Source organism: Lissotriton helveticus, unplaced genomic scaffold (assembly GCF_964261635.1).
Source record: "Lissotriton helveticus unplaced genomic scaffold, aLisHel1.1 SCAFFOLD_404, whole genome shotgun sequence".
NCBI lineage: Eukaryota > Metazoa > Chordata > Amphibia > Caudata > Salamandridae > Lissotriton > Lissotriton helveticus.
In genome coordinates this window covers 239965-816680 of record NW_027612035.1, presented here as the reverse complement: position 1 = coordinate 816680, position 576716 = coordinate 239965, and the positions used below count along the sequence as shown (strand labels likewise).

At 48.0% G+C, this 576716-nt stretch overlaps 2 protein-coding genes, 1 long non-coding RNA gene and 2 pseudogenes across 5 annotated transcripts; 4 read left to right on the top strand and 1 right to left on the bottom strand.

Moving 5' to 3' along the window:
* The first annotated feature begins 1023 nt into the window (after nucleotides 1-1023).
* Nucleotides 1024-1514, top strand: LOC144807608 (serine/arginine-rich splicing factor 2-like; annotated as a pseudogene).
* A 115705-nt stretch (nucleotides 1515-117219) lies between these two features.
* LOC144807604 (uncharacterized) lies at nucleotides 117220-389543 on the top strand. Of its 3 annotated transcripts, XM_078673241.1 has the most exons (7): nucleotides 117220-117274; nucleotides 134872-135041; nucleotides 265139-265271; nucleotides 273179-273229; nucleotides 379523-379599; nucleotides 380423-380481; nucleotides 383823-389543. In XM_078673241.1, the coding sequence occupies exon 7, from the start codon at nucleotides 385171-385173 to the stop codon at nucleotides 386575-386577; it is 1407 nt and encodes a 468-aa protein (XP_078529367.1). In that variant the 5' UTR covers nucleotides 117220-117274; nucleotides 134872-135041; nucleotides 265139-265271; nucleotides 273179-273229; nucleotides 379523-379599; nucleotides 380423-380481; nucleotides 383823-385170; the 3' UTR covers nucleotides 386578-389543. The 3 variants fall into 3 exon arrangements, 2 of the variants coding, with proteins under 2 accessions (XP_078529367.1, XP_078529368.1); XR_013606355.1 differs by lacking the exons at nucleotides 117220-117274; nucleotides 379523-379599; nucleotides 380423-380481; nucleotides 383823-389543 and adding an exon at nucleotides 334483-335194 and having other exon boundaries at nucleotides 134911-135041; XM_078673242.1 differs by lacking the exons at nucleotides 117220-117274; nucleotides 134872-135041; nucleotides 265139-265271; ... (1 more) ...; nucleotides 379523-379599; nucleotides 380423-380481 and adding an exon at nucleotides 373956-374486.
* LOC144807612 (uncharacterized) lies at nucleotides 335202-337925 on the top strand (the record flags this gene model as incomplete). The annotated part of the gene is made up of 1 exon (XM_078673244.1): nucleotides 335202-337925. A coding segment is annotated over one exon (1842 nt), but the record flags the coding sequence as incomplete, so codon positions are not given.
* Nucleotides 389544-442034: 52491 nt separating the features above from the next.
* On the top strand, nucleotides 442035-483584 carry LOC144807610 (uncharacterized; annotated as a pseudogene).
* A 59634-nt stretch (nucleotides 483585-543218) lies between these two features.
* Nucleotides 543219-559602, bottom strand: LOC144807613 (uncharacterized). The gene is made up of 3 exons (XR_013606358.1): nucleotides 559451-559602; nucleotides 558158-558276; nucleotides 543219-543888 (listed from the first exon to the last, which is right to left on the bottom strand). It is a non-coding gene; the product is annotated as an uncharacterized LOC144807613 (long non-coding RNA).
* Nucleotides 559603-576716: the final 17114 nt, after the last annotated feature.

Sequence of the window (576716 nt, the reverse complement as noted above, 5' to 3'; positions counted from 1 at the left end):
CGGGGGAATGACGGACAAGAAACTGTCACGCGCTTCTCCCCGGCTGGATTCAGCTGCTTGCACGCGCACCAACATTCACGCATGCGCACATCACAGCCACACGCATACACAGCACTCACGCATGCGCACATACACACGCATACACAGGCACACCCCCGTCGCCGCCGCCGCACCTACACGCATACACAGAGACCCCTCCACACACACCAGCCCCTCTCCTCCCGGCTCCACTCACCGGTGTCTGGCGGGCGCTCCCCGGGTCTCCAGGCTCCTTCCCTTCCTCCGCAGCTGCAGGCTCTCAACATTCACACATGCGCACATCACAGCCACACGCATACACAGCACTCACGCATGCGCACATACACACGCATACACAGGCACACCCCCCATCGCCGCCGCCGCACCTACACGCATACACAGAGACCCCTCCACACACACCAGCCCCTCTCCTCCCGGCTCCACTCACCGGTGTCTGGCGGGCGCTCCCCGGGTCTCCAGGCACCTTCCCTTCCTCCGCAGCTGCAGGCTCTCCCCACATCACGGGGGCCCGCTGCTAGACAGAAGGCTTCTCTGTGGCCGGGCGGTGGTAGCGCTCGGCGGGGCTCTCTCTCCACATGGGAGCCCCGCCTCCTCAGTGCGCCCGCTTCGCCCCGCGGGTCTTCACCCGGTCCCCCATCTCGGGACCGGGACTTAAAGGGAAACAGTATCCAGGGCTCCTTCCTGGTCACGGGAGCCCCGGGGCCGCAATGCTCACGCCACTTCCTGCTGCCGGCTCCTCTTCCTGGTTGCACGTCAGGTCCCGGGCCAGCAGCCAATCAGAGCGCGGCCCGGGAATGATGTCACAGAGGTGTCCCGCAGTACCGCCCTCGGCCTGCCTGACTTCTCAATTACTTTATTCAGGTTATTTTTTTATTTTAACTAACTTTGGCCAAAGCTCTTGTCAGTGTAGGCGCCCACGCCTGCTGACTTTCACCTTCTGAATAGTTAAGGTTCCGCCCGACGCCTCTCACGGGTTCCCTGGAGATGAGTTACGGCAGGCCGCCGCCTGACGTAGGAGGCATGACGTCCTTGAAGGTGGACAATCTTACCTACTGGACATCGCCCGAAACACTTCGAAGAGTTTTCGAGAAGTATGGACGAGTAGGCGACGTCTATATCCCCCGCGACCGAAGGAGAGCCGCGGTTTTGCCTTTGTAAGATTCCATGACAAACGTGATGCCGAGGATGCGATGGACGCCATGGACGGAGCCGTACTGGATGGGCGCGAACTTCGGGTGCAGATGGCTTGTTATGGAAGGCCACCAGACTCACACCATAGCCGCAGGGGACCACCACCCCGAAGATATGGAGGCAGTGGAGGAAGTTATGGACGCCGGAGTCGCAGTCCCAGGAGGCGTCGTCGGTCGAGGTCCCGCAGTCGGAGTCGCTCCAGATCCCGCAGCAGGAGCCGCTACAGCCGATCCAAGTCAAGATCCCGCACACGATCAAGGTCTCGTTCCACATCGAAGTCCTGACAGTGAGTGCAGAGTGCAGAGTGAGTGCAGAGTGAGTGCAGAGTGACAGTGAGTGCGGAGTGACAGTGAGTGCGGAGTGACAGTGAGTGCAGAGTGACAGTGAGTGCGGAGTGACAGTGAGTGCAGAGTGACTGAGTGCAGAGTGAATGCAGAGTGACAGTAAGTGCAGAGTGAGTGACAGTGAGTGCGGAGTGAAAGTGAGTGCAGAGTGACAGTGAGTGCAGAGTGACAGTGAGTGCAGAGTGACAGTGAGTGCAGAGTGACAGTGAGTGCAGAGTGCGTGCAGAAACAGTGAGTGCAGAGTGCGTGTAGAAACAGTGAGTGCAGAGTGACAGTGAGTGCAGAGTGAGTGCAGTGACAGTGAGTGCAGAGTGACAGTGAGTGCAGAGTGACAGTGAGTGCAGAGTGCGTGCAGAATGACAGTGTGTGCAGAGTGACAGTGCGTGCAGAGTGACAGTGCGTGCAGAGTGACAGTGCGTGCAGAGTGCGTGCAGAGTGACAGTGCGTGCAGAGTGCACGCAGAGTGACAGTGAGTGCAGAGTGCGTGCAGAGTGACAGTGAGTGCAGAGTGACAGTGAGTGCAGAGTGACAGTGAGTGCAGAGTGACAGTGAGTGCAGAGTGCGTGCAGAAACAGTGAGTGCAGAGTGCGTGCAGAGTGACAGTAAGTGCAGAGTGCGTGCAGAGTGACAGTGAGTGCAGAGTGCGTGCAGAGTGACAGTGAGTGCAGAGTGAGTGCAGAGTGACAGTGAGTGCAGAGTGACAGTGAGTGCAGAGTGACAGTGAGTGCGGAGTGACAGTGAGTGCAGAGTGACAGTGAGTGCGGAGTGACAGTGAGTGCAGAGTGACAGTGAGTGCAGAGTGACAGTGAGTGCAGAGTGACAGTGAGTGCAGAGTGACAGTGAGTGCAGAGTGACAGTGAGTGCAGAGTGACAGTGAGTGCTGAGTGCGTGCAGAAACAGTGAGTGCAGAGTGCGTGCAGAAACAGTGAGTGCAGAGTGACAGTGAGTGCAGAGTGAGTGCAGTGACAGTGAGTGCAGAGTGACAGTGAGTGCAGAGTGACAGTGAGTGCAGAGTGCGTGCAGAATGACAGTGTGTGCAGAGTGACAGTGCGTGCAGAGTGACAGTGCATGCAGAGTGACAGTGCGTGCAGAGTGCGTGCAGAGTGACAGTAAGTGCAGAGTGCGTGCAGAGTGACAGTGAGTGCAGAGTGCGTGCAGAGTGACAGTGAGTGCAGAGTGAGTGCAGAGTGACAGTGAGTGCAGAGTGACAGTGAGTGCAGAGTGACAGTGAGTGCAGAGTGACAGTGAGTGCAGAGTGCGTGCAGAAACAGTGAGTGCAGAGTGCGTGCAGAGTGAGTGCAGAGTGACAGTGAGTGCGAGTGACAGTGAGTGCGGAGTGACAGTGAGTGCAGAGTGACAGTGAGTGCGGAGTGACAGTGAGTGCGGAGTGACAGTGAGTGCAGAGTGACTGAGTGCAGAGTGAATGCAGAGTGACAGTGCGTGCAGAGTGACAGTGAGTGCAGAGTGACAGTGAGTGCAGAGTGACAGTGAGTGCAGAGTGACAGTGAGTGCAGAGTGCGTGCAGAAACAGTGAGTGCAGAGTGCGTGCAGAGTGAGTGCAGAGTGACAGTGAGTGCGGAGTGACAGTGAGTGCAGAGTGACAGTGAGTGCGGAGTGACAGTGAGTGACAGTCAGTGCGGAGTGACAGTGAGTGCGGAGTGACAGTGAATGCAGAGTGACAGTGAGTGCAGAGTGACAGTGAGTGCAGAGTGACAGTGAGTGCAGAGTGCGTGCAGAAACAGTGAGTGCAGAGTGCGTGCAGAGTCAGAGTGAGTGCAGAGTGACAGTGAGTGCAGAGTGAGTGCAGTGACAGTGAGTGCAGAGTGACAGTGAGTGCAGAGTGACAGTGAGTGCAGAGTGCGTGCAGAATGACAGTGCGTGCAGAGTGACAGTGCGTGCAGAGTGACAGTGCGTGCAGAGTGACAGTGAGTACAGAGTGCGTGCAGAGTGACAGTAAGTGCAGAGTGCGTGCAGAGTGACAGTGAGTGCAGAGTGCGTGCAGAGTGACAGTGAGTGCAGAGTGAGTGCAGAGTGAGTGCAGAGTGACAGTGAGTGCAGAGTGACAGTGAGTGCAGAGTGCGTGCAGAAACAGTGAGTGCAGAGTGCGTGCAGAGTGACAGTGAGTGCAGGGTGAGTGCAGAGTGACAGTGAGTGCAGAGTGACAGTGAGTGCAGAGTGACAGTGAGTGCAGAGTGAGTGCAGTGACAGTGAGTGCAGAGTGACAGTGAGTGCAGAATGACAGTGAGTGCAGAGTGCGTGCAGAGTGACAGTGAGTGCAGAGTGCGTGCAGAGTGACAGTGAGTACAGAGTGACAGTGAGTGCAGAGTGACAGTGAGTGCAGAGTGACAGTGAGTGCAGAGTGACAGTGAGTGCAGAGTGACAGTGAGTGCAGAGTGAGTGCAGAGTGACAGTGAGTGCAGAGTGACAGTGAGTGCAGAGTGACAGTGAGTGCAGAGTGACAGTGAGTGCAGAGTGAGTGCAGAGTGACAGTGAGTGCAGAGTGTGTGCAGAGTGACAGTGAGTGCAGAGTGACAGTGAGTGCAGAGTGACAGTGAGTACAGTCACTCAGCACCACCACATTATCACTCAGAACCACCACAGCATCACTCAGAACCACCACAGCACCACTCAGCATCACCACAGCATCACTCAGCATCACTCAACACCACCACAGCACCACCACAGCACCACCACAGCACCACCATAGCACCACTCAGCACCACCACAGCATCACTCAGCATCACCACAGCCCCATTCAGCACCACCACAGCATCACTCAGCACCACCACAGCACAAATATGTTCTCTCAATGTTTCAAGCTTTATTACAAATGTCACAAAAAGATGTTCATATTTCACTTCTGTTCTTGGATTTCGTTACAATAAAATACTATTTTTAACAAAGAAGGGAGGTAGAGTACAAAGTAGGATTCCTACTCCACGGGCACTGATAAATAAACAAGAAGAATCCTACTACCAGTGTGAAAAGAAGGGGAGCACTCAGTGTTGTGTAAAATACCCCTCACACACCAACAGGCCCCTTGGTGTCATGCTTCATCATCGGGGTCTTCGCACCCTGCTAGAGGGATGCGGCACGCTGCGACCTACGACTACGCGGGAGCGTTGACAGATTTAGACTATGTGTGGTGTGTGTTGAGTGTGAGTGATAAGAGGATTAAATGTGAGTGGGAAATGTGGTGACAAAATTAAAAAGTACCTGGCTAGTGGGAAAAATGAAAAAAACTTTATTTCGTACCCCTAGCTGGTGCTATTAAAAAGGTGTGCAAAGAAAAGACGAGGTTTGTTTGTCTTAATTAGGGACAGAACCTCTGGTGTGCGTCGACATGTTTCGGTACGTGTGTACCTTCTTCAGGACGGGGCACAACTCCCAACCCTACTCACGTATTTCTAGAAAAAGGGGGTAATTTATTTTAAAAAAAGTGAAATCACTCATTTAAAGTTGGCTACAATGTGCCTACAGCGGTTCTTGGGATCATGTATTTACATGTCTCGTGGTCTTTGATGTCTACTGCATCATGAGCAAGTCCTGAGCATCAAGGTAGGTAGGTGGATCCACAATGAAATCCGCCTGTATTGGCCTCCTTCTACCACCCTGTGCTGCTCCGCCGTGAATGAACGGCGGAGCAGCACAGGGTGGTAGAAGGAGGCCAATACAGGTAGCCCGAGAGGAGGCGCAAGCCATTTTGCAAGTGCCGAGTTGGCCTGAATATTGTGCGCTGGTAGGAGAGGTAATAAAGGGGAGCTGGGCACCAGCTTCTGAGGTCATTGACCAACCGCAGGGGAGCCGGACAGGTTCACCGCCCCATCACTGACTGGCGCTTTGTACAGATGGGATCACAATTCTTTAAACTCTCTCACCTTTTGCTGCCTAGTGCCGCCATGCTTGTTTTCCTGCAGTATACGAGATGCACACTTTCGGCTCAACATGCAGCTCACATGGAGGGGCGTGGCTTAAGGGTGACCAAATACATTTGCCCAACACAAGGAGCAGTAAAACACAACAGTCGGTCGGGCCACATCACATTCTATAGAACACAGAAAATGTATATTTAAACATTATCACATGTCAACACATACCTCATATTGCTCCCTGTGATTCCTGATACAGGGCTGATCTTGTATCTGTGACCACTTCCTAAGTGTGGAGAAGCTGAGCCCCAACCACGGGGGGCACCAGGCTGATCACTGACGAGCCCGGCAAGTGGCCTTCGACATCTCTTTGTGACTGCTGCAGAGGGCTTCCTGCAGCTAAGATGCTGACTGCACTGCTCTGCTCCGGAGCTGTAGAGAATGCGAACCCTGATAAACACAGTGATGGTGACCTTGGCGACCCCTCTTACTCTCTCCGCAGTCAGGCAGGGAAAGAGTCTGCAACACACCTCCCTCAGAGGGCACGGGGAGGCGCCAGGACAGAGGGGGGGGGAGTGGAAATACAAAGTTCCGCCTTGCGTCCAGCTACTGTGAAAGTGAAAGCGCAGTATGGCACCCTGTTCAAAATTAAGAAACCATTTGATTGACAGGATACGGGAAAAGGGACGAGCTTCAGCCACTGGTAGACTAGACTTCCCTGAGCTTTTAAACCCTGGTGGCCAACCTTCTCCCGGCAGGGTCAGCGCCAGCGACCCTGTTATGGCTAGGCAAGACATGATTTCTAGTGTGAACGAGTTTATATGAAATAGGTGGTTTTACCCGTTATCTTCTCCCCTTGGTACAAATCTAAAAAAAGTAACATATTCCTTTATTTTAATGTGTCCGTCACTGAGAACATACCAGGAGTGGCTCTGCCTTTCGGTATGACAGTTTTGGCAAATGATCGGGAGGAGTGGTGGTGCAAATCACGGGTTGGGTTGGGTAGAACGGCCTTTGATGTGGAGAAAGCGGTAGGGATACGGCACTCTTTGCCAGTAAATGACGGTTTCGATATTAATAGCTGCTTTCAGGCAGCAGCAGAAAAAATTGCATGCTTGTATTGCCCATGTGTTCTGGAGACTGCCATCATTTGGTCAGGTAAAATAAGCCATCAGCATCGCGAGACAAAAAAAAGAGTACAAATTCACCCAGCCACTCCCACAACAAACAGGCATTGCATTGCATTGAAAACAAGGGTGCGGGTGTCCAAGAATGCACAGACAGAAGTGAGGGAATGAGGGGGGTGAGAAGTCACGGACTGCGTGAGGGGGCTAGGGGGTACACAGGAAAGAAAATAGTATTGGAGTAAAGGGGCCAATAGCCAGGGAAGGATACAAATAACATGGTCGTCATTAGGACTAACAAGCCTAAAACCATTCAGAAGGCAGTATTTAGAATCTAAGCCAATCAAAAAGATGATTCAGAAAAGGGGGTGGTGATGAACAGAGTGTCTGAATTAAGCAGACCACTCTTACCCAGTCCAAAGAACAGGGCTTGATCCATCACCGTTATTTATCTCACTGCACCATCCCAGCTCAGAACCTGGCTATATGCAAATCAGTCTGTCCCTGGCCCAGTGCATCATGGAAACAGGGCAGACTAAACTACCAAGCCAATTCTTCACCAGAAAGGAGACAAGCTACCGGGGACCGGTTTCTGGCATTTCAGCCTTCTTTGGCCCGGCTTGCTTGAATCCTGATGGTGCAGTGAGAAAGGGACTCATGTTTGAGTATACCCTGCCACACCTATAGTGGCCAAAAACGATTCAGAAAAGGGGGTGGTGATGAACAGAGTGTTTGAATTAAGCAGACCACTCTTACCCAGTCCAAAGATCAGGGCTTGATCCATCACCGTTATTCATCTCACTGCACCATCCCAGCTCAGAACCTGGCTATATGCAAATCAGTCTGTCCCTGGACCAGGTACCATGCGGGCGGGCTCCGCTACTTCAAGGACCAACAACAAGGTATTTGCTGAGCTCACGTCGGCCCCTCACATCTAATTTTTCTCCCCAGAGTGTGACTAGAGCTAGCGCCATATAGCGCACATCAAGCATGCATGGTTTTTTAACTTACTCTGTCTGAAAAAATTCCCATTGCTAATAACGTGGTGAGGTGGATTTACTGAAATGGGTTGACTACCTACCCAGAATGGATGTCTGACTGGCAATTACCATTCACTTATTTCTCACTGATGTAAGATATGCCATGCATGGAATGCCAGAATTACTGTGAGCACCACATTTATAAAAATAACTCAAACTCTGAGCCATACCGAAGGTACACTATTACTATCGAAAGGATAAGACTCTTGCAATTGATTTAAATTACGTGCAATTGTTTATTTCAATTTTAGGTTTTTTCTTTCAGCAATTGATGAGAGGTCGCCATACTGTGAGTACATGGTGTGGTTTCACAAGTGGCCAAGGGTTGGGTACACCTTAGCGCGTGTATACCGCCTGGGTCACATAGCTTGGTCTTGAAGAAAACCTGGTAATATTGCCGAGAGGTTGAAGCATGTAGACCACTATCACGTTTTACTATCACAGAGATACCAGAGGCCAATTTAACCAAACACGGTATCTTACACTGCTTTTTAATATTGTTCTGTTGCTCCATATTCAAGTATTCTAGGGAGTTAAATTAGAACAATTTTTACATCACTTGTTTTTCACTCACCTGCACCACTGTTACGATCAAACCATGCTCCACTGAAATCAGGTGTTGAAGCACACCCGGATAGCATTCGGCTATTCGGTGGGACCCCAATGATGAAGCAGGTCACCAAGTAGGTTGGTGAGTGAGGGGTCTTCTAAAAAAGGAGAAACTTTTCTCTTTTTGTGTATCTTCCCTTATACCACGTGGACATTTTCTGTCCTCAGGGTTTACTCCTTCAATTGTTTGTTAAGTATATGATGTAGGGGACAGGGAGTATTCCCTTCTCTACCCTTCCTCTCGTCCTTGTTAAGTCATAGTCTACGCAGCGCATAGCTGCGAGAGTAGTTACTACTGGTCTATTTTTTGACTGCCAAACAATGGGGGAGAATCAAGAGCTATCTTTTTCCACTGAGGAAGTGTATGCTATCTGTTGTAAATAGGAGCTGGAGCCTGGTATCATGTAGGTTACTTTATTCAAGTCTTCAGGATGATAAGTCAAGTTAGAAAGAAGACCCACCAGGAGTGACCAGCTTGCCACTCACCCTGCCTGGTTCCAACTGCCAGTTGTCACCAGGCTAAGCCCCAAACACTCCATGATGTCACCCAAGGTTCTAGTGGTGACATCATGTGAGTGACCATGAAATCCCCAGAGGTAGAAAGAAGACAGGCTAAATATAACACATCTCCTTTCTTTAGGGAAATCAACAAGATGGAAATACAATAAATAAAATTAGCTTGTGTGTACACATCCATATGAAAGTACACATACATCCATTCCACAGATGGAGAACAAACACATCCCAAACAGTTACAAACAAAAGTCAATGACAACACATCCCAAACACAACCAGTCCCAAGTCCCAGCTCCTTTCCTTGGGAAACACAAACACAAGCTTAATGGAGTCAACTTTGCTCCGTAACGGGGTATAACCCTCCCCGTAACCTGCACCTTGGAGTAGCCACTGCTCTGTCCCCAAATACTAAAGGGGTACCCTTACATTTTAAAGAACATACTCTAAACTGTAATGGGGTACAACTCTCCCCGTGAACCATAACTGGGATACATTCATAATCCCAAAACCATAAAAGAGGCAGGGTACACTTCTTTTTTTTTTTTTTTTTTTTTCTTTTTTTATTGGCAAATTCAGAAAACAGAAACATAACAGTACAAAATAGACAATATGGAGTGATATGATATGCCGGAATTACAAGGTACATAGATAAATATAACTAATCGAGAATTCAGATATTCTACCTCTAGGAAAGAAAGATAACAATTAGGAAAAGAAACACTAAGATACAGATGAATAATAATAATACGAATAGAGAGAACACGGGACGGGAGATGGAAAATACAAAAAAAATAACATCGAGGCTAGAAACAATCAATCATAAGAACCAATAACTAATGACCCCTTACTTCATTATACCACCGGGTAATAGGTTCCCATATCTGTTTTCCTATTGCTCTCATTTTCCTGCCTCTTGTGGTATATATTAAGATTTCTTGTTTATAAATAGCAATAAAACGACTTAGCCACATATTAAAGGTAGGAGGCTCTGTATCTTTCCACCTAGCTGCAAGAATTATCCGTAGCACGGCATATCCCAGAAACAAAACTGCCTGTTCTTCACTATTGTGTTTCAAAGAGTCATCATGACCCAATAAAAGTAGTGTTACAGAATCCTTAAAGCTATGTCCAAAAATTTGGGTCCAGAATTCCAGCATCATAGTTTTAATAGTTACGAGTGTAGGGCATTCAGCAAACATATGTAGGAGATTTGCGAGTGGTTGTTTGCATCTAGGACATTTATCATCAGTTCTGAGCCCCCATGCAAACAATTTGGCCGGAGTGTAATACAAATTATAGATGATTTTATAATATTGAGCCTTTAAATTAGAGGCTATAAAATATCTAGTTGAGAGGGCTAACGAGAGATCTAGATCAACATCTGACTTGGATTCCCTTTCCGATTTGCTTACTGGCTCCAGCACCAGCACCCAAGATAGTGATGCGGATGAGCTATTGGGTGAAGCCACAGCTGGAAGACACACAGTGATTAAAAAAAAGAGAAGCCACCATAATCCAGCGGGCCCCTATCGGGATGGCATTCCCGTATCAGCTTCTAGCTCTCATGGACCCTCTTCTTCTTTAAAGGAACAAGACACTACCCTAACTTCGGTAATGGATACGGTTTTGCAAGCAATCGCATCTCACAGAGAGCAAACGTCTAAGGATGGTCGGTGTTGGACAGGCCACATGAAGGGCCGCTCTCCCCCGGCCCAACCAGGCCCGAACCAGCCACGCAAGTACCACACACCACCATTGCACGTCCACCGTCCCCGCAGGGACCCCTACACTCGAACCTGTTGACCGCGTAGGCCGACCCACTACCGGCCTGCGCGCCCATCCTGGGCGCCATCTTGGACACTCCACCACGAGGCCGCCTGGCCCCCGATCGACCTCAACCCTGGGCCTGGCCAGGCCTCAGACATCCCGGCACCAACATCCACCCAGGAGGTGAGCGGGCTACTTGGTCAGTCAATGGGAGCAAGAGGTGTCGATGGCTCTCCCCCGCCAAGTACCGCTCGCCCATCGCCTCCCCGGGCGCTGGCTCCACCCCCCTGCTGGGTGTCTGAACCCCCTCATCCCGGACCTCCCGACCTCCAAGTGCGAGGGTCCGGACATCAAAGCACACCAGCCCTATAACTGGGGCAGCTCCAGAGCAGGAGGGCAGTTGTATCTTGGAGTCGAGAGACGCAAAGAAGAACTCATCCTTGACGGACTACTGGCGCTGCCGTAGCTCTGCCTTGTGCACCCTCGTCTTGCCTGCTGGCGCTGCCGCGGCTTTGGGAACCACCCTATCCTTCATCATCGTCGGGACCTGCTGGCGTGGCCGCGGACCGTTTGTAACCACCACCTTCATCGGGACCTGCTGGCTCTGCCGCGGACCGTCGTCTTCCTTCATCCATCTCGGGACCTGCTGGCTCCGCCGCGGCCCGTTCATCTACACCACCGAGCTCGAGGATTGAGAGCTATTTTCCATCTTTTTGGTAACAAGACTGTCCCGCTACCCTTTTCCCAAACAGAGACCAGAATAGAGGGGACCCCTGTGTCCAGACCTCCTTGTACCATTCTACCGTACGTGAAGAATTGTCTATAAAGTATCGTTGAACGTTATCATTGTGTGGTGTCCGTCTGTGGGGGGGAAGTTGCTTGTCTGTACGATTTACTGGAGACGGCTCTCCCCGGAGACCTCTCCCCGTATCCTCGGCCGACCCTCCCGGTCCGTCTAACATTGGTGGCCAGCGACGGGATCCGAATCACCGCATAAACCGTACAGAGAGTAGCTCACCCCACGGCAAATCACGATGTCAACTAAAGACAGCGGATCAACGGAGAAATTCCAGATGGAGAAATTGGGCGAGTACAGCCATCGTGAACTTAAACAGTTCTGTATCGAATTAGGTATCGCTACCACCGGACTAAATACCAAAGATGACTTTAAGCAGGCCCTGGAATCTTGGGCAGAAACCGGGGCTGCCGGAACCCCCGATCAAGACATCGCAGCACAAACCCCCATGGCCCCTGAAGAACGAAGAACGGGTCTCTCGCCAGACGAGATCCAGGAACGAGAAAGAACCCGACTACACGAGCTGGAAATGGCCCGGCTCAAAATGGACGTTGAACTAAAGTTGGCCGAACAGAAAATCAACTTAGAGCACCTGCGTCTCCGAGAAGAAAGAGAGGAGAAACAGAGACAAAGGGAGCTCGAGGAAAAGAAACTGGCATATGAACATGAACGGAAATTAGCTGAAATCGACCTACGCAAACAGAATAAAGAAACAGGGGTGCCCGAGCAACCCCACACTCCAGGGGCAACAGAGAAGAAGGTACACATCCCCAAGGATGTCGTTCGAGAATACTTCCGAGAGGACGACATCCAGCAATGGTTTAAGGCCTATGAAATCGCTATGACTGCACACCGGATCGATAGAAGCGATTGGGGGGCCGGTCTGTGGGGGAGATTCCTCAATGAGGGCCGCGACGCCCTGCTGCAACTCCCGGACCAGCAGATGACCTCCTATGACCATATGAAAGCTGCACTCCTCACCCGCTATGGCCTCACACCCGAGATGTACCGTCAGAGGTTCCGAGACTGCACCCGCATCCCAGGTACAACTTGGGTGGACTATGTCAATTACTTTAGCCGAGCCTTCGAGGGCTGGATCAAAGGAAGCAAGGTCACAACCTACGAACAACTGTTCAATCTTATGGTATGGGAGCATCTGTCGAACAATTGCTTCATTGAACTTCGCCAGCACCTCCTCGACAGCAAGTTAACGGATCCCCGGCAGCTCGCAGCCGAAGCAGACCGGTGGGAGATCACCAGAGTGAGTCGAAATGGGTCCTCCGAACAGAACCGGAACAACAATGGTCAGCACCGTCCCCGAGGAGGTGGAGGCCAAGGACGCGGAAGAAGCAACGCTCCGGTCACCCTCACTACCAGCCCCACCCCCCCGGCCAACCGGGGCAGCACCCCAGCGCGACCGGGACATCGAGCCAATGTTACCTGCCATCGATGCCAACGAGTCGGACACTATGCAAACGACCCAAACTGCCCCCAGTACCAGAGCCCAAGACCCCGCCAAGTAGCCGCTGCTGCTCTGGGGGAGGAACAGATCTCAGAGGAACAAGAAGAATATGAACAGGAACACCAAGAATGGGAGCCAGCCGCCATGGCTCTCGCCTGCCTAGGGGGGAGAGACATGGTCCCGCGGGTCCCCCTACCCGCTAATACCCAGAAGTACAGCCAATGGGTGGGCATCAATGGACGCCGGGCTGAAGCCCTTCGTGACACGGGGGCCAGTGTAACAGCCGTCCGCTGTCACCTGGTGACCCCCGAACAATACTTACCAAACATTCTCTGCCCTGTACGTTCAGCCGATAACTCAGAAAGTCTGTGTCGGATGGCCTGCGTCCCCTTCGAATGGGGAGGGGTCTCCGGCATGTTGAAGGTGACGGTCCGAGATGATGCCCCCGTAGACTGCCTCCTGGGTAATGACCTGGAAAGCTCTCCATGGGCAGCAGTCGAACGAAAAGAGCACCTGGGGATGCTGGGCGTCCCGGACTGGGCGTGCGTCACCACCCGGTCCATGACCGCCCGTGCCAACACCCGCCCAGAGGAACTCGAATGGCCGGCGCCACCGCCTCCGGTCGCCCCCGCCGAAACCACCGACCGTGACGTCCCCCCCGAACCAGCTCAACCTCCAGACCTCGCTAACCTCGACCAGTGGCCTCAAGAGGGGGGGCCCACGCAAGAGCAATTTCGCCAAGAACAAAAGACCTGTCCCTCCCTCGAGGGACTCCGCCAGCAAGCGCTAGCCCAAAGCGCAGGGGATACCTCCGGAACTCACTGGGTCTACTGGGACAATGATCTGCTGTACAGTGAGCAAAGAATCGCGGAGCTGGGGGCCAGCCGAGTCCTAGTGGTACCCCTCCGTTTTAGAGACTTTCTGCTAAACCTGGCCCACGATGTCCCCCTGGCAGGACACTTGGGTCAAGACAAAACCTATAGCCGCCTGGTGACCCACTTCTTCTGGCCCAAAATGAGGGACAATGTACACCAGCATTGCCGATCTTGCCCCACGTGCCAAGCCAGTGGGAAGAGCGGCCGCAAACTGAAAGCCCCCCTGCAACCTTTTCCCGTGGTCACCACCCCGTTCGAGAGGGTCGGAATCGATATCGTGGGGCCCCTGGACCCGCGCACAAAACAAGGCCATCGATTCATCCTGGTGCTAGTGGACCACGCCACCCGCTACCCGGAGGCTGTTCCCCTGCGGACTGTGACAGCCCCGGTAGTCGGCCGGGCTCTGATGGGGATCTTCTCCCGGGTGGGCTTCCCCCGGGAGGTCGTCAGTGACAGAGGCACGAACTTTATTTCGAAATATATGAAATCTCTCTGGCAACAGTGCGGGGTTACCTACCGGTTCACGACCCCCTATCACCCTCAAGGAAACGGACTCGTTGAGCGGTTCAACCGCACGCTCAAAGGGATGATCGGGGGGTTGGAAGAGCCCCTCCGTCGCCAGTGGGATGTACTGTTGCCGTGCCTTCTCTTCGCATATCGAGAGGTTCCCCAGAAGTCCCTGGGCTTCAGCCCATTTGAACTGCTATATGGACACCCCGTGCGCGGGCCGCTCAGCCTAGTTAAGGAAGGCTGGGAGATGCCCCCTCTCAAGAACCCACCAGATGTTTTCCGCTACCTCCTAACACTCCGCAACCAGACTCGGCGATTCCGAGAACTAGCAAAAGCCAACCTAGAGGCCAGTCAGGAGGACATGAAAAGGTGGTATGACCGGAATGCCTCCTCCATCGAATTTGAACCTGGGCAACAGGTATGGGTGATGTCCCCCACTGAACCCTGCTTCCTACAAGACAAGTGGACAGGGCCCTTCAAAGTGGTCGAGCGCAAGGGTCCGGCTACCTATCTCATCGACTTGGAATCTTCCCGGAACCCCCTCCGGGTCCTCCACGCTAACAGACTGAAACCGCACTTTGTACGGACAGAACTCAGCCTCCTGATGGCCACAGACAATGGGGCTGAAGAGGACTCCGAGCCCCTCCCGGACCTCCTACGAACGCGGGAGAAAGACGGTTCCGTAGATGGGGTCCGACTCTCAGAGGCCCTCACCCGAGAGCAACACCAAGAGTGCCAAGTTCTCCTGTCACAATTCGCCAGCCTGTTCTCCCTCACCCCAGGTGTCACTTCCTGGTGTACGCACGATGTGGACACGGGGGACAGCCCCCCTATCCGCCACCGGGCCTACCGCGTGCCAGATCGGGTACGGGCCTGCATCCAGGAGGAAGTAGCCAAAATGCTCACGCTCGGGGTCATCGAGCCCTCAGACAGCCCCTGGGCCAGCCCTGTAGTACTGGTCCCCAAAGCAGCTGCCCCCAGCACCACACCAGAACTCCGGTTCTGCGTCGACTACCGGGGCTTGAATGCGGTCACCCGGACAGACGCACATCCCATCCCCCGGGCAGATGAACTAATCGACCGCATGGGAGCTGCCCGCTACCTCAGTATCTTCGACCTGACGGCGGGCTACTGGCAAATCGGCCTCACACCCCGGGCACAAGAACGTTCTGCCTTTTCCACGCCCGATGGCCATTACCATTTCACAGTCATGCCCTTCGGCATGAAGAATGCCCCAGCAACGTTCCAACGGCTCGTCAATCAGGTCCTGGCGGGGCTCGAAGGATTCAGCGCCGCCTACTTAGACGACATCGCTGTATACAGCAACCAGTGGTCCGAGCACCTCCACCACCTCCGAGCAGTACTGCACGCCCTTCAGCAAGCTGGCCTCACGATCAAGGCCAGCAAATGTCAAATTGGGCAAGGGTCTGTAACCTACCTCGGGCACCAGGTGGGAAGCGGCCTGGTGGCCCCTCTGCAGCTAAAAATTGCCGCCATCCAGTCCTGGCAGCCCCCCACTACCCAGACCGAGGTACGAGCCTTCCTGGGCCTCACGGGCTATTACCGAAGGTTCGTGAAAGACTATGGTACTATCGTGAGGCCCCTCACAGAGCTCACGTCAAAAAATCAGCCCCAGAAAGTCAACTGGACCCCAGAGTGTCAAGCTGCATTTGAACAATTGAAAGCCGCCATGTGCTCCGCCCCTGTGCTCCAGGCCCCCGACTACAGCCGGGAGTTCATCGTCCAGACGGATGCCTCCGACCATGGCATTGGGGCAGTCCTGTCCCAAGTGAACACCGAAGGCCATGACCAGCCGGTGGCCTTCATCAGCCGGCGACTCCTACCACGGGAACAACGCTGGAGCACCATAGAGAGGGAGGCCTTCGCGGTGGTATGGGCCCTCAAGAAGCTCCGGCCCTACCTTTTTGGCACACCCTTTCGGGTACAGACCGACCACCGACCCCTGCAGTGGCTGATGCAGATGCGGGGGGAAAACCCGAAGTTGCTACGCTGGTCCATCTCCCTACAAGGGATGGACTTCACAGTTGAACATCGGCCTGGGCCCGATCACGCCAACGCAGATGGCCTGTCCCGGTTCTTCCGCCTCGACGAGAAGAGTCCCCAAGAGAATGGGTAACTCTCCCCGCCTTCAGCTGGGGGGGACGCATGTTGGACAGGCCACATGAAGGGCCGCTCTCCCCCGGCCCAACCAGGCCCGAACCAGCCACGCAAGTACCACACACCACCATTGCACGTCCACCGTCCCCGCAGGGACCCCTACACTCGAACCTGTTGACCGCGTAGGCCGACCCACTACCGGCCTGCGCGCCCATCCTGGGCGCCATCTTGGACACTCCACCACGAGGCCGCCTGGCCCCCGATCGACCTCAACCCTGGGCCTGGCCAGGCCTCAGACATCCCGGCACCAACATCCACCCAGGAGGTGAGCGGGCTACTTGGTCAGTCAATGGGAGCAAGAGGTGTCGATGGCTCTCCCCCGCCAAGTACCGCTCGCCCATCGCCTCCCCGGGCGCTGGCTCCACCCCCCTGCTGGGTGTCTGAACCCCCTCATCCCGGACCTCCCGACCTCCAAGTGCGAGGGTCCGGACATCAAAGCACACCAGCCCTATAACTGGGGCAGCTCCAGAGCAGGAGGGCAGTTGTATCTTGGAGTCGAGAGACGCAAAGAAGAACTCATCCTTGACGGACTACTGGCGCTGCCGTAGCTCTGCCTTGTGCACCCTCGTCTTGCCTGCTGGCGCTGCCGCGGCTTTGGGAACCACCCTATCCTTCATCATCGTCGGGACCTGCTGGCGTGGCCGCGGACCGTTTGTAACCACCACCTTCATCGGGACCTGCTGGCTCTGCCGCGGACCGTCGTCTTCCTTCATCCATCTCGGGACCTGCTGGCTCCGCCGCGGCCCGTTCATCTACACCACCGAGCTCGAGGATTGAGAGCTATTTTCCATCTTTTTGGTAACAAGACTGTCCCGCTACCCTTTTCCCAAACAGAGACCAGAATAGAGGGGACCCCTGTGTCCAGACCTCCTTGTACCATTCTACCGTACGTGAAGAATTGTCTATAAAGTATCGTTGAACGTTATCATTGTGTGGTGTCCGTCTGTGGGGGGGAAGTTGCTTGTCTGTACGATTTACTGGAGACGGCTCTCCCCGGAGACCTCTCCCCGTATCCTCGGCCGACCCTCCCGGTCCGTCTAACAGTCGGAAAGCCCAACAAGCTCTTCAAAAGGTACAAGGAGTGGTACGTAAACTTTCAAAAACAGTGGCAGCATCTAATGCCAGAATGTCGGATATGGAAGATCGAATTGTGGGTATTGAGGCTGAAGCAACTGTGGTGAAAGAGCAGGTTGATGCCCACGACGCAGAGATGAATGATGTAAGATGGAAGCTCGAGCAAATGGAAAATCGTATGCGCCGCAACAATCTCCGAGTTCTGGGAATACCCGAAAAAAGTGAAGGGGGCGACATACGTGGCTTTGTGATTCAACTTTTTAAAGATACCTTCCCGGAGCTATCTTCATGGAACTGGGAACTGGAAGTTCAACGTGTTCATAGAACCCCTGCTACACTTCGTTCTGCCAACTCGCAGAGCAAATATCCCAGGGCAATCCTGGTCTATTTCGGAAATTTTTTGCTTCGACAAACTATTGCAGAGAAAGCGAGACCTGAGGCCCATCGGATTCGTGGTGATATTTCATATTTTGTCAGGCCTGACTTTTGTCACACAACTGTGGAGCGGAGATGGCGTCTTCGGCAGCTAATTAAACCATTTCTGGACAAAAAAGCTAAGGTTTACCTGAATAACCCTGCCACACTTAAAGTGATGTATAATGGTCAGGTAAAATTCTTTTCTTCCGAGATCAAAGCAAAGGCTTTTTTAGATAGCCTGAGCTAATTTTTGAGACACTATACCGCTCTTTAATGAATGCTTTATGCGACGTTGATCAACAACTCAGAATATTATACGCGTATTCAACTTTAATTTCTTTTTTTTTCCCTCTCTCTTTTTCTCTGGTTTTTTGCTTTGAATACATCTTGAATATGCTGTATGCTCTATAATCTGGCATAATAATAATCTGTTCTTCTTTTTCCAGCATTTATGGGCTCCACGCATTAGCCATTGGGTACCGTGTAGTTCTAGGATGATTATTCTTTTATAATTCTGCATATTTTCTTTTTTTTTTTTTTTTTTTCTACATACCCTTCCATTAGTCTACACACGTGTGATTTGATGTTTTGATGTTTTTAGAATTAAAGCCCAGGCACGGTCACAGGGTGTCTCCCCATCACTTTAGACTCTAGTGAGAGTCTACATGCCTCAAAGGGTGGAGTGTGGGGGGAAGGGGGGGGGGAGGCCTGGGGGAAGGCCTGGGGGAGAGGGCTGAGGAGGTGGGGAGGGAAGGGGGGGAACCAAAAAAGAAAAATTGGCAAAATCAGTCATAACCTACGCTATATAGGGAGCAAAAGCTACAGAAAAGTTAAAACAAAGCAAAACCGTACTATGCACCTAAAAGAAAATGACGGCTTTATGTATTTTGGGCTAGCTTTTCAAGCAAATACATGGGGAGAGTAAGTTTATCTACCTGGAATGTGGCAGGTCTCAACCATAAAGACAAAAGGGCTCAACTATTTCAATTAACTCAACAAAACCCTGCTGATATTTTATGTCTCCAAGAGACACACATTGCATATGCTGATAGGAACCTACTTAAACTACCTGGCTACAATTTAATGGCAGCTACATCCCAAACTTCTAAAACTAGAGGGGTAGCCATTTTCGCTAAACCTGCAATAGGTCCTCCAATCCGTAAATTAGTTGATAAACAGGGCAGATGGGTCATTATTCAGCTTCAATTGGGCATTACGATTTGTGCAATCTATGGCTCAAATTTGGACGACCCTGCTATTTTTCACGAGCTTGAATTGGAATTGGCCTCCTGGACTGGTCCTTTGGTTTTTTGTGGAGACTTTAACATTGACATAGGGTTATCTTCTGGGAACTATTTATCTCAAAATTATAAAGGACGTAAACCAAGGGTATACAGTGCATTAGATCAGATGATGAAAAGCCATAACTTAGCTGACGTCTGGGGTCTACTCCGGGGGCCTGATGTTGACGGTTATACCTATTTTTCTTTCCCCCACAACAAATATGTCAGAATTGACTATATTATGTCAAGCATAAATCCGAAGGATATCATTGAAATAATTAAATCTCCGAAAATCTTATCTGACCACAATGCACTGACCTTTACCTTTGATACGGTTAATTTAACTAAACCTATTACACAATGGACTTTTGATAGGAGATTATTGGTTAACCCCGAATATATAGCTCATATTAAATCATGGACACAGTCTTTTTTTGAATGTAACCAGTTCAGTGCACCCCGTATTATAGTATGGGACTGTTTTAAAGCGGCACTAAGAGGTGAAACCATTTCATTTGTTGCTAATAAACGTAAGCTCGAAAAACAATCCAATATAGAAATGACGTCGCAATTATCTGATCTTGAGGCCCTTCACGCCTCCCTATTAAACCTATCTCGTAGAGGACAAGTCCATCCTACTCTAGATCCCGAGAAATTCTTAAATAAAATAATGGTCTTAAAAAATGAGATTAATAACACGCTTATTCAAAAGGCTGCAGAAACCTACCAGGCCAATAAAGATAGTCTGTACGAATCAGGGGAAAATGTGGGGAAGCAGTTAGCACTACGTACCCGACAAAAACAATCACGTAGTAATATTAAAAAGATAGAATTTGAAGGGAATGAATATACTACTCACAAAGATATTATTAAAGTATTTCAAAAGTACTATCAAAAACTTTATAGCAGCGATATCTCACACCCTGTTAATGAAATTACATCATTTTTAAATAATTGGCTTCCAGATCACACTCATCATAAAACTATCGACGAAGCAAGTAAGCTTTATCTGGATAGAGAGATCACTATCACTGAGGTGGAGATTGCACTAGCCGAGATGACTAATGGTAAGGCGGCTGGTCCAGATAAAATCCCTTTGGACCTGTATAAAATTCTTGGCCATCAGATAATTCCTTTTCTATTCGATTTGTTTCTTGGAGTTCATTACCACACAACTCCCCCTGAGTCCTGGAAACAAACAAATTTAATAATTTTCCATAAGAAGGGCAAACCACCTCACCTACCTTCTTCATATAGGCCCATATCTTTGATTAATTCCGATTCAAAGTTATATGCTAAAATTTTTGCAAATCGTCTGAGTGGGGTCATCGAGCGGCTCGTTTCCCCGTGGCAACACGGTTTCATACCCGGCAAAGGTACTACAGATCACACCCGTAGAGCTATAACCCTATTTGACATCATGGGCGCTACGGGGGGCGAAATGTCGATGATCTTCCTTGATGCCGAAAAGGCATTCGACCGCGTATCATGGCAGTTTTTCTGGAACATCTTGGAAAGTAAAAACATCGGCAACAATTTTATCAATGCCATTAAAGCCATTTATACTAATCCCACGGCAAAAATTTGTGTAGCAGGTAACGAGTCGGAAGTTATCACGATCCAGAGAGGTACAAGGCAGGGCTGCCCGTGCTCTCCGGTTCTATTTGCACTCTATATAGATCCCCTTATTCAAAAATTATTAATGTCAACATCCATACTACCAGTACTCACAGGGCCCTTTTCCACCAAAGTTATGGCATATGCGGACGACATTACCGTAATAACCACTAAACCATCTGAAGCAGTTCAGGAAATCGAGTTAATTACTCGAGATTTTGGCAAATATTCAGGGTACTCCCTGAATAGGGATAAAACTATGGTATTGTCCACTAGTAATACCCAATACGAAAGCACACTTAGGGTTAAGCAGGCCACTTATCTAGGAGTGGCGCTCTCGGCAGATATAAGTAAGATTAGCGACATTAATTATATCCCCCTTATTGATAAAATTAAAAGCGATTTAAAAAGGGTAGATAGTCTACACCTCTCTATCATAGGTAGGTCCAACTACGTTAAAATGAATATATTCCCTCGCGTTTTATATCTTTTCAGAGCAATCCCTCTTTTACCCGGGGAGCAATTTATGAAGACCATAGATTCTCTCATAGCAAAATTTATATGGAGCTATGGAAAAATAAGGCGGGCCCTCCCCTTGCTAGCACTTCCTCAAAGTAGAGGTGGCTTAGCCCTACCAAATTTAAGATTATATTTTTGGGCATCATTATTACAACATATGGATCCACTTTTGACCGCAAAACCTGGTGGCTCAACCTTTATATCTCCATATATACCATCGATATATGAGCTCGGTTTAGGTAAAAAACATAAGGGACTTTTTCTAAGACAGGTTGAAGCATCCTATTATAAAAAAATTAAATTAAAAACTGTTTTAGATGCTCGCTTAGTCTGGAAAACTATTGGTAAACATCTACGCCTTCCCATATATACGAAATATACACCGTTATGGCAGTGCAAAATCTTTCCTAGTATCCTCACTGACAACAGACTCAAGAGCTGGGAGCTCCTTGACATTAAAACAATTGGAAACTTCTATGTTAATAATCGCCCTCTCTCTTTTGAGCTCTTTCAAGAGAGATATAATGTCCCATCAAGTGATTTCTTAAAATTTTACCAAATATCTGTTAGTATTCACAACTCCAACCCTAAAATCCTACTAGATAATATCCCAATTTTTGATATTATAGGTAAAAAATCTACTAGAATTGGGGTTCTATATCAGCTACTTTTAGCCAACACTCCCGATGATTTAGAGCGCACGGAACAATCTTGGGCATTAAAATTATCCAACCCAAATGTTGATCTAGGCAGGGTACACTTCATAGAAAATATGAGTAAAGAAGTTTATAACTCCCAACACACAACCACACATGCAAGCCATGTATACAAATTTGAAAAACAACTCCTCCTATAATAAACTGTACAGGGCCCTCCTGACCCCAAAAACAACAAGCCATAAATGCACACCACCCTGTAGGTGGACAATAATACGACACTTGCCACTCACACGCCACTCACGACACCTGAAAATACTCCTCGTGGCTCACAGCAGTCTAAACGCAACACTACGCAGGTACTCACTGTACACACCATTAATTTGTAACCAACCATACCAAAAAGAAAACACACTCTTCCCTGAAACATAGTGTATAAGGCACACTCCACCCCAAAATGAACAGTAATGAGACAAAAGAACCACCACACACACTCACCAACCACCACTCCCAGAAAGCACGAGACAAACACTACAAATGACCAGCAAAAATAATGTTAAAGAAAGTCCCATGCTCCGGTGAGCGGTCTCTCACCCGAGTTCTCCTCAAAGTTCTCTTCAGTGGTAGGAAACGCTGTAAATATGGCAAGATTCGCGACGTCTTCCATAAAAATAAACAGCATTCCGATAATACTCCCCTCATTGTCAGGGCTTAACTCCCCTGTCCCATCCAGAATGTTTGTGCCAGGCTTTAATAAATCGACCATCAAGAGTTCTTTTATTCCCCTGAAAAATAGTTGCACACGAGTTACACTTTTCATCCCAAAAGTAAAACTTTCTTGCGATGTGACACACACTGCCATGTTAAAACGGCAATATTCTCTCTTCTCTAGTCCCATGGGTCGTTTCCATGGTGACGCTCGGTGTAATGCTCTAATGAAATGGTGGCACGCAGTCCACGCAGCGCTGGGTGGCTCTGGGCACGCCTCTGTTGCCAAACGTGCAAGTGCAGGACAAAGGAATCACGTCATAAGAAGCTGAAGGGAGAAGGTAGGCTGCACGCGTTCCTCGTGCTCTTCTCATTGAAAAAGAAAAATGCGATGTCTAAAAATGTCAATGAAAGTTTATGTACTTGTGGCACATTTCTCATCAGAATGACCTCGCTTATATTTCAAGAACAGCCATTTCCAGTTGCGCCTTTCACATTGCGCAGGTCGAATAATGTTGAATGAGAAAGAAAACATTCCCAAACATTGCCAAAACTCCACTCAGTTATAGACACAAGCGCTGCGTGTTCTTCATTGACATGTTCCAGGCACACAATGTGACAGCTAACATTGTTTAAAAGATACATCAGCTGCGTGTAATTCTTTCAAGTCAGTCTGTTTGAAAAAAAAAAAACATCTGCTGCCTTTTAACTCTTTCTACACACGATATGATTCCTTCAGGCCCACAATGTGAAATTGACATCTTCATGCTCACTGGCTCACGATGATGACAGTTTTAAGTTCAACTCTTTTTCCCATGACAGTTTTATAAACACATTCGACTGCTGATCTTCTGGCATACTCAGGCGGTGCCTTGTTCTTTTAAATTCAGATGACAGTCAATAATTACAGCTCTCTACAACAGACTTGATGAATTAAGCTTGCTGAATTAAGCTAAACAACAGCCTTCCAATTTCGATATGTAGTTAAAGGTTGATTACTGCTTTTCACACATTAGTGAACATCACAAAGTCTCACACAATATTATGCAGAATTACACCCTGGGTTTGCAGGCCGTCCGATTACACAGGACACTGGTGGGACTTACCAGGGTGCATGTCTTGTCTTCTGCTTCAAACATTCTTTAATTTAAAAGTTCTTTAATTTAAAAGTTCTTGAAAAGTTCCTTAATACTTGCTTTTGCTTTGCGCTGAGGGTTCTTTTCTTCTTGTTCCCGTTGTCTGCACCTTGTAAATACGCTCCAAAATTTCTCAAAGTTGCCAAAAATGTTGTAAATAAGAGCTGGAGCCTGGGATCATGTAGGTTACTTTATTCAAGTCTTCAGGATGATAAGTCAAGTTAGAAAGAAGACCCACCAGGAGTGACCAGCTTGCCACCCAGCCTGCCTGGTTCCAACTGCCAGTTGTCACCAGGCTAAGCCCCAAACACTCCATGATGTCACCCAAGGTTCTAGTGGTGACATCATGTGAGTGACCATGAAATCCCCAGAGGTACAAAGAAGACAGGCTAAATATAACACTGTCCTTGGGCGTCCCTCACTATTCGCAGATGCAAGCATAGCACAGACAATATCACAAACTACTGATTGGGACAAGCTGATTAGGACAATATTACACGGGACTATCCTAAAAGAATATCTCAGAAACAACATCGCACCAAAAGGTTTACTAGTCACCAACGCACCACCGAGGACCTGGATTTAGCAAAGATTGGGCCCAGATTGCGGGGCACTATGCACGCGACTGGATTGTGTTGATCATAAAGACAGCTCTACGGCTCTCTGAAACCATGTTGGTTGAAATTCAACCCACAGAAAGCCACATAAAAATCACCATCACTGGCTATAAGAAAAAATTAGATGAACTCAACAAAGAGATCAATGAGTATAAGGACAACCTGTAAGGATGAGGACACGTTTGCTCTTTGACTCTCATATAATGGCACAGTGCCAGGCGCCTCCTCTATCTCCGCTATTAACATCCCCGCTATTTCCCCGGACCCTGACAGGGAACCCAGGGTCAACTTCAGATCCGTTAATAAGGAAAACCTACTCCAAAATACTACCACTCAACAGGAAGAGATCAACACCTCCCCCTCCATTAATTCGATGATGATCAACTGCAAATCAGCCGTGAAACATGCTGCGGACATCTCTGCACTCATATTAGTGAAAGACTTGGACTTACTGATTCTCACAGAAACATGGCTCAACAAGGCCTCCTCCCCTATTCTTGACATCTTAGTCCCACCTGATTATGCCATTATACGATTTGATCGTCTGGGGGAAAGTGGGGGGGGAGGGAGGGGGGGCATTGCTCTCGTTCATCGCTCCAGCTTAACTATAAAACATTCTCAGAATGTTCTGCTATCTTCCTGTGAACTATTAGTAGCAGAAATGTAGAAGGTTGTCTGTGTGCTTCACGCGATTTACCATCCTCTGGGTGACAATTTGCTATTCATAGGGCAAATCATGGAGGCTATCAGCTCTTTTTCAGATCAATCATACCATATCTTCCTCGGAGTCTTCAACCTCCATTGGAATGACACCAATGATCTTTTAGTCAACTCTTTTAAGTCTTTCCTCTCGGATCTCAACTTTCCTCAGTTCTGTAAGGGACCTACCCACAATAAAGGAGCAATCCTCAACCTCATTATTGCTAGAGACAATATCATCCAACTGGATGACATCCTACTTTGTGACTGGTCGTACCATAATCAAATCGCCTTCCACATTCTGGAAAAGACCACTCGCAGAAAAGGACAACCTCTTAAAGTTAAACATGTATCTCACAACATGAGAGACATCAACATTAATGATCTTACTTCCATCACTATGAATAGACTTCAGCCGCTCCCTGACATGACCAACCTTGATGATCTTTCTGAGCACTACATTGGCACTGTCGCAAATATCTTTGACACCATTGCGCCAAAACAACTTAAATGGATCCCTCTCAAACAATCCAAACCTTGGCTTAATGGTACCCTAAATGACGAACGCCGTAAACGTAGGTTTTCAGAGACGCTCTGGAGAAGTGAGCCTTCCACTACTAACCTCTATCAACTTAGGAAAATGAGAAATGCCTACAACAAAAAAATCTGCATTGGTAAAACAGACCATTTCAGGGAGCAGCTGGACGGTGCTAAAAATAGACCCAAGATACTATATGAAATCATCAAACAGCAATCAAACCACATGTACAACTCCAACCTGGCTTCCTTGACACCGCTTCCTAGCGGGGAGGACTTCACAGTGCACTTCTCGGAAAAAATTAAGAAAATTGAACAGGAGGTGCACTCCCAGGTTGCCACCTCTAATCTACCCCACATCATCAGGGGAGCTCGGGGTTCCCTTTGCACTCTCCCTACCTTTGGGTTGTTCTCCCAAAAATGATGCTTCTTGGAATTCCTTTATCCTGCCAGATTGCACAGAACTATTACACGCTATGACAACTCTTTAACCGTCCAACCACTTCAATGATCCTCTTCAGGCAATTTTTTTGAAGACCTCAACTCGCCCATTCTACCGCTTTGGCCGAGGATCATTCATGAATCGCTCCTGCAAGGATTTGGGTAAGTAACTCTCAAACCTAAGAAGCCCAACTCGGATCTATCTGATCCTAACAATTTCCGACCGATCACCAACATCATTACTCTAGCCAAACTCCTCGGGAAATGCGTCCACAGGCAGCTATGCAACCATATAGAGAAATTTCAACTACTTAACCTTTATCAATCCGGTTTCAGAGCAGGGCATGGCATTGAAACTGCTCTAACTGACTTCGTGGATGATGCTTTGAAATCCCTAGATCAAAATGTCCCTTGTCTTCTGATCCTTCTGGGCCTGTCCTCTGTATTCGTATTCGATACCATCAAACATGAAAACTTGATTAATCTTCTTCAAGTTAGGATTGGTCTCTGGGGGCTGGTACTAAAGTGGTTTGCCTCTTTCTGAAAGAACCGCACTCAAAGGATTAAACTCAACGAGTCCCTCACATCCAGTACCCCGGTCAAAATTGGAGTCCCGCAAGGATCCGCACTCTCGTCCACACTCTTTAACCCCTATATGGAACCTCTCACCGTCGTTCTGAACAATTCTCAAATTCATTACCACATGTAAGCGGATGACACGCAACTGTATCTGAAGATCTCCTCTCTGGAGGATATTATAACCTTAAATGAGGTTCTCTCGCAAACTCAACAATGGTTAGCTCAGAACCATCTTTGGTTGAATAGCCTCAAAACTGAATTCCTGCTGATTGCCCCACACAACCACTCTGCACCGATCAGCAAATGGCTAAAATAACTCACAGGGCCCGATTCACAGAACTAACTTAAGACAAAGTCCTAAACTTACTACTTTTGGTATTCACAGAAGTTAGGATTTTGTCTTAAGTTTGTCTTAAGACAGACTTAAGACAGACTTAAGTTAGGATTTTGTTTTAAGTCTGTCTTAAGACAAACTTAAGAAAAAAAACTAACCTTTGTGAATACCAAAAGTAGTAAGTTTAGGATTTTGTCTTAAGTTAGTTCTGTGAATCGGGCCCACAGCCCTTAACTGCACCCCTCACATGGTTGATTCCACTAAATCACTGGGCATTATCTTGGACAAATACCTTAATATGCAAACGCACATCAGCACCACCATCAGGGGTGCCAACTTTCATCTTAACACAATTAAGAAACTCAAGCCTTTCCTTCCGCCAGAAGACTTACAGCCTGCAGTACAATCCCTGGTGATATCACAACTGGAATATGGGTTTCCTAAAGCGAGCTTGGCCCTTCTCAGAGCTACTCTCAGTGTATCGGCCAGGCTCATCAAGTCAAGTCAAGTCAAGTCAAGATATTTATATAGCGCGCTATATACCCAGAGGGTCTCAGGCGCTTGAGGAAGGGTGGGGAATTGCCTGTCGAATATCCAAGTTTTAAGTTGCTTTCTGAATGCTAGGTGGTTCTGAGTGAGGCAAAGCTGAGTGGGAAGTGAGTTCCAGGTCTTAGCTGCCAGGTAGGAGAAGGATCTACCTCCCATGGTGGTTTTGTTGATGTGAGGTACGGTAGCAAGGGCTTGGTTGGAAGATCGCAGCTGGCGGGGGGGGGGTGTAGAAGGAGAGATGTGTGTTGAGGCATTCGGGTCCGAGATCGTAGAGTGCTTTGTCAAGTCAAGTCAGTCAAGTCATAAAATTTGTATAGCGCACTACATACCCAGAGGGTTTCAAGGCGCTTAGGAAGGGGAGGAGGATTATTTATCAAATATCCACGTTTTAAGCAGCTTTCTGAACGCCAGGTGGTTCTGAGTGAGGCGAAGGTAAGCGGGGAGTGAGTTCCATGTTTTAGCAGCCAGGTATGAAAAGGATCTGCCTCCCATGGTGGTCTTGTTGATGCGAGGTACAGTGGCGAAGGCTTGGCTGGAAGAGCGGAGTTGGCGGGAGGGGGTGTAGAAGGACAGTCGAGAGTTGAGGCAGTCTGGTCCGATGTCGTAGAGTGATTTGTGTGCGTGGGTAAGCAGTCGGAAAGTGATCCTCTTATTGACGGGTAGCCAGTGGAGGTTTTTAAGGTGACCAGAGATGTGTTCGTTGCGTGGGATGTCTAATATGAGCCTGGCTGAGGCGTTTTGTATTCGTTGTAGTTTCTTCTGGAGTTTAGCGGTGGTACCTGCGTAGAGGGTGTTTCCGTAGTCCAGTCGGCTCGTAACTAGAGCGTGGGTGACTGTTTTCCTTGTTTCGGTGGGGATCCAGCGAAATGTTTTTCTGAGCATGCGAAGAATGTTAAAGCAGGAAGAGGATACGGCGTTGACTTGTCTGTTCATTGAGAGTGAAGAATCCAGGATGACGCCAAGGTTCCGTGCGTGGTCTGTCGGGATGGGTGCTTTTCCGAGGGCTTCCGGCCACCAGGAGTCGTCCCATGCAGAGGGGGATGTACCTAAGATGAGGACTTCTGTTTTGTCTGAGTTCAGTTTCAGACGGCTTTGTTTCATCCATTCGGCGACTTCTTTCATTCCTTCGTGTAAGTTAGTTTTGGCGGTGCTGGGGTCCTTGGTGAGAGAGAGGATCAGTTGAGTGTCATCCGCGTAAGAGATGATGTTGAGGTTGTGTTGGCGGGCGATGGCCGCGAGGGGGCTCATGTATACGTTGAAGAGGGTGGGACTGAGTGAGGATCCTTGAGGTACGCCGCAGATGACTTCAGATGCCTCGGACTTGAATGGTGGGAGGCGGACTCTCTGGGTTCTTCCGGTGAGGAACGAGGTGATCCAATCGAGTGCTTTTCCTTGGATTCCGATGTTTCTGAGGCGTTGTAGAAGGGTGCTGTGGCAGACTGTGTCGAATGCTGCAGAGAGGTCGAGGAGGATGAGGGCGACTGTGTCGCCATTGTCCAGTAGAGTTCGAATGTCGTCTGTTGCTGCGATGAGGGCGGTCTCGGTGCTGTGTTTGGCTCGGAAGCCAGATTGTGAGGGGTCGAGGGATTTGTTGGCTTCGAGGAAGGCGGCGAGCTGGTTGTTGACGGCTTTCTCGATGACTTTGGCCGGGAATGGAAGAAGCAAGATGGGGCGGTAGTTTTTGAGTTCGGTGGGGTCTGCTGTTGGTTTTTTCAGAAGGGCGGTGAGTTCCGCGTGTTTCCAGACTTCTGGGAAGGTGGCGGAGTTGAAGGAGCAGTTGATGACGTCTCGGAGGTGCGGTGCTATGACGGAGTCTGCTTTGTTGAAGATGTGGTGAGGGCAAGGGTCTGTGGGGGATCCAGAGTGGATGGAATTCATCAGGCGAATGGTGTCCTCAGTGGAGATTGGGTTCCAGGCGTTAAGGGTGTTTACGGGGGGAAGATGGTCAGCAGATGGTAGGGTGGGTTGGCTTCCGGGTTGGTTGTCAAAGCTGTTGTGGCAGCAATCTTGTTGTGGAAAAAAGAGGCTAGGGAGTCGCAGAGGGTTTGAGAGGGGGTGATGTCGTTGGAGTTGGCCGAGGGGTTGGAAAATTCCTTGACGATGTTGAAAAGTTCCTTGCTGTTGTGGGCGTTGTTGTCAAGTCGATCCTTGAATGCTGTTTTCTTGGCTTTTCGGATCAGTTGGTGGTGAGTGCGGGTTGCGCTTTTGAAGGTGTCCTTGTTGCTGGTGGATGGGTCTTTTTTCCAGGTCTTTTCAAGGGAGCGGCATAGTTTCTTGGATTTCTTGAGATCATCGTTGAACCATGAGGCCTTCTTGTTGCCAGGTTTGCTTTGACGTTTTTTCAGTGGTGCTAAGGTGTCGGCGGTGTTGGATAACCATAGGGTGAAGTTGGCGGCGGCTTCGTTTGCGTTAGAAGAGTGGGCTGGGGAGTTTAGAAGGAGCGATGCGGAGATCTGGTCCGTGGTGATTTTGTTCCAGTTTCTTAGCAGAGTTGGTTGGAGGTGGTTGGTGGGTTTTGGTTTGTTGTAGGTGAAGTGAACGCAGCTGTGGTCAGTCCAGAGGAGATCCGTAGTGTGGCTGAAGGAGACATGATTGCTGGAGGTGAAGATGGGGTCGAGTGTATGACCTGCAATGTGGGTGGGGGAAGTGACCAGTTGTTTAAGTCCGAGGTTGGCGAGGTTGTCTATGAGGGTGGCGGTGTTGCGGTCGTTGTTCTTTTCAAGGTGAAAGTTGAGGTCTCCCAGAAGGATGTAGTCTTTGGAGGGGAGCGCGTGTGGGGTGATGAAGTCCGTGATGTCTTCACTGAATTTTGCGCGGGGTCCTGGTGGCCTGTAGAGGAGGGTGCCTCTAAGAGTTGTCTTGGGGTCGATGTGGATCTGGAAGTGAAGGTGTTCGGAGTTAGCGAGGTTGGCGTCAGAGCTGGTAGAGATGCGGATGGATTTCTTATGGACGATAGCTATTCCTCCTCCTGTGTGGTCGGTGCGGTCCTTGCGTGTGATCTTATAGTCATCAGGGATAGCGATGGTGATGTCTGGGGCGGAGGAAGCGTTCATCCATGTTTCTGTTAGGAAGGCGACGTCTGGAGAGATGGTGTCTAGTAGATTCCATAGGTCAATGGCGTGCCTGTGGATCGATCGGGTGTTGAGAAGGATGCATTGTAGGTGGTTGGGGTCGGGAGTCTGATGTGTGGTCGTAGCGGTGATGTTGTCGGTGCCGCAGAATTTGCAGGAGTGGCATGAGAATGGTCCATGGGTGCGACCAGGAGCGGCTTGGACGCAGTTGGGAGCGCGACCGGGGTTAAGGGCTAGGAGAGTGGCGGCATCGTAGGTAATGCGGGAGGGCAGGGGAGCGCGAGGGGCAGGGGGTCTGGCGCTGGGCGCGGTCCAGGCGCGGACGGGCGTAGACGGGCTTACCTTTGGCGCACCTTCGGCGTGGTCGTAGCGCGTGGACGCTGCGCGTGGGACCATCTGACATTAATGGACAGAGGAAGGGGAGGGGCGAGGGCGGTTCAGCTGGGAGGCGGGTCGGGCTGAGGAGGTCAACAATAACAAAATGGAGGCGGAGGGGTTAGGACGGAGAGAGCGCTTGGGGGGGGAAACACCAATGCAGAGAAATGCAGCGAAATTGACCAGGACCACAAGTAAAGCGGCGATTTCGAGCGCACAAAAAGCAATCAGGGAGCAGACCAGCAGCTAGAGTCACGCTGGCAAAGCAACAACTGTAGCGCACAGCTAATCAGCTTTACAAATGGGCAAAATCAATGCACAGAGCGCGCAGCGGCAACTAGAACGCAAAGCAGGAGACAATCGACGATAAATACTTCAAATCAAGTAGCACGCCTTCTGCAGCGAGGACGCAGCAGCAGGGGAGCGACCACTCTGCTCGGAAGCGAGGAGCGAGTCACGGCGCTTCCAGGCAATGGAGCACTGTTTGTTTACTGTGGGAGGGCGGTTCAGCTGGGAGGCGGGTCGGGCTGAGGAGGTCAACAATAACAAAATGGAGGCGGAGGGGTTAGGACGGAGAGAGCGCTTGGGGGGGGAAACACCAATGCAGAGAAATGCAGCGAAATTGACCAGGACCACAAGTAAAGCGGCGATTTCGAGCGCACAAAAAGCAATCAGGGAGCAGACCAGCAGCTAGAGTCACGCTGGCAAAGCAACAACTGTAGCGCACAGCTAATCAGCTTTACAAATGGGCAAAATCAATGCACAGAGCGCGCAGCGGCAACTAGAACGCAAAGCAGGAGACAATCGACGATAAATACTTCAAATCAAGTAGCACGCCTTCTGCAGCGAGGACGCAGCAGCAGGGGAGCAACCACTCTGCTCGGAAGCGAGGAGCGAGTCACGGCGCTTCCAGGCAATGGAGCACTGTTTGTTTACTGTGGGAGGGCGGTTCAGCTGGGAGGCGGGTCGGGCTGAGGAGGTCAACAATAACAAAATGGAGGCGGAGGGGTTAGGACGGAGAGAGCGCATGGGGGGGGAAACACCAATGCAGAGAAATGCAGCGAAATTGACCAGGACCACAAGTAAAGCGGCGATTTCGAGCGCACAAAAAGCAATCAGGGAGCAGACCAGCAGCTAGAGTCACGCTGGCAAAGCAACAACTGTAGCGCACAGCTAATCAGCTTTACAAATGGGCAAAATCAATGCACAGAGCGCGCAGCGGCAACTAGAACGCAAAGCAGGAGACAATCGACGATAAATACTTCAAATCAAGTAGCACGCCTTCTGCAGCGAGGACGCAGCAGCAGGGGAGCGACCACTCTGCTCGGAAGCGAGGAGCGAGTCACGGCGCTTCCAGGCAATGGAGCACTGTTTGTTTACTGTGGGAGGGCGGTTCAGCTGGGAGGCGGGTCGGGCTGAGGAGGTCAACAATAACAAAATGGAGGCGGAGGGGTTAGGATGGAGAGAGCGCTTGGGGGGGGAAACACCAATGCAGAGAAATGCAGCGAAATTGACCAGGACCACAAGTAAAGCGGCGATTTCGAGCGCACAAAAAGCAATCAGGGAGCAGACCAGCAGCTAGAGTCACGCTGGCAAAGCAACAACTGTAGCGCACAGCTAATCAGCTTTACAAATGGGCAAAATCAATGCACAGAGCGCGCAGCGGCAACTAGAACGCAAAGCAGGAGACAATCGACGATAAATACTTCAAATCAAGTAGCACGCCTTCTGCAGCGAGGACGCAGCAGCAGGGGAGCGACCACTCTTATTGACGGGGAGCCAGTGGAGGTTTTTCAGGTGACTGGAGATGTGGTCTTTACGCGGGATGTCCAGTATGAGTCTGGCTGATGCGTTCTGGATGCGTTGGAGTTTTTTCTGGAGTTTTGCGGTGGTGCCGGCGTATAGGGTGTTTCGGTAGTCCAGGCGGCTTGTAACCAGTGCATGGGTGACCGTTTTTCTGGTTTCGGTGGGGATCCAGCGAAATGTTTTTTTGAGCATGTGAAGAATGTTGAAGCAAGATGATGAGACGGAGCTGACCTGTCTGGTCTCTGAGAGTGAGGAGTCCAGGATGACGCCCAGGTTCCGTGCGTGGTCTGTCGGGATGGGTGCTTTTCCAAGGGCCTCTGGCCACCAAGAGTCATCCCAGGCGGAGGGGGAGGTACCTAAGATAAGGACTTCTGTTTTGTCTGAGTTCAGTTTCAGACGGCTGTGCTTCATCCACTCAGCTACTTCTTTCATTCCTTCATGTAGGTTGGTTTTGGCGGTGTTAGGGTCTTTGGTGAGTGAGAGGATCAGTTGGGTGTCATCAGCGTAGGAGATGATGTTGAGGTTGTGTTGGCGTGCGATGGCTGCGAGGGGGCTCATGCATACGTTGAAGAGGGTGGGGCTGAGTGAGGATCCTTGTGGTATGCCGCAGATGACTTCAGTGGCCTCTGACTTGAATGGTGGGAGGCGGACTCTCTGGGTTCTTCCAGTGAGGAACGAGGTGATCCAATCCAGTGCTTTTCCTTGGATTCCGATGTTTCTAAGGCGCTGTAGAAGGGTGCGATGGCAGACTGTGTCGAAGGCTGCGGAGAGGTCAAGGAGGATGAGGGCGACTGTGTCTCCATTGTCCAGTAGAGTTCGAATGTCGTCTGTTGCTGCGATGAGGGCGGTCTCTGTGCTGTGCTTTGCTCGGAAGCCGGACTGTGAGGGGTCGAGGGCTCCAAAAATCACGATGATCACACCTGACCTTTTACAGCTTAACTGGTTGTCTATTGAAGCCAGGATCTGTTTCAACATTGCTTGCCTCACACATAAAGCCCTGCATTTCAACACTCCGGCCTATCTGGTGAACAAGATTGTTCTTTCTGGCTTCAGTCGCAACTTAATAAGTATGTCCACACTACTCTTGAAACCTCCTATATTCAAAAAGGAAAGTACATAAACAAGCACTGGCGTTGCCAATAGGTTTCGCATTTGGAAAGTTGGAGCTATTGGTTTTGTAAATGACATTTTATATTCATATATTGTTATTGAGAATGCCAATAACGATATATAAATATAAAATGTAATTTACAAAACCAATAGCTCCAACTTTCCAAATGCAAAACCTATTGGCAACGCCAGTGCTTGTTAATTTAGTCTGTGATTTATTTTCCTCTTGGGCATTTTAAATATTGAGCCATTGTTGGGGACTTCATGTTCACGCTGATGTTCCACAGTAGAGCACCGCATTTCGCAGTCTTGTGGATAACATTTCCAATCATCAAAGCCACTGAAATGAGAAGGAGAATCTACCTATTTTTGGGAGGGAGTAAGAGGGCCACGACGCTGCTAGAATGCAAAAAAAGCAACACTCCTTGACAGTCTGAGATGTCAAGTAATTTTTATATTCATACAAGACTACATTTTTTACTAGCCACCAATACATAACTTGATTGCGTAGCTTGTGAAAATTGGGTTGGAAAAACAGATTGACTCCTATTACAGGGGAAGGAAAACAATTCACACCAGTCACAAACACAAAGCACATATAAGGGCATTTCTAAAGGTGGCCAGGGTGTGAGATGCCAAGCAGAGAACTTAAGTTTACCAAAGTCACAAGCCCCTGAAAAAGTCGCTCTAAATCCAGAGTTCGCTCAAACTCCGGTGCAGGAAGCCGCCTGCGAGCCCTGCACTCGGCTGTGGTGCAGACAGACAGGATGTGATCTGCCTCTGTGGAATCTAACACCCTGGCATTGCCGGCTTCTGCCTGGGTCTCACGCCTACTCGTCTGGGCCAGGAGCCCAGCACAACCTGCCACAAGCCCACGGAGCAACTGCTCCATGGAGGCGGCGAGCCAGCATGGGAAACTCCGCGGCCTGAAGAGCCAGAGTGAGTCAATGCCTGCTGACCCACCAGACCGCGTCCATCCGGTCTCAATGTGCAAAATCATGGGACTCCCCTCGATTAGGAGGATAGCAGGCTACGAGTGACAAGGGGAGGCGAGCATCACTTGACCGGAGCATGGGGAGCAGTGAAACGCACGCGCTGCAACTCACCTAGCTCGACACCAAATGACACTGCGATCTGATTTACAGCCACAAAGAGAGCCTGTACTAGCTTCACCGGAAGAGTAACATGCACGACAATGCAACATAGCAGCATGACAGAGGACACAGACAAGAACCATCAGTTTTTGGGGGGCGGGGCGGGAAATCCAATAGAATCAGAAGGCTATCCTGTTAGATTGAATCCACTGGGGGTGGCGAGGGCAGACTATTGGAAGGTGGGGGGAGGAAGGTGTTCCCAGAAAGTAAAGTGAGCACTGAGAGGGGGGAGGGGGTAGGGGGTTAGGACACAAACATCTGAGCCCTGGAGGAAATTCCTGTTATCCAATCACAACCTGATCTAATTCCTCAGTATGGATAATAAAATGTACGTGCATGTCATATTACAAATTATGACACCATCTTGTGATAACAGGTGTCAGTCTTTTTGTGCCCTCCTTAGTTCGAAAATGGGACTTGTACACAAACCAGTTTGTTGACAGTCTATTGGTGCTCCAGTGGTTGGTTGCCCACGCCTTCTGCGTGTTGCGGAGGGGAGCTTATCTGTCGGGAGTTAGGTCCCCAGCTCGCTACCATTTGCGCCCTGCCGTCCGGCCGGGTCTGGGCCGCGAGTGCCGTCTCCTCCTGTTACTTCTCTCCTTTATGCAGCCACGTCACCCTGCCGTGCGGCATTCAAAAGTGAGTGGCCATCCTCTTACACACCGCCCGCCGGTGTGTTTCCTTAGCCAATCAGTGTAGGATTTCCGTCACGCCGCAGGGAGGCTCACGTCTTACTGCGGCTCCCCCCCTGCACCTGGTTCGTGGCTTCCCCTTTTTCCTTTTTTTTTTTTTTTTTAATTGCAACCTGCGAGTGTCATTGCACCCCACAAGTTATCCCAGAACACCTTCATCCCCTTTTCGGAGAGGTGCACCCAGTCTTGACCATAAATTTCCGGGCGTCCCGGGTGGATGAGGCCGTGCCGGATTGATTCCAGGCCATTGGCGTAGCAGAATTTGTGCATTGCGATATTTAATTTCCTCCTCGCGTTATCGACGGCCTTGTTGGAGTCGGCACCTCTCCAATGGCTCCTGCTGCTCATTTCGGACCAGACTACCGTTGTGGGGCCCAACCATGCGGCTGCTTTGGTGAGATCCTTTTGAATGGCCTGCCCGACAGCTTTTCGCCCTAGTCGGGTCAGGTCGTTGCCCCCAAGGTGAATGATCAGGACGTCGGGCAGCCACGCCGAGTCTGCCATGAGGCCGTCCAGCGTTGGCAGTAGCTGCTCCCATCTCATACCCGGCTTCCCTATCCAGCGGATGTATGTTGATTTGGGCCTACTTGCGCTGTGACCCGATTGCCGCCACCAAGACTCCATTCGGGACACGAATGAATGTCCCACCACCCAGACCAGCCGCGGGCGTCCCCCTGTCGAGAGAAAGCATTCTGTTAAGGTGGCCTGCTGCGCACCGGGTGTGGTTGAGGAGCTAGCACCCTGCCGTACGGCATCCCAAAGTGACTACCTCCCCTTCTCCCCCCTTGGGTTTTTTTTTTTTTTTACACGAGGTGAGGGCGTATGTATGACTTGTACGTCCTGGAGCGCCATCTGCCCACCGCCTGGATCCTGTCCTCAGGCATGCCATGCTGCGCTGCCGAGGTCGCAGCGCCGATCCTGAATGAGTGAGAGGCAAACGATGCCGCGTTAAACCAGTCTTTTCCAAGGCCTTTGCGCATTAGGGCCATAAATTGGAACTTACTCATGTTCCTTCCATCCTGGTGTATAAAAAGGGGGCCCTCGCCAGCCGGGCGAGCCCCCATGTACTTAAATAGCCAGCATACCGCGCAGAGCCCCGCCTCTGGGATGCAATGGAGACGTACCGTCGTCCCCCTCCTCAGTGTTAATTCCACGGCCTTTACCATCGGTTTGATGTCTCTCGCCTGCAGGCATTGCTGCTCTGGGCCCGACTTGCTGGGGGCCACTAACTCGCCGATTCGGAATGCTCCGAAGAAAGCCGTGGTGAATGCCGCCCTAAATAATAGCTTGTAAAACAACGGAGTCTGGTCCTGGGACGAGGGGGCAGCTGGACCAAATATATCACAAGAAAGAAAGTTGCTGGCCCTCTCAACTGTTTAGTCTCTGAACATTTTGAGACCACAAACAAAAAATGAATCAATTGTTTGTAAGGGTAATTTTATTTAGCCCTTTTGAACTTATTTTAAGTATTGACCTATTTTAAAGGCGAGAAGAACACTTTACAAAAATTTACAAAACACAATGACACCTATTTACAACTACTATACAATTAACATATATACAGTTAAACAAACAATTATGCACAAACTTCTCTTACAAAAGAAAAATAGCGATTATGTCCACAAATAATTACTCTTTGCAAAAATGCAAGCCGCTACAAAAACCACAAAATGAAAGAATGGCAACAAGAATTGAATTTTTTTGTTTAACAGTCAATTCAGAGATACTGAATAATCTCTTCAGGGGCAGATAATTTATAGTGCCTGTCTGCCGTTTGCCGATGCGTTTCGAATCTGTAAAGAATCGCAGATTCTCCTCAGGGCTCTTTCATTGTAGTTGATCTTTGTGAAAAGGCGGTATGGTCTCGTTGGTCCAATTGCTCACGAGGGGCTGTGAGCTGCAGATATTCAATGTAACAGAAGATCAGTTCTTTGTCAGGTATGCGAAGTGTTCGCATTTGCTGGTCAGACATCGCAAGAGCGAGCGTGATTTATACACACGCCGTTGTGAACATCGCGGAGGAATTTAACCTTGGTCCCCGCAACTGACTAAAACTTCACATAGAGAACGACAAGGAGAAAACGGCATGGCGACCGGCGTTCTCGGCTCTACCTTCAAACAATAGGTACCATTGTATTTGCACTGACCACTGAAAGGATCTAGACACAGCCTTATGTCTCGCTATTTTTCTTTTGTAAGAGAAGTTTGTGCATAATTGTTTGTTTAACTGTATATATGTTAATTGTATAGTAGTTGTAAATAGGTGTCATTGTGTTTTGTAAATTTTTGTAAAGTGTTCTTCTCGCCTTTAAAATAGGTCAATACTTAAAATAAGTTCAAAAGGGCTAAATAAAATTACCCTTACAAACAATTGATTCATTTTTTGTTTGTGGTCTCAAAATGTTCAGAGACTAAACAGTTGAGAGGGCCAGCAACTTTCTTTCTTGCCCTAAATAATAGCAGCTCGTATTTGTCTGATATTATGCCTGTGAGGGCTCCTAGGAGCTGCCCCAGCTTGGCGAAGTCGATGGGACGCCTGCTGTCCTTCTTTTTACCTTCAACCCTCCTCCAACCTTTTAAGGCTGTCTTTAGATAGACCGAGGTAGTGGGGTCCTCGCCAGTGTAAAGCCTGGCAAAGTGGGCAATGGCGGACAAGTGCGCCTGGGCCCAGGATCTCGTTTTCTTGGCGTTGAATGCCCATTGCACGAATTTTTCGACTGCTGTACGAGTTTCTGCCTTGTCTTCCAGTGATTTTATGCCCCCAACTCTCATCACTGTGCTTGCGTAGGTCCTGTATCTTCTGTTTGCCTCTGCGGTAAGTGAATGCCCTATTAGCCAGTACAAGTCTACTCCCCCAGGTCCCAAAGGCACAGTGGAAAGGGGGTCATCTCCTTGTCCGCCCCGGGTACCAGTTCTCTGAACCGCTTCATTTGGGACCGGGATAGTGCATCCGCTGCCGTGTTCTCTGACCCTGGCAGGTGGCGGGCCTTCAGCTCCAGATTCCCCTCCAGCTGCAATTTAATTAACCGCCGCATTAGCCTCAACATGTCAGGGCATCTCGCTGCGCCTCTGTTAATGGCCTGCACTACTCCCATGTTATCCGACCAAAGCGTGAGTTTCAGGTTTTTTATCTCCTCTTTCCAAATGGTCAGTGCCACTATTATTGGGAATAGCTTGAGAAATGTGATGTTTCTAGTGAGCCCCTGCGCATTCCACCTGTCTGGCCACTGGCTGGCGCACCAACTGTTTCCCAGGACCGCGCCGAATCCCAGGCTTCCGGCTGCGTCCGTGTAAAGACCTATCTGCTTGGACGTCACCCACCCCTCTCTCCAAATCCGCACCCAGTTGAACTCCTGTAGGAACTCGTCCCACACCTGCAGGTCCTGTTTTACGCCTGCACTCAGCCGGATGTGGTGGTGTTTGTGGGTGACGCCGGCCGTCAGCCCTGTCAGGCGCCTAGAAAATACCCTGGCGGGAGGGATTACGCGAGCCGCGAAGTTCAGTCTACCTATCACTCCTTGGATATCACTCAGGGTGGCTTTCTTCCGACCCCGTAGATTAGACATTTCTTCGCGGAATTCCTTTACTTTGTCTGCGTGCAGCCTGGCAGTCCCTGCTATGGAGTCCAATTCTATGCCCAGGAACGTGAGTCTCGTGGTCGGGCCTGTCGTTTTCTCCTTTGCCAGGGGGATCCCAAGGGACCTGGCTAATTCCTCGAAGGCTGCCAGTGTACTAGCGCACACCGGGGATCCTGCCGGGCCTGTGAACAGGAAATCGTCTAAGTAGAGCAATTTTCCACCTTCCTGGTGCCCGTCGTGAAGAGCCCATTCCAAGAAAGTGGCGAATTGCTCAAAATAGGCACATGATATAGCACAGCCCATGGGCATGGCTTTATCAATAAACACATCCTCCCCCCATTGGAAACCCAGTAGGTGGAAACTGGAGGGGTGGACCGGCAATAGGCGGAACTCTGATTCAATATCCGCTTTCGCCATGAGGGATCCTTTACCTGACGCCTTAACCAGTGCAATTGCGTCGTCGACTGACGCGTAGCCCACTGAGCAAACTTCGGGGTCAAAACCGTTGTTCACGGAGGAACCCTCCGGAAATGATAGGTGGTGTATTAGCCTGAATTGCCCTTTCTCCTTCTTGTGGACCACGCCCAGTGGGGAGACAACTATGCCTTCGTACAGCTACTTTGGGAGGGGGCCCTCGACTCTACCCAGGTTCAATTCTTTCTCTATTTTAGCGCTAACAACCTCGGGGTGTTGCATTGCTGACTTCAAGTTGTTCGCTCCCGCTAGTGGCAGTGGGCCCTGGAATGGGATAACAAAGCCTTCCTCAAAGCCATCCACCAGTAACCTGGCATCTGCTCTGTTCGGATATTTGTTCGCCAATCTGCGCAGCTGTCGTGTAATAATGGGGGATCTGGCCAGCTGGCACTTACGAATGTTCACCAGATCCCCTCCTCTCCCTGCGTTGGGGCTAGCGCTTCTTGCTCTTCTTTTCCCCTTTTGAATCGCGCTTGGAACCTTTGCACGCCGCGGTAGCGTGCCTGCCCCCGCAGCTAGAGCATGCGTGTTGGAACTTGCAAGAAGAGCCCCATGAGCAATCGCCTGCCTCGTATCTCCAACAGATCGCCTTAGTTGCGGTTGGGGAGTAGGATCTCCCGGTAGACCGCCTCTGATATGTACTATTCTTCCCCTTTTGGTACGAGCTCCGAAAGGGCTGGTCGCTTTTGCCCGCCCAGGCCCTAACTTCTTTGGCTGTAAGCATCTTGTGGATGAACCCCGAGACATCCTCCTCATTCCACTCCATTTCAGGGTGCCTCTGCATTTTCAATCTAAACCCTTTATCGTACTCCAACCAGGCGTCCCCAGGGAACTGCCTCTGTGCTAGGTGGATGTTGGCCTCGTACAACCATAAATCAGCAGCGCAATGGGGGAACCTTTCTACTATAATACATGCCATGATTCTGAATGCATCCAACCAATTGTCGAAGGTGCGCTCCTTTCTGGCCCCGCGCCTTTCTCTCCTGTCCTCATCCTTCCTGTCGCACGTGGTTAGGTCAAGACCCTCTAGCTGTATTTCCAGTAGTGAAAATATGTCTATGAATTCCTTGCGCCATATCCTTTCTTTAACCGCAAGGGGGATGAGACATGCTAAGCCGGTGGCTTTTGTAGTCAGGGACGCCGGACCAGGGGATGGCCTGATGTAAGAATCGTTGACTAGCCCGCCCAGAGGTGGGCTCCCTGACGCAGGGCCGTAACCCCACCCGGTTAGCGGGGAGATTTGCTCACCTTGAGCTGACAAGCCTACCTGCTCTTGCACTCTCGTCTGCCGGGCCCACCCTGGGTCGACCATATGCCATGTCAGACCTGCCACTTCTTCTGCGCGCTGCTCCCTAGGCCCTGCTACCACTTGCCCTGTGCCATTAAGTAAGCCTGGTGCCAGCGATTTCAAGCATTCTTTTACTATGTTGCTAATATGCTCACCCTTTTTCCCTTTGCTAGTCGTCTCGCCCTGGTCACCGACATCCAGTCTTGACGGAAGAGGTTTCTGACGTACTTTCTTTGGAGGGTTCCTCTTGGATGTCTTCTTCATCGGCGTGCTTTTGGGTTTCTTGGGTGCGGAAGGCCCTGGTTCTTCCTCTGCCTGGTCCTCTGGTCTGTTCTCCTTCCCCTTACCCAAGTGCGGGTGGAGCCAGTCGTCCCCGTGGATGGCCGATAATTCGCGGATCTTCTTCAGTACCTCTGCCATCTCGTCTGGCTGGCCTTCCGACATGTCGTGACGCCTCTGAGCACTTCTTGTGTGGCTCCTTGGTTTCTCGCGTCTGCGTCAGGCCGTCCGCTGAGGCACAGCCAAATGCGTGTGCTCGCCCCGGGCTCTGAGCTCGCTGCACTCCTTCTGCTGGTCGCTTCACCTGATGCGATCCGGCGCCTTCGAAACCTTCGCGCTATCTTGCTTCGGGGGAGCTGGAACGGCGCGCCGTACTCAACGTGATGTCCTCGGCGTCGATGACCTGGATCTCCGACCGGGCCTCGCCTTCTTCAACTTCGTCCTCCGCCGCGTCGACTCCTTCCCTTCAGTCGTTGTTGTTGTCGCGCCGTTCTCCCAGCTCCTCGAAGGCGTTGTGCTTCTGCTGGGAGGGCGGCGGCGCTTAAATCCTCTTGAGCCATCCATGAAGGCCTCAGGTGAGCCCCCCTGATTGGGGGGTTCAAATAACGCCAAGTTGACCATTGGGCGCCCTTTGGGGGCGCCCAGGTCAAAGGGTCACTTCCGGTCGGGTGGCTGGTGCGCACCCCGCTTCCGCTGGTTCCTGGGCGCATCGAGGCGCCCAGAACCAGTTTACCCCACTGGTGGCACCACGAGGATTATGGCGCCGGCCTTCAAGCCTCCCCCCCCCTACGGGAGGGTGCGGCGACCTCTGCAAAAATGCCAACAATACACTGAATATTTAATTTGCTTGCAGAACAGTACTTTTCTTGTTAAAAGCTGCTCATGATTTGCACATGGGGGTCTCTGTCTGACAGGTCATGGTGGGTGAGCCACTGATCCGGAATACAGCCTCGAATGGCTGAGACTTTTGAAAAGATTACACCCATCACTTAGGAGTTTTCCTCCAAACAGCATGTTTTAAGCGGGGTGGGTCCTGTAGGGTTTCAGACCTGGCAATAATTAAAAAACTGACAACGATTCCCTGGAGCTCTATATATACACCCACCCCTCTAACTTTACTAGGAAAAGCACTGATCCATTTCCAAACTATTGACTGAAAAACCCTTGTGGTTTTTAATACAGCGCCTAGAGTTCCCCACGGGTGATTAGCCGCGCTTTACACATCCTGTTAAAATTTCATTAAAGCAATGCAATTATCATTTACATTTCACTTAATCTTGCATTGTCCAGGAGTATTTGCTTTTTTTTTTTTACAAAAGGTTGCGTCCCTGTATTGCTGTTCACTAAGCATATGGCTCTTTCAGTACATACTTTGAACTGAATAGCCTCTTTGTGTCTGAGTGAATTCAGGTGGTAGGTGGGCGTTTACGGGCCAGGATGGAGAGCTCTCGGGGTGGAGGCAGAAAGCAGTGCTTAATACAGCTGTGGAAACTACATGCCCATTCCATCTGGGTGGGAAAATGTGAGATAGGAGATTTCAGAAAGGTGTGCGAAAAAAAAAGGTACGTATGTCTAACAGGGCGAGACACTAAAGAAGAAAAGTGGTACAAATGGGTGAGTCTGCAACACTCCAAATGCCACCACCCCTTTCACAGACATTAGCAGAGTTTAAAACATGGTACCATTTTCACAATATAAACATTTTAAACGATAAGTATTCACAACAAAATCACAGTGGTTATTTATTTGCCTGATACAACTTACAGAAACTGGCAAAGCCAATTGGCCTGGCTTGTTTTATGCAAATGCTTGTTGTAGTGTGATATGAGCAATACGGGAAAGGTCACAACGATGCATTCAAATGGACTGGTCAGGATTTTAGTTGACATGGTTTTCAGCCCTACTCTAAATTACATAGGCCAAATCTCTTGTACAAGATTCCTAGCATAAACACAATTTTCGTACAATTAAAAAGGTGGTTGAAAAACAAAATACAAACACGTGTAACTGGTCACTGAATTTCACACTAAAGTAGAGGCTAGTAGAGGTCATTGAAACAAACCAGCAAGTGACACTGCCGGAGGACCCCTGCCAGCCGGATCAGGGAGGACAAGAGTACCCCGTGAGGAGGGGGCGTCGAAAACAAAGAGGAGGGAGGGGCAGCGAGGACAAAGAGTAGCACTAGACATGAAACAGAAGAGATAGGGGGAGGCACAGAGGAGTTTGAAGTCTTATCGCCGCTCCAACCTATATCACCTGTTTTCAAATGCCTCGCACCCCCTCTAGGACCAGTTCTCCTAATGGAGGCGGGGCGGTGGGCTTCCTGTCATTGTGATGCGAGGCACATTAACATCGTTCAAGGGCAGACGGGGGAGGGGCTATGTCTGATAGCTGTTTAGGGTAGTGAAAAGAGATGTAACCCCCCAAACACATCCCTTGTGCCTAAGTAGACAAAAGAACTATTACAACACTGATACAATTGATCAACTACACCGTCCTCAACAAAGTGCTAAAAATAAAGGCACGTTTTGTCTCGCCGTCGCATACGTTAAGCATCAAGCCTTTGTTGACCCCACAAGTCCGGGCAGCAGATAGATGGTTTATATGCGACGGGGGCTCTCCCGGAAACACCCGGTCTCCCAGTTACGGACAGAGCGCATGCACGACGATATGTCACCGTTAAAAACAATTAAAACTTCCACAATCACACCAGCTGTGTATTGAAAGCCTAAACGAGTCACTACAAAATATTCAGCGTCGAAATAAAATAAATATTATAAGCCAATAAAAAGTGAAAATCACGAATATAACAAGATTTGTATGGCAGCGAAGTAAATAATGGGCTCGCTGTAGCCGGTAGTGCAATACGGCAAGCAGTGACATTAGGGTTTTAGGAACTGCTGCAACTGAAAAATATAACCACTAACTTACTAGAAGCAGCGAATTGGAGCCTTCTTAAACGGTAGATGCGCGGAGGGAAGCCGGATAGGGGCGGGAGAGCCTGGTGGGGGTGCGGGAATGCGAGATTGAGGGGAGGAGAAGTCGGATGGGGCGGGAGAATAGAGAGAGGAGATGCGCGTGGATGGGGGCGGGAGAGCCTGGTGGGGGGTGGGAATGCGTGCAATGGGAGAAGTGTGGCAGGCAGATGCGCGGAGGGAAGCCGGATGGGGGCGGGAGAGCCTGGTGGGGGCAGGCGGATTAGGGAGATGCTCGTGCTTGTGTGGTCACGTGACCTCACATGCACTGTAAAAAAACCGCAGTGGTTTCACTAGTTCGATCAAGCCCTTGAATTTTCGCCTATTCCATTCGCAAGCGAATGGTAATAGGCGAAACCTAAAAAGTGCTTTCTCCGGCCTTGCACCTAGAATTTGGAACACTCTTCCTACGGAGATAAGAACCAATCCCTGCACTGCCTATTTCAAGAAACAGGCCAAATGACTTTTCCTGAGTGGACATTAACTGCATCATTATGTACTCTTTCTCTAGTCTCCTTGTTGACAGTTTTGACATTTATCCTTACGTATCTTTCAATACGTATTTTTGATTTTTAATTGGATGTTAAACTGTTATTTTTTTTATTTAAATTTGTTTTTATTGTTGCAGTAAAGCATATTAGTACAGAGTAAACAATCCGCCGACGTGGCCTCAACATTCAGCCACGAACAGCTATGTGTGCAACGTTTTCTCATTATATAGAACTGGTACACATAAACATGACTTCGGTTATTTAGTGCATTATGATCGTGTAAAGGCACTGGCAGGCTGGGAAGCGATGGAACGGTATCGCCGTGGGGGCGATGAATAAGAACAGACGGGTACTTCCCCGCCGTAACAGCACAGGATCTGGGTCTGTACTGTGCATATAACGGTGTTACCAGTGAACAGAGGGGTAACAAAACTGTGGGAGGGAAGCATGTAGGCGCTAGCAGGGTCCAAACAGGGAGATATTGGCGGCGGGTGTCGAGGGGGGGGGGAAACCCACGGGTGGCCGGACACACGAGAGGTCGCTTAAGATGCAGGGGGTTATCGGGATTCGACCCTGGGGTGGCTCACATCAGGTGCAGGCTACCGGTCTTCTCGGGTGGGGGAAGGGGAAGGGTCAGGCGGGTCTCCTGCCTGCGTGGACTGTCGGAAGCTGTGTAGGAGCATGGCCCATTCCATGGAGATGGGAAATTTACGCGCGCCCTTGGCTTCTTCTTCCCTTAAGGCGTCTTCCTCCGCAGCCGCCCATTTACTAACCGCCCCCTTCGATTGTGCTATGGGGGGGCCCTCTGGGGATCGCCAGCGCATGGTTATACATCTATTGGCCAACAGGAGCGCTAAGGACACGAAGCGTCTATGCACCGGTTCTTGCTTAGAGATGTGGAGGATGCCTAGCGCACTGGACTCCCAGGTGGCTAGTGTAGTGAGACCCGTGAGTTCCAGTAGTGTGTTGTGTACTGCCCGCCAGAAGGGTTGAAGGTTGGGACAGTCCCAAAACATATGACAGAAATTTGCAGCCGGGAAACAGCATCTGGGGCAGAGGAATGGCGTGGAGGGGTAGAACTTCTGTAAACGCGCTGGGGTGAGATATGCCCTGTGTAATATATAGTATTGAATGTTTTTGAAGCGGGCGTTCCTAGAGACGCGTTTAGGGGCCTCAAGCGCCTTAGTCCACTCGGAGTCGTGCAGAGCGCGGCCAATGTCCTCCTCCCAAGTGGCTCGTAGGGTCGTCAGGGGAGCGTATGAGAGTTCCCGGATGGATTTATACAGCCATGTGACCAGGTGGCGACCCACCCCCATATGCAGGATAGTATGTATTACTGGATGCGTGTCTGGCTCGCCATTTTGGAGATTGAAGTGGGGTCGGTATCCATCAAGTAGTTGCCTATATCTAAGAAATTGGCCCGAGGGGAGCCCATATTCCGCGATCAAGCGGTCCAGCGGTTTCAGCTGACCCTCCTCGAAGAGCGATTCCAGGTCTGTGATGCCACAGTGGGACCAGTCGGCGAGCAGTGGAGCCGCGAAGTAGGAATCCTGCCTGGGGCTGCCTATTAAAGGTAGCAGCGGGGAGTATGGGGGTCTATCGGGGGACAGCCTGTGAACCCGCAGCATGCATCGGCGCGCTATCGTCACATGGAGGGGGTACGTGCGCCGTGGCTTGGTGCCCGGGAGGAGTAGACAAGTGAGCTCCGGAGTCGCGATTCTGCCAGTAGGGGTAACCGTCTCCTGAGGGTAACGGTCCGCCGTCCAGTAGGACAGCCACTGGAGCTGTGCCGCGAGGATGGTGCTCCAAGTCCCCCCTGCGTCGTAGGGAGTTGAAGAGTTTTCAGGGCGACCCTGTGGCGGCCTGCTCCCCAGATGAGAGTTCCTAAGAGGGAATCAACGTCACGAAAGAAGAACCTGGGCGGTATCACCGGTAGGTTTGTGAAATGGTAAAGGAGCCGGGGAAGCATCACCATTTTAGCGAGGGCTATCCGCCCTATCGGGGCCAGCGGTAGTTTATTCCAGAAGGCGACCGTCGGGCGCAGGCTAGCTAGTACCTTGCGGTGATTGCCTTCAAAGATGTCTGCTGGAGAATGGTATAAGCGGACGCCGAGGTACCGGGGAGCTTCCGCGGACCATGAGAGCTTATGTGGTCCGAGTTCGATGTCTCGGGGGGGGTAGGTCCGGGTGTAGTGGGTAGACTGTGGACTTGTCCCAGTTGACTTGTAGGCCCGAGGCAGCTGCAAATTCCGCCAATGTGGCCCCTATAGGGGTTAGGTCCGTTTCAATGTCACGGACATATATGAGAAGATCATCCGCGTACATGGACACACAATGGGTTCCGTCCACTGTTCCCAACAACGTGCGCGCGTGGGCGCGCGCTCATGTCTGTATCATGAAGCGCGCAGTGCTGTCTGAGGAGCGCGCACAAACACAGCACTTCAATCAACAACATTCGCGCCGCTGCTTTTAAAAAGTGAGCGGCGCGAAAACCGGGTGTTACTTTATGTTTGCTTTTGTTTAAAGTATTCATGTTAATTGCAGCGCCCTCACGAGCTGCAATTAACATGAACACTTTAAACAAAAGCAAAACATGTGCCCATCACCGCTCAGCTGTGCTCTATTAAGTCGAGAAATGCAGCAACTCTACAAACACGACGTGAAAAGCACACGCAGTGTTTGTAGAGTTGCTGCATTTCTCGACTTAATAGAGCGCAGCTGAGGGGTGAGTCATACCTTTCTGTGTTTTGCGTAGCGTGCCACACCACTCGTATTTTACCGTTTCTGTCATTGCATTCAGATACATCATACAAGTAACATTATGCACATATGGGCTCACAGGACAGCATGCCAGCAAAGACCAGCCTATCGGTGCTGCTTTCTTACCCAGTTTGGCTCTTGGCTTTTCTCTCGGATATCATGGACAGGTGCTAAGCACCAATTAATGGGCCACGGATCAGCGTGTCTGTATTAATCTTGTGCATCATGCTTCCCAGAGAAGAATTAAAAGTTAATCATTTGTACAGGTAACCAACAAGCTGCAGTCTTTCGTTTACAATTTACTCACCATGCACTTGTTGAAATGTTATTTGTTAACAACAAAGGGCTGGGAAGAGGTTCAAGTTATATTTTATCATTAATGCTGATAGTCAGATTTGCCTCGAATTCCATTGACAGTAATACATTTGCCTAGTACACTCAGTTCCACGTGTTAATTGTTTCTGCTCCTCCCACTGCCTGTTGACCAACCTGTTGTGAAAGAACGCTAAAACAACGCTAAAACAACTTGGGGGCAGATTTACAAGCCCTTGCGCCTGTTTTACGCCGCCGTTGCGTCACTTTTGCGGCGGCACAAAAGATGCGCCATGGTGCAGGGTATTTACAACATGACGCATCTGGGAGATGCGTCATGTTGTAAAGCCCTGCGCCAGAAGTAGGGGTTTCTGCGCGGGGGGGGGGGCGTTCCGGCACAGGAACGCCTCCTAAAAGTGGCTGAGTGAAATCTACAAGATTTCACTCAGTCACTTTGGGCCCCATGCTGCGTCAAAAGGCGTAAGGATTGACGCAGCATTCACAAGATAGGGCCCCCCAGAGCATTGCCGGAGCTGCATCACGCTTGCGACGCAACTCCAGCAATGCGCCGCATTAACAGCACAGATGCGTGACACATCTGTGCTGCTTTGCCCCATGGTGCGCCGCATTATAAATGTGGCGCATCCAGGATGGCGGAGCTGCGGCGATCAATTACTGGCGCATATGCAGGGATGCGCGGGTAATTGTAAATATGCCCCCTGGTGTTCTGTCTCCTGTAATTTACGTAAGAGCCCACTCGTAATATTTGTGTATCTTGGCTCATGTTTCAAGAATTTGTTTTGGCAAAGCATAGACCTTGCCAACCGGGACCAACATTGGTGAAATAACTCTGTAATGTTTGTGTGCGTGTGGAGCACGATAGACAGCTTTTTATCACAAGTGTGTCTTGTTACGGGGCTTTCGAGAGTATGACCCAATCAGAGTCGATAATAAAATGCAGTTGCTTATGAGAATTGATTAGTAGATCGGGCCCTTGGTGATCTGCAGGGAGATAGTATAATCTTTTTTCCCTGGGAGTGCTCCCATATGAATGAATTTCTCTGACCCTTATATGGAATTGCTCTTAACATTGTGCCTTTTTTTGCTGTTTCGATTGAGCTTTTGATGTCTTAAAAATTAGTAAAATGTTCACGTGAAGATATCTTGGTCAAACTGTCTTTAGACTGCTAGGGCGGAGAGGATGTAGCCTTATGACTAGAGCGGTCGACTTCGAAGCTGGGGAACCGGGTTCGAGTCTCAACAACGATTATGAGCAAACTTCATCTACCCATGCCTAACAAAAATATGTCCCGTAACAAAACTGGTGCTCATGTAAAGCGCTCTGATACCCAATGTGTCAGGTCTATTTCGCGTTATATGAAACTCTTAAAATAAATAAATCATACCTACAAGTAAGGACTATTGGCTTTGTCAATGGTTGTTAGTTGCATAAGATAAATAAGCAGCAACTATGGCCTGTGTGTAATATTGAAAAGGCTTTAACTTAAAGCCCTGGTGGCACCACAACAATGTTGCTACCCCTGAGTTTCAAAAAGAGAAGGGAAGCAAGTGTTAGTGAAGAGAATACTCCCGACAGATGGATCAGTCATTTACACACTTGCAGCTGCCATCTGCTCAGACCTGCATCTTGGCAAGATTAAAAATCTTGGCAAGGCCTAACCAGCCTTCCACCCTTCTTAGTTTGTTCAGGTGAGCACGGTTACATAGAGCAAGCATTTAGAAACGACAAGATGGCGAAACCAGCTGCTCTCGCCGTCTCCTTCTTATCTTTTTTCTTCTTCCTCATATCAATCCCGCTCCACGTTTAGCCACTTTCCCCTTCTCCCCATCCCATTCGTGTCTCCATTTCCCTCTAACTGCCCGTTCTTTGCTTTCTCTCTTACCGGTTTTCCTTATATCCGTTCTCCCTCCCAGTTCTCCAAAACCTCTGGCTGCCTTTCTTTCTGTCCCTCTCTTACCAATTTCTTCATTACCCCTTCCCCATTTCTCATCTTTGCGCCCTGACTTTTTTTTTTACTTTGTTCCTCTCTCCCCCTTTCTCTGCCACTAAATCCTATTTCTCACTAATCTCCTCTCCTTTTCCTTCAGGCTATGTTACAATTTTAAATACACAGACTGTCTGGTGGCCTTTAGGGACCCGGCTTGGGACACGCTGAGCAAAATAGCGACTATTATTAAATCTGGCTTGCCTAAAGACCCTGCGCCGGCTAAAGTTTATAGGGGTAGCACTGAGACTTTGGAGCCATATATCAGAGACTTGTTAGAACTCTCTTTTAGCTCAGGTAGGGTTCCAAAAACATGGAAGGAGGCAGTGGTGCTCCCTTTGAAAAGAAAGCCGAACATCAGTATGGAGCAGTTAAACAACCTGCGCCCTATCTCGCTTTTACCCTACTTCGCCAAGATTGCGGAGAAGGCTGTTAATCAACAACTGACAGCCCATACTGTTCCATGCACTCCATTTGACGGAGTCAGCTCTGCTCTTCTCCACGGAGACCCTATGTAGACACATAGATGAGGGTCAAACGGCCTGAAGCAAGGGGTCCCTCAAGGGTCCAGCCTTAGCCCGACCCTTTTTAATCTTTAATCTTTATATGGCGCCAGTGGCAGAGATTACCGATAAATATGGGGTGGAAGTTGTGGCATATGCAGACGACACCCAGCTGAGAGTGCAGCCAGTGATTTCACCTCTTGAATACAAGAACTGGCGGTCTGGATGGCTAGCAACTGTCTCAGATTGAACGGTGATAAAACCGAGGTGCTGATTGTTGGGAAGGCGCCGTCAGTATGGACTTCAGCTTGGTGGCATCAGAGGCTTGGCCCTCTACCCTCACCCAGAGAACAAGTCAGGAATCTGGGGGTATGGATTAACTCTAAAACATGGTTCGAGTACCCCACTAGATGAGGGCCTCAGGAAGACTCTGGATAAGCAGCTAGAAAATCCTTAGTCCATGCCTTGGTCACTTCGAGGCTGGACTATGGTAATGCCCTCTAGTTTGGAGCAAATGTGAGGTGAATCCAGAGGCTTCAGTGCATACAGAATGCGTCAGCTCACCTGGTGTTGATGCTGCCAAACAGAGCTCGCTCTAAGAAAGCTCTGGAGACGCTACACTGGCTGCCAGTGAAAGAACTATGTGTGAGTCATCTGATCACACAGGGGAAAGGGCCCATTATCTCCAGAACCTGCTAACCCTATACAATTCGACCCGGCAATTGAGATCTAGCGGGACGGGACAGGTTAAGGTCCCTAAGATCAGAAGAGCAAGAATGGGAGGGATCTTGTTTCGCTTTCTGGCTGCACAACAATGAAACAGATTACCTCGGACGCTTCAGTTGGAAACCTCAGAGCTGGCTTTTCGTAAAGAGCTGAAAACCTACTTATTCCCTAGGGGGTAGGCCAGAGAGGTTTGTCCGGGGGAATGGGATATATGATGGCAAGGGAGGTACTACAGGGCGGGGACACACTGGTCAGTATAACCATGCGCTTTATAAGTTCAGTTTACTTACTTGCTTACATCCAACTATCTCTGAATATTACATGGAAGCACATTTAGAATTTGGACCAGTGTGCCTCTGCAGTGTCGGTGACCTGGCCAAAAAGGACATACAAATAGCTGGAATTGGATCATAAATCTGTTCAGGGTGGAGAGGTGTGGCTCACTGGTTAGAGGCGGCAGACCTGTAAGCAGAGAACGGCCCGGAACCAGGGTTCAATTCCCGACGCGGCAGGGTCGTGGACCAGGGGTCAACGGACTCGATAATTCTCGCCTCAGTGCCTACTCTAACCAGGGAACACACTCGGTAAGCTTGCCTCATCTCTACTACGGCCCCCCCACAGACGCTGGGGATGCCTGGTTTCACCCTGGAGATATCCAGAAAGGGACCATCTCACAGGGAAAACCAGGACGGGTTCCCCAGCGGTCTGCAGCGCCAGGACACTCTGTTAGAGTAACAGTGCACTTTACAAATACCCCACATTTACATTTACAAATCAAGGGCCCCGGAAATAAGTTTGGCCTTGGCACTCAAAATCCTTAAGATGTCCCTGTGCATTTGTTAAAGTTTCACACGAAAACCTTAACAAATGCACATAATCACCCCGCAGCCCAACCATATTAAGAAAAGAAATGCAGCAACATAGCTGCCAAGGTTTCAAATTGCAACGTGGGATGTTTTCATAATTTCACTGTAATTATTAGTGCCATTTGAACAGGGCCGGTTTTAGTGCTGGCGGCCCGGCTGTGACCATGTTTGTTGGCGCCCAATGACCACCTCAACCACGGATACTCTCATTACCAACCTTTAACAGGGACCCTCAAGTCTCCAAAACCCCTCTCTCTTTCATATTTATTTTGTTTAATAGCGCCACTCATACCAGTGTAAGGTGTTAAGCACTTTACCTCGCATACACATTACACGGAGACACTGAATCATAGTGTGTAAATCAATGTATAGGAAATGTTCCATCAGAGAGAGGATTAACATGTCTTTTCTCAACAGAGCTGGGCTGCTAGGGTTTTAAGCAAACGTTTGTAGTGATATTTGGCGCTGCACACACACGCGGTGCGGTTCCTGGCGCACATAGCCACTGCTGAAATGCACAGAGCCCCTACAATGCCGCACACAGAGGAAAAAAATTAGAGGGAACATTGGTTCCGTCTGCAAGCTGTACGCCCCAGTCTACACCTTCCTGACGCAGTCGAACCGCCAGCGGCTCGACCGCCAGCGCGAACAAGAGGGGCGACAAGGGACATCCTTGTCTTGTGCCTCGTCGAACTTCGAACGCCGGTGAGATACGTCTCCCGATACGAACTCGAGTGGTGAGGTCGGTGTATAGGAGGCGGGTATATGCCATGAGCGTCGGGCCGATATTGAGGCGTCGCAGGACCGAGAATAGGTAGGGCCAGGTGAGGGTGTCGAACGCCTTCTCCAGGTCCATAATGAGGCAGGCGGCGCGGGGAAATCTGCCGCGTACTTGATCTTGGATATGGAAGACTCGGCGGAGGTTCTGGGAGGTATTTCTCCCTGGGACGAAGCCGCACTGGTCGGGGTGGACCAGCGGGCGTATGATCTGTGCATATCGGTCAGCCAGTATCTTTCCTAGAATCTTACAATCAGCCGACAGGAGTGTGATGGGTCGGTATGACCCCATGTGGAGCGGATCTCTGTGAGGCTTGAGAAAGGTGACAATCAAGTCAAGTCAAGTCAAGTCAAAGAATTTATATACCCAGAGGGTCTCAAGGCGCTTAGGGAGGGGAGGAGGATTACTTGTCAAATATCCACGTTTTAAGTTGCTTTCTGAATGCTAGGTGGTTCTGGGTAAGGCGAAGGTAAGTGGGGAGTGAGTTCCATGTTTTAGCTGCCAGGTATGAGAAGGATCTGCCTCCCATGGAGGTCTTGTTGATGCGAGGTACAGTGGCGAGGGCTTGGCTGGAAGAACGTAGTTGGCGGGAGGGGATGTAGAAGGACAGTCGTGAGTTGAGGCATTCTGGTCCGATGTCGTAGAGTGATTTGTGTGCGTGGGTAAGCAGTCGGAAAGTGATCCTCTTATTGACGGGTAGCCAGTGGAGGTCTTTCAGGTGACCAGAGATGTGTTCGTTACGCGGGATGTCTAATATGATCCTGGCTGAGGCGTTTTGAATTCGTTGGAGTTTCTTCTGGAGTTTAGCGGTAGTACCTGCGTAGAGGGTGTTTCCGTAGTCCAGTCGGCTCGTGACCAGAGCATGGGTGACTGTTTTTCTGGTTTCGGTGGGGATCCAGCGAAATGTTTTTTTGAGCATGCGAAGAATGTTGAAGCAGGATGAGGATACGGCGTTGACTTGTCTGTTCATTGAAAGTGAAGAATCCAGGATAACGCCTAGGTTCCGTGCGTGGTCTGTCGGGATGGGTGCTTTTCCAAGGGCTTCCGGCCACCAAGAGTCGTCCCATGCAGAATGGGATGTACCTAAGATGAGGACTTCTGTTTTATCTGAGTTCAGTTTCAGACGGCTGTGTTTCATCCATTCGGCAACTTCTTTCATTCCTTCGTGTAGGTTAGTTTTGGCGGTGCTGGGGTCATTGGTGAGAGAAAGGATCAGTTGAGTGTCATCCGCGTAAGAGATGATGTTGAGGTTGTGTTGGCGGGCGATGGCCGCGAGGGGGCTCATGTATACGTTGAAGAGGGTGGGACTGAGTGAGGATCCTTGTGGTACGCCACAGATGACTTCAGTGGCCTCGGACTTGAATGGTGGAAGGCGGACTCTCTGGGTTCTTCCGGTGAGGAACGAGGTGATCCATTCAAGTGCTTTTCCTTGTATTCCGATGTTTCTAAGGCGTTGTAAAAGGGTGCTGTGGCAGACTGTGTCGAAGGCTGCAGAGAGGTCGAGGAGGATGAGGGCGACTGTGTCTCCATTGTCCAGTAGAGTTCGAATGTCGTCTGTTGCTGCGATGAGGGCGGTCTCAGTGCTGTGTTTTGCTCGGAAGCCAGATTGTGAGGAGTCGAGGGATTTGTTGGCTTCGAGGAAAGCGGCGAGCTGGTTGTTAACAGCTTTCTCGATGACTTTGGCCGGAAAAGGAAGGAGCGATATGGGGCGGTAATTTTTGAGTTCGGTGGGGTCCGCTGTGGGTTTTTTCAGAAGGGCGGTGAGTTCAGCGTGTTTCCAGCTTTCCGGGAAGGTGGCGGAGTTGAAGGAGCAGTTGATGACGTCTCGGAGGTGCGGTGCTATGACGGAGTCTGCTTTGTTGAAGATGTGGTGAGGACATGGGTCTGTGGGGGATCCTGAGTGGATGGAGTTCATCAGGCGGATGGTGTCCTCAGTGGAGATTGGGTTCCAGTCGTTAAGGGTGTTCAAGGGGGGAGAATGTTCAGCGTATGGTTGGGTGGGTTGGTCTTCGGGTTGGTTGTCGAAGCTGTTGTGGATGTCTGCAATTTTGTTGTGGAAGAATAAAGCCAGGGAGTCGCAGAGGGCTTGAGAGGGGGTGATATCGTTGGAGTTGGCCGAGGGGTTGGTAAATTCCTTGAGGATGTTGAAAAGTTCCTTGCTGTTGTGGGCGTTGTTGTCTAGTCGATCCTTGAATGCTGTTTTCTTGGCCTTTCGGATTAGTTGGTGGTGTGTGCGGGTGGCGTTTTTGAAGGCGTCCTTGGTGCTAGTGGTTGGGTCTTTTTTCCAGGTCTTTTCAAGGGAGCGGCAGAGTTTCTTGGACTTCTTAAGATCATCGTTGAACCATGAGGCCTTCTTGCTGCCAGGTTTGCTTTGTCGATTTTTCAGTGGTGCTAGGATGTCGGCGGTGTTGGATAACCATAGGGTGAAGTTGGCGGCGGCTTGGTCTGGGTTAGAAGAGTGGGCTGGGGTGTTTAGAAGGAGCGATGAGGAGATCTGGTCGCTGGTGATTTTGTTCCAGTTTCTTTGCAGAGTTGGTTGGAGGTGGTTGGTGGGTTTCGGCTTGTTGTAGGTGAAGTGAACGCAGCTGTGGTCAGTCCAGAGGAGATCCATAGTGTGGCTGAAGGAGACATGATTGCTGGAGGTGAAGATGGGGTCGAGTGTGTGACCTGCGATGTGGGTGGGGGAAGTGACCAGTTGTTTAAGTCCGAGGTTGGCGAGGTTGTCCAAGAGGGTGGTGGTGTTACGGTCGTTGTTCTTTTCAAGGTGAAAGTTGAGGTCTCCCAGGAGGATGTAATCTTTGGAGGGGAGCGCGTGTGGAGTGATGAAGTCCGTGATGTCTTCACTGAATCACGGACTCCCGTAGCGACTGGGGCAACTTCCCTAAATGGAGTGCCGCCCCGAACATCCGTGACAGACGGGGGACCACCAAGGGAGAGAATGTTGAGTAGTATTCTAGTGGGAAGCCGTCCAGTCCCGGTGCTTTATTCCGGGACATGGCGCGTATCGCTTGGGTGATGTCAGAGGGAATTATCTTGGCATCCAGTATGCGCTTGTCGTCCTCTGATATCGTGGGCAGCGTCAGAGGGTCTAAAAAATGATCCGCGGGAAACGGGGAACAGTAGGCCGGGGCTTCGTACACTCGCGTATAATGGCGTTGGAATGCCAGGAGAATCTCGGCTTGTGATTGCACTAATACACCTTCCGGGTTGATAATGTCTGTGATCGGCTTGATTTCGGTGTCCTGCTTCGCCATCCAGGCCAGAAGCGCCCCGGTTTTGTCTCTGTCTTTGTGTACCCTAGAGGCGTATTCCCTGAAATTGTACTTTCGGAGGTCAGCGCAGGCAGTCTGATATTCCGTTTTAGCCTCTGCTGTGAGCACGGTGTGTTCCTCCGAGTCGTCAGGCCGTTTAGTGAGAGCAGCCAGAGCTTGCTCCGCTGTTAAGAGCGTCCGTTCTAAGGCACGGCGGACCCCCACTATCTGTTTGATGCATTCTCCCCTCGCCACCACCTTATACGCGTCCCACTCCACTAGTACCGATGACGCTGTGTTCTCGTTGTGCGTAAAGTAATCGCGTATGCTGGTTTTGTGTGCGTCCCTCAATACCGGGTCCGCCAGACAGTCTCTAGGGAGGCGCCAGGTGGGGACCGGTGGATGCGGGGGGCGCCAGGTAAGACGTATAATGGGGAGGACGCCTGGCTCTTGGGGTGGCCAGATCGCACATGGCTTGCGCCCTGTCTCCTGGAGCATCTGGAGTCAGTATTGCGTGCCTTCTGGGGTCCGGGTTTAGGGATCAGCGGGCAGTGAAATTCGGTCCAATCCTGCGCGTCCACCGCCGTGTCGAAGAAGAGGGCTTTCCCTTTGTGGATCACCTTAAGGCGGGCAGGGAACAACAGGGAATATTGAAGGTCGTTTGCGCGGAGGCGCCTCTTGACTTCCAGAAACATGGATCGTCGCTGTTGGACCTCTCGGGCATAGTCTGGGAACACCATAACGTGTTGGTCTTCCACCCGCAGGGGGCCCGCCGTCCGGGCCGCGCAAAGCACCGCATCCCGGTCCCAGAAGTGTAGAAACTTGGCTAGCATGGGCCGCGGGGGAAGGCCAGGTTTGGGTGCCCGGGCCGGGACTCTGTGGGCCCTTTCGATGGAGAAGTATGGTGACCGGTCGCAGTCCGGGGTGAATGATTTAGTCCAGGATTCCTTGTAGGTCAGAGGGTCTGAGTTTTCAATCCCCTCCGGCAGGCCCAGGACGCGAATGTTGCAGCGTCTCGAGCACCCCTCCAAATCCACTGTGCGTTCCTCCAGGGTCGACACGCGGCGCAGGATCTCCTGCATATCTGCTGCCTGCGATTTCACCGTTGGTTGCAATTCAGTCACGATCCGTTCACCCTCCTTCACCCTGTCCGCCAGTTTGCGGTGTTCATCTCGGATTAGGCTAATGTCTGTCGTCAGGGTGCCCAATCTCTCTTCCATCGAGAGGCGAGACATTTCTATTGCCGCCAACACCTGGTCCAGGTTTGCTGATAGCGTAGGGTCGGCTTGCGACGCATTGGTCTGTGTCCATGCCCTCGTCTGGGGCATCTTCTCGACAGCTGTTTCCGGGACTGCCGTCGTCTGGGTGGCCCTCGGCTTCCCCATGGGTGCTGCTGGAAGGAGGAGGGCGGGGGTTCCCCTCGGCCGTCGTGTGTCTCGAGGGCGGTGGGTCGTCGCCACGCAGTATCGCCGGGTGAGCGGCAGTTGAGTGCCGGTCAGCTCCTTCGGTCCCCTCCGGGTCCAAGGCGAGGCTCGGTCCACCCCGGGGGACCTCCACCAGGGGTGGGTCGCGGTTGCCGGGCCGGCGGTTCCGACCGCGTGGGGGTCCTCTCTTCTCCGTGGGGTGGGGCCCAGTACCCCCGTTGACCGGCCAGGCAAGGTCGGGTGGCGTGGGCCAGGGGGCCGCTGATATTGTCTTCAGTGCAGGCAGGGCGCTCCTATCCCCAGAGCGAGGTTCGTGGCTGTCCCTGACGCTTAGGTCTTCATGGGCGCCATGTTAGGGTCAGGCACTCGGGTCTACCGGGCAGTTTGTAGAGGTAAGTGCGTCTTGGGCGCCCTGGTCAGGTGGCGGCGTGCTCAGTGGCCGTCCACGTGGTCGGAAGGGGTGCCAACGTGGGGTCTTCGGGGAGGAGGGGGGGGGGACAGGACAGCACTCACCGCCCTCGATAATGGTGGCGGGCTTCTGAAGCGCCCAGCTCCGTGTAGGCGGCGCGCTCCTTGCGGTCCGCGGTGGCAGGCTGTCTGGTTTTGGGGGCCGATCAGGCTCCTGGCGGGGAAGTAGCTCCTAGGCGCCGGAGCCCCGGGGTGGCGGCCGCCATCTTGCGAGCCGGGGCCCCGGGATGGGGGAGGGCGTCGCTCGGTGTCCCCGCTCTCGCAGGATGTCTCCCAGTCGCCGACTGGCCGCGTTCTCTGGGGCCGCTATTTAGGGATCCAGTGCCCGAGGGCTCAAGGGTCCGAGGCCGAGGCGCCGCAGTCAGGATCACAGGGGGGGGATGGGAGAGACCAACACTCACTGCCCACGATGAGGGTGTCGGGCACCCGGGGTGGTCCGCTCCGTGTCGGTAGTGCGCTCGCCGGCTTCACGCGGTCAGTGGCGGCAGGCCGTCCAAGCCCGGGAGCTGATCAGGCTTCTGTTGGGAATGCAGCTTCGGTGTATCGGAGCCCCGGGGCGGCGGCCGCCATCTTGTGTGTCGGGGCTCCGGAGCGTAGAGAGGCGCTGTGTGGCATACACCCCCGTAGGCTAATGTCGTCTCTCCTGCAGGCTCTCCTGTAGCTGTCGCTGGTTGCGTCTTCTGGGGCCGCCGTCCAGGGAGCCGGATCTCGGTGGCGCACAGGTTCGCAGGGTTAGGTAGCGTCCGCCATTTTCCAGGGTCGGCGGCCCTCGGTCCCGGCTGGAGACAGTCCGGCTTGCGCTGTCCGCCTGCTGTAGTCGCTGGTCACTCGAGGGGTGCCCCAGTGTGCGGGGGCATCCCGGGTGCTGTTTCGGGCAAGTTGAGGCTCCCGGCGATCTCGGGAACTGGGCAAGATGCTAGCCCGATCGCGGAGCCTCAGCAGGACACAGCCGCCATCGTGGCTTGCTAAGCCACGCCCCCCTGGATGTTAAACTGTTATTCTACTCTGGGGCCCTTACGGAACTATAATAGATGAATACTCTTGGGCCAATTACAGATTTGTCATTTACTCTACTTTGCTGTGACGAGACACTATATGATTGTTTTACCGAATGTTTCGGGAAATATTTATCATTATATGAGAAACTGAACTAGTCGGGCCTTCTACCCGGTATCTGACTTTGATTGTTTACTCCATGTTGTTTTACAATGTTGACCTCAACTGTTCTGAGTTCATGCATGCTTCTGCCTCTGTGTACAGCGCTCTGACACCTGCAAGAGTCATGTTCGTGCTTTATAAAACTTTTCAAATAAAATAAATAAAAACTAAATAAAACCTAATCTAACAGAAGGTTCTGAAATTCCAGAAGGATCTAAAGCGTTTTTCATACGTTAAGACCTATCCTTACTCAGATCCAGACTTTACACCACCTGTGAGAACGGAGAGAGATTCAGACCTATCCAGCAATGATTCCACAGCCAGAAGTAATAGGTCAAGACAAAGAGGGAGGAACAGGCCCCAAAACACTTCGCCTTCATATAATATGGACAATGCGGGGGTTTCAAGGTCCCTTTAACCTACAACACCAGTACCCAATGTCTGGCAGGCAGCCACCATTCTCACAACCTTTATACCCCCCAAACACATTTAGGCCTCCTTTTTTTAGGCAGGGGCAGGAGGGGAAGAGGCAAAAGGAAGGGGACAGGCCAGGTTCACTGGGAGGAGGAGGACCCAGTGGGCATCAACACATGGAGCAAAGCACAGGAACCTCTAGCGGGGTCAAGCAACAGCAGAGCTTAGCCACCAACCTAGCCTCCAGACCGCTTTCACCAACACAAGAAAAAGTCCTCAACAAAGGACTGTGTTTTGTCCCGACGTCAAAGTTGAGAAAATTCAATCTCCATTACGGTCTATCAGGTTTCTTTCGGTAACTAAAGCTTAAAGCTTTCTTTGATAGACAAGGCGACAGCCCACCCTATGAAGATCATGGTAAAACAGGCTTACGACTAAAATCGACATTCACACCTCCTCCACACACCATCCCCGTGGAGATACTAACATTCAAACAAGCTGTCTTCAACCACATTGAAACACTGGAAACCAAGCAACCCTACTTCAACACGAGTAGGGAGGAAAACCTTGTGCTGGAAGGCCTAAAGAGGTGCGAGGATATAGACATATGTGACTGTGAAATAGAATCCTCACCCTCGCTCTTGATATTTTCTCCTATCTCTCCTCAGGAAGCCATGGGAGAGATAATGAGATATAAGTCAGGATCACCGGAGGACCCGTGCCCCCCAAAGATATGGAAGGAGGTAGAGCATAATGTTATCCATATGTTGTCCCACATAGAGAACACATCTCTCACCTCAGACATCTTCCCAAAACATGGAAGCACGCTATCCTCCTGCCACTCAGGAAGAAACCTAGTGTTGATCCAGGGGAATTAAGCAATTACAGGCCAATTTCCCTGCTACCTGCACCAGCCAAAATGCTGGAACAATTGGTGCAGCGCCAATTGGCCACTTTTATTGAAAGCCAAGGCATTCTGCATGACACCCAATCTGGGTCCCGAGAGGGTTTCAGCACGGAGATGGTGCTTCTGGAAGTGTCGGAGGGGGTAAGGATGGCCACGGATTCAAGGGCATCAACTTTGCTGGTGCTCCTGGATCTATCGGCTGCCTTTGGTATGGGTAATCGTTCACGGCTGGTTTAGCGCTTCCAGAACATTGGAATTGGAGGTGCAGCCCTTGCCTGGCTAAAGTCTTTTTTTTTTAAACCGTACGCAAAGGGTCTTGCTACAGTCCTATTTGTCCGAACCCAAATGTTTATGGTGCGGGGTGCCCCAGGACTCTGCATTGAGTCCGCTTCTTTTAATATTTACCTGGCACCATTATTCACGCTTATAGCAAACTGGGGCGTGAGGGCGATATCTTACGCCGATGATACACAGTTGGTGTCCTCTTTTAAACATCAGATGGCGAATTCTTTTAAAAATGTTAAAGGCTGCCTGAAGGACATAGCTCTTTGGATGAATAATAACTAACTTAAACTCAATGCTGAGAAAACAGAGGTACTATTCTTCGGGATGATCCCGCCAACAGCAGCGAATTCGTGGTGGCCAATGGAGATGGGCACCCCGCCCATTCCAGCCGGCATAGTGAAAGATTTGGGTGTAAGATATAGCAAGTAACAGCTGCCTGTTTCAGCAAGCTGAGACATCTGCTAAAAGTTCTACATTTGCTGCCAGAAGACTCCTGCCGGGTCATAGTTCATGCCATAGTGACATCTAGGCTGGACTATGCCAATGGCCTATAACTGGGTTTGCCAGTGTAACTAATCAAAAAAGGAAAGATGATAAATAAGGCAGCTGCAAGATTGATTAGACGCATTCCATTTCGTCATCATATCTCTCCGCACATCAAAGGGCTGCACTGGCTGCCAGTGAAAAAAAGAATCAAATTCAAAGCCCTAACGTTAGCTTTCCGGTCAGTTCACGGCTATCTCAGACAACGTTTATATATCTACAGACAGAATCGCTCCTTGAGGTCAGACTCACAAAATTTACTTTGTATTCCGCGAGTTATGAAAGCGCGACTCAGCGGCAGATCATTTACAGTGCGGGCATCTAAGTCTTGGCACTCTGTGCCCAACTGCATTCGCCTGATTAAGTCTGAATCACTATTGAGTAAAGCTGTAAAAACATGGCTTTTTAGCTCAGTCTAAACCGCTCTCTGGACACGACATGACACTGCCTGGCTACTCGCTGCTGATTGCTTCGATAGCGCGGGGACACCTCTGCTGGAAGTACTTGTTCACGCTTAACAAATTGCTTTATTATTATAAAACAAGCAGACAAAGGGGGAGGCGTTTTTGAACAGGACAAGTTGGCCCACCAAACAGAATGCCGGAGACTACTGTCCGATGCGAGGAATTATCTTTATTCTTCCTTTACCACCTAATCCAACTCAGGATTTAAAACAAGAAATCAGATCCTTAGTTGACTATGCTGAATCCAGAGGACATATTTCTAAACATGAGGCAGACTATCTTACCAACAGTGAGGGCAAGATTCCCTATTTTTACACTTTGCCTAAGATCCATAAAAACAAAAATACCCCTCCTGGCAGACCCATCGTCTCCGGAATAGGGTCCCTGCTGGAACCATTGTCACGCTTTGTGACTGCTTTCTAAAAACTTTGGTACAGAGCACTGAGACTTACCTGCAAGACACCAAGAGCCTACTCAACCTGTTAAAGGATGTTACAATAGATGAAACAACTATCCTGGTAAGCTTTGACATAGAAAGCCTTTATACCAGCATCCCTCAAGATGACACCCTGGAAGTGCTTAAAAGAGCACTGGCTGAGTTTGACTGGACATACAGGACACCCAAAGAGTTCATCCTTGAGTGCGCCAGATTGGCCCTGAATAAGAATTACTTTGAATGTGGGGGAGCCCTTTACCGCCAAATCGGGAGTACTTTGATAGGGAGTACCTTCGCCCAGAGTGTGGCCGGGCTTTATGTGTTCGAGTTTGATAAGAAATTCATACTGAATGACCTGAACCCTTTCTCTCCACATATCAAGTTCTGAAAGAGATACATCGACGACGTCCTTGTCATTTGGCAAGGACCGAACGATGTTCTTACTGACTTAATTTCCTGGATTAACACCTGTGATCGAAACTTGAGGTTAACCCATATACGGGACTGCGCCAACCGGATGTTCCTCTATGTTGTGATCACTAAAGGGAATGGACGCCTGGAAACCAAGACCCACCACAAACTTACCGCAAAGAACAACTTACTCAGATACGAAAGCTTCCATCCGAGGCCATTAAGGGAGAATTTGGCCTACGGCCAATACCTTAGGTTGCGCAGCAATTGCAGTAAAACCATGGACTACCGCTCCCAAGCAGTGGACATCACTAGGAAACTGACAGACAGAGGGTTCCCTGAAAGAATACTGAACAAATGCCAGAAAAAAGCCCATAACCACCCGAGAGATGCCTTGTTGGAAGACAAGAGACCCACAGAGGAGGAAATACCACTCACGTGTGTCACCACCAACAGCATGGCGTCTAACCACGTGACATGTTCCATCAATAAGCACTGGGGTATGCTCAAGACAGGGAACCTGCACTGGGAAAAACCTTTATTTTCTTTCTAGAAAGCGAGAAGTCTGATGGTTTCTCAAGTGAGCACACGCCCAAAGAAAAAAAAACATGATAATTTACCAATTGTTCTTAACGCATGGGGCCCACCCAACATCGTGGGCCACTTTCCGTGCAGGAACTGCAGCGTGTACCACCTCACCAGCATGACTAAAACACTTACACTCGAACCTGGCAAAGTGTGGACGCAACAGGTACACACGAATTGTAACTCCACCAATGTAGTGTATTTGATAAAATGCCTATATGGCCTCCAATATGTAGGCAGCGCAATCAGGTGTAAAAAAGTAACAACAAGACTAACAGAACACTTTCTTCACGTGAACCACACAACCAATGATATGCGGTGGACAATATTTGAGCAAAATAAAACTGGTGACAAGATACAACAACGCCTGTTTGAGGAAGAACAGCGATGGATATATAGACTGTCCACAGACAAAAACGTCTTAAATGAGAATATCCTGTAGAGCTCTGTACTTCATAGATAACGTCCAGCCCTAACAAGTGACTACTAGAGCCTCCGTATTACCTGTTCAGGGTCATTGACATCACAAAATGATTGAGTGGATTAATTTAGCGCTGATTTGGTATTTACAACCACCACGCTACCCACTACTTGCTCAGGATAGTCACTGGCACATGACACTTCCCCATGACCCTGTAGTGGGACCACTCATTCTGAATACTCGTATCATTCTATGGCTTCCAGACACACAACACCATACTGCAAATTCCTGGGTCACTTTAGACAAATACCTGTTGGGTAGACAGATTTCTGTCTTTGCTTGCTGAATAGTGAACCCCCTGTTTTTCCGCCGGTGTTACTACTATCCATCACTTGCTAGCACTGCGAACCTCACTGTTCGCACCCTGATGGTGAACGAGATCTGAGGATGGATATGAACAAGGCAATAACTACTCAGCCCCGCACACGAATCCTTATGCATGCTTTACTTAGCATGTGTGACAATGGTCTAATACCTTGTAGTAATATTAAGTTTAAATGTCCCATGTCACACCGCTTGTTTCACGACACGGACATTTGATTTGTTGGTTTTAAGTTTCCAACGCCCGGACACGCCCCTTAGTGACATAGTCACGTTCTAACGTGACCACGTGGTCACCCTACACGTGACGTATCCGGAAGGACGCTGTTACTGGTCCTGGTTAAAATTGCGAGGAGATGCACTCTCGGTGTTCCTCGAGTGGCCATGAAGGGTTCTGAAAATAGGCGGACAAGCGGGCGGCATGGTTTGATGGGGTAAGTACACCAGGTACCATGCGGGCCGGCTCCGCTACTCCAAGGACCAACAGCAAGGTATTTGCTGAGCTCACGCCGGCCCCTCGCATCTCGGTTTTCTCCCCAGAGTGTGACTAAAGCCAGCGCCATATCCCTGGCTTCCATGAGGCACGACCGAATCGAGTCTCAAATAAGCTTTCAATTTCCCCTGTCCTATTTGGCAGTCTTTTTAAGCGCACAAACAAGCATGCACGCTTTTTTATCTTACTCTTTCTAAAAAAAACGCTCATTCCTCGAATCGAGCGTTAAGAAACCCATTGCAAATAACGCAGTGGGGTGGATTCACTGAAATGGGTTCATTACCAACCGCGAGTCGAAGTATGACTGGCAATTACCATTCACGCATTTCTCACTGATGTACGATACGCCGTGCATGGAATGCTAGAATTACTGTAAACACCAAATTTATAACAAGCATTTGCAATGCAATAGGTCTCTCATTAGGAAAGTTTGAGCTATTGGTCTTGTACATGACACATTTTTTATTTATGTTTTGTTTTTGAAAATAGCTAAATGAATAGCTTTGTCATTTACAATGCAATAGTTATAAGTTTCGCAAATGTGACACCTATAGCATTTGTAATGCAATATGTGTTGTATGTACGTGACTTACATGTATTGATATTACAAATAACATTAGGCTTTTAATTTTTTTAATAATTAATACTTTAATAAAAGTTATTGTAATTTGTAATGGCAATAGCTTAAACTTTTGTAAATAACTTTTGGGAAGATTATGTTCAGTGTTTTTTATCGTGACGAAAATCCAAGAACAGAAGTGAAATATTAACATCTTTTTATTACATTTGCAATAAAGCTTGAAACATTGAGAGAACATATTTGAACCAGTTGTTGTTTAATGGTTGAACAGATTGATGCTGTGGTGACGCTGAGTGATGTTATGATGATAAACGAGTGATGCTATGGCGTTCAGTGGTGCTGTGGTAGCGCATAGTGATGTTGTGGTGCCCCTGAGTGATGCTGTAGTGGTGCTGAGTGATGCTGTATCCTATCCTATGTTTTGTTTTGCTATCCTATGTTTTGTTTTGTTATACTATGCTTTGATTTGTTATACTATGCTATGCTGTGTTTTGTTATGCTATGCTATGTTTTGTTATGCTATGTTTTGCTATGCTATGCTTTGTTATGCTATGCTCTGTTTTGTTTGCTATGCTATGCTATGTTTTGCTATGCTATTATATGTTTTGTTTTGCTATGCTATGTCTTGTGTTTTGTTAAGCTATGCTATGTTTTGTTGTGTTTTGCTATGTTTTGTTATGCTATGTTTTGCTATGTTATGCTATGTTTTGTTATGCTATGCTTTGTTTTGTTTTGCTATCCTATGCTTTGTTTTGTTATGCTATGCTATGTTTAGTTTTGCTATCCTATGCTTTGTTTTGTTATGCTATGCTAGGTTTTGTTGTGTTTTGTTATGCTATGCTATGTTTTGTTATGCTATGCTATGTTTTGTTGTGCTATGTTACGCTATGCTTTATGTTGCTATGCTATGTTTTGTTATGCTATGTTTTGTTATGCTATGCTATGCTCAGCTTTTTTTATTATGATATGCTATGTTGTGTTTTGTTATGCTAAGCTATGTTATTTTGTGTTTTGTTATGCTATGCTATGTTTTGTTGTGTTTTGCTATGCTTTGTTATGCTATGCTATGCTTTATTATGCTATGTTTTGTTATGCTAGGCCAAGCTTTGTTTTGTTATTCTATGCTATGTTGTGTTATGTTATGCTATGCTTTGTTGTGTTTTGTTATGCTATGCTATGGTGTTATGCTTTGCTATGCTATGTTTTGTTATGTATGCTATGTTTTGTTGTGTTTTGTTATGCTATGCTTTGTTTTGTTGTGTTTTGTTATGCTATGCTTTGTTTTGTTGTGTTTTTCTGTTATGTTATGCTATGTTTTGTTATGTTATGATTTGTTTTTTATGCTATGTTTTGTTATACTATGCTATGTTTTGTTTTGCTATGCTTTGTTATGTTATGCTTTGTTTTGTTCTGCTATGCTATTTTTTGTGTGTTTTGTTTTGCTATGCTTTGTTGTGTTTTGCTATGCTATGTTTTGTTATGCTAGGCTTTGTTTTTGCTATCCTATGCTTTGTTTTGTTATGCTATGCTATGTTTTGCTATCCTATGCTTTTTTGTGTTCTGCTATTCTATGCTTTGTTTTGTTATGCTATGCGATGTTTTGTTATGTTATGCTGGTGAGAGTGTGTGAGGGTGAGTGAGGGTGTGTGAGGGTGAGTGAGGGTGTGTGAGGGTGAAGGGGAGTGAGGGTGAGAGGGTTGTGAGGGTGAGGGTGTGAGGGTGAGTGAGGGTGTGTGAGACTGAGGGTGTGAGGGTGAGGGGGTGAGAGTGATGGGGTGTGAGGGTGAGCGTGGGTGAGGGTGGGTGAGAGGGTGAGGGTGAGAGTGTGTGTGAGGGTGAGAGGGTGTGTGAGGTTGAGGGTGGGTGAGGGTGGGTGAGAGGGTATGTGAGAAGGTGTGTGAGAGTGAGAGAGGGTGAGTGAGGGTGAGGGGGTGTGTGAGGGTGATGGGTGTGGGAGGTGGTGTGAGGGTGCAGGATAGGGGGTGTGAGGGTGAGGGGTGTGAGGGTGAGGGGGTGTGAGGGTGCGGGGGTGTGAGGGTGAGGATGTGAGGGAGGGTGAGGGGATGTGAGGGTGAGGGGTGTGAGGGTGAGGGGGTGTGAGGGTACGTGAGGATGAGGGTGTGTGAGGGTGAGGGTGTGTGGGTAAGAGGGTTGTGAGGGTGTGGGGGTGAGTGAGGGTGTGTGAGGGTGAGTGGGGTGAGGATGTGTGAGGGTGAGGGGGGGTGAGGGTGAGGGTGTGAAGGTGTGTAAGGGTGTGTGAGGGTGGGTGAGGGTGTGTGGGAGAGTGAGGGTGTGTGAGGGTGAGGAGGTGGGAGGGTGTGAGGGTGTGTGAAGGTCAGAAGTGAATGGTAGCAGGGCCAACATCATAAGACCGAGAGAAACACAAATGTTAAGCTAACAGTGTTCAAAGGGGTTGTGGGAAGGTGGAAATGGGATTGAAGGAGAAAGAATGAAAAGTTAAGTAGGAAAGAGGCCAGAAAGGAGACACAAAGGAGTGGAGATTGCAGCACGGGGAAGCATCTTAGAGTGCAGCACTGTGCAGCAGCTTACAATGGAGCACTGTGCATGTGGCAGTAGATTAGAGTGCAGCAGTGCATCCTGGGCAGCAGCTTAGATTGGAACACTGGACAGAGGCCAGCAGCTTAGAGTGCAGCACTGTGCAGCAGCTTACAATGGAGCACTGTGCATGTGGCAGTAGATTAGAGTGCAGCAGTGCATCCTGGGCAGCAGCTTAGATTGGAACACTGGACAGAGGCCAGCAGCTTAGAGTGCAGCGCCGCGCACGGGGCAGCAACTAAGAGTGGAGCTCCGCATACAGGGCAACAGCTTGGAGTGCAGCACCACGCTTGGGGCTACAGCTTAGAGTGGAGCGGGAATACTCTCAATTACTGTCTAATGCTCACCTATTGCCATTGTAAATGACAACACCATTTATTTATGTTTTAAAGAAAAAGAAAATGAGAAAAAATGTCATGAGCAATGCCAATAGCTCTACCTTTAATAATGCCGAGACCATTGCATTGTAAATGCTTGTTAATATTGTTCTGTTGCTCCATATTACAGTATTCTAGGGAGTTAAATTAGGACAATTTTTAATTCATTTGTTTTTCACTCACCTGCACAACTGTTGCAATCAAAACCTGCTCCACTGTAATCAGGTGTTGAAGCACACCCGGATAGCATTCGGCTATTCGGGTGGGACCCCAATGATGAAGCATGTCACCAAGTAGGTTGGTGAGTGATGGGTCTTCTAAAAAAGGAGAAACTTTTCACTTTTGTGTATCTTCCCTTATACCACGTGGACATTTTCTGTCCTCAGGGTTTACTCCTTCAATTGTTTGTTAAGTATATTATATAGGGGACCGGGAGTATTCCCTTCTATCCCCTTCCTCTCTTCCTTGTTAAGTCAAAGACTTGCTTCAGGCCAGTCATGGTGAATATTCCTGAAAACGGGATGAATTCAGGATATGAGAAAAAAGGTGTAGTGAAGCGGAAAATGCCACCATAACCGAAATGTGTCCCCTAACTTTTTGCATAGTATAAACTGGAGGAAACCCAATTGTGGACAATGGGAGTTTTCATAAGTTTCAAATTGGTCAACTTGTAGGGTGTCCCACAGGGCTAACATGTTCTGCACCAGAATCCAAAAGGAGATGCCGCTCATGGTTGGCAAGATGAAGCCAACTCAGGCTGAGAGCAGACCAGATATATGACATCTAGCCAGGTCGCATGCTGGTGCACGTAGAACCCAGAAACTGGCACCTTTGTGCCGCTGGAACTTACATTTTTTGATGTCCCAGTGGCGCAAGGTGCTACTGCATCTTTATAAGCCGACGTAAAGCCACTTTCCATGGCATTTCATGGCCTTATAAATATGTGCCCCTTTCACGCGGAGCACTGCATAAAACAGGCATTCCATGGGTGTTACTGTGGCTGTTCCCACACACACTCATGAAACTTGACGCATTCTCAGATTTATGAGCGATTGTACACTTGGGAATACATCAGAATCTAACGCCACACCAGGGTTCGCGTCAGGGAGGCGCAACAAGGAGAAGTTTTTTTATTTCTCCTCGTCCTTTCCTTTTTCTAGGTGTGCTGCATTCTGAAAAAGGAAATCACCTTTTGTGATTGACCTTGTGCAGGACGTTCTCCCTTCCTGCACAAAATCAATCAGCCCCGCAACGCAGGCACCCTTGCATTGCACCATGGCGAAAGGCTGCCTGTGTTGGTGCATGGCAGCCCATTGTGCGCCTGCGCTGGGGAAAAGGACAGGAATGCGCTGTATCACATAGATACGGCGCATTCCTGCCCTTTTGCTCTGACATAGAGCAGTGCAGCAAGATTCCTTGTGGTGCTGCCCTACCCAAAACCTCATAAATGAGGCCCAGAGTCTGGGCTTCCTGTCTGAGGAGGAGAGACCTCCAGCAGGAAGGCGTTGGATTGACTGAATCCAGTCAAGCTTGAACTAAAAAAAGAAGAGATCACATTCTTTGGCCACATCTACACCGACACAAGATGTTTGGAAGAAAGAGCCAGACCAAGGGTAGGATCATCCGACCACCATGAGCCAGACCACCCGTAGGATCATGAGACCACCATAGCGTTTGAGCAACAGCTAAAACGCAGACATTCGCTGTATCAGAAGCCACAGTGACGGGTCGAGGGGATGTGGTCATGGAGTGACTTGCATGTATTTTCTTCCTCAGCATTCTCTGTTTTGTGTTTTCTTTCCTTTCATGCTTCTCCTTCCTGTCTGTTTTATTCTTCCCCTCACCCCGCCCGATTGCCCTAAATTCTTTCATTTATCAAACAAGGGGTAAGATGTTGATCAAAGCTTAGTTTTTGCCGGCGGTCGCAGGTGGGGCCCATCAGCACTCTCCCTTTGGGGGCCGGCACCGATTTTTCCTCATCAGACTTTGACACAAAACAAGGGAGTGAAAAACACACAAAGGGAAGAAATAGGAAGAGAAAGATGAAAAAGTTGACAAAGGGAGAAAGCAGGGACCTACAGGAGTGAGATAAAGGAGCCAGGAGTGTCTGGTGCTGGAATAAAGAGCCATGAGGTGGAATCAAGAGTCAAATAAAGGAGCCGAGAGTGTCTGGGGTGGATTAAAGAGCCATGAGGTGGAATCAAGAGTCAAATAAAGGAGCCGAGAGTGTCTGGGGGTGGATTAAAGAGCCCTAAAGTGGAATCAAGAGTGCGATAAAGGAGCAGGGAGTGGCTGGGGGTCGAATAAAGAGCCATGAGGTAGAATCAAGAGTGAGATAAAGTAGCCAGAAGTGTCTGGGGTGTATTAAAGAGCCATGAGGTGTGACTGGGGGTGGATTAAAGAGCCACGAGGTAGAATCAAGAGTGAGGTAAAGGAGCCGGGAGTGTCGGGGTGGCTTAAAGAGGCATGAGTTGGAATCAAGAGTGAGATAAAGGAGCCTAGAGTGGCTGGTGGTGGATTAAAGAGCCATGAATCAAGAGTGAGATGAAGGAGCGACCCTTGACTCTGATCCAGGCAGGTCGCCCTCCACGCCGCACAGCCCCACCTGTCTGTGCCCGTGTCCCTGCTCCCTGATCTCGCTGCTGCCACAAGTTTGAGGCCCTCCTCCACCCACAGGCTCCCGTCTGTGCTTCATCCCTGATGGCCCAGTGGTGAGCAGTAAGTATCTGTGTGCTCGCTCTGTTCATTTTTGCCTGTTATTTGTCTGCTGTTGTATTACTTCTTACTGTATCTGTTACCCACTTTTCTGCTGCTCTATTATTTTGTGCCCACTGTTGTATTCCTTTTCTTTGTATTCTGTGCTTCTGCCTGTTTTTCACTCCGTAGCCCTTCAGCATTCCAGCCTTCCTCTCCCCTTCCCTCTGATGCATCAACTGTGGCCCCGCCCCCTGCTCGTTTATTCGTCCCACTCCCGCCTCCCAGCTGCTCTTTCTTCCCACCTCCCCTTCTTATGGTGGCCGCTGCGTGGCCACACCGAAGGCGCGCCACATGCAAGCTTGTCTGTGCTTGTCCTTGCTGGACCATGCCCAGCTCCAGACCCTCTGGCCCCTGTGAACGCCACGATGCCCGCCACCACTATGACGCCAGCTCCCTCCACGCACGCAACGCCGGCCGATCATACACCTGCTTCCTGGAAACTCAGAAGCGCAACCAAGGACCCTTCTCCTGCTGGAGCTGCAGCTTCATCAGCCTCCAAGCTGTCACCTCACCCACCAAGGTAGGATGAAACCACCTCAGATGCATACTACTCAACACCTGCTCTGCCCGCAAGCACGTCATCGAACTCTGGGACCTACTCAACTAATCCTCCCTGGACGTCACCTTCCTGACGGAGACCTGGATGAACCCTTCCTTGGCACCTGACATCACCATAGCCATCCGGGACGGCTACAAGATCACCCGCAGGGACCGTACCAACAGAGCAGGAGGAGGAATCACCATCGTCCACAGGAACACCCTCAGAATATCGACCAGCACCACAACACTCTCAGCACCGCCAAAAACCTACACTTCCGGGTCCACATCGACCCCAACACCACCCTCAGAGGAACCCTCGTCTACATGCCCCCTCGGCCATAATGCAGCGACTCCATCCCCGACTTGGTCAGAATGCACGCCCTTGCATCCACGGACTACATCCTCCTCAGAGACCTGAATTTCCACCTCGAGAACACCAACGACAGCATCTCTACCACCCTGTTCAACAAGCTTGCCAACCTCAGACTCAAACAGCTTTTTTTTGTCCTCATTTGCCTTACCCCCTGCTTAGGAAATGCTAACCACCTTGCGTGTCCCTGACCAAGAGAGGGAACCAAGAATGTGATACCCATCTCTGGAACTGGAATCCGAGATGTTTTACTTGTGGCAGAGAAGTCCCAAGAAAAAGGGGATTTTAAGTTCTTACGCTGACTCCATCTAGGTATGTCTCAACCTGAAGGACCAAAACCGTATCGAGGCCAGACCCGGTCCAAGGAGTGTTGGTGGCATAATCATAGGACCCGGGGAAATAAACAAAAAAAAACAAAAAAACAAAAAAAACAAAAAAAACCCTGGAACACTATCTCCACTGTATCAACAGATCCCAAAAGGCCAGGTTACGATTATTGCAAGCTCTAGCCATGTCCACCTTTGATGTTTCATATAAAGACGTGAGCCAGTCCGAATATATTGGAGCAGTTTTTTCCACCCACCGTATGCAAATCTGCCTTCTAGCCAACAGAATGGCATAAAACAGAAAAGATCTTGCTATACCAGAAATACTGTCCTCTAATCCAAAGATGATAAGTGGCAATGAAATTACTAATGATGTATTCAAAATGGAATTTAAGGTAGACACCACTTCCTCCCAGAACTGACCGATGTTGGGGCATTCCATGAACATGTGAATATCTGAAGCTTCTGGTAAATTACATTTATTACATTTCTTGTCTGGGATAAATTTGGAAAGTCTCAGCGGTGTTATATAAGCCCGATGTGCTGTGAACAGATGGTTACGCCTCAGCCATGATGGCTTCACCACTTTATAGAGGAGCGCAAAAGATCTTAACCATATCTCCTCACATTGAAAGCCAGTTGTCTCTCCCCACAATTCATCTGGAAGGGTGAAATCCCCATCGGTTTCCTCCAGAAGCTGCCAATACCAGAAGGCCACCTCCTTACCACCCCTAGGTCTTTCTAGTAGCAGCTGCTCCAGGGAGCTTGATTTCCCAAATAATACATCTTTGCACCGCTGGGCTCTCCCCCAGCTTTCCAGCTGGATGAATTTAAATCTAGAAAATGCTGGACCTATACGCTCATGTAATTCATCCCAAGGAAGTATCGATCCGTCCACCAATAGCTCTCCCCATCTAGCAATTCCAGCCTCATCTAATGGAGAATATAAACTGTCCCTAAGGCACTCCGGTAAACCCGGGGAGTCCCATATGGGAGCGAAATTGGAGTAGTAAGACAGCCCCAATCTTCTTCTAATGGCTAGCCCGACCTTAGCCCATGACTGTATGATTTTTAGTCTTATTTTCTTAAAATATTTCTGGCTCCCAAATTTATATAGAAATCCGTCAGCTGGTAGATTTGCTCCGGTTAACATGGCTTTATACATTGTACCCTCCAGAAGACTCGATGGTGTTTTTAATAACATCCTGGAGTAGGACAACTGAAAGGCCCATGCGTAATACACTAAATCCGGTAGGGCGAGACCCCCCTTCTCCCTTCTCCTCCTCAACTTCTTCCACGCGATTCTAGTCGACTTATAATTCCAAATAAAGGAGTTAAGCTCTCGCTGACATCTGTCCAACATCTTCACATCAAACCCCAAAGGAATGGCACCAAAAATGAATATGAACTTAGGAAGGATAGACATTTTTTATTAAGTTGACCCTACCCATTATAGAAAGTGGCAAGTGAGTCCAAGATTTCAATAGGCCCTTACATTCCCCGGAGACTCGATCTAAGTTAGTTTGGGCAATGGTTCCGATGTCTTGGGTGATTCAGATCCCGAGATAGCGCATAGAGGTGGTGGTGGTTATGCCTAACCGTGGGTCCGGAATATTCCACACCATGACCTCGGTCTTACTTGAATTGATATTATAGCCTGAGATCTTGCCAAACTCTACGGCCTTCTGAATCACGGCAGGGAAGGACAACACCGGATCCGAGGTAAAGATTAAGATATCATCGGCATATAATGCCGTCCGCCTCTCCCACTCCTTAAACTTGAATGATGGTATATTTTCGTCTGCTCGCAAAGCCTGGTCAAACGGCTCAATGTATAAATTAAAAAGGAGGGGAGAGAGAGGACAGCCCTGCCTCGTACCTCTAGTAATCTTAAAGGGTTCTGTCAAAATCTCATTAATCAGCAGCCTAGCCGAAGGGGCTCGATAGAGCAAGGCAATAGTTCTTTGAAAGCCCTCCCCGAAGTTAAACCTTTTTAACACATCATTTAGGTAGGGCCAATTAACCCTATCAAAGGCCTTAGCTGCGTCCAGGGTTAAGGTGGCCAGTGGAAGGGAAAAAGCAGAGGCAATATCTATGGCCCCTACCAAATCATGTGTGAGATCTGAAAGATGGCGCCCCTTAATAAAGCCTTTCTGGTCATGATGAAAAATGGTGCCTATTACATTACCCAGTCTTGCTGAAAGTATGGCGGCAAAGATATTATAGTCGCTGTTCAGCAAAGATATTGGTCTATAAGACCCACAATCTGATACATCCTTCCCTGGTTTGGGTATAAGAACAATTGTGGCCTCACCCCGAGATTTTGGCGGTGGCTTTCCTTCCCTAAGGATACCATTAAAAAGGGTTGTCATTACTTGGACGATATTCTCCCCCAAGACTTTATAAATCTCCCCAGGAAGACCGTCTGGGCCAGATGCTTTCCCTTTTTTTACCTGTCGTATTGCTTCCTTTACCTCTACCTCTGTTATTGCAATCTCTAAACTGTTGCTCTGTATTGTTGATAAGGTTTGGAGCAATATTCCTTCCAGCCACGTATTTCGTGCCATCTGATCATCTGGTAACTCTTCCCTATAGATAGGTAAAGCCTTTTATGAATTCTTTGAGACTATCTCCTGACTAGATGTCCTTAGTGCCGCCTCCCCTTCCACCTTGATTTCTCTGATATGTTTCAGAGCTCGGTCCGATTTAATTTTCCACGACTCAAACAGCTTGTCATAACTCCCATCCACTCCGCCGGACACACACTCAACCGCATCTTCTCCGCCAGCAACCATGTCACCTTGAGCCACACCACTGAACTCCACTAGACCGACCACCACTGCATCCAATTCACCTTCGAGAAACCCACCACGCACCACCACACACACCGGACCCCCGCCGCAGCTGGAGCAAAGTCACCGAAGACCAGCTAATCACCACCCTTGCCCGAAACCCACCAACTGACACCGACACTGCCACAAGCAATCTCAGGCAATGGATCAACGACTGTGCCAACACTCTTGCCCCGATCAAGAAACCCTCAAATAGACGCACCAACAGAATAGCCATCTGGTTCACCGCTGACCTCCAGGCATCCAAGCAGACCTGCCGAAGGCTCGAGATGAAGTGGCACCATGAACAGACACCGGACAGCAATGCAGCCCACAAGAGCACCATCTGCAGACACCACCAACTCATCTGAACCGCCAAAAGGACTTCCTTCAAGGAACGCATTGCCAACAACACACACAACAGCAAAGAGCTCTTCAACATCGTGAAGGAACTCTCCAACCCCAGTTCCAACTACATCCTGCCATTGCAAGACCCCGGCGACTCCCTAGCCACCTTCTTCCACCGCACGATCGCAGACATCCGCAACAGCTTCAACAACCAGGCCCCTCCGACGGCCACCAACACCTCAGACTCACCGTCCCCTAGCCACACTGACCCCCTGCTCTTCTGGACCCATGTCAAAGACGACAACACCATCAAAATCATGAACACCATTCATTCCGGCTCATCATCAGACCCCTGCCCACACCACATCTTCAATGAAGCAAGCTCCACCATCGCACCCATCTCCACAAGATCATCAACAACTCCTTCGAGACCGCCACCTTCCCGGAGAGCTGGAAGCACGACGAGATCAACGCCCTACTCAAGAAACCTAAGGCGGACCCTAAAGACCTCTTGAACTTCCGGCCCATCTCCCTACTCCCGTTCCCGGCAAAAGCCATCGAGAAGATTGACAACAGGCAACTGACCCTCTTCCTCAAGGAGAACAACATCCTGGACCCATCCCAATCAGGATTCCGCAGCAACCACAGCACCGAAACTGCCCTCATCGCTGCCACCGAAGTCATCAGGACCCTGCTGGACAATGGAGAAACTGCAGCCCTCATCCTCCTCGACCTTTCGGCTGCCACTTGCCACCACAGCCTACGCACATGCCTCCACAAAGCAGGGATCCGCGACAAAGCCCTGGACTGGACCACCTCCTTCCTCACCGGCAGAACCCAAAGTGTCCGCCTCCATCCGTTCCAATCTAAAGCCACCAAAATCATCTGCGGCGTACACCAAGGATTATCCCGACACTCTTCAACGTCTACATGGTATCGCTCGCCCACATAGCCCGATCGCACGACCTCAAAATCATCTCATATTCTGACAACAGCCAGCTAATCCTCTCCCTCACAAAGGCCCCCACCTCCGCCAAAACCAACCTCCACGAAGGAATGAAGGACGTCGCTGAATGGATGAAAAATAGCCGCCTGAAACTGAACTCTGACAAGATGGAGTTCCTCATTCTTGGCTGCACCCCGTCCACCTGGGACGACTCCTGGTGGCCTGCCACACTTAGACCTGCACCAACTCCCACTGATAACGCACGCAATCTGGGGTCCACCCTGGACTCAACGCTGTCAATGACCCAGCAAGTCAACGCTGTATCCCCCTCCGCATGCTCCGCAAGATCTACAGATGCATCCCCACCAGAACCAGAAGGACGGTCACCCAGCCCTCGTCACCAGCAGGCTGGACTACGGCAACACCCTCTAAGCAGGAACCTCCGCCAAACTTCAGAAACGACTACAGCGCATGCAGAATGCCTCTTCACTCCTCATCCTCGGCATCCCCCGCCACAGCCACATCACATCCCACTTGAGAGACCTGCACTGGCTACCCGTCAACAAGATCACCTTCAAGCTCCTCACCCATGCTCACAAAGCACTCCACGACACCGGACCAGCATAAAGACGACTCACCTTCTACACCCCAGCCTGCCAGCTCCACTCCACCGACCGCGCCCTAGCCACCGTCCCTCGCATCCGAAGAATGACCTCCGGCAGCAGATCATTCTCCTACCTCGCCGCCAAGACATGGAACAACCTCCCCATCCACGTGTGGCAGACCCAGGACCTGCTGACCTTCAGGAGACTTCTCAAGACCTGGCTGTTCGAGCACTGGGCCAGGGACAGACTGATTTGCATATAGCCAGGTTCTGAGCTGGGATGGTGCAGTGAGATAAATAACGGTGATGGATCAAGCCCTGATCTTTGGACTGGGTAAGAGTGGTCTGCTTAATTCAGACACTCTGTTGATCACCACCCCCTTTTCTGAATCGTTTTTGGCCACTATAGGTGTGGCAGGGTATACTCAGACATGAGTCCCTTTCTCACTGCACCATCAGGATTCAAGCAAGCCGGGCCGAAGACGGCTGAAATGCCAGAAACCGGTCCCCGGTAGCTTGTCTCCTTTCTGGTGAAGAATTGGCTTGGTAGTTTAGTCTGCCCTGTTCCCATGATGCACTGGGCCAGGGACAGACTGATTTGCATATAGCCAGGTTCTGAGCTGGGATGGTGCAGTGAGATAAATAACGGTGATGGATCAAGCCCTGATCTTTGGACTGGGTAAGAGTGGTCTGCTTAATTCAGACACTCTGTTGATCACCACCCCCTTTTCTGAATCGTTTTTGGCCACTATAGGTGTGGCAGGGTATACTCAGACATGAGTCCCTTTCTCACTGCACCATCAGGATTCAAGCAAGCCGGGCCGAAGACGGCTGAAATGCCAGAAACCGGTCCCCGGTAGCTTGTCTCCTTTCTGGTGAAGAATTGGCTTGGTAGTTTAGTCTGCCCTGTTCCCATGATGCACTGGGCCAAGGACAGACTGATTTGCATATAGCCAGGTTCTGAGCTGGGATGGTGCAGTGAGATAAATAACGGTGATGGATCAAGCCCTGATCTTTGGACTGGGTAAGAGTGGTCTGCTTAATTCAGACACTCTGTTGATCACCACCCCCTTTTCTGAATCGTTTTTGGTCACTATAGGTGTGGCAGGGTATACTCAGACATGAGTCCCTTTCTCACTGCACCATCAGGATTCAAGCAAGCCGGGCCGAAGACGGCTGAAATGCCAGAAACCGGTCCCCAGTAGCTTGTCTCCTTTCTGGTGAAGAATTGGCTTGGTAGTTTAGTCTGCCCTGTTCCCATGATGCACTGGGCCAGGGACAGACTGATTTGCATATAGCCAGGTTCTGAGCTGGGATGGTGCAGTGAGATAAATAACGGTGATGGATCAAGCCCTGATCTTTGGACTGGGTAAGAGTGGTCTGCTTAATTCAGACACTCTGTTGATCACCACCCCCTTTTCTGAATCGTTTTTGGCCACTATAGGTTTGGCAGGGTATACTCAGACATGAGTCCCTTTCTCACTGCACCATCAGGATTCAAGCAAGCCGGGCCGAAGACGGCTGAAATGCCAGAAACCGGTCCCCGGTAGCTTGTCTCCTTTCTGGTGAACAATTGGCTTGGTAGTTTAGTCTGCCCTGTTCCCATGATGCACTGGGCCAGGGACAGACTGGTTTGCATATAGCCAGGTTCTGAGCTGGGATGGTGCAGTGAGATAAATAACGGTGATGGATCAAGCCCTGATCTTTGGACTGGGTAAGAGTGGTCTGCTTAATTCAGACACTCTGTTGATCACCACCCCCTTTTCTGAATCGTTTTTGGCCACTATAGGTGTGGCAGGGTATACTCAGACATGAGTCCCTTTCTCACTGCACCATCAGGATTCAAGCAAGCCGGGCCGAAGACGGCTGAAATGCCAGAAACCGGTCCCCGGTAGCTTGTCTCCTTTCTGGTGAAGAATTGGCTTGGCAGTTTAGTCTGCCCTGTTCCCATGATGCACTGGGCCAGGGACAGACTGATTTGCATATAGCCAGGTTCTAAGCTGGGATGGTGCAGTGAGATAAATAACGGTGATGGATCAAGCCCTGATCTTTGGACTCGGTAAGAGTGGTCTGCTTAATTCAGACACTCTGTTGATCACCACCCCCTTTTCTGAATCGTTTTTGGCCACTATAGGTGTGGCAGGGTATACTCAGACATGAGTCCCTTTCTCACTGCACCATCAGGATTCAAGCAAGCCGGGCCGAAGACGGCTGAAATGCCAGAAACCGGTCCCCGGTAGCTTGTCTCCTTTCTGGTGAAGAATTGGCTTGGTAGTTTAGTCTGCCCTGTTCCCATGATGCACTGGGCCAGGGACAGACTGATTTGCATATAGCCAGGTTCTGAGCTGGGATGGTGCAGTGAGATAAATAACGGTGATGGATCAAGCCCTGATCTTTGGACTGGGTAAGAGTGGTCTGCTTAATTCAGACACTCTGTTGATCACCACCCCCTTTTCTGAATCGTTTTTGGCCACTATAGGTGTGGCAGGGTATACTCAGACATGAGTCCCTTTCTCACTGCACCATCAGGATTCAAGCAAGCCGGGCCGAAGACGGCTGAAATGCCAGAAACCGGTCCCCGGTAGCTTGTCTCCTTTCTGGTGAAGAATTGGCTTGGTAGTTTAGTCTGCCCTGTTCCCATGATGCACTGGGCCAGGGACAGACTGATTTGCATATAGCCAGGTTCTGAGCTGGGATGGTGCAGTGAGATAAATAACGGTGATGGATCAAGCCCTGATCTTTGGACTGGGTAAGAGTGGTCTGCTTAATTCAGACACTCTGTTGATCACCACCCCCTTTTCTGAATCGTTTTTGGCCACTATAGGTGTGGCAGGGTATACTCAGACATGAGTCCCTTTCTCACTGCACCATCAGGATTCAAGCAAGCCGGGCCGAAGACGGCTGAAATGCCAGAAACCGGTCCCCGGTAGCTTGTCTCCTTTCCGGTGAAGAATTGGCTTGGTAGTTTAGTCTGCCCTGTTCCCATGATGCACTGGGCCAGGGACAGACTGATTTGCATATAGCCAGGTTCTGAGCTGGGATGGTGCAGTGAGATAAATAACGGTGATGGATCAAGCCCTGATCTTTGGACTGGGTAAGAGTGGTCTGCTTAATTCAGACACTCTGTTGATCACCACCCCCTTTTCTGAATCGTTTTTGGCCACTATAGGTGTGGCAGGGTATACTCAGACATGAGTCCCTTTCTCACTGCACCATCAGGATTCAAGCAAGCCGGGCCGAAGTCGGCTGAAATGCCAGAAACCGGTCCCCGGTAGCTTGTCTCCTTTCTGGTGAAGAATTGGCTTGGTAGTTTAGTCTGCCCTGTTCCCATGATGCACTGGGCCAGGGACAGACTGATTTGCATATAGCCAGGTTCTGAGCTGGGATGGTGCAGTGAGATAAATAACGGTGATGGACCAAGCCCTGATCTTTGGACTGGGTAAGAGTGGTCTGCTTAATTCAGACACTCTGTTGATCACCACCCCCTTTTCTGAATCGTTTTTGGCCACTATAGGTGTGGCAGGGTATACTCAGACATGAGTCCCTTTCTCACTGCACCATCAGGATTCAAGCAAGCCGGGCCGAAGACGGCTGAAATGCCAGAAACCGGTCCCCGGTAGCTTGTCTCCTTTCTGGTGAAGAATTGGCTTGGTAGTTTAGTCTGCCCTGTTCCCATGATGCACTGGGCCAGGGACAGACTGATTTGCATATAGCCAGGTTCTGAGCTGGGATGGTGCAGTGAGATAAATAACGGTGATGGATCAAGCCCTGATCTTTGGACTGGGTAAGAGTTGTCTGCTTAATTCAGACACTCTGTTGATCACCACCCCCTTTTCTGAATCGTTTTTGGCCACTATAGGTGTGGCAGGGTATACTCAGACATGAGTCCCTTTCTCACTGCACCATCAGGATTCAAGCAAGGCGGGCCGAAGACGGCTGAAATGCCAGAAACCGGTCCCCGGTAGCTTGTCTCCTTTCTGGTGAAGAATTGGCTTGGTAGTTTAGTCTGCCCTGTTCCCATGATGCACTGGGCCAGGGACAGACTGATTTGCATATAGCCAGGTTCTGAGCTGGGATGGTGCAGTGAGATAAATAACGGTGATGGATCAAGCCCTGATCTTTGGACTGGGTAAGAGTGGTCTGCTTAATTCATACACTCTGTTGATCACCACCCCCTTTTCTGACTCGTTTTTGGCCACTATAGGTGTGGCAGGGTATACTCAGACATGAGTCCCTTTCTCACTGCACCATCAGGATTCAAGCAAGCCGGGCCGAAGACGGCTGAAATGCCAGAAACCGGTCCCCGGTAGCTTGTCTCCTTTCTGGTGAAGAATTGGCTTGGTAGTTTAGTCTGCCCTGTTCCCATGATGCACTGGGCCAGGGACAGACTGATTTGCATATAGCCAGGTTCTGAGCTGGGATGGTGCAGTGAGATAAATAACGGTCAGGGTCTCCCATAGATCCCAGTTCCTGAAAGGCAAGCGATCTTTTAACAAGGATAACAGCCCCACGTGCATACGAGGAGTACGATGCAAACACCCTAGCCGCAGCCCACCGCCCCCCAAAGCTGGGGGCAGGTCCAGGCCGCAGATGCATCTCTTGCAGGAGGGCCACTTGAATAGCATGCCTGTCCAGATATTGTATCACATTTCGACATTTCCTGGCATCATTAAGACCCCGTGCATTCCAGGACAATATTGATATCTTGTCTATAGTGTCAGTCGACATTAGCCATGATCAGGGCACCAGAGGATCCAGTGATAAGGGGTAGTGTGCCCGACTCCCAGCGCCAGCCAGCAGCGAGTCACCAGCCCAGACCACAATCGCCCCACCACATACACTCCACAAACATCCCAGCCAGTTTCCAAATCAACCAACCAGAACCCCAACACCCACCCCCAGACAGCACCATCCGTGCAACAGGCACGCAAGGAGTACATCACGCAACACGCAGCATACACAGCCCAACCGGTCCTCGACACGCATACGCAACCCCCATGTAGCACGCTCACTACTATCCAGCCTGCGGAGATAGCAGCCATGACTCTCAGGCCAAAGTAGCACGAAGGCATGGGTCCCAGGACCAATACCATCCAAGGTATCAAAGGACCAGACTGAGCCATGGACATGGAGCCGCACTAGCACAAACAGACAGCAGAAGCAAACAGCACAATAGGCCAAGGGACCAGGACGAGCCCGTGTCACCCGCATTGTTCCCTCCCCCACCTCCCACCTGATGAAACCCCAACTATCAGGACATTCAACCCCCAACCCCCCTCCATTCCCCAACACCCATCCAGTCAACCAGCAAAGGACCAGAAACCAAATCAAAGGTACTAGTGGGGTACACCCAATGGGGAACCCTCTAGAGGTGCACAGTACCACTCCCACACACCACGCCAGTGTCCGAGCCAACGAGTCACACACGGCCCAGGCGCAGCGCGGGGTGGGTGGGTGCCCAGAGCGCGAACAAAAAGGCGCCAACCATCGGTCCCATACCGACCCCAAGAACCGCTACTCAAGCATAAATCAACAAGCAGTCACGATAATTCCCCACAGTACAAGGAAAGGTAGCACCGAGGCCACCGAAACAGTCAAGCGCACAGGCGCACGAGGCAGGTACCAGCAACGTCTCATAAATGCAAGATCACCCCAGTCATGCGACCTCCTCCTCAGCCGCCGAATGGTCGCCTTCGGGGTTCCGGTCATCTCCCCGGTCCGCAGCAGCTCGTTCACATTTGAGGCGCTTAACAAAATCCTCAGCATGCTGTGGGTTAGTGAAGAAGTGCTGCTTAGCCTGGTGCGTCACCCTCAGCTTAGCAGGGTAAAGCAAAGCATAGTCCACTTGTAGTTCTCGAAGTTTCTTCTTCACCCCTAGGAACTTACGACGTTGGTCCTGCACCATCGGCGTGAAATCAGGGTACACGGTGAAGGAAACCCCTTCAAAGGAGAGGGCACGACTAGTACGGGCAGCCTGGAGGGCAGCGTCCCGGTCGCGATAATTTAGAAGTCGTGCACTGATAGGGCGCGGTGCAGCCCCAGAGGCCGGCCGAGGCCCCAGTGAACGGTGCGCTCTCTCAATGATGAACTGCGATGAGAAGGCCTCCGTACCAATGGCGCCCACCAGGAGTCTCTCAACATAAGTCTCCATTTTCCCTACATTCGTCGACTCCGGCACACCTACTGTACGAACGTTGTTGCGCCTACTCCTCGCCTCCAATTCCTCATTCTTAGCGGCAATCACCCGCAATATATTGTCCATCCTCGCCAACTGCGTAGTATGAGTGGCAGCAGTATCGTCGTGGTCCGAGATGCGTTGTTCCGCCGTTGTTAGGCGCTCCTCGTGCACATCTAGCTTCTGCACTACCGCATCCATGCGTGACGACAGTTTGTCCACTTTGTCCACTATCGTGGCAAACCCCTGCCTCATCTCCTGCATCATCTGCTGAAAATCCGGGGCTTGTGGCTGCGGCCCAGTATCAGCGACAGGCGGGGGGGAGACCGCGAAGTCCCAGCCTCCTGCACCAGGGGCGTCCCCCTCATGGCTCCCCCTGAGTCAAAGGACAATTTGGACTGCTTAGTGTCCGGCTTCCCCATGATAAAACGCTACTAGCACAATGGGGGACACAAGTCAATAAGGGCCAGGCCGCAGGCTGTTCCAATCACGCGACCACTCACCACAGTTGGGGGCACGAGCAGGCATGGACGCCCCGCCACTCCCAGCGAAACAATGGCCGCCTCTCACCTCAGGCCAAAGGGTGCGCCACCCAAGCGCCCAAACGACAATCCGCGGCGTCTCCGTAAGTCAATAGGTCCAGGACAGCTAGAAGTGGAATCCAACAACCATTCCCATCGCAGGGGGGGATTCCGCAGCGTGCCCGGTCGGCTATCCGGTCCGGAGGAGGGAGGGAGATCCGGGCCTCCACCCCACGTGCGAGGCCTCGGGCTAGCGTGATAAGTGACGCCGGGCTACGGAACACCTAACATCCAGGGCCCGAGTCGGGGAAACTTGGAGCCCGCGTAACTTCGGCCAGCAAGCTCCGAATGAAACAGGAGTTGGACCGTGGGTGGTCGATCGATAGTCCAGCAGTCCTATGGGGTCAAATCAGGGCGCAATGATGGTCAGCAGGATCAATAGACGGATAAAAGCTCCGGGCAGCAGGAGCCTCACGGCAGTGCAGCCATTCTGCAGTGCGCCCTCTAGCGCCCCCAATGCGGATTAGAGTTCCCAGTTTTCACCCGCCCCGGCGCACTGCGCAGCTGCAGCATTAGTCCCCTCAAGAAGCAAGCAGTGGTAAGCAGCAGCAGCCCTATAATTACGTTTTAAAACCGAAAGGCAGTAAGTCATGATTGAATGTTCATAATATGCGCAAGTAATAATAATAATTTCTTTATTCGGCTTTACACATTGGAAAACCATAAAAGCAACATTTGGTAATACAATTTCATGTTAAAAGAAAGATCATGTTACAGGATAAAATTCAGACAAAGACAAATTAATATGTTTAAAACAAAGAATCAAGGTATTTCATTGCGTCGTCTGGGACTAAATCCAGCATGAATTTTACAGGTTTTTCCTATGCTTCATAACGCATTTTAGAAAATTAAGGACATGATAGCAAACAGGTTCAGATTCTAGCAGTTGGAGACGTAGCATTGCAGGACGACATTGTCTAAGTCCCCATCGCCTTAATAGTGGTAGTAGCCAGAATTTCCCGGTGTGGATGATGGATTTTACAAAACAATATTGTGTGTAAATTAGTCTGTATTGATTCTTCATCACAGGGACAAGCAGGGAGAATTGGGTCCCACCTATTTCTCTCAGGAAAAGCTACTAATCTTTGGAAAAAGTCTAGTCTGAATCTTGTCAGTAACATTCTATCATACGTACTAATCTGTAATGTTAAATAAGGCTGGATAAAGTATGTGACCTGGATCATGTTGGCATGGAGGACCGAGGGTTTTGTCGACTCAGAGGTCAACCTAAAGGACTCTAGGTGTCTCAGAGCGAGTTGTTTCAACGCTCTCTTTGGTAGATCAATAATACCTTTGGGTTGAAGATAATACTTCTCAATGCCAAGATCTTTGAGGAAGTTTCTGATATACCGAAGCCATGTTATTTTTAAGGATTGATCAAGAGCCATTGAGTCTACCACGATTGCCTGTGTCAGCGCATTTTTGTCAGAGGTCCAGATGTGCCGCCAAAGCAATAATGGTTGGATCTTTAACAAATCCTCTAAATAGGGGATACCAAGTTCCAAGTGGGATGCGTAGATTGAGGTGCGTCTCGGTGTTGCTAGAAGGAATATGAGGAAGGTGTTTTCTGCCACCTGAAGGGCGCTAACATCTACGTGTCCCCAGACTCCTGCCCCATACAGTGCAATCGCCTGACACTTGGCGCTATAAATTTTTAGTAGCTCCACTGGTGCCCTCCTCCCCAGTCTCTGAGAGAAGCTCATCAGGGCCACTATAGCTCTTTTAAAAAGATGGCGCCTTGCCTCTACTGCTGGCCTCCAGTGCAGCCTTTCGTCAATCATGATACCCAAATACGGGTACTGGGCAGTTACCTCAAGTTTTTGGTTTTTGAGATAGATATCCTTTGCTCGTTTTTTCCCACTGCCTGCTACCATGACAAACGTTTTTTTGACATTCACATGTAGGTCCAGCCCACCCATGAAATCCATATACCTATTCAGGGACTTCTGTAATTCGCGCGGAGTGCGCGCCAGAATGACAGCATTATCTGCATAAAGCAGAGCGGGAATCAGGCGCTGTTTTACCCGCAGGAGATCCTGGCCCCCCCTCATCATCTCTTCCTCCAGGCCATTCGTGTACAATGAGAAGAGGAAGGGGACCAGGACGCACCCCTGCCTGACTCCACGCTCCTCTCCAAAAGATGCTGTCAGCTCCCCCTTTGCGCCGAAGCGCACCCTCGCAGAGGCTTAAGAATAAAGCTCTCTCAAATAATCTAAAAGAGGGGGATCCACTCCCATTTGTCTGAAAACCATCCAGAGTTTTGCGTGTGAGACGCAATCAAAAGCGGTGGACAGGTCTACATACACCATATAGACCGTGACCTTCTTTGCTTGGGTATATTTGCCCACTATCAGGCTAAGATTGAGGGCCTGCTCCACCGTTCCAAACCCCTCCCGAAATCCAAACTGAAGATCGGAAATAATGCCTCCCTCCTCAGCCCACTGCTGGAGTCGCTCAAGGACTACCCTGCCAACGACCTTGCCCAGAGAATCCAGCAGTGAGATGGGGCGGTAGCATTTGACATCCTGACGATCCCCTTTTTTTAAAATTGGGACCATGATAGAATTGGTCCAGGATTCTATCAGTCCCACTTTAGCAGCTGCGGTACACACTCTAGTGAGAATGGGGGCCCAGAGATCCAGATTGTATTTAAAAAGATCCACTGGGACCCCATCTGGGCCTGGAGCTTTCCCATTTTTGCTTGTTTCCAGTGCCACTAGTACCTCGGAGATGTCAAAATGCAGGGGTATTGGGTATTCAACTGTTAGATGTGTGTTTTCTGTCCCTACTGATGTTACTGTATTTTTTAAGATTTTGGAGAAGTGGGACACCCAGGTATCTTCCTCTATAGCCACTTCTATCTTGGGACTGTTATCGTCTGTTAGGTAGGGGGATCTGACTGTTCGCCAAAAAGCCTCACTGTTTTTGGAGACGGCACTAGTATGGAGGTCATCCCATAGTTTCTGTTTTAGTTCTTGTATTCTTAGTTTACGTGCCCTTCCGTATTGCTGTCTAAGGAGTTGGATCTGCTCCGAATCTCTGGCTGTTTTATTCAGGGCCAGCTTTAGGTTAGTTAGGGCCACGGTACAACTATGGTTAAACCACCCTTTGATGGTTGGGTTCGAGCTCCTTGGATTTACTGTAAGAAGTCCCTTAATTTTCTCTAATATCTGGGTAAAATTATTTAGGACTTCTTCGTCCGTTTCTAGTAGATCCAGACATTTGATTATGTTTGAGTACGCCGCTTTTACCAATTTTTCGGTAATTTCGGCTGGGTTTATCTTCCCCCATTTAAATGTATATCCATTTTGTTTACCTAACTCCAATTTGGTCTGGGCAAGAGTTTTCGCTATAACTGTAGTTAGGGGTTTGGAGTTAATTAAATAAAGATCCATCCTCAGGGCAGAATGATCGCTTAGTGTGTTAGTCAGGACCTCGCAAGATCTAGCTATACGTAACAATCCAGGTGACAGGAGGATGTAGTCGTCTGTCGTTTGGTATCCCATTCCCACATATGTTGGTTGCAGGAAGTTTGAGCCTGAACTTGACCTATTAGCTATTACGAGATCTAAGTCAGATAACACGTTGTTCATAGCAATACCCGTCCTTATTATGGGCAACAAAGCATTGAGTGGAGCGTCATGTTCATCCACTATCCCACAACGATTTTTCTCAGCATGTGGGCATGGATGCAGATTAAAATCCCCTCCCCATAGAAGATGAATCGCCCCTTTTCCTGCCTTAGATTGATAGAACTGAGTTAGTTTCTCCTGGATGTTAGAGAGAAGGGTCAGGAATTGGCCCTCCTCTAAGTTGTTATAGAGGTTAATCAAGAGGATAGACTCCTTGTTCTTAAAAGAAAGGGAAAGTAATTGAAAATTTGGGTCAGAATCGACTATGGACACTTTTAGGTGGTTCACAGTGTTTGCAATATACGTGGTCAGCCCTCCCTTAGGTCTGCCTGCACTGCTGGCCAGAGCTGGAATGAAGTATGTTTTATAACCCAAGAGGTGGAGCTCCGTCATGGACCATGTCTCCTGGAGGCAGATAATTTTACCCGGCTCCAAGAAGTACATGGCAGTCCCATCCTCAATTTTAGGACGGAGACCCGCAACATTCCAGAAGATAATAGGTAGGGGCTGTGGTTCTGGATTAACCGCCGCAGCTTCATTTACTGAACAAATTGTTTTTATTTTAGGTGTTAAATGGGGTGGTTTAGGATTAGTAGATTCGGTCGCCGTAAGTGGTCAGTCGACCATTTCGAGGCCGCTAAATCTATTTCTCATCGGGATGCTGAACCAGGCATCCCAGCAAGGCGGCTCTCTATAAGCCGTCCTCTGCGTGTGCGGACCCCGATCATCCCATCCTCCTCCCCGATGGCGTGGCCCCACTGTGTGCCAGAAACTATCTTAATCATGGTGACGAGGGCCCGCTATTTGCCTTGTGTTGCCATATTCGAAGTGACGGGGAGCTGCTACATCCCAGGGGGTGTCATGATCATTAAAGGGACCATTGCAATGTCTTGAAGGGTAGAAAAAGGAAAGTGGCTTGGTGCCTATACCTCCATTTACACTTGAGTACTCCCAAGAGCAAATATAGTCTACTACTCGGGGGTCTTTGAATGTAATCACGATACAATCTCCCGGAATTGTTTTTCTGCCATTTCCCACCCAGGGAGTCCTACGTACCATCAGAATCCTACATGGCCAAGTTGGTGGAATGGGGCGATTGGTATTTAGCCAATGTTGGGCCTTGTTTTTCAATGACCACGTAGGTTCTGCGTTGTAATCCACTAACTCGGGCACACCTGTCATTACCACTACAAAGGGACATGCTTCCGGTGGCATATCAACAGGAAATCTAACTTCGGGAGGTCCCCTAGGGCCACCTCTGTTGGATACTGGGGGCGAGGTTTTTGGAGCCGGAGTTTTAGAAGCCGGAGTTTTAGAAGCCGGAGTTTTAGAAGCCGGAGTTTTAGGCACCGATTTTTTTAGGCGCCGATGTCTTAGGCGCCGGTGTTGTTACTGACAGGGCATTACCCTGGGGTAAAGTTATGGCAGCATTAGTGGAGTGTTTCAATACTCTGTTAATATTTAATGTTTCAGGGAGTGTTGGTTTAGGTGTTACATCTGAATGTATAGATACATTCTTTTGTGTAGCTGCGAGCTTGGGAAGGATCTGTTTGTTCTGTTTGTTTCCCCCCGTTTTTTGGGCCCCCGGCACTTGCATGGGTTTTGTAAGGTTTGTAAGATTAGATAGCTGGTTCTCCATCTGCGCTAGTCTTGCTTATACTGGTTCAAGAAAGGATTTCAATAAGTCTGCGATGTTATTTAGCAGCTGTGAGTTATTGCTATCGGTTATTTCCTTACTACAGGATAAATGAATAGGGGATTTCAGGCTAATGGAGTCAGGAGTATCATGTGCGGACTGGTTTATGATCGCAGAAACTACTACCTGTTCAGCTCCAGGGGGTGCATTCTCTATCATGCTGGGCATGTCACCGATCTCATTGGGGATGGAATTTTTTAGATCATTCTTTCTTTTCCTTATAGCGCCCTCCCTCCTCTGTGGTATATAAATAAATAATACCGGATCTATTTTTGGATGAATGAATGAATAACAGATAGCTCAATAAAATAAGAGTCAAGATTCGAGGTAGTAGGAGTTTCTGCAGGTTTATTACAGCATAAGGACAGGATCAGGACAACCTGCATAGGAACAGAGGTAACAGGGCCCAGCAGGACAACTGGGGCCCAGCAGGGGAAAAGAGGCCCAGCAGCTGCTGGGGCTAGGTCTGGGATGAGCGCGCTAACTTTTAATAACAATACATCGATTTATATACATAGCGCAAACACATAGCATTACATTGCAGTAGGCGTAGCAGTGGGTGGAGCAGAAGGCGTGACGCGTAGCAGTCGCGAAAGATAACAGTAAAAAGAGGTGTAACTGGGAGTATACTTAGACATGTGATGCAAACGTAACAGAATATGTCATGAATGGGGCGGAAACATTGGAGGGGGCTACCTAAGGAGCCGGGACCTCTAACCTAATGGTGCGCGAAAACGGGCAATGACGTGTTACTAGGAGAAGCTGGGGGCTACGAACTCTGTGCTAGGAGCAGAGACTAAAGTCTGGAGGGTCGGAGCGACATGTACCTAAACCCTATCTGGTATCTAATGTTTAGGGAACATGTTGATATAAACTAGAAGTCATGAGGGGAAAAGCTAACTTGATTCTAAGACTGGACCATGCATTATTCTACATGTAGTGCGTGATGAAGAATATTAAATGACCATTAATACAGTGGGACACCCCCGCGCCGCACGGCCACCAGCTGCTGCGTGTGCCCCCCAGTGCCTGCCTCTGTCTCAGCGCCGGCCTCGCTGCCGCCCTGAGCGATCTCCGTGGTGTTTCCCCCGTTTTTTCCAGTAACTGTGCTTGTTTTTTCCTGAATTTGTGCTTGTTTTTTATTTCTTCCCCAGATCGTGTTTCTCTGTAGTTTTGACCCGCTTTTGCCTGAATTTGTGCCTGTTTTCCCCAGATCGTGTTTCTCTGTAGTTTTCACCCGCTTTTGCCTGTATTTGCGCTTGTTCCCCCCAGATTGTGTGTCACTGTATTTTTTTCCCTGTTTCACTCAGATTAGCGCTTGTAAATTGCCGCTTATCATCGCGCTTTGCCCCCGCTTCCCGCCACCGCCTTAAGCCCCGCCCCTTTTCTCTTCTGTTTCCCTCCCCGCTCCCGCCTCCCAGCTGCTCCGCCCACCCGCGCACTTGGCCTTAAATGGCGACCGTGCGACACAGGTGAGTGTGACCCACTTGTGGGACACCCCCGCGCCGCACGGCCACCAGCTGCTGCGTGTGCCCCCCAGTGCCTGCCTCTGTCTCAGCGCCGGCCTCGCTGCCGCCCTGAGCGATCTCCGTGGTGTTTCCCCCGTTTTTTCCAGTAACTGTGCTTGTTTTTTCCTGAATTTGTGCTTGTTTTTTATTTCTTCCCCAGATCGTGTTTCTCTGTAGTTTTGACCCGCTTTTGCCTGAATTTGTGCCTGTTTTCCCCAGATCGTGTTTCTCTGTAGTTTTCACCCGCTTTTGCCTGTATTTGCGCTTGTTCCCCCCAGATTGTGTGTCACTGTATTTTTTTCCCTGTTTCACTCAGATTAGCGCTTGTAAATTGCCGCTTATCATCGCGCTTTGCCCCCGCTTCCCGCCACCGCCTTAAGCCCCGCCCCTTTTCTCTTCTGTTTCCCTCCCCGCTCCCGCCTCCCAGCTGCTCCGCCCACCCGCGCACTTCGCCTTAAATGGCGACCGTGCGAACGCGCAGCGTTGACGCGCAGCGGGCGCGCCGATTGTGCGCCGAAGGCGCGCCAAAGGTAAGCCCGTCTGCGCCCGTCCGCGCCTGGACCGCGCCCAGTGCCAGGACCCCTGGCCCCCACCGACGGAAGCCGACCCGACGAACCTACAGCGCCGCCGACCTCACCGCACTCAACACCGGCCACATCCCAGGATGTCACCAAGCCGCCCCGAAGCACACCCACGGACCCTTCAGCTGCCTCGCCTGCAAGTTCACATGCATCCGGACCTTCCCTGCACCCGACAAGCCGAACTCCAGCAGCACCCACCTCAAGTGCATCCTGCTCAACACCCGCTCCATCCACAGACACGCCGTAGAACTCTGGAACCTGCTCGACACAACCGCCCCCGACGTTGCCTTCATCACCGAGACCTGGATGAACGCCTCCTCAGCCCCAGACATCGCCATCGCCATCCCAGAGGGCTACAAGATCACCCGGAGGGACCGCGACAACCAGACCGGAGGAGGCATCGCCATCATCCACAGAGACACCATCCGCATCACGACCAACACCGACGACACCCTCACCACCGCTGAACACCTGCACTTCCAGATCCACACCAACCCGAAGACTACCCTCAGAGGCACCCTGATCTACCGACCCCCGGGTCCACGCACACGATTCAGCGAGGACATCGCCGACTTCGTCAGCCCGCACGCTCTCCCCTCCGCCGACTACATCCTCCTCGGGGACCTCAACTTCCACCTGGAGAACAACAACGACCGCAACACCAGCACCCTGCTCGACAACCTCGACAACCTCGGACTCAAGCAACTGGTGACCACCCCCACCCACCTCGCCGGACACACACTCGACGCCGTCTTCTCATCCAGCAAAGACGTCACCTTCAGCCACGCTACAGGACTCCACTGGACGGACCACAGCTGCGTCCACTTCACCTTCAGAAGAACGACGATCCACCACCTCCAGCAACAGGTTGCTCGAAGAAGCTGGAACAAGATCACAGCCGACCAGCTCACCGCCTCCCTGAGCCAGCACCCTCCCGCCAACTCAGCGAACCCCAGCCAGGCCGCCGACAACCTCACGAAGTGGATCAGCAACTGCGCGGACGAACTCGCCCCTCTAAGGACCCCGCCCAGCAGATCCTGCAGCAGAAAAACACCATGGTTCACCGACGAACTCAAGTGCTCCAAGAAGAACTGTCGAGCCCTCGAGAAAGCCTGGAGAAGGGAACCAACGACGGACAACATGACCACCCTCAAGCTCGCCACCCGGAAACACCACCAACTGATCCGCGCCACCAAGAAAAATGCATACAAGGACCGGCTGGACAACAACGCACACAACTGCAAGGAACTCTTCAACATCGTGAAAGAGCTCTCCAACCCCAACGCCGGAAGCAACGACATCACACCATCGCAAGACCTCTGCAACTCCCTCGCGTCCTACTTCCACAACAAGATCACGGACATACACAACAGCTTCAGCAACCAACCAACGCAAGCCACAACCGCAACGACGCCACCATCCACCACCCTCCGCACCTGGACCCCGATCAGCACCGAAGACACCATCCGCACCATGAACTCCATCCATTCCGGATCTCCGACTGACCCCTGCCCTCACCACGTCTTCAACAAGGCCAACGCTGTCCTCGCACCCCACCTGCGGGACATCATCAACACCTCCTTCGACTCCGCCACCTTCCCTGAGAGCTGGAAGCACGCCGAACTCAGCGCTCTCCTCAAGAAACCCACAGCAGACCCCACCGACCTCAAGAACTACCGTCCCATCTCGCTCCTCCCGTTCCCGGCCAAAGTCATCGAGAAGACCGTCAACAAACAGCTGGCCGCCTTCCTCGAGGTGAATGGATCCCTCGACCCCTCACAGTCCGGCTTCCGAGCGAACCACAGCACCGAGACCGCCCTCATCGCCGCCACCGACGACCTTCGAACTCTGATGGACAACGGAGAAACAGCGGCCCTCATCCTCCTGGACCTCTCCGCGGCTTTCGACACTGTCTGCCACCGCACCCTAGTACAGCGCCTCAGCAACATCGGAATCCAGGAGAAGGCACTGGAATGGATCACCTCCTTCCTCGACGGAAGAACACAAAGAGTCCGCCTACCACCATACAAGTCAGAGGCCACCAAAGTCATCTGCGGCGTACCCCAAGGATCCTCGCTGAGCCCAACCCTCTTCAACGTCTACATGAGCCCCCTCGCGGCCATCGCACGCCAACACAACCTGAACATCATCTCCTACGCCGACGACACCCAGCTGATCCTCTCCCTGACCAACGACCCCTCCACCGCCAGAGCCAACCTGCACGAAGGGATGAGAAACGTAGCCGAATGGATGACGACCAGCCGCCTGAAACTGAACTCAGACAAGATGGAGGTCCTCATCCTGGGCTCCACGCCCTCCGCCTGGGACGACTCCTGGTGGCCCCCCGCCCTGGGCACCGCACCCAAACCGACGGACCACGCACGCAACCTGGGCTTCATCCTGGACTCCTCCCTCTCCATGACCAGACAAGTCAACGCCGTCTCCTCGTCATGCTTCAACATCCTGCGCATGCTACGTAAGATCTTCCGATGGATCCCCACCGAGACGAGGAAGACGGTCACCCAAGCCCTCGTCACCAGCCGATTGGACTACGGTAACGCCCTCTACGCCGGAACCACTGCCAAACTCCAGAAGAGACTCCAGCGGATCCAGAACGCCTCGGCGAGACTCATCCTCGACATCCCCCGACGCAGCCACATCTCCGGACACCTGAGAGATCTGCACTGGCTCCCGGTCAACAAGAGAATCACCTTCCGGCTCCTCACCCACGCGCACAAAGCCCTACACGACCAAGGCCCGAGCTACCTCAACAACCGGATCAACTTCTACACTCCCAAGCGCCTCCTCAGATCAACCAACCACGCCCTCGCCGCCGTCCCCCGCATTCGAAGAGCGACAACAGGAGGAAGATCCTTCTCCTACCTGGCCGCCAAGACCTGGAACTCACTTCCGACCAATCTGCGCCTGACCCAAGACCACCTCTCCTTCAGGAAGAAGCTCAAGACCTGGCTGTTCGAGCAGTAGCGGCACCCCCCCCCTCCCAGCGCCTTGAGACCCTACGGGTGAGTAGTGCGCTCTACAAATGACCTGATTGATTGATTGATATTTCTCTAACGTGGAGACGAGAAGGCTAGACAATGACGGAAACTATTGATGCAGTTCAGTAGCTTAGGAATGCAGAAGAGGAGGACTGAACTGATAGCTGGAACTATAACATACTCTTGGCAGACTCAGAGGCAGAGCCAAGCTGCACCGGGCGCTGCGAGGCAGGAAGTAAGTGAAGGGTCGAGGATACAGGTGGGGGCTGTATCGCTCCTCAGCGAGGCTTTCAGGAGACAGGAGCTGAATCTGTGGTCCGGGCCCTGTTGAGGCCTGGAAACGGGGACTTTATAATGGAATAACGTGCACACTGGGAAACGTGGCAACATAACTTTACATAGGCCTGATATTCGTAGTATTCACGAGGACTGGAAACTGACATACTAGAGGTGGACACAACTGGAATTGCGTCATTAATCGGACATGGGGAATAACATATGCATATTGGTCATGCACACATAACATATGATGGATGAGGCGTAGGGACACAGAACATGGCAAAATTTACTTTTCCACATTCCCTCCTTGTCACTACGTTTCCATCAGGAAACATCAATTTTCATGATACCATCTATCATTTCATACAGTACCATTTGCTCGTCTCGAATTGTCTTGGAACGGGATTTAGAACGGGGCTTGGGACTAGGAATACAAGAGGTAGCACACATGCTGCAAATCGCAGGGCCACATTGTATACAGAGGCAGCAGCTAAATATGATCGCTACTGCCATACCTAGAAAGGACAGGACTTTCCATCCCCATGCGGAAATTATATTCCAGAACCAACCGGACCATGTCCAGGTGCCTGGATCTTGGTGTAACAGATGGGCAATTTTATGGAGTCTGGTTATAGCTGAATAAACAGACGGCGCGTTATTTGGAATAAAAATACAGCAACTAGATCCGATGACTCTACAGGCCCCGCCCCTATCGGCCAGTATGACGTCAAGGACGAGACGATTTTGCAAAACGACAAATCTCATAGCAGATTGTTCTTCGGTTAGGTTACCTAGAGCAGAGGCAGTCTCATTTACTACAGCTTCAAGGGTTCTTGTTAACCTACGGATCAGTTTACTATTCTGGACAGGTCCTACAAAGAAGAAGAAACCTTTATTGAAATCTGTATACTGTTCTAGAGTAGTTTCAGTATAATCGACAATTGGGGACTCCCTTCTATGTCTAATGTGTACTAGATGTGTGTTTCTGTGATAATCAGATGGGGCTAGAAAAACAGGTGGCAGTAGGAAGGCAATGTAACAGGTTCCCTCCCAATCGAGGGGCAGACGGACATATGCGGTCTGACCACAAATAAAATAAGAGTGACGTGAAGCTTTGAAAACAGATTTCCCACTGTCACTATACTGGATAACAGTAGTACATTCACTATGACCTACATGTACGGAACCATAACTACGGACACATAATTCACCTTTGACAGGTAGTACTGAAATAGCAGGTAAGTCTGGAGTAGTATCAGACTGAACATTCAGGACCATGAAATTCGACGAATAATTACCTAAATTATATACTTCGTTTTCTAGATCTAAACCTGTTCTGTGGGGGAAACCTTGCTTGTCTGGGAAACATGTACTGTTAAGAAAAGACATATCTGTTGAGGATGACGTTAACGTGGACCATGCTCCACACGAACCATTGTGTGAGAATGGATAAGGAAACAGTGGCAGAACTCCCTTCGGTGTCTGGAAAGGGGGGAGTCGACCACACACCCAACAATTAGTGGCATTGCTGGTCTGGTGTGAGTAATGTAACATACGGATAAATGTGTTGTTACGCATAGCGAGGCGGTAAGAATATTCGTGAGGAGGCAGATCACTAAACGTGTGCTCTACTGTAGCATTAGTAGACATATTTACATGAGGAACTGGACAATACAGATAGAACGCATAGCTGGTGCAGGAAATCATTATGCTGATGAATAATATGAAACTCAGAAAAACGATACATCTGATTGAACTTCGACTGACTCTCTCACTATGGGGGTCTATTTTATACATGTCAGAAACAGTCTAACCGTTTCACCTAGGGGAGGACTTATACAATCAAACTGACTGACTTATTTTACTAGACCTGAGCTTTAACTTATACTCCTGTTGCGGAGTTTTCTCTAACAAGGGAGGGGTTGTAATAATGTCTTGTGCGGGACAGTCCTTAAGAGCAATATTCTGGCAGTCTTTAGAATCTTGGGAATCCTTGGAAATGTTCTTGGAGACTGGTTTCAATCCATTGAAAAGTTTTACATGAGAAAGATGGACCCACCCCTTCCTGCCTTCCAACTTGACGGCAGTACGGGTGGTGAGGAGGACCTGACGTGGCTCCTTCCAACGTGGTTCCAGCGGACTTGATCTGTCAAAATTTCTGATCATCACCAAGGAGCCTGGAACGATCTCGTGCGGTGCCACCTCGGTATTGTCTGGAAATGCGGCAGCAACCTGTGAACGACATGAGTTGAGGGCAGACATCAAGGAAGCTAGGTAATCTGTCAGCATATTACATGAAACATCGGTAATACTTCGGGGTCTAGGAGTACCCCACATGTTAGGGGGGCGGCCGAATACGACCTCATACGGGGACAGACCTGATCTGGAATGTGCGACCATGCGCATATAAAACAGGGCAACTGGCAGAGCTACTAGCCAGTCCACACCTTTTTCTTTACAGACTTTAGCAATGCGGATTTTCAGGGTCTGATTATGTCTCTCTACGAGACCGGCTGCTTCAGGATGGCGTACACAATGGAACTTCCACTGGTACCCTAACAAAAGGGAAACGTGCTTCATGAGTTCGGATGAAAATGGCTGGCCGTTATCAGAATATACGACTCTAGGGAGTCCATATCTAGGGAAGAATTCACGAACCAACTGCTTGGCAGTGGTCGCGGCTGTGTAATCTGGGACTGGATATGCTTCTGTCCACCTGGACAAAGCGCATACGACTACAAGGACATACTTGAAACCTCGACATCGCTCCATCTGAATATAATCCATCTGGAGGACCTCAAAAGGGTGGTCAGGAGGCTGGAAACCACCTTGTTCCACCGGGACACTTTTACCTGGATTAAACTGACAACATATCATACAGGTGCGGACTTTCTGCTTGGCTGCAGTTCGTAAATGCTTGTTGAACCAAATGTTCTGGATACTGTCTAACATAGCTTTTTCTCCTAAATGTGCTGGACTATGTGCGGTATTGATAATGACTTGAACCATAGAATCGGGGAGAAACCATGTGGCTCTACCCTTCGTTAACCATCCTTGATCTGTCTGGACCCCTCCTTGTTCAGACCATTTCTTGATTTCAGAGGGAGTAGCATGTAACTGGATATCTATGACATCTTGTGTAGGGTCCTTAACTGTCATGCAGGTAGTCAGATCTGGAGTATGTGTCTGATTAACTGGAATGTCTGGAGTCTGTGCTGTAAGCTTGGCTGTGCGATCTGCTAGATCATTACCTTGGGAAATAATGTCAGTAACTTTCGTATGTGCTTTGCATTTCATGATAGCAATGGATGTCGGTAAATGTATGGCATCTAACAGGGCTTGAATAAGGAGACCATGCTGAATCTTGGTTCCATGAGAAGTCATGAAACCTCTCTCCTGCCAGAGCATTCCGAAGTCGTGTACAACTCCGAATGCGTAACGTGAATCTGTGTAAACATTAACTTTCAGGTTCTTGGCATGTATACAGGCTTGTGTCAGAGCGACTAGCTCTGCTGCTTGAGCGGACAGGGTATCAATACGGTGTGTTTCAATAACTTCAGTGTCAGTAGTCACTGCATATGCGGCGACTAGTTCTCCTGTACTAGTTCTCATACATGAACCATCCACATAAAGTGTCAGGTCAGGATCTGGTAACGGAATGTCTGTCAGGTCTTGTCTTGGCTTCGTCGTAATGTTAACTACTTCCACACAGTCATGTGGGTCTGGATTTTCATTAACTGCTGGTAACAGTGTAGCAGGATTCAGGACGTTGCAGCGTCTAATTTCTATGTGTGGCTGGAACAGTGTCAATTCATAACCTGTTAAACGTGCAATTGTCAAGTGCTGTGTTTGTGTTCGGTTTAAAAGAACTTCTACTGAATGTGGAACTTGTACTGTCAGGGAATGTCCTAAAACTATGGAATCACTTTGTCTGATAGCTAGTGCTGTGGCTGCAACTGACTTGAGGCACGCAGGCAACGCCTGGGCGACTGGATCTAATGTGCTCGAGAAATAAGCACAGGGCTTGTATTGTCCTGCTTGATCTTGTGTAAGAACAGATAATGCTGTACCTTCGCGTTCAGTAATGAAAAGTGTAAAAGGCTTACTGTAGTTCGGTGTGGCTAGAACTGGAGCTTGACATAGGGCTTTCTTTAACTCATTGAAACTAAGTGTATGTTCAGATGTCCAAGGGAGGACAGTCGATATGGCTGCCTCCTGTGTCGTTAACTGTATCAGTGGCTTGGCTAGAAATGCATACTGGGGAATCCATTGTCTACAATAAGAAGTAAGGCCGATAAAGGCACGTACCTCCTTCTGGGTTCTGGGCTGGGGAAGACTCGCTATTAACTGGATACGGTCTGGTGTCAACTGCCTACCCCTCTTGGACAGCAAGTGTCCTAAGTATACCACTTGCTGGACACAGAATTGAAGCTTCGAAGGTGACACCTTGTGCCCCATCTCGGCTAGAAAATACAGGACTGTAAGTGATGCTCGCTCGCAAGCACGTTCAGAACGGGCTGTGATCAGTAGATCATCGACATACTGGAGCAGGGCAGTGTCAGTTGGCATGTGAATGTTGTCTAATTGTCTCTTGAGTGCTTGACTGTAAATACTAGGGCTTTCTGTGAAACCTTGAGGAGCGCGTGTGAACATATAGCTCCTTCCATTTAAACAAAATCCGAAAAGAAACTGGCTGTCTGGATGAATTGGAACACTGAAAAATGCATTCTTGAGGTCTATGACAGTGAAAAACATGGCTTCGGAATCAATGGCTGTTAACAGGGATGAGATGTCTGGGACAACTGGATACTGAGGAATAATACATTTATTAAGCTCTCGTAAATCAATCACTAATCAATATACTGGGGGTGCATTCGGATCAGTACGTTTCATGACTGGAATGATCGGAGAATTACATATATTGGAGTCAGTTTCTACAACTACTCCTTGAGCCATGAGCTCGTCAATAATTTTGGATAAGGCTGCTACAGCCTCAGGTGGCAATCTGTACTGTCTGATTCGGGGTAACACTACACCTGGTTTGAGAGTCACACGATGGGGTGTGATTTGCATGTAACCTACATCAGTTGGACCTTGCGCCCATAGATGCTGCGGAACATTAGACAATCTTGAATCAAAATCTCGTAATACATAGTGACCCTTAAAGTCACGTAGGAACAGACGTATTCCCTCTGGGGAACAGCAAATAACTGCACCTAACTCTTTCAGTGTCTTAATGCCTAACAGATTTTCTGGACATGACTTAGTAAGTAACAGATCAGTAGTACGGGACAATGGACCTACTTCTAGAGTGACTGGCTTAGATATCTCATTAACTATTGGCTTTCCTGAAAATCCAAGGGAAACATTTCTTGAGCCTGAGAGCGGAGCCCCTGGAACTTCGGCATGATTAATTGTGGTCCTACTTGCCCCTGTATCGATCAAAAACTTTCTGTCTTTCCCTAATACTTGACTGTGAACATAAGGACCTTCTTGATCTACAGGTATCTCGATGAGAGGCAAGCCTACCTCCCTCTCTAGGCTGTTTCATGAATATGACTGGTACTCTGGATACTCGGACTGTGCATACTGGTACATCTGTGACGTAACATGCTGTGTTGCAGCAATAGGCTGCGGTACTGTAACTGTCTGTTGTGCATTCTGTGACTGAGGAATCTGTGAAACTTGTTCTTGTCTAGGCGGACGTGGTCTTTCTTTAGTCTTACCAGTAGCTATGTTATGTTTCAGAACTGCACACTCGTTTATAAAATGACCTGGCTGTTTACAATAATTGCAGTTCCCTTTAACGGGAGCTGCAGGATGACTGGCTTGATTCGGACCCCTCTTCTGACTGTCTTGAGGAACAGATTGTGCAACTAGCACTTTCATTTTCGTGTCTTTCATACGTTTTCTTTCGTGTTCTTGCTCCTCTCTGATTCTATTCTGGTGGTACTGGAGCATCTGGAGCATCTGGGACGGAGTATTAGCTTGCCAGGTGCTTTCGACTTTCAAAACTCGATTTTTAATTTGTGGACTTGAATTCTCGACTAATTTAGTAACGAAAAGGTGAGGGTATGACTCACTACTTGTCTTGAGACCACTATTAATACTGAAACATTTCTCGAATCTAGAATAAAAATCACTAATATCTTCATCTTGTTTCTGTTTACAGGCTGAGATTGCATCCCAGTCTTCTTTTCTCGTTGTCAATAATCTGGGTAAAACTTGAATCAATAATTCTGGTAATTCTTTACATTTGTCTCCAAGACCGGTACCTGGTACTCGTGCCTTGTCTTCAGCTTCTAGAGCTGTCCAATCGATCTTTTTCTCTCCCACCTCCCATTCTTTTTCTTTTAACTTTTCATATACCCCTGCGGGTAACAGGACCTTTAACATTTTAATGATATCTGGGTAAGTGTATTCTCCCATACGGAGCATGTCTTTTAATTCTCTATGGAACCCCGCTGGATCTTTGTCATGACAGGGAATTAATTTCTTCATTTCAAGAAGTTCCATCTTTGATATTGGAGTGTATACAAACACTCGTTGCATTTCGCCACCCGCCCCTTGGACTGGGTGGACTTCTCGTAACGGATTCTGTCTGTCTATGTAGAATGATTTACTTTCTGGGGGTGAGACATGAACAAAATGCGGATTCAGGAACGTTCTATATTTGTGACGCTGTTCTAGAATGACACTAATTAAATCGGTACCTAGACCTCTCCATCTATACTGGAGTAACTCGTTCAAGACATCATGCAACGGACCTGGATCAGAATGTTGACCCTCATACAGAGTAATGAGGTGCTGGATCATATATTTACCCACCAGTCGTTGCTCGGCTGGGGGCAATTTCAGAAACATTTGTGCCACTATTTCGTCTGGAAAAGTGGTAGAATCAGTAATCCATCGGACTGCTGATCGGGCTAGTTCTTGTTCATGCATAGTACTTAATTCACTGTAACCGACTCGTGATTTCAGAATGTGATCGGTAGCTTGAAATACTTGTTCTAGAGAACCTTGTTCTGGTGCTGGATGATGAAAAATAGACTTGTGTTCTAGACGTAAATGGCGATCTGGAAATCTAGATTTTCCTACATACGCTATTCTGGCGGAATTCTCGTCTTCCTCTTCAGGATCAGAGATACTTTCTTTCTCGCTTACTTGTGCTGCTCTACGCTGTTCGTGTATCTTTACTATCTCTTTACGGATTTTCTTGTACATACTCTCCATGGCACCGACGGTCTTGTGCTTACCCTCGGCTATATTATCACTCCACCTTGTCAGGATTCTCATTTCGGCGGGATCTTTAGACGGGTAATCTTGTTCTCTTATTAGACAATTGATCAGGAACTTTAATATCATGAGCTGGATCTCGGCTTTCCTTTGAGACATAATCTCGCCAATACTTTCTGGATCATCCCCTGTACGGATGAAACGATATATTCTGTCTAGATCTTCTTTCATATTCGGTAAGGTGACTAGATACTCGGTCACTCTCCTTACACGTACGGAATATAAAACCATATTATACTCGCCTGGGACTGGATCATAAACACATTCGCCAAGGGCTTGTCTGATTTCTGTGACAGACTTATTACTTTTAGGAGTACGCTGTGATGCTTGAGCATGTAATTCGAGTGCTGATAAACGCTTGTGTGGCGGCGGGGTTTGAGGAAGACCTCCTCCCGCGGCCCCTAAACTGGAATCGTCGACTGACATTCTTCGTCCTGGCAGAGTCGGTAATTGTAACGTGGGCTGGACTTGTATGGCAGACTGGACCGGGGGAGCTGTTAAGGGCACCCCGGTGTCCGGAGGAGCGGGAAGTACCTGATTTGCAGGGACTGGCGGAGTGCGAACAGGATTTGCATATTCGGGGACTGTGTCGTCCAAGTAGGACGAAATAAAAATATCAGCTGCGGTCTGTTTGTGACGTAGCTTGGTCGGAACTAATGGTGGCGGGAAATTACTAGATGCCTCTGGGGTCGCTTTTGGCAAACCTTCGGCAAGGAGAGGATACATACCCTTAATTAGGGCATGCCTCTGTCTGTCTGACTGTTCGGCTTTGACTTGTTCACCTATCTCGATTAATTCTCTTTCTTGGGCTCGTTCCTGGGATTCTCTACTTAACTCTGACTTTCTGACTTCCTTTTCCGTTCTTCTGTGCGCTTCTTTCCGCCATAACTCGATGGCATCTTTCTGTGACTGTCTGGCTTTCTTTTTCCATAATGCTTCTTCTACTCGCATGATACATTCGGCATCCCATGTACCCGATACGGGCCATCTATACTTTTCTTCTAACTGTTTGGTATACTCTACCCATAAATCTAGATACATTATGGCGCTTATGCCATGTTTCTGATACATAAAATGACCTGGACTGTCCCTAGGCGGGACAGGAACTGCTTCCTCTAACAGACCCTTTCTAGTTTTTAACTGACGTAATCTTGAAAAGAGCGGCATTGTAAACTTGAATCGGAACACAATACAATACACGAAGAACAATAACAATTGGGAAAACAATTCAGGCATACCACGACATTGGAATTACATTAAACAGTATCATAACATAACAGTTCGAACAGAATATTACCTGAAAATACTGAAAACAGAAACAGAACAGATTTTCTCGAGAACGGAACAGACTAGAGTTACTGGATGCACTGCTGTAACAGTACGGAACATACCGGTCCCATAAAGGGACGCATCAAGACCCGTATCCACCTAGGTGAACACTTCGTTTGTGAGTCTGGGCACCACCAACCCACGGACCAGGAGTCAATTTAGATTGGTCCTGTCTAGATACTACCCCAGCAATGGTACTCACCGGGCAGCACGGAACGGAAGGCCTCGGGCGGGACTGGACTGCTACGACGACGAACTTCGGACTTCAGTTACGGGTGGGCCTCCGGATACCTCGGACCTTGGACTCTCGGCTTGGGCTCTGGTCGGGACTCGCCGCGTTCCTCCACCGTCTCGTTCGGATGCTGGACCGCCTCCTCCGTCTCCTCCGTGGGCCTGAGGGATACTTGAAGCAGAAATATCTGCACGTGGCCGGTATGGTTCCGTCACGGCTGCAGAGGGTCAGGGGGTCGGCGTGGCTTCACCGACGCGTGGGGAAAGGGCAAGTCCCTATTCGGGCGCCATTATGTGGTATATAAATAAATAATACCGGATCTATTTTTGGATGAATGAATGAATAACAGATAGCTCAATAAAATAAGAGTCAAGATTCGAGGTAGTAGGAGTTTCTGCAGGTTTATTACAGCATAAGGACAGGATCAGGACAACCTGCATAGGAACAGAGGTAACAGGGCCTAGCAGGACAACTGGGGCCCAGCAGGGGAAAAGAGGCCCAGCAGCTGCTGGGGCTAGGTCTGGGATGAGCGCGCTAACTTTTAATAACAATACATTGATTTATATACATAGCGCAAACACATAGCATTACATTGCAGTAGGCGTAGCAGTGGGTGGAGCAGAAGGCGTGACGCGTAGCAGTCGCGAAAGATAACAGTAAAAAGAGGTGTAACTGGGAGTATACTTAGACATGTGATGCAAACGTAACAGAATATGTCATGAATGGGGCGGAAACATTGGAGGGGGCTACCTAAGGAGCCGGGACCTCTAACCTAATGGTGCGCGAAAACGGGCAATGACGTGTTACTAGGAGAAGCTGGGGGCTACGAACTCTGTGCTAGGAGCAGAGACTAAAGTCTGGAGGGTCGGAGCGACATGTACCTAAACCCTATCTGGTATCTAATGTTTAGGGAACATGTTGATATAAACTAGAAGTCATGAGGGGAAAAGCTAACTTGATTCTAAGACTGGACCATGCATTATTCTACATGTAGTGCGTGATGAAGAATATTAAATGACCATTAATACAGTATTTCTCTAACGTGGAGACGAGAAGGCTAGACAATGACGGAAACTATTGATGCAGTTCAGTAGCTTAGGAATGCAGAAGAGGAGGACTGAACTGATAGCTGGAACTATAACATACTCTTGGCAGACTCAGAGGCAGAGCCAAGCTGCACCGGGCGCTGCGAGGCAGGAAGTAAGTGAAGGGTCGAGGATACAGGTGGGGGCTGTATCGCTCCTCAGCGAGGCTTTCAGGAGACAGGAGCTGAATCTGTGGTCCGGGCCCTGTTGAGGCCTGGAAACGGGGACTTTATAATGGAATAACGTGCACACTGGGAAACGTGGCAACATAACTTTACATAGGCCTGATATTCGTAGTATTCACGAGGACTGGAAACTGACATACTAGAGGTGGACACAACTGGAATTGCGTCATTAATCGGACATGGGGAATAACATATGCATATTGGTCATGCACACATAACATATGATGGATGAGGCGTAGGGACACAGAACATGGCAAAATTTACTTTTCCACACCTCCCTCTTGCTTGCCTTATTTCATCCGGTGTAATTTGGGGTAACAGCTCTGGTGTCCTTTCTAGGTCTGAGCTTATCTGGAAGTTGGAGAGCTGGGAAACCGACAGGTCCGCATTGTTTGGTAGGCTACGTCTACCCTCACAAAGAGTCCTTTGCCCAGAGTTGTTGTCTATTACGGGGGTTCTTGCGTCCGCTAAGTTACCCATAGAGGATCTCTTAGCGAGCGCTAAATCCAAGGACACCCTACCTTCCATCAGAGTGATACTTTGGTCAATAAATGAATTTGCCTTGGTAATGAAGTCGTCCATGGGGCCTAACAGCTTGCCCCCACCCCCGATACCTTAGTTTTGTTTCCTCTGGTTAACACCATTATTCCTGTTGAACCAATACAGGAAGTTAACGTCTTACATAAACAGAAGGTCAATAAAGCTGAGTCTTTAGGAGCTCGCAAGTGCAGATTCAGTAGTGTAACAGTATGTACGATTTCAGTGTGGATTCCGGGTGATGGAAGTTAGAAAGATGGCCCGGTCCGGTCTCTAGCGGCCTCGAATGGCCTCAAACGGCCCGCCCTTTGCCCGGCGCTCGCCCGTGCGCGTTCCGCATGCGCGGAGGGGGATAGGCTTAAATAGCGGTTGGGCATCGGCGGGAAGAGGACCAGCTGCGGGTGATGTAATGCCGCAATACAGGCTGGTCCTCGCAGTCCCACAAAGCGCCTCCGAGGTTGTTATACACCTCCCAGGTGTCAGCTCGCCTCCCCGCAGTGGAACGCCAGTCGGGCCAAAGTTCTCCTCTGCGAGCGGCTCCCACGGAGCGGGGGCCGCGAGAGGTGGGGAATTAAGCAGGAAACAGTTCAAGAAAAAGCTGAGTCTCACTTCTAGGCTTAAGGGCACCACAGGACAAAACGCTGCAGGGGGATTTATGCAGGCAGTCGGGCGTCGGCGGGAAGAGGACCAGCTGCGGGTGATGTAATGCCGCAATGCAGGCTGGTCCTCGCAGTCCCGCAAAGCGCCTCCGAGGTTGTTATACACCTCCCAGGTGTCAGCTCGCCCCCCCGCAGTGGAACACCAGTCGGGCCAAAGTTCTCCTCTGCGAGCGGCTCCCACGGAGCGGGGGCCGCGAGAGGTGGGGAATTAAGCAGGAAACGGTCCAAGAAAAAGCAGAGTCTCACTCCCAGGCTTAAGGGCACCACAAGACAAAACGCTGCAGGGGGATTTATGCAGGCAGTCGGGTGTCGGCGGGAAGAGGACCAGCTGCGGGTGATGTAATGCACAATTCAGGCTGGTCCTCGCAGTCCCACAAAGCGCCTCCGAGGTTGTTATACACCTCCCAGGTGTCAGCTCGCCTCCCCACAGTGGAACACCAGTCGGGCCAAAGTTCTCCTCTGCGAGCGGCTCCCGCTGAGCGGGGGCCGTGAGAGGTGGTGAATTAGGCAGGAAACAGTCCAAGAAAAAGCTGAGTCTCACTCCCAGGCTTAAGGACATATGCACAAGTATGTCTCGTTTAAAGGTTGAGTTACATGCTCAGAAAGGTGTCACCTCTCATTTCTTGCCCTTGTTTTGATGTAAAAGTAGCGTAAGGCTACAAATGTGCTGTTTCAGATTGCTTAGTGAGCGATCGGCTGCCTTGCCCTCAGTGCATCGGACACGACAATGAGTATGTATATTGTTGACTTCCCAAGTACGGAGGCACCCTGCCTCCCATTTCGAAGCACTGGCAATCGCCCCCTTCTGGCAGGAGGCCTAAACCCGCTGGATGGGAACAAAGTTCATAATGCGAGGTCCTCGTGTTGGAGGGAGGTCGCTTTTCCGGCCCCCACCGACTTGTGAGGGTGCGAGGGGCCGAGGCACACTTGTCTGGTTCTGCCAGGGTCACCGAGGCACAGTGACTGGACTCCGCTCTGCCCTGCCTGAAGCCGCTCGCCAGCTGCGATGACTGAGGGCAGTAAAACTGAGGGTGAACTGCACTGAGGCGTGATTTGGGGCTCCTTAAAACTGCCCTGTGCTCCAAGACAGTTAGGGGCAGCCTTCGATAGTGCCCCTGCCTACCGTACGGCGGATGCCTAAGTAACAGAGTAAACCACTGGTAAGAAGGGTGGCCACCTTTTACAAAGAAATACCTGCCATTATTTTTTCACCTCGTTTTAAGAGTCAAACATGACATACAACGTTATAAAAATGGCCTTTCTAAAGTGTATTCGTTTTTATAGATGGCCTTTGTGTCTGATTTGGAAAGGGTCAGACATGAAGCAGTACACATCTGTGCATCCTCATTAGTTGTGCTTTCAGGCACCCTTTCTGGTGCACCTGTTGCTGAAGATCTTTCAGCAGCTCTATACCTAGAGAGTCACAAACCCTTGGCCTACCCAGCAGTGGAGACGGGAGGGCCCCTGCCTCAGGCTCCAGCCTTGCAGGAAGCCTCCTTATAAAGCTCGCTCTGTTCTGCAGCTGAGGATTGCCCTCATCAACTTGACTAATTCGTTTTTTGAACAGTTTGCTTTAAATACTGTTTCTCCTTTTTAGGTCGAGTTTACTCGAACCTATTGCTGTCCATCCAAAAGCTGACTTTTTAGGATGCGGATTTTCAAAAGTTCACGTGAATCCCAATCACGTGACCTGCTCTCATGCACGAGCCTTCCCCCTGCCAGCAGCCTTTCTCCCTTCACAGCCATCTGTTCCTCTCTCCCTGCCCCCCGCTGTCACTTATTCACGGCCGCAGGCCGTGACTTCAAAGGGTTCCGCTGCCCCGCCCCCTGCTTCATGGCCATCTGTTCCCCAGCACTTCCCCTCTCTCTCCCCTAATTATTCACTGCTGGCCAGCCGCTTCATCTAGTTTTCCACGGCTTTCGTTTTCCGCTTGTTTTACTTTGGTGGCATGCCGCGTTTGAGCTTGCATGCACAGTTCTTTTCTTCTGCTGTAATGCACCGAGGGCTGAGGCTCGGGCGTCCCCGCTTAGTAGTGTGTACGGGCGGGCAACTGATGACCGCTTTCATGGTTCTAGCACGTCCATGTTCCTACCTCAATGCCACAGACGTCTAGCTGAAAGTTGCGCAGAGAACACCGGCATCTTGCAAGATATTACTTTGTTTGTTTTGGGTTGTTGAAATATGAACGTACTGCGCACTGCAACATTTCCAGTCAGATTCGAAAATTGTTGTGATGGGGATAGAGGGGCGATGCTGGAGTTACTGGAGTTCAGAGACTTATCCGTCGACGCCAGACGTATCATTCTGGAATCTTCCTTTGTAAGGCTTGTAAGAGTTGCTTAATGCTTTGGTGTTGTGTAGGGTCCAATCTGTGACATTTTCGTGCAATATAACAGTTGTAATAAGGCTTGGGGTATGGGCGAGTAGATCTGAACTGACAGACTGAAAGGAAGTGTCCTTACCAGAGTTCGAGTGCAGCCCCTGCCCCCTCCCGCTGCCCCCCGTCCCCCGTGCAGGCATTGTGAGGGCTTCAGCTGCCTCACTTAAAACCGGCGGTCCGTCCAGCTGTAGGGCTGTGCGTTTCATCTCCTCCTCTTTACTATCAGATACGCTCAAATTCTTTAAATTGTAGTTACTTTTCTTGTCCACCATACCTAACTGTGAGCATTACAGAGCGCAGGTGTTACTATCATCCTTACATTGCTAAAGTGTACTTGAGGTGCGTGCTTTGAATTGCCATTACGTGGACGCACAACGCAGCAGGTGCCTAGACCATCAGAGTTGCACAATCTCGGTTTGTTCTGAAGTCGTTACTATTTTGAGATTCTGTCCCTCAGTGTGACCACCTGAGGATATCATTTCTACGCGGAGCTCACCCCCCGCCACAGTGTGCTGTGGCGGGGGGGATGTCTGTCTGCCCATTAGGTGGATGGTTTCTCATATGGAGAGAACGCTTGCAAGATGCAATATCTGTATGGCATTTGAGACGCAGCCTACTCTACGCTGTTTAGGGATCGGACTGTTCTGAGCTTGCAGTCTATTAGATCCCAATCAGATGAGTACAGTAGTATCTGTGTGTGCAAGTTCACAAGTGCTGTGTAACTACGTGGTTCAAATATAAAGCACAAACCGTTTGATTGTGTTTAGCGACAAAACTTTGTACATGATAATAAAGTGTTGCCTTGGATCATAAACGGTTGAATGGTTGCACAGATCAGTGGTGGGGGTGACTTGTGATGAACGAGGAAGTTCAGAATTCCTGCAGTTTATTACTTATAGACAGGGCCCCCGCAGTCACTTATTCACGGCCGCAGGCCGTGACTTTAAAGGGTTCCGCTGCCCCGCCCCCTGCTTCACGGCCATCTGTTCCCCAGCACCTCCCCTCTCTCTCCCCTAATTATTCACTGCTGGCCAGCCGCAACATCTAGTATTCCACAGCTTTCGTTTTCCGCTTGTTTTACTTTGGTGGCATGCCGCGTTTGAGCATGCATGCACAGTTCTTTTCTTCCGCTGTAATGCACCGAGGGCTGAGGCTCGGGCGTCCCCGCTTAGTAGTGTGTACGGGCGGGCAACTGATGACCGCTTTCATGGTTGTAGCACGTCCATGTTCCTATCTCAATACCACAGACGTCTAGCTGAAAGTTGCGCCAGAGAACACCAGCATCTTGCAAGATATTACTTTGTTTGTTTTGGCTTGTTGAAATATGTACGTACTGCGCACTGCAACATTTCCAGTCAGACTCACCCACCCTCACCCACCCACCCTCACTCACCCACCCTCACCCACCCACCCTCACTCACCCGCATAGCATAACAAAACATAGCATAGCATAACAAAACAAAGCATAGGATAGGAAAACATAGCATAGCATTACAAAGCATAGCATAACAAAACACAACAAAACATACCATAGCATAACAAAACATAGCATAACAAAACAAAGCATAGCAAAACAAAACATAGAATAGTATAACAAAGCATAGCATAGCAAAACAAAACATAGCAAAACTCAACAAAGCATAGCATAACAAACATAGCATAACAAAACATAGCAAAACACAACAAACCATAGCATACATAACAAAACATAGCATAGCATACCATAACAAAACACAACAACGCATAACAAAACACAACAAAGCATAGCATAACAAAAGATAGCATAGCATAACAAAGCATAGCCTAGCAAAACACAACAAAACATAGCATAACAAAAGAAAGCATAGGATAGCAAAACTAAACATAGCATAGCATAACAAAACAAAGCATAGGATAGCAAAACAAAACATAGCATAGCGTAACAAAACATAGCATAACATAACAAAACATAGCATAACATAACAACACATAGCATAACAAAACAAAACAAAACAGCATAGCTTAACAAAACATAGCATGGCTGAACAAAACATAGCAAAACATAATAACATAGCAAAACACAGCATAGCATACCAATACAACAAAACATAGCATAGCATAGCAAAACAAAGCATAGCATAATAAAACACAACAAAACATAGCATAACATAACAAAGCAGAGCAGAACATAGCATAGCATAACATAGCATAGCATAGCAAAACATAGCATAGCATAACAAAACAAAACATAGGATAGCAAAACAAAACATAGAATAGCATACAGCATCACTCAGTGGCACCACAACATCACTGAGCTCCACCACAGCATCGATCTGTGCAACCATTCAACAACAACTGGTTCAAATATGTTATCTCAATGTTTCAAGCTTTATTACAAATGTAACAAAAAGATGTTAATATTTGACATATGTTCTTGGATTTTCGTCACAATAAAATACACTGAACATAATCTTCACAAATGTTATTTACAAAAGTTTAAGCTATTGCCATTATAAATTACAATAACTTTTATTTAAGTATTAATTATTAAAAGAAATTAAAAAACATTGTTATTTGTAATATCAATACTTGTAAGTCACGTAAATACAACATATATTGCATTACAAATGCTATAGGTGTCACATTTGCAAGAGTTATAACTATTGGACTTCCGCGCACGGCCGGCAGCACTTCTTAGCAGCCTCTACCTTCTCCCTCCTGCACGCCACCCAGAGCGCCTCCCGCTGATCGTCTCCTCCTGAGACGGGCGAGTTCTCCATCTTGGGCGGCTCTGGGTCAGCGTTGCAGCGTTTGGGCCACTCCCCCCCAGACCAGTACTTTAGGCGCACTGTGGACCTCGCGCCTTAGCACTCAGCACACAGAACTCCCGAGGCTTCGCCGGGAGCAACGTTAACTTTTTAAAAGCCCTCACTGACCTTGGTTATCGCTCGCTGTGCCCCTCAGCTGCGCTCTGGACTTCCGCGCACGGCTGCCAGCACTTCTTAGCAGCCTCTACCTTCTCCCTCCTGCACGCCACCCAGAGCGCCTCCCGCTGATCGTCTCCTCCTGAGACGGGCGAGTTCTCCATCTTGGGCGGCTCTGGGCCAGCGTTGCAGCGTTTGGGCCACTCCCCCCTAGCCACTCCCCCTTATGTGTCCCTACATAATGGTTGGCCAGTCCCGGCAGCGCAGCGGAAGAGCGCAGCGGGCGCGACGAAGGCGCGCCGAAGTTGCGCCTAAGTTAAGCCCGTCTGCGCCCGTCCGCGACGGGCCGGGACCAGGGGCCTTAGACCCTGCCCCTCCTTTGGTGTACACCTCTGCCCAACTACTGTCCTTTTCTGCTTCTGCCCCTCTTTCTCCCTCTGCAGTCCAACACTTATTTTCGCACGGTATCTATGTCCCCAACCCTCCTTGCTCTTGCCCTGTCTCTCCTTCTTCCTCTTCCTCTATCTCTTCTACGCCCTCTGTCACTGGCCCCATTTCCGGTTCCCCAGCCGCCTCTGCTATCCTCCTTAATACTCGTTCCGCCGTTAAAAACCAAACTGCCCTTTTCAATCTCTTGGACACTGATTCCCCGGATTTTCTTTTCCTTACCGAAACCTGGTTCTCTTCTGATTCACTCCCGGACCTCCTTGCTATTCTCCCTAGTACCCACTATGCCCTTCGCGCTGACCGCCCTGACGGAAAAACTGGAGGCGGTGTGGCGATGATAATTCGCTCTTCTATGAAATTCCAGCTTCTTCCGCACCCCCGCATACCCAGTGTTGACTTTCTGGTGGCCCGCTCTATTAATCTCCCGGTACCTCTTACGGTGGTCCTCATGTACCGCCCCCCTCAAAGTATGCCATCATTTGAGTCTACCTTGCAGGACCTCTTGGCCACCTTGGCGGTAAATAATTCCTTGTTGCTCCTGCTCGGTGACTTCAACTTTTGGCCGGGTGATCCGAGGGAGGATTCCTCATCCAAAGACTTCTCTGCCACTCTTCAGTGCCTTAATTTCTTACCTCACGTTTTGGTCCCTACCCACATTCACGGTCATATCTTGGACCAAATCTGGTCCTTACGTTGTAACCTTTCGGCCACCTCTATCCTTCCCTGTGTCTGGTCGGATCACTCCATGATCTCCTTTTCTATCCACTTGGGTCAAGCTGAGAAAGCCCCCTTGCCTAAAAACATCTTGGCTCGAAGCTGGAACAAGACTGATCTTAACAATCTTTCTTCCGTATTGTCTTCATCCGCTCCTACCCTGACTGACCTGCCTTTGGAAATTCAGGCGGATGCCATTAACACTTGGCTTTCTTCTGCTTGCAACCAGGTCGCCCCACTTAAAAAGATCAAATCAGCTCGCCTCCATGACGCTCACAAGTGGTTTTCCAGCGACCTTAAATCCCTGTAATTAGAGCTCAGGCGCTCGGAGCGTCATTGGCGACGCAACTATTGCCCTACCTCCACCTCAAATACAAAGCCCTCCTCAATAACTATAAAAAAAGCCATCTTAGCGGCCAAATCTAAATACTTTACTGAGCGAGTGGCCCTCTCGGCCAACAAATCTCGTGAGATTTTCTCACTAGTTCACAGTCTTGCCACCTCTGATCGCGCCTGTCTTTCCCCTGCCCCTTCTCAATCTCTCTGTCATTCTTTGAACGATTATTTCATCACTAAAATCATTACCATTAAGGCCAATATTCCCATTGTGTCTCAACCTGAACTGTCTGATCATTCTCATCTGTCTCCCTCTGTTCTGGATCATTTCGAACCTATTTCATCTGAGCTCTTCCTCGACCTGCTTGTCAAGGTCAAGTCCGGCTCTCCTGCGGACTGTGCTCCCGCACGGATCCTCAGAACTCTCTATACGAGCTGTCCCATCCCCCCCCCTTACTTTTCTCAACACTTCTTTGGCCTCGGGTTGTCTTCCCTCCTCCTTTAAATCCGCTATTGTTTTTCCTATCTTGGAAAAAGCCGGCCTGGACCCCTCTCTTCCATCTAATTTTAGGCCGATTTCCCTTCTCCCCTACCTAGGGAAGATTCTCGAAAGCTACGTGACATCCTGCCTTTCCACCTACATCGAAGTTATGATGCTGCTGACAGTGGCGTGTCTGCTAATAGCGATGGCGTGACTGGTGGAACTATAAAGCCAAATAAGAGAAAGTTATCTTCCGACACCGCAGTCTTCGTGACTGAGACCAGTAATACTGAAGACTCTGAGACTCACAGCAGTAATTTCTCCTTTCAGAGCGTTATCGCTGCAGATGGAGTGAAGCCCAGAAGTAAGCACATTACTAAGGTACCAACAAAGTTTAATATTGTTCATTTGTATTAACAGTTTCTCTTTTGCAGCTTTTGGAAATGCATTTTCTAGTTTTGTTGCTTTTTGGTTAGTTTTTTATTGTAGGCTGTTATCTTCGGTTTAAAGGGAAAGATGTTGTAGTGTGTGACTGTGGCGTGGGATCAAGAAGAGACCTAAGACCAGTTCGGGGTAGTTAAGGTTTTATTTTGGAAAACGTCTTTTTATGACGGGTTGTCAAGGTGTCTCTCTGAAAAGCTCTGGGGTCCGTGATGGCGTCTGGTTATGGTCTTGTTTCCAGATGGTTAAGAAGCAGACTTCAGGGGATGTTCCGTTCTTCCTAACTCCTCGTTGGACTCCGCCAGGGAAAAGAAACAGGTACAGATCGTCGGGATATGTACTCTATCTGGACTCTCCCACAGGGAACCGGGCAAGTGCAGGGGACACCGGTGCTAAGGTGCTAAACACTTTATTAAACGTGCGAGGGTGCAGAGGCGTGATTACTGGTGAGGAGGGGTATATTTACACGGTGAGGACAAAGAAAGGTTGGGCAGATATTCTGGCACACACGCGGCTACGGTTTAGAAGAACCCCGTCTTCCTACCCAGCCCGCCAAACGCTGCCGTACCTGTTGTAGCCACACTCCTCCCTCGGGAGTGTGGCACGGCGATTCACGAATCTGGTGGCCTCCTGCCTTACTCCTGTCGTCCTCGGGTTCGCCTCCAAAAGCTCCGTTTTCTTCTCCTCCGGGCCACTCTACCACTCTCGATCCTCGGTCGGTGACGTCACGCGCCAGGACATCTTCTTCCGCGTTTTTACCCACTAGGAATCACACGTTGTCACCATCGTCAAACAGCACGGACTCAGTATAGTATCCTACGCCCACGACACCCAGATCATCCTCTCTCTCACCAAGGACACTACACAATCGGACAACAGTACATCTACTTCACCAGTTGGGTTTTACAATAATTGCACAAAAATCTCACCTGTGTCCGGCACAAGTGCAATCTTATCTGGGAGCTTCCATCAACACTCTCAATGCTCTAGCCACTCCCAATATAGCCAGGATTCACAATATCCAGGCCACACTATTACAATTTCAACTCAACCAACCATTACCCGCCAAAGTCTTCATGCATCTGCTGGGAATGATGGCATCCTGCGTTGCAATCGTACCTCATGCAAGGCTTCACATGTGTCCTCTGCAACAATGTCTAGCGAGTCAGTGGAATCAATCACAGGGGGCCAGATGTACGACGTGATTTTGCATGTGCAAACGGGTTTGTGAACCCGTTTGCACATGCTAAATCACTGTTGGCCATGTACAATTCCAAAATAGCGAGTCGCAGTTTATTTGCGACTCGCTATTTAGGAATTGAGAGTCACAGTTAGGAAGGGGCATTCCCTTCCTAATTGCGTCCGCAGTGCTATGTGTGAATGTTTTGAGACCACAATTGCGGTCGCAAAACACTTGCAAATGACCACCCTCTTCAAGAGGGTGGTAATGCAGTCGCAATTTCGAAGGGGTCCCCAGGGTACCTCTTCCACTTTGTGACTGTGTCTAAAAATATTTTTTTAAGGGCCGGCATTTAAAAAAAAAAAAGGAAAACAAAAAGCTGCTTCATTAAAAAGCAGTCCCAGTCATGGTGGTCTGCTGAGCCCAGCAGGCCACCATCCCTGGTAGGGCTGGCATTCCCAATGGGCTCGCAAATTGCGGGATGCTCATTAATATTAATGAGCCTCGCAATTTGCGACCCCGACCTAGTGTTTGTAGACAGCGGCAACCATCGCTCTCTGCAGTGGTGGAACCTTCAAAATTTAGCAGAAGGACAGCCTTTCATAGACCCGATTCCACAGACACATCGTTAACCGGTTGGGGTGCCCATCTTCAACATTACAAAGTCCAGGGGCTGTGGTGAGACAAACACAAACGTCTTTACATCAACTACCTGGAACTTCTAACAGTGTTCATAGCACTCAGCTTTTCTCACCCAACTTGTAGGCAAGACTGCCTTAGTTTGCACGAACAACATGACAGCAATGTACTACCTACAGAAACAGGGAGGGACTCCCTCTCTCCAGCTGTCGTGCCTTGCACAAAGCATTTGGGATTGGGCGATTCGCCAGAAAATCTATCTCCTAGCAGAACACCTCCCAGGAGTAGGCCATCAGATTGCAGACCGGCTCAACAGACACAGGTAGCAAATACACGAGTGGGAACTTCATCCCCCTGAGGTTTTCCACAGATAGATCTGTTTGCCACAGTGCACAACGCAAAATGCCCAAACTCTGCATCCAGGTTCCCACACCCAGCATCCAAGGGCAATGCCCTATGGATGATTTGGTCAGGAATATTTGCTAACACTTTTCCGCCTCTCCTGCTAATTCCATTACTGGTTCGGACGCTCAGACAAACGTCCCTCACTGATCTTAATAGCCCCCACATGTTCTCGTCAACCGTACTACTCTCATCCTTCGAACTCTCAGTGGTTCCACATCAAAAGCTACATCTCACATCTTGTCTCCTCACTCCGAGCCATGGAGAAATCAGACATCCAATTCCCAGAGAACTCAACCTAGCGATTTGGCTCCTGAAGTCATAGAGTTTGGTTATTTACAACTACAACCAGACTGTATGAATATTCTCAAGGAAGCTAGAAAGCCTACTACTAGAGCATGTTATACAGCAAATGGAAACGTTTTGTTGCCTATCGTAACAACAACAATATCAATCATCTTGATCAATCAATCAATCAGTGACACTTATAGAGCGCGCTACATACCCGTAGGGTCTCAAGGCGCTGGGGGGGAAGGGGGGGGGGTGCCGCTACTGCTCGAACAGCCAGGTCTTCAGCTTCTTCCTGAAGGAGAGGTGGTCTTGGGTCAGGCGCAGGTCGGGAGGGAGGGAGTTCCAGGTCTTGGCGGCCAGGTAGGAGAAGGACCTTCCTCCTGTAGTCGCTCTTCGGATGCGGGGGACGGCGGCGAGGGCGTGGTTGGCTGATCGGAGGTGGCGTTTGGGGGCGTAGAAGTTGATCCGGCTGTTGAGGTAGCTCGGGCCTTGGTCGTGTAGGGCTTTGTGTGCGTGGGTGAGGAGGCGGAAGGTGATTCTTTTGTTGACGGGGAGCCAGTGAAGGTCTCTCAGATGTCCGGTAATGTGGCTGGTTCGTGGGATGTCGAGGATGAGTCTGGCTGATGCGTTTGTGCAGAACATCATTTGTTATCTGTTGCATTTACAGCAATGTGGATTCACTTACACATCCATTTGTTCACATCTGGGAGTCGTAGCTGCACACTTGCAAAATAGACAACACCTATCTCTCTTCAGAGTACCAGTGATTAAAGTCTTCATGGAAGGATTAAAAAGGGTTATATCGCCAAGTATTCCCCCTGCTCCTGAGTGGAACTTAAACATAGTCCTTACAAGGCTAATGGCCCCGCCTTTTGAACCAATGCACAAATGTCCATTACAATTCCTATCATGGAAAGTTGCTTTCCTCATAACGATAACCTCACTAAGGAGAGTTGAGGAACTTCAGGCATTAACTATACAAGAGCCTTTCTTTCAACTTCACAAATATAGAGTGGTTCTACGTAATCCTAAATTTCTCTTTAAAGTAGTTTCTGCTTAGGGGTAATTCATGTGCGATATCAAATTAAAATAACATAATATTAGCATTTTCATTAGTAATTGAACCATCGTAATTCACCCCCAGTCAAGAGATCTGGGTAAATCCATCATTATTTTGCTCACCATGCCACCCCAGTTCAGACATGTCCATATGCAAATCAGTCTAGACCCTGCGCCTCACGGGAACAGTCCAGCCCAAACTGCAATGATAATAAAAGAAGATAAAAGTAATTAGCAGTATAAGCACATTGAACAGAATCAATAGTTCCACCATCTTTATAAAACAATGTACATATGCAAGCATAGAAGAACTGTATATAGCATTTTCTTACTGTGCTTTCCCGTGTGAGTCTCTGTTGGTCTCTGTGTGTCTGTTGGTCTCTGTGTTTCTGTCTCCCATTCCCTGTAGGGAAAGTATGTAGCTCCTCGTGGAGAAGAGTCGGGCAAGAAGGAGCAAACTTCATTGAATAATTTCTTCGTATGCACTTTTTATCAGTATTACAGGAAATCACAATGATTGATTGTCTCTGTTATATTCTTCTTTCCCACAGGGTCTTCCACTTCAGTCCCCTAGGTGAGCCTCGGCCGCCGTCGTCCCTCGGACATAAGGTAAAGACTCGGGTAAGTGTTTTTGCTTTATGGTTTAGCCAAGGGAGGATGTGAGGGATAAATAATAGCTATGCATAAATGTGAAGGGAGGGGGTAGAGGTTGGAGCAACCAAAAGAAAAAGAGTAGCCGATGTTTTCTGCTCTTGTCTTTGTTTTCCGTCTCACTTATTTCTTTTTCCCTGGGTCCCTTTCACCCCTCATCCTCCCCTCCCATCCCTCTCTTACTCAGCCCCTTTCCAAAAGCCCCGTAGACGCCCACGCACCTGGAAGAGCCACGTCACTCCGGGGCCGTGGCGTGGTGACTCCGCGTCCTTCAGTGAGGTCTGGTCTTCTGCTTCAGCTTTCCCTCCTCCTCCAGGTTCGGGTGTTCTGCTCGCCGGCAAGCTGTGACCTTCCCTGGGCTCCGGTTCTCTCTCTCGGAAGGCTGTTAGTCTTTCTCTGTCTTTCCGGTCTTCCCCTGCTGGTTTCTCCACCTCGCGTTCCCATTCAGCGTGTAGCTGTACCAACTACTGACCAACCTGACGCGCTCTCCACCCCACCTTCTTCAAGCGTGTATCCTCTGATGTCCGTCCTCAGCTCCGGCTTAAAGGGGCCGCCTGCCAATTCCCCTCTTTCCACTTCTTGATGACAGCAAAGCGGACAACTGGTAAAAGGGGACTGTGAATATAGGAGGGGAGAAATATATGAAGGGATGGCATGGCACTCCTTATCCTCTATCCCATCGTCTACCACAGGGGCTACCTGACACACCCCTCCCCCAGACGTTTCCCGTTCGGGGAAATGAGGGATGCGTAAAAGAAAGTCAGCAACTTGGTATGTAGAGTATAAAAGATGACAATGCTAAAACTAGTGCCCATCCTGGAATAAAAGAAGACACTCCCAAAAATAGCTTATCCTAAAAACCCACCTTCCAAAAACAAGATACCAAACAAAAGGAAAATCTTAGGAGCTTCAGGTGATGTCCCTAGTGTCTGATCACTGATGTTTGTTTAGGTTTACAGGAGTCCAGAGGTTACATAGCAAATCTTGTCTATGCATGCAGTGTATTTTTCATTCATTACTTTAGTATTTATGTAATCCACTCATCGCGTGCCAGAAGGTAGATGTATTTGGCTACAGTTGTTTAAATAGCACCAGACTAGATCTGGTCTGTGTCTCCTGCTCCACAGCTTGTACCCGTAAAAGTGCATCAATGTCTCCTTCCCTTGGAAGCAAATCCACTTGTATTCCAGTTTAAGCATATTTATTCTCATAGAATCACTTTCAAAATCCACTGTTCCGCAAGTAAATGTAAATTCAGTCTGCCCAATTCATTTTGGGGGTTCTCCCTTCATCATGGGAAGCACGTGAGGAATCTATGTTGTATGTTGTGTGCGGAAAATAGTGAAATAAGAATTAACTTGCAATGCAATCTAATCCTACATATACATAAATGAATAGTTTACTACATGTCCTGGTAGAGCCTAACCGCATGTCTGCGTTTGTGTTATACCAGGGTCTCCACCTTTTCGATAGTGAGAGCTACTTCTGATCGAGGAGAATCATCCTGATCGACTGCCTTTATCACGTGGCTTAGCTAAGGGTAGATGAATGCCAAGCAACTTAATTGCGCCCCTAGAGCGCCCAGTCCTGCTGCAGTGAGCACATAGCATTTGTGGCACTGGGTTAGGAAAGGTTTACCTGTAGGGACCCTAAGCCTTTGTAGCACTGCTAGGTTTACCTGCGAGACCCCAGGCATTTATAGTACTGGTAGGAACGGTGTATCTGTGGGGTCCCCAGGGACGCGTTATGTTCATTTTATTCTTATTAACGAATCCCATCTGAGAGGTGAGTGTTTCACTGAGGGTTGTGGTCTCTTTCTCATGCAATACATGGGATGGCATTGTTCTCTCTGAGTGAGTGTGAAGACAGAAGACTTCTATTATCGGGTGAGTTGCCCTCCTGTTCATTGGCTCCTGTCCAGATCCTGGCCCTGCTTTAACAATTCAAGATTAATGTTCAGTAGTGGCAGCCACAGTATAAGGACTGTGAGCAAGACCAGCTGTAGAGTTTTCGCTGTCCTAGGAAAAATGTCTCAATGTAAGAAAGGGCCTGTTTTGGACATGGTTAGCCTTCACTTTTTACCTGGAAAATGATATAGTATTTACTGGAAGGGCACAGGGTCCCTGACAACCAGGTCCCCTGAGCCGATCTCCTTCCCTTAAGTATACTTGTCGTTTCCACGGTTGGCACTGCATTAGCTCACATATAAGTCCCTAGTAAAAAAATACCTCTGTTGTTGAAGAGGGTCTGTAAAGGCTGCAGCACAAATTATGCCACCCTAAGGGACCCCTCACCAAGCACATACATACATACTGCCACTGCAGCTGCGTGTCTTGGTGCAGACAAAACTGAAGAGTCGACATGGCACACATCCCTGTATGCGATGCCCATAGGGACTGTCTGAGATATAGGTAAGACACCCCTCTAGCAGGCCTTATAGTGCCCGCTGCTTCAGGGATATCTCCTGCAATGTACTTGTCGATTCCTGGATATTGCAAGTGACCAGGCAAGCTCTATAGTAAGCACATTGCCTGGACACTTGTCATTACGAGTTCCCCAGCCTCATGGAGGTTTCTCCGAAATATGGGATATTTGATACCAAACATCTCAGCATATTAAATCTGCATTGATTGCAGTATCCGATTTATTAAAAATTGATCACAGGGTGCCCCTTAGATCTACCAATCCTTAGTGTGGTCACCGACTGGCCTGAGCCAGCCTGCTACCACCAGACAGTGTTCTGTCCTCATGGAGAGAGTGCCTGTGCACTTTGAGGTTGATAACAATGCCTTTCCTGGGTGGAGGTATTCACACCTCCCCCTGGTCAGGCAGAGCCATCTGTGGCAGGGATTTTCAAAGGCATTGCCGCCTTGGTAATGCGACCCCAGCCTCTTCTGATAGAGGGAGCAAGCGATCATCCTGGCCTCACCCCCTTTTAGGCGCAAGGACAGGTGGGAAACCTTAGATAGAGCAGGAGGTGCGCCACCGCACCCTCTGTCAACTCCACCCCTCAGGTGCTGAAGATGGGAAGATGATGGGACTTATCCAATCAGGGTTAGGACTGTGTCCCCTTCCCACAGGAGGTGGGCATGATAGAGGGAATAGGCACCCCAGGAAAGGGGCCCATTAGCCTGTACCTGTCACTCCCTTGTAACACCCTTAAATCAAGATTTTAGGAGGCATCCCCAGACCCTGAATTTCTGTTCTTGATGACCTAAGAAGAGCCGGGCATTGCAGCCTTCTCTGCTGGTGAGGATCTGTAGAGAACTATTGTGTCGGTCCCAGTCCTACTGGCCTGTCTGCATCCCTGGATGATCCTGAACCAAAAGGCAAGTCATATTGCAGCCCAGCGACCTCCAGAACCTTGCGAGGACTACCTGCCTTCGATAAAGGGCAATCTAGTTTTGTGTAGTGGGATTTGGCCAGGGAGTGTCAGGACAAGCCAAGCTATGTTACTCACTCTATATTTGCAGACTTTGTGTTTTTGGTCTAATCACTCTCACTAATGTGCACCGTATTTTCGGTGTCAACACTATCGATTGAGCACTAGTTCAATAAAAAGAGTTTAAAAAAGTACCTGCGTCTTGGCAAGATAAGCAGTGTGCTGGTCATTTATTCAATCGAGTCTGTTGTTGAGCTCTGAGTTCAAGCTGCCGTTTAATGTAAACAGGGTATCAGTTTATTTAGTTAAATTGGACAAAAATGAGTTCTAATTGCCAACTCCCTGACACCCTGAATGGCCTTAACCCAATCGCCATCTCCAAGCGTGCCTAGATCCCTCTCCTACACAGCTCTCCGTGTCCCCAAGGGAACTGTAGATCAACTTCCTATAGATTGTCCTTCAGTAGGGATGCATCAGGCAACTACCCCCTTCCCGGATGTGACTTTGCAGAGCGTGGCCACCTGCAAATGTCAGAACTGTTTTTAGTCACCTAATTCATACTTTTGTTGTAGGATCGTGAAGGACACAAGTGCCTGCCCCCTTCACACATCGCCCGGCCGTTCTAAGCTAAACAAATCAAATCAAATATTTCTTTATTCAGCACTTAAAAAGATACCATAAAAGTACATAAAAACAGTTAAAAATACATTAAAAAATAGTTCATCCAATACATTTCATTTCATTTTGTCCAAAGTCTCAATTTGCAGGGCATCATATTCAGCTCATCTCTCTTGAGTTCCTTAGCCTCACTGCCATCTTAATAAAACTCATAATACAGGAAAGGGTATATGCATCATTAGCCTTCTGTAAAAACATTAATGCTACCTTAGCATGTTTAACCTTGGCTTGTTTCAGTAATCCCACCAGGAACTTTCGCCTAGGTAATGATTAAAAAGGGCACAACAAAACAAAATGAAGGGTATCCTGCGGAGACCTATTGTCGCAGCCGCAGGTACCCTTCTGCTCGACCGTTAAGGTAAAACCGGGGGATCAGCCAACAGGTGGTGCAACAGGTTAAATCTAAAACGGGTCAAAATAAATCTGTCCTGTGCATTATGGATCAATGAGAGATAGGGTTCCCTTCCACTCTCTGTTTTCAATAATCTATAAGCCACAACTATAGATTTACACTCTTCAGTGGCCGCCCTCCTTGCAATTGTCCGTTCCCCAAACATTTTCTTGACCGTCGTTTTATTCTGGGCAGTAAGGGCTTCAGGTTCCTTGAAGAGGTTCTTACAGCCAATGGCCTCTAGGGTGCGCTTTACATAATTTAGCCAGGGGATAGAGCTCCATTTGTCTCGTTTCAAACAGTCTGTGATAATTTGCCTACTGAGGCCTGCCTCGGGGTTGTACCAGATTTTCACCCAGGCCAAAAGTGGTCTGATCTTGATCTGGTCTTCAATGTAGGGTTCTCCCAGTTCCTCGTGTAAAATGTAGGCAGATGTACTAGATGGGACTTTAAATATCCTTCTGAAGAATTTGTTTTCCTCTGGCTGGACCGGGTATATGTTTACAACACCCCAAACATCCGCCCCATAAGCTCCCTTAGCACAGCATATCGATCTATACAAATTCATCACTTGCTCGGGAGACCATCTTCCCAGCCTTCTCCCATACCCCATTATAGCCACAGATGAGGCCACCAATTTTGCACAGTGTTTGTCCACTAAAGATCTAAACTTTAGAAGCCCGTCAAATAGTACACCTAAATTGGGAAAGGACTGCACCAGACTAATTTTATGGGTTCCTATCGTATAAGAACATTTCTCGTCTGGTCTGGCCCCAGCGAGCATAACATATGATTTGTCCAGATTTGCTGACAAATCAAGTGAGGCCATAAAACTCACAAATCAATCGATGAGCCTCTGTAACCCCGCGTTGTCCGGGCTAATAACATCGCGTCGTCCGCGTAAAGCAGGACGGGGACTGGGCGGGTACCTACTTGCGGGGGGTCCACTCCAAGTTTGCATAAATCCCTATCTAAATTATTAATATAAAGTGAAAACAAAAAAGGAGCTAAAATGCAGCCCTGCGGCACTCCACTAGTGCATGGAAATGGTGAGGTCTTGCTTTCGTCTTGGTTAAAATGGATGGACGCTGTTGTGTTTCAGTACAAAGCCTTTAGGATGTTAACTAAATCCTGATCCACCCCTAGACCTTTCATCGAGGCCCATAGCTTCTCTTTATTCACATGATCGAATGCCGCGGAGAGGTCCATGAACCCCAGGTAGACTGCCTCCTTGCTGGCTATGCTGTACTTAGCGACCAACAAGTAGAGATTCAGGCATTGGTCCGTGGTCGACCTCCCCTCCCTGAACCCATATTGCGTGTCCGTTATTACCCGGTGGGTATCTGCCCATTCAGTCAGGCGATTTAAAACCACCCTACCCAGGACCTTCCCCGTGACATCAATCAAAGATGTCGGGCGATAGCAATTGGGGTCATCTCGATTTCCTTTTTTGAAAATTGGAACTATGGTTGTCGAGGACCAAGAACGTGGCAGACCCGCCTCCACTGCCGCGTTCAGGACCCTCGTGAGAATGGGCGCCCACAGCTCTACTTTACTGAGGTATAGGTCAGGAGGTATTCCATCCGGGCCAGGCGCCTTATTTTTCTAAGCTAATCAATCCCCATTTGGGAGAAGCCCTGCAATCCTCCCACTGCACTTAAGAAATCACCATCATACGGTGGAGTAATTTCAGTCAGCTTACCTTCCCAGCCTAAATAGTTGGTAGCCTCTTTCCACACATTTACCAATATTTGGGTATGAGTAGGCAGGGTGCACTCATACTTTCTTCGATACAGCACCAGGGTGGGGTAACCTCTCTTGCCCATGACCAATCTATCTACCCGGTAAGCAGGATCCTCATGGTCCGCAAAAACCCAGTTGTTGACTGCCACCAGCTGCGTGGCCCAGTAATACTTGTGAATGCTCCGGACCGCCGGTCCACCTTAATAAACTCCCCTCTGCAACTTACTCAGCGTGACGCGCCGCCATCCCACAACAGGAGCCGACGTTCTCAGACTACCTTTTGAAAAAATGTCTGGTGGGATCTTAAAGGACATTTTTTGCCCAATGTACAGGAGACCCTGGTGGGTCATCACTTTAAATAGGGCCACCCGGCCCAGTGAGGAGAGCGGGAGCGCCCGCAAGTGTGGGGCATCCCAGCGAAGACGGTCTCTTTTCGGGAGTATGGTCCTGCCTGTGCTCTCTTGTAATGAACACAACCAAATATTTAAAGCCATGTAGTGCCACTCGAACTGTGCACCTAGACTGCAGCCGCAGGGTCCCTGCAACCATCAGGAATATTAAGGACTTCCTCCAGTTGATCTCCAAGTATTTGAAAAATGTGTAGGATTCGTTCACTCGAGAAGGCTGGTTGCGTGTCATATAACAAAACGTCAGAGTAGACGGAGAGTCTCACATCCCACTCCTGATCAACTGGAATACCCCATATGAGAGGTCCTGGTGAATCCAAACATGTGTGAAGAGCATAGGAGACAAGGAACATCCCTGTCGGACGGCAAAGACTCGGTAGACTGTATTATTGATGCGCATGCTCGCTAGAGGGGCCTCATACAAGAGCTTAACAGCAGCGCCACTGGTTCAGCAAAGGAATCCCATATTGCTTATGGTACTCCATTAAGGTGTCAGAAATTTAAGCGCGTTCCCCGGTGTGGCATAAAGCCCGATTGATCAGGATGAACCACTGTTGCAATTACTGTCCTCAGGCGGATCGCCAGAGTGTTCGCAAGGACCTTAGTCTCAATATTAAGGGGGAGATAGATCTATAAGACCCACACTCAGTTGCTGGTTCGGCCTTTTTGGGATGACCGCCACCTCAGATGTTCCTTGGTCCTCCGGGAGAAACCCTTATTTTCAGGCAGTCTGAAACATACTCTGGAGGTACTCCCTGATTTTATCCATCATGCTTTTATGTAATTATAACGGGAGCTCATCAGGCCCGTTGCTTGCCCTGTTTGCAAAGTTCCTATTGGCTTATTTATTTAGTCTACTCTCAGGTCTTCGTCTAGTGCGTCTAGGTCCTTATTTGTTAGCAATGGCCGGGTCAGGTCTTTCAGGAAGTCAGTCCCAGTATTTCCGTCCCCTTGTTGTCAGTGTCCTCAAGGATCCAGTTCCATCCTTTTTCTTGTCTCTCTAACCATGTAAGCAACTCATTGGCTTTATCACCAACATCATAGAGACAATGCTGGGTAGCCAGCGCATGAGTGCACACTATTTTCCATTAGTGCTCTTAATGTGTGCTGCTTCAGCTGATGGTGCAATGGGAGAGAAACTGATTCCCACTTGCCAACCGAACCTCCAGGAAAGCACATTCCTTGTCCTGAGCCTCGCACTTCAATTTACGTTCCTTCGACATTCTGCCAATAAAGACTTGTGTCTGGCCTAGAATCACTGCCTTGAATTCACCCTATAGTACGCAAGCTGATTCAACAGGCCGCCCGTTCTCCTTAAAATAGAATTCTGCTCTATCTCTCATGCGAGCTTTGAACGTCTTGTCTTTTAAATATCATGGATCAACCCTTGAGGGTAGGATGAAGTCCACAACCGGACCATCGAGTTGCACCTCCACCAGCGAATGGTCTGAGATTCCCCCTGCTAGGTGCGTAGCAGCTCTAAAATCAACTTTATGGACAGTCTGGGTGAAAGGATGGTGCAGGCATGCCAGACTACCATGTGCTGTAGACAGGTGTGTCCGGTTCTGATACCCTCTTCCCCTCTAGGGGCATTTAGGAGTATCATGAATATAGTATAGGTGCAGTTCTGTCACTTCAGTCACCCCAATGCGTATATGCCCCGTCGTAAGCGTCTTATCCTTCCACAGGATGAGTCAGTCTTGTCTAGGTCTCTTTCCTGTTTCCCGGCACTTGAATGGCACGCCCGAACACTCGAGAGAGCAGTGACCCACCTGCAGGCTTTTGTGGAGCGCTTTTGTCCTGGATGTAGGGCTGCAATCTGTAGGGCACTCACTCTGTCTTTTTCTTTGCCTTTGCCTGAAGATCAGCAGTCCTAAGGTAGCAGTCACACCTGGCCTGTCGGTAAGTGCAGCCCCTCTGGAGGCCCGCCGTCAGCAATTGAGCCCACACTGTGGCCGGCTGGACCACAGGCGTAAGCTCAGACAGGGTGTTCGACACTGGAGTAAGTAAGTAAGTAAGTAAGTAAGTTTATTATGCATAGTTAATTAAAACCAGTGCAAAGCGTAGTACAAACAGTAAACATAAAAAAAAAAAAAAAATAGACATTAAAAAATCATTAACATTTGTACATTGTTATCGCCATTGAAAAGCATACACAGAAAAACCCAGTCTGATTAGCAAGGAGCAATTGTCTTTAAGGCGGGGCAGCATATTCCTGTGAGTCCTGTGGGCCGCCTACATGTTGTCTGTGTCAATGTTCGGAAGTTTTTTGTTTTGACAGTTTTTGCTCGATCATTGCAAGGAACTTAACGTATCTGCAATTCAGTTTCGTGTTCGAAGGGTTCAGGCAGGCGAGAAAAGCTTGCCTTCTTGTGCGAGTTCCTAGCTGCTTAAGCTGGGCCTTTAAGAGCTGTTGACGGGCTGGCCGTAGCTCTTCGCAAAGGCAAGTCAGATGAAGTATATTGCCCTTGTCTGTGTTGCAAAACGGACAAACTTCGTGGCCATTTCTCCTGAGCCTAGATACCCCTAGTCTATGTTTCAAGAACTTCAGTTTTGTTGTCTTAGGATAACCCTGGCTGAAGTGAGGTTGTGGTGTCAGCGTTTTATAAGAGTTTAATGACATCCAGGCATGGTTTCTTTTGGCGAATGTGGCCTTGTCCTCTAGTGAGGATAGTGTTTTAACAGTTTTCCAGACTAGTTTTTTAAATGGGTTGTGCCCGAGTTGCATGTCCCAAATCACAGTTAGATTAGTAGCCACCAGAGCAGTCTTCAGGTAGGATCTTGCCTGAGATGTATCCCTATTTTGGATGTCTTGCCATAGCAGCGAGTTTAGAGTGTTGGTGGGGGCCGAGCGGAGTTTGTGGCAGCAGTTGATGTACGCTCCCTGTCTGGCAAGGGCTTGCTTTTGCAATCCAAATTCCAGCCTAAGTTGGGCCGGCGATGTGTAGGACGGAAGGGAAAACATTGTTCTGTAGGCTTTTGTCTGGATTGTGTCCAGGTTCTTGGAGTCTCTCCCACGCAGCGCCTCGCTGCCATAGCAGATAGAGGGGAGTAGCTTAGCCTGGATAACTCTCAGATAGGGGGTTAGAATTGGCCCCGTCAGTTGTTTGGCTATGTTTTTTAGTGTGACGGCGATGCACGCCCCTCTCCTTTTTGCTTCCTGTTTTTGTTGTGCAAAGGTGCCATCTCTGTCGAAGAGAACTCCCAGGTATTTATAAACAAGTGCCGACTCTATTTTTTGACCGCCTAATGCCCATGACTTCTGAGACTTCTTCTTGGTGTTGATCGACATGGTGCGTGTCTTGCTCAGATTTATTTTAAGTTTGTTTTCCGTGGCATAGCTGTGCATTTGGATCAGAAGCTGCTGGAGGCCGATGTAGGTGTGGCTAAGTAGCACAACGTCGTCCGCATACAGCAGGTTGCTCAAAGTTTTCCCCCCCAGCCTCGGGGAGTCGGAGTTGCATATGTTGAGTGTGTCTGATAAGTCTGCCATAAACAGATTGAATAATATTGGGGCAAGCACGCACCCTTGCTTCAGGCCTTTGGTGGTACGAACTTTAGATGACAGGTGTGTGCCGCCTCCTAGCTTCACCTGCACCCAGGTATCAGAGTGTAGAAGCTTCAGCATGCTTAAGATCGGCTGCGGTATTCCCCATTGTGTCAGTTTCCCCCAAAGTCTGCCTCTCTCGATGTTATCAAACGCTGCACTGAAATCGATGTAGCACATGTGCAGCGGCAGTTTTTTTGTTTTTGCTGCGTCGATCATTAGAGAGATGGCCAGAATATTGGTAGCTGTTCCAGTATTTTTCCGGAAACCGGTCTGGTTCAATGGTGTTATCTGATTTGTATCCGCCCATTGCGCAATTTCCTCTAATAGAGTTCCTGCAAAGTATTTTGCCTCGTTATCGAGGAGGGCTACTAGTCGGTAGTTATTAGGGTCCGTTTTGTCGCCTTTTTTGAATATGGGGACAATCGTCGACCCTCTCCAAGATTCTGGGATTTTGTTTAAGAGTCTTACTTCCGCAAATAGCGGTTGCATATTGGTAGCCCATTCTGTGATTTTTTCCTTAAATAGGGCTGGCGGAATACCGTTTGGACCCGGAGCACCTTCCTACCTGCCCTTGCGAATCTGTTTTTTTATGATTGCTGTTTGCTGGTCGGCTGTTGTATCCAAGATGTTTTTGGGTGGGCTTTGCTCTCTCTTGATCAGGGCCTTCAGCGCGAACGTTGTGGAGTTAGGCTCTGTGGTGTTCGTTATTTGCGCTCCTGCGTGTTCCGGCTGGTCATTAAAGTGGCTAGAGATGTAAGTGATCCATGACTCTTCCAGAATATGCGAGCCTAGTTCTTTATGCTGTGGTCGTAGGATCCTGTTTGCTGATTGCCAGAAGCGTGCGCTGTTGCTACTTTTGCTGTCGTGTAGTAATTTTGCCCATGTCTCATTTTCAGCATCTTTCTTTATGTTCCATTTTATGCTTTTGAGCTCAGTTCTTTGTTTCTTCAACACTGTCCGAAGCTGAGTGTTGTCGGGGGCTGATCTTAGCATTCGTAAGGTCGAATTTACTAATCTTTTATGCTGCCTTAATTCTACTCTTGGTCCTTTTTTTAAGTTGGTTTTACTGCTCACATTGTGCAAGTTAGTTTTTGCCGGGGTCTTGGTTGCCAGTTCTTTTAGCAAAGATCCTGTGTATTGCGCCCAGTGTGGGATATGCCCAGCCGAAATTGGCTTGTGTATATTATATCGTTGAAGGGCAGTATCAGCCAGAGTTGTTAGGTTAGACGGTGTGCATTTGATCCTTTTTCGATTGATGGTGTAGATCGCCCCTAGCATTTTGTCTGGCCTAATTGTAATAGGCAGCTTTATTGTCAGGTGGCATTCCTGGGGACGGTGGTCACTTTCTCCCTTGTCCCCCATTCTAAATTCCAAGATGTAGGGGAAGAGTGCTAGACTGGCAAATGTATAGTCCAAGATGGAGCTGGCTGTGTGTGAGTAGAATGTTTCTACTGGAGGACGATCTGTCATGAATCTACCATTTAATGCCCGGAGATTTAAATATTCTAAGTCTTTGAGAAAGGGATTATGTTGGTGCTTTCTCCTGTTTTGCGGGGAGCTTTGTGGTGGTATGGTGTAAATGTTATTCAGAGCCAGGACCTCTTCCTCTGCTGATGAGCCAAGGAGATTTTGGTTGAAGTCCCCTGACAGGAGAAAGAGTGGCTTTTCCATCTGGGAGATATACTCCATGAGTTGATTGGAAATTGTGTTGGAGTCTTTACCTCTGTGTTTAGGGTGGACGTATGCATTGACAAGGCATATCTCTTCTTCTGTGTTACCGAGCTTCAGTTTTATTTTTACTGTTAAGTTTGAGGATGTGGACGAGTTCATGAGAACTGCCGACGATATTGTTGTGTTTGATATGTATGTAGCCAGGCCTCCTGACTGGTGGCCAAATCTATTGGTTCTAACTGCTGCTGTTGAAAAGCCAGTGAAGCCTGTGATGTGTTGTGTAGATGTGAGCCAGGTTTCCTGCAGCATTACTATATCAAATAGAGAGATGTACTTTTGGAAGTCTGGGTCATCCATTTTTGAAGTTAGGCCGTTTATATTCCAAGAACAGATGCCTATGGATGGTGCACTGCCCTTTATTCCATCTCTCATTTGTTGGTGGCATCAGGCCTCTTCAGTACGTATGAAGATCGTTCGAGAGAGAGTTTCTCTTGTTAGTGCTCGATTTTGATGTAGCGCCCTCCCTGTGCTCGCTTCTGTCCATCCCCGAGGGCTGCGTGTGTTTTTAATTGGCGGACTTCCTCTCAGGGGCTTAGTCATGATGGGAGTGCGAATCTGATGGTGCTTTTGCACTGGACTTCTCCCGCTTGATGTGAGTGCTAGTTCAGAGCCCACTAACGCCCTCGGCCTACCTTCTGGACGCTGCCAGTGTATGTTCTCTCTTTTCTTGGGCGAGCTTCCCAAGGCGCCTTTAAGGACGCTAAGGGTATTTGCCTGTCTTGCCTCCAATTTTGAGCTTGTCCTCTTCTGAAAGGGTGACGGGTCGGCTGGTTTTAGTATGGGGTCTAGCTTGATGCCCCAGGTCTTAAATTGCTCTGCTTCCGCTGCAATGGACTCCGCAACATTGTTGGAAGACCAGGTGGTCTTGGTCCCCTCCGGGCTACTTGGATTGGCGGCAGGCAAGAATTCAACCGAGATTAAGTCCTTGGTGCTTATCCCCTCCAGGCTGGGAGTATGTCCCATTAGTTTCAGAATGTTGCCACGGTTGAGCGTGTCATGCTGCCCTTGTGACTTATATTCCGGAAAAAAGACCAACATCTCTGTTGTTTGTTTGGTGCTTCCTCCCTCCTTGTATTGTGAATGATGTACTTGAGCTAATGATGCGTGGCCTGTGTGAGTTTCGCGAGGTACCGAGGTTGAACCTTCACCTGGCATGTTGGCAGTGATGGTTGATGCTTTAAATGAAGTCGTTTGCTTTGATATTATTCGTGTTTCAGATGGCCGTTTTGCTTGGGAACGCTCAGTTTGATTCGAAGCGGAGTGATTGATGAAGTCCGATGTGTCTGTGGCATGGGCTCCGTGAATTTGGCTTAGCGATGGTCCAAGTTTTCCGTTCCTATCCCCCACCTCAACATTTAGCCTGTGAGGGTGGTTGTTAACATTTATTGTTGACGAGTCTTGATTGGTAGTTAATTTTGATGTTCCCCTTTCCATTTGGTGAGGAGACTCCTTGCTTTGCAATGTTGAGACTCCCGCTTGCTCCTCAGAGGCCCTTGCTGTCTTGTTCTTGGCACAGTTTGGTGGTGTGAGGTGATTGATCTTTACTGCCGCCTCTCTTGCTCCGACTATTTGTTCCGACTGGTCTCTTACCCGTGGTCCTTGGGACCCTTGCCCTTCTTGTTTCGGCTGGCTACTGTTTGTTTGGTGCTGCTGCTGATTTGGGCCTAGGGGCGAGTGGTACTCGCTATCTGTTGGGTTGGCATTGTTTGCGTTATCCCAAGATCTCTCCTTTGTGTCATAGAAGATGGGGAAATATTTAGACGTGGATGTTTCAGTTTTTTGCTTGCGCCCTTTTCTTTTTTGTTGACGACGCTGTTTGGCGTTGAGTTTTTGTGAGGGCTCCTGTCCCGTTAGGGTTGTCTCTTCGTTTGCGGGTACGGAGTGGGTGGTTGGCTCTGCTGCGGTTCTGGATGCTTCACTCCTGATGTCTCCTGCTTCAGGGTTAGTGGTGCCCATTTCTTTAATTGCGTTTCCTCTGTGTAGAGACTTTATATCTCCTATTAGGTCAGTTAGCATTGAGGGCAGTGAGGCTTTTGTCTAATGCCTGGCTGCAATTGCAGCTCAGGTAGGTGTTTGATTGTGCTCTCAGAATCAGGTTGTTTAGGTTGCCTAGCTTATCGTCGATGTCAGCTGTAAAGACTGCCAGTTTATTGAGAAGATTGAGTTGAAGCTCCATTTTCTCGGATTGGTATTGCAGGGTATCTACTGCTAGTTGGATTGTATTTAGCAGTGAATTCCACGTTCCGATGTTTTGTTCCTTTCTCCGCTCATTCTCTTTAGAGTCATTGCCAGGCATGTTTGGGTTTTTGGCTGCCGAAGGTGAGTCAGGGGCATGAGTCCCTTTGGGATCAGGTGTATAAGTGGCTAGCCTATCTTCCCATTCTTGTGTGTTGAGATGGGACGCTAGTGCTCTTGCTTCGGCTTTGCTAATGGAGTCGTGAGAACTTACAGCCTCCCCACCAGAGGCTCTTCTTGCTGAGTTTTGGGTTTCCTGATCTGTGGTTGATAGAGCGCGCTCAGCCGTTAGATAAGACTTGATGGGTGTACTATGAGTAAGGCTCTTCAATTGCAAGTCCAGCTCCGAACATGGTGCGGTTTCTTTTGCTGGAACCGATGCTGATGTCTGTAGGCCTGCCCCAGGAGCCCTTTCAGTGGGACAGCTGTCTAGTTTGTCAGCGGGTATTTGGGCTAAAATGAGTTTCTCATTCAGGTTGATTTTGAGGTCATCTAGTGGGGGTGATAAGATGTTTTCCTGACTGCAAAGGACCAAACCAGCTGGGTATGCGTACAGAGTCTTCTGGTTGTAGGCAGCGGAGTTAGAAGACTTCCTTCTTTCACTTGAGGTCTCCAGAGCAGTGCTAGCACTCCCGTGCCCCGCGGTGCTGCCCTGCGCAGGATCCGACAAAGGGCCACCTTGTGTCAACAGGCCTTCGGGTGCAAGCAGTGGTGGCGAAGGGCATGCTGATCCCAAGACAGCCGGAAGCAGTGGTGTTTGCAGACCGGACAGGTGCCTGTTACTCGAGAATATTGCTGCACCCGCATCCTTTAGGAATTCAAACTTTGTAAATATTTTGGGTTGATAGAGTTTTTTGGCGGTTTGTGATGTGCTTGCTGCGGTCTCTGGTATCAAGGCCGTTGCGGATCCTTGCTCTGTTGTATTATAGCTCAGTTCCAGTGCCTGATCTGATGCGGAGAGATTCAGCACCGTGCTGGTAGTCGAGTTTGCGCTCATTTTCCTTTTCTTTTTCTTATGCCCCTTCCCATTTCCCTGTTTTTCGTTCGTTTTTGCTGTAGGCTTTGGTTTGACTACCAGAGACCCCCTGGCCTTGCCTGACCTCATGTCGTTAGTGGCGATGATGGTTGACTCGCTAGTTTTCTGTCCGTGGGTAGGCTGGATGTGAGCTGGCTGCGTTTTGGGTTGAGCAGAGCGGAGCGCGCAAAGGGGCCGCAGGTCAGTCAGACCTAGTCAGACTGCCTGTCAGACCCCCTGGGCTCTTACTTAGCGGCCGCCTCTACCGGCAGCCGCGCTCACGCTTGTAGGTTCGCCCTGTTAGCTTGGACAATTTTAGCCCCAATGTTTACTCCTTGTGTCCTCTGCACATAGGCCTTCCCAGCCAAACCAACCACAGCAGCCTGGGCTTAGCTGTCACACCTGACCAGGCCCTCACACAGGCAGGTTGCCAATACGACTCTGTGCACCCCAAGGACTCCCCCGGAACTCGCAACAGTACTGCTCCCTGATACCAGGCGGAAAGGACAATGCCTGTTGCTGTTGCTGCTGTTGGCTTTAACTAGGCTTTGTCTAGGCTTTGCGCTTCTGCTTTTTCGCTGCTTCCTTCCGCGGGCGGGGGGGTGGACTGCTGGGAGTTAAGTCTAGCCCAGTGCCCAATGCCGCTGATGCAGTACCTGGAAAATGCCGGGCTCCTCTTACTCCACTTGCAGCGTCTCCCTCATTTCGCTGTCTCAGGTCGTGCCTCCCACTGCACCACCTCCTTGTCATGGCTCGGAAGCTGTGCCCGATGTTACCGGTCTCTCCCGCTCTCACGCACTCTCGCACTCCGCCGGCCACCCACGGGTGCAAAGCAGTCCGATGCAGGGCGGGAGGGGGGGGGTCACGCTACCTGCTGGTGCCTTTGCCTGTGCCGGCGTGCCGTGGAGCGATTCTCGCAGCTCACGTTGATGTGCCCCTTACAGCTTCGGGGCACATCTCACGTATATTAGGGAACCAGCAGCGGAGGAATGTGTAAGCAGCTGGGGCTGGGGCAGTTCGGGCGGTTCATAGCGGAGCAGAGCGATTTCTTCAGCGTCCCCCGCTCCCGCTCCTGCTCTGCTTCTGCTGCCGCTGAGGTTCGTCAGGTTTGTGCAAAAAGCAGGACTGGAATCTGCAATGAGGGTTCCACAAGCTACATACACTGGAGTAGTTGTAGTCCCTCATGGGCCTCTGACACAGAGTAGTCAGAAATTCAGCAGCTAAAAGCCCAACACATGCTCTCCAGGAAGCCAGTAGATTCAGACCCTGTTGTGTTAGGAATTTGGCAAATGCAACCTTGAACGGGCCGTTGTCAGCACACAATTGTCCAACTGGGCCTCAACAATTATGTTGTCGTAGAGTTTTATTTTCTGCCTTAAACTGTTGGGAGAGTTTTGGCGGGGCGGGGGGGGGGGTGAAGTTCCTCAGACTAGCTGGTCCTGCTGGATGGCTTTCCCGCCCGCCCTACAGATAACGAGGATGTGTCGGACCGTGCTTCTTCCAGGACAGCCTTGTCCTCCTGCTGGATAGTCAAACTCCCTTCCCTTTCTTACCAGACAGGCAGGCTTCTAGACAGACTTCTAGGCTCTTCAGGACAGATACACAGCTTCTCTATTAAGTAATTCTGCCTGCAGGTGATGTCCCCTCGACTTAGATAGACTGTCAGGCTGGCACCATCCCTGGTGGCACAGCAGGCACCTGAGTTCTTTGTAGAGCACTTTATTCCTTGGTATCAGAGGACTTTGAACTAGGGTATAAAAAACGGATACATGGTCCCACTTGCATACACAACTGGCAGGCAGGAGATGCTGTTTACTCTGTCGTACTCTCACATTGCATTTATGCTACGCACACCAACACCCTAAACACACACTTGATGTTAGTGCAAAGTCTGGGCACAGGCATAGAAATAGAGCATTCCATGGGTGTGTCAGTAGGAAGCCACTCCACTGACCATGATGCAAAGATCACATCAGGCTATTGATCCTTACAACAGGGTGCATTGCCAGCACCGCTCTAGCTGTTAAACCCATGACAGTCCTCTGCCTTAAATGAGGACACACTTGGTGTGACCCTCCAGGTCACAGGACTGGTCCAAGACCTCTCATAGTCCCTTGTTAGAAGTTGCACAGTGCTGGAGTGGCAGCAAAATCTCATGTAATTGTTTTGTGGTAGATTTATCCCAGTAATGTGCAATTACCAGTTTGACTCCATTGACTGGGGTGTTGCCACAAGGAACAGATACTTCTGCCTGTTAAACCGCATGCCACTCATTATTTCATAATGTTTTTGGGCTTTTATTTACCATTCTACACTCTGCACTGTCTGAAAAACAGCTCAACATTTTCATAATAATGCAACTCTGCATTGATTCGGCTTGTAAATTATATTTTTGGAAATTTTCATGTATTAACTATTTAATTTTAATACTATAGGTAATTGAAATTACTGACGAAGAAAGCAAGATTTAGCACCAGGCAACTGAAGTCAGTGCCATAAGAAGGATTATTTTGAAAAACTGAAGGACATCCAGCATTCTACGTTTAATCAATTTCCAAAATCTAGGTGTGGCGAGGAAGTGGGAGCTGAGGAAAGTACTATACCTGTAAGTGAAGTCTCTAATTTAGTATTTCATTATCTGGGTTAATGCAAAGCCATATCTGTGCACAGAATAACGTTCATCTAAAACATCATGTAATTCCGGAGAGGAAGCACACACTGCATAAAAGAAAGTTATAACAAAAGGTTTCCTCTGCAGACCATCAAGGAAAAGACGCTGAGAGAAGACTCCGAAGCTGACACGTTAACAACCGAAAAATTGAAAAATCACCTTTGTTCAACAACCGTTTTAACCAGTTACACAACTTTGAGACTATCTGCCTCTGGGTAGAAAACCACGACCCACTCTGCTCACTCTTGCGAAAACCTTAAAAATTCACCACTTTATTGTGTTCATAACCATCTCAGATTGTTTCCTTTTTATTGTGTACTGTTCTGTAATTCTATCTAAATCGCCTCAACATTATCTGCTGTGCGTGAGTGATATGTAAAACTGTTAAAGGTAAAAATGGATTAAATGAGCACAGTTGCGCTATAGCTAATGTAAATAAATCCTCGTCTTCAGAACTACAAATCTTAACCTTACACCAAACAAAGAAAGGGTAAGAGGAACTAATGTTCTGAGCCTTGTGATCCACAATAGTACTGTGCACGTTCTAACAACCTCAGTTACTGCAATTACGTCAGTGCAAAAAGGTACTTATCAGTTTAATGATTAAATATCAGACTAACACCTTATCACTGCATTGTTAAGAGCCTACACAAATAGATTTGAGAAAATCTTCAGTCACAAAATAAGTTGCTGCCGGATAGGCTATAACCTAAAGACTATTATCTGCTTGAAACATTTCGACAGGTGTTACAGGGCTGCTTCCAGACATATTTTGCTCAATTTAAGTGTTAAGAAGATTACACACCATTTCTTTTAGAGATAGATGCTGAACATTATCTAACCAAGCCTGACTCTAAAATCGGGTTCACTCTTACCGTGGCATATAAGCAAGAGAAAACTAAACGTAGAGATATTAAGTCTAGGTATACACCTTATAAAAACACAGACTGTGAGAACAAATTCAGTGTTCAAAACCGCCTCAATCAAGGCAAAATAACCTAAGTTAGGTAAAAAAGTTACATGTGCCAAAAAAGATACAGCCATGAATCTCATCTCACAATTTTGACAGAATGCACACTGGGGGAAACCACTATGAGTGCGAAGTATGCCAAAAAAGTTTCAGGCGTAAATCTTATCTCACTGAGCATATGAGAATCCACACTGGGGAAAACCACTCTCCGTGCAAAGTATGCCAAAAAAGTTTCAGGCGTAAATCTTATCTCACTGAGCATATGAGAATCCACACTGGGGAAAAACCTTATCAGTGCTCTGAATGCCAGAAAAGTTTTAGAGTCAAACCGAGTCTATATGAACATGCATTAACCCACTCTGTGGAAAAACCTTACCAGTGCTCTGAATGCCAAAAAAGTTTCTGCCGTAAATCTAAACTCACTGAACATATGAGAATCCACTCTGGGGAAAAACCTTATCAGTGCGCTGAATGCCAGAAATATTTCAGTGACAAAAGAGGACTCACTCTACATACAAGGACCCACACTGGGGAAAAACCTTACCAGTGCTCTGAATGCCAGGAATGTTTCAGTGACCAAAGCAGTCTCACTCGGCATATCAGAACCCACACTGGGGAAAAATCTTTTCAGTGCTCTGAATGCCAGGAATGTTTCAGTTTCCAAAGCAGTCTCACTCGGCATATCAGAACCCACACTGGGGAAAAATCTTTTCAGTGCTCTGAATGCCAGGAATGTTTCAGTTTCCAAAGCAGTCTCACTCGGCATATCAGAACCCACACTGGGGAAAAATCTTTTCAGTGCTCTGAATGCCAGAAATGTTTCAGTGACCAAAGTAGTCTAACTCGGCATATAAGAACCCACACTGGGTATAAACCTTTTCAGTGCTCTGAATGCCAGAAATGTTTCAGTTACAAAATCAGACTCACTGAACATACAAGAATTCATACCGGGGAAAACCCTTATCAGTGCTCTGAATGCCCAAAACATTTCAAACTTAAATCACTTCTAACTGCACATTTGAGATTCCACACTGGGGAAAAACCTTATCAGTGCTCTGATTGCCAGGAAAGGTTTTGTAACAAACAAAGTCTTTCTCGACATGCAATAACCCATTCTGTGGAACAACCTTATCAGTGCTCTGAATGCCAGAAATGTTTCAGTATAAAAAGTAGTCTCACACGGCATAGAAAGATCCACACTGGGGAAAAACGTTATCAGTGCACTGAATGCCACAAATGTTTCAGTGAAAAAAACGATCTCAATCGGCACACAAGAACCCACACTAGGGAAAAACCTTATCAGTGCTCTGAATGCCAGAAATGTTTCAGTGAAAAACGCTTTCTCACGGTGCATATAAAAACCCACACTGGGGAAAAACCTTTTCAGTGCTCTGAATGCCAGAAATGTTTCAGTGAAAAACGCTTTCTCACGGTGCATATAAAAACCCACACTGGGGAAAAACCTTTTCAATGCTCTGAATGCCAGAAAAATTTCCGAGACAGAAGACGTCTTTCTCAACATACAATAACCCACACAGGGGAACAACCTTATCAGTGCTCTGAATGTCAGAAATGTTTCACAAACAAATTCAGTCTCACTCAGCATATAAGAACCCACACTGGGGAAAAACCTTATCAGTGCTCTGAATGCCCAAAAGATTTCAGAATTAAATCACTTCTAACTGCACATGTGAGATTCCACACTGGGGAAAAACCTTATCAGTGCTCTGAATGCCAGAAATGTTTCAGTGACAAAATGAGACTCACTAAACATACAAGGACCCACACTTGGGTAAAATGTTATCAGTGCACTGAATGCGACAAATGTTTCAGTGAAAAAAGCAGTCTCACTCAGCATATAAGAACCCACACTGGGGAAAAACCTTATCAGTGCTCTGAATGCCACAAATGTTTCAGTCAAAAAATCAATCTCATTCATCATATAAGAACCCACACTGGGGAAAAACCTTTTCAGTGCTCTGAATGCCACAAATGTTTCAATGCAAAAAACAGTCTCACTTACCATATAAGAATCCACACTGGGGAAAAACCATATCAGTGCTCCGAATGCCAAAAATGTTTCAGCCAAAAATCTCATCTCACTGAACATGTGAGAATCCACACTGGTGAAAAAAAATATCAGTGCTCTAAATGTCAGAAAAGATTCAGAGGTAGAGATGGTTACAAGCGCCATAAGAAAACACACTGTCAAAATAATTCAGTGCTCCGAATGCCAGAAAAGCTTCAATTTTAAACTCAATCTCACTCTACATGAGCAGACGCACCCAGGGGAAAAACATCACCAATGCCGTGAAAGCCAGAAATTCCTGTTTGATAGGCACAGCCTCACTAACCATAAGCGACTCCATACTGTTGAAAAACCTTATGAGTTCTCTGAATGCCAGAAAATCTGCAGAGAAAAACGATATCTCACCATGAGAAACTCCACCCTGGAGAAAGTCCTTGTGCCATAAAAGCTTGTATCTGAAAGACAGTGTTATGCTTCATGAGAGATCCCACTCTGGGGAAAAACCTTATGAGTGCTCGAAATGCAAGCAAAGTTTTGGTTACAAATTACTTCTCACTTGACATGAGCGAACTCACATGTGAGAAAAAAGCCTTATGTGTGTTCTGAATGTCAGATAAGGTTTACTCATGAATACAATGTCACTTCACATGAGAGAATTCACACTGGTCTAAAGCCTTAAACAGGAGGGGGAAGCCAGAACGTAATACTCAGAAAGGAGATCTCACTAAACATGAGAAATGCATCCACACCAGGTGAAAAGTAAGGCGTATCTTGAGTTGCAGAAAAGCTTCTAACAACCTGACTTTACATGAGAGAGCACATATTATAGTTGCAATAGGATTCATCAAGAAACTCTTGCAGGATAACTAAGGCTGCCCGCATGCAACCTCCAAAGAAATTTCTGGCCTGGAAATATTTTTAATTGCAACAGTATCCACAATTTGAGTATCTGAAAGTTAAAAACTCTCAAGGTCTTTGCTTTACACAGAGAAGTGTTAGTGCTTGCAAAAATCAACTAATTGTCAAAAAAATCACAATAATAATGTCTTAAATTTTACTCCACCCAAAAGGTTTCTACTCACCCTTGTTTCCTAACATATGACTGATATCTATATTTTCATGATAAGATTAAGCCTAGGCGGAGTTCCTCAGTGAAGAACTCCGCGAAGTGACAAGAAAACTCTGGCGGTCTACGTGGAGTTCCGCAAGCAGCGGAGTGCGTAAGGGTCATACTGTTCGTGGTGATTTTGATCTCCTGGTGTTTGTCCCGCCCTGTAAAAATAATCGTAAATAGCACCTTGTGCCGTACAAGAGGGTGCAGCTACTTCTAGTCGAGCGGCAGCTTTGTCAATGCGAAGGAAGGTTTCTCAACGCGAGGTGGTTGTGACCTGCCGCGACCACTCACATTGAGAAATCCGACGACCCGCTTAGAGAAATCGCGCAAGGAGGTTGATTTTGCTCACCAACTAGACGTTGGCGAGCGTGAGCAAGGAAAAATCTCATCAGGAGGTGGATTTTCCCTGCTCCGGCACATGACGTTGAAGAGCGCGAGCGTAGAAAAAAACCTTGCTACGCTCCATGGAGCAAAGTTTTTAGGAACTATGCGAGCTCCGCTGAGTACAGAAAACTCCACGAGCAAAGTTCACCACCCAGAATGAGATAATATACGACAGCAGGAAAACATAACAAACCAGTTACTTGCCTTCGATAACGCTCTTTCTGGTGGATACTCCTTTACCTGCGGATTCCTTACCTTGTGAATATTCCCCACACGTCAGACTGGATCCTCAAACTTTAAAGCAGTCCTCCTGCTTGCAGTAGGAGACATCATGCATCTCAGTGTTGACATCATCCTGCTCCAGAAGTGACAAGCGTAGACGCATAGAAGCACTTCCCATGTGCACTGTGAACAACTACAGAGGTCTATGAGTTCATTATCTCACAGGTCTGTATCACATACGCAGGCCCTGGGCAGATATTAATTCAGCGTTTTTATCATGGTTAGAATTCAGATGAGGCCTTTTCATTTCCAAAAATTGTAATTGTATTCTCAGCAATAAGTGTATATATAAATCGTTGAGTGATGACTGCGCAGTGCTCAAGATGAAAGAGATATGATGATAAAACCGTCCGATCCACATTTTGTACACAAAATCAGGGCTGTAAATACTTTCGTACAATACAAATTAAGCAAAGGCTATTCTTAGAAGACATCATTTATATGAAATAGTCCCTGTATAGTCAAAGTTTCGACCGTTCCAGTTAATTACCGTGGTCTCATCAGGACAGTAGATCGCCGCCTCTCCAATATGCTTCTCAACTATATTCAATACAACCCAGTAAGGATTCTTCTGTATCTCGGGGCAGCGTACCTGGGAGGAAGTCAAATTCAACTAATCAGTTCCAGGTCCTGTTCGCCGGACCAAACAACTGCAGCCAGTAAATCCTCGGCTTGCTGTCAAACAAGTTTGTGTGATACTTCCTGCTGAGACCACCGTCATTGACTGTCTGTCTGTGAGAAGCTGCACCAGCCCTCCTGTGATGGTGGGCCGGAAGACCTTCATCGCCAAGTGAAATGCTCGCAACTCCAACAGCTTGATGTGGAGTTGGGTCTCTGCCGGTGATCAGGGTTCCCTAATCTATGTCTCCCATATGGCCTTCCCATCCCAGAAGTGATACATCCGTCTCCACTGTTAAGTCTGGGTGGAATAGAGAGAGGGGTCTGCCACTGGCACAATCTAATTCACTGGAGAAAATGTTGGATACTGCCTACAATAAGGTGAGTCAGTGTCTGGAAGGACACAAAGAGGTTTTGCGGCTGTGCCAGCTGTAGCAGCAGGTCACTCAGTGGCATGATGTCCTCGACGTTGCCTTTGTGTGCCATGGCCATGAAAGAACTGTGAGACCTGCTGGGTTTGCAGCAGGGTCTGGCGCTGGCAGTGTTGAAAAACACTACTGTAGCCAAAAGGGGACAAGATATGTGATGAAATTGCGTGGCGGAGGCAGACAGACCCAAGTAATCTGTCTGGGGCCTAGTCCATTTTCTTGCTTAAAAGGTGAGAGCCATCGAATAGCTTGTCCATTAACGAAGCTTAGGTATCTTTAGAAACATGTCCTCAGGAAGCCTGCAATGTAAATCCATCCTGCGTTTGAGGCAGAAGCTAGTGTTCACTGGCTTAAATTACGGATTAAAGTCCACAGGTGTGAGGGGGTCATTGAAACCTCTTACGAGATCTCTTAAGGAGGATCACAATCCACAACTCTAGAGGTGCACTGACTATTTCCCTGTGGTAAAGGATGACAGGTCTCACATCCCAGGTCAGCCACAGTACACCCTCCTGGGTCCTTTCTGGTATTACCTGAGACAAACAGGTTGAGGGTTTTGAATGCTTCTAGTCCATTATATAAAACTATAGCATTAACACAGTTTGACTCAAGAACTAGGCGTTTTGTGTCCGATTTTTCAATTTCTACATTTAAATCTTGCTTTGATATTTTTTCTCTTCCATCCTGCTAATTTATATTTTTTACTGAGAACACTTCGATAGCAAGATTTTCTTTAAAGGATTATGACAGAGCGAGGGGGGTCTTTGACAGCAGGTGATGCCAAGGGTGCTCATGTTCTGATAGATGGTGACATTTTAGAAAATGAATATCAGAATATTGGAATGCTAAGAGCTGAAGACAGTGGAGTTGCTCAGGCCAATAGTGACTGGTATAGACCTTCTGCTCAGACATTCCAAGGTTTGCCTTTCTTTTTCTCCCTTTTTAATATATAACATTTTACCTTCAGTGGATGGACTAGACTTTCAGCCTCGGGCTATAGCGGTTGTTAAAGACCCTCTAGCTACCAACCCCCCATCACTCTGGTTCAGGACCTTCAACACGCAGTGTAGTTTTAGGCAGAGGGCTATCAAACTTTATTAAACATTGTGGAGTTGCTTTTTTAATCCATAACCTGATTATTTAATCTCACAATTCTTTACTACCAGAACATAGTATTTCATTTTTAAAACAAATCTCTTAATCAGCCTTTGAAAAAATAAATAAACATGGCATTGTATTACAACGTTAGTAAGGAATTTACAGTTGCATTTATAAGTTACATTTCGCTGGCAGTGGATTTCTGGAGATATTCTACTGCTTGTTTAATTGAGGCCAGTTGAATTGCCAAATTACTATAAAAACAAGCATTGGCATAGCTAATAGGTCACGCTTTTGGGACCTTATAAGTATTTAGTTATGCAGCACAATATCCTCGGTGTAACAACAACTGTTGCATGGCTAAACACTTATAAGGTGTCAAAAGTGAGACCTATTGGCTTTGCCAATGCATGTTACATCTTGAGTTCTTATGCGTCCACTGTATTCCTGTTTACACTGTATTCCTTTTCTTGGTGTTTTTAAAAACATTTTCTAAGAACGTGAATTGACGAGGTTTAAGTTTTTTTTCTCTCAGTTGATATGTTTTCACCCTCTTTTGTGGATTTTTTGCAAACTGTTCACAATTTCTATCCATTCTTTGGCACTACCAATGTTGCATAGTGCATAGGTTTCAGTATTTATTTCCCTTTTTTGCTGCGGGTGATTTTGGTATGAATTCAGACTTTCCTTATGCACTTTTACTTTGACTTTTTCCTAATCACGTTGGGTTACCATAAGGCAGACTTTGTATTTGAAATTCATCTTCCCCTTGTCACCTGATCTTATTCTGGTTTTTTTCCTGACTGCAATAGACTTCTATGCAGCTATATTTAAACTCGGTTTGTACAAATTTACTTCAAACATTTTTGTTTTTCTTTTCTTTGCAGGTGGTTGATCTTGCCCTTCTTTCATTACTTTGTGTAAAGCTTTACATTGTGATTTCATTTCTGTTGCTTTTTTTTTTTTAGTTGCACGTACTTTAGAGCAGAAGTGGTTGCTTTTTGAAATAAGTTTTACCAGCAAACACAAGGAGATGATGGACGTAGCACTGAAACTTTTCAGACACTCACCCCCAGTCACAAATCAGGGTTGAGTCCATCATCGTTGTTTAGCTCACTTCGCCAACCCCAGTTCAGTCCAGGCCACGTGCAAATCAGTCTTGACCCTGTGCCTCATGGGAACAGTCCAGACCGTTCTGCCAAGCCAGGTCTTTCAAGGACCGGGAACCAGCATCCTGGGACCGGTTTTGGATTAATACCTCTTATCAGCCAGGCTAGCTTGAATCCCAGGATGCTTGTTTCTGGTCCAGTTGAGACCTGACTTGGTAGTTCGGTCTGGACTGTTCCCATGAGGCACAGGGTCAAGACTGATTTTGACATGGCTGGGCCTAACTGGGGTGGAGAAGTGAGCTTAAAAACGATGATGGACTCAACCCAGATCTGTGACTGGCGGTGAGTGTCTGAAAAGTTTCAGCCTTCTGTCCATCATCTCCTTGTGTTTGCTTTGTTTGCCCTAAGTTGGCAGGGCACGCCCAGACATGGGTCCCTTGCTTACTTTGCCACTGAGGGGCTTTACCCCGAACCCTGTCCCAGGATGATTGTATCTGAAAGAGACTATTAGCTATAGATTTGTTACCTTAGAATTACCCCCAGGCTTCAGACTGGATCCAGAGAAATGTTTTCTTAGAAGTACCCCTGCGCTTCAGTAGGAGGGGTCGGTCGACTCCGTGTCCGGCTTCGTAGTCGTGAGATGACATTGTGGTGTCTACTTAGACGCCGCACTTGCGCGCTGACGTCCGTTCTTTTTTCTGCGCCAGCCAGCCCAGATCCGGAGAGAGCGTGCCTCTTAGTCAGTTTTTGACTAAACCCTTTTTCGACTTTTATCGACCTCTTTTTTTTAATATATTTCTTTTTAATAAACAATTTCGACATACATCACAGCAATTACAGTCAGGCAAGCAACATCATCATCTTACATTGTTGACATTGATATTGCAACATAAATCAGGATAAATGAGCTGAATAAATCAAGGGGATTCTGGAGTGTCCGTAATGACCTGTCGATTTGGTGGGGTGCAAATGTCGCCTCTATAGTGATTCCACGCTCCCCACACCCTACTCCGTTTCCAAGGCATCCTCTGGCCACATAGACCGACTGTTCCCTATACATACTCCAGTCTAGATCTTCCTCCCATTTCCTTAATTGGGGTGGCTGGAGTGCACCCCACTGCTGTGCAATGCTTCTTTTCACAATCATGTATGCCAGGGTTACCCATTGCGTCGTGTTGGTATTTAAATCTGTGGGTTCCCAGACGTTGAGGATACACCTTCGCGCCTCTGGCTGCAAGTTTACCCCCAATACCTCCCGCAAGGTGTCATGTATGTGTCTCCAGTATGATTTTATATATTGACAGTCCCACAGTATGTGGAGTAACGTCCCTGGTTCTCCACACCCTCTTTCACACTCTGCACTCTCTGTCTTTCCCATCTGAACCAGTTGTGGCCCTGTTGCATATATTCTGTGCAGGACCTCTTTTTTGAGTCTTCGACTTCTGGTAGCACAAGGGATGTCCCATCATTGGACCGGCTTCAAGCCCTATGACTGTCACAATTTGACGTTGTCACCGCTCCACATCTTGTGTGCCTTTGGTGCCTGGAGCATGACCACGATGCGAAGTAGTGCTCTGACTGCCCAGCCATGAACCTGAAGTCTTTGCTGGAGCGGTCCAGAAAGCATTTGAAGGCCTGGCAGTCTGCACCGCGCAGCTTGAAGTCCTCATCGAGAGGAAAGTCATCACCATTCCTCTTCGAAGTCTTCGCACTCCTCAAGTAAGTTGATGCACAAAAAGAAGGCAAAGAAGCATCTTCGCTTTTCGCCTTCTCTCTGTCCGTCGGCCAACGCGACGCGGGTACCGGAGCGTCGTCACTCTCCAGCTCCTTCCTCGGAGCACATTTCCTAGAGCGTCCCCCGCCCAGCTTTGTCAATTTAACAAAGTACTGCACAGGAACTTTGGGCAACCCGACTCCGCAGGCGTGCCTTCGGGCCCCACATACTCGGCTAGGGGCTATAGGCCTTTGATGCCGGTGGCTCCGGCCCTTGCGCTGCAGGGTCCCGAAGGATCCAGGCCTGGATCCGGATTGGTGCTGGTCGCCTCACAGTACCTTCCCCGGCGCTGATGCCAGTGGAGACGCCCCAGACGCCGGGTGTGACCCCAATATCTTGCAAGTCGATGCAACCCTTTGTCTGTTCCTCATTAAGAAATATACAGCCGTGAGGCTCCTTTCACTGAAACTGAGTCGCAGGATATGGCAACAAAGTGGCTGGGTTCAGTTTTGCGCACCTCTTCAAGGTAATATGAGGTGCTAAACGTGTCAATTCATATCCTGTCAGGCGAGCACTAGTTAAGTGTTGTGTCTTAGTCTGATTCAAAAGTGCATCGACTGCATGGGGTACTAGCACCAACAGTTTATGTGACAAAACTATCCCTTCACTCTGACGTATGGACACAGCAGTTGCTGCAACTGAACGGAAGCATCCAGGCAACCCACGAGCAACAGGATCAAGTACTGCTGAAAAATATGAACAGGGACGCTGCTTATCACTATGTGTCTGCACTAAAACTGACAATGCACATCCATCTTTCTCATGTACATAGAGTGTAAAAGGCTTCGTATAATCTGGAGTACCTAACACTGGTGCTGAACAAAGAGCTTGTCGTAATGGTCGGAAAGCATTCTCACATTCATCTGTCCATTGAAGGGGCACTGGAGTGTCTTTCGTCAAAAGCGCTAGCAAAGGTTTAACAATGTGTGAAAATCCTAATATCCATTTCCTACAAAACAAAGTCAAACCAATAAAGGCACAAACATCTTTCTGAGTAGAAACTACTAGTGTGTCTAAAATTGCTTGAATGTGATATGGTGTCAGTGCACGGCCCTCCTTACACAGAAGGTGACCTAAGTAGGTTACCTTCGGTCTACAATATTGCAATTTCTTCCTTGAGACTTTAAGATGGTGTGTAGCAAAAGAAGAAATCAAAGACAAAGTGCACCTCTTCACACAGTTCAGGCGTATTGCCTGCCAACAAGGTGTCATCGACATGTTTTATGAGAGCCACTGGTTAGGCAAAACGAAAGAATCAAGCTGTCTCTTCAATGCTTGACTGTAAATACTAGGACTCTCAGTATAACCTTGAGAAACTCTACAAAATCTATACGATCGATTATTCAAAGTGAAACCGAACAAATATCGGCTATCAGGATGAATAGGGATCAAAAAGAAAGCGTTCTTCAAGTCTATCACGGAGAATATAGTTGCTGTCGGAGGAACCAAAGTAGTGTCGTTATGTCCGAAACCACAGGATATTGCGGTACTACAATCTTGTTAACTTCTCGCAGATCAAGAATGAATCTGTAAATCCTTGTGTCAGTATCTTTTTTCAAAATAGGAAGAATAGGACTGTTGCAAACATTGTAAACGACTACCTCCTCAACCCCCGCCTTAATCAAATGATGAACAATGCGTATAAGTGCTTCTTTGCCTTCCTGTGAAATTTTATATTGGGGCAATCGTGGCAATGAAGTGCCCTCCTTGGGCCCGATTCACAGAATGAACTTAAGACTCAATCCTAAACTTACTACTATTTTGGTATTCACAGAATGAACTTACTACTTTCTGTCTTAAGACAAACTTAAGACAAAATCCTAACTTCTGTGAATACCAAAAGTAGTAAGTTGATTATGTGAATACCAAAATAGTAGTAAGTTTAGGATTGAGTCTTAAGTTCATTCTGTGAATCGGGCCCCTTGACACTAATATGCACTGGTGGGATAACCATCTGTCCTACATCTGTGTCTGAAGTAGCCCACAAAGTACTAGGGAGTGAAGCTAATGCAGTATCCTCTTTAACAAGATAAGATCTCTCAATTGTGGGGTAAATAACATGTACTCCTTCAGGACAACATCGTATCGTAGCCCTGAAATACTTGAGCATAACAAGACCCACAATATTGTCTGGTGTGTTCGGAGAGAGCAAAAATGGACATGGAGCAGTGGACTTATCAACATGGAATGCAAGTGGTTGTGACAATGGGCTAAGGGAAGGTGTTCCACCGAACTCTATCGATGTAATGGTTGAGCTAGACAGGGGAGCCCTTGGAACCAATTATTTAGATAAGGCGCTAAGAGTAGCTCCTGTATCAACCAGAAAATGATCAGTAGAACCCAAAACATGTGCTGTAACATAGGGACCCCTCTGATCTACGGGAACTTCAACTGATTCCTTACCCCATCCTAGTCAATCCTATGCATAAGCATAATCTTGAAAATCAGACGGCACATAGTCGGACATTTGATATTGGTTCCTTCTATCAAAAGTGTTAAACCCATCCTGCCCACGTGTATTAGCATCAAACCTAGCACGATGACCTGTGCTTCTTCTAGGCCCTGAATATCCTGAACGATTCCTCATTTGTCCCCGTCCACGTGGATACTGCTGAGCATGCAGTGCCGGACAATCGGAAGCCCAATGTCCAAATCTCTTACAGTACGCACACTGGTCAACAGACAAATTCGAACGAGTATAAGAAGGAAAAGACGAACCATAAAATCCACGTCCACTTCTATCACTACGTCTAGAAGGCGGACCATAAGCCTGAGCCATCATAACCTTCGTTTTTTATTCTTTAGTCTTCTTATCCTCATTACCCTTTGCTTCTAATTCCTGCCGTTCATAATATTGAGCCATAGTTAAAAGAGAAACCGGAGAAGAGGTAGTCCATGAGCTCTCACTGGCCTTTAGGCGATTAGCTATTCCTGGCAACAGGTTTGCGACATATTTATCGACGAACAGATGCCTGCCTGTGTCATCTGTCAAGGACTGGCCACTAAAATCGTGGAATGCCTCCTCAAAGCGCATAAAGAAATCTGGCACTGACTTCTCAGCCTTTTGCTTACACTACAATAATACAGTCCAATCTATCTTTTTGGGCGGAATAATCGTTTTTAACTTTACTAGTATGGCTGCAGGAAGATCTAAAATTAACTGACATGGTTTCTGTGCGGGTTCCCTCTCTACATCCAATTATTCTAAATCTTTCCATACTGGCCCAAAAGTCGCATGATCATCAACCTTACGTACAATTCTCCACATATCAGGGGGTAATATCAATCCGAAAAACAAATTATATTGGGCAAAGTCATAGTACAAGAGCTAATGGCTCCCTCAACTTCCTCATAAAAAGCTTCTGGATTTTACCGCGGATCAGGTAATGCAGTTTTAAGAGCCATAACATCCGCTCTATTCCAAGGAGTGTAAACCCAATTATAAATAAAATGACCCTTTGCATCAGAGGAAGCCTTATCATCACTCATACCCGCTCCTTTAGGAGGAACAAACAAAGGTGCGGCTTCCCGCATAGGTTTCGCATGAACTATCAGTCTTATCTGTTTCGAAGATAGAAGCTTGTGCTACGCCGGTCTGAGATGTTTGTGCAGCTGCGTTCGCTGCCTTTTTCTCCTCTTGCAAACGGACTGCCTCAACACGCAATTTAACCAAACTCCTGATTGAGTCAGCCACCTGAGAAAAGACAAAAAGACCATCACGCATTTGCTTACAATCATTTGCTATATCAACAGGCTCCAAATCGTCAGAATGTTTCCTAAACCGTTCAACAACTTCTGCAGCAAACACTTCTGTAAAATAGACTTGCTCCCTTTCCTGCCAATCCTTCATGTCACCTAAAAGTTCAGAAGCAGAAGCAGTACTACGGGCGGCTTTGCGAGCAGTAGATCTAAGCTCAGCAGAACGCGCAGTGATCAACATAGAACGAGTAGCTCGTGCTTTATCCCGATCTGTAGGAAAATCCTCATCTGACTCATAAGGAGCAGAAGAAAAAATAGACGGAGGCGGAGAACGATCTATTCAGAATAGGATAGAGTGGTCGCCGAACAGCGTATTGGCCAGTTACCTGTAAATGGCGCTCCCTATCTTCTCTCTCTTTTAGTTCTTTTATTTAATTATTTTTAATTTCTAATGCTTTCGCATGGATGTTCTTTCGCTGTTCTTTTTCAATCTAGGCTTGTTTACGCTTCATTTGTTCACGCACTTCTTTTGCCCACATTCTCACACAGTCAAACATATCTTGCTTAGTCTTTCACTCAAACCTACATTGTTCCACATACTGAATCTTTCGCAAATCAAATGACCCATGCATAGGCCAACGCAACACAGGATCCTTATGAGTATATTTATGTAAATGTAAATGTGTTGTATTTGTATAGCGCGAACAGTAACCCGTAAGCATCCCGGCGCTTGTACTCCTACCACAAGGGAACCCCTCCTGGCTTTTCCTTGTGAGGTGTCCACTCCTGGGCATCCCATGGTGAAACCAGGCATCCCTTGTGTACCGGGGGCCGTTGTGGAGACTAAGCAAGCTATTGCCCAGAGTTGCAGCGTGGGGCCCATGCTTAGATTCGGCACTGAGGCGAGAATATCCGGTCAGAGGAATTTAAGCCCGATCCCGCCGAGGCGGGAATCGAACCCTGGTCCCTGGCCAGCGCTCTGCATCAAGGTCTGCCGCTCTAACCATTGAGCCACACTTCTCTACTCTAACCATTGAGCCACACTTCTCCATAACGTACTGTACATTACAGAAGAAATACCATATTTAATCTACATATCCCTATTAGGCGACCCCTCCGGGGCAGCCGGTTGTACTTCATCAAGTCTCAAACTGGTACCACTACAAAAGCAACATATCCTACGAAACAGGCATGCCAATAAAAGTGCAAAATATGCAGTATAATAACCAAAGTAGCCCTTAAGGTACCTTTAGTACAATGTGCCATTCAAATCAAGTCAAAGTCAAAGAAAAGTCTCCTCATTACCTGCCTATATAAATTGCAATTTATACATACATCACATACAAATCCAAAGTTGGCCAACACAAATTCCAAAAGCCACAGTAAGTGTGGCTAAACTAGCTTACCAATCCCAGGCATCAAAACCAACAACAAGCGCCACAGAACAACTCTTACCAATCACTTGGTGTCCAGGTTCCAACTGCCAGTTCTCAAAATCGACCAAATGGTCACTGCACTGTGAATCAACAGAAGAGATCGCAGTCGAGCGAAAGAAAGGAAAAACACCGTGGTTGCCAAGACTCGGGTCTCCTCGGGCAGCGATCGCGTCCAAAGCGAGATTCCAATCCTTCGTTTCGACTACTCCTTCAGGCATCCGAGTCGCCGATGAGCCCCGTGTTGGAGCGCCAATTTGTAGAGGTGGGCATCAGCCAGGCCTACCAGTGCTAGGAGTTCGCCCTTCTCTACACAAGTCCCCAGACCAATAGGATAGAAGTTGGCACAGAAACTGGAATAGAAAATACAAAGTTTATTAAACCTCATGAGGTGGAACTACATTCACACAACACCCTTCGGAGTGTATTAAGTAGCACACTGAATAGAAGGAGCTTGGTCCTTTTATACCCACACAGGGGCTCAAAAGAAGGCGGTACAAGTACAAGAAGAAGGTTTTAGGTACATATAAGGTCATACAGAAAAGGCTCAGTCAACAAATGGGAAGATCTAGCAGTTGCTAATCCTCGTGAACACATCCTGACAGTTACATACTAGGGACAGCTGCAAGCTCAACTGAGCATGTGCGAAGCAGAAGAGCCTAAATATAACCTGTCTCTAGGCAGATTTCAAGAGCAGATAACAGCAAGGTAGGACAGATCACATGGCACGCACATGATAGCACATGGCAAACAAGATGGCTGCCAGAAATACAAAATGGACTCCAGAAAACGGACAAGATAGCCTCTAAATACAAGATGGCTTCTGCTAATGCTAACCCAATCGCTGCCAAATTACAACACTAGGGTCTATCGTAGCATTTCACAGAGGGAAAATGCATACAGAGTTATGACACAATGGTATTACATGCCCGCTTGACTGCACAAAATGTTCCCTGCAAAGTCCCCCTTGTGCTGGAGGTGTTCGAATGCATCTAGAGACTTCATTCACATTTGATGGGATTATCTGCTCCTGACCCTGCTCTGGAAGGAAGTCCTTAGTCATATTAAGGAGGTACTGTGCTACCCCCTGCCTGAGTCCACAAATACGATCCTTTTGGGCCTTAAACCTGATAACCTAAAATCACTCACTCACAGTGATTGGACTATAGCACTTCACATGCTTGGGGCGGCTAAACAACTTATAGCACTATATTGGAAAAAAGCGGAGACTCCCCCAATTGCCGCTTGGTTCGTGTGCTTGTGGTATGTAATAACTATGGAACTTTTTACAGCGTGACTGCAATCACGAGACACCCGCTTCACCGCTGTTTGGCGACCCTTAGTTAAATACCTCTGTAAAATAGAACATGCACGTTATTTATCCTCCAAGCTTAGAGCGCTGCGACTCTTTGAGGATGCTATACTCCCGCCAGATCCTAACAGGCTTCTCACATAATTAGAACAGTCGTGCACACCAATCCCTTCAATAAGCATTAAGGCCTTCATTCTCCACACCTGACACCGTCACACACCTAATCCCGTCCGTCCACCCAACCGCCTACGTTGCTGTATACCTCTCCTTTCTACTATCTCTTTTTCCGACCCTTTTCTGTCCATCTACCGCTATCCACTTTATATGGGTCTCTAGCCCGTGTTCTCAATGTTATTGGTTTTAAACAGGTCCTGAGACTTCTCACAACATGCTAATATTGTTATATGTACTAGATCACGCGGCCGACCTAACATGGGTTGTAGGCGACATGCTGTGTTCCAACTAGTTTATTAATGCCTTTTTCTATGCTGGGAAACACTTGAAAGCAACGCGGCTAGCCCTAAATGGGTTGTGGGCTTAATGCTGTGTACATCTGGACCTATGTTCTACTCCTGATTTAGACAATAAAACAGATTAAAAAAAAAAAAGATATTTCAATATGTTTGACTAAAACAATAGGTACCATTCATGACAATATTGAAATGGGAAATAACAGGAACAAATATTTACACCACATGTTAGAGATTACATCTCAGCAATATAGGAAATACTGAGGTTCATGTACTAATAATCAATTTGGTAAAAAGTGGTTGCTTGTAGAGTCAGCACACTACTGTGTCTGCGATTGCTTTTAAATAAAGGCATTTTTAATGCACCCCATTTTACTTTCGGATTCACAAATGTCCCCTTGGGTTACTACCTCCTGTTACTGTTTTCAGCCCACTTATGGTTTCAAAGCTTTATACATACCTTAAGGATGTATTAAATATTCAGAAGGGAAACTATTAACATTCCCCTTCCAATTTCTAAATTGTTAAATGGGCTTAGTACATTTCAAAAAGGGGTTTAGCATTTGCAAACTCTGTGAATTACCGAACCAGTGGATTTTTTTAACAATAAAACCCTTGGTACATGAGGCCATTTTTCTCAATTCTATCCAAATAAAGTTTGCTAATAATGTTGGTTGAATGATAAAAGGTGTACGTACCTATTTAGGGTTAGTGTTGCTTCAGATCAAATAAAAACCACCACACATAACTTACACAATGCTTAAAGACAGAATTTCTGACATCCAGCTTTAATGTTTTGTTAAATATATTTGCAAATGTTGTCACTTAAACAGGAAAGCAGCTAAAGCGGTCTCTGGACATAAAATAGGATGTAATCATAATCTTTAGATACATTTTCTGAGTTTCAGGAACAATGTGTGTCTTCTGGGTTTACTCTAAACCACTGTAAAACATATTCAATCCTTTTAGATTTGATCTGTTTGTACTGGTTTCTATTGCAGACAATAATCTAGATTCAGACCAAAGATCAATTCCACCCATGGCTTTTAAAGTCTATTTATCAATGATCTCTATTAGTATTATCGCAAATTAAACTGTAATAGAACCGATCTGAGAGATGGACCTTCAAGTATTATGCTCAGTCAATTTATTGAACAAACTATGGAGTTAAAATCTGAATAGATTAGATCCACAAGCATTGCCTGACCACTGTATTTTACATCAATAGATTACTTATCAGTACATTTTCTCTAAGTACAATTCAGTCATCTTCTATTTTTTGCGGAGTTCGTGCAGGGTCTGTTTGAACTCTTTTAAAATATGGCATTTAAATTTCCAAAAGTTCAGGAATTCTAGTTTCAAGCCTGGTCAACCCTTAATGAATGCTATACCAAAAGATGCCCTTCTGTTCCTATATTTTATTGTGCACCATGATTCAGAAATGGCATGTTTTTGCTTTCTGAGGTAAAATTCAAAACATAATTATTGTTGTTGCCATCCAAAAAAATTATCACTAATTAGGAAGATAACAACAAGTGGTCCTGTGATGCTTGCTGGAATGGGAAGTGTTTGATTAGAAGGTCGGTTGAATTAAAGTTTAGGTGGCAATTTCGCAAAAGTGTGTGGATGTTGTATATATTTAAAATTGTTGATATCCAAAAGGCCTAAATCAATAAATTGAATTGAAATTCAAGTTTATCATTTGAATCCTATTGTTGGAAAAGATGTGATTTTGAACCCCATGAGGCGGTTCCTTTCCAGAAAACCTTCAGGTTGTAATCATGAAACAAATAATGCTGAGGAGGTTAAAATATTCAAATTGAATTCTAATTACACATGAAATGTTCATTGTTCAATATATTTCTCTTAGTATTTTAATGTGCGGACTTTATTGCTTTAGGAAAATAATTAGTATTTGTTTTTCTATATGTAGGAAGCATTACATTAATGAAATCACTCTATCCCAACTTCTTTCCTTTCCTGTTCTTTATGAACGTTTCTATTGTTGAACTTTAAAGATTGCCCGAAATTAGGAATTGTGCTCTACCTAACTTTGCTGTGTTACAGTATGTTGATTTTTATGTACAACTTTTGTCAATTATGTGTATTGCAACTGATGCTTTGTTTTGCTTTAATAACCAGCTTATGTTTATTAGGTTTTATTATTCAATAAAATGTTTCAAACACAACAAATGGTAGTTGATATGTATTTACAACTGCAGCATTTTTATTATATGGGCACTTTCAAAGGGGCCAAAAAGATGGTCTGCGGGATGACGGAGGACCACTTTGGCATCAGCAGAGAGAGGTTTGGGTAGGTGATTGGGCGTATATGTAAGGTTGGAGTAGGGGAACAACGCATGTACATTGTGTCGACTGTGACTCCTGGAGTTATTGTGAGGGATACTATGCCACCCTGTAAATGAAACCCCTAGTGATTAATATCAACAAACTTCATTCAGTTTTATATAAGAAAACCATAAAAGTCATACATAAAATGATAAAACATCAGGTAATGCAAACACTTTCTTGGATGCTGTTCTAAATCTGCCCAACTGTGGTTTGTTGTCTCCTGTCTGATGTTATGATCTGATAATACCAGGTAGTTGAGTGTGACTAACTGAGAAAGCATGCCTCACGTTCAGCGTGTGGAGTGCTGCCGTGCTGCTCCTTCTCCAGCCTCCTCAATGTGCCTCTACCACTCCCGGGGCAGCTCTGCCGTAGGAGGCCTCAAGTAAGCCGACGCTGCAGCTCCGGTCATGAAAGCAATAATGGTGTATACGCTGCTCCTGTCTTACCTCATTTTCTTTGCAATTAACTCCCCTCTGCACAATTAATAGTCAAATTCTGCTGCGGATGTTTGTAAACACACTGGTGCTGATGGTGCACCGAGGTTAGTGCTGAGGGAAACCCCGAAGAAAATGCAGCATTTTATTCTTGGCTAAACTTGATAGGGCCGCAAACGCTGGTTTTCCCGGGCAGCCGGTGGTGGGAAGCGGAGCCGGTGGGAAGCGGAGCCAAGTGCAGCCAAGTGCGGCCGGGCGCTGCTGCTGAGACCGGGTTACAGTGGTCTATTGGAGCCTTTACCTGCCTGTCTGTCTGCTGATTACTGGCTAGGAAACGCCAACTATTGCCTTTGGAATCTCCTCTGGTGGGACGAGGGTCCCAGGGGATACGCTGCTCTGTCTGCATTGTTTGCCCTGCCCGCACTTCCATCTTCACTCTGGGGAGGACTGCAACCCCCAGAGTGCACCATTCCATATCACAGCTACCTCGAGTGAGGGAGAGGCGTGGCCATCGTGCTTATAGAGGTGCCGCTCCTCTCGGCAGTCTCTCAGAGTCTTTACCTACCTGCCTGTCGGCTGATTACTGGGGTGCTGTGCAGCTTACTTGAAAGCGCGCTTGAGCGCATTGATGGAGGGATCGAGCTTCTGACTTTGAGGCTCTATTCTGAACGCTGCTGATCAATCCTCACCACTTTGCCTCTGGAGCAGTTTCTCCGCTTTGCACGCTGTGGGTGCCGTTCCAGCCAGATTTGCTGCACCTTGTTCCTCATTGCAGGACTATATTCCCCAGAAGGCCAAGCGCCTGGAAGTGCTAAGAGGAAGGGGAGGCGTACTTAAGCGGTACTGAGCACCGAGCGGGCGAAGCGAAGCCGAAGCCGAAGCCCGGAGGAGGCTTGGGCTGAGCCTCCCCTCTAACAAGTGGTCCTACATCATACCATCTTTATAAGAACTTTATAACAAATCCCAGGTACAGATTTTAATTACACCTTCTTGCGTTATTGATCCGAGTGAAGCGAGATTGATGCTCAACGTCGTGGGGGAGTGACTTTTTGATGCCCAAAAATGAGTCATTCTGCAATGACAAATAGAAAGGGGGTCAAGGGGACTTTGGATGCATTTATAACGAGGGCAGAATCCTTTCTATCCCACGAGATAGAACTAACAGAGAGGAGGTTGTCTCTGGACCCTTCATCGCACCCAAGGCGAACCTCATTAGGATTACATAATCCGGCAGGTATCTCTCAAAATTCAATTCAATCCTGCTCATCACCTTATAACTTGGGGACAGCACCGGTGGCTTTGGAATTGTTGGCCCTTGTACACGACGAGCCGCTAGAACTAAAAATGGATACCTCTAACGGACCAAGCATAGCCTCTAGAACTCGGACTTGCCATTTTTCTAGTGGGGGCATAAAGGCTAAGCCGAAGGCAAAGGCAACTCTGAACCGTAAGAAGGGTATGGGTCTGTGTAGGAAGGTGGCTACCTGACTATGGTTACCCCAGATTTTTTTTTGCCTGTGTTTAGCTGGTTTTTTGACTTAGTTGACCTGATTCCCTGCTAATCAGGGCCCCAGGCCATCTGCTCTCTCTGTAAAATGGATTCCATGTACCCTAGGTACATACCAATTGGAAATGGACTCCTTGTCAGCCCCTGTAGAATGCACTATAGGTGCACAGGGCACAGGAGCCACTAAGGCCTACCAGGGGCTGCAGCATATCTTTTGCCACCCCTGGCTGGTTCTTAAATTGACACAACTGGCTGATCACTCAGCTGGGGTAAGGTGGTGTACACACCCCTTGCTTAGATATAGTATACCTATGTCTAAACCTATATCTGGACACATGTAAACCTGTGAGCCACTCCTATAGACAGGCCTCACCAATCCTGGAGGCTGGGTGCATGGTTTTTATGTGAGATGGAGCTCTAGCATGAGCTGAGCCTGTCTGCAGCCGTCGGGAACAAATCCCTAAGCTGTTTCAGGATAATGCCATACCATATACTATTAAGTGCCTTATAATCCTCGCGGTTATTTAGCAACTCTGGTTTGGCTTTATCAAAACATGTCGTGTAAGGTGTCATACGCTTTGGAATACCATCCCCTCGCCAGTTCTGGCGACGGGGATGGCATTCCACCCCTCTAGAGGGGTAAGACATGTTACTTCACTTTAATGCGGTTGATTTCTCCAAAGGCCTTAAGATCCACAAAATGGATGCCTCTGCCACAGACAAATGTCTGGACCCCTGGAGCTGACCGAAACCCAGTCAAGGGGGTCCTGGACAAAGGGTTTCCTGTCACAGGAGGGTGTCACCGCCCTCCAGACAAGAGATAGTGTATTGTAGCAGGGAGGTTTGAAAGAAACCAGACACTGCCTGGGGCGCACAAGGCTGCCCCTTGCATAATCCGGCCAAACCGGTTCTGGGGCACTCCAGCCCTCGTGCCAGGGCGGCCTGGATCAAAGGAAGGGGGTGTATCCACCCACTTCCTGGGTCCCACCCATAGGAGGGGACCTAGCAGGTAATCACGCCCACCAGATTCGAATAAGAGTGGGAGCAGTGCCAATGCACATCAGATTTCCTGGAAGAAACATTTGAAACGATATTCTGGACCCTTCGCCCTCCATCTCAACGTGGAAGCCCGAAGAATCTCCCTTGTGGTCAAGGAGTGACCACCCTGCAGCAGCAGGCACCATCCAGCCCTCGACGTCTACTTAGTTGCAGTTCCCGCCGGAACTCGAGCGACTGAGATCGACGAGATCAAGCCTGCCCAGCTTCTAACAGCCCGATCCACAGTCCCTGCAAAGCTGAGACCCGTGGAGGCGACCGGAAGCGTGGGGCACGCCATCTTGAAGTGACCACGAGACGCTGACCGTGCAGCCCACGAGTGACCCTCGAAGCTGTACACCGGGGTTTGAGAAGCCCCCACCCTGAGCTACTCCTGAGCCGAAGTTCAGCCCTCCACACTCGACGAGTGCTGCGTGGGGCCCTTTGGCACGATTTGGCTCAACGCGTTGGCCCGGTCACTTGCCAGCTGGCTTGTGGTCCCTGTGCCGACGAACTACAAAAGAAGACTCGTGATTCTGGTTGCTCCAGATCCACACCAGCTCCCCTGAAAGGGAGCCCCGACTCTGACCTTCCTGGTCCGAGTAAGACGCCATCTTCCAATCCCGCGTGGATTGCTCTTACCAAGGCTTGTTTGCTCCAAACCGGAAGCCGACTGTACCGACGGTGAGAGCCTGCGTGGGACAGATCGTGACCTGCTCCTGGACGTCGCAGATGCCCCAGAGCCCACGTGACAGCGAAGAGAAGCGCCTCGACGACCACCTGATTGCGCCCGACATTGCCTGGTTCCGTCCTGGTTCCACCCTGGTCACTGCTGAGTGACCCAGACTCTGTCCCCTCTGCTTTCAGGTACTCTACAACTTGAGTCCACCCTTGGACTCCACCGGACACTTCGTCTTCACCCTGCCTGCAGCCCTTTCAGCTTCAAGCACCAAGAGCCTGCGTGTCAAAACCCGACGCCACTTCGACCCTGTGCACCCACTTCCTGTGGGTGAGGTAACTTTGCTCCGCCGGTGTTCCCACACTGGTGCACACCTCTAGGGTCTGTGTGTTAAGTTTTGTTCCTCTAGGTTCAGCGGAAGTGTCCTTAAACTTTAACTATTTGACTTTTACGCACCATTGGTTAACATTGGTGCATGCGTGCGCTTTCCGCACATCTCCCGAATCCCGAGGGCCATTCCCGACTTCAGCATTGCTTGTCCTGACTGCTCCCAGCGATTCCCTAGGCCCTAGGCCTAACCACTGTTCGAGTGGCCTCTCTTATACCACTTGTTTAGTATATGGTTTGAGTGGCCCCCTGCCCTCATCCATAATTGTGCAACTTTGTATGTTTAAACAGTGCTTTTGATTTAACGCTTGTGCCCCTTTATTCATAAAGAATACTGGGGATTGTTTTTAGTAATAAACACATATATTTTTATAATATATACTTGTGTGGTGTCCTTTCATTTGGTATTACAGGATTGTATGTGGTAAAACAGCTCGCTTAACACGACCTCTTAAGTTAAGCCTTTAGGCTGCTTAGTCCATGCTACCACTAGGATAGCTTGTCTAATAAGGTTGACTTACAACCAGACACCATAAGGGGATTGTTTGGTCAGGTAGTAGGTGGTTCCAGAATTGGAAACATCCCCTACCAGGCCAACTTCTCACAGTCTGTCAAAACAAAAACTCCAAAAAGAGTCCCAGTGCCACTCACAGACTAATACGGAGGTAAAGAGTTGCTCAGTAGGTAGTCAGACCATTGATGTTTCATTGTCTATACAATCTTGACCCAAGGAGGATGGCACAGTCATTACTGCCACCGATATGACTGTACTGGACACTGCCCTTGGTCGGATCAGGGAATCCATAGACAGAAATTTTGCCTCATTGGACGGCCGTTTAAAGCTTCTGGAAGATGAATTGACTGATTTGTCTGGGCGCACGGAGTCGCGTATTACTACTGTGAACTCTTCGGTGCCCAGTGAGGGGCAGAACTCTGGCAATGCCCTACACCATCAACCTCCATCAGTGGCCTCGGCCACATTAGAGAAATTGTTGGCAACGACTCTGGCGATCAAGGATCTGTTGAGTAAAATACAGGGTGTAGGCACAAACAACATACCATCCAGTCATCTAGGGTGCTTAGCGAGTGCATCAAACGGTGAAAATATAGCCAACCCACATATGGCGGATATCTCACAACCAGCCATACAATCTGGGAGGGGTGTTGGACATATGAACCATCTTAATTTAGATCATAACAAAGTGACATCTGATATAGCACCCGTTAGTAATCAAAGATTGCCCAACCCAGAGATCACATATAGGGAAAGGGATAGGGTAAGTCAAGAAGGTCTGACCTTGAATTTACCTCCAGAAGCTACACCATATAAAATAATACTGGCAAATGTACCACAATCCACGTCCAATTTAATTGGATCCTGGGAGACTTTATGCAATAAGTCTCTAGGCTGGCTTGGGTCTAAAATTGGTCTAACGGATGCCCTATTTAGGGAATTTAAAATGGCAAGGAGAGTGGGATGGGTGGGGAACCGTGATAAGAGGCTCCCGGGTGACTGTATAGTTCTCACCTTTAGATCACCTAGTTTAAGACAAGAAATTTTGCGCCGACAGGGCTCCCTCCATGTGAACAATTATGGTATAAATGTACTTCCATTGGGTTACTTTTATCCCCCTACTAACGACCTCCAATGTGCAGGACTTGAGATTCAGTCCCAGCCCACTACGTGAACAACATGCATCATACCCAATTCAGTTTACCCTTGAACAAGAGATTTGAGGCCCTTTCTTCTTTGGAAGACAACAATTGACTCAGTAACAGTATTAGCAAAAAAATACAATACCAATCAAAAGGAACATCCTCGCAACACACAGCCTTATTTGTAAATACTGAACAATCTGACATTAGGGAAAGAAATGCCACCAATAATTGTAAAATTGTAAAACCCAGAGTAAAATAACCCAATCGAAGGTCAGCATTTCTTATAGTGAAACACTAAATAGCTCTGGCGGCCCCAATGTAGTTTCTGTCCCCTTTGACTGCACATCACAGTCTGGCCCTAGACTGAAAGAAATAGAGATCTTGTTCTGGAATGTGGCAGGCCTTAAAGTAAACTGTCTAACCCTGTCTGGCTGGAGTTCATTTATAATTTTGACATTATATGTATTCAAGAAACTTGGTCTGATAACATCTTACATATTAATGGTTTTATGACATTTTCCAGTCCAGCAGTGCCATCAAGTAAGGGAAGGAATAAGGACGGCCTTTGCATTTATGTGTCCTATAGGTTAAATGCTCACAAGAGAGATCTCATAAAGTCTAAAACTTATTATCAGGTCTGAAAAATCAACTTAGATAATAAGTATTATTTAGTCTTGTCAAATTTTTATAATAATATACCAATTGCGGACACCAGACAAATCTTGATGCATTTGCAGAGAGATTTGGACAAGACCCAAAGAAGTTCTGGTAAAGACTACTGTATAATCTGGGGCGGGGTTTTTAATTGTGGACCCTGTCCATATATCGTGGGAGATGTTTGTGGTGTAGATCCAGATGATGCAAATGATTCGTCCCATTTTCTGCATACCGCTCCTGGAGATTTATTTAATTTGTTAAAATATTCTATGGACTTGGGATTTGCAAACAGTGTCTGTTTACCCCCAACCCCTTTTAATAGTACCTTTAATGGGCGTGGCTTGTTTTCAGCCATAGACCATATATTGGTATCAAACAGATATGTGGACCAAATACACAATTTTAAAGTACATACTGTTGCTTTTAGCGATCATTATCCGATCAGTGTCCTTTTAAACTCCCTGCCAAAGTATTAACAAGTAAGACATCGGTAAATCACTTGGCAGGAGATATTGCTATCGATAGACGAAATGGTTACACAGTCAAATGGGCGGGTGGAAATCAACTTGAACTTTGTAAGCAACTTCTGAACATCTGCAAAGATGATTTTATAATCTGCCTCGATGAAAATACAAATAAAACAGATATTCTTAGTTCGCTTGGGAAAATAACTCTGACTATACAAAACAGACTATGGGCAAAAAGTAAGAAAGGGGCTGATAAGAGAAGTGGTTGGTTTGATTCCAAATGTTCTCAAACCCATTCAGCCTTGATAACCGTCTTATACAAGCCAATAAAAGATCGAGCAGATATATAAAGGGCAAGACTAGCCCATAAGACGTCTCTTAAGGAACGCAAGGAGATCATAAAGTCGGAACTATTACAAGATCTAAAATGAGCATCAGCCTTGAAAGATACAAAAGGTTTCTGAAAGGCAGTGAATGCCCCTTTCCTTGCCCCAGGTAACCTGCCTAGTATCGAAATAGAAATAGGGGAGGATAAATGGGTGTCCCACTTTTTTGGCCTTTATAGTAATCAGTTGGACCCCCAAAATGAGGTGGCTATATGTTTAAATCCTCCAAACCATCTTCCTATTGAAATTGACTTTAACACCCAGGATTTTATCTTGTCCATTAATGAAAGTAAGTAGGGAAAAGCCCCAAGCCCCGACAGTATACCAGTGGACTTATTTAAATCCGATTAATTGCTATAGGGACCCCAGCTAGCCCCGGTTTTAAAAGCTTGTTTCTCCCTGGGATTCACAGCCACGTGGATGGAATCAATACTTGTCCCTATTTACAAGAAGGGTAATCGGGGTGATCCGTCCTGCTACAGACCAATATTATTACTAGACTATTTTGCAAAGGTGGCTGGGCATGTCGTTTTAAACTGCCTCCAGTTACGGGCAGACGAAAACTGTATAATATCTGAATTACAGTGCGGCTTCCGCCAAGGTGTGGGAACCATTGAACAATGTCTGAATCTGAACTTACTGGTAGGAAACTATTTAAAGGCTAAAAAGGGGAATTTATTTTTATGTTTTGTTGATTTGAGTTCAGCCTTTGACTGGGTTAACCATCGGAAGCTATGGAGCATTTTAGATGTCATGCAGGTTGATCAACCCATTCTTAATTTTTTAAAACAGTCTTATTTAGATGCTAGGGCCCGGGTGCGCTATGGAAGGGGCGGTGATCTCAGTAAGACCCTACCGGTAAAGAAGGGGATGAGGCAGGGGTGCGTGTTGGCACCCCTCTTGTTCACTCTTTATAATAATAGCCTTGGAGCAAAATTAGGCAATGATTGTCTTGATTTGCCATGCATAAATGGATGGCCAATAGGAGCTTTATTATATGCTGACGATGCCGTCTTATTGGCTCGTACCCCCATTGGCCTACAAAATGTAATTAACAGCTTTTCCGCCTATATGTTAGAACTTGATCTTTGCGTTAATATAACCAAAACATTTACAATTAAATGTTGTAAGCCCAGTATCAAGTGCCGAGAATTCGTCATCGAAAAGAGGAAACTCGAATACACAGCTCATTTTTCTTACCTGGGCATTGTTTTTTAAAAAAGGGGTTTACGGGCTAACGTTTTTGAATCTAGGAAATTATTATTTTGTAAAGGCACTGGTGCTATAATCAACTTTGCAAGGAAATTGGGGAGGCGCCCTGTTGTAGACTTAATACCAATCTGTAAAGCGAAATGCATTCCTTTTGCCATGTATGGAGCAGGCATCTGGGATTATGCCAATGCCGAGTGCCTGCAAATAGTTGAAAACAGTTTCCTGAGATATCTTGTAGCTGTACCCAGTAGCACAGCCGCATTCGTATGCCACGTTGAGTTGGGGTTGCCTTATCTTTTAGATTTGATTACATTGTAGTCAATTTTGCTGTGGCATAAAGTTTGGACTGGTATCTCCACTGGTTTGAACAGGGACCTGATTAAAGATGGTTTTTCCCTTGATGTGGTTGATCGTATCTTCTGGTTGACTTATGTTAAACATTTTTTAGGGAGTTTAGGACATCCGGAATATTTCTCTAATCCTGACACTTTGAACAATATTACTAGAATAATATAAATCATTATGTTTGGACTATTTGGAGTTCATTAATCTATCCAGTAACATTGTAAAACCGTCAGTGAGTACTCACCAACTACTCATGACTCAACCAGGGATACAACCATATTTACTGAACACTGCAGGAGCTTATGATAGATTGTTATTGACGCGCCTACGCCTTAGCATTTTTCACACTAGGGTTACCATCCCAAAAATCAACGACTGGTCCCGCACCTTATGTTTATGCCTGTGTGACAATATCTCTGTTCAGCCGACAATCCATGTTATGTTTTTTGCAAGTTTTGTTCTATGCCAAGGAAAAAATGGATATTACCCATTTTAATGAGTTAGGCTTGAGACAATGTCGCCCTGCCTTTCTAAAGATACAATATCTGAATGACAGATCTGTGACTGATCACATTGCTAAATATTTGAAAGGGGTGGTCAGACAACGGCTGTCAATGGATGGTCCTATTACTTCTTTAAGCATCGCTTGAATTTGTATTTTGTATATATAAATGAAATGTATGTTTTTATTGTTTATTATGTTTTGTGCTTTTATGGCTTAAATTTTTTTAAATCAAATAAAGCGTATTCTGATCTGATCTGACTCTGTGTGTCTGCATGTGCCTGAGTTCCTGTATGCCTGTATGTGCCTATGAGTGCCTGTGTGTTCCTATGTGTACCTCTGTGTATCTGTGTACCCCTGTGGGTGCCTATTAGTGCCTGTGTGTGCCTTTGTATGCCTGGGTGAGCCTATGAGTAACTTGGTGTGCCTCTGTGTGGCTGGCGTGCCTATGTGGCTATGAGTGCCTCTGTGTGGCTGTATGTGCCTGTGTGTGCCTATGTGTGCCTCTGTGTATCTTTTTACCCCTGCGTGTGCCTATTAGTGCCTGTGTGCGCCTTTGTATGCCTGGGGGAGCCTATGAGTGACTTAGTGTGCCTCTGTGTGGCTGGCGTGCCTGTGTGGCTATGAGTGCCTCTGTGCCGCTGTGTATAACTGTGTGTACCTATGAGTGTCTGTGTGTGCCTGTGCATGCATGTGAGTGCCTGTATGTGTCTCTGTGTGCCTATGAGTGTCTGTGTGTGCCTCTGTGTGCATGTATGTGCCTTTGAGTGCCTGTGGGTTTTGTACCTGTATGTGTCTGGGTGTCCCTGGAAACAAATGAACAGTGGCATTTGCAATCTACGTGAGAATTAATTCAAACTCTGGCTTCTGTATGTTGAAGATGTTCTGAGGTGGTGTGGACTGGGCACAAACCATCACGTTTGCTACTGAATGTGCATTTGTCTGCTCTGCACTGCTATATAGTTGGCCCTGTCTGGTGTGTGGTTGTCCCTGTCTGGAGTGTGGTTGTCCCTGTCTGGAGTGTGGATATCCCTGTCTGGAGCGTTGTTGTCCCTGTCTGGAGCGTGGTTGTCCCTGTCTGGTGTTTGATTGTCAATGTCGGGTGTGTGATTGCCCCTGTATGGTGTGTGGTTGTCCCTGTCTGGTATGTGGTTGTCCCTGTCTTGTGTGTGGTTATCCCTGTCTGGTATGTGGATGTCCCTGTCTGGTGTGTAGTTGTTCCTGTCTGGTGTGCTGTCCCTGTCCGGAAAGTGTATGTCCCTGTCTGGTGTGTGGTTGTTCCTGTCTGGTATGTGGTAGTCCCTGTCTGGTGGTTGGTCGTCTCAGTCTAGTGTATGGTTGTCCATTTCTGGTGTGTGGTTGTCCCTGTCTGGAGAGCGGTTGACCCTGTCTGGGGTGTGGTTGCCCCTGTCTGGTCTGTGGTTGTCTTTTGTCTGGTGTGTGGTTGTCTCTGTACATGGTTGTCCCTGTCTAGTGAGTGGTTGTCCCTATCTGGTATGTGGTTGACCCTGTCTGGTGTGTGGTTGTCCCGGTCTGGTGTATGTCTATCCCTGTCTGGTGTTTAGTTGTCCCTGTCTGGTTGATCTTTATGGTGTGGGGTTGTTCCTGTTTGGTGTCTGGTCATCCCTGTCTAGTGGATAGTTGTCTCTGTCTGGTATGCTGTCTCTGTCTGGTATGTGGCTGTCCCTGTCTGGGCTGGGGTTGACCCTATCTGGAGTGTTGTTCTCCCTGTCTGGTGTGTGTTTGTCCCTATCTGGTGTGTGGTTGTCCCTGTCTGGTGTATTGTTGTCCATGTCTGGTGTGTGTTTGTCCTTGTCTGGTTGTCCCTGTCTGGTTGTTCCTGCCTGATATGTGGTTGTCCCTGTCTGGTATATTATTGTCCCTGTCTGGTGTGTGGCTGTCCCTGCCTGGTGTGTAGTTCTCCCTGTTTGGTGTGTGGTTGCACCTTTCGGGTGTGTGGTGGTCTCTGTCTGGTCCCTGTCTTTTGTGTGATTGTCCCTGTCTGGTATGTGTTTGTCCCTGCCCGGTGTGTGGTTGTCTCTGTCCAGTGTGTGGTTCTCCCTGTCTGGTGTATCGTTCTCCCTGTCTCGTGTGTGGTTCTCTCTGTTGGGTGTGGGGTTGCCCTTTTCTGGTGTGTGGTAGTCTCTGTCTGGTGTATGGTTCTCGCGGTCTGGTGTGTGGTTGCCTCTGTCTGGTGTGTGGTTCTCTCTGTCTGATGGTTAGTCTTCTCTGTATGGTTTGTGGCTGTCTCTGGTGTGTGATTATCCCTGTCGGGTGTGTGGTTCTCCCTGTCTGGTGTGTGGTTCTCCCTGTCTGGTGTGTAGTTCTCCCTGTCTGGTGTGTGGTTCTCTCTGTTGGGTGTGTGGTGGTCTCTGTCTGGTCCCTGTCTGGTGTGTGATTGTCCCTGTCTGGTGTGTGATTGTCCCTGTCTGGTGTGTGATTGTCCCTGTCTGGTATGTGGTAGTCCCTGTCGGGTGTGTGGTTCTCCCTGTCTGGTGTGTGGTTCTCCCTGTCTGGTGTGTAGTTCTCCCTGTCTGGTGTGTGGTTCTCTCTGTTGGGTGTGTGGTGGTCTCTGTCTGGTCCCTGTCTGGTGTGTGATTGTCCCTGTCTGGTATGTGGTTGTCCCTGTCTAGTGTGTGGCATTCCCTGTCTGGTGTGTAGTTCTCCCTGACTGGTTTGTGGTTCTCCCTGTCTGGTGTGTGGTTCTCTCTGTTGGGTGTGTGTTTGCCCCTTTCGGGTGTGTGGTGGTCTCTGTCTAGTGCGTGATTGTCCCTGTCTGGTGTGTGATTGTCCCTGTCTGGTGTGTGATTGTCCCTGTCTGGTATGTGGTAGTCCCTGTCGGGTGTGTGGTTCTCCCTGTCTGGTGTGTGGTTCTCCCTGTCTGGTGTGTAGTTCTCCCTGTCTGGTGTGTGGTTCTCTCTGTTGGGTGTGTGGTGGTCTCTGTCTGGTCCCTGTCTGGTGTGTGATTGTCCCTGTCTGGTATGTGGTTGTCCCTGTCTAGTGTGTGGCATTCCCTGTCTGGTGTGTAGTTCTCCCTGACTGGTTTGTGGTTCTCCCTGTCTGGTGTGTGGTTCTCTCTGTTGGGTGTGTGTTTGCCCCTTTCTGGTGTGTGTTGGTCTCTGCCTGGTGTGTGGTTCTCCCTGTCTGGTGTGTGGTTGTCTCTGTCTGGTGTGTGGTTCTCCCTGTCTGATGGTTAGTCTTCTCTTTATGGTTTGTGGTTGTCTCTGTCTGGTGTGTGATTGTCCCTGTCTGGTGTGTGGTTCTCTCTGTTGGGTGTGTGGTTGCCCCTTTCGGGTGTGTGGTGGTCTCTGTCTGGTCCCTGTCTGGTGTGTGATTGTCCCTGTCTGATATGTGGTTGTCCCTGTCTGGTGTGTAGTTCTCCCTGTGTGGTGTGTGGTTCGCTCTGTTCAGTGTGTGGTTGCCCCTTTCTGGTGTGTGGTGGTCTCTGTCTGGTGTGTGGTTCTCCCTGTCTGATGGTAAGTCTTCTCTGTATGGTATGTGGTTGTGTCTGTCTGGTTTGTGATTGTCCCTGTCTTGTGTGTAGTTTTCCCTGTCTGGTGTGTGGTTCTCCGTGTCTGGTGTGTGGCTGTCCCTGTCTGGTGTGTAGTTCTCCCTGCCTAGTGTGTAGTTCTCTCTGTTGGGTGTGTGGTTGCCCCTTTCTGGTGTGTGGTGGTCTCTGTCTGGTGTGTGGCTGTCCCTGTCTGGTGTGTAGTTCTCCCTGTCTGGTGTGTGGTTCTCTCTGTTGGGTGTGTGGTTGCCCCTTTCTGGTGTGTGGTAGTCTCTGTCTGGTGTGTGGTTGTCTCTGTCTGGCATGTGATTGTCCCTGTCTGGTGTGTGGTTTTCCCTGTCTGGTGTGTGGTTCTCTCTGTTGGGTGTGTGGTTGCCCCTTTCGGGTGTGTGGTGGTCTCTGTCTAGTGCGTGATTGTCCCTGTCTGGTGTGTGATTGTCCCTGTCTGGTGTGTGATTGTCCCTGTCTGGTATGTGGTAGTCCCTGTCTGGTGTGTGGTTCTCCCTGTCTGGTGTATAGTTCTCCCTGTCTGGTGTGTGGTTATTTCCAGGGGTCAGAGGAGGTGAGGCCTGTCAAGGGGTGCAGAGGAGGTGAGGCTTGTCCAGGGGCGCAGAGGAGGAGAGGCCTGTCCAGGGGTTCAGAGGAGGAGAGGCCTGTCCAGGGGTGCAGAGGAGGTGAGGGCTGTGCACGGGTGCAGAGGAGGTGAGGCCTATCCAGATGCAGAGGTGGTGAGGCTTGTCCATTGGTGCAGAGGAGGAAAGGCCTGTCCAGGGGTGCAGAGGAGGAGGTGAGGCCTGTCCACGGGGTGCTGTAAGGTGAGGCCTGTCCAGGGGTACAGAGAAGGTGAGGCCTGTCCAGGGGTGCAGAGGAGGAGAGACCTGTCCAGGGGTGCAGAAGAGGAGAAGCCTGTCCAGGGAAGCAGAGGAAATGTAAATGAAATTGTTGATGTCGGCCAACCACCCTGGCCTCACGGATGTGATCCGTATGAGCTCCACTGCATTAGCTCGGAAAATCAATGTTTAGAGAGCACCTTTCAAAGTCATATCCTAAAGTGGAGGAAGCCGGAAATAGGAGATACTGAGGGGGCTGCATATTAACCCCTTGAGGCGCAGACGAGGGACGCAGCAGGCACCATCTACATCGAGACTGCTGATTGCCACATGGTCCAGGTGGGGACGCACCCATCTACTGAGGGTACTAACCAGATCAGATACTACTCAGCTTAAGGTATCGGAAGTGGGGGCGGAGTCAGGGAGCTTTGCAGTAAACACCACACCCCTACTGGACACCCCAGCTTTAAATCAGCACAGGCTGTTTCCAGGAAAAGTCCTGACCGCTGAAAACGCCGACCGCGGGGCTGGGAGTTCAATGTGAGGAATTGCTGAACGCACGCTGGGCGCTTGGAGACGTGAACGGGGCGAATAGACTGTATTAACTCCATCTAGAGTATCCCTAAAATCGCTGCCTGCCCCTGAACGTCTGCAGCAAGCAGTGGAGCTTTTCCTGGTGACATCTACTCGCCCGCGACCATTCCCTGCTTGGCTCCAGTTTTTCTCTTCCTCCTTCGAGCGGAGCCAGGAGACGGGTGAGGACGCCGGTAATATGCGAACTGCAGTGTGGCATTTAAAGCGCTGAGCTCCAAACCGCACTGTGTTGACACTCGGCCAACCGACCTCGGCCAGAAGGACGGTGGAGGGAGTCGGGATAGGCCCCCTAAAGACACTGACGCGGAGGGGAGAAGGACGCTATAGCAGCGGATGAGTTGGAACCACCTAGAGAAGCGCTGCAAGGTGGTAGCAAGGAGTGGCGTGGTGCTAAGATCTTCCCTGAAGGAGTTTACTTAAACCCCTGAACCTGTAAGCAGGAATTGGATCCTGACAGGAGGGGTTTCAATGCTGCCAAAGTGAGAGTTTTATGACTCCTTAATTCATCGGACGGTGTTGGGGCTTTACCTGTTGTTTGCCGTGTCCATTGCTTCCTTCCTCCCGGCCGGGCTTGGCTCCGCCCCCTTGCTTGCGAACGACCGCCCGGGCTTGGCTCCGCCGGTCCACCGATGACCTCACACCTGCCTACAATCTCTAGAATACTTGGGGCAACGCGGACCTGACGGACTAGTGAGCACGCAAGGTGGCGCATAAAGCTGCAACAGGGGCCGAGTCCCCTGTTGTTCATCGGACGGTGTTGGGGCTTTACCTGTTGTTTGCCATGTCCATTGCTTCCTGCCTACAATCCCCAGGATCACTTGGGGCAACGCGGACCTGACAGACGAGTGAGCGCGCCAGGAGGCGCATAAAGCTGCAACAGGTCCCTAGTCCCGCGAGGACCCGCGCGGGACGCGCCGGGCTAAGCCCGGGCAAAGGGCGGGCCATCTACGGCCGCTGAAGGCCGGGCCGGGCTACCCTTTTAATGTTTACGATCCTTGCCGCGACTTTAACCCTAGACAAGCGGACAATCGTTCATCATGCCATTGCGACAAGACAAAGGGGGGAAGTCTACAACAAAATCAGACTGTGGAAGCATATCCGGAACTATTGACAAATTCATCACTAGGGCAGGCGCCGCCCTTGAACGAGAGATAGAAAATACTGAAAAACGGCTCTCCTTAGAAGTCTTTAATTCCAAACGTTCGTCACTGGGCCCAATCAAGAACAGCACTACTCCTGAAAATCGTTTGAGCCAGCGTCTTCTTGACTTAGAACTGCCAGAGATTAGTATTGGGTCAGGCACACCAAGTAGTGTCACAGCAGAGAATAGCACAAGAGATAGCATTATCACCCAGGAGGAAAAAGGGCATTGTAATACAGATCCCTCGAAGATCCACACATTTTCTGCTGTAAAAGCAATACCTACAAGTGTGAATCTAACAGGGAAAAGAAAGCGGGGTGGGGGCGGACAGAAAGACAAACAGGCCAAGATCCCTAAACTAGGGGACAGTTACATCAAAGGGTACAAACAATCTTATCCATATATTAGATGCCGCCCCTGCCCAGAATAAGGGTGCCCACTTTACAACCAACAATGGTCAACAGCAGTCACTGAAAAGATTGCTAGTGACTGGGCCAGGAGAGGGTGGGTTGATTGGGCAAGTGGAACATATTGTAAAGTCCCTAATGCTTCCCATCTTTGAAAGGCTACAAATAATTAATGAAAACTTGGGTAAACTCCAAAAGGCTACAGCAGATAACACCCAAATACTAAATTCTGTACTAGATAGCAGGAGGTCGGAGGGACAAGTTACACATGCTAACAACTTGATTAACACCGAACAACCTAATGCCGCAAACGTCGGTCAGCATGTAACGCTGACCGAGAGAGTGACGGGAGAAATTAGTTTGGGTGGCACCAGGGAGAGATCACAGGGAACGGAGGGTAGTGGTAGTATAACGAGGTTACCTGAGATACCCCAAGAAGGGGACAAACAGCGAGGCTCGAAACATACTGACCAACAAGCCATGGGTGGGGGTGACCGAACCATCTTAGATCTACCACCTCAAAGTACCCCATTAGTGATAATCCTGGGAAACGTTCCCCCATTACGACAAGGAGAGAGAGAGGACTTCCATCAGATTAAAAACAAGGTAACACATTGGTTACACCGAAACACAAGTGAAGGATATAGAGTAGGACACAACATAATTATGGCCCGCCGAGTAGCGTGGCTGGGACGGTCAAGAAAAACTAGGGATGCAGACTGTATAGTGATCAATTTTAACAGTCCGATACCAGTCGAAAGGATACTCAGGGAAGCAGAGGGGAGACAGGGTATAGTTATACTGCCCCTTGGTTTTTTTTATAGGCCAGGGTTGTATGACACCTTTAAACACAGGAATATGATACACACACCCAAGCCACCACACCCTGGAAGACTAGATGGGTGGGATATTATACCCTCTCGGTTTAACGGAGCCAGGATGGGGAGTGCAGCAGGACAACTCACACCTCTGGAGGTCATGAATAGATTTAATGCCCTTTCGGGCCTTAATGATTGCGATTGACGGCGGGATGACTTGCCCATTTACTCCCCTCCTATTGAACCGTGTACCTTGCTCGTACATCCCACTGCCCCGGTAAGATCCCAGGTATCATATCAGGTAGCTCAGCCATCGGCAATTATCTCATCAGTTAGGCAGGGTATCGAACATGTGAATTTTGACCCACACGCGATATTAAGTGTTAAGTTAACACCGCCAGTGCAGGCACAGAACGATTCACCCTCTGTATTGGCTGGAACTTACACGGCCACACCAACTCAGACTCTATCTTCAGCACCCACACTTGACCCCAGTAAGATTGATAATTTTAATGTAATCTCATGGAATGTTGCAGGGCTCGCTGATAAGATCATTGACCCCACTTGGACCCAGTTTATTAGTAATTTTTTAATTATATGTTTACAGGAGACTTGGCTAGTTGATTGTAACTTTTCTCTTGAAGGGTACAAAGCCTTTTATGTCCCTGCGGTCCCCGCAGCTAGAGGGAGAGCTAGGGGAGGTTTGGTAATTTTTACCTCCCTGGCATTAAACTGTAAAATCAGGTCTATCCCCTCTCTGAATAGTGACATACAGGCAATTGTTCTTGAACGGGGAAATCTTAGCCTTTGCCTAATACATTTTTATAATGCTGTTAATAGGGAAGAAGGCAGTAAGATCACGGAGCTGGATACATTTGTTAAGCTGCACTGTGGCCTACATAGAAAGAGTATAATGATCATGGGGGCTTTAATATACACCCCTGCGGAACGCCCGGGCTCTCCAAAATGATTGAAATGGGCTGCCTGAAGGTGAAGGTCCTACACTTCGAGCACTCAACACAAGGTGATGCACTAAACGATATGCTAGACGATTTTGATCTTTTCCTAGCCGCTAGTCTGTTAACCCCACTAAATATTCAAAAGCTACCCACTTTTAAAGGAGGTCATGGTGGGTCATTTATTGACCATATATTAGTTTCTACTAATTTCTATACCTCGATAACGGGTTACACAACCTTGGAAAGCCCCTCTAGTGATCATAACCCCGTCTGTACCAGAATAAGCAATAATCTCTTGCCTAGGAAGGAGCTTGTGCAGGCAGTGGGGACCCTTAAAACAACTAATAACAGGCGGCGCCTTAAGTGGACCCAAGTAACTCCCCCATTGTTTTATGAAAATCTGCAAGAATTATTTAAGGCAGAATTCTTGTATTGCTTAGACCCCGAGTCCTCTGCCATGGGCACAATACCTGCCTTCAAAGGTATAATTAGCAAAGTTGGGACCCTGTTAACCGTTGGTGGCCAGAATAAAATCAATGACGATCCAAAATGGATCGACCACAGTTGTTCAAAAGCTGCCAGGAACCTAAAAGATGCTTTAAAGAGTACCCCTAGGCACCATGTGTTAATCCGCTCTGCTCGAGCTGCATATAAAACACAGCTAGGTTCGTAAGAGGGAGGTGAAGGAGGACATATGGCGGTAACTCTTAGAGCCCCAGACTCTATTAAGTAGCTCCAGATTCTGGAATATCATTAATAGTCCGTTATTTCCATCTAAAAAATCTGAAGATCTGGGAACTAACATAACAGAGGAGGAATGGGTGGACCATTTCAGGGCTATCTTTGAATGCACAACATCTGTCCCCGTGTTTCAAATAAACTCAGAGCGTGGAAATGATATCATATTTACAGCACAAGAAGTGGAAAATAGCATTAATAACCTTACGTGTAAAAAGGCTCCAGGCCCGGACGGTGCTCCACCTGATCTCTACAAATCCAATTTATCCCTGTGGGTGCCAGTCTCGGTGGCAGTGTTGAATGCAGCAGTAAAGGCTGGATGCCCTGAACCGGGGGGATTGTCTACAATAGTCCCTGTGTTTAAAAAGGGGGACAGAAATTGTACAATGAATTACAGACCCTCCTCCCTGATCGATTCAGTCGTGAAAGTTGTAGGGGGAATAGTGTTGAACAGATTGAGTGCTTGGCCCGAAGAAAATAAAATTATATCAGAAGTGCAGTATAGGTTTCGCCCGGGAAGATCTACTGTGGCCCAATGTGTCAATTTACATCTCATTCTGGGAAAATACACTGTAGCCCGAGGGGGAACAATCTACATGGCATTCATGGACCTATCCTCAGCCTTCGACTGTGTTAATCGGGAGGGGCTGTGGGGGTCCATGGATGCCATGGGGGTTGACGCTAACCTGGTGGATTTCTTGAGAGATCTCCACAAAGAGGCCAAGGCAAACGTCAGGTACTCGCAGGATCTAAGGGTCTCGAGGGATTTTAGCACAGAAAGGGGGGTACGTCAGGGTTGTATCCAAGCCCCCTTTCTTTTGAACCTTTATATAAATGATTTGGACCGAATCTTGCAGGCAACTGGGGTGGATTATCCGTATGTGGGTGACAGGGGTCTTACCGTCTTGCTATACGCAGACAACGCGGATCTCCTAGCACGAACCCCTAAAAGCCTACAAGTTCTGCTAAACACATTTTGGGGGTTTATGGCAGAAAGAGATCTGGCCATAAACAATGCAAAATCTTTTATAATGCAGGTGGGGCCTGGATCTAAGCGCCAATACCCATTAATGGTAAATGGAACGAGAGTGCCAACAACCTCTACCTTCTCGAATCTGGGCGTTCTCCTAGACGAGAGACAAAACTGGGCCCCCTTGATTAAGAAGAAGCGGGGGGAGGTGACCAGGAGCAATGCTGCAATTCGTAACTTTGCGAGCAAGATGGGCAATCGCCCAGTGGCCGCAATGTTGAAAATGTATCAAGCCAGGAGCGTAGCCATAGCCACATACGGGAGGGAGTGAGTTGTGGGGGTACACCAGAGCTGAAGGGATTCAGGTGGCCGAAAATACCTTCCTAAAACAACTGCTGGGGGTCCCCCAAGGGACATCAAACTTCTCCGATCACGAAGAAACTGGTGTTCAATACATCTGCTGTGGTATTGGGTTCTCCAGGTCTACATATTCCGCAAAACCGCTTACACCATAAAGAGAAATTGGCACGGAAACTGGAAAATGCAAAAGACAAGTTTATTAAGACCCCATGGGGTGGAGGTACATTCCTACAGCACCCTTCGACAATGCAAGAAGAATCACCCTGAACATCGGTGCGGGACCTCTTTTATACAGTTTTACAGTAATAAAAAGAGTAGGCGGAACACATTTGCTCAGTTTAGGTACATATAAGGTCATTTTTGGAACACAGCCAACTTATGGGAGGAGTTACAACACCACTGGTCAGTTCGGAGAACATTCCTAAGTGATGACTGTTCACTAGTACAAAGGGTTTAACTGCGCATATGCGAGCTTGACCAGTACTAAAAATAGCCTGTTGCTGGGCAAGTTTAAGTGGTCAGTGGTACAGAGAAAGGACAAAAGGGCATGCTGACCACGAGGCAGTGCGTTCATATAAAATGGACGCCAGTGTTCTCAAAATGGCCTCCGAACACCATAGTCAAGATAAGGGGAAATCCGTGTAGCAAAGCTTAACGCTAACCCGATCACTGTCAAATTACGACACTGCGACACCCTTGGCTTGCGCCCCATGCTCTTCTGGCTAAAAAGTTGGCTAAACAAAGATCTCGTTCTTACACACAAAATATACAGGGATTTGTTGAATTTGGACCACATGCCTGTAATACCTTGGTTCAAATACTTAATGAGATCCTTTAATGAGCTGGGACGCCTGGATCTTTTCTTAACTCCAGAGTGCATAACAAAGGAAGGCGTGGCCTTTGAAAAGGAATCCTCTTTAGAGCGTAAGCAGATCAAGCATGAGGAATAGGAACTCCAGAAATCTGGAGCACGCAGACATCTAATGCTCAAAACCTCTGCACGAATGGAGCACTATCTTGCATGGACTCTATCAATGCACGAAAGATTTCTGCAGGTAAGGTTTAGATTGGACTATTTTCACCTCTTACTGGCAGTACCTAGGGGGAGCCATAAAGGACAGGTGTTAGCACCCTGTGGCTGCGACAACCTGTCTCCACAGGATCTGTTACACTATGTCCTTTTTTGCGACTTTTATGCGGCCCCCCGTAGATTGTTTTTAAAATGTCTCTTAAAAAACGAAATATTTCACAGGCACGCCCAGCTTTGTTTTACCTGCAATTGTTAAAACCCGACTGTATACCGCTGATTGTAGGGTTTTTAAAATGCTCTTTAAGATACAGAAAAAGCCTGGATTTCAAATGACTAGGATAAAATGTATTACTATGAATTGCTTTTAACTTTATATGTTGCCTTTATACTCTTACTTAATGTGCACCGACCCTATGGAACTCATGTAACCTGATCCATGATGTCCATTTTTAAATTCGCTTGTTGACTTGTGTAAATGTAACTTTTATGGTTCTAATTTTTGAAGCCGAATAAAGTTTAAATGAAATGAAATGAATGAATGAAATCAGCACAGCGTAGCAGAGTCGAGAGACTGTGGCATGCAAAGATCTACATGCATTCCTTCCCGGGGCTTCAGGGGATCGCACGCCTTCACCAGCTCTAACCCCGCAAGCTGAGGGCTGTTATGTTATGTTAAATTAATTTGTATAGCGCACAGCTACCCAAAAAGGGTTTTGCAGCGCTAAACCTGACAGAGAGCAAAAGAAAACAAGACTGCAGAGGAACGCAAACTATTGGTTAAATAACCACGTTTTTAAAAGTTTCCGAAAATTCATGTAAGAAGTTTTATTATGAAGTGCGATAGGAAGAGAGTTCCACATGGATGGGCCAAGGCAAGCAAATGAGCGACCTCCCATTCTGGAAAGTTTAATCTTCGGCACCAGGAATTTTCCCTGAGTGGTCGATCGTAATAGACGGGACGGTTGATAAAGTTGAACTAAGGTTTGCAAGTATTTAGGAGCAGAGCCAGCCTTGATTTTATACATGTAGCTCAGGCGGTTTTCAATCCTGAGCTAATGAAGGTTACGCAGAACACTGGAGGTGGAAGATGTTTTAGAAAGCTGACAGAGCAGCCAGGCAGCAGAGTTCTGTATTACCTGCAGCCTCCGCATGACATCCTTATTTGTACCCAAATAAAGGATGTTACCGTAGTCCATTCTAGATCTCACAAGTGCCTGGACTACGTTTTTTTTGAGTGGAGACCGGGAGCATCCAGATGATTTTTTTCAACCATTTTAAAATGGTGAAACAAGTAGCTGCCACTTTTACTACCTGCTGCTTCACAGATAATTTGTCATCAATGATGACTCCCAAGTTACGGACATGATCAGTGGGCTGATGTAGAGCACCCATTTCAGTAGGCCAGTGCTGTGGGCCCCCAAGATTTTTATTTTTCCCAAAAATTAGGACCTCAGTTTTCTCGCTGTTAAGCTTGAGTAGATTTAGTTGCATCCAGGATGCAATGTTTTTCAGGCCAATCTGAAGAACTGAAGGTCCAGGCATCCTATCCTTAGATAGGGAAAAGATGAGTTGAGTATCACCTGCATAGGAAAAAAGGCTCAACCCTGCCTCTTCTGCAATAGTCGCCAAAAGTTTAACATACAAGTTGAACAGGAGAGGACTAAGGATTGAACCTTGGGGTACCCCATAAGAAGAGGTCTGTATTTTAGAGTTGGCTCTAGATGAAAACACTTGAAATGTCTGTTTACTTAAAAAAGACGAAAGCCAGTCGAGCGCTGAACCGGTGATGCCAAGAGATTGCAAGGACTTAATTAACACAGTGCCGCTGTCTTAGCATTTCTGTTACTCCAAGAAGAGTAGTTTCAGTCGAATAGCCGGCCCGAAAGCCGGATTGAGAGGAGTGCAGAAAGTCAGCAGATTCAACAAATTGGGTTATTTGTAAGTTAACATGCGTTTCCAAAATTTTAAAGTAGGTTGGTAAGCAAAGAAATCGGCCTAAAGTTAGAGGGCTGAGTTAGGTCAGCATTGGCTTTCTTTAAAAGGGGGAGAACCATGGCATATTTCCATTCCGACGGGACAGTGGCATCTAGAATAGAAGCATTGAGTAGCTGGATAATTACCATAAGAAAAGGTAATTCCATCTACTGCAACACAGATACAGGGATAAGATCACAAGGAGAGCCAGACTTGACACTGTTGAAAGTCTTCTTAAAAGAATCAATGTCAAAGAGTGCCCACGTATCTAAGCTGTTGGATTCCTCAGCCGTATGGGCGGACTCAGACGTAAAAAGTATATATAAACAGGACAGTGGTCCCTAGACAAGGCAATTGTATCAAATAAATATAGGCTAAATAGACACTATATTCTTAGTTCAGCCGGACAGATTTATTTTGTAATAAACAATTTTAGAAAAGGGTTTTTAAAAGGTGTTACAGCAGGACACCAGCCGATGTCAACTGACACACTCAAGAAAAACAAACAAGGCAACAAAAACAGTCTGTGTAGTCAATTCACAGTCAGACAATAATACAAAAACACTATTGCCGATATTAATTAGTACATTCCAACTGCATATAGTGTGGTACAGTCGACGACGTTTCGAACCTAGGGTTAATACAGGTTCATCCTCAGGACATTACATATATGCCTTTTACTTTTTCAGAGAATATAACAAAATCAGAATTGACTTGCTCAGCCTCTGTAAAGAGGCGCCGACGTCAATAGCCTCGGTATTTAAGGAGCTACCAATTGGTGCAACAGTACAGCCTTCCTGATAATAGAGATGGCTGGATAAAGTAGTAGTGCCGTGCCGACAATGCGGTCCGTGTCTCTGGGTCGAATCACCCTCACCCTGTACTGTTGAACCAATTGGCGCCGACGTCAATAGCCTCGGTATTTAAGGAGCTACCAATTGGTGCAACAGTACAGCCTTCCTGATAATAGAGATGGCTGGATATAGTAGTAGTGCCGTGCCGACAATGCGGTCCATGTCTCTGGGTCGAATCACCCTCACCCTGTACTGTTACACCAATTGGTAGCTCCTTAAATACCAAGGCTATTGACGTTGGTGCCTCTTTACAGAGGCTGAGCAAGTCAATTCTGATTTTGTTATATTCTCAGAAAAAGTAAAAGGCATATATGTAATGTCCTGAGGATGAACCTGTATTAACCCTAGGTTCGAAACGTCGTCGACTGTACCACACTATATGCAGTTGGAATGTACTAATTAATATTGGCAATAGTGTGTTTGTATTATTGTCTGACTGTGAATTGACTACACAGACTGTTTTTGTTGCCTTGTTTGTTTTTCTTTAGTGTGTCAGTTGACATCGGCTGGTGTCCTGCTGTAACACTTTTTAAAAACCCTTTTCTAAAATTGTTTATTACAAAATAAATCTGTCCGGCTGGACTAAGAATATAGTGTCTATTTAGCCTATATTTATTTGATACAATTGCCTTGTCTAGGGACCACTGTCCTGTTTATAAGGTCCCTAGCCTATTGTTTCCTTGGGTTCCCTTGTACACTGAAAATGAAAAAATCAGACGTAAAAAGTGGCATAGCAGATGTCGCTGACTGAGTATTTTTCAATGAGGAATGTATTCGCTCCACTTTGTCTATAAAGTAGTTATCGAGGCTATCACATTGTTGTTCAGTTAAAGTCGGAGGCAAAGACTGCGTATCATAACCAACAAGTTTTTTCCCCATAGAAAACAGAGTATGCGAACAGTTCTGGGCTTTAGAAATAGTGGAAGACACATAGTCCTTCGTAGCTGATTTACAAAGTGCTTGATAGTACTTTAACACTTGCTTGTATTTTAATTTGGCCTCCTGTGCGTAATTTCTTCTCCAACTTCCTTCCAGAGCTTTACATTTGTTTTCCTCAATTTTCAATTGCTCGGTGAACCAAGGAGCTGGAAGACGATGATTATAGATTTTTTTTAAAGATAAAGGAAGACAGTACTCAACTGCATTAAAGATCCAATCGTGTATTGAACTCAATGAAGTGGTTGACATATGATCAATAGAAGGTGTACTATTAGCAAGGTGTTTGTTAAAAGCTTCCATGTCCATCTTACTCCAATTCCAGGATTTCTGTGGAATACTACTATTATCAACATTTGGAGTCACCGGAAAACTACAATAAAATTTAACTGCAAAATGATCTGACCAGCAGATAGGAAGAGCAGGGTCACACTGCAGATCAGATAAGTTTCAAAAATGGGATCTAGAAGGTGGCCAGCAATATGTGTGGAACCTGTATTACAAAGAATGAGATTTAATGCAACAAACTCAGCAATCAATGTATTGCTGACCGTGCAGTCTGGTTTATCGAGATGTAAATTAAAATCACCCAAAATAGTGAAATTTGCCGCTTTAAGAAGATGGGGGTTGACCAAGTCTGGAAGTGAAGAAACCCAGGAGCTTGATGGTGCGGGAGGCCGATAGATAAGAATACCAGAAAAGGTCATTTGCGGGGTCATCGTAATTTTAAATAGAGCTGCTTCACAGCTCAGAAAGGTTGAATCTTACAGTTTACATTGATAGGATTTATCATAGATTTTAGCAATTCCTCCGCCTTTCCCGTCAAGTCTATCATTTCTAACTATAGCATAGTTAGATGGTAAGCCTGAGGCCACATCAGGGCCGGAGCTATCATGAAGCCAGATTTCAGTTAAAAAGATGGCGTCAGGATGTTCACTATTCAATAAGTCAAATATGTCCATCCTATGTTTAGGAAGGGAACGGCAATTAATATTCCAAAAAGTAAAAGCTTTATTTATAGGGTTATTGCCCAATGATAAGTTGGTTTTTAAAAGAGGTGAGTTACTTGTATTGGCTTTTAAGGATGTTGTGCAAAACATAAAATTACAACAAGGGCAGCAAGACGCATTGTCTAACGGCAGACAAACGTTGCAGTCCGGATCAATATTTGGATCAGTTGTTCAGCAGAATAATGTATTGAGGTGTCAGAATAATCAAATATTTGACCAGGGTTCGTGGCCCTTGGTCCCGAAAGGGCGCAGACTGGCTTGCCTTTGGCGCGCCTTCGGCTGTGGGGCCCCTGGGGGTGCTGTGTCGCATCCCACAGAGGCCTTGTAGTTCCAGGGAAGGCCCTGCTGTCTGTTTTCAAAATGGTGGGCGCGCCATGGTGTGCTTGGCTGAGGGGGTGCTAAACTCCATCGATACTGCACTGATGGCCTGGAGGCATTCTCTATGCACTATCTTTGCTTCCACTGTGGATTAATGACTGCCCAGGTACTGACATATGGAGGTAATGTCGGTACAGGTTACACCACTGAGTGCTCTTCTTTTTTTTTTTATTTATATTTTTATTAAGAACTTTTTTGGAGCGTGACAGCACAACACAGAGAATTGACATCCGACGTTTTACAATTTAGTCACAAGAATTGCACATCAACAATAAACTAAAAGAAACGCACAAACATAAAGAAAAAGAAAAAAAGAAAAAAAACAAAAAGGGAACCTAGGAGTAGAAGGGGAAAGATAGATGAAAAATTAATATCTGCATTTCTCTTTACGGATAATAAATTGCTTCCGCCTAAACAATAACACCATTATACTACATGTTGTACAACAACCTAAGAAAGGGAAACAGTAAAAAAGAAAAAAGAAAGGAAAAAATAGAAGGGAGCAATGAAGATTTTTTTCTTTTTTTTCCTTTCTTTCCTCCTCTCTCTCCCTTCCCCCTTCCTTTCTTCTCCCTTTTCCTTCCCCTTTTCCTTTAGCTTTCCCGCATACCATTTTTCCAACGCTCGATCAGCTCCCAGATCTTTTTCCCCAGCCTCCTCGCTCTCCTACCCTTTCTCTCATATATACCCTTCTCTAAGTTGTAAACTGCCAGCATAATGGCCAGCCATTGTTGCAATGCCGGCGGGATTTTATCCAGCCATACCCTGGCTATAATCAATCTAAGAGCCGCCATAGCAATAAACACAAATTCTTCATACTCATTGTCAGTATCCCCGCTAACTCCCAACAATATCAAATGGGGATTTAGGATAGTCTTAATCCCCAAGGCTCCTGCTAAGAAACCTTCAATCCCTTTAAGCAGCGGCAAAGATGAGGGCAGGTAGCAAATATATGAATGCTGTCTGCCGCCAACTCATTGCATCGGGGGCAGTTAATCCCAGCTGTCCCTCCCCACTGAGCAATTCGCGCCGGGGTAAAGTAGAGTGCATAGAGCGTTTTGTAGTGTTGAGATTGGAGAGGGGCGGAGCATAGCACTGAGCATCCTAGTTTCAAAGAGGCTTGAAAATAGCTTACATCTGTTTCCAGTTTCGTAGCCCATTTGGCAGCTTGCTTCCCAAGATCATCCGATTTAGTATCTACCAGGGCAGCATAAAAACTGCGAATAGAACAATTGCTCTAATATGTCATTTTTGCCAAACCCAGCCGCCCCACATATTTTGTTACTGAGAAAACTCCTCACCTGAAGGTACTTAAAAAAACTTCTCCTATTGATATGAAACTTTGTCTCTAAAGATGAAAATTGCATAATCCCCCCATCCGGTTCCAATAAGTCTCCTATCTTGACTATCCCCTTCCTAGCCCATTCAGCCATAGTTGTATCCGCGAAAATCAAGGGCGGTAAGGAACGGTTCCTATACAATCTAACGTAACTGTTGAACCTCCCCAAACTGACTTTCTTTGCAAACGCTGTCCAGACGTTATAGGCTGCCTTAATAGTTTTGAATCGCGTCCTCTTAAAATAAAAGGAATCAGTGCAACTCAGGAAGGCATTCTCTGTTCTGGATCCCGGAGTAAATTCATAAATCCTGGTAGATAATGCCGTTATTTTAGGATCTGCGCCGTCGCCTCCAATTAGGCCCTGCATAAACTGCAGTACAGCTGCCCAATAATAAAGCCTAAAGTCAGGTGCCCCCCATCCGCCCCTCTCCCTGGGTAATGACATGAACCTATACGCCCGCCTGGTCTTCCCGTGTGCCCAAATAAATTTGTTCAAGATTGATTCTAGTTTGTTGAACCAGTGCGCTTCAAAAAATAGGGGGATTGCACTAAAAAAGTATAAAAACTTGGGGAGTATTAACATTTTGATAACGTTTGTATGGCCTACCAGGGACATCCTTGTCAAATCCGAGCTTACTTTATTAATTAATGGTGCCAGATTGCGCTCCACAACCGTCTCTAAATCAATAGTAATCTCAACACCCAAATATACTGCTGCGCTAACCTCCCGTGGTTCATTGCAGATGGCGTGAGTATTCTTCACAATTTGGGTCTTGTTGCTGTTGAGCTTATATCCCGAAATTCTCCCAAACCTATGTGCCTCAATCTCTATTTCTATTATTGCCAGGGAAGGATTAGGGGTTATTACCGCGGCATCGGCCTAGTAAGCTAACACTTTAACCTGCGTACCTATTGTAGTTAAAGCTGGGATGTTGGGATTACCGGACAGTCTACGCAGGAAGGGATACAAATAGATTGAGAACAGAAGGGGAGATGAAGGGCACCCTTGCCGCGTACCTCTTCTTATCTGCACTTCCGTAGTAAGCCCCCTGTTGATCCTAATTTTGGCTGTGGAGGCTGTATATAGCGCTTGAACCGCTCTGATATATCCTTCCCCCAGACCAAACCATATCATCACCTCCCATAGATAATCCCAGGAGACCCTATCAAACGCCTTCTGAGCGTCCAGAAATAGAGCAGCAATAGGGTCTCCCGGGATCTCAGTAGCGTCGAACATGGTGATGACCTGCCTAGTGTGTTCGGTGGTTCCCTTTCCTGGAATAAATCCATGCTGTTCTGGGATGACCAAACCCTCTATTACCTTAGCCAGTCTTTTTCGCAAGAATTTTAGAGAAGAGTTTAGCATCTGAGTTCATTAGAATGATAGGCCTGTATGACCCTGGGGCTATAGGTGACTTGCCCTTTTTTAGTAACACAATGACTTCTGCACCTCCCCAGGATGCTGGGATTGAGAACCCTTGTTGTGCCTGAAGAAATGTGTCTAATAAATCAGTCACCAGAGCTTCCTGAAATGTCTTATAAAACTCCAGTGGTATCTGGTCTGGGCCTGAAGCTTTTGCTGAGGGGAGTTCAGCCAATGCCGCACATACTTCTTCAAGGCTGATGGGCAGATCAAGTCTTTCCCTCTACTCCGCGGGGAGATCGTCTGCAGTAACTTCGTTAAGGTACTCCTTAATGTCTGGGATTTCTCCTCCCTGCTCAATTTCGTACAAATCTGAATAGAATTCCCTGAAGACCTCTCTAATAACCACATGATCAACAATCATGCCCCCTTGCATATCTTTTATGCACTTAATATCCCTTGCAGCTATCTTCTGTCTTGTCCTGACCGCCAGAATATGGCCCACCCTCTCGCTCATTTCAAACGCTTCCTCCTTTTTAGCCAAATATTTAGCCGCAGTTTTACTAGCTATGCCCTCTACTCCATCCGCCTTTAATACCATCATTTTCAATAAATGTTGTTCCAAAGGGCTGCCCGCTTGAATCAGCCATGCTAGCTCTTCCTCTGCTTCCATTAACACCATGCGCGCTAGCGGAATTCCGCTCGAACGCTGAGATTTGCGAAAACGCATGTTACGTGACGAGCTGGGCTCGTCATCAGCGTGCGAGGAGGCTACGCCATGACGAGCCCAGCTCGTCATCAGCGTGGAAGGGGTTAAGGTCTTAACCCCTTCCATGCTCATGACGAGCTCAGCTCGTCATGAGGCACAGTGGAGCTTTAGGACCGGGCCAAGATCTTGCGCCCACCAGTCCGGGGTCCGCAGGATCTTTGCTTCCCCAAAGAGCACAACCTCCGTTTTGCCTACGTTGCATTGGAGGCAATTAGAAGTCATCCAATTTGCTACCGCCTTCATGCCATTGGAGAAAGATGTTTTCACTTCGTCGGTAAGAGTTTTAAAAGGAAACAGGAGCTGGGTATCATCCGCGTATGATACTGGGATGAAACTCTCTCTCTCAAGATTTTAGCCAGGGGAGCCAGATAGATGTTAAAAAGAGTTGGGCTTAAACAAGAGCCCTGTGGCACCCCCTTGGTAATCTCGGTTTCCACCGAGCGAAATGTACCCATACTAACCGATTGAGTCCGGTTAGATAGGAAACTTCTTAGCCAGGCCAGTGCTGTACTCACAAGACCGATCTTAGCAAGCCGTTCGAGCAGAATATTATGGGATATAGTGTTGAACGCTGCCTACAGATTTAACAGTACCAGGACTACCGGATGACCCCTGTCCTGCTACATGTGTAGATCATCCGTTACTGACAGTAGTGCCGACTCCATACAATGCTTCGGCCTAAAGCCAAATTGCGAATGGTCTAGACTGCCGGACAGTTCGATATAGCTCGAAAGGTGCTTGTTTACATGTCTTTCAGTGAGCTTTCCCATGAATGGAAGTAGGGATATCGGTCTGAGATTAGACAAATCTGTCCAAGGGATTGTAGTGTTCTTCCTAATAGGTCTTACCGATGCCTTTTTCCATGCCAGGGGCACTCGGCCTTCGGTCAGTGATAGATTTACCAGGCATTGAATCCCTGTGCCCAGTGTCTTAACCACCACCGGCATCATTCTAGCTGGAATAGAGTCCGAAGGACTGCCACTCTTGGTTTGACTCACCAGGCATTGCACCTCTTCCAAAGAGATAGAAGGGAATGCACTGAGAGTGGCTGAGCATGTTTCTTCTTCGACTAGTGGAGATGGTAAATCTCCTATAGAAGACCGGTTTGCATTAATGATGGTATCATAGATCTTGTCTAGCTTAGTTGTGAAAAATTGCGATATTTCATCGCATAGTTGTTGTGAGGAAAGTTCAACACTCTCACAAGCCACTGGTTTCACAAAGGATTGGAGAATTTGTTATAGTACCCTGGGAGCATTACCTGCGGCCGAAAGAAGGGACGCAATGTGATTCTTACGAGCGATCCGGATAGCCTTGTGATAGAGAGTAAGAGCTGACCAATAGTCATTCCTGTCGTCCACTCTGTGTGATGTTCTCCAGACCTTTTCCAGCTTTCTGGCGGCCTGTTTTAGGGAGCGTAGATGTTCCGAAAACCACACTTCCTGTTTATGTTGTTTTGTTGGCTACATATATGCATTGTTTTTATTGTTTCTTTTTTGCTCCGCTTTCATGTGGGACACTTTACACATTACCAATTTCCATACAAGGAAATATAATATTTTTCAACATAAACAATCTTTGACTACTCCCTCCTTATTACATACGTGAACAGCCATTGCATACAACCACTGAGCTTTATCTTAATTGGCTATCCTTACATATCACTAATAAAAACTATTGTTCTCATGATATTGCCGTTGGTGAAGTTGGCACTGGGTCCTGTGGGTGGGTAGACCATGGTCCTGCCCAGGGTGAAGCTGGCTGTGATTTGCAGTTTGAAGTTGAGGTGCTCCATATAATTGCTTCCAGCTTCTGTGGAGGTGCTACAGCTAATGGTGTCCTTCAAGTTGATGTTGATTTCTCGCCCAAGTCTGTGTTGTTGGTCTTGCCTGATAACATTGTATCTGGTGGGGTTTACAGTGGTGATGTCGGGTGTTGATGCAGCGCTCAGCCATGCTTCTGGAGGAAGTAATAGATAAACAGTTTGAAAAACGAGGCCACAGATAGATAAAACAGTGACAAAGATGAAGGCAGGTAGACAATTACCAAAAATGAGGAACAAGCAGTGACAAACGGAAGGCACAACAAGATTTAGAGCGACAAAAAACTGAAAGGCACAAACAGATAAAGAGTTACAAATGGGTAGGCACACTCAACAGCCAGTGGTAGAGATACCGGCATGAGAGAAAGCGCAGTGGCATGAGACCTAGTTGTGCGCCCAATGTTCTGGGGGCCTCCATATATCAAACATTTGCTCCATGGTGCTAGTGCTGGCATTTAGTGATGGATGCCCCCCTATATGCCAGTTCCAAAATGTTTCCATTGATGCCATCCAAATACCATAGGTGACCTAATGTCAAGAAGTACCCCAGAATGTAAGGGCCGGCATTTTATCTTTCTTGCCCACTCCCATATGACAAGTTGTCATTCTTTATGCCAAGAATTACCTCTAGTGTGTAAAACCAACATTTTTCCACAGATGCGCCATAAGACAAGAATTTCCTCTAGTACATCATTACCACCTTTTACCATGGGTGCCCATTATGACAAGAATGACCTCCAGTGTACAAGTGCCAGTGATTTGTCTCAAGTATGCCAGCAAAAGTATTTTACCATCAGTGTCTCTATCAATCAATCAATCAATCAATAAGGATTTTATATAGTGCACTGAGGGGGGAGGGGCTGCTGATCCATCTGGGCGCGGAGCTTCAGTCAAAGAGGCTGGTATTGAGATTCTTCCTGAATTTGATCAGCGACTGGGATTGCCTGAGGTAGAGAGGCAGGGTTCTCCAGGTCTTGGCAGCCAGCTAGGAGAAGGATCTTCCTCCGGTTCGGTTCTTGAGGATCCATGCGAGGCCAGGGCAAGTTGGGCGGAGCGAAGTTGTCTGGCAGGGACGTGGAATTAGAGGCCGTGGTACAGATATCCTTGTCCTGCATTGTGGAGAGCTTTATCCATCCATTTCCTAGCATATTTGTCCCTATCATCCCCTTTTAGTGCACAAAGTTCTGCATATAGTTGTCTTATTGTACAATATCTGCTGCGTTCTATATAGTCCATTATCCTGCAGTGACCAAACCCTACGGTGCCCCCTTTTTTATTATGAAAGTAACTCCTTACTTGCAGGTACTTAAAAAAATTACTTCCCAAAATCTCAAATTTACTTTGGATCTCCTGGAATTGTAGAATCCCTCCATCCGAATCCATTATATCACCTAATTTCTTAATCCCCTTATTATCCCATTCTTTCATAACTGCATCCCTGAAAATCTCCCCTGTGAGTGAGTGATTTGTATACAGTCTTATGTATCTGTTATATCTACCTATTCCCAATTTTTTCGCAACAGCCTTCCAAATTTTATATATTGCTCTTAAGGTCTTGAACCTAGTGTGTTTGTGGTAAGTATAATCTACCGTATTTAGTATTGCATTCTCCGCCTCTTTGCCCACCACAGCTTTATACACATTCACAAAACCAGGTCCGTCCCCTCTTAGCCTGGCACTTCCCCCTCCAATCAGCCCCTGTGAGTATTGCAGTGCCGTCGCCCAATAATAAAATCTAAAATCAGGAGCCCCACAGCCCCCCTTGTCCCTAGTGAGTGTCATAAAACGATAGGCTCTCCTTGTTTTTCCTTGCGCCCATATCAATCTATTTAATATTGCTTCTAATCTATTAAACCACATACAAGCAAAAAATAAAGGTATAGCTCTAAAGAGATACAAACATTTGGGGAATGTAACCATTTTGATCACGTTAATACGCCCCACTAGAGTCAAGTGTAAGTTATTAATCCTCTCAGTATTAGTTTTTACTTTCCCTAACAAGGGTTCCATATTTATCCCTACTAGTCTCTCCAGATCCGCGGTGACTCTAATACCCAAGTATACCGCTTCCTGAACCACCCTGACATCCTGAAATGTTGTAAATCTGTTCTGCACTATCTGAGTTTTCCCCTGATTTATAAGATATCCTGATATTAGACCGAAATTCCTTGCTTCTTGCTCTATTTCACCTATTGCTATCCCTGGCTCTGGAGTTATAATGGCCACATCGTCCGCATAAGCAAACAATTTATATTCCTCATCGTGCAGCCTAACTGGGGGAATATTGTGATAACTAGCAAGTTTCTTCAGCAGCGGGTCCAAATATAAGGCAAATAACAGTGGCGATGCTGAGCAGCCCTGCCTGGTCCCTCGTTTAATCTGCACTGCCTTTGTATAAGTTTTATTAATTCTTATCCTTGCTGTCGGCTGTTTATATAGGGCCTGTATTGCTCTTATAAACCCCTTGCCTAACCCTGACCATTCCATGGCCTTCCAAGGATAGTCCCAGGAGACCCTGTCAAACGCCTTTTCAGCGTCCAAGAAGATAGCTGCGACTGGGTCTCCTGCAACTTCCGCGGCATCTAAAATTGTTATCATTTGCCTTGTGTGCTGGGTTGTACCTTTCCCTGGAATAAATCCATGCTGTGATGTAATGACTAACTCCACGATAACCTTACTTAGCCTTTGTGCTAAAGATTTTGAGTATATTTTAGTATCCGTGTTGAGAAGTTGTAGTGTAGTTCCTAGTTTCCCACTAGGCCCTGCGCATTGGAATAACATAAACAGTAGTATCGACGTGGAACTGCGGATATTCCAGGCCTCCACTGACTATGCTAAACTTAATTGGGTTGTGTTACCAACTAGCTCAGAGGTCACTGGAAACTTTCTTCTCTGCATAGGAAGTGATCAGCTTCCTTGGCACAGACAAGAAGGGATTCCGCTTTCCAACAACTGTGCAACATGACAACTTTGCTCCTCAGATCAAGAGTCAATCTCTAGGGTCGTGTGAAACAATAGACATGTATTTCACTCAGTCAGTCTAGTGCAGTTTACTTTCACGAGATGTAGAGAATAGAGAGACGGGCGTTTGTCAATAAAGGGTTAACATTTATTGAACAGTCTTTCTTCTCGTACAAGAGAAATGTATTGCCACAATTGCAAGAATTGTTATTATAAAAAGTACGTACAGTAAGATAAGTATTGCGAAATAGAACTGTAAAAGCATTGATATGGTTTCTTAGCCATACAATGGTTTAAAAGTAATAAAACATATATACAGTCATATATACATTAGGCTAACATACTCAACTGGTGCTTCTAACTAAGCCTACCCCAGTGTGCCTGACCTAAGCCTAACACGTGGAAGGGGAGTAAGTAAGTAGCTTTAAGTTAAGTTGGTTTTGCCAAGGTTTGTTTCAAGAATTCTCGTCTAAGGGTTTAGTCAACACCATACCTCTGAATAGAATGATGGAGGATTGGTATCTCCTTCAGGGGTCACTCTCGATATCCCAGTCACCTGCGAGGGTAGACCGGAAACGCCGGAGCTGGATTTCTCTGCAGGAGAAAGGCAGCGGGTCTCTTCAGCGTGTCGAGGAAGGAGGGGGGACAGCGTCCGCGGGCAGCTGGAATCTGCTGGATGTCTTCGCAGAGGACGGCTGTTCAGCTCCTAAGCGTACTGCACCATAGTTCGCGCTTTAGCAGCGATAATGGTATCAGCAGCTTCACCACCACAGGGACAGCAGGCTGCAGCGACAGAGTGCTAGATTTACCAACACGGGGTCTTGCAGGCAGCTGGCATCAGCAACAGTAGCTCGCATTGCTTAAGGCAACGTTGGTAATATTTATACCTGACAGGTGCCGGGTTTGACGCAAGTTTGCTGGACATAAGACGTCAATTAAAGATGTCACTAGGAAGTGATAGTTATCAGTTGCTCATTAGAGTTCCATTACTAATCAAAACACAGCAAGCGGGGATTTCCAGGTTTGCTGAGTTTTTATCTTGTTGAAGAACTCAGAGTGTTATCTAGGAATATCAGATAGTGACTACTGCTCTGTCATTGCACTAATTGGTCGCAAAGGAAGTGGCAGAGAGAACTATGCTGGAATGTGGCTCTGTTCGTGTGAGGCCAGAGATGACTTTTCAGAAAATCGCACTTGAACGGTTATGCCAATATAGGGAATAAATGGATTTATAGCCGAATAGGGGCATAAGGTCACAGTATCGATCAGGAACCTAGATAAACACGCAACACCCACTCCACGGGTTAATGTCCATCAAAATTACTAAAACTAAAGCAATTAGATGTATGTGTAACATTGCCCACCCCAAAATACATAAATGCATTTGAAATAGGCGTACTTGTAATACATGAATTTAGGTACTGTACGTGTTTTTTTTTTTTTTAAAGCATAGTAATCATTCAAAAAATTATTGCATATGAAATCAATGAACGATTATGCAAAAGGAATTACACATGAAGTATCTCTGACAGAAGAAAAGCGAGATAAATCATCACATAAAAATGCATTGTAATAACATGTGTGCTAGAGGCTGGTGTAATGTTGTTATGTCTCTAGATGTGTTTAGAAATAGAAGTGTGAAGCTTCTGTTCTCTAAGAATAGTTTTTACGTCAAGCAAAGAATTGTTCGTGCCAAAAAAGGTCAATATTAGAAAAATCGTCCAATTCAAAGAAAATAGTTTCCAAAGCTCTTGGCAGTTTTTTGTTGATCAAAACTGAAGGCCGAATTCAGAGTTCATGGGAACGCTGTGTGTCGGAAACTTCTAAAAGTTATTGTTTCTGTACGGGTGAGAACATCGTATCAGACAGGCTCTCAAAGAATTGGTCTACAAATTCAGGTGATAGTTCAACCAAATTAGATAGCGCTGTAACTTGGCAGGTGTGAGAATGATTGCTGTCATCATAGTCGGGACCAGCAATGCTCACAGAACGTTGTACCTGGATGATGTTGCTTTTGTCACTCGCTCCACTGTTACCACTTGGCTGTAGTACAGGAGTCTCCACGAATGCCGTCATCAGGATTGGTAGCCGCTGGGGACAACACAATGCGTGAGCCGTTATTGGACTGAGCAAAGTATCGACGTCCATTGGTACTGCTGATGGAAGTGAAAGACAGATGTCCAACACGCATTCATCGCCGCAAAGCATACACCGTAGCACAGGTAAAATGCAATTTTGCCATATCGGTCTGAATGAAAGGAACCAGGTCATGTTTAGATCTCTCAGCCTGGCCAATCCAAGGACGTTAGTTATCCTGTCCCGGTAGCGCATTGCTAGGATTGTCTCTTCCATTCCCATGGGAGCTATGTCTGAGGCGAGGCTTGCCATAACGAAGCAGGAGGGTCAAAAATAGAATCCCTGCGACGAGTCCCAAAAATAATGGTATGCCGCCAAAAATGGAGTGCACAAAATTAGGTAAGATTCCCAAAATTGCCTGGAAGGGTGTTAGCAGTCCCGTAAAGACTGTCTTAAATATGCCTGGGATGCTTGTTGCACTAGACATGTTAAGGAGTTGGCTGAACATTTCTACGAAATGCACGGGGCAATTTGTTGATAAAAGGTCATGAACTTCAGTAGCTGTCCTTGCAACTAGAAGATCATACGTCTCTTTAGATGACGTTATAGGCACTGTTGTCTGTAAAAGTACAGATTTCATTTTGCTTAATGTATCAATTCGTATAGAATAGAGATTCAGACGAGGCCAGATGGGAGTCACTATGTCTGTCGGCCCACTCGGGAACAATGCTTGCATACAGCATTTGACCATGGATGTTACTTCTACTAGATAACTTTTCCCTGGCACGAGGCCACAACATCTGTGATCCGTTCTAAGAATGTAACTCCCGTTCGCGAGTTGCATAAAGAAGGGCTCTATCTGAGTTGCAGGTGTGACTAGCTGGTGGCATGAAAGGTTGTTTGAATTTCCATCACATGCTCCGTGTAAATTAATACCCTGACACAAAAGTATACCGCTTAGTGAATGTTTACAATTTTCACCACTTAGAAATACATTTTTGTCACTGTCACTATAGCAAGAATGAGTGTATGGTAATTTCCATTCGGATTTTACATATCCTTTACCCAATTGTTCATATTGGCCAGCAGGTATGTACTCAAGGCACTTTTTAAATCGGAAAGTTGTTATCGGAATTGTGATAATTCCGTGTATTATCCGTGTACAATGACAGGACTCTCTGACATTGTCAAAGGTAATCTCTCGAGTTTTTCGATGCTCAGGATTGTATAGTCTGCTCCTTTCTGTGCCAAACTGATCTGTTTATCAGTAAGGTTAAAACTGGAAAATAATGACGTCGTGTTGACTAAACGCCAAGGCACATAGCCTGAACGAAGATTTTGCAGCGTCCAGCCCAATTCTATAATAGAGCGTAATTGAGACTGGCCATGTTGTAACATTAGCAAATCTCTGTCTATCACATCAAAGGCAGAGGATACAATATTGTCCAACGAATATATTCTGGAAGACAGAGTCATTAACCCATTGTCTACCACAGAAAGTGATTTTTCCAAATTAATACGATCAATTTCTCGTATTTTTTCAGCAGTTTCAATTTGCTTTACTTTCCAAGCCTCGTTGTAAGCAGCATAGATACTGATCGCTATGAAACGCTTTTAACGCTGTTTGCGTGGTCCAAGAATGAAATCGCGCAAATCAGCACCATCTTTTAGTAAAGACAAGTGTTGCTTAATTTCAGCCAGTGTGGACGAGGTTAGCCATTCAAGGCAGAGTTTCCCTACACTGTATGTTGTTATAATCCCTGGATGTTGTCTCTGGGAATATCTCGAGTCTAATCTGGTCATTTTTAACCCCTGTGTTTTATTCAGGAATCTATCTTGACAGCTATTTGTGTCAGTAGGCCAGATTAACCACTTTTTCCAATCAACATTTGTTCTGTTGAAATGTAAAATTTGTGACACGTCTAACTCAATATCAGCAGTTGCATTTTCTGGTATTGGCTTTGGTATAGACGGTGTTTTAAGATCTTTGATCTTAGCTAGGCCAAGACAAGATGTTTGGTGTATTGTGTCATTTAAAAATAACATTTGTTCTGGTATCATGCAGGTTCTAAATAGTGCTTCAATGCCTTGCACCTGCCAATCTTTTGTACCCCAAATTGTTTTCGTTTCAATATTATTTTTCCAATAATCAAAACCAAATGTCATCATTTTATCATAAAATGCTTCTGAATATATCAATTTAGAATTTGTCAGCATTGTTTTCATACCTGTTTTATCTAACAGTTTGTAATAAAACGTTTCTGCATCACTGGTGTTAAACCCTGAGAAGTATTTGAATTTCTCATAAAATGCTTTAGAGTTGCTTTTTGGTGGTGTAGAACAATGTTCCCATTGATTATACATAAAAACATTTCTAGGCTGTGCAGATTTATGCAAGTAATGATCCCCATAATGGGTGTAACAGAATAACTGCTCATAACTAGATGAACCTTGTAAATAATCATGATCTGTGAATCTAGCTGACATTACTAAATCAGACATCATGTCATTAATACTGTTAAAGTCCCAATCATCAGAGAATGTACTAGGTGTTACAAAGTCACTTAAGGAAACCTTTAGTTGATGAGGATACTTCAGGATTTCGACCGGGCCATAGATCTCATAGTCTGTTTTCTCCCATACTACCCCACCAGGTATTGGAATTGCTGTGACATTTACTGTTGACAGTTCTCTTTTCTTCACGTGGGATGATCTGTGTGGTTTCAGGACTAGGTTGATGTTCTGACTTGCTGTGTCCATTCAATTGTAATAAACTTTCCTAAAATTAAAACTAAAATTAGGCATAGTAGGAGTATGAATACCCCTGAGATAATCCAATGCTCAATCAACGGTGAATCCAGATATAGTTCTTTGATTTGTTGAAGGAGTCCTGTTGTATTTTCTTTAGAATACTTTTTTGTTTCTGGCATCACTTAGGGGTCGTTTAAATCTTCAGAGAAGTTGTCGAAGTTGATGAAATAACCAGAGGCAGTTCTGTCAATTGATGGGATTGTTCTTTCAATCTGTCTATCGGTAGCACTTTCTGATGCCACATCATTGTAGACTGGTGTTGTTTCTTGACGAACTGTTTCATTCTGTGTTTCAAGAGGCACGAGTTCCATGGCATTATTGCATAGTCCTTCATTGTGCACTGCAGGCTGATCGAATGTGATTAGTCTTTCAGTTTGAACCTCTTGGATTGTTGCAAGTTTGGGTATTCTGTTGTTTCTTGGGAGTCCACTGGGCCTACTGTTGATTATAGGCCACATGCTTGTGGTTTTACCAGATCGATAGACACGACTCTGTTCTCCTTTTTACCAGCAAGGGGCGGTAGCACAACTGATCTTGTTCCGGTGACTGCTAAGACAGGTACTGCTTTTCTGTAAGAAGGCCCAAATTCCTTCTTAACTGTGATCTTTTCTCTGACTAGATCCCCAATCTTTGGAATCCAGACAGGCCTTGCTGGGGCTGTTGCGGGTGGTGCCTCGTCAGTGGTACTTGGCTGTTGCTTTAACTTTATGTTGCTTAATGATTTTCTTGTTTCATTCAGTTCCTGTAAAACAGCCAAACGATCTTTGATGTCAAAGTCTGTTGTTTTTTCTTGTACCACTGACATCTGACTATCGAGGTCCTGAACTCGCATTCTAATTCCGAAGAATAGTTCGTATGGGCTGAAACCTTTTAGAGAATTTCTTGGCATTTTGTTAAGACTAGTCTGGACACTTATTAAATGTTTGACCCACCCAGCGCCTGAACCTAATACCTTCGCTGTTATAGATTGCTTTATGTCACGGTTTTTTCTTTCTACCACACTGTTCCCTTCGGGGTGCGACGGACAAGAATACCGCAACCCAATTCCCATGCTAGCCATGGCCTCCTTATAGGCTCGAGAGCTGAAAGCAGGACCCTGATCAGAATGGAACGTGGTAATTGCGTATGTGCCGATAAAGACTCGCAAATCTTTTATAACCGTTCTAGCGTCAGCCGAGCGCTGGGGGCCTCATTTTTTAAGTGCTTTTCGTCTTAATGGTGTACACTGGGACGCGCTTCTCTTCTTTGATTGCGCAGATAGACCGCCTTATGCTGTCTAGAAGGGATCCTGAAACTACACTGGCCTGTTCATTTCTGCGATCTCTGTTGCAGTTTTCACAATTTTGAGCAAAACATTGAATATCTATACTCATTCCTGGCCACCAGTACTCTGATTGTAATTCTTTCAGAGAAACCTTAATTGTTTGGTGTCTCAGACCCAACCCCATGTGTGCTTCCAGTAAGAGGAAGCCCCTCCTGCTCCTGTTTGGAATTACTCTGTCCCCCAGTCCAGGGATTCGAGCAAAAGGAACGGAGTTTGCATCGATTATGTATGCATAATTGAGTGGATAGTTTACGGGTAGTGCTGCACAGTCGCCTTTTACGGTCGTTTTTACTGCCAGCATGGTTTCCCCGTCTATGTATTTATCTGTACGCTTTTTTGTGGCTACGGAAGCCGGTTTAGTTGCTTCCGTTGTGGCTGTATTAGCCAATGAATTCCCTGCAACGTGAACGCCATCACGTCGAAGACTCTGTGCGTGAATCAGGTGAGTCTTTTGTAGTTCTTTGTGTAAAAGAGCTACCTCGTTCCAGAGCAATTTATGCTTTATTGTGGCACCTGTGTCATCTTTGTAGTCGTTTTCGATCCAACTCTGCAGTTTATTGTTGTAAGAGTTGACGCAAAAATGAGAATCGCACACTATAAGTGTCGGGAATTCACGTTCTGCATTTTCGAGCGCCATCTTTAAAGATCTGATTTCAGTTCTTTGAACCGAACAGTTTCTTACAGATTCAGTTTTTGTTACTTTCGGTCTGAATTTACCGCACAGCCAACGACCTTTAATGATCGCACACGCTGCATTGTAGGATTTGCTCTCTACGTTGAAATGCTGTAGAAAGCTATCTGTATAGATTATACAGGCGTATTGTGGGAGAGGCAGAATTTCGATTGGCAGAGGATATTCTTCTTCATATTCTAAATCATTCAGTTCTTCAAATTGCGGGGCGAAATAGTATTTCACGTCTTCCGGTCCTAGAGAATCTATGCACTGTATCCATTTCGGATCCAGTGACACTGTAGGCAAGTTTACCGGGCTGAATAGCGCCTCGAAGGCGGATTCCGCTGTGAGGATATTAATCCGTTTGCCGTGTGCTAGTTCTCGTTCATTTGCTAATGCGATTTGCACTGCTTTCACAGTTCTTTCTGTGGGACTGAATGTTTTTTCTGCTTGTGTGTACAAGTGAGATTTAATTGAAATTGGTACCTTTTCTCCCTCATTAGAGGTTAGGTATGTGAATCCGCATCTTCCTGGGATGACTCGGATTACAAGATCGATCGTGTTGTCACGTGTATCTAATTTTGTTTTTGCTAACATGTCTGTTTGCAGTGATCTCAAAATTTCTGTGTGTTTTTGAGTCCAATTGATTTGTTTAAAATCAGGTTTAATTAGTTCGTAGAGAGGTTTAACCCTCTCTGCGTAATTTATAATGTAAGTTCTTCCGAAATTCAGAAAACCTAGTATGGATTGTAAATTCTTCAGCGTTTTTGGAGCTTGGAGTACAGCGCACTTCTCTAAGAAGTTGTCCGCTAAGCTTTTCCCTTCACTTGATAATTCGTACCCTAAAAACAGTACTGTCAGATGGGCAATTCGGGACTTTTTAAAGTTGAATTTGTAACCCTCTGCTGCGAACCCAAGTATAATGGTGTTCACTCTTTTCAAGTGAGTATCGAAGTCGTCGTCTGTGAGATAAATATCATCTACGTAAGATAATGCCTCATCATCATAGATTTGTAGTAACTCTGTTACCCTAGCTGAGAATAGTCCTGGGCTGTTCTTGAACCCCTGTGGGAGTCGACAGAATTTTTTCTGTGACCCAAATGCAGAGAAAGCGGTCAAATATCTGCTTTCTGGTGCAATGTTTTGACAAAAGAAACCATTAGATATGTCTAGTGTCGTTTTATATTTTTTCCTAACTATGTTATTCATTAGGGCTGCACTATGCGAGTTTTGTACTGCAAAAGTTTTGCAACATGTATTAAGATGTCTGTAGTCCAAAACTAGACGATATGAATTGTCTGGCTTGGAGACAGGAAACAAAGGATTGTTCATTTGAGAGGTGCATGTTTCAATCACCCCCTGGTACTCAAGTTGATCTAAGATCTCCCTGACTTGTTTTTTAGCTTCTTGCTTTATGGGATACTGCCGTTGGGCAGTTGGTTCACTTTTTAGTTGGATTTTGTGAGGCGGTGAATCCTCATCCCATCCTACATGATTTTTATATAATGCAGGTGCCTGGGCTACTGCCCATTTCCTTGCATATGTATATTTTTTGTGAATCGGAATGTGATTCGAGAAGGCAGGCATAATCACTTCTTCGCCACGAGGGCACTCCCTGACAAACTCTGGGGGCCAATCTTTTTCAGCTACCAGAATATCATAGCCTTTTGAGAGCTTATCCCAAAATAGACCCTTAATTTTCCTAGTCTTATCACCCTCTATACGCAATGTTATTTCGTATATTTTATGGGGCTCGCTAAGTCTGGCGTCGGCAGTTTCAACTTGAATGAATTCATTCGTGTCCACTGTCTCCAGATGACTCATCAAGATCTTGCGCGCTATACTGATTTCTGCTGCACTGTCCAACATTGTCAATGCCCACTCCCCGTTTTTCAACTGTGTCCTCAGTATCCTCGGCATGGTTGATTACTCTAATACTGGCTACCTTCTTTTTCTGAAATTGAGATTTCTTATTTTGAGCAGGTTCCTTGTCTTTGGACTTGGTGTGCTCTCCTGGGTCTGACCGTCCTCTTCTTTCCGAATTCTGTGGAAGAGATCGAGAGGGACGTGTATCAATACTTTGATATCTATCAGGTTTTTTTAGATTATCCCTATTTCTAAAGTTATATCTTTTCTCAGAGGGCTCCCTCTGGGGAGACTGGCGTTCTCGAGTCGGAGTTCTTTCCCTTCGTCGAGGAGACCTTCCTCTGGACTGGAAAACTTTTTCCTTGGGAGTGGATTGTTTATTTCCATCCCAGCTCTTTTTAGGAGTGTTTGAATTATTTTTAATAAATAATTTTTCAGGATTTTCGAGCAGTTGGGGCTTTACCGGTTTCCCACCCAAGCTGTCTCTACCTAATTCTTCATAGCATTTTTCTATGATTTTTGCAAGCTCAACAGGATCTTTTATATCTGTTTCCTTCAACTTCTGGCGGATCGCCACAGATGCTGCTTCTCCTCTAATGTTGGCTAATAATATAGCCGTGACCTGCTTGAAGTCTTTCAGTAATTTCATACCTAGATTTAAAGCGGGCTCTGGACCGAATTCATTTTGAATCTGTTTTAGCACTTCTGGTATTACCGCCATAGACGGAACACCGTGTGTTTTTGTGTAAATGGAAGCAAAGACTGTACCCCAAGTGTCACAATCCTCCACGTGTGGTGCGATTCCCATAGGAAGGCAGATGGTCAAGATTCTGTGTTTCTCAATAGGGGTAGTATCAGGAAATACTGCCTCTATTTGAGTGATTTTCTGTGCTAACCAGAAAGGAATTTGTTCCCGTTTTACGGGTGTTTTACCAAGACATGACTGTATGTTCTGTGGTGTAATTTTATTAGTGTTCCCCTGATGGGGGGTCAGCTGTGGTACATTAACAGCTGGTTGAACTGTTGCAGTCCGCATTACATATTGGACTAATTGCCTATGTATTTTTATTAATGTGTTTAGCTGTACTAACAGCTCTTCTCTAGACATTTTTACAATGTCAGGATGTGGTGTGTAGCTGGCTAGAACCGGCCACGTTGCTCCTGGTCTACCTAGTGGACCGAGCCTGGTAATGTGATCATTATGTTATAGGGCGCCATTAAACCAGAGCAGGTGCTCTTGAAATTTAAGTGGAATTTCAATCTCCTCGAAAGGAGCGTACTCTTCCGGAGGTTTCTCTATTTTGTAATAGTGAAACTCTTTTGTTCTAGCGTTTACCGCTGGAAAGTTTATCCATGAATAGAATACCTCTGTTTGCCGATACTCGTGAGCCTCTGTCACGAAAATTACTGTACCACCTTGAGGTGTCAGTCCGTTTTCTATAAGTTTTAACGTTATAGATCTTCTTAAGTGGACCGGGATGATAATAGCATCCGGGTCTGTGTACTCGGGACCTTGCTGAGTCGCATCTGCTGCGGCCCCAGGGGTTCCGTTATTTTCTGGCATTGTAAAAATGCAAGGTTTGCAGAGTAGGTCTCCAAGGAGACAAAGATTAGGTGCACAATATTTTGGAACACTGTATCCTTCAACGTTGAATAAACCAGAGCTTTACATAGGAATCTCTTCCTACTAAGGTCGGGCGGATTTTAACCTTTCACCCACTCCAGACGTCTATTGGAGTATTTACGGGAGAAAGGGGTCTGTGTGAAATATGCACGACTGAGTTACTCTAAAAGTCTTGCGTTAGTTTATCGCCTTACCAAACGTTGGGCGCCATGTAGTGTAGTTCCTAGTTTCCCACTAGGCCCTGCGCATTGGAATAACATAAACAGTAGTATCGACGTGGAACTGCGGATATTCCAGGCCTCCACTGACTATGCTAAACTTAATTGGGTTATGTTACCAACTAGCTCAGAGGTCACTGGAAACTTTCTTCTCTGCATAGGAAGTGATCAGCTTCCTTGGCACAGACAAGAAGGGATTCAGCTTTCCAACAACCGTGCAACATGACAACTTTGCTCCTCAGATCAAGAGTCAATCTCTAGGGTCGTGTGAAACAATAGACATGTATTTCACTCAGTCAGTCTAGTGCAGTTTACTTTCACGAGATGTAGAGAATAGAGAGACGGGCGTTTGTCAATAAAGGGTTAACATTTATTGAACAGTCTTTCTTCTCGTACAAGAGAAATGTATTGCCACAATTGCAAGAATTGTTATTATAAAAAGTACGTACAGTAAGATAAGTATTGCGAAATAGAACTGTAAAAGCATTGATATGGTTTCTTAGCCATACAATGGTTTAAAAGTAATAAAACATATATACAGTCATATATACATTAGGCTAACATACTCAACTGGTGCTTCTAACTAAGCCTACCCCAGTGTGCCTGACCTAAGCCTAACACGTGGAAGGGGAGTAAGTAAGTAGCTTTAAGTTAAGTTGGTTTTGCCAAGGTTTGTTTCAAGAATTCTCGTCTAAGGGTTTAGTCAACACCATACCTCTGAATAGAATGATGGAGGATTGGTATCTCCTTCAGGGGTCACTCTCGATATCCCAGTCACCTGCGAGGGTAGACCGGAAACGCCGGAGCTGGATTTCTCTGCAGGAGAAAGGCAGCGGGTCTCTTCAGCGCGTCGAGGAAGGAGGGGGGACAGCGTCCGCGGGCAGCTGGAATCTGCTGGATGTCTTCGCAGAGGACGGCTGTTCAGCTCCTAAGCGTACTGCACCATAGTACGCGCTTTAGCAGCGATAATGGTATCAGCAGCTTCACCACCACAGGGACAGCAGGCTGCAGCGACAGAGTGCTAGATTTACCAACACGGGGTCTTGCAGGCAGCTGGCATCAGCAACAGTAGCTCGCATTGCTTAAGGCAACATTGGTAATATTTATACCTGACAGGTGCCGGGTTTGACGCAAGTTTGCTGGACATAAGACGTCAATTAAAGATGTCACTAGGAAGTGATAGTTATCAGTTGCTCATTAGAGTTCCATTAATAATCAAAACACAGCAAGCTGGGATTTCCAGGTTTGCTGAGTTTTTATCTTGTTGAAGAACTCGGAGTGTTATCTAGGAATATCAGATAGTGACTACTGCTCTGTCATTGCACTAATTGGTCGCAAAGGAAGTGGCAGAGAGAACTATGCTGGAATGTGGCTCTGTTCGTGTGAGGCCAGAGATGACTTTTCAGAAAATCGCACTTGAACGGTTATGCCAATATAGGGAATAAATGGATTTATAGCCGAATAGGGGCATAAGGTCACAGTATCGATCAGGAACCTAGATAAACACGCAACAAAGTGTTATTGGCCTGTATGATCCTGGCTCCAAGGGGGATTTGTCCTTTTTTAATAACACTATTATGTCTGCCCCTGCCCAGGATTGCGGAGCTGCCCTTCCTTCCTGTGCATATCTAAAACTGACCCACATATCCTCCCCTATTACATCCCAGAACGTCTTATAAAATTCTGCGGGTATTTGGTCCGGTCCTGTTGCTTTTCCAGATGGTAAGTTAAATACTGCTTCTCTCACTTCTTGGAGTGTTAATGGGCATTCCAGCTTTCCTTTATCCTCCAAATTTAACCCTGTGTGTGGTATATGCGATAAGTATTCCGTAATTCCAGCCTCGGTATTGGTTAAATCTTGCTCATACAAATTTTCATAAAATCTCCTAAAGACTTCCTGCACCTCTTCCACTTTCTTTACTATCTTCCCTGAGCCGTCTTTAATCTCTTTTATCTCCCCTGCAGCTAGGGTATGCCTAGACCGGATTGCCAGAAGATGACCCACCCTTTCATTATATTCATAGCACTTTTCTTTTTTTGCTAGAAAGTTCCCTGCCGCTTTCTGTGCCAGGCTTTCGCCCACCTCTGCTTTATTTAGCTCTATTTCCAACAAAATTTGCTCTATAGGATCATGCCTACTTATGGCTCGGACTAAATCTTCTTCCAACAGCTCCAGCTTTCTCATCCTCTCTTCCATCCTGATCTTTTCCCTTTTATTCCTTAATAGTGTATAGCTCAAGGTCTCCCCCCTAATTCCGGCCTTGAATGTGTCCCACACAATATCCACTGGGGCTGTGCCCCTGTTGATATCCCAGAATTGCGTAATCCATTCCTGCATTTGAATAACATATCCCTCCTCCTTCAGCAACCCTCGCTCAAATGTCCATGAGCTGGTTCCTTTTTCCCCTGGATTAATCACTGGGATACTTAACACCAGCGAATTATTGTTGCATTTCTTATATAGCGCCAGAATCGACCCCCGAAGGGGTATCTCCGCGCTTGCCTTGGGAACCCGTCCTGGTTTTTCCCTGTGAGATAGCCCCTACAGGGCATCCCCAAGGTGAAAGCCAGGCATCCCGCCGCGGGGGGCCGTTGTGGAGATTAAGCAAGCTTAATGCCCAGAGTTGCATAGTGTGAACCCATGATTAGGTCAGGCACCGAAGCGAGAATTATCGAGTCCGTGGACATTTGAGCTCAACACCCTGCCGCGTCGGGAATCGAACCCTGGTCCCGGGTCTGACCTCTGCTTCAGGGTCTGCCTGCTCTAACCAGTGAGCCACACTTCTCCACTCCATTATGATCCGACACTACCCTTGGAAGACGTTCTATTTGGGCCCCGCCTACCAGAGAGCTAGATATGAAAAAATAGTCCAATCTGGCAATCATCCTATGGGGTGCTGAATAATACGTGCTCCCTGTCCCTATTTGATTATACTCAGCCCAAACATCCACCAGAGCATTATGCCGAATTAAATTCTGTAATGCTTTGTGTGTCTTTCTCTTCCGGCCACCATATCCGCCCACCATTGTGTCCAATCCACCCAGGCCATTAATATTGAAGTCCCCACAGCATATTACAGGTTCTGGCCATAATTACAGTTCTATATCAAGGTATTCCAACATCTCTGGTTCATCATCATTAGATCCATACACAGAAGCAAGCGTAAATCTCCCACCATTTGTTTCCCCTTCCAACAGTGCCCACCTCCCATCTTGATCTTCCTTCTTTCTTTTGATTTTGACAGCACCTTTTTTTGCTAAAATTGCTACCCCTTTAGTTCTAGTTTCTTGTCCTGTATAAGCAAGCACCTCAAACCCCATCTGATCTAACATATACTTATCCTTCCCAATAACGTGCGTTTCCTGTAAGCATATTATATCCAGTTTCCACAATCTTAACATGGCGGCTACCTTCTGCCTCTTTTCCCCATTATTAAGACCACAGATATTCAATGAAGCTATCCTTACCGCCATATATATTTACTGTTTTTTTCCCTATTAGTCACCCTCTTAGTTCTCTCTATGCCTCCTTTTGTATACCTATCTATCCATCCAATTTCCTTTGCAATCATTATGTAACTTCACTCAAATGACTGTATATTATGGGCACTGTAACTCAAAATCATTTATTGAACCTACAATTTGTCTCCTTTTTTACTCTTCCCCCTTTTTAAAATTTTCTCTTCTTTTTTTTCACTTTTTTCTTATTCCTTCCTTTGCATTCCATATCATTTTTCTACTTACCATTGATCTGCCCTCCTTGTCTTTTGATATATCTTCTTTTCATGAATAATTGTTTGCCCTGATATCGTTATGCATTTTGTCTTCTTATATGGGTATATGAGGATACTGGCTGATGTGTTTGTAGTTATCAGCCTTGAGAAAGCCCTAGGCATGCCAGCCACTTGGGACTAAACATGTGTTGACTACCTTTTGTCACATCTAACCCTGTTTCTAATATAAACTCAAAGATACTAAGAAATGTTCGACATTTATTCCCGAAAGAAATCATAAACTTTCTAGGCATGGCCTGTTTTTCCTTACCTACCCCTGACTGTATAGAGTTATTCTCCATTCCCCCAAGAGTAAGTTACCCTGTATCCCTTGTTGTCTTAATTCTCTGGTACCTTGGTGGAACATGATGTCATGCCTAAGTTTTACCCTCTGAGGGGATGTAAACTCCAACATGAGTTCCTAATATACCTTAGGAGAGTGTAAACTCCAACCTGTGTTCCTAGTATACCTTGGGAGCATGTAAACTCCAACCTGTGTTCCTAATATACCTTGGGAGTGTGTAAACTCCAACCTGTGTTCCTAGTATACCTTGGAAGCATGTAAACTCCAGCCTGCGTTCTCCGTATATCTTGGGAGTATGTAACCTCCAGCCTGTGTTCTTAGTATACCTTGGGAGAGTGAAAACTCCAACCTGTGTTCCTAGTATACCTTGAGAGCATGTAAACTCCAGCCTGTGTTCCTAGTATATCTTGGGAGTCTGTAAACTCCAACCGGTGTTCCTAGTACACCTTGGGAGCATGTAAACTCCAGCCTCTGTTCCTAATATACCTTGGGAGAGTGAAAACTCCAACCTGTGTTCCTAGTATACCCTGGGAGCATGTAAACTCCAGCATGTGTTCCTAGTATACCTTGGGAGTGTGTAAACTCCAACCTGTGTTCCTAGTATACCTTGGGAGTATGTAAAATCCAACCTGTGTTCTCCGTATACCTTGGGAGCATGTAAACTCCAGCCTGTGTTCCTAATATACCTTGGGAGTGTGTAAACTCCAACCTGTGTTCCTAGTATACCTTAGAAGTGTGTAAACCTCAACCTGTGTTCCTAGTATACAGTGGGAGTGTGTAAACTCCAACCTGTGTTCCTAGTGTACCTTAGAAGTGTGTAAAATCCAACCTGTGTTTCTAGTATACCATAGGAGTGTGTAAACTTCAACCTGTGTTCCTAGTATACCTTAGGAGTGTGTAAACTCCAACCTGTGTTCCTAGTATACCTTGGGAGTGTGTAAACTCCAACCTGTGTTCCTAGTATACCTTGGGAGGGTGTAAACTCCAACCTGTGTTCCTAGTATACCTTGGGAGCGTGTAAACTCCAACCTGTGTTCCTTGTATACCTTGGGAGTGTGTAACCTCCAGCCTGTGTTACTTGTATACCTTAGGAGTGTGTAAACTCCAGCCTGTGTTCCTTGTATACCTTGGGAGTGTGTAAACTCCAACCTGTGTTCCTGTATACCTTGGGAGTGTGTAAACTCCAACCTGTGTTCCTTGTATACCTTGGGAGTGTGTAAACTCCAACCTGTGTTCCTTGTATACCTTGGGAGTGTGTAAACTCCAACATGTGTTCCTTGTATACCTTGGGAGTGTGTAAACTCCAACCTGTGTTCCTTGTATGCCTTAGGAATGTGTAAACTCCAGTGGACAAAACAAAATCTTACCGGCTCCAGGAGGGGTCGTAGAAGGCTGCTACCACCGCCATCTCCACGCAGCGCCACTGGGTCCCTGACGTTGTGGTCGCCCCCGCCGCTGTGCAGCGCCATCGCACGGCCGCGGAACGGAGCGGACCACAACTCCCAGCGAGCCCTGCAGAAACCACCGCCCACTTCCTGCACAAGCGCCAGGAGGCGCTACTAAAGGCGGCAGCTCCCGGAGAGGAGCGGGGGACAAAACAAAATCTTACCGGCTCCAGGAGGGGTCGTAGAAGGCTGCTACCACCGCCATCTCCACGCAGCGCCACTGGGTCCCTGACGTTGTGGTCGCCCCCGCCGCTGTGCAGCGCCATCGCATGGCCGCGGAGCGGAGCGGACCACAACTCCCAGCGAGCCCTGCAGAAACCACCGCCCACTTCCTGCACAAGCGCCAGGAGGCGCTACTGAAGGTGGCAGCTCCCGGAGAGGAGCGGGGGACAAAACAAAATCTTACCGGCTCCAGGAGGGGTCGTAGAAGGCTGCTACCACCGCCATCTCCACGCAGCGCCACTGGGTCCCTGACGTTGTGGTCGCCCCCGCCGCTGTGCAGCGCCATCGCACGGCCGCGGAGCGGAGCGGACCACCACTCCCAGCGAGCCCTGCAGAAACCACCGCCCACTTCCTGCACAAGCGCCAGGAGGCGCTACTAAAGGCGGCAGCTCCCGGAGAGGAGCGGGGGACAAAACAAAATCTTACCGGCTCCAGGAGGGGTCGTAGAAGGCTGCTACCACCGCCATCTCCACGCAGCGCCACTGGGTCCCTGACGTTGTGGTCGCCCCCGCCGCTGTGCAGCGCCATCGCAAGGCCGCGGAGCGGAGCGGAGCGGACCACAACTCCCAGTGAGCCCTGCAGAAACCACCGCCCACTTCCTGCAGAAGCGCCAGGAGGCGCTACTAAAGGCGGCAGCTCCCGGAGAGGAGCGGGGGTTAAAACAAAATCTTACCGGCTCCAGGAGGGGTCGTAGAAGGCTGCTACCACTGCCATCTCCACGCAGCGCCACTGGGTCCCTGACGTTGTGGTCGCCCCCGCCGCTGTGCAGCGCCATCGCACGGCCGCGGAGCGGAGCGGACCACAACTCCCAGCGAGCCCTGCAGAAACCACCGCCCACTTCCTGCACAAGCTCCAGGAGGCGCTACTAAAGGCGGCAGCTCCCGGAGAGGAGCGTGGGACAAAACAAAATCTTACCGGCTCCAGGAGGGGTCGTAGAAGGCTGCTACCACCGCCATCTCCACGCAGCGCCACTGGGTCCCTGACATTGTGGTCGCCCCCGCCGCTGTGCAGCGCCATCGCACGGCCGCGGAGTGGAGCGGACCACAACTCCCAGCGAACCCTGCAGAAACCACCGCCCACTTCCTGCACAAGCGCCAGGAGGCGCTACTAAAGGCGGCAGCTTCCTCTGCATCGCGGACGCGCGCGGGCGGCGCCGGGCGGAGCCCGGGCAGAGGGCGGGCCGTCTGTGGCCGTCCGGGGACGTCAGGGGACGGGACGGGCACCCCCCCCTTTGATCTGCACCTCGGAAAATGGGTAAGCGCAAACTTCAAACATCTGTCAATGGGGGCACAACTAAGGCTAAAATTGCGCGAAAAGCACCAGCATCATCCAACATAATGACCTTCTTGACTTCAGCTGTTGGCAAATTGAACCAGGAAATTGCTGATAAAGAACGTGAACTAGGCCTGGACCCAATATTGGTGGATAGTCAAACTTTGCCTACACTGACTAGACAACCAATCCCTATGGACCCGGTAATATTGATTGAAAAAGCACCTATCACTAGGCAACTAGACATAGACAATGCACCGGAACAAGAGGGACAAGAGGGTCAGGTGAATAATAGTCAAGCCCTTCAGCACTCCACACATGATTGCACCCAGGAGCCTGAGCCTGAACCCCAGATTATTAAGCGCACTAATAAACAAAAGACACATGGTGCACCGCGTCGTAAGCAACAAAGTACCTCCTTGAGTGCCCTGGAAATCTCTATCAAGGACATGGTGGAGAAGGTCCTTGTTGACAAGCTTGAAGGGGTACTCATACAAATCTCCACTGACATTATAGACACTCTAAGGGAATGTGTTTCTGATATTCTAAAGAAATGTGATAGGATTAATAAATATATAACATCTTTCGAGAAAGATCCTCGGGGCCCATTACCCAAAACCACCCCACAGTCTTTTTCTAACCTTCAGAGACAACCCCAATCCCCTATGGAGCAGGGGAATACTGTTTTAACGTATCCCCAGATCCCACCTGCTCCACCACAAACGTCAAATGGTCGTGGCACTAGGCAAGTGGATAGTACATCTACCACCAAGTTACCTTTGGCACCTAAACCTTGTCTACCCCAGGCTGAATCCATGGTACCCTCTCAAGATGGGCATAACTCAGCAGGGCCCAGAAGACAGCGCCCGAGACCGCCAGTTCACCTTCCACCAGAAGCTACACCTTTTGTTGCTGTTCTGGTGAATATACCTGTATTAAAACCGGGGGAATCTGAGTCAAATGACACACAGTTGGCTAATATAAAAACATGGTGTGATGCAAACTGTACTGGCCCAAATAATATCTCTGAATGCATCCAGACAGGCAGACGTGTGGATTGGGTGGGATATTCTAAGAAAAAACTTTCTGGCGATTGTTTGATTGTTAACTTTAATAGACCCCATGAGGCCTCCCGTTTATTCTGGGATGCTACAGAGGTCAAAGAAGATAGGATTAGAGCAGTCCCCTTAGGTTTCTTCTACCCCCCACCAGCACCACCTAAGATGCTCCCTGAAAGGGTTACCCGTAATGTTATTTCTACAAAAACCCACTCTATTAGCTCTTGGGCGACCCAAACAACTGGCATGTTACCTAAAACCCATGTAAAACAGAGATGCGAAACAAGAAGTGGTTTGGAGCTAACAAACAGGTTCTCTGCCCTATCTAATCTGGAGGAAATTGATTGACTAGCTACTTGTGATAATATATGCCATCCATTGCCCACATCTAACATTAGAAATGAAAAGGGTATTACTGCTAATTTAATGAACTGGAATATCGCAGGACTCCGCTCGAAAAGGGATGATATAAAACGGTTAGATCTATTAAAAGAATATGATGTGATAGCTCTACAGGAGACGTGGGACATTGACTGCGATTTTTGGTTAGATGGGTATACATCCTATTTCCTAGCAGCACAACCTTCGAACTCAGGACGCAATAAAGGAGGGTTGCAGTTTTTAATATCAGTTAAAATGAATGGATCTGCGAAGGTATTACATACGTTATCCCAAAACTATTTAGCTTTGGAAGTCACATTGATTAATAAATCCAAATGTGTTTATATTAATTTTTATAATGCCACTCAAAGCACAGGTGATATTGAAAATGTCAATTCCTTGAATGAGTTCATGCATAATTTTAAAGAGAGTCAAACCACGCCGGTATATTTTATATTGTTGGGAGATTTTAATGTACATTTATGCCAACAAAACTGTCAGCTAAGAGATACTCTGAATATAGATATGTTTCAACCCCCACATTTTGAACATTCTGTTAAAGGGGCTGCACTAGAAGATCTTCTTCTAGAGAATGAACTATATGAACCAGAGTTCTTTGATAGTAACGAAAGGGTACCAACCTATAGTGCTAGGGATTGCAATACTATCATCGATTATATATTTATCTCACCGGTTATGTTGTGCAATGTTATTTTTTATAACGCTATACACACTACACACAGTGATCACAATCCAGTTGTGCTGAACATGGAGGATAACAACCTATTTTTATTTAATAAAAACCCTGAAGTAGACATCGCCGCAGATATAACTACAAAGGATCAGGGGAGACGGGTGAAATGGAGCAAAGTTATACCAGAGGATTTCCTTTACTCCCTAATTGAGAAAGTGGGTAGCGATATTAATGTCTGCAGGGAACCACTGAAATACAGAGGGAATATTATTGGGTCCTTTGAATCCATCTGCCGCCAGGTGGCAGATGACCTAAAATGCAAATCTATAAAGAAAGTGAAAAAGGTAGAGGGGTGGTTTAACAACGAATGCTCCAAATCACATCGAGAACTGCATGAAGCTTTGAAAAAGGTACCCCGTGATAGATTGGAGGTGGCTAGGCTTAGGAAACAGTATAACCTGGATATCTTAATGAGGAAAAGGGAAATAAAGAAACAGGCTTGGGAGGATCTGTATGAGAAAGCAACCTTGAGGGATAGCGCAAAATTCTGGACCATTGTCAATACCCCTCTGTTCAATGGGAAAGAAAATGCGCCACTGGAGGTAAATATCCCTGAGAAGGAATGGCTGGACCATTTCCAGAGAATTTATGGCAGCAATCTTGATCTAGGACAATCAGACCTAACACTGATTGACACACATGACACCCTACCAAGTTTTACCATTAAAGAAGTACAGAGGGCAATTGAGGACATGGCATCACAGAAGGCCCCCGGTCCAGATGGTGTACCCGCCGATATGTTTAAAACAAACTCAGCAATGTGGTCAGTTGTACTTGCTAATGTTTTTAATGTAGTTGGTATAGACAAGATAAGACCTCCAACTACTTGGTCACAGTCTGTCATCATCCCCATATTTAAGAAGGGTCAAAGGGGGACCCTCGATGCTACAGGCCCATATCACTGCTAGATTCTTCATTTAAAATCCTTGGTAAAATAATACTAGAGAGAATCGCAGCCTGGACCACTGATAAAGACATCTTGTGCGAAGCTCAGTATGGCTTTCGATCTGCCAGAGGTACAGAAGATCAATGCCTTAATTTACACCTTATACTGAGCAAATATACTGTAGCATCAAGGGGGATGATGTATTTGGCCTTCATGGACCTGTCCACAGCTTTTGACCTAGTTAATAGGTCAAAGCTGTGGACAATACTCCTTGACAAGGGACTGGACCGAGCACTTGTGGATTTTTTGGCGCGACTTCACAGTGATTTAAGGGCAACTATCCGCATGTCTCAAGAAGGGAACTGTACCGCTTTCTTTAAATCTGGAAGGGGGGTGCGCCAAGGGTGCATCTTGGCACCTATGCTCTTCTCCCTTTATATCAACTCACTGGGAGAGTCCCTAGAAGCGGCCTCCATAGACGTGCCCCGCATGGGCGGTTCCGTGATGCTGGTACTTTTATATGCCGACAACACGGTACTGCTGTCAAGGACCCCTAGCAAATTTTCTTATAACGTCTATTCGGTCCAGGCAAAAAAGACTTCAATCACCGACTATTTGATTTAGCTTCCTGTAAAAGTCTGTACGCCCTGTCAGGGAAGTGCTATAAAATGATTGTATTATAGATCTGTAAATATAATTGTAAATAGATCATTTAGCAAACTCATTAGTACAATCTGTGTAAATGAACTGAAAACTTGAAGGTATCTATAGTCAGTGTAAATACGATGTAGCTGTATAAATTTCTGTACATATATCTTGATTACTATAGAAAATGTGTACATAATGTCTCTTGTTTTAACGTTTTTATATAAAAAAAATTCTATATTCCTGTGATCAGTATTGAATGTATAGCATACTTTTATGATTTTAACTCAATCGAATAAAGTGTTTTTGACTCTGACTCTGACTCTCTACTCAGATACTTGGCTGCTCCCAACCTGTCAATAAGTTTATCTGCCCATGGAGTTTGGTATGCATCGCTTTTGGTCACAGAATTCACGCCCCAATGGTCCTAAACCTCATTTCTTTCTTACCATCCTGGTTATGAGGCTTGGGGATTAAGACACTGGGCAGGTCCAGGGGCTCTCAGAAGGCTTTAGAACTCCCAATTCCAGCATCATGCTTACTTCAGCTTTGATGCTCTCTTTCACATGTTCAGTCAGCCTGTATGTTTTATTCTCGAATGGTAGGCTTTCATCAGCATCTACATCATGGATACACCAGCGAGTCTGGCGAGAGGTCAAAAGGAAGAGCTCAGCAAACTGATTTAGGACTCGCCTGCAATCAGTCTCCTGATGGGCAGGTAGGGTGTCTGACAAGACCACACCTTCCACTGACCCATCTTTTGGATTGTCGGACAGGTCAGGGGCAGGTTCACTCTTTGCTTCCTGATCATCTGTAACCATGAGCATGGTCACATCTGCCATGTCATAGTAGGGTGTAAGGCGGTGAACATGTATGACCCTCTTATGATTCCTGTCAGAACCAGGGTCTACCAGGTAGGTGACCGCCCCTTTTCTTTCTAGGGTAGGGTAGGGTCCACTCCACTTACCTAGCAGAGTCCTAGGAGCCACAGGACCCAAAACCCACACCATTTGCCCTGGCTGGAACTCAACCATAGCAGCCTTTTGGCATTACCACAGCTTCTGGAGGCAAATTTTGTTTTTCTTTGTTTTTGGGATCGTGTGAAATAAGTGCGGTACCTACTGTATGATGTAAATAAATTACATTGCTAATATACCATAAGGATGTGGGGGTGAGTGTTATTAGGGCAGAAGCCTTGCTGATTATATGCAGAATAACAGGTCTGGGAGGTCACTATTCTATTTCTATTTCTATTTTTAATGTTTATAAAGCTCTCGATTGCCGTGGCGTCTTGGCGCTAATGTGTGAATCCATAATCCTGAAAGCTACAACCTGAGCCAGCCTAAGTTACAAAGAGCAGCGTCTTCAGACTCTTCCTAAACAGCCTTGTGTTTGGTTGAAATCTCATGTCCAGAGGTAGTCTATCCCACAGGGTATTGCACCTTTACAACGCAACTTTTACAACGCACTACCATTACATCGCAACTTTTACAACGCAAATACCATTACAATGCATGCCATTACAACGCATGTCATTACATAGCAGATACTATTACAACGCATGCCATTACATCGTAAGTATAGGTAAGTATATAATTTTTATTTAATTTTATTTTACTTTATTTTATTAATTTAATTAATATTAAAATTAAAATAAAATATTAATATATTAATTTAAGTAATTTTGGGGTATTTTTAGGTTTTAGGGCTAAGTATAGGTAAGTATATAATTTTTATTTAATTTAATTTTACATTATTTTTTTAATTTAATTAATATTAAAATTAAAATAAAATATGAATATATTAATTTATGTAATTTTGGGGTATTTTTAGGTTTTAGGGCTGGGTTTGGTTTTTGGGGTACAGGGGTATTTTTACGTTTTAGGGCTGGGTTTGGTTTTTGGGGTACAGGGGTATTTTTAGGTTTTAGGGCTGGGTTTGGTTTTTGGGGTACAGGGGTATTTTTAGGTTTTAGGGCTGGGTTTGGTTTTTGGGGTACAGGGGTATTTTTAGGTATTAGGGCTAGGTTTGGTTTTTGGGGTACAGGGGTATTTTTAGGTTTTAGGGCTGGGTTTGGTTTTTGGGGTACAGGGGTATTTTTAGGTTTTAGGGCTGGGTTTGGTTTTTGGGGTACAGGGGTATTTTTAGGTTTTAGGGCTGGGTTTGGTTTTTGGGGTACAGGGGTATTTTTAGGTTTTAGGGCTAGGTTTAGTTTTTGGGGTACAGGGGTATTTTTAGGTTTTAGGGCTAGGTTTATTTTTTGGGGTACAGGGGTATTACGACTTTAAATAAATAAAATAAATTAAATTAATTTAATTACATTTATTTAAATTAATTACAATATTTACAATTATATTATTAATTGAATTACATTACTTATATACAAATAAAATAATTACTTTTTTAATTTATTTTATTTATTTTAATTAAATAATATTATTTTCAATTTTAAAATTAATTAAATTCCTTTAATTATATTAAATTAAATTATATTAAGTATTATTTTAAAGTTAATTAAATTATATTTATTGTAATAAATTACATTAAATTATTTACTATTTATAAATTTATTATATTTCCTTAATTATATTATATTAAATATATTAAATTAATTACTATTTTTATATTAATTAAATTACTATAATTAAATTAAATTTATTACTGTTTTAAAATGTTTTAAATTATATTTATTATTTTTAATTAATTAAATTAACTTTATTACATTTTTAAAAAAAAGATATACTTACCTATACTTACGATGTAATGGCATGCGTTGTAATAGTATCTGCTATGTAATGACATGCGTTGTAATGGCATGCATTGTAATGGTACCTGCGTTGTAAAAATTGTGTTGTAACGGTCTGCGTTGTAAAATAACGCGTTGTAACGTCATAGATCCATCCCACAGGTGTGCCGCTCTGTTGGATAGTGTCCTACCTCCCCATCTGGCTCGTTTGACTCTGAAGGTTTTAAAAAGTCCTAAATTAGTGGATCTCAGAAGGCGAGGGGAAGCATAAGGCGTAAATAGCTTGGAAACTTCATCGGCACCCCCTCCATAAAGAGCCTTATGAACCAGGCACAAGGCCTTGAAATCAACCTGCTGCTGTACTGGTAACCAATGCAGTGATTTAATACCTGAAGAGGTGGGGCAGCCCCTCGGAATTTTCAGAAGCAACCTGGCTGCCGCATTCTGAAGTGTCTGAAGCTTTCCCATCTGCAATCTATCTATGCCCATGAACAAGGCGTTGCAGTAGTCTAATTTGGAGAGCAGAAGGCTCACCATCACCGTTTTCTGTAGATCCTGCGAGATGAATGGGAAAATCTTTCTTAAAGTTTTTAAGAGAAAGAAACAGGACGATGTCAGGCTATTAACCTGAGGTGAGAAGTTTAGCTTATCATCAAAAATTACCCCCAAGTTCCTAACCTTAGAGACCGGGACCGGGCATTTCCCAGCCTCAACTGGCCACCATGAGTTGTTCCATACGGGGGGTCCCCCTCCAAATTCTATCACCTCCGTTTTGTCTGTGTTGATCTTCAGAAAATTGTGGTTCATCCAGACCATGATCTCAGATATGCAAGCGTGGAATTTAGCAGCGGTGACCTCAGGCTGTTTACAGATGGAAATAACAAGCATTGAGTCATTGGCGTAAGATACCAACACGAAACCATGTCTTCTGAGGAGCCTCGCTAACGGGGTGACATATATGTTGAAAAGTGTGGGGGATAGGGATGATCCCTGTGGGACACCGCAAGGAAGATGGAAACTCTTGGACTCCAGTCCATCCCAAACCAGCCTTTGCTCTCTATCCTCCAAGAAGGAGGTGAGCAGGGAAAGGGCAGTGTCCACAACCCCCAGATCCTTCAGCCATTGCACTAACACCGTGTGATTCACGGTGTCAAATGCAGTCGATAGGTCTAGGAGTATGAGGGCTGCTCTACCCCCTTCGTCGACCACTCGTCAAATTTTCTCAGTTGCAACAATCAGAGCCGATTCAGTGGAATGGCAGGCGCGAAAACCATGTTGAGTTGGGTCTAATAGCTTGTTAGCATTTAAATAATCACCCAGCACTTTGTTCATTGATTTCTCAATGACCTTCTCCACCATCGGTAATCCTGCAATCGGGCGGTAGTTCTTTAAAACCTCTGGGTTTAGGTTGTTTTTTTTTAGTAAGGGCCTAATGGCCGCTTGTTTCCACCGAGCCAGATATAATCCCGTTGTCAGTGCTTGGTTGATAAGGGGCGTCAACTTTTTGCAAATCTTCTTAGGGGCTAGATGCATGATGGCAGGGGGGCAAGGGTCACTTGGAGAACCTGATTTTATAGAGAGGAGCAGCTCTTGCACCTCCTTGTTTACCAGTTCAGGGAAACAGGAGAGTTTACATTGCGTCGCCGGCCAGGCATCCTCTGCATTGCGTATGATAGTATACTGGAGTCCCTGAGCTTTTAGAAGATCATCATATATCATCTGTACTGTATTTTGAAAGAAAAGGGCCAGATTGTTACATATCTCCTGATCAGCCTTAAAAGCATTGTTCTGCTGAGGTTTTGACAAAGAGTTAACTACTTTAAAAAGTTCTTTACTACAATCGGCCGCATTTCTAATTTTGGTGGAAAAATAATGCTCTTTTGCAGAGATGATCTCATTTTTATATTTCTGCAATGCAAGATTGTACATTATTTTGCTACTCTCACTATAATCTTGTCTCCACCGGCTTTCCGCTCTTCTACATTCAACCTTTAGAGCCTTAAGCTGAGGACTATACCAAGGAGAAGATATCCTTGGCTTCCTTAAGGCTATCTCTTTCACAGGGACTACCTGTTTAGCTGCCCTATCAATCCATTCGTTGAATGCAGAGGCCGCGGCGTCAATATCAGATATGGGTAGGTCAGGGCCCATATTCAGAGCGGTCTCAAAAACACTGCCCTGCACCTTTTTCCAACCTCGAACCTTGATTTTACCAGGCTTCGTCACAGGCTCGCGGCCCGGATTTGTGGTTCTGAGAGTAAAATTACATAGCCTTGTGATCCGTCCAAGTCAAAGGCCTTATGTCTCGGAACTTAAGGTCGGGATTGTTGGTGTAAATGCCATCTAAAGTATGGCCTGCCTTGTGAGTCGATCCTGTGACTATTTGACTAAACCCGTACGCCTCCAGGGTGTCTAGTAGTTTGGAGGAGTCTAGGTTGTCTAACAGTTCTAGGTGATAGTTAAAATCTCCCTATTGACTAGGGCAGGTTAGCAGCTACACAGGCCTTGGGCATTGATCCTATTGAGGATAATATGTGACGGGCACTGGTAACTGGAGCTGGCTAGCAACAATGCTGGCCTCTGGTATTCATTACAGGCAGGGTAACAATGCATGTCAATATTGACTGGAACTGGTTGGCAGTAGAGTTGACCTCTGGTTTTGAATATTTGCAGGATTTAAGGTACAGGGTCACTACTGACTGGAGTTACTAAGCAGGATAATAGGTCTCAGGGGGCCAATACTGACTGAAGCTGGTTAGTATGATCACTAGTCCCAAGGTGCTACTAATGACTCAAGTTGGCTAGAATGATAACAGGTCCCAGGGGCCAGTACTAACAGGAGCTGGCTAGTAGAATTACATACAGGCCCAAGGGGCCACTACTGACTGGAGCCGGCTAAAAGAATAACAGGCCCAAGGGTGGTGGGGGTGCGAGTGGAACCAGTGACCAGAGTTGGCTAGAAGCACTGACAACGTTTGGTATTGATTAAATGTAGGATTCCAGGTCACAGGAGGCACTGCTGAATACGGCTGGCTAGCAGCAGTGGTGGCCTCTAGGAAGAAGGAATTGAGAAAGCATAACTGGATATACTGGTTTCTTTAATACCGATAATTGGTTACACATGAATGCCACAACGTGCATTGATATATTACATTACCAAATTACAATATTCTTATATTAATTTGATGTGACTGTTCGCCTTAATATGCCTGCAAAGCTACATGATTCTATTAGGGCCCAGAACCCTTTTATTTAGTGATATTCATCTGCACACTTTCCTGCATCTTGAAGTAAATTGAATATTGACAAACAGAAGTGTTATATCCAGAAACCGTGACTTCTGCATCTTTTATCTTCACCTCACGGACTCCTCACATTCCCCTCGAAGGAAGATCCTGCCTCCTACTCGTTAGTGTTGTTTCAGTAACTGTTTCTATCACGTGTTCATGTTTCATTGACTTGTATTAGGAGAAAAGTGTATAAAAATACATTGTGTAGCATTAGCATTATATACTCCAACTTGCATTAGGGTGGATGCTCTCGTCCATTGCAAAGAAAATTGTCACTTGTTAGTTTGCTTGGCCTTTTGCTATTTTTGCATTTAATGTGTGATAGATTTGTTGGCCTTCCGGTGTGTTGTGTTTTATTTTACATATCACAAGAGATGACGAGGAAAATGACAGTCCAGTATACACATTCTTCATATAAATCAACTCACAGTATACTGTTCTGGAGGTTCATTCCCACAGACATTATCTCTAACTGAACGCAGGCACCCTAGGAAGCATGTGCTTTTCAAACCAGTTGCCCTCTGATGCGGCGTCCTCGCTTTTGGATAAGTCAGTGTTAGAACTGGCTATTTCTGGTTGGCTAAGGCTGACGCCAAAGCTAGGCAGAAACCATCATTCTAGTCAGGGCAAGGAAGTCCCACGCCAAGATAACCCCTGCTCACCCCCTTGGTAGCTTGGTGTTAGACGGGGACCCGGAGGGTCGGCCGAGTACAGGTGAGGGCCCTCTCCGGTAATCGTACAGACAAGTAACTTCCCCCCCACAGATAGAAACCACACAGAGATGAGTTCTGCACACTTTTATATATATCTTTAGGCAAGGTGACGGGCGATACAGCAGGACCAGGATACAAGGATCCCGTCAATTCTAGTCTCTTTGGGGAAAAGGGTAGCGGGACAGTCTGAGTACCGGTCCGGTACAGAAGCAGCAGAGGTGGAGCTCACAATCCTCGAGCTGGAGGGTCCGCAAGGAGGGGCCGCAGCAGCGCCAGCAGGCCTTGTAGATGGTTCACGACGAGGAGGGCCGCGGCAGCGCCAGCAGGCCTTGAAGATGGTTCACGCCGAGGAGGGCCGCGGCAGCGCCAGCAGGCTTTGAAGATGGTTCACGACGAGGAGGGCCGCGGCAGCGCCAGCAGACCTTGAAGATGGTTCACGACGAGGAGGGCCGCGGCAGCGCCAGCAGGCCTTGAAGATGATTCACGACGAGGAGGGCCGCGGCAGTGCCAGCAGGCCTTGAAGATGGTTCACGACGAGGAGGGCCGCGGCAGCGCCAGCAGGCCTTGAAGATGATTCACGACGAGGATGAGCCGCGGCAGCGCCAGCAGGCCTTGAAGATGGTTCACGACGAGGAGGGCCGCGGCAGCGCCAGCAGGCCTTGAAGATGATTCACGATGAGGAGGGCCGCGGCAGCGCCAGCAGGCCTTGAATATGGTTCACGACGAGGAGGGCCGCGGCAGCGCCAGCAGGCCTTGAAGATGATTCACGACGAGGATGAGCCGCGGCAGCGCCAGCAGGTCTTGACGATGATTCACGACGAGGATGAGCCGCGGCAGCGCCAGCAGGCCTTCAAAGGTGGTTCACGAAGAGGAGCCGCAGCAGCGCCAGCAGGCCTCCAAGGATGAGTTCGTCTCGGTGTCTCTCGACTCCAGGATACAACTGCCTTCCTGCTCTGGAGCTGCCCTAGTTATAGGTCTGGCGCCCTTTGATGTCCGGACCCTCGCACTTGGAGGTCGGGAGGTCCGGGATGAGGGAGTCCAGACACCCAGCAGGGGGGTGGAGCCAGCGCCCAGGGAGGCTGGGGGCGATCGACACCTGGCGGAGGGGAGCCATCGACACTCCTTCTCCCATTGACCTGCCAAGTGGTCTCTTCACCCCCTGGGCGGATGGTGGTGCCTCGATGTCGGGGCCTGGCTGGGCCCGAGGCCGAGGTCAACCCGAGGCCACTAGGCCTGGTCGTGTAGTGTCCAAAATGGCGGCTGGGCCGGAGACAGGGGTTCTGGAAGGGACCCGGGCCAGCCGATACGGTGGTGTTCAGGAGCCAGGGTTCCTTCGGGGAAGGGCCGGGGGTTGTCCCGGCGGGTTGCAGGGGTGGTTCTTGTCCGGGGAACAGGAGGAGCAGGGGTCCGCGACCCGCCATGCGGGGAGGGGACGGGCCGGCTACGAGGCCTGTCCAACACTTGGCACAAGCAGTAAGGCTAAATTCGGAGGCAATGTGTAAAGCATTTGCACCAGCGCATAACAGCAACAACATACTAGGCACACCACAAAAGAGACTCCACACAAGGTTATATTAAAATAACTTTTGTATTGTAAAAACACATCAGATAAAAATCACACATGTACATTGTGCCAACTGGCACGGGCAACATTCATAAGGGATTATTTATAAGAAAGGGCCACATGGGCCACTGTCAGAATCAGATATAGTACTTTTAAAATAAGAAATACTAAACATAAAAGGGTAATCAAAAAGATCACAACCAGTATCCACTGGTAACAGGAACCAGGACCTTACTAGGACCACCTGTACTAAAAAGGACAACCACCTAAGAATAAAATACATTTAGGGGTCTACACAAGAACACATTACCCATGATGCATGAAACACATTCAGAGGAGTAATAAAGAGAAACACATGCTGCCTAAAACATTCAGAGGTGTTAAGAATAAAGCACATGATGCAATAAAATACATTCGGGGGTGCAGCGCAAGAAGACACATGATGCCTAAAACATTCAGAGGTGCATCGCATGGAAAGAAAGACACATGATGCCTAAAAACATTCAGAGGTGCCAGAACAACATAATAGCACAAAAACACACAGTAGGCAATTACTATTAAAAACATAGAAATCACATTGCGCATAACTTACATAAGCCACCACCTGTGGCAGTCCCTAGGTAAGACCTAGGGATTTTAGCGCTCCTGAGGCGGAAGCCGGGAGATAGTTTTATGAATTGCTGTACTTGAAAAACTGTTGTCGCTTTTAAAATTGCACCGTTGTGTTTAAAACTTACACATTGATTTTACCAACTTTTACTATTTTGCACCTCACATTAGACCCCTCTTGAGGCATTTTGCATTGTCCTACCTCGCGCCTCGCTCGCACAGGGACTCGCAGCTCCCACTGAGCCGAGTTGGGCATTCTGTCCTCGAGACCCACAGGGGCCGACTCAATTCAGCGGCCATCTTGAGCGAGGACGAGGTTGCCGCGCTAGTGTTCGCGAGGCAGAGCTGGTCACGCAGCGCGGAAGCGCATATATTGAGCAGTATTGCGTGCGCGGGTAAGACCTAGGGATTTTAGCGCTCCTGAGGCGGAAGCCGGGAGATAGTTTTATGAATTGCTGTACTTGAAAAACTGTTGTCGCTTTTAAAATTGCACCGTTGTGTTTAAAACTTACACATTGATTTTACCAACTTTTACTATTTTGCACCTCACTTTAGACCCCTCTTGAGGCATTTTGCATTGTCCTACCTCGCGCCTCGCTCGCACAGGGACTCGCAGCTCCCACTGAGCCGAGTTGGGCATTCTGTCCTCGAGACCCACAGGGGCCGACTCAATTCAGCGGCCATCTTGAGCGAGGACGAGGTTGCCGCGCTAGTGTTCGCGAGGCAGAGCTGGTCACGCGGCGCGGAAGCGCATATATTGAAACGGTTATCCTACGCGCTAGCGTACGCGTTTGCGGACACCGCGCCCTACCGCGCCAAAGGAGCGCCTAAGGAGAGCCCGTCTGTGCCCGTCCGTGCCAGGCCGGGCTAGGACGTGGCTAGTGGGTAAGATCCATGGATCCTCCCCCTCACTCTGGCGTCAGTTACAGTGGTGAATTGCTCAGAGCGTTGAGAGGAAGGGCTAAGGATATCTGCCCTGGGGAAACACTCTTAGAGGAGGTAGCGGTCCCATGTCCCTACTGTAAGCCCACAAACCCCGCGAGCTGCAACCTAGTTAGCTTTTCTCTTGCCCTGATCAACTGTCGCTCCCTTCCGAGGCATACTACTGAAATCAACTTGCTCTTACAGGAACGAGATTTCGACATTTTATTTTTAACTGAGACATGGCTGAAGGATGACTCAGACCCTCATATAGTGCAAGCTCTCCCACCCAAGTATTCCATCGCCAGACAGGACCGCATGTCCGGTCGAGGAGGAGGTGTGGCGATTATTTATAAAAACAATCTCATATGTAGAACCTCGGATAGTCCACTCTTGGAATGTGAGAGTATTGGTTTCTCTATATCCTTTTCGCCCACCTGCACCTTCTCTGGGATCCTGGTTTATAGACCCCCAGGTGATTCTCATGACTTCTGCAATAATCTTTTAGATAAGATTTCTCTTTCCATCAGCAGTTCCCCCAATTTTACCATCTTGGGTGACCTTAATATTCACCTGGATGAAGTTAACGCCGTGTCATCGCAATGTCTGTTGGATACCCTGAGAGTGGTGCAACTGGAACAAATTGTGACTAGTCCCACGCATACAGGCGGCCATCTATTAGACCACTTTTTTACTAATCTTGAAAATATAGTGTGTGATCAGCCCAGCTTTGTACCATGGTCAGACCATGCACTATTATCCTTTAGGTGGTCCCCAGTAACACAGATCCACAAGGCCGCCATTCTAAAGAAGTTTAGTCGAGTATGGTCTAGACTACCAACTGAAAACTGGGAGGCAGCCCTGAAAAGCTGCCCGCCCGCCCCCCATGAGGATCCGGTTGTTGCCAATGAAGCCTTTGAGCATTGGATCAACTCCACACTAGACCCCATTCTGCCAAAAAAAGATCTACTGCACAGAGAGGGTCCCAATAAACAACCCTGGTACACCAGGGAACTTAAGGAACACAAACAACTGTGCAAACGTGCGGAAAGGAAGTGGAGAAAGAACTACGCAGTCGCCGCGAAAAATGAATACAGGTCATCCCTGAGATCCTACAAAAACCTATTAAAAACAACACAGGCCGCCTACTATCAGAGCAAAATTGCGGAAGCAGCTAACGCCCCCAGGGAAATTTTTAAAATCTTTCAATCCCTAGCCACCACACCCAGGACTATTAGCCCTGTTTTGAACCCACAGAAACACTGTGAGGAGTTAGCTATCTTCTTCGCATCCAAGGTGTCGAATATCTATTCCGGCTTTGCACCAGTGATAGATTCCCCAGATAATTGGGAGAGTGGACAAAGGGGGGTCCGGGAAGTAGACCCTAATCCATCTGCAGGTCTCAAAGTCTTCCCGCCACTGGATCTGGCTGGAGTAGATAGTCTCCTTGGCAATCTTAAATCAGGCTCCCCGGTAGATGCTGCACCGCCGGCAGTTCTGAAACAGGTATCAGGGACAGTGTGCCCTGTGATAAGGCAGGTCATCAATGCGTCTTTGGCCTCCGGTGTTGTACCCCCCAATTGGAAGAAGGCTAAGGTCAGAGCCTTGCTAAAGAAACCTAGCTTGGATCCTGAAGACCTGGCCAATTACAGGCCCATCTCTCTTCTACCGACCATCAGTAAAATAGCTGAAAAACATGTCAACCAGGTTCTCTCGTCCTTTATTGAATCCACGGATGGATTACATTCCACCCAGACAGGGTTCAGAGCAAAACAAGGAACAGAGACAGCTCTGGTGGCGGTAGTGGAGGCAGTTAGGGGCATTGTAGACGCAGGAGGATGTGCTGCGGTGGTCCTGTTGGACCTCAGCGCAGCCTTCGATACAGTAAACCACTCTCTCTTGCTGCATCGGCTGCATCTTACAGGGGTCTCCGGAGTGGCCATCAAATGGCTCCATTCTTTTCTATCGGAAAGAAGCTTTTCCGTCTTTGAGGGAGAGGTGTCATCCAGCCAGCTGCAATTGAATCATGGCGTTCCCCAGGGATCTTCCCTCAGCCCCACTCTATTTAATATCTATATGAGACCTTTGGCTGAGGTGGTTCTTCCCTGGGGAATCCAACTTGTTACCTACGCCGATGACACGCAGCTGGTTGTATCCTTGGTGAGGAACGATGCCTTAAATCAGGGGATCAATAATCTGACCCCGTGTCTCACCAAGGTTCTGGAATGGATGACCTCCTCCTGTTTGAAGCTAAATGGGACTAAAACTGACATTATGCTTATGGGCTACAAAGCCCCAATTAACTTGGACCCTTGGTGGCCTCATTGCCTAGGACCCCCCCCCAGCACCTAAGACTCACATAAAAAGCCTGGGGATCTGGCTAGATTCCTCCCTTGGTTTTCACTATCAGGCTAAAAAGGTAGCTGCAACCTGCTACGGGCTGCTGAGAGTCTTAAAAAAAGTGCTAGACCTCCTGCCATTCGAAGCCAGACGATTGCTGGTCCAGTCGCTGATTTTGTCGCGGCTGGATTATGCAAACGCCGTCTATATGGGAGCTCCAGTCGGCACCATAAAAGTTCTGCAATCTGTGCAGAACTGTGCTGCTCGGCTGCTCATGAAAGTCCCCAAAAGATGTTCAGCGAAAGCCGCACTTCAATATCTCCACTGGCTACCCATCAAGGGAAGGATTATTTTCAAAACAATGTGCTTGGCGCATAAGTCCATCCATGGCGCTGGCCCGCCGATTTTGGATCCCCTCTTTTGTCGCCATCGATCAGTGAGATCTCTGAGATCCAACCAGCGGAACTTGTTGGTAGTCCCCAGGACAAAGCTGGCCCGGATGGGTGGCCGCCGGCTCTCTGTGCATGCAGCTAAAGAATGGAACGCACTCCCAGATGACATCAGGCACGAGTCTAATCATCTCGCTTTTAGGAAGCGTTTAAAGACACACCTGTTTCAATAGTGTCTTCCTGGTCCCTTGGTCTTACAGCGCTGGGATGCTCAAGAGTAGCCATGCGCTATAGAAGAAGGTATTCATTCATTCATTCATTCAACTGGCCTTGTTGGGGCTCAGACGCCCTGAGTCTCAATGTCAGGGGGCGCTGCCATGCAGCGCCAGTCCAAGCACAAGCCTAAACGTAGCAGGTGCCCACTACTTGCTGGGCACCTGGAATCATCCCAAAACCTAAACGGTGCAGCTGCCCACTAATTGCTGGGCAGCTGGGGAACTTCAAAACTGCGCCAGGGCCCTCACTGGCCCTTAGGCGCAACTGCGCCACGCTGGAGCCACACAGGCTCTGGACACCATACATGGCCTAAACGTTGGAGCCACAGAGGCTCTAAACTAGATATGGCCGTTGGAGCCCTCTGGCTCTGCAGACAATGGCCCCTCGAGCCTCGCTGGCCTCGTAATTCCAACTGCCCCCTAGAGCCTCCGTGGCTCTTAACACAATCTGGGCCCTGAGCCCCTTGGGGGCTCTCAAGACATGCTCCCTCAGAGTCTCCCTGGGCTCTACTTCACGTTGTAAATGTAAATGTAAATGTATAGGCATTCATATTGCGCACTACTTACCCGGAGGGTCCCAAGGCGCTTCGACTGCTGCGAAACCCTTCCTGGCTTCCCTGAGAGATGGTCCCTTAATGGGTATCTCCAGGGTGAGACCAGGCATCCCCGGTGGTCTGGTGGGGCCGTTAGTGAAGATGAGGCAAGCTAATGCCCAGAGTTGCCGAGTGTGATCACTGATCAGAGTGGGCACCGAGGCGAGAGAATTATCGAGTCCGCTGACCCTGGTCCAGAAACCTGCCGCGCCAGGAATCGAACCCTGGTCCCGGGCCATCCTCTGCTCTCGGGTCTGCCGCCTCTAACCAGTGAGCCACACTACTTCACACGTTGGGGCGACCCGCTGCCAACCGGGGCCGCCCTGCTGCTCCAACTATGCCCACGAGCCTCTCTGGGCTCTACATTGCGAAAAATGCGCCCCTACAACGGGAAGCGGCCCGCTGCCAGACGGGGCCGCTCTACATTTCCATTGGAGACCCCCACGCCCGAGACGCCCGCACTCACCGGATACCTGCTGTGAGGCGGCGTCTTCACTGGGGCTTCGTCCGGCGGGGGAGCAGCGCGTCACCTCTCTCGGCCGCTCAGCTTCCTCACTCGGGGCTCCCTCTGCACACGGTAGCCCCAGCAGCCGGCCACACTCCTTCTCTCGGGGCTCCCTCTTGGTCACGGGAGCCCCGCAACGGCCGCCATCTTCTCTCTCGGCAGCTTCACTGGCGGTGGGGGGGGGCACCGACAATGTGCCCCGCGCCCCCTCCGCTCTCTCCTCATGGCTGGCTGTGGCCTGCGGGGCTCTTCCACAGCAATGGGAGCCCCGCACCGGCGGCACCGGCCGCCATCTCTTGGGCGCCTTCTTCCCTCGTGCTGCAGCCTCAGGGTCGGGACTTCCGGCCAGCCGCGCTCCAATTGGCCAGCCGGCCAACCACTTCCGGGTCGCTGCGGGCAGCGCAGCGGCCCCGCTTTAGGCAGGCAGGCGGGCAATCATTATCCGAGGGGTGGGCTCCCTCGAGATAAATAAACATGAAAATAAAAGCGCTATTAAGCGCTTGGGCAAGATAAAGCGCTCCAAAGCACTAAAGGGGCAAGAAAACGCGCCCTCAAGCCCCGGATTAAGAATAAAGCGCTATCAGCGCTAAGAATCAATCTACAGCGCCCCCAGTGCTATAAGGACATCCAAAGTCCAGTAAAGTCCCTCCAGGGTAAAGCAAAGTCCCCCATCCTTCCGGACAGGCAGAGGGGTCCCCCAGAAGTCCTCCAGGCATCCAGAGGCTGGGCAGCGCCCGCCCCTGGTAGATTCAAGTCAGAAACAAGAACATTTTGGAAGGGGACACAGCCCCTTCTTATACAGTGAAAAGTCTTTGAAGTCTTTGAAGTCTCAGTGTGAGAACCAGCTAGAACTGGTTATAGGGAAGTCCTGTCAGTATCACAGACAGAGGTGACAGTCGCCCAGCGGGAGGTGGAGCCAGCTTTGTAGTCAGGCAGGCACAGCCCTTCACAATCAGGTGCCATCTCCTCCCACTTCCCTGGCAGCAGATGCTGCCTTTCATCCATGGGCTGACTCAGACAACCTCCTGGGCTCTCCAGCCCCTGTCACCCTCAAACCAGACAGTCAATCCACAAGCAGGCCCAGGCACTCCTGACCCAGGCTCACCAGCCAATCACACGCCAGACACAAATTACACAAATATACCAACTTCTAAAAGTGGCACTTCTAGACTAGACACATTCATGCCGCATATACAATTTCGCAGCATTCAGTCTCACGAGTTCTCTCATACCAAACTTGCCCCTGCACTCCCCACACATCAGGAACTACCATGGCCATACATATTCCCCATTCATTCCTATGGGAGGGCAGGTCACTCACCACACATACACAGAGAGCTCAAGCACTTTACACTGTACCACAGTGAAAAAGTGCGCAGAGGCCTAAAATCACCACCACCAGGTTCCAGAACCAGGCTAGGAAAAAGCAAAAAGTCTCGGGTGAACCTGCCTAAAGGGCCTGGTCCAACACAACCCCCTTCCAGCCAAAATGCAGGGTAGACCAATCACTCCACTGATGGGCTTCCTTGCTTTGGGCGACAAAACACGGACACGGACCCGCACAGCAGGGACACCCTCTGGTTTTTCGCCACTCTGAACCTACATGGTTTCCTCCAAACAAGAACTCTCTGACACAACTAGGATACCCCACTGGGACTCACTAGTCATCCACAGCCAAGACCAGGCCATAGGCCATTTAAATATCACAGGTCCTAACCAATCCACAGAGCGGGAGGTAGTAACCCCTGGCACACAATAGCCATTCTCCACTCTCTCTCAGTGTAGCTACAACTACCACTGATCCAACAACCTAGGGTCCACACCCCTAGGCTGACCAGAGGTCACGGGCAAGAATGCCCCACCCTACCTCTACTTCTGGGTTTCCTCACCCTCACAGAGAAGCACTCACCAGAACACAATTCTCCTACCAGATCAGGACCTCACTCCATCACTGGTCTACCACCTGGAAACTATTTCACTTCTGAGGTACAAAGCACACAGCACAGTTCCTCTTCAAGCAGGCGGGGGACACAGCACACAGCAAAGTCCCCTTTCCTCTACCTTAGTGGAAACAACAAACTGCAGGTGAGCCCCAGAACACACAGCAAGGGCAGCCCTCTCAGTCTCTTCAGCTGATTCACTTTGGCGGAGATTCCTCTTGACCTAGAAGTTTCCTAATCTCCCAACCTAAGATCTAAACCCTCAGGTTGCACCGGGGTCAGAAGTAAGGACACTGTCCCTCTGCACCCCCTTCCAGTTCCATGACTACAGGCCCAGTATGTCTCAGGCTAGACAGAGCACACGCCAGCGGCGTATCAGCGACACACTCTCCTCTAGTACTCCCTATCACAGGGTAAGTCTCAGTATGTCCCAGGCTAGACAGAGCACACGCCAGCGGTGTATCAGTGACACACTTTCCTTCAGTACTCCTTCCAGGTCAGGCCACAACTCCAACCTGGCTTTCCCCCCTCCTCGGGGAACGACCTCCAGAGGCCCCACAAATGGTCAAGCACTCTAGACGGTCAAATGCTCAGCGAGCCAGGACTTCTGCACCCTCCACTTAGGAGTGGTACTGCCCAACACTAGGACCGCCGGAGTTCTGGTTACAGACACTCCCCGTCCTCTAGACACAGGAAGATCCTCCTCAAAAGACCTATGTACAGCTTCGTCCCTGAACTGGCGCTCCCTTAGGGAACCCTCCAGGCCCTGAGATAGGGTTTCGGGCCAACGTGGAACACACCGTCCCACACTCACTCTGCCTCCACTGAGACAGGGCGTGAGCCCCTACACCCCTACCATACAACTCGGACCTAGCTGGGTTACACATGAACCTCTCCCCTTCACAGGATCATCAGATACACAAGCCACTCCTTTTAGAACCACTCCCTAATGCCTCTGCAAGACATCTAGCACACTGCCAGACATCCACCTTCCTGTCCAGTTCCTCTGCAGGACCTCCTGCACACCACCAGAGGTACACCTCACGTGCAAGCTCCTTAAAAAAAAACTCACACCAACTCCTCCAGTTCAACACACCACTCATTCACACACAACACCCCCCTCGGACTGGCAAGGCAGTTTCTACCACCCCTGATTCCTCAACCTGACCACACGTGACACAGGTACCAAACTCTGGGGGCGGGGCGGGGAACAAATGTACTGGACACTATTAAGCTGCCACCACTGGATCCTACCACACTGGGGAATCCAGACACACACACTACACTCAGGGAACAACCACCCTCCTGAGCTAGCCATTTCTCCTCCACACCCCTTCTCTCTCCTATCTACCCACACACACACATGGGGACAGGAACAGGGATTGGGCACTGGACCCAGCAAGGGATTCCTAAGCTATGGGAACCTCCCCCTCTACTGGCGTCCCGCCCTGTCACTTTCTCTCATCTGCCACTAAACATAAAGCGCAGAAACACATTTGAAAATGACACTCTGAGGAAAAACAAAAATCAAAAACAATAATCCCAACCATGTGACTATCTGAAAAAAATTGCAGAGTTTTGTAATGTAGCCAGTTGTCACTGTGGCACTGCGCAAACACAAGTCCAATTCCGCACCGCTGACCAACAATGTTAGAACTGGCTATTTCTGGTTGGCTAAGGCTGACGCCAAAGCTAGGCAGAAACCCCCATTCTAGTCAGGGCAAGGAAGTCACACGCCAAGATAACCCCTGCTCACCCCCTTGGTAGCTTGGCACAAGCAGTAAGGCTAAACTCGGAGGCAATGTGTAAAGCATTTGCGCCAGCGCACAGCAGCAACAACATACTAGGCACACCACAAAAGAGACTCCACACAAGGTTATATTAAAATAACTTTTGTATAGTAAAAACACATCAGATAAAAATCACACATGTACATTGTGCCAACTGGCACGGCCAACATTCATAAGGGATTATTTATAAGACAGGGCCACATGGGCCACTGTCAGAATCAGATATAGTACTTTTAACATAACAAATACTAAACATAAAAGGGTAATCAAAAAGATCACAACCAGTATCCACTGGTAACAGGAACCAGGACCTTACTAGGACCACCTGTACTAAAAAGGACAACCACCTAAGAGTAAAATACATTTAGGGGTCTACACAAGAACACATTACCCATGATGCATAAAACACATTCAGAGGAGTAATAAAGAGAAACACATGATGCCTAAAACATTCAGAGGTGTTAAGAATAAAGCATATGATGCAATAAAATACATTCAGGGGTGCAGCGCAAGAAGACACATGATGCCTAAAACATTCAGAGGTGCAGCGCATGGAAAGAAAGACACATGATGCCTAAAAACATTCAGAGGTGCCAGAACAACACAATAGCGCAAAAACACACAGTAGGCAATTACTATTAAAACATAGAAATCACATTGCGCATAACTTACATAAGCCACCACCTGTGGCAGTCCCTAGGCCAACTGGCCTTGTTGGGGCTCAGACGCCCTGTGTCCAAATGTCAGGGCGCGCTGCCATGCAGCGCCAGTCCAAGCACAAGCCTAAACGTTGCAGGTGCCCACTACTTGCTGGGCACCTGGAATCATCCCAAAACCTAAACGGTGCAGCTGCCCACTAATTGCTGGGCAGCTGGGGAACTTCAAAACTGCGCCAGGGCCCTCACTGGCCCTTAGGCGCAACTGCGCCACGCTGGAGCCACACAGGCTCTGGACACCATACATGGCCTAAACGTTGGAGCCACAGAGGCTCCAAACTAGATATGGCCGTTGGAGCCCTCTGGCTCTGCAGACAATGGCCCCTCAAGCCTCGCTGGGCTCGTAATTCCAACTGCCCCCTAGAGCCTCCGTGGCTCTTAACACAATCTGGGCCCTGAGCCCCTTGGGGGCTCTCAAGACATGCTCCCTCAGAGTCTCCCTGGGCTCTACTTCACGTTGGGGTGACCCGCTGCCAACCGGGGCCGCCCTGCTGCTCCAACTATGCCCATGAGCCTCTCTGGGCTCTACATTGCGAAAAATGCCCCCCTACAACGGGAAGCGGCCCGCTGCCAGACCGGGCCGCTCTACATTTCCATTGGAGACCCCCCCGCCCGAGATGCCCACACTCACCAGATACCTGCTGTGAGGCGGCGTCTTCACTGGGGCTTCTTCCGGCGGGGGAGCAGCGCGTCTCCTCTCTCGGCCGCTCAGCTTCCTCACTCGGGGCTCCCTCTGCACACGGGAGCCCCAGCAGCCGGCCACACTCCTTCTCTCGGGGCTCCCTCTTGGTCACGGGAGCCCCGCAATGGCCGTCATCTTCTCTCTCGGCAGCTTCACTGGCAGTGGGGGCGGGCACCGACAATGTGCCCCGCGCCCCCTCCGCTCTCTCCTCACGGCTGGCTGGTGCCTGCGGGGCTCTCCCACAGCAATGGGAGCCCCGCACCGGCGGCACCGGCCGCCATCTCTTGGGCGCCTTCTTCCCTCGTGCTGCGGCCTCAGGTGCGGGACTTCCGGCCGGCCGTGCTCCAATTGGCCAGCCGGCCAACCACTTCCGGGTCGCTGCGCAGCGGCCCCGCTTTAGGCAGGCAGGCGGGCAATCATTATCCGAGGGGCGGGCTCCCTCGAGATAAATAAACATAAAAATAAAAGCGCTATTAAGCGCTTGGGCAAGATAAAGCGCTCCAAAGCGCTAAAGGGGCAAGAAAACACGCCCTCAAGCCCCGGATTAAGAATAAAGCACTATCAGCGCTAAGAATCAATCTACAGCGCCCCCAGTGCTATAAGGACATCCAAAGTCCAGTAAAGTCTTCCAGGGGATACAGCAAAGTCCCTCCAGGGTAAAGCAAAGTCCCCCATCCTTCCGGACAGGCAGAGAGGTCCCCCAGAAGTCCTCCAGGCATCCAGGGGCTGGGCAGCGCCCGCCCCTGGTAGATTCAAGTCAGAAACAAGAACATTTTGGAAGGGGACACCGCCCCTTCTTATACAGTGAAAAGTCTTTGAAGTCTTTGAAGTCTCAGTGTGAGAACCAGCTAGAACTGGTTATAGGGAAGTCCTGTCAGTATCACAGACAGAGGTGACAGTCGCCCAGCGGGAGGTGGAGCCAGCTTTGTTGTCAGGCAGGCACAGCCCTTCACTATCAGGTGCCATCTCCTCCCACTTCCCTGGCAGCAGATGCTGCCTTTCATCCATGGGCTGACTCAGACAACCTCCTGGGCTCTCCAGCCCCTGTCACCCTCAAACCAGACAGTCAATCCACAAGCAGGCCCAGGCACTCCTGGACCAGGCTCACCAGCCAATCACACGCCAGACACAAATTACACAAATATACCAACTTCTAAAAGTGGCACTTCCAGACTAGACACATTCATGCCGCATATACCATTTCGCAGCATTCAGTCTCACGAGTTCTCTCATACCAAACTCGCCCCTGCACTCCCCACACATCAGGAACTACCATGGCCATACATATTCCCCATTCATTCCTATGGGAGGGCAGGTCACTCACCACACATACACAGAGAGCTCAAGCACTTTACACTGTAACACAGCGAAAAAGTGCGCAGAGGCCTAAAATCACCACCACCAGGTTCCAGAACCAGGCTAGGAAAAAGCAAAAAGTCTCGGGTGAACCTGCCTAAAGGGCCGGGTCCAACAGTCAGTATGTCCTGAATTTTAGGAGGGTTACCGTATCTAGTGCACTCTGTTAGACAGCGCTCACCTGTGGCAGTAAGATGGTACTAGGCACCTTATCACCTATGCACGGTGCAGGGCTTTGAGTTACAGAGCTCCTCACGCTGTGGAGAAGATTAGGTCACATTTACCCATTTTCCCATATTTGGTCCTGATGAAATGCCAACAGATTGCTCCATGACTACACAAGGCATGAAAAAAGTTGACCTGAAGTATAGACCCCAGCTTACCAGCAGGTCCATAGGTGATCGACACTTTCACACAGTGATAGGGGCCATTAGTTCCTCAATTTCTCTGCCACTGTTTTTAATCTCAACATGGACCAGGAAGATCACATTAACTATATTGTAGCAACTGTTCGATAGTTGATCTTATATTCAGACTTTCACCAATCTCACATCTTATGACACAACATCCTCTGTCCTACTATGCGCATCCGGCGTACTTAATAAAAGATCTCCAACAAAGTGCCCTCTTGTGGTGCCCGCCAGGCATTGTAGCGCCGGCCTGGTGAGGAGTATAGCCCAATGATGAAGCATGTCACCTTCAGGTGAGTGAACGCAACTTGTCTTAAAAGCCCATGCTTCCTAGGGTGACTGGGTTCAGTTACAGATAATGTCTCTGGGACTGAACCTCCAGAACAGTATACTGTGATTTGATTGTGTTTTATTTTAACAAATGTACATAGCAGATATTGGCGCTTGCTTGTTTCACAAAAATGATCGGATACCTGCCTCAAAGCGCACTTCTTACAGACGAGTATGTGGTTATCATGTTGCTGCTATAAGCTCCTTACCTGTGTGAGTTATCTGGAACGATGCAGGGAGCAGACCGAAACCAGCCACATGTGGAGATCAATGACAAATACTGAAGAATTAACAGAGCTTCCAAGTGACCATTACTTAATTGACCTTCAAAATAAAAGACACGTTTTTAGTATTCTGGTGACTCATGACCAAAAAAAAACAAAGGTTATAAATTCAATATTGTCTCAAATACTTAAAAAAATTGAACTGGATGTGCTGAATCGGATGTTGTCCCAGGTCATGCCTGACACCTTTCACCACTATTGCTTATGGGACTTGTAGTTTTGTTTTTCTCATTAACCCCTTCCATGCTGATGACGAACCCCAGCCGTCATGCACTACGGTGCTCGTGTGCTGATGATGGCTGGGGTTTGTCACGGCCCGCCCCTGTTCGTGTTGTTTACAGCACACCAGGGGAATCGCGGCCGCATGGAAGGGGTTAAAAGGATGGTCTCTAAAGTCCCAGTGTTCTAAGCGATGTTGGTCAAAATCAGAGGCCTGACGGAGGATGAAGCATGACACTGCTCTGCTTAGCAGTGAGATGAATGACAGTTCCACAGCCCTTCCATTCTTTGACAGACAGAGGCTTGTCAGCCGTTCATATTTTTTTGCAACAACAAAGAAACGTTTATTACAGCTTGTGTCACTAAAGAGATAAAACCCCAGGGCGTATTTAATTAACTACTGACAAACATGAACAATCAAGAACATGAGTTTCTGGAAAACTATCAAGCACCCAATCAGAATCAGCTGCCCTTCACACCCAGGAATTCTTGAGGCTTTGGAGAGGGTGAATTGCACGTGGTATAAGAGGAACACTACATGACTCAAAGCTCACTTCTCAGGGATGTACTGAACTGCCAACCTCATTGCACACTTAGCCAGCTCTTCGCCTCCTCCTTCTAAAACTGTTGACCAGCTATCAGGGCAAACGAGCCTGCAGCAAAGCATCGCTGGCTTGGTTCCACACCGGACCAGGCAAGGTGGTCAACTCCATGCTCCTCCAAGTCAGCAAGCACTCTGGTCGAGCTAGTCCTAACCACACATGAATGTTCCCCATCACAACTAATGGTACTAAGTTATGTTTCTGCCAAATGATTGGGTCAAAAAATGAAAGGTTTTACTATGAAGAGCTGAAAGAGAAATTCTGAAGTACACATGAGCATTATTTGTCTACAGCAGCAAATCATGTATGCGCTCTGTAGAAAGCATGTTTGAATGAAACATGGAATGCATTGCAGCCAAAGATCTGTGCAACATCATAGCAGAGTACAAGATAACTTGTGCTATTATTCCAGCAGAACAAAATGCCATTCCTAATGTGAACGTCATTTTTAAGACGGTGCCAGGAAATTTATGGTCAGCGTTGTTCTTCTGCCAGTTAAAAGACTATCTCCATTTAATGTGCCAGGAAATAAAACACTATGAGAAATCCTACTCTATAGAAGGGTGCTGCCTGCCGCTGTGTTGCAGTTTACTTATAATATAATCTGATTTATGCATGGATACTCCCGGGTACTGCCAGCTATCGGGTCTGCACACAGCAGTCTGGAGCCACTCAGGAAGGAGGTAAGCTCTTCATTTCATCTTAAGCCCTTAGATTACATTCACAGCCTGATAGGTCCGGATAACTTTATCCTCGCTCTAACTGCGCCGAGCAGATAGACGTAGCCCATCATAGGCTGTGTTGTGTGCTGGGTGATGCCTGACATCTTATTATCGTTGGCGGGAGGATGAAGCTCTGATAGGAGCTACTACAAGAAGAGCAGAGAAACAGGACCACAGATCGCCACAGAGCGACAACTGCCCAGAAGCTGAAGAAAGAACTCTTAAACAGCAAATCTCCTACACCCTGGAGATTCTCCAGGGTAAGCAAATGATGGTAATGAAATGCAAACTGCAGCATTAAGGTCACACACTACAACATCTTTCCCTTTAAACCAAAGGTAACAGCCTACAAGAAAAAACTGAACAAAAAGCATCACAACTAGAAAATGCATTTTCAAATGCTGCAAAAGAGGAACAGTTAATACAAATGAAAAACATTAATCTTTGTTCATACCTTAGTAATGCGCTTACTTCTTGGCTTCACTCCATCTGCAGCAATAACGCTCTGAAAGGAGAAATTACTCAAGTCTCAGAGTCTTCAGTGTTACTGGTCTCAGTCACGAAGACTGCGGTGTCGGAAGATAACTTTCTCTTATTTGGCTTTATAGATCCACCAGTCACGCAATCACTTTTAGCAGACACGCAACTGTCGGCAGCATCATAACTTCAGGCAGACCAGCAATGCGGAACTCACCACTCGCATTGGATGAATATTCAACAAGCACGGTCTCGGCTTACCAAGCAGCACCAAAGAATCGGGTCTCACAACTATGCCCCGAGTCACAGCTAGCTCTGCCGCCACTTGAGCACACCCAAACACCTCAGCACTTAAGCACCAGTCCCAGAGGAGACCATCTGTGAAGTCCTTGTTAACTTGCACCACTCCGGGGTCAGCACAAGCAGCATCATGGACAGCGTCTAACACCGCTGCCACAAACATTCATGAATATCCAAATCCTCGTCACCCAAACTACCCAAAAGTGGCTTTCTAGATAAGCAGCCAGCCCTGTAGTGTCTGCCTCTGTGCACTAATTTGATGCCAAAGTTGTAACTTTAAAAACAGAGTTCGTTACATTACAGGGGCCTGACTGACACCATTATTGGGCGTTCTGCAGATTAAAACATCATCCTCTTAGCTTGCAATATTCTCCATGTTTCGCCAAACACTGGCAGCATGGAAGAATGGCAACAACTGTTGTCGCACTCGAGTTTGATTTTTAAAGTCACGCCCCATTGGGCGTATGCGCGCTAAGCATTGTGGTTCTTGCAGTTCAGCCTTATCACAACCATAGTGAATGCCGCTCATACTTCCCAAAATTAGATTGTTAGAAAAGTTCATTAAGCAGCTTTTGCAGATGGTGTTAAGCTCTGCATTATTTTTCGCCTCACCCCAAACGGACACGCCGTTCCCCACGCACCTTTCAAGTTTCTAGGCACGGACCTGCATGTTTGTAGTAGGACGCCTTCCTGGCCAGAGCAGGCCATATATATTCCACAAGAAGGTGCTCAAAAGTGAAGGAGCCACACACGACGTCGGTTTATCCTTTTATTGGGCAGACTGCAGATTAAAACACCACCCTCTTAGCTTGCAATATTGTCCATGTTTCGCCAAACGCGTTTTGGGTACGTACCCTTGACCTCTGTGTGTGCTGCTGTCTGCCATTAAAAGGGTACATTGGAAGATTGGGCTCTTATCGCCCATTAGCACTCCTCAACACTGACTACAAAGTTTTTGCATCACTATTGGCAAGGCGTCAATCTCCCGTAGTGAAAACATTGGTACACCCTGACCAAAACGGGTTTGTTCCAGTCCGGTGCATTTCTCTTAATATTCGTAGATTTTTTTTAGAATACAGCAATATGCATCGCATAGTTAGCCTAGGTCGGGTTGCTTAGTTCTTGACCTGGAGAAAGCCTTTGACTCTCTTGAATGGCCTTATCTGGCGGCAGTCTAAGGCAAATTTGAACTGGGAGATCACTTTTTAAATATGGTTCACCTATTGTATCAGCGCCCCACTGACCGAGTCCGCACCTGTAAGTTTATCTCGGACCCAATCAGGGTGAGACGTGGGACACGCCAGGGCTGTCCCTTGCTCCCGTTGCTATTCTCCCTAGCAATGGAGCCACTGGTGGTGATGCTCCGAGGAGATGGGGAGGCATGAGGCATTCCGTTAGGGGATGGGCTACATACTATTTCCCTGTACACGGATGACCTATTATTATATCATCGGGATATCACTGCGATCCCGACGTCCATTGCAGATATACTGAGAGCTTTTGAGGAAATGTCTGGACTCCGGGTTAACTGGACCAAGTCGGAGATGTATCCCTTCAGCGCTGCCACAGCAGAGGAAGCTGTGATCTTAAATGGCTCACCTCTCACATGGTATCCCACCACGTTTAGATACCTTGGGATCTTTGTATATTGGATGCCTGACGACCTGTTTGAGGGTAACCTGATGAGAGCAATCTCGGCACTCTGGGCTCTGGTGCGCTTCTGGAAGACACTTCCCCTAAACGTTATGAGTCGTAATGCGCTGTTGAAAATTATTGTGTTGCCTAAGCTGCTGTATTATTTTTCAAATCTCCCACTCTATGTTCCGCCCAAGCTATCGAGAGTTAGAATAGGTCCTCCGGGATTTCATATGGAATAACGGGAGGCCGCGAATGGCTCTGTGGAAATTGCACGCTCACACTGGTCGGGGAGGACTGGCTGTCCTAATATGGAACTGTATTATTTGGTTGCCCAACTCCAATGGGCAACAAAATGGCTTGCTGGTCAGAATCTGGAGGACACGGCGGACATGGCACGGCCCTGGACCCACTCTCAGATCTGCCATCTGTTTCACCCCGTTGCGAAACTTCCAAGGCCAAAACAACTACATCTCGGATTGGCAATACAATGTTATAGGAGAAGCTTAAATATCACCCATGCGACCCTCCCATATGCCCCTATATTTCCGCTGCTCGGTACGCGACGTGGCAGGCTGGGTACATCAGAAACAGCTCTGATGATCTGGCATGCTGCGGGTTTGACCACGCTGGGTGATCTTTACAGCGACGGTGGGCTATTGCCGTTTGCGACACTAGCTGAAGACGCTGAGTTGTCGGCAGGCCAATTCCTTTTACACGCCTCCATTCTGAAAGCACTATCAGCTGTCTGGAGGGACTTAACGGTGGCACCACAGACACACTTGCTACTTCAATACCAGCATGTAATGAGGGAAGGCTCCCATGTGGTGCACTGGTTAGTGGAAGCGCTCCTCATGCACACACTCAAGCCCATGTTGTGACTTCGTGTTAGTTGGGAAACAGATAGATGTCGGCCATGGACTGATAAGGAATGGGATGCTGTGTTAGCAAGCTCCAGACACATACCAAGAAACTCCAGATTCAAACTTATACAGACGTTTATCTTCCAGAGGGCGTATCTCTCACCTGATAAGATAAATAGATATTTCCACATTGCCACCTCTGCATGCCCACGCTGCTAACAACCAGACGCGGATTTACTACACATCCTTTGGGTCTCCCCATCCCGGCAGCAATATTGGCGGGAGTAGTTACTACACTAGCCTTATGCACAGGCACGCCCTTACCGCTGTCTTGGGAGATTTGCCTTTTAGGACTCTATGCCAGATCAAAACACAATAAAATCACCTCAAGTTTCCGGGATCTGGGTTTAATCACGGCAAAAAGACTAATAACCAAAAAATGGAAACATGCAGAGCCGCCAGAGATGGTTGGCTGGAAAAGTTCACTTGTAACATGGGCACAGGTGGAGAGCACGGCGCTACATAGGGAGGAAACGGCAGGGCTTCGTAAATACCCTAAAACGCAGGACTGGGTCTCTATGCTAGCTGCCCTTTGAAGCGGTGCTGCGGTGAACGATGAAGGTGTGCAACCTGTTGATCTGCAATAGACATGATAGTACCCAGTGTCATGATTACAGGACGATGTTGTGCCCAGACATGCAGACAATCACGTATTCATAAGATCCCTGGTACATCAGTAGTAACCATCAAGGTCCGGCACACTTTTGGGAGGGTAGGTGCTAGCCGTTCTCATTATGGCTGTACTTAGGCACATGCCTTTGTTTGGCCCCTGCATAGGCGAGCCATAAGATAATCCACTTTAGTGTTTGTGACCGAAACTTGGGCTAAGGACTCTTCCGACCCTGATCTAATAGAGGCTGTCCCTGAAGGTTACTGCCTGGCCAGACTAGATAGGCAGGGACGAGTGGGAGGGGGAATAGCGATCCTTCACAAAGATCACCTACAATGCCACATAGTACCCATAACTGATTTTCCTGACAGTTTTCAAGCACTTTATTTTACAATAAAGGAAGAGCAACGCCCCTTCTTTAACGGTATCTTAATTTATCGACCCCCTGGCTCGAGAACCCACTTCACGCACCACCTCCTTCAATCTCTTGAACCCTATTTTGGCCGAGACAACTTTTCCATCTTGGGTGACTTTAACTACCACCTAGAACGGCACGACCTCTCTGATACCTCCTGTCTCATTGAGGCCCTAGAATCTTGCAGGCTTACGCAACGTGTCACAGGAGCCACACATCGTGCAGGACACACTTTGGATGGCATCTTCTCCAATGATCCCCGTTTGACTACCAAGGACCCGATCCATCTTTCCTGGTCTGACCATCTGGCGGTCCCTTTCCTTCTGAAACACCATAGGGTGAACTCCTGTAAACTAGGGAACCATACAATAGAGACTACTAGAAACTTCAGGAATATTAATAGCAATTCCTTCGTGCCCTGGGCTGCAAGCCTTGCTATCACTGGCCTAGATAGCGCACAGACTGCAGTCGCTCACTTTGAACAGGTCACTACCGAGGCCTTGAATAAACTGGCCCCAGTACAATCTCGGCGCCGCGCCAGAAAGAGACCTTCTGGCCCCTGGTTCTCCGACTCCCTTAGGCTTCTTAGGCAAGAAGTGAGGAGGAAGGAGAGGCTATGGCATGCTAGTTGGGACCTCAAGAACAAGGAAGCTCATAGACTTCTTGTTAAAAAATACAAAGCTGAAATTGTGCAGGCTAAACAAGAATACTTTGTTACCGCGACCTCCTCGCTCTCCTCTCCGAAGGAACTCTTTAAAACTGTTGACTCCCTGGTCAGACTGCAAGCCCCTGACCCTGTCATTCCTTCGCAGGATCTTTGTGATAAGATCGCCTCCTTCTTCCATTCTAAAATTCAGGATATCCACCTGGCCCTCGAGGAACAAAGAGCTGTTCTCAGTGCATCTACACCCAGGGTTGAGATGAGCTCGATCACCACAGAAATCTCCCCACCATGCACTCTGGAAGCTTTTCCCCCGATGGCCTTGCAAGATCTTGAGCTACTGCTAGCTAAGACTAAGTCTGGTTCCCCTCTGGATACCTGCCCACTGAAAGTCATCAAGCAGTGTAAGGAGTCCCTCTTACCACCGCTGCTAGAGGTAATGAATCTAGCCATCAGAGATGGTATTTTCCCTGTAGAGTGGAAGAAGGCGGTAGTAAAACCCCTGTTGAAAAAGGCCTCTCTGGATCCGGGGGTCTTAAAAAACTTCCGGCCTATCTCCCTGCTCCCTGCTCCTGCGAAGATGCTTGAGACACATCTTAACAAGCATCTCGCCGTCTTTGTGGAAAGCTCGGGATGCTTAGACTCCTCCCAGCATGGATTCAGGAAAGAATTCAGCACCGAGTCAGCCCTCACCATCGTGCTCGACAAGATCCACACGACAGTAGATGAGGGCCAGACCTCTCTCCTGGTCCTGCTAGATCTAACTGCGGCTTTCGACACCCTCTCCCCCTCAGTACTTACATCGCGGCTGAGGGAGGTGGGGGTGAAGAACGCAGCTCTGGATCTTTTGACCTCCTTCCTCACGGGGAGGGAACAAAGAGTCAAGCTTGGGGAGTTCCTATCTCCATCCCGACCTGTGCTATGTGGGGTTCCTCAAGGGTCAGCACTCAGCCCGACCCTTTTTAATATCTATGTTACCCCACTAGCCAAATTAATAAGATCGTTCGGGATGGAGCTAGTCTCGTACGCAGACGACACTCAAATCCTCGTCTCTCTTCCCCATTCAGATGAACTAATCGCCTCCAAGTTTAGATCTTGTATGGAGGCGGTTGGTCAATGAATGATCCAGAACTCCCTGAAACTGAATGGGGAGAAGACGGAGGTGATGGTGTTTGGGGGGAAAGAAAACATCTGGTCAGCCAATTGGTGGCCCGACTCACTTGGAACATGCCCTTCCCCCACATCTTCTGCTAAAAATCTCGGGGTGTTAATAGACCCTGTCCTTGACTTAGGTAGCCAGGTGAGCAGAACCGTTTCCACCTGTTGGGGCCTGATTCACACCCTACAAAGGATCAGGAAATATCTCTCCCTCCAGGCAAGAAAACAAATAGCTGTTGCTCTCATCGGCTCGCGTCTGGACTACTGTAATGCGCTGTATGCTGGACTTAACAAAGGACAGCTGCAGCGCTTACAGGTAGTCCAAAACGCCATAGCCAGATTTGTCCTGGATATTCCCAGACGCTCCTCGGCCACTGCAGCCAGGAAAACGCTGCACTGGCTGCCGGTAGAATACCGTATCCGGTTTAAGGTCCTATGTATGACCTACAGAGCCATCGCCAAAAAGAGCGACACTGGAATAGGATCCATCATCTCCCACTATGTCCCCCGAAGGAACTTGCGCTCCTCTGGGAAACTGCTTCTGGCAGCCCCCCGTGTACGAAGAGCCAAATGGGGTGGCAGAGCCTTCTCCACTCTTGCTCCTAAGTGGTGGAACGAACTTCCTCTGGATCTGAGATCTCTCCCGTCCTTACAGAACTTCCGCACTGCCTTAAAAACCCTTCTCTTTCAGCAAGCATATGTGTAGGGTTTCATGTCTTTTTCCTGATCATTCTCTGATCTTTTTGCTAGGCGCCTTGATACCTGCGGGTTATTGTCTTGCGCATTATAAATCTCCTTCAATTCAATTCAATCCCAGGTCCCAAGCACTCCACACCACTGGAGTCAAGCTAGCCGGGCTGATGAGAGGTGTTACCTCGAAACCGGTCCGGTCCTCGGATGCTTGATTCTGTTCTGGGAAGGACATGGCTTTTGTAGTTCGGACTGGACTGTTCCCATGGGGCACAGGGTCAGAGCTGATTTGCATATCGCCATTGTCTAATCCAGGGTGGTGTGGAGTGCAAAAAAACGATGGATTTGGGCCCAGATCTTTGGACTGGGGTGAATGTGTGACATTGATCCACATTCTGTCCATCACCTGTTTTGTTTGCAATTGCCGCCATAAGTGCGCTGGGGATGCTCAGACGTGGGTCCCAGGCACTCCACACCACTGGAGTCAAGCTAGCCGGCCTGATGAGAGGTGTTACCTCGAAACCGGTCCGGTCCTCGGATGCTTGATTCCGTTCTGGGAAGGACATGGCTTTTGTAGTTCGGACTGGACTGTTCCCATGGGGCACAGGGTCAGAGCTGATTTGCATATTGCCATTGTCTAATCCAGGGTGGTGTGGAGTGCAAAAAAACGATGGATTTGGGCCCAGATCTTTGGACTGGGGTGAATGTGTGACATTGATCCACATTCTGTCCATCACCTGTTTTGTTTGCAATTGCTGCCATAAGTGCGCTGGAGATGCTCAGACGTGGGTCCCAGGCACTCCACACCACTGGAGTCAAGCTAGCCGGGCTGATGAGAGGTGTTACCTCGAAACCGGTCCGGTCCTCGGATGCTTGATTCCGTTCTGGGAAGGACATGGCTTTTGTAGTCGGACTGGACTGTTCCCATGGGGCACAGGGTCAGAGCTGATTTGCATATCGCCATTGTCTAACCCAGGGTGGTGTGGAGTACAAAAAAACGATGGATTTGGGCCCAGATCTTTGGACTGGGGTGAATGTGTGACATTGATCCACATTCTGTCCATCACTTGTTGTGTTTGCAATTGCCACCATAAGTGCGCTGGGGATGCTCAGATGTGGGTCCCAGGCACTCCACACCACTGGAGTCAAGCTAGCCGGGCTGATGAGAGGTGTTACCTCGAAACCCGTCCGGTCCTCGGATGCTTGATTCCGTTCTAGGAAGGACATGGCTTTTGTAGTTCGGACTGGACTGTTCCCATGGGGCACAGGGTCAGAGCTGATTTGCATATCGCCATTGTCTAACCCAGGGTGGTGTGGAGTGCAAAAATACAATGGATTTGGGCCCAGATCTTTGGACTGGGGTGAATCTGTGACATTGATCCACATTCTGTCCATCACCTGTTTTGTTTGCAATTGCCGCCATAAGTGCGCTGGGGATGCTCAGACGTGGGTCCCAGGCACTCCACACCACTGGAGTCAAGCTAGCCGGGCTGATGAGAGGTGTTACCTCGAAACCGGTCCAGTCCTCGGATGCTTGATTCCGTTCTGGGAAGGACATGTGTTGAAACCAAACAGGAAACCAATGTTGAAGTAAGAGGATTTAATGTCCAGCACAGCATCAGCAGGTACACAGATCAGATCCAAGGTACAACTGACTGACTAACACTAAACCTTCTAGAATTCCAGGTCTTGTTGGAATCATAACATGATATGCAGAGCAGACATCAGAAGAACAGAGTGATGTCATACAAGCATAAATAAATAAATAATTGGCAGAGAAAACATAGAATGTAACACATCCCCCTTTTTCATAACAAAGATAAAACTAAACATAATCTCTCAATTTCAATGGTCTATTTGTAACGCGAACATTACGTTTGATCCTTGAGGCAATGGTGTCTTGATTACCCTGCCCTGAAATATCAGAACTAGGTAAATTCTTAGCACAGGCACCATGAACAGCATAGTTACACTTTGCAATTCTTTTTGTGTTCCATAACTTACCATCCTGAGTAATAACAGAATTAGAGAACACTTTTTTGATCTGTATAGGTCTACCAAACTTAGATGAACCTTTAGTCATTAAAGCAGGTTTTTTAATTCTCACCCAATCCCCTACAACAAAATCATGCATTTTGACCTTCCATTTTTTGTTGTACCAACACATGGTCTTGTTCTGTTTTTCTTCAACTCTTTTAGCAGTGTCATGTACACATTCCTTAGTAATTAATGTAGCTTGACATCTATCCATAAGCCACCATGGACAAATTTTAGAGGCCGGATCTCTACCCTTTAATAATTTGAAAGGACTAATTCCAGTTGTAGAATGAGGCGTAATTCGATAAACCCACAACCTCTCTCTCAACTCACTCAACCATTCTCCACATGTATTAATGACATCAGAAACGTAAGATTTCAACACCCTATTAAACCTTTCTACTTGACCGTTTTCATGCGGTTCATACAAAGATGTACATTTGTGCACAATCCCATGTCCCTTCAAAAAGTTTTCCATCTCTGATGACTTCAATTGGACGCCATTGTCCGTAACCAAAATAGAAGGACAGCCCTCTCGAGCAAAAATCTCCTTGAAAAACAAAATAACGGAATTGGTGGTGGCACTAGAAACAAACTTCACCTCTGGCCATTTCGAATGGAAATCAATTAACACCAATGCAAACCGTGAATTCTCTGGCAAGTTCTTGAAAGGTCCTGCAATATCGAAAGCTAATTTTTTCCAAGGCATCTCTGGCCATTTCACCACCTTTAAAGGTGGAACATTAGTTCTGAGCATCTTTTCACTTGATACACACTCGGTACATTCCCTTACTGTTCTGTCAATGTACGCATCCATCCCTGGCCACCAGAAAAAACTCCTAATCAATCTCTTCATAGACGATATACCTGGGTGTGTCTTGTGAGCCAATTTAAGAATCATGTCTTGTATACCCTGCGGTGGAACACATTTGCCTGATTTAAACAAAAAATCATTCTCCATTTCTAACTCATCCGCAACTTTAGCAAAAGGTAACAACTATTCCATAATAAAATTTTTCTTGGGCCAACCCTCCATCACAAACTTTTTGAGGGTGCTCCACTTATCATCTTCACCAATGCAATTGTTCCACTTCTCTTCTGTAATCTCTTGAAACTGATCACCCAATACATCAGCAATAGTTAAGGAAAAATCAACCTCTCTAATAACATCAACATCATCTTGTTTACATGGAAGATGAGAAAGAAAGTCAGCTGTAACATTTTTCTTACCTGGAACATATTCTGTACTGAAATTATACTCCTGTAACTTGGATGACAATCTTGCAATCCTGGCAGTCGAATTCCAACCACCACCAGTAGATAGGATATTAACTAACGGTTTATGATCCGTTCGCAGAACAAACCTACAGCCCCAGACATATAACTGAAAGTGTTCAACAGCCCACACACATGCAAGTAGCTCCCTCTCAATCACTGCATACTTCCTCTCACAGTCATTTAGTGTGCGTGAAGCAAAAGCTACATTCCACTCCTCTTTTCCTTCTCTCTGAGACAAAACACCCCCTAAGCCATATAGACTAGTATCTACAGTTATAATACACTCTTTCTTCATCCTGAAAGGTTTCAACGTAGGGGCATTGACAATATACTTTTTTATCAACTCAAAAGCCTCCTGTTGTTCCTTAGACCACACATACGTCACATTCTGTCTTAACAAACTTCGCAGAGGTTCCATTTTGGTAGCAAAACCTTCCACAAATTTGCTATAGTACTCACACATTCCTGTGAATGACAATAATTGATCTCTGTTGACAGGTGATGGTGCTTTGACTATGGCATCAACATTATTTTTTTTTGGAATAATTCCATCTCCAGATAGAGTATGTCCTAGATATTCAACAGAATGTTGGAACAGTTTGCATTTATGGGCTTTTAAGGTAAGGCCATGATCTTCTAACCTCTTGCAAACCTCATAAAGATGCCCTACATGGTCATTTTCTTTTCTTGAGAAAATCAGAATGTCATCCTGAAAGCACTTAACATATTCATCTAAATCTCTGAAAATCAAAAACATAACCCTTTGAAAAACTGACGCAGCCGACGCCAGGCCAAAAGGCATTCTTGTATATTGATATAAACCAAAAGGCGTGATAAATGCTGTCAGTTTCTTAGATTCTTCTTTAAGTTCAATCTGATGGTATGCCGAACGTAAATCTGGCGTTGAAAATATTTTGGCACCTTCAAACATTGATACTACCTCGTTGATATTTGGTAAAGGGTGACAGTCTATGACAATATTAGCGTTCAGCGCCCAGAGGTCTACACACACTCTTAATTTTTGATCAGGCTTGCGGACTAAAACTATGGGAGAAACCCACTCCGCTGATTCAATAGTTTCAATTATGCCCTCATCTGATAACTCCTTTAACATATCTTTCAGTTCTTGTCTTACACTAATGGGTACACCCCTTATATTTTGCTTCACTGGTGTAGCATTGTCTTTCAATACAATTATGTGTGAAAAACTCTTCAGCTTTCCCAATTTGTCACAAAAAACATTCTTAAAAGAGTTGATAAGTTTTTGTTCTTCACCATCAATCTTGAAATTATCTTCCACTGTGGCCACTTGGTTATATAGTGTATCATCACATAACATAACAGGTTCCTTAGCCCTAGGATTTAATATAATACCCAACTTGTATTGGTCACGCCAACCCAGGACATTGACACCTTTTTTTGCAATATAAAGTTTTATGTCAGCAGATCTGTGTTTAAAATGTATAGACACTTCAAAAAAACCTTCAACTTCAATTTGATTCCCCTCAAAACTAACAGCTTTAATATCTGGTTGTTCCAACTTACTAAGACAAAGATGATCACTCAACTTCTCAAGCAAATAATGTTCTGTCATAATTGTCCATGGCGAACCTGAGTCTACCATTAAGGATAAGTTAACTTGACATATTACAAAATCAGCATTGGGGGACTTTTTTATGTGCGCCGGAACAATATCAATTATAGAAACAACAAAACCTTTGTCAACCACGTCTGTTTCTTGTAATGAATCTTGTAAAGTGCTATTGTGAGCGGTTTCATTACAAGTGAGAAATGAAACTGCTCCCTTAGAGGGTGTGGCATTCCGTTTGATATCTTTACAAACACTAGTGAAATGTCCCATTCTACCACAATTTCTACATTCCTTGTTAAGAGCAGGACATCCAGGAAAAGAAGCTAAATGTGATCTATTCCCACATCTATAACAAACAGTCATACCACCAAACATTCCTTGAGAATTCCTATTGAAACCTCCTCTGTAATTTTGTTGGAAACGTGAAGGTTGAGAACGTTGATAGGTTGTTGCATATGGTTATCGTTCCTGAGTTTAACATTACATATTTCCTCTTCTGTAACTTTCTTATTAGCATTATCTTTAACAACTTCCATCCATTTTTCGGATTGTTCTAAAGCTTTAGCTTCTGAAATAGCCTCAGATAACGTGGGATTACCCAACACCCACAATCTCTCCTGTATTTTCTTATTTTAAACATGTACTATGATTTGATCTCTAATCATTTCATCTGTTAATAACCCAAAATTGCAATGTAAGGATAATTATCTCAAACCAGTAAGAAAATCATCAAAGTTTTCATCAGACTTCTGTGCTCTTGTATAAAATTTAAATCGATTTAAAGCAATACTAGTAACGGGTTTAAATCTTTTTTCTATACGTAATAAGGCTTCGTTATAGACATTTAGATTGTCACCACTACCATCATTCTGTACTGTAACTTGGGGTAACGATCTAAAAATAACCTGACCTTCTGATCCTAAACAATGAAGGAAAATACTTTTCTTTCTTTCTGCCCCCATGCGCTCTCCATCAATTGCCTTCATATATGTAATGAACTCCTCCTTCCATCTTACCCAAGGCATGGGAGGGTCACCCTTAGTTTGTAGGAATTTTGCTGGGGGGTCAAACTGCATGTTAAAGTAAAGTTGATAACTAATAACACGGTGTATATAGGCTAAAACTGTAAGTTAATACAAATTGTACTTCAATGTATCAATATCAATTAAGCAGTAGAGCTAAAATTGTATAGATGAATTGCAGAAAAACGAGTAGAAAAGAAAAAATTAATGTTGGTATATATACAGTAAAATATAAACAAAATAAAAGTTATTAGTCTTGCCGTGTGGAAAATAGCATGAAAAACGATCGGAAATGCTGTAAAATGTGCTCCGTTATTGAAGCTCCGTGTATTGTTGGCTTCCGTTTCCTTGGCAACTTAAGATGGTCGCCCACGTTGTGACGCGCTGCGTGAAGACGCTGCGTGATGACGCACAAGAAAGACGCTGGGAGACACTGTGAGTCTTCCTTGGCAACAGATCACGTTGTCAGTAGTGCGAGACGCTTCCCTGGTAACAGCTCGCGCTGTAGAGACGATGCTTCCTAGCAACAGCACACGTTCACGTAGGCGGAACAGCAGCTGCTCGCGTGGAATGACAGCGGCTGCTCGTGTGAGAATTAAAAGATGCAGATTTCGCTGACTGTTTTTTGAAATGGGAAAATGAAGAAAATCCACAAATTGATGCAAGGAAGTCACAAAAAAGCGGAAATAGAAGCGTTTTAAAGGTAAAATCCAGGACAAGTAGATGAATAGAATGAAAAGTTGATATTTCTCACAAAGTCAAACACGAAGGGGTAAAACACAGGAACAGTGTGAATAGAGGTAAATCCAAGGTCAAAAGTAAAAGGTACAGCCGCAGGTGCTATCAGAGCACATAAAATGAAAGTTATGAATCACACTGCCGCTGGTGCAATCAGAGCACAAAGTTAAATAAAATTGTAATAAATCTTTAGACACTCCGTACCTGTGCTGGAAAGATGACAGGAGTGTAAGGTGGTTCTTTCCCTCGTCGCCAAAATTATGTTGAAATCAAACAGGAAACCAATGTTGAAGAGGATTTAATGTCCAGTACAGCATCAGCAAGTACACAGATCAGATCCAAGGTACAACTGACTGACTAACACTAAACCTTCTAGAATTCCAGGTCTTGTTGGAATCATAACATGATATGCAGAGCAGACATCAGAAGAACAGAGTGATGTCATACAAGCATAAATAAATAAATAATTGGCAGAGAAAACATAGAATGTAACAACATGGCTTTTGTAGTTCGGACTGGACTGTTCCCATGGGGCACAGGGTCAGAGCTGATTTGCATATCGCCATTGTCTAACCCAGGGTGGTGTGGAGTGCAAAAAAACGATGGATGTGGGCCCAGATCTTTGGACTGGGTTGAATGTTTGACATTGATCCACATTCTATCCATCACCTGTTTTGTTTGCAATTGCCGCCATAAGTGCGCTGGAGATGCTCAGACGTGGGTCCCAGGCACTCCATACCACTGGAGTCAAGCTAGCCGGGCTGATGAGAGGTGTTACCTCGAAACCGGTCCGGTCCTCGGATGCTTGATTCCGTTCTGGGAAGGACATGGCTTTTGTAGTTCGGACTGGACTGTTCCCATGGGGCACAGGGTCAGAGCTGATTTGCATATCGCCATTGTCTAACCCAGGGTGGTGTGGAGTGCAAAAAAACGATGGATGTGGGCCCAGATCTTTGGACTGGGTTGAATGTTTGACATTGATCCACATTCTATCCATCACCTGTTTTGTTTGCAATTGCCGCCATAAGTGCGCTGGAGATGCTCAGACGTGGGTCCCAGGCACTCCATACCACTGGAGTCAAGCTAGCCGGGCTGATGAGAGGTGTTACCTCGAAACCGGTCCGGTCCTCGGATGCTTGATTCCGTTCTGGGAAGGACATGGCTTTTGTAGTTCGGACTGGACTGTTCCCATGGAGCACAGGGTCAGAGCTGATTTGCATATCGCCATTGTCTAACCCAGGGTGGTGTGGAGTGCAAAAAAACGATGGATTTGGGCCCAGATCTTTGGACTGGGGTGAATGTGTGACATTGATCCACATTCTGTCCATAACCTGTTTTGTTTGCAATTGCCGCCATAAGTGCGCTGGGGATGCTCAGACGTGGGTCCCAGGCACTCCACACCACTGGAGTCAAGCTAGCCGGGCTGATGAGAGGTGTTACCTCGAAACCGGTCCGGTCCTCGGATGCTAGATTCCGTTCTGGGAAGGACATGGCTTTTGTAGTTCGGACTGGACTGTTCCCATGGGGCACAGGGTCAGAGCTGATTTGCATATCGCCATTGTCTAACCCAGGGTGGTGTGGAGTGCAAAAAAACGATGGATTTGGGCCCAGATCTTTGGACTGGGGTGAATGTGTGACATTGATCCACATTCTGTCCATCACCTGTTTTGTTTGCAATAAGATAATAAGGTGCTGATAATTAATCATTATGCTCAGATATGAAACGGCGACCCGACTTACATAGTTTAGATGGCAGTTAGTAGTATTGTATGTTTCAGTTTTGATTATATGCTTATTGGATGTACAGGTCTTATTGGTATCCAAGAGTGACTACCTACTGCGAAATGCCAATCTATATTATTTCCCTTATATTGTTGTTTAAGTCCAAACAACAGGTTATTTTTCTGTGTTAGGATAGAATGTACATCAGATATTGTAGTACTGGCCCCGATAAGATATGTAATGATCATGCTATGTATGGCCTTGTTTCTGATTCATAGACCATGAAGTAGCAGCACCGGCGAGTAAAAGCACACTGAGATTTTTCCATATGTGTCCAACATAATGTTTGTATCTGGCAGCAGGACTGCAGTGTTGGTTTTATGTTCTTATCCTTGAGACTTGCACCATTGAATGTCACAGGGGTTATATAATTTTGCGGTGGGCAACAGAAAGTACTGTATAAAACTATGACAAAAATAAGCAAATGATAAGGCCACCTTCATCAGGACCCGCAGATTATCACACAAAAAAGTTCTCAAACACCCTGGGATGACCTGGCAAAAAACATGTATGGAAACGTCCATTGGTTACTAGTCCAAGGCGACACAAACTCTTTATATATAGACATTGATTGGACCGAACACATGCAAAGTGTGATACAGTACACACGTGCCACCTTATACCCAGAAAAGATAGTCTCATCAAACATCAAGGTCATCCTAATGTGTTCATCCTATAAGGCTCACAAAGGCACAAAATAAAACACACATTGTTAATCTGTGCCACCATAATCCCTAGAGTTATAAAAAAGCAAGGGGGGGGAACCAAGAGCATACTCCATTTGTCCTCAGATACTTACTGTAATGTATTATGTATCAAAGAGCACACTGCTCATCACTTAAAGGTTAGTGTGCCCCAATACTCTGTAAACGTTCAAAGGTCTGCCTGGTTCCTAGCAGGGAGAAGAGCACACTGCTCATCACTTAAAGGTTAGTGTGCCCCAATACTCTGTAAACGTTCAAAGGTCTGCCTGGATCCTATCAGGGAGAAGAGCACACTGCTCATCACTTAAAGGTTAGTGTGCCCCAATACTCTGTAAACGTTCAAAGGTCTGCCTGGTTCCGAGCAGGGAGAAGAGCACACTGCTCATCACTTAAAGGTTAGTGTGCCCCAATACTCTGTAAACGTTCAAAGGTCTGCCTGGTTCCTAGCAGGGAGAAGAGCACACTGCTCATCACTTAAAGGTTAGTGTGCCCCAATACTCTGTAAACGTTCAAAGGTCTGCCTGGATCCTATCAGGGAGAAGAGCACACTGCTCATCACTTACAGGTTAGTGTGCCCCAATACTCTGCGAATGTTCAAAGGTCTGCCTGGTTCCGAGCAGGGAGAAGAGCACACTGCTCATCACTTAAAGGTTAGTGTGCTCCAATACTCTGTAAACGTTCAAAGGTCTGCCTGGCTCCTAGCAGGGAGAAGAGCACACTGCTCATCACTTAAAGGTTAGTGTGCCCCAATACTCTGTAAACGTTCAAAGGTCTGCCTGGTTCCTAGCAGGGAGAAGGAGGTGATCTATTACGGTCAGATAATTTTAAAACAAGAGACCTTATAACCCATCTCACCCTTCAATAGACAGCTTTCTTACCAACAATATTATATTTCTTTTTCCATAGTTCCTTTGATATGAGTTTGGCACCTACGGAACACCCTGTCGTACCATCGGTTTCCGCCTAGAAAACGACAACTTGTCCGAGGATTTTATTAGACTAGGGCATCCTTTTATAGAGTGGTTAAAGGGATTCTCATTTAAGGACTTTGGGCAGGACAAAATACCTTGAGTAAATGGAGGTACTGCCAACAGGAAGATCTTCTAAGAATAGCATCTCTGTGTACACACACAGCCGGAGGTCCAGAATCTTGGCTCCTTTTGTAACTTAGTTTTGATACTGTCAAAGAAAAAAAAATAAAAGAGGAGGAAAGTAATATCTAACCAAGCGTGGGACCCAGTCGCATTTTAAAACAATAGCCATACCAAAATACACTAAGATCTAGGACTCAGGCATTGAAATGTAAACCAGCCCTTCAGATATTCCTATATGTCAACTACTCCTATAGCAAGACTGAATCAATAATAATGTTTGTCATCCCACTGTCTCAAACTGCATAGTGGTTAACACATCCAGCAGGTATGTCGTAGACTGGTTACCCATATTAAACCACCAAATAGGTGGCAGTGTTTGATAACATCCTCAAGACTCTCGTATGTTTCTTATACGGAACATGTCCCACGGGTTTTAAAAGGCAAGCTAGTAATATCTGCCCTCCATGCCGGTAGTGATTTGTAACAGTTTACTATCCTCCGTTAGACTGTACATACGGGATGGACACCCATAGATTTTGCCCCTGTCGTACCGCTTCCCATTTTTAGGTCGAGCTGATGTTGCATTCATGCAAAGCATGAATGCATCAGCTCGACAACGTATGCTGCCCGTATTTAGGAGAGTGGACAGCTACCAGACGCGCGCTTTGACGAGGTCGGATTTCACCTCGGGAGCGAGCGTCTGATAGCTGCGCATGCGTGGTGCAAGCCCTGGCTCTCACACAGACACAGACAGCCCCCACCTCTCTGCATGCACGCACGCACGCACACACACACACACAGGTGCGCGCATGCACACGCAGGCATACGGCACACATACAGGCACACATACAGGCACACTATCCCCTACCTCGCATTCTCTCTCAATCACACTCAGTCACGCATGCGCACACACTTTCCTTCGCGCACACACGCACACACACGTGCACACACTCCCACCTCCCCACCCCCCCACCCCCCCAGGCATACACACAGGCACGCACGCACTTCACATCAGCCCTGGGCCCCACTCACCGACTGCGCTCTTCCGGCGGGGCTCCTCACGGCGCGGCGCGTCTCATCCTCTAAATCGGGGCTCCCTCAGGTCAGAGGAGCCCCGCAACAGGCGCCACACTCCTCCTTCTCCCAGGCCCCCTCCTGGGGACCCAGGCTACCCCGGACGTCAGGGCGCTCCATGCGCCGGCAGCTCGCTGACCTCGGGAGGCGGGACTTCCGGTCGGCCGTGAGCGGATTGGCCGGCCGGGCAAGAGCTTCCGGGTCGCCGCAAGATCAGCTTTCAGCGGCGCCGGCACACGGAGCTCTCTTCTCCAGGCTCGGACTGCCCCTGTGACTTGGATTTTGCCCACCAGGACCGTCCGAGGGAAGGCGGTTGTAGGAGAGTAGGGTCTGCAATCCTATGATCACCCAGATTTTTTGCTTTTGTTTCACTGGTTTACGACTTTCTCTGGCTGTGGGCCTGCCAATCAGACCCACAGCCTGGCTGTTCTCTTTCTAAATTACGATATGTACCCTAGGTGCATCTACCAATTGGTACTGGGCCACCTTATCAGACCCCGTAACGCAGGGCATAGGTGTACCCAGGGCCGCCAGGGGCTGCAGCATGTATTATGCCACCCCTGGCTGGCCTCCTAAATTTGACACAACTGGCTGCATGACAGCTGGGGCGAAGTCGTGTAATCACACTTTGCTTTAGATATAGTAGCCCTATATCTAACCATACCATGGACACTCGAGTTCCTATCAGTCACTCCTATGGCAGGCCTTGACAATCCTGAAGGCAGAGTGCGTGGGCTCGTGTGAACTAGGTTCTGGCCCGAGCCGAGCCCGGTTGCAGCTTGCGGAATCAAGACCCAATGGCTGTTCCATGATAACGCGTACCACATCGGTAACTTCGGTGTCGCGTTATCAAGGCATGTCGAGTAAGGTGTCATACGAATCGGGATGCTGCCCTCTCACCAATTCTGGCGACGAGGTTAGCATTCCGCCCTTCTAGAGGGACACGACATGTACGTAACTGTGAACCCCGGTTAAAGTTAACTAAAGCCTCAGCTCCACAAAATGGATGCTGCCACCACAGACACGAGTCTGACCTCCTGCTGCTGGGAGTCCTTCCAGCGAGGAGAGCTTGGACAAAGGGTTTCCTGTCGAGGGCGGTGTTCGCACCGTCCCAGACAGGGTTTGTGTATTCTGGGTAGGTAGGGCTTTTGCGAGAAGGTGACTGCGGAGTGGCACCCCGGTGCTCACTACGCATCTGCCGGTCAGAACCAGTTCCAGGGGCACCAGCCCTGGCCTGGGGAAAGTCCGGCAGGGGAGAGGGGTGTAACTGCCCCCCTTCCTGGTCCCACCCTTAGGGCAGGACCTAGTCATGTACCCACCCCTTTCTTTAGAATAAAGGCCGGAGCGGGGACCCTTCCAAATTAGATCATCTTTGAATCAAGAACTACTTTCTACGAAAGGACACTCAAGACTCTTCTCAAGATTTCTCCCTTGTGACTAAGGAGTAGTCACCCTGCATCAGCGGGCACCATCTAAGAACTCTGCGGTTTGCTGCAAGTCCTTCCTCAAGGATCCGACGGCCCAGCTCGACGAGAACCGGCTTCCCTGGCACCTCTGACCTCTACCCACGTCATCAGCTCAGCTGTGATCTGTGGGTGCGACGAGACCTCGAGGGACCGGCCATCATCAGAACCTGCACGCTCTTAACCAGCACGACCATCGAAGCGATTCCCTGGTGAGTGCTCTGGGGTCCGAGAAGCCCCGACCCTGAGCCGCTCCAGCACCGAAGTGCAGTCTCCCAGCATCTCCACGATCTGCGTGGGGCCCTTCTGCTCGCTGCTCAGCACGTTGTCTGGTCACTAGCCGCTGGCTTGTGCCCTTCTGTGATGACATCCGACAATCAACACTGCTGGTCTGGTTGCTCCAGACTGGCCCTTGCTTCCATCTTTGCGAGAAGCACCCCGGACCCTCCTGGTCCACTCAAGACGCCATCCTAGGCCCACCACGTGGCCCTGAGATCTGCCAAGGCTTGTTGCCCCATCCTGGGCCCAGCGGCGCCGACAGCATCATCCTTCGTGGGACAGCTCGCACCTCCGCCGTGGTCGCCGACAACGCCTCCTGGTCTGTGAGACTGCAGAGCCTAGCGTCGCCCACTCACCTGGTCGAGGTGACGGCCAACCGGTGCCATCCTGGTACCCTCTGACTACTGGCTAGTAGTACGAACTTGGTCCCCTCTGCTTTCAGGTATCAACAATCTCTGATCCAGGCTTGGATCTCTACGAACTATTCATCACTGGTCGCCGGCCAGCAACTCCTTTTCTTCCGGCTCCTGGCTCGTCAGCGAAGACCCCGACGCCTGTAAGACTTGTGCAGCCGCAGCCCTCGTGGCTAGGTAACTCGGCATTTCGGTGCCTGCATAGCCTCTTTACTCTAGGGTCCCGAGTCCCTCGCTTCCGACTTGCCTTATCGGGTCCGCCCGAGACCTTAAACTTTCCGTGTCCTCGGACACTTGTTTTAATTGTGCACTTGAAGTATTTTCCTAAGAGATTTGGTTTGTGCTTAGTACCCTGTCCTCATAAAGAGTCCAGGGCTGTTGTGAATCTTAATAAATATCCTGTTTATTTTCATAACACTTGTGTGGTGTCCTTTCACTGGGTATTCAAGGGGTACATGTGTGGTAAACAGCTGGCTTAACGCGCCCTCTCGAGTCTTTAGCCTTAGACTGCTCGTATCCACGCTACTAGGATAGCTGGTCTATAGGTTGACTTACAACCAAACACCATAAGGGTCGTTGGAACGATACATAGCGGTCGCTAGAATAGCGAACGTTGCATATCGGGCCAACTTCTCACATTGGTGAGCAGCGGTTGGGATTTGAGCTTGCTGTTGTTTTACCACACGTATCCTAAGAATATCTTGTTAAAAGATCGCATAAGTACTGTTAGTACATATAACTAAAGCTTAGAATACTCTGAGTTCTACTGAACCAGCTGTTGCAGCTCCTCAAGGCTTAGCACACCTTGGCTGCAACTCTTAGCAAGGGAACAGTAGGTAAACACGTAGTGTAGGTAGGTGCATCACTTACACCACACTAGAAACAGTATGTCGGACAAAGGAGGAAACTCTGAGTCTCCCCTTGTGTCAGTTGACCCTCCACAGGTCATCCCTTCAAGATATACTGTGCTGAGCTTCAAGGAGTTAAGACAGGTGTGTCACTCCCGGAAGATCAAGCAGGGGTCTAACCCCACCACGTCCTTTCTGATTGGTCTCTTGGAGACTTATGATGCCAGAAAAGCTGAGACCCGTCTTAGCTCTTCTAATCCAGAAGGAGACATGCCTCCCCTCGAGGGAACCAGAGACGATCCTGACCTCATCCACCTCGCAACTGAGAACGAAGATGTGGAGGATGATGAGGATGAGGATCCCTCTGGGGATGAGGCAGATAAGGGACAGGTAGAAGTCGTCAGACTAAGCAGGTCCAACTTAAGCAAACATGATAGCGGTACTGGGGGACCCCTGGGGCCACTATCAGGTCAGCTTAACATTGGGAATGGACGAGCCCGATCTCTGTCAAGAGACTCTGGCAGATCCCTTCGAACCAATGGCTCTCACAACTCTTCTCAAAGAGGGATGACGTCCCCTCAGCGGAGAGTGTACGAAGCTAAGGAAAGGGCAGCTAATCTGAGGATCGAAAGGGAAGAACTTGCCCTGGCCAAAGAAAGGCTTGCCTTTGCGAGAGAGCAACAGTTAAGTGGGGTAGTCCCCACTGGTGGCAGCAATGTACCTAGCAATAGGGAAAAGAGTTTCGATACGAAACACCTTGGTAAGATAGTGCCCCCCTTTAAACAAGGGGACGACATCCACAAATGGATAACTGCTTTGGAGAGGGCCTGCACGGTGCAAGGTGTTCCCCAGAGTCAGTGGGCAGCTATCTTGTGGCTCTCCTTTGAAGGTAAAGGAAGAGACAAGCTCCTCACCACAAGGGTGGAGGATGCGAACGATTACCAAGTCTTGAAAAATACACTCGTTGAAGGGTTCGGCCTAACCACTGAGCAGTACAGGGTGCTGTTCAGGGATACCCAGAAAACGCAGTCTCAAGATTGGTCTGACTTTGTCGATTGTGCCACTAAGGCTTTTGAGGGCTGGTTGCTGGGCAGTAAGGTTACTGATTACAAAGGATTGTATAATTTGATGATGAGAGAACAAATTTTAAACAATTGTCAGAACCAGTTGTTGCATCAGCATCTTGTCGACTCGGATCTGACCTCTCCCCAAGAATTGGGAAAGAAGGCAGACAGATGGGTTCGTACGAGAGTTAAACAGAACCAGGGCCAGAATCAAGGTGGTCAGAAGAAAGCAGACCAGAAGGGTAAAGATTCTAAGGGGGAACAAAATGACCAGAGGTCTTCGACAGGTCCCCAACAACCCAAAGAGGGAGGGGGTCAGGCTCCCCAAAAGAAGAAAGAAGGCCAATCCAAAAGATGGCGCCAGTACTGTAAAAGTAAATCTCACTGGTTTAGTGAGTGCACCAAGAAAGGAGGAGGGCAGACTCCTGCCACTGCAGCCCCTAAGGCACCTGCGCCCCCTAGTACAGTCAGCAGTGGTAGTGCGCCTCCCAAGGGTTTAGTAGGGTTAACCCTGGGTTCTGAGGGGCGTGACAACTTAGTTGGCACACTCACTCAGGCTGTCCTTGTCAGTACAGGGGACGCGGACGTGTCCCCTGACATAAGTCCCAATACCTTGGGCAAATACAGACAGACGCCTTTCATAAATGGAAAGATGGCTCAGGCCTATAGGGACACTTGTGCCAGCGTCACCATGGTGACGCCTAACTTTGTGGACCCTGGACAGATCATGCCAGGTACAGAATTCCTGGTGACCAATGCAAGCAATGTCATTACCAATCACAGTATGGCAATTGTAGCTTTCTCCTGGGGAGGGGTAACTGGCCAAAAGAAGGTTGTAGTTAGTCCAGACCTCCCAGTGGATTGTTTGTTGGGCAATGATTTGGAGTCATCACAATGGTCAGAAGTGGAGCACCGGACTCACATGGAAATGTTAGGTTTGCCAGCACATGTGTTCGCTGTGACCAGGTCACAGGTCAGGAAATGCCCCACTGAACAGGTGCTGGATCCTGGAACAACGGACCACACACCTCCCAAGAAAAAGAGCAGTAGGGTTAAGGCTGCGCCTTCCCCCTTGCCCCAGGTCGTGGATCAAGTCTCAGAGGAGGCTGACCTACAGGAATTGAGGGAAACTGAGCCTAGGGAGTTCGAACTTGATCAAGTTGAATTCTTGGGTTCAGGGGGACCCTCAAGGGAAGACCTGGGGAAGGACCAGTTAGACTGCCCTTCTCTTGAACCCCTCAGACAGCAGGCTGCTGCTGAGGCTGCTGGGAACGCCACAGGTACCCACAAGGTATACTGGGAAGATGGACTCCTGTACACTGAGTCAAGAGACCCCAAGCCTGGCATGACCAGGAGGCTGGTTGTACCCTTGTCTCAGCGTGGTTTCCTACTTACCTTGGCCCACGAGATTCCCTTAGCAGGTCACTTAGGCCAGACGAAAACGTGGGACAGGCTTGTCTCACACTTTCACTGGCCTCATATGAACGAAGATACCAAGGAGTTTTGCCGCTCCTGTGTCACTTGCCAAGCCAGTGGTAAGTCAGGTGGCACGACAAAGGCCCCCCTTATACCAATGCCTGTGGTGGGGGTGCCCTTTGAACGGGTGGGGATCGACATCGTCGGTCCCATGGAACCACCAACAGCATCAGGGCACAAGTTTATACTGGTGGTAGTGGATCATGCCACCAGGTATCCTGAAGCTATTCCCCTTAGGACCACTACAGCACCTGTTGTGGCAAGAGCCCTAGTTGGAGTATTCTCCAGAGTGGGCTTCCCTAAGGAGGTCGTCTCCAACAGAGGTGCAAACTTTATGTCGAGCTACTTAACTGCTATGTGGAAGGAATGTGGTGTCAACTACAAGTTCACTACACCCTATCACCCACAATGCAATGGGCTTGTTGAGAGATTCAACAGGACCCTTAAAGGGATGATTCATGGACTACCTGAAAAGCTTCGGCGTAGATGGGACGTCCTGATCCCCTGCCTCTTGTTCGCCTACAGAGAAGTCCCACAGAAGGGGGTTGGCTACAGCCCTTTTGAACTTTTGTACGGGCATCCTGTAAGAGGACCCCTGTGTTTGGTGAAGAAAGGATGGGAGAGACCTCTCAAAAAGCCTGCAGCCAACATAGTGGACTATGTGCTTGGCCTCCGCTCGCGGATGGCTGAATACATGGAGAAGGCATCTGAAAACCTTAAGGCCAGCCAAGAACTCCAGAAAGCTTGGCATGACCAAAAGGCTGTCTTGACTGTTTACCAGCCCGGACAGAAGGTGTGGGTGTTGGAGCCAGTGGCCCCAGCAGCACTCAAGGACAAATGGTCCGGGCCCTACACCATCCTGGAGAAAAAGGGAGAGGTCACCTACCTGGTCGACCTGGGAACTCCCCGGAGCCCCCACAGGGTGCTTCATGTCAACAGGCTCAAGGCATATGTCGACAGGAAGGACATGAGTTTGCTCATGGCCCTAGATGAGGGACAGGAAGAAGAGAGTGACCCTCTCCCCGACCTGCTCACTCAGAATCCTGACGATGGATCGGTAGATGGTGTTGTCTTTTGTGGCAGCCTCTCCGAACGTCAACAGAGCGACTGTAAACAGGTTCTTCAGTCGTTCAGACATATGTTTTCTCTAACACCCAGCCAGACCGATTGGTGCACCCATGAGGTTGACACTGGTGACAGCTTGCCCATTAAGAGTAAAATCTACCGGCAGCCTGATCACGTTAGAGACTGCATCAAGAGTGAAGTGCAGAAAATGTTGGAGCTGGGAGTCATTGAACCCTCGGATAGCCCTTGGGCTAGTCCCGTAGTTCTAGTGCCGAAACCTCACACCCAGGGTGGTAAGAGAGAGATGAGGTTTTGCGTAGACTACAGGGGTCTCAATGCAGTCACTAAGACTGACGCCCACCCAATACCAAGGGCAGACGAGCTTATCGATAGATTGGCTTCGGCCAACTACTTAAGTACGTTTGACCTGACAGCTGGGTATTGGCAAATCAGGTTAGCTGAGGACGCCAAGCCTAAAACCGCATTTTCAACCCCTGGTGGGCATTATCAGTTCGTGGTGATGCCCTTTGGTCTGAAAAATGCACCTGCCACCTTCCAAAGGTTGGTGAATCAAGTCCTTACTGGGCTGGATGACTTCTGTGCGGCGTATCTTGACGATATTGCTGTCTTTAGCTCCACCTGGGAGGATCACCTGGTCCACCTGCGGAAAGCGTTAGAGGCTCTGCAAGCAGCAGGCCTCACTATCAAGGCCACCAAGTGCCAGATAGGGCAGACACAGGTTGTATACCTGGGCCACCTTGTAGGTGGAGGCCAGGTTCAGCCACTGGAGAGCAAGATACAGTCAATCAGGGACTGGGCTCCTCCAACCACCCAGACTCAGGTTCGAGCTTTCTTGGGCCTGACTGGATACTACCGGAAGTTTGTCAGGAACTATGGTTCCATCGTGACACCATTAAACGAACTGACAAGCAAGAAAATGCCAAAAAAGGTTCAGTGGACAGCGAGCTGTCAAAAAGCATTCGATGACCTAAAGCAGGCCATGTGCACGGCGCCTATCCTCAAGAGTCCGGACTACTCCAAACCATTCATTGTCCAAACAGATGCTTCTGAGTTGGGTGTGGGAGCTGTTCTTTCTCAACTGAATTTTGATGGTCAAGACCAGCCCATTGCTTTTATAAGCAGAAGGCTGACCCCTAGAGAGAAGAATTGGTCAGCTATTGAGAGGGAGGCCTTTGCTGTGGTTTGGGCCCTGAAGAAGCTGAGGCCATACTTGTTTGGCACTCACTTCAAGATTCAGACCGACCATAAGCCCCTCTTGTGGCTAAATCAGATGAAGGGTGAAAACCCCAAACTGCTAAGGTGGTCCATTTCCCTACAGGGGATGGACTTTACAGTGGAACATAGACCTGGTACTGATCATGGCAATGCCGATGGGCTCTCCAGATATTTCCACTTAGAACAAGAAGACTCACCTGGTCAAGGTTAGCTTATTGTTCCGACGTTTGGGGGGGGGGTCATGTAGGAGAGTAGGGTCTGCAATCCTATGATCACCCAGATTTTTTGCTTTTGTTTCACTGGTTTACGACTTTCTCTGGCTGTGGGCCTGCCAATCAGACCCACAGCCTGGCTGTTCTCTTTCTAAATTACGATATGTACCCTAGGTGCATCTACCAATTGGTACTGGGCCACCTTATCAGACCCCGTAACGCAGGGCATAGGTGTACCCAGGGCCGCCAGGGGCTGCAGCATGTATTATGCCACCCCTGGCTGGCCTCCTAAATTTGACACAACTGGCTGCATGACAGCTGGGGCGAAGTCGTGTAATCACACTTTGCTTTAGATATAGTAGCCCTATATCTAACCATACCATGGACACTCGAGTTCCTATCAGTCACTCCTATGGCAGGCCTTGACAATCCTGAAGGCAGAGTGCGTGGGCTCGTGTGAACTAGGTTCTGGCCCGAGCCGAGCCCGGTTGCAGCTTGCGGAATCAAGACCCAATGGCTGTTCCATGATAACGCGTACCACATCGGTAACTTCGGTGTCGCGTTATCAAGGCATGTCGAGTAAGGTGTCATACGAATCGGGATGCTGCCCTCTCACCAATTCTGGCGACGAGGTTAGCATTCCGCCCTTCTAGAGGGACACGACATGTACGTAACTGTGAACCCCGGTTAAAGTTAACTAAAGCCTCAGCTCCACTAAAATGGATGCTGCCACCACAGACACGAGTCTGACCTCCTGCTGCTGGGAGTCCTTCCAGCGAGGAGAGCTTGGACAAAGGGTTTCCTGTCGAGGGCGGTGTTCGCACCGTCCCAGACAGGGTTTGTGTATTCTGGGTAGGTAGGGCTTTTGCGAGAAGGTGACTGCGGAGTGGCACCCCGGTGCTCACTACGCATCTGCCGGTCAGAACCAGTTCCAGGGGCACCAGCCCTGGCCTGGGGAAAGTCCGGCAGGGGAGAGGGGTGTAACTGCCCCCCTTCCTGGTCCCACCCTTAGGGCAGGACCTAGTCATGTACCCACCCCTTTCTTTAGAATAAAGGCCGGAGCGGGGACCCTTCCAAATTAGATCATCTTTGAATCAAGAACTACTTTCTACGAAAGGACACTCAAGACTCTTCTCAAGATTTCTCCCTTGTGACTAAGGAGTAGTCACCCTGCATCAGCGGGCACCATCTAAGAACTCTGCGGTTTGCTGCAAGTCCTTCCTCAAGGATCCGACGGCCCAGCTCGACGAGAACCGGCTTCCCTGGCACCTCTGACCTCTACCCACGTCATCAGCTCAGCTGTGATCTGTGGGTGCGACGAGACCTCGAGGGACCGGCCATCATCAGAACCTGCACGCTCTTAACCAGCACGACCATCGAAGCGATTCCCTGGTGAGTGCTCTGGGGTCCGAGAAGCCCCGACCCTGAGCCGCTCCAGCACCGAAGTGCAGTCTCCCAGCATCTCCACGATCTGCGTGGGGCCCTTCTGCTCGCTGCTCAGCACGTTGTCTGGTCACTAGCCGCTGGCTTGTGCCCTTCTGTGACGACATCCGACAATCAACACTGCTGGTCTGGTTGCTCCAGACTGGCCCTTGCTTCCATCTTTGCGAGAAGCACCCCGGACCCTCCTGGTCCACTCAAGACGCCATCTTAGGCCCACCACGTGGCCCTGAGATCTGCCAAGGCTTGTTGCCCCATCCTGGGCCCAGCGACGCCGACAGCATCATCCTTCGTGGGACAGCTCGCACCTCCGCCGTGGTCGCCGACAACGCCTCCTGGTCTGTGAGACTGCAGAGCCTAGCGTCGCCCACTCACCTGGTCGAGGTGACGGCCAACCGGTGCCATCCTGGTACCCTCTGACTACTGGCTAGTAGTACGAACTTGGTCCCCTCTGCTTTCAGGTATCAACAATCTCTGATCCAGGCTTGGATCTCTACGAACTATTCATCACTGGTCGCCGGCCAGCAACTCCTTTTCTTCCGGCTCCTGGCTCGTCAGCGAAGACCCCGACGCCTGTAAGACTTGTGCAGCCGCAGCCCTCGTGGCTAGGTAACTCGGCATTTCGGTGCCTGCATAGCCTCTTTACTCTAGGGTCCCGAGTCCCGAGCTTCCGACTTGCCTTATCGGGTCCGCCCGAGACCTTAAACTTTCCGTGTCCTCGGACACTTGTTTTAATTGTGCACTTGAAGTATTTTCCTAAGAGATTTGGTTTGTGCTTAGTACCCTGTCCTCATAAAGAGTCCAGGGCTGTTGTGAATCTTAATAAATATCCTGTTTATTTTCATAACACTTGTGTGGTGTCCTTTCACTGGGTATTCAAGGGGTACATGTGTGGTAAACAGCTGGCTTAACGCGCCCTCTTGAGTCTTTAGCCTTAGACTGCTCGTATCCACGCTACTAGGATAGCTGGTCTATAGGTTGACTTACAACCAAACACCATAAGGGTCGTTGGAACGATACATAGCGGTCGCTAGAATAGCGAACGTTGCATATCGGGCCAACTTCTCACAGCGGTGAGGACTCGTTTTTAAAGGTAGTTCTATTTGTGATGAAATGCAGGCTGTGAAGACAAAAGTTCCACAATCGGGTGCCTGAATCTGAATGTCTCACTCCACATGTGCAAGTATTAAAGCAACCGGATAGCAAACACAATCACAGTCATATGAAAACGAAGGAAGTACTTCAGAACATGGGTAACAAAAATATTTTTTTTTGGATCCATTTCACGGCGAAGCCTGCAACACATCTTCCTGCCAGCAGGTCTCCCAGCCTGTTCCCAACCCGTAGTTATCTGTCAACCCTTCTCCCAGCGCACAGCTCTCCGAGCCCATACCGTTCCCTGGCCGCACAGTTCCCTTTCCCTGTTTCTGCCCACATGTCTCGGTCTGCACCCCTCCATGCCTGTACCTCTCCCCGGCTGCTCCGCTCCATCAACCTTCGCAGCCCATTGCTCTTCCTGCCCACACATCGCCATACATTTTCCCAGTCGGTTCTGCCCTTTCTTCCCTCCTCCTCCTTTCCCCCCTTCACCTCTACCCTGTGCTGTCCTGACCTACTCCCTTTTGTACCTCGGCCCCAATGCCTGCTACTCCCAGCTCCATTCACCGCGCCTTTTCGCCTCCTTCCTCAGGTAATAATAACTCCTGCGTCACATAGCGCTTCATAAAGCGCCGCTGCCATATCTAAGCCCATGAAATAAGAGAAGGTAAGAGATGGTACTATCAGTGAGTGCTACTCTCCGGTTTACTTTGAAAACATGGTCACATAACTCGGGGGTTTCCTGCAGCTTGTGTTGGGGTCCTCCAGCCTCAGTGACGTGTGGGCGCCCTTCACTGGAGCAGGCTCCCAGGGTCACACACTGACGCAGCGCTTGCACTGCTGCGGGCACCGAGGGTGCTGCACTGACTGTGGTGGTGGGCCTGGGCCAGGCCAGAAAATAGCCGAGCTTGAGTTGTGTACTTCCCTCAGATTCATCCAGTGTTTTGTTAATGACCTTTGAATCCTCCTGGCATGCGGCTTCCTGTGTTTGAGGGGGAGGAAGAGGGAACAATGGTGGCTGCGGTGCTCTTACCTCACTTTTTCTCAGAGATAGAGGCTCAGCTTTATCTCGTGGGCTAGGTGGAAAGTCTTCCCCAGAGAAGGCTTCGGGGACCGGCCTCTCAGACACACACTGGCTGGTGGTGGTGGAGTTACTCTACGCCCAGAGTCTAGCCTCTCAGACAGAGTCAAACACGGCCTCTGTGGTGGGGTTACCCGGTCTCTCGGACACAGCCTCAGTAGTGGGGTTAGCCGTCCTCACGCACAGTGACTGTGGGTTCTCTAGTGAGAGACAGTGCTGCGGCATTGCGAGTCCTCTAGTGAGAGTGCTGCAGCAGTGACTGAGTGCACCAGTGAGAGAGAGGGATGCAGCACTGTGAGTGCTCTAGTGAGTGCTGCAGCAGTGACTGCGTGCTACAGTGAGAGAGAGGGATGCAGCAGTGAATAATTGCTCCAGTGAGAGAGAGTGCTGCGGCACCGCGAGTGCTCTTGTGAGAGTGCTGCAGCAGTGACTGTGTGCTCCAGTGAGAGAGAGGGATGCAGCACTGTGAGTGCTCTAGTGAGTGCTGCAGCAGTAACTGCGTGCTACAGTGAGAGAGAGTGCTACAGCAGTGAATGAGTGCTACAGTGAGAGAGAGTGCTACAGCAGTGAATGAGTGCTAACGTGAGAGAGAGTGCTACAGCAGTGAATGAGTGCTCCAGTGAGAGGGAGTGCTGCGGCACTGCTAGTGCTCTTGTGAGAGTGCTGCAGCAGTGACTGAGTGCTCCAGTGAGAGAGAGTGATGCAGCACTGTGAGTGCTCTAGTGAGAGAGAGTGCTACAGCAGTGAAGGAGTGCTACAGTGAGAGAGAGTGCTACAGCAGTGAATGATTGCTCCAGTGAGAGGGAGTGCTGCGGCACTGCGAGTGCTCTAGTGAGAGGGAGTGCTGCGGCACTGCGTGTGCTCTAGTGAGAGTGCTGCAGCAATTACTGAGTGCTAGTTTTAGTTAGTCATACACCATATGAATGTTACAGTCTCTTAAAGTGAAACTCCCCCAAAAGGAGTGTTATCTTCACAATATTGAGATTACAGGGGTATCCTAATAAACATAATATTGGCTGGTGATCAGGAGCGATCTGCTTCTACTCTTGCCCTTCCGGAGCAGCTATGCCAGGCTGTCTAGGGTATCTCTTTTCCAGTTTCCTAAGGTGTGTATATCTAAGATGTCTTTTATATTTGAGTTTTATTTATACCATTATTTGCCGCATTATTGACAAATATATATGATTTAGTATCCTGAAGGCATGCCTTACTTCTCTTCCCATTTCATAGGCTGTTCAAATACACTGAACATAATCTTCACAAAAGTTATTTACAAAAGTTTAATCTATTGCCATTATAAATTACAATAACTTTTATTTAAGTATTAATAAAAAAAATTAAAAGCCATTGTTATTTTTAATATCAATACATCTAAGTCACGTAAATACAACACATTGCATTACAAATGCTATAGGTATCACATTTGCGAAAGTTAAAACTATTAGCATTGTAAATGACAAAGCTATTAATTTCGCTATTTTCAAAACCAACACATAAATAAAACATTTGTCATTTACAAGACCAATAGCTCAAACTTTCCTAATGCGAGACCTATTGCATTGCAAATGCTTGTTTATTCATACAACACATTTGCCTGTTTTACCTCTGACTGCCTCCAAGTTACACGGAGCATTCATGAAACCCCCAAAAAAATGCGATACTGAAACTGACTGGATAACCCACTCCCTAAACTCACCTTCAACAACGACATGTGTCTCATCCAAAATAGCGTGGCAGATCTGGGGTCTGAAGGGGGCAGATCTGGGTTTTGAAGGGGGCAGATCTAGGGTCTGGGGAGGGGGGCAGATCTGGGGGGTAGATCTGGGGTCTGGGGGGGGCAGATCTGGGGTATGAAGGGGGGCAGATCTGGGGTCTGAAGGGGGCAGATCTGGGGTCTGAGGGGGGCAGATCTGGGGTCTGGGGGCAGATTTGGGGTCTGAAGGGGGCAGATCTGGGGTTTGAAGGGGGCAGATCTAGGGTCTGGGGGGCAGATCTGGGGTCTGAGGGGGCAGATCTGGGGTCTGGGGGGTAGATCTGGGGTCTGGGGGGGCAGATCTGGGGTCTGAAGGGGGCAGATCTGGGGTCTGAAGGGGGGCAGATCTGGGGTCTGAGGGGGGCAGATCTGGGGTCTGAGGGGGCAGATCTGGGGTCTGAGGGGGGCAGATCTGGGGTCCGAGGGGGGCAGATCTGGGGTCTGAAGGGAGGGCAGATCTGGAGTCTGAAGGGGGGGCAGATCTGGTGTCTGGGGGCAGATCTGGGGTCTGAAGGGGGGCAGATCTGGGGTCCGAGGGGCAGATCTGGGTTCTGAGGGGGGGGCAGATCTGGAGTCTGAGGGGGCAGATCTGGGGTCTGAGGGGCAAATCTGGAGTCTGGGGGGCAGGGGGAGATCTGGGGGGCAAATCTGGGGGGTCTGTGGGGTATGAAGATGAAGGTAACTGCCCAGACAGACAGGGCTCCTTCCTCCTCTGCAGCAGGCTGGACACACCAGGAGAGGCCGGAAGTGATGTCAGCAGCGCTGCTAGTGCTGTCTCTGCCGCCGCTGACCTCCTGAATGTCATGTCTGTTCCTTTGCAGAAGTTTAAAATAATGAACACATTGCTGGTATTTCACTGAGGGAGGGGGCAGAGCTGGCATGAGGGGCTGAATCTGAGACTCCTCACGAGCACACCAAGCAAGGGTGAGGCCTGTCCTTGGACTGTGAGTGTCTTAAAAACACCCATGTCTTTGTCTTTACAGGCGCCAAGGCTTGTTTCCCTGCCGGTGCCTGGAGACGGCGGTTCCGTCAGCGGCCACCAGAGGGCGCTCCTCTCCTGCAGATGAACCCACCTGAACTGCGCATGGGATGGAGAAGAAGGATTTCCTCTTCCGGGTAAGCGGTGGCAGAGACAGCACCAGCAGCGGTGCTGACATCACTTCCGGCCTCTCCTTGTGTGTTCAGCCTGCTGCAGAGGAGGAAGGAGCCCTGTCTGTCTGTGCTGCGACCTTCATCTTCAGACCCCACAGACCCCCAGAACTGCCCCCCCAGATCTCCACCTGCCTCTAGACCCCAGATTTGCCCCTCAGGCCCCAGATCTGCCCCCCTCAGTCCCCAGATCTGCTCCCCTTAGACCCCAGATCTGCCCCCCAAAACCCAGATCTCCCCCTGCGCTTCAAACCCCAGATCTGCCCCCTTCAGACTCCAGATCTGCCCCCCTCGGACCCCAGATCTGCCCCCCCACCCCCTCAGACACCAGATCTGCCCCCCTCAGACCCCAGATCTGCCCCCCTTCAGACCCCAGATCTGCCCCTCGGACCCCGGATCTGCCCCCCCAGACCCCAGATCTGCCCCCCCTCAGACCCCAGATCTCCCCCCTTCAGACTCCAGATCTGCCCCCCTCGGACCCCAGATCTGCCCCCCCACCCCCTCAGACCCCAGATCTGCCCCCCTCGGACCCCAGATCTGCCCCCTTCAGCCCCCGGATCTGCCCCTCGGACCCCAGATCTGCCCCCCCCCAGAACCCAGATCTACCCCCAGACCCCAGATCTGCCCCCCTTCAGACCCCAGATCTGCCCCCCAGACCCTAAATCTGCCCCCTTCAGACCCCAGATCTGCCACGCTATTTTGGATGAGACACATGTCGTTGTTGAAGGTGAGTTTTTGAAGTGGGTTATCCAGTCAGTTTCGGTATTGTATTTTTAGGGGTTTCATGAATGCTCCGTGTAAGGTGGGGGAAGTCAGAGGTAAAACAGGCAAATGTGTTGTATGAATAAAAAATGGGAAGCGGTACGACAGGGGCAACATCTATGGGAGTCCAGCCCGTATGTACAGTCTAGCGGAGGATAGTAAACTGTCACAAATTACTACCGGCGTGGAGGGCAGATATTACTAGCTTGCCTTTTAAAACCCGTGGGACATGTTCGGTATAAGAAACATACTAGAGTCTTGAGGATGTTATCAAACACTACCACCTATTTGGTGGTTTAATATGGGTAACCAGTCTACGACATACCCGCTGGATGTGTTAACCACTATGCAGTTTGAGACAGTGGGATGACAAACATTATTATTGATTCAGTCTTGCTATAGGAGTAGTAGACATATAGGAATATCTGAAGGGCTGGTTTACATTTCAATGCCTGAGTCCTGGATCTTAGTGTATTTTAGTATGCGACTGGGTCCCAAGCTTGGTTAGATATTACTTTCCTCCTCTTTTATTTTTATTTTCTTTGACAGTATCAAAACTAAGTTACAAAAGGAGCCAGATTCTGGACCTCCGGCTGTGTGTGTACACGGAGACGCTATTCTTAGAAGATCTTCCTGTTGGCAGTACCTCCATTTATTCAAGGTATTTTGTCCTGCCCTAAGTCGTTCCTTCGTATAGGGCATTTCCGTAGTCCAGTTGGCTGGTAACAAGGGCTTGGGTGACGGTCTTTCTGGTTTTGGTGGGGATCCACCGGAAGATATTTCGGAGCATGCGCAGGGTGTTGAAGCAAGATGATGAGATGGGGTTGACTTGCTTGGTCATCGTGAGGGAGGAGTCCAGGATGAATCCCAGGTTGCGTGCGTGGTCCGTGGGTGTTGGTGTGGAGCCCAGTGCTGTGGGCCACCAGGTGTCGTCCCAGGCCGATGGGGATTGTCCGAGGATAAGGACCTCCGTCTTGTCTGAGTTCAGTTTCAGGCGACGGAGCTTCATCCATTCTGCGACGTATTTCATTCCGTCCTGGAGGTTGGTTTTGGCTGTGGCTGGGTCTTTGGTGATGGAGAGTATCAGTTGGGTGTCGTCGGTGTAAGAGATGATGTTGATGTTGTGTTTGCGTGCGATGACAGCGAGGGAGCTCATGCAGATATTGAAGAGGGTTGGGCTGAGCGAGGAGCCTTGGGGTGCGCCGCAGATGATCTAGCTGGCTTCTGAGCGGAAGGGAAGGAGGCGGACTCTCTGGGTTCTGTCGGAGAGGAATGAGGTAATCTAGTCTAGGGTCTTTCCTTGGATCCCGGTGTGAAAGAGGCGGGTTATTAGGGTGCGATGGCAGACGGTGTCGAAGGCTGCCGAGAGGTCTAGGAGGATGAGAGCGGTTGTTTCTCCTTTGTCCATCACTGTCCTGATGTCGTCTGTGGCTGCGTTGAGGGCGGTCTCGGTGCTGTGGTTGGCTCGAAATCCGGACTGGGATGGGTCGAGCGAGTTGTTTGCCTCTAGGAACGCAGTCAGCTGTTTGTTGACGGTCTTCTCGGTGACTTTAGCCGGGAAGGGAAGAAGAGAGATGGGGCGGAAGTTCTTGAGGTCTATGGGGTCTGCTGTAGGTTTCTTTAGGAGGGTGTTGATTTCTGCATGCTTCCAGCTCTCAGGGAAGGTGGCTGACGTGAAGGATTTGTTTATGACGTTCCAGAGAAGGGGTGCGATGATGGTGTCGGCTTTGTTGACGATATGGTGGGGGCATGGGTCAGAGGGGGAGCCGGAGTGGATGGAGTTCATGACGTTGGTGGTGTCTTCGGTGCTGGTGGGGATCCAGGCGCTGAGGGTGTTGGTGTGGGTTGTTGGTTCGGTGACTGGAGGTGGAATGTGGGGTCCGAAGCTGTTGTGTATATCTACGATCTTCCGGTGGAAGAACGTTGCAAGGGAGTTGCAGAGGTCTTGCGATGGTGTGATGTCGTTGTTGCTGGCGCTGGGGTTGGAAAGCACTTTGACGATGTTGAAGAGTTCCTTGCTGTTGTGGGTGTTGTTGTCCAGCCGCTCTTTGAACAATGTCTTTTTGGTGGTGCGGATCAGCTGGTGGTGTTCGCGAGTGGCGTTCTTGAGGGCTGTCATGTTTTCTGTTGTCCGTTCTTGGCGCCAGGTTTTTTCGAGGGTGCGGCAGGATTTCTTTGAGTCTTTGAGGGCGTCTGTGAACCACGGGGTTTTCCTGTTTCCGGTTTTGCCTGGGTGGTTCTTCTGTGGAGCGCGGTCATTGGCGCATTTGGTAATCCACTGTCAGAGGTAGTGGGCAGCGAATTTGATGTCGGCGGTGTCGGTTGGCGGGTTCTGTTTCAGTGATGCGAGTAGCTGGTCTGTGGTGATTTTGCTCCAGCATCTGCTGGGGATTTGTTGCGTGCGGTGGTGGGATGTAGTCTTTTTGAAGGTGAAGTGGATGCATCTGTGGTCGGTCCAGTGTAGTCCGGTGGAATGGCTGAAGGAGACGTGGTTGCTGGCGGAGAAGATGGGGTCAAGCATGTGGCTAGCGAGGTGGGTGGGGGTGTTCACCAGTAGTTTGAGTCCGAGGTTGGCAAGGTTGTCGAGCAGGGTGGTGGTGTTGTTGTCGTCTTTTTTCTCCAGGTGGAAGTTCAGGTCCCCTAAGAGGATGTATTCTGGTGAGGCTAGGGCGTGCGGGGTGACGAAGTCGGCGATGGTTTCGCCGAATTGTGTGCGTGGGCCCGGGGGTCTGTAGATGAGCTTTTTTCTGAGGGTGGTCTTTAGGTCAGTGTGAATCTGGAAGTGTAGGTGTTCGGCGGCAGGGAGTGTGTCTTCGGCGTTGGTCGTGATGTTGATGGTGTTTTTGTAGATGATGGCGATTCCTCCTCCGGTTTGCTTGATGCGGTCCTTCCGGGTGATCTTGTAGCCGTCCGGGATGGCTATGGCGATGTCGGGGGCCGAGGAAGCGTTCATCCAGGTTTCAGTGAGGAAGGCGACGTCTGGTGCTGTTGTGTCGAGAAGGTCCCAGAGTTCGATGGCGTGCTTGTGGACGGAGCGGGTGTTGAGGAGGATGCACTTGAGGTGGTTGTTGTTGATGTTAGGTCCAGGCGGTGGTCTGCAGGTTCGGAGGACAGGGGCAGACGGGCTTGCTTTAGGCGCACCTTTGGTGTGCCGGCGGCGCGCCCGCTGCACGGCCTCCATATGAGGGGCTGTGGGAGGGAGGAGCAGCTGAGAGGCAGGAGCGGGGTGGCGAATGGGAACAGCGGGGGCGGGGCCGCAGGGGCACAGCGGCGGGAAAATAGCACAGAGGGAGGTGGGGAGAGAAAAGGCACAGAAGCAAAAAACGGGAAAGGGGGCTCAAGGGCACAGAAAGCAAAAACGAAGGGAAGGGGGCACAGGACACAGAAGCAAAAAACAAGGGAAGTGGGGGCTCAAGGGCACAGAAAGCAAAAATGAAGGGAAGGGGGCACAGGGCACAGAAGCAAAACGAGGAAACGGGGCTCAAGGACACAACACAGCAGTACAGGGGAAAAAGCGAGATGCAGTTGGCAAGGGCTCACGCAGCAACAGGCAGCGGGAGCAGGCTACAGCAGGCTACAGCATCACTGGAGGTCCGTGTGGCGGCTGGGGGGCAACCTACCTGTGGACAGGTCAAGGGTCTGCATGTCTGGGCACAACATCGTCCTGTAATCATGACACTGGGTACTATCATGTCTATTGCAGATCAACAGGTTGCACACCTTCATCGTTCACCGCGGCACCGCTTCGAAGGGTAGCTAGCTAGAGTCCCAGTCCTGCGCTATAGGGTATTTACGAAGCCCTGCCGTTTCCTCCCTATGTAGCGCCGTGCTCTCCACCTGTGCCCATGTTACAAGTGAACTTTTCCAGCCAACGATCTCTGGTGGCTCTGCATGTTTCCATTTTTTGGTTATTAGTCGTTTTGCCGCGATTAAACCCAGATCCCGGAATCTCGAGGTGCTTTTATTGTGTTTTGATCTGGCATAGAGTCCTAAAAGGCCAATCTCCCAAGACAGCGGTAAGGGCGTGCCTGTGCATAAGGATAGTGTAGTAACTACCCCCGCCAATATTGCTGCAGGGATGGGCAGGCCCAAAGCATGTGTAGTAAATCCGCGTCTGGTTGTTAGCAGCGTGGGCATGCAGAGGTGGCAATGTGGCAATATCTATTTATCATATCAGGCGAGAGATACGCCCTCTGGAAGATAAACGTCTGTATAAGTTTGAATCTGGAGTTTCTTGGTATGTGCCTGGAGCTTGCTAACACAGCATCCCATTCCTTATCAGTCCATGGCCGACCTCCATCTGTTTCCCAACTAACACGAAGTCGCAACATGGGCTTGAGTGTGTGCATGAGGAGCGCTTCCACTAACCAGTGCACCACATGGGAGCCTTCCCCCACTACATGCAGGTATTGAAGTAGCAAGTGTGCTGGTGGTTCCACCGTTAAGTCCCCCCAGACAGCTGATAGTGCTTTCAAAATGGAGGCATGTAAAAGGAATTGACCTGCCGGCAACTCAGCGTCTTCAGCTAGATTTGCAAACAGCAATAGCCCACCGTCGCTGTAAAGATCACCCAGCGTGGTCAAACCCGCAGCGTGCCAGATCATCAGATCTGTTTCTGATGTACCCAGCCTGCCACGTCGCGTACCGAGCAGCGGAAATATAGGGGCATATGGGAGGGTCGCATGGGTAATATATAAGCTTCTCCTATAACATTGTATTGCCAATCCGAGATGTAGTTGTTTTGGCCTTGGAAGTTTTGCAAACGGGGTGAAACAGATGGCAGATCTGAGAGTGGGTCCAGGGCCGTGCCATGGCCGCCGTGTCTTCCAGATTCTGACCAGCAAGCCATTTTGTTGCCCATTGGAGTTGGGCAGCCAAATAATACAGTGCCATATTAGGGACAGCCAGTCCTCCCCAGCCAGTGTCTGCGTGCAATTTCCACAGAGCCACTCGCGGCCTCCCGTTATTCCATATGAAATCCCGGAGGAGCTATTCTAACTCTCGATAGCTTGGGCGGAACATAGAGCGGTAGATTTGAAAAATAATACAGCAGCTTAGGCAACACAATAATTTTCAACAGCGCAATATGACTGATAACGTTTAGGGGAAGTGTCTTCCAGAAGCGCATCTGAGCCCGGAGTGCCGAGATTGCTCTCATCAGGTTACCTTCAAGTAGGTCGTCAGGCATCTGATATACAAAGATCCCAAGGTATCTAAACGTGGTGGGGTACCATGTGAGAGGTGAGCCATTTAAGATCACAGCTTCCTCTGCTGTGGTAGCGCTGAAGGGATACATCTCTGACTTGGTCCAGTTAACCCGGAGTCCAGACATTTCCTCAAAAGCTCTCAGTATATCTGCAATGGACGTCGGGATCGCAGTGATATTCCGAAGATATAATAATAGGTCATCCGCGCACAGGGAAATAGTATGTAGCCCATCCCCTAACGGAATGCCTCATGCCTCCCCATCTCCTCGGAGCATCATCACCAGTGGCTCCATTGCTAGGGAGAATAGCAACGGAAACAAGGGACAGCCCTGGCGTGTCCCACGTCTCACCCTGATTGGGTCCGAGATAAACTTACAGGTGCAGACTCGGTCAGTGGGGCGCTGATACAATAGGTGAACCATATTTAAAAAGTGATCTCCCAGTTTAAATTTGCCTAAGACCTCTGCCAGACAAGGCCATTCCAGAGAGTCACAGGCTTTCTCCAGGTCAAGAACTAAGCAACCCGACCTAGGCCAACTATGCGTTGCATATTGCTGTATTCTAAAAAAATTAAGAATATTAAGAGAAGTGCACCAGGCTGGAACAAACCCGTTTTGATCAGAGTGTACCAATGTTTTCACTACGGGAGATAGACGCCTTGCCAATAGTGACGCAAAAACTTTGTAGTCAGTGTTGAGGAGTGCAAATGGGCGATAAGAGCCCAATCTTCCAATTTAACCTTTCAATGGCAGACAGCAGCACACACAGAGGTCAAGGGTACATTCCCGAAACGCGTTTGGCGAAACATGGACAATATTGCAAGCTAAGAGGATGGTGTTTTAATCTGCAGTCTGCCCAATAAAAGGATAAACCGACGTCGTGTGTGGCTCCTTCACTTTTGAGCACCTTCATATGGAATATATATGGCCTGCTCCGGCCAGGAAGACGTCCCACTGCAAACATGCGGTCCGGGCCTAGAAACTTGAAAGGTGCGTGTGGAACGGCGTGTCCGTTTGGGGTGAGGCGAAAAATAATGCAAAGCTTAACATCACCTACAAAAGCTGCTTAATTAACTTTTCTAACAATTGAATTTTGGGAAGTATAAGCGGCATTCACTATGGTTGTGATAAGGCTGAACTGCATGAACCACAATGCTTAGCGTGCATACGCCCATTGGGGCGTGACTTTAAAAATCAAACTCAAGTGCGAGAACAGTTGTTGCCATTCTTCCATGCTGCCAGTGTTTGGCGAAACATGGACATTATTGCAAGCTAAGAGGGTGATGTTTTAATCTGCAGAATGCCCAATAATGGTGTCAGTCGGGCCCTGTAATGTAACGAAGGCTGTTTTTAAAATTATGACTTTGGCATCAAATTAGTGCACAGAGACAGACACTACAGGGCTGGCTGCTTATCTAGAAAGCCACTTTTGGGTAGTTTGGGTGACGAGGATTTGGATGTTGATGAATGTTTGTGGTAGCGGTGTTAGGCGCTGTCCATGATGCTGCTTGTGCTGACCCAGGAGTGGTGCAAGTTAACAAGGACTTCACAGATGGTCTCCCCTGGGACTGGTGCTTAAGTGCTGAGGTGTTTGGGTGTGCTCGAGTGACGGCAGAGCTAGCTGTGACCCTGGGTATGGTTGTGAGACCCGATTCTTTGGTGCTGCTTGGTAAGGCGAGACCGTGCTTGTTGAATATTCAACCAATATGAGTGCTGATATCCGAATTGCTGATCTGCCGGAAGTTATGATGCTGCCGACAGTAGCGTGTCTGCTAAAAGCGATGGCGTGACTTGTGGATCTATAAAGCCAAATAAGAGAAAGTTATCTTCCGACACCGCAGTCTTCGTGACTGAGACCAGTAATACTGAAGACTTTGAGACTCACAGCAGTATTTTCTCCTTTCAGAGCGTTATTGCTGCAGATGGAGTGAAACCAAGAAGAAAGCACATTACTAAGGTACGAACAAAGATTAATGTTTTTCATTTGTATTAACTGTTCCTCTTTTGCAGCATTTGGAAATGCATTTTCAAGTTGTGATGCTTTTTGTTTAGTTTTTTCTTGTAGGCTGTTACCTTTGGTTTAAAGGGAAAGATGTTGTATTGTGTGACCTTAATGCTGTAGTTTGCATTTCATTACCGTCATTTGCTTATCCTGGAGAATCTCCAGGGTGCAGGAGGTTTGCTGTTCCAGAGTTCTTTCTTCAGCTTCTGGGCAGTTGTTGCTCTGCGGCGATCTGTGGTCCTGTTTTTCTGCTCTTCTTGTAGTAGCTCCTATCAGAGCTTCATCCTCCCGCCAACGATAATATGATGCCAGGCATCACCCAGCACACAACACAGCCTATGAAGGGCTACGTCTATCTGCTCGGCACAATTAGAGCAAGGATAAAGTTATCCGGACCTATCAGGCTGTGAATGTAACCTAAGGGCTTAAGGTGAAATGAAGAGCTTACCTCCTTCCTGAGTGGCTCCAGACTGCTGTGTGCAGACTCGATAGCTGGCAGCACCCTGGAGTATGTATGTATAAATCAGATTATGTTGGAAGTAACCTGCAATATAGTGGCAGGCAGCACCCTGCCATAGAGTAGGATTTCTCATAGTATTTTATTTCCTGGCACATTAATGGAGATAGTCTTTTAACTGGCAGAAGAACAACACTTGACCATACATTTCCTGGCACCGTCTTTAAAACGACGTACACATTAGGAATGGCATTTCGTTCTGCTGGAATAATAGCACAAGTTATCTTGTACTCTGCTATGATGTTGCACAGATCTTTGGCTGCAATGCCTTCCATGTTTCATTCAAACGTGCTTTCTACAGGGCACATACATGATTTGCTGCTGTAGAGAAATAATGCTCCTATGTACTGTGGCAGACTCAGAAATAATGAAAAACTTCATGATTTCTCTTTCAGCACTTCATAGTAAAACCTTTCACTTTTTGACTCATACATTTGGCAGAAACATAACTTTGTACCATTAACATAGTTGTGATGGGGAACATCCATGTGGGGTTAGGACTGGCTCGACCAGAGTGCTTGCTGACTTGGAGGAGTATGGAGGTGGCCACCTTGCCTGGTCCGGTGTGGAACCAAGCCAGCAATGCTTTGCTGCAGGCTCTTTTGCCCTGATAGCTGTTCAACAGTTTGAGGAGGAGGAGGTGAAGAGCTGGCTAAGTGTGCCCTGAGGCTGGCAGTTCAGTACATCTCTGAAAAGTGAGCTTTGAGTCGATGTAGTGTTCCTCTTATACCACGTGCAATTCACCCTCTCCAAAGCCTCAAGAATTCCTGGGTGTGAAGGGCGGCTGATTCTGATTGGGTGCTTGATGGTTTACCAGAAACGCATGTTTTTGATTGTTCATGTTTGTCAGTAGTTAATTAAACACGCCCAGGCGTTTTATCTCTTCAGTTGACACAAGCTGCAATAAAGGTTTTTTTGTGGTTACAAAAAAATATGAACGGCCAACGAGCCTCTGTAGGTCAAAGAATCTTGTGTTCTGAAGTTGCCAAAAACTATTCTCTCTGATAAAAGGAGATTCTAGTGGCACTGTGAGCAAGCTAATGCAAAAATAGGCTAACATCTCGGCTGGGGTGTACAGAGGCAGTCTGCCGCCAGATCCACAGTATATGTTATCCAAAAACAGCGCAGGTCCTGCATGAAGGGTACTGTAGGAACTACACTACATGGCGCCACCAACGTTTGGTACCTATTTAACAGTAGAATCTGAGTAGTTCTATTGGGGTTATTCCCAGAGACCCCTACTTACAAAAACTAGAGTCGTGGAGTGGGTGGGCACAAAACTCCGCCGCAGCTGAGTAGGCAAGATATCCTATGTATTGGTTGTTGTTTAATCAAGCTTGAAGGAATTTACCTAAATTGTGCATAAAACCGTACCTTAAAATTCGTTCGACAGTTATTCTGTGTCTTAAACACGATGTGTAAGAAGCAGCCTTAACCCCAATAACCCAGGCACTTAATCAGTCTGAAGAAGACGATGTCAATGCAATACGGATTGCTCCCAATGTAAAGCATACTATGACAGTTAAACTACTCAAAAATGGGTTACCACCTAGAGGAGGTGTAGTAATATTCGTGATAGAGGCTTTCCAGACAGAGGTATTCTACTCATAGGTTATATTCCCAGCAGCGAATTCCGTAACAGAAACGTTTCATTATTACACACATGAAGAAGTTCCAGCGGTCTACACGCCGTTTGCGGTGATTGAGATTCCGCTTACCTACCAGGATCATTTTTTCTGGTTTAATGGCGCCGTACCGCATGTTACTACAAGAGCAAGGCTTGGTCCTTTAGGAAGACCAGGGGCAACATGGCCGATATTAGCGGCCTATGCACCACATCCTGACATTGACACAATGCCACGCGATGAACTGCTTGTTCAACTCAAAGAGTTGATAAAACTTTACAGAAACATGACACTCTTCGTCCTGAGGACACTATCGGTCCAACCTACCGTAATTACACCTAATGCAGCTACTACACAGAGCACCGGTACTAAAATTACTCCACACACATTACACACGCTAATGGGCAAAGTGCCCACAAAACCTGAACAAATTCCTTTCTGAGTAGCTCAGAAAATAACCCAGTTAGAAGCAGTATTCCCAAAAACAACACCATTTGAAAAACACAGAATGTTAACAATCTGCTTGCCCATGGGGATAACACCACAGTTAGAGGATTGCGCCTCTAGGGGTACAGTCTTTTCTGCCAAATACACCAGAACTCATGGTATTCCTTCATTAGCAATAATACCAGATGTATTAAGACAAATACAAAATGAGTACGGAGCAGAACTTGCCCTAAACTTAGGGATGAAGTTAATAAATAACTACAACCAGGTATCCGCCATAATACTAGCTAACGTGGAAGCAGCATCAGTGTCAATCTGCCAACGCCTACGGGAGTTCTCTCCATTAGAACAGGTGAATGAACTACCCCAAATAATTGAAACTGCGTATGCAGAATTTGACTGGAAGTGCACAAAGTCACTGCCAACCAGGTCCCCTGAGCCCGATCTCCTTCCCTTAAGGGTACCAGTCGTTTCCACGGTTGGCACCGCATTAGCTCACTTATAAGTCCCTTGTAAAAGATACCTCTGGTACCAAGGGCCTTGTTGTTAAAGAGGGTCCCTAAAGGCTGCAGCACAAATGATGCCACCCTAAGGGACCCCTCACCAAGCACATACATACATACATACATACTGCCACTGCAGCTGTGTGTCTTGGTGCAGACAAACCTGAAGAGTCGACATGGCACACATCCCTGTATGCGATGCCCATAGGGACTGTCTGAGATGTAGGTAAGACACCCCTCTAGCAGGCCTTATAGCGTACGCTACTTTAGGGATATCTCCTGTAAGGGCATTTCTACATGAGCAGATATGCTCCTACAATATCCTTGTCGATTCCAGGATATTGCAAGTGACCAGGAAAGTTCTAGAGTAAGTACATTGGCTGGACGTTTGTCATTACAAGTGCCACAGCTTCATGAAGGATGCTCTGAAATATGGGATATTTGGTACCAAACATCTCAGCATAATAAACCTGTGCTGATGCAGTGTCCGATTTATTAAACATTGCACTTAGAGAACCCCTTAGAGGGGTCCCCTAAAATCTACCAATCCTTAGTGGGGTCACCAACTGGCCTGAGACATCCTGCTACCACTGGACAGTGTGCTGTCCTCATGGGGAGAGAGCCTCTGCACTTTGAGGTCGATAATGCCTTTACTGGGTGGAGGTGTTCACACCTCCCCTGGTCAGGAAGAGCCATCTGTGGCAGGTGGTACAGGAGCGACAAAACTCTTTTGTGTCCTCTGACTTGTGAGGCCAATGAAAGTGAAGGACAAGCCTGTCCCAAGTCTTACTTTGGCCTAGGTGTCCCTTAAAGGGATGTCATGTGCCAGTGTCAGTAAGAAGCCCCTAAACTTCAGAGGTAGAAATGGCCAACCTCCTGGTGACACCAGGCTTGGGGTCTCTATCCTCTGAGTAAAGGAGTCCTTCATCCCAGTAGATCCTGTGGGACCCACTGGCACTCCCATCAGCCTCAGCAGCAGCTTGCTGTCTGAGGGGTTCAAGAGAGGGGCAGGGTTGCTGCTCCTGGCTCAGATCTGGCCTGGAAGGGCCCCCTGTCCCCAAGAGTGCAACCTGATCAGATACAGGTTCCTCTGAGACAGTACCTTCACAGGGACCGTGATCATCTCCCTCAGGAGACTGATCCTCCTCCTGAGCCTGTGGGGAAGACACAGCCTTACCCCTCCTGGTCCATTCTTCCAGGATCCAGGGCATGTTCAGTGGATGTCTGTTTGGCCTGTGACCTAGTCGCAGCAAACACATCTGCAGAGATGCCCAGCATTGCTGCATGAGTCCTTAGTTCTACTTCAGCCCATGCTGAAGATTCTAAATCATTGCCCAATAAGCATTCCACCGGAAGGTCTGAACTCACCACAACTTTCTTAGGGCCAGTTACCCCTCTCTAGATGAAATTTACAACTGGCAAGGAATGATCACCCCTGACATTGTTAGCTTTGGTCACTTCCTACATCGCTCCAAGTATGATTTGATCAGGGTCCACTAGATCTTTTGTCACCTACGTGACACTGGCACCTGTGTCCCGGTATTCTATGGCCTCCTTACCATTAATCGACGGCTGCTACCTGCATTTTCCCAAGTTACTTGGACTGACACATAAGGTGGCAATATTTATTAATAAATATTTATTTATTTATTTATATATTTATAAAGCTCAACATTTATCCCAGGGGATGTCATGGCCCTAAGGGCTACGGTAGTGAGTAGGTGGGTGAAGTTGAAGGGCCAGATATCAGTCTTTAGGGAATAGGTGTGTTTTGAGTTTTCTCCTGAAGTTCGACTGGGAGCTCGTTCTAATGTGAAAAGGTACGGCCTCCTGTCCTAGACTTATTTATCTTTTTGTTTCGGCCAGAGCAAGGTGTTGCGATCTTAGTGGTCTAGTGGGAATATAAAAGTGTATTTTGTTCTGAAGGATCATGGGACCTGTGTCGTGGAGTGTCCTGTGAGCGTGAACAAGGAGCTTGAAGCAGGCTCTTTAACGCACGGGCAGCCAGTGGAGTTGCTTTAGGCAGTCCTTTGCTGAGCTGTGTTTGCCTTTGTTGCACACTAGTTTTTCTGCAGCATTCTGCACCACCTATAAACGTTTAAATAGGTAGTCTGGCATGCCCACGAAAAGGGCATTGCCATAGTCGAGCCTGCTGACTAGCAGGGCCTGTGTGACTGTTTTCCTGCTTTCCAGGGGGATCCACAGGAATAACCTTTTTAGGAGTTTCAGGGTGGCGAAGCTTTTCCCACATAGAGTTCGTACGTGGGCCTGCATAGATGGTGTGTCGTCAATAGTTACACCCAGGTTTTTGGCACAGTGCTTGGATGTGGGGGCCGTCTCCTAAAGAGGAGGGCCACCAGGAAGAGTCCCAGATGTGTTTGGTTTCTCCAAGGAGCAGGATCTCGGTTTTGTCTGCATTTAGCTTTAGGCAGTGGTCTGCCATACAGTCAGCCATTTCGGTAAGGCAGCTAATAAGTTTAGTTTTGGTGTCTTCATGCCCCTTCCCTATGGTGATTGTAAGTTGTGTGCCATCCGCATAAGAGCAAACCCCAAATCCCAATTTTGTCCCAATTTGTGCCAAAGGTGAGACATAGGCATTGAACAGCGTGGGGCTGAGGGATGCTCCCTGTGGGAGACCGCATTTCAGTTGTTTCGGTTCAGATGAGAAGGCTCCTAGCTGGACCGTTTGGGTTCTGTTGCACAGAAAAGAACTGAGCCATTCAAGGGTTTTTCCATTTATCCCATTTTCCGGTAAGTTTTCGAGCAGAAGATGATGAGAGACCGTGTCGAACGCTGCCGACAGGTCTAACAGGATCAGGGCCACAGCTTTGCCTTGGTCCAGAGAGTTTCTAATAGGAAACCTTGCAGTCTTTGTTGAAGTCTTTGCTGCCACTAACCTTGCCGGTTATATCAACTCTTGAGACCTTCTGCCCTCGGCTGCTTGCCCTCCCGCCTCCCGCTGCCCGACTCCTCTGACACCTTGGAGTCAGGTTGCCGAGTGGAGCGCAGTGTGAGGGGGGACAAAGAAACCACAATCCCCAGCATTCCGAGCGGCGCACGCCGCCTCATCAGGCGCCAGGAGGCGCTGAAATAGCGCGTTACCCCGGTCGAGGGGGGAAACCTTGCAGTCTTTGTTGAAGTCTTTGCTGCCACTAACCTTGCCGGTTATATCAACTCTTGAGACCTTCTGCCCTCGGCTGCTTGCCCTCCCGCCTCCCGCTGCCCGACTCCTCTGACACCTTGGAGTCAGGTTGCCGAGTGGAGCGCGGTGTGAGGGGGGACAAAGAAACCACAATCCCCAGCATTCCGAGCGGCGCACACCGCGTCATCAGGCGCCAGGAGGCGCTGAAATAGCGCGTTACCCCGGTCGAGGGGGGAAACCTTGCAATCTTTGTTGAAGTCTTTGCTGCCACTAACCTTGCCGGTTATATCAACTCTTGAGACCTTCTGCCCTCGGCTGCTTGCCCTCCCGCCTCCCGCTGCCCGACTCCTCTGACACCTTGGAGTCAGGTTGCCGAGTGGAGCGCGGTGTGAGGGGGACAAAGAAACCACAATCCCCAGCATTCCGAGCGGCGCACGCCGCGTCATCAGGCGCCAGGAGGCGCTGAAATAGCGCGTTACCCCGGTCGAGGGGGGGAACCTTGCAGTCTTTGTTGAAGTCTTTGCTGCCACTAACCTTGCCGGTTATATCAACTCTTGAGACCTTCTGCCCTCGGCTGCTTGCCCTCCCGCCTCCCGCTGCCCGACTCCTCTGACACCTTGGAGTCAGGTTGCCGAGTGGAGCGCGGTGTGAGCGGGGACAAAGAAACCACAATCCCCAGCATTCCGAGCGGCGCACGCCGCGTCATCAGGCGCCAGGAGGCGCTGAAATAGCGCGTTACCCCCGTCTCGCGGGACGCCCGGACGAAGCCCGGAAAAAGGGCGGGCCGTCTGAGGCCGTCCGAGGTTGGCCACGGTTGGGTTGGGCCGGTTCCCTGGTCTGATTTGATATTTTCTTAGTTGCAGTCTGTCGCTCACTTTGGACTTTACTATTTTTGTGCTTCCTATTGTAACTGTTGTGCTTAGAGAAAGATGCCTCCGAAAAAGCAAGCTACTTCTAATAACACTATTGACAACTATCTTGTACAAGTTGTAGAAAGAATCAATAGTGATAGGAGATCTTCCTTGGGAATAGATTCAGCTACCCAATCTCCTTTCATTGATATCGAATCAGATGATCCTTTTGCGCTTCAGATCAATAGCAGCTCAAATGGTGAAATACTTGATTCTCTTCCTGATACTATCATTATCCAGCCTAGTGGGGTTGTCGCTGGCATTGAAGACCATAGTGTTAATGAAGCTCTGTTAGAGATATCCACTAGTAATGAGCCCTCAATCTCCCCTCCAGTACCCATTTTAGTCCCGATGATTAATGGGGAAAACCAGAAGGTTATGGCAAAACGGGAGGGTTTAAGGTCAGCCAAGAACAAAGTAGCAAACCTTCCGAGGAAAGTCTCAGAAGAAGAGGACGGTGATCTGACTAGCGAGGCTTATGTTACACTTTCAAATGCCCAATTTAATAAACTACTGTCATTGATGGAAACAAAAATCAAAGGTGTAGTTAAACCTCTGGTCAGCAAAATAGATAAGTTAACCTCCGAGGTTAACTGACTAGAAGGTTTATTAGAAAAAACCCTGGGCGAAGTAGGTAAACTCCCGGAAATTGTTGTTTCTAGGATCGAGTCTACACTGAGCAAACCAGCTACTGTAGTTAATAGTGGATTTATCCCTACCCCTGTATCAAATTCCTTAATGGCACCCAAGATTATCTTCCCTGGTGATGTTCCTAATGTTTCCATTCCAGTTCCCGATGTTGCTGACCCAATTACTGAGAAAGGGACTTTTGAGCTTATAGTTGAAGCTTCACCATTAGTACTTGTCCTTGCTAATGTCCCTCCCTTGGCCCAAGGTGAACACGAAACTACATCTTCCTTAATAAATAAATCTTTATCATGGTTGACCAACAACATGGTAATTTCTCCATGGGGAAAGCAGCAACTCTCGGAAGAGCTTGTAAATGCGAGAAGGGTTCAGTGGATTGGGGACAGGGTCAAAAAGTTTAAGGGGGAGTGTGTTGTCCTTCACTTTTCTGACCCAGGGGTTTTGCCTAATATCTTGCCCAACATCTTACCACCACAGCGGAGATCAACCTCAATTGTTCCACTGACTTTGGACTTCTTTTACCCAAGGAAGGGAAGTGGACCGAATTCAAATATTCTGAGAACTAAATGGAATATTGTGACCAAGAGGGGGAGGAAGGATGTTGCCTCGGTGGACTGGGGCTTGGGGTTGGAAAATCGTTTCTCTGCATTATCAAACTTGAATGCTTGTGACTGACAACCACCTATTTGTAACCCTATGCCTTTGATTGTTTGTGATGAAAGCATTATTGGCAAGGCCAGCTACTTAACTAAAGATCGTATTAAGGGGTACCCCTCTGAGGAACTAGCAGGCCCATCCAATGAACATACTTTTAATGATATTGGTGGTAAGTTGATGCACGAGACCATTACACGCCCTAGTTCTGTTATGATAACTAATATGGGGAATCTTTTGTCTTGGAATGTGGCTGGACTATGTTCCAAGTTGGATTGTGCTGACTGGTTCGGATTTATTAACAAGTACGATTTTTGCATCTTCCAAGAGACTTGGGCGTGTGACCCTGTCTTTGCTTTGGGGTACATTAATTTTCATGTTCCTGCTTCCAAGGGCCCTAAAGGGCGTCCGATGGGGGGTCTAACTATATGGATCAGGCAGTCTTTAAAAACTGTTGTAAAATGTGTGGAACTTGACCAAAAAGATATCCAGCTCATCAGACTCACTAGTGATCTACCCTTCTCCATAGATATTTATAATATCTATGTTAGAGGTGGAAACAAAGGTAAATCTGAGGTTCTTTTGAGCCTCTATAATCTTCTTGAGACACACTCTGCAGGGAAAAACATACTAATTGCAGGCGATTTAAATCGCACTTTTGAACCTCTTATCACTGGTGACTCTCATCTTGGGGCAGAGGAAGATAAGCTATGGGATATCCCCACATTAGACACTCCTCCGATAACTCGCTGGACGGCTGACATACTAGGCTTAAATGCAATGTGCCTGGAGTATGGGCTACGAGCCCTGAATGGTCGAACCAACTCAGATCGTGTCCCTGCCATGACTTTTAATAATGGGCGAAATAAAAGTCGTATTGATTATGTCATTTGCAGCATATCCATATGGTCAACTGTTAGTGACATGGTGGTAACAGCAAGGCCATAAAGCGATCACGACCCTCTATGTGTCTTTCATAATTGGTGGTCGACTAAAGTAACAGCACCAACCCCTTCTGACCAAACTTTGCCCCCGACGATCGTTCCTACTAATGATATGCGCAGGTTAAGATGGGCAGGTGTCAGGACAGACCAGCAGGTCCTTGAAAAAATAGGAGCAGCGACAGACAAGGCCATTGTGGCATGGAGAGCGTAGCTGGGACCTCACAGGGATATGAAGACATAACTAAAGTACACACGACACTCTTTGACGAAGTTAAAAGTTACTTCATAAAACCTGTACATAACAAGAGGGTCTGCACATATAAAGCTGCAAAGTGGTATAATCAAGACTGTAGGGCTGCAAGATCCAACCTAGGAGCTGCCATTAAGAATAATAATGTGGATGAGATCCGATCGGCTAGAAAGCATTATAAAAAGTGTATTGCTAGGGCAAAAAGAGATTGGGACGAAGCCCACTGGCAGAAGTTGAAATGTGCAAGCGACCGCAAACACTCCAGACTATTTTGGCATATTGTCAAATGGGGTCATGAAAGGCCCCCAGAAGCTCCCAATAACAATGTTTCTCATGATGCATGGGTCAAATTTTTTAGCGAACAGTACTTTTCCAGGGACCAATGCGGTAACAGTTCCTGTCCTACTTACCTGTTCGCAGATGATGATATCTTTGCTCAGAGTGAAGTACTGTTTGCCCTGAAATCTGTTCACAGTGGCCGAGCACCGGGCATTGACGGAGTCCCTGCGGATGTTTTCCTAAATGACACCGATAGGTGGAGCAAATACATCTGCTTATTACTAAATTACATTGCTAGGGGTGCTGAAATTCCGGTATCCTGGCGGGGTGCTGTCATTATCCCGGTATATAAAAAGGGAGATCGTGCCCAACCCTGTAATTACCGCCCTATCAGCTTAATTGACACTGTTCAAAAGGTTGTAGGGCGTGTAATTATTAACAATTTGCTTGATTGGGCAGAGGAGCAGAATGTTCTATCTCCTTTTCAGGCTGGGTTTCGTAGAGCAACCAGCACTGTGGACCAGGTCTTTCGATTTCAATTGATTCAGTGGAGGACTGTGGTACTGGGTGGATGCAGTCTTTATGCAGCATTTGTTGACTTACGGGCTGCATTCGACCTGGTGCCTAGGGCAAAATTGTGGGAGGTGCTGGCAGCTCTGGGGGTCCCAATGACCCTGTTGACCTTGATCATGAGACTCCATGAGGGTACTTACGCTAAAATCCAATGGGGTGGCTATGGAAATGACACTGTCGACTTCCCTGTTGAGCGTGGGGTTCGACAGGGTTGCTCAATGGCACCAACATTGTTTACCCTTTTTATTGGCTAACTTAAGCTTTAGTGTGCCGTTGTAGCACTCTACTAGTCCAGCTGATTTGGGGTGATTTGCAGCGTGGAACTTTTGATGTATGCCCAGCCCTTCGCATACTTTCTTCATCACTCGTCCCACAAATTAACTCCCATTATCACTCCAGACCATTCTCGGCATTCCGAATATAGGGAAGAACTCTTTGACAAGGGCTTTGGCTGTGGATAAGGCAGTGTTGTCTTTCAGGGGGTATGCTTCTATCCATCTTGAAAAGGCACAAACAACAACGAGTACGTATTTCAAATTGTTGCACCTCTCCATGTGGATGAAATCTAGCTGCAGAACCTCGAACGGATACGTAGGAGGAGCAAAATGACCAGCTGGAGTTGGGGTTCCCCTACCAGGATTGTATTTCAGACACACCATGCAATTCTTGACTACATTCTCTGCACACTTAGGAATTCCAGCATTCTGCCATACTGGAGCCAACAACTTGCAAATCCCTTTCACGCTAATGTGAGCCATTCCATGCGCCATTGTAACCACTGCAAGCTCGTACGCATCGGGTAACAGCCATCGCTGATGTTCTGACAACTCAACCCAACAACCATTCGCGTCTAATTTACACGTACTCTCTCTCCAAACACTCAACTCTTTCTCTGTGGCTTCAGTTTGGATGGACTTCACACTTTCTATTGTATCTTCGCACATTCCGACGTCGCCAATCCACCTTGCAGGGCCTGCAACATACATTCGACTCATCACTTTCCTTGCAGTGTCTTTCGCAACTTCATCCGCAAATGCATTTCCACGACCAACATCATCCGTGATCTTTTTGTGCGCACTGCAGTTCACGATCGCAACTTGTGATGGCAAGGTCAGCGACTCAAGAAGCTCATTCACCAACTGACCATGCTGGATCTTAGTACCATGCGAAGTCAGGAACCCACGTTCACGCCACAATCGTCCGAAACTGTGAGCCACACCGAAGGCATATTGACTGTCCGTGTACACATTCACTCGCTTTCCTTTCGCTAACACACAGGCTCTCGTTAATGCAATCAATTCTGCTGCTTGCGCCGAATCGTGTGGGATACGTGCAGTTTCAACAATCGTGTGTAAAGTCGTAACAGCATATGCCGCAGTCGTGTCACCATTCGGCAACTTGAAGCATGAACCATCAACCCACAAAGTACCATCACAATCTGGAAGAGGAGTGTCCCTAAGATCTATTCTCCCTTTCGTTTCTTCTTCTGTCCTAAAGAGACAATCATGTTTTTCCTCAACATCCTCTGACTCAACTGGAATCGGTAACAACGTGGCTGGGTTCAAGGCATTGCACCTCTTAATGTGCACATGACTTGCTAAAAGTATTAACTCGTAACCTGACAATCGAGCACTAGTTAAGTGCTGTGTCTTGGTCCTGTTTAGCAAAGTGTCCAACGCGTGTGGAACCATTACCACTAACATGTTATTCATCACTAACCCAGCAGACTGTCGAATAGAAACAGCTGCTGCTGCTGTGGCTCTCAAACAACTCGGCAACGCTCTAGCTACCGGATCCAAAGTCGACGAAAAGTACGCACATGGACGCTGCTTGTCCCCAAACATCTGTGTCAACACTGACAATGCACATCCCTCTCTCTCGTGGGCATACAACGTAAAGGGCTTACTGTAGTCGGGGGTACCCAACACAGGAGCCGAACACAATGCATCACGCAATTCGGAAAAACTTTTCTGGCATTCTTCAGACCACGGAATGGGATTCGGCGTGTCTTGACAAGTTATTGCCACCAAAGGTTTGGCTAGCAAGGAAAAAGTCGGTATCCATTGTCTGCAATATGACGTAATGCCCAAGAAAGCACGCACTTCTCTCTGTGTCCTTGGCACACTCAATTTTGCAATTGCCTGAATTCTTTCTGAGGTCAGTCTCCTTCCCTCCTTCGATAAGAGGTGACCTTAGTAGGTCACTTCTTGTTGACAATATTGTAACTTTGAAAGAGACACTTTGTGATGCAAATCAGACAAATGATGCAACAACGACAAGGTGGCTTCTTTACAGACCTCCTCAGTATCTGCAGCCATTAGCAAGTCATCAACGTACTGAATAAGAGTAACGCCATCAGGTAAAACAATCGTATCAAGCTGTGTTTTCAAGGCCTGACTGTATATCGATGGGCTTTCACAGTAGCCTTGAGGAGCGCGTGTGAAGTGAAAGCTTCGGCCTCCTAAACTGAAGCCAAAAATATCCCTGCTCTCCTCGGCAATCGGGATGCTGAAGAAAGCATTCTTGAAGTCAATCACCGAGAACCAAGTGGCTGAAGCTGGAATCATAGTCAATAGGGCAGTGATATCAGGGACAACTGGAAACTGTGGCACAACGATCTTATTTACCTCTCTAAGATAAATTACAAATCTGTAAACAGGTGGCTGGGAAGGGTCAGTGCACTTCAAAACAGGCAGAACAGGACTATTACAAATGTTGCCTCTTGTCTCTTCAATTACATCTTTTTCAATCAGATCGTAAATTATCGCTAGCAACGCCTTTTCGCCTTCGCTAGAGATCTTGTACTGGAGAATGCGCGGCATTCTAACATTGGCTTTCAATGTCACGACATATGGTGGAATTTCCAAAAGACCTACATCATTAGGACCGGATATATGATGTTACAACGCGGACTTTTACTCCGCATACCGTTACAACGCGGTTTTTACAACGCGGATACTGTAACAACGCATGTATTTACAACGCATTTTTTTACAACGCAGGTACCTTTACAACGCAGACCATTACAACGTAAGTATTGGTAAGTATATATTAATAAGAATAATATAATAGTAACTTAATTTTAAAAGTATAATTTAATGTAATTTTAAATAATTTAATTTCCGTTAATTAATTTAAATTTAAATTAATATTACTTTATTTTTACCATGTACCCCTGTACCCCAGAAACTCTAAACTGACCCTAAACCCCCCAAAAAAAATAAAGTAATTTTTTTAAATATAATTAAAATTAATTATTGTAAATTAAAAAAATTATAACTTTATTTTTACCCTGTACCCCTGTACCCCAAAAACTCAAAACTGACCCTCAACCCCAAAAATAATGCAAAGTAATTTAATTTAATTTATTTACTATTAAATAATTTAAATTAAAATTAAATTTAATTTATTTTTACCCTGTACCCCAAAAACTAAAAACTGACCCTGAACCCTAAAAATACCCCTTTACCCAAAAACTAAAAACTGACCCTGAACCCTAAAAATACCCCTTTACCCAAAAACTAAAAACTGACCCTGAACCCTAAAAATACCCCTTTACCCAAAAACTGAAAACTGACCCTGAACCCTAAAAATACCCCTTTACCCAAAAACTAAAAACTGACCCTGAACCCTAAAAATACCCCTTTACCCAAAAACTAAAAACTGACCCTGAACCCTAAAAATACCCCTTTACCCAAAAACTGAAAACTGACCCTGAACCCTAAAAATACCCCTTTACCCAAAAACTGAAAACTGACCCTGAACCTAAAAATACCCCTTTACCCTAAAACCCAAAACTGACCCTAACCCCTAAAAATACCCCTTTACCCTAAAACCCAAAACTGACCCTAACCCCTAAAAATACCCCTTTACCCTAAAACCCAAAACTGACCCTAACCCCTAAAAATACCCCTTAACCCCAAACATATAACATTTAAAATATAACTATATACTTACCAATACTTACGTTGTAATGGTATGCGTTGTAAAGGTACCTGCGTTGTAAAAAAATGCGTTGTAAAAACATGAGTTGTAACAGTATCCGCGTTGTAATGGATGCGTTGTAACAGTAGTGCGTTGTAAAAAATGCGTTGTAACAGGTGCACACCTTAGGACCAGTAGCCCAAAGAATATCTGGAAGAGAAGATAGTTCGGCTGGAAGTTTATCCTTTGACAAATACATCGGACAGATCACTTTCTTACCCAATGTAAGTTGCACTCCCGAAGGAGAACAATACAATGTTGCATACAATCTTTTCAACAAATCCAACCCTAACAAATTTTCACCACAACCTGTTGTCAGAATGAGGGGTGCTTCCAATTCACGAGGTCCAACAGAAAGAGACATAGGACTAGAAATCGGGTTCCTAACCGGGGCGCCAGAAAAACCTACTGAAACATTCATTTCGCCAGACAAAGGTGCGCCAGGGAGTTCTGAGTGCATAATAGAACTCTTTGTAGTACCAGTATCCAACAGAAAAGGCTCTGACACACCTGATGCAATCACCTCGACATAAGGTCCATTCTGATCTACTGGAACTGAAACAACTCCCTCTCTTTGTCTATGGCTGTCCTAGCAATCATAACCTTCCATACCTTCATCTTCTGCATAGTAGTCGTCAGCATAGTACTGAGTCGTCCTACCAGATGCGTTATTCTGATGATCAAAACTATTCATTGAATTCTGGGGCGGAAAAGAACGCGCGTTCTGAGGGAACACTCCGCGTCCTCTACCTCTAGGCGTTTGTTGAGCACCACGGCCTCTCGCACCATACCCATTTGTGCGTTGTAACAAAACCGGGCAACTACTCTTTAAATGGCCTTCTTCTTTGCAATATGCACACTGATTAGGACCGTACGGTAAACGTTGTTGAGAGAACTCATTTCTTTGTGAGTTCCTCGAATACTGCTGAGGCTGCTGATAATCACGCTGATTATTAGTACGGGTGGATAAGCTTGCTGTAAAAGAACTTTAGTTTTTAATTCCTTGGTCTTTTTGTCTACTTTCTCCAACTCATCTTTGCGCCTATTTTCATAGTACTGGGCAGTAGCTAAAATCTGTGCTGACGTTGACACAGCCCAAGCACTCTCAGAATCTTTCAACTTACCACACAACTCGGGAAGCAAATTATGCACAAATTTGACGACGAACAACCTCTGGCCACCCTCAGTAGCCATATCCTGACCACTATGATCTACGAAAGTCTCTTCAAACCGCGTGAAGAAGTCGGACACCGTTTCATCTTTCTTCTGTTTACACGCAGACAACTTATCCCAATTGACACGCAATTCAGGCATTAACGTCTATCACCTAACTCCTGATCATGATCGGCGTGGCGAATCTTTCCCCATAAAGGCTGTGGAACAACATTCCCGAACAACATGTCTATATCGGCTAAGTTCATGATGCATGAGCTTGTAGTCTGTGATAATTCCTTGTAATACCCTGCAGGATTTTTACGGGGGTCAGGCAATGTCTGTTTAAGGGCCAAGACTTCAGCTCGCTTCCAAGGAACATGTACCCACACACGCTGAAAATCTGGCTGGATTAGCATTTGCGTCCCCTTCCCTCCAAACTGGGGGAACCTCTCTCATGGGGTACTGTCGCGCCTTTTTCCTACCGGATGCGTCACGCTCAAATAGTGACCGGGAAGTGCCTCCCTTACTCCGATACGACAACAATGTCGCAACCGCTCTCTTAACATCGGTGCCAACGATCATGCCCTCAGAGAACTGGAACCGCACATGGCACAACTCAGGCAGGTCGTATTCCAGATCATTTCCCTCCAAATCTTCCTAGAGAAAAACGCACATTTGCTCAAAAACATATCTCTGCTTCGATGCTTCCCATTGACAGAAAATGTCCATGATAGACTGTACATCATATCTTACAGTATTGACAACACATTTGCGTGCTAAATCATTCAGTAATTCTCTCTCTTGATAGTCAGGCAGTTGACTTCGCAACTGTCTTCGTTCCGTGTTAGGGGTCGTATTAGGCGACCCAAAGAAGGGTGAGAAAAGGTTAGTAACAGTGTTGGCCACTCTCTGTCGGACGGAAGGAGAAACTGACGGAAGGACAGGAGGAAAAACATGTTGAGGTAAGGCAGAGGTGGAGGCAGTAGCAGAGGGAGTGTTAGGAGAAATAGTCAGTGCAGTAGGCAAAGTCGTAGGGAACACAGGTGGAGTAGGTAGCAAAGGCGGCGGCCCTTGAGGGGGCTGCGCCGGAGGAGTAGGAAGCAGCTGAAGAGGAGCTGGTGGTCGTGGTAGAACCTGTGGTCCAACAATCGGGGGTTGCACAACCAAAGGTTGCTGAGGTGCTGTAGCACTCTGCGCATAAGGAGGTGGTGAACTCAGTAAATGAGACATTAAAGGATCTTTATCTAGTTTTTCCTTTTATTCTTGTTCTTTAAGTCGCAAAACTGGGTAGCACTTATCTACTGCTAACTTCCTACTTCTAAGCATTTGTTCACTCTCTCGCTCTTCCTCATTATCCCTGAACGCAACGGCAGCTCGTACCATTGACATACCTCGTTTATTTTTCTTCGCTAATTTCATTTCTTTCTGTTTGGCTTCTTTGCGCCATAGGCGAAAAGAGTCAAACATTGCCGGCCGGGCTTTCTTCTTAAAAAGTTTAACCTCCAAATTATCTAAGATTTCGGTGTCGAAACTACCATATTGGGGCCGTTTTAAAACACCATCCTTTCTGGTGTATCGGATCCATACCTCATTATATGCGATGGGACCTACGCCATGCTTCACATATAATTCATAAGTTGGAGTTCCAATCGGAGGAACCGGACACGAGTACTCCAATCTGGAATCCTTACTACAACCAAGACAAAATAAATTTCCAAGTCTGCTAAAACCAGGCATCTTCGCTCTCTAGTCTAGCTTCAAACTTCGAAGAATTATCGAATACGATAGTCTCGTGAATACACGAGTCCTTTGGCTTTGGCGCTTGCAAGTACCAAATCAAAGCGGTCCTGAAGGGACACCAAACAAACTAAGGACTGGGAGACGCTCCACTTATACTTAACTGAGGTGTCGATGACGTCACCAGAAGACTCGTCTATTGTTTCGCTCTACCAAACATTAAGGGTCCAAAACAGGGCGATAGTCAGGGCAACAGTCCTTCGTAGCCGTCGGGAAGTGGGGAACCTCGCAGCAAAGACTTTCGGACCACGTCAACATACAGGGGTCGATGAAGTGGCGGCCATCCTCCAGAATTTTCACACAAAGCTCCTCACGAACCTCTGGCTTGGACCGGTACCACTGAAATCGCCCAACGTTGGGCGCAAATTGAGGTACTGGGTTTTTCGGAACCCAGTGGTGTCAGGGACACACCCTTATGACCTCGAGTTCTTCCTGTTTCAGACTACAGAAACACGAGTCTTCATGGTGAAGTCAAAGATCGTATTTATTGGCTGCAGCCAGTAACAGTGTATCCTAGAAGTACAACAGCATGTAGGTTCTCAGGAGACTGCTCAAAATTACAAAGTCAGTCTTCTTCTTTTATACGCAAAAATAAGCTTCAGGCAAACATTCCTTTTTTTACAGTTGATCATTCACATATTTTCACTATAAAGAAAAAGCAGAGTCATGATGACAAGTCCACATTTCAGTTTGTCCAACCCATAATCAATTACCCAGCAAGGTCAAGTATTCCCATCAGATATCGGCGGACCCCCCAATAAAACGGGAACCTCCTCCTCGTAAAGCAAGTCATAAAGCAAGAAACAGGGACAGGTGTGTGTAAGATTAGGCATGGTTCGTGCATGATGAAAGGTTTATGATATGGTGTGCCTTGATACCAATCTCCAATCTCGCTCGGCCACTGGGAGAGGACCTGGCCGAACAGGTTTGGCTTCGGGCAGTGGAGTCAGCTTGCCCGGGTCACAGAGGAGTCAGCGAAGGTGTACGTGTCCTTCGGACTCGGGTTTGGCCTTTAGTCACTTGGCTATGTGAGGGCAATCACAAAATGGCTGCCGTTCACAAAATGGAACCCGAGGGTTCGAGACGGAAACTCTGGTTTAAGGATGATCCCAACACTCGAACACGCCGAAAATGCACGTATGTAGCGTACTTGTCATTTCTGGTCTCTCGACACCAAAATCGTCATGGTACGACGATGTTTATAACACGGGTCCAGAATTTTCAGTACCACAGGTGAAGTTACCCAAGGGGCAGTGGTAGTAGGTGGAGTTGAATCCGTGGCTTTTGGACAATTTACATCTTTTGTGCAATGGGTCTTTTCCTTACATAAATAGCACCAAGGTTTCTTTTTGCCTTTACGAGACTGTGTCACCCCCGCCCAGATTTAGGTTCATCGGGCCCCAATGAACACTTTTGATCTGTGCCCTTCCCCATACCTCCATCTGGAGTCTTAGGGCCAGATGTAGGTAATCCCATTTTACCGACTCTAAAATACCGAATCATATTGATTCGGTATTTCAGAATCGGAAAACGGGATGTAGGAAAAAATTCGGTACAAAATACCGAGTCAGTAACATTCGGATTTCTGAATCGGTAAATACCGAATCGGTGATACAAAAAACACCCAATTGAGTCTGTCAACCAATCCAGAGCATCCACCACACCCCACAACATAGCAACAGAGGGACCAACCAATCAGATGCAACTACCCCTCCCCAGTACCTAGGAGTGGGCACACCCATGCAGGTACAGAGCAACTGAACAGTTTGGAGAGCTGGAGGAAACACAGAGGAACAGGCTGCCCTGTGCTTAGCTGAGCTGCAGAATGGAGTCCCAGGATGGCCAGAAGGATGGAGCTGAGCGCAAGAGGAAAATTAAATTCAGCCCAGCAGAATTGCAGGTGCTGGTGGAGGAGTTCGTGAAACACCACACCCAGCTCTTTGGGAAGCAGTCTCTGCATGTTGCAGAGCCTGTTAAAAGGAACACCTGGCTGGGGATCCAGTCCAAGGTCAATGCTATTGGGGTCATCACCAGGGACATTGATTACCTTAAACAAAGGTGGTATGATATGCAGATCATAACAAAAAAAAACTTGCAGCCCAGAGAAAAGAAGCAGGAGCCACAGGTGGAGGGAGGAACCGTGCACCAAGACTGACAGACCTGGAGCAGCTGGTGGAATCCACCCTGGAGCCAGAGAGTGCCCATGGGATCGGGGATGCTGACAGCTCAGCCAGAGCTGCACAAAAACAAGGTAAGCTGCATGGACATGAATCCCCACCCCTTTCCCTGTCCCCCTTCCCCAATGTGGGTGTCTGCATCACACTCCAGTACAGATTTTAGGAATTTCCAGCAATGCATCATGGGAGACGTAGTCGGTTCGGTTCGATTCAAACAACTTTATTCGATTCAAGGAAAGAATCATAAAAGTAAAACATTTTATAAAACATGATTTACAGTTATAGTTTTAAAAAGAACCATCTAAAATTATACATTGAGAAAGTTAAAACATTAATTGATATATTCACAAGTAATTTATCACGAAGGAACATACAGACAATAAAACCCATATTGATCACCTTAAGTCAACAAGCGTTATTTCATATAATATTTATACTAGAATGGCCATCAGATAGCAACAGGTAAAAAACAAATTTCCACAACAATGTACAGGTCTAAGGCCAGGTTAGCCATGCCGTTTCCTAATCTGGAGTGACACTCGTATAAAATTTAACATGGCTCAACATACTCCAGAAGATGATAATGATAACAAGTAGTCATAGCCTTCTTTATAATTACATGGTTGCTGCCCCTTCAGAATTGGCTTAATAAATCTGGTTCTTGGTTCCTTATATAAAGAACTAAAGAGGACAACATGTATAGTACTCTAACTAACTTTGTTATTACAAGAACAAGGGGGCAGCCTCTCACACCAACCCCCTTGTTTAGGAAAGGCAAAGAGAAAGTGCAGAATGTTTAGCCTGAACCTTGTAAGATAAAACCGCCATTGCACATGGGTTGTGAAAGTTAAATAAAACCGGTGCTGTAATTTAACCACACATCCTGTTGACCTGACCAAGGAAAGTGCATGTGAGGATTTCCAATAACTTGTTTTAATAAGGGTTTTAATGTCTCCCTGGATTTTTTCCGGATTGTCATAGACATGACCCAGGCCTATTTTGTGTAACATGTCACTAACATATGACAACCAAGGGATCTGCTTCCCATTATCAAGGCTTTTACAGTCCTGAAGAATATCTCTAGAGAACTGAAGATCCTCAGATAGCCATATTTTGCCCCATAATAATAAGGGCGAAAGACGAATGATATCACTCACATAACTCATTCCCATTTCATCATGAGAGAAACTATTTGATGAGCCTGATGGTGTTGATAGTACACGCTTTAAGAATTTATTTTCCATGACCTGTATTGTGGCAGGGCTTTCAATCCCCCACACCCCTGCCCCATAGGTGGCCACGGGCATGCATTTGGATCTGTACAGGGTTTTTAGGTGTGTGACCGGTTTTTGACCTAACTTGCCACAGAAGCGGAACAGGCCTTCTATTGAACGACTAGCGCTCTGAACTCGAGCCTTCATTAGTGGGGCCCAACTCAGTTTGTTGTTAAAGAGGTTTCCCAGATAATTGAAATTATCTACCTTTTCAATGGTAAAGTTATTAACCATGAACTTTCTGGATTTTGTCCCCTTTGGGCCGCAGACCATTGCAAAAGATTTTGTGAAATTTACCTTCAGGTCCAGGTCCAACATGAAGGTATTAAAGGCGTCGAGACAGGTCTGCATACTATTTCCTGTAAGGGTCATAAGTACCGTATCGTCGGCGTAAGAAAGCATGGGGATGCTCCTGCCATTAACCTTTGGGAAGAATATGCAAACACAACAGGTGATGGACCGAATGTGGATCAATGTCACACACTCACCCCAGTTCAAAGATCTGGGCCCAAATCCATCGTTTTTTTGCACTCCACACCACCCTGGGTTAGACAATGGCGATATGCAAATCAGCTCTGACCCTGTGCCCCATGGGAACAGTCCAGTCCGAACTACAAAAGCCATGTCCTTCCCAGAACTGAATCAAGCATCCGAGGACCGGACCGGTTTCGAGGTAACACCTCTCATCAGCCCGGCTAGCTTGACTCCAGTGGTGTGGAGTGCCTGGGACCCACGTCTGGGCATCCCCAGCGCACTTAGGGCGGAATATGCAAACACAACAGGTGATGGACCGAATGTGGATCAATGTCGCACACTCACCCCAGTCCAAAGATCTGGGCCCAAATCCATCGTTTTTTTGCACTCCACACCACCCTGGGTTAGACAATGGCGATATGCAAATCAGCTCTGACCCTGTGCCCTATGGGAACAGTCCAGTCCGAACTACAAAAGCCATGTCCTTCCCAGAACGGAATCAAGCATCCGAGGACCGGACCGGTTTCGAGGTAACACCTCTCATCAGCCCGGCTAGCTTGACTCCAGTAGTGTGGAGTGCCTGGGACCCACGTCTGGGCATCCCCAGCGCACTTAGGGCAGAATATGCAAACACAACAGGTGATGGACCGAATGTGGATCAATGTCACACACTCACCCCAGTCCAAAGATCTGGGCCCAAATCCATCGTTTTTTTGCACTCCACACCACCCTGGGTTAGACAATGGCGATATGCAAATCAGCTCTGACCCTGTGCCCCATGGGAACAGCCCAGTCCGAACTACAAAAGCCATGTCCTTCCCAGAACGGAATCAAGCATCCGAGGACCGGACCGGTTTCGAGGTAACACCTCTCATCAGCCCGGCTAGCTTGACTCCAGTGGTGTGGAGTGCCTGGGACCCACGTCTCGGCATCCCCAGCGCACTTAGGGCGGAATATGCAAACACAACAGGTGATGGACCGAATGTGGATCAATGTCACACACTCACCCCAGTCCAAAGATCTGGGCCCAAATCCATCGTTTTTTTGCACTCCACACCACCCTGGGTTAGACAATGGCGATATGCAAATCAGCTCTGACCCTGTGCCCCATGGGAACAGTCCAGTTCGAACTACAAAAGCCATGTCCTTCCCAGAACGGACTCAAGCATCCGAGGACCGGACCGGTTTCGAGGTAACACCTCTCATCAGCCCGGCTAGCTTGACTCCAGTGGTGTGGAGTGCCTGGGACCCACGTCTGGGCATCCCCAGCGCACTTAGGGCGGAATATGCAAACACAACAGGTGATGGACCGAATGTGGATCAATGTCACACACTCACCCCAGTCCAAAGATCTGGGCCCAAATCCATCGTTTTTTTGCACTCCACACCACCCTGGGTTAGACAATGGCGATATGCAAATCAGCTCTGACCCTGTGCCCCATGGGAACAGTCCAGTCCGAACTACAAAAGCCATGTCCTTCCCAGAACGGAATCAAGCATCCGAGGACCGGACCGGTTTCGAGGTAACACCTCTCATCAGCCCGGCTAGCTTGACTCCAGTGGTGTGGAGTGCCTGGGACCCACGTCTGGGCATCCCCAGCGCACTTAGGGCGGAATATGCAAACACAACAGGTGCTGGACCGAATGTGGATCAATGTCACACACTCACCCCAGTCCAAAGATCTGGGCCCAAATCCATCGTTATTTTGCACTCCACACCACCCTGGGTTAGACAATGGCGATATGCAAATCAGCTCTGACCCTGTGCCCCATGGGAACAGTCCAGTCCGAACTACAAAAGCCATGTCCTTCCCAGAACGGAATCAAGCATCCGAGGACCGGACCGGTTTCGAGGTAATACCTCTCATCAGCCCGGCTAGCTTGACTCCAGTGGTGTGGAGTGCCTGGGACCCCCCTCTGGGCATCCCCAGCGCACTTAGGGCGGAATATGCAAACACAACAGGTGTGGTCCAACAAGTACTTCTCCAGGCCATTTGTGTACACTAGGAACAAAAAAGGGGCTAATATGCAGCCTTGTCGCACACCCTCGGTTGAGGGGATAGATTTTGTTTTTTCCCCCCTGGTCCGAACCTTATGGCTACAGTTGTCGCTTCGTGCAATCTACGGAGCAATGTAACCAAAGGTTCCTCAAAGCCCATATCATCCATCATCTGCCAGAGCTTGCTTCTACAAACAGTGTTGAATGCACTTGAAAGGTCCATGAAGGCAAGGTGGATGGAAGATTTCCTTGCCTTCATGTACTTGCCTATGAATAGTGCCAAATTCAGACACTGTTCGACCATCCCTTTTCCTTTTCTGAACCCGTATTGGGAGTTCACGATGAGGCCCACCGAGTCTGCCCATGTTTCCAATCTGGCCAAAATAACTCTTCCCAACAATTTGCATGATGCATCGATTAATGATATAGGGCGATAGCATCGGGGGTCACATCTATCGCCCTTCTTAAAAATCGGCACCACCACTGCCTCCTTCCATGATGCCGGGATACGGCCAATAACAGCTGCCCTAAACACATTCAGTAACAATGGTGCCCATATCTCGGTATTATGCCTAAAGAAATCCAGAGGTACTGCATCAGGGCCAGGGGCTTTTAGTAATATGCCTTTCCTCAGGGCATCCTCCACCTCTTGCAGAGTAAACGAGGAGCTCAGAGACAAGGCTGTCTGAGAGGCCACCAGATCCCTAGAATCCTCCAGCAGGCCCAGAGATTGTATTGCCTTTGGGTTAAAGATTTTTCCAAAATGGGCTTCCCATGATTCACCTGTAATCTGCATCACAATATTATCTTTACCATCGCTCGTGAAAAGGGAACGATTGACTACTTCCCAGAAGAGCCTACTATCTTTTAACTCCGAGGCCTTCTCTAGATCTTCCCATGCGAGTTTTTTAAAATCCTGCTTCCTTTTTCTAATGGCCTCTTTATAGGCCATTCTAGTCGTTCTCACCAACTCTTTGTTCCTTGGTTTTTGGTTTAATGCCATTTTAAGGGATTTATGTGATGCAGAGCACACGGCATCAAACCATCTGAAGCCCTGAGGTTTATTTTTCCCAATTGGTTTTTTGAGACGCTCGGCCACATGCCCACATAAAATTTCAAAGTTCCCAATGACCTTTTCAGGGTTAGCTGTCAACGATAAACATGACTCAATTTCGGAGCTATAGCTATTTAGGATCTCTGCCTCTAAGGCCACAGCATCTATTTTCCCCCATTTCAAAGTGACACCTTGATTCCTATTATACTTTATGGGTTGCTCCCAGACTAGATGTCTAAAATTTGCAGGACAACACAGGGATAGCATTAGTGGGTTGTGGTCACTGGCAGCATTTGCAATTACCTCAAGCTTGTCAACATAATGAAAATAGCCACTAGAAACAATTGCGAAATCAATGACACTCATCGAGCCTCTACTTCCCTGAAAAGTTGGTATTGGGGATGAATTAGGAGCAACCCAGGGCTCCACTATACATAAGTCATTTGAGACAATGATGTTATTAAATGCATCCCCCTGGGGTGTGTGCTTAAAGTGTATCAGGGGTTGTTCATGTGAGTCCCTCAAACCACACACATTCGAATCACCATATTTACTCAATGAGCAGTTGAAGTCCCCCACCCGAATAATGAAGAGTAGGGGCTGATCCAACGTGCCTTAGATATTGCTTCCTCCAAGCTCGACATTATGGATATCTCATTGTCATCAAAGATATTGTAATACCAATTGACCAATAACAGCGGCTCCGGGACAGATTTTCCAACAAAAGAAATTGGTACCATGGGGTGTCAACTATCTTAGAGGTTACCAGTTTATTCAATTTAAGGGAAATTGCTGTCATTATCCCACCCTTTGCCCTCCCCGCTGGTGATGGCACCGCCAGGACATCAAATGGTTGAAAACCATTAATGTCCTGGGGCGTCCGGCTCCATGTCTCCTGAAAACACAGAATGTCATGACCACCCACATAGTCCAGCCAGGCCTCATCCTCCAATCTACTAGCAAGACCAGCGATATTCCATGAGATCAGGCGCATCCTTGATTCACATAGATTATCACCAACTGGTTCTGGCCGTGTTGCCAAATTTGGTTCACATTCTGGGATAATACGGACCTCTGATTCTTGGGGGTTGATAATCTGTTCTTCACAAACAGGGGCATCCTCCACAAAGGTGTCATTACATCTTTCATCCCCATTCTCCCTCAGGCTCAACTCTCCTATTGGTAAAACATTTTCATTTTGACTAAATAGTGGTCAGTCCAGCCCCTCGATACCCACAAGTGGATCAAAACGGTTTCTTAGGGGAATATTACTTGGCATCCACCCTAAATATTCCTCTCCCTGAATTCTTAATCTTGGGTCATTATAGGGTGGTTGCAGGAGGTTGTTATTATTACATGGCGGACCCCTAAAATAACCATCACCCTGGTACCACATTCCGGGGGGATTTTGGGTCGGCCCTGCGGCAGTATTTCTCTGTGTCCACCCAGGATGTATTTCGCTCTGAAAACTCAACCCAGAATTATCATGATATAGGTTCGGGCGAACATGATTCAGATTAGGGTAAAAGTATTCCAAACCTATGCATTGAATATCCCCCACTCTGGCGAACCTTGGTTTACGGCAAATCATATCTTTTACCCAGCTATCCCTGAAGTTAATCAGGATACAATCCCCCTCTAGATTCTTCTCACTTGGCCCCACCCAGGGGACTCTTCGCACACTGAGTATTTTTGTTTTAGAGACAGGGGGAAGTGGCCTATTATTATTAAGCCAGAATATTACTTTATTTATAAGGTCCTGATTTGATTCCAATTTATTTGGCATAACTGCTGGGACTCCTGTCAGGATTACCATAAAAGGGGCAGAGTCTGGTGGCAGGTTTACACAAAGTGGTTTTTTTGGAGGAGCTCTTTCACCAGAGACTGTCACTCCCTGCAATGGAGTTGGCTTAGGCCCAGAGGTGACTGCCTGCTTAGATGTATTTGCCTTAGATGTTGATGCTGTGGCTGCCACATTTTTACTTTGGCACCCCACAGTAGCCACCCCTGCAGGTGTAGTCAGAACTGTTTGTACAGGGACTTCCTGGGGGTCCGCAATTATAGGTGTTTGGGGAGCTTTACTTTGATTTTTCTGGCCCCCTTTCTTTGATGTAATGCTATTACCCACAGTCTCAGGAGATTTACTCTTATTAGCCAATATTTCAAGAGAGTGAGTGTTAAGTGAGATAAGATGTTCTAGTTGATCCAATTTTAAGTTAACAATTTGTGTTCTCTCTAAGAGGGGCAACAGGAGGGTTTTCACCAATTTCTCAATATTTGCCAATAGTTCTTCATTATTATTTGGACAAGAAAGGGTTCTATGTCCCACTTCTCCTGAATAAGTTCCCTTTTGCCTGGCTGTATTTGCCAAAACTCTTGGTGCAGCTGTCTTAGCTAATTTAGCTCTACTTCCCTTCCTATGATTCCCACCTCTCTTCCGTTTACTGGTTTGTATAACTACTGGGTCACAGTCTAAGACCTGGGGTTGAGTGGGAATAGGCCCATTGGTGCTCAAATTACAATGTTGGGTACTATCCCCCGTAATACTTGATGATATACGGACTTCATCTGGGCAGTCCACTATATCTTCAACAGTTGATGTCTGGGAGTCTGAAATTACTACAAGAGTTGGGCTGGCTTCGAAATTATTTGCTATACTCTTTTCGGGAGTAGTTGTAGAATCAATTCGTCCCAAAGAAGATCGTTTCCCTGTTACTAAGTCTAGTGACAAACGCTTTTCTGTAAGGGCAATTTCTTTTTCTAATATCCCCGTTGCCCGGATAATAAAGTCATCTAAAGTTCCAGTTGCTTTCCCAATATTCGTCTTCCCAGTTACCTGCCTACCCTTCCCTGATCTTAAGGACATCATGTAGATATAAACAATGCAATTTAAGGAATCAGAAGAGGCGCTAGGTCTATGGCTAAACAAATAACATTCCTAATACCAGTAAATGGGAGCAAGTGCTTATGGTCCACAAGATCTCGATGAAAGAGAGTGGGCCCGGCCCGACCTTGATCGTCCTTGGACGGCCTTAGACGGTCCCGCCCTTGTCCCGGGCTTCTCCCGGCGCGCTCCCGCGCTGCGGGTACACGACGAACTTTTATAGCAAGGGGCGTGATTGGCGGGTGGGCGTGGCCGGCAGGGAGAGCAGCCCAGCTGGTGATAATAGGGCGCGCAGGGACTCCTGGTCCACGGAGTCCCTGCCTAGTGCTCGCAGCCCTGCTGGTCGGAATGCACCAGCCCCTTGAACAACAGCGGCTCCCTCTGTGACAGCCGCGCTGCGGGACCCGAAAGCGGGTCCGGCGAGTTGCAGGCGCTGCCTCTGATGACCTCTAGGAAGGAGCTCCCGCTGCTGATGTCCGGTCAGTAAGAAGCGTTTGGAAGCGTTTAGAAAACAGTCCCCGTAGTCATAGGAACATACATCAATACAGTCACCATAGGAATCAGCAAGGTATGCCACACACTACATTCAGACGCTGTTGAGGACCAGGCAATTGTGTGATAGGAATGTGATTTAATAATGACACACATCACTGAGCCAATGTTCATATCTGTCCACAGGAGAGTCATCGCGCAGTACAGCGCAGGAAAGGGAGGAGAGGGCACCAGCAACGGAGAGGAGTGAGGAAACACCCAGAAGTGCAGGTCAAAGCACTGTTCTGCCACCCACACCCACAGCGCAGGCAGCAACTACACCGGAGCGAGCTACCACACCCCAGCCTCTGTGACCTCTGCTGTTTGGGTCACAACAGTTGGAACCACCTGCACTTTCCACCACACCAACCTCAGAGTCATCTGTGCTGGTACTGCCAAGGAATCAGAGTACAAGGTGACTACAAGGGATTATATTTTGAATCTGACTCAATTCTTTTCTCTATTTGCTGGTTCATTCATTTGAACCCAATGTATCCTAAGGATTACTCATCCGATTAATCAAATAGTTTTTCACAAAGCAAAACATTCATTATTTAAAAAAAATATAGAAAGCACACAGCAGAAAAAGGGTATGTTTATAAAAAGATTGTTTATATTGATATGAATCACAGAAATAAATCAATGGGGATAAAAATGAGCAAAACTATATATAATCAATCATGAATAGCAACATATACAAATTTGATTGACAATTCATAACAGCAGGATCAACTCCATTGGATAAAAGAGGAAACCAAAGTCATTAATGTATTGTGGTGTCCTGTAGTATAAATAGCTGGGGAGATGATACTTATGTCGACGTTTCGGTCTTATGGGTTGTCATCAACAAGACCATCATCAGGACTAAACTTTTCAAAATGTAACCCCCTGTACAAAAAATTATATAGTTAGTTATATACAAATAGTTGATGTGTTGACAAAAACAGAAACATCAACTAGCTATTTACTTTAACCCTAAACAAAATGCTGTGTGCATCACATCCTATTGATGGACAACTAAACTAAAACAGTACAATTTCATGTGAATCACATCAATTTATTTTACAGAATGAAACACCCATTCATTCTGTAAAATAAATGTATGTGATATGACTGAAAGTAGAAGTACAGTATATTTTAATGAATTCACATGAAATTGTACTGTTTTAGTTTAGTTGTCCATCAATAGGATGTGATGCACACAGCATTTTGTTTAGGGTTAAAGTAAATAGCTAGTTGATGTTTCTGTTTTTGTCAACACATCAACTATTTGTATATAACTAACTGTATATAATTTTTTGTACAGGGGGTTACATTTTGAAAAGTTTAGTCCTGATGATGGTCTTGTTGATGACAACCCATAAGACCGAAACGTCGACATAAGTATCATCTCCCCAGCTATTTATACTACAGGACACCACAATACATTTATGACTTTGGTTTCCTCTTTAATCCAATGGAGTTGATCCTGCTGTTATGAATTGTCAATCAAATTTGTATATGTTGCTATTCATGATTGCTTATATATAGTTTTGCTCATTTTTATCCCCATTGATTTATTTCTGTGATTCATATCCATATAAACAATCTTTTTATAAACATACCCTTTTTCTGCTGTGTGCTTTCTATATTTTTTTTAAATAATGAATGTTTTGCTTTGTGAAAAACTATTTGATTAATCGGATGAGTAATCCTTAGGATACATTGGGTTCAAATGAATGAACCAGCAAATAGAGAAAATAATTGAGTCAGATTCAAAATATAATCCCTTGTAGCCACCTTGTACTCTGATTACTTATTGCCCAAGCCTACAAGGGTGTATTGGGTGTCCACGTCTATACAGATTGGTACTGCCAAGGAGGCATGATATTCCCCCTCTCAGGATTCTGGAGTCATCCGATGAGGATGATGGGGAGGCAGACAACGCAGGACAGCAGAGTGCATCTGGAGCTGTGCGTACCGGAGCCAGAGGCCGGAGGGTATGGAGAGAAGCAATGGCGAGGATGGAGAGGGGGTTTTCTGTGGTCTTGAGGCCACCATGGTCAAAGTCCAGCGCCTGCAAGCAAAGGGCATATTAGCTGTACATAGACGCGCAACTTGAATCACAGGATGGGCAACATCGAACAGGGAATTGGCTCCATGGCACAGAGCATGCAGTCCATGGTAAATGGAATGAGGGACATGACACAGTGCGTGATGGATCTCTGTGAGAGACTAGACTCTGACCACTCAGAGAGGCGCTGGCATGGACAGTGCATGCGCCAACAGACAAAGGCCATGAACCGGCTTGCCACAGCAACCTCCCTGTTATGTCGGCGCTCTGTTGCCATGCAAGATGGCATTGTGCACTGCTGCACGGATTTGACGAGGGGATGGGGAGAGTTACCTCGGCCATGGAGATACTACTCACCAACCAGGCTGCCACTGCTGGGGACACAGGTGTCAGGGACACAGAAGTCTCTACCAGCAGTAGTAGCTGTAGCACTCCTGTTCCTGACATTCGAAGGAGCAGCAGGCGCCAACCTGCTGAGCCAGGCTCCACTGCCACTGTTGCCACCCAGCCTCGTGCATCCCGCACTGTAGTGTGTGGGTGCAAACAATGATGATGCCTACCACCCACAGGACATGTCACTGTGAGGGAACCTGTGACCACCCAGTGTGGTATTCAGACATTGAAGTACCATGGTGTGCTATCAGTCAACTGCCGTAATGACAATTTAACTACGTAATTGAAATACAAAGCCTGGCTGTGTCTCCTTACTTACTTAGAAATAGCTGCGTGTGATCTCTGCCCGTCTCAGTCTCCCATCTGTGGCTTGCGCTGCTCCTGCTGCATAGGGCTCTGCCTGTTCAGTTCCATCATCAATGTCCTCATGATGTGTAATCTCCACCTCTGTGCCTTCCTTGGTGGCAAGGTTGTGCAGCATGGCACAGGTCGCAATGATTTTGCGGCAGATGATTGGAGTACTACAGTGCATCTCCACTCTTGTGGAGGCAGCGGAACCTGCTTTTTAGGAGTCCAAATGTGCGTTCTACAACGCTGTGAGTTGCTCTGTGTACCATATTGTAACACCGCTCACTCCTGGTAGATGGATTGAGGTAGGGGGTGAGCACAGAGGACCGCACAGCATAAGCGCTATCGCCTAGGTGGAAAAGAGAGTGCCATTAGTTACATACTCATGATACATTCAACAGCATTAACTATCAGGGTGTGTCACAGTTATTTACCTAGCAGGTATCCGTCACGGAAATCTCCAGCAACAAGGCGTGTGTATATCCCACTGTTCTGGAAGATGTACGAGTCGTGGGTACTCCCAGGGAATTTGGCCACAATGTCTGTTATGATGTTGCCAGCGTTGCATATCACCTGCACATTGATTGAGTGCGTTGACTTCCGGTTCCTGTAAATGTGTTCTGTGGCGGCAGGTGGGCAGAGTGGGATGTGGGTGGCATCTATGCAGCCTATGACGTGAGGGAAGTGTGCCAGTTGATAGAAATCTGTTTTGGTCTTCGCAAGTTCCGTAGGTGTGTCAGGGAACCTAATATAATGATGCATTCTCTGCATCATGGCCTCCAGGAACTTCCTGAAGAAACGGGACAGGCAGCTCTGGGACACCCCACCTACTGCAGCAATCACACTCTGGTAACTCCCAGAGGCAAGCAGGTGTAGGCTACACAGCACCTGCACATGGGGTGGGATGGCGTGCGCCCTTGGTGTTGGGTGTTCCAGGAGTGGGTGCAGGTCCCTGATCAAGTCCAGGATGGTGTGGGGGCGTGGCCTTTACCTTTGCAGTATCTCTGGCTCAGTCATTTGGAAGAGCGTTATCCTCTGCCTGTAGACTTGCTCCTCCCTTCTCCATACCCTCTCTCCTGCTGCCTGTAGCCGTAGCCGCCTTGCTATGATGCAGAATGCCGCCATTCGGGTGAAACTGTTGCATTTTGGGGCCTCATTTTATAGCCTGCACCTGGTTACCACCTGCTTTCAATCCATGGTAAATACCGACTCTTTATACCGAATTTCATGAAATTCTGTATTTTTGAGCTTTCCTACATCTCAAAGGTCATTTTTTACCATTTCTTATTTATCGATTCGGTAAATAAGAATTCGGTAAATGAGGATTCGGTAAATTCCGAATCGGTAGAATACAGACTCGTATTTACCGAATCGGTAAATTTTTGACTCCTACATCTCATTTTCCCAATACCGGTCGGTAATGGCTGAAATTACCGAATTCCGGCCGTTACCGACCGGTATTGGGCTACCTACATCTGGCCCTTAGAATCTTGCTTCTTTTGGTCACCACCATTTTTCTGGATTTTCTGCTTCACCCTGGTTCTGGCCCACTTATATGTCTTCTATCCCAATTCTTGGGGAGAGGTCAAATCTGAGTCAACCAGGTACTGATGCAATAACGGACTTTGGCAATTATTAAGTATCTGCTTCCTCATAATTTCTTATACAATCCTACAAAATTATGCTGCCAAGCAACCAGCCTTACAGAGCCTTAATAGCACTGTTCACAAAGTCTACCCAGGCCTGAGTCTGAGCCTTCTGGGTGTCTCTGAACTTAATCTTGTATTGCTCAGTGGTTAAGCCAAACCGATCAATGAGAGCACTCTTCAGAACTGAATAATTGTCAGCATCTTCTTCTTTAACAGTGAGGATCTTATCTCTATTATCGGCAAAGGAGAGCCTCAAGATAGCTGCCCACTACTCTTAAGGGACCCTCTGTACTTTACATGCCCTCTCTAAAGCAGTTCTCCATTTGTGGATGTCATCCCCAACATGGTAGAGAGGGACAATCTTGCTCAGGCTCCTGTTGTCAAATGAATGTTTCTTAACTCTAGGGACACTGTTGCTGCCACCATGGGACTCTAGTCCCAACTTTTTTCTAGCTTTCTGGACTTCCAGGGACTTTTTTGTCAAGGGCAGTTGCTCTTGCCTGACTCTAAACCTAGCTTTCTCAAGCTCAAGTAACTGGTATTCTTGTTAGAATTGGGGGTCTCTGGTTGGCGCAAGTATTCACTTGTGACAAGCAGGGACCCTCTCCTCTAAGTCAGGGCGAAGGATGACCCCTTAGAATTACCCTTGCTCACCCTCTAGGTGCGTGGCTTGAGCAGGCAAGGCTATTCTTCAGGCGTTATGGAGTTAAGCATTTTTAATAACACACTCAGTAAAATGTACCAATTCCCCCACAAATGGACTCCAGGCTGTGAATATATAAAAATACGTTCCTTTATGTAAAAATATATATATATATATCAGATCAGACTTATCACAAGACCAATAACGTTTTTGTTGGGCCACAGGTTGTAAATAGGCAAGCTTTTCTTCTGTTTATAGTTCAAAAAAAGGGTTTCTTTTCAATTTACCTCCAAAACAGTTCTCTCAGTTCCAGTTATGCAATAATGGGGCCTCTTGCCCTATTCCTGGAAGGTATGGCGCTCCCAAGCGCCTCTGTGGGCTTCGCAGCGCTCCTCTGTGCTCCACACAGAAGAAAAGCCTGGGCCCTACCAATGCTCACGCATCTCGCGGTGCGCTTTGAATGGAGACCAGAGAGGGGCCTGACAAACCCTGGGCCTTTTCCAGAGGTGGGGGCTGAGCTGTGGAGCAGCAAGCAGGCGATGAGAGGAGCCTGGAGGAACCCTGGGCCTTTTCCAGAGGTGGGGGCTCCTGGCTGCAGTGAGGAGCAGGGAGAGGAGCCTCTTGGGCCAAGGCACAGGGAAGGCTGGCGGGGAAATAAAACGTTGCGGGCCCCTAGCCCGATGTCGTCTTCAGGAATGCTTCTTTCTTTCAGGAATTTGAGCCGAGTCGGGCACGAGCAGCGCGACTCGGTTCGATCAGTGCAAAGGGGTCCCTTCTTAAAGCGGAGGATCTCCGGGAGGCAAGGCACAGCACGGGAGCCCTCAGTACCGACGGTACATAGGGGGGGCTCCCTTCACAGTGCGGCACGGCCTCTCCTTTGGGGGGGCAGAGCAAGGCGGGCGGCCGGGTGCAATCAGATGCACGGGCGGCCGTCCAGGCGGCAGGCTGCTCGCGTCCCCGGGATTCCGGCGGGAGGGGCTGAAGTCTCACTCAAGTGCTCCGTGAAGCAGGCGGGGGTAGAGGAGCGGCCAGCCTTAGCCCTGGGGCAGAGAGCGACTCCGACGGAGCGAGGCTCTCAAGGGCAAGAGGGCAGGCTGGCTCCCGGGTACCACGGCCCTAGGAGGGGGCGAGAGGGGGCAGACTTCACCTCCGGCGGGAGGAAATACTCGGCCTCAGGCAGGGGACGAGCCAAAGCACAGGAGAACTCACTGGTCCTGGGGTTCAGTTCAGGGGGCAAGCTCAATCAAGCCCTTGGAGAATGTTTCTAGCACAAGTCAGCAAAGTCTTTTCAAAAGTCTTCTCCTCTCCTTTCTCAGCAAGGCAAGCAGCAGGCCAGTCCTTCCAGCGTCTTCTCCTTCTAGTCGGTCAGAGGTTCTTTGTGGGAAACAGGATTCTGATTTACAAGGAGCAGGGCTCCTACTTTTATACAGCATTTCTTTTGTCTTCTCAGGCCAGAGGGGCCTTTGCATAACTGCTTTCAGTCTCTGAGTACTTGTTGGGTGTACTTCTGGCTTCTGCTTTCAGTGTGAGGGGCAGGCACATCAGACGCTCCACAGGAGGCGAAGCCAGCATTGTGTGGACAGGGGCAGCCAGGAGTACCTTGATGATGTGGCTTCGCCCTTCCTGGGCCAGGTGCAGGCTGAATCATCAGTCGCTCCCCAGGGGGCAGAGCCAGCATTGTGGTGGCAGAGCACTGCCCTATTAAGAGTCCAGGGGCACTCCTACCTCCCACTAAGGTGTAATCCTTGCATTCACCACCTGTCATCCCCCAGCCCTGTCACTCACACATCCCAGACAGTCAGATACACATACCAGTAGAGGCGGGCTGAAATGGTTAGGCAAGGAAATGCTAACTTTCTAAAAGTAGCATTTGCAAACACAGGATATTAAAATAAACGTTACTAAAAGAAGTATTTTATTATTCTGAGTTCAGGCATACTAAACTTTATTTTCTACCATGTTCCCTGAGCCTGCTGGGATTATAGAGTGTAATAATTCCAGCAGCCCATCTGGCCTAAAGGGAACAGGTAGCCTTACAATAGTGAAAAACGAATTTGGCAGTAATTCACTATTAGGATATGCCACACACATCAGGGCATGTACTACCTTATACTTACAATGCACTCTGCCCTTGGGCCTACCTTAGGACTGACTAATATGAAGTCAAGGGAAGGTTTAGGGGCTGGCAAGTGTGTGCACTTGCCCAGCCAGCATGACAGTACCAGACTGCACGCAGGTCCTGCAATGGCAGACCCTAGACACATTTAAAAGGCTGCTTCTGTGGGTGGCGCAAACAGCGCTGCAGGCCCACTAGCAGTTTTGGCATTTACAAGCCCTGGCACTCCTGGTGCACTTTACTGGGGACTGACAGTAAATCCAATGAACCAATCAGGAGTATCAATCACAGTTACACTTTATATAGGGAGAGCATATGCACTTTAGCACTGGTCAGCAGTGGTAAAGTGCCCAGAGTCATTAAACCAACAAAAACAGGTCAGAGAGAATATTGGAGGAAGGCAAAAAGTTCAGGGATGACCCTGCCAAGAGGGCCAAGTCCAACACAACCCCCTTCCAGCCAAAACGCAGGGTAGACCAATCACCACTGTGATGGGCTTCCCTGCTTTGGGCGATAGAACATGGACCTGGCCCGCAACAGCAGGGGCACATTCCAGTTCTACGCCAATCTGTACCTATTTCAAATCCTCTGTCCATACTCTCAGGGCCCACCCAGCTAATCCATGGGGCACCCTTCTCTTCCTCTGTGGACACCACCTGTGCAGCCTCTAACCTTAACTTGCTCACAGGTGTGTCCCAACAGACAGACATCAACTCACAGTGGCCACTGACAGTAGTCAGGGTGGAGACCCAGGCCTCATGCATCTCAGGGCTCCCAAACCTCTGTGGCCTCAGAGAGCGGGGGGCAGTAGCCCCAGGTGCTTGGCACCTTTTGTCCATTTTCTCTTCTGTCAGTCCAAGTATGATATCCTGGCACTGACCCACCAGCCCCAGGCCTGTACCTGGTGGCTGGACCAAAGACTGGGGTGGGCTCTCCCACACCCGGTCCTCCTCCTTGGGGCTCTGTACCCTCCCACCTGGAGTGGTACCCCCTTCCAGAATTGTCAGGGCACCTGTGGCAGGTGACCTGCACAATTTGCCCACCAGTTCAGGGGTGCTATCCTGCAACTGGGGCACCAGGTCAGGGGGGACACCCTGCACCTGGCCCTCTATCCTAGGGTCTAAACCCTCAAACTGCACCGGGGTCAGAGGCAAGGACTCCCTCCCTCTGCACCCCCTTCCAGAGTACTGCCCACTCCCCACTGGAGTGGTATCCCTAGAAGTGACATGGGTCAGGACACTGATTACAGTGGCCCCACCTTTCAGGTCAGACAACACCTGAACCTGGCTCTCCAACTCAGGGACCCAACCCTGCAGTTGAACCCTTGCCTGGCACACCAGGACTTCCCGGGGAGTGCGCATGCCCCCCCTGAGGGTGGCACATAGCTCATGTGCCGTGCGACAGTCTGCCTGGCGCAGATCTCCCAACCCCTGTCCCTCTGACAGTGTGGGAAGATCCCCCAGGACAGAAGTGGTGTCCCCATGGTCATTCACTGGGGACGCAGCCCTGCTGGCTGGCCCCTGACCCACTGGTTCTTCCACTGGGGACTCTTTCCCCCTCTCGCCCCTCTTTCTGGACTTCTGCACCCTCCCAACTGGAGCGGTACTGCCAGACACCAGAACTACTGTGTAGGAGAGTAGGGTCTGCAATCCTATGATCACCCCAGATTTTTTGCTTTTTGCTACTCTGGTTTACGACTTCCCTGGCTGTGGGCCTGCTAATCAGACCCACAGCCTAGCTGTTCTCTCACTAAATTGACATGTGCCTTAGGTACATTCACCAATTGGTACTGGGCCACCCTATCAGTCCCTGTACACAGGGCCTAGGTGTACCCAGGGCCTACCAGGGGCTGCAGCATGTATTATGCCACCCCTGGCTGTCCATCTAAATCTGAAACAACTGGCTGCACGACAGCTGGGGCAAGGTGGTGTAATCACCCTTTGCTTTACATATAGTATACCTATATCTAACCCTAAAATGGACACATGTATTCCTATCAGTCACTCCTATGGCAGGCCTTAACAATCCTGAAGGCAGAGTGCTTGGAATCATGTGAGATGGTGCTCTGGCATGAGCTGAGCCTGTCTGCAGCTTGCGGAACCAAGTCCTAATAGCTGTTCCATGATAACGCGTACCATATGCTCTTAAGTGCATTATAATCCTCGCGGTTATATGCCAACTCTGGTACCGCTTTATCAAAACATGTCGAGTAAGGTGTCATACGAATTGGAATACTAACCCCTCGCCAATTCTGGCGACGGGGTTAGCATTCCACCCTTCTAGAGGGACACGACATGGATGTAACTGTGAACACCGGTTAAAGTTAACTCAAGCCTCAGCTCCACAGAATGGATGCTGCCACCACAGACACGAGTCTGACCTCCTGCTGCTGGGAGTCCTTCCAGCGAGGAGAGCTTGGACAAAGGGTTTCCTGTCAGGGGCGGTGCTAGCACCATCCCAGACAGGGTTTTGTATATCCCAGGTAGGCAGGGCTTTAGAGGAAGGTGACTGCAAGTGGCACCCCGGTGCTCACTATGCATAGGCCGGCTCAAACCAGTTCTAGGGGCACACCAGCCCCTGAGCTGGGGGAAGTCCGGCATGGGAGAGGGGTAACCACCCCCCTTCCTGGTCCCACCCCTGGGCAGGACCTGGTCGCGTGCCTGCCCTCTTTTGCAGGATAAAGGTAGGAGCAGGCCCCCTTCCAAATTAGATCATCTTTGAATCCTGAAACTACTTTCTACGAAAGGAACTCAAGACTTCTTCCTAAGATTTCTCCCTTGTGACTAAGGAGTAGTCACCCTGCATCCGCAGGCACCATCCAAGAACACTGCGGTTTGCTGCACGTCCTTCCTCCGGGATCCGACTGACCAGCACGACGAGACCCGGCTTCCCTTGCACCTCTGACCTCTACCTGCATCTACAGCTAAGCTGAGAACCGTGGGTGCGACGAGACCTCGAGGGACCGGCCATCTTCAAGACTGCACGACGCTTGCCCAGCACGACCGCAGAGGGATCCTCGAGTGAGTGCTTTGGGGACCGAGAAGCCCCAACCCTGAGCAGCTCCAGCACCGAAGTTCAGCCTCCCAGCCTCCACGAGATCTGCGTGGGGCCCTTCTGCTCTTTGCTGCTCACCGCGTTGTCTGGCTACTAGCCCGCTGGCTTGTGGCCTTCCCGAAAACGAATGACGACATCAACACTGCTGGTCTGGTTGCTCCAGACTGGCTCTTGCTCCACTCCAACAGAGGAGCACCCCGGACCCTCCTGGTCCACTCCAGACGCCATTTTAAGTCTACCGCGTGGGCTTGCATTTGCCAAGACTTGTTGCCCCAATCCTGGGTCCAGCGACGTCGACAGCAGAGAACATCGTGGGACAGCTCGCACCTCTATCCTGGTCGCCGACAACTCTTCCTGGTCCGAGAGACTTCAGAGTCCAGCGTCGCCCACTCACCTGGTCGAGGTGACTTCGTCCGGTGCCATCCTGGTGCCAATCTAATCACTGGCTAGTGATTCAAAACTTGGTCCCCTCTGCTTACAGGTGTCTTCCATCTTCGATCCAGGCTTGGATCACTTCGAACTTCTTCACTGGTCGCCTGCCAGCAACTTCTTCTTTCAGGCTCCATAGACTGCAACAAGGATTGCCAACGTCTTTCCAGACCTATGCACGCGCAGCCCCTGGGCTAGGTAACTTCGGCATTTCGGTGCCCCAGCATAGCCTCACTATCCAAGGGTCCAGATCCTTTTTCGTTTTTAGCCTATCTAGTCGGATTCGTCCGATAACTGTAACTTTGCACTTACTAGCCTCCATAGACTTTGTTCCGCATCCCACGTGAGAGTGCACACTCTGCACCCGATCTCCCTAGGCCTCCTGCTCGTAATCTAAAGGTTCAGTAGTCCAGTCCTAGCGATCCCAAAGCCTCTGAGAATAGTTACTTACCTGCTAGTATTTCGCATTCCACTTTCATAGTATATGGTTTTTCGTGCCCCTCGGGCATTTGTGTAAATTGTGCAACTTAAAGTATTTTCTTAAGAGTTTTGTATTGTGCTTAGCTCCCTGACTCATAAATACACTTTATTTTCATAACAACTTGTGTGGTGTCCTTTCACTTGGTGTTCAAGGGGTATATGTGATGGTATAACAGCTGGCTTAACACACCCTCTAGAGTTTAGCCCGAAGACTGCTCGTATCCATGCTACTAGGATAGCTGGTCTATAAGGTTGACTTACAACCAATCATCAATAAAGGTTGTTGGAATGATAAACAGTGATCACTAGAATAGTGAGCACTATATATCAGGCCACCTTCTCACATTGGTGAGCAGCGGTTGGGACTTGAGCTTGCTGTTGTTTTACCACACGTATCCTAAGAATATCATTTGAAAGATCACATAAGTACTAAGGTACATATAACTTAGCTTAGAATACTCTGAGTTCTACTGAACCAGCTGTTGTAGTTCAACAGGGCCTAGCACACCCTGACTACAACTCTTAGCAAGGGATCAGTAGGCAAACAAATAGTGTAGGTAGGTGCATCACTTACACCACACTAGAAGCATGTCTATCCACGGAGAATCTTCCCAGACTCCTCTTGTGGTTGATGACCCTCCACAGGTCCCTTCAAGATATGCAGCTCTTAGCTTCCAGGAGATGAGACAAGTGTGTACCTCCAGGAAGTTAAAGCAGGGGTCTAACCCCACCATTCCCTTTCTGATTGGTCTCTTAGAGACTTATGATGCAAGAAGAGCTGAGAATGTTGGCCCTTCTAATCCAGATGGGAACATGCCTCCCCTAGAGGGAACCACTGGTGACCCTGACCTCCACCTCCATGACACAGGCAGTGACCTGGAGGAAGAGGATCAGGAGTTATCAGGGGATGAGGCAGACAAAGGTCAGGTAGAAGTCAGTAGACTCACTAGGACCAACTTAAGCAGACATGAAAATGGTACTAGGGGACCCCTAGGGCCACTCTCAGGTGGGCTTAACATTGGGAGTGGACGAGTTAGATCTCTCTCTAGAGGCTCTAACAGATCCATTCGAACCAATGGCTCTCAGGCCTCTTCTCACAGAGGGATGACATCCCCTCAGAGGAGAGTGTATGAAGCTAAAATGAGGGAAGTCAATCTGAGGATTGAAAGGGAAGAACTTGCCCTGGCCAAAGAGAGACTTGCCTTTGCTAGAGAGCAAGAATTGAGTGGGGTAAACCCCACTGGAGGCAGCATTCACCCAAGAGAAAAAGACAGGAGTTTAGACACTAGACACCTGAGTAAGATAGTGCCCCCCTTTAAACAAGGGGATGATATCCACAAATGGATAACTGCTTTGGAGAGGGCTTGCACTGTACAGTGTGTCCCCCAGAGTCAGTGGGCAGCTGTCTTGTGGCTCTCCTTTGAAGGCAAAGGTAGAGATAAGCTCCTCACTACTAGAGCTGAGGATGCTAATAATTACCAAGTCCTGAAAAATACACTGATTGATGGGTTTGGCGTAACCACTGAGCAGTACAGGTTGCTGTTCAGGGATACCCAGAAAATTCAGTCTCAGGATTGGTCTGACTTGGTGGATTGTGCCACTAAGGCTTTGGAGGGCTGGTTGCTGGGCAGTAAGGTTACTGATTATACAGGGTTGTACAATCTGATCATGAGGGAACAGATTTTAAACAATTGTCAGAACCAGTTGTTGCATCAGCACCTTGTTGACTCAGATCTGACCTCTCCCCAAGAATTGGGAAAGAAGGCAGGCAGATGGGTCAGAATCAGGGTTAAGCAGAACCAGAGCCAGAATCAAGGTGGTCAGAAGAAAGCAGACCAGAAGGGTAATAATAAGAATGAACAAAATGACCAGAAGTCTTCGACAGGTCCCCAACAAACCAAAGAGGGTGGGGGTCAGGCTTCACAGCAGAAAAAGAAGACTCAAGAAGGCCAGTCAAAAAGGTGGTGCCAGTACTGTAAAAGTAAAACTCACTGGTTTAGTGAGTGCACCAAGAAAGGAGGTCAAACTCCTACCACTACAGCCCCTAAGGCACCTGCACCCCCTAGTACAGTCAGTAGTGGTAGTGTACCTCCCAAGGGACTAGTTGGGTTAACCTTGGGATCTGAGGGGTATGACAACCTAGTTGGCACACTCACTCAGGCTGTCCTTGTCTGTACAGGGGATGTGGATATATCCCCTGATGCCAGTCCCAATACTTTGGGCAAATACAGGCAGACACCTTTTATTAATGGAAAAATGGCTCAGGCCTACAGGGACACTTGTGCCAGTGTCACAATGGTGACACCTAACTTTGTGGACCGTGGACAGATCATGCTAGGTCCAGAGTACCTAGTGACCAATGCCAGCAATGTCACTACCCACCATAGTATGGCAATTGTTGATTTCTCCTGGGGAGGGGTAAGTGGCCAAAAGAAAGTTGTGGTTAGTTCAGACCTCCCAGTTGAATGTTTGTTGGGCAATGATTTGGAGACATCCCTATGGTCAGAAGTGGAGCAGAGGACTCACATGGAAATGTTAGGCTTGCCAGCACATGTCCTTGCTGTGACTAGGTCACAGGCCAGAAGATGCCCCACTGAACAGGTGCTGGATCCTGGAACAATGACCAGACACCTTCCAAGAAGAAGAGCAGTAGGGTTAAGGCATTGCCTTCCCCCTTGCCCCAGGTTGAGGATCAAGTCTCAGAGGAGGCTGACCTTCAAGAACTGAGGGAAACTGAGCCTAAAGAACTTGAACCTGGTCAGGTTGAGTTTCCGGGTTCAGGGGGACCCTCCAGGGAAGACCTGGGGAAGGCACAGTTAGACTGCCCTTCACTTGAACCCCTCAGACAGCAGGCTGCTGCTGAGGCTGCAGGGAACGCCACAGGTGCCCACAGGGTATACTGGGATTATGGACTCCTGTACTCTGAGGCAAGAGACCCCAAGCCTGGTGCAACCAGGAGGCTGGTTATCCCCTTGTCTCAGAGAGGTTTCCTTCTTACCTTGGCCCATGAGATTCCCCTTGCAGGACACTTAGGCCAGAATAAGACTTGGGACAGACTTGTCTCACACTTTCACTGGCCACACATGAATGAAGATACCAAGGAGTTTTGTCGCTCCTGTGTCACTTGCCAAGCCAGTGGTAAGTCAGGTGGCACAACAAAGGCCCCCCTTATACCACTACCTGTGGTGGGGGTACCCTTTGAAAGAGTGGGGATTGACATTGTTGGTCCAATGGAACCCCAGACAGCATCAGGGCACAAGTTTATACTGGTGGTGGTGGACCATGCCACCAGGTATCCTGAAGCTATTCCCCTTAGGACCACTACAGCACCTGTTGTGGCAAGAGCCCTAGTTGGAGTGTTCTCCAGAGTGGGCTTCCCAAAGGAGGTTGTCTCTGACAGAGGTGCAAACTTCATGTCAGGATATCTGACTGCTATGTGGAAGGAATGTGGTGTCAACTACAAGTTCACCACACCCTATCATCCACAGTGCAATGGGCTTGTTGAAAGGTTCAACAGGACCCTTAAAGGGATGATTCATGGACTACCTGAAAAGCTCAGGCGTAGATGGGATGTCCTGATACCCTGCCTTTTGTTTGCTTACAGAGAGGTCCCACAGAAGGGGGTTGGCTACAGCCCTTCTGAACTTCTGTATGGGCATCCTGTGAGAGGACCCCTGTGTTTGGTGAAGGAAGGATGGGAGAGACCTCTCAAAAAGCCTGCAACCAACATAGTGGACTATGTACTTGGTCTCCGCTCCAGGATGGCTGAATACATGGAAAAGGCTTCTAAAAACCTTGAGGCTAGCCAAGAACTCCAAAAAGCTTGGCATGACCAAAAGGCTGTCCTGACTGTGTACAAGCCTGGACAGAAGGTGTGGGTGTTGGAGCCAGTGGCCCCAGCAGCACTCAAAGACAAATGGTCTGGGCCCCACACAATCATTGAGCAAAAGGGAGAGGTCACCTACCTGGTGGACCTTGGAACTCCCAGGAGCCCCCTCAGGGTGCTCCATGTGAATAGGCTCAAAACATATGTCGACAGGAAGGACATGAGCTTGCTCATGGCCACAGATGAGGGACAGGAGGAGGAGAGTGACCCTCTCCCAGACCTGCTCACTCAGAACCCTGATGATGGGTCAGTAGATGGTGTTGTCTTTTGTGGCAGCCTCTCTGAACATCAGCAAAAGGATTGCAAACAAGTTCTTCAATCCTTTAGACATATGTTCTCTCTGACACCCAGTCAAACCAATTGGTGTACCCATGAGGTTGACACTGGTGACAGTCTGCCAGTTAAGAGTAAAATCTACAGGCAGCCTGATCATGTTAGAGACTGCATCAAGACAGAGGTGCAGAAAATGTTGGAGCTGGGAGTCATTGAGCCCTCAGGTAGCCCTTGGGCTAGTCCAGTAGTTCTAGTGCCAAAGCCTCACACCCAGGGTGGTAAGAAAGAGATGTGGTTTTGCGTAGACTACAGAGGCCTCAATGCAGTCACTAAGACTAATGCCCACCCAATACCAAGGGCAGATGAACTTATAGATAGATTGGCTTCTGCCAACTACTTAAGTACATTTGACCTGACAGCTGGGTATTGGCAAATCAGGTTAGCTGATGAGGCCAAGCCCAAAACAGCATTTTCTACCCCTGGTGGGCATTATCAATTTGTGGTAATGCCCTTTGGTCTGAAAAATGCACCTGCCACCTTCCAAAGGCTGGTGAATCAAGTTCTCACTGGGTTGGATGACTTCTGTGCAGCATATCTTGATGATATAGCTATAGCTCCACCTGGGAGGATCACCTGGTCCACCTGAGGAAAGTGTTAGAGGCACTGCAAGCAGCAGGTCTCACTATCAAGGCCACAAAGTGCCAGATAGGGCAGACACAGGTTGTATACCTGGGCCACCTTGTAGGTGGAGGCCAGGTTCAGCCACTGGAGAGCAAGATACAGTCCATAAAGGACTGGGCTCCTCCAACCACCCAGACTCAGGTTCAAGCTTTCTTGGGCCTGACGGGTTATTACAGGAAATTTGTCAGAAATTATGGATCAATTGTGACTCCACTTAATGACCTGACAAGTAAAACGATGCCAAAGAAAGTTCAGTGGACAGCAGGCTGTCAAAAAGCATTCGATGACCTAAAGCAGGCCATGTGCACAGCACCTATCCTAAAGAGTCCAGACTACTCCAAACCATTCATTGTCCAAACAGATGCTTCTGAGTTGGGTGTGGGAGCTGCTCTATCGCAGCTGAATTTTGATGGTCATGACCAGCCCATTGCTTTTATTAGCAGAAGGCTAACCCATAGAGAGAAGAATTGGTCAGCTATTGAGAGGGAGGCCTTTGCTGTGGTTTGGGCCCTGAAGAAACTGAGGCCATACTTGTTTGGCACTCATTTCAAGATTCAGACCGACCATAAGCCCCTCTTGTGGCTAAATCAGATGAAGGTTGAAAACCCCAAACTACTTAGGTGGTCCATTTCCCTACAGGGGATGGATTTTACAGTGGAGCATAGACCTGGCACTGATCATGGCAATGCAGATGGGCTCTCCAGGTATTTCCACTTAGAGCAAGAAGACTCACCTGGTCAAGGTTAGTTTATTGTCCCAAAGTTTGGGGGGTGTCATGTAGGAGAGTAGGGTCTGCAATCCTATGATCACCCCAGATTTTTGCTTTTTGCTTCACTGGTTTACGACTTTCCCTGGCTGGGGGCCTGCCAATCAGACCCACAGCCTAGCTGTTCTCTCACTAAATTGACACGTGTGCCTTAGGTACATTCACCAATTGGTACTGGGCCACCTTATCAGTCCCTGTACACAGGGCATAGGTGTACCCAGGGCCTACCAGGGGCTGCAGCATGTATTATGCCACCCCTGGCTGGCCATCTAAATCTGACACAACTGGCTGCACGACAGCTGGGGCAAGGTGGTGTAATCACCCTTTGCTTTAGATATAGTATTCCTATATCTAATCCTAAAATGGACACATATATTCCTATCAGTCACTCCTATGGCAGGCCTTATCAATCCTGAAGGCAGAGTGCTTGGAATTATGTGAGATGGTGCTCTGGCATGAGCTGAGCCCATTTGCAGCTTGCGGAACCAAGTCCTAATAGCTGTTCCATGATAACGCGTACCATATACTCTTAAGTGCATTATAATCCTCGCGGTTATTTGCTAGCTTTGGTATCGCTTTATCAAAACATGTCGAGTAAGGTGTCATACGAATTGGAATACTAACCCCTCGCCAATTCTGGCGACGGGGTTAGCATTCCACCCCTCTAGAGGGACACGACATGTATGTAACTGTGAACCCCGGTTAAAGTTAACTCAAGCCTCAGCATCACAAAATGGATGCTGCCACCACATACACAAGTCTGACCTCCTGCTGCTGGGAGTCCTTCCAGCGAGAAGAGCTTAGACAAAGGGTTTCCTGTCAGGGGCGGTGCTAGCACCATCCCAGACAGGGTTTTGTGTATCCCAGGTAGGCAGGGCTTTAGAGGAAGGTGACTGCAAGTGGCACCCCGGTGCTCACTGTGCATATGCCGGCTTGAACCAGTTCCAGGGGCACACCAGCCCCTGAGCTGGGGGAAGTCCGGACAGGGGAGAGGGGTGTAACCACCCCCCTTCCTGGTCCCACCCATGGGCAGGACCTAGTCGCGTGCCAGCCCCTCTCCTTAGTATAAAGATAGGAGCGGGCCTCCTTCCCAAATTAGATAATTCTGAATCTTGACTACTTTCCACGAAAGAACTCTTGAACATTTCTGAAGACTCTCCCTTGTGGCTAAGGAGTAGCCACCCTGCATCAGCGGGCACCATCTAAGCGCTGCGGTTTGCTGTAAGTCTCTCCTCCGGATCAAGACTGCCCAGCTCGACGAGACCCTGATTCCCTGGCACCTCTGACCTCTACCTACATCATCAGCCCAGCTGAGATTCGTGGGTGCGACGAGACCTCGAGGGACCGGCCATCTTCAAAACTGCGCGACGCTTATCCAGCACGACCACCGAGGGATCCTCGAGTGAGTGCTTTGGGGTTTGAGAAGCCCTAACCCTGAGCAGCTCCAGCACCGAAGTCCAGCCCCCCAGCATCCACGAGATCTGCGTGGGGCCCTTCTGCTCTTTTGCTGCTCACTGCGTTGTCCGGCTACTTGCCTGCTGGCTTGTGGCCCTCCTGACGACGCACCACAACGACAACACCGCTGGTCTGGTTGCTCCAGACTGGCCCTTGCTCCCCTCCAACAGAGGAGCACCCCGGACCCTCCTGGCCCACTCCAGACGCCATTTTGAGTCCACCGCGTGGGCTTGCATTTGCCAAGAGTTGTTGCCCCAATCCTGGGTCCAGCATCGCCGACAGCAGATACCTTCGTGGGACAGCTCGCACCTCCATCCTGGTTGCCGACAACGCCTCCTGGTCCGAGAGACTGCAGTGCCCAGCGTCGCCCACTCACCTGGTCGAGGTGACTTCATCCGGTGCCATCCTGGTGCCCATCTAATCACTGGCTAGTGATTCAGAACTCGGTCCCCTCTGCTTACAGGTATCCTTCTTCACTGATCCATCCTTGGATCAGCCCGGAACATCTTCACTGGTCGCCTGCCAGCAACTTTTACTTCAGGCTCCTGGTTCATCAACGAGGATTCCCGACGACACTTGAACCCTATGCAGCCGCAGCCCCTGGGCTAGGTAAACCGAGTACCACGGTGCTCCAGCGTAGAGCCACTCTCTAAGTGTCTAGATCCTCTTTCGTTTTTGACCTACCTGGTCGGGTTCGCCCGAGAACACTAACTTTGCATTTACTAGCCTCCATAGACTTTGTCCCGCATCCCGCGTGAGAGTGCACACTCTGCACCCGATCTCCATAGGCCTCCTGCTCGTAATCTGAAGGTTCAGTAGTATAGTTTTTGCGATCCCAAAGCCTCTGAGAATAGTTACTTACCTGCTAGTAATTTGTATTCCACTTTTGTAGTATATGGTTTTTCGTGCCCCTCGGGTATTTGTGTAAATTGTGCGACTTTCAGTATTTCTTTAAGAGTTTTGTATTGTGCTTAGCACCCTGTCCTCATAAAGAGTCCAGGGTTTTTGTGTTATAAATAAATATCCTTTTATTTTCATAACAGCTTGTGTGGTGTTCTTTCACTTGGTGTTCAAGGGGTATATGTGATGGTATAACAGCTGGCTTAACACGCCCTCTAGAGTTTAGCCTAAAGACTGCTCTTGTCCATGCTACTAGGATAGCTGGTCTATAAGGTTGACTTACAACCAATCATCAATAAGGGTTGTTTGGTATGATACACAGTGATCACTAGAATAGTGAGCACTATATATCAGGCCAACTTCTCACAGTAGACCTAGAAACTCCCAGGAGCCCCATAGGGCGCTTCATGTCAACAGACTGAAACCATATGTTGACAAGGCAGACATGGGCCTGCTCATGGCTACTGATTAAGGACAGGAGGAGGAAAGTGACCCTCTCCATGACCTGCTCTCACAGAACCCTGATGATGGTTCAGTAGATGGTGTAGCCTTAGCAGGCAGCCTCACTGACCAGCAGCAAACTGATTGCAGAAAAGTGCATGTTCTCTCTGACACCAAGTCAGACCACCTGGTGCAGTCCTAAAGTGGACACTTGGGACAGTCTGCCTGTAAAAAATAATATTTACAGGCAACCTGATCATGTCAGGGACTGTATCAGGACTGAAGTCCAGAAAATGTTGTATTTGGGAGTTATTGAACCTTCAGCTAGCCCTTGGGCTAGTCCAGTGGTCTTGGTACCAAAGCCTCACACCCAGGGTGGTAAGAGGGAGATGAGGTTTTGTGTTGACTACAGAGGCCTCAATGCAGTCACTAGGACTGATGCCCACCCAATACCAAGGGCAGATGAGCTTCAGACAAGTTTCTGAGAATATTTCATCTTACAGCTGGCTACTGGCAGATCAGATTAGCTGATGATGCAAAGCCGAACACAGCATTTTCAACCCCTAGTAGGCACTATCAATTTGTGGTAATGCCCTTTGGTCTGAAGAATGCACCTGACACTTTTCAAAGGTTGGTGAACAAAGTCCTAACAGGCCTGAAAGACTACTGTGCAGCATATCTAGATGATTCTGCTGTCTTTAGCTCCACCCGGGAGGATCACCTGGTCCAGCTGAGAAATGGTTTGGAGGCCCTGCAGAAGGCAGGCCTAACTATCAAGGCTACTAAGTGCCAGATAGGGCAGAGTCAGGTTGTGTACCTGGGCCACCTTGTAGGTGGAGGCCAGGTTCAACCATTGCAGAGCAAAATCCAGACCATAATGGACTGGGTTGCTCCAACCACCCAGACTCAGGTCAGAGCTTTCTTGGGCCTGACTGGGTACTACAGAAGATTTGTCAAGGGGTATGGTTCCATTGTGACACCCCTGAATGACTTAACTTCTAAAAGAATGCCAAAGAAAGTTCAGTGGACAATTAGCTGTCAAAAGGCATTTGGTGACCTGCAAAGTCCTAACTACTCTAAAGAATGTATTGCCTTATGAGGATTGCTGCTTTCACGGACCTTACCGTTTTGCTTGCCTGACTGCCCACTACGCCACCTCTCGCGGCCCCCGCTCCGCGGGAGCCGCTCGTTTGTGTCGGAACTTTGTTTGTCCAGTCTGACAGAGACCTGAAGGACATCACTCGAACGGCCAGCCCTACACACGGACAGAGGCGGGACTGCGAGGACCAGCTTGCTCAGCGGCGCTGATCGGCCGCAGCTGGTCCTCTTCCCGCCCCCTCCTGCTTAAGAAGATCTGCAGTGTGTGTATTCGGTGGGTGCCTTATAAGAATTGCTGCTTTCACGGACCTTACCGTTTTGCTTGCCTGACTGCCCACTACGCCACCTCTCGCGGCACCCGCTCCGCGGGAGCCGCTCGTTTGTGCCGGAACTTTGTTTGTCCAGTCTGACAGGGACCTGAAGGACATCACTCGAACGGCCAGCCCTACACACGGACAGAGGCGGGACTGCGAGGACCAGCTTGCTCAGCGGCGCTGATCGGCCGCAGCTGGTCCTCTTCCCGCCCCCTCCTGCATAAGAAGATCTGCAGTGTGTGTATTCGGTGGGTGCCTTATGAGGATTGCTGCTTTCACGGACCTTACCGTTTTGCTTGCCTGACTGCCCGCTACGCCACCTCTCGCGGCCCCCGCTCCGCGGGAGCCGCTCGTTTGTGCCGGAACTTTGTTTGTCCAGTCTGACAGGGACCTGAAGGACATCACTCGAATGGCCAGCCCTACACACGGACAGAGGCGGGACTGCGAGGACCAGCTTGCTCAGCGGCGCTGATCGGCCGCAGCTGGTCCTCTTCCAGCCCCCTCCTGCATAAGAAGATCTGCAGTGTGTGTATTCGGTGGGTGCCTTATGAGGATTGCTGCTTTCACGGACCTTACCATTTTGCTTGCCTGACTGCCCGCTACGCCACCTCTCGCGGCCCCCGCTCCGCGGGAGCCGCTCGTTTGTGCCGGAACTTTGTTTGTCCAGTCTGACAGGGACCTGAAGGACATCACTCGAATAGCCAGCCCTACACACGGACAGAGGCGGGACTGCGAGGACCAGCTTGCTCAGCGGCGCTGATCGGCCGCAGCTGGTCCTCTAACCGCCCCCTTCTGGGTCCCCTTCAATTAAAGGAGCAACTGAAACGCGAGCGCGGGACCAAGCACGGGGCTAAGCCCGGGCAAAGAGCAGGCCCTCTGAGGCCCTCAGAGACCGAGTGAGGCCGGGCAGGGCCTACTCTCTTTCATTGTATTTATTGTTATTAACTGTTGGTGCACCTGTCCGCAATGGCCCAAAGCCCTGGTAAAGCACTCCCTGAGAAGACTGGGGGTAATATTACGGGCACACTTGATAATTATTTTACAAGGGCTCCAACTGATCCAGACAGGGAAAAGACTTTGGCAGAGCGCCGGGCAGAGCGTCGTCGCTCTGTCGAATGTATAAAGAACAGGGCTTCCACAGATCCCCCACTTAACGCCTTTTCCCTTACTGTAGGCTGTACTGGCAGCAATGAAGACCTCCCATCTTTGGAGAGTTTCCCACTTTTGTTACGTGATTGCACCCCAACACCTCTGGTCCCTATAGACCAGTCCATAACCGATACTCCTCTCTCCAGATGTTGACCCGATTACTCGGACTCCGGTCCGGGTTAAACCTGCTCAAAATAAACCAAAAAGATCAGTGCCTGTCAAGGTCCATGGCCCACCACCTGCCAAAAGAAGACGGAAGGGGGGGACCCGCATAAGCCCAAAATCAGTCACACCGACTTTGGTAAATCTTTAAAGCCTAGTACTAGAACTGCCTCGGCCCCAATGGCCGCCCTAGTTAACACGTCAAACTTGGCACCTCCTCCATCATTGTTACCAGTTGTACAGGCCGTGAACACTACTGTTCAAATTGACAGCCCGGATGACCCCTCCTTAACGGACGTACCAACTGCCGTTTCACTGGATAACATGGAACACCTAATAAGGTCTTTCATCTTACCCATTATAGAGAGGGTTGAGAAAAGGCTAGAGGACATTGAGTCTGCCATTAGTAATCATGAGGGATTATCCAAGGTACTGGTGAGTGGGGATGTCCCACCCTCAGCCACAGTGACGTTGTGTACCACCAGTGCTTCTAAAGGTCTAGTCCAATCTAGTAAACCAACAAATCCCAAGCAACACAGGGCTCCACCACCTAAGCAGGGTAACGATCCAGTTCCAAACCCAGGTAGTGCAGTTCCGAGGGGACCTGGAAAAGTTTCTGCAGGAAATACACGGGAGACCTCATGGGGTACCACCAGATATGCCAGTTCACCTTCCCGTAAAACCCCCCAAGTAGAACTCCCCCCAGAAGCTGTCCCCTACGTGGTTGTTCTGACAGGGGTCCCTAGATTGCCAGACAATAAGAGGGAAGGGTTTCACCAGTTGAAAAATTAAATTATGCACTGGCTCAGCCAATTTAGACCACTCACACAAAACATCAATGGTGACATTGTGCATGTCCGGCGCCTCTCTTGGCTGGGTAGTAGGGTCAAGGACAACGAGGGAGACTTAGTTGTTGTAAATTTTAGAGACCAGCAAGCCGTCAATTATATATTAAATTGGCCCCTAGGTAGCGGTAGCAATTCCATCGTCCCTCGTCCCTTGACTTATTTTTACCCTAGATCCCTGGTGTTTCCCCCCACCTACATTGGTGGCCAGGTACCCAATCAGATTATCTCTTCATTACCTTACAATACTAAATATCCGTTTCAAGTCCCATACCCTTTACCCGCTGCTGATCCCTTCGGGTGGAATATGGTACCTCCTAGGCTACCAATAGGAGAATGGATCACCTGAGACCTTTTACACCCCTGGAGTCAGTAAATAGGTTTGATGTGTTCTCAGGTATGGACGATTGTGATTGAAGACTACAGTCTGACCAGGGCACGGGTGGTCAAACAATCGCCAATGGCGAGGGTGTGACCGGTGTGGAATTCCAATCTACCGAACCTCTCGCCGAGTTGGCGGATACCACTGTGGCTATGGCTACTATACTTGATTTTCCTCCTACACCTCCCGGCGAGCGTACATCCTGTTTGTCCATTCTCTCCTGGAATCTGGCTGGGCTCCAGGGTAAACTAGACTCCCCTGAGTGGGGGTCTTTTATCGACACACAGGATGTATGCATGTTTCAGGAGACATGGGCACGGGAGGACAAATGGCGATCAGGTTATGCAAACTTTTCAATTCCAGCTAAATGGGTGGGGAAAGGACGGCCCTCGGGGGGCCTCTGCATATGGGTGGCAACCCATCTTGGTTGCAAGGCTAGGGTCCTCAAAACTAACTCATTGGATGTTCAGTGCGTGCTGTTGGAATGGTTGAACCATACTCAACGTGCGCTGATAAATGTATATTCCAGACCAATGAGTATAACGAAGCCCTCACCCACCCTTGATGAGCTCTCTCTATTTCTGCCCACAATACCTCAGAGTGCTAGGATCCTGTTGGGGGGTGATTTTAACTGTCAGTTTGAGCAGTTAACCCTGACTATGGAGGGAGCACTTCTGGAGGAGGATGACCAGTGGGGAATCCGCAATTAGTTGGTCCCCCAGCTAAGCCATGGTCTCCTTTAGCAACACAAATTCTGGCACTCACTCTCAGTAATTCTCTGAGGGCCTGCAATGGTCGAATTAAGAGTGACATCCCTTCAAAACCCACCTTTAATAAACCAGGGCAGGAGTCTCATTTGGACTACATCCTTGTTCAGACATCGGACTGGAACAAGGTCTCTGTAGTCCAAAGAACTGAAAGCGATCATAATGCGCTGATTCTTTCGCTGGCTTCGCCCAGCGGTCCCACGGGTGATCAGCCGGCAGAGGCATCTTCAGATCCTAAATTAATTAATTTTAACTAATGCTAGGCGCAGAGTGAGGTGGGCCAAGCTCCTGGACAATCCTGCACACATTTCCGAGCTTTATGCACGGATCCTCCCCATATTTGAACACGTCGGGGCTCTTATTAGTCAATCCTCACCAGAAAAATTGTTTCCTAAGTTGGCCACCCTCCATACGGAATTGGTGGATACCCTTGCGGAACTTTTAAATCCTATTGTGCGGAAAGGGCCCCAGAGGGGGCAAAGACCCTCTTGGTTCAACTCAGCTTGTAGGAAGGCAAAGGCCGACCTCCTCGCTGTATTGAAGCACCCTAGAGACATAGAGATAATTAAGACTAGGAGGGCGGAATTGAAGCAAGCTGTCCATCATGCAAAGGTGGAATGGGATTATTCCAATTGGGAAAATATGTTGGCCTCTCTTCAGACTAGAGATGCCCGCAAATTTTGGCAGATAGTGAGAACAGGGTCTGCCGAGCCGACTCAAGCTGTAGAGGCTAATATAGCGGCTACGGTGTGGGAGGACCACTTCTGCAGCCTCTATGAAGAGGTTAGCCCTGGCTTGCCCAAGCTCCAAGATGGGCTATCGTTTAAACACCTTCTATTCTCCGGCGGGTCAATCGTGCAATTTAAAACTTTGGAGGGCGTTGAGCCAATGCAGTTTTCATTGGGGGAGGTCCTCAATGTAATATCTAAACTCCCATCGGGTAAAGCCCCCGGGCTAGATAAAATCCCGGGAGATCTATTTAACCCTTTCGATGCTGATGACGAGCTCAGCTCGTCATCACCCACGGGTGTCGTGTGCTGATGACGAGCTGAGCTCGTCATGGTGCCACTAAAATGGCATTTTCCAGCACAGGGGGGGGGGGGAAACGCCCAGCAGCCATGTGGTTAAGCACCAACCTAGGGTCTGGGCCCCTTACCTGCTGGAAGTTTTTAATGCAATTCTAGGTGGAATGGCGGTCCCTAGTACTTGGCTGGGAGCAGAGATCGTATCTATCTTCAAGAAGGGCTCTCCTCTGCTCCCAGCCAATTACAGGCCAATCAGCCTCATTGATGTTTCACAAAAAATCTTTGCGAGGCTGATACTTGACCGCCTGCAGGAATGGATGACGGACCATTCAATCTTAAGCACGTTTCAGGCTGGGTTTAGGTCCAAGGTGTCAACTATGGACCAAATTTTTCGTCTGGCCCTTCTCTTTTGGAAGACGGTGCGGGTGGAGGGGGGTACGTTGTATACCGTCTTTGTTGATCTCCGCGCAGCCTTTGACTTGGTTCTGCGGAGTAAACTATGGGCGGTACTCGCGAAACTCAGCATCCCCGCCGTTCTTCTAGACATCATTGTTCGTCTACACACACACAATTATGCACAGGTTAGGTGCGGGAGGATGGGTAGCCTTTCAAAAAGATTTCCCGTTGGCAGAGGGGTAAGGCAGGGTTGTGTTCTTGCACCGACCCTGTTTTGCCTCTCTGTCAACGGGGTAATCGATCACCTAAACAATGTCCCCAAGACAGATGCACCTAGGCTCGGCGGCAGCAGGGTGCCCGCAATCATGTTTGCGGACGACACCCTGCTGCTGTCGAAATCCCCAATGGGGATTCAGCGTATTCTCGCGGGTTTCGAGGTATTTTGTGGAGAGCATGGTCTCGAAATAAATTCCATGAAGACCAAGTACATGATTTTTAATCCTCCCAAAAAAACACGCCCCAACCCCTCTATAGGCCTGAACAGGCTAGAAAGAGTCTTTACGTTCGAGTATCTGTGTGTACCCATGAATGGTAAATTGGAATGGGGCGATCATCAAGTTAAGTCCCAGCTCAGATTGGCTCAAATAGCAGGGGGAATAATTAGGCTAGCCAATTCTAATAAATCAACTGTTAAACCGCTAGCCCCCCGTTGGAGATTTATAGACTCCAGGCCAGAGGTGCGATTCTCTATGGCAGTGAACTTTGGGGAGTTGGTCATTGTAGAAAACAAGTTTCTTAGACAACCTTTAAAGTTACCGGCTAGCACCCCCCTTCTGCCCCTCAGGCTAGATCTGGGCCTGAAACCCTTGAACGAAGTAGTGGGTGTAAAGCCCCTAACCTTTTGGAGAAGACTATGGTCCACTCCTGAGTTAGCCAATTACAGGCAGGAACTGCAGGAAATTCTTGCTCTTCCTACTATAGAGAACATCCCTGGTTTAAATATCTAAAAACTGAGTTTGCCCGGCTGGGCCTTCCGACCCTGTGGAGTGATCCTGAAGTGGCCTGTCAGGGATTGTCTCGAAAACATCTAGTGGTAACTTATTATGCATGTAACCTTGCATCTCACACGCAGGGTAAATCCCCAGATTCTTTGGCTAACACTTTTCTTCGGGTGAAAGACTCCTATAAGTTTGAGTAAATTGATACATCATGGCTTTCCCTGTGAGGTGTCCACTCCTGGGCACCCCCAAGGTGGAGGCCAGGCATCCTTAGCGTTGTGGGGGCCATTGTGGAGACTAAGGGCCAGATGTAGGTGGCCGTTTGAGGCCATTTAGCGAGCGGTAACGGCCGATTTTGGCCGTTACCGATCGGTAAATGGGTGACAGGTATGTAGGGGGCATTATTTTAACGAATCGGTAAAATTACCGATTCGGTAATTTTACCGATTCGGTAAAATAAAAATTCGGTAAATTTACCGATTCTGAGGCACCGAGATGTAGGTGGGACTCTTCAGAGTCCCAGAGGCCTTACAGAATCGGTATTTTACCATCAAATCCAATTTGATGGGAAAATAACGATTCCGGTGTGCATGCACATGTGTGCATGCACACCTATGCCATGTGACAGGCAGACCTGCCACATGGCACCCAAGCCTGTTTTGGGGGTGCCAGAGGGTGTCAAAGTGACACCCCCTGCACCCTTGTGCAAATCGGTATTTACCGATTCGGTAAATACCGAATCGGTAATGCCCATTCATTCATATGGGCTTCAAAGCCCATAGGAATGAATGGGCATTACCGATTCGGTATTTACCGAATCGGTAAATACCGAATTCTTCCGAATCGGTATTCCAGCACATCTGGAATACCTACATATCCATCCCTTAGATTTACCGATTTTTAATTACAGAATCGGTAAAATCCGGTAATTAAAAATCGGTAAATCTATTTTACCTACATCTAGGCCTAAGCAAGCTATTGCCCAGATTTGCAGAGTGGGACTCCATGATTGGAATAGGCACCGAGGTGAGAATGATCTGGTCCGTGGAATTTTTGAGCCCAGACCCGCCGAGGCGGGGAATTGAACCCTGGTCCCGGGCTAGACCTCTGCAACAGGGTCTGCCGCTCTAACCATTGAGCCACACTTCTCCACTCAGTTCTTGATGATATTTTTCCGAATTTTTCCGAATCTGGCCAGGAAATTATATCTGCATTGGCGGTATGGGTATGGGCGGTATGGGACTCTCCCGCTAAGAGCATTTACTAGTAAATGGAACCAGCACTCCCTGGAAAACTGTCCGGGCTGCAATTGTAGGCTTGAAGATGAATTGCATCTAGTCTTCTTTTGCCCTGCCTACACTGCGGCCAGAAGGTTCTGGATAATTCCACTATGTAAATATCTAGGGTTTGCTAAATGCTCTGAGGCCTTTAGAATTCTTAAAACTGACCTCTCAAAAGTAACTGTTTTTGCAGTGGCCAAATTTCTCGAAGCAGCATGGCACAAGAGATTGCTTCTAATTCCTAGGGTACTTCATCCCTGATCTAGATAATGCATAGTTAGAGTATAAACTTCTGGTATCCGGTCATTTTATGAGATTTTAGCCATATTGTTAAATTGTCTCTATTTTTAATTTGTAATATCTTAGATTGTTTTAATCAGTCAGTACTGGTTTATTTGATTATTTATATAGTACAGGTGATGTGTATTGGGGCATTTTCTTTTTCTATTTGTGTGCTGTCACGCTATTGATGTAATATTGATGTAATACTGATGTCTGATTTTATTTTCTACTAATTTTATGCTTCTCTTTTATGGCAAATTGCCGAAATAAAGATTAATGAATGAATGAATGAATATTGTCCAAACAGATGCATCTGAGTTGGGGGTAGGGGCTGTGCTATCACAATTGAATGAGGAAGGTCAGGACCACCCAATAGCTTTCATTAGCAGAAGGCTGACCCCTAGAGAGAAACGTTGGTCAGCTATTGAGAGGGAGGCCTTTGCTGTGGTCTGGGCTCTGAAGAAGCTGAGGCCATACTTGTTTGCCAATCACTTCACTGTTCAGACTGACCATAAGCCCCTCTTATGGCTAAAACAGATGAAGGGTGAAAACTCCAAACTTTTGAGGTGGTCCATTTCCCTACAGGGGATGGACTGTACAGTGGAACACAGACCTGGGAGTAACCATGCCAATGCAGATGGACTCTCCAGGTATATCCACTTAGAACATGAAGACTCAACTGGTTAAGGTTAGTTTAATGTCCCTGCATTGGAGGGGGGGGGGGGGAAGTTGTGTAGGAGAGTGGGGTCTGCGTACTATAGTTACCTCCACTTTTTGCTGGTGTTTCACTGTTTTTCGACTCTAGTCTGGCTGAGGGGCATGCTAACCAGGACCCCAGCCTAGCTGCTTCCTCTCTAAAATGATTGCATGTACTTTAGGTACACTCCAGATTGGTAACTGGGTTACCCTTGTGAGTCCCTAGTATATGGCACCTTAGGTACTAAGGGCATAGGTACACCAGAGGCCTACCAGGGGCTGAAGCATGTATTATGCCACCCCTGTGAAACCTTCCAAAAATGGCACCACAGGTCTGCTACTGCAGCCTGGGGAAGGTGGTGCATGCACCCCTTACTAAGATATAGGTTCCCTATATCTACCTTTAAACATTGACAAATATAAACCTATAAGTCACTCCTATGTAAGGCCTTATCAATCCTGAAGGCAGAGTGCTTGGTTTAGTGTGAGAGGGTGCCCATGCATGAACAGGACCCCTCTGCAGCTTTCGGAATCTATTCTCTGAAGCTGTTCTGTGATGCAGCCAGATCATATACTCTTAAGTGCATTATAACCTCGCGGTAAATGCTTACTTTGGAATGGCTGAATGAAACGTGTTGTGTTTGGTGTCAAACACTTTGTAATCCAGTCCTGGCGGCGGGAGTAGAATTCCACCCTTCTAGAGGGAGAGACATGTATACACTAACCTAACCGGTAATAGTTTAAAAGAGTCCCAGCATCACAAAATGGATGCTGCAGCCAAAGACATGGGTATGACCTTCTGCTGCTGGATGAAACTCTGGCAGGGGAGGCCTAGACAATAGGTGTCTTGTCACAGGGAGGTGTAACCACCTCCCAGATAGGCTTTAGTGTATTGGGGATGGGTGGGTGCATTCATAAAATGCTATTCAGACAGTGCTGGGGGCACACTTGGTGTCCCTGTGCATATCCCAGTTCAAAACGGTTGCAGGGGCACTGAGCCCCTGCTCTGGCGCGAAACTGGACAAAGGGAAAGGGGTGTAGCCACCGCCCTCCCTGCATCCTCCCATAGGTGTGTCCCCAGAGTATGTCCAACCCCCTAACTTAGTATAAGTATGGACCCCAGTCCTTAGGACTTCAGATTACACCTGGACGAAACTCTGCAACATATATCCTGGAACTGCGAAATTCTACACGACTAGCAGACGGAAGAATCTCCCTTGGGGTCAAGGAGCGACTCCCCTGTTCAAGCAGGCATTTCAGAGACTCTTCTTTTCCTTGGGCTTTCCTGGTTGCTCCAGACTTGCCCTGACTCCCCTCCAAAAAGTGAGTACCTCAGACCTTGCTGGTCTGCACTGAAGCCAATCTCTTCTTTCTGCATGGGTTGCTGTTGCCAAGGCATGTTGGGTCCAATCTGGAAACTGACACTGCAGCACTCAACATCCTTTGTGGGACAGCTCGAATCCAGCTCCTGGTCGTCCTCGACGCCTCCTGGTCCTCATGGCTGAAGAGTCAAGCTTCTCCTCCTTCACCTGAAATCACCCGACATCGGTTGGCATCTTCTCATCACCTTCCTGGTCACTGGCAAGTGACCCAGACTCTGTCCCCTCTGCTTTCAGGTTCTTCACATCTCCGATCCACCCTTGGATCCACTCAGACACTTTGTACTTGGTCACCTGCAGCATTTTTCAGCAGCTCGCCATTGAAATCAACGACGAAACCCGACACAAAAAGACACCTATGCACCCGGCTTCCTTGGGTGAGGTAAATCGAGTACTCCGGTGCTCCCGTGAGTGTTGACTCTAGAACCTCCTAGTTCTAAAGGGGTTTGCTCCAAGTCCTCTTCTAAGTGTCCTTTACCTTTAAATTTCCAACCGCGACTTTCCCCATAGAAGTTAATGGTGATTCGCGGCAGTGTTTAGAGACTGCACTCGTCCCCCGTGGGTCCCCTGTGTCACTACCTTGGGTGGTTCCTGGTGGCCTCAGCGATTCTAAAGGCTCTAGGCCTTGTATCTATGTCAGTCGTGGTTCTTATACCACTTTCTTAATATATGGTTTGGTATGCCCCTAGGGCTCAACGAATATTGTGCTAATTTACTGTGTGCTAAATAAGTTTACTGAATCTACTTTTGCCTCTAGCCTCATAAAGAGACTAGAGGGATGTGTTTAGAATAAATACATATATTTTATATATATACCTGGTGTGGTTCTCCTTTCATTTGGCCATTCTTTAGATTATAGACTGGTAAAACAAGCTGCCTTACATTCCTTCAAGACTTAGCCTGAAGGCTGCTCTCCACAGCTCCCACTAGGATAGCTTTCTATATAGGTTGTCTTTAAACCTACTATCAATAAGGGTCATTTGGACTGGTGCAAGGTGCCCACTAGAATAGTGGACAGCATATGCCAGGCCAACTTCTCACAGCAAGTGTCATGGTTTGGTCCAGAAAGGGTATCACAGATGCATCAGTGCTGACAGTGGGGGCATGTTCAGAGGTCAGGGGCAGAGATGAGGTGAAGGTGTTAGTATCGAGTCAGTGTATTTCAGTGGTCGCTGCTCTAGAGGTGTGATGAGGGCTCAGGTTATTATGACGAAAAATGCCGGTTGAAGCAAGCTACAAGGCTAATGGTAAATGAATGCTGTTGGGTAATCTGATGGAGGTGGATAGGGAGGAGGGGAAAGGGGTGGAGCAATACAAGTAGTGGGGTTAGGAGAGGGTAGAGAACGAGGTACCCGTGGGATGACTAAAGGTCTAGGATGAGCTTGGGTCAGGGAGGAAACCTACTTTATCACAGAGAGTTTGAGAGGAAAATTTCATCAAGTAATTCTAGGCTGCGTTCAGATGCTTGGATGAGTATAATCCAATTATTATAAATGTAGACGGTTGCCTCTGCTCGGAAAACAATAGAGGGAGTTACAGAGAGTCTGAGACTGTGGGGGGCTTTAGTGGATGCAGTAATCCGGAGCAGATAGCAAAGGGCTTTCCTTCATTGAGCTGGTCTTTTAGTGTAAAAGATAAGGTCACTTATGGTAGCTCCTTTATTTGTGCAGACATAGAGGTTGGAAATAAGAGTTTCTGGGTGAAATTTGAGAAGCCTGTGTTTGAAGTTCTTTAAAACGCTTTTAGGTAGTTTAGGGGAGGTATATGATAGTGTAGGAATTACAGCCGTCTGGAACCAGTTTGGAGATTAGTGATCTTCGAGAAAGGGAATCCGTGGCTAAGGACACAAAATTTCCAGAGTGGAAAGAGGGGAGGGACCGGAGTACTACATGCTCACGTGGGGGGAAGCCGAGGGGAGTTGAGGAGAAGGGGGTATGGTCAGAAGAAGGAAGGAAGGGATGGAGCAAATCATGGGGTGGCTGGCGGAGAGTTCCATGTCACTGTTCTACAAAGACAGCCCATTAAACAGCAGCATAATGACAGAAGATGTCAAGACTGAAGAAGATACTCTTTCTGTTTTGGGCTTCCCAACGTTATAGGCATGCGATTTCTAGTTGGAAATCAGCAAATCCTGAAGAGAGTGCCCAGCTGCGAATATAAAAAAGGGAAGTTGAAATACATTAGGTCAAACTAGATTTTGCAATTAGGAAGATAGAATCCTGATTAGAGGGATAGGGGGGATGAGGTGAATAGTGGCCTAGGATGAACCTGGAAATTCTATAGACCAAGCCAATCTGGAAATCTCAGCAGAATTAGTAAACAACATCATTCTAAGATGGCTGCCACCTTGGAAATATTTATAAGCTATAGAACATGATAGTCCTTCTTACATGTCCATAAGAAGGACATGCTAAGTCCTATGTCAATATCTAGATTTCTAGAGGCAGCGCCATTTTAGATTGGGCAGGAACGTTATATGGGGAGAGGGTCGATACATGATGCAGGGCCTACAAGGGCCAGATAGAGCCCCTTTATGCCACATGGGTCCCAAACACAATCAGCGCACAAAAAGGCCCCCTTAATCAGGCCTCGAGAAAACAGCGAGGGGAATCCTCCTGAAAAAAAGTTAGTAGTGAATGAAACCAGTCACCCCCATGAGCAATAAGATGTGATGTATGGCACAACATCCTGGTGTCCACCTTGCTGTCTTGAGTCTTCCTGATCCATCGCTTACTCCAAGAGCTGTTCTTGTTTTAACAAAACCTTGACCATATGTATCTACCCAAAGCTATAACTAGTATATGACTGCTATGCGAGCACACTTTTTTTTGCTAAGTTACTCTATGAACACCTTTGCTGAAATAAATAAGATTGTGGCATGTTCAAAGGAATTTTTATGTAAATTTCTCTGTATGATTAAATAGGTCTTAAATATGTCTTCATTAGTTTCGTAATAAATATGATGCTTTTACAATCAATTAAAAATTGTATATCCACATTCCAGTATTTTCCATTTAAGTAATTTAAATTTCTTTACATCCGACAGAAAGCAATCCTTGATTACACAAAATGCTTAAGAATAATGAAGATAATACTGTAAATCTGCAAAAGCAAAGTCCGAAATATTGAGTTCCAGTATTCAGCAAAACATAAGTGCAGACAGAGGCAGCCGAACCTGAACATAAAACTGACAGATCCTGGAAGTACCGTCCAGGGCAATTCAGTGGTTCTACGAGTCTCAGCGGTGCACCTCCGTGCCTCAAGATGAAGAAATGACCTGTAGAAAATTAAGGCAACACTGATCAACCACTTCTTGTGTAAACATGTCCAATACCAGCTCTGATCATGAGGTGGTTACAGCAGTGCTCTGCTTCCTAAAGTGATATCAGACCACCATTCAGTGCTGGAGGTGTATTGTAAACTCTTTCAAGCCATTCCATAGCAACCAGCGAAAAGCACAGTTAACTGAAAGTTAAAAGAAATGGGGCTTCTGCTATATAAAACACAGAGTACTGTCCCAGTGTCCACCGACCAGAAGGACGATAGATCTTTACTCGCAACCTTGCAGAGTCATTATCCTTTCTAAAGACACATTCGACCACAAAGAAGCCTTACACGTGTTATGAGTGTGGCGAGTATTTGGTGACCTTTGCACTTTAAAGTTTATTCAGAAAGCAAACAAGCAAAATACCACACACATACATGGAGTGTGAAAATAACACAAGTGCTTTATCGGTCATGTTGGCCCTTCAGAGAGCACAGTCAAGAGATGTAGAAAAATGCATACCCGACTCAGGGACACTGACCAAGAAGGAAAAAACATATACTTGCAGTGGATGTGGAAGTAGTTTTATTTCCTCTTCAGGATTAATGTATCATCAAAAAACACACTCAGGGGAAAAACCATATCATTGCAGTGAAAGTGAAAGTAGTTTTAGGAAATCTGCAACATTAAGGAATCATCAGCGAACACACACAGGGGAAAAACCATTTAAGTGCAGTGAATGTGTTAAGAGCTTTAGTCGATTAACAGATTTAAAATACCATCAGAGAAATCACACAGGGGAAAAACCATACAAGTGCAGTGAATGTGTGAAGAGCTTTTGTCAATCATCACACCTAAAACAGCTTCAGAAAACACGCACCGGGGAAAAACCATACCATTGCAGTGAATGTGGAAGTAGCTTTAGTGAATCTTCAACATTAAGGAATCATCAGCGAACACACACAGGGGAAAAACCATTTAAGTGCAGTGAATGTGTGAAGATCTTTAGTCGATTAACAGGCTTAAAATACCATCAGCGAATTCACACAGGGGAAAAACCATACAAGTGCAGTGAATGTATGAAGAGCTTTATTCGATCATCACACCTAAAACTCCATCAGAGAACACACACTGGAGAAAAACCATATCATTGCAGTGAATGTCTCAAGAGCTTTAGTCAATTATCAGTTCTAAAAATTCATCAGAGAACACACACTGGGGAAAAACCATATCATTGCAGTGAAAGTGAAAGTAGTTTTAGGAATTCTACAACATTAAGGTATCATCAGCGAACACACACAGGGGAAAAACCATTTAAGTGCAGTGAATGTGTGAAGAGCTTTAGTCGATTAGCAGGCTTAAAATACCATCAGAGAAATCACACAGGGGAAAAACCATACAAGTGCAGTGAATGTGTGAAGAACTTTTGTCAATCATCACACCTAAAACAGCATCAGAAAACACACACCGGGGAAAAACCATACCACTGCAGTGAATGTGGAAGTAGTTTTACGAGATCAGCTAACCTCAGATGTCATCAGCGAACACACACAGGGGAAAAGCCATTCAAGTGCAGTAAATGTGGGAAGAGCTTTAGTCAATCTGCACACCTAAAACAACATAATCGAACACACACTGGCGAAAAACCATATCATTGCAGCGAATGTGGAAGTAGTTTTAGTTCCGCTTCAGGATTTATGTATCATCAGAAAACACACACCGGGGAAAAACCATACCACTGCAGTGAATGTGGAAGTAGCTTTAGTAACTCATCAACATTAATGTTTCATCAACGAACACACACTGGCGAAAAACCATACCATTGCAGTGAATGTGGAAGTAGTTTTAGTTCCGCTTCAGGATTTATGTATCATCAGAAAACACACACCGGGGAAAAACCATACCATTGCAGTGAATGTGGAAGTAGTTTTAGTTCCGCTTCAGGATTTATGTATCATCAGAAAACACACACCGGGGAAAAACCATACCATTGCAGTGAATGTGGAAGTAGTTTTAGTTCCGCTTCAGGATTTATGTATCATCAGCGAACACACACTGGAGAAAAACCATACCATTGCAGTGAATGTGGGAGCAGTTTTACGGATTCATCTAACCTCAGACGTCATCAGCGAACACACACAGGGGAAAAGCCATTAAAGTGCAGTAAATGTGGGAAGAGCTTTAGTCAATCTGCAGAGCTAAAAAAACATTATCGAACACACACTGGCGAAAAACCATATCATTGCAGTGAATGTCTGAAGAACTTTAGTCAATTATCACACCTAAAAAAGCACCAGCGAACACACACAGGGAAAAACTATATTATTGCAGTGAACGTCTAAAGAGCTTTTGCACATTATCGTACCTAAAGCGGCATCAGACACACAAAAGAAAAGCCATTCCAGTGCAGTGAATGTGTGAAGAGCTTCAGTCAGTCTTCAAACCTACAAAGACATCAGTGAGCACACCACTATCACTGATCCCACATAGAAATAAGCATAGAGCTGAGTGAATGTGGTAATAATATAATTACATCATTCATAATACTGACCCATCCATTGGTGTGCATTGAACCAAAAAAAGTGCAGTTATTGTGAGATGAAGGAATTATAGAAACTGATAAAATTACAAGAATGCGGGACATTCAAATACCAGCTGATACAAAGCAGAGGATAGAAGACTGAACTAGTAGGAAAGAAGAAAAACACATATATTTGAAAATTATAAAAGTGTCTATTGTCTGCTATTGTTTATTTCCCTACAGCTAGGAAAAACATGAAATATCAGGAAAACCATTGGGAGACTAGCACAAAGTGGACTAAAAGTAAAGAAACATTGTTGGTTTTTATTCTGTGAGAGAGTTATAACAAAAGAAATCCAAGCACACCTGACCATGCTCCCTGTAAAATCAACTCCATGAACAATGCTTGGACTAACAAGGGTATTTTCAGCTAATTCTGGAGATTAGTGATAAAACACATAAACCCAACACACTCAAAACAATTTAACAAGCACAAACTGAAGATTCTTCAGAGCTGGCTGTGGTTTTTGTCATTTTATGCATCATTAATGGTTCTGTGACAGTGGCCAGAGAACTGTGTAGAAAAGAAGAAGTGAAAGCAGGAGAATGTGAGCTGCAGCTCTCCGGGTTAACCCTCGCAGTGCATGACATTTACCTCTGAAGCAGGAGAATGTGAGCTGCAGCTCTCTGGGTTAACCCTCGCAGTGCATAACATTTACCTCTGAAGCAGGAGAATGTGAGCTGCAGCTCTCTGGGTTAACCCTCGCAGTGCGTGACATTTACCTCTGAAGAAGGAGAATGTGAGCTGCAGCTCTCTGGGTTAACCCTTGCAGTGCGTGACATTTACCACTGAAGCAGGATAATGTGAGCTGCAGCTCTCTGGGTTAACCCTCGCAGTGCGTGACATTTACCTCTGAAGCAGGAGAGTGTGAGCTGCAGCTCTCTGGGTTAACCCTAGCAGTGCTGGCATTTACCTCTGAAGCAGGAGAATGTGAGCTGCAGCTCTCCGGGTTAACCCTTGCAGTGCATGACATTTACCACTGAAGCAGGAGAATGTGAGCTGCAGCTCTCCGGGTTAACCCTCGCAGTGCATGACATTTACCTCTGAAGCCGGAGAATGTGAGCTCCAGCTCTCTGGGTTAACCCTCGCAGTGCTGGCATTTACCTCTGAAGCAGGAGAATGTGAGCTGCAGCTCTCCGGGTTAACCCTCGCAGTGCATGACATTTACCTCTGAAGCAGGAGAATGTGAGCTGCAGCTCTCCGGGTTAACCCTTGCAGTGCATGACATTTACCTCTGAAGCAGGAGAATGTGAGCTGCAGCTCTCCGGGTTAACCCTCGCAGTGCATGACATTTACCACTGAAGCAGGAGAATGTGAGCTGCAGCTCTCTGGGTTAACCCTTGCAGTGCTGACATTTACCTCTGAAGCAGGAGAATGTGAGCTGCAGCTCTCTGGGTTAACCCTCGCAGTGCATGGCATTTACCTCTGAAGCAGGAGAATGTGAGCTGCAGCTCTCTGGGTTAACCCTTGCAGTTCATGGCATTTACCTCTGAAGCAGGAGAATGTGAGCTGCAGCTCTCTGGGTTAACCCTTGCAGTGCTGACATTTACCTCTGAAGCAGGAGAATGTGAGCTGCAGCTCTCTGGGTTAACCCTCGCAGTGCATGGCATTTACCTCTGAAGCAGGAGAATGTGAGCTGCAGCTCCCTGTGTTAACCCTCGCAGTGCATGGCATTTACCTCTGAAGCAGGAGAATGTGAGCTGCAGCTCTCCGGGTTAACCCTCGCAGTGCATGGCATTTACCTCTGAAGCAGGAGAATGTGAGCTGCAGCTCTCTGGGTTAATCCTCGCAGCGCATGACATTTACCTCTGATGCAGGAGAATGTGAGCTGCAGCTCTCCGGGTTAACCCTCGCAGTGCATGACATTTACCTCTGATGCAGGAGAATGTGAGCTGCAGCTCCCTGGGTTAACCCTCGCAGTGCATGACATTTACCACTGAAGCAGGAGAATGTGAGCTGCAGCTCTCCGGGTTAACCCTTGCAGTGCTGACATTTACCACTGAAGCAGGAGAATGTGAGCTGCAGCTCTCTGGGTTAACCCTTGCAGTGCTGACATTTACCTCTGAAGCAGGAGAATGTGAGCTCCAGCTCTCTGGGTTAACCCTCGCAGTGCTGGCATTTACCTCTGAAGCAGGAGAATGTGAGCTGCAGCTCTCTGGGTTAACCCTCGTAGTGCATGGCATTTACCTCTGAAGCAGGAGAATGTGAGCTGCAGCTCTCTGGGTTAACCCTCGCAGTGCATGACATTTACATCTGAAGCAGGAGAATGTGAGCTGCAGCTCTCTGGGTTAACCCTTGCAGTGCTGACATTTACCTCTGAAGCAGGAGAATGTGAGCTCCAGCTCTCTGGGTTAACCCTCGCAGTGCTGGCATTTACCTCTGAAGCAGGAGAATGTGAGCTGCAGCTCTCTGGGTTAACCCTCGCAGTGCTGGCATTTACCTCTGAAGCAGGAGAATGTGAGCTGCAGCTCTCTGGGTTAACCCTCGTAGTGCATGGCATTTACCTCTGAAGCAGGAGAATGTGAGCTGCAGCTCTCTGGGTTAACCCTCGCAGTGCATGACATTTACCTCTGATGCAGGAGAATGTGAGCTGCAGCTCCCTGGGTTAACCCTCGCAGTGCATGACATTTACCACTGAAGCAGGAGAATGTGAGCTGCAGCTCTCCGGGTTAACCCTTGCAGTGCTGACATTTACCACTGAAGCAGGAGAATGTGAGCTGCAGCTCTCTGGGTTAACCCTTGCAGTGCTGACATTTACCTCTGAAGCAGGAGAATGTGAGCTCCAGCTCTCTGGGTTAACCCTCGCAGTGCTGGCATTTACCTCTGAAGCAGGAGAATGTGAGCTGCAGCTCTCTGGGTTAACCCTCGTAGTGCATGGCATTTACCTCTGAAGCAGGAGAATGTGAGCTGCAGCTCTCTGGGTTAACCCTCGCAGTGCATGACATTTACCTCTGAAGCAGGAGAATGTGAGCTGCAGCTCTCTGGGTTAACCCTCGCAGTGCTGACATTTACCTCTGAAGCAGGAGAATGTGAGCTGCAGCTCTCTGGGTTAACCCTCGCAGTGCGTGACACTTACCTCTGAAGCAGGAGAATGTGAGCTGCAGCTCTCTGGGTTAACCCTCGCAGTGCTGACATTTACCTCTGAAGCAGGAGAATGTGAGCTGCAGCTCTCTGGGTTAACCCTCGCAGTGCATGACATTTACCTCTGAAGCAGGAGAATGTGAGGTGCAGCTCTCTGGGTTAACCCTCGCAGTGCATGACATTTACCTCTGAAGCAGCAGAATGTGAGCTGCAGCTCTCCGGGTTAACCCTCGCAGTGCATGACATTTACCTCTGATGCAGGAGAATGTGAGCTGCAGCTCTCCGGGTTAACCCTCGCAGTGCATGGCATTTACCTCTGAAGCAGGAGAATGTGAGCTGCAGCTCTCTGGGTTAACCCTCGCAGTGCGTGACACTTACCTCTGAAGCAGGAGAATGTGAGCTGCAGCTCTCTGGGTTAACCCTCGCAGCGCTGGCATTTACCTCTGAAGCAGGAGAATGTGAGCGGCAGCTCTCTGGGTTAACCCTCGCAGTGCGTGACACTTACCTCTGAAGCAGGAGAATGTGGGCGGCAGCTCTCCGGGTTAACCCTCGCAGTGCATGACATTTAGCTCTGAAGCAGGAGAATGTGAGCTGCAGCTCTCCGGGTTAACCCTCGCAGTGCATGACATTTACCTCTGAAGCCGGAGAATGTGAGCTGCAGCTCTCTGGGTTAACCCTTGCAGTGCTGACATTTACCTCTGGAGGAGAATGTGAGCTGCATCTCTCTGTGTTAACCCTCCCAGTGCATGACATTTACCTCTGAAGCAGGAGAATGTGAGCTGCAGCTCTCTGGGTTAACCCTCGCAGAGCATGACATTTGCCTCTGAAGCAAGAGAATGTGAGCTGCAGCTCTCTAGGTTAACCCTCGCAGTGCTGACATTTACCTCTGAAGCTGGAGAATGTAAGCTGCAGCTCTCCGGGTTAACCCTCGCAGTGCTGACATTTACCTCTGAAGCAGGAGAATGTGAGCTGCAGCTCTCTGGGTTAACCCTCGCAGTGCTGACATTTACCTCTGAAGCTGGAGAATGTAAGCTGCAGCTCTCTGTGTTAACCCTCGCAGTGTGTGACATTTACCTCTGAAGCAGGAGAATGTGAGCTGCAGCTCTCCGGGTTAACCCTCGCAGTGCTGACATTTACCTCTGAAGCAGGAGAATGTGAGCTGCAGCTCTCTGGGTTAACCCTCGCAGTGCTGACATTTGAATGTCTGACATAATATCGACAGACAGAATATCGAACTACAAAAATATCGGAGCAAAAATATCGACATCAAAAATATCGGAATGCTATCTCCATAAAGGTAAGTACAAAAATATCGAAAAAAAAATATCGTAGTACAAAAATATCGTAATTACAAATATCGTTTTTTTAAATGTATTAATAATAATGTACAAATAATTGTAAAATACATATAATTTTACAAATATTAAATAAAAATATTAAAACAAAATTAAAACTAATACATATACATATAAAAAAAATAAAACACTTAATAATTTAATGTAATTTTATTTTTTTTATTGTTATTTAATTGATTTAATGTAATATTTTTTTGTTTTTACCCTGTACGCCTGTACCCCAAAAACCCAAAACTGACCCTGAACCCTAAAAATATCCCTGTACCCCAAAAACCCAAAACTGACCCTGAACCCTAAAAATACCCCTTTACCCAAAAACCCAAAACTGACCCTGAACCCTAAAAATACCCCTTTACCCAAAAACTGAAAACTGACCCTGAACCCTAAAAATACCCCTTTACCCAAAAACTGAAAACTGACCCTGAACCCTAAAAATACCCCTTTACCCATGAACGGAAAACTGACCCTGAACTCTAAAAATACCCCTTTACCCAAAAACTGAAAACTGACCCTGAACCCTAAAAATACCCCTTTACCCATGAACTGAAAACTGACCCTCAACCCTAAAAATACCCCTTTACCCATGAACTGAAAACTGACCCTGAACCCTAAAAATACCCCTTTACCCATGAACTGAAAACTGACCCTGAACCCTAAAAATACCCCTTTACCCAAGAACTGAAAACTGACCCTGAACCCTAAAAATACCCCTTTACCCATGAACTGAAAACTGACCCTGAACCCTAAAAATACCCCTTTACCCATGAACTGAAAACTGACCCTGAACCCAGAAAATACCCCTTTACCCAAGAACTGAAAACTGACCCTGAACCCTAAAAATACCCCTTTACCCAAAAACTGAAAACTGACCCTGAACCCTAAAAATACCCCTTTACCCATGAACTGAAAACTGACCCTGAACCCTAAAAATACCCCTTTACCCATGAACTGAAAACTGACCCTGAACCCTAAAAATACCCCTTTACCCAAGAACTGAAAACTGACCCTGAACCCTAAAAATACCCCTTTACCCAAAAACTGAAAACTGACCCTGAACCCTAAAAATACCCCTTTACCCAAGAACTGAAAACTGACCCTGAACCCTAAAAATACCCCTTTACCCATGAACTGAAAACTGACCCTGAACCCTAAAAATACCCCTTTACCCATGAACTGAAAACTGACCCTGAACCCTAAAAATACCCCTTTACCCAAGAACTGAAAACTGACCCTGAACCCTAAAAATACCCCTTTACCCAAGAACTGAAAACTGACCCTGAACCCTAAAAATACCCTTTTACCCATGAACTGAAAACTGACCCTGAACCCTAAAAATACCCCTTTACCCATGAACTGAAAACTGACCCTGAACCCTAAAAATACTCCTTTACACAAAATTAATTAATATAATTTAATTACCAATTAATTATTAATTAACAATAACAATAAAGTAAATATATTAGCACATTAGCTGTAATTAATTTAATTTAATAATTAATATTATTTTTCCCAATTAATTAAATAAGAATATCAAAAAATTATATATAAAAAAATTACTATAATTAATGTAATAAACTAATTAATATTCATTAATTACCAATTAATTATTAATTAAAATATGTACAAACATATAATAATTAATTAATTATTATTAAATTACTTCCCACCCTATCCCCCTATAAACCCATAACCCGCTACAGAACATATAAAATTACTATAATTGATGTAATCAACTAATTAATATTCATTAATTACCAATTAATTATTAATTAAAATATGTACAAACATATATTAATTAATTAATTATAATTAAATTACTTCCCACCCTATCCCCCTATAAACCCATAACCCGCTACAGAACATATTAAATTACTATAATTAATGTAATCAACTAATTAATATTCATTAATTACCAATTAATTATTAATTAAAATATGTACAAACATATATTAATTAATTAATTATAATTAAATTACTTCCCACCCTATTCCCCTATAAACCCATAACCCGCTACAGAACATATTTATCAATTAATCAATTAATTAAAAATAATTAAAAATTAATTCTCAATTAATTAATTAATAATTCCTACTAATTAATAATTAATTTAACATAATTAAATTACTTCCCACCCTATTCCCCTATAAACCCACAACCCGCTACAGTAGTAAAAGACAATATTTAATTAAATTACATTAAAAATAAATAATAAAACATAATAAATACAATATAATATACACTAAATTTATTTAAAAATTGATATTAGTAACATCAAAGTTATTAATTTCGATATTGTTAACATCGATATTTACAACTTCGATATTACTGATATCATACCAATATCGATATTTAGACTGTCGATATTACTTACCTTCGATATTTTTGTATATCGATATTTAAACTTCGATATTTTGGTATATCGATATTTAAAACTCGATATTTTGTCTGTGTACCCTGACATTTACCTCTGAAGCTGGAGAATGTAAGCTGCAGCTCTCTGTGTTAACCCTCGCAGTGTGTGACATTTACCTCTGAAGCAGGAGAATGTGAGCTGCAGCTCTCTGGGTTAACCCTCGCAGTGCGTGACATTTACCTCTGAAGCAGGAGAATGTGAGCTGCAGCTCTCCGGGTTAACCCTCGCAGTGCATGACATTTACCTCTGAAGCAGAAGAATGTGAGCTGCAGCTCTCTGGGTTAACCCTCGCAGTGCTGATATTTACCTCTGAAGCAGGAGAATGTGAGCTGCAGCTCTCCGGGTTAACCCTTGCAGTGCTGACATTTACTTCTGAAGCAGGAGAATGTGACCTGCAGCTCTCCGGGTTAACCCTCGCAGTGCTGGCATTTACGTCTGAAACAGGAGAATGTGAGCGGCAGCTCTCCGGGTTAACCCTCGCAGTGCTGGCATTTACCTCTGAAACAGGAGAATGTGAGCGGCAGCTCTCCGAGTTAACCCTCACAGTGCATGACAATTACCTCTGAAGCAGGAGAATGTGAGCTGCAGCTCTCCGGGTAAACCCTCACAGTGCATGACATTTACCTCTGAAGCAGGAGAATGTGAGCTGCAGCTCTCCGGGTTAACCATCGCAGTGCATGACATTTACCTCTGAAGCAGGAGAATGTGAGCGGCAGCTCTCCGGGTTAACCCTCGCAGTGCTGGCATTTACCTCTGAAACAGGAGAATGTGAGCTGCAGCTCTCTGGGTTAACCCTCGCAGTGCTGACATTTACCTCTGAAGCAGGAAGATGTGATCTGCAGCTCGACGGGTTAACCCTCGCAGTGCATGACATTTACCTCTGAAGCTGGAGAATGTGAGCTGTAGCTCTCTGGGTTAACCCTCGCAGTGCATGACATTTACCTCTGAACCAGGAGAATGTGAGCTGCAGCTCTCCGGGTTAACCCTCGCAGTGCTGACATTTACCTCTGAAGCAGGAAGATGTGATCTGCAGCTCGACGGGTTAACCCTCGCAGTGCATGACATTTACCTCTGAAGCTGGAGAATGTGAGCTGTAGCTCTCTGGGTTAACCCTCGCAGTGCATGACATTTACCTCTGAACCAGGAGAATGTGAGCTGCAGCTCTCTGGGTTAACCCTCGCAGTGCTGACATTTACCTCTGAAGCAGGAGAATGTGAGCTGCAGCTCTCCGGGTTAACCCTCGCAGTGCTGACATTTACCTCTGAAGCAGGAAGATGTGATCTGCAGCTCTCTGGGTTAACCCTTGCAGTGCTGACATTTACCTCTGAAGCAGGAGAATGTGAGCTGCAGCTCTCTGGGTTAACCCTCCCAGTGCATGACATTTACCTCTGAAGCAGGAGAATGTGATCTGCAGCTCTCCGGGTTAACCCTCGCAGTGCTGGCATTTACCTCTGAAGCAGGAGAATGTGAGCTGCAGCTCTCTGGGTTAACCCTTGCAGTGCATGACATTTACCTCTGAAGCAGGAGATGTGAGCTGCAGCTCTCTCGGTTAACCCTCGCAGTGCTGACATTTACCTCTGAAGCAGGAGAATGTGAGCGGCAGCTCTCTGGGTTAACCCTTGCAGTTCTGACATTTACCTCTGAAGCAGGAGAATGTGAGCTGCAGCTCTCTCGGTTAACCCTCGCAGTGCATAACATTTACCTCTGAAGCAGGAGAATGTGAGCTGCAGCTCTCTGGGTTAACCCTTGCATTGCATGACATTTACCTCTGAAGCATGAGAATGTGAGCTGCAGCTCGCTGGGTTAACCCTCGCAGCGCTGGCATTTACCTCTGAAGCAGGAGGATGTGAGCTGCAGCTCTCTGGGTTAACCCTCGCAGTGCATGACATTTACCTCTGAAGCAGGAGAATGTGAGGTGCAGCTCTCTGAGTTAACCCTTGCAGTGCTGACATTTACCACTGAAGCAGGAGAATGTGAGCTGCAGCTCTCTGGGTTAACCCTCGCAGTGCTGACATTTACCTCTGAAGCAGGAGAATGTGAGCTGCAGCTCTCTGGGTTAACCCTCGCAGTTCATGACATTTACCTCTGAAGCAGGAGAATGTGAGCTGCAGCTCTCTGGGTTAACCCTCGCAGTGCTGACATTTACCTCTGAAGCAGGAGAATGTGAGCTGCAGCTCTCTGGGTTAACCCTCGCAGCGCTGGCATTTACCTCTGAAGCAGGAGGATGTGAGCTGCAGCTCTCTGGGTTAACCCTCGCAGTGCATGACATTTACCTCTGAAGCAGGAGAATGTGAGGTGCAGCTCTCTGAGTTAACCCTCGCAGTGCTGACATTTACCTCTGAAGCAGGAGAATGTGAGCTGCAGCTCTCCGGGTTAACCCTCGCAGTGCTGACATTTACCACTGAAGCAGGAGAATGTGAGCTGCAGCTCTCTGGGTTAACCCTCGCAGTGCTGACATTTACCTCTGAAGCAGGAGAATGTGAGCTGCAGCTCTCTGGGTTAACCCTCGCAGTTCATGACATTTACCTCTGAAGCAGGAGAATGTGAGCTGCAGCTCTCTGGGTTAACCCTCGCAGTGCATGATACTTACCTCTGAAGCAGGAGAATGTGAGCTGCAGCTCTCTGGGTTAACCCTCGCAGTGCTTGACATTTACCACTGAAGCAGGAGAATGTGAGCTGCAGCTCTCTGGGTTAACCCTCGCAGTGCTGACATTTACCACTGAAGCAGGAGAATGTGAGCTGCAGCTCTCTGGGTTAACCCTTGCAGTGCTGACATTTACCTCTGAAGCAGGAGAATGTGATCTGCAGCTCTCCGGGTTAACCCTCGCAGTGCTTGACATTTACCACTGAAGCAGGAGAATGTGAGCTGCAGCTCTCTGGGTGAACCCTCGCAGTGCATGACATTTACCTCTGAAGCAGGAGAATGTGAGCTGCAGCTCTCCGGGTTAACCCTCGCAGTGCGTGACACTTACCTCTGAAGCAGGAGAATGTGAGCTGCAGCTCTCCGGGTTAACCCTCGCAGTGCATGACATTTACCTCTGAAACAGGAGAATGTGAGCTGCAGCTCTCGGGGTTAACCCTCGCAGTGCTGACATTTACCTCTGAAGCAGGAGAATGTGAGCTGCAGCTCTCTGGGTTAACCCTCGCAGTGCTGACATTTACCTCTGAAGCAGGAGAATGTGAGCTGCAGCTCTCTGGGTTAACCCTCGCAGTGCTGACATTTACCTCTGAAGCTGGAGAATGTGAGCTGCAGCTCTCTGGGTTAACCCTCGCAGTGCATGATACTTACCTCTGAAGCAGGAGAATGTGAGCTGCAGCTCTCTGGGTTAACCCTCGCAGTGCTTGACATTTACCACTGAAGCAGGAGAATGTGAGCTGCAGCTCTCTGGGTTAACCCTCGCAGTGCTGACATTTACCACTGAAGCAGGAGAATGTGAGCTGCAGCTCTCTGGGTTAACCCTTGCAGTGCTGACATTTACCTCTGAAGCAGGAGAATGTGATCTGCAGCTCTCCGGGTTAACCCTCGCAGTGCTTGACATTTACCACTGAAGCAGGAGAATGTGAGCTGCAGCTCTCTGGGTGAACCCTCGCAGTGCATGACATTTACCTCTGAAGCAGGAGAATGTGAGCTGCAGCTCTCCGGGTTAACCCTCGCAGTGCGTGACACTTACCTCTGAAGCAGGAGAATGTGAGCTGCAGCTCTCCGGGTTAACCCTCGCAGTGCATGACATTTACCTCTGAAACAGGAGAATGTGAGCTGCAGCTCTCGGGGTTAACCCTCGCAGTGCTGACATTTACCTCTGAAGCAGGAGAATGTGAGCTGCAGCTCTCTGGGTTAACCCTCGCAGTGCATGACATTTACCTCTGAAGCCGGAGAATGTGAGCTGCAGCTCGCTGGGTTAACCCTCGCAGTGCTGACATTTACCTCTGAAGCAGGAGAATGTGAGCTGCAGCTCTCTCGGTTAACCCTCGCAGTGCATAACATTTACCTCTGAAGCAGGAGAATGTGAGCTGCAGCTCTCTGGGTTAACCCTTGCAGTGCTGACATTTACCTCTGAAGCAGGAGAATGTGAGCTGCAGCTCTCTGGGTTAACCCTCACAGTGCATGACATGTACCTCTGAAGCAGGAGAATGTGAGCTGCAGCTCTTTGTTAACCCTCGCAGTGCATGACATTTACCTCTGAAGCTCTGATGTAGAACAAATGAGGACACGAAATTCTTCAGCCATGAAAATTATGATTACGTTTTAACTGTGAAACTATGTGACAACAATTGAATTGATGTTACTCTTTTGGTCTGTCCTTACGATGTAGCAATTCTTATACAATTATGTTAAAAATTAGACAGTGCATCTATATAGAAATAGGCACTGGATGAATGTGGAAGTATGCCTGTATATCTTCAGTAGGAACCATGTACCAACTATGTGCTGAATATTGATCATCTCCTTCGCAATTGCATTGCAAATGCTTTTTTGATAAACGGTTGGTGCAAATAAACATATATTTTTGAAAACTCATTATACTTGGCTGTTCACAATTTGTCTTTTCCTAATTTAAAGGTCCACTTTGTTATTAAATTTCCTAAATGTTTTTTTCACACTTGAAGAAAAAATGATGATCATAGTCCGAATTTCCGTCGACGAGCCGTACTCGTCAGCACATTACACAACCTCGCATTTCATTAGCGACAAAAAAGTTAAAATCTCAAAGAAACCTGGTCCTACGCTTGGCTAGGAAAAACCCAGGCAACAACTCGTCTCTCGGCAGGTCGGGTAGGATCTCCTTTTACGCCGATGATATTCTCCTGTACCTAGCCAACCCTCGATCCTCAATTCACAGGTTATTGCATATTCTTGCCCTCTTTCGACAGTACTCGGGTTATATAATTAACTGGGACAAGTCATTGATTTATGTCCTCAGTGGAGAGCCCCCACGTCTTCCCCCAGGCTGCAGCGCCGATATAATCACAGGCGGTTTCCGCTATCTGGGCATTTGTGTCACGAGGAATGAGGACATTTTCTATCAGAAGAAACTCCTAACTCCCCTGCATCGCCTCTGGGCTGACGTGAAGCACTGGAAGACACTGTCCCTTACTCTATTGGATAGAGCTGCCCTATTTAAAATGAAGTGGTATGCTCAGACGTGAGTCTCTTGCTCACTTTGCCACTGGATTCAAGCAAGCCGGGCTGAAGACGGCTGAAATGCCAGAAACCGCTCCTCGGAAGCTTGTTTCCGTCCAGGGAAGGCATGGCTTGGCAGTTCGGGCTGGACTGTTCCCATGAGGCACATGGTCAGACTGATTTGCATATGGCCATGTCTGAACTGGGGTGGCAAAGTGGGCTAAAGAACGGTGATGGATTAAACCCAGATCTGTTGACTGGGTGTGAGTGTTTGATTGGTTCAGATGCTCCGTCCATCACCACCCCCATTTGTACCACTTTGTTCGCCATATGTTTCCAGGGTATGCTCAGACGTGAGTCCCTTGCTCACTTTGCAACTGGATTCAAGCAAGCCGGGCTGAAGACGGCTGAAATGCCAGAAACCGGTCCTCGGAAGCTTGTTTCCGGTCCAGGGAAGGCATGGCTTGGCAGTTCGGGCTCGACTGTTCCCATGAGGCACAGGGTCAGACTGATTTGCATATGGCCATGTCTGAACTGGGGTGGCAGAGTGGGCTAAAGAATGGTGATGGATTAAACCCAGATCTGTTGACTGGGTGTGAGTGTTTGATTGGTTCAGAGGCTCCGTCCATCACCACCCCCTTTTATACCACTTTGTTTGCCATAAGTTTAAAGGGTATGCTCAGACGTGAGTCCCTTGCTCACTTTGCAACTGGATTCAAGCAAGCCGGGCTGAAGACGGCTGAAATGCCAGAAACCGGTCCTCGGAGGCTTGTTTCCGGTCCAGCGAAGGCATGGCTTGGCAGTTTGGGCTAGACTGTTCCCATGAGGCACAGGGTCAGACTGATTTGCATATGGCCATGTCTGAACTGGGGTGGCAGAGTAGGCTAAAGAACGGTGATGGATTAAACCCAGATCTGTTGACTGGGTGTGAGTGTTTGATTGGTTCAGATGCTACGTCCATCACCACTCTTATGGATTCAGCATACAGGATGGACGGTCTTAATATATCTGCGGGCAATTACGTACGAGCATTGTATGGAGTGCTCGGACATCTACCCAACTATACTCTGACCTCTACCACAGTTTCGACCTGGCATGCGGCAACCGCCACGCTGTGTTGGAAGGGGAAAATTACGCAGGTTATTTAATTTCTGGAATCGTGCAAATTGGGTATGCTCTAGAGTCATCCAGGGTTTGAAAAGTGGGATTTGATTGGTCTCTCCACGTTTGGGGACCTGTGGGCCAAAGGTGCGGTGGTTCCATTTGGCGAGCTACAATTAAAATACCAACTGCTTGAGGGGGAAACGTTTGGTTATCTTCAGGCAGGTAGTGCATTGTGTAAGGCAATTCCCGAGGGCTCCGATCTACCCGTCTCCTCGCCTCTGGAAGATAGCCTTCTAGACAATTATCTCCCGCATAAGGCCATCGCCCTGACCTACCGTAAAATACTTAATAATTCACCGGAGACTCTCGACAAACTACGCACAAAATGGTGCGATGACGTGGGAGACTTAAGTGACGAAGATTGGAGGAAGGCCCTGGCTTCTCCCCGGGAGGTGGCTGTCTGTTCCTGTTTCAAGCTCATACAGCTTAAAATACTTCACAGGGCCTATTATACCAGCGCGGTACTTGTTAAAATGGGTCTCTCTGATTCCCCACTCTGTTCCCGAGGCTGCGGTTCCACGGGCACCTTCTTACACCAGTGGTGGGACTGTCCTGTTCTTCAACAGTACTGGAGTGCGATTTTGTCCACCATGTCCCAAATATGCCATAAACCTATAGAAACCTCTCTTTGACTTTGTCTCCTAAATATTTGGTACGCAACTGACCTCTCTCGAACTGAACAAAAATGGGTTTTGCTGGGCTCTATAATAGCAAAACTCAACATAGCCAGAACCATTCCTCCAATGGTGCCCCAAAACAGGGACTGGGCGGCCGACATGGACTGGTGCATGCAGGCTGAAAGAGTGGTATAAGAGAGCAAGGGATGCCCAGGTAAATAGACAAAAATATGGGGCCCCTGGAACGAAAGCAGAGGTCTTCTGTGCACTCCCTTTGGTGATGGTTCCCCATTTAATATTGATAACGAGACACTTTAAGGTTTAATACCAGTGTGTGACCGAAATATTATTATATTGATTATAGTTACCTTATGTTTATTTCATGTGATTCGACTATCTTGACAACTGCTGTCTTTTTATGTTTTTGTATTCTTTTTATATTGTTTTTCGTTGCTTCTCTCAATAAAAAAGATTTATCAAAAACATAATAATGAAGGTCGTCGAGGTGCAGCCCTGTGAGAGGCAGGCCGTGCACGCAGCTTTATTTCAGAAGAGTGCGGGATCAATAAGGAAGCAGCAGCTGTGTGATAGCCAGGCCGAGCACACTTCAGGAGAGTGCAGGATCAGTAATGAAGGTCGCAGAACTGCTGCTGTGTGATAGCCAGGCCGAGTAATTCACTTCAGAAGAGTGCAGGATCAACAATGAAGGTCACAGAGCTGCAGCTGTGTGACAGACATACCGAGTACTTCACCCCCGAAGAGTGCAGGATCAATAATAAAGGTACAGAGCTGCAGCTGTGTGATAGCCAGGCCGAGCACACTTTAGAAGAGTGCAGGATCAATAATGAAGGTTGCAGCGCTGCAGCTGTGTGATAGCCAGGCCGAGTACTTCACTACAGGAGAGTGCAGGACCAGTAATGAAGGTCACAGAGCTGCAGCTGTGAGATAGCCAGGCCGAGCACACTTCAGAAGAGTGCAGGATCAATAATGAAGGCCACGAAGCTGCAGCTGTGAGATAGCCAGGCCGAGCACAAGGCTCCACTTCAGAAGAGAGCAGGATCAATAATGAAGGTCGCAGAGCTGCAGCTGTGTGATAGCCAGGCCGAGCACACTTCAGAAGAGTGCAGGATCAATAATGAAGGTCACAGAGCTGCAGCTGTGTGATAGCCAGGCCGAGCACACTTCAGAAGAGTGCCGGATCAATAATGAAGGTCTGAGATCTCCAGCTGTGTGACAGCCAGGCAGAGTACTTCACTACAGAAGAGTGCAGGATCAATAATGAAGGTCACAGAGCTGCAGCTGTGTGATAGCCTGGCCGAGCGCACTTCAGAAGAGTGCCGGATCAATAATGAAGGTCTGAGATCTCCAGCTGTGTGACAGCCAGGCAGAGTACTTCACTACAGAAGAGTGCAGGATCAATAATGAAGGTCACAGAGCTGCAGCTGTGTGATAGCCAGGTCGAGCACGAGGCTTCACTTCAGAAGAGTGCAGGATCAATACTGAAGGTCACAGAGCTGCTGCAGCTGTGTGATAGCCAGACAGACTTCTGTTCACCATAGATGAATTATTAACAAAGTCTCCGACCCACATGCTGTGTGATTGCCGGGCTGAGCACAGGGCTTCTCTGCAGAAGAGTGACGGATCATTAACAAAAGTCAGAGCCTCCCAATGTCTGATAGCAAGGCCGAGCACAAAGTGAACAAAATCACCATTGTACATTCGTGAGTGACAGTTGTAGATGGTAGATGGCAGATGGCTGATGGAGCTGCATTTTGAAATGATTGTTCTAAAAGGAAATTAAAGGAAGCATTGGCATAGCCAATAGATCTCGCCCTTGGGACCTTATAAGTGTTTAGCCATGCAACAGTTGATGTTGTTGCACCAAGGATATTGTGCTGCATACCTAAATACTTATAAGGTCTCAAAGGTGAGACCTATTGGCTATGCGATTGGATGCAATTAATTGATTACTCAAACCCACAGATTAATAAGTATTATAAACATCCATTTTACATAAATGCACATCCTGGATAAACAGAAATGCGGCAGCGAACGTGATATGTCCGTGCTATGTTTGCCAGAGGCTGGAGTTTGGGTGTGCTGGGGTCCATGCACAGCTTCGTGGTACGGACTCATTGCACCTGACATTATCTGTTTACTTGTGTTCACAATAGTTGTACTTCAGAGAGCCAACCTGCCTTCAGGCTTCTGTCATGCCTGCATAGTCAAATCTTTCATTCAAGGCCAAACTCCCCTCATAAAGCACAGCACACTTCAACAAGTACGTCTTTAGAAGAGGAAATCACAAAATCCCACGTGTGTAATGAGTTCTGGAAATCTAAAATGTTGATAGCAATTGTTCCCCCTTGACAAAAAATAAAGAAAAAGAATGCTAAAATCCATCACCCACATTAAAGATAATCGCAAGGCTGCATTGCTGGTAGTGATATTTTAAACACACTATGGCCAACCAGCGTCTTTCCGGTTCCTACTTATAGAAAGTAGATTTATTTCAAGAAAACACTTCCAAGCTGTGTTTATCGGAAGCATTGCTAAGTGGTGCTATTCGTTTAGAGTATTTTCAAGCTGTGAACAGGCCCCAGACGTGAAGAGAGAGGGAGCAAGTGTGAACTGGAGGAGGCACAAGAGATGGGGGTGGAGAGAGAGGGAAGGGATTGCAATAGAGGAGAAGGGAAGTGGAACACAGGATGAGAGGGAGAGTGTGGATGAGTGACATCTGGGCACACACCTAGCGCCTCGAAGCCAGCAGCGGTGCAGTGCTTGGTGATGGCTGCACTCCCACGAGTGCTCAGCTGATACAGTGTGCTGTACGTGTGCTGCCTCTAGGCACTATATCTAGTGAGTGTTGCAGCTTCCATTGCAAACCGTGGTAATAAGGCTTTGTGCAGCGCCGAGAGAGCAGCTGTTATTACTGCAAGGCGCTGTCCAAACCTCAGTGGGGTCTGTGAGAGGGTACGACGAAGACTGCCTTCCATGCACTGCACGACTGTAACCGATGCCAGCATAGTGAGCTCTGCTGCAGCCTTTGTGCACATGAACACACATGACCTCCACTGACCCTCTTCACAGGTCGCCCGCTGTTCTTTAACTCCAAAGACAGCGTAGATACATTCTCACACACAGCAAGAGTTAGAAAGAGCGCACCGACTCAGCCCTCACAGCGCTACAGGCTGGCAGCCTGATTCCGAGTTTGCTGGAGGCGGATCATGCGCCAAGCAGCAGTGACTGGGCCTTTGAGCGCTATACATAGAGCAGACAGGACGTCCGCTGCCGTTTGGCAGACGCCCAGGTCCCTGCTTTCTGCAGTCTCCGCCTAGAAGACAGACCGTCGCTTTCTAAAGTTTATACCAGAGAGGAAAGGGGAACAGCCCTACGCTCAGTGTTCTGCTGAATCCAGAGAGACATGCAAAAACGGAAAAGAGAACATTGAAGGAGCAGGGAGAGATTTACACAAGGAGAACTAGGAAGAGGAAGAATAAATGGTAGATGGAACAAGCAATAGCCGCCTGGCCATGAAAGTGACACGGCCGTGCGGCGTGAAAGGGAAATGAAGAGCTGACGAGGAGGGAGAGGGAGGGGGTAGGCAGCAGCGCGGCGCAAAAGTGAAAGGGAAATGAACAGCTGACAAAGAGGGAGTGGGATGGGGAGGGGTTAGGCGACCGCGCAAAAGTGAAAGGGAAATGAAGAGCTGACGAGGAGGGGGGTTAGGGGAGGGGAATCACGCACGCACTGTAAGGCTTAATGAGCCATTACAGAAAGCCACATGGCAGCTGTGCACGCCGCACGCGCTTGTGCGTGTGACAGCAAGCTGGTGGCTGGCAAAAGAAGCACTTTTAAAAGCCAGCTTCTAAATGTCTCGCTGACAGCGCATGTGCGCTGGCTCAGCGAGACCTAAAAAGAGATTGATTGCACCATACAATTATATAGTTGGAATTGACACTATAGAATGTACATAATAATTAATAGATTTTACATGGTAACAAAATTGTATGTTTTTGGATATGTAATAAAACAAAAACTAATTTGGGTTTATAGTATTTGACTGCTGATTGTAAAGAATGAGATTGCTCCCCTACACTATCAAGATACTTTGTGCTGTCTGCAGGGAGTCTACAGAAGACACTCAAATGATGGAGGGAATGCAGAACAAATCAAACATTCATCCACAGTCAGGAGATCTGATTCAAATCCATCGTTCCTTTGCTCATCATGCCATCCCAGTTTAGATCCAGCCATATGCAAATCTGTCTTGACCCTGCTCCTCATTGGGAACAGTCCAGCCCGAACTGCCAAACCAGGTCCTCCCTGGACCAGAAACGAGCATCCTGAGAACGGTTTCAGCGTATCCCCACTCATCAGCCAGGTCAGGTTCAATTCAGTGGCAAAGTAAGCCCGGGACTCATGTCTGACCAAACCACTTAGGGCAAGAAAGCAAAAGACACACAAATGATGGACGGAATGAGGAACAAATCAAACATTCACCCCCAGTCAAGAGATCTGGGTTCAATCCATCCTTCTTTAGCTCACCATGCTATCCAAGATTAGACCCAGCCATATGCATAGTAGTCTTGACCCTGCTCCTCATGGGAACAGTCCATCTCGAACTGCCAAGCAAGGTCGGTCCTCCCTGGTCTAGAAATAAACATTCTAGGACCAGTTTTGGGGTATCACCCGCCATCAGCCAGGCTAGATTAAAACAGTGGCACAGTGAGCCCGGGACCCAAATCTGGGCATACCCGGTGCACTTAGAGCGAGAAAGCAAAAGACACACAATTGCTGGATGGAATGAGGAACAAATCAAACATTGACCCCCATTCAAGAGATATGGGTTTAATCCATTGTTCTTTTGCTCACTATGCCACCCCAATTTAGAGCCAGCCATATGCAAATCAGTCTTGACCCTGCTCCTCATTGGAAGCAATCCAGCCCTAGCTGCCAAGGCAGGTCCTCCCTGGACTAGAAACAAGCATCCTAAGATCAGTTTTGAGGTATCACTCCTCATCAGCCAGGCTAGCTTGAATACTGTGGCACAGTGAGCCTAAGACCAATATCTGTGCATACCCGGTATAATTAGGGCGAGTCTGCCACAGATGGCAGATGAAGGGGGTCCAACTTGACAGTGTGTCCCTGGACTGACAAGGCTTCTTTGGTTGGGATGGTACTAGCTCTCCTGTGTTGCTGGAAAGAGAAGTGCTACTGGTAATTCAGAGATCTGTACTACACTACTTTTAATTCATACATTGTTACCCAACCAATGCATTATTTTTTAGGAACGATAACAATATGCCTGTCGCCTGGCAATCCCCTTGTTAATAATCCATATAAATGCCACAAAATGTTCAGTACTTGAATGTATTTTGCTACAAGAGGGATGTAAATATTCAAAAAATACTTTTTTGTAAGTTTCCTATTTAGTGCAGCTTTATATACTGGGTGTTCGATCGTGATACAGCTAGATCAACGGTATCTGTGATGGATGTGGAATGAAGGAGCCGAGTACAAAGAGTTTCTCAGAAAGCTATGAGCACCTTGGAAGGGTGAAACAGATATAAAGCTAAGGTTATTTAAGGATTGAGTTTCATACCTAGAATGTTGGTCTACCCATGTCCCAGACTAACCGGTCATTTTAAACTTTTTTCATAGTATGTAAGGCTGTTTTTCAAGGTCCTTGTGAGAACATACAGTGCTAAAAGTCTAGCAAAAGCAATCCATGGCGCCCTCCACTGGTGTTTCTGAGTAGGACCTGCTTGAGCTTCTGTTGTATAGAAAATTCTGTGGGTTGCTCTGGGGGATAATAATTCCATAGTCCTATGGGAGCTTATCTTTAAATGTTAATTGAGTAGAATGGAACTAAAAGCCCTGCTAGACTGGGCCAAGATATGGGTAGGTAAGTAGTCCATACGGAAGTATGTCTTTGTTATTGACAAGATCTGCTGAGATTCCAAGGAGATCATTTTGATAATCTTGTTGTCATGAGTGTAGATGATTAGAACATGGATCACTGACATCTCACTGTTTATTCGGCTCAAATATGTGTATGGAATTGTGTTAAAATGTCCTAATTTCGTGTGCATTTTCACACCAATACTTCTGAAGTCAGGGGACCATATTTATAAATTAATGCAGTTGAATACAATTACTAGAGTGAGGCTGAGTCATTTGGTAATTTTAGAGAGCCAAAACATTTGCCACCAATAATTGTGAGATTAAAATGATTATATTTGGTTTTTTTAATGGGTAAACCGTTTTCTGCCCCTGGTTCTCTTTAAAACAGATGCCAGCCGATATGCGTATAAAGCTGGTTTGATATACAGCCGAGCACACTAGGTCAAGGTCTGGAAGCCTAGGACGAGGTCACTTTCAGAACTAGGAAATAAAACATTTAGTTGGTGTTAAATGCTAGAAAGAGCATAGCTCTCCCATGGAGCCAGAGTTCCGTCCACCATGGCACTTTTGGTGTGGAAGGCTTTGTGAACCAATGACATTCAATTAAAGAAATACGACTTCCTGTCGACTTGGCTGCCTGTCCTGTATGACATGGTGGGTGTTCATAGAGAACTGGCTTCTCAAGCTAGGCGGAGGGCACTGGGGATGTTACAACTAATTTAAGAGATAGTTTGGTTAATAAACAAGACATCTGTCCCTAGCCTTCATTGCAGGGTACAGAATAAGGAGGTCATCAATTTCTGAAACACCTAGTAGCTGACATCGAGGCGACAGATCAAATTATAACAGAGCAGCAATTTGCCAACAGTTATGTGTTGAGATACATTTTCATTGTATTAGGGCCCTTAAAATGAAAACACAATTTTTTAAGAAAGCTACTCTGAGTGTAACTTCCCTCAGATGATCTGGACGTTCTGTAGTCATTAGCCAAAAGTATGAAACAAAAGTGAAACTACAGAGTTTTAGATCAGAACGTGACTGAATTAGCTAAAGAATTCCCATCACCCATAGATTGGAGGATGCTGCTGGTAACATATCTCCGCAGGTTTCATTTAGCGATCGGATTCTTTTAGTTAGTCTGTTTGTGTATCTTTAAATGTTTAATCAAACGTATAATCATTTTTAGACGTGGATGTGTGTAATCCTTTTGACGCACCAGTTCCTTGTTCCCTACCACTGTTTATAAATTGATTAGTTGATGTTAAAATACATTTTAGTCATTGATGTTTTCTTCTGTGCTATTGTTGTATCAATATCATGGAATATTCATTAATTCCGAAATAAATATGGTTTGAATCATTCACTCACATTCTGTCAGCTCTTCTGTGATTTTTTTATTTAGGAACAATGAATGCTAGAAATGTATGTCTAGGGTGGAGGTGTTCAAACTGGCGGTGTGCCCCCTTAGAGAGGCCTCGGGTGATCCTAGATGCGGCGCCAGGCTCTGGCCCAAAAAAACATTATACTGATAACAGTGCTTTATTTTACCTGGAAATAATGAGCGGCAGTAAGCTGCTCTCCAATGGGCCATCACTAACATGTTTTGTTGTTTATATCCTAACTGGGAGTATGTGTCAAAAGGGACGGGACAGCAAATGTTCTTCAAAACCCCCACCCCCACTTCAAATAAAGTCACTGTGGGTACTGTGAGAAGTTAGCCTGGCATATGATGTCCACTAGTTCTAGTGGGCACCTTGCACCAGTCTAATCAACCCTTATTGATGGTGGTTGTAAAGTCAACCTTATAGAAAGCAATCCTAGTGGTAGCAAGGACCAGCAATCATTAGGCTAAGACTTCTGTAGGCGAGTTAAGCTAGTTGTTTTACCATTTATAATCTCTTGAGTACCAAATTAAAGTCCACCACACAAAGTATATATCAAATATATATGTATTTACTCCAAACACAATCCCTCTGCACTCTTTATGAGGTCAGAGGTCAAAGTACATTACAAGAATCTTAATTAGCATATGATAAGTTGCACAAGTACAGTTCTGCCCTAGGGGCCTCCCAAACCATATACTAAAATAGTGGTATAAGAACCATGTGAGAGTTAGAAAGCAGGCCTGGGGCCTGTGTAATCGCTGGGGCTACACTAAACAACCAAAGGTTAGGAAGTAGGAGGTCCACGGGAGAAGCGTGCAGTGTCCAAACACAACCGCGGGTTACCACTGTCATCCTGGTGTTCCATCATTTCCCATATTAAGTAATTACACTATTGCTAAAAACTTTCTTGGCTTTCATAGCTTTGCCAAATTTTTTATATCCCTTATTAATCAAACCAGGTTTAAGGACCTTCATCCAATCACCAACTTTGAAATCGTGCACTCTAGTTTTCCATTTGTTGTCATACCATTTTTTTGTTTTATGTTGTTTCACTTCTACCCTCTTAGCAGTATCATGTACCCATTCCTTCTCGTGCACAATTTTCTTGCATTTTTCCCTGAACCACCATGGACATACGCTGGATGCAGGATCTCTCCCTTTAAGTAATTTGAAGGGACTAACTTCGGTGGTGGAGTGTGGGGTGATCCGATATATCCACAACCATTCCCTTAACGCACTCAACTAATTGCTACCTTGTTTGAGTGAATCAGAAACAAACAATTTTAGAACTCTATTGAAGCGCTCAACTTGTCCATTCTCACGTGGTTCATAAAGGGAAGTAAACTTATGCTTAATACTACAATTCTTGAGAAAAACACCAATCTCAGCTGATGTAAGTTGCACACCATTGTCAGAAATTAATGTAGAGGGACATACTTCACATGCAAAAACTTCTTTGAAAAAAACAAATAACAGCACAAGTGGTAGCCTTAGGGACAAACTTCTCTTCAGGCCATTTAGAGTGATAGTCAATAATGACTAAAGAAAAACGAGAATTCTCAGGGTCCAGATATGTCAAAAGCAACTTTTTGCCAAGGCTCCTCAGGCCATTTAACAATTTGTAGGGGAGGAATGTGTACCCTTAACATCTTTTCACTAGAAACACACTCATTACATTTTATGACTGCCCGGTCAATGAACCTAGCCATACCCGGCCACCAAATATGAATTCTGATTAGTTATTGCATAGCAGAAATACCTGGATGTGTCTTGTGGGATATCCTTAGAATGACCTCTTGTACTCCTCTTGAAGGAACACATTTCCCAGATTTGAGGATTAAATTGCCTTCAATTTCTAACTGCTCTGAAACATTGTAAAAAGGTAAACATTCTGACCTCACGTTAGTTTTCTTTGGCCATCCTGCCATAACAAATTTTTTGAGGTCACTCCACCTGTTATCATTCACTTTCCACCCAGAACTGCTCCGTGATTTCTTTGTACTTTGAAGGGACAACGTCATTAATGCTTACAACAAAATCAACTTCCTTAACTAAATTAACATCATCATGACTACAAGGTAAGCGTGAAAAAAAGTCAGCAGTGACATTTTTCTTCCCTGGAACATAATTTGTTTTAAAATGATACTCTCAAACCTAACCTTGAAGTTCTAGCTGTGGATTTCCACTCTTTTCCTGTGGATAGTATATTAACTAACGGTTTGTGGTCCGTCCTGAGGATGAACTTGCTACCCCAAACATAAATCCTGTAATGTTCCACAACCCATACACAGGCAAGAAGCTCTCTCTAAATCACCACACACTTGCTTTCTGTTTCATTGAGAGTCATGGAAGCAAATGCAACATGCCACTCATCCATACCTTCCCTTTGTGATAAAACACTTCCAAGGCCATATAAACTGGCATCAACTGTTATAATACATTCTTTCTTCATGTGAAAGGGTTTCAAGGTGGGTGCATTGACAACATCTTTTTTTATGCTCTCAAACACCTTTTGCTGTTCTTCTTCCCAATCATAAACAGCATTATGCCTTATTAATTTTCTTAGAGGTTCTATTTTAGTGGCAACATTTTCTATAAATGTGCTATAGTACTCACACATGCCTGCAAACAATAACAGCTGCTCATTGTTGTTGGGGGTAGGGGCATTGATTATGGCATCAACATTTGACTTTTTTAGGTACTACACAGACAATGTGTGTCCTAAGTATTCTACAGAGCGTTTGAATAATTTACACTTGTGAGCTTTAAAAGTGAGACCATGGCCATCTAATCTCCTGCATACTTCGTTCAAATGCATTTCATGTTCTTCTTCTTTTTCTGAAAATATTGATATGTCATCCTGGAAGTATTTAACATAAAAACCAATGTCTCTAAAAATCTGAAACATCACTCTCTGAAATACTGACGCAGCTGAAGTCAGGCCGAAAGGCATCCTAGTATACTGAAAAAACCCTTGTGGAGTAACAAAGGCTGTGTATTTTTTAGATTCTTCTGTGAGCTCTATCTGGTGGTAAGCAGATCTCAAATGTAACGTTGAAAATACTTTAGTACCTTCCAACATAGAAACTACTTCATTGATATTAGGTAGTGGGTGACAATCTATTACAATGTTCAATCAATCAGGGGCTTATAAAGTGCGCTACTCACCCGTGAGGGTCTCAAGGTGCTGGGGGGAGGGGGAGCAGCTACAGATCAGTCGAAGAGCCAGGTCTCGAATTCCTTCCTGAACGTGTGCAGGGTCGGGGAGCATCTGATGTTCACAGAGAGATCATTCCAGGTCTTGGCCGTGATGTAGGAGAAGGCTCTCCCGCTGTTCTATTTCTGTGGATGCGGGAGACCTCTGCCAGGGCGAGGTCGGCGGAGCGGGGATTCCTCTTGGGTACTTGGAAGGAAACTCTCTTGTTGAGGTATTTGAGCCCGATGGTGTTGAGGGATTTGTAGGCGTGGGTGAGGAGTTTGAAGGTGATCCGCTTCTCCACGGGGAGCCAGTGGAGGTCTCGTAGGTGTTGGGTCATGTGTTCATGATGCGGAGTCCTGAGGATGAGACTTGCTGCGGAATTGTTGAAATGAAATGCCCTTAAGTCCACACACACTCTAAGTTTTTGATCCTGTTTCCATACTAAAACCTACTCAGAAGACTCGATGCTTTCAATAATGCCCTCATCTGATAAATCTTTTAACATATCTCTTAGTTCATCTCTTATATTTATAGCTACCACCCTTAACTTTTGTTTAACAGGGCATGCATTTTCCTTCAAGACAATTTTATATGTAAAATCCTCAACCTACCCAATTTGTCACAAAATACATTGTTATATGTATTAATGAGTTTTGCTTCCTTATCAAAACAATGATCATTAAGATTAATATCTGCAATCCTCTCCATTAGTTCTTCACTCAAGGACACAGGTTCTTTGGACCGTGGGTTAAGAATTATTCCTAATTTTCACTGATCTTCACCAACCTAGTACATTCACTCCTCTCACAGAAATACATAACTTAATCTGCACACATCTTCCTTTGAAACATAACTGTACTTGAAAAAACCTTCTATATCAATTCTTGACCCATCAAAGCTTTCAGCACATATATCTGATTGTTGTAAATTATCATAATTACACACGTTGAGTAATTTTTCCTTAAAATATTGCGTAGTTATAATTGTCCAAGGTGACCCAGAATCGGCCATCAGTTCTAAATCAGTACCCATAAGGAAGATACATTTAGGAGATCTTTAGTCTTTATCAGGTTCTCTGTTTAAGATGGAAACAACAATTCCCTTGTTGGATTCTGGTATTTCTTGGACACAACTAACTTTGTTTCCTTCAGAAGTACTAGAAGTGTTACTCCGCATCAGGTTGGGATGACGCTTATTGGTCCTGCATACACTTCCAAAATGTCCCACTCTACCACAATATCCACATTCTTTGTTAATTGCAGGGCATCCTGGAAAAGACGCTATGTGGAATTTGCTTCCACACCAGTAACATGAGTGGTGGTTATTGAAAGTGTCATTCCTCCTGTATGTGTGACTGTTATTACATTTTTGAATAAACTTCCCTTTCGAGGTATCGTTTTTGGATTCATTCTTGACTTTGACAACACAAATTTCTTCCTCATTTGCAGTTTTACTGGACTTTTGTTTGACTATCTCCATCCATTTTTCTGACAGTTCATAGCTTTTGCTGTAGCAATTGCTTCTGCTAACTTAGGGGCTCCCATGACCCATATTTTTTCTTGCATCTTCTTGTTTTTTACATGTACGATAATTTGATCACGTATCATTTCATCAGTAATGCGACCAAAATTGCAATGTAAACTCAAAGGGCCCGATTCACAGAATGAACTTAAGACTCAATCCTAAACTGACTACTATTTTGGTATTCACAGAATGAACTTACTACTTTTCGTATTCACAGAAGTTAGGATTTTGTCTTAAGTTTGTCTTAAGACAGACTTAAGACAAAATCCTAACTTCTGTAAATACCAAAAGTAGTAAGTGCATTCTGTGAATACCAAAATAGTAGTAAGTTTAGGATTGACGCAAAGATATACAGAACTCATGCTATGAAAACATACAGCATGAAAAAGAGAACAATCAATACATCAAAGCTTTATTACAACAATTAAGTCTTAAAGCACATGCATATAATAGCTAAAACAATACATATATATTATACATGCTGGGGTACAATGCATGAACACAGAATGTAACATGGTACTATCCACAAAGTCTACTCAGTCCTGTGCATGTGCTTTCTGGTGTCTCTGAACGTAATCCTGTATTGTTCAGTGGTTAAGCCAAACCCATCAATGAAAGCACTCGTCAAGACTGAGTAATTATCAGCATCCTCTTCTCTAACAGTGAGGAGCTTATCTCTACCTTTGTCAGCAAAGGAGAGCCACAAGATTGCTGCCCACTGCTCCTGAGGGACCCTCTGTACTTTACAGGCCCTCTCTAGTGCAGTTATCCATTTGTGGATGTCATCCCCACTCTGGTATGGAGGAACTATCTTGTTCAGGTTCCTATGATCATGAGTCTACTCTCTAGTTCTAGACACTGTTGCTGACACCATGGGACTCTAGTCACAGTTTCTTCCTTGCTCTCTGAACTTCCAGGGGCTCTCTGTCAAGGGTAAACTGCTCTTGTCTGAGCCTAAGCCGAGATTTCTCAAGCTCAAGACGTTGTTACTCCCTATCCAAAGAGTTCCCCCTCTTATTAGAAATGGAGGTCCTGAGGCATTAGATTCTGTCGAGAAGGATCTAGACCACCTTGGTGTACTCTGCACCTTCTCAGGAGGATCCAAGGGCCATTCTTTCAAGCCACCTGTATTCTCCTCTGGGAGGTCTGACTTGTCCATGTGGGAGTCATCAGGCTCCACCTGGTTAGGGTTAGATTCTAGGGCAAAGAGGGACTCCCCTCTTGTCCTATCCTCATGCCCTGCCCCACCCACTCTTTCCTGTTCATCTGACCAACTCGTTTTTCTGAGGTCATCCAACAGTAATACCTCTAAGAGGCGTTGAGCGTTGGCTCCTTTCTCTGTCTTCAACTTTCTAGAGGCAAACAGAGCTTTCATTTTCTTGAAACGAAAGTTCACTGTATCTAGTAATCAGAGAGCCGCTGGTGTCTCCTTTGGAGGACATACAGTGTGGTGAGGTGTTGCACCTACCTAACCTAGTGGGAACTAAACTCTCTGAGGTTGGAGAATGGGTGTGCCCTTGACTTACCTAACCCTAACCCAGTAGAATGTACTTATTGAAATCTTTTATTATATGTGCCTAGTATTAGTGATGGTTTTACAATTAATCAACACAAGTATTTATCTGGTAAAACAATGCAGGAGACTTGGAAGATGAATGCCCTCAGATGTCCGGTGTTGCAGGATGGATGACAATGACCTTGACTCTGCAGCTGTGAGGACCAGGCAATGCTGAGGAAGACCAGGAGATATGCACAAGCTTTCCAACGAAGGATGTCTAGTGCTGAGGGGTCAGTGTCCAGCGGGAGCTACAACAAGCCTTGGCAACGGCAAGCAACGCAGGAATCAAAGAAGGAGCAACATCGGGACCAGCAAGGTCCAGGGGACTCACCAAAGGCAGGAGAGTCCGGGCAGGCCCCGAGCAATCAGGGAGGGGCCCAGAAGAAATGAGTGTGACCCTCAAGTGGACTGACAGGCTGGAGGCACCGGAGTTGTGAGAGGACCTCAAGCAGCTCACCAAAAGATGCAGGCCATGAGGCACACAATGCGGTGTGGCTGAAGATTTTGGTCACTGGAGGTGCTTGAGGTTGGAACCATTTTGAGCTCAAAGATCTTCTTGGAAAGAAGCCAACATGCCTTTCAAACTGCATGTTGGACGCGGTGCACAGGGGTTCAATTATTGCAACCCCCACGAGGGATACTGGCCTCGAACTTAGTGAGAGGGCAGGGCAAGCCTCGGAAGCTGTGGAAAACCATGACCTGTGTTGCAGAGCACACAGCATCCGAAAAAGCTCAGGAACTGCAGAAAGGTCGACTTAGTTGCGGTGCCTGCAAATGCAGGAGAGAGACTCCTTCACTCCAATGGACATTTCTTCAAGTGTCTTTGATACGTCACCATCCTTGGAAGGTTCCTGTATGATGCACAGGCACAGAGAATGCAGCAGACTGAAAGTCAGGTCCATACGATGTCCAGCGAAGTTCAGAGGGCCCAGACGGTAGAAGTAGAAGTGGTGTCTGATCTGAATCTTATCCCATGACGAATATAGCGACCTACACCCAGGAAGCCCTTAAGAACCCTAGGGACTGGGTTGGGAAGAATATGGGGACCCTCCCAGTGGAGGGTCTGGACAGCGGGAGGTTAATCCCATGTCCTTTATCCAGTTTCGTGCCAGAGCGGGAGCCAATGGCTCCCAGGACTGGTTTGAACTGGACTATGTATGGGGACTCCAAATGTGCCCCTCATGCAGACTAAATGGCGCTGGTAAGCACACACACCCAATCCCAATCCACTAAATCCTGCCTGAGAGGTGGTCACATGTCTCTGTGACAGGATGCCTTTTGTTCTGCCTTCCCCTGCGCAAGCTTGGCTCAGCAGCAGGAGGGCAGAATCGTGTCCCTGGACGGCAGCAACCATTTTGTGTTGTCCGGGTCTAGAAGGCTGGTACTGGGAACACTGGGAGCCTAACGGAGGGCTCTTCCAGTGCTTGGAATTATACCTCCCACGCCGTTTATGGTGTGGGAGGTATTATTCCAACTTGTTTGATACCAAACATGATAGGATTCGTTGCAGCCGCTTTTGAGATGGTCATTGCGTAATTATGTGGTGCCCCTCTAACAGTATATGGCTGCTTCCTGACAACCCAGGAGAATGGACTCCGTAGGCTGCCAGGGTGTCCTGCTCATGCTCCAAAAAAGGAGATTGGGCGCTGCCGGAAAACTATTGTTTAATAACACTACAGGACACCGATGCAAAATTATTTGCAGCCCATCTGCTAACAATCTTATCCGGCTGGGTAAAAAGGAATAGCATTCTTCCGCTAAACCAAACTGGCTTTATTAAAGGACTTGGTACATCTTCCAATATCCTGGCACTATCAATGTTAATGGAAAAAGCACTTGCAAACAAAGAATCACTATTCTTATGTTTTGTTGATTTTAAATCAGCTTTTGATTGTATCGAGAGAGATCTGTTAGGGAAAAAGTTACATGTACAAGGGATTCCCCCCCCCTTTAATATAGCTGATTAGTCTCCTGGATACAAAAACTTGGGCCAGAGTTCGTATTGGGAACGGCAGATCATTAACTGAGGAAATACCAACGCTAGGGGAGTGAAGCAAGGCTGTGTATTGGCACCTTTATTATTTAATCTGTTTTTAACTGATCTAACTGGAGCCTTGAACAAGATAAATGCACACCCACCCAAGCTTGCAGATAAACACATATCAAATCTGCTATATGCAGACGATGTCATCCTTTTAAGTAGAACTAAGGTGGGTTTGCAAAGGTTGATGACATGCATACAGGAGTACACAATAGAAAACAAAATGGTAATAAATGAATCAAAATCCAAAGTTATGGTTGTTTCAAAAAACGTGAGAAGGAAGTACAACACAAAATGGTTTTTAGGAAAGGAAAAACTGGAACAAATTAAGACCTATAGATATCTGGGAGTGGTCTTTGATGATAATGGTAACTTTAAACCCCAGAAATTGGATATCGCAAGGAAAGCGAACTCCCTAACAGGTGCATTTGGGATTATAAAAAAATCCACCAGTAATTTATCCTACCAACCTCTACTTAAAGTTATATCTGAAACATTACTACCTTCCCTAACCTACGGTAGTGAGGCATTAAACGGAAAAGATGCACTAACAATAAACAAAGAAATCTCAAACACTTTCCGATCCCTTTTTTTGTCTACCTAAAAATGCTTTACAATCCGAAATTAGACTGGAATTCGGCTTGAATAACCAACTATATGCTTGAATGGGTAATGTAAATAAAGTATGGAACAGAGTAAAAAATGACAAGGAGAATCTAATTTTACAGCTTTTATGGAAAGAAATAGAGGGCAATATCAAATCCTCTGTTTGGAAATATCTTGAGAAGGCTTTGGATGAATTTGGGCTTAAGGGGATTTGGACGACTACTATTCCTCATGAATTTTTTTTTTTAAATTGTGAATAAAACAACTGATCTTTCATCATTGATAAATGACAAAGAGTCCCTGGTTAAAAGGGAGCACGCTTGGTCCATAATACATTTTTCTAAAAAAAAGAGTCCGCAAGAATACTTGAATGCAGCTTGGACTTGGAAATATAAAAATATATTCTTGAAAGCACGTTTCAGAATACTACCCGGAGAATCTCATGCACTACCATCGAAAAAACTCAAAAATAACATATCATGTCGGTTGTGTAACACAGGAGAAGAAAACATTATACACCTATTGTGCCTCTGTCCGGAATTAAAAAACGAAAGACTAACACTGTTAAAAAGGTTATTCAATGAAAGATCAACAAGGACTTGTAGACAAGCACTGATCCAGTGTCTTTGCCCAGACGACATACCGATTAACTCTGCCTTCTCAAAATTCTTAGCATTTGCATGGAAAAAACTTGAACTTTTATAATATTAACTGTCATAGCGTTCATATTTCTCTCTTCTATACTTTTAAACATATGAATTTACAAATTTAAAACAGTTTTATAATTTATGTGTACTATTTTAAAAAGTTTTTATGCTTCATTTTTAAAATTATTTTCTTTTTATTGTATTATCATAATTGAAATGTTTATACTGTGCAATTATTATTTGTAAAGATTTTAAATAATCAATCACTAAACATCATCATTACTGAGTTAAACATGCAGGAGCACCCTGTCACTTAGAACCTAGCACACTGTCTTCAGGATTGCAAAGGCCTGCTATTGGGGTGACTTATAGGTTTTAAGTGCAGTGACCCTAGATATAGGACTTTTATTTCTTTAGTAAGTGATGCAAGCACCAGCTTACACAGGCTGCAATGGAAGGCCTGTAACTCCATTTTGAATGGTCTCTCATGGGTGGCACAATAAATGCTTCAGCCCATGGGAGACCTCTGGGGTACCTTATCCCTGGGTACATGGGTACCATATACTAGGGACTTACAAGGGTACACCAGTATCCAATCTAAGTACTGAACACAACAGTTTAGGGAGAAAGCAGAGAGACTGGGGTCCCGATTAGTAGGATCCCAGTCAGACTAGTTAAAACCAGCTTAGCATCAAGGAAAAAGTGGCGGTAACCATAGAAGCAGATCCTACTTTCCTCCACCCAGCATAAGAATGTAGTGTGCTCCCATCCGAAGTATTATTTCACTGTGCAGAGAGCACTGCCTCAAACAACAGCAGATGCTGATTTGGCGGGATCTGTCACCTCCGAGCAGACCACAGCCTCCCGAGCAATGGTCTGAGTGGCAGTTAACGTAAGACATGCTCTCCTCCAAGTAAATGTGCGTCTGTCACGTCGTGTCCTGTCGTGAAAATATCCAAATGGAAATGTTTCATTAAAAAAAGCTGTGTTTTTCCCCACAGTTGTAAGACCCTACTTCTTCAGAAACTTCTGCTGTCAAAAGATAAAAGTTTCTTCTTTGCCACTACATTTGTTTTTTTTCTAAAAGATACTCTGGATTAGAAACGTGCAACAGAAAACATCCTTCCCTATTGTAAGAGATCAGGCATCCCACTGACTACTATGAAAGAGAAAATGGAAAATAATCATAGATTTGAAGTGCTGTCAACTTAACCCCCTACAAAAGGCTTCATTCCCCAGCCCCATAATCGTAGCTTCCACGGGTCACATACAAGATCCAGTTTCTTTATTTTTTTACAATTGTATCTTTAACAAAAGGCAGCCAGTGCTATAACCGTTGAGAACAGCAATAAGGGTGGGTACACTTTACTGAAAAGCTTGTGTTGAGCATGAATGTTTGTTGTTTTGCAGCTGTTTTGTAAGGTTGTGTGTGGTTGTAAGTAACACCGTGTGGGAGACGTGGCAGTGCTCTGTCTGTGACATTATTAGGCAAGGGTTGTGTCCAACCTAAAGAGTGCAGGGCAACAATTTTATCTTTTTTTCGAAATCTATTGCATTACATGCAGATATCTGGGATAAAGTGTCACTCAAAGTGTCACCCACTTATTGAAATGTCACAAATGCACACACTGAAATGATGAAAATGTCACTCATCTTTGAACTGAAAACTTGGCAGCTTTGAATTAAATGAAACTATTTGAAACAAACCCGTTCCCTTCGGCCTACCAACAGTACAAACGCATGCCAGGGTCGTTAATATTCATGCGTCTTTTTGTATATTCGGACATTAGCACGTTACCCATCAATATATAAACAATTGTTTGATTTCTGTGATGCCTTACACCTAAGAATAGTGCTGGCGGCAACAACCCAGTCGAATACATACATGGAAGGGCAATATGGGTCAACAAAAGAAACAAAAAAGTCGCTAACCTATACACAAGAAAATATGTGGATCATATGTTGAAAAACAGGCTATAAAATACCATAGACAACAAATTAAAAAATGCAGTGGATATCAATTAAAAACAAAAGATAGAAAGATATATAAAAACAATATTCAAACTTATATGTCAGCATCAAAATTTTATAAAACTTAGACAATACAATTGCATATAGATTTTAAAACATCTCATTTTTGAAGTACATTATTATTAATTCTTATGGCTACAATTTATACATCACAAGAAAACTACAAAAAGGTTGACGCGGTGTTTCAGTGAGATGTAACTCCTTCACCTTCTTCAGGACTGAGTTTTCTAAATAGAATTTCAATGTATCGAGGGTTTTATGTTACTTGATAGGAACGGAAGGAGGACTCTCATCTGTTTGGTTTAGAAAAATCAATAACCTTCATATTGGTAAATAATTTGTAGGAGCCACCGATGAAAAAGACGTGAATCGTATTAAAATTGAGACCACTTACAAACTGGTCAGTACTTAGCATAACCAGTGCGCTGTGATTTTGGCTGTGTTCATTTAAAAATGGTTGTTTTCAATAATTGAGGATGCTGGTTAGGTTGCTTGGCAATAATAAGACATTGAGGGTAAAATCCGATGTGAGATCTACAGCCTCCTTGCTCCATATGAACGTCTCCCGGGTCAGCCAAAATCACGGCACGCTATTATACAGAAGTCACAACTCCTCACTGTGCCTACCAGGCCTGAATTCTGTTTCTGTCTGTTTACACAGAAAATCTCTACAGTGATTGCATTCATCAATTGCTGTTCTATAAAGTAAACATTTCCCATTTGCCATTTCCCAGAATGCATATCCAATCAATTTCTTTAATTGGAACGATTCATCATCTTTCATTTATATGCGTGCATATTTTGTATGTAGTTGACTAAAAAAGAAAACTAATAAAATAGATTTAAAATATTTTTCCTTGTTTCTGTTCTGCTGTGAGACATAGGGTGCATTTATGCATTACGGTATCCGCAGCCTCGAATTTCACTACATATTTTTGACTGTCTTTAGTGCAGGGCATATTTCATGGAATGCTAAGAGCTTGGCCCTTGTACATGCCAAAAGCTGAAAGTTGCGTAACATCGTTCCTGGCAATTACAACATTAATACTGTTTATTTTGTGTGTGAAATAAGTAACCCTGGATTTTTTTTTGCATCTCAATCTGAAAAATAAATTAGGAGAAACATGCCTGTCTCCGAGTCCCCATATGCGGCAGACTGTAACAAGGCAAAATGGACCTATTAGTAATTTAAATATAGCCTACATTTGAATTGATGAAAGATAAAGCTAGATTAATTTTAGCCAATGCTTTAAACGGGGGGAAATAGTGCCGGTGCTCATTTAAATGTGGTGAGTGGGTGGGTCTTGGGGGCGGGGTTTAGGTGAAGACATGCCGATACTTCCTGACTTCTATACTACTTGCAGCACCCACCAAAACACATGAGAAATGTCTAACAATAAACAAACAAGGTTTGTTTACTCATTACACAACTAAAGCCAAACGAGGTGATATTTTAACATTTTCTTGTTTGTTAATATTTGCAACATCAATACTGTTAATTGCTGGTGCGTGGCACAATGCTATATATTCTCGAGCGACACAGAAAAAAACTAGCAGACGTGCACACACAAGCATACCCTACAGTTCCTTTAATATATTTTCCAAGAGTGTCTCTCTTCGCTCCCCCTTTCTCTCATATTTCTGTCACACAAAAACAGTCACAGGCAAGCAGACAAACATAAGCAGACGCTTACACAAAAGAGTCAGGTGGAATTAAAGCCATTTGAGCCTCGTTACATCCCATGGCTTTCTTAATAGCACTGTCACCGGTCTGCCTCGATTTGTGTTTGCAACACAGCATGATGGCGAACACCCGGACGGTATGCGAATGAGCCCAAGCTGAATAGTTCAGCGGGGGCTCGACTCAGGTCTACAGAAGTGCCTTGGCTGTCAGCGAGGCCGCCAGCACCAGCGTTTCATGAGTACCAGTACTCTCCTCGGCAGTAGAGACGGGCCGGTAGTCAGAGTGATAAAACTAAGAAGTGCCGGTACTTAGAGTGATAAAACTAAGAAGTGCCGGTACTCAGTACCTGTGAGCACCGGCCCATTTAAAGCAGTGATTTTAGCTTGAATGAATTGGGAGTGTCCCATGTAAATTGAAAGTGTTCGATTCTCTGTAGGGTGTGCTCCTGCAGAATCCACAATAATAAATGGGATACCTACACACCATGCACATACGTTGTACTCTTAAGCAGCTTCATCTTGGGACTTGCTGAGCGACGTATTTGATCCCTTCTTTACTCTCAGCAGATGCAGAAAATGATGCTCTTGTCTAGTTCAAGAATAACAACATGAGTGCCGCCCCCCAAGGGCTGTAGAATTTTAAATATCCTGTCTGCAGTGAGGCAAAGATCCCTGTCCTCAGAACACACGTGCCACATGCGGGTGAATCTGTTTTGATTTCAGATTCCACTGGGACGGACCCTAGCGGGCATGAATGAATGAATGAATGGACACGTGAAAAGCGCATGGGTACCAAAGGCCTCACACCGCTAGAGAGCGCATGGGGGTCTGTCTGCCAGTGCTGGGAGCTGCTCAGGCATGGGGCTGCAGGATTACTTTCATGAAACCATCCTGCCTGCAAGCAGAAACTCCTTGCCACACTTCAGCGTGACCCATGACCTTCTCAATGCTGGTGGTCACCAGTGCAGCGCACGGACTTTACTGTATCACTCTGACTGGGGCGGGCATGGCAAGTTACCAGAAAGCTGCCGCCTGTTAGTGGTCAATCTGATCCCGCGTGGCAACAGCTGGGTGGACGCCCTCTCGTAAAACAACAACAGGGAAGGCGCGGGCTCCCTGATCCAAGGGGGTGCTGGCTGCAGGACCTGGAATTGTTTGTGACACAGACGTCCTCAAGCTCAGCTAGAATCATTGATTCACCTGCAGGCACCAACACTCCTTTGTGAGGCCCTGCAGAGTAAACAGTCACTTGCAAGCGAGGCAGCAGGCTGTTGACCCAGCGCAGGCCAGGATGAGCAGGCAATACTGTGAAGCTGAGCAAATAGAGAGCGCCTCGTGCCGGGGTCAAGAGCACGATACAGGCAGGCTGATGCATGTTAGTGCAGTGGGGCAGTCACCAGCGTGAACATGCGTGAGTCTAACGCCGGATGCGTGACCTTGGCAGGGCTGCCCCTGCGCTCAGTCCAAACACTCCAGATTACCCGAGGTCCCAAGCGGCCACTTCACAATATTTTGGGCCTGGAGGCTCGAGGAAAAGAAAGACGAGCAGACTCTGATCTATCTGGACCCACTTCCAGCCTCTGTCATTCCCACAGCTGTGCTGACATTATCAACACAACTGTAACTTTCACGTGACACGAGACTCTCCTGTAAAGCGCTAGAGCACCGCTGGGTGACGTCCGCGGTGTGAATATAAAATAAATACATACATAAACAGATAGCATTGGCAGCGCCTCTTAGACAGATACACTATCATTGTGCAGAATAGTGTCCCCGGCTCCACGCATGCGCACCGCTGCTGCAAGTGTCTCCGAGATCTGAGCATGCGCAGAACAACAGGACGGATGAGGTCACTGAGAACGGGTGGAACGGCAGTGAGTGTAACAAGAATCTGGGCATGCGCAGTACAGAAGAATGGGCCACTTTGAAAGCTGGGCATGCGTCAGAACCGTGAGCGATTAGTGTGCCGTATTATGGACATGCGCAGTACAACAGGAAGCAGGGGGTCTCCGAGAACACGTAGAACAGCAGGGAGCGTAACAACAATCTGGGCATGCGCAGTACAACGGTCCCAAGTCTACGAGACAGGGGCATGCGCAGTAGAACCGCCGAATGGTTAGTATTCCGTATTATACATATGCGCAGTACAATCATGACAGAATAGAATACCATATTGCGGAGCTGCGCACTACAATCATGAATGATTAGTATATTTGCGCTAGACATGCGCAATACAGCCGTGAGGGACCTAAACCATGCAGTGAACATGCGCAGTACAGCCGTCAGTGAGTAGTGTTCCTGTTGTGCGCATGCACAATACAATCGTGAATGGATAGTGCACAGCTCTTGTTTACATTCAGGAGTGACAGGAAAAGGCACCAACGAAATGGAAAATATCTGTGGAGACGCCAAAAAGCGGGAACTCCAGCGCAACTGAAAGAATAGACAAAGCTAGAGGTTAATAATCCGGCTGTGGGCTCTGAAAAGGGGCATTCTGACCTCCATTGGTGTGGAACTATTTTTTTTTTTTGTTGCATGTTTTTATATCGCGCGAACTCGACCCGCAGATATTGTAGCGCTCTACATGAGCACCGTATTTACTTGACACATTCAGGCGCGGGGAGATGAAGTGATTTGCCCAGAATCACAAGATGTGGACGCGACCCGAGGCTCGAACCAGGGCGTTTATGCCGACGGACCACATCCTTGAGGCAGATCATTCTCCCACCTCGCCACCAAGACATGGAACACTCTCCCCATCCACCTACGGCACATCCAAGACCTGCTGACCTTCAGGAGGACACTCAAGACCTGGCGCGTCGAGCAGTAGCAGCGTCTGCCCATCCCCCAGCGCCTTGAGACCCTCGCAGGTGAGTACCGCGCTTTACAAATGCTAGGATTGATCGATTGATTGATTTCTGATTCCGGCTTGAGAACTGTCTGGAAAGGCCCCTCCATGCCATTGTCTTGTCTTAAAGTGTACTGAGCGGTATATCAGTTTGGGTTGTTATCGGAATTTGGTAAGTCCCAGAGCAGCGCCGTCGACACTACTTGCAGAAGGCGCTGCACAATTTGTGATAACACAACAGAGAGACCTACGCTGCCGGGGTTTTCACTCAAACTCCGTAAATTACCTACCAGTCATGCATCCTCTTTTGTAGGAAGCATTTTCCAGTCGTTCCTAAGGCCTTTCACCTGAAGAGCTGTCATTTATTTGGCTGCTCATGTCATATGTTTTTGGGGCCTCCCAGCTTGAGTCTTTTGTACACCGCTTGTCCAAAGGACTGTGCAGTGTTTCTTGTTCTTTGAGCCGCCCGCCTCTGAAGGGCTTAGAGTTGTTTCACCTTATGTTGGCTCTGCCGCCTGGAGAGTTTACTCTACTTCTGTCAGGCTTCTTACCTGGACAGTATTATCCGCTTCTGCTAGACTTGTGATGTTTGGTTCTGCCATGACATGCTGTTCATTCTTCCAGGCCTGTAACCTGTACTCTTATTTATTTCTTCAGTACCCATTAATAGATTGTGTTTGGCTCAAGGTTTTTGCACCTGGGGTATTTTCCAAACAACACCTGCAACTTTAACGGAATACTGTCCCATAGCATAGGTCTGTCTTCCACCATGTCTTCTGTTTCCAAAGGCCTTGCGACTGGCAACATGGTGATTTCTGTAGTCTTGTTAAGGATGGAGTGTTGATAATTTCTTCAGGCCGCTCGTATTTAGTATACTCACATTCACTACATTTATGTGGCTTTCCACAACAGTTATACAGCACCAAAGTAACAAACTATGTGGCCAATTTGAGTAAATTACGCGGCTACAAGAGGCCAATGATGTGAAGCATATTACCATTAAGTAACTATTCAGAACCGCTTGGTGTGTTTGGTATTCTTCTCAACTCTGAATGCCTTGTTGAATAACAATGATGCGAATTTGAGTGTATATTAAAAGTGAACAAATGATAATGAATTCCTGTGAACTCAATGTGCCATGGGGGGGTAGGCCTGGAGGGAGGCCACGAGGAGTGTGGGCACGTGCAAGGGGGGAGTTATGGGCCCTCAGACAGACCGTGTCACGATGGGGGAGATGGCGCACAGGCGGTTTTGGAAGCCCGCAGTGGCATTGTGGCTTATGGCTGTCAGGCTGCAAACACCGTCACTTTTGATTCGACAGTGGTCTATGTTTTATGGTCAGAGTAGCACCCTAGAGCTACGCTTCACTGTTTTGCAGAATGCATGTGACGCGGTTGTTGGAGTGCCCGGAAGGGGTTGGAGAGCTTTTGTGGTCAATGAACAGGGGTTCAGTTGAGTCAGTGGTTCCTCACCCTCTGCATTTCTGGTGCATCTGGGTTGGGGTTTGCGGTGCCAGACGTGGGGGTGCTGCGCCCATGAGTGGGCCATGGGAAGCCTGCGTTTGGATTGTTGGTGTGGCCTACTAGTGGGTTTAGTCGCAGGCACTAGGCACTTTGCAGGTGCGATGGCAGCGCAGGACATGGCTTTGCCTCCTTACCAGGGATGACGTCTCAGTGGATGGGGGACGGTGTTTGTGGTGCTAGAACCGGAGGTGGAGTGGATGTGGGCTGCGTGGCTTGTCCATGTGTTGATGGTGTAGTGCTGGTCACTCAGGGTTGGTGGCTTTGGACAAGCGCTGAAGTGCCTTGGAGGGGAGCTTTGGGGTTGCTCTGGCAGGAGGGGCGGCTGGTGCAATGTGAGGTGGCAGTATTGTATGATATGGCTGGGAGGCCTTATCGGGCAATACTACCACCATACACAGGAGAGGAGCGCAGATTTACACTTAGCTTGGTCCGGGTAGTACGTCACACAGCAGTCAGGCACACTTAGTAACATGTGTTGAGCATTTCACAGTACCAACATTGAGAATAAGTAAATGCCGCCACTCGAAAAAAATCCGGACACCAATGTTGTAAATTTAAAAAGCGTTTAAAAATCAACGCAATACAAACTGTCAAATTTCCACCATTGAAGCTCGGGGTGAAGGTCATTGAGAATATTTACCTCTAATTACTGAAAATCTTGAAGAGCCCTGGGCGGGATCCTCTTGGAGTGGAAGGAAAAAACAAAGACCAGGCTGACTCGGGCTCTCATTGTGCCAACGTCGAGGCATTTGAGCATCATTACATTTCATGGTATGCAATTCAGAGCACAAGATGCATAAGAACAAACATGCCAGCTGGCAAGACGGCCCAGTGAGTCCAAAGCCCGAGGGAAGAGTTGTAAAGTGGAGGTCTCGCTCCGGTGTGAGGTCTGCGTTCTTGTGCTCCCCTCGCACCCCTGTGCCTCGGCTCATTGGAGAGGAGGGGAGGCGCAGATGCTGTTCATAGGGGTTCAGGCACTGCTGAAGTGGCAGAGGCTGACCTCTTGAAACAGCTCAGCTGCTTGTAATGTACGTGCTCTGGCGAACACTGGTATAGGAGCCCATGATGCCTACGCTTTGGCACCTTTTGGGGAGTCAGGCTGTTTGCACTGTCCCTGCTACATGAAAACCGGCCCTAGGAGGTGCCCGGCTGCTCGTAAAGCTTGTGCTGCTCCCTGTGAAGCAAGGCTGCTTGTTATTTCTGTCCACCCCTTCTAAGATTGCTGGGCTCTCAGGCTTATAAGCAGCTACCACATTTGGGTTAACTGTATCCAAACCCACAAAAACACACCCTGTTCTTTTGGGGCAGCTCCATGCCTGGTGCTTCAACAATAAAAGCACTGCATCTGCCACACACCTACAACATCGCGTTCCCTCCTCAATATTCGCTTCTATCACCTAATGCCCGCTGCACCTCTACCCACGCCCCATTGTGCCATCTCACCTCAGCACCATACAATATGCAATGGCACCCACTTCCTGCAGAGTATGCTATGCTCTCCAAACACAATCGCAGGCAGTAGCCCACCCCTCTCCCCTGGACCAGCCAAAAGTTCAGAAAAAATACCCCGTTCTCGTCAAGATGCTGTCACTGGTTCCGGCTGCTCTCAAAAGCGTGTTAGTGCCCCGAGGCGTGCTTCAACTCGCTGTTTTGGGGTGTCAAATTGTTACAAATTAGGTAATATTAACCTGTTAAAATTCCAACGTTGTAAGGTAATACTGACACAAAATGTGCCGCATTATGCTGCAGAATTTGCCTTTTCTCTGTGCCTAATTTAGTTAGACCTAACGCATAACTTGGCCCTCCCCTGCCGCATACTTTCAGTGACCCTACTCATACGTAATGTAAATACCAACTCTGGGGCGCCCACCATTTTAAATGCTGCAGCCCTGTCACTGCACCACCTGTTGTGCACTCCTGAACTGCACCTATGTGTCCTTGAAGTGAGCACGGCTTGCATACAACAACCCCAAATTAATGTCACAAAATACCCATAATCCAACACAGCCGTTATTGAGTTCCTCTAGGCGCTGCAATTTAACATGACGCCGGCCACAGCATTGCTGCTCGCTTCCTAAGTATTCACCTATCACTTCTAAGTTTAGGAAACGTAGGACATACATTAAATGCAAAAATTAATTAAATTCCCTGCTTTGTGGATGAGAACCTACTTTCTATGGATATTTATTTGTCTATCTGTTTGTGTCTTCTACAGTTTCTATAGTCCCACTATGTCTGCTGGTTTATATGTTGTGGCTCTGATCTTCAAAAAAGAAGTTCACAAACAAGGTTTAGACATGGCATGAAATTACAATTAGGCTTAAGTTCTGTGAAAGTAAGATTCAGAACAGGGGATTCGATATAATGTCAGCCTACTTGTTGCAAAGAAAAATCATAGTATGACGCACATACTTCGCACAGCATTGCTGGCCTCCTTCTGCCTCCCCTCCACTCCCTTCCTGCCTTTCTATGATACAATCCTCTAGTCTTCTTTTCTCTCTCATTATTCTCCACAACATCCACTCTCTAATGCCTTATGTTCTTCCTCTTCATCAGCTATTACTTGCTTACAGTCACTTCATTCCTCTCTCCTTCTCTTACTTCACTCCTTTCTCTTCTCCTGTCCTCCTTCCCTTCTCCTCATTACTTACATCACCTCGACCCCACTCTCTTTTTCGCCTCATACTCCCTCTCTTTCTCGTTCACTGATTCCTTCTTTTGTCTCCTTTCATTGTTTTCCTTCATACACAAACTACCTATCCCTCTCATTCTTACTTTCTATCTATTTTATACAGCTCTCAGCCCTATCTATTCACCTTACCACATATTGACAATACACAAATAACACTACATACCACAGAATTCCACCTCACACAATTCAACAACTAACAATTCCAATTCAAATCACATAATTCTACTTCAAACTACATACATCCACTCCACTCCAAACAACTAAACATAAATAAAAAACAACATCATTTACAACGTCAAAAATTCAAACTTCCACAAATGCGAGACCGAATGCATTGCAAATGCTTGTTTTTCTTTACAGGAAATCTTGTTTCTTTGTGAAACTCTCCTATACATATAGTGGAGAAGCGTGGCTCAATGGTTAGAGCGTCAGACCCTGATGCAGAGGTCTGGTCCAGCACCAGGGTTCAATTCCCGCCTCGGCGGGTCTTGGGCTCAATGCCCTCGGACCTGATAATTCTCGCCTCGGTGCCTATTCTAATCATGGGTCCCACTCTGCAACTCTGGGCAATAGCTGGCTTAATCCCCACAACGGCCCCAACAGCGCTGGGATGCCTGGCTTCACCTTGGGGGTGCCCAGGAGTGGACATTTCAAAGGGAAAAGGGTTCCACAGTGGTATGTGTACAGCGCCAGGAAACCCCAGTTGGAGTATCAGTGCGCTTTACAAGTACAAATTCATTTCATTTCATACATGATGTGGAAAGCTTTGAGAATTTGGGATATGAGCACAGTGTGAGTTTATAAGACACATCATAAGATATAAAATGTTGGTTTTCATTTCAGATATTGTATGTCTGAATACTTGTGATACCTTTAGGCACAGGATGTCTGCCTTGGAATGAGCTATTTCTTCCACCTAGGTAAGAGGTATAAATTGAACATTAGTCACTATTTTGAGTAATAGGAGTAGTTGTGTGGCTTTCTTTTGCTATTTGATTTAAATATTCACTTTTTACAATCTGTTTATGGATAACTGTTCTCCTAACACAGGTGTTCTCTTCAGTGGTCACTAGGTGTCTTCTCTTTGGTATTGAATGACGCACTACTCAAACTCTTTCCTTTTGATGGTTTCTCTTGTTTGTGGTTGCACGGTTCTTAACTATAATTTTAATCTCAAGAAATAACACACACTTTTGTGCACCAGGGATACAGTGGTTGATTACTACATGAGAATGAGATTATGTGCTCAAGTATGTTTTTACTGTTTACTAGAGGCCCTGCTGAAGTTGATGGTAGATATACCATATTGAAGAAACACGAGTTGGCTACAAAGGTTATCAAGACTGCTGGATGCATGTGGAAATATGAAATAAAGCACTACTGATTACACTGGACATTGGACTGTAGGGCATTGAATAACTCTTAATTTTGGTGTTCAGGGGATCTTATAATTTAGTGTCGGAAGTCCTGGCTCCCTATTGGAGTGTTTGGTGGCCACATCTTCTCCTTGGAGCACCTCTATGAATTAGCTGTTTCAGATAAATTGGGTACACACATGTTTGCGCAATCTTATGACCTTGCCACTTGTCTATCTTAAGTTGTATGCTGTAACTTTCATTTGTTGTTTCTTAGTTCTGCTAATTTCACAAAACTATATTGATTACCTCTTGCTGTTTTTAGGTTTATCAGTTAATTCAATATCATCCATGTGTGAGTGTGGCTAAAGTATCTGTTCTCCTGCAGATTGGTACGCCTGATTTTAGGAGTGTCAGCTGAGGTATACTTTCAGGATAACAAGCAAGGTACGTAGCATCTAATGGGGAAGTGGAAATGGCAAAAAAAGAATCACTGACATTATTTATGTTTTTCTTGTTCAGATATGATCTACTGTCTGAAGGGTGGCTGACTCACAAACCTTCAGATGCTAAGGATTGCTGACTTACAACCCTTCAGATGCTAAGGATTGCTGACTCACAAGCCTTCAAATGCTAAGGATTGCTGACTCACAAACCTTCAGATGCTAAGGATTGCTGACTCACAAACCTTCAGATGCTAAGGATTGCTGACTCACAAGCCTTCAGATGCTAAGGATTGCTGACTCACAGACCATCAGATGCTAAGGATTGCTGACTCACAAAACTTCAGATGCTAAGAATTAATGACTCACAAGTTCTCAGTTGCTGACTCACAGGTTCCTAGTGCTGAGGATTGTTTTCAGGAGCTAAAGGTTACTGGCTGGTTACCAGAAGGCCAGGTCCGTCAGTTAGAATTGCGAGTGTCACCAAAGATGTGTCTTCTCCGTGAATATCTGCAAGGGTTGACACAGATGTCACTATCGCTGTGTCTTGAATACTAAACCATGTTCAAATTTGCCACCTGTCTCACTGGTTCTGTTTCCTCCTATGGGATTGATAGTTCTCGCTAGAACAGAGCAGATTTAGGGGAACCCACTGCCACATGATATTTATTAGAATCAGTATATCCTCTTCTAAAAAGCCACTAGCAGAACAAGGTCCAGGCGGGTGGACCATGCAATGATCTTCCATGAAGCAGATCGTTGCCATGCTGACCAATTCATAACAGGCAGGAAGCGGCCAAATGATCTGACAGTACCAGTTGGAACCAGGCACTCTCTGGTGAATAAGCCACTGACAGTAATCTCTCTTCACATTGGCTGAGAGTGTAGTGCCAGCACTGAGACAGCAGAACTTTTTCACTCGGCTCAATCCAACCTTGCAATAAAGCGAGAATTAATCGAAAAATGTCAGTGTAACACATGAGACTTGTCCTTACGGCAAAATGTCTGTATGACCACTATAAATATTTGTATTTTCACTTGAATGCATGTACTACAAATATGCTTCATAAGGCCAATTTTAATATTGATAAATATTGGATCCATGGAAGACACAATTTGTAATTTACAGGTATCAATTGCAGAGTAGTAGCAAAAGTCACCACGTTTTGTGACATTAAGACTGCGCTGTTGAATAAACCCCGGGTTCATTGCCACCCATTAAATTTGTAATCGTTCCGTAAAAGTTCCTTTTGATGCTGAGCCTAACTTTGTTCTCAAATGATTATTTTGATTAACTGTACCACATATTTTTTATCAGTTTTGAGTGGTCACATTCTTGGAAGCAGTTTAATTACATTTCAACTGAGCTCTAAAGAAGTACAGTAATTACAACTGTAATTACAAATTTTCCCTGTGGTCAAGTTCATGGAGACCCCAGCAGTTCTACTTTTCCCCTAGAAGAGGTTAATCTAGTTACAAACTGTTTAGCATAACATTCAAAGAAATCAGCACAGTTGATGGCCTGGGTCTTGCCAGCTGCTTGCTCCAGAGCAGGTATATGGACTGCACCCCAGCTTCGTGTGAGCTTCATGGGTAAAGTACAGCCCTGGCACGTGCCCTGCAGGATCTGGCGTGTGCAGCATAGGCGCTGTCATTCTCCATCCTTTTCCTGAGATTTGATTAGGCCGAGCCTTATGGTTTTACTTTGCGAAGTGGCAGTTTTCACTGTCTTTCTGGATTACAGGTGGTTGTTGATGGTTCTTGGACATGAGATCCGGAGCTCAGCTGCCTGTAGGGAAGCGGAGGTTCACCCCATGCATTCTTCTTGTAAATGACGATCAGTTGTGGCGCCAGTGTAGACCGGAGTGTTGTGTTCTGTACACAACTTTTAAGCCTGTAAGGTGGATGATTCTTTGTCACAGGTGCCTCTATGCTTTAAACAGAGACTCAGCAAAGATGAACATCTAAGGATGTGAAGGCAATGAAGAGATTTTCTTTCCATAGATGATCTGGTAGTAGTTGTATAACCACTGTGTTTTTAGTACTTTGTAACATTATTGATAGGGAGAGTGAAGCTCCATAGTAGAGTCAGTTCAGAAAATCAGGACGTGAAAGGATGATAGGTGGTCACCTGGACCTTCTGGGGGAACCCTAGCTCAGGTTAGATTAGTCTTATGGTTCACATAGGATCAAAAGTGCTTCTCATCATTTGGTGTACTCGCAGAGCCTGGGAAATCCACGATCTTTTAGGAGTTACTCTAACTTCCTGAGGTCTGAGCAACCTAGAGGATGGTAGTTCTCCCAGTGTCTGCATGTGAGGATCTCTGTTGTGGATGAGTTGAGTTTAACTTCACTAGTCACATCCATTGGTCGATACATTGAACATTTTCATCTAGACTTGAGCTATTCAGACCGCTCAGACTCCCCAGTTTCAGAGGGATTGGTGTGTCATCTGCTTGGCTGCAGCACGCCCGGTTGCAATGTTTGAGGTAGGCCTTGAGAAAAGTAGAGCAATGATTGCTCTTTGGAGGTATACCTCCTGCTTTGAGGTTGATATGATGTTGACATGAATAAAGAAAGCCAGGTAATGCTCATGTTGTCAGTGAGGTAAGACATTGTGATAAAATGTGCTTTACATGGCAAATAAGCCCAGTAGAAAAAGTATAGGAGTATCATTCTTCCAAACTGTGGTTGTGCGGTCGGCCACGTTGGAGATCAGAGCAGATTCAATGTCTACCCAAGGGTGGATCCCAGTTTATTGGTTTGATGGTGATGTGTTTACTACAAGGACATTTCAGATCAGTTGGCTAAGAAATTAGCCATTTGAGATTTTCCATATGTGCTTGGTGGTATATGAAAGAATGCTGTCCACATGAGGTAAACTTGAAATATTTTGTGAGCATTCATGTATGCGATCAGCATTGCTCGAGTGAATCAGCAGCTGCCTAGTCAATTCAGACATACAGATTCCATGAATTAGAAGCCGCCTACATCACTATGCAAGTCATATGATTAAAGACCCAACAGTATGTATGATATCTTGGGAATACTGACTGCCTCTGGATGCTTGTTTTATTTATTTACAACATATATGTACATTTAGTTTCCACATACAAACCCCACAACTTTAGAAGTAATCTCTTGTAAAACTTGTGTTTGAGCGTCCTTCAGCTCCTTTTTTCACTTTGATGCACAGTACTTACAGCCAAACCTGAAATTCAACTTCGAGTCTGACTTCCCTTCTCACATCTCAAAAGGCTACCGCTCTGCATTGAATATGCTCATAGATATTGTATATTTCTGCTCATTTACATGCAGTAACAAACTCCCATTTTTATTTTGCAGGTCACTGAAGTATGATTAAAAAGGGAAGCGTAATTTAATAACATGAAGCGAAAATCACCACACTGAAGAGGTTTATGTTGAAGAGGTGAAAATGTCTCAGAGCCCCAATAACTAAACAGTACCAAGAAGCCGAGGAGGAAACAGAAGTAGAGAACCCTACTGAAAGTGAAATTGATATCACTAATTCTAAGCATTCATTATACATTGCTGAACAACAATTTCTTTTATCGCAAACGTGGGTTATTAGGGTTATACAGCTCCAGAAATGAAAATGAGTAAATTAATGTCCAGACAGGTCGACTGAAAATAACCTCTTTTGTAAACTCAGTCTACATAAGGAAAGCCCTGGAGAAAAACCAAGTCATATCCGTGCATAGAACTTGAGAATTCTTGTCAGAAAGACCAATCACCTCAACGGTAGTGAACACTCTTTAGTCGGAAGAAGTAAAGAAATCCCTGGTACAAAAGAAACACACCTGGTGGAAAAGAAAGTACAAAGAAAGTCATTGTAAAAGGTCCTTTCCAGTTTCTAGCAAAAGCAATGAAGTTTGCCAAAGTTTGTTTCAGCCATGCTAAACATTGAAATGTGACACCACCAGTGCTCAGGTGCTAGCCACTGCTCTGGAGACCACACACTGGGCATTGAAGAGAAACAATATTCTGCTACCGAGAAATGTGTAATGTAATCTTCCTTCCTTTGCACATGAATAGCCTACACTAAATCAAGATAATAACTTTGTCAGTGTTTTATAACCTGCCAAATAAATGTTAGTAAAGCTCCAGTCAAAAAGTGAACCTAACTCTGCCGGACATGCTTCATATAGACATAACATGGAGACCATATCTCCATGAGAGAAATTTTGAAAGGTTCAATAGATTAGCCTAATTTGCTTAAAGAGGTCACAACACTACAAGTCTAGATAGATTTTCTAGTAGACTCAATACAAGTGTTAAGAATAACACGTGAAGCACATTGAGAGGTTTCGGCTAACAATTATTTAAACGTCCGGATTTTGAAATCGGGTAAAGACTTAATCTGCTGTGTACTCAAGAAAAAACTAACCTGGAGACAATAACCCAAGAAAGAAATCTTTTAAGTGCTCAAAATGTGAGGATGACATTTTCTCGCCAAGATAGTATACACTAAGGAAAAACCTTACAATTACTCTAAATGTCAGAAACTCTTTTGGCAGAAATCTGATTCACTAAAGAGAATTAATACTGGATACATCCTTTAACTAATCTGAATGTCAAAAAAGCTTTATTTGTAAAAAACCTTTCTTAACATGCAAGAGCACAAATAGGGGGAAACCTTTACAGTTCTCAGATTACCAGAACCGTGTTTGTTATGAATTCTCTCACTCAGCATGAGAGAACACATGAGGGGCAAAAACCATACCAGTGCTCTGAATGCAAGAGAACTTTCAGGCACAAACGCAGTCTCACTGAACACAAGAGAACTCACACTGGGGCGAAACCCTATGGGTGCTCTGAATGCCACAAAAGCTTCAATAGGAAAGGCAGTCTCATTAACCATGAGAGAATACACACTGGGGAAAAACCTTATCAGTGCTCTGAATGCCACAAAAGCTTCAGTAAGAAAGTCAGTCTCATTAAACATGAGAGAATACACACTGGGGAAAAACCTTATCAGTGCTCTGAATGCCAGAAAAGCTTCAGTCAGAGATGCAGTCTCACTCGACATGAGAGAACTCACACTGGGGAAAAACCATACCAGTGCTCTGAATGCCAGAGAAGCTTCAGTGTTAAAGCGCACCTTACTCAACATGAGAGAACTCACACTGATGAAAAACCTTATAAGTGTTCTGAATGCCAGAAAAGCTTCAGTCAGATATTCAGTCTCACTCGACATGAGAGACAACACAGTATGCAGAAACCTTATCAGTGCCCTGAATGCCAGAAAAGCTTCAAACTTAAAGACACTCTCACTCGACATGAGAGAACTCACACTGGGGAAAAACCTTACCAGTGCTCTGAATGCCAGAGAAGCTTCAGTGTTAAAGCGCACCTTACTCAACATGAGAGAACTCACACTGATGAAAAACCTTATAAGTGTTCTGAATGCCAGAAAAGCTTCAGTCAGATAATCAGTCTCACTCGACATGAGAGACAACACAGTATGCAGAAACCTTATCAGTGCCCTGAATGCCAGAAAAGCTTCAAACTTAAAGACACTCTCACTCGACATGAGAGAACTCACACTGGGGAAAAACCTTATAAGTGCTCTGAATGCCAGAAAACCTTCCGTCAGAAAGGCAGTCTAACTCAACATGAGACAAAACACACTGGACAGAAACCTTATCAGTGCTCTGAGTGCCAGAAAAGCTTCAGGCTTAAAGTTTGCCTTGCTCAACATGAAAGAACTCACACTGGGGAAAAACCATACCAATGCTCTGAATGCCAGAGAAGCTTCAGCATTAAAGGTAGCCTTACTGAACATGAGAGAACTCACACTGGGGAAAAACCTTATAAGTGTTGTGAATGCCAGAAAAGCTTCAGTCATAGAGTCAGTCTCACTTACCATGAAAGAAAACACACTGGGGAAAAACCTTATAAGTGCTCTGAATGCCAGAAAAGCTTCCTTCAGAAAGGCAGTCTCATTCTACATGAGAGACAACACAATGGACAGAAACCTTATCAGTGCTCTGAATGTCAAAAACATTTCAGGTTTAAAGTCAGTCTAACTGAACATGAGAGAACCCATGCTGTGGAAGAAACCATACCACTGCTCTGAATGCCAGATGTGCTTTAGTGTTAAAGGTTGGCTTGCTTGACATGAGAGAACTCACACCGGGGAAAAACCTTAAAAGTGTTGTGATTGTTGGAACAGCTTCATTCAGAGAGTGAATCTCATTTGCCATAAAAGGAAACACTCTGGGGAAAAAGCTTATAAGTGCTCTGAATGCCAGAAAAGCTTCAGTCAGAAAGGCAACCTCACTCTGCATGAGGGAAAACACACTGGACAGAAATGCTATCAGAGCCCTGATAGTCAGAAAAGCTTCTGTTGTCAATCCATTCTCTCTGTGCATGAGAGAAGCCATACTGGGCTTAAATTGTGCCTCTTTTCTGAGTGCCACAAAAGTTTCAGTCTGACTACATGAAAGAGCCCATGCGAGCGAAGTACCTTATCAGTGCCCTGAAAACTGGAAATACGTCTGTGAAAAAACTACTGTTTTATACTGCGAAAGAGCCTACACTGAAGAAAAAACAATAACCAAGACCAAACTGTAGCTCTACGCTTGCAGAGGCATGTCACAAAATGCAAAGGATGAACAACTACTTTTCAGTCCAAGGATAAAAAGAAGAAACAACACATTAAAAGCAACGTGCAAGAAAACTGGACCAGAATACAAATGCCTGTAAGAGAGCACAAGAATATAGTACAAGGTACATTAAACTCTTAAAGCAATTTAGTAGCTACTCCGAGTGAAAGTAAAAGTCATAGCTCAGAGTAATAAAGTCTGCCCAATTATTTTCCGTCTTAAAGCCTCATCGTCCGGACACAAGGGATTTATTGGAACTCAGTAAGTTAATTGAGAAAAAAAACAATGCATTTCCATACTAAACATTCAGAGAGCAGGATCATTTGAAGAAATCAATCCCATGCTGATAAGTAGCAGATGACTGAGCGGCTATGCATTGAGCTGTTACATCTTGGTTGGAGAAGAGAGACCAATAATGGTTGTTCACAATAGTGGCGTGAACATAAAATGGTTACTGTGCGCACAGAAAAAACTTGTAAATCAGGAAAAATAAATTACGTTCAAAAAACAAAACTTCTCCAAGTACTAGCATGCTGACAACAGACAGTTTAATCTCTGTGTTCCTGACTAGTGGCCAACTCGTGGGCCTGACGGTATTCCAATTGAGTTTGATAAAGTTTTTCTTCACACACTGTTGAATGTTTGCGACAATTGTTTGTTCAGTAATAGATTGATACTATTTGGGTTCTTTTGTTGAGGCACCAATTATTGTCCTAGCTAACCAGGATTAAGACCATAAACATGCAATTCATTTCAGCCCTTTTTGTTTTATTAAGCAATACTGACAAAAATTTTCGCAAATAGGGGCCCAGCTTTCCAAACATGTGTAAATCCGTTAATCACAAAGTCACACCACTTGTGCAATATATTAAACCCATTTTACAAGTTGGAATTGTTTTCTGATTCTCAAAATTGGTTTTGCGATCCATTCTGAATCAAAATGATATGTATCAATAGTTTATGACTGCCATTTTAGTCGCAAGCCATTGATCAGTTGCCCAGACCTCAGGGGAAGTGGTAACAGATTTGAAAAGTTGTCCCCTTGGGCCCCATTGTATTTCCACTCAGAAATCTTATCATAAGATATTAAATCATAAACAAATTGCAAAATATTGGTTTGTAATTTGAAACCACTGTTTGTGACCTGTCTCTTAGTGCATTGGACCCATACACTTTTAAAAGTGATCTGAGCCAGTTTTTCTTATGATCAATTCTATATTTAGAGACCAGATTATCATCCAGTAACACCACTGCTTCCCAACCGTTTTTATACCACAAACTTTGGCGACCCACCTAGCTTTAATGGATTGTTTCTAAATGTCATGACCTTGACCTAGCCCTTCAATATCGGACTGTGGCCAAGATAATGATCTTCCCATAGACGGTGAACTGCACTGGAGTCTGAAGCTGGAACACTATTCCAAGTGGGGTGCTGGCCTGTGGCATCCATACACTAAAATTGTAAGGCTTCTGAAAATGTTGGGGTTGATACCAATGATTTTAGGAAATTTGAGAAACCCCTTTGGCGGCAGAGTATGGGGTAAGACCTAATAGCTAGTTTTGTGTTAAAATGAGGCTTTGTGATGCAGTTAGACTCCATATATATGTGTATATTTTATAGTTTTGTCTTGTGTGAACACGGCCCAAGTGCATTGGAGCACTTGACATGAGCACCAGATTACACTACAGAAGGTCAGATTAGTTTTATCATAAACACGGAAGATTAAGTAATTTGCCCAGAATTAAAGGACCTTGAGTCGACACCAGGACACAAACCAGGTTCCCCAGAACCAAAATCGGCAGCTCTAGTAGTTTGGTCACATATATATTTCTCAATTTATGACAAAGTCATACACATGTCGAATGGTTGTCTATCATGTATAGTGATCACAGTCTGTTTTGAAATGGCTTTGTGAAGTAAAATACCTGCAGCAACTAATACTGGAAGGTGTACCTAGAATTTTTCTTGCGAATACTTGTAAATGTTTGTTTTAAAACTTATCTTAGGTGTATTGTTCAGCACTTTTGCACTAGTGCACAACCTGGGCTAATCATTTTAAATATGACTTACATATAGATCAGAACTTTCGCGACTTACCAATTATCGGCTCAGACTCACCAGTGGGTACCGAGCCACAGTTTGAGAAAAGCTGCACTAGACCCATGTGTAATGTATAAGTCTAGGCTGGTTCATTTTCATCATTTATGAGTATTTTTGCACAGGTTGCAGAAAATGTTAATTATACATTTTTATTTAAAGCAATTTATTTCACTTTGACACAGTTTTCCCAACTGTTATAGCAAGAGGAACTAAGTTGTGTTGTGTATTTGCCCCTCCTGCATCCATACTAGGTGCTGAATTCTTGCTTTGTTTCATCCATAAATCTTATGTAAATTAAGTTATAATATGTGGGGTAATTAAATGAGACACTGATAACTTTTTGTTGGTCATTATTGATCCTACCACTGTAATTCCGAACATCTTGGAACTCTTTGTTTTGTATTCCAGAGTTTCAGTTTATGCTTCACATTGAAAAAAAACTAAATGTTTTTAACTAAATATGTATTTTACTACTAGCTTGTTTAAAGGTATTGATTTGATATAGCTTCATTCTCTTTATATAGCTTCATTCTCATATATATATATTACCTACTGGCGGTCGCCAGTAGGTATATATAGTTAGGATTTTTTCTCTATGGGTTTTTTGAAAATTCTATGTCTAATAACTTTGGCGTTTGTGGACGGAATTGGCTGAAATTTTCAGGAAAATGGCACATTTTGTTTCTGAGCAGCCCTTGAAAATTTGGGGGGGGTTCGTCCAGTGGGGGCCGAGAAAAAAGGGGGGTCCCAAAACGTGTTTTTAACATTGAGTTTTCCATAGGGCGGTTGGCCTCACTTTTAGCCCGAACGGCTGAATGGATTTGCACGAAACTTGGCAAAATTGTAGGGACTGGTAGCCCGATGTGCCTTTTGTAGGTCTCAATATATGTGCTCCAGTGGATTTTGAGAAATTAACGTTTAAAAAAAGATATATATCTGTAAGCGCGGACCAGGCAGCGCTCTGGTTCGCGGACTTTTCGCGCAACGGAGCTTTGTGAAGCGAAGCTGATTGGTTCTCCGGCGTCTGTCAACATTCCAAACAGTCCGTAGCGGCCGCCATCTTGTCTCTCGGTAGGATCGAGAGACAAGAGGAGGTCAAAACAAAGGGGGAAATAACTATAAGGGGGCATAGTAGATCCTCGCTGACCCCCTAGGTTTGATGTGGAGGTTTTAAAAGGGCCCCGCGGGGCAAAAAAAAATAATAAAAATAATAATTGAACGGCTGAATGGATTTGCACGAAACTTGGCAAAATATTAGGGACTGGTAGCCCGATGTGCCTTTGCTAGGTCTCAATATATGTGCTCCAGTGGATTTTGAGAAATTAACGTTCAAAAAAAGATATATATCTGTAACAGCGCTCCGCTTCGCGTAACGGAGGTTTGCGAAGCTGATTGGTCATTCTGTCACTGGGCTATAGTTGGGCTACATCTGGCTGATATTTGGGCTACATTTGTTTTTTTGTGTGTCTGGCGGCCATCTTTGGGCTACATTGGGCTACATTGGGCTTCATTGGGCTACATTCGGCTAATTAGCAAATAGCTCATCGCAAACTAGGAATGGTAAAGAATCGCTATTTATTCCTTAAAGTTCGCTATTTAGGAAATGCAAATAACTTTGATGATACATATGGCGGTTCATCTCTAACAAGATAAGAAGCATAGGGATACATTTATGATGACTGGCGCATCACCAGGGATGTGTTAGTCATTCTGTGCCGCTGTTCCGTCACCTATGGTGTGCTGCATTTACAATGCGGCGCATCATGGGGCAAAAACAGCACAGATGCGTGATGTATCTGTGCCGTAAAGGTGGCGCATTGCTGGAGTTGTATCGCAAGTGTGATGAAGCTCCAGCAAGGGTCGGGGGTGCCCCTGTCGCAGGGTTTCTGTTCTCACACAGAACTGTGGACAGAGGATTGGAACCTCGGCGAATGCATTGCTGGAGTTGTATCGCAAGTGTGATGAAGCTCCAGCAAGGGTCGGGGGTGCCCCTGTCGCAGGGTTTCTGTTCTCACACAGAACTGTGGACAGAGGATTGGAACCTCGGCGAATTAGGGTGTCCCAAAACTCACGTTAGTAATCAAAAACTATTTAGCAAGCTAGGTACAGTGTCACATTGGATATAACAAACTCTCAATGTTTAGACAATCCAGAATATGAACTTATAGTACCTCAGGATACGTGGAACTCATGAACAGTCGGTCGTTATAGATTTCTTAGAAACCAGAACATGGAGTTAAGAAGAACAGATGTGTATTTGAAATGTTTATTTACTAATGCCGTCTTCTCAGGCGTAGTACCTTAGATAATAAAAGTACACATATTATCAGTAGCAAAATTACCAGCATAGTTACTAGTACATAAAAAGTGAATGGTGATAGTATGTTAACATGCTGTAAATGAATAAGAGTTAGCAACACTTATAAGCAGCCGCGGGCCGTGGAGGGAGTTACGGTGAGGCAGGGAGGCGGGGAGGGGGAGAAGCAGGGTGGAGAATACAAGTACACATATTATCAGTAGCAAAATTACCAGCATAGTTACTAGTACATAAAAAGCGAATGGTGACAGTATGTTAACATGCTGTAAATGAATAAGAGTTAGCAACACTTATAAGCAGCCGCGGGCCGTGGAGGGAGTTACGGTGGGGCAGGGAGGCGGGGAGGGGGAGGGGCAAGGTAGAGAGGGCTCCACCCTGCTTCTCCCCCTCCCCGCCTCCCTGCCCCATCGTAACTCCCTCCACGGCCCGCGGCTGCTTATATCTCACCCTCCCTAATACACATATTATATTATTTGCTAAGAAGGTCTCTTTGTGTTGGTTTAGGGCGTGCCCATACTTTAGTGTCTTAGATTTGAAGGAATCACATCAGCATACACCAGCTCTCTCTTCATGTGAACCGCATCAACTGTTGTGTATGTGTGTTCGGCAAAGCAATATAAAACCCGCCTCATGCCCAGAATTGGCAGAAGTTGCACTTATGTTATGAGTATGAAGTCGTGGAGATCAGACCTCATAACAATTCTGTATCGTGTTGTTCTTGAAACTTTAGCACTCGCTGTACAGATATAGTTTAACAAGTAAAGCAGATAGTAGACCAATAACATATTATTCTCATGTAAACCACGATGAACTACTAGGTGGAAAGCTAAAGCAACAACTAAGTGTCGTGTGCAGAAGTTGCAAAAAAGGAAAAATGGCGTTTAAACCGGTAATGAGCCCATGCTAACTTAACACGGTGTAAAGATATCCAGGACCTAGATGACACCTCCTCATGATCCGGAAACGAACTGAATAAGATAATAGAAGTGCCATCTCATGAGAGCAGATTGCAAGTTTATATGTGGACGGTCCGCAAGGTAAAGCATTAAAAACTAGGAAAATTCAATGCTAAAGAAAAATAAAACAGCCAAGTACTTTATCGAGTCTTAAGCCAATAGGCAAGGTAAATAATAAAAACTTGACAAATAAGTCAATGAATTGTCAATGAAATGCTAGTACTCAGCATATCAAACATGTAAAAGGTCTATGACATAACTGTGTATGCAAAATAAGCTGCAACAGCCTCCAATAGGAAGTCACCGTCTTCATCCGAAAACAGTTCAGCCATCCAATTTAAAAGCGGAAAAGAACATACGTGCTCTCCCAGCACCGGATCCTCTATCACCATCAGAGGACAGCTCGGTGGGTTTTCAAGAAAGCTCTGTTCCAAGAAAGACTATGCTGCCGCCAGTAAATTCCAGGGACCAAGTAGTCCATGCATCAATGCCACAGCCATAATCCTTTCGCCAGGACAAACCAACTTGTGAGTAATGATAGGAGTCATCAGCTGATTAAAGTCGACGTCAGGAGAAACCGGTCCGCAGAGACACAAATCAATGGCCCAATCGAAATCACAGGTCAGGCAGTGAAATACAGGCTGGACACAGGTGAAGTAGGAGAACCGAAAAGATAATCCATATGCCGTGCTTAATATCGCCAACGGCATTGTGCCATAATATTCTAGCATGCGATTGCGGAACAGTGTCAGCAGCTGCAGGGTCGGAGGTTGCATAGGAGGGACATCCATATTTAAAAATGTAAAAAAGCACAAGAGCGTCCGCTGGTAATGCAAGTAAAAATGCCAATCCACGAACCAGAGTGCAGAAAATACAATGAAAGGAAGCAGGGATGACTCCAAAGATTTTCTCAAATGAAGTCACGAGACCACTGGTAACAACTTTAAAAAAGTGTGCCAGGGATTTTGTGGAGGATGCGTTAAAGATAGTCGGAAACATGTTGCTGAAATTGAAAGGCAAACCTGTGTACGGGTGTTCGCTATGTGAAGTACGAAAGTTTCACGGGCCGAACTCAAGGCCACCTCTCTCTGAGACAAAAGAGCTCTTATTCTTGCCATGCCGTTGAAAGGTGTCCCAAGGTTGGTATTTGTGGCCAGATTGAAAACTCCCTATGTTCATGTGTGGGAGGAAATAGAACATTTCTGCAGCAAATAACCCGTTCACTTACTGTTACGATAAAAGGAATACTTTTAATTAACTCAGAACAATCTTCATTATTGAGCATCAAATAACTACCATTTTCCAACAACTTGAACGTGGGGATGATAGCAGGAACTGGCGTGCCTTGCAACACGCAAGCCATATTTGGTCGGTGTTTGTTGCATGAATCGTGTAACTGTATGTGCCTACACATTAGTGAATGATCTGGCGTCTCAGTGCATTCCTCTCCATTCAGATAAACTTCTTGATCATCTTTGAAACATCTGTATGTGTATGGAAGCGACCAGACCTCATGAACAAAAGCACTACCTAAAGGTTCATAACGACCTATTGGTATATATTTCATACAATTTGAAAACTTATATAAAGCAAAAGGCAGCGTTATTAAACCGTGGATAAGGCATGTTGCCAAAAAACCCGCAATCCTCTGCTGATGATGTCACTGAGCATGTCATGAATGATGTAATATGTGACATCATCAGCAGTGGATTATGGGTAATGGTATCTCTAGTTTACTCCCCTATAGCTGTCTTTCTTTTAACATAAGTGTGTGTTTCCTTCCCTTATACTTACTGTTTTTGGTTCGCTTCCAGTTCGCGTACCAGCGAGCGAACTAGGAAGCGAACTAAGAGAAATAGAGGTTGGCACAGTTCCAAATATTGTACCAATTTTTTAATAACGGGGAGGTAGTTCTGAAAAGAACTTTTTTTTTTATTTTTCTGAACATTTTTTTACTGTTTTTGAATTTTTCGGAACAGTTTTATATTTTTTTGGGTTTTTCTTGGAGGGGGCAATGAAAACGATTCATTGTAAAGGGCTCAACAGGAGCAACAAAACAAAAAAAAGAAGTATTTATTATTTTGGGCGTTTCGGACAAACTTGCATATGATAGTCAATAGCTCTGTTGATCAGAGTGATGCTTTTTTCTCCGTAGGAAATGAATCCATCGCAAAATGCGCAGGTGTGTTTTACATCACCAAATCTCATTTGTATATTTGGCACCATCTCCCTGCCCTCTGGTCCCGTTACTTCCGGTACAACAGATCTTCTGGCCATAATAGGGAGATTATCTAGGTCGTTCCGAAACTGTGCAGCACTGTAGTTGTTAGGATGCCACCTAGTCATATGGCGATGCATTGTGTAGTTTCCGAAACTGTATTTTTTGTCGGTCCCTCTGGACAGTCTATCTTGACATATAAGGCAAGTTACGTATCTTGCATTTACTTTTTTCTGACCTTTGGGAATTTTAAAAAATTGCCAAATGAAGTTTTCTTTCCGGTGAGACGTCTTGGGCTGCTCAGGCAAAAACTGCCTCTCTTCGTGCTCGTCCTCCTGTTCCTCTTCTTCTTCTTCTTGTTGAATTACAACTTGAGCAGGTGGTCCACTCTTCCTTGGATGTGGTGGAGGTGGTGGGGAAGCACCAGCTGAAGCTACTAAAGAAGCCATTGCTCAGTGATCACAAAGGGTCTTTCTCTCACAATGATGAAAGTCAGAGTGAGGAAAGAAGGAGGGATTTTCATCATTTGGGAAAAACAAGAGTTCTCAACCAATCAAAAGTGTTCATTTTAGATTATATGACCTAGTCTTACATCATTAGGAAACCAAAAGTGAAATGAACCAATGAAAAGTGTTATTACCAAGTCACATGACTTGCTGTGTTTACGTTAAGCGCTTTGCAGGGCCTCCCGGTTTGCTTCCAGAAACCTGCGCTTTGCGACTCGCTTCGCGTACCAGTTCGCTAACGTAGCACGTCATATGACGTATCACGCGACAACGTGAAACGTCATGCGGACGGGAAGCGTCACGATGTTGTTTTCTAACGCGGCACTTGCGGTAAAGAAACGTTTACCGGCTCGCGGTCTATTTCGCGGCATCAAGGTCAGCTAACGGGAAGCTTCCCGATTCGCGAAGCGGGAACGAAGAAAAAAAAATATTTAAAAAAAAAATTATTCATAAACATAAAATATATTTTTGGATTTAAAGAAGAATACATTTTACAGCTACAGATATTAGCTGTTAAAAAACCAATGAAATTCACAGAAAAAACCATAGGTTATAGACCATATATAGTTAGGAATTAGCATTTACAAAACCTTGAAAATTCACTGAAAAAACCATAGGTTATAGACCATATATAGTTAGGAATTAGCATTTAGAAAACCTTATTTTACTCACACAAAACCATTGAAATTCCATATATAGTTAGTTGCACTAACTATATATCGCGCACCCGCAATCCACTGCTGATGATGTCACATATTACATCATTCATGACATGGTCAGTGACATCACTGATGACATCACTGATGACATCTCAAATGACATCACTGATGACAACATCCAGTGACTGTATGTTTCTGTAAAGTTAAAATATGTCTTAGATATTGAAGAATGAGTGGATGTATAAGTGTCTGGATGAAGGATTTAGTAGGTGCGTGACTGACTGTATGAGTGAGTGATTAAATGTGTCTCACTGAATGCATGGGTTAGTGACTAAACTGTCTTAATTTGTGCATCATTATGTCTGTTGTGATGTAAACTGCTGCATGTGTTGATCATTAGCTATACGAGAGGCTATATGTGTTATTAATTGGTTGCCCAAGTATTTCTATGGGAGATTGAGTTTGTGTGGGGGTGGCTGGGAGGTGTGTGACTCTGTGCATAGATGTGTGAGCAGTTGATTCACTAGGTGTATGAGTTCAAGAGTGCATGTGGAAAAAGCTACATGGGCGGTTGACTGTGTGCATGAGTGTATTGATGAGTGAATGGATATCTCAATGCTACATGTCATAGTAAGTACATATGTAAAACACAGTACATGTGAGAGTTGGCATATATAAATAACTGTGCATGAGAGCCACTGAATGTGTGAGTGGCTGTATGGATCATTGTGAACTTGTATCAGGGATTGTATAAGAGAGTAAATATGTGTTAGTATATGTTTGAATAAGTAAGGTGTGTATAACTGTATAGTTGAGGAAATGGAGGTGAGATTGTTTCTTTGCATGACTGACTAGGTGTGTGAGTAACTCCATGGATGAGTGACAGTGTGTGAGTGTCTGTATACACTGAGTGTATCTAAGGTTATATTAGAGTCTGAAGAGGTTTATCGTATTAGCACAAGAATGATGTCAAATGAGATGTCATCAGTGATGTCATCAGTGATGTCATTTGAGATGTCATCAGTGATGTCATCAGTGATGTCACTGACCATGTCATGAATGATGTAATATGTGACATCATCAGCAGTGGATTGCGGGTGCGCGATATATAGTTAGTGCAACTAACTATATATGGAATTTCAATGGTTTTGTGTGAGTAAAATAAGGTTTTCTAAATGCTAATTCCTAACTATATATGGTCTATAACCTATGGTTTTTTCAGTGAATTTTCAAGGTTTTGTAAATGCTAATTCCTAACTATATATGGTCTATAACCTATGGTTTTTTCTGTGAATATATATATATATAAGAATGAAGCTATATCAAATCGATTCCCTCAAACAAGCTTGTAGTAAAATATATATATAGCTAATGTAATATTTCGCCATTATATATCATCATGTGACTCTTAGTACAAAAGAGCGGACACAATGCACTTTGCTTTTTAGACTGTTTTCCTACTGTGACCAAGGCTGTTGCCGAAACGCGTAAGGAATGAAATCAGTGAGCTGCTCAAACCGCTGTGATTAAAGCTCTGCTTCCAGAAAGGGCATCTGTGTGTTTTCTGTCGGCGGTGACGATGGACAGGCTGCCCCATGCTCGTTGTTTTAGAGGCCGCCCTGCAGGGTCGAGGCTCCTTGTACTTGGGGACTTGTTTTTGCATATATATGGACCAAACACATCGTAAGATGGTAGCGCTTCATCGATGATTTATTCATCGTATGGGACAGACCATTAGAGATGGCTAAAGAATATATCAAGATTCTGAATACCAATATGGTTAATCTTGAATTTTCTGGAGAAGTCAGTAAACTATCTAGATCTTAACATTTATGTAGAAAATGATAATTTGAAGACCAGACTTTTCCGTAAAGCCACTGCGGGGAATTCTGTCCTGCAAGCATCTAGTAGCCACCCCACTAACTTGGTGAGAAGTATCCCCTATGGGGAACTCCTGAGAATCAAGAGGAATTGTTCTGACGATAGTGAGTTTCATAGAGCTGCCAGAGAAAGCATACAACGTTTCCTAGTACGAGGATATAGCCAGGAAACTTTGAGTGAAGCCTATGGAAAGGTTAATGTGATAAAAAGAAAGGATCTGCTGAAAGATAAAATTGCATCTACGAGCGACTCCGGTACTAGTGATGGTAAATTCCGTCTCATCACTACCTTTTCTAGTGATGCAGGGAGTCTAAAAAGGGTTATGATATATGTTAGTCCTCTTTTGATGTGGACGAGTGCTTCGAAGACTGTAAGGCTGCAGAAGAAGGGAAGTACCCGAAACGCGTCCATACATCAGTCTGATGCTTAATTGTCTGGCGAGGGCATTTGTTCTTACCAAAATAAAGCTTTTGGGGTAAAAGCTCTTTGTGCCCGAGTGCGTCTCAACTGTTGGACCAACCCCCTGAGCATGATATATATATATATATATATATATATATATATATATATATATATATATATATATAAATGGAATGTTACACTAGATGAGAAACAAATTATCGAACTGCGACTAAAAAATTATGGTAATTAGTATTTCGACAGTTTTCATGCTGATGTAATGAATATAAACACAATAAGATGGCGGTGCACCTGTGTGATAAAGGCTGTGAGTGGTGGCAGAAACGCGTTACTGCGTACTTTTGCCAAGTACAATAAAACGAAATTGCTAGCAGTATCCTGTGTCTGCATGAATCCTATGGGAGGTGACACACGCTGATGATTTACTGTGTGCCTATAAATTTGTATTTATTTAATGTAGTTCAATTATGTAATTGTTTTAATGTAATTTCATTTTCATTTTCATTAAATTCCATTTTAACTTAATACAGATCTTTTACAACCGTATACGCTATCCATCCCTGAGCCCTAACACTCCCTACTACACTTTTACAGTACAGATCTCTAAGCCGTAACAACTGGCAGTTCAGCTGGAAGCAAACAGGTCCACCCTGCATGAATCCATGGTCAGACCTGGGGATTTAGCATCCGATCGTTGGGATGCAAGAGAAACTTGCAGTTCCAGTCTGCTACGTTGTTCCGACCCTGAAATTTTTTTGTTACCACTGCAATCCTGTGGCATAGGCGGAAGTAGCATAAGTCTTTGGTGATTTCCGACAGCATACAATATCTGGTTCTGCTTAGCTTGTTTATATAGTAAATAGCTGATATGTTGTCCATTATCAGAAGAATGCAACAGTTGGTTTTTCAGGGGCACAGCATTTTTGTTGTGAAGTAACCTGCTAGAAGCTACAGACTTGGCTCCCCAACACCATCAGCTTGCATCTGATTCGATCATCAGATCCAGGAAGGCCTGAAAATGGCTCCAAGCCTCCATGTGTTGCAACCACCAGGTTTCTTCTACTCTTGCTTCCTGAGATAACGGGATCTGTGAGTTGTAAGTCAGTCCATGACAAAGAAAAGGGGTCTGTATTGCAGAGGACCCATGGAAATCACCTGAACTGAGGAACCCAAAAGAACCACCAATCTGGCAACGTATTTCAACAAGACAGTCTGTTTGCTCAACTCAGGTCGCCGCTCCCTCCCTCATGATCGTCTTCAGCTTTTGGGAGGGAAGAAACAACTGAGTCTTGACAGCATCCACCTGGAATTCCAGAAACTCCATTTGTTGCAAAGGGGCCATAACTGACTTGTGATTCAGCCAAATCCCAGTTCTTGCAACAACTTGATTGTGTAGGCAATATGCTGGAGGAGAACCCTTTGAGTCTGAGCAATAATGATCATATAATTGCGATAGACGATCACTCTCACACCCTTCTCCCTGAGCGTTTCAACCACCGACTTGGTGATGGCACAAGGAGCTCAGGGCACATCAACGGGAAGGGCAACATATTCGAACTATTTAGAATGCCATTGAGATTGCCAGAAACTACAGTGGAGGGCGAAGATGGATATCGTAAGGTAGGTGTACTTGAGGTCCAGGTGGCCCATCCCGTCCCTTTCCCGAAGCATGTCTCTGGAAGATGGATATCTTCCATCTTGAAGTGGTGATAGACCACCAATTGGTTGAAGTGTTGCAGATTGATGGCTAGCCTGTGCCCCCCTCCTTCTGCTGTACCAGGAAGATAGTGCTGCGAAATCCCCAGGGGTGAGAAAGAGAGAGGACTCTAGACGGCTTAAGGGTCTATAAATCTCACCTGTTGTTGGGAAAAGTGGAGCCGGTTAGGTATTCTGCTCTGGGAGGGCACCTGAGTAAGTTCTATTCTGACGCCTTAAACTGTATTGAGCATCCAAGTGGTGTTGGAAATGTTGGCCCAGTTGTGTACAAAATAGCCAATTCGGCCCCCAAGAGTACAAAAGAGGAAGGAATAATTGTTAGCTATAAACTGTGTGTGGCATTGGTCTGGTTTTCTCGGTACGAGCCTCTGTTCAAGTCATTCCTGAAGCCAGCTCAGAGTCATCATGCCAGCATCTGCAAATGGGGGTGGGGTCGCACACTACTCACACACCGGCAGTATCGCCCCTAAGGACTATGGTTAATGTACTTACGTGTTCCGCGATGCATCTGCTTTCGATTCTCTGCTATCTTCGCTGTCTTCGCCATCCCTGGACACGTGTTTTGGGGTATCACCCCTCGTCAGCAGGGATAGGCCGTGTTCTGGGGTTGCCGGTGGCTGCCAAATATCTGCCAGGTTTAGTACCACTCAGGCTCGCAGGTGCGGGGTCCCAGGCTCGTCAGCCAACTGCTCAAGGGAGCTTTAACATTACAAATGGGGGTGGGTTCGCACACTACTCACACACCGGCGGTATCGCCCCTAAGGACTATGGTTAATGTAGTTACGTGTTCCGCGATGCATCTTCTTTCGATTCTCTGCTATCTTCGCTGTCTTCGCCATCCCTGGACACGTGTTTCATGTGCTCTTATACATGATGACAAGTATAAGAGCCTCCTTGGTCAGAAACCTGCTGATCTTGCGAATTCTGCGGAGATGAAAAAAGCAGGAAGAGGTAACTGCATTGATTTGAGGCTTCATTGATAGGTCTTTACAAATGATGACGCCAAGACTCTTCACCGAATCGGCAGGACGAGGAGGTGAACCCAGAGAAGAAGGCCAGGAGCTAGCATTCCAGGGGTTGGCAGGCCCACCCGTAAGGACTAGCTCCGTTTTGTCGGGGTTGAGCTTCAACTGGCTGTGGTACATCCATTCACTAATAGAAAGCATGATGGATTGGAAGTTAGTACGGGAAACAGGGGTGGAGTTGAGGGTGAAAACCAGCTGAAGGTCATCAGCATAGTTGAAGATGGTAACCGGGCTATTGCAGAGGGAAGCTATCAGGGGTTGCATATAGAGGTTGAACAAAAGAGGGGATAAGGCCGAGCCCTGAGGGACTCCGCAGGACAGACTAGAGTAAGATGCCGCAAAAGTGGATAGGTGAACCGCCTGGGTGCGCTGATGCAGAAAGGATCTGATCCACCTTAGCGCCAATCCCTGGACACCAGCGTTATTGACACGGTCAATCAAAATTTCGTGATCGACCTTGTCAAAGGCCGCCGATAGATCCAGTAGCACAAGTGGCTGTAAGATGTTTTTATCGGCGCCCTTCCTAAGCTCATCCATCACAGTCAAAATAACTCTTTCCACATTTATCAACAATGAAGGCAGATATGTCTTTGCTGAGGGCTGCCTGTATGTATGTATTCTTGGGATCTATTTACATGCCAAACACAGACCAGCCCAACTCCTGAATCTCCTTGTGAGATGTCCTGGTGCAATAGACGGGTATGCCATGGATATAAGGGAGAGACTACAGCAGTGTCCTAGATATCCATCTCAATCTGCCACACTCTCCTGTCCCCCAGGCGGCAATCCATCTCCGTGATTAACACGTCACCCCGCTGGGCCCGAAACGGGGCACTGTCAGATGCCTGGAGAGTGCACAATCCTACCTTTATACAATATTGGCACTACTCAGCCCCCGCGCTACTTCGTGGGCTCTGTCCCTTTCAGAGGTGGCAGAGTGGGCTAAAGAACGGTGATGGATTAAACCCAGATCTGTGACTGGGGGTGAATGTTTTACCATTGTGCAACATTCCGTCCATCATCTTGTGTGTTTTGCTGTTCACCCTATGTGGGCAGGGTATGCTCAGACGTGAGTCCCTTGCTCCCTTTGCCACTGGATTCAAGCAAGCCTGGCTGAAGACGGCTGACAGCCAGAAACCGGTCCTAGGAAGCTTGTTTCCGGTTCAGGAAATACATGGCTTGGCAGTTCGGGCTGGACTGTTCCCATGACGCACAGGGTCAGACTGATTTGCATATAGCCATGTCTGAACTGGGGTGGCAGAGTGGGCTAAAGAACGGTGATGGATCAAACCCAGATCTTTTGACTGGGTGTGAGTGTTTGATTGGTTCTGATGCTCCGTCCATCACCACCCCCTTTTGTACAGCTTTTGGCCGCCATAAGTGTGGCAGGGTATGGTCAGATGTGAGTCCCTTGCTCACTTTGCCACTGGATTCAAGCAAGCCGGGCTGAAGACGGCTGGAATGCCAGAAACCGGTCCTCGGAAGCTTGTTTCCGGTCCAGGGAAAGCATGGCTTGGCAGTTCGGGCTGGACTGTTCCCATGAGGCACAGGGTCAGACTGATTTGCATATAGCCATGCCTGAACTGGGGTGGCAGAGTGGACTAAAGAACGGTGATGGATCAAACCCAGATCTTTTGACTGGGTGTGAGTGTTTGATTGGTTCTGATGCTCCGTCCATCTCCACCCCCTTTTGTACCGCTTTTGGCCGCCATAAGTGTGGCAGGGTATGCTCAGACGTGAGTCCCTTGCTCACTTTGCCACTGGATTCAAGCAAGCCGGGCTGAAGACGGCTGGAATGCCAGACACCGGTCCTCGGAAGCTTGTTTCCGGTCCAGGATAGGCATGGCTTGGCAGTTCGGGCTGGACTGTTCCCATGAGGCACAGGGTCAGACTGATTTGCATATAGCCATGTCTGAACTGGGGTGGCAGAGTGGGCCAAAGAACGGTGATGGATCAAACCCAGATCTTTTGACGGGGTCTGAGTGTTTGATTGGTTCTGATGCTCCGTCCATCACCACCCCCTTTTGTACCGCTTTTGGCCGCCATAAGTGTGGCAGGGTATGCTCAGACGTGAGTCCCTTGCTCACTTTGCCACTGGATTCAAGCAAGCCGGGCTGAAGACGGCTGGAATGCCAGAAACCGGTCCTCGGAAGCTTGTTTCCGGTCCAGGGAAGGCATGGCTTGGCAGTTCGGGCTGGACTGTTCCCATGAGGCACAGGGTCAGACTGCTTTGCATATAGCCATGTCTGAACTGGGGTGGCAGAGTGGGCTAAAGAACGGTGATGGATCAAACCCAGATCTTTTGACGGGGTCTGAGTGTTTGATTGGTTCTGATGCTCCGTCCATCACCACCCCCTTTTGTACCGCTTTTGGCCGCCATAAGTGTGGCAGGGTATGCTCAGACGTGAGTCCCTTGCTCACTTTGCCACTGGATTCAAGCAAGCCGGGCTGAAGACGGCTGGAATGCCAGAAACCGGTCCTCGGAAGCTTGTTTCCGGTCCAGGGAAGGCATGGCTTGGCAGTTCGGGCTGGACTGTTCCCATGAGGCACAGGGTCAGACTGCTTTGCATATAGCCATGTCTGAACTGGGGTGGCAGAGTGGGCTAAAGAACGGTGATGGATCAAACCCAGATCTTTTGACTGGGTGTGAGTGTTTGATTGGTTCTGATGCTCCTTCCATCACCACCCCCTTTTGTACGGCTAGGGGTAGACTGAGACCGCCTCTGATTGGCAAGGCAGGCAATCTGCCATTGGCCGATGGGCCTCTGCCTGAGGCCAGTTAGCGGGCCGGTGTTTTGGTCTAGTAAGGACTGGTGTACCCCGTGAAAAGCTGTTGTTACAGCCTTCACACACATGACCCCATGCATGTGAAGTCAGGCCAGAGGGCTAATGTCAGAGGCAGAATGACAGTGGGATGCTCGGCTGTCACAGCAGGAGGTGTGACTGCCCTCTGGCTCCCTCCAGGTGTGACAGAGACTGCAAGGAGCTGCTGATAGGAAGCCATTATCACTTACTATTTTGAGGTATATGGGTGCATCGTCTTCCTTATTCAATATTGATACACAAAGAATAATTCAAGATCTTGGACTGTGATTTTAAGTTATCCTTTTATTCATGATTTTCATCATTTTTTCAAGATGTTGCAATATTCGGTATCTGATTATCGACAGCTGACACGTGTTTCACCCTTGCATGGTCATCAGGATCAGGGCTTCCTCAAGGCTTTTAAAATTGGTAATAGCAGTTCTTATTTTGTTTTTCTATTTCAGGTGTAACTCATATTTTCGCTTAGCTCAGTTAGTCAGAGGTAAAGATTTGGTTGCAGTCTGTTGCGCTGCTTCCTTGTCTACAATATCCCAGTTAGCAAATGGTTCTATTTGTATTTATATTGTAAATATAAATACATATTTATATTAAATATATATATATATATATATATATATATATATATATATATTTTTTTTTATATTGTAGATACATATTGTAAATATATTATATTTATATTAATAAAACACAATATATATATAGTAACTATATCAATAAAATATATATTGAAAATATATTTATATTAATATTTACATACACAGAGAAGGAAGCAGCGCAACAGACAATTAGCGATCTATTTCAAGCATATTTCCCATTATGTTTTTTTTTGCCATTCACTGTGGACCTGATAGGTTTCAATTCCCACTTCTTCATGCTGGTTGATATGTAGGTTGGTGTGACGGAATTGATGTGTCAGTATAACTTGCATTGGTGTTCTGTTGAGGAGGTAAATCCTTAGCCAACTACAGGGCTTTGATCACTGCTGCGTGAATGATGGTGCTAGCCGTGTCTCATAAGTACTGTTGTTGTACCGCGATGTGTGACAGTAGCTCTAACTGGATGTAGCGTTGCGGAGGTAAATGCTTAGCCACCTACAGGGCTTTGAGCACTGCTGCGTGAATGATGGTGCTAGCTGTGTCTCATAAGTACTGTTGTTGTACCGTGATCTGTTGAGGAGTTGGATGCTTAGCCAACTACAGGGCTTTGAGCACTGCTGTGTGAATGATGGTGCTAGCTGTGTCTCATAAGTACTGTTGTTGTACCGTGAGGTGTGACAGTAGCTCTAACTGGATGTAGCGTTGAGGTGGCAAATGCCTAGGCGACTGCATGAGCCGTGTCCCAATGCATGATGTTGGCAGGAACTGTGTCTAGCTTGTTCAGCTGACATAGCACACAGTAAGTGTAGGAAGGTGGCTACCTGACTATGGTTACCCCAGATTTTTTGCCTGTGTTTAGCTGGTTTTTTGACTTAGTTGACCTGGTTCCCTGCTAATCAGGGCCCCAGGCCATCTGCTCTCTCTGTAAAATGGATTCCATGTACCCTAGGTACATACCAATTGGAAATGGACTCCTTGTCAGCCCCTGTAGAATGCACTATAGGTGCACAGGGCACAGGAGCCACTAAGGCCTACCAGGGGCTGCAGCATATCTTTTGCCACCCCTGGCTGGTTCTTAAATTGACACAACTGGCTGATCACTCAGCTGGGGTAAGGTGGTGTACACACCCCTTGCTTAGATATAGTATACCTATGTCTAAACCTATATCTGGACACATGTAAACCTGTGAGCCACTCCTATAGACAGGCCTCACCACTCCTGGAGGCTGGGTGCATGGTTTTTATGTGAGATGGAGCTCTAGCATGAGCTGAGCCTGTCTGCAGCCGTCGGGAACAAATCCCTAAGCTGTTTCAGGATAATGCCATACCATATACTATTAAGTGCCTTATAATCCTCGCGGTTATTTAGCAACTCTGGTTTGGCTTTATCAAAACATGTCGTGTAAGGTGTCATACGCTTTGGAATACCATCCCCTCGCCAGTTCTGGCGACGGGGATGGCATTCCACCCCTCTAGAGGGGTAAGACATGTTACTTCACTTTAATGCGGTTGATTTCTCCAAAGGCCTTAAGATCCACAAAATGGATGCCTCTGCCACAGACAAATGTCTGGACCCCTGGAGCTGACCGAAACCCAGTCAAGGGGGTCCTGGACAAAGGGTTTCCTGTCACAGGAGGGTGTCACCGCCCTCCAGACAGGAGATAGTGTATTGTAGCAGGGAGGTTTGAAAGAAACCAGACACTGCCTGGGGCGCACAAGGCTGCCCCTTGCATAATCCGGCCAAACCGGTTCTGGGGCACTCCAGCCCTCGTGCCAGGGCGGCCTGGATCAAAGGAAGGGGGTGTATCCACCCACTTCCTGGGTCCCACCCATAGGAGGGGACCTAGCAGGTAATCACGCCCACCAGATTCGAATAAGAGTGGGAGCAGTGCCAATGCACATCAGATTTCCTGGAAGAAACATTTGAAACGATATTCTGGACCCTTCGCCCTCCATCTCAACGTGGAAGCCCGAAGAATCTCCCTTGTGGTCAAGGAGTGACCACCCTGCAGCAGCAGGCACCATCCAGCCCTCGACGTCTACTTAGTTGCAGTTCCCGCCGGAACTCGAGCGACTGAGATCGACGAGATCAAGCCTGCCCAGCTTCTAACAGCCCGATCCACAGTCCCTGCAAAGCTGAGACCCGTGGAGGCGACCGGAAGCGTGGGGCACGCCATCTTGAAGTGACCACGAGACGCTGACCGTGCAGCCCACGAGTGACCCTCGAAGCTGTACACCGGGGTTTGAGAAGCCCCTACCCTGAGCTACTCCTGAGCCGAAGTTCAGCCCTCCACACTCGACGAGTGCTGCGTGGGGCCCTTTGGCACGATTTGGCTCAACGCGTTGGCCCGGTCACTTGCCAGCTGGCTTGTGGTCCCTGTGCCGACGAACTACAAAAGAAGACTCGTGATTCTGGTTGCTCCAGATCCACACCAGCTCCCCTGAAAGGGAGCCCCGACTCTGACCTTCCTGGTCCGAGTGAGACGCCATCTTCCAATCCCGCGTGGATTGCTCTTACCAAGGCTTGTTTGCTCCAAACCGGAAGCCGACTGCACCGACGGTGAGAGCCTGCGTGGGACAGATCGTGACCTGCTCCTGGACGTCGCAGATGCCCCAGAGCCCACGTGACAGCGAAGAGAAGCGCCTCGACGACCACCTGATTGCGCCCGACATTGCCTGGTTCCGTCCTGGTTCCACCCTGGTCACTGCTGAGTGACCCAGACTCTGTCCCCTCTGCTTTCAGGTACTCTACAACTTGAGTCCACCCTTGGACTCCACCGGACACTTCGTCTTCACCCTGCCTGCAGCCCTTTCAGCTTCAAGCACCAAGAGCCTGCGTGTCAAAACCCGACGCCACTTCGACCCGGTGCACCCACTTCCTGTGGGTGAGGTAACTTTGCTCCGCCGGTGTTCCCACACTGGTGCACACCTCTAGGGTCTGTGTGTTAAGTTTTGTTCCTCTAGGTTCAGCGGAAGTGTCCTTAAACTTTAACTATTTGACTTTTACGCACCATTGGTTAACATTGGTGCATGCGTGCGCTTTCCGCACATCTCCCGAATCCCGAGGGCCATTCCCGACTTCAGCATTGCTTGTCCTGACTGCTCCCAGCGATTCCCTAGGCCCTAGGCCTAACCACTGTTCGAGTGGCCTCTCTTATACCACTTGTTTAGTATATGGTTTGAGTGGCCCCCCGCCCTCATCCATAATTGTGCAACTTGTATGTTTAAACAGTGCTTTTTGATTTAACGCTTGTGCCCCTTTATTCATAAAGAATACTGGGGATTGTTTTTAGTAATAAACACATATATTTTTATAATATATACTTGTGTGGTGTCCTTTCATTTGGTATTACAGGATTGTATGTGGTAAAACAGCTCGCTTAACACGACCTCTTAAGTTAAGCCTTTAGGCTGCTTAGTCCATGCTACCCCTAGGATAGCTTGTCTAATAAGGTTGACTTACAACCAGACACCATAAGGGGATTGTTTGGTCAGGTAGTAGGTGGTTCCAGAATTGGAAACATCCCCTACCAGGCCAACTTCTCACAGTAAGAGTATAACAGGAGTTGGGTGTTATGTTGAGGTGGCAAATGCTTGGCAACCTCTATAGGTTTGAGCCATGTTTTGCACATGTAGCTGGGGTTTGTGTGTAATGAGTGCTCTTTGTATGTTCTAGATGTTCTGCTCCTTAAAATGGTGGAGATGTCGTGTTTATCTGTGGGTGAGCTTTGCGGGTGGACGACTGATATGAAAATCCATATGTATGGCGTATAGGGACTTGGATCAAGTGTCTCTCTATGACCCAGACTGGCCCACACAACTTGCAAAGGGTTTCTCCACCAGTAATAAAATGAGGTGACGCGTTTGCTAATATGACCTTCGCCCCCTCGCGCATCCTGTTAGTAAATTCAGTGAGCAGCACTTCCAATAGGAGCAGAGGTGAAGACAGGTGTTGCTGTCTTTATATTTTTGTCCATCTGTATTTCTGGGTGGAAGAGGAAAATGTGACCTATGACAGACACTTTTGACCCCTGGCTCAAACACCTCCTCTGCATCCTATGTTTCTACTGGGAATACAATTTTCTGTTTGGAATATTTCATGCTGAAGAAAATAAGGCATGCTGTTGCAGAACTTCAAGTATTGTATTTTTAACTCTTTAGAGCCAATTATTTGGGAAAATTCTAAATGTATTTTTGGGATTGTCGGCACAGCCCTTAAGTGTCAAGATTCTATGTTGGCGTAGCTCACCTAAGTGTGTTTGTTGCCAGTAATTATGTTAGAACTTTTTTAATTGAGGACTACACATACCATAATGCAAATAGAAATGAAAAACAAATGTATGAAATATTCACAGGTTTAGTTGGGAAACTTGAGTAGCGTGTAGCGCTTTAAGAAAGGTGTGGACCTTCAATGCGTTAGCATGTCCTGCGACTCCGGGGCTGTTTGCAACCCCTGTGATCTTGCGTCACTGTCAAGTGGTCGCAGTCGTGACATTTTAGCTACCAGCACTGTTCATGCTTTATGTTTTGAGTCCATACGTGCAGTGTTAAATGTGAAACTACAAGTCCTAAAATGCACAATGGTGTTAGTTAACAACTGTTACTAGTTACAAGTGTTACACCCAGCATGGAAAACTTGACACTACAATTTTGGCAAAATGACACCATTGGATGGCTGAGTGAATAGACCCTTTGCTGCTGACAAATGTGGTGGTCTCAAGTTTATTTATTTTAAGAGTTTTATATAGCGCTGGCCAGACCCGAGGGTATCGGAGCGCTTTACAACATACGTGTCAGAAAATCACAAAGTAATGCAGTAGTATTTATTAAGTATTCATTCAGAAGCAGCAATAACATTTTAATCGATGACTGAGGTAACAGCTACGGGATTTTTTTTTTCCGATTCTGCTGTGTTTTTTCTAGCGCTTCCGTCATCACATTTCAATATTGTAATGTATGTTAAGAGGCTGGTTAACTGCACCAGTTTTGCGGTGGGTTCTGACGAAGACAGAAGTACATTACTTTTGTTTCCACATGCATGCATGAAACATACATATTTTCAGAAGTATGAGGAACTAGAATCCATTTGTGTCCTTTAGGTAGCAGCAAGTAACTTCCCGATGTTGTTTTGAAATCCTGTGGTGAGCGGTTGCTTTAAAAGATGTTGGAGGCACAAAGTTTTGGGTGTGACAAGAAGGTTTCATTTAGTAGATCACAGATTCTAGGCAGGTGTGTAGCTGCACAGGCTGTTGGAGAGGTACTTAGGGGCCATGCCATGGGCTACCTTGATTGCAGGTGCAATTAACGCCTACCACCCAAGCCAGTTTTTATGGCTTTAGGAACTCGACCTGTCTTAATTGTCACACTAGTAGCAGTTTGATGGTTAGTAGTTTTATAGGTACTGTCATTGGCAGCACTGGTAGTGGCAATGGGGTGTGCTAGTAACAGTAGCCTCCTGACGAGGGCCCTTGCACTTGTTTTTATACAAATTAAGCACTGGCGTGGGAGTCGGTAGGTTGTTAGAGAAGAGATGGGTGTGGTGACGAAATTAGTTGTTCCTATTTCTTGAGAAGTAGGGAAGTAGAGACACTGGGGATGGTTGGAGAAAACATGGGGGGTTAGAAGTAGGGCTTTAAGTGGGCCGGGTCTCGAGGGGTCTGAGCACCGGCAGTTTTTTTAAGGGGGGCTCGAAACAGGTCTCTATTGGGCTCTGTTTTGAGCCCTGGCACAGGCAGTCTGTTTTTTTCCGGACTGCAGTCTAGAAAAAAGTGCCAGAGCGCAAACAGCCTGATATAGACCCGTTTCGAGACAGTAGGCACGGTGATGTGCGCTGCCCACACTGCTCACTTCTCACTAGTGAAGAAGTTACGGCATGACGTCATGCCAGGTGAGCGTTGTGGGGGAAGGGAAATCCTTTAAAGAGTCATTTTCTTTCTGGATTTCCCTTCTCTTTCTAAAACGCAAGAGCAGCAACATTGTGGTGTCACCAGGGCTTTAAGTGGAAGCTTTTTCAAGATTATATGTAATAACCATAGTTGCAGCTTATTTATATTATGCAACAAATAACCATTGGCAAAGCCAATAGTTCTTACTTCTTGTTGTATCATATATCTGGATGCAATGACAGATACAGCAAAATACAAGTCGGGCGGCACACTATGCTAAACACAAATTGTTAGCGTAAGTGTTTTAAAGCCATGCCCCTAATTACACTGGCCACGCCCCTTTGAGAGACCCCTCAGTTTTTTCATCCCACTTAAACCCCCCGGTCAGCAGTGATCTGTTTATGTAAAACACTGCAGATTTTAAGCAAGTAGGCCAGGTGTCAGAGGTGCGCCATGTAGGCCAGCGTCAGAGGCGAGGAAGAACTGAACAGAGAGGTCGGAGAATGGATTGCCTTGGACTTCAGAGCGAGAGGTTCATGTCCTGAGCGCAAGGTCTGACAGCCTATGTGACTAGAACGAGTTCCCTGCGACATGTTGTGACAAAGTGTGAGAAAGCTGGTGGATGAGGTAATGAAGGGGGCCAAAGGTCACAAGTGGAAATCATGGCAAGACAGACTCCTGCCTGAGTTCTTTCAAGGGCTGTGCATTGAGGGCCATAAATGTGGTAATAGTAGTATCTGTTATTTACAGTACTTAGAATCGGCAGAACTGTAGCAGAAAGCGTTCAATAAAAACATTTTATTACTCTGTGATGCAGGAACAGATAGATAACTCTAATCACTAGAATATGCAGTAGTCCGCGTTGCTCTCTACCATTCCTATGTGACTCTTAGAGTATATCCGGTCATATCCCTTCCCTATGTATATAGAGATAACTCTAATCACTAGTATATGCAGTAGACCGTTGTGCTCTCTACCATTCCTATGTGACTTTTAGAGTATATCCAGTCTTACCCCTTCCCTATGTATATAGAGATAACTCTAATCACTAGTTTATGCAGGAGTCCGCTGTGCTCTCTACCATTCCTATGTGACTCTTAGAGTATATCCATGTGTATCCCCTCCCTAAGTAGATAGAGATATCACTAGTATATGCCTAGAGTTTATCCATTTGTATCTCCTTGTGTGACTTTATCTCTTGTACATTTGCAATTTTTTCTGTTTGTACCTTTTTTATAACGCATGTAATCCTAAATCCGTATGTTTTCAACTGGTTCTTATGTAAGTTCCGCATGTAACCTTCAGTCCTTATGTTTGCAACTGGATCCTATGTAAAGCGCTCTGACACCTTCGGGTAAAGTTCGCGCTATATAAAATCGCACAAATAAATAAATAAACAAACATGAACTCTCATTTGGCCTGTTCCATTATCTTATGGAAATTTGAAGCGCCTAAAGGCGATTGGATTTTCAGGGAGTGCTATACAAGAAAACACACCTGACGTGGCCCATTTAAAATCTCAGCATGGGAGGCGAGTGCAATGGAATGAAGGGGATCCCTTCAGCTGCGCCCCTGGGGCAGCGCACTGGGAAACAAAGGCGGGTGGGGGGGGGCGGGCGAGCGGCATCTGAAGCAGTGAATGGCGCCTTTCTTTGGCGGCGGGGGAGCTTGCAAAAGCCCCCCTCGCTCCCCGCAGCCCTCCTCGCCTTTGTGAGGCCTCTCCTGGGAGCCTCGGCCGGGCCCCGTGGCTGCCGGAGCCTCGGCCGGGGAGGGGCTCTCCCTGGTGAACCGGGGTTAACATTGCTCAAGCAGGAGTAGTGTTCGCCCTGGATCTTGAAAGCGCATGCGTGCAATCACACGCATGCGCACTAAACGGGCAGAAGAGTGGGGAGCTTAAAAATACATGCAGCCAAGACATGGGGTTTCCACGCATGCGCATGCGTGGAAACGCGGGGGTGTAAAGACAGATGGGGTGGGTCTATTGATAGTACACCGGCGCTGACCCGAAAGCAGCTATTTGTTTCAGAAACCAGAGATGCTTTAAACAACCTCCGCTCGGAGCTGCCGTTGCCTCTGGTCACCCGGAAGTGGATCTGTTCGGGAGTTACAGAGGAGAGCAGAGGCAGTTTCGAGGGGAGGTGAGTCCAGGGGGAGGGGGAGGTGAGTCCAGGGGAGGGGGAGGTGAGTCCAGCGGGGAGGGGACACCAGAGGGCAGTGGGGGCTTAGAGGTGAGTCCATAGGGGACACCAGAGGGCAGTGGGGGCTTCGAGGTGAGTCCAGGGGGGAGCGGAGGGGACACCAGAGAGCAGTGGGGGCTTCGAGGTGAGTCCAGGGGGGAGGGGACACCAGAGGGCAGTGGGGGCTTCGAGGGGAGTCCAGGGGGAGGGGGAGGGGACACCAGAGGGCAGTGGGGGCTTCGAGGTGAGTCCAGGGGGGAGGGGAGGGGACACCAGAGGGCAGTGGGGGCTTCGAGGGGAGTCCAGGGGGAGGGGGAGGGGACACCAGAGGGCAGTGGGGGCTTCGAGGTGAGTCCAGGGGGGAGTGGGAAGGGACACCAGGAGGGCAGTGGGGGCTTCGAGGTGAGTCCAGGGGGGAGGGGACACCAGAGGGCAGTGGGGGCTTCGAGGTGAGTCCAGGGGGGAGGGGGGAGGGGACACCAGAGGGCAGTGGGGGCTTCGAGGTGAGTCCAGGGGGGAGTGGGAAGGGACACCAGAGGGCAGTGGGGGCTTCGAGGTGAGTCCAGGGGGAGGGGGAAGGGACACCAGAGGACAGTGGGGGCTTCAAGGGGAGTCCAGGGGGAGGGGGGGAACACCAGAGGGCAGTGGGGGCTTCGAGGTGAGTCCAGGGGGGAGTGGGAGGGGACACCAGGAGGGCAGTGGGGGCTTCGAGGTGAGTCCAGGGGGGAGGGGACACCAGAGGGCAGTGGGGGCTTCGAGGTGAGTCCAGGGGGGAGTGGGAGGGGACACCAGGAGGGCAGTGGGGGCCTCGAGGTGAGTCCAGGAGGGAGGGGGAGGGGACACCAGAGGGCAGTGGGGGCTTCGAGGTGAGTCCAGGGGGGAGGGGGGAGGGACACCAGAGGGCAGTGGGGGCTTCGAGGTGAGTCCAGGGGGAGGGGGAAGGGACACCAGAGGACAGTGGGGGCTGCAAGGGGAGTCCAGGGGGAGGGGGGGAACACCAGAGGGCAGTGGGGGCTTCGAGGTGAGTCCAGGGGGGAGGGGACACCAGAGGGCCGTGGGGGCTTCGAGGTGAGTCCAGGGGGGAGGGGGAGGGGACACCAGGAGGGCAGTGGGGGCTTCGAGGTGAGTCCAGGGGGAGGGGACACCAGAGGGCAGTGGGGGCTTCGAGGTGAGTCCAGGGGGGAGGGGACACCAGAGGGCAGTGGGGGCTTCGAGGGGAGTCCAGGGGGGAGGGGGAAGGGGACACCAGAGGGCAGTGGGGGCTTCGAGGTGAGTCCAGGGGGGAGGGGGGAGGGGACACCAGAGGGCAGTGGGGGCTTCGAGGTGAATCCAGGGGGGAGGGGGAAGGGACACCAGAGGGCAGTGGGGGCTTCGAGGTGAGTCCAGGGGGAGGGGGAAGGGACACCAGAGGACAGTGGGGGCTTCAAGGGGAGTCCAGGGGGAGGGGGGAACACCAGAGGGCAGTAGGGGCTTCGAGGTGAGTCCAGGGGGGAGGGGACACCAGAGGGCAGTGGGGGCTTCAAGGTGAGTCCAGGGGAGGGGACACTAGAGGGCAGTGGGGGCTTCGAGGTAAGTCCAGGGGGGAGGGGACACCAGAGGGCAGTGGGGGCTTCGAGGTGAGTCCAGGGGGAGGGGACACCAGAGGGCAGTGGGGGCTTCGAGGTGAGTCCAGGGGGGAGGGGACACAAGAGGGCAGTGGGGGCTTCGAGGTGAGTCCAGGGGGGAGGGGAGGGGACACCAGAGGGTGTGGGGGCTTCGAGGTGAGTCCAGGGGGGAGGGGAGGGGACACCAGAGGGCAGTGGGGGCTTCGAGGTGAGTCCAGGGGGGAGGGGGAGGGGACCCCAGAGGGCAGTGGGGGCTTCGAGGTGAGTCCAGGGGGGAGGGGGAGGGGACACCAGAGGGCAGTGGGGGCTTCGAGGTGAGTCCAGGAGGGAGGGGACACCAGAGGGCAGTGGGGGCTTCGAGGGGAGTCCAGGGGGGAGGGGGGAGGGGACACCAGAGGGCAGTGGGGGCTTCGAGGTGAGTCCAGGGGGGAGGGGGGAGGGGACACCAAAGGGCAGTGGGGGCTTCGAGGTGAGTGCAGGGGGGAGGGGGGAGGGGACACCAGAGGGCAGTGGGGGCTTCGAGGTGAGTCCAGGGGGGAGGGGACACCAGAGGGCAGTGGGGGCTTCGAGGTGAGTCCAGGGGGGAGGGGACACCAGAGGGCAGTGGGGTCTTCGAGGTGAGTCCAGGGGGGAGGGGGGAGGGGACCCCAGAGGGCAGTGGGGCTTTGAGGTGAGTCCAGGGGGGAGGGGACACCAGAGGGCAGTGGGGGCTTCGAGGGGAGTCCAGGGGGGAGGGGACACCAGAGGGCAGTGGGGGCTTCGAGGTGAGTCCAGGGGGGAGGGGGGAGGGGACACCAGAGGGCAGTGGGGGCTTCGAGGTGAGTCCAGGGGGGAGTGGGAAGGGACACCAGAGGGCAGTGGGGGCTTCGAGGTGAGTCCAGGGGGAGGGGGAAGGGACACCAGAGGACAGTGGGGGCTTCAAGGGGAGTCCAGGGGGAGGGGGGGAACACCAGAGGGCAGTGGGGGCTTCGAGGTGAGTCCAGGGGGGAGTGGGAGGGGACACCAGGAGGGCAGTGGGGGCTTCGAGGTGAGTCCAGGGGGGAGGGGACACCAGAGGGCAGTGGGGGCTTCGAGGTGAGTCCAGGGGGGAGTGGGAGGGGACACCAGGAGGGCAGTGGGGGCCTCGAGGTGAGTCCAGGAGGGAGGGGGAGGGGACACCAGAGGGCAGTGGGGGCTTCGAGGTGAGTCCAGGGGGGAGGGGGGAGGGGACACCAGAGGGCAGTGGGGGCTTCGAGGTGAGTCCAGGGGGGAGGGGGAAGGGACACCAGAGGGCAGTGGGGGCTTCGAGGTGAGTCCAGGGGGAGGGGGAAGGGACACCAGAGGACAGTGGGGGCTGCAAGGGGAGTCCAGGGGGAGGGGGGGAACACCAGAGGGCAGTGGGGGCTTCGAGGTGAGTCCAGGGGGGAGGGGACACCAGAGGGCCGTGGGGGCTTCGAGGTGAGTCCAGGGGGGAGGGGGAGGGGACACCAGGAGGGCAGTGGGGGCTTCGAGGTGAGTCCAGGGGGAGGGGACACCAGAGGGCAGTGGGGGCTTCGAGGTGAGTCCAGGGGGGAGGGGACACCAGAGGGCAGTGGGGGCTTCGAGGGGAGTCCAGGGGGGAGGGGGAAGGAGACACCAGAGGGCAGTGGGGGCTTCGAGGTGAGTCCAGGGGGGAGGGGGGAGGGGACACCAGAGGGCAGTGGGGGCTTCGAGGTGAATCCAGGGGGGAGGGGGAAGGGACACCAGAGGGCAGTGGGGGCTTCGAGGTGAGTCCAGGGGGAGGGGGAAGGGACACCAGAGGACAGTGGGGGCTTCAAGGGGAGTCCAGGGGGAGGGGGGAACACCAGAGGGCAGTGGGGGCTTCGAGGTGAGTCCAGGGGGGAGGGGACACCAGAGGGCAGTGGGGGCTTCAAGGTGAGTCCAGGGGAGGGGACACTAGAGGGCAGTGGGGGCTTCGAGGTAAGTCCAGGGGGGAGGGGACACCAGAGGGCAGTGGGGGCTTCGAGGTGAGTCCAGGGGGAGGGGACACCAGAGGGCAGTGGGGGCTTCGAGGTGAGTCCAGGGGGGAGGGGACACAAGAGGGCAGTGGGGGCTTCGAGGTGAGTCCAGGGGGGAGGGGAGGGGACACCAGAGGGTGTGGGGGCTTCGAGGTGAGTCCAGGGGGGAGGGGAGGGGACACCAGAGGGCAGTGGGGGCTTCGAGGTGAGTCCAGGGGGGAGGGGGAGGGGACCCCAGAGGGCAGTGGGGGCTTCGAGGTGAGTCCAGGGGGGAGGGGGAGGGGACACCAGAGGGCAGTGGGGGCTTCGAGGTGAGTCCAGGAGGGAGGGGACACCAGACGGCAGTGGGGGCTTCGAGGGGAGTCCAGGGGGGAGGGGGGAGGGGACACCAGAGGGCAGTGGGGGCTTCGAGGTGAGTCCAGGGGGGAGGGGGGAGGGGACACCAAAGGGCAGTGGGGGCTTCGAGGTGAGTGCAGGGGGGAGGGGGGAGGGGACACCAGAGGGCAGTGGGGGCTTCGAGGTGAGTCCAGGGGGGAGGGGACACCAGAGGGCAGTGGGGGCTTCGAGGTGAGTCCAGGGGGGAGGGGACACCAGAGGGCAGTGGGGTCTTCGAGGTGAGTCCAGGGGGGAGGGGGGAGGGGACCCCAGAGGGCAGTGGGGCTTTGAGGTGAGTCCAGGGGGGAGGGGACACCAGAGGGCAGTGGGGGCTTCGAGGGGAGTCCAGGGGGGAGGGGGGTGGGGGACACCAGAGGGCAGTGGGGGCTTCGAGGTGAGTCCAGGGGGGAGGGAGAGGGGACACCAGAGGGCATTGGGGGCTTCAAGGTGAGTCCAGGGGGAGGGGGGAGGGGACACCAGAGGGCAGTGGGGGCTTCGAGGTGAGTCCAGGGGGAGGGGGGAGGGGACACCAGAGGGCAGTGGGGGCTTGAAGTTGAGTCCAGGGGGAGGGGGGAGGGGACACCAGAGGGCAGTGGGGGCTTCGAGGTGAGTCCAGGGGGGAGGGGAGACCAGAGGGCAGGGGGGGCTTCGAGGTGAGTCCAAGGGGAAAGGGGGGAGGGGACACCAGAGGCCAGTGGGGGCTTCAAGGTGAGTCCAGGGGGGAGGGGACACCAGAGGGCAGTGGGGGCTTCGAGGTGAGTCAGGGGGGGGACACCAGAGGGCAGTGGGGGCTCGAGGTGAGTCCAGGGGGGAGGGGACACCAGAGGGCAGTGGGGGCTTCGAGGTGAGTCAGGGGGGGGACACCAGAGGGCAGTGGGGGCTTCGAGGTGAGTCCAGGGGGGAGGGGACACCAGAGGGCAGTGGGGGGTTCGAGGTGAGTCGAGGGGGAGGGGACACCAGAGGGCAGTGGGGGCTTTGAGGTGAGTCCAGGGGGAGGGGACACCAGAGGGCAGTGGGGGCTTCGAGGTGAGTCCAGGGGGGAGGGGACACCAGAGGGCAGTGGGGGCTTCGAGGTGAGTCCAGGGGCGAGGGGGGAGGGGACACCAGAGGGCAGTGGGGGCTTCAAGGTGAGTCCAGGGGGGCGGGGGGAGGGGACACCAGAGGGCAGTGGGGGCTTCGAGGTGAGTCCAGGGTGGAGTGGGAGGGGACACCAGAGGGCAGTGGGGGCTTCGAGGTGAGTCCAAGGGGGAGGGGGAGGGGACACCAGAGGGCAGTGGGGGCTTCAAGGTGAGTCCAGGGGGGAGGGGGAGGGGACACCAGAGGGCAGTGGGGGCTTCGAGGTGAGTCCAGGGGGAGGGGGGGTGGACACCAGAGGGCAGTGGGGGCTTCGAGGTGAGTCCAGGGGGAGGGGACACCAGAGGGCAGTGGGGGCTTTGAGGTGAGTCCAGGGGGGGGGACACCAGAGGGCAGTGGGGGCCTCGAGGTGAGTCCAGGGGGAGGGGACACCAGAGGGCAGTGGGGACTTCGAGGTGAGTCAAGGGGGGAGGGGACACCAGAGGGCAGTGGGAGCTTCGAGGTGAGTCCAGGGGGAGGGGACACCAGAGGACAGTGAGGACTTCGAGGTGAGTCCAGGGGGGAGGGGGAGGGGACACCAGAGGGCAGTGGGGGCTTCGAAATGAGTCCAGGGGGAGAGGAAGGGACACCAGAGGACAATGAGGACTTCGAGGTGAGTCCAGGGGGGGGTGGGAGGGGACACCAGGAGGGCAGTGGGGGCTTCGAGGTGAGTCCAGGGGGGAGGGGACACCAGAGGGCAGTGGGGGCTTCGAGGTGAGTCCAGGGGGGAGGGGACACCAGAGGGCAGGGGGGATTCGAGGTGAGTCCAGGGGGGGAGGGGGCACTAGAGGGCAGTGGGGGCTTCGAGGTGAGTCCAGGGGGAGGGGGAGGGGACACCAGAGGGCAGTGGGGGCTTCGAGGTGAGTCCAGGGGGGAGGGGGGAGGGGACCCCAGAGGGCAGTGGGGGCTTCGAGGTGAGTCCAGGGGGGAGTGGGAGGGGACACCAGAGGGCAGTGGGGGCTTCGAGGTGAGTCCAGGGGGGAGGGGACACCAGAGGGCAGTGGGGGCTTCGAGGGGAGTCCAGGGGGAGGGGGGAGGGGACACCAGAGGGCAGTGGGGGCTTCGAGGTGAGTCCAGGGGGGAGGGGACACCAGAGGGCAGTGGGGGCTTCGAGGTGAGTCCAGGGGGGAGGGGACACCAGAGGGCAGGGGGCTTCGAGGTGAGTCCAGGGGGGGAGGGGGCACTAGAGGGCAGTGGGGGCTTCGAGGTGAGTCCAGGGGGAGGGGGAGGGGACACCAGAGGGCAGGGGGGGCTTTGAGGTGAGTCCAGGGGGGAGGGGGGAGGAGACACCAGAGGGCAGTGGGGGCTTCGAGGGGAGTCCAGGGGGGAGGGGGAGGGGACACCAGAGGGCCGTGGGGGCTTCGAGGTGAGTCCAGGGGGAGGGGGGAGGGGACACCAGAGGGCAGTGGGGGCTTCAAGGTGAGTCCAGGGGGAGGGGGGAGGGGACACCAGAGGGCAGTGGGGGCTTCGAGGTGAGTCCAGGGGGGAGGGGACACCAGAGGGCAGTGGGGGCTTCGAGGTGAGTCCAGGGGGGAGGGGGGAGGGGACACCAGAGGGCAGTGGGGGCTTCAAGGTGAGTCCAGGGGGGAGGGGACACCAGAGGGCAGTGGGGGCTTCGTGGTGAGTCAGGGGGGGGGACACCAGAGGGCAGTGGGGGCTTCGAGGTGAGTCCAGGGGGGGAACACCAGAGGGCAGTGGGGGCTTCGAGGTGAGTCCAGGGGGGAGGGGACACCAGAGGGCAGTGGGGGCTTCGAGGTGAGTCCAGGAGGGAGGGGACACCAGAGGGCAGTGGGGGCTTCGAGGGGAGTCCAGGGGGGAGGGGACACCAGAGGGCAGTGGGGGCTTCGAGGTGAGTCCAGGGGGGAGGGGGGAGGGGACACCAAAGGGCAGTGGGGGCTTCGAGGTGAGTGCAGGGGGGAGGGGGGAGGGGACACCAGAGGGCAGTGGGGGCTTCGAGGTGAGTCCAGGGGGGAGGGGACACCAGAGGGCAGTGGGGTCTTCGAGGTGAGTCCAGGGGGGAGGGGGGAGGGGACCCCAGAGGGCAGTGGGGGCTTCAAGGTGAGTCCAGGGGGGAGGGGACACCAGAGGGCAGGGGGGATTCGAGGTGAGTCCAGGGGGGGAGGGGGCACTAGAGGGCAGTGGGGGCTTCGAGGTGAGTCCAGGGGGAGGGGACACCAGAGGGCAGTGGGGGCTTCGAGGTGAGTCCAGGGGGAAGGGGGAAGGGGACCCCAGAGGGCAGTGGGGGCTTCGAGGTGAGTCCAGGGGGAGTGGGAGGGGACACCAGAGGGCAGTGGGGCTTTGAGGTGAGTCCAGGGGGGAGGGGACACCAGAGGGCAGTGGGGGCTTCGAGGGGAGTCCAGGGGGGAGGGGGGTGGGGGACACCAGAGGGCAGTGGGCGCGTCGAGGTGAGTCCAGGGGGGAGGGGGAGGGGACACCAGAGGGCATTGGGGGCTTCAAGGTGAGTCCAGGGGGAGGGGGGAGGGGACACCAGAGGGCAGTGGGGGCTTCGAGGTGAGTCCAGGGGGGAGGGGACACCAGAGGGCAGGGGGGATTCGAGGTGAGTCCAGGGGGGGAGGGGGCACTAGAGGGCAGTGGGGGCTTCGAGGTGAGTCCAGGGGGAGGGGGAGGGGACACCAGAGGGCAGTGGGGGCTTCGAGGTGAGTCCAGGGGGGAGGGGGGAGGGGACCCCAGAGGGCAGTGGGGGCTTCGAGGTGAGTCCAGGGGGGAGTGGGAGGGGACACCAGAGGGCAGTGGGGGCTTCGAGGTGAGTCCAGGGGGGAGGGGACACCAGAGGGCAGTGGGGGCTTCGAGGGGAGTCCAGGGGGAGGGGGGAGGGGACACCAGAGGGCAGTGGGGGCTTCGAGGTGAGTCCAGGGGGGAGGGGACACCAGAGGGCAGTGGGGGCTTCGAGGTGAGTCCAGGGGGGAGGGGACACCAGAGGGCAGGGGGCTTCGAGGTGAGTCCAGGGGGGGAGGGGGCACTAGAGGGCAGTGGGGGCTTCGAGGTGAGTCCAGGGGGAGGGGGAGGGGACACCAGAGGGCAGGGGGGGCTTTGAGGTGAGTCCAGGGGGGAGGGGGGAGGAGACACCAGAGGGCAGTGGGGGCTTCGAGGGGAGTCCAGGGGGGAGGGGGAGGGGACACCAGAGGGCCGTGGGGGCTTCGAGGTGAGTCCAGGGGGAGGGGGGAGGGGACACCAGAGGGCAGTGGGGGCTTCAAGGTGAGTCCAGGGGGAGGGGGGAGGGGACACCAGAGGGCAGTGGGGGCTTCGAGGTGAGTCCAGGGGGGAGGGGACACCAGAGGGCAGTGGGGGCTTCGAGGTGAGTCCAGGGGGGAGGGGGGAGGGGACACCAGAGGGCAGTGGGGGCTTCAAGGTGAGTCCAGGGGGGAGGGGACACCAGAGGGCAGTGGGGGCTTCGTGGTGAGTCAGGGGGGGGGACACCAGAGGGCAGTGGGGGCTTCGAGGTGAGTCCAGGGGGGGAACACCAGAGGGCAGTGGGGGCTTCGAGGTGAGTCCAGGGGGGAGGGGACACCAGAGGGCAGTGGGGGCTTCGAGGTGAGTCCAGGAGGGAGGGGACACCAGAGGGCAGTGGGGGCTTCGAGGGGAGTCCAGGGGGGAGGGGACACCAGAGGGCAGTGGGGGCTTCGAGGTGAGTCCAGGGGGGAGGGGGGAGGGGACACCAAAGGGCAGTGGGGGCTTCGAGGTGAGTGCAGGGGGGAGGGGGGAGGGGACACCAGAGGGCAGTGGGGGCTTCGAGGTGAGTCCAGGGGGGAGGGGACACCAGAGGGCAGTGGGGTCTTCGAGGTGAGTCCAGGGGGGAGGGGGGAGGGGACCCCAGAGGGCAGTGGGGGCTTTAAGGTGAGTCCAGGGGGGAGGGGACACCAGAGGGCAGGGGGGATTCGAGGTGAGTCCAGGGGGGGAGGGGGCACTAGAGGGCAGTGGGGGCTTCGAGGTGAGTCCAGGGGGAGGGGACACCAGAGGGCAGTGGGGGCTTCGAGGTGAGTCCAGGGGGAAGGGGGAAGGGGACCCCAGAGGGCAGTGGGGGCTTCGAGGTGAGTCCAGGGGGAGTGGGAGGGGACACCAGAGGGCAGTGGGGCTTTGAGGTGAGTCCAGGGGGGAGGGGACACCAGAGGGCAGTGGGGGCTTCGAGGGGAGTCCAGGGGGGAGGGGGGTGGGGGACACCAGAGGGCAGTGGGCGCGTCGAGGTGAGTCCAGGGGGGAGGGGGAGGGGACACCAGAGGGCATTGGGGGCTTCAAGGTGAGTCCAGGGGGAGGGGGGAGGGGACACCAGAGGGCAGTGGGGGCTTCGAGGTGAGTCCAGGGGGGAGGGGGGAGGGGGCACTAGAGGGCAGTGGGGGCTTCGAGGTGAGTCCAGGGGGAGGGGGAGGGGACACCAGAGGGCAGGGGGGGCTTTGAGGTGAGTCCAGGGGGGAGGGGGGAGGAGACACCAGAGGGCAGTGGGGGCTTCGAGGGGAGTCCAGGGGGGAGGGGGAGGGGACACCAGAGGGCCGTGGGGGCTTCGAGGTGAGTCCAGGGGGAGGGGGGAGGGGACACCAGAGGGCAGTGGGGGCTTCAAGGTGAGTCCAGGGGGAGGGGGGAGGGGACACCAGAGGGCAGTGGGGGCTTCGAGGTGAGTCCAGGGGGGAGGGGACACCAGAGGGCAGTGGGGGCTTCGAGGTGAGTCCAGGGGGGAGGGGGGAGGGGACACCAGAGGGCAGTGGGGGCTTCAAGGTGAGTCCAGGGGGGAGGGGACACCAGAGGGCAGTGGGGGCTTCGAGGTGAGTCAGGGGGGGGGACACCAGAGGGCAGTGGGGGCTTCGAGGTGAGTCCAGGGGGGGAACACCAGAGGGCAGTGGGGGCTTCGAGGTGAGTCCAGGGGGGAGGGGACACCAGAGGGCAGTGGGGGCTTCGAGGTGAGTCCAGGAGGGAGGGGACACCAGAGGGCAGTGGGGGCTTCGAGGGGAGTCCAGGGGGGAGGGGACACCAGAGGGCAGTGGGGGCTTCGAGGTGAGTCCAGGGGGGAGGGGGGAGGGGACACCAAAGGGCAGTGGGGGCTTCGAGGTGAGTGCAGGGGGGAGGGGGGAGGGGACACCAGAGGGCAGTGGGGGCTTCGAGGTGAGTCCAGGGGGGAGGGGACACCAGAGGGCAGTGGGGTCTTCGAGGTGAGTCCAGGGGGGAGGGGGGAGGGGACCCCAGAGGGCAGTGGGGGCTTCAAGGTGAGTCCAGGGGGGAGGGGACACCAGAGGGCAGGGGGGATTCGAGGTGAGTCCAGGGGGGGAGGGGGCACTAGAGGGCAGTGGGGGCTTCGAGGTGAGTCCAGGGGGAGGGGACACCAGAGGGCAGTGGGGGCTTCGAGGTGAGTCCAGGGGGAAGGGGGAAGGGGACCCCAGAGGGCAGTGGGGGCTTCGAGGTGAGTCCAGGGGGAGTGGGAGGGGACACCAGAGGGCAGTGGGGCTTTGAGGTGAGTCCAGGGGGGAGGGGACACCAGAGGGCAGTGGGGGCTTCGAGGGGAGTCCAGGGGGGAGGGGGGTGGGGGACACCAGAGGGCAGTGGGCGCGTCGAGGTGAGTCCAGGGGGGAGGGGGAGGGGACACCAGAGGGCATTGGGGGCTTCAAGGTGAGTCCAGGGGGAGGGGGGAGGGGACACCAGAGGGCAGTGGGGGCTTCGAGGTGAGTCCAGGGGGGAGGGGGGAGGGGACACCAGAGGGCAGTGGGGGCTTCAAGGTGAGTCCAGGGGGAGGGGGGAGGGGACACCAGAGGGCAGTGGGGGCTTTGAGGTGAGTCCAGGGGGGAGGGGACACCAGAGGGCAGGGGGGGCTTCGAGGTGAGTCCAGGGGGGAGGGGGGAGGGGACACCAGAGGGCAGTGGGGGCTTCAAGGTGAGTCCAGGGGGGAGGGGACACCAGAGGGCAGTGGCGGCTTCGAGGTGAGTCCAGGGGGGAGGGGGAGGGGACACCAGAGGGCAGTGGGGGCTTCGAGGTGAGTCCAGGGGGGGGGGACACCAGAGGGCAGTGGGGGCTTCGAGGTGAGTCCAAGGGGGAGGGGGAGGGGACACCAGAGGGCAGTGGGGGCTTCGAGGTGAGTCCAGGGGGGAGGGGGAGGGGACACCAGAGGGCAGTGGGGGCTTCGAGGTGAGTCCAGGGGGAGGGGGGTGGACACCAGAGGGCAGTGGGGGCTTCGAGGTGAGTCCAGGGGGAGGGGACACCAGAGGGCAGTGGGGGCTTCGAGGTGAGTCCAGGGGGGGGACACCAGAGGGCAGTGGGGGCCTCGAGGTGAGTCCAGGGGGGAGGGGACACCAGAGGGCAGTGGGGACTTCGAGGTGAGTCAAAGGGGGAGGGGACACCGGAGGGCAGTGGGAGCTTCGAGGTGAGTCCAGGGGGAGGGGACACCAGAGGACAGTGAGGACTTCGAGGTGAGTCCAGGGGGGAGGGGGAGGGGACACCAGAGGGCAGTGGGGGCTTCGAGGTGAGTCCAGGGGGAGGGGGAAGGGACACCAGAGGACAATGAGGACTTCGAGGTGAGTCCACGGGGGAGTGGGAGGGGACACCAGGAGGGCAGTGGGGGCTTCGAGGTGAGTCCAGGGGGGAGGGGACACCAGAGGGCAGTGGGGGCTTCGAGGTGAGTCCAGGGGGGAGGGGACACCAGAGGGCAGGGGGGATTCGAGGTGAGTCCAGGGGGGGAGGGGGCACTAGAGGGCAGTGGGGGCTTCGAGTTGAGTCCAGGGGGAGGGGGAGGGGACACCAGAGGGCAGTGGGGGCTTCGAGGTGAGTCCAGGGGGGAGGGGGGAGGGGACCCCAGAGGGCAGTGGGGGCTTCGAGGTGAGTCCAGGGGGGAGTGGGAGGGGACACCAGAGGGCAGTGGGGGCTTCGAGGTGAGTCCAGGGGGGAGGGGACACCAGAGGGCAGTGGGGGCTTCGAGGGGAGTCCAGGGGGGAGGGGGGAGGGGACACCAGAGGGCAGTGGGGGCTTCGAGGTGAGTCCAGGGGGGAGGGGACACCAGAGGGCAGTGGGGGCTTCGAGGTGAGTCCAGGGGGGAGGGGACACCAGAGGGCAGGGGGCTTCGAGGTGAGTCCAGGGGGGGAGGGGGCACTAGAGGGAAGTGGGGGCTTCGAGGTGAGTCCAGGGGGAGGGGGAGGGGACACCAGAGGGCAGGGGGGGCTTTGAGGTGAGTCCAGGGGGGAGGGGGGAGGGGACACCAGAGGGCAGTGGGGGCTTCGAGGGGAGTCCAGGGGGCAGGGGGAGGGGACACCAGAGGGCAGTGGGGGCTTCGAGGTGAGTCCAGGGGGCAGGGGGAGGGGACACCAGAGGGCAGTGGGGGCTTCGAGGTGAGTCCAGGGGAGATGGGACACCAGAGGGCAGTGGGGGCTTCGAGTTGAGTCCAGGGGGAGGGGACACCAGAGGGCAGTGGGAGCTTCGAGGTGAGTCCAGGGGGGGACACCAGAGGGCAGTGGGGGCTTCGAGGTGAGTCCAGGGGGAGGGGACACCAGAGGGCAGTGGGGGCTTCGAGGTGAGTCTGGGGGAGGGGACACCAGAGGGCAGTGGGGGCTTCGAGGTGAGTCCAGGGGGAGGGGACACCAGAGGGCAGTGGGGGCTTTGAGGTGAGTCCAGGGGGGGAGGGGCACCAGAGGGCAGTGGGGGCTTCGAGGTGAGTCCAGGGGGGAGGGGACACAGGAGGGCAGTGGGGGCTTCGAGGTGAGTCCAGGGGGGAGGGGACACCAGAGGGCAGTGGGGGCTTCGAGGTGAGCACAGGGGGGAGGGGACACCAGAGGGCAGTGGGGGATTCGAGGTGAGTCCAGGGGGGAGGGGGGAGGGGACACCAGAGGGCAGTGGGGGCTTCGAGGGGAGTCCAGGGGGGAGGGGACACCAGAGGGCAGTGGGTGCTTCGAGGTGAGTCCAGGGGGGAGGGGGGAGGGGGCTCCAGAGGGCAGTGGGGGCTTTGAGGTAAGTCCAGGGGGGAGGGGACACCAGAGGACAGTTGGGGCTTCGAGGTGAGTCCAGGGGGGAGGGGACACCAGAGGGCAGTGGGGGCTTCGAGGTGAGTCCAGGGGGGAGGGGACACCAGAGGGCAGTGGGGCTTCGAGGTGAGTCCTGGGAGGAGGGACACCAGAGGGCAGTGGGGGCTTCGAGGTGAGTCCAGGGGGAGGGGGGAGGGGACACCAGAGGGCAGTGGGGGCTTCAAGGTGAGTCCAGGGGGAGGGGGGAGGGGACACCAGAGGGCAGTGGGGGCTTCGAGGTGAGTCCAGGGGGGAGGGGACACCAGAGGGCAGTGGGGGCTTCGAGGTGAGTCCAGGGGGGAGGGGGGAGGGGACACCAGAGGGCAGTGGGGGCTTCAAGGTGAGTCCAGGGGGGAGGGGACACCAGAGGGCAGTGGGGGCTTCGTGGTGAGTCAGGGGGGGGGACACCAGAGGGCAGTGGGGGCTTCGAGGTGAGTCCAGGGGGGGAACACCAGAGGGCAGTGGGGGCTTCGAGGTGAGTCCAGGGGGGAGGGGACACCAGAGGGCAGTGGGGGCTTCGAGGTGAGTCCAGGAGGGAGGGGACACCAGAGGGCAGTGGGGGCTTCGAGGGGAGTCCAGGGGGGAGGGGACACCAGAGGGCAGTGGGGGCTTCGAGGTGAGTCCAGGGGGGAGGGGGGAGGGGACACCAAAGGGCAGTGGGGGCTTCGAGGTGAGTGCAGGGGGGAGGGGGGAGGGGACACCAGAGGGCAGTGGGGGCTTCGAGGTGAGTCCAGGGGGGAGGGGACACCAGAGGGCAGTGGGGTCTTCGAGGTGAGTCCAGGGGGGAGGGGGGAGGGGACCCCAGAGGGCAGTGGGGGCTTCAAGGTGAGTCCAGGGGGGAGGGGACACCAGAGGGCAGGGGGGATTCGAGGTGAGTCCAGGGGGGGAGGGGGCACTAGAGGGCAGTGGGGGCTTCGAGGTGAGTCCAGGGGGAGGGGACACCAGAGGGCAGTGGGGGCTTCGAGGTGAGTCCAGGGGGAAGGGGACCCCAGAGGGCAGTGGGGGCTTCGAGGTGAGTCCAGGGGGAGTGGGAGGGGACACCAGAGGGCAGTGGGGCTTTGAGGTGAGTCCAGGGGGGAGGGGACACCAGAGGGCAGTGGGGGCTTCGAGGGGAGTCCAGGGGGGAGGGGGGTGGGGGACACCAGAGGGCAGTGGGCGCGTCGAGGTGAGTCCAGGGGGGAGGGGGAGGGGACACCAGAGGGCATTGGGGGCTTCAAGGTGAGTCCAGGGGGAGGGGGGAGGGGACACCAGAGGGCAGTGGGGGCTTCGAGGTGAGTCCAGGGGGGAGGGGGGAGGGGGCACTAGAGGGCAGTGGGGGCTTCGAGGTGAGTCCAGGGGGAGGGGGAGGGGACACCAGAGGGCAGGGGGGGCTTTGAGGTGAGTCCAGGGGGGAGGGGGGAGGAGACACCAGAGGGCAGTGGGGGCTTCGAGGGGAGTCCAGGGGGGAGGGGGAGGGGACACCAGAGGGCCGTGGGGGCTTCGAGGTGAGTCCAGGGGGAGGGGGGAGGGGACACCAGAGGGCAGTGGGGGCTTCAAGGTGAGTCCAGGGGGAGGGGGGAGGGGACACCAGAGGGCAGTGGGGGCTTCGAGGTGAGTCCAGGGGGGAGGGGACACCAGAGGGCAGTGGGGGCTTCGAGGTGAGTCCAGGGGGGAGGGGGGAGGGGACACCAGAGGGCAGTGGGGGCTTCAAGGTGAGTCCAGGGGGGAGGGGACACCAGAGGGCAGTGGGGGCTTCGAGGTGAGTCAGGGGGGGGGACACCAGAGGGCAGTGGGGGCTTCGAGGTGAGTCCAGGGGGGGAACACCAGAGGGCAGTGGGGGCTTCGAGGTGAGTCCAGGGGGGAGGGGACACCAGAGGGCAGTGGGGGCTTCGAGGTGAGTCCAGGAGGGAGGGGACACCAGAGGGCAGTGGGGGCTTCGAGGGGAGTCCAGGGGGGAGGGGACACCAGAGGGCAGTGGGGGCTTCGAGGTGAGTCCAGGGGGGAGGGGGGAGGGGACACCAAAGGGCAGTGGGGGCTTCGAGGTGAGTGCAGGGGGGAGGGGGGAGGGGACACCAGAGGGCAGTGGGGGCTTCGAGGTGAGTCCAGGGGGGAGGGGACACCAGAGGGCAGTGGGGTCTTCGAGGTGAGTCCAGGGGGGAGGGGGGAGGGGACCCCAGAGGGCAGTGGGGGCTTCAAGGTGAGTCCAGGGGGGAGGGGACACCAGAGGGCAGGGGGGATTCGAGGTGAGTCCAGGGGGGGAGGGGGCACTAGAGGGCAGTGGGGGCTTCGAGGTGAGTCCAGGGGGAGGGGACACCAGAGGGCAGTGGGGGCTTCGAGGTGAGTCCAGGGGGAAGGGGGAAGGGGACCCCAGAGGGCAGTGGGGGCTTCGAGGTGAGTCCAGGGGGAGTGGGAGGGGACACCAGAGGGCAGTGGGGCTTTGAGGTGAGTCCAGGGGGGAGGGGACACCAGAGGGCAGTGGGGGCTTCGAGGGGAGTCCAGGGGGGAGGGGGGTGGGGGACACCAGAGGGCAGTGGGCGCGTCGAGGTGAGTCCAGGGGGGAGGGGGAGGGGACACCAGAGGGCATTGGGGGCTTCAAGGTGAGTCCAGGGGGAGGGGGGAGGGGACACCAGAGGGCAGTGGGGGCTTCGAGGTGAGTCCAGGGGGGAGGGGGGAGGGGACACCAGAGGGCAGTGGGGGCTTCAAGGTGAGTCCAGGGGGAGGGGGGAGGGGACACCAGAGGGCAGTGGGGGCTTCGAGGTGAGTCCAGGGGGGAGGGGACACCAGAGGGCAGGGGGGGCTTCGAGGTGAGTCCAGGGGGGAGGGGGGAGGGGACACCAGAGGGCAGTGGGGGCTTCAAGGTGAGTCCAGGGGGGAGGGGACACCAGAGGGCAGTGGCGGCTTCGAGGTGAGTCCAGGGGGGAGGGGGAGGGGACACCAGAGGGCAGTGGGGGCTTCGAGGTGAGTCCAGGGGGGAGGGGACACCAGAGGGCAGGGGGGATTCGAGGTGAGTCCAGGGGGGGAGGGGGCACTAGAGGGCAGTGGGGGCTTCGAGGTGAGTCCAGGGGGAGGGGACACCAGAGGGCAGTGGGGGCTTCGAGGTGAGTCCAGGGGGAAGGGGGAAGGGGACCCCAGAGGGCAGTGGGGGCTTCGAGGTGAGTCCAGGGGGAGTGGGAGGGGACACCAGAGGGCAGTGGGGCTTTGAGGTGAGTCCAGGGGGGAGGGGACACCAGAGGGCAGTGGGGGCTTCGAGGGGAGTCCAGGGGGGAGGGGGGTGGGGGACACCAGAGGGCAGTGGGCGCGTCGAGGTGAGTCCAGGGGGGAGGGGGAGGGGACACCAGAGGGCATTGGGGGCTTCAAGGTGAGTCCAGGGGGAGGGGGGAGGGGACACCAGAGGGCAGTGGGGGCTTCGAGGTGAGTCCAGGGGGGAGGGGGGAGGGGACACCAGAGGGCAGTGGGGGCTTCAAGGTGAGTCCAGGGGGAGGGGGGAGGGGACACCAGAGGGCAGTGGGGGCTTCGAGGTGAGTCCAGGGGGGAGGGGACACCAGAGGGCAGGGGGGGCTTCGAGGTGAGTCCAGGGGGGAGGGGGGAGGGGACACCAGAGGGCAGTGGGGGCTTCAAGGTGAGTCCAGGGGGGAGGGGACACCAGAGGGCAGTGGCGGCTTCGAGGTGAGTCCAGGGGGGAGGGGGAGGGGACACCAGAGGGCAGTGGGGGCTTCGAGGTGAGTCCAGGGGGGGGGGACACCAGAGGGCAGTGGGGGCTTCGAGGTGAGTCCAAGGGGGAGGGGGAGGGGACACCAGAGGGCAGTGGGGGCTTCGAGGTGAGTCCAGGGGGGAGGGGGAGGGGACACCAGAGGGCAGTGGGGGCTTCGAGGTGAGTCCAGGGGGAGGGGGGTGGACACCAGAGGGCAGTGGGGGCTTCGAGGTGAGTCCAGGGGGAGGGGACACCAGAGGGCAGTGGGGGCTTCGAGGTGAGTCCAGGGGGGGGGACACCAGAGGGCAGTGGGGGCCTCGAGGTGAGTCCAGGGGGGAGGGGACACCAGAGGGCAGTGGGGACTTCGAGGTGAGTCAAAGGGGGAGGGGACACCGGAGGGCAGTGGGAGCTTCGAGGTGAGTCCAGGGGGAGGGGACACCAGAGGACAGTGAGGACTTCGAGGTGAGTCCAGGGGGGAGGGGGAGGGGACACCAGAGGGCAGTGGGGGCTTCGAGGTGAGTCCAGGGGGAGGGGGAAGGGACACCAGAGGACAATGAGGACTTCGAGGTGAGTCCACGGGGGAGTGGGAGGGGACACCAGGAGGGCAGTGGGGGCTTCGAGGTGAGTCCAGGGGGGAGGGGACACCAGAGGGCAGTGGGGGCTTCGAGGTGAGTCCAGGGGGGAGGGGACACCAGAGGGCAGGGGGGATTCGAGGTGAGTCCAGGGGGGGAGGGGGCACTAGAGGGCAGTGGGGGCTTCGAGTTGAGTCCAGGGGGAGGGGGAGGGGACACCAGAGGGCAGTGGGGGCTTCGAGGTGAGTCCAGGGGGGAGGGGGGAGGGGACCCCAGAGGGCAGTGGGGGCTTCGAGGTGAGTCCAGGGGGGAGTGGGAGGGGACACCAGAGGGCAGTGGGGGCTTCGAGGTGAGTCCAGGGGGGAGGGGACACCAGAGGGCAGTGGGGGCTTCGAGGGGAGTCCAGGGGGGAGGGGGGAGGGGACACCAGAGGGCAGTGGGGGCTTCGAGGTGAGTCCAGGGGGGAGGGGAAACCAGAGGGCAGTGGGGGCTTCGAGGTGAGTCCAGGGGGGAGGGGACACCAGAGGGCAGGGGGCTTCGAGGTGAGTCCAGGGGGGGAGGGGGCACTAGAGGGAAGTGGGGGCTTCGAGGTGAGTCCAGGGGGAGGGGGAGGGGACACCAGAGGGCAGGGGGGGCTTTGAGGTGAGTCCAGGGGGGAGGGGGGAGGGGACACCAGAGGGCAGTGGGGGCTTCGAGGGGAGTCCAGGGGGCAGGGGGAGGGGACACCAGAGGGCAGTGGGGGCTTCGAGGTGAGTCCAGGGGGAGGGGACACCAGAGGGCAGTGGGGGCTTCGAGGTGAGTCCAGGGGAGATGGGACACCAGAGGGCAGTGGGGGCTTCGAGTTGAGTCCAGGGGGAGGGGACACCAGAGGGCAGTGGGAGCTTCGAGGTGAGTCCAGGGGGGGACACCAGAGGGCAGTGGGGGCTTCGAGGTGAGTCCAGGGGGAGGGGACACCAGAGGGCAGTGGGGGCTTCGAGGTGAGTCTGGGGGAGGGGACACCAGAGGGCAGTGGGGGCTTCGAGGTGAGTCCAGGGGGAGGGGACACCAGAGGGCAGTGGGGGCTTTGAGGTGAGTCCAGGGGGGGAGGGGCACCAGAGGGCAGTGGGGGCTTCGAGGTGAGTCCAGGGGGGAGGGGACACAGGAGGGCAGTGGGGGCTTCGAGGTGAGTCCAGGGGGGAGGGGACACCAGAGGGCAGTGGGGGCTTCGAGGTGAGCACAGGGGGGAGGGGACACCAGAGGGCAGTGGGGGATTCGAGGTGAGTCCAGGGGGGAGGGGGGAGGGGACACCAGAGGGCAGTGGGGGCTTCGAGGGGAGTCCAGGGGGGAGGGGACACCAGAGGGCAGTGGGTGCTTCGAGGTGAGTCCAGGGGGGAGGGGGGAGGGGGCTCCAGAGGGCAGTGGGGGCTTTGAGGTAAGTCCAGGGGGGAGGGGACACCAGAGGACAGTTGGGGCTTCGAGGTGAGTCCAGGGGGGAGGGGACACCAGAGGGCAGTGGGGGCTTCGAGGTGAGTCCAGGGGGGAGGGGACACCAGAGGGCAGTGGGGCTTCGAGGTGAGTCCTGGGAGGAGGGACACCAGAGGGCAGTGGGGGCTTCGAGGTGAGTCCAGGGGGAGGGGGGAGGGGACACCAGAGGGCAGTGGGGGCTTCGAGGTGACTCCAGAGGGGAGGGGACACCAGGGGGCAGTGGGGGCTTCGAGGTGAGTCCAGGGGGGAGGGGGAGGGGACACCAGAGGGCAGTGGGGGCTTCGAGGTGAGTCCAGGGGGGAGGGGACACCAGAGGGCAGTGGGGGCTTCGAGGTGAGTCCAGGGGGGAGAGGACACCAGAGGGCAGTGGGGGCTTCGAGGTGAGTCCAGGGGGGAGGGGACACCAGAGGGCAGTGGGGGCTTCGAGGTGAGTCCAGGGGGGAGGGGGAGGGGACACCAGGGGGCAGTGGGGGCTTCGAGGTGAGTCCAGGGGGGAGGGGGAGGGGACACCAGAGGGCAGTGGGGGCTTCGAGGGGAGTCCAGGGGGGAGGGGGAGGGGACACCAGAGGGCAGTGGGGGCTTCGAGGTGAGTCCAGGGGGGGGGACACCAGAGGGCAGTGGGGGCTTCGAGGTGAGTCCAGGGGGGAGGGGGAGGGGACACCAGAGGGCAGTGGGGGCTTCGAGGTGAGTCCAGGGGGGAGAGGACACCAGAGGGCAGTGGGGGCTTCGAGGTGAGTCCAGGGGGGAGAGGACACCAGAGGGCAGTGGGGGCTTCGAGGTGAGTCCAGGGGGGAGGGGACACCAGAGGGCAGTGGGGGCTTCGAGGTGAGTCCAGGGGGAGGGGGTTCCAGAGGGCAGTGGGGGCTTCGAGGTGAGTCCAGGGGGGAGGGGACACCAGAGGGCAGTGGGGGCTTCGAGGTGAGTCCAGGGGGGAGAGGACACCAGAGGGCAGTGGGGGCTTCGAGGTGAGTCCAGGGGGGAGGGGACACCAGAGGGCAGTGGGGGCTTCGAGGTGAGTCCAGGGGGGAGGGGGGAGGGGGCTCCAGAGGGCAGTGGGGGCTTTGAGGTGAGTCCAGGGGGGAGGGGGGAGGGGACACCAGAGGGCAGTGGGGCTTCGAGGTGAGTCCAGGGAGGAGGGACACCAGAGGGCAGTGGGGGCTTCGAGGTGAGTCCAGGGGGAGGGGGCACCAGAGGGCAGTGGGGGCTTTGAGGTGAGTCCAGGGGGGAGGGGGGAGGGGACACCAGAGGGCAGTGGGGCTTAGAGGTGAGTCCAGGGAGGAGGGACACCAGAGGGCAGTGGGGGCTTCGAGGTGAGTCCAGGGGGAGGGGGCACCTGAGGGCAGTGGGGGCTTCGAGGTGAGTCCAGGGGGGAGGGGACACCAGAGGGCAGTGGGGGCTTCGAGGTGAGTCCAGGAGGGAGGGGAGGGGACACCAGAGGGCAGTGGGGGCTCCGAGGTGAGTCCAGGGGGGAGGGGACACCAGAGGGCAGTGGGGGCTCCGAGGTGAGTCCAGGGGGGAGGGGGGAGGGGACACCAGAGGGCAGTGGGGGCTTCGAGGTGAGTCCAGGGGGGAGGGGACACCTGAGGGCAGTGGGGGCTTCGAGGTGAGTCCAGGGGGGAGGGGGAGGGGACACCAGAGGGCAGTGGGGGCTCCGAGGTGAGTCCAGGGGGGAGGGGACACCAGAGGGCAGTGGGGGCTCCGAGGTGAGTCCAGGGGGGAGGGGACACCAGAGGGCAGTGGGGGCTCCGAGGTGAGTCCAGGGGGGAGGGGACACCAGAGGGCAGTGGGGGCTCCGAGGTGAGTCCAGGGGGGAGGGGACACCAGAGGGCAGTTGGGGCTTCGGGGTGAGTCCAGGGGGGACAGGGGAGGGACACCAGAGGGCAGTGGGGGCTTCGAGGTGAGTCCAGGGGGGAGGGGGGGCACCAGAGGGCAGTGGGTGCTTCGAGGTGAGTTCAGGAGGGAGGGGAGGGGACACCAGAGGGCAGTGGGGGCTTCAAGGTGAGTCCAGGGGGGAGGGGACACCAGAGGGCAGTGGGGGCTTCGAGGTGAGTCCAGGGGGGAGGGGGAGGGGACACCAGAGAGCAGTGGGGGCTTTGAGGTGAGTCCAGGGGGGAGGGGACACCAGAGGGCAGTGGGGGCTTCGAGGTGAGTCCAGGGGGGAGGGGACACCAGAGGGCAGTGGGGGCTTCGAGGTGAGTCCAGGGGGGAGGGGACACCAGAGGGCAGTGGGGGCTTCGAGGTGAGTCCAGGGGGGAGGGGGGGGCACCAGAGGGCAGTGGGGGCTTTGAGGTGAGTCCAGGGGGGAGAGGGGAGGGACACCAGAGGGCAGTGGGGGCTTTGAGGTGAGTCCAGGGGGGAGGGGACACCAGAGGGCAGTGGGAGCTTCGAGGTGAGTCCAGGGGGAGGGGGCACCAGAGGGCAGTGGGGGTTTTGAGGTGAGTCCAGGGGGGAGAGGGGAGGGACACCAGAGGGCAGTGGGGGCTTTGAGGTGAGTCAAGGGGGGAGGGGACACCAGAGGGCAGTGGGAGCTTCGAGGTGAGTCCAGGGGGAGGGGGCACCAGAGGGCAGTGGGGGTTTCGAGGTGAGTCCAGGGGGGAGGGGACACCAGAGGGCAGTGGGGGCTTTGAGGTGAGTCCAGGGGGGAGGGGACACCAGAGGGCAGTGGGGGCTTCGAGGTGAGTCCAGGGGGGAGAGGGGAGGGACACCAGAGGGCAGTGGGGGCTTTGAGGTGAGTCCAGGGGGGAGAGGGGAGGGACACCAGAGGGCAGTGGGGGCTTTGAGGTGAGTCCAGGGGGGAGGGGACACCAGAGGGCAGTGGGGGTTTCGAGGTGAGTCCAGGGGGGAGGGGACACCAGAGGGCAGTGGGGGCTTTGAGGTGAGTCCAGGGGGGAGGGGACACCAGAGGGCAGTGGGGGCTTCGAGGTGAGTCCAGGGGGGAGGGGACACCAGAGGGCAGTGGGGGCTTCGAGGTGAGTCCAGGGGGGAGGGGGAGGGGACACCAGAGAGCAGTGGGGGCTTTGAGGTGAGTCCAGGGGGGAGGGGACACCAGAGGGCAGTGGGGGCTTCGAGGTGAGTCCAGGGGGGAGGGGACACCAGAGGGCAGTGGGGGCTTCGAGGTGAGTCCAGGGGGGAGAGGGGAGGGACACCAGAGGGCAGTGGGGGCTTTGAGGTGAGTCCAGGGGGGAGAGGGGAGGGACACCAGAGGGCAGTGGGGGCTTTGAGGTGAGTCCAGGGGGGAGGGGACACCAGAGGGCAGTGGGGGTTTCGAGGTGAGTCCAGGGGGGAGGGGACACCAGAGGGCAGTGGGGGCTTTGAGGTGAGTCCAGGGGGGAGGGGGGCACCAGAGGGCAGTGGGGGCTTCGAGGTGAGTCCAGGAGGGAGGGGAGGGGACACCAGAGGGCAGTGGGGGCTTCGAGGTGAGTCCAGGGGGGAGGGGGGGGCACCAGAGGGCAGTGGGGGCTTCGAGGTGAGTCCAGGAGGGAGGGGAGGGGACACCAGAGGGCAGTGGGGGCTCCGAGGTGAGTCCAGGAGGGAGGGGAGGGGACACCAGAGGGCAGTGGGGGCTTCGAGGTGAGTCCAGGAGGGAGGGGAGGGGACACCAGAGGGCAGTGGGGGCTTCGAGGTGAGTCCAGGGGGGAGGGGGGGGCACCAGAGGGCAGTGGGGGCTTCGAGGTGAGTCCAGGAGGGAGGGGAGGGGACACCAGAGGGCAGTGGGGGCTTCGAGGTGAGTCCAGGGGGGAGGGGGGGGCACCAGAGGGCAGTGGGGGCTTCGAGGTGAGTCCAGGGGTAATTATTCTTGCCTCCATGCACTCAGAGGCAGAGGGGCTGATCGCAGCCATGGCTCCTGATTGTGGTTCAGACTGACGGTGTCTTGCAGCAGATCTTTGGTGATTAGAGCTTTAGATCTCAGAGGTTTGTTCACCTGAAGGGAGGTCTGTCCACATGTCTGGACAGAATATCACCTCTTCTCAATGATTCATATTTAGGTTTTCCCAATGACCCTAAATGTTGTATAATGTTTAAAAGCGAGTGAGCTTTGCTCGGTGGGACTCAAGCTAGATGCTGAAGGCCATTTGTTGATTGCCAAGAGCTGATCAGCTGATCTGGTCAGATTCGTGGGCATTTTATGGCAGAAGACGGGGGAGACGTGAGTACATTTGGGCACACTCAGTCAGGGGCTCAGTGCTGGCCAAAATATTTTTATCAGGCTCTAGCTTGGAGAATATTATGAGGGTATAGATATGCTAATCTGATTCTACTATCGAGACATTTTATTATAAGCCAATGTGGCATCTGTGCTCGTTGACAAGCTTTAAACAAGCATAATCTCAGCCTCTGGTCCTGACATGGAATAAAAAATATTATAGCTTTATCCTTAGGAATTTTCAATTCTATTAAGGGCACGAGGTAAAGGCTATCCCACTGTGAGTCAACATGTGCATTTGATGTGAATTAGGGCCTCATTTACATGTTGGCAGCATGTCCAATGTGGATGCTGGACAGTAAGTAATTGTTTTACTGTTTCTTACCGCCAGAAGTAACAATAAAAATATTATAATGCTCCGCTCACCATGGGAGAAGACTCCCATGGCGAAAGGAGCATTATATTTTTTGTTTACAAAAAGAAAATCCAGTTTCAGGATTTTCTTTTTGCAAATAAAAAACAATTGCTCCATGCTACAAAGGCTCTGTCCTGCTAGCACAGCCCCATAGAAGAGAGTAATACACATTGCCAGGAACCGCCGTCATGTTTTGATAAATTACTGCCTGCGTGGCGGTCATTTATAAATTAGGCGGATGGCCTCTCCACCCTGGGGAAAGAGTAATTTACTTTCGTCCCATGACGGAACTACATACCATCCACCCAATAATAAATCAAGCTCTTAATATTATATTCTATGATTGTGCCGGGTTTGAATATGTTCATTCGATGTCCTTCTCTGTTATTTGAATGTTCTGTTTTGGGTTGGACGTTACCTTGTTTGAAGTTGTGTCATGTACTGAGCAGGAGTAAAGGCCATTCTAGAAAGCTGCACAGCCATATGGGCATTGCACCATTAACAGGTTGGATCCTGTGGTTCTTCTGGAGTTGCTGTCTTTAGTGACAAAGTTTTCTCTTCCATGACCACCTGAAGGGTTTTACGCTATATTGGAATTCTGTATCGTAACATCCATAGTGGAGTTAAAGTGCCTTTTTGTTCTTCTGGATGTGAAGTTCCAAGTTGTTGATCTTTTGTTGGATTGAGCAAAGAAAGAGGCGTAGTTTTGGTGTCTCTAGTTGATAAAGGGACATGTATGTGCTGATTAGTCACTGAGTTGGTGGGAAATTTAGTTTTTGGTGTTTGACTGTTCTTAATACCGCTGCGAATATTGCAGCAAAGACTGAAAAGCACAATCTTCACCTCCATGTTGTTAATAAAATTGATTGTTCTTGACGCAAAACCTGCTAAACCTTTTATCCTTTCAAAATCTTCTATTACGTTGTACACTCCAGTGCACGTGAACAGTATCTAGCTCACAGAAAGCCCTTTAAATATTCAATTGTGGCATCCACTCGAGTGAGCGTGAACAGCTTCCTGTGTGAGATGCATGTATGATGCCTCTCCATCTCTAGGATTCTCTGAGGCCACATGTCATGTGTTGCTATGTACTGCAGGAGAGGGAATGGTTCAGAACATTCTTCAGCCTGGCTCATGGAGCAGCAGGGTTAACACCCTCATTGCACAGGTACTATCAAAAGTTCACATGCTCTTCTCTCTTAATGCTGGTAAGTGAGATTTGACACCTCACACCTGAAATATTGAATGTTGTGCCAGTATATTCCAGGGAATCTTCCTTTGCAACACTGCTTTAGCTCATTATCCATCTGGTACTGGTCCTTCCTACTGATACAGCTGTGTGGACTCTGGCCGTGAACCAAAGGTTATCTGCCACTGCCATCAACTTGTGACCACTTATGTAGCGCCAAGATATGCAGTGTATTATCACCTCTCCATCACCAGACGCTGACTTCAAACATCCATCACCAACATTCTACCACATCCTGCACACACCACAGTAGCATAGGTAGGTCGCAGGTTTAGCCACGCCCAGTGAACACCACAAGGTCTCTGTCTCCTTCCTTCAGAATGTGCATTGAAGTTAGACTGTGGAGCTTGGCCTTTAGAGTCAAGAACTGAGAGGAGCAGCTCAGGGTGTGGACACAACACATGATGGGAGGCAGTAACTTGCTTACCTTCCAACTCACTCGGTGCCGCCGTGTGTCACACAATATTGGCTGAGCAAGTGATATCACACGGTTCGCACACAATTAGCTGGAATAGAGTAGAGAGCAGGTTTCCAGTGAATTATTTGGAGGTTCTGTAACGCTGATGTCCATGTCAGTGTGAAACTTCCTAGGACAGCGGCGGCTGCCTCAGAAACTTAGATTTTTGTGTTGGGGTGGAGGGGTGAATTTAAAGTGCCTCGGGTTGTGTTCTGCGCAAAGCCCTGTCATCTTCAAGGACCTGCCCCCCACCGCACATCCTGAAAAATGTTCATATGTTGGCAGGTCTCAGCCTGTGACCCCTCTAATGCTGCTGAGCACCCTCAAACCTTTAGAGTTCCATAAGTTTCATACATCTGGGGTGGAGCACCAGTGGTATTCCATCTTAAATGTTGCAAAGTGCTCTCAGATATGCAAAGCTCAGCAGCTCATCAGCAACATTGAACTATAAAACACATTCTGGGACTACCTGTTCCAGGGGACCCAAGCCTAAAGAAAACAGTCACTAATAACAGCTCTTCTTTCTAGCAAAACAGACTACCAGGAAAAGCACCTTCTTTTTGTTTTGTTGCTCAGCAGCCGGATAAGGGTTTTTTCATATATGGGTATTACAGGGAAACAATGTGCATGATTTGTGACTGCTCTGCTACTTTAATTTCCATATGTCAAGTCATCCCCTGGGGTGTTTGTCATTATTCTCGTTAAATAGTTTTCCCCACTGAGTTCTTGGTGTTTTATCAGCCTGGCCTCCCACCCCCTGTGACAGCTTTTTTTGGCAGTTGTGGGTCAGGAAGTGCACACACGGTGACTGCACACTTGCAAAAGCTTGAACTGTTCGCTCCCCGGGGGAGTTTTAGTGCTGCATGCCCCAGTCAGTAATCCGCGTCGCGCAGTGACGGGTGTGCGCTTCTAGAGGGTGCTTGAGTTAGAATGCACCGCTTTGCATCTCACAAGCACCCAGTACTCTTTCCTCTTGTAGACTGGCAGCGTATCAGGAGAGCGTACGTGTAATTTCAAACCTGCATTACTTACCTTTTTTTCCTCCTGAAAGCTGACATTTATGCATGAGGTAGGGATGTATTGTGGGGAGTACATTAGGTGCTCATCTGCGTAGCATGATTTGTCTCATGTATCCAAGGGTGTTTTTGGGATACGTGCAGTAATCTAAGGAAAACAGTGGTGAGTGACAATTGGCTTGAGGGCAATTACCCCCCTACATTCCAAGTAGCCATTCCTAATGCCAGGGTCAATATTTACAATTACACCTGCGCACCATGGCAGATGATGGGAGTGTGGGGTGCACCCTGGTCAACCAGGTGGTCCCCCCTTTGATTAAGCGTTTGATGCTATAGATGCATCTAACAGAAACATGGCTCACACAGGGTGCAGAGGCAGATATGGTTAACGCTCTCCCCCCTGGCTTTCATATCCTTTCACAGGATCGGCCACTTGGTCGAGGAGGAGGCGTAGCCATTCTGTATAAGAACTCATTGACCTGCAGAACTCAGAAAGGTGAACTGGAAGACTGTGAGAGCTGTAAGTTCTCATTCCAAGTCTCACCTACCATCACCTTGTCTGGGCTGTTAGTCTACCGCCCCCCTGGAAAGTCGCGTAATTTTATCAGTTCTCTTATGGAAATGGTAACGGTGGATGCTGCCTCTGCTACAAACTTCATCGCCCTGGGAGACTTTAATCTCCACTTCGACGACCAGGAAGAGCGGCTGGCGACTGCCCTCCTATGTGACCTCAAAACTTATGGAATAGATCTTATTAATCTAGATCCGACTCACAACAAAGGCCACCTGCTAGATCCCATATTTGCAAATATCCCCACCATGAAAGCATCCCCCCCTTTTCCTCTGCCATGGACGGATCATCTTCTGATCCCCTTCACCTGGGAAATTAAACGCGAAAGCATCCCCCCCTCCAATGTTGGTGTACCTGACAGACCATGGGCTAGGCTTTCAGTGGAGCATTTTACTTGCAGCCTAGAAGCCTCACGTCCATCTCTTCCACAGGATCCTATCTTGGCTGAAGCAGATCTCTGCAGGTGGATCTCGAACAATTTAGACGCTGTCCTTCCTATAAGATCGGCAGGCATAAGGGAGAAAAGACTTCACACCGCTCCATGGTATACATCTGAGCTAAGGGCCATGCGGAGGGCTTGCAAAAAATTGGAGCGCTCCTGGAGGAAGGACTGGGAGGAAGCCAGTAAAACGGAATATCGAACGTCAATGAGGAGGTATAAAAACGCCATCCGGTTGGCTAAAACTCAGTTTTTCGAGGAGAGATTTAACAATGCTTCTAACTCCTCAAGAGAAACCTTCCTGGTGGTCAAAGAACTCCTGAAAGTTCCAACACCATCTGCCCCTACGGAGAACTTGGAGGCCAAATGTAAGAATCTGGCGGAATACTTTCATACGAAGATTGAAAAAATTCTTATTTCACTTCCCCCGCCCAAGATTGGACCCGGGCGTTGGGAGGAGGAGGGATGTCCCCAGACAACCGTTGGAATCCTTTGGGCCAGTCACCTGGGACGAAGTCCTCAAAGCCCTATGCTCTATTAAGAGTGGCTCCCCCCGGGATGTTGCCCCCATGAGAATTCTCAAACAGGTGGCCCCCTCCATTGTGGAACCCATCACCAAAGTCATCAATGCCTCGTTAAGCACTGGCATTGTTCCACCTAATTGGAAGAGTGCAATAGTGAAAGCCCTTCTGAAAAAACCCTCTCTGGACCCTTTAGACATGGCCAATTATAGGCCCATTTCGCTCCTTCCAGGGCTGAGTAAAATCTCAGAAAAATTGGTTAACTCTAGGTTATCCAATTTTGTGGAGACCAATGGAGTGCTAAAAAGCTCCCAAACTGGCTTTCGCCCGGGCCAAGGCACTGACACCGCCTTGTTGGCAGTCATGGAGGAGGCACGCTGCATTCTAGACTCGGGGGGATCAGTGGCAGTGATCCTCCTGGACCTGAGTGCAGCATTCGACACTGTGAACCACCAAGTGTTACTCCAGAGACTATCAGATGCCGGAGTGAGAGGAACAGCGCTAAACTGGCTTAGGTCATTTCTTAGCGAAAGATCTTTTCAGGTATGGGAAGGGAGCACACGATCGGCATCCACCCACCTCCATTGCGGTGTGCCTCAGGGCTCCTCCCTGAGTCCTACACTATTCAATGTGTATATGGCTCCCTTGGAGGAGGTGGTGGCTCCATTCAACATCAAGATCGTGAGCTATGCCGACGACACCCAATTGGTGTTCGCCCTCTCCCAATCCTCGGAGAATTCCCAGATACTCCAAGCCTGCCTCTCACAGGTCCACTCCTGGATGGGGGACTCAGCACTCAAACTGAACGGGTCCAAATCGGAGATCATGGTGATGGGACCTAAAAACCCCTCCCTTTCCAGCTTAGCCTGGCCTAGTTGTCTAGGGTGTCTCCCTGAACCTAAGGATGAGATCAAGAGCCTGGGCATCTGGATGGAACGAGATCTTTCCCTCAGAGCCCAGGCATCCAAATTAGCGGGTGTCTGTTTTGGTCTCCTTAGATCAGTACGTAAGATACTGCCCCTCATCCCTTTTCAATCGAGAAAGCTCTTGATCCAGGGTCTAATTATGTCCAGGTTGGACTTTAACAACGCGATCTACCTTGGGGCCCCCGAGAGCACTTTGAACAGACTCCAACAAGTTCAAAATGCGGCAGCACGAACGCTCTACAACATCCCCATGTCCCGCTCCGCTAAACCAGCACTGAGGGCACTACACTGGCTGCCAATACGGGAAAGAGTGAAATTTAAATCCCTATGCCTCGCACACAAAATCTTGCAAGGCAAAGGCCCCCCCGTCCTTCAGAAGATGGTGATCCCATACAAAGCGAGCAGAACTTTACGTTCAGACCAGCAACATCTGACGGTCGTCCCCAGGGTAAAAAAGGCCCGATCGGGAGGTAGGAGATTTTCGGTCAATGTTTCCACTCTTTGGAACGCCCTTCCTCTAGGTCTTCGCGCGGAACCATGTCTCCTGCGCTTCCGAAAACAACTTAAGACCCTTCTCTTCTGTTAATTTTTCTTCGTTTCTGCTATCTCTGATGTCGGTAGTTGGCAAAAGCGCAGGGATGCTCCAGGGTAACCTGGCGCTATACAAAACCGATTTAATAATAATAATAATAATAATCTTTACAAAAAGCAGTCTCCAACTTATTGGAGCAGGTGAGTAGGGAAATCATCTTATTAGCATCGAAACGCTCTGTGGACCTCAGCTGGGGAAAGCTTGGGCAGTCTCGTGTCCCATAGAAGTTCAAGGGAAGTCATGAAGCTGGACCATCACAGGCTCCTACTTCTAATGCTTGGAAAGGCTGAGGCAGGATTTCCTGAAAAGGCGCCTGTCATCCTTAGACAACAGTGGGGCCGAGTTTGATCCTGACCATACCCCTGGAGTAGAGGATTCACTGGCACTCGCAGACCTCGATGATGGGGCTGATTCTGAAGCTCATGGCCTGGTTGATGGAATGCGCAACATATGTGACATTACGATTTTACTTCATCAAGCATGTTGTAAAGCAAAATAGACATAGCCAAAGGACTATAAATCATGAGCATGTTGAATGAGACTGGTGATTGCCATGGACAGGACGGCTCTGATTCACAGGTGAGTGGGATGGCGCTCGTGTGTTTAAACAAAAGTGTACAACCATACACATAGTGAGCAGCCAGTTACATGTGTAATGCGGGGGCCCAAACGTTGCTGCGTAGGTTTGGCGTGCATGTTGTGACCGATATGATAGCATAGTGCTTGTTTGTACGTCAATTTGTGTAGAATGGTTGAGTCTATGGACACGTGCGGCAGAAGCAGTTCCCACCCTCCGAAACAGAAAACCTGAATCTTATGTGTAACATGAGATTGTTACCGCAATATTGCAGCATAGTGCTGTGTAAAAATAATGCTGGAAGTTCCTCGACAGCTCGAAAATACATGGATAGATGTCTACATATGTACAGGTCCTAAAAATGTGATGCATATAAAAGTGTAGTTGCACAGAACTCGCGTAAACAAGCAAAAAGTGAGGTGCCTGCCAACCCACACGTGGGAAGTGAAGTTAAGGGGAAGTTAAACAGTGGTGCAGTGGAAGTGTATATACATAGTGAGGCTGGCGTGTGAGTACTTAATGCGTTTAATATACACTTTGGGTTTTTTGAAAATGCCACCAGCCTCACAGGTAGTGGCGTTGATCCAATCTACCTAAAGTGTGAAATAATAACAACAAATTAAAGAATAAAAGAAGCGTCTTGTAGCTAAAGTTACTACCATCTGATGTAGGGCATCCAATCGTTAGAAAAAATAGAAATGATAGTGTGTAACGGTCTGGCTGGGAGGAATGGCCTAAGAAGGAGGTTGCAGCACTCAGAACTAGTCTTAGGGGGTTTTATTCAGGATACTGACATACAATGCACAGTATAGTTCCAAGTCAAAACGAAATTAAAGACAGGGGGAGCTTCTTGTAGACTCTTCTCTGTCGAATCTCCTGGGACTCTAAGGCTGTCACCGGGGTTTCTGGATACTTCTCCGAAGGTGTGGGGCTCAAAGAGAAAAGAAAGAAACCCCCCGGATTACTGACTATGTCCTGGGACGTAAGTTAGAAGGAGGAGAATAGGGGGCGTGAGAGGATCACCGGGGTTCCGTCACTCGTTGTACATTCAGTAAACGCTCAGTGAAGTGCTCGGGGAGAGAACAGTGGACAAACAGCCCCGTGACCTCCCTCAACCACCCCTATCCCGTCCCACCCCGTGAATGAAACAGACCCCTTAAGCGGCCCAGTACCTTGTCCAGCCACACTTCTCCAGAAGTGCGGCAGGGCGGCTTGTGGTATCGGTGGCCTCCTGGCTTCTCGGATTCTCGGGCCCGGTCCTCTTCCGCACCGGGGTCGGGCTTCTGTTCTGCCGCCTCAACGCTTTCCGCTCTCTCCTCGAATTCACCTCCTTCTCCGGCTTTCGCGCTCTCGTTCTGGAAGGGAGCTTCCTTATCCGCCTCCACGGATTGGTTCCCGGGCAATGACGTCGCCTCCGCTGATAGGTTCCTGAGAGGTGACGTCGACGTAGAAGGTAGGTCCACTGAGGTGATCTAAAAAGCATTAAAGGGACCGACTGAATCCTGCGGACGGGGTGGAAACGAACAGTCCGTCCGTGTCAGCGACCCCCTGACATAGTGTCATGTATCATATATCCAGGAAAAAAGGAGGGCCTCCATTAGGTTCATAGGGACTATTGGACCAGAGGTAGCTAATCAGTTGAACGGGAAACTTTAGGATAATAACTTCCCTGGACTAACACTACTGTGAGCTGGCGTGGGGGCGAGGCCAGGGGTCACGGATGTAAATGCACAGAGAGCGTGGGCAGTGGGGGCGAATCCAGGTGTCATGGAAGTAAATGCACAGGCAGCGTGGACAGTGGGGCCGAGTCCAGGGGTCACTGGTGTAAATGCACAGTCAGCGTAGGCAGTGGGGGCGAGTCCAAAGGTCATGGATGTAAATGCACAGACAGCATTGGGGCGAGTTCAGAGGTCCCGGGTGTAAATGCACAGGCAGCGTGGGCAGTGCGGGCAAGTCCAGGTGCCACAGGTGTAAATACACAGGCAGCGTGGGCAGCGGGGACTTGTCCAGGGGTCATGGGTGTAAATGCACAGGCAGCGTGGGGGCTAGTCCAGGGTCACAGGTGTAAATGCACAGGCAGCGTGGGCAGTGGGGGCAAGTCCAGGTGTCACGGGTGTAAATACACAGGCAGCGTGGACAGCGGGGACTTGATCAGGGGTCATGGGTGTAAATGCACAGGTAGCATGGGGGAGAGTCCAGACGTCACGGGTGTAAATGCAGAGGCAGCGTGGGCAGGTGGGGTGAGTCCAGGGGTCATGTGTGTAAATGCACAGGCGGCGTGGAGGCGAGTTCAGGGGTCACAGGTGTAAATGCACAGGCAGCGTGGGCAGGTGGGGCGAGTCCAGGGGTCATGGGTGTAAATGCACAGGCGGCGAGGGCAGTGGGGGCGAGTCCAGGGGTCATGGGTGTAAATGCACAGGCAGCGCGGGGGTGAGTCCAGGAGTCACAGGTGTAAATGCACAGGCAGCGTGGGCAGTAGGGACGAGTCAAGAGGTCACAGGTGTAAATGCACAGGCTGCGTGGGCATTAGGGGCGAGTCAAGAGGTCACGGGTGTAAATGCACAGGCAGCGTTGGCAGTGGGGGCGAGTCCAAGGGGCACAGGTGTAAATGCATAGGCAGTGGGGTTGAGTCCAGGGGTCACAGGTGTAAATGCACAGGCAGCGTGGAGGAGAGTCCAGAGGTCACGGTGTAAAAGCACTGGCAGCGTGGGCAGTGGGGGCGAGTCCAGGGGTCATGGGTGTAAATGCACATGCAGCGCGGGCAGCATGGCCGAGTCCAGGGGTCACGGGTGTAAATGCACAGGCAGCAGGGTAAGTGGGGCCGAGTCCAGGGGTCACGGGTGTAAATGCACAGGCAGCGTGGGCAGTGGGGGCGAGTCCAGGGTGCCCAGGTGTAAATGCACAGACAGCCTGAGCAGTGGGGGCGAGTCCAGGGGTCATGGGTGTAAATGCACAGGCAGTGTGGGGGCGAGTCCAGGGGACACAGGTGTAAATGCACAGGCAGCCTGAGCAGTGGGGGCGAGTCCAGGGGTCATGGGTGTAAATGCACAGGCAGCGTGGGCAGTGGGGGCGAGTCCAGGGGTCACAAGTGTAAATGCACAGGCAACGGGGGCAGTGGGGGCGAGTCCTGGGGTCACGGGTGTAAATGCACAGGCAGCGTGGGCAGTAGGGGCGAGTCCAGGGGTCACGGATGTAAATGCACAGGCAGCGTGGGCAGTGGGGGCGAGTCCAGGGTGCCCAGGTGTAAATGCACAAGCAGCATGGGCAGTGAGGGCGAGTCAAGATGTCACAGGTGTAAATTCACAGGCATCGTGGGGGCGAGTCCAGGGGTCATGGGTGTAAATGCACAGGCAGCGTGGCCAGTGGGGGCAGGTCCAGGGGTGACGGGTGTAAATGCACAGGCAGCGGGGGCAGTGGGGGCGAGTCCAGGGGTCATGGGTGTAAATGCACAGGCAGCGTGGCCAGTGGGGGCAAGTCCAGGGGTCACGGGTGTAAATGCACAGGCAGCGCGAGGGCGAGTCCAGGGGTCACAGGTTTAAATGCACAGACACGGTGGGGGCGAGTCCAGGGGTCACGGGTGTAAATGCACAGGCAGAGTGGGGAGTGGGGGCGAGTCCAGGGGTCACAGGTGTAAATGCACAGGCAGCGTGGGCAGTGGGAGCGAGTCCAGGGGTCACTGGTGTAAATGCACAGGCAGCGTGGGCAGTGGGGGCGAGTCCAGGGGTCACAAGTGTAAATGCACAAGCAGCGTGGCCAGTGGGGGCAAGTCCAGGGGTCACGGGTGTAAATGCACAGGCAGAGTGGGCAGTGGGGGCGAGTCCAGGGGTCACAGGTGTAAATGCACAGGCAACGTGGGGGCGAGTTCAGGGGTCACAGGTGTAAATGCACAGGCAGCGTTGGGGCGAGTCCATGGGTCACAGATGTAAATGCACAGGCAGCGTGGGCAGTGGGGGCGAGTCCAGAGGTCACAGGTGTAAATGCACAGGCAGTGGGGGCGAGTCCAGGGGTCACAGGTGTAAATGCACAGGCAGTGGGGGCGTGTCCAGGGGTCACAGGTGTAAATGCACAGGCAGCGTTGGGGCGAGTCCAGGGGTCACAGGTGTAAATGCACAGGCAGTGGGGGCGAGTTGGGGCGAGTCCAGGGGTCACAGGTGTAAATACACAGGCAGTGGGGGCGAGTCCAGGGGTCACAGGTGTAAATGCACAGGCAGTGGGGGCGAGTCCAGGGGTCACAGTTGTAAATGCACAGGCAGCGCTGGGGCGAGTCCAGGGGTCACAGGTATAAATGCACAGGCAGTGGGGGCGAGTCCAGGGGTCACAGGTGTAAATGCACAGCAGTGGGGGCGAGTCCAGGGGTCACGGGTTTAAATGCACAGGCAGCGTTGGGGCGAGTCCAGGGGTCATAGATGTAAATGCACAGGCAGCGTTGGGGCGAGTCCAGGGGTCACAGATGTAAATGCACAGGCTTCGTGGGCAGTGGGGGCGTGTCCAGGGGTCATGGTTGTAAATGCACAGGCAGCGTGGTGGCGAGTCCAGGGGTCACAGATGTAAATGCACAGGCAGTGGGGGGCGAGTCCAGGGGTCATGGGTGTAAATGCTTAGGCAGCGTGGGCAGTGGGGGCAAGTCCAGGGGTCAAGGGTGTAAATGCACAGGCCGCGTGGGGGAGAGTCCAGAGGTCACGGGTGTAAATGCACAGGCAGCGTGGGCAGGAGGGGCGAGTCCAGGGATCATGGGTGTAAATTCACAGGCATTGTGGGGGCGAGTCCAGGGGTCATGGGTGTAAATGCACAGGAGGCGTGGGCAGTGGGGGCGAGTCCATAGGTCATGGGTGTAAATGCACGGGCAGTGGGGGTGAGTACAGGGGTCACGAGTGTAAATGCACAGGCAGCGTGGGGGAAAATCCAGAGGTCACAGGTGTAAATGCACAGGCAGCCTGGTCAGTGGGGGCGAGTCCTGAGGTCACAGGTGTAAATGCACAGGCAGCGTTGGCAGTCGGGGCGAGTCCAGGGGTAACGGGTGTAAATGCACAGGCAGCGTGGGGAAGAGTCCAGAGGTCACGGTGTAAATGCACTGGCAGCGTGGGCAGTGGGGGCGAGTCCAGAGGTCATGGGTGTAAATGCACGGGCAGTGGGGGTGAGTCCAGGGGTCACGGGTGTAAATGCACAGGCAAGGTGGGCAGTGGGGGCGAGTCCTGAGGTCACAGGTATAAATGCACAGGCAGCGTGGGCAGTGGGGGCGAGTCCAGGGGTCACGGGTGTAAATGCATAGGCAGCGTGGAGGTGAGTCCAGGGGTCACAGGTGTAAATACACGGGCAGCGTGGGCAGTGGGGGCGAGTCCTGAGGTCACAGGTGTAAATGCACAGGCAGCGTGGGCAGTGGGGGCGAGTCCAGGGGTCATGGGTGTAAATGCACAGGCAGCGTGGGCAGTGGGGGCGAGTCCAGGGGTCACAGGTGTAAATGCACAGGCAGCGTGGGCAGTGGGGGCGAGTCCAGGGGTCATGGGTGTAAATGCACAGGCAGCGTGGGCAGTGGGGGCGAGTCCAGGGGTCACAGGTGTAAATGCACAGGCAGCGTGGGCAGTGGGGGTGAGTCCAGGGGTCATGGGTGTAAATGCACAGGCAGCATGGGCAGTGGGGGCGAGTCCAGGGGTCACAGGTGTAAATGCATAGGCAGTGGGGTCGAGTCCAGGGGTCACAGGTGTAAATGCACAGGCAGCGTGGGTGAGAGTCCAGAGGTCATGGTGTAAATGCACTGGCAGCGTGGGCAGTGGGGGCGAGTCCAGAGGTCATGGGTGTAAATGCACGGGCAGTGGGGGTGAGTCCAGGGGTCACGAATGTAAATGCACAGGCAGCGTGGGGGCAAATCCAGAGGTCACAGGTGTAAATGCACGGGCAGCGTGGGCAATGGGGGCGAGTCCTGAGGTCACAGGTGTAAATGCACAGGCAGCCTGGGCAGTGGGGGCGAGTCCAGAGGTCACGGGTGTAAATGCACAGGCAGCGTGGTGGCGAATCCTGAGGTCACAGGTGTAAATGCACAGGCAGCGTGGTTAGTGGGGGCGAGTCCTGAGGTCACAGGTGTAAATGCACAGGCAGCGTGGTCAGTGGGGGCGAGTCCAGGGGTCACGGGTGTAAATGCACAGGCAGCTTGGGGGAGAGTCCAGGGGTCATGGGTGTAAATGCATAGGCAGCAATGGGTGAGAGTTCAGAGGTCCCGGGTGTAAATGCACAGGCAGCGTGGGCAGTGGGGGCGAGTCCAGGGGTCATGGGTGTAAATGCACAGCCGGCGTGGGAAGTGGGGGCGAGTCCAGGGGTCACAGGTATAAATGCACAGGCAGCGTGGGCAGTGGGGTCGAGTCCAGGGGTCACAGGTGTAAATGCACAGGCAGCGTGGGGAAGAGTCCAGAGGTCACGGTGTAAATGCACTGGCAGCGTGGGCAGTGGGGGCGAGTCCAGAGGTCATGGGTGTAAATGCACGGGCAGTGGGGGTGAGTCCAGGGGTCACGGGTGTAAATGCACAGGCAAGGTGGGCAGTGGGGGCGAGTCCTGAGGTCACAGCGTGGGCGCGAATCCAGGGGTCACGGTGTAAATGCATAGGCAGCGTGGTGGTGAGTCCAGGGGTCACAGGTGTAAATGCACGGGCAGCGTGGTCAGTGGAGGCGAGTCCAGGGGTCACGGGTGTAAATGCACAGGCAGCGTGGGCAGTGGGGGCGAGTCCAGGGGTCACAGGTGTAAATGCACAGGCAGCGTGGGCAGTGGGGGCGAGTCCAGGGGTCATGGATGTAAATGCACAGGTAGCGTGGGCAGTGGGGGCGTGTCCAGTGCTCATGGGTGTAAATGCACAGTGTTGGACCCGGCCTCGTGGCGTGGTTCGCCTCTGTCCCTCCACACCCTGTGAGCATAGGCCTGTACCCCGAGTCCCCTGCGCAGCCTCCCCGTTAGTGTAGCCGGCACCCCGAGCCTGGTCGCCCTACCCCAGCGAAGCCTAGATCCCCCTGGAAACTCAACCAGGCCTGCCTTCCCCGCTCCACTCCCGGCTCCGAGCGCCTAACCTTGCATTCCCCACAAGGCCCGGACACCATCTTCCCTTCCCGACATCCCTGTCTCCCTGGGCCTAGCGTTACCCCGGCCCCAGTGAAACCCAGGCTCCAAAAGCGCGCCAGTCCCGGCTGGGGGGTAAAGGGCTCCCGAGTGAGATAAGCCAGGGAGTTTCGATGGCACCTCCGGCCTCCCCTGAGGGGCTGGTTTCTGTCACACCTTTGGCCCTCCCCAGTGGGCCAGTTTCGATCACCCCTCTGGCCTCCCCGAGGGCTGGCTCCAGACCCGCTGGGCGTCTGGGAATCCCCGGACCCATCTTTCAAAGGGATCAAAGAGCCAACCGCCGGACCTCGCCAACGACCAGCCCCCTGGGCTTGAGACCTCCGCCTGCGAGGGTCCGGAGATCAAAGAGCAAAAGGACTATAATTGGGCCCACCCGACAACTAGCGGGCAGTTGTATCTTGGACCTGAAGCCCTGCTGATCTGATCGCGGCTAACCCTAAGAAGACTCATCCTGAACCTCTGAGCCCTGCTGACGCTGTCGCGGCTCGAGCTGAACTTGTAACCATCGGAGCCCTGCTGACGCTGTCGCGGCTCAAGCTGAACTTGTAACCATCGGAGCCCTGCTGACGCCGTCGCGGCTCGACCTCTAAGACCATCGGAGCCCTGCTGACGCTGTCGCGGCTCGAGCTGAACCTGCACCATCGGAGCCCTGCTGACGCTGTCGCGGCTCGACCTCTAAGACCATCCGAGCCCAGCTGACCCCGTTGCGGCTCGAGGAGTACTCTGGTCCGGCTGGACCATCGAGACCACCATCACGACCGAGCCAACTCGACGGAGGTGAGGCAGTCAGAACGACCATCCTCCCGTGCCCCCCGGCTCGAGGATTGAGAGCTGTGTGTAGGGTACGCCTCGTACGGACCCAGAGACTAAAAGACTGCCCCACTTCCCCCTTCCCGAATCCTCTAAGACTTTGCGGTCCCTTGACCACTGTGTATATAAGAGTGCTTCCTTCATTATTTGCTTATATAAAGATCTTGTTACTAAAACCCACCGGTGTGGTGTCTGTTCGTAGTGTGGTGTGAGCTCAGTGTGTACGATCCTAGACCCGAAGTCCTCCTCGGTGAGGACCTCACAATCAAGACTCGGCAAGTTCTGTGGGAGAGGTGGGTCTTGGGGTGTCCGGGTGAGCACAACCTGGCCCTCTGAGATTGCCCCTTCTAACACACAGGCAGCGTGGGCAGTAGGGGCGAGTCCAGGGGTCACAGGTGTAAATGCACAGGCAGCTTGGGGGAGAGTCCAGAAGTCACAGGTGTAAATGCACAGGCAACTTGGGGGAGAGTCCAGAGGTCACAGGTGTAAATGCATAGGCAGCAATGGGTGAGAGTTCAGAGGTCCCGGGTGTAAATGCACAGGCAGCGTGGGCAGTGGGGGCGAGTCCAGGGGTCATGGGTGTAAATGCACAGGCAGCGTGGGCAGTGGGGGCGTGTCTAGAGCTCATGGGTGTAAATGCACAGGCAGCGTGGGCAGTGGGGGCGAGTCCAGGGGTGATGGGTGTAAATGCACAGGCAGCATGGGCAGTGGGGTCGAGTCCAGGGTTCACAGGTGTAAATGCACAGGCAGCGTGGGGGAGAGTCCAGAGGTCATGGTGTAAATGCACAGCCAGCGTGGGCAGTGGGGGCGAGACCAGAGGTCATGGGTGTAAATGCACCGGCAGTGGGGGTGAGTCCAGGGGTCACGAGTGTAAATGCACAGGCAGCGTGGGGGCAAATCCAGAGGTCACAGGTGTAAATGCACAGGCAGCGTGGGCAGTGGGGGCGAGTCCAGGGGTCACGGGTGTAAATGCACAGGCAGCGTGGTGGCGAGTCCAGGGGTAATAGATGTAAATGCACAGGCAAGGTGGGCAGTGGGGGCGAGTCCTGAGGTCACAGGTGTAAATGCACAGGCAGCGTGGTCAGTGGGGGCGAGTCCAGGGGTCACGGTGTAAATGCACAGGCAGCTTGGGGGAGAGTCCAGAGGTCACAAGTGTAAATGCACAGGCAGCTTGGGGGAGAGCCCAGAGGTCACAGGTGTAAATGCATAGGCAGCAATGGGTGAGAGTTCAGAGGTCCCGGGTGTAAATGCACAGGCAGCGTGGGCAGTGGGGGCGAGTCCAGGGGTCATGGGTGTAAATGCACAGCCGGCGTGGGAAGTGGGGGCGAGTCCAGGGGTCACAGGTATAAATGCACAGGCAGCGTGGACAGTGGTGGCGAGTCCAGGGGTCACGGGTGTAAATGCAAGGGCGTCGTGGGCAGTGTGGGCGAGTCCAGGGGTCACAGATGTAAATGCACAGGCAGCGTGGGGGCGAGTCCAGGGTTCACAGGTGTAAATGCACAGGCAGCGTGGGCAGTGGGGGCGAGTCCAGGGGTCATGGGTGTAAATGCACAGGCAGTGGGGGCGAGTCAAGAGGTCATGGGTGTAAATGCACAGGCAGCGTGGGCAGTGGGGGCGAGTCCTGAGGTCACAGATGTAAATGCACAGGCAGCGTGGGCAGTGGGGGCGAGTCCAGGGGTCATGGGTGTAAATGCACAGGCAGCGTGGGCAGTGGGGGCGAGTCCAGGGGTCACAGGTGTAAATGCACAGGCAGCGTGGGCAGTGGGGGCGAGTCCAGGGGTCATGGGCATAAATGCACAGGCAGCGTGGGCAGTGGGGGCGAGTCCAGGGGTCACAGGTGTAAATGCACAGGCAGCGTGGGCAGTGGGGGTGAGTCCAGGGGTCATGGGTGTAAATGCACAGGCAGCATGGGCAGTGGGGGCGAGTCCAGGGGTCACAGGTGTAAATGCATAGGCAGTGGGGTCGAGTCCAGGGGTCACAGGTGTAAATGCATGTTAGACGGGGACCCTGAGGGTCGGCCGGATACCGAGGGAGAGATCCCCGAGGGGGACCGTCTCCGGCGATCGTACAGACAAGTTACCTCCCTCCCCACAAACAGGCACCACACCAGGTTGAGTTCAAGGTTTTATATAAGGTTCTTAAGGCAAGGATATCAGCGATACAGGATATCTTGGACCCGGGGGTCCTCTCACTTCTAGTCTCTGTAGGGAAAGGGGGTAGCGGGACAGTCTTGGTACCGGATCGGTACAGGTAGTGGTCAACGGTGAGCTCACAATCCTCGAGCTGGAGTGTCTGTGGATCGGGCCGCGGCAGCGCCAGCAGGCCAAGGTGATAGTCTCTTAAAGCAGAGGGCCGCGGCAGCGCCAGCAGGCCAAGTCGATGGTTTCACGAGGCAGAGGGCCGCGGCAGCGCCAGCAGGCCAAGACGATGGTTTCACGAGGCAGAGGGCCGCGGCAGCGCCAGCAGGCCAAGACGATGGTTTCACGAGGCAGAGGGCCGCGGCAGCGCCAGCAGGCCAAGACGATGGTTTCACGAGGCAGAGGGCCGCGGCAGCGCCAGCAGGCCAAGATGATGGTTTCACGAGGCAGAGGGCCGCGGCAGCGCCAGCAGGCCAGTCACGGATGAGTTCTTCTCGGGTCTCTCGACTCCAGGATACAACTGCCTTCCTGGTCTGGCACTGCCCCAGTTATAGGTCTGGTCCCCTTTGATGTCCGGACCCTCGCGCCTGGGGGCCGGGAGGTCCGGGATGAGGGAGTCCAGACACCCAGCAGGGGGGTGGAGCCAGCGCCCAGGGCGGCCGGGGGTGATCGACACCTGGCGGAGGGGAGCCGTTGACGATTCCTTCTCCCATTGATTTGCCAAGTGGTCACTCTGCCTCCTGGGGGGAGGTTGGTGCCCCGATGTCGGGGCCGGCCGGGCCCAGGGTTAGGGTCGAGTTGAGGCCACGCGGCCTCGTGCTGCAGTGCCCCAAGATGGCGGCCGGTTCGATGTCGTGGTGTGGATGGTGACCCGGGCCAGCTGGGTCCGGGGCTGGTGTCTTGTAGTGGAGGGATTGCAGGGTACTTCGGGTGGTCGTTTAGGGACTCTGGCTGGGGATGCAGGGAGAGCCAGGGTCCAGGTCCTACTGCGGGGAGGGGGGCAGCCCGACCATGCGGCCTGTCCAACATGCGTCCCCCCCAGCTGAAGGCGGGGAGAGTCAGCCATCTTCCTGGGGACTCTCCTCGCTGAGGCGGAAAAAGCGTGACAGGCCGTCGGCGTTGGCGTGGTCCTGGCCTGGACGATGTTCCACCGTGAAGTCCATCCCCTGCAGGGAGATGGACCAGCGCAACAGCTTCGGGTTTTCCCCCCGCATTTGCATCAGCCATTGCAGGGGTCGGTGGTCTGTTTGCACCCGGAAGTGGGTGCCGAAGAGGTATGGCCGGAGCTTCTTGAGTGCCCAGACTACGGCGAAGGCCTCTCTCTCAATGGTGCTCCAGCGCTGTTCTCGGGGCAAGAGGCGTCTGCTGATGAAGACCACCGGATGGTCGACCCCTTCGGCGTTGAGTTGGGAGAGGACGGCCCCCACACCATGATCGGAGGCGTCCGTCTGCACAATGAATTCCCGGCTGTAGTCGGGAGCCTGGAGCACGGGGGCCGTGCACATGGCGGTCTTTAGTTTCTCGAAGGCCGATTGGCAGTCCAGGGTCCAGTTGACGGTTTTGGGGCCCTTTTTGGAGGTGAGCTCTGTGAGGGGCCCCACGATGCTGCCATAGTCCTTCACGAACCGCCGGTAGTATCCGGTGAGCCCCAGGAAGGCCCGGACCTCCGTTTGGGTCGTAGGGGGTTGCCAGGCCTGGATGGCAGCAATCTTGAGTTGGAGAGGAGCCACTAGCCCGCTTCCCACTTGGTGTCCCAGGTAGGTCACGGACCCTTGGCCAACCTGGCACTTGCTGGCCTTGATGGTGAGCCCGGCTTGCTGGAGGGCGTGTAGAACCTCCCGCAGGTGGCGGAGGTGGTCGGTCCACTGGTGGCTGTACACAGCAATGTCGTCCAGGTAGGCGGCGCTGAAGTCTTCCAGGCCCGCCAGTACCTGGTTTACCAGCCGTTGGAACGTGGCCGGGGCGTTTTTCATGCCGAAGGGCATGACTTTAAAGTGGTAGTGCCCGTCTGGGGTAGAGAAGGCGGATCGTTCTTGGGCCCGAGGGGTGAGGCCGATCTGCCAGTAGCCCGCTGTTAGGTCGAAGATGCTCAGGTAGCGGGCGGCCCCCATCCGGTCAATTAGCTCGTCGGCCCGGGGGATGGGATGAGCGTCGGTCCGGGTAACTGCATTCAGCCCCCGATAGTCCACGCAGAACCGGAGCTCCGGGGCAACGCCCGGGGCGGCCGCCTTGGGAACCAGGACGACTGGGCTTGCCCAGGGGCTGTCTGAGGGTTCGATCACTCCCAGGGTCAGCATTTTGGACACCTCGGTCTGGATGCAGGCTCGTACCCGGTCTGGTACGCGGTATGCCCGGTGTCGGATAGGAGGGCTGTCCCCGGTGTCCACATCGTGGAGGCACCAGGGGGTGACTCCGGGGGTGAGGGAGAACAGGGAGGCGAACCGCCTCAGGAGCGTTTGGCAGTCTTGGCGTTGCTCCGGGGACAGGGCCTCGGAGAGCTGGACCCCTTCCACTGAGCCATCCTGCTCGAAGGCCCTCAGTAAGTCCGGAAGGGGTTCGGAGTCTTCTTCTGTCCCATTATCGGTAGCCATCAGGAGGCTGAGCTCGGATCGCACAAAATGGGGTTTTAGCCTGTTGGCATGGAGGACCCGTAGGGGGTTCCGGGCAGTCTCCATGTCGATTAAATAGGTGACGGGCCCTTTGCGTTCGATTACCTTGAAGGGCCCGGACCATCGGTCTTGGAGTGCACAGGGTTCAACCGGGGACATCACCCAGACCTGTTGTCCCGGTTCGAACTCAATGGAGGACGCGTGCTGATCGTACCACCTCTTCATGTCCTCCTGACTGGCCTCGAGGTTGGCTTTGGCGGTGTCTCGGAACTGCCGGGTCTGGTTGCGGAGAGCCAGGAGGTACCTGTAGATGTCCGGGGGAGTTTTCTGGGGAGGCTGCTCCCAACCTTCCTTGACTAGGCTGAGGGGGCCCCGGACGGGGTGCCCGTACAGGAGTTCAAATGGGCTGAAGCCGAGGGACTTCTGCGGGACCTCCCGATAGGCGAACAGGAGGCAGGGAAGTAGCACATCCCACCGCTGCCACCAATGTTAGACGGGGACCCTGAGGGTCGGCCGGATACCGAGGGAGAGATCCCCGAGGGGGACCGTCTCCGGCGATCGTACAGACAAGTTACCTCCCTCCCCACAAACAGGCACCACACCAGGTTGAGTTCAAGGTTTTATATAAGGTTCTTAAGGCAAGGATATCAGCGATACAGGATATCTTGGACCCGGGGGTCCTCTCACTTCTAGTCTCTGTAGGGAAAGGGGGTAGCGGGACAGTCTTGGTACCGGATCGGTACAGGTAGTGGTCAACGGTGAGCTCACAATCCTCGAGCTGGAGTGTCTGTGGATCGGGCCGCGGCAGCGCCAGCAGGCCAAGGTGATAGTCTCTTAAAGCAGAGGGCCGCGGCAGCGCCAGCAGGCCAAGTCGATGGTTTCACGAGGCAGAGGGCCGCGGCAGCGCCAGCAGGCCAAGACGATGGTTTCACGAGGCAGAGGGCCGCGGCAGCGCCAGCAGGCCAAGACGATGGTTTCACGAGGCAGAGGGCTGCGGCAGCGCCAGCAGGCCAAGACGATGGTTTCACGAGGCAGAGGGCCGCGGCAGCGCCAGCAGGCCAAGATGATGGTTTCACGAGGCAGAGGGCCGCGGCAGCGCCAGCAGGCCAGTCACGGATGAGTTCTTCTCGGGTCTCTCGACTCCAGGATACAACTGCCTTCCTGGTCTGGCACTGCCCCAGTTATAGGTCTGGTCCCCTTTGATGTCCGGACCCTCGCGCCTGGGGGCCGGGAGGTCCGGGATGAGGGAGTCCAGACACCCAGCAGGGGGGTGGAGCCAGCGCCCAGGGCGGCCGGGGGTGATCGACACCTGGCGGAGGGGAGCCGTTGACGATTCCTTCTCCCATTGATTTGCCAAGTGGTCACTCTGCCTCCTGGGGGGAGGTTGGTGCCCCGATGTCGGGGCCGGCCGGGCCCAGGGTTAGGGTCGAGTTGAGGCCACGCGGCCTCGTGCTGCAGTGCCCCAAGATGGCGGCCGGTTCGATGTCGTGGTGTGGATGGTGACCCGGGCCAGCTGGGTCCGGGGCTGGTGTCTTGTAGTGGAGGGATTGCAGGGTACTTCGGGTGGTCGTTTAGGGACTCTGGCTGGGGATGCAGGGAGAGCCAGGGTCCAGGTCCTACTGCGGGGAGGGGGGCAGCCCGACCATGCGGCCTGTCCAACAATGCACAGGCAGCGTGGGTGAGAGTCCAGAGGTCATGGTGTAAATGCACTGGCAGCGTGGGCAGTGGGGGCGAGTCCAGAGGTCATGGGTGTAAATACACGGGCAGTGGGGGTGAGTCCAGGGGTCACGAATGTAAATGCACAGGCAGCGTGGGGGCAAATCCAGAGGTCACAGGTGTAAATGCACGGGCAGCGTGGGCAATGGGGGCGAGTCCTGAGGTCTCAGGTGTAAATGCACAGGCAGCCTGGGCAGTGGGGGCGTGTCCAGAGGTCACGGGTGTAAATGCACAGGCAGCGTGGTGGCGAATCCTGAGGTCACAGGTGTAAATGCACAGGCAGCGTGGTTAGTGGGGGCGAGTCCTGAGGTCACAGGTGTAAATGCACAGGCAGCGTGGTCAGTGGGGCGAGTCCAGGGGTCACGGGTGTAAATGCACAGGCAGCTTGGGGGAGAGTCCAGGGGTCATGGGTGTAAATGCATAGGCAGCAATGGGTGAGAGTTCAGAGGTCCCGGGTGTAAATGCACAGGCAGCGTGGGCAGTGGGGGCGAGTCCAGGGGTCATGGGTGTAAATGCACAGCCGGCGTGGGAAGTGGGGGCGAGTCCAGGGGTCACAGGTATAAATGCACAGGCAGCGTGGGCAGTGGGGTCGAGTACAGGGGTCACAGGTGTAAATGCACAGGCAGCGTGGGGAAGAGTCCAGAGGTCACGGTGTAAATGCACTGGCAGCGTGGGCAGTGGGGGCGAGTCCAGAGGTCATGGGTGTAAATGCACGGGCAGTGGGGGTGAGTCCAGGGGTCACGGGTGTAAATGCACAGGCAAGGTGGGCAGTGGGGGCGAGTCCTGAGGTCACAGCGTGGGCGCGAATCCAGGGGTCACGGTGTAAATGCATAGGCAGCGTGGTGGTGAGTCCAGGGGTCACAGGTGTAAATGCACGGGCAGCGTGGTCAGTGGAGGCGAGTCCAGGGGTCACGGGTGTAAATGCACAGGCAGCGTGGGCAGTGGGGGCGAGTCCAGGGGTCACAGGTGTAAATGCACAGGCAGCGTGGGCAGTGGGGGCGAGTCCAGGGGTCATGGGTGTAAATGCACAGGTAGCGTGGGCAGTGGGGGCGTGTCCAGTGCTCATGGGTGTAAATGCACAGTGTTGGACCCGGCCTCGTGGCGTGGTTCGCCTCTGTCCCTCCACACCCTGTGAGCATAGGCCTGTACCCCGAGTCCCCTGCGCAGCCTCCCCGTTAGTGTAGCCGGCACCCCGAGCCTGGTCGCCCTACCCCAGCGAAGCCTAGATCCCCCTGGAACCTCGACCAGGCCTGCCTTCCCCGCTCCACTCCCGGCTCCGAGCGCCTAACCTTGCATGCCCCACAAGGCCCGGACGCCATCTTCCCTTCCCGACATCCCTGTCTCCCTGGGCCTAGCGTTACCCCGGCCCCAGTGAAACCCAGGCTCCAAAAGCGCGCCAGTCCCGGCTGGGGGGTAAAGGGCTCCCGAGTGAGATAAGCCAGGGAGTTTTGATGGCACCTCCGGTGAAGGACTGGACTTTTAACAGTACCAGCGGTGCCAGGGAACAACACCTATAACCTTCATGGGATACCTGTTTCGGCGCACAAACTACAGAGACACGGGACACTTCCTTCGGCGTCAAAGATCAGCTTTTATTACTGCAGGGAAACAAGAGTCATAAGAAGTACATGGAGTAGTTCTGCGAGTATGCTTCAAATTGGGTTTGTAGGTCGCTCTCTTTTATACAGAATGTTGCCATTGCATAACATGTGGACAAAAGATTACAATCCAGTTCCCACAATAAACTTCAAAGAGGTCGCTTTCATGTGTTCAGAATCCCGGAACATCATTACAAATAGCCATGCCGGTTCCCAACTGTAAAAGTACATCTTCCCACCATTAGGCACACCCATTAGAGTTGTAAATGACAAAGAAGAAGAGACAAGAGCAGCTGCAAGGAAGTCAGACACGTGTAGAGAAAAGAGTGTGGGGGTAATATCGGAAGCATGATCGTAGGATCAAAGAGTTGGATCCCATCGCCTGCAAGGCTGTCACAATAAGCCGGCACGACCAGATTACCCTCAAGCTGAGCCATTTGCCTTTGCTGTGTCATTCCTCAGGCCATAAAGACGCATGAAAGGAATATGCGTCTTCCGCAAGGCTTGGGAACTAGAGGGTCAAGGGGCGAACAGTTACCTGCTCGCTGACTACGTGAGGGCAAGAAACAAAATGGATGCCGTATCTAAAATGGAACCCAAGGGTTCGGATGAAGAACACGTAATATTAGACGAACCCTGGCAGGTAGCGTAGCGAACACACACACACTTGCCAAACTCGCCATTTACGGTTCGTAGATACCAAACTCGTCCATATTCGGCAATGCCCAGAACATCGTAATAATTTTTACGGAACCTCAGACGGTCCTTTTGCCCTCATGTAGGCAAGCACTAGTCGGAATCATAATCAATTTCGATACTCATCAGATCATCCAGATGTTGTTGATACATTATTCTATCCTTCAATGCCTCTTTGGTGACAACGGGCTGTCTTATACACGTCGTAGCACAAAGGCCACATAAGGCAGGACCACATTGCACACAAAGACAACATGAAAACAGAAATGTCACAACAACCCCTATGATCATCAGAATCTTCAAACCCCAAGTTGATATCAGACCCCAAAACCATCCCAGAAGCGTCCAATTTCCTTCGTCCACGTGTATGGACTCCGAAATTTTGTGCAACTTAGAGATGGCTTGATAAACCGTTGGAGCGTTATCAGGTATGAATATGCAGCAGCTCGAATGGATGACTTTACAAACCCCACCTCTATCTGCTAGAACGATATCTAGAACCATACGGTTCTGCAACGTCATCAGTCTATCCGCTTGGAGCTCGGCTGTCAAATTACCAAGGGCATTTGCAGTTATGTTGGCAGTTGATTCTACTACACGAGTTAACTGCCTCAAGTTCCTGCTATTAATCATCGGTCCCCAGAACGGTAGGAAACCCTTAAAGAAGTCTCCCGCTTCTTGTCCGGAAGTATCTTCTTTGCTAACCACACCTCTTACAATTCTATTTCTGTAATAATCAGAGGCCACAGTGAAAGTGGGAGGCAAAAGATTCGCAATATAGCAGGTACCCGAGAAGTCATGAGGTAACCACATATAGGCTCGATCATAACATACAAAGTAGGTACCCTTGGCAGGCAGGAAAATAGGGGAAGAGAGCGTCGGTAAGACATACGTCTCGGTACAAGCACTCTCCCCAAACTGAGCTCTCGGATTTCGACCAAGACCTTTCAAGCAGAAATTACCAAGGTGAGGTACAATCCATATCGGTGGCGAGCTTTTAAGCTGCCTCTCACCCACTGATAAGCTGTACTCAGCCTCACTTAGTTCCTTATATGCTCGCACCTCTTCCTCTGGGATGAGCGATGCGTCAAAAATATCTCTATCTAAGTCTGCAATAGCTCTCGCCAGAGTCTTGTGGTACGGGCCAGGACCAGAGTTTGCTGAGCGTGGTTCTCGATGGGGGTAGGAATCTAGTGCGCTACGGAACATAGTTTGTAATGCTCGAGCTGACCCTTGTGCACTATAAGGCAGAACTAAGTACGGAATACCCTTATCCATGGTATGTGGCATTAACCCACACACCCAACAGTTGGTAGTGTTTACCACTAACTGATGCTGATGCAAGAGTTGGATAAAAGAGTTGTTTCTGAATTCCGCACGTCTGACTTGTTCGTGTTGAGGCAGAGGATAAAAGGAATGTGGAGAGACAGTAGAAACGAAATATAGATCACGAGATGGGAGAGTAGATGTAGCAGAAGACAATAAGAATTGGGACCCATAATACACTCCCCCTACCAGCAACATAGATATAGTCAGGAACAGTATGACCACCTGTAAGAAGAACCATTTCGTATGAAATATTTTATCCAATGCAGATCTTTGCGCCACAATTTCCTCTCTTTTCGACAGCTTAGACAATGATGATTCCATCCCCTAACGACCGTCCGCGACGTTCTTGACGCACTTCGTTCTGAGTAGCGGTTATCAATTTCCAGGAGTTCCCAGAAATCGATAATAGAAACCAACCTTGTGTCGATAGCTGCTAAACAGAAGGAAGTACCCGCACGGCCCTACGGTCAACCTGGATGGTAGGTTCTAGCTAAATAATGTTCTTGGCTGTACGAAAAAGAAAAAATACACAATATATATTGTCCACTGTTTTCAGAGCAATGTAGAACCTAGAAACAAAAAAATCTTTTTATTTGTGGCTTGTTCGTGGACGAAGAAAATATCGGCTACTTCCAGGGTGAGTCTGATCTTCAAACAGTGGATTGGACAGCAAAGGAGTGTTCAATTGTTCAGGTGATTGTTCAACAGTCAAATTTTCCAAGGTTGACGTGGAGGAAATTGTTTGGGGGGAATCAACAACGGTGTCAGATACAAGCCGAGCTTCGCTGAATGGAACGAAACGTTGCGGAGTGTCTGTCTCAGATGAAGAAAGACCTCTTCTCATCCAGGTGTCCGACGGCAGAGGAAGCGGGACTCTTTTCGTGTGGGTAGCATGTACCCAGTTCCGACGTCCGTGTAGTCGAACCGCCGTCCTCGTAGCCAGCTGTACCTGAAACGGACCCACAAATCTTGGTTCAAGGTTTCGTTTTCGTCCGTAGTTTCTGACGAGGATCCAGTCTCCTGGTTGGAGCCGATGACCAGGACCCTCTGTTTGTGACGGCAGAGCCTCAAAGACCTGTTGGTGAATCAAACTCAATTTAGCAGTCAGATCATAGAGATAATCGATCAACATAGGGTATTCAATTCTATCAAATTCCTTAGGTCTTGGGACTCCCCATACATTAGCAGGACGGCCGAACACAATCTCATATGGGCTGAGCCCTACTCGAGAGTGTACAATTGCCCTGGTCGACAGGAGAGCTAGAGGCAAAGCGTCGGGCCATGATAAACCAGTTGTTGCCTGAATTTTAGCCAATTTCAGTTTTAGAGTGCCATTATATCCTTCCACTAAGCCTGCTGATTGTGGATGGTTTGCACTATGGAATTTTTGTACTATCCCTAAACCGCGACACACACTCTTCATCACACTCCCAACAAACTCACTTCCGTTATCCGACCATACGACCCGAGGCATTCCGTAGCGGGGAAAATACTCTTTGAGCAAAATTTTTGCCGTGGATAAAGCCGTTTTATCCTTAAGGGGGTAGGCCTCAATCCACCTAGAGAATGCACATACCACAACCAACACGTACTTCAAGTTATTACATCGGTCCATGTGGATAAAGTCCAACTGGATGACTTCGAAAGGGTATGTAGGAGGGGCAAAATGGCCAGGTGGAGTGGGGGTGCCCTTACCAGGATTGTGCATCAAACACACCATACAATTCTTGACCACTCTCTCGGCACACTTAGTAATCCCATCATTCTTCCATACATGAGACAACAACTTGCATATGCCTTTAGTGTTGATGTGCGCCATACCATGAGCCATTGTAACAACAGCAAGCACATACGCATCCGGTAACATCCATCTCTGCTTCTCTGATAAATCAACCCAACATCCATTCTCATCCAATCTTCCCGTGCTCTCTCTCCATTTAGTCCTTTCCGTCTCAGTGGCTTCATTCTGTATTCCTTTCACACTTTCAAATGTGTCTTCACACATACCAGTCTCTGTTGGCCATCTCACTGAGCTCGTAACATACATTCTATTCGTCAAATCTTTAGCCGTCTCTTTAGCCGTTTCATCCGCAAACGCATTTCCACGACCTACATCATCTGTTACTTTCTGATGTGCGCTACATTTGACTATGGCCACTTGTTTAGGCAATGTGAGTGCATCTAAAAGATCATTTACAAGCTGACCATGTTGAATCTTCGTGCCATGCGACGTAAGGAATCCTCTCTCTCTCCACAATCGTCCAAAACTATGTGCCACACCAAACGCATACTGGCTATCTGTAAACACATTCACCCGTTTATCTTTAGACAACACACACGCTCTCGTCAATGCGACTAACTCAGCGGCCTGGGCCGAATTCTGACTTAATCTTGCTCTTTCCACAATCGTTCTTAATGTTACTACAGCATACGCAGTCGTCACATCACCATTCGGCAACTTAAAACAGGAACCATCCACATATAAAGTACCATCGGGATCTGTCAATGGAGTATCTTTTAGGTCAATACGACCCTTAGTTTCCTCTTCAGTTCTGAGATAGCAGTCATGTACTGCTTCACCACTTGATTCTGTGTCGATTGGCAGCAATGTTGCTGGATTCAACACATTACATCGTTTTATCCGTATGTGACTGGCCAGCAATGTCAACTCATATCCAGACAATCTTGCGCTCGTCAGATGTTGAGTTTTCGTTCGATTCAATAGAGTGTCAACTGCATGCGGAACCATTACCGTGAGCATATTATTCATGACTAAACCTGCGGACTGTCGAATGGACGCCGCAGCTGCCGCTGTAGACCTTAAACAACTCGGCAAGGCCCTTGCTACTGGGTCTAAAGTCGAAGAAAAATAGGCACATGGGCGTTGTTTGCCACCAAAAGGTTGTGTCAGAACACTCAACACACAACCATCCTTCTCGTGAACGTATAGTGTAAACGGCTTACTGTAGTCAGGAGTACCCAACACAGGAGCAGAACACAACGCATCACTTAATTCAGAAAAACTTTTCTGACACTCTTCAGTCCAAGGCAATGGGGATGAAACATCCTTGCACGTAAGGGCTATCAATGGTTTTGCCAACAATGAAAAATTTGGAATCCATTGTCTGCAATAGGACGTAATACCTAAAAAGGCACGAACATCTCTCTGGGTTTTTGGCACAGTCATTCGGGAAATCGCTGCAATTCTCTCTGGGGTCAACCTTCTCCCTTCTTTTGACAATAAGTGACCTAAATAGGTTACTTCTTGACAACAATACTGTAGCTTTGAAGGCGATACCTTGTGGTGTAAGTCATGTAGATAGTGTAACAAAGATACTGTAGCCGTTTTGCAAATAGCTTCTGTATCAGCTGCCACTAAAAGATCGTCAACATATTGAATCAATGCTGCACCCGTTGGTAAAACAAAGGCATCAAGTTGACCTTTAAGTGCTTGGCTGTAGATTGACGGACTCTCACAGTAGCCCTGTGGAGCGCGTTTTAGCCTAAAACTACGACCACCTAATGAGAATCCGAATAGGTCTCTGCTTTCCTCGGCAATCGGAATACTAAAGAAAGCATTCTTTAGATCGATTACTGTGAACCAGGAGGCAGATGCCGGAATCATTGTTAGTAAGGCCGTAATGTCGGGAACCACAGGAAATTGTGGAACCACTATTTTGTTCACCTCTCTTAAATCTATTACGAAACGATACACAGGAGGTTTAGTTGGGTCAGTTTGTTTCAGAATTGGCAATACAGGGCTATTACACACGTTTCCACGAGTTTCTTCAACAACACCTTTTCCAATGAGATCATGAACGATTGCTAACAGCGCTCGTTCGCCCTCAAGAGAAATACGATATTGAGGTAAACGTGGTAATCGCACATTTGGTTTCAATTGAATCACATAGGGTGGAATGTCCAACAGGCCCACATCGTTAGGACCTGTGGCCCATAGGGACGCAGGGAGGGAACTCAATTCCGGTGGGAATTTATCGACCGACAAATACATGGGAGAGATCACTCTCCGTCCCAATGTAAGCTCCACTCCTTCGGGGGAACAATACAATGTTGCATATAATCGTTTCAACAAATCCAGGCCCAAAAGATTTTCACCACAACCTGTAGATAGAATCAGTGGAGCCGTTAGCTCACGAGGTCCAATCATAAGAGGCAAAGGATTAGAGACTGGGTTACTAACAGGGGCGCCAGAGAATCCAACGGAAACGTTCGTTAAGCCAGACAAAGGTGCGCCAGGGAGTTTCGTATGCATGATGGAACTTTTCGTCGCACCAGTGTCTAACAGAAAAGGCTCAACTACACCCGATGTAGCCACTGCAACGTAAGGCCCACTCTGATCGACCGGAACTGACACTACTCCCTCTCTTTGTCGTTGGCTGTCCTAGTAATGGTCATTTACAACAGTCTCATGCTCTACGTAATAATCGTCAACATTATATTGTGCAGATCGAACTGACCCCATATTTCGCTGGTCAAAACAATTATTTGCATCTGATTGAGTTTGATGGCGATCAATCTGATTTTGGGATGAACCACGACCTCTACCACGTGGTGCCTGTTGGGGGCCACCACCACGGTATCCACGTGTCGACACACCATTCAGACGGTCCCGTAAGGCAAGACAATCATATTTTAGGTGTCCCTCTTTCCTACAATATGCGCATTGATTATACCCAAGTGAAGATCTATAATCAAAGTTATCAGAACGCGGCTGCATCCTATCAGGCTGTGCTCGTGGTCGATACTGCTGTTGTGAATCATTTTGGTTTGATCGTGGAGGGTATGCTTGCTGCAACAAAACCTTCGTTTTGAGTTCTTTCGTTTTCTTTTCTACACGATCACTTTCTTCCTTTTCTCTATTCTCATAATACTGGGCCGTTGCTAGTATTTGCGCAGGAGTTGAAACTGCCCACGCACTCTCCGAATTCTTCAATTTGTTGCTTAGTTCAGGCAACAGATTTGATACGAACTTGTCAACAAATAACCGCTGGCCTCCCTCAGCGCCCATGTCCTGGCCGCTGTGGTCAACAAACGCTTCCTCAAACCTTGTAAAGAAATCCGAGACACTCTCGTCTTTCTTTTGCTTACAAGCTGATAACTTATCCCAGTTCACCTTCATCGCTGGCATGAGAGTTTTCATGAGCGTAATTATTTTCTGAGGCAAATCCAAGATCAACTGGTCAGGTTTAGCCCCACCAACTTGTAGTGCATCAGCTGCTAGCAGTGCAGCCCAATCACCCCCTAATTAAACTGCGTGATTGGCTTGACGAATTTTAGCCCAAACTGGTTGCGGTACAACATTGCCAAACAACATGTCGATGTCGGCAAGGTTCATAATAGAAGCTTCTACCAGTTGTGATAACTCCTTATAATAACCAGCCGGATTTTTACGCGGATCGGGCAAGGATTGCTTCACTTGCAAAACTTCCGATCGTTTCCAAGGAAGATGTATCCACACTCTTCGAAAATGCGGTAGAACCGCAGGGTTAGCTTGCGGATCACCAGGCACCCACAGTGGCGGAACCTCTCTCATAGGATACTGACCAGGAACCGCTTTCCAATTCTCAGTGGTATCATCTGATGACACCCGAGAATGTGCTGTGGGTCTGAACGCCAATAAGCGTTCCACGGCACGTCGTACATCGTCTCCTATAATCATACCGTTCGAAAAGTGACTCTGAAGTTCAATTATGTCGGACGGTACATTATCTACATCATCATTATACCATTCTTCCCTCAAAAAGTTACACATCTCTTCAAACACGAATCTCTGCGTAGGCTCATTAAACTGAGAAAACGTGTCGAAGACCACTCGAGGAGTGTAGTTAGCAGGATGTTTTATCCACTTATGTGCCATGGTTACTAACGTCTCTTTCTCCCTACCACTAGGGATCTGACTCCGTCTCTGAGGAGTTTCAGATAAATTAGACGAAAATAATGGACCAGAAAGAGGTGAATAAAGGGTAGCAACAGAGTTAGGAACACGCTTACGAACAGAAGGAGAAAGAAAAACAGGGGCAACAACACTGGAGGTGAAGGAAGGCATAGTAGGAACTGACAAGATAGTCGGAGTAGCAGAAACAACAGTCTGCGAAGGTACAGGTACAGGAGCAGTAGGAACAAGGACAGGTGGTGGAACAAACGTAGGGTTAATAACGGGCTGACCCGCAGCCGCTGGAGCAACAAGGGGTACAACAGGAGGAGCTACAGGAGCAGCTACAGGAGCAGTAGCACCCTGTACATAAGGAGGTGGTGATTTCATCAAATATGACAACAAAGAATCCTCCTTCAAATCTTCTTCTTTCCTTTCTAGATTATTCGGTAAAACCGGATAACATTTATCTATTTTCATGTGATGCAATCTAGTAGAGATTTCCATTTCCTTTTCTTCTTTGTCCTGTTTACATTCTCGTATAGTTTGCATTATCGGAACGAACCCTTGCTTTTGATCCTTTTTAAGTTGTTTGATTTCTTTCTGCTTGGCCTCTTTACGCCATATCCGAAAGGAATCAAACATAGCTGGCCTAGCTTTCTTTAAAAATAATTTAGCCTCAAGATTATCTAAAATCGAAAGTTCAAAAGTTCCATGTGGTGGCCATCTAAGGTCACCGTCTTTCTTTGTATAGCGGACCCAGTAATCATTATATATTATAGGACCCACCCCATGTCGACTATAAAGATCATGTATCGGAGTTCCAACTGGAGGTATCGGACACGAGTCCTCCAACCGGGAATCCATTGCGCAACATTGGAAAATACGAAACAAACCACTATGGCTAGGCATCGTGCACACTAACCTAGTATCAAACTTCAAGGATTACCGAAGCAATTAAACCTCGTGTAAGTCAAAACCCTTGGTTTTTGGCAATTGCAACTGTCAAATAATACTAAGGACCAATACTAAGAACCACAAATGCTATGGAACCATGCAATACAACAAAGCCTTAAGGCTACCACAAAGCTCGAAGAGCTAACAACAAAGCCTGAGGAGGCTATAACAAAGCTCAGTGAGCTATTACAACAAAGCCTTAAAGGCTACAACAAAGCTTTCGAGAAGCTAGAACAACCACTAAGGACTGGGAGCGACCCACAAATACTTAACTCAGAACTTCAATGGCGTCACCAGGAAGGCCCGTCTATCGTCTCGCTTGTACGTAAGGTCTGCGCCGGGCGTCGAAGACAGGTCGACAGTCAGGGCATCGGTCCGTCGCAGCCGTCAGGAGGCGGGAATCTTCGCAGGGAAAAACTTCGGGCCACTTATTTCGACAACAGGATCGATGAAGCGGGGTGCACCTTCCCTCGGAGATTTCACACGAAGTTCCTCACGATCATCAGGCTTTGGACCGGTACCGCTGAAGTCGCCCCACGTTGGGCGCCAACTGAAGGACTGGACTTTTAACAGTACCAGCGGTGCCAGGGAACAACACCTATAACCTTCATGGGATACCTGTTTCGGCGCACAAACTACAGAGACACGGGACACTTCCTTCGGCGTCAAAGATCAGCTTTTATTACTGCAGGGAAACAAGAGTCATAAGAAGTACATGGAGTAGTTCTGCGAGTCTGCTTCAAATTGGGTTTGTAGGTCGCTCTCTTTTATACAGAATGTTGCCATTGCATAACATGTGGACAAAAGATTACAATCCAGTTCCCACAATAAACTTCAAAGAGGTCGCTTTCATGTGTTCAGAATCCCAGAACATCATTACAAATAGCCATGCCGGTTCCCAACTGTAAAAGTACATCTTCCCACCATTAGGCACACCCATTAGAGTTGTAAATGACAAAGAAGAAGAGACAAGAGCAGCTGCAAGGAAGTCAGACACGTGTAGAGAAAAGAGTGTGGGGGTAATATCGGAAGCATGATCGTAGGATCAAAGAGTTGGATCCCATCGCCTGCAAGGCTGTCACAATAAGCCGGCACGACCAGATTACCCTCAAGCTGAGCCATTTGCCTTTGCTGTGTCATTCCTCCGGCCATAAAGACGCATGAAAGGAATATGCGTCTTCCGCAAGGCTTGGGAACTAGAGGGTCAAGGGGCGAACAGTTACCTGCTCGCTGACTGCGTGAGGGCAAGAAACAAAATGGATGCCGTATCTAAAATGGAACCCAAGGGTTCGGATGAAGAACACGTAATATTAGACGAACCCTGGCAGGTAGCGTAGCGAACACACACACACTTGCCAAACTCGCCATTTACGGTTCGTAGATACCAAACTCGTCCATATTCGGCAATGCCCAGAACATCGTAATAATTTTTACGGAACCCCTGAGGGGCTGGTTTCTGTCACACCTTTGGCCCTCCCCTGTGGGCCAGTTTCGATCACCCCTCTGGCCTCCCCGAGGGCTGGCTCCAGACCCGCTGGGCGTCTGGGAATCCCCGGACCCATCTTTCAAAGGGATCAAAGAGCCAACCGCCGGACCTCGCCAACGACCAGCCCCCAGGGCAGGAGACCTCTGCCTGCGAGGGTCCGGAGATCAAAGAGCAAAAGGACTATAATTGGGCCCGCCCGACAACTAGCGGGCAGTTGTATCTTGGACCTGAAGTCCTGCTGATCTGATCGCGGCTAACCCTAAGAAGACTCATCCTGAACCTCTGAGCCCTGCTGACGCTGTCGCGGCTCGAGCTGAACTTGTAACCATCGGAGCCCTGCTGACGTCGTCGCGGCTCGAGCTGAACCTGCACCATCGGAGCCCTGCTGACGCTGTCGCGGCTCGACCTCTAAGACCATTCGAGCCCAGCTGACCCCGTTGCGGCTCGAGGAGTACTCTGGTCCGGCTGGACCATCGAGACCACCATCACGACCGAGCCAACTCGACGGAGGTGAGGCAGTCAGAACGACCATCCTCCCGTGCCCCCCGGCTCGAGGATTGAGAGCTGTGCGTAGGGTACGCCTCGTATGGACCCAGAGACTAAAAGACTGCCCCGCTTCCCCCTTCCCGAATCCTCTAAGACTTTGCGGTCCCTTGACCACTGTGTATATAAGAGTGCTTCCTTCATTATTTGCTTATATAAAGATCTTGTTACTAAAACCCACCGGTGTGGTGTCTGTTCGTAGTGTGGTGTGAGCTCAGTGTGTACGATCCTAGACCCGAAGTCCTCCTCGGTGAGGACCTCACAATCAAGACTCGGCAAGTTCTGTGGGAGAGGTGGGTCTTGGGGTGTCCGGGTGAGCACAACCTGGCCCTCTGAGATTGCCCCTTCTAACACACAGGCAGCGTGGGCAGTAGGGGCGAGTCCAGGGGTCACAGGTGTAAATGCACAGGCAGCTTGGGGGAGAGTCCAGAAGTCACAGGTGTAAATGCACAGGCAGCTTGGGGGAGAGTCCAGAGGTCACAGGTGTACATGCATAGGCAGCAATGGGTGAGAGTTCAGAGGTCCCGGGTGTAAATGCACAGGCAGCGTGGGCAGTGGGGGCGAGTCCAGGGGTCATGGGTGTAAATGCACAGGCAGCGTGGGCAGTGGGGGCGTGTCCAGAGCTCATGGGTGTAAATGCACAGGCAGCGTGGGCAGTGGGGGCGAGTCCAGGGGTGATGGGTGTAAATGCACATGCAGCATGGGCAGTGGGGTCGAGTCCAGGGTTCACAGGTGTAAATGCACAGGCAGCGTGGGGGAGAGTCCAGAGGTCATGGTGTAAATGCACAGCCAGCGTGGGCAGTGGGGGCGAGACCAGAGGTCATGGGTGTAAATGCACCGGCAGTGGGGGTGAGTCCAGGGGTCACGAGTGTAAATGCACAGGCAGCGTGGGGGCAAATCCAGAGGTCACAGGTGTAAATGCACAGGCAGCGTGGGCAGTGGGGGCGAGTCCAGGGGTCACGGGTGTAAATGCACAGGCAGCGTGGTGGCGAGTCCAGGGGTAACAGATGTAAATGCACAGGCAAGGTGGGCAGTGGGGGCGAGTCCTGAGGTCACAGGTGTAAATGCACAGGCAGCGTGGTCAGTGGGGGCGAGTCCAGGGGTCACGGTGTAAATGCACAGGCAGCTTGGGGGAGAGTCCAGAGGTCACAAGTGTAAATGCACAGGCAGCTTGGGGGAGAGCCCAGAGGTCACAGGTGTAAATGCATAGGCAGCAATGGGTGAGAGTTCAGAGGTCCCGGGTGTAAATGCACAGGCAGCGTGGGCAGTGGGGGCGAGTCCAGGGGTCATGGGTGTAAATGCACAGCCGGCGTGGGAAGTGGGGGCGAGTCCAGGGGTCACAGGTATAAATGCACAGGCAGCGTGGGCAGTGGTGGCGAGTCCAGGGGTCACGGGTGTAAATGCAAGGGCGTTGTGGGCAGTGTGGGCGAGTCCAGGGGTCACAGATGTAAATGCACAGGCAGCGTGGGGGCGAGTCCAGGGTTCACAGGTGTAAATGCACAGGCAGCGTGGGCAGTGGGGGCGAGTCCAGGGGTCATGGGTGTAAATGCACAGGCAGCGTGGGCAGTGGGGGCGAGTCCAGGGGTCAAGGGTGTAAATGCACAGGCAGCGTGGGGGAGAGTCCAGAGGTCAAGGGTGTAAATGCACAGGCAGCGTGGGCAGGAGGGGCGAGTCCAGGGATCATGGGTGTAAATGCACAGGCAGTGGGGGTGAGTCAAGAGGTCATGGGTGTAAATGCACAGGCAGCGTGGGCAGTGGGGGCGAGTCCAGGGATCATGGGTGTAAATTCACAGGCATTTTGGGGGCGATCCAGGGGTCATGGGTGTAAATGCACAGGCAGCGTGGGCAGTGGGGGTGAGTCCAGAGGTCATGGGTGTAAATGCACGGGCAGTGGGGGTGAGTACAGGGGTCACGAGTGTAAATGCAGAGGCAGCGTGGGGGCAAATCCAGAGGTCACAGGTGTAAATGCACAGGTTGCGTGGTCAGTGGGGGCGATTCCTGAGGTCACAGGTGTAAATGCACAGGCAACGTTGGCAGTGGGGGCGAGTCCAGGGGTCACGGGGTGTAAATGCATAGGCAGTGGGGTCGAGTCCAGGGGTCACAGGTGTAAATGCACAGGCAGCGTGGGGAAGAGTCCAGAGGTCACGGTGTAAATGCACTGGCAGCGTGGGCAGTGGGGGCGAGTCCAGAGGTCATGGGTGTAAATGCACGGGCAGTGGGGGTGAGTCCAGGGGTCACGGGTTTAAATGCACAGGCAAGGTGGGCAGTGGGGGCGAGTCCTGAGGTCACAGGTGTAAATGCACAGGCAGCGTGGGCAGTGGGGGCGAGTCCAGGGGTCACGGGTGTAAATGCATAGGCAGCGTGGTGGTGAGTCCAGGGGTCACAGGTGTAAATGCATGGGCAGCGTGGGCAGTGGGGGCCAGTCCTGAGGTCACAGGTGTATATGCACAGGCAGTGTGGTCAGGTGGGGGCGAGTCCAGGGGTCACGGGTGTAAATGCACAGGCAGCTTGGGGGAGAGTCCAGAGGTCACAGGTGTAAATGCACAGGCAGCGTGGGGGCGAGTCCAGGGATCATGGTTGTAAATTCACAGGCATTTTGGGGGCGAGTCCAGGGGTCATGGGTGTAAATGCACAGGCAGCGTGGGCAGTGGGGGCGAGTCCAGAGGTCATGGGTGTAAATGCACGGGCAGTGGGGGTGAGTACAGGGGTCACGAATGTAAATGCACAGGCAGCGTGGGGGCAAATCCAGAGGTCACAGGTGTAAATGCACAGGCAGCGTGGTCAGTGGGGGCGAGTCCTGAGGTCACAGGTGTAAATGCACAGGCAGCGTTGGCAGTGGGGGCGAGTCCAGGGGTCACGTGGTGTAAATGCATAGGCAGTGGGGTCAAGTCCAGGGGTCACAGGTGTAAATGCACAGGCAGCGTGGGGAAGAGTCCAGAGGTCACGGTGTAAATGCACTGGCAGCGTGGGCAGTGGGGGCGAGTCCATAGGTCATGGGTGTAAATGCACGGGCAGTGGGGGTGAGTCCAGGGGTCACGGGTTTAAATGCACAGGCAAGGTGGGCAGTGGGGGCGAGTCCTGAGGTCACAGGTGTAAATGCACAGGCAGCGTGGTGGTGAGTCCAGGGGTCACAGGTGTAAATGCACGGGCAGCGTGGGCAGTGGGGGCGAGTCCGGAGGTCACAGGTGTATATGCACAGGCAGTGTGGTCAGGTGGGGGCGAGTCCAGGGGTCACGGGTGTAAATGCACAGGCAGCTTGGGGGAGAGTCCAGAGGTCACAGGTGTAAATGCACAGGCAGCGTGGGGGAGAGTTCAGAGGTCACGGTGTAAATGCACAGGTAGCGTGGGCAGTGGGGGAGAGTCCAGGGGTCATGGGTGTAAATTCACAGGCAGCGTGGGCAGTGGGGGCGATTCCAGAGGTCACAGGTGTAAATGCAGAGGCAGCGTGGTCAGTGTAGGCGAGTCCAGGTGTCACAGGTGTAAATGCACAGGCAGCGTGGGCAGTGGGGGAGAGTCCAGAGGTCACAGGTGTAAATGCACAGGCAGCAATGGGTGAGAGTTCAGAGGTCCTGGGTGTAAATGCACAGGCAGCGTGGGCAGTAGGGGCGAGTCCAGGGGTCACAGGTATAAATGCACAGGCAGCGCGGGCAGTGGGGGCGAGTCCAGCGGTCACAGGTGTTAATGCACAGGCAGCGTGGGCAGTGGGGGAGAGTCCTGAGGTCACATGTGTAAATGCACAGGCAGCGTGGTCAGTGGGGGCGAGTCCAGGGGTCACGGGTGTAAATGCACGGGCAGTGGGGGTGAGTCCAGGGGTCATGGGTGTAAATGCACAGGCAGCGTGGTCAGTGGGGGCGAGTCCAGGGGTCACGGGTGTAAATGCACAGGCAGCTTGGGGGAGAGTCCAGAGGTCACAGGTGTAAATGCACAGGCAGCAATGGGTGAGAGTTCAGAGGTCCCGGGTGTAAATGCACAGGCAGCGTGGGCAGTGGGGACGAGTCCAGGGGTCATGGGTTTAAATGCACAGGCAGCGTGGGCAGTGGGGGCGAGTCCAGGGGTCAAGGGTGTAAATGCAAAGGCAGCGTGGGGGAGAGTCCAGAGGTCACGGGTGTAAATGCACAGGCAGCGTGGGCAGGTGGGGCGAGTCCAGGGATCATGGGTGTAAATGCACAGGCAGTGGGGGCGAGTCAAGAGGTCATGGGTGTAAATGCACAGACAGCGTGGGGGCGAGTCCAGGGGTCACAGGTGTAAATGCACAGGCAGCGTGGGCAGTGGGGTTGGGTCCAGGGGTCACAGGTGTAAATGCACAGGCAGCATGGGGGCGAGTCCAGGGGTCACGGGTGTAAATGCATAGGCAGCGTGGACAGTGGGGGTGAGTACAGGGGTCACGGTTGTAAATGCACCAGCAGCGTGGGCGAGTCCTGGGTATAAATGGACAGGCAATGTGGGCGAGTCCAGGGGTCACTGGTGTAAATGCACAGGCAGTGTGGACAGTGGGGGTGAGTACAGGGGTCACGGGTGTAAATGCACAGGCAGCGTGGGCAGTGGGGGCGAGTCCAGGGGTCCTTGCCTCTATTATTGCATTGTGTACATCAGATTCTCTTAGTGCTTGGCCCGTGGTATTGCATTGTTTATATTAGACTCTCCTAGTGCCCGGCCTGTGGTATTGCATTATTTGCATCAGATTCTCCTAGTGCCTGGCCTGTGTTATTACATCGTTTGCATCAGATTCTCCTAGTGCCTGGCCTGTGTTATTGCATCGTTTATGTCACATTCTCCTAGTGCCTGGCTTGTGTTGTTGCCTTGTTTGCATCAATCCTAGTGCCTGGCCTGTGATATTACATTGTTTGCATCAGATTCTCCTAGTGCCTGGCCTGTGTTATTACATCGTTTTCATCAGATTCTCCTAGCGCCCGGCCTGCGTTATTGCATCGTTTGTCACATTCTCCTAGTGCCTGGCTTGTGTTGTTGCCTTGTTTGCATAAATCCTAGTGCCTCGCCTGTGATATTACATTGTTTGCATCAGATTCTCCTCGTGCCTGGCCTGTGTTAGTGCATCATTTTCATCAGATTCACCTAGCGTCCGGCCTGTGTTTTTTTTGTATTTATTTTTTTATTGGGCAGAGCCAGAAGGAAACATCCATTATTTACACATCATAAGAGAAAAAAAAGAATTTGCACTGTAGGCAACTTCCATCCTGATTAAGTACATACTAAATAGACATAAATTAACACTCAGCAAAATGATCCCAGACCCTCGAACATGTCTTAATTGCCCCCACCCGCTTGGCATAAGCTTCTTCAAAACATTTTGTACGTTTCATTTTACTCAACCATTTCTCAAACAAAGGTATTGGCATTGATCTCCAGTTTTGTAAGAGCAATGTACGGGCAACTAACATAGCGATAGCAAGAAAGCGTCCCTGAAGTGCAGAAAGTATCACCTCCTTAATACCTATACCAAATATAGCAGCTTCTGCTGAAGGTTCATACATTTTCCTAATCGTGCCACTAAAATATGCAAATATCTGGTCCCAAAAAAATTCAAACTTAGGGCAGGAGAAATAAATATGGCGCCATCCCCCTGCTGTTATTGCATTGTTTGCATCAGATTCTCTTCGTGCCTGGTCCGTGTTATTGCATTGTTAGTGTCTAGTGCCCGGCCTGTGTTACTGCATTTTTTGCTTTAGATTCTTCTAGTGCCTGGCCTGTGTTATTGCATTTTTTGCGTCAGATTCTTACGGTGCCTGGCCTATGTTATTGCATTGTTTGCTTCAATCCAAGTGCCTTGTCTGGGTTATTGCATTGTTTGCGTCAGATTGTCCCAACGCCTGGCCTGTGTTATTGCATTGCTTGCTTCATGTTTTTCTAGTACCCAGTGTGTGTTATCGCATTGTATGTGCTGCTTTTAGTATGTTATTATTCTAATAGTTGCAGCTTTTCTAACAAACATGGTACCTTTTATTCCAATCAAGTGCATCTGACTGCAAGGACACTGCACTCTTTCTGCAGGAGCAATCTTTTTCCTATTTATGTAGCAACAGTCAGCCCAGCATGTCTGCCAGAGATGCTGTAGGGTCAGAAACAGTACATCGGTAAGTAGGTATGATGCAAAACAAACTGTTGAGTAAGATTTTAAACGAAGAAGCTGCTGTGATAGGTGGCAAAACATCCATGTCAAAACATCAGCAGTAGGACAATGGTACATGGAACGATAATAGTAGATTTATTTACACTTATGTGCAGTGCGTGTCACTTATTTTTCTTCCACTCTCATGAGATGGTTTTACAAGGCAACTCTGAGCTCACTGAGTGTGGAGCTTCCACGAATCTCAGAGACAGGCCGTTCCAAAGACGGTAACAGAGAAGGTTGAAAGATCTGAGTCTTCATCCTGGCAGATGGACGGGTGATCCCTGAGGGGGTGTAGTTGGTCTGTGTGTTGCCACGGCTGTCCAAGGGGTGTAAGAAAATGTCAGCAATTTGTGGAGGGCCCTCTTTTGGGTGAGAACAACCAGCTTTATGCAATACGGACTTGAGGGTTTGTGTCTGCGCAGGATGAGTTACATTCTGATAGTAAAATGGAGGACCTTGTCCAAAGGGGATTGATGTTAACAAGGTTTAACATCTTCAGTTACGACAGACAAAGTCCATCTACCTCGAGGTGCTTGAAAAGCTGTCTGCACTCTGCTGGTGCAGGTAGGATGTTTATTCTCTAGTTGGCATTTGCCAGGGGATGTTCAGATACAGTGGGTTAATTAAACCATGGAGCAGCACTTGTAGTGTTGACTTTTGCAGTCTCGTAGTATGTGCTTGATGCGGTAGCACTATCTTAATGGTCTGAGGAGCTCAGAAAATCAATCAATCAATCAATCATAGCATTTGTAAAGCTCACTACATACCCGTGAGGGTCTTCAAGGCGCTAGGGGGGAACGCTGCCTGGTCTTGAGGAGTCTCCTGAAGGGTAGAAGGTCTTCGGTCTGCCGTAGGTGGATGGGGAGGGTGTTCCATGTCTTGGCGGTGAGGTTGGAGAATGATCTGCCACCAGCGGTCACTCTACTGTTGCGGGGGACAGTGGCGAGGGCGCGGTCTGCAGAGCGGAGCTGGCGAGATGGGGTGTAGAGGCGTAATCAGCTGTTGAGGTACGCTGGTCCAGTGTCGTGGAGTTCCTTGTGTGCGTGGGTAAGGAGCTTGAAGGTTATGCTCTTGTTGATGGGGAGCCAGTGCAGGTCTCTCAGGTGGGGTTTGATGTGGCTGCGGTGCAGTATGTCGAGGATCAGGCGTGCGGAGGCATTCTGGATACGTTGGAGCCATTTCAGGAGTTTGGACGTGGCTCCTGCATAGAGTGCGTTACCGTCGTCCAGTCTACTGCTAACGAGGGCCTGGGTGACCGTCCTTCTGGTTGTGGTGGGGATCCACTTGAAGATCCTGCGAAGCATGCGGATGGTGTTGAAGCCGGAGGAGGAGACGGCATTGACCTGTTTCGTCATGGAGAGTGTGGAGTTGAGGATGACCCCCAGGTTACGTGCGTAGGCGGTGGGTGTAGGGGCTGCTCCTAATGCCATCGGCCACCAGGAGTCGTCCCAGGCTGAGGGGGTGGAACCGAGGTTGAGGACCTCCGTCTTGTCCGAGTTCAGTTTCAGACCGCTGTTCCTCATCCAGTCGGCTACAGCCTTTATTCCTTCGTGGAGGTTGGTTTTGGCAGTGCGGGGGTCCTTGGTGAGTGAGAGGATCAGCTGGGTGTCGTCAGCGTAGGAGATGATGTTTAGGTCGTGCCGTCGGGTGACATGGGCGAGTCGTGCCATGTATACGTTGAACAACGTTGGGCTGAGGGATGACCCTTGAGGTACGCCGCAGATGATTTCGGTGGCTTTGGAGCAGAAGGGAGGGAGGCGGAACCTCTGTGTTCTCCCGGAGAGGAAGGAGGTGGTCCAGTCCAGGGCCTTCTCTTGGATTCCGGTGTCGTGGAGCCGTGCTTTTAGTGTGCGATGGCAGACTGTGTCGAAGAAAATCCAGACTCTCAGAGCACGAGGTCTGTGACTTGACCAGTGGAACTGCAATAAAGAAGATAACCTAGATCAGTTCTACCTCTCCCGACCTTTGAACTGATCATTGAGGAAAGAAGCCCTTGTCTGGAAGGAAAATCTGCACAATGCACAGCGGACAGAAGCCGCAGCCTTAAAGGAAGGTATGCACAAGACGCATCTGACAGAAGCTGTAGCCTGAAAGGAAGATCTGCACAAGGAGCATCTGACAAAAGCCGCAGCCTGAAAGGAAGATCTTCACAAGGCGCAGCTGACAGAGGTCCTGCTTGGAAGGAAAATCTGCACAAGGCACAGCTGACAGAGGTCCAGACTGGAAGGAAGATCTGCATAAGACACAGCTGACAGAAGTCCAGCCTAGAAAGGATGATCTGCACAAGGCACCGCTGACAGAAGTCCAGCCTAGAAAGGAAGATCTGCACAAGGCGCAGCTGACAGAAGTTTTGTCTGGAAGGAAGATCTGCACAAGGCACAGCTGACAGAAGTCCTGCCTGGAATGAAGATCTGCACGAGGCGCAGCTGACAGAAGTTCTGCTTGGAAGGAAGATCGGCACAAGTCACAGCTGACAGAAGTTCTGCTTGGAAGGAAGATCTGCACAAGTCACAGCTGACAGAAGTCCAGCCTAGAAAGGAAGATCTGCACAAGGCGCAGCTGACAGAAGTTCTGCTTGGAAGGAAGATCTGCACAAGGCGCAGCTGACAGAAGTCCTGCCTAGAAAGGAAGATCTGCACAAGACGCAGCTGACAGAAGTCCTGCCTGAAAGGAAGATCCGCACAAGGCGCAGCTGACAAAAGTCCTGCCTGGAAGGAAGATCTGCACAAGGCACATCTGACAGAAGTCCTGCCTGGCGGTGACCTCAAAGCAGTGAGAGACCCACAAACCACAAGATCCTTCAAGCCCAGGTAGCCACACTGGACACAATGTACACCAAAGGCCTGATTTAGATTTCAGCAAATGGTTTATTCCATCCCAAATGTGACGGGTATCCTGCCCGCCCCACTAAAAATGCATTACATCCTGTGGCAATTATAATAAGACAGACAGGATAACTGTCACGTTTTGATTATGCCTTGGTGTAGTTCGTAGAGTTTTACTCCGCGGAACTCCACAAAGTGCCAGGAAAACTCTGCCGTACTCCACGAACTTCCACAAGTGGCAGAGTTTGTTAAGTTGCGCTACTCTCACTGATCTTTAATGTCAGGAGTTTGTCCCGCACTGTAAAATCAGCACGAACAGCACTACGCGTTGCGCCAGAAGTCGCTGCTGCTTTCTGCCGCTCGAATTGACATTATAATCGAGTGGCAGCTTCATCAACGAGAATGGCAGATTTCTACACATGAGTGGTCGCGACCTGCCGTGACCTCCTGCAATGAGAAATCCCTCCAGGAGTAGGTCTAGCGTGTTATATTTTCTCACAAGTGCTCACCGCCTTACCGTTGGTGAACCGCTTGAGAACAAAAAACTCAGTTCTGCATTACTTTGTGGAGTTCTTTGGAACTCCGCACACTGGGCAAAAATTTGCGAGCTACGCCGACAGAGATGAATTCTTCACCCACCCCTAGTTTTGTGGCAATAATCTGTTGGACAAACTCTAAACTAGGCCTTATGTCTGCAATAAGTGTTGTAGAAGAAGTGAGATCCATGGCCTTGTGACTATCAGGCCGTTATCTGACTTCTGATGAACCCCACGGAGTGAGTGCGCAGCCAGAGGGCAGTAGGGGGGGCCGCAGGACAGGAAACTAGGTGAACTTGAATATGAGAAATATTGAAAGGTAGAAATGCTGCATCACCCGTGGATAACTGACACCTCCTCCCGCTCTACCAAATGCCCATCCGGCCACAAAGTGGCATCCTGGGCCCCAAACGGACAACATCATGCCAAATGCCATGTAATGGTGGAAAAGGTGGAAAAAAGAGTAATATGCACACATCTACTGCAGGGATAAGTCAGGTAAATTATTGGTTGTGATGGATTCTATATAAGTACTAAATGACTGATATCGTTGAATATTAAATTATATGAATCAACGTTTGTTTGCCTTATCTGGGCTTATAATGTAAAGGATGGGCCTTACAGTGAAACCCTTGTTCTGTTTGACACAAAAGCCCCGGAAGGAGCTGCAACTTACAGAACTTTATCTACTTTAGGAAGAACTAAAGAATTGCTTTTTAAAGTTGTCTTTCAGGGCCAGAACCGAGCGCTGTAAGTTGCACTAGTTTCAGGGAGATGGACAGATGTTAGAGCGATAGGAAACCCCCCTCAAACCACAATAATGTTCCAATCTTCCAAGTTAGAAGAAGAAACCAGAAATGCCTGAACCAAGGGAGCTGTTGAAAGTGTCAAAGGGGACTTATGAACAGCGGGTAAAGACAGGAGTTGGTATTTGAGATGATCTTAAGTGAATAGGAAAAGAATGAGAAGAACTGTGTGACTGGAGTTACTTTTGTTGTATACCTCGTGAAAAAGTTACTGGAAATTTTGCAGCCCAGCCTGATCCATCTCTTTTTCTAAACTCTATTGTTGTTTAAATGAAATCCTGACCATATGCGTCTATCTTAAGCTATACCTCGAGCTTGGGTGCTCCGGGGCGCCCTTACTTTGCTAAGTTAGCCTGTAAACGCTGGTAAATCACCTCCTTTTCAGACATAAATAAGATGTCACCTGATCAACAGAACTTTTAGTTAAATATCTGTGTATGATGAACAATTCCTTGCTAAGTTTTTAAGGCGGTAAAGAAGAAGGGGGAGATTTACTAATATTTTGCACTGTATTTTCGTCACAAAAGTGGCACAAAACAGCGCAAAATCTTTTTTTCCTAATTTACTTTCCAGCTCTACACTTGTTTAGCGCTGGAAATAATGTAAAAGTAATGTGAAGCAGTACATATCACTGCTTCGCATTACTTCACACCTTAGGGGCCTGTCAAGGTGGATGCATGGGCGTTCCCGTGCAACCACCCAAGGTTTCTCACGCTAAAACCAATTTACCAAATACAGTAGATTGAGTTTAGCGTGAAAAAACTGCACCCTTTTAAACTAGGCGCAAAGGAAGGAGAAATGCTTTGATTTCTCCTTCCTTTTCTGACTTTGCATGCATGCTGCACTCTGCAACACGCATACAAAGTGCGAAAAGTATACCCTCGTGTCTAGTATTTTGTACAGGAAGGGTGTCCGTCCTGTACAAAAACCTATGCACACACATACACCATAGCGCTCTTGTGTTAAGGTGTGTGCATGGCGCAGGGCCGCTGTAATCAGTGCTAGCTCAAGGGAAAGGGAAGGAGATAGCCATATCTAGGAAAATATGGTGCTTTCCTGCTCCCTCCCTGTCGAGCATCGCAGCCTCGCGGGGGGGGCTACGCTGCATTGCGTGGAGATTTGGTAAATCTCCCCCGAAATGTCTTTTACAACCAGTTTACATTGTGAATTATAGTTCCAATATGTTTCAATTTAGTAATTTTCAATATCTTTACATCCACAGGAAAACAAGCCTCGACTGTATGAAATGACCATCAATAATGAAGCGAATGCTGTAAATCTTCAATAATAGCAGAAATAATGAGCTACAGTATTCAGCATAGTCGGCGACAGAGGAACCTGCACACAAACTGACAGATCCTGGATGAAGCATCAAGGGCAGTTCAGTGATTATAAGAGGCCGAACTGTACACCTCCACGCCACAAGATAAAGAAATGACCTTAAGAAAATTAAGGCAACAACAATAACAAACCACCTCCTGTATAAACAAGTGTCCAATACCAACTTTGATCATGGGATCTGTATGGTGAGATTACCGCAGTGCTCTGTTTTCTAATATGATGACAAGCCATCATTCCGTGCTCTAGGTGAATTGTAAACTCTTTCTGGACAAACAACAGTAACCAGAGAAGAGCACAACAGAGCGGAGCCGGACAACTGACGGCTAAAGGAAAAACGAGTTCTTCTAACTGACGGCTAAAGGAAAAACGAGTTCTTCTATCTACAATACAATAGACTGTCTTAATGTGCACCGGTCAGAAGGAAGACACATCTTTACCCTCAAGCATGCATAGCCATAATCCAATCTAAAGGCACAATTACCTACAAATATACCTTCTACGTATTAGGAGTGTGGCAAATATTTGGTGGCTATTGCATTTATTGTTAAAACAGAAATCAAATGTGTAAAATACTGCACGCATATAAAGTGTGTGTGCTTAATCAGCCATGTTGGCCCATCAGGAAATACAGTCATGGGATGTAGACAAATATATAACTGACCCACAGACACTAACCAAGAAAGAAGAATCATACACCTGCAGCGAGAGCTTTAGTTTGTCATCACCACTCAAGCTTCATCAGCACAAGTACACAAGACAAAAACCATTCAAGTGCAGTGAATGTGTCAAGAGCTTTAGTCACTTATCAAAACTCCAAAAACATCAGCGAATACACACAGGGGAAAAAACATTCAAGTGCAGTGAATGTGTCAAGAGTTTTAGTAGGTTATCAGAACTACAAAGACACCAGCGAACACACACAGGAGAAAAGTCATTCAAGTGCAGTGAATGTGTCAAGAGCTTTAGTAGGTTATCAGAACTACAAAGACACCATCGAACACACACAGGGGAAAAGCCATTCAAGTGCAGTGAATGTGTAAAGAGCTTTAGTCGGTTATCAAGCCTTCAAAGACATAATCAAACACACACAGGGGAAAAGCCATACCATTGCATTGAATGTGGGAAGAGCTTTAGTCAGTTATCAAGCCTTCGAAGACATCAGCAAACCCACGCAAGGGAAAAGCCATTGAAGTGCAGTGAATGTGTGAAAAGCTTTAGTCACTTATCAGACCTACAAAGACACCATCGAACACACACAGGGGAAAAACCATTCAAGTGCAGTGAATGTGTGAAGAGCTTTAGTCATTTATCAAACCTTCAAAGTCATCAGAGAACACACACAGGGGAAAAGCCATTCAAGTGCAGTGAGTGTGTAAAAAGCTTTAGTCACTCATTAACTCTCCAAACACATCAGCGAATACACACAGGGGAAAAACCATTCAAGTGCAGTGAATGTGCAAAGAGCTTTAGTCAGTTATCACACCTTCAAAGACATAATCAGACACACCGAGGGGAAAAACCATTCAAGTGCAGTGAATGTGCAAAGTGCTTTAGTGAGTTATCAAGCCTTCAAAGACATCAGCGAACACACACAGGGGAAAAACCATTCAAGTGCAGTGAATGTGCAAAGTGCTTTAGTGAGTTATCAAGCCTTCAAAGACATCAGCGAACCCACATAGGGGAAAAACCATTCAAGTGCAGTGAATGTGTGAAGAGCTTTAGTCGATTATCACACCTTCAAAGTCATCAACGAACACACACGGGGTAAAAACCATTCAAGTGCAGTGAATGTGCAAAGTGCTTTAGTCAGTTATCAGACCTAAACAGTCATCAGCGAACACACACAGGGGAAAAACCATTCAAGTGCAGTGAATGTGCAAAGTGCTTCAGTAAGTCATCACACCTACAAAATCATCAGCGAACACACACAGGAGAAAAGCCATTTAAATGCTGTGAATGTGGGAAGAGCTTTAGTCGATTATCACACCTTCAAAGTCATCAACGAACACACACGGGGGAAAAACCATTCAAGTGCAGTGAATGTGCAAAGTGCTTTAGTCAGTTATCAATCCTAAACAGTCATCAGCGAACACACACTGGGGAAAAACCCTATCATTGTAGTGAATGTGACAGTAGTTTTCGCTTCTCTTCAGCATTAAGGTATCATCAGCGAACTCACACAGGAGAAAAACCATTCAAGTGCAATGAATGTCTAAAGAGCTTTAGTCAATTATCAGTGCTACAAAGTCATCAGCGAACACACACAGGGGAAAAACCATTCAAGTGCAGTGAATGTGCAAAGTGCTTCAGTAAGTCATCACACCTACAAAATCATCAGCGAACACACACAGGAGAAAAGCCATTTAAATGCTGTGAATGTGGGAAGAGCTTTAGTAAATTAGAAAATCTAGAAACACATCATCGAACTCACACAGGGGAAAAACTATATATTTGCAATGAATGTGGAAGCATTTTTAGTTGTTACTCAACATTAAGGATTCATCAGCGAACACACAGAGGGGAATAGCCATTCAAGTGCAGTGAATGTGCAAAGTGCTTTAGTCACTTATCAAACCTCCAAACACATCAGCGAATGCACACTGGGGAAAAACCCTATAATTGTAGTGAATGTGACAGTAGTTTTCACTTCTCTTCAGCATTAAGGTATCATCAACGAACTCACACAGGGGAAAAATAATTCAAGTTCTATGAATGTGGGAAGAGTTTTAGTCGATTATCAGTGCTACAAAATCATCAGCAAACACACATGGGGGAAAACATAGAAGGGCACTGAAAGTGTGAAGGGCTTTTATCAATGTTCGATCCCACACAACCCTCTGTGAATACACTGCTTCACTTAACTCAATGGAAATAATCCTAGAGATGCAGAGACTCCGAAAAGATTTTAAGAACATCAAAAATAATATTGACCCATCGGAGGACATAGACCAGAGCTGAACAGTGCAAGTATTATGAGAGGAATGAATTACGGAAAAAGATTACATTCAAATTATGTGGGACATTGAAATATAGAAGACTGGACTAGCAGTAAAGAAGAAAAGCAGATAACAGTATTTGCAGAATTATAAAAGTGTTTGTGTTCAGAGATTGTTCACTTCTGAACACATAGCAAAGCAACATGATGTATCAGGATACACAATGGGAGACGAGCACATTGTGGACTAAAAGAAAAGAAACATTCTTGATTTTTATTTGGTGAACAAGAGATACAAAGAAAAACATTCAATCGCATCTGATCACACTACTTGTAAAAGCAATGCTGAACAATACAGGGACTAACAACGGTACTTTCAGCTAACTTGTCGAATTAAACCCTGTAAACCCAACACACCCAGAGTGGACATGTTGTCAGGGCTCTGGAGATGGAAGCTTTATTGGTAAAATGTATGTATTACTATTAACAAACGCCAGTGCAGTATATGTAATGAACTAAACCGAAGCAACGGTGTTCAAGAAATAACCTATTTTTAGATATAAAAGAGCATATACCTTGTTTTTAAGTAACGTTTGCTGCATCTTTTACAGACTGTTATCGGTTGATGGATCAGCTTGTGCCTCAAGCCTTATAACACAGTGTAACGCGTGGCTCCTCTCAAGCTTGGCTCTATCTATTCATTTGGTGACTTGGCAAACTCTACTTTTTACCAGAATTGAGCCACTGTAAGCAGCAGACTCTGAATAATTTGGTGAAATAGTGAAATCTCACATCAAAAGCATATATGTGCCAGGACAATCAGTTGCACTCCCAGCAACTAGTCTTCCACACTGATTGTCCCTTGGTCTCAAATGTTCTGAAGGATTTGTTGTTTGAATGCCAGAAGGGGCAGTGACATTCATGAAGCTAATGCTAACAGGAGTGTGTGGGAGATAGAGAGGGGGAGAGATAAAGAGAGCGAGAGAAACAAAGAAAGGGGGATAAAAAGAGATAAATGGAAGGAGGGGGAACGGCATGTTATTTGTACTCACCTAAAAATAGAAGAAGCAGCCAAATACATGCCAATGTGTGACATCACCGGAAAAAACGGGCTGAATACCTATGAATTTGTATATTTATTTTTAATAGCTATAGACCCATATCATGCCAATAAACAGGGCACTAGTAAGGAAAATAGTGAAGGAGCCCATTATCATATGCAAATCACAATGACGTCACATGTAGTGCGTCACAAGAAGTGATGTCAGGCCCTTATAATAATTTTCACATGAAAAGTCGACGGCCTGATTTAAAAACAGAAACATAAAATAATGTAAAAAGGTTTTGGTATCAGTTTTTATACATCATGTGTTTTTCCCACTATCAGTTTGTAACTAAACTCGGAAATGGCTGAAAGTGTAAATATTTTCAAAAACAGATGTGTGGAACTTGGAAATTAAATTTTTAAACAGTTTTTATTGAATAAATAAAATGTGCTTTAAATTTGCGTTTGTTTCCTGATGTTGTTCTTTATCCAGCCCCTAAGCCCTAGAGTGTTTCACATTTACGGTGTATTAAGCAATAGAAAGGCTAATTTTGTCTAGATCTCTATTCCTCTCTTGCATCACTCACAGAAAAAATAAAAGGGACTAATTGGCTCTGTTCCGATCTGACATGCTCAAACCGGCATGCCGGACCAGAACAGAGCCCATTAGTAGGAGTTTTGCCGACGTCTGTCCGTGGTAATAAACACAGTGGAGCTGGTAAAGTTTTTTACGGATTGAACCTTGGCGAGAGGATGCGCAACATATACATCCATTTGAGTCTACTCCTACTTGAGCAAAAGAAATGACACAAAAAGGCCTGTTAATACTTCGCTTCCCTGCACAGACAGTACACTGTTCCAATATTTGGAGGCATTGCTAAAGGCTGCACGAAGGCTGTTCGAATTGTCGTACTTGAAATTATTTCCCCACTGGCTTGGTAGCTACAGATTAACCCATTTTGGTTTGTTGTTTGAGATTCATTTTATAATAAGTATTGGTCCTGAAGAAGGTGGTGTTGCCACTGAAACGTGCGTAGACCAACCCATCACCCATGAGGAACGGCCCCTGAGAGACAGTGACATCACAAACAACTGATGTTTAAGACCTTCCAGTAGTGAACTGTTTGCTCTTTAGGCATTTGTGGGACCCCTCATAGGGTTGAAACTCTTATTCTTTTAACTATGAATGAGAGTGTATGAGTGTCTGCACAGCCACACAGGTATTGACTAACTCCTCCCCTCAACGTTAGTACTCTCACACATTTGGTGTAGGGACACATATGTTCGCAACTATCATTTTACAAGGCTGGACTTCTGTCAGTTGCGTCTATAGTAGTCTCCCTCTTCTGGCTCATGTGCTTCAATTCCCTTTTAGAGCTATTGTGCATGACTTGTCTCTTCCCTATAAATTTTGGTTCCCATTACATCTGTTCCCCTACTCAGCTTGCCATTGATTATGTGTAATGCTCAAGAGTCTCTCCTCTCATTTTCTCCATTGTACTACATATAGAATTTTGCAATTAGTGTGCTTGTGTTAAGAATTAACATGTAATTTTGCTCAAGTAAATTTATTTACATTGCATTTCATGTTCCCACCTTTTGATGTCACCCCAACACCAATATTCACCACTTGTTAGTATTGTTTCTCATTATCATTCCACAATGGTTCTTTTGCTCTCTCTTGTGCTGTCACGATTTTTACGTCACGGGGCCTGTCTCCATACTAAGTCACATTTACATTTGTTTCCACGTGCTATTGGTGGCCTCGATATACATTTCCCAATTTTTGTGTTTATCTTGGTTTTTGCAACAACTAATTCTATAATTTTCTATTATTTTACTATATGTTTGGTATCTTCCCCAGCCCTATAGAAGTCACGGGTTACTTCCCTTATGTGGCAAAACACCTGTTGGCTGGTTGTTTTTCTTTGTTGTATTATTAAATACATTTGCATATTATACTGGTGTCGACCACAGATATTCGTACAATACGAGACATTTCAACCATTGTTATAACCTTATTACGTGTGCCCAGGACTGTGCTTTCAGTATGTTCATATACTCTGAGCAAACGAGATATGCGGTCGATTTTATTCTAGCTAAGAGCGGTGGTGCTTGCGCAATAATAGGAGAGCAGTGTGTGGTCGGTATCACAAATAAGGAACGGAATATCACTCAGCATATTTTAGACATTTTGTAAAATGTTCGAGGAATGGAGAGCGGTTATTTGAGTTGGTCTTTATTTGGTTGTTGGGGTTGGATTCTAGAAAAGGTGATATATTTAATTGTTCTTTTAATTTGTTGCTGTGTCTTGATTCAGTGTCTTCCCTTATGCTGTTCATACTGTGCAACATATTTCTCTCCCAAAAGGATTTCAGTTCATGATATTAATTCAACTATAATGCTTCAAAAGTAGCTTGATACTATTATGCAAATAGATGAGTGTTTTTGGTTCAACTACTTCTCTTGCAGGTTCTGTTCCTGATGTTACTCGTACTACTGATGTTTAGTGTCATTTTCTTGCACTCGTTTGCTATGCATATATACATATATTCGTACTTGACATGTTATCGCCTGTATTCATCTATTGTCTCTACTTTTATATTTGTAACGACCTTTACCTGATAGCAAGAATAAAGATGTCAGTGTTAGCTAATAAATGCTAAAATGAGGGTCTGTTAGAGTTGAAATGTATTACTCCCATATTACTCGTATTTTACCTGATATTATGTTAGCATTTAAGTAGCTATTTCGTAATATATTCTTGCTGTATGCATATGCAATTAATAAGTACATAGGTTACGTTAGGTAGGTTGACATTTGTTCCGGCATTTTAGTTTTCGAAGACGCCATTTTGTATTATAATCCAAACTTTTACTTGAAACCTTTACCAGAAATGGTCCTTGGTAAGTTTTGTTTCTCAAAGGTTGAATCTTGCTTGTTAATGCATGCCTTTTCTGTTACATAGAGGCCTTCTCCCACCTGTCTAGTGGGGAGGATAAGATAGATGACCTTGGGCAGAAGATAACTTGTGCCAGGCTGTGGAATCGAAACGTATGTTCTGTACCCCCATTGTATTATGACGGCTACCAATGTTTTTCCATAATAGGCAGGTCTTTGTGGGCTATGCAAAATACATAATGTAACTTTATGACTGTAAGAGTCAGTCCCGCATCAGCTGTCATAGGAGGATGGTCAGATTGATTTCCAGTGCAGGATACTTTGTGAATAAACTAGTTTGCTTCTATTCTCTACTGTGTCATTAACTCTTTATTCTTTGAAGTTTAGAGGAGGTCGAGAGTGACCCAGGTGGCCCTAGTTGAGTCACTTCCTTCACAACATTTGCTCTTTTCTTTTCCTGGTCTCCACCTCCGTCCATGGCATTCATTCTTCAAAGTGCAGAGCCAGGTTTCTGATGCTATCAGGTACCTGCCTCTATTGGCAGTGCTTTAAAGGGAACTACAGAACTGCGGGTACTCACTCTCCAACGTACCTGCTTGCTGCTCAGAAGAGCCGTAATCTCCCATTACAGGTATCCTACCAATACTGAGAAGTGCAGGTGCTCTCCCTTGTGAAAGGAAGAGGTGCAGGTGCTGTCCCCTGTGAATGAAAGAAGTGCAGGTGCTGTCCCTTGTGAATGAAGGAAGTGCAGGTTCTGTCCCTTGTGAATGAAAGAAGTACAGGTGCTGTCCCTTGTGAATGAATGAAGTGCAGGTGCTGTCCCTTGTGAATGAAGGAAGTGCAGGTTCTGTCCCCTGTGAATGAAAGAAGTACAGGTGCTGTCCCTTGTGAATGAATGAAGTGCAAGTGCTGTCCGTTGTGAATGAAAGAAGTGTGCACGTGCTATCCCCTGTGAATGAAAGAAGTGCAGGTGCCATCCCTTGTGAATGAAAGAAGTGCAGGTGCTGTCCCTTGTGAATGAAAGAAGTGCAGATGCTGTCCCTTGTGAATGAAGGAAGTGCAGGTTCTGTCCCTTGTGAATGAAAGAAGTACAGGTGCTGTCCCTTGTGAATGAATGAAGTGCAGGTGCTGTCCCTTGTGAATGAAAGAAGTGTGCACGTGCTATCCCTTGTGAATGAAAGAAGTGCAGGTGCTGTCCCTTGTGAATGGAAGAAGTGCAGATGCCGTCCCCTGTGAATGAAAGAAGTGTAGGTGCCATCCCTTGTGAATGAAAGAAGGGCAGGTGCTGTCCCTTGTGAATGAAAGAAGTGTGCAGGTGCTATCCCTTGAAAATGAAAGAAGTGCAGATGCCGTCCCCTGTGAATGAAAGAAGTGCAGGTGCCATCCCTTGTGAATGAAAGAAGTGCAGGTGCGGTCCCCTGTGAATGAAAGAAGTGCAGGTGCTGTCCCCTGTAAATGAAAGAAGTACAGGTGCTGTACCTTAGGAATGAAAGAAGTGCAGGGGCTCTTCCCTGTGAATGATAGAAGTGCAGGTGCTGTCCCCTGTGGATGAAAGAAGTGCAGGTGTCGTTCCCTGTGAATGACAGAAGTGCAGGTGTCGTCCCCTGTGAATGACAGAAGTGCAGGTGCTGTCCCTTGTGAATGAAAGAAGTACAGGTGGGCCCCTTGTGAATGAAAGAAGTGCAGGTGTTGTCCCCTGTGAATGACAGAAGTGCAGGTGCTGTCACAAAGAACTGCAGGTGCTGTGCCCTGTGAATGAAAGAAGTACAAGTGCTGTCCCCTGTGAATGAAAGAAGTGCAGGTGCTGTCCCTTGTGAATGAAAGAAGTGCAGGTGTCGTCCCCTGTGAATGACTGAAGTGCAGGTGTTGTCCCCTTTGAATGACAGAAGTGCAGGTGCTGTCACAAAGAAGTGCAGGTGCTATCCCCTGTGGATGAAAGAAGTGCAGGTGTCATCCCCTGTGAATGACAGATGTGCAGGTACTGTCACAAAGAACTGAAGGTGCTGTGCCCTGTGAATGAAAGAAGTGCTTTCTTTGGGATTCCATATTCCAAGAGTGGATAGATGGAGTCTTACTGAGCTAGACGTGCGTGGCCCTCTGGACTGAGATGTTTGCATCACACGCCTTATTCTCCCTTGAAATCTGAAGATGTCCTCTTTAATGAATGCCTGTGCATTGAGGTTAAATACACTTCAAACATTATCTTAGAGTCTAAACTCATGTTTTAGGATGTCAAATGCACAAATTGGCATATGAATTCAGTTGCACAAAAACCTGTATTTGTAGTGAAAGAATCAATGAATGAACACATACTTGAATAAAATGTGGAGCACAGAAATGGGAACACTGCAAAGCATATGATAGTTGTTAGACCTGTCAGCCCTAGGGTGGTCTTTCCCTGTTTTTTTTCACCCTTGCCTCATTTTTCCTACCTCTTTTTTTGTTGGCTTTAAGTCTCCGTACGCCTTCCCATTGCTAATCAATGCTAAGGTGCAGGTGCTCTCTTCTCCCAATATGGCTTCCACAGGCCTCTGCTACTACGGAGTGGTCTTTTCAGTAGCACCCTAGTTGCCAGGATCTGGCTGGGACCCCAAACATTGTTGCAACACCAGCCCGCCTTTTTCTCCCAGAGCTAGAGTGGGGAAGCTCCTGGAACCTTCTAGAATAGGGGCGGGGTCTGCTTTTGCCGCCTTAGAGTGTGGTCACCTGACCTGGGCATATATAAAGAAAGGAGGGAAACTTTTTAGTCAGTTGGGGCACCACTGACCTGGGGGAACCTACGCAGGAGACTTAGGCGGTAGGGCCTAGTCAGGAACCTATACCACTGGGAGTGACAAGGCTGAGGTGCTGCCTTCCGAGCTGTGTGAGGAACACTGAACTAGCCCACTGATCTGGGCCGGCAGGAGGGGAACCCAGGGACCACCTGCAGTGGCCTGCTGAGACTATCCTGTCATCAGCCTTCAACTCAACCCCCCCTCAAGAAACTGTCTCCTAAGGGCGCAGGAACCAACAAGCGCCAAGAAGGACTTCGGCCTGGCCACAGGACTACTGGGGATCAACCAGGTACCGGGCTGTGCTACTCCTGCGCCCCTCTGACTTCACCTGGACCCCTGCGCTGTCCTGCCTAACTCCCCCTGGCTAAACGGCCTGTCTGCTAAGCGCTCATCCTTCCTAGCGCTAGCCTTCTGAACTGCCTGGACATCTGGACTGATTGTCCTGCTCCACCGAATGGTGCACCCTCTCCCAGCGCTCCCCTCTGTGCCCTGGGGAAGCGCTGGCTCCCTGCATCCTGTTGCCGCTGAAGCGCGAGCGCTGTGCCCCTCGTGGCGCTACGATCACCAGCCGGCTGCCTGTACCGCGTTGTGGTGGGCCTCGGAGCCCTGCAACTCCCCGCGCTACGCCTGAGAAGCGCTAGCGGCCCCACCCACCGCCGTGGCCCTTGCCGCCTCGCCAGGGCACCAGACGCCGGTCGCGGCCACAGCCGACCCTGAAGCGCCGACCTCATCACCCCCTCCGCGCCCCCCGGGAGCCAGGAGAGGGCAGCCGCCTTTTGACACTGTTCTTTATAAAACCAACGGGGTTGACCCTGTGTCCCTCAGAACCTGGGTAATGTGTAGTTTAGAAAGAACGGTTCTGTCGGGTTCGAACAACAGATAATTATTCGGAACAAACAATTTCTTCTACTTCTAATAGAACCAAGAATATCCACAATGTTATCACAGAACCTTATAATGAATAAATGAGAGAGACCTATGCCTTACTTTATCATCTCTTTATAAAGGTTTTCAAAATCAAAACGTATTTCTATACATTATATACAGTAACTGTCATTATACCAAATACAGTGCAAAGAATCAAGTGACATTTAGTGAGTAGTGAATTCGAAAAATACAAAACCTTTTTATAAAAAACTGTACATGTATGTACAAAATCTCATTTCGTGAGACCATCAACTAATACAATCCCGTAACCTATCATTTCTTTCAAAATTATTGAGAGTTCGGGTTTATATGGTCTGAAAATAGATGTCGACGTTTCGACCCTTGAAGCGCAAATGTTTTCAGTCGTGGCGGGTCTTATCAAGACAGTAGTATGCAGCACGACAGTCTACAAAAATGAATAAAGAGAACGGTCAAACGTGGTTCATTTAGAATATTGGTTCTATTAGTGGGGTGAAGTCAAGGTACTCACCCTATTCGCCAGGTGCAATAGTCACTTGGGAACGGTGATTTCTTTAGCCTGAAAATAAGGGAGAGATATATAATATAAAAATCCCTAAGGATACACCAGGAATTATCTAGGTGCATCACAATAGTAAGTTCATACTCATTGCGTTTTTTAATGTAAACGTCAGTCAATACGTGGATCAGATGTTAAGATATCCACATATTATACAGGTGAGACACTGCATATTGGGAAGTTAATGAATATGCATATGTACTGGTGTTCGAGTCACTATTAAACACCGGCGTGTTAAAGTTACATCCAATCATGGACACGTTTGTTTAAGTACCCAAACAATTCTCCATGTGGCACTGGGTCTAGTCTTAACATAGTATTATGGGACGTTAGGTTAGGTTAAATACCCAATTTACTAATGCCCGTGGTCTAATCTTAACAATGTCTTATATAATAACAAATGGAGTGTGCACTAGCCAACACGATATTTATCTGTCCGGTCATAACATGGTGCCAATGAAACCCACGTTTAGGGATTTATGGACGAGCTAGATGGCCGTTTTTAAACAAGGAACGCACAAGCTGTTTTAGTAGACGTTAACCGTCCCGTTGTTTTAAACAAATGTTAACCTATGTTTGTCTTACCGGAAATGACTGCAACGAGGGATCTGTATAAACAATTTTACTGATCTCGAGCCTGCTTCTGGAAACCAGCTACCCGCCATTCACCGGAAGCCTTCTTTAAACGTTATGCCTAGCGGGCGTCCTCGAGTCCTAGCGTCCTGACGTCCTACGTTCCAGCGCGGTTGACATGGAAACCGCCAGATGCATTGTATGTGTTTAACTTTTTGAAACCGAGTATATAACTAGCGGACTGAATTTATCGTTTAACCCGAACACTTCTACATATTAATTTATATTCTGGCACCCCAAGGGGAACCCGATTGTTTATGCAGTTCTCCAACAGAGATATCAATGATCATAGGAAACAACGAGTCCTAGCGTCCTGACGTCATACGTTCCAGCGCGGTTGACATGGAAACCGCCAGACGCATTATATGTGTTTAACTCTTTGAAACCGAGTATATACCTAGCGGACTGAATTTATCGTTTAACCCGAACACTTCTACATATTAATTTATATTCTGGCACCCCTGATGTAACGTGCGTGGGTGTTACTCATATAGTTTTTAAAGGGCAACCCGATTGTTTATGCAGTTCTCCAACAAAGATATCAATGATCATAGGAAAACAACCCAACATTTATGCATTCATCCAAAAATTGATAACACAGATGGTATGTTATAGTTGCTCCTACAACATTCATTGTAAATACATAACTTTGTATTATTAAATCAATCAAATACATGCGTTGCAATATTAGTAGAGAACTGTTTTTGTACATGAATACGCTAACATCTTGCTAACCACATAGTGTTACACAGTATCAACGGACATCTAGTGATTTAGCTAGGGTCAGTCTATGCAATCCCCCTGGTTTATAAAAACATTCGAACCCTGCAATATAGTCCTGATGAATGATGTATATTACCGTGTAGTAGTAGACCACTCTCCTCTGCTCATGGCCTACTCGAAGAATGTGTATTACAATGTGTCAATCAGTCTCAAATTACAGCAGGCCCATTTGTTTTGCAATCTCCTCTTGCTCATTAAGACCGCTTGTCACAGAATCCAAAAAATGAATCCATTTACATTCCTTCTTATTTAGGACCATTGATAATGAGCCACCTCGTGGATTGACCGTAATTTTCTCCAATATTCTCCATTTCAAACTTTCGGCAGGATGGTTGTGGTTGTTAAAATGTTCCACCATCGGCGGGCCCTGTGTTTTGCAACGGATCCGACTCATGTGTTGGAGTATCCTCTGCTTTACTTTCTGAGTTGTTTGGATAAATATCGTGTTAGCTAGTGCACACTCCATTTGTTATTATATAAGACATTGTTAAGATTAGACCACGGGCATTAGTAAATTGGGTATTTAACCTAACCTAACGTCCCATAATACTATGTTAAGACTAGACCCAGTGCCACATGGAGAATTGTTTGGGTACTTAAACAAACGTGTCCATGATTGGATGTAACTTTAACACGCCGGTGTTTAATAGTGACTCGAACACCAGTACATATGCATATTCATTAACTTCCCAATATGCAGTGTCTCACCTGTATAATATGTGGATATCTTAACATCTGATCCACGTATTGATTGACGTTTACATTAAAAAACGCAATGAGTATGAACTTACTATTGTGATGCACCTAGATAATTCCTGGTGTATCCTTAGGGATTTTTATATTATATATCTCTCCCTTATTTTCAGGCTAAAGAAATCACTGTTCCCAAGTGACTATTGCACCTGGCGAATAGGGTGAGTACCTTGACTTCACCCCACTAATAGAACCAATATTCTAAATGAACCACGTTTGACCGTTCTCTTTATTCATTTTTTAGACTGTCGTGCTGCATACTACTGTCTTGATAAAGACCCGCCGCGACTGAAAACATTTGCGCTTCAAGGGTTGAAACGTCGACATCTATTTTCAGACCATATAAACCCGAACTCTCAATAATTTTGAAAGAAATGATAGGTTATGGGATTGTATTAGTTGATGGTCTCACGAAATGAGATTTTGTACATACATGTACAGTTTTTTATAAAAAGGTTTTGTATTTTTCGAATTCACTACTCACTAAATGCCTTTTGACACTGGGCCGCACTAGGCCCGACAAAGCTTGAAGCGCTATTAGTTGAGTTAATCCCAGCCTGGGGTAAAGCAGAATTCCCGACACTGTTGCTTTATGCATGGGGTACCCCTGATCCCTAAAATGCTCATTTTAGCCGGATGTATGGTTTATCCTTGCCTAATGAAATCACCGCCTTGGCTTAATGCCTTGCGTATTAGTGCTTAATTAAATATTTAGTGCTGAGTAATGGAATGGTTATGATTTCCTGCTAAAATGGTTATTCCCAATGAAATGTTTCTTCTTGATTAAGGAGATGTTTACCCTGGCATGAGGAAGTGTTTATTTCTGCGCAAAGTGATTACTGAAGGGTTTACTTCAGATTACTGAGTTGTTTTACTCCAGCCTCATGAAATGTTTTGCTCCTGTTTAATGACATGCTGATTCCTGACTCAATGAAATGTGTATTGCTAAGTAATGAAATGCTATTCCTTTAATGAAATGGTTATTCCGATTTGCTACATTGATTATTGAACTGCTCCCTTCACTCCCTTGATGAAATGCTTGATGAGATATTGATGCTTTGATTATTGATCACCCTGAACCTTGATCTAGATAAAAGCTATATGATTTTTACTCCAACTTACTGGTGTGGTGTCAGTTATTGCATGCGTTTTCGACCTCAGTGGATGTGTGTACTGTATGGTCACTTTACACCTAAGCTTTCGGGTGCATGCCTGCTCGAGCCAAGCTACCCCCCGGGGAACTGGTGACCCCCGTTCCTACAATAGTGTTCTGAAAATGCATTCCAGGTTTGAATGTTTGGCATTTGGCTGCTTGCTGCAGGTTTGTTGCCTGGAATCTAAGGAGTCACCCTCTCTAGTCCAAGCTCCTCACATAGGTGAAAGATGCCAGCTTCAATGTAAGTGACCAGTACATTCTCTTCCCCTCTGACTGTCTAAATAAACTTGTTGCCATCCTGTTAGAAATGGTGTTGTTGGTTGACTGGGTGTTAACCATAGTCAAACAGCATCCACAATCCTGGTCAGGGTAAATGTCAGGCAAACCCTAAATTAACCTTTGCCCACCCTCTGTTAGCTTGCCATAGGGCAGTCAGTCAGTCTTAAGTTGAAGGCAATGTGTTAAGTATTTGTGCAACAATTCATACAGTAAACCAGTTGAAACACCACACAAAAAGATGCCACATCAGTTAATAAAGATAAATCTGAATTTAATAAATATAACAAGACCAATTCGACAAAGATCCAATAAGTAGAAATGTAGTTATTCATTTGTAAAGAATAAACGTTAAAATAGTGCTTAAAAGTAAGAAGTGCCAACCTAGAATATCTGGTTGTGCCGGACTGGGACAAACTCAAAAGTTCAGGCCGACCGCGATTGTGCGCAGGCCAGCTACAAGGACCTAGTTAGGCCTGTGAACCAAAGTACCTTTAAATCCTGGTTGCAGAGCATTGCATCATTCTGAAAGACAGATGCGTTTTGCAGTTTGAAGCGATGTATAAGTTACGAGTTGCATTGATGTTGCGGTGCTAGGTCCTGTTGTGTTGTTGATGAGAAGAGGGCTTACAATAAGAAGGGCAGTGTCATGATGCGTTTGTTCCGATGAGCGATGAGGCTGTGATGCGGTCATGTAGCGTCGTCGAGGCTGCCGTCAACGAGGGATGCGAGGATCTGGCATCAGGAAAAGCGGTGCACAGTGGCGGTTTCGAAAGCGATGACTCACTAGTCCCGGGATGCAACACCGCCAGTCTGCTGCATTGGTTCTAACTCACGCAGTAGTGGTCAAGCGCCGGTTCTCTTTCATGCAACAGCGACAATGCGCTGGTTCTGCTCCCGCATAGGGGATGCGTTTGGCCACTGGAACAAACACCTAATGTCCACTTCCTAAGGGTCCAGGACTGGGGTGGCAGCATATGGCTGGGTAGGCTCTCAGATGGCAGATTCCAGGTGCAGGAGCACAGTGGCTGGAAGTCTTTTTTGTCCAAGAAACTTCATTTCAGCAGGCCAGCCAGCTAGACCTTGGAGTCACTCTGAGTTCAAGTGATGCAGGCCCAGTCCTTCGCAACCAGGCAGGAAAATAATAAGCAGCAGGACAACACAGCGAGAAAGGAATCCATCAAAGTATCGGTCCAGCAGTGTGGCAGCCCTTCAGCTGCACAGCAGGGTATCTTCTTGACAGAGTATTCACAGGTCCCGAAGAGTACTGAGTTGGTGGTGTCAGAGGTCTAGTACTTATACCCAGTTGGGCCTTTGCAGTGGGAAGGACTTCCAAGCAAGCCTTTTGAGTGCACAGAGGTCCTGCCATTCCTTCCCTAGCTCCAGATTCACTACAGAGGATTATGCAGCCCTTTGTATGGTGTCAGAACCCAGCCTATTCAGGTTTAAGTGAGGCTTTGTGCAGCTCCACCCTCCCATCTCCCAGGATGGCCATCAAGTCTCCCCTAAGCTCCCATTGTGTGTGGCTGTCTAAGGGGAATACACAAACCCCATTTGTCACCCACCCCAGACACGTGAATAGAGACAGGCAGCAGGCACCAAATGGCTAAAGTAGGAAAATATCAGAACGAGAGGGAGACTGCACACCTTCCCTTCCATATGTTCAACTCTTTTCTGTGTGATGATGAGATTTTTGTCATTTTTTGCATGCAGGCTTGATGCATGCTCTGTCCCACTAGCACAAATATGAAATTCAAAAAGTGCCTGGTGCATCATTGCTCCAGTTTCAAGCCGTACAGCCATGTAGGCAACAGTTGCAAAAAACAGTCCAATATTTATTCCTGTAAACCTTTTTACTATCCATTTTAAGTCCAATAGTTTTCCATGATACAAAGTTCACACAGAAGCAAAATAATTCCAAACTTTTAATGCTTAAGCATTGCCCATTCAGGCTTTTTACAACAGCAGGTTAGATCACATTTCATCTCGGTTAGCAATACAAATATTCTCCCAAAGCATTTCAGGCAACGAGCCCTTCGTCAGTGGTAACTTTAAATTAAATGTGTTATCAAAAGAGACTAGCTTAAATATGACCAATATTGTTAGGACTCTGATTAGATTTGTCATGGGCACCTCGTTGGTGAGTTCATGAAGCCCTCACCCACCAACCTGGTTGGTGGCATGCTTCATCATCGGGCCCACCCAGTGACACCTAATGTGTCCCGGGTGTGCTGCGACGCCTGATTACAGCGGAGCTGGTATTTTACTGAGAGTGCAGTGTGAGGTGTAAAATGAAATGTGAGTTAAAACGGCTTGGCGAGGGTCCCAGTACCCGAGGGTAAATTAATTTTAATAACTGGGCCCCCGTCAGCGGTTAAAATAAGGCTTGGGGATGTTTAAGGGAGGCGAGTTACTACCTCCTACATTCATCAGTTGGTCGACATGTTTCAGCCAGTGCCTTAAACTAAATCTGGCTTTCCTCAGGATCTTTTTAAAATAGAGTGTAATGCAGGTTAAAAAGGAGTGTAATCCAGGCTATGTGTTACACTCACTAAGGTGTTTCTCTAAGTGTGAGAGGGGGATTCCCTTCTCATATATGCGCTTAGATTTTGCAGGCAATGCTTCCAGGAGTGAAGCGGTAAGGGGTTGACCAGCTTTTCTGGTCAGAGCCTGACTTGTACCTGTTGCACCATCCTCGTACTACCTGCACTACACTCTATTTTAAAAAGGTCCTGAGGAAAGACAGATTTAGTTTAAGGCACTGGCTTAAACATGTCGACCAACGGATGGATGTAGGAGGTAGTAATTCGCTCCCTTAAACATCCCCAAGCCTTATTTTAACCGCTGACGGGGGCCCAGTTATTAAAATTTAATTTACCCTCGGGTACTGGGACCCTCGCCAAGCCGTTTTAACTCACATTTCATTTTACACCTCACACTGCACTCTCAGTAAAATACCAGCTCCGCTGTAATCAGGCGTCGCAGCACATGCGGGACACATTAGGTGTCACTGGGTGGGCCCGATGATGAAGCATGCCACCAACCAGGTTGGTGGGTGAGGGCTTCATGACTACACCAACGAGGTGCCCATGACAAATCTAATCAGAGTCCTAACAATATTGGTCATATTTAAGCTAGTCTCTTTTGATAACACATATAAACTACGGGGACTCGGACTAGCTTTCTAGTCCTCTCTCTCTCTCTTGATACTCGCAACTTTAAATTAAAAACAACCCATCAGCAACCATAAATGATTCTTAAACATGTTCAGTGATAAAAAATAAAACCATGTGCAGCGTACAGTATATCATGTGAATGCGTCAACATCACCCACAAATCATATTGAGACCAAATATGTCACTACTTTTGTGCTCAATTTAAACCCCAAGTGTCTGCTTGAAAAGCCTAAACCGTAAAAATGTACAGTACTAAAATGTACACTGTTGCACCGAAACTAAGTTAGACCCTGTGCTTGACTGGCACAATATCGGAAAACAAACATGAACCTAAAACCCACCCCGAAGTGCTGCAAATATGTGCTTTACTTCTCTAATTACTTGACACCCAGACAGGCAGCCAGACAGCTTGTTCTGAAATCAGTGACACCATCAAAGTTGTGCATGTGTTTAAGCTGATCGTTCAAAGGTACCCATTGTGAAAGCTACAGGTGTAACCATTTAAACCTCACACAAAATTAAAACAAGCCGTGAAATGTAAATGCACTGCATAGCCCTTCAAGCATGCTGTGAATTTTAGACGCACCGTGTAGTCTTTAAATGTTTCTCCAAAACAAACATGGAAAAATATTTCAAAAATATGCATGAGCATTAAAACTACTGCCAAACGAAAGCACTAAAAAAAAATAATAATTGTGGGCCATGTGAGGCTAGAATCTCCTCGAGTATACCAATATGTCCAAATTATTAGCATGAAGTAAACAAGGAATAAACGTGGAATTCACTGCAACATTTTGTGATGCCAAAAATGTGAAACAAAATAATGCTATATATAAAAATATTAAATGTTTATTCAATATGAAGATGGCTCCTGTGGTGCAGAATGCTACACAGCATTCCCAAGTGGCCTCCGAGATGATATTTTGTCTATGGTTTAAAAGTAGAAAAATGCCTTCTTTCCAAAAGTGGCATGTCCAGAATTACAATATAAAATCTAAGTAGACCATAAGTTCTGATTTTAAATTGTGGCCTCAGAGACACCAAACTCGAAATGTTAATCCCTTCCAGGGTGTAAATTACACTTACAAGAGGCAATAAGGTAATCCCATTGTTATCCTATGGTAGAGATATGCATTCAGTAGTGAAAAACAACTTTTGGTGGTTTTCACTACCAGGACATGCAAAACTTAAAAAAGTATACTCTGCCTTTTCAATACATAGCTCCCTGCCATCTGGGTTGTCCAGAGCCTACCTTGGGGGTGACATATGTGTAAAAAGCGAAAGTTTGGGCCTGACAAGGGGGGTATTTTGCCAGGTCCACATGGCAATGTAGAACTGCCCACACAGGCTCTGCAATAACACACCTGAGACATGGTTATAAGGCTACTTAAGTGAGTGGCACAATCAGTGCTGCAGGCCCACTAGGAGAATTTAATTTACAGGCCCGGGCACATTTAGTGCACTTTACTAGGGACTTAGAAGTAAAATAAATGTGCCAGTTGGGGATGAGCCAATGTTATCATGTTTAGAGGGGAGAGCACAGGCACTTTGGCACTGGTTAGCAGTGGTAAACTGCGTAGAGTCCAGATAGTAGATCAGAAAAAATGGAGGAGGTAGACAAACTGTTGGAGGGAAGACCACCCTAAGGCTGCCGGGTTTAACACATCCCTTCAGGAAGGCTTGAGCTATCCAACAAGAACAGACCTCTGGGAAGTGAGTCGCTGTCTAAGGTCCCCTCATTAGACATAGAGATCTACCCTTGAAAGGTCCGTCTGTGGCGGTGCCCTCACGATTTCAGACCTAGTTGCAGTTCATATCAGACCAGCTCCCTCCATGCAAGTGTTTAACGAAGAACTCAAAAGAAGCCCCGTAACTAAGTTCAAGATTTTATCTTATTAAAAGGCTGATCCTTCGGAGATACTGGGTTTCTTTTCCCCTTATCTGCTCATCTGCATTTCCTCTTCTCCGTCTCCTTTCTTTTCTACTGTCTGATTATGTGCTTGACCCAGTATTCCCAGCCCATCACACATCTTGTATAAATGCTCTGAGTTTATATTTTCCTGAGTGTGAAATGATGGAAAATGTCAACTTTATTAAAAGCACAGAGGCAAGTATTATACTTTACTTTATTTTCTTTGTCTGTACGGTAGTCAAGTTAAACGCTGTTACGCAAAGACTACAGTTCCCAGAAGCCATTGGAATTCATGATTACAAAGGACTAAACCAGATGCACCGTCAGTGACTCTCTTGATGTATTCAGTCCGTGTCTCTGTCGTCGCACATTGGAGACATAATGGAGAAAAATCAGTCCTGTAAAGAGCATCGATCACTGGAAACATCAGAGGGAACCAATAGTGAAATCAACTCTGGACAGTTCATGACCTTGAGAGACAAGAGCTAGAACAAGAAAGAGAAGAAACATGGCAAGGGTGGCATATAATACAAAGAAGCAAGTTATGGCGTAATCGTATTGCATTTACTGCAAATGTGGTTACTGAATATTATGGGGTTCGCCTCCTGGAGCTATCAACTGGCACTAAACTCGCAATTCAAATAGGAATACAGCATAAAAGAGTTCACATTTTCAAGCATTATTCCAGTTTACTATATGACAAGTATTACTCCTATAAAAGTGCCAGCACTCACAATATCTCTTGTATTTAGTCTATCAACATTGAGCACTGCAAGTCCCAAGTGTTCCTTGTTTGTTATTCACATGCAGATCGCATGGGAGAGATGAACAGCGCAACAACATTTTCGAGACAGATGAATTCCCGATCAGTCACTGGTCAGTGAAAAATACTTCTTCATTGTAAGTCCAGTTTAAAGGACACAGCCAGAGCGTTTGCATGGTCACCCCCCAAACTTAGGACTGATGCTGCTGGTTTTTGTACTCTGAGGGTGCACTGAGTCCTGCCAATCAGACCTCAGTGCCAGAGCTTTGACCCTTAAAATGTGTATGTCTAACAGGTTTACCCACAATTGGCATACGTTAACCTACTCATATGCCCCATGTATGTGGTACCAAGGGTATCTAGTCCCTGTAACTTAACTGCCCCCGTGGACTGCAGAAGTTATTGTGCCACCACCAAGTAAAGCATGATTCCCAGTCCACCACTGCTGGCTGGCAGAGCATTTTTAACTTGCTAACCCGAGTTAGCCATTCAATCCAATGGCAAAGCCTAAAACCTTCCTTTTTCTGAAGGTAGAAAATATTATACTAAAAAGAAGGGCTTCTGTTTTATTGACTTCACATGTCCTGACAGTAAAGCTCCACATTCTTGTTTTTGTTGTGGAAAGGTTAGTAGCCTGCTTGGGCAACTAGCTCTAACTCTAGCAATGCAGCAGGGCTACCTTCCGGATGGGACTACTAAATACGTTACTTCAAGTTATCAAACAAATCATTGCATTAAACTGACTTGTTGTTCAAGCAGAATTTAATGTAATTGTTGCCCAAAGTTTTCCAGTAGCCGTTCACGTTGTACAAAAGCTGCCATCCTCTAGGTAGCCCTCTGCCCTCCTGGGGAGAAGTGAGAACCACTGTCAGGAAGGGGAACAAAGGCCCTGCAGAGGAAAGAGAGGTGGATTCTTCCTGAAATGATGGCCAGAGTAGTTGTGCACCCAAAAAGCGAGCTTCAAAGGTGAAGCTGCCTTTGAAGAGCAAATGGTAATCACACATGGACGGGGCTACTCTTTTGTACGTCTCAAGGACCTACCTGTGCACCTCCACTGTTTGTACGTTATAAGCACCTACCAGTGCACCTCCTCTGTTTGTACCTCACAAGGACCTACTTGTGCACCACCTCTGTTTGTACCACACAAGCACCTAGCTGTGCCCCACCTCTGTTTGTACCTCCCAGTCGAGATTCTGAAATAAAGCTTGTAATCCCTGCGCGGACAACCATGGCCTTTTGACTATCATCGGTACAAAAGGGGGTGGTGATGGACAGAGCATCCGAATCAATCAAATACTCACACCCAGTCAAAAGATCTGGGTTGAATCCATCACCGTTCTTTAGCCCACTCTGCCACCCCAGTTCAGACATGGCTATATGCAAATCAGTCTGACCCTGTGCCTCATGGGAACAGTCCAGCCCGAACTGCCAAGCCATGTCTTCCCTGGACCGGAAACTAGCTTCCGAGGACCGGTTTCTGGCATTCCAGCCGTCTTCAGCCCGGCTTGCTTGAATCCAGTGGCAAAGTGAGCAAGGGACTCACGTCTGAGCATACCCTGCCACACTTATGGCGGCCAAAAGCGGTACAAAAGGGGGGTGGTGATGGACAGAGCATCCAAATGAATCAAACACTCACATCCAGTAAAAAGATCTGGGTTAAATCCATCACCGTTCTTTAGCCCACTCTGCCGCCCCAGTGCAGACATGGCTATATGCAAATCAGTCTGACCCTGTGCCTCATGGGAACAGTCCAGCCCGAACTGCCAAGCCATGTCTTCCCTGGACCGGAAACTAGCTTCCGAGGACCGGTTTCTGGCATTCCAGCCATCTTCAGCCCGGCTTGCTTGAATCCAGTGGCAAAGTGAGCAAGGGACTCACGTCTGAGCATACCCTGCCACACTTATGGCGGCCAAAAGCAGTACAAAAGGGGGTGGTGATGGGCGGAGCATCCAAATCAATCAAACACTCACACCCAGTCAAAAGATCTGGGTTGAATCCATCACCCAGATCAGTTGACTGGGTGTGAGTGTTTGATTTGTTCAAACGCTCCGTCCATCATCCCCTTTTGTATCGCTTTGTTCGCCCTAAGTGTGGCAGGGTATGCTCAGACGTGAGTCCCTTGTTCACTTGGCCACTGGATTCAAGATTGCCTGGCTGATGAGGATTATGAATCCGAAACCGGTCCCAGGATGCTTGTTTCCGGTCTAGGGAAGACATGGCTTGGCAGTTCGGGCTGGACTGTTCCCATAAGGCACAGGGTCAGACTGATTTGCATATAGCCATGTCTGAACTGGGGTGGCTGAGTGAACTAAAGAATGGTGATGGATTAAACCCAGATCAGTTGACTTGGGGTGAGTGTTTGATTTGTTCAAACGCTCCGTCCATCATCCCCTTTTGTATCGCTTTTGACTATCATGCCATTACCTGACTTCTGCTGAACCACCCCGAAGTGAGTGTGCAGATGGAGGGGAGTTGGGGTGCTGAAGGACAGGAAATGAGGTAAACTTGAATATAAGATATATTGAAAGGTAGAAATGCCGCATCACCTGTGGATAACTGACACCTACTCCCTCTCTGCTAAATGCCCATCAAATCACAAAGTGGCTTCCTGGGCCCCAAACGGACAACATCATGCCAGATACCATGTAAAGGTAGAAAAAGGGGAAAAGAGATTAATATGCAGACATCTAATCCTGGGATATGTGATGTAATTTATTGGTTGTGATGGATCCTCGAGAAGGACTAAAGGACGGATATAGTTGAATATTAAATGATATGAATCAATGTTTGTTTGCCTAATCTGAGCATATAATGTATAGGATGGGCCTTTCAGTGAACCCCTCGTTCTGCTTTACAAAAAAGCCCCGGAAGGAGCTGCATCTTACAGAACTTTATCTACTTTAGGAAGAAATAAAGACTTGTTTTTGTAAGTTGTCTTTCAGGACCAGAACTGGGCACTGTAAGCTGTACTAGTTTTAGGGAGAAGGACAGATGTTATGGCGATAGGAAACCCACCTCAACTCACAATAACACTCCAATCTTCCAGGTTAGAAGAAATCAGAAATGCTTGAACAAGGGGAACTGTTAAAAGAGTCAAAGGTGACTTAATGAACAGCGAGTTTGCATTTGAGAGGATCCAGTGTGAACAGGAAAGCATTGAGAAGTGTGTGAGTGGAGTTGCTTTTATTATATACTTCCTGAAGAGTTACCTTTGTTATATACTCCCTGAAGTGTTACCTTTGTTATATACTTCCTGAAGAGTTACCTTTGTTATACACATCCTGAAGAGTTACCTTGGTTTTACACTTCCTGAAAAGTTACCTTTGTTCTACACTTCCTGAAGAGTTACCTTTGTTATATACTTCCTGAAGAGTTACCTTTGTTATACACTTCCTGAAGAGTTACCTTTGTTATACACTTCCTGAAGAGTTACCTTGGTTTTACACTTCCTGAAAAGTTACCTTTGTTATACACTTCCTGAAGAGTTACCTTTGTTATAAACTTCCTGAAGAATTACCTTTGTTATACACTTCCTGAAGAGTTACCTTTGTTATACACTCCCTGAAGAGTTACTGAATTAACAGCAGCCCACCCTGATCCCTCTTTTTTCACAATTAGATCTTGTGTAACTGAAATTTTGTCCATGTGCATCTACCTAAAACTGACTCTGTAGCATGTGGGTGCTCCTTGAGCGCCCTTTCTTCACTGCATTACTCTCTGAACACTGGTAAATCATCTCCTTTTTTGACATTAATGAGATGTGACATGATCAACAGAACCCTGAGTTAAATATCAGTGTACAGTGAAATACTCCTTCATAAGTTTCAAAGATGTTAAAGAATAGATGTAATTTACAACCTGTTGAATATTGTTTATTCACATTCCATTATGTTTCCATTTAGTAATTTTGAATCTCTTTACATCCTACAGAAATCAAGCCTTGAATGCATGAAATTATAAGAAAGGAAGATACAACTTCAAATCTACAAAAATCAGTCGCCAGCAGTGGGCTCCGGTATTCAGGAAAATATCAGTGCAGTCTGAGACAGTGGAACCTGCACCTAAACTGACAGATCCTGGATGAAGCAGTCGAGGGCGGTTCAGTGATTGTAAGAGTCTGACCTGTGCACCTCCACGCCACAAGACTGATAAATTAACTCTAGAAAATAAAGACAACAACATAGACAAACCGCCTCATGTGTCAACAGGCGTCCAACATCAGCTGTGATCATGGGAATGAAATGATGTGGTTACAGCAGTGCTCTGCTTTCTAGAGTGATAACGAACCATCATTCAGTGCTCTGGGTGTATTATAAACTCCTTCTGGCCAAACCGCAGCAGCCAGTGAAAAGCACAACGGAGTGGAGACAAACAGCCAAAGGGTAAAGGAAAGAGGAGTTCTGCTATCTACAACACAGCAGACTGTCCCAATTTGTACCAACCAGAAGGAAGACTAATCTTTACCCACACGCATGCAAAACCATCATTCAATCTGAAGGCACAATCGCCTTCAAAGGAACCTTATATATATTATGAGTATGGCAAATATTTAATGGCTATTGCATGTTATTGTTAAATCAGAAATCAAACGTGCAAAATTCCACAAACATACAGGGTTTGAGAATGACACAAGTGCTTTATCAGTCATGTTGGCCCATCAGGAAACGCAGTCATGGGATGTAGACAAATATATCCCCGACACTAACCAAGAAAGAAGAACCAGACACATGAAATGAGCGCTTTAGTTTGTCGCTATGTAGAGACCTAGCGCAAACTAGGTCTGAGAACCGGGAGCTCACTCCTAATGTCCCTAAGGTTTCAGGTAAGTTAATACAATAATGAAATTGATTCAAAAAAAATTTTAAGCAGATACTTCAGTCACCTTGTTTTCAGCCAATCTTTGACTTATTTAGTAACCATTGTTTCAAAACATATCAACCAATCATGTTTACATACTTGAAATCATAAAGATGTGGCAAATAAAATATTACCCTGGCTGAATTTCTAGGCATTAACAATTAGCATGCATCAAGTGAGAAGCAGAGTCCGTGGTATCTGAGTTAAAATGGGCTTTATTCCAATAACTCGAGTCAAAGGGAGAATTAGTTCCATCACCTCTGAGGTTCAGGAAGAGTCTTCTAATCATTTAATAACAAAACATCATACATATACTTTTTACTCCTTGTACATAAGGAGCTCGAGGCAGAGCAAGACAGAAAATGAGATAAGAACATGTGGGTGTGCATGAGGGTGTGTACTTTGATGAGTCATAGGTAGGTGATAGGTAGGTGTCATAGGTGGGTGGTACACAGAGGAGGAGTTTGCATGACCAGCTCGAACTGTGCCCTAATTGTGCAACTTTGAGCATGACGTGCAATTGACGTGTAACTGGGAGGAGGCTGTCTTTCAACCTAGCAGAGAGATCTCTTATGTCAAGGCGACCAGCACATCTAGTACAACTGATATCTAGAGTCAGCAAGCAAAAGAAGCAAAGGTTGTTCGTCACTAAAAGACAGAGAGGGCATATTTATTCGTTCATTGCATGAGCTTTCTATGGGTGCAAGCACTGTGATTTGCTTAAATGGAGACAGAATGGCTAGGCCTATCTCCCTCGGACGGGTTCTGTTTACTTTTCCTCACCGGGCAGGCAGATAACTGTTAAGCAAAATATACTGTCTTGGCAACCCTTACTGGGCTTCTTGCGGCTGAGCTAGAAGTATGCGAGGTCAGAGGGACGTAACTGCAGCTTCAGTGTGTCAGGAGTCATGAAAACATTAATTCAGGGACTGGTGGTTCAATCTGAACCACAAAAAGGGTTCAGTACGATATTTATTAGAGGTGTACAATGCAAAATGCAAATACATGGGCCTTATGCTAACTTAACGTTTGGGAGACTTGATGACTGGCATTTCTAATGCAGGACATGATTGCAGGGGCCTAGTGATTCAGGCCACTACGGGAAATATGCATGGGTGACATGCACATGACATGTAACATAGGGTATATGTAGAGGACATATTTGATCAGGCAAAATATCATTTTCCTCATTCCCTCCTTGTTCCCTACATAACCCTTTAGGATACATCTATATTCATGAGACCGTATAGCTCATCATACAGAATCATTTGTTCATTTTTAACTCTTTGTTTACGTGGATGGGGAATACAGGCAGTAGCACACAGGCTGAAAATCGCCGGGCCGCACTGCAGACAGAGACAGCAACCAAATACCATAAGTAGGGCCATTCCTAGGAAGGACATAACTTTCCATCCCCATGCAGATATTACACCCCAGAACCAACTGGACCAAGTCCATGTGCCTGGATCTTGATGTATGGCATTAGCAATCTTGTGGAGTCTTGTTATAGCTTCGTACACAGATGGTGCATTATCTGGGATGAAAACGCAACAACTAGATCGGATGACTCTACAGGCTCCGCCCCTATCCGCCAAGATGACGTCTAGAACGAGGCGACAAGTCTAATAGCAGACTGTTCCTGGGTTAAGTTCGCCAGGGCAGATGCAGTTATATTTACAACTGTTTCAAGAGTCCTTGTTAACCTGCGTATCAGTTTACTGTTTTGGACGGGACCTATGAAGAAAAAGAATCCTCTGTTGAAATCTGTATATTGCTCCCAAGCTGTTTCAGTCTGATCAATCCCTGCAGAATCTGTCTCTCTCTTTTGTCTAACATGTTCTAGTTGTGAATCTCTATGATAATTTGATGGGGCTAGAAAAACGGGTGGCAATAAGAATGCTATATAACAAGTCCCACCCCAGTCTAAGGGCAGATGTACGTAGGCTGTCTGACCGCAAATGAAATAGGTATGGCGTGATGTTTTGAAAGAAGATAGTCCGTTATCATCAAACTCGACTACAGTGTTACACTTGCTGTGTCCCATATGTACTGAGCCTTTCTTACTAACACATAAATCACCTTTTGCTGGCAGGACTGATATAAACGGTGGGCCTGTGTTTTGCTTGGGCTGAACATTTAACATTATAAAATTAACAGATGCATTTCCCTGTTCGTACTCTTCATTCTCTAGATCTGTTCCTTTTCTTTGGGGGAATCCGTCTTTGTCTGGAAAGCATGCTTCATTCATTACTTTATTCAGGTTTCCATATATCCAGCCGCCTGAATAAGCTATGTACTTTCTATCTATTGAGGTCATTAGAGCAAACCATGCTCCACACGAACCATTGTGTGAGAACGGTAAAGGGTAGAAGGGCAATACTCCCTTCGTCTCTTGATAAGGGGGCAGTTGGCCACATACCCAGCAATTAGTCGCATTGCTGGTCTGGTGAGAATGGTGTAACATTCGAATAAACGTATTGTTACGTAGTGCAAGTCGATATGACAGTTCATGGGGAGGCAGGTCGCTAAATGTATGCTCTATGGTGCTGTTACTGGAAGATTGTATATGTGAGGAAATGGGAAAGAAAACATGTAGCAATAAACTGACACCAATTATAACAATGCACAGAATAAAAAGGACAATTAAAGTAACTATACATCTACTGCGTATTATCTTGCAGTACTTTTCCTTCTTATCTCTCTTCTTGCTATTCTCATATGTGATCTTATACATGTCAGAAAACTTAGTCTAACCGATTCACCACCGGGTGGGCTTAAACAATTAAACTACGTCTGACTTACTAGATCTCACTCTAGACCTATACTCTTGCTGAGGGGTATTTTCTAGCAAAGGTCAGTGTTCTTTTTTTTTTTTTTAGACGTTTCAAAGTTCCAAAGTGTCTTTTGTAGTGATGAAGGTGAGTTCGGCCTTTACGTCCTTCCACCAACTTCGGCGTCTTCCAACGTGGCTCAAGGGGACTTGAACGATCAAAGATCCTGAGGAGTCCAAATTCTCCTGGTGCTATGGCATGTTCCTCGACCTGGGTGTTTGTCAGGGAAGGCGGCAGCAACCTGTGAATGAAAAGAGAGTAGTGTAGACATCAAGGAAGCCAGGTAATCTGTCAGCATGTTACTGTCAACATCAGTTAGTTTTCTTTGGCATAGGCGTACCCCACTTATATACTCCATAAGGAGATAGGCCTGTTCTGGAATGAGCTACCATACGCATGTAAAAGGGGGCAACCGGCAAGGCCACCATCCAATCCGTGCCTTTTTCTGTACATATCTTAGCAATTTTTTTTGTCTTAAGTGTCTGATTTGTCTTTCTACAAGGCCTGCGGCTTCTGGGTGTCTGACACAATGGAATTTTCATGTATAACCTGACAGAAGGGACACTTGTTTCATTAATTCAGAGGAGAATGGCTGATCGTTATCTGAATAGATCACAAGAGGTGATTCATAGCTGGGGAAGTACTGCGCACTAATTGTCTGGCTGTTGTAACAGCAGTATAATCTGGAACTGGATATGCTTCTGTCCATCTAGACAGTGCACAACTACTAAGACATATTTGTAACCTCTACATCTGTCCATTTGGATATAATCCGTCCGGAGAACCTCAAAAGGGTGGTCAGGAGGATGAAATCCGCCTTGTTCCACCGGAATGCCTTTACCTGGATTGAACTGACAACAGATCGTACATGTTCGTACTTTCTGCTTCACTGCTGCACGTAGGTGCTTGTTAAACCAAATATACTGTAAACAGTCTATCATTGCCTTCTCTCCTAAGTGTGCGGGACTATGTGTTGTGTTTATGATTACTTGTACCATAGAATCTGAAAGAAACCATGTGCTTTTCCCTTAGTCATCCAACCTTGGTCAGTCTGGACCCCTCCTTGTTCAGTCCATTTCATTATCTCATCTGCAGTGGCATGTGTCTGTATGTCAAGTACATCTTGAGTGGGATCCCTGACTGTCATGCTTTATGTCAGTAATGGTACCTCTGTCCTTGTCGTGTCTGGTGGTGTCTGTGCTGTCTGAGCTGTTCGGTCTGCCAGGTCATTACCCTGGGAAATGGTGTCTGTAACTTTGGTATGAGCTTTATATTTCAGGATAGAAATGGCTGTAGGTAAATGTATGGCTTCTAACAGGGCCTGAATAAGCTGGCTGTGCTGAATCTTGGTCCCATGGGAGGTCAAAAAACCTCTCTCTTCCTCCTCAGGACCCCGAAATCATGAACAACGCCATAGGCATATTGTGAATCTGTATAAATGTTTACTTTCAAGTGCTTGGCTCTTATGCAGGCTTGTGTCAGAGCGATGAGCTCTGCTGCTTGTGCTGACAGGGTGTCTATATTCTGTGTCTCTACGACTTATCAGGCCTTGTCTTGGTTTATTCATTACTTCCACACAGTCATGTGGTGATGCATTTACTGTACTTGAGGGCAAAAGCGTTGCAGGATTCAGAATGTTACAACGTCTGATCTCTATGTGTGGTTGAAATAATGTCAGTTCATATCCTGTCAGTCTCGCTACAGTCAATGTAAAAATAAAAAAAGTATAAAAAAGCATAAAATGTTTACTGTGACATGGAGTCGCTAAAGCTGGCGCGTGACATAATGCTCTTTTTAATTACTCATATGCCAAGGTGTGTTCTTGTGTCCTAGGGAGAACAGTCAAAATGGCTGCCTCCTGTGTAGTTAACTGTATGAGCGGTTTGCTAGATATGCATACTGGGGAATCCATTGACTACAGTAAGAAGTGAGGCCAATAAAGGCACGTACTTCCTTTTGTGTCCTGGGCTGTGAAAGGTTAGTAATGAGCTGTATGATTCTTGTGTTAGCTGTCTGCCGTGTTAGCTGTATACCTGGTGTACCCTCCTTGGAAAGCAAGTGTTGTACACCACTTGCTTTACACAGAAAGTGCAAGGCTGTCAGAGATGCAATGTCACAGTCTGGTTCTGATCTTGCTGCAATTAGAATGTCGTTTGAGTTGGTAGGCATGTAAACACTGTCTAGCTGTCCTTAGTGTCTGACTGTAAATGCTAGGGCTCACTGTCATCAATCTAGCAAAAATAATTATATAAAAATAAATAAATAAAGAAAAATGAATTCTCAATTCTAAAGCACTATTTTATATTGGGGAACCTCTATCCAAAACCTCTGCAGTTTTACAATAAATCCTACTCTAAATCCTGGTAATAGTATGACCATACTACCTACAATATGTTCTCTAAATGTATTTGAATAAAACCAAAGTAATCTTGTCATAGACAGAAGGCTGGAGCCTCTGTGAGAAACAGCCCCTCCCTCTAGAATTATGTTCGCGCTCGGAGCTTTGAATCAATTCCAAGCCGGGCTACACTGTGATCTAAAATTGAATGACTGCCAGATGCTGAACTCATTGCAAGAGCAAGACTCCTGCCAATTAAGCTGTTTACACTACTGGGGGAATAACTATCCATTTGCAAGCGTGACTTTATCTGAAGTCAATGAAGCTTATAGTGTTGACTGTAATGAAGAACACTTTTTCTGTACACAAGTCAGAGGGGCTGGGGAGGTAACTTCGCTACGAACTCACTCCTTGCTCACCTACCCCTCCCCTCAGAGCCAGGAGCTGGGTCAGTGTCAAACATCACTAAGAGGAGACAAGCCTCTCACTCGTCTCTGCGTCTCTAAAATTGGGTCACTGCCAACGCTGAGCTCATTGAAAGAGTCAAGCGTCTGCCAAGTTTCTTAAAGAGTGGGCTTGGTTGGAATGCAAGCTTCCACCCTCTACAGGCGAAGGAAGCTAGTGTAAGTCTGAGCAGTAGCCCTCCCTTCACATAAACATTTTCTCCGTGGCTCTTCAAGTATTTTTATTCTGCTTGCGAAGGAAGCCTGACTTAGCTGGAGAACAGCCAATAATCGTCCGCGGAAAGGAATTGGAGGATGGCCAATATCAACAGACAGGCACTCCAAGAGAGAAAAAGCCCTCCCTTTACATAAACATTTACTGGGAGCCAGGCCATCTCGGTCTCGGACTGTGTCTCAAGGTCAAAAACACATTCCTTGTACTTCAAAACATATCTGTTCCCAGGCCAGAGCTTTTCTAACTTTAACTCAAGCAAAATTTTAAACGTGGTAAAAAGTAAATTAATAAAGACATATATTTTTTTTGTAACTAAGTGACATGCTAGCATTTTAAAATAATTCTGTACTGCTACTAGCTGCAAGGGAAAAAATAAACAGAACAAAACAATCATGGCATGGAAACACACCATATTTTACTTTTTTGAAAATAACATGTCGAACTCCTTAATTCTGCATTGCATAACCAATATTTTCATAAGTAAGTGTGCAAGCTTTTCTACTCTACCCATTAAAAGGGCCAGATTCATACTTTTTCAAAAGGCCATGTTTTCTAATTTTAGTGGGGACTGTTCTCTGCACATATTAATTGAAGCAGCCTGTCAAAGTACATAGGTGAGCCTTGAAACTAAATGAATGCAAATCAAACTAATGTAGGGGACTCTTAGCAATGCACTAAGATGGTAGTGTATTGTAGCTATCAAAAAGGGCCACGTTCATTAATTTCACAAATAGCCACTTTCCTAGGTGAGTGGAATAACTGTCACACGCTAAAGGGCGGCTTGCATTGGGAAAAATAATAATTCATATTTTCTAGAAACATCCCTATTTAAACAAAAAACACTGTTGCATTACACTAATTAAAGCACATTCTAAGATGGGTCTGTTTCATATTTTCTTTCCAGCCGTGAAAACATTGAAGCACTCTTCGTGGTGCAAACCCTTATCTCAATTCGACTGGTCTATTTACAACTATACTGACCTCTGAGCCAAACACCCTTAAGGCAAAACCCTTACAAATACACTTCTTTACTCTCCATGCAACATTTTACCATTCAATCTGCAAACTGAATACGCCCATTGGATAAGATGGCAAATTGCACCTCCACACAAAACATGCTTTTTCCACAGCTCAGATCCTTTTCAAACTTGGCATCACAGTAGTACAAGCGATTCCCTAAATCCTCACCAAAAAGCAACCTAATCCCTCCACTGGAACGGGTACGAATTTCCGCTCAAAAACACGCCCCCCCCGCAAACACCAAAAAAAAACCGCTAAAATTCCTCAACACCTTGTTAAAACAAATACTGCCTTCTCAATAAAAAGATATTAACTCTTTGGCAGCCGAAGCACAATCATTCCCCAATGACTGCAGTACATGGGAAAGTCATGAACTCATCTCTCCACGTTATCACATAACACATACGCACATCTTCAAAACATTTTCTCTAAGCACTTGAAAGAGATCCAGCTCTCTCCTGCCTAACGTAATGGCTAGGGACCTGATGATAACATGCTCTGCACAAGCCATAACTACATGGCGCTATTTACAAGCCATATTTACAAGAAACTCAACAAGTCACAAAAATGACACGCTATTCACAAGGCATATTTACAAGGAGCTATACTTAAGAAAATTCAACAAACTACTCACAAGTCTTAATCTCAAGTCGCTATTCACAAGCAACTACAAGCCATTCACAAGGCGTTACACACATGGATGTAACAAACTATTCACAAGTCTTAAGCACAAAGCGCAATTCACAAATAAACCAACTAGTTACTCACAAGGCACTTTCGCAGTCCAGAAGGGACTTGTCTAGATACAAGGAAATGAACGCTTCAGATGCTGTCGGCTTTAATTCTACATACTCTAAAGGGTACAGGTGGTGGCGTTCTCTACCTACTGGGTCTTTCTGAGGTGGTCACTTTAGCTAGTTTTTCTGACAGAACGGGATAAATACCAGTTAACAACGGCATTTCTTGGCTTGTTTAGTTCTCTCTGCTTTATTGAATTCTTTCTCTGTTCTCCTATGTCACTCTTTGCGCCATAACTCAATGGCATCTTTCTGAGAGGGTCTTGACTTCTTTTTCCAAATGGCGTTTAGCCCATGCTTATTATACATAAAATGACCAGGTGTGTCTCTAGGCCGGATTTTAACTGTCTATTCTAGTAAACCTCTTCTGGTCCCTATCTGACGTAATCTTGAAAACAGTGGCATGTTTGAAATCAATACAATGAAAACACAATACACAAAAATAGACTGTAACAATCAACAATAATTCACACTAAACAATTTAAACACTGAAACAGATACAGATACAACCTAAACTGATACAGAGAGTTAAACATGTACTTGAAAAACAGTTTGTGCACTGAAAATACAGTACAACCATTCCGGTCTCAGAAATGAGACACGTCTTTACCGGGCCCACGTTTAACTTAACCGTGGACCCGTCTTGACCGTTCCCACCTTTTACCGTGGGCCCGTCTTGACCGTTCTCATTTAAAATGAGCCCGTCTTGAAACTTGATACATTTCCCATAGTGGTACTCACCGGGAAAGCAGAACTTGAAACTTGAAGGCCTCGGAAACTTGACTTGACTACGATTGCGCCTTGGAACAGGTGGACCTCTGGAGACCTCGGACCTTGCTCTCTCACGGGCTGGGCCTCTGGTTGAGACGATCCGCATTCCTCACCGCCTCACATGGATGCCTGGTCGCAGTCCGCCCTCCTCCGTGGGCCTGAGGGAGTGGCAGGAAGTCCTGCTGGTGCGCTTTGAAGTCCGTCACGGCTGTAGAAGGGGGCAAAGACTAGACCCACAACTACGGCGAGTGGGGAAAGGGATATGTCCCTGTAAGGGCGCCAAATTATGTGGTAAATAAATTATTACCCTGGCAGAATTTCTAGGCATTAACAAAGTATCATGCATCAAGTGAGAAGCAGAGTCCGTGGTATCTGAGTTAAAATGGGCTTTATTCCAATAACTCGAGTCAAAGGGAGAATTAGTTCCATCACCACAGAGGTTCAGGAAGAGTCTTCTAACATTTAATAACAAAACATTATATTATATACTTTTTACTCCTTGTACATAGGAGCAGGCGCAAGACAGAAAATGAGATAAGAGCATGTGGGCATGCATGAGGGTGTGTACTTTGATGAGTCATAGGTAGGTGATAGGTAGGTGTCATAGGTGGGTGGGTACTTAGAGGAGGAGTTGGCATGACCAGCTCGAACTGTGCCCTAATTGTGCAACTTTGAGCATGACGTGCAATTGACGTGTAACTGGGAGGAGGCGGACTTTCAACCTAGCAGAGAGATCTTTTATGTCAAGGCGACCAGCACATCTAGTACAACTGATATCTAGAGTCAGCAAGCAAAAGAAGCAAAGGTTGTTCGTCACTAAAAGACAGAGGGCATATTTATTCGTTGCATGAGCTTTCTATGGGTGCAAGCACTGTGATTTACTTAAATGGAGACAGAATGGCTAGGCCTATCTCCCTCGGACGGGTTCTGTGTACTTTTCCTCAGATAACTGTTATTCATAATACGTCTTGGCAGACTTCTTGCTGACGTGACTGCAGTTCAGTATGCCAAGAGTCATGTAAACATTAATTCAGAAAGTGGTTTCAGGCTCAACCAGTACGATATTTATTTAAAAGAGCACAATGCAAAATGCAAATACATGGGCCTTCTTTTTAGCTTAACGTTTGGGAGACTTGATGACTTGACTTGCAGGACATGTTTGCAGAGGCCTAGTGATTCAGGCCACTACGGGAAATAGGCATGGGTGACATGCACATGACATGTAACATAGGGTATATGTAGTGGACATATTTGGTCAGGCAAAATATCATTTTCCTCACTGGGACCACTGATCCTCCAGCGACTGCTGCAGAGGTCTCATGTGCATTCTGGCGTTCGGAACGAGGAAAATGCAAGACGCCATGGATCTTAGCAGAGACGAGATCTGTCTGGCCGTTGATCGAGGATTCTTTAGTAAGGTTTGACATTTGAGGAGAATAGAGGATAGTCTCTCCTCCGAAGGATACGCTTTTGCGTCCTTTGAATCTAGAAGTGTGCCCAGATAGTGTATCCTCTGTGTAGGGTTGAGGATAGACTTTTTGAAGTTCACGTGCAGGCCCAGCCTCCGCAGCTGATGTATGCGGAACGTGAGATGTTGTTGAAGCAGACTGGGGGATGCACTCTTTAGCAGCCAATCGTCTAGATAGGGATAGACGAAAATGTGTTTCTTTCTTAGGAAAGCCGCTACGACTGCCATGCACTTTGAGAAGGTGCGAGGAGCTGACTTTAGCCCGAAGGGCAAGACTGCATACTGGTAATGACTGGGTTGTATGCAAAACCTTAGAAATTTCCGATGCTTTGGGGCGATGGGGATGTGAAAATAAGCATCTTGAAGATCTATGGAGCACATCCAGTCCCTTTGATGCAGAAGTGGAATTATTTGATGTAACGCCAGCATTCTGAACTTTTCTCGCCGAATGAACTGATTGAGGCGCCTGAGATCTAGTATGGGCCTGAACTCCTTGTTTGGACCTTTCTTTGGAACTAGAAAGTATCTGGAGTAAATGCCTTGTCGACGCTGTGCCCTCGGAACCTCCTCGATGGCTTTCTTTAAGATTAATGCAGACACCTCCTGCTTCAAAAGATGAAGTCGATGGAACACAGACTTTTGAGGAGGAATGGAAGGTGGAGGAGACTTGAATCTGAACGCATATCCATTTTGCACAATATTCAGCACCCATTTGTCGTTTGTGATGTTTTTCCACTCGTCCAGACAAAAGCGAACACTTCCCCCCACTGGAGTGGGTAACGGGCTCAGGGGAAGCAAGCACTCACTGTTTTTGTTGCTGCTGCTTGTTTCCAGGTGCAGACTGTCTGGAAATGCCCCCTCTTCCTCTACCAGGACGACGCTGGGAGAACTGAGATCTTCCCTGATTCTGCTGTGACGACCATTGAGGGGTTTGAACCCTCTGCTGGTTCTGTCTCCGATCATAAGGACGGTATTTTTTCTTAAAGCTGTCCTTTTTCTTTTCAAGACCAACAGCTCTCACCGTTTCGAGCTCCGTCTTCATTCTTGACATCTCATCGTCAGCATGAGACCCAAAGAGCGATTTACCATTAAACGGCAAATTCAGAATTCGGTGTTGAGCTTCAGGTTTAAGACCCGTAAGCCTTAGCCAAGCTGAACGTCTGGCACAGATTCCATGGGTATAGCCATGTGTAGACAAGTCGGAAGCATCTGCAGCTGCGCTAATCACCTGGTTAGCCACTAGCCCACCTTCATGAAGGATTTCCAGAAAATCATGCTTGTCTTCTTTCGGAAGTTTTTCGGCAAAGCGAGACAAGGAATCCCAAAGAGAACGATCATAGCGACCCAGTAAAGCGGAGCGCTGGCCACCTTCATATAGGAAGCAGAAGTGGCACACATTTTCCTTCCTACTGAGTCCATAGCTTTACTGTCCTTATTGGGAGGCACAGAGGATGATACCGCTCCCGTCTGATTTCTACGAGCCGCAGAGACGATGACTGAATCAGGTTGTGGCTCAGATCTCAGAAATAACGGATCATTATCCGGAGCTTTATATTTCTTTGCGATCCGTGAAGGAACCGCTCCCAAGGATGCCGGGGTTAAAAATTTGTGCTCCGCAGGTTCCAACAGACCTGGAACCAGAGGAAGTAAAGGTCTTGATGACAACTTCTGATGTAAAGTCTCGAAAATGACCGTTGTCTTGGCAGTAGAGACAGGCATTTCGATATGAAGTTTCGCTGCACCACGACAGAGAACCTCATTAAAAGTAATCACATCATCAATGGGTGAAATCCTACTCGGAGGAGTTGATGACAGAGTTGGAGAGTAGTTCCTTTTTGACTTCGAAGATCTTGTCGAAGATCTAGTATTGCGTCTTCTAGAAGAGTAATGACGAGAAGACTTAGGCGATGGTGACATCCGCCTCCTCTCCGATGGAGACTTTCTAGGTGGAGTACGCTCGCCTCTTCTTGGAGAGTGTACCACCCGTTTCAGAGGTGATCTTGATCTTACAGACACCGGAGACCTGGAACGAGACCTTGGAAGGTTAATTTTTCTCATCTTCCAGTCTTTGAGGTCCCCCAGCCATCGTGGCGAGATATTAGCCCCTGTAGGTGAAGGCGCTCTTGAAGGCTCTGGAGAGATTTGTACAATCCGCAGCCCAGGGGAGGAAGAGGACTTCCCAGAAGACACATATACCTTAGATCGGTCTTTGGAGACCGTTCTAGGCCTCTTTGCAGCAGGAGACGTCGACGGCATTATCTTCGACGCCGATCTTTCCGACGGCGACTTCCTCGACGGCGAATTCCTCGACGGCGATCTCCTCGGCGGCGATCTCCTCGGCGGCGACCTCTTCGATGACAAATGCCTCTTCGGCGTCGACATCAGGCGCCTCGACGGCGATGATTTTCTCGGCGTCGTGTGCCTCGACGTCGCATGCCTGGGGCTCTTCGACGTCGAAACCTCTACTGCCCGGTTTGACGTCGACGTCATGCCACCTCTCGACGGCGACCTTGACTGATGTTTCGAGCCACTCGACGGCGACAGTCGACGTTGATGAGACGACGTCGAGTCCCGTCTTCTTGCAGTCATAGGCGAGCCAGACCGGGACCGCCTACGCTCATGTCGTTTCTCACCTTGCTTCGACGGCGATTTCTTCTTCGACGGCGAGGGATGCTTCGACGTCGACGTATGCCGCGACGGTGATTTCGATGCCGATTTTGAGCAAACAGGTACCTTAGAAGAAGATCTGTCCCTTGAAGTTGAAGGAGACCGATGTTTTCTCTTCTCCCCTTTGTCCTTGTGCTGAGAAGAAGGCTTCCTGGAGTGAACATCTTCTCTTCCACTCACAGCTTCTCCTCTGTCATGCAGGAACTCTTCTCTCTCTCTCTCAAAGTTCTTCCTGAAAGCTTGCTGCAGTGGTAGCAAAGTTCTGGCTTGTGAGAGGATGGTAGACAAGCTACACAGACCGAATGAGGGTCTGACTTAGCCATTTTTTTACCACAGGCCGGACACTTAGCAAATAAGGCCGGCATTGTGACTGGAAAAATAGCCAAAAAACAGCAAAAAATTATAGGATTAGTCAGTTTAAGACTCAAGACGTCGAGTAAACACGAAAAAATTAGAGAAAAACCAGAAGAAAGTGAAAATATATCACCAACTGGCGAGCTCACTGCTCCAGGATCCTCACAGAAGGAGCCGGAAAAAAGAACTGACCTAACTGTCACCTGTGGTGCATGATGGGAGCCTGGAGGCTCACAGAGGTCTTAAAGGCACGGCGCCAGATTTTTCTGTTGTTACAATGCAGCCTATCTAGGCTAAAGCTGCCTCTATGATCCTGCCTGTTTTTACCTTTGAAAATAAAGGTTTTGTGTTTCAAAGAAAACCTAGGCAGTGTTTTCTTCTTTACATTATCATATAATGTGTTTTATATGTCTTTATTTAGCAAATGTAAAGAGTTTACAGGCTATTATGGCAGTTTTTTTAGCCTAGTATGGTTATTATGGGCTGCATATGTATATGTATATACATATTATATATATATATATATATAGTTATTTTATACGTAATTATATGTATTTATATATATATGTAGATATATGCATATTATTGGCTATTGCTCCGGGGTCCCGCACATGGGCGGGACTATTCAGTGCTTATGACTATTGATGAGTATCCCCTGGAAGAGAACATGTGCCTTGTTGCGCCATATTTTAAAAGTGACGCATGTAGGTAGATGCGTCACTTTTTAAACCTCTGTGCCACATTATACCTCTATCAGCTGTAAGGTACACAGAAGGGACATTCCCCCACAAAAAGCCTCGTAATAGTGACGCAGTGAAATCTATGAGATTTCACTGCGTCACTTTTAGGACACTGTTACGTCAAAATCTTGCGCCTGCCTCACAGCAGGCATAAGACTGAGGCAAACGCTTTCACATGGGGCTTTCCCCATGTGAAAGTATGCATTGCTGGAGTTGTGTCATTTTTGTGACACACTCCAGCAATTCGTCACTTTTGCGCTTACAGATACATCACAAATACTGACTTATCTGTAAGTCCTAGAATCATAATGCGTCATACATTAAAAATAATGCTTCATTGGTGTCACAAGGAGTGCACAGTGAAAAGTGATGCATCACTGTTTTTATAAATAAAGCTCTCAGTGTGCTTCCTAATGTGAGGTAACACAGGTGACATGATTATGAAAGCTTCAAATTATTTTACTTAATCATGCACACATTATTTATTTTTTCTCAAAAATGTAAAAGCTATTAATTTGCCCCAAAATCGATTTTTCAATAACATTTTAGAAACACAGTGCAAGTCCTATGTACAATCATTCCATTTCACTACTGAAAAGTCACTATTTTACAAAATACATTTCCTATCTCTTGTAAACATTCCTACGAAGCATTACCCAAAAAATTAAGCAAACCAACAGCAAAGAAACTCAATCTGCGGTAAAACAGATAACATGTTTGTAAAAGATTCAAATATTTTTATGTAATTAAGCACACACTATTTATTCCTTCTTAAAAATGTTAAAGCCATGGATTTGCACTAAAATCGTTTTTCAATTACCATTTTAGGAACCGAACTCAGGTCCTATGTACAAGCATTCATTTTCACTACTGAAACCCATTGATTTGTACTAAAATCGTTTTTCAATTACCATTTTAGGAACAGAACACAGGTCCTAGGTACAAGGATTCATTTTCACTACTGAAAGCCATTGATTTGCACTAAAATCGTTTTTCAATTACCATTTTAGGAATAGAACACAGGTCCTATGTACAAGCATTCATTTTCACTACTGAAACCCATAGATTTACCCTAAAATTGATTAAAATAACATTTTAGATACAGAGTGCAAGTGCTATGTACAACCATTCAACTTCACTACTGAAAGATCACTATTTCAAAAAATACAAATCCTCTATTTTGCAAATATAGAAACCATGTATTTTTAAAAAGCATCACACAAACCAAAAGCAAAGAAAATCAATGTGCTTCTGAATCTAAATTCTCTATCTAAATGAATCATAACTCATCTTTACAAATGCTTTGGGAGATTCAGAACAGTGTCACATACACACACCAATATTTCTTTAGCAGAGCAAAAGGTATGTTCTCCAGGCACTGCAACCAATAATGGCACAGTAAACCTCTAATTCTACACACATATTGCTCATGGTAACCAATCAAAACTCTTCCCTCTGTATTTTCAAATCAAACACCCTTCCCCCCCTCAGCCCTTTCTACCTGTTACCATAGCAACTCCCTCCTCACTGAGCTCCCAGGGTTAAAAGTTTATTTTACAATGTTGCAAATCACCTCAGCAAGGATGTTTGACCTGTGAATACACCAGCTTATCTGGTGCAATGTTTCTTCAAATGTCTGTTTTTTAACCATTCAAATGACTTCTTACACACAACAGAACCATGCACCCTAACTTCAGTTTTCAACTATCTGAATCCACCAATCATTGCTTGTGATTCAAGAGCACTGAAACTCCACAGTTTTTTTTTTACAAACTCCTACTGTTCCAAATGCCATTTCATTCCTACACTTCATCTGACTGCACCAGAACCTCCTCTCACCATGTACTCTGTCTGGATTATGGACATAGCTATATCCACTGGGCTCAAAGGTATGCAGCTATCAGAAATTTACACAACCTTGATTTACCAAATGTAGACATAAAATGGATTGGCCAAAGAGGATTGAGATGTCATCAATTGATACCATTGGTGAAAACCTTTTACCATCTGCCACACCCTAACCTCATAATTTTGCACTGTGGTGGAAATGACCTAGGCACTTTGACTGGGGTAGGCCTGGAGATGCTTTTAAAGGACACCTTTGCGCAATTGATGACACTTTTTCCACAAACTGCCATGGTATACTCCAATATATGCCAAAGACAGAACTGGAACTTATCCAACCAATTTTGTCCACAATTTGAGAAAGCACGGAAACATGTGAATAAATCTGTTTCTGCTTACATGAGAGACTATGGAATGGGTTCAATATACAACAACAACTTATGTTACAACATGCAAGATATCTACAGAGCAGATGGTGTGCACTTCTCAGATGAGGGGAATAGAATATTCCTCCTGAATTTAAGACTGTGCATTGGAACCTACTTGTAGGTACCTAAATCAGCCACAGAACCCAAAAGCTCTTTTCAGGGCTACCCTACCTCTGATCACTCCAAATGATTATCTTTTTCTAATTTTTTCACTATTTCTCACCAAAGTACGCTCCCCAGTACGCTCCCCGGTGCACGTACCGGGCGCTTCCCCCGCGAAAATGTAAAAATAAATTATTTTTTTGGGGCCTATATGGGCCTCCTAACACCCCCTCAGAAAACCTAGGGGGTCAGGGAGTGCCTACCGTGCCCCCTTATACCCATTCCCAACGTTGTTTGTCCGCCATTTTCTGTCTCAAATCTACCGAAACACAAAATGGAGGACTCCTGTAGCGCTGCCGGTAGGCGTACCGGGGCGCACACCGGGAAGCGCTCCCAAAAAATGTTAAAAGTTAATTTACATAAAAACCACTGGAGACACTTTCACCAAATATAGAATAGCTCATACTACATACCAATCCCTACCATTTTCCCAAATTTGGTGGAATTCCATTGAGCCATTTAGCCTGTAGACCTCTCTAAATATCCTGCGGTAAATTACTTCACAAAAACACATCTGAAGTGTTAGAATTGACAACCAATTAAAATGTTACTTTCATTTTCTACTATTATTTCATGACATTTGATTGGTTATGTACATGAATATATATAAAGAAAGAGAGGGAAACACAGTCATTTTGACTACTACTTCCTGAAGTACATTTCAAGAGCATTTTCACTGACAACTTAAACTTCTTTTTGAAAGGTAAGATGTTATTTTGAAAACTGAAGTATGTTGTGCACTTTAAGTTAATATGGAAAACATTTTCTGATAGTTATATACTATCCCTCTGTAATAGTTATAGATTGAGATAGACTTCTCTGTTATAGTTATGGATGGAGTTAGACTTCTCTTGTATAATTATGAATTTACTTAGGCTTCATGATATACACTTTTTTATATTTCTACTTCCAGTCTGATACCATACCCTGCCCAAAGATAACTTCACTGTTAAAAAATCCAAACTACCTGTCTGAACTTAAACCCAACAGTGCCCTATCTCTACTGATATATTTATTCTTTATGCAAATTACAGCAAAAAAATGGAAGGAGAGCAAAATATTTCCTTCGAAATTGTTCTGGAGAGCAACAATGAACAAGTTATTGAACCCATTGATGACTTAGAATTCATGGATGAGTCACGGGACTATGAATTACTTCAATGTGTAGAATCAGTAGATTCGCTGATTCAAAATGAGGACATTTCCGACAATCTGTTATTAGAAGTTCTGTTAAATTTGGAAAAAGAATCTGAAAAATAGATTTATATTTAATAATTCTAAAATTGTTTGAGACATTATTCATTTTTATATGTAATTCATAAACTAGTACCAAATTGATTATAATGTAAAGTCAGACTTATAGTATACTGTGCAACTTTTTTATGTTACATAGTAATTTTGCTCATAGATACTTCCTTTCTCCCACTATATTATCTCCAATGTGTATTTGACATCTCTTTTTCATCTCCTGCCTCCATGTTCTTTCTGCTTTCCTGACAGACTATGATATGGATTCCATATAACACAATAACTTCTGTAACAACATGCAAGATATCTACAGAGGAAACGGTGTACATTAAATTTAAGACTCAGCATTGGTACCTGCATGTTGGTACTTAAAACACCCAAACAACACAACAACTCTATTCAGAGCTACCCTACCTCTAAGCACTTTAAATTATTATTTTCCTGTTTCACTGGGTTTTCCCCGTGGTACGCTCCCCGGTACGCTCCCCGGTGCGCGTACCGGGCGCTCCCCCCGCGAAAATCGAAAAAAAATTAAAAAAATGTTTGTCCCGCGGGTCCCTTTTATGGCCTTCACATCAAACCTAGGGGGTCAGGGGGGGTCTACCCTGCCCCCTTTTGCTCATTTCCCCCTTTGTTTTTTGCCACCTCTTGTATCTCAATCCTACCGAGACACAAGATGGCGGCTGCTGCGGACTGTTTCGAATGTTTACAGACACCCGAAAGTCAATCAGCTTTCCGTGCGCAAGTCGCGTAGCGTGCCCGGTGCGCTCCCCGGAGCGCGTACCGGGGCGCGGCTATAGATATATATATTTTTTTTAACCCAAATTACTCAAAATCCTCTGGAGCACATATCTTGAGACATAGCAAAGGCACATCGGGCTACCAGTCCCTACAATTTTGCCAAGTTTGGTGAAAATCCATTCAGCCGTTCGAGCTAAAATTGAGTTTGACCGCCCTATGGAAATTAACAGGGGGAAAACACGTTTTGGGACCCCCCTTTTATCTCGGCCCCCGCTTGACGAATCCCCCCTAAACTTTCAGGGGCAAAGTTGAGGAAAAATTCAGGCAGATTCCTCAACCGGCGCCAAAGTTATTCCCAATAGAATGTTGCGATTTCCCTTTGGAAATCAATCCTAACTATAACTACCTACTGGCGACCGTCAGTAGACAATATATATCTATATATTACCTACTGGCGGTCGCCAGTAGGTATGTATAGTTAGGACCTAGTTTCCATAGGAAATCCGTAACATTCTATTGGGAATAACTTTGGCGCCGGTTGATGAATCTTCGCGAATTTCTCAAAGAAGATGGCCCGCTCCGCTCTGCTCCTTTCCTGAAAGTTTTGGGGGGATTCGTCAAGTGGGGGCTGAGAAAAAAGGGGGGTCCCAAAACGTGTTTTCCCCATGTTATTTTCCATTGGACGATTAGACACGGCTAGAGCCTGTACAGCTGAACGGAATTACTAGAAATGTGGCAAAATGGTAGAGTCTGATTCGCAGATCACGCTTTTGCTTAAATGGTGTAAATCCCTCCAGTAGTTCCTGAGAAAATTAAAAGGAAAAAAATGTATATATCTGGGCGGAGCCTAACCACACATCTCATCGTGAGATCTGATTGGCTCTCAGCACTTCATCCAAGAAGTGTTGGCAGCCATCTTGGGACCAATATACATGAACGCACCTCATTAAAAAGCATTGCAGTTAATAGAAGGTTTTAGGACTTTAGTTACATTATAAATCATTTGTTGATGGTACCATACTCATTTTAGGAATTGTGGTGTGTTCTAAGGTGATTTTACCATGTGAAAAAGCCTTCTGCTGGGATATCATGAATCATGTTTGAAAGAAAACTATTATCTCATGCTTTTCCCACAGTGGTAAATGCTAATTCCTAACTATATAAGGCCTGAAACCTATGGTTTTTTCAGTGAATATATATATATATAATATATATAGCACGAAGGGCTTGTCCAAACTGTTGCTGCCTACCGAAATAAAGAACGGTGAAATCAAACAAAGTGAGTGGCATCTTCTCGCAGCGAGCAGCTTTCATTTGGAATATGTTGTGGTCCGCTCTGACCTCGAAGATGCCCCGCTGCTGACGGAGCAGATCCTAGTGCCTTGACTCTGAGACACTGTGTGGAACTTTGTACCGGTTCGAGTGGGCACAAAGAAGCAGCGGGCTGACCTTGCCCCTATCAGCATTTTAATTGTGTTTTTGGAGGAGTAGTGACAGCTCAAAACTCTACTACAGAGTAAACATGAACTACGGTATCCAGCATGTCAAGTAAAGACACGCCCACTGGGCGGAGTCTAAACACTAGAAAACACCTGTGCAATTAATGCGGATGTCGATCCCCACAACCGCCAAGCCATGACGAAGGAAGTGTTCCGAAACGCGTAGCAGTAATTGGCGTATATTTTGCACGAAGGGCTTGTCCAAACTGTTGCTGCCTACCGAAATAAAAAACTGTGAAATCAAACAAAGTGAGTGGCATCTTCACGCAGGCAGCAGCTTTCATTTGGAACATGCTGTGGTCCGCTCTGACCACGAAGATGCCCCACTGCTGACGGAGCAGATCCTAGTGCCTTGACTCTGAGACATCGGTATTTAACGATTCGGTATTTACCGAATCATCATTTACCGATTAGGTATTTACCGAATCGGTAAATGATATGTAGGAAGCACTTTGAAGAGTGCTTCAGTGCTTTAAGGATTTGTTATTTACCACCAACTATTAGTTGGTGGTAAATAACGAATACCTCTGTAAATGCAAATCTGTGCATTTACACCAGTGCCATGTGGCAGACATACATGCCCTTAGGGCATGTATGTGTGCCACATGTGCACACAAGCAATATTCAAGGGTGCAACAGGGTGTCAATGTGACACCCTGCCACCCTTGAATCTTTCCCTATTTTACCGAATCGGTATTTTCCGATTCGATAATTGACATTCATTCCTATGGGCCTCCAGGCCCATAGGAATGAATGGCAATTACCGAATCTGTAAATACCGATTCGGTAAATACCGAATCTTAACGATTCGGTAATTTTTACCGAATATTTACCTACATAGCATTTACCGATTCTAAAATACCAAATCGGTAAAATTCGGTATTTTAGAATCGGTAAATACTATTTACCTACATCTGGCCCTTAGAGTCTAATAACTTAAAGTATAAGTAAAAGATTGATATATTCATTAGACGTTTCAAAACTCCATGTTCTGAAGAACGAAAAAAATAATTGTGGCTTCTCTTCGCGCTTCTGGTTAACGAAACACGGCAGAGAAGACCTACAACATAAGCGGGTTGCAGCTGGCAGCCCCAGCGTGTACATGCACGTTTTTACAATGTTTAAAGATGGCCAATCAGTTGGGTGGCGGTTTAGCTGCTGCTTGCTGTATGGTATAAGGGGGATGATACGAAGTATGCATCTCAGACTACCCAATGTTATAGTCCTGTTTTTCAATCACAAACTTACTTCAAATGTTTAGTTGGATTTAAGCTATTCCTGTAACTGTTATAAACGAAGGGATAGATCTTGAGAACACAATGTGTCACAAGGGGAGGCTGAAAAACAAATCTCCTGGTTTTATAGATTCCATCATGTTTGTTACACAACGTGGATGTCACTGTCGGTGATGGTGAGACTGGGATTGTTCTTATCAAGGAAATGCCACTGAGTGCAAGCTGCCCAGACCTTTAATAGAGAGTTCTGAACCACAATATTTTGGCAAAGAGGTCAAGCCAGGAATAAATGGGTGAGGTTTGTGGCTGCCCAACTCTGTGAACTAAACACCTTGTTGCGGGGTTCACAAGGATTTTTTAAAGCACTCGCTACTTTAACAGAGCCTGTTTCCAAACACTCAAAGGGGCACATGCATCATTCATACATTTTGCATTTCTTAATTTGTGAAAAATACCGAATCGCAAATTAAGAATTGCAAAATGCTATGCATCATTTTTTTCGGTATTTATTTGTGAATCGGTAAAAATCGCAATTTTTACCGAATCACAAATAAATACCGAATTCCCAACTGCTTTTTCGCAAATTCCATTGATTCCTATGGGCCGAAAGGCCCATAGGAGTCAATGGGAAGGCATTTACGAATTCGCAATTTGTTGATGCATTCCAAGGGTGCAGGGGGGGTCCAAAGGACCCCCCCCCCTGCACCCCTGAAATGCATTTGAAAGTGCATGTTTCACACACACATGTCCTAAGGACATGTGTGTCTGTAACATGACAGTTTAAAAAATCAATTTTTTTGCTTTTTGACAGGTTTAAGCAAATTACCACGAGGGTCAACCTCGTGTTAATTTGCACTTCCAATTTCAAAATTCGCATTTTTTTTTAAAATTGAAGCATTGCATTTAAGGAATCGCACAAATGCGATTCCTTAAATGCATTTGCATTTTTAAGAAATGCAAAAAAATACGAATATTGAAAAAGAGTTTGATGCATCCCAAAAACGTATTTAGGAAGTGCAAACAGCCGAATTTACCGATTCGCACCGTTTGCACTTCCTAAATAGGTTGATGCATGTGCCCCAAAGTGTTTACAGATAAGAGAATAAAGGAATAAGGAGATAGTGATGCCTAAGAATATATTTTATACCAATCAAGTTACAGCCTGTGTAAACTTGGCTCACCAAATGCAGCAATAGCAGGCAGAACAGTCTGACTTTAAGATCCATTACTGTCTAATCTATGTTTCTTCTAAACATTAGGGGATTCAACAAAATGTATCCGGTTTTATAAAACAAAAACACCATAAAAGTCATACATAGGATGTTTTTTTTGCAGCATGCTGCTGGGGTTCTGAACAAGGAGATTGAATTGGCTATTAGATGATTATCTCGCTCATCTTCCCACCCTTCCCTGGTGGTTTCTTCTGTTGCTCCATATGCCGGTTCCCATACTCAGCCTCAGTCCCCTCAAGTAGGCTTGGTGGACATACCTCAAAATATGCCTCAAGACAAAGCTGGGGGTATCGACCCCCTTTACACCAGTTGTTGTCACGTGCGTCGGTGCCCAGTCACCAATTTTTAGGTCAGCCACTGACATCACCCCTGGCAATGGGTTGGGCCCAGGAGGCGCTAAGAGGAAGCGCCCTTTGGTTGGGGGCCCTTGTAAACGCAGAAAGAACATTGGATCACAGTCATCTTCAGCAGTCCACCCAGTAGTGCCTAACCTGGATGCTCTTTCGTTAGACATGCTCAAAGCAGCCTTGCTGTCAGCATTTGGAACTAAATTGGACCCCGTCCTACTACAACTTCCTGCACTGGAAAGAAACCTGTCTGCACTGATCGCCTCCTTGCAAGGGTACCATGCCCTGCTCTACACAAGTATCCCTCCTACAAGGCCTACGATCTCGACCACCATTTCCAGTCCCAGTGGTAGTGGCACGGGGGTAGGAGACAGAGCAGTGTCTATCACGAAGCAGTCTAGTCACATGGTAGGAGATACAACACCACCTATTATGCCCAGAACTGACCCTAAAGACCGTTCAACCAACCGGAGGGGGATGGGGGTCACCCAGAACTCAGTATCTTTTCAGTCTCTGCAATCTCAGGGTTTCAAAGTGGGCAGATTTTACAGTTCCGATGATAGGTGGGAAGACTGGAAGCCATGAAACCCCCGGGGACTTGAATAACTATTCTCCTAGTTTGGGCACTGTTCATCTCCTACCAGAGTCCACAACACTTGTCGTGGTGTGAGTACCATGCCTAAACCCTAGGACCAAGGAAGACTTTTACCAGCTGAACAATAAGGTGGTGCACTGGCTCAATTCCAACATTGCCACTGGGCTTAGGGTGGAAAACAAAATTCTCATGGTGCGCTGGACACAGTGGGTTGGTAGCGCCAAGAAATCCAGGCTGGGGGACTGTATTATCATCAATTTTAACAATCCAGTCATGGTAAACCGAATCTTAAGCAAGGTAGCCCAGTCTAACTACAGGTGTTGGAACTCCGCAATCTCAACACTTCTACAGACCCAATTATTACCAACTACTGTCCCAGCGCTAGCGGCTCCAAGAGGTGGGCCATAGGGGTTGTGCAGAGGGGATGATAGGGGTAAGCACAGCAAATAGGTTTACTCCTCTGAGCTCATTGGAAGATTGCGATTGACGATGTGTAGGTCTTTCGGACCCTGTGGAACCCGCATCCGAGGGTAATGTACAGGCATCGAGTGTGAATGGAGGGTGTAAATTTCTTTCTTGGAATATCGCGGGGCTGGAGAGTGAGATTGAGAACACCAAATGGTTAGCCCTTGTTAAGAGCTTTGATGAGATATGCCTCCAAGAAACTTGGGCTGTAGACAATAATTATCACCAGGATGGCTATAAAACCCTCTTCATTCCAGCAACACCATCCAGGTCAGGGAGAGCCAAGGGGAGGCTTATCACCTTTGTTTCTCTAGCTGTCCTTGGCATCTCTGCTACCTCACTAAACGTCTCTCCCAATTTACATGTGATGCTGTTATCCAGTGGAAAGAGCAAGCTACATCTGGTAAACTTTAACAATACAGGAGTAACACACCTGGATGAGGGCTAAATAACTCTGCTGGGGTCTGTACTTCAGGATAGCATCTTGAAAGGTCAGAGTTTCACTACATTTTTCTAATTTTTCTAATAATGCTAATTTACTGGAAGCCAATATCACTGAGGACAATTGAGTACATCATTTCGAGGGTATCTTCCAGGCGGATACCCCACCAACTGAGGGGCAGGAAAGGGTGAAAGACAAGTTGGAACTTATTTTCACCACGCAAGAGGTGAGAGACGGTATTCTGGGTCTGTCTAAAAAGAAGATCCGCGCCAGATGGGATCCCGTCAGATCTCTACATCACCCACGTAGAAACCTGGGTGCCTGTCCTCACAGCTGTCATCAATGCTGCAGTCCAGGTTGGCCGCCCAGATTCTTGGGCTTTATCTATCATAGTCCCGGTATTTAAAAAGGTAGATCGGTACAGTACCTATTGTTATAGGCTCATTTCTCTTCTGGACTCAGTGGTGGGCCGCATGGTACTTGACACACTTGTATCTTGGGTTGATGAAAACAACTTTTTATCCGATATCCAATACGGCTTTCGCCCAGGTCGTTCCACTGTGGAACAGTGTTTTAAACCTGCACATGGTTCTGAACAAATACACTGTGGCTCGTTCCAGCCCCATATACCTAGCCTTCATGGACCTGTCCTCAGCATTCCACTGTGTCAATAGGTCCAAGCAGTGGCAGTTGATGTCCTCCATTGGCATTGACAGTAACATAATTTTATTTCTGAGGGATCGTCACCGTGATTCAACCACGGTTGTCCGCTATTCAAAGGATCTGAAAGTGTCCAGTAAGCTTGACATCAAGAGAGGGGTGTGTCAAGGGTGCATTTTAGCACCCTTTCTTTTTAATCTATATATTAATTCCTTAGAGAAGGCCCTTTGATCACACATGCTGATTGTCCCCAGGTAGGCAAGCGTAGCCTGCCAGCCCTCCTATACGCAGATGACGCAGTCCTTGGGCGAGGACAGCTAGGTGCCTACAAATTCTTCTGAATTCTTTTGCCCTTTTTATGAAGGACTTGGACCTTTCGTTTAATCATTCCAAGTCGTTCATTATGCAGGTGGGACCTCGTAAAGCTAAGCAGTTCACTTTTAAATTCGGACTTTCGTCAATACCGAAGACCAATGTTTTCTCCTATTTGGGAGTTGTGTTTGACGATTCCTTGAGTTGGTGCCCTTTGCTAACTTGGAAGAAAGGGGATGTAGGGAAAGGTTTTACAGCTGTTTTTAACTTTGCCAGCAGAGTGGGAAGGAAGCCAATGGGGTCTCTTTTGAAGACATATGAAGACAAATATATCTCAAAGGTTAGTTATGGGAGTGAGATATGGGGCCACATTGGGGTAGGGGCAGTGCAAAGTGCTGAAAACTCTTTCCTGTGATGGGCCCTTTCTGTCCCACAAAGCACCCCGGTTAATGTCGTGCACAAAGAGTTGGGGATGCCTTTCCTCTCAGATGTACTGGATTTCCGTCCCCTGGCTTTGTGGCTTAATATTTGGGCTAATTAAGAAAATACACTTGCAAAGATGTCCTATGGGAATGCCTTTCACTTGACCATGTCTCAAGCATCCGATGGCTCCAGTATAGAAGAGTTGGCCTTACCAGGGTAGGTGGGAACTATTCACTAACCCTGAGCGCATGAATTCATATGTAAGAGGGACCTTTCTCTGGTCAAAGAGTGTTTTTTAAAGAATGAGCTGCTGTGATAGAGAGGGAAATGAGCTGTGTAAGCCTAGTGTGCGTAAGTACATTGTGTTAAAAACTGTACCAACCACCGAACCGTATCTTCTAGGGCTTAAAAGCATTCATGATCGTTTTCTATTGATCCGGTTTCGGCTCAACATCTTCCATTACCTCTTGGCACACCCTCGTGGCTCCCACAGAGGCCAGTGTCTCATGCCCTGTGGCTGCAACGGTGAGTCGCCTCAGGACATGATGCACTTTTTATTGTTTTGTAGTTTTTATGCTGTCCCTAGAAAGTTATTTATTATTCCCATTCTCAAAAAAGTGGGTTTTAGGAGGGTGAGACCAGCTCTTATATTTTACAACTGCTCTCTAATGACACTGTTTTGCATACGCTTAACTTTTTATGGGTCGCTGTTAGACTCAGGTCAAGCTGCGATTAACTTCTGTACTGTAATTCATGAATTTTTATCTTGTGTTCTGATTAACTTGGACATATTATAATTGTCAATCTGTAACTTGGAAGATGTTTTATCATTTATGTATGACTTTTATGGTTTTCTATTATGAAACCGAATAAATACAATAATCACTAGGGGATTCATTTAGAGGGTAGCATGGTATCCCTCACAATAACTCCAGGAGTCACAGTTCACACAATGTACATGTTTTGTTCCCCCTACTTCCAACCTTACTTGTACCCCCAATCACCTGCCCAAACCTCTCCCTGCTGATGCCAATGTGGTCCTCCATCATCCCACAGACCATATTGTTGGCCCCTTTCAAAGTGCCCCTACAATAAAAATGCAGTTGTAAATACATATCAACTACCATTTGTTGCGTTTGAAACATGTTATTGAATAATAAAACCTAATAAACATAAGCTGATTATTAAAGCAAAACAAAACATCAGTTGCCATACACATAAGAGACAAAAGTAGTACATAAAAATCAACATACTGTAACACAGCAAAGTTATGTAGAGCACAATTCCTAATTTTGGGCAATCTTTAAAGTTCAACAATAGAAACGTTCATAAAGAACAGGAAAGGAAACAAAGAAGATGGGATACAGTGAATTCATTAATGTAATGCTTCCTACATATAGAAAAACAAATACTAATTATTTTGCTTAAGCAATAAAGTCCTCACATTAAAACACTAAGAGAAATATATTGAACAATGAACATTTTATATGTAATTAGAATTCGATTTGAATATTTTAACCTCCTCAGCATTATTTGACTCTTGATAACAACCTGAATGCTTTCTGGAAAGGAACCGCCCCATGGAGTTCAAAATCACATCTTTTCCAACAATAGGATTCAAATGATAAACTTGAATTTCAATTCATTTATTTATTTCGGCCACTTTGGAGATCAACAATTTGAAATATATACAAAATCCATACACTTTTGTAAAAAATTGTCTCCTAAACTTGAATTCCATCCACTTTTTGATTAAACACTTCCCATTCCAGCAAGCATCACAAGACCACTTGTTGTTATCTTCCCAATTAGTGATAATTTTTCGGCTGGCAATAACAATAAATATGTTTAGAATTTTACCTCCGAAAGCAAGAACATGCCATTTCTGAATCATGGTGCACAATAAAATGTAGGAACAGAAGGGCATCGTTTGGTGCAGCATTCATTAAGGTTTGACCAGGCTTGAAACTAGAATTCCTGATTTTTGGGACATTTAAATGTCATATTTTTTAAAGAGTTCTAACAGACCCCGCATGAGCTCCGTGAAAAATAGAAGATGACTGAATTGTACTTAGAGAAAATGTGCTGATAAGAAATCTATTGATGTAAAATACAGTGGTAAGGCAATGCTTGATGATCTAATATATTCAGATTTTAACTCCATAGTTTGTTCAAGAAATTGACTGAGCATAATACTTGAAGGTCCATCTCTCAGATCAGTTCTATTACAGTTTTAGTTGCAATAACACTAATACAGATCATTGATAAATAGATTTTAAAAAGCCATGGGTGGAATTGATCCCTGGTCTAAATCTAGATTAAAGTCTGCAATGGAAACCAGTACAAACAGATCAAATCTAAAATCATTGAATATGTTTAATATAGTGGTTTAGAGTAAACCCAGAAGACACACATTGTTCCTGAAACTCAGAAAATGTATATAAAGATTATGATTACATCCTATTTTATGTCCAGGGACTGCTTTAGCTGCTTTCCTGTTTAAGTGACAACATTTGCAAATATATTTAACAAAACATTAACGCTGGATGTCAGAAATTCTGTCTTTAAGTATTGTGTAAGAGTTATGTGTGATGGTTTTGATTTGATCTGAAGCAACACTAACACTAAATAGGTACATACACCGGTTATCATTCAACTAACAATATTAGCAAACTTAATTTGGAGGGAGTTGAGAAAAATTGCCTCATGTTTTATTGTTAAAAAAAATCTACTGGTTAAGTAATTCACAGAGTTTGCAAATGCTAAACCCCTTTTTGAAATTTACTAAGCCCATTTAACAATTCAGAATTTGGAAGGGGAATGTTAATAGTTTCCCTTCTGAATATTTAATACATTGTTAAGGTGTGTATTGAGCTTTGAAACCATACGTGGACTGAAAAACAGTAACAGGAGGTAGTAACCCAATGGGACATTTGTGAAACTGAAAGTAAAATGGGGTGCATTAAAAATGCCTTTATCTAAAAGCTATCACAGACAGAGTAGTGTGCTGACTCTACAAGCAACCACTTTTTACCAAATGGATTATTAGTACATGAACCTCAGTATTTCCTATATTGCTGAAATTTAGTCTCTAAAATTTTTGTAATGTTGCGTAAATATTTGTTCCTGTTAGTTCAGAATTTCAATATTGTGATGAAATGTACCTATTCTTTTTGTCAAACATATTGAAATATCTTCATCACAATTTTTGGGGCATTCTAAAAAGTGTTTTCACTCTAACTTGAAGCTTCCTAAGAAAAATACTGATGCCAGGTCCTGGTTTCTCCTAGATCATTTAGCTTTCTCACTAAAACAAGCACAATATTGATTTGCGAGAGGTGGTTATTGTAGTGATACGCACTGGGGTTAGTTTAGAAAAGACCAATTCCTTAATCTTTAGAAATAATACTTGGAAAAGTTTATGTTCAATAATTTACGGATGAAGATATCAGATAAAGATCCCATAATTTCTTATACCTTGTGGTATCAAAAATATGATAGAATTAACAGACTTCTCTTCTAGATAAATCCAGGTTTGAGAAGTTATTTAATGCGATTATCAACTTTCTGTCTTTTTAACACATTTTGTCAGTGCACAGAGTATCTTCCCTACATAGATCACAACATTTCATGCAATGGTCTGTGCTTGAACGAACAATGAAGGTGTTAAAATGCATTTCTACCACAATCAAGAAACCCTTGGGTCTCTGATGATTACTGTTGCAAATTAAGACCTAGCTAAGATGAAATATCCCTTTAAAAGGATGATTTCCCTCACCCACCATAGTTGGCACGCTTCCTTATTGGGAATCTCTTTGCACCATGAAACAACCCCCTCACTGAGAGGAGGAGTTCAGGCATATTTTGTTATAGAGAAAGGTATACTAAATATCACAATAATGAGCTCAGGGTAGTGGGGGCAGCAGAGTGAAAGTTAAAAGTTAAAACTTGCTAAAGGGTATGTGGTTTCCATTATTTGTACACCCCTCGGCCAGGATTAAAAACAAGGACACTTTAGGAGAAATATATATGCACTGTTCGAGTCAATAAGAGGTCAACATGTTTCCGCCTATTAACCCTCCAAAGAGGTGTTTGCGGCTTTCTTCAGGACTTAATCAAAAGTTGTGCAGCTCAATGTACTCAATCAATAACAAGCATTGTCATAGCCAATAGGTCTCGCCTTTGGGACCTTATAAGCGTTTAGCCATGCATATTCAGTAACAATGTGAAATAATTACTATTAAAAAAAAGAAGACTATAAACTAACTAAGCTAGACGTGACTTTATAACTGGTTAATCAAACGTTTCTGGAGGTTTAGTATATATAAACAACTCCTTCTTTCTTGATGCTCTAAATTTTGGTAAGAGTACACAACGTCAAAAAATTCAATACTGCTTTTATATCAATTTACCTTTGAAAGCTTGAAGTGAAAGACAATTCTAAGTGGCATTTGGTTATGAGTAGGCGCTAATGACTATTTCCGGATGACAATGTAATTAGCATTTTTTTAATAAGCTGTGTTAAAAGTATGGGTAGGGAAAATGGCTATTTTGGCCAAAGGCTGCCCTTTCTATATGCATGCTAGTTTTCACAATTTGTTATGTGGTACACTGTAATGTTAGATGAATCTGTTTTACCCTTTTGATAAGCAAGGGATGACGATGAACCGTTTTTTCGTCCCTGGTTTTAAATGGATTCAGGTTGGAACAGACGAGGTGTTGGTTGACTTTACCTCAGAAAATGGTTGTTTCCCGCATGCTGCTTTCATGCGACTTAAATCCCTTCAGTCGAAGAGGCGGCTGCATGCCTGCATATATGGCCAGATCAGTACTTTGCTGTTTCGGTTCTCCAGTGGGGCTAGAATATAAGCTGTTATGGGCAGGGGCTCAGCTTCCCATTGGTGCAGCAGGTGCAGTGGCACCAGGTCCCAGATGCCTTAAAGGCCCACTGAACCCTGATAACTGCTGTTTGTCACAGTTCAAACAGAGGCCTGAGGGGCCCACAGAACAATGATTATTGCTGTTTTCCACAGTCCACAGTCCAAATAAACGGCAGAGGTCACATTTCCTTTCTTGCCTTGGGGCCCAAGGCACACTCGCTAGGCCACTGGTTAAGGATGCAGTGGGAAAGAAGTGGCGAGACAGGTGGATTATCTAAACAGCTCGACGATGACTTCATGCCTGAGTATTAAAGTATTCATTACAATTAAAGACTTAAGCAGGAATAGATATCATAATATAGGAAGACCTATGTACAAATGCAGCTCGATTAGCGGCTGCCTTTAACTTCTCACCTCTCCTAATTTACAGTTTTATATTAGATGCAGACATAAATCGTGACCTATGAATATGTTTATCTATCTTTAGGTTCAAATGACCCATCTTTTCCATATGCAAGTATCAGACAGGTCGGAAACGCCTAATGGCTTTAAACTTGATAAAGCCACATTAATCACTGGTCTTGAAATACAAATGGCAGCATTAGGCACGCAGAGGTGTATTCTAAGTAATCTCATTAGGTTCAGCGTACGGGAGAGTATTTAGGGCATAAAGCACTTTGACAAAAACATTTGTGCCACCATAGAAATGTAATCTTCCTTGTCCTACCCTAGTATACAAGTAGTACCACCTTCTTTGTATACCTGAATTAAATAGGCACACAAAATAGTACCGTATTTAAAGGCCCAGTTCAGAATTACATGGAAGGTGCACTGTCCCAGACTACACAACGGTGCAGTTTTCAGTGGGTGCTATCATCCCACACAGGGGGAGCACACCAGATTATGCTGGAAAAAACATGTGGTGCCCCAACGTACGTGCAGTTGTAAACCACCAGTCTGCTTACATAGTAAAGCGTCTGGCAGCTATTAAGTGAGGTGGCACGTTTCCCCTGCAGGTGGTTGGGGTCAGTCACCATCCTGTCAGGTGGGGGTATACAATCAGTGCGCCTCCTGACTGCTTGTTTGCCTTTTTGCCTGTGTCAATAATACAGTGGAGTCCTTAGAGGAGTAGTCAATTTGTATTCATGAAAGACACTTGTGTTTCTCGGATGTGTAATCCCCAGATGATGCCTGAACTGTTCCCCAATGGGCTATTTGTATATCGTATTGAATTGTATGTTCTTATGAGGACTGTTAATAATAATAAAAAAGATTTAGTGAGTGTTTATTGCCCTCTATGTCACTCTACTTCTAAGCACCTAATACAGCTTGTACAGTGCTTACTGTCATCTGCTCACTTACATTATGCTTATTATGCTTAATATAAATAGTGCAGAATTTAGGCGTTTATGTCTGCCTACAACGTGGACATGATACAAATAGCAGTACCTACAAGGTAGATGGTACAATTCAAAAAGAGTCCAAGATACTCCAGCACAGATGACTTTGGATCAACATTACGGGGCATCAGTCTTGATGGCAAGCCAACTTAAAACTTATCAGTATTGTATACATTATTATCAGAGACTATACTTGCCTCTTGGATACAACTTTACAATGGAATTTAATTAATTTGTGTACAGTTGTGTGTATACAATAAAACAGCCTCCCCACCATAATTGATCTGTCTATTCATCTTGTTGGGATCTGGAGTAGCATGCTACTCGCCGAAAAGCACTTCAACACTTCATCAGGGGTAGCAAGCGCTATATTAATGCAGAACCTTCCCTCTTCTATCCGTCCACTATCTTTTTTAACCCAACTAACAGACCAACATGTCCAGCTCTCATATACATTTTATATTTCCCTATACGAATTCACCACTAATCATTTTTGGATCCTAGAGTAGTGTGCTACTCGTCGAAAAAGCTCTTCAAAGTTCGTATGGGATAGTAAGTGTTATGTAAATCTAAATACATTACAATTACTGTTTACATCAGGCTGCACTAACACGAGGATAGAAGTAGAGTGCGGATTAGAGTTTATCTGTTCAGAACAAAGCATACTACAGAAAGTGTGTGAACAGTCTATATGTTGTGCACCTGGCAGAGAAAAACACACCAGAGGTGGGAAGAAGGTAGGTAATCTGATGGTCAGGCCTATGTGGAAAGAGGCTATCACTTTGGGCAGAAAAGAGGGCTTACACTTTGTTTGGATGGACAGCAAGAAAGGGAGGTCTGGAAGATAAGCCTGAAGCTCACTCATCCTGCAAGCAGAGGTGATGGCAAGCAAAAAACTAGTCTTCTAAGGAGGCGAAGAGGACAATTATGTAGGCGCTCAAAGGGAGCACACATAAGATAAGTGAGGTCAACTCCCACTAGGGTATTACGAAAGGAGAAGGAGGAAAGAGATGAGTAATGCACTTCAGAAATCTGTTAACAATAGGATCGAAGGCCATGCTCAAGAGCTCGGGGTACCAGACTTGGGACTGATCGCGTTTGATCTTCTTCAGCAATCTTGGCAGAAGTGGTACAGGAGGCCACAACTCCACTTGCAACGAAAAGGGTCGCCGAGCGAGAGCCGCTTTGGAAACTCTAACACGCAGAACTGCTGACATTTAGCGTTGTCTTCGGTGGCGAATAGATCTAACCAAGGCTCTCCCCACTACTGAAAGAGACCTACCACGACCTTCGAGTGAAGATGCCATTTGTGATCCATCATGCACTGGCGGCTGAGTTTGTCCGTCCTTGCGTTCAGTGAACCTGTTAAGTGTTGAACTACCAGAGATATGCCCTGATGTTCCAGCCATGTCCAAAGGCGAAGAGCCTCTTGACATACGGTCCACGACCCCACCCTGCCCTGTTTGTTGCAGTACCACATGGCGGTGGTGTTGTCCTTGAACACCTGCACCACTCTTCCTTTGACAGAAAGAAGGAATGCCTTCAGTGCAAGACGAATCGCCCGGAGCTCCAGAGGGTTGATGTGGTGCCTGGACTCTGCCAGAGACCAGAGGTCTTTGATCTCCACCATTCCCATATGGCTGCCCCAACCCAGGAGTGACGCATTCGTCACTACTGTGAACTCAGGTTGGGGAAGGTAGAGGGATCTGCTGTTGACCCAATCCTGGTTCGTGAACCACCACTGCAACTGACTTGCAGTCACCTCCGAAATCTGAACGTCATCGGAAAGATTCCCCTGGTGCTGCGCCCACTGAAACTTCAGGTCCCACTGCAGAGCACGTATATGCCATCTGGCATGATGCACCAGCAGGATGCAGGAGGCACGAACACCGGGATGGAGGCTGAAACATCGGTATCATAGCCCCAATATCCTGGACTTGCTGCTAGGGAGGATAGACCCAAAACTGTGCTGTGTCCAGAACCGATCCGATGAAAAGGAGCTTATCGGATGGAATCAGGTGCGACTTCAGCACGTTAACTGAGAACGCCAGCAAATGCAGGAAGTCAGTCGTAGTCTGGAGGTGGGAGCCTTCAACAGCCAGTCGTCAAGATAGGGGAAGACTAGAACCCCCTGATCTGCGCAGATGAGCAGCGACCACCGCCATCACTTTCGTGAACACCCGAGGGAGGGGGGGGCTGGTAAGGTCAAAGGGGAGCGTGGTAAACTGAAAATGCATGTGGCCTACCGTGAACCGTAGGTAATGCCGGTGGGCAGGCAAGACGGGGATGTGAAAGTAAGTGTCCTTCAAGTCCAACGCTACCATCAAATCTCCAGGTTCGAAGGCAGACAAGACCTGAGCCAAGGTTAACAACTTGAACTTCTCCTTTCGGAGAAAGCGGTTGATATCCCTGAGGACTAAGCTAGGATGCAGGCCTTTGTCCTTCTTGGGTACCAAGAAGTAGTGAGAGTAGCAACCCCGACCTACTTCTGGCACAAGGACGCGTTTGACAAAGAGATCCATAACTTCCTGGAAGAGAAGGGCCAAATGATCCTCCGACATGGGATGAAATCACCACAAACTGCATGACCCTTACGCACTCCGCTGCTTGCGGAACTCCGCGTTGACCGCTAGAGTTTTTCAGTCACTTTGCGGAGTTCCTCACTGAGGAACTCCGCATAGGCTTAATCTTATCATGAAAAAATAGATATCAGTCATATGTTAAGAAACAAGGGTGTGTAGAAACCTTTTGGGTGGAGTAAAATTTAAGACATTATTATTGTGATTTTTTGGGCAATTAGTTGATTTTTGCAAGCACTAACACTTCTCTGTGTAAAGTAAAGACCTTGAGAGTTTTGTAACTTTCAGATACTCAAATTGTGGATTCTATTGCAATTAAAAATATTTCCAGGCCTGAAATTTCTTTGGAGGTTGCATGCGGGCAGCCTAAGTTATCCTGCAAGAGTTTCTTGATGAATTCTATTGCAACTACAATATGTGCTCTCTCATTCTAAAGTCAGGTTGTTAGAAGCTTTTCTGCAACTCAAGATACGCCTTACTTTTCACCTGGTGTGGATGCATTTCTCATGTTTAGTGAAATCTCCTTTCTGAGTATAACGGTTCTGGCTTTCCCCTCCTGTATATGGCTTTAGTCCAGTGTGAATTCTCTCATGTGAAATGACATTGTATTCAAGACTAAACCTCATCTGACATTCAGAACACACATAAGGCTTTTTTCCCCCTGTGTGAGTTCGCTCATGTCAAGTGAGAAGTAATTTGTAACCAAAACATTGCTTGCATTTCGAGCACTCCTAAGGTTTTTTCCCAGAGTGGGATCGCTCATGAAGCATAACACTGTCTTTCAGATTCAACCTTTTATGGCATAAGGATTTTCTCTAGTGTGGAGTTTCTCATCGTGAAATAGCATTTTTCTCTGCAGCTTTTCTGGCATTCAGAGCACTCAAGGTTTTTCATCAGTATGGAGTCGCTTATATTTAGTGAGGCTGTGCCAATCAAATAGGAATTTCTGGCATTCCCAGAAATTGGTAATGTTTTCCCCCTGTGTGCGCCTGCTCATGTAGAGTGAGATTGAGTTTAAAATGCATGCTTTTCTGGCATTCGGAGAACTGAATTATTTTGATGGTGTGTTTTCTTATGGCGCTTCTAACCATCTCTACCTCTGAATCTTTTCTGACATTTAGAGCACTGATAATTTATTTATATAGTGTGGATTCTCACATGTTCAGTGAGATGAGATTTTTGGCTGAAACATTTTTGGCATTCGGCGCACTGATAAGGTTTTTCCCCAGTGTGGGTTCTTATATGCTGAGTGAGACGATATTTTACACTGAAACATATCTGGCATTCGGAGCACTGATAAGGTTTTTCCCCAGTGTGGGTTCTTATATGCTCAGTGAGACTGCTTTTTACACTGAAACATTCCTGGCATTCAGAGCACTGATAAGGTTTTTCCCCAGTGTGGGTTCTTATATGCTGAGTGAGACAGCCTTTTTGACTGAAACATTTCTGGCATTCAGAGCACTGATAAGGTTTTTCCCCAGTGTGGGTTCTTATATGATGAATGAGACTGTTTTTGTATATGAAACATTTCTGGCATTCAGAGCACTGATAAGGTTTTTCCCCAGTGTGGAATCTCAAATGTGCAGTTAGAAGTGATTTACGGCTGAACTGTTTTGGGCATTCAGAGCACTGATAAGGGTTTTCCCCAGTGTGGATTCTTGTATGTTCAGTGAGTCTGCTTTTGAAACTGAAACATTTCTGGCATTCAGAGCACTGATAAGGTTTATCCCCAGTGTGGGTTCTTCTATGCTGAGTGAGACTGTTTTTGTATATGAAACATTTCTGGCATTCTGTGCACTGATAAGGTTTTTCCCCAGTGTGAGTTCTTGTATGATCAGTGAGACTGCTTTGATCACTGAAACATTTCTGGCATTCAGAGCACTGATAAGGTTTTTCCCCAGTGTGGGTTCTTATATGCTGAGTGAGACAGCCTTTTTGACTGAAACATTTCTGGCATTCCAGGCACTGATAAGGTTTGTCCACAGAGTGGGTTATTGTATGTCGAGATAGACTCTGTTTGTTGCAAAACCTTTTCTGGCATTCAGAGCACTGATAAGGGTTTTCCCCAGAGTGGGTTATTGTATGTCGTGATAGACTCCGTTTGTTACAAAACCTTTTCTGACATTCAGAGCACTGATAAGGGTTTTCCCCAGAGTGGATTCTCATATGTTCAGTTAAATAAGATTTTTGGTTGAAACTTTTCGGGCATTCAGCGCACTGGTAAGGTTTTTCCACAGAGTGGGTTAATGCATGTCGGTATAGACTCAGTTTGATTCTAAACCTTTTCTGACATTCAGAGCACTGAAAAGGTTTTTCCCCAGTGTGGATTCTCATATGCTCAGTGAGATAAGATTTACGCCTGAAACTTTTTTGGCATACTTTGCACGGAGAGTGTTTTCCCCCAGTGTGGATTCTCATATGCTCAGTGAGATAAGATTTACGCCTGAAACTTTTTTGGCATACTTTGCACTGAAAGTGGTTTCCCCCAGGGTGCATTCTGTCAAATTCTGTGAGATAAGATTTATGGCTGTATCTTTTTGGGCACAGGTAACTTTTTTCCCTAACTTCAGTTATTTTGCCTCGATTTTAGAGTCGGGCTTGTTTAGATAATGTTCAGCACTTATCTCTAAAAGAAATTGTGTGTAATCTTCTCAACACTTGAATTGAGCAAAAAATGTCGGGAAGCAGTCCTGTAACACCTGTTGAAATTTTTCTAACAGATAATAGTCTTTAGGTAATAGCCTCTCCGGCAGCAACTTAATTTGTGACTGAAGTTTTTCTCGAATCTATTTCTATAGGTTCTTAGCAATGCAGTAATAAGGTGTTAATCTGATATTTAATGATTAAACTGATAAGTACCTTTTTGCACTGGTGTAATGGCAGTAACTGAGGGCGTTAGAACGTGCAGAGTACTATTGTGGATCATTAGTCGCACACCTTCAGTTCCTTCTACCCTTTCTACGTTTGGGGTAAGTTTAAGGTTCGTAGTTCTGAGGATGAGGATTTACATTAGATATAGCGCAACAGTGCTCATTTAATCCATTTTTATATTTAACAGTTTTATATATCACTCCTACACAACAGATAATGTTGAGGCGATTTACATAGAATTACAGAACAGTACACAATAAAAAGGAAACAATCTGAGATGGTCATTAACACAATAAAGTGGTGAATTTTTAAGGTTTTCGCAAGAAAGAGCAGAGTGGGTCAAGGTGTTATATCCCAAGGCAGATAGTCTCAAACTTGCGTAACTGGTTAAAAACGGTTGTTGAACAAAGGTGATTTTCCAATCTTTTGGTTGTTATTGTGTTAGCTTCTTTCAGCGTCTTTTCTTTGATGGTATCCAGAAGAAACCTTCAGTTGTAACTTTCTTTTATGCAGTGTGTGCTTCCTCTCTAGAATTACTTGATGCTTTAGTTGAACGTTATTCTGTCATGCTGAGGCAATTTGTCTTTCTGATAATATTTCAGATGAGGATGCTGAAGCGGTCTTTCTACATTATTTCTGATGCTGTGTGCACAGATATGGCTTTGCTCTGGGTTAATGAAATGCAAAATTAGAGACTTCACTTACAGGTATAGTACTTTCCTCGCCACACTTAGATTTTTGGAAATTGTTTAAAAGTAGAATGCTGGATGTCCTTCAATTTTTCAAAATAATCCTTCTTTTGGCACTGACATTCACTTGCTTAGTGCTAAATCTTGCTTTCTTCGTCCGTAATTTCAATCACCTATAGTATTAAAATTAAATAGTTAATACATGTACATTTCCAAAAATATAATTTACAAGCCAAATCAATGCGGAAGTTTGAATATGCTGAGCTGTTTTTCAGACAGAGCAGAGTGCAGAATGGTAGCATGAGAGTACTTGGATGTAGGAGTGAGGTTTTGTAGAATTTTCAACATTTTATTAAGCTCACAAAGAATACATGTACCCTATGGAGTTGCAACATCGAATCCCAAAGGCAGATTTGAAAGTCATATGGACTGGCACCAAACAGATATTAAAAAACTATATACTATTAATGAATTTGTAATGCAGATTTCTGGGAAGGGAATGACTCCTCCACAGACAACAGGCGTTTTCCCCTGCCCTGAGTTACCACCTACTTGTATCTGGTTTCCTGACTTTTGAGTTTTGGCCTCTGCCTCAAGCAAATCTATTGTGTGCTGCGAGGACTATGCCTAGACCAGGGGTCTCCAACCTTTTGTGTAGTCAGAGCTACTTCTGGCCAGTGAAAATCATCGTGAGCTACTGAACCCGAAGCAACTCGCGCATTTTTCCGAGAGACCCCCTCCCACGCCCAGTTTCATTGACTTTAAGCCTAATTTCATCAGAGCCCATACTGTGCATTTCTGCCCTGCGTTTCACTTGTTTTTTGTGCCTTTCTGCCCTGTTTCACTCGTTTTCCCCTTGTTTTTTGTGGCTTCTGCTCTCTGTTTCACTCGTTTACCCCTTGTTTTTTGTGCACTTCTGCCCTCTGTTTCACTCGTTTTTTGTGCCCTTCTGCCCTGTTTCACTCGTTTTTGTGCCCTTCTGCCCTCTGTTCCCTTGTTTTTTGTGCCCTTCTGCCCTCTGTTTCACTCGTTTTCCCCTTGTTTTTTGTGCCCTTCTGCCCGCTGTTTCCCTTGTTTTTGTGCCTTTCTGCCCTATGTTCCACCCGTTTTCCCCTTGTTTTTGTGGCCTTCTGCCCTCTGTTTCACTCGTTTGCCCCTTGTTTTTTGTGCCCTTCTGCCCTGTTTCCCTTGTTTTCTGTGGCCTTCTGCTCTCTGTTTCCCTCGTTTTTCGTGCCCTTCTGCCCTCTGTTTCCCTCGTTTTTTGTGGCCTTCTGCCCTCTGTTTCCCTCGTTTTTCCCTTATTTTTTGTGCCCTTCTGCCCTCTGTTTCCCTCGTTTTTTATGGCCTTCTGCTCTCTGTTTCACTTGGGTTTTTTTTGGCCTTCTGCTCTCTGTTTCACTCGTTTTCCCCTTGTTTTGTGTGCCCTTCTGCCCTGTTTCCCTCATTTTTTGTGCCTTTCTGCCCTCTGTTCCACCCATTTTCCCCTCGTTTTTTGTGCCCTTCTGCCCTCTGTTTCACTTGTTTTCTCCTTGTTTTTCGTGCCCTTCTGCCCTGTTTCCCTTGTTTTCTGTGGCCTTCTGCTCTCTGTTTCACTCGTTTTCCCCTTGTTTTGTGCCCTTCTGCCCTCTGTTTCCCTCATTTTTCGTGCCCTTCTGCCTGTTTCCCTCGTTTTTTGTGGCCTTCTGCCCTCTGTTTCACTCGTTTTCCCCTTGTTTTTTGTGCCCTCTGTTTCCCTCGTTTTTTGTGCCCTTTTGCCCTGTTTCCCTCGTTTTTCGTGCCCTTCTGCCCTCTGTTTCTCTCGTTTTTTGTGGCCTTCTGCCCTCTGTTTCACTCGTTTTCCCCTTGTTTTCCGTGCCCTTCTGCCTTCTGTTTCCCTCTTTTTATGTGTCCTTCTGCCCTGTTTCACTCATTGTCCACTTGTTTTTTGTGCCCTTCTGCCCTCTGTTTCCCTCGTTTTTTGTGCCCTTCTGCCCTCTGTTTTCCTTGTTTTTTGTGGCCTTCTGCTCTGTTTCACTCGTTTTCCCCTTGTTTTTTGTGCCCTTCTGCCCTCTGTTTCCCTCGTTTTTTGTGGCCATCTGCCCTGTTTCACTCGTTTTCCCCTTGTTTTTCGTGCCTTTCTGCCCACTGTTTCCCTTGTTTTTTCAGGCCTTCTGCTCTCTGTTTCACTCGTTTTCCCCTTGTTTTGTGCCCTTCTGCCTTCTGTTTCCCTCGTTTTTTGTTTGTGCCCTTCTGCACTCTGTTTCCCTTGTTTTTCGTGCCCTTCTGCCCTCTGTTTCCCTTGTTTTTTGTGGCATTCTGCCCTCTGTTTCACCCGTTTTCCCCTTGTTTTTCGTGCCTTTCTGCCCTCGTTTTCCACTTGTTTTTCGTGCCCTTCTGCCCTCTGTTTTCGTCGTTTTTCGTGCCCTTCTGCCCTCTATTTCATTCGTTTTCCACTTGTTTTTCGTGCCCTTCTGCCCTCTGTTTCCTTCGTGTTTCGTGCCCTTCTGCCCTCTGTTTCCCTTGTTTTTTGTGGCCTTCCGCCCTCTGTTTCACCCGTTTTCCCCTTGTTTTTTGAGTCCTTCTGCCCTCTGTTTCCCTCGTTTGTCGTGCCCTTCTGCTCTCGTTTTCCACTTGTTTTTCGTGCCCTTCTGCCCTCTGTTTTTGTAGTTTTTCGTGCCCTTCTGCCCTCTATTTCATTCGTTTTCCACTTGTTTTTCGTGCCCTTCTGCCCTCTGTTTCCCTCGTTTTTCGTGCCTTTCTGCACTCCGTTTCCCTCATTTTTCGTGCCCTTCTGCCCTCTGTTTCATTTGTTTTCCACTTGTTTTTCATGCCCTTCTGCCCTCTGTTTCCCTCGTATTTCGTGCCCTTCTGCCCTCTGTTTTACTCTTTTTTTGTGGCCTTCTGCCCTCTGTTTCACCAGTTCTCCCCTTGTTTTTTGTGCCCTTCTGCCCTCTGTTTCCCTCGTTTGTAGTGCCCTTCTGCCCTCGTTTTCCACTTGTTTTTCGTGGCCTTCTGCCCTCTGTTTCCCTCGTTTTTTGTGCCTTTCTGCCCTCTGTTTCCCTCATTTTTCATGCCCTTCTGCCCTCTGTTTCATTCGTTTTCCACTTGTTTTTCGTGCCCTTCTGCCCTCTGTTTCCCTCTTTTTTCGTGCCCTTCTGCCCTCTGTTTCCCTCGTTTTTCGTTCCCTTCTGCCCTGTTTCATTCGTTTTCCACTTGTTTTTCATGCCCTTCTGCCCTCTGTTTCCTTTGTTTTTCATGCCCTTCTGCCCTCTGTTTCCCCTCGTTTTTCGTTCCCTTCTGCCCTCTGTTTCCCTCGTTTTTTGTGCCCTTCTGCCCTCTGTTTCCTTCATTTTTCGTGCCCTTCTGCCCTGTTTCCCCTCGTTTTTCGTTCCCTTCTGCCCTCTGTTCCCCTTGTTTTTCGTGCCCTTCTACCCTCTGTTTCCCTCGTTTTTCGTGCCCTTCTGCCCTCTGTTTCACTCGTTTTCCACTTGTTTTTTGTGTGCCCTTCTGCCCTCTGTTTACATTGTTTTTCGTGCTGTTCTGCCCTCGATGACGTCACAGGGGTCATACTCTCACAAGAAGAGTCTGCAGCACCAGGAGAGGAACGTCATCCTCTTCACCCGCCCCCACCCTCAGCTAAGCTCCATTCCGAGCGGCTAGTTTGGGTGAGGGCGGGCAAATGCAGCCGGAAAAGTAAATAGCCCATGAAGGGCTACACAAGCTACTCCCAGGGTCTCTGTGAGCTACCGGTAGCTCGCGATCGACCGGTTGGAGACCCCGGGCCTAGACCTATCCCTCAACTATGGTCCAGAGTGTGAGTCAAGGGCAATGAAATTAAGGCGTACTTTCATGTGTTCATTTTATTCCACCTTTTTCGGCACCTGGATTTACTGGGTGCAGAAAACCAGGACACAATCTTTTTCCAGACAGAAAACTTAAGACTGAAAAGACGCATAAGACTCTGGGTGCAGCAGAAGCAGCCAAGACTTATGCTGGTTTTTTTCACTAACTGGGGGAAACACACAATTCTTCCCTCTGTTGGTGTTCACAGTTGTTGTCTGCCTGTGATTCGGTGTTGAGTGCAGAGCGTATCGATTAGAGCCGAGGGGCCGAGCAGAGGAGGAGTTGATGAGCAAGCGGAGCGGAGCCTGGGACGACTGCCAGGGTTTGTTTTGTGACCGGTTCCCGCTTCACCCGCGTCCTGTTATATGGTCGCTTTAAGTTCTACGGATCTGCGATGGAGGCAGGAACGGCCGCTGCCAGCACCGCAGAGGTCACCTTCTATCCAGACTACACGGCAGCGGTGGCACAACAACGACGAAATTTCACGGAAGTGAAAAGGGAACTCCGTTCTAGAGAACTCAAATACTCAATGCTCCTCCCAGCGAAGCTGCATGTTGAAGCGGAGGGAAAAACGTGTTTTTTTGAATCGCCCAAAGATGCGCAAGACTGTTTGGAGGGCTGGCGGCAGACAGGGAAACCCAGGAACTGGGAAGAAAGACAAAATAATCGATAATGGAAAAGACAGAAGCCCACAACAAACTGCATCACTGAAGAGAAGCTATGACTTGGCTTTTTAAGGATTAAGGACCTCACAGGCTGCCACGCTTCACAACACAGCAGTAGGAGACTATGATATGGACACGGCCCGAGATTGGGTGGTGAGCGCAGGGTGGTGGGTACTGTTACATTGACCTTCCTTACAATGGGTCGATTAAGGGCGTGATACACAGGCAAGTTATGAAGACTCCTACAGGTAGGACCTACTGTGATGTTGGTAGCGCTGCATGGACATTGATGGGTGGGAAGGAGGCTATAACAGTCACGGTAGTCTCACCCTCACGAACACTACATTTTGTTCTGGGAAGTAAGCACTCTGCTCAGTTGGGGGTGGTGGATGGTTCTGTATCCGCCGGGCAGGGAGGCAGGGTGGGGGGTTGGGATTTTGATAGCGATAAGTTTCGGTTTGTTTTGGTCTCTGGTGAACAATGACCACTTTCTTCAGGGACTACAATTGTTTATCGGTGGCCATAATGAGCAATTGGAGATGGGGACAGTCACAGATCCGATGTGGGGGAGGGCAGGGTTTGGGATTAGGGGCCAAGGATTCTTGAAGCAACTGCTACAATGTTTACGTTTAATATGTTACGTTATTTCAAGGAACAAGTTAACGTGTCAACTATACAATCTATGCGCACACAGGGCAGGTCATGTACAGCAGGTATCAAGTAGTCACTGACCATAGGATATACATATCAAGCACGACGTGACACCACATGAGGGGCGGGAGACCAACACTCAGTTACCACTTCAGCCGGGCCCCCCTTGTCCATAATTTCGTGGAACGTAGATGGGTTGGGTCATAAGATTAAACGAGGGCTGGTCCCACAGTACCTGAAGCGCAAGGGGCCCTAGATTGTTCTACTCCAGGAAACACATTTGACAGGAACAACATGCAAGGCACTAGATAGATGGGGCTTTAAAATGGTAGCTCGCGCTGAGTTCACATCTGGCTCTAGAGGGGTGGGAATCCTAGTCCATAAGAGCTCCACATTCATGATTAAGAACACTTGGACTGATGCACAGGGACGGTTTGCGGTACTAACTGGGCAGTGGGAAGGTAGGTTGTATCACGTGCTCTCCGTTTATGTTCCCCCTACACTTCACAGGCAAGCAATTCAGGACCTCGGGAGGCTAACCACAATAGAGGACAATACACATTTCTTGCAAGACATTAGGATGCCTACGCTTTCCCCGGAAGCCAGGGAAGACCTAGATGCTGAGCTCTCGTCGGAAGAATTGGGGCGGGCACTGGCGGCACTCAACACAGGGAAAGCAATGGGTCCAAACGGGCTACCAGTAGAGCTGTACAAAAAAGTGGCGGGTCTGATCACACCTCACTTACTTAACATGTACAATGACTGCCTGGAGGATGGCAGGCTGCCACGGGATCAGCGAATAGCCACAATTGTGGCAGTGCACAAACCGGGCAAACCTGCGCATATGGCAGCCTCTTACCACCCAATATCGCTGATGAATACGGAAGCCAAAATACTGGCCAAAGCGTTGGCACTCCGACTACAGCCACACCTCAAGGACTTGGTTCACCCGGACCAATCAGGGTTCATGCCGGGATGTAACACCTCCCTTAATCTACGGAGGGTGCATGCCGTTATGGCCCGTACACCAGAGATACAGAAAGATGCAGCCATCCTTTCCTTGGACGCCACTATGGCCTTTGATTTAGTGGAATGACCGTTCCTCTTTGCGGTACTTGGCCCGAAATTCTGTGCATGGATAAAACTTTTATAAACGGAACCCCTCGCGCAAGTAGTAGCAAACGGAAGATAATCAAGAGAATTCAAACTAGGAAGGGGTACCAGGCAGGGATGTCCGCTGTCGCAGCTGCTATTCGCCCTAGTGGTGGTACCGCTCGCTGCATGGATCAGGCAGGACGTCTCCATTCATGGAATGAGATGGGAGGAGGACTGGGAGGATCGTATCTCGCTATATGCGGACGACGTGCTCGTATATTTAACATCCCCGGCGAGATCATTAGTGTTCCTACTAGACATTTTTACTGCATACGGGAAAGTATCCGGCTACACTATTAACTGGACGAAATCGCTACTCTATGTATTGCACGGGCCTACACCCAAAATCCCGGCGGGATGCGAACTGCAGATCGTGACCAGAGATTTCAAGTACTTAGCAATATATGTCACCCCATCAGAGTCCATATTCATGGAAGAAAATTTTATGAGTCCCCTGAATGACTCCGAGCGGACGTAAAACACTGGAGATCCCTCCCGCTGACGCTCCTGGGTAAAGCTGCACTATTTAAAATGCTAGCCCTTCCGAGATTCCTTATATGCCCTACAAAATACCCCATTTCCTGTCCCCCCTAAGTATTTCAAATCCATTGAAGCAGAAGTAACAACCCTTTTGTGGGACGGTAAACCCCCCCGGATAGCACAACACAAACTGGTTCGGAGTTGGTATGACAGTGGTATTGCTCTACCGAATGTTAAACTCTACTACTGGGCATCACAACTGATGACAATAAATTAATGGTTGCACGTCCCACAGGACGAACGAGCATACAGGTTGGACCGCAGCCTCCTGCCGGCAGACCGACTGATGAGGGCGCTTTACACCTACGGAAAACAGGAAGGACTTACAGGACCAACGGCACACACGATTAAAATATGGCACGCCGCACAGAGGGCCTTGGGATGGGAGGGAGCGTTGACACAAGCCACTCCCCTCTGGGACACGAGAAAACTGGGCATACTGGCGAACACAAAGGGATTCAAAGAATGGGACCTAATTGGTATCTCTAAAATAGGCGACCTATGGGCGAAAGGAGAGATAATATCATTTGAAAACTTGCAAGCGAGGTATAAGATGGCAGACTCGGAACGATTCCGTTACATACAGATACGACACGCATTACAAAGTGCAATTCCCCCAGAGACCAAATTGGTGGAATCCTCCCCTCTGGAGGATAGGCTCCTCACGGACTACATGGAAAAAAAGGCAACCTCCTACACATACAAGAAACTGATCAATAATCAACCAGACCCCCTGATAGCACTAAAGGGAAAATGGGAGACTGAATTGGGAGATATCGAGGAATCTGATTGGATGGACGCCCTAGCATCAGCCCGAGAGGCAGCGATCCCATCCCGACTTAAACTCATTCAACTGAAAATATTACACCAAACATATTATCCTCGCACCACGATATTTAAACTGAGACACACACCAGATCACCTTTGCCTCAGAGGGTGTGGAGGTATTGGAACATTTTACCAAGAGTATTAGCGATAATTTCAGAGGTGGGAGGAGCAGAAGTGATATATGGATTGATGTAGCCTGATTACTGTGTTAAGTTAGCATGAGCTTTTTGTGAGTTTAAACACCATTTTTCCTTTCTGTTGCTTTTTGCACACGACACACATCTGCTGCTTTAGCTTTGAGCCTAGTAAAATGTTTTCGGTTCATACGAGAATAATATGTTGTTACACTGATATCAGCCTTGCTTGGAGAGCTATGTCTGTACAGGGAGTGCTGAAACCTTCAAGGATATCTCAACACAGTAGTTGTTATGAGCACTGATCTTCACACGTCCCTAGACATAACATACATGCAGCTGCAGCCAAGTTCTGGCTTTAGGCGCGTTTTATATTGCTTTGCACAAGAGCATAACACACACTTGATGGTGCCTTGCATGCAGAGCTGGTTGCTGATGATGTGATCCCTTACCACTAGGATCTTGAGGTATGGGGCCGCTCTGCTAAAACCCACAAGAGACCTTCTTAGATATAATATAATATACTAGCTAGGGAGGGTGATAATTAGGTTTTGTTAAACCCTATTCATTTTAACATAATACTATGCTTGCACCGTTTGTGTTATATGGACTAGTGATTATGTTGATTACTTTTGTTTCTTATAATATGTTTGCTTGTATTAGCTAAGATACTGCGCTTGAGAGCACTGCATTAGTGAATAAACATTTCAAATATGCACGTGTCCTCTTTTACTCCTTGTTCTGGATTGAAATTATTGTATAACGAAAGAGTGTTCATGTGTTCCAATGAGACACTGTAGCTAGTCTGGTAGGGGATTTTTGGCTGCTAAGGTGAGTTTTGGGACATCCTAATTCACTGAGGTTCCAAGCCTCTATGCACAGTTCTGTCTGAGCACGGAATCCCTGCGACAATGGGCCCAATCGTTGGTGGTCTTATAGCGTGATACTTGAGTAGTACATCATTCAGTCCTTAACACCTTCACTATTGTTTCCGGTTAAGGGCGGTGTCGGACAAACCTACCTGTATTAGTATAGGGCTTTTGAAGCTTGAATCTTTTTAAACGGTTTCCTTGAATTACTACCCAGTTGTGCTACAGGGTTGACTTTGTACCTTTTTCTTTCTGTGTCGCTATGGCCGCGGTGGACATTCCGCAGAATAGTCGTATTGCGGTGCGCAATCATTTGCAAAATTATAATGTTCCCGTGGATAGCAAGGCAGTAATTAGGTGGTGAGTGCAGAGGTGGCTTACCCTTACGAAATCTTTTATTCGTGGGTGACCTTCCCGGCGGTGGACAGAACTTCAGGTGCGTTCCATACGTACACTCCCACTGCTGTGCCAAATAAGTATACTCCGTATAGGGCACAAAGAAATTCCTATTGATACTTGGCAGCACCGCGTTTGGTTTAATGGCGCCCTACCCCATTCATTATCTGCCCCGAGGTTAGGTCCTTTGTCCATTCCAGGTGCAACTTGGCCTGTCTTGGCTGAATTTACACCTCATCCTCAGCACGGGGCATGTCCCGTAGCTGAGATCAGACGGCTACATGTAGTCGCAATTAGCGTGATTAGTTAGTTAGTGCAATACATCACCCGCAATCTCCCGGGCGGGGCCCCGGATGGTGCGGCGCTTCCTGCCGGACAGGGCGGTATGAAACCTAGTCCCCTTATGGTCAACGCTGTGATGGGCAGGCGTCCCCAGGAACAGGATGATTTTCCTTTCTGGCTTGCCGAGAAGTTTGACCAGCTGGAAGCAGTATTTCCTAACACATCTCCTGGTGAGAAACACAGGATTCTGACAATTAGCTTGCCAAAGGATTTGACCCCCGAAATCGGTGACTGTGAGACCTGGTGTAAAACATTGGCAGCGGTCTACGCGAGGTGTTACGGCACTCCGTCTATGACTGTCCTGCCGACGGTCCTTAAACGTGTTCAGGATGACCACGGACCGGAGGCTGCGGTTGAATTGGGTATGCGCCTCTGTGGTTCCTTTGATGTGGTTTCCGATCTCATACTTGCTAATGTCAAGGGGGATGCGGTGAACTTTCACGTTGCCAATGCTTTGCAGGCGGTTCCCGATGCCGATAAACCCCGACAGTTGGCGAAAATTATTGTGGCGGCTTATAAAACAGTGGGCCGCAATAGTAGGGGCCTCAAGCCTTTTTCTAGTGAAGAGAAAAAACAACCCCAAGGGCAGAAGTCGGAAAGCGACGACCAGCCCAAGTCCCAAAAACAAAATTGGCCTAAAAAACAGAAACAGGGAAAACAACAGCAACAGCAGAAACAGGAGTCTCGTCCTGTGTCTCCAATGCCTGCGCCCACAGAACATGTTTATGACTTGCGCGATCGCGTGATGATAAAGTCACCTGATCGTTTTCAGGTTCCTGACCAACGCTCTCCTCGTTCTTTTCAGGAAACATCTGCCCTTTCGACCGGTGGTGGAGGAGGCGGCAGGGGTCGGGGTGGCCAACAAGGACGTGACCAGCCCCGCCAGAAAGACGGCAAGGGCAAACAGGACGATTCTTCACCGAAGAGACCCCAGTTTCAGAAGAAGAAAGCCGCTGCTTTAACAGCACACAGATATGCCACAGATAGTGAGAACCCAGCTTCGGAATCAGACATGGGCTCTGACCTTGCTGGACAGCGCAGCGGAGATTACCATAGTGCGAGAGGCCCTGCGTCCACTACTGAAGGTGACAGCGACTGACCGTTATGTTGTTGTTGAGACAGCTGACACTAGAGTAGCTCCCCCTGACAGGATCTATGAAATTGTCTTATTCATTGAGGGTGACATTCAACGCACTATAGAAGGGGTATTTTGGGAGAACCTTATGACTACCTTTGACATTTTGTTAGTGGAGGCTGACTGGCCCCCACCTTTTGTGCTCGCAGCTCCGAGAGGGGAGGAGGTAATCCTCCCTAGTTTTGCGCACACAGTTTCGAAGGAGCATGCGCTGAATTTTGGGGAAGAGTGGGCTAAGGCTCTTGCGCCAGCTCTGTATCGTACACACTGTGGGTGGGATACATTTTCCCCACACCACGAAATTCCTTTACGGTCTATGCCACAGCCTCAACCTCAATATCCCATAAAGCGTGAAGCAAAGGCTTCCGTTGCGGAAATCCTTGAACAATTAGAATATCAGGGTGTTATTGAAACTTGTGTGTCACCTATGAATAACCCTCTTTTTACTGTAACCAAGCCTGACGGTTCATATCGTTTGGTATTGGATTATCGGCATTTAAACTCGCATTGCCGTACTTGTGCAGTACAGAATACTCACGTCTCTGCTTTAGTGGATAGTCTTGTGCATAAGCGGTTTAAAACCACGCTTGACATTTCCAACGGTTTTTATGCCCACCATTTGGATGGTCTTAGTTCCCAATGGACCTCCTTTACTTGCGGCGGTGTCCAAAAACATTTCAAACGTTTACCGATGGGCTACAAGAATAGTCCTGTAGTGTTTGCTGCCCGCATAGTCTCTCTCTTAGAGAGGGTTGACCCAGATGCTTGTTCATATGTGGATGACATTTATTTCAGGATGACGAACTGTGGGAGCATCTGTGAACATGAATATGCTTTGGTCTTACGATAGAGATGTTGAAATACAATGGCAAAATTACTTATGGTCAATTCCAAGTTTTTCATCAACAATGGGTATGAGGGAACATAAGAATGAAAACATCAGCAAGACTCTTGTATAAGAATTAGAAACCATAGGCCTAAGATGGCAAAATGGGCGATTTCCTCAAGATTTGCCAAAAGCATGGACTTTTCAAGCAGGGGATCATAGTGCTAGAATAGATTATACAATAGCATTGTTGAATCTATTTCATAAAATGTTGTCTTATCGGAAAGAGGGAATATATATAAACGACCACGATCAACAAATAATTGAGTTAAACCTAAATGGCCTAAGATTTGAAAACTATAGGTCACTTCCGGGAGAAATAACGACAGTAAATTATAAGAAACTTTATTGGTCAGATAACACCAAAGATTCTATTACAAACACTGCGCAGGCAATTGTGGATTTTCACTTCGAAGGAGATTACTCGAATGCTGTCGAAAAATGGTCTCGCTTCACAAAGCAATTAATTACCACGATCTCAATAATATGCTAATAAGGGTCAGTGGAGGAAAAAACCAGCATGTTCATTGGTGAAAATTTCGTTTGAAAGCCATCAATTAAAAAAACGACGTAACAGAATCCTGAGATTGGTAAAAAAAAAGTTCCCAGTAATTGTTATATACGGATACCTGGACAAGAGTCCGGCTAGGGAATGGTTCAAAGCTTTCGAGGAAAATAAAAAAAACTCAAGGCCTAAAGCAAGGGTGTGTTTTAGCTCCATATTTATTTAATCTATTTTTATCAGACTTTACCCTTGCAATGAACTTATTATACGCTGATGACGTCGTCCTGCTAAGCCAAACAAGGGTAGGACTGCAGCAATTAATAAACAAAACATCAATGTATTCAATTGAGAACAAAATGACAATAAACGAAACCAAAACAAAAGTATTGGAAGTCAGTACCAAGAATCGGAAGGGCAGTCAATACAAAGGGTACCACCAAAAGCGAGAGCTAGAAAAAGTTCAATGTTATAAATATCTTGGGATACTGTTTGACGAGAAAAGATCTTTTTCATACCATAAAATGCAGATGAAGAAAAGAGCCAAAAGTCTACAAGGGACTTTTCGCCTACTTTATAGCTCCTTGGGAGGCCCAACTTATACCCCATTAATAAAAGTAATGAATGCGAAATTGCTCCCGAGCCTTATATGTAAGTGAAATACTCGTGGCTTGATGCCGCCCAGTCGGCATGCCCTAGACCTGAGACGCTGGCGCTGCTTTGCCAAAAGCATACCGAACAGTCCTACCTTGGTACAGAGGGTCGAGCGCGCCGCTTTGGGGAGGGGGACCGCCAGGGTCGTAAACTTGCTAACCTCCTACGTCCACCGCGCGTTGCCTCCTCTATACCTGCTCTCAGTGATGGAGCCTGGACTGGACCACCTCTCCGGAAGATATTAAATCCTGTTTTCTCGACTTTTACTCTCGCCTCTATTGTGCTGGCACTCCCTTGCCACTGGAGCAGTTCGACCAATATTTTGAGTCCTTCGCCCTCGTCTGGCTCGAAGACTACCATCGAAAATTTCTTGATGAGCCATTCTCCAGGGAAGAAATATTGGCAGCCATCAACAGCTTACCTAGCGACAAGGCCCCTGGCCTGGATGACCTGCCTGCCTCGTTCTACAAATCGTTTGCTGACATCCTGGAACCGCATCTGGCGGCCATGTATAATGAGTCTTTCGACACCGGGCTATTCCCGCAGTCCCTGCGCGAAGCATTGATAAATTTGCTCCTTAAACCTGACAAGCCTGCCGACCGTCGTGACTCCTACCGTCCTCTTTCCCTAATAAACATAGATAATAAAATCTTCGCCAAATCTCCCTGATCAATCTGGCTTCATACCTGGCAGGGCAACCTCACATAATTTTTGCACCATTTTATCTGTCCTGCATCAAGTTAACCCTAACTTGCCGGCCGTGGCCGCACTACTCGACGCCACCAAGGCGTTCGATAGAAAAATAGATCAGACTGCTTGATCTAAAAAGGAAGGGCCGTCCGATGTATTTACACCGACGGCACCCAAGAAAGGCTGGACACATGACAATCCACCTGACTGGCACTAGATCAGGCAGACGATTCGTTAGTTGGACATCGCTAACCATAAGGATGTGGGGTGAGTGTTATTAGGGCCGAAGCCTTGCTGATTATATGTAGAATAACAGGTCTGGGAGGTCACTACTGACTAGGGCAGTTTAGCAGCTGCACAGGCCTTGGGCATTGATCCTTAATATGTGACGCGCCACTGGTGACTGGAGCTGGCTAGCCACAACGCTAGCCTCTGGTATTCATTACAGGCAGGGTAACACTACATGTCAATATTGACTGGAACTGGTTGGCAGTAGAGTTGAACTCTGGTTTTAAATATTAGCAGGATTTAAGGTACAGGGGTCAATACTGACTGGAGTTACTTAGCAGGATAATAGGTCTCAGGGAGCCAATACTGACTGAAGCTGGTTAGTATGATCACTAGTCCCAAGGTGCTACTAATGACTCAAGTTGGCTAGAATGATAACAGGTCCCAGGGGCCAGTACTAACAGGAGCTGGCTAGTAGGCTTACATACAGGCGCAAGGGGCCACTACTGACTGGAGCTGGCTAAAAGAATAACAGGCCCATGGTTGGTGGGGGTGCGAGTAGCACCAGTGACCGGAGTTGGCTAGAAGCATTGACAACATTTGGTATTGATTAAATGCAGGATTCCAGGTCACAGGAGGCACTGCTGAATACAGCTGGATAGCAGCAGTGGTGGCCTCTAGGAAGAAGGAATTGAGAAAGCATAACTGGATATACTGGTTTCTTTAATACCGATAATTGGTTAAACTATGCGTTCAGTTACAGATAATGTTTCTGGGACTGAACCCCCGGAACAGTATACTGTGATTTGATTGTTTTATTTTAGCAAATGTACATAGCAGATATTGGCCCTTCCTTGTATCACAAACATGATCGGATCCCTGCCTCAGAGCGCACTTCTTACAGACAAGTATGGGGTTATCATGTTGCTGCTAAAAGCTCCTTACCTGTGCGAGTTATCGGGAACGATGCAGGAGGCAGACCCAAACCAGCCACACATGGAGATCAATGACAAATACTGAAGAATTAACAGAGCTTCCAAGCTGGTGACCATTACTTAATTGACCTTGAAAATAAAAGACACGTTTTTAGTATTCTGGTGACTCATGACCATAAAAAACAAAGGTTATAAATTCAATATTGTGTCAAATACTTAAAAAATGGAACTGGATGTGCTGAATCAGATGTTGCCCCAGGTCATGAGTGACACCTTCCACCACTATTGCTTATGGGACTTGTAGTTTTGTTTTTCTCATTAAAAGGATGGGCTCTAAAGTCCCAGTGTTATAAGCGATGTTGGTCAAAATCAGAGGCCTGAGTGAGGGTGAAGCATGACACGGCTCTGCTTAGCAGTGAGATGACTGACAGTTCCACAGCCCTTCCATTCTTTGACAGACAGAGGTTCATCGGCCTTTCATATTTTTTTGCAACAACAAAGAAACTTTTATTGCAAGATAACTTGTGTTATTATTCCAGCAGAACGAAATGCCATTCCTAATGTTTACGTCATTTTAAACACAAACACAGAAAAATGTATGGCCAGTGTTGTTCTTCTGCCTGTTAAAAGACAATCTCCATTAATGTGTCAGGAAATAAAATACAATGAGAAACCCTACTCTATGGCAGGGTGCTGCCTGCCACTATATTGCAGGTTACTTTCAACATAATCTGATCTATACATACATACTCCAGGGTGCTGCCAGCTATCGGGTGTACACACAGCAGTCTGGAGCCACTCAGGAAGGAGGTAAGCTCTACATTTCTTCTTAAGCCCTTAGGTTACATTCACAGCCTGATAAGTATGGAGAACTTTATCTGCGCTCTAACTGTGCCGAGCAGATACACGTAGCCCAACATAGTCTGTGTTGTGTGCTGGGTGATGCCTGGCATCTTATTATCGTTGGCGGGAGGATGAAGCTCTGATAGGAGCTACTACAACAAGAGCAGAGAAACAGGACCACAGATCGCCACAGAGTGACAACTGCCCAGAAGCTGAAGAAAGAACTCTGGAACAGCAAACCGCCTGCGCCCTGGAGATTCTCCAGGGTAAGCAAATGATGGTAATGAAATGCAAACTGCAGCATTAAGGTCACACACTACAACATCATTCCCTTAAAACAAAAGGTAACAGCCTACAAGAAAAAACAAAACAAAAAGCAACAAAACTAGAAAATGCATTTCCAAATGCTGCAAAAGAGAAACAGTTAATACAATTGAAAAATATTAAACTTTGTTGGTACCTTAGTAATGTGCTTACTTCTTGGCTTCACTCCATCTGCAGCAATAACGCTCTGAAAGGAGAAATTACTGCTGTGAGTCTCAGAGTCTTCAGTGTTCCTGGTCTCAGTCATGAAGACTGCGGTGTCGGAAGATAACTTTCTCTTATTTGGCTTTATAGTTCCACCAGTCACGGCATTGCTTTTAGCAGACACGCTACTGTCAACAGCATCATAACTTCAGGCAGATCAGCAAAGCGGATCTCACCACTCACACTGGGTGAATATTCAACAAGCAGGGTCTCGGCTTACCAAACAGAACAAAAGAATCGGGTCTCATAACCATACCCAGAGCCACAGCTAGCTCTGCCGCCACTTGAGCATACCCAAACACCTCAGCACTTAAGCACCAGTCCCAGGAGAGACCATCTGTGAAGACTTGGTAACTGGTACTACTCCTGGGTCAGCACAAGCAGCATCATGGACAGCGTCTAACACCACTGCCACAAACATTCATGAACATTCAAATCCTCGTCACCCAAACTATCCAAAAATGGCTTTCTAGATAAGCAGCCAGGCCTGTAGTTTCTGTCTCTGTGTACTAATTTGATGCCAAAGATGTAATTTTAAAAACAACCTTAGTTACATTACAGGGGCCTGACTGACACCATTAAGGGTTCAAAGCAAAGGGCTGTGGTCTGCGAACTTTAAAAGATGCTTTCCCCCAGACCTCTTCTGGACAATAAAAACTGGCAAAACCATTCAGAGGAATTGGTATCATAAATCATGTAAGAGTTCAGTAAGCACACTCTGTACCCTCAGAAAAACAGAGCGCACTCTATGAATGAGAGGTACTGCCTGAGCTTCAAGTTTGATACAATGCTCAGCCCATTCACTGCACCCACTCGGTAAACATCAGGAGAATGTAGCAAAGTATTCTTAATGTCATTGGCATCAAAATCTACATTCAAACCAGGCATGTCACTTAACACCGCTGGATTATCAGGACCCGGCCTCATAGCGAAACCAACTTAGTCTGATTCTGCCATTCCATCCCTTACCTTCCATTGATAGATACATACATTTTTGAGTGAATCTTTTTACCCAATCATTTCAGCAGACTAACAAAGTAATCCAGTATATATTGAAATCCTGCTCACCTAAGGTGTGGGGATTTATACTGGAGCTGGTCAGCTGTTTCTCACAGCTCTAGTTTTATCAAAGGCTACATCACACAAAATCTTGATGGGTAGTCCTGAATCCGCCATTCCATTTAACAACACCGCACCAGCATGAACGATACACAAGGGACACATTACTTGTCGCATGAAGGTGGAACGAACTATGGAATCAATTGATAAAACTATGTTATTCCCTCTGGGGACATTCTTCCTCATTAACATCAATTGTGCAGACTTTTACAGTAGTGCATACACTCATACTGCTTGAAAATGCCCCAACACTGCAACACTGTCCTTGATCCGGGCATTTCCCATTACTTCCCACGTGTGCCTTAAATCCACACCTGTAACAACTGCCATAATGAGCTTTCTCTGCCAAATTCCTTTTTGTTCGGTCTCTGGAGTTCACAGAACAATCCAGAGCAGTCCCAAGAATGCGACTCACTGGTGATGCGCCCTCCTCAGAGGTCAGTGTCTTAGATGAAAGCGTGTAGCGCTCTATGCTTTTAAGAATGTTCACCTCTCAGGGAGAGTTGGGTTCCTGCAGCTCAGTAATCTCTCCTGCAAATTCTTAGATAAACAGTTAAACACAAACTCGTCTCTGCTACATACATCCACTCTGTTCTCAAATTTGCTTGGGGTTCTCAAAATGCAAAGAGCTGCAATATATTTGTTTTAAAAAGTTGTGACGTTCAAGCGTGAAGCTTGGTTTATCTCTAAACTGAATTTGTAGAGGTTCTGTTCCCGCACGATACTCGTCCCATATTCCAAGTGCTTCAACCCTGGTAGGTTATCAACTGCCTATTTGCAGATAATTTCTAAAAACTCTCTGCTAGTTTCTGCAAGAAACTGAATTATTATTTGTGGTGAAAGAGGAAAAATCACAACCCCTGTCAGAGTGAATTCTCAACGCCATTAAAAGTAACCTGGAGTCAACCCCCTGGTACATAAGGCACGGAACAGGCAGGCTTAACTTAGGAAAATATGTAAAATATGTATGCAGAAACCAAAACAGTAAAAGTCAAAATGCAAAACAATAAAAACAAAAAAAACGAAATAGAACAATAATGTAAAATGTAATGAACAAAATAACAATAAAATGACAAAACCCAATTAGCGGAATCTGAGATATGAAATGTAACGCTTCAAGTAGCGATAGTGCCAGGAATCACAAGGTGCCAATGATACTCCATTGTTGCAGAAGACCTAGGCATAAATTGATGGTGACCACGATGGAAGTCAGGTCGGATACACCAACCAGGTGCGTGCTGGTCAAAGATATTACCTTTTGAATGTAGTCCTTTAAGTCTTCTTCCATAATAGGAGTGCACTTCTATAGCCTCCCAGGACCTCAGGGAAGCACTTAGAGCCTCATATGGGCTCAGTCCAGCACCAACAGCCGGGACCAGTCCAGTCCTTGCCACTGGTCAGCTGGACAGTTGCAGCAAAGGCCTTTTTAGTGACCCTGGCCCTGCTTCAGGGCCAGTCGCTCATCACACTGCGTGACTCCCCGTGAGTGAGCCCAGGCTTCCCCCTACTGCCGCGATCTTGCCGCTGCCATGCAGCTAAGTATTCTGGGCTCTGTTGTTGCCTTCTCTGTGCCTGCATATCATCGCTGTTTCTATTGTATTTGTGACTTGCCCCCTCGGGTTTAGGTTCTTCTGTGCCTGCATATTGTCGCTGTTTCACTGTATTTGTGACTTGCCCCCTCGTATTTAGGCTCTATGTGCCTGTAGATTGTCTCTGTTTCCACTGTATTCGTGACCTGCCCCCTCGCCTCCGTCTTCCCGCTGTTCTCCCCCCACCGCTGCTCCCCTGCGGCCCCGCCCCTTTCCTTCTGAACCCCTTCCCATTTGCCGCCCCGCTCCCGCCTCCCAGCTGCTCCTCCTTCCCACTTCGCCATAGGCGGAGCCCACGCGTACGCGCAGCGTGCACGCGCAGAGGGCGCGCCAAAGGCAGGCCCGCTACGCCCGTCCACGCCTGACCACGCCCAGCGCTAGGTCCCCTGGCCCTCGTCGATGCCAGGCCACCCGACGGACTTACGACGCCGCCACCCTCCATGTACTCAACGCCGGCCGGAACCCCGCCTGCCACCAAGCCACCTCGAAACGCACCCACGGACCCTTCACCTGCCAAGCCTGCAAATTCACCCGCCAAGCGAGGCACCAACAACAATCACCTCAAGTGCATCCTGCTCAACACCCGCTCCATCCACAGGCATGCCGTCGAACTCTGGAACCTCCTCGACACATCATCACCAGACGTCGCCTTCCTCACAGAAACCTGGATGAACGCCTCCTCAGCGACAGACATCACCATAGCCATCCCGGATGGCTACAAGATCACCCGGAAGGACCGCGTCAACCAAACCGGAGGAGGCATCGCCATCGTCCACAGAAATACCATCCGCATCACGACCAACTCCGACGACAGCCTCACCGCCGCCGAGCACCTTCACTTCCAGATACACACCGACCCCAAGACCACCCTCAGTGGCACCCTCATCTACAGACCCCCGGGACCACGCACACAATTCAGCGAAGCCATCGCAGACTTCGTCAGCCCGCACGCCCTAACCTCCTCAGACTACATCCTCCTCGGAGACCTCAACTTCCACCTTGAGAACGACAATGACAGAAACACCGCCGCCCTGCTGGACAACCTCGCCAACCTCGGACTCAAGCAACTGGTGAACACCCCTACCCACTACGCCGGCCACACGCTTGACCCCATCTTCCCCTCCAGCAAGCACATCTCCTTCCGCCACTCCACGGGACTACACTGGACAGATCACAGCTGCGTCCACTTCAACTTCAGGAGAACCACGACCCACCACCACCCACAACAGGTCCCCCGCAGAAGCTGGAGCAAGATCACCGCCGACCAGCTCACCACCTCCCTCAGCCAGAACCCTCCCACCAACAAGACGGACCCCAACGAAGCAGCCCGCAACCTCACACAGTGGCTCACCAACTGCGCCGATGACCTCGCACCACTGAAGAACCCTCCCAGCAAACCCGGCAGCAAGAAAGCCTCTTGGTTCACCAACAACCTCAAAAATTCCAAGAAAACCTGCCGCACCCTCGAGAAAGCCTGGCGCCACGACCAGACAACAGAAAACATAACAGCCCTCAAGAACGCCACCCGCAAACACCACCAGCTGATCCGCACCACCAAAAAGACCACTTTCAAAGAACGACTGGACAACAACTCCCACAACAGCAAGGAACTCTTCAGCATCATTAAAGAATTCTCCAGCCTCAGCGCCTGCAACAACGACATCATACCCTCGCAAGACCTCTGCGACTCACTCGCCTCGTTCTTCCACCGCAAGATCGCCAACATACACAACAGCTTCGGCGCACAGACCATGCACCCAACCACCGAGCCAGCACCCCCCACCACCACCTGGACCTCGGTTAGCACCGAAGACACCACCCGCACAATGAACACCATCCACTCCGGCTCCCCAACTGACCCATGCCCAGACCACATCTTCAACAAAGCCGACTCCATCATTGCACCTTGTTGGACCTTGCCTCGTGGCGTGGTTCCCCCCTGTTCCTCAGCACCCTGTTAGCCTAGCCCCGCACCCAGAAACCCCTGGTCGTCCCGTCTCCTGTCCGCCCCGCTCCCTACACGACCCCACCAACAGATGACCGTCCCCGCATTCCGTAATCCCCCTTCCCAGTACCGGGCGCCCAGAACCTGCATCAACCCACAGGGCCCCCGGCCGCCATTACCCTTCCCGAGGTCCCCGACTCCCTAGGCCTCGCCTGACCCCGGCCCCAGCAAAACTTAGGCTTCAGATGCGCCATACCCGGCTGGGGGGTAGAGGGCTTCCTGAGTGAGATAAGACAAGGAGTTTCGATTGCACCTCTGGCCTCCCCTGGGAGACTGGTTTCTCTCACACCTCTGGCCTTCCCCTGTGGGCCGGTTTCGATCACACCTTTGGCCTCCCCGAGAGCTGGCTCCAGACCCTGCTGGGGGTCTGGGAATTCCCGGACACATCTTCTAAAGGATCAAAGAGCAGGCCGACGGAACACTCCAACGACCAGCCCGAGGCATGAGATCCCCGTCTGCGATGGTCTGGAGATCAAAGGGCCACAGCGCTATATCAAGGCCCGTCCAAGAACTATCGGGCAGTTGTATCCTGGACAAGAGAGCCCTGCTGATCTGATTGCGGCTCAACCCTTGGGGAGAAGACTGAACTTGAACCTCGGAGCCCTGCTGACCCCGTCGCGGCTCATCCTTGAACTCTAAGGATATTCGTTGAACACCCTGAGCCCTGCTGATGTGGTCGCGGCTCCTCAAGAACTGACAGACACCCTGTTTACTCCGGATCGAGCCCTGCTGACCTCATCGCGGCTCGATGAGTACTCTGGTCCGGCTGGACCATCGACGCTACCAACACGACCTGGCTCGAGAAGAAGTGAGTAGAGCAGCCAGTACGATCGCCATCTTCCGTATCCCCCGGCTCGAGGATTGAGAGCTGTGCGCAGGGTACGCTTCGTACTGGCCTAAAGATCGAGACTGTCCCACTTCCCTCTTCCTCATCACTGAGACTTTACGATCCCTCAATCGCTTGTAAATACGTGTGCATTTTGCCTAAATCTCTACTGTTGATAAAGAACTTGCTTACTGAAATCCACGGTGTGATGTCCGTTCATAAGTTTGGTGTGAACTCAGTGTGTACGATCCTAGACTCAAAGTCCTCCCCGGTGAGGACCTCACGTTAAGACTTGGCATTATTTGTGGGAGAGGTGGGTCACGGAGTGGTCGGGAGAGCCTAACCTGGCCCTCTGGGATCGCCCCTTCTAACACACCCCAACTCCGGGACATCATTAACAGCTCCTTCACATCCGCCACCTTCCCGGACAGCTGGAAACACGCCGAGCTCAGCGCCCTCCTGAAGAAACCCACCGCGGACCCCACGGACCTCAAGATCTTCCGCCCCATCTCGCTTCTCCCTTTTCCGGCCAAAGTCATCGAGAAGACCGTCAACAAACAACTCAATGCCTTGCTCGAGACAAACGGATCCCTCGACCCCTCGCAGTCCGATTTCCAAGTAAACCACAGCACCGAGACCGCCCTCATCGCAGCTCCCGACGACATCAGGTCCCTGCTCGACTATGGGGAAACAGCTGCCCTCATCCTCCTGGCTCTCTCAGCAGCCTTCGACACCGTATGCCACCGCACCCTCACACAGCACCTCAGCAACACCGGAATCCAAGGAAAGGCCTTGGAGTGGATCATCTTGTTTCTCGCTGTAGAACCCAGAGAGTCCGCCCCCCCGTTCCGGTCCTCGGCCACCCAAGTCATCTGCGGCGTCCCACAAGGATCCTCTCTCAGCCCCACCCTCTTCAACATCTACATGAGCCCCCTCGCAGCCATCGCACGCCAACACAAGATCACCGCCAGGCAGAACTTCTGTCAGCAGCGCCTTGTGCAGATCTTTCTTCCAGGCAGGCCCTCCGTCAGCTGTGCCTTGTACAGATCTTCCTTTCTAGGCAGTACTTCTGTCAGCTGTGCCTTGTACAGATCTTCTTTTCTAGGCAAAACGTCTGTCAGCTGGGCCTTGTACAGATCTTCCTTTCAAGGCAAGACCTCTGTCAGCTGCACCTTGTACAGATCTTCCTTTCTAGGCAGGGACTTCTGTCAGCTGCGCCTTGTACAGATCTTCCTTTCTAGGCAGGGACTTCTGTCAGCTGCGCCTTGTGCAGATCCTACTTCCAGGCAGGACTTCTGTCAGCTGTGCCTTGAGCAGATCTTCCTTTTTAGGCAAAAATTCTGTCAGCCACGCCTTGTGCATATCTTCCTTACTAGGCAGGACTTCTGTCAGCTGCGCCTTGTGCAGATCTTCCTTCCAGGCAGGACGTCTGTCAGCTGCGCCTTGTGTGGATCTTCCTTCCAGGCAGGAATTCTGTCAGCTGTGCCTTGTGCAGATCTTCCTTCCAGGCAGGAATTCTGTCAGCTGCGCCGAGTGCAGATCTTCCTTCCAGGCAGGACGTCTCTCAGCTGCGCCTTGTGCGGATCTTCCATCGGGCAGGACTTCTATCAGCTGTGCTCTGTGCAGATCTTCCTTCCAGGCAGGACTTTTGTCAGCTGCGCCTTGTGCATATCTTCCTTCCAGGCAGGACTTTTGTCAGCTGCGCCTTGTGCATATCTTCCTTCCAGGCAGGACTTCTGTCAGCTGCACCTTGTGCAGATCTTCCTCCCAGGCCAGACTTCTGTCAGCTGCGCCCTGTGCTGATCTTCCTTTCAGAGAGGGCTTCTGTCAGCTGCACCTTGTGCAGATCTTCCTCCCAGGCAGGACTTCTGTCAGCTGTGCTCTGTGCAGATCTTCCTTCCAGGCAGGACGTCTGTCAGCTGCGCCCTGTGCAGATCTTCCTTCCAGGCAGGACGTCTGTCAGCTGCGCCCTGTGCAGATCTTCCTTCCAGGCAGGACGTCTGTCAGCTGTGCCTCGTGCAGATCTTCCTTCCACGCAGGACTTCTGTCAGCTGTGCCCTGTGCAGATCATCCTTCCAGGCAGGACTTCTGTCATCTGAGCCTTGTGCAGATCTTCCTCCCAGGCAGGGGCTTCTGTCAGCTGCGCCTTGTGTAGATCTGCTTTCCAGACAAGGGCTTCTTTCCTCAATGATCAGTTCAAAGGTCGGGAGAGGTAGAACTGTTCTAGGTCATCTTCTTTATTGCAGTTCTACTGGTCATGCCACAGAGCTTGAGCTCTGAGATGAATGAGAGTCTGGATTTTATGAGCTCTGTAGAGCATTGAGACGTCCTACCGCATCCAGCACATACTACAAGACTCCAAAAGTCAACACTACAAGTGATGCTCCAAGGTTTAATTCAACCACTGTATCTGAACATCCCGTGCAGGAAGCTTTTCAAAACTAGAGGTATCTGGGCTTTCTCTCAGTGGCAGCTGGTGACATTTGAAAGTGGTGAGGCATAAAACAATTGTACTTCACTGTGGCGAGCGAGCGAGACTGAACCACCTACGGGGGTGCAAACGGTGCATTTTCAAGCAAATTTGAGAGTGTAATCCCACTATTCGGACTCCTGCCTCATATTCGTCATTCCTACTGATGCCCTGCACCAAAACACGGACAGACCACACCTGCCCTAAATTAAGATAAGGCCTTCCGCTACTACCACACGCTGCACAGAGACAGATCCCACATACTACATCACAACAAGTGATACCCGTAGAGTCCATGCTCAATGGCTTCCAGCGCGCATAGACAAGCATGGGGGCAAATTCAAAGACAGAGCCGTATCGAACAGAAGAAGATATTTTAAAAACATGATTTAAAAAAAACGAGGCCAGCCAGTTCCCATTCACTCAGCTTTTAGATGAGTCTCGGTGTGAGAAAACAAAATCCTAGTCAATGAATGAAAAGTTTTCTGATGAATTGGTGTTATTCCCGACGTCATTGTGGGGCAATTACAAAGACACGTTTTAAATTTCACAGACCAAAGTTGAATACATCTACCACTCGAAAGAAGTTAATAATTAATGAACTAAGAACTGCTTAAACAATTACAGACAAAAGTCGTTTCTGGTTTGGTAACACCTGTCACAATGCAGGCCCGATTTAAAAAAATTAACTCTTCACAGTTTGTACAACACAATAGCAGATGAAAATGATGTTTAATAAAACAAACACTTATGATTCTTATGTACGTACGCTGCCTGCGGTGTGATCCTTAAGCACATAGCCAGCTCCGATACATGTCTGTTGAAAGAAGGGCGAATGACAAGAGTAATGAGGTAGCCAGTCTTGAACTGACACACCCACTGGCACTTTGCACGAGATGGGGAGTGAAAAACACTCGTATTCATGACTAACATTCCCTGCTGCTATTACACCAGGAAACAGCCAAGATAAAAGTGGCCCGACCCCATGGTTATGTGTTCCTCTTCGGGAAGCCCTGCAGAGGACTTCTGGTGCCTCTGCAGCTTCTGTGAGTGAGAGTCTAGCAACACAGCGTGTTAGCAGGAAAAGAATAACAAAGTTCACATTCATAAAGATTAAGGACTGAGCCACACATAACAGGCAGTGAGAGTGTGAGAATCCTCCTGTTTGTCTGGCATCTGGTCGACGACACTGCAGGGAAGACAATCCGTGGTGCACAGATACGTCTCCGGCAGGGTGGACTGGAGGACGGGTCATTTAGATCGTATTTCCAAGCAGGGGAGGCTATTAAGATATTATCAACATAAAACACGGCAGCATCTATAAAACGGCAAATAATATGGTGTATCAGGAGAGATGCCGATTTCCAAGCAGGAACACAAGCAGCTCGGCGGGAAGCAGAAAACAGGCAGAGAGTTCTTGCAGGCAAGGCCAAGCACTTCAGCACTCATCCCTCCTATGACTCCTGAAAAGCCTGTCATCAGAACGAAATAGTGTTTGCAGGACACAACAGATCAGTAAATATGCACATGCTATGTATATCGTATTCTAGTTTGATTTGTTTTGCTTAGTTTTACAATGCAGAGACTGCAAGATTTAGGATGCTAACGGTTATCCACAGTTGAGAGCTTAGTAAAGAACGTTGTTGATGACGATAACTGCACTAGACATTGATACAACCGTATGGTCTACCCTGGGTGGGCGGCTTTATGTGCACCGTGTTTGAGACTCACAGACTATCTTTATTAACCAATACACCACTTGGGAAAAAGCCATCTTTTTATTCCGGTGTCTTTTTCAGCTCAACTGTTACGTAGCTATGCGGTTATTAAAAGAAAGTTCCTGAATAGATAGCAACGACACAAGCCCCGCAGTACGGGGGCCCCCTCAGCACTGCACTGAAGCCATAGAGCTCCAGATTAAATCGGGAGCAGGGGCTCCCCTGTGAACCTTGTCCCTCCAACTTTCGTTACGCCACTGCACAAGCTCTCCTCAAAATGAGTCGGACGTCGGAGGATAAGGTACGCTGGAAAACCGCGATAGCATCTTGCTTGTTAACAGAGAACGCTTTTGGTTTTGTCAGCTTGAGAAACGATGGTGATCAGTTGACACTATACGTAAGAACCGTGGCATATTAATACGCAAATTCATGCAAACAGGGCAACCATGCACTGACAATCAAAGAAGACCCCTGCTGTTGATATATAGCCCAATTGTTTTCAATGATAGGGTTCCATAATTTTAGGAAGAAGAAGCATTTATGGTGGGAACGTTTAATCGAATCCCATGGTGTGATGTAAACAGTTGCGGCCGGCAAAGCGGATGAGTACACGTGGGGGGAGGTAATCTATCAGTATATTACCTATATAAAATAAAAAACGTACATGCGTTCTCCGGGACCGCGTCACACTCCGCCTTAGCTCCTGCTTGCTCTGGAGTCCTGGCGCCCTTTTAGGCAAGCTCCCTCTTCCTGCTGCCCTAATCCAATCACAACGGTTTGTGATTGGTTAGGCGCAGCGGAGATCCCCCCAGCAGGAGTGCGCATGACTACTTTGTTCGACCCTGGGGCCGACCAAATAGTCAGTACCCACAACAGTAGGTAAGCCACTCCCCCCACCCTCAAGCATGACACCCGCCCGCCCCAACCAGAAACAGAGGCACTTCTGCTTTCACGCAGTGCAAGAAGGCAGAAACATAAATGGTAGTTTTTACCATTTTTGTTTCTGCCTTCTCGCACTGCCAGAAAGCAGTGAGGCAATGCAACTCGCCCCAATGGGGGAGCCGCCACTGCTTTCTCTATCTGTTGTAACTGACGATGTTAATCATTGGTAACATCTATCCGCTTTGGACAAGGTCCTCTATTTTGCTATCAAAATGTAACTCATCCTGCGCAGACCTAAACCCTCAAGTCCATATTGCATGAAGCTGGGTGGTTCTCACCCAAAAAAGGGCCCGCCATGAATTGCTGACATTTTCTTACACCCCCTGGACAGCCGTGGCAACACACAGACCAACTGCACCCCCTCAGGGATCACCCGTCCATCTGCCAGGATCAAGACTCAGATCTTTCAACCTTCTCAGCTACCCTATTTGGAACGGCCCGTCTCTGAGATTCCTGGAAGCTCCACAGTCAGTGAGCTCAGAGTTTCCTTGTAAAACCATCTCATGAGAGTGGAAGAAAAGAACAATAAGTGACACGCTCTGCACAGAAGTGTAATCTACCAATATCATTCCATGTACCATTGTCCTACTGTTGATGTTTCGACATGGATGTTTTGCCGTCTATCTCAGCAGATTCTTCGTTTAAACTCTTACTCAACAGTTTGTTTTGCATCATACCTACTGACCTATGTACTGTTTCTGACGCTTACAACATCTCTGGCAGACATGCTGTGCTGTCTGTTGCTACATAAATAGGAAATAGATTGCTCCTGCAGGAAGAGTGCAGTATCCTTGCCGTTAGATGCACTTGATTGGGATAAAAGGTGCCATGTTTGTTAGAAAAGCTGCAGCTATAAGAATAATAACATAGCAAGAGCTTTGCATACAATGCAATAACACAGACCAGGTACTAGAAAAACGTGACGCAAACAATGCAATAAAACAGGCCAGGCACTAGGAAAACGTGATGCAAACAATTCAATAACAAAGGCCAGGGACTAGGAAACCTGACGCAAACAATGCAATAACACAGGCCAGGCACAAAGAGAATCTGATGCAAACAATGCAGTAACACAGGCCAGGCACAAAGAGAATCTGAGGCAAACAATGCAATAACACAGTCCAGGCACTAGGAGAATCTGATGCAAACAATGCAATAACACAAGCCAGGCAATAGGAGAATCTGAGGCAAACAATGCAATAACATAGGCCAGGCACTATGAGAATCTGATGCTAACAATGCAATAACACAGGCCAGATACGAGGAGAATATGATGCAAACAATGCAATAACACAGGACAGGCACGAGGAGAATCTGATGCAAACAATGCAATAACACAAGCCAGGCACTAGGAGAATCTGACGCAAACAATACAATAACACATGCCGGCACGAGGAGAATGTGACACAAATAATTCAATAACACAGGCCAGGCACGGGGCATGGCTTGGCAGCCGATGGAGCAGGTTGCATGAGCGCCGAGCTCCACACGGATCCCCGCAGAAATCCTGAAATATTGTAGCTTTCTGGCCTGCCCGGCGACACAGAGCACGGCCGGAGGGGTGCTGACCTGCCCTGGCGCCTATCCTTGGGCACATCGGACGTGGAGCGGGAGTTTGGGAGGATTTCCAGCCTGAGGTTGCTGGCAGAGGCGCGTCCTAAAATGGCAGCGGCCCGAGGACGACTACTAAAGCCTAGACCGGAGGCCGCGCATGCAAGCCAGCTGAGAGACCGAGGCACTTCTGGTGCGAAAGCGGCAGTTCATCTGCGGATCGGCTGTGAACTGAGTTGCTGACAAGAGAGGGACAGCTGCGAGCGCTGGCACCCTGCTTTGTGGTTTTTTAGAAAACAAGGGGCCCCTATAGAAACAGCTAGCTATAACATAGGGAATAAAACTAGTATAAGAAAGTATTATAGCTAGATGCTGATAGCAGTAGAAATTTAGAAAATTGGAAGATTAGAATAACTCTAAAAGTATCATAAATTGCAATAAGAGAGATAGACCACCCTCAAGTATGTGATCAATAACCACATGGAAGATATTTATCAAACAGTATATTTATTTATTTATTCTATCTTTTATAAACATGATTTATTTGATAGATCAAAGTTCCAATTGTGCATAAAGGATACATAATGATGACTACATAGAATAAAATATCATAAATTGATATTTGATATGTACAAATACATGATGGTAGACGCGAAGTTGATTTCGGCAGTGCGGCAGATGTCTACAACGCGCGTTTCGGCATACACGCCTTCATCAGGTAGCCGTCTATTGCACTAAAAAATATATATAATAATTGTGTAAATGATATGTTTAGGGCACTAACATACTCTTAAATAGCAACTAGAGGTATTCAATCATATAAACGATGTTCTATTTAACATAACATTTATATTTATCTTCACATGGAAAAGTCGCCAAAATACAACACCATATTTACAATATTTACAATGTTCTTAACCTGCATATAGTGAATAAAGACATACAAAACAGCTCACTTGTGAAATACATATATATACACAAAAAAAATTTATTCTTACATACAAATATTTACATAACTTTAAAATGTCATGTTTCCATTGCACAATAGCTAATTCTGTTGACCTCAAGAACATGTTCACATGGTTAGTCGGCCCCAAATTAACCATGCATTATCTAAGATTATATGTTTAGCTAGTAAATCTCTGAAATCTTGTAATAGCAAAGAGATAGATTCTCTTACCATATATCTATTTCTAGACATTCAAGATGTTATGCTGTTGCGTCGAAAGAATGTCTGCTCATAAGGCTTGATCTGCAAATAATTAAAAGCATGCGACGGATAAATAGTCACCCTGAAGATAATAAACCTCATATTGATCTCAAATATGAGATAACCATTTAGCTAGATAACAATTCGAGCTTAAAGCAGGAGGATATAATCCATATTGTGTTTATTCTGTATAAGTTCAGGGCGCCTTATATATTTCTCAGTAAATGTGGACAATTAGGATGCCTGTAGATTATTGCCTCATATGTTTACTGCCTGTTAGTGCAAGGGCTGAAAAAGGGAGAATCCCATATAACGTATCTCAGTAGAGTGGATTGGTATATAAACCAATTCCGTAAAAGTCAAATAATTGCAGTTATCGTTTCTTAGATGGTAATATATTCTAAGCATAAAGTATTAAGGCGAATAATTATGTGTTATCCAAACATTATGAAATTCTTGCAAGGCTGATTCTATATCAAGTTAATTTGAAGTAAAGACTTACTGAGTAAAGTTATTTCTTCTGACAAGACCGTAGAGATGGTTGGGGGACAGGAGAGCAAGAATGTTCTGGGATGTTGTGCCGTACGTAGCAAGTCCTGATTTTATAAACATATGAAAGGCACAAGGGGTCCGAATGAATTTGGCTTCTGGCTACAAGGTACTTAACTTAGCTCCATATTAAAGATGGATAGTTACGGAGACTACTTACGCTATGTGTTCATATGCGAGCCAGTGGTGTCTGGACTATACAATTACGTATGTATTGACTCTGATCCGAAGATAGTATCCGATATAAACCTGTCCTGAAAATATATCAAAGAAAGAAAAGAAAAGAACGCCCATAAACTCCTACTTCTAAGTATGACGTTCCAAATATTTCTCCTCAGAAGGTGTAATTGTAAAAGGAGGCTACTTACACAATGCGGTCATGTATGAGCGGTAGCGTCAGGACAAGTATTTTTAAGAAACTACGGCGTGCCGAGGAAAATTTCCTATGGAAAAGACATAAACTATAATAAATAGTCTGTCTAGAGTATCGAGATTTTCTAGTTATTGTTATGGTTATATTCACATATATGAAAAAACAATGGGGAGAGCAAGGTATTTGGTTCACTGAGTGAACTGGGGAATACTCCTATACCCCTTAGTACGTAAATATAGAAACAAAATGAGGAGTACCACCCAGAGGGAATTGTCAGTTCCTAATGGGGTGCAGGCTGATGCAAAAAAGGGGAGGACTCTCCTTTTGTTAAAAACCCCTCACTCACCACCTAGTGGTGACATGCTTCATCATCGGGGTCCACCCTCATGACCTAGCGTCATCAGGGTGTGCTACAACACCTGATTACAGTGGAGCTGGTTGTGAGTGGGGATGCGTGAAAGAAAAAAGTATGTGGGTTAAAAATTGTCCTGGTTTAACTTAGGAAAATAGAAGTTTTATTTGTAAGCAACTGGACAATGTTAAAATCAAAAGTGCGAGATAAGTGTGGGTAATTATGAGCCCATGTATCTCATATTACCTAGAGCTACATGTGAAGCTGTTATTATAATGAAGAATATGTGCACTATCCACCGGCTGGTGGTTGTTGATGCTAGAATTATAAATACATAGTCACATGTAGATAACAACATTTCTAATACTACATGTGTATTGGAAATGACTCTAAATTGAATAAACTGTTAAAAGATCTTTCCTATATGTACTATTATACTAAGGTCTTTTGATCTACATTCACATGATACGCTGTTGCATCGAAATCATGGAGTAGTTTAAACATATACTTCCTCGAATTTTTTCTAAGAGGTCCTTACCGCTTTCATCAAGCGTTTACATCGGCTAATCAATCTAATTGCCGAATTATCATTTATATCATACGATCATACCCATACATGTAAATACGTTGTGGCCCTAATTTATGTTTTAATTAGTTTATGTTAGGTCACATACACGCTACTTTGGGAAGTAGACTCTCTTCTATCCACTAAAGAAGCTTGGCATATCCACGCTGGACCCTGAGAGCGAATTATACTGCTCCACACAATCTCAGCGTGCCAACTAACCAATAGCATCCACTGGGTAGTCTTTTAACATCTAGGCAGCCATATTCTCGTTTAATTCTGAACACGAATCACACTGCTCCATATAACGCCAGCCTCACGTCTAACCAATAGCGTCCTTGTGGTAGATCTTTGCTACCTAGGTGGCCAATCGTATTAAGACATCACTCGTAAACAATTTGATGGCTATTGCATTGGATACTCTTGCGCCCATATCCAGAACAATCTCGACCTTTTGATAGGTTCACGCACGGGCCGCTCATATTTAAATCAGCCCATTATACGGCTCGGTTCAGAACATAGAACCCGACCAGCCCTTAGCCCATGGCATCTCGGCGAGAGGATTTATAAATTGGAAGCATCCATATGCCAGGTAAATGCGTATATGCGAATATAACATAACAATAACTAGATAACCTCGATACTCTAGACAGACTATTTATTATAGTTTATGTCTTTTCCATAGGAAATTTCCCTCGGCACGCCGTAGTTTCTTAAAAATACTTGTCCTGACGCTCCCGCTCATACATGACCACATTGTGTAAGTAGCCTCCTTTTACAATTACACCTTCTGAGGAGATATATTTGGAACTTCATACTTAGAAGTAGGAGTTTATGGGCGTTCTTTTCTTTTCTTTCTTTGATATATTTTCAGGACAGGTTTATATCGGATACTATCTTCGGATCAGAGTCAATACATACGTAATTGTATAGTCCAGACACCAATGGCTCGCATATGAACACATAGCGTAGGTAGTCTCCGTAACTATCCATCTTTAATATGGAGCTAATTTAAGTACCTTGTAGCCAGAAGCCAAATTCATTCGGACCCCTTGTGCCTTTCATATGTTAATAAAATCAGGACTTGCTACCTACGGCACAACATCCCAGAACATTCTTGTTCTCCTGTCCCCCAACCATCTCTACGGTCTTGTCAGAAGAAATAATAATCAGTAAGTCTTTACTTCAAATTAACTTGATATAGAATCAGCCTTGCAAGAATTTCATAATGTTTGGATAACACATAATTATTCGCCTTAATACTTTATGCTTAGAATATATTACCATCTAAGAAATTATAACTGCAATTATTTGACTTTTACGGAATTGGTTTATATACCAATCCACTCTACTGAGATATGTTATATGGGATTCTCCCTTTTTCAGCCCTTGCACTAACAGGCAGTAAACATATCAGGCAATAATCTACGGCATCCTAATTGTCCACATTTACTGAGAAATATATAAGGCGCCCTGAACTTATACAGAATGAACACAATATGGATTATATCCTCCTGCTTTAAGCTCGAGTTGTTATCTAGCTAAATGGTTATCTCATATTTGAGATCAATATGAGGTTGATTATCTTCAGTGTGACTATTTATCCGTCGCATGCTTTTAATTATTCGCAGATCAAGCCTCAGGAGCAGACATTCTTTCGACGCAACAGCATAACATCTTGAATGTCTAGAAATAGATATATGGTAAGAGAATATATCTCTTTGCTATTACAAGATTTCAGAGCTTTACTAGCTAAACATATAATCTTAGATAATGCATGGTTAACTTGGGGCCGACTAACCATGTGAACATGTTCTTGTGGTCAACAGAATTAGCTATTGTGCAATGGAAACATGACATTTTAAAGTTATGTAAATATTTGTAAGTAAGAATAACAATTTTTTGTGTATATATATGTATTTCACAAGT

What these genes read in the sequence shown, in the direction of transcription:
- LOC144807604 (XM_078673241.1), top strand. Translation starts at nt 385,171, where the DNA reads ATGAATTCTCTCACTCAGCATGAGAGAACACATGAGGGGCAAAAACCA.